The sequence below is a fragment of the Dicentrarchus labrax genome, unplaced genomic scaffold (assembly GCF_905237075.1).
Source record: "Dicentrarchus labrax unplaced genomic scaffold, dlabrax2021, whole genome shotgun sequence".
NCBI classification, from domain to species: domain Eukaryota; kingdom Metazoa; phylum Chordata; class Actinopteri; family Moronidae; genus Dicentrarchus; species Dicentrarchus labrax.
The window spans coordinates 13,978,398-14,521,859 of NW_026136707.1; the positions used below are offsets into that span (position 1 = coordinate 13,978,398).

Genomic DNA, 543,462 nt, shown 5'->3' on the forward strand with positions numbered 1-543,462 from the left:
CCTCTGTGCTGCTCTTAATTTCTCCCTGCAGCCAAAGTGGCTGCAGACAGACAAGTGGAGGATGGAGGATTGATTCTATGCATTGTATTGCACGGGGGAAATGAAGAACCAGTCTTCCTGTAGTTTCTCTTCATCTGCCCTCTCTTCCTCTCATTAGCACGCCACAGCAGCTAGCCAGTCATTTGGTGACAGGGAAATGATACAGTGCTGCTGGCAGTGTTTGGGAGGAAATGGCAGGGTACGGGGCCCGGCGCAGCAGGGGTCGTGCCACAGATAGTCATGTTAAAAGGCCAAGCAGGACACCTGGTTAAAGTCAGCAAGGGCATCTGGGTCACACCTCCGCCTTGCAGTACCCGAGAAAGACATTGTGTACTGATGGTTTTGTTATCCAAAAGAAATCCGACATTTTGAGCATTTAAGACCTAGACTAGTTGCCTGCAATGCTATAAATGAATGAATTATATTACCAAAATCAGTGTAAAATGTTATTACAATGTGTTCCTACATAAAACAGTTTTAGATTATAAGGGCCTGATTAACCCGCTAGTGGACCCCTCTGGGCAAACATGAGCTGTGGCTGTCTCCATTGATCAGCCATGCCATTTTTCCCACTCTCCATGCATTGTACTGTAATGTATGAGTACTTTGTGTGTGGTAACTTGATTAACTGCAGAATAATTTACTAAAATGTAAGCACATTAACACTCCAGCTGTGTATATAATATTAGGAAAATATTTATAATTAACTAAATAACTGCAAACTAATTACTATACATTGACCCGGAGCCTTGAGAGTCTGGGGGCCCAGTGCATTTGCCTACTTTGTCCAATTGGTAAGCCTTGTAGGTTATTCTGGTCATTTATGAAATGAAATACTGTATTTTTACATTTCTGCTAACATCTTTTTTAGGGACTAAACTGCAGTACCCTTTTGTAGCCACAGAGAGGCAGTGAAGCTTCACTGGAGGCCGATGTTGGGGAGCAGATGAACCCATTTACTGCTGATAGGTGATTTTAAATGTACTTTTTCACAAAGAGGATTGGAGTCAGTAAATTGAATATGCTTGGTGCCAATTTGAAACGCATCGCAGTGCAGACTACCCACCAGTCCGTGCCTTTATGCACATTTTGAACAAATTATTACGAAATTGCCTCACATTTCTGCATTCAACAGCTCCTCCTTTTTTGTATTATTGAATCACTGATGCTTGTTTTCCTAAAACATGTTTTATTATGACCTCACTGTTAAAACAACAACACGAGAAGCTAGTGACAATTCAGTACACTAACTCAAGTTCATGTGAAATTACAAAGTATAAAGTATGTGTGCTATAACCTAAATAATCTGAGATACTGACACATAGTACAATGGAACACTTTAGGTGTTTTTCATTGTACCACTTGACACTATTCTAAATGCATTAGTAACAGACAGGAGTCAGTAGTATCAGTCTCCTTTAGTCTGTACTGCTGTAACTTTTATCTTTGCTATAACCTGGATTACCCATCAGCATCGTTGCTGTAAGAGATAGAAAGTACCATTTGCCTGTTTGAATGTCGCCACCTTATACATGAGCATATCCTTCACAATAACCAGTCACGATGATGAAAAATATTTTATTTCATGCACAGTTGACACTGGTGGTCAGTCCATGGCTTGCCATATCATGCAGACCAGCCAAATCAGTGTGTACAAAAACAAACATGAAATCGAACTGAAGATCTATAGAACAAATAAATAATTCTGAAATAAATAAATATCTTATCCAGAATTTTAACATATATATATATATATATATACACACAGTATAAACAAAATCCACTATACATCGTTGATACAAATGAAATTTAAAATAAGATAAAGCATGTAATCTCCATGTTCTCTGTGGCCTTTAAAATCCAAAATATATAAATAAAATTTCAAGAATATAATGCAAAATTGTATCTACAACACTTCACAATGTCTACTTAAAATGACCTAACCTCCGGGTAAAGGTGAGAATTTTCAGTAGACCAATTTAGAGAATAAATATTCTATCTTCTATGACTTACACACTAAACAGTTGTATACAGTAGTGTTACTACACACTGTACATAAGCAAATGGCTTCTATTTTTCTTCCTCTTTGTCCAGAAGGTGCTGTAGTACTTGATTTTGCTATTGCTCTTTTCTTACAGGGACAGTTCAAAAACACGATATCTATCCATATGTTTACTAAGGATAAAGGAGATCAGTTGAAGTTCACTGTTGTGTTGTTGTGAGTCACCATGTAATTGTTTTTGAAATGCTCATTTTCTGGTACTCTGAGTACCATAAAGCTGAAGCCAATATGTCCAACCTTCATTAAATCAAAGCTAAACTATCTGGATGGCTGATCCTCCAGCACAAGGAATAACGCACTGTGTTGTGTTTCAACCTGAACTTTAAAGACCAATACAGAGATGTATCGGTATGAGTCTGATGCTTAATTTAACTGATTGTCCGCAGCTCATCTAGATAGAGATCTTTAGTCCAGTACTTTTAAAAAGAGATGAGCAATTAGCATTAGTTTCAGTGGGCAATGGTATTTGGCACTAACATACGTCATTATAACTCGCACACACCAAAGAAATACAGTATACTGTGAATCATTTTCTATTGCTCTGCTCTAATACCATCTGAAGTCTCATCTAATACACTGCACTTTATGGTGAAACAATAAAACGTTATGGTAGAGGAATCAGCAATGTTATATATTTAACAATCATTTTCACTATTTCTGTCATCTTGATTCAGTTTAGCAAGACATCAGCTTGTTGTGCATACACTGTACTGATTTATGAGTGACTGTATGTACTACATCTGGCAAAGAGAACATCTGGATCGTGGCGGACTCTGAGGAAACGGTTGTGTGCGCAGTATTGGACTGAAATACTCTTTGGTTAAATCTGATGGAAAAACCCCTCTGCTGCCAGAGCTATAAACACAGTGAAAATACAAAAAGATTACCATGAGTTAATCTGCGTTTCATGATCTCAATCACTTTATGTGACATGATTTATGTGGTTAAAAGCTCTGGAGAAGGCTAGTGGACCCTTTTATTGTCAAACACACTGTTCTCAAGGTTGAGAGTGAACTTCCATGTTAAACACTGCACACTTGTGTTCTGTAGTTTCTTCGATGGAAGGCGCTTCACCTGCAAACAAACTCATTCTGCTGATTCTCCACAGGGGGGAGCTGTTGGGCCACTATCAGAACAGCTCTACACCTGCCAAACTCTGCCATCTGTAGGGAAGTGAAGCAAGAGCAGCAGCAGCAGGTTTGGGCTCGCAGATCGAGTCATGCTGATCATCATCTTCAGCTCTAATCTGCTGCTAGTGTTTGTTTCTCTTGCCAACAGGCAGCACAAGTTGACTGCTGGCACTAGCTGTTGGAATATGTCGGCTGGCCCCGCTTTCAGGTGTTCTGCATCAGCGACGGTTGCGAATCTATGCAAATATTTATGCATTTAACCTAAGATGTGTCCTCTGCTGCTTATTCCTGTGTCTCGTGAGAGTTTTCCTGATTGAGTGGCTCCCTCCTGTGGTCGGCCAGGGTCATGCAGTGTTCCCCTGATTGCCAACTGAGTCCTGAGAGATAGATGAGTTCGGATATAGATTGTTCCTTGGCAATCCGACGGCCTGGCTGACACAGTGGGAAGTGCAGTAAGAGCCGTTCTCTAAGCACGGGGCTCCAGTCTGTGCGACAGATCAAACAGAGTCTGCTGATTGTCGATGATATGAAGGTAATCGATGTAGGCTCGCACATCCGAGCTGCTCTTCTGAGTGATGCCATTTCCTGGAGGGAAAGAAAATGTTTTACTTCCAAGCTGAGACAGCAGCATCCAGGACAACTCTTCTATCTATATTCATGCACAAAGGTACACACCAACATGTTAAAGGATATTTAACAGAAATATCCTTTAACATGGTGGAGTTATTTGTTGAAGAAAGCAGCCTTCTGAGTACCTTTCACATAGACATATTGCAAAAAAGTATACATTTGTGTACTACAATGAGGCATTTTTTTAGTAGTAGTATTAACCTGATTTACACTGATTCCACAGATTGGGATTATGTACCTTGCAATTACTCTAACTTTTGAAATGCTGTGACATCACTGTTTATAAGTAGGTCATAGAAATCCCAAATGTTGTTGATCTCGCATCCTTAAAATGAGCAGTGAGTGATCTGAATACTGACCCATGTGATCTTTCTGACACTGCCGGATGAGCCGCACTGTGTCTGCTATCATGTGCTGGAAATATAAAATGGACTTCATTAAACATGACATTTCATATTCAGCACCACTGTACGTTATCTGGAAAGGGTTCATGAACTCACCAGCTTTTCAAAATTGACCAGGTTGTCATGAAACGTCTTGTTGCCCTCATGAATGAACGTAATATCTAAAACAGATAAACATTTGAATAGTGTTCACCAACAACAGGTATTTGGTGTCTGTTTGTTTCTGCATAGGAAATCTGCTTGGAATATTTCACAGTGCTCTCCTCCCGGAGTTGGACTAGTTGTGTGGTACTGAAGTGACAGAATAATGAGAGCACCTTTCAGTAGCAGAGGAAGAAAGGGGATCTTTGGCGCCTTCATCTTCTTGAAGGAGTCCCTGTAGGCCTTGTGGTTCAGCGACGGATCCTGTGAAGACATTTTCAAAACGAATGAGTGTAATCCTCTGGGGAAGACTGTGTGTGCCTGTGCATGCATGCTTTGTTAGAGCTGAATTATGGCAGCATTAGAGACTAATGATCTAAAACACCTTATTTTTGTCGCCTGATGTTTGGAAATTAAAAACATCTGTTTGTTTCACCTCATTCACACACAGGGCTTTTTTTCCCTGTTAAAGTGAATTAATGTTGTTTCCATTTCAAAACAGATATACATATTCTATTACATACACTGAGGGACATGAATTATACTTACTGTAACTGTCTCCAGCTCTGAAAACAGCTTTTTGAATTTCCCAGGAATTTTCTGCAGAGATAATAAAAGGATTTATTTTATTCAGACACCATGTACTTCAGCTATAAAGGTAGCAAAGATGTCTGTAAGACAAAAAAAAGACATATTACCTCCCATGTTTGACTGAGGCGGCCAACGGCAGCAGTGTTCAGTCCCATTATAATTGCAAAGAAACAGTTGAGGTTCCTCTGAGCTTTACAGCTATAAAAGATCAATGCAGCACACAATTCAGTAACTTGCAGGGGCACAGCTCAACAGCACAAAAGTAGATGCAGTTTATTGATTTGCCACTGGAGGGGGCAGCATCCCCATGCAAATCTAAACACCTCACCCTAAAGAATTGGGGCTGAGATGCCGTAGCGTTGGCCAACAGTGTGTTTATGATCACAATCAATAAACTATGAGTGAGTGAAACTACTAACTGGGCAGCAATCTTGATGAACTTCTTGATGAGTTGGACCCTTTTGCAGAGCGTTGGGCACAGTAGGACTTCAGTCATCACCCACAGCTGGACTTCATTGCAGCGCTGCAGCAGCAGCTCTAACGCCACAGTGTGGCCACTGCTACTGTGGCGGCTGAAGGTGAAATAGACGAGCTCTTGCTGTAAAAAACAACAACATATACTCATAAGTTGAGCATCACCGGGCACATGATGTCAGATATCTTTTAAAACTGTTTAGACCCTTTTAGCCCCACACTGTAGAGACAACAAATGATGCGTAAGTATTCAAATTGTGGGACAAACCTCATGTATTGAGTCAAAGATGGTCCAGTCAAAGTTGGTGAGAGCAACAGCCACGTCCCATGTGTTCAAACTGAGCATGCGAGCCGTCCTCTGTTGCAGCTCAGAGTTGTCCGTGAATGGGTTCTGAAAAGGGAAAACAAACTTATTTCACAAAAACTACATGGTCCTGTGACCTGCCAGCATGTGACTGCTGTTGGCAGTGAGAGTTTTGCTTAAAAGTTGTCGTCATGTTAGCCGATTTTGATAAATTGTCAAAGCTTCCAACATGACCTCAGCTATGTTGATGTATAGATTGTCCTCTGCATTGCTTCTGGGCTGATAAGTGAATGTATATGTATGAACTACACTACTTGACACTACAGAATATGTGCAGTATGTTTATGCTCAAGTGACACATTGCAGTGCTATTCTTACCAGGACTCCACCCAGGTCCTTTCTGCAGACATGCAGCCTCCCCACTGGCCGTAAAGAATCGGAGAAGACTCTGTCCTGAGGCTGCAGGAGGTGCCTACCTGCAGGGTGAGAAAACATATCAGAAACAGCAGAATGCCATTAAAAATCTGTCAGGCAGCGTGTAAAGCAGCTATCAGCAGCAAGAGATAAGACTTGCTGTGCCAGGCTCCACTCTGAGGTAGCCAGTCACTTCAGTCACTGATAACATATACAGACTTAATATTACTGGACTATAAATGCTTCTCCCTTTTAACTGTTGTCACTGGGGAGATTTTTAGGTCACTTCTGTTGATCACAATCTCACACAGTCATATCTGAGCTTAATATACAACTCAATATAGGAAAGCAATAACTGAAGTAGTGGTTGATATGTACTGCGGATGGTTAGTTAGAACGGTATTTACCTCCAGGGTAAGTGACAGCCACTAGGACCAGTTCCCCCTGTGGGACGTCCATCCTTTCTGCTGCTGCCTGCAGCAGCTCCTGGGCCACTACCCCGGCATGGGCCCTCATACTTAGGTACGAGTCCATGGTAATATACACATGACACAGCACTGTGACAGAGAGAACATTTTGTTTCAGTAAGGTACAATATAGAATGCACATCGCTTATAGAGAGCTGGAGTAATATGGCATCAGGTTTTCTAAATAATAAAGCTCTTGAAACTAGATTACAACACAGGGCCACAAGACAAATTAATAATGTTGGGAACCACCATAGCTCCATCTTATTGGTGCAAATTTCAAATAATCAAATTGATAAAACTCCTTTGGGGATTTTGGGGCCCCTGGGAGTCTTTGTTACATGCTTGGCTGTGAGAGCTGGTATAACATGTTTTAGGCCGGTTATATTCTAGAGGAGGGTTAATCAGCCACTGTGTGCAATGGAGGGCAGAGTCGAAACAGGTTTTCTTTCCAGATAGACTACAGCAGGTTTTCAGACTATTTAGCACACGTTCAACCAGAAAGAAACCAGTTAATTGAGTCACCTGCTTCCGTCTCTTAAACAGCGGAAGGGAAAGAATACACGGCTGTCCCGCATTGATAAGGTGACCTTGAGCCAAGCAACTGACCCTCACCTGCTCCAGTGTAACAACTCAGTGATAAACTGTAGAGGACTGTGTAGTGTGGTATTACCGGGATAGACCAAGTATAATCAATAGATTTCTCCTGATGAAGGTATAGTGTCAGTGGGGACAATGTCGTTGATTGAAAGTAGTTCAAAAGAAAACTACTGTGGATTATCCAGAAGCAGAAACCTCTCAATAGAGATGTCATATGGCTAGACAGCATGAGGGGTAACCATGACCCTGACCTTTAAAAGAAGCCTAAACTGATCCCAATAAGACAAAAGAAAAAAGTCACAACTCAGGAATGTGCATTTCCAAACCTTCTCATTCAGTCCCTGGAAAGATTCCCATTGTTCCACTGTTCAGACTACATGTCTCCTTTCAACGAATGTGTGAAAATTGCCACGTTTTATGACTTACCTTCTTTGGTTTCCCTCTGTGTTCCTCTGGACTGGAGCCCGTTCTCTTTCAGGCTCAATTGGTGGAAAAGTGCTTTACTCTAGAAGGAGGGAAATGCGTGGATTTTGACACACATTCATATTGCCTGAGAACACTGGGCATATTGGTAGAACTACAGAACAATGTCTTTAGCAGGAAATGTGAGGACAATAGCTCCGACACCAAAACTAGTATGTTGACGTGAGCAGCTGGCACCGTTTAATAAAATTATTTCTGTCGTCATTTCAAAGTGCCGTAAAGAGAGCAAATACAAGATTATTTCACTAACCTTTCTTTGAGGGGAATAGTCGTCCACCGTACTGGAAAAGGAAGAAGAAATAAATAAGTAAAGTGTACCACCATGTGCCTACACATGCACAAAACCTGATCTAGTGATTTTCCTTAGGCTGCAACTATGTCAAGTACAAAAACGTCACCATCAGTCTATAATCAAGGTAGAGTGAATGTACATATATACTCCTCTGCTGCGTTTAGTCCATTCTTTAAGATCAGTGTCAAGGCAAGATTGGAGTGCTTTGTAGATTTTTTAGATCTTCCAATGTGATCCCTACGTTTAATCACCCTATTCTCATCAGTTAGGCCCACCTAACATGATGGATAGCCCCATGTCCATTATTATCCCTCAGCTTTTACTGGGCTCTGCATCACAATAGGCATGTTGGCACAAAGCCTGCCCTGAGGGATCTCCTCTCGCTGGCCAGCAGCAGGCCAGCACTAATGAAAAACCTGATTCCCACTGTCATGTCAAAACAGAGTTTGTGGTCTAATTCATTCTGTTACTCCTCAAAAAAACAGAGTTGCTGTGGATGTCAATGAGCTCAGTGAATTATAACGCCACACAATGAGAGAGTGCAAGAGAAGAAGTGGTGTTTGATTCCTAAGCTTTCAGAAACATATGGCTTGAGCTTTCTTTTGCACAAAGGCCAGATGGAAGTTGATGGGAGCAAAGGACTAAATGAGGCTTCTCTCTACAAAAAAATGACACCTTTTAGCTTTTCACTCTGTAGCAGATTGCCACAAAGCAGTCAACCTTGTCCTCCCCCGCTGGGGTGAGCCTGATTGTGAAAACCTCATAAATAGTAGAGTATGTTAGTTAGTAACACCCACACAAAGTCCACTGCTTTAAAGGAGTGGGTATTGTGGATCTCCCTCCCAGGATATAAACATGAATAAAGCAGGACCAGATAATAGCAGCAGAGTCAGGTTGAATTATCTGCACTGGTTTTCTAATGGGCGGCAGGTTGGAGCATCCCCAGGGAGAGTTTCTGATTGGAGGCTGTGGTTGAGGGAGGGGAAGGGGGACATGGGTGTGGCAATGTGTCTGGTGAGTCGGGGGTTGTTTACTCTGTAATGTCAAAGAGCAATGTGATGCTTATTCTTATTTAACCAATAAATTGTAGCTAAGCAACAGTTCCACTTCAACAACAACAACAACAACAACAACAAAACAAACCCAATATTCAAGATTCTGAATGTCAAATATTATTGATATGTTGAATGCAAATTAAGTCCATTGTGTGACATTTAGGAAGATCTACATAGGGAGCGTGTCCTCTTTATGGAGTCTGCCATGTTGAACTGCCATGTTCTTACAGTAGCCCAAAAAAGACAAACCAAACACTGGTTTAATTGGCAGCCATCGTAGTTTCTACATGTTTGGAAGGTGAGGGGTGTTCAGTTGACTGCAATCTTCAACTTAACGTTAAATGCCACTTACTTCTACACACTAGTCCTTTAATGTAAATAATATATATCTATATATATGTGAGTTGGCAGCTCATCATGACTGAATAAATGTAACTGTGGATGTTAACATTAATGTGGATTTCTTTTGTTATGACTGATCCACTTAAAAATGCATCCAGTGCTTTGGATCAGTGCATACTGTATATATTTTCTATTTCTATATGGACTAAATTCCATAAATATTTTATTACTCAAGTCAGAAGACCTAATAATTTGTATCACAGCATTTATATATGGATGTGTGATAATACTGTATCCAGTAAACGAGTGGTGGAGCATTCTTTCAAATAAAAGATTTCTGACAGCTTTTCATTAATTCTGAAAATTCCTGTATTTCCTCAATTTTGGAGATTCCAGATAAAGAGCTCCATGACCTTTATATTTCCGTGCATAACACCCCAGAACACTGCAATTACTCTTCAATATCTGAATGGATTCATTGACGAGAAGCAAGCAGAGAAGGGGCTCTTTCTTTGTACTCAGAGACCAGCTAGTGTGTCTGCTTCTTTTCAGATCTCCAACAGTTGTAGCCATAGTTGCTGTTGTAAACACCCAGACTTGAAATCAATAAATACACCAGTTTTTCCATTTAATCCATAATTTATGTATGTATCGAATGACCCTGTGTCTGAAAACATAAAATAGCAAAGTAAGTCATCATATGGTCACTCACTGTCTGCGATGCAGCTGGTACAGTTTCTGCAGTTCCCTCACATCCTTCTCCAGGGCTGGGTGCTCATAAAGATCATCCAACACGTAATGGTACAAAGTCTGAAAGGAAATGTCCATTTTCATTTCTCCTATATTAAGTTCAGCTCACGCCCCAGTTTCCACCCTTTTCACAGAACATTATATTTCCTACCTTCATGAACAGTTTGACATGCTCGTCTTCCCTCAGGAAATCTTTGCAGAGAGCCATCCACTGTGAGACCAGGTGCAGGACTTTTCGTTTCCTCTCCAGAGTCTCCTTCCTGTCCTCTTTCCCTTTGTATCTCTTGGTGCAATAGGTGGGATTTGGTTAAGGCTTCAGCACAGATGGAGAGCGAGCTCTATTTGCTGACATCAAATGCAGAGTAACATGAATCAAGCGAGTGTGTGTGTGATGTTGATTTAGGGATAGGCTGTGAGAGAGACGGATGTGGAGTAGCTTAGAGTCAATAAACCAGTAGTGTTTTTGTATGAGACAACTATGTCTGTCTGTAGCATTCATAAAGGAGGGTTATTATGTGTGAATCTTTGTAATAATATCCCAGTGAAAACCCTTGTGTTCAAGGATATTGTCCCAGCAGAGCTTGACATAAATCACTGGTGGACATAAACACTGGGTATGTCAGCAGAAAGTCATCCAGAAGTGTATCTGCAAAGAGAAAGAAATTATTGACATTTTCTAATAGTATAACTTTAAAACTAGTTTAACTGCTACTAGTTGCATGGATTTATAAATTATTCAAGATATATCACCGAAGACAGAAACGTAAAACAAGTTTAAATTCTGTGCAGACTATCATAAAAATCCTCATTAGGTTTATACTGTTACAGGATCCTGGATGGCAGGACTGTACCAACTGTATGATTAATGTTTGCTGAGCTGCACCTACTGTACAGCAGGCCTGTACTTTTATTTGAGATGGCAGCTCAGAGACTTGGCTTACCTATTCCATCTTAATAATACCAGATGGAGAGCTCATTGTCTTCTGTCAAACATCAATTAACAAGCACTAAGCAGAGACACTTCAGAAGCAGACCTAATGTGAGAGACATTTTAGTGGCACATTATTCTTCATGGTCACAGATAATCATTTGTGCTGAACCCACTGAGGATTCTCCAGCTGCATTTCGCTCCAACATGTTCAAACAAGCCTTTACTGGCTTTATCTTCAATCTCACACACTCACCACTGCAGGCTGTATCAGTAATGTTTAAAGTGTCAGTTGATTCTCTCTGACCTCTGATGAAGTCTGTGTTTTCATTGCGATTATCGTGCACGCAGAAAAGCAATCTGATACTGCTTAGCCATCATCCTAATGTGTTTACAGGCAGCATTTTCTGCCACCGTATCCATGTATGATTTCTTCCCAAGGTTACACATGGGTAAGTGTTTCTGTAAATGGATTAAATCAAAACCAATCAAATAGTAACATGAAATGCACCTACAGTCTACATCATCACAATTTTTTTACCACGATAAACAAAGACTAAGTGTGACTCCCTTTATTTTAAAAACCAAAATCTACATTCCTTTCCCTTCAGAATCTCTTTTTAAAATATGTCATAATTCGTAAGACATTGTAACAAGCTGTAAAAGTGCATTTTGTACAAATTGTCATTCTACAAATACCATTCTGAGGCATAAAAAGAAAGGGAAGGACAGTAACTCCCAGACATGATGCCCAGCCACAAGCGAAAACCTTTACAAATCCTATTAGGGCAAACCTCAACTCAACCCCTCTGTAAGTGTGCCTCACACCCAGAATTGTAAATTCTCCCCTTTAATTTTACACTGGCTTCCCAGGGTCTTTGTGTGCGTTCTGGTCCACAGGACTCCCTGACATCATTATGTTAATCCGTGCAGAGCAGCTGTGGATGCATCACTCACTGCTTATGAGAGGTTAAACACTCATACACATGTATTCGCCATAAAGGACACAGTAATGCACCTTAACACAAAGCCAGAAAACAACTAAAGATCACCTACCCACCCACATACTGTATTGTACCTCCTCTCCTCCCCACACACACACACACACACACACACACACACACACACACACACACATTGATCATGCACTGCTCGCTCACACTGCTGTGCATTTGTGTATTTTCTCCAAGCTATCTTAACTGAAAACACTTTCTCATGAAAAACAGCATACATACTACTCCCCAGGCTGTACACTCTGCAAGTTTTTGGAAGTTGGAAAACAGAATAAATATTTAATCTTACGACCTAAAGTCTTATTTTCTGGGTAACACAGCAAAAAAAAGAAGTAGAGAATGTCCTGCAGAGTAGATTTAATCCAAACAGTTTAGCTAGTTTTATTTCACTGACCCAGACATTTATGCATGAATTGTGCTGATAAAGTTTAACAGTCGACTGGGCTGATTTGTGACTCCTACACATCACATCATTTTAATTTAAGATTCTCAGTTATCATCATTAGTTGGCCTTGATCAGAGAAATGGATGTAGGATATAGAAACATTTATTCAACACTGCAGCTTAGTACACTATCAGGTACTCAAACCAAACCAAATTTAGGTTCCTTTCCAGAGGAAATGCAGAATGCAAATTAATTGATCTAGGTTGTCAATCTACTGTGAAATCAATCAACCTGTCAATCAACCTGCCAATAGCTTTTGCATTCCAATAAGTACTCGTAAAATTGATCAATTCAGCCTTTGAAATAAGGATGTTAATGTGTCACTTACTGGCTCAGTTACCACCAGAAGCCATCATATTGGTGTAAAAGCCCTAAATCATCCTAACAGGTTGTATTGACACATTTTTAATTTCTTATCCGCTCACTTAATGTGGTGTTTTTTTCATTACAAATAACCATCAACATCTCCCCACAACATAGTGCGTCAGTTAAAGAGCTGGAACATCCTCTCATTAAGAACGCAAATGTTCCATTACATGTTTTTCAGAGCTGGCAGTGTAAAGTGTGAATCTGTGTAGAGCTGGAATCAATAGCTCCACTCAGAGATTGGGCACAGGAAAGAAGGAAACATTGAACTATCGTGAATGCTACCCGCAATGCTAGCCCACAGACAGAAACGCTAGCATATCAGAGATCTACTGAGTACTACCGTGGTTCACATTTGCTTTTCCTCAAGCATGCCTGTGGTGCTTTCGGAAAAAGGGCCACCTCTTGCAGAAATCTGCTCTGCATTTTTACTTGTTGTGTACTTAGTATGTATAAAATCAAATGCTGCCACGGTGAGGTAAAATTGTCTTTCTAATGTACCGGACTGAATGTAAGTCATAAACCCAACATCAATAATCTGCAGCAATCATCAGTCATGTTGCTGCACAAGCTCTCTGAGCCATCCTTGAGAGAAAGACCAAACACGGCTCTCTGGTGGATGTTCAAATAAATCTCTTTTTGATGAAATCAAGGATCTCATGGTATCATGCTTCTGGTGAGCTGATCCTCGAAGGGCACATTTAGCAGTAGCACTAGAGCATAAAGAGCTTCAGTACTGACACAGAGAGAACCAAGGCCAGCAGGAGTCACACTATTATACATTGCTGAGTGCAGATCAATTGCTGTTCAGGACTCGGTTCATTCCTTCTCCTCCTCAGGTCTCCTCCTATGACCCTGGGATATCACTCAGCATCATGCTCTGGTCCACAGATCCCTAAGGAGGCTTAACTTCAATACAGCCATTGCAAGGTGAGCTAATGGTAGTGAATCATCAACAACACACTACTGAGCCCATAGGATATTACCTAAAAGGTTACTGAAGGAACAGAGGGATGTCTGCCACTTGCCTGCCTTCTTTACATTGTTACATTTCATTAATATTAAACCCTTAATTATAGCAATAAAATATGCAATTCAACATAAAACATCTCATGTACATGTAAAATGCACCATATTTCCAATGCAGGGACATCTCCTGAGGGGGCATTTAGATCAATTTCATTTACTTCCTCATCTGAATGAATAATGATCTCTGGTATGGGGTTATCCTGCCTCTATCCCAATGAGAGATCAGAAAAAAATCAGCATCTCCTTTTCATCCCCCTTTCTTTCCCCTTTTCTCCCCATGTACAGTGTCTCTCCTTTCTCTCTAGTATTCCTCCTCTGCTTTCCTAACTGTGCCACTGCTCTTAATCATCATCTCTCATCGAACCATCTCTCCAGCTCAATCAACAGAGTCTCCTCTGCCTTGGCAACAGTGTCACATTATCATGTACCTGCTGGGATGAGAGGAAATGGGTTGATTTGTCGTCGCTGTGAGGCTGGACTGCATGTCACGCAGTCCGTTACGGCACCGCTCAGAACATATGAGCAACGTTTATCTCTGTCAAAGGCTTTTAAATGAACACACTCAAACTCTGAGCCATTCTGGGAATGATAGCACATGATTAGCCCAGTAATAATGCCCAGAGGGGGCTGCTGTCCCAGCTTCACTGCAAGAGACAGGGTTGGTAAGGGGGGGGAGTAAAACGGAAAGTAAAGGGAGTTCTTTCTATCTTTCTATCTTTCGAAAACACGCAAAAATAACAGTGGACTTACATAAGCACACCACCATAACGGTGCTGAGATACGAAAGTTGTCTAGGTACCGTCCACCAACTAAATATTGTGCTATTTGTTAATTTTTGCTATCTAAAATACATAATACTTATATTCACACACTGACAAAGGAAGGAGGGATAAGCTCACCTGACTCTTTGACCTGTGTTGTCCCCTGGTCGTCGTCCAGAGCCAGGTCATTCAGCAAGTGCTCCAGGATCTTCTCCGGGGTTCCCGATACCACTGTGTACCTGTCAGACACAACAGAGTCAGTGGAAGAGTCCTCCTCGATAGAGGACAGAGAGCGGCTGCTGCTCCATTCCTCCTCTCCCTCTGTCCCCTCGTCATCTATGTAGCGAAAGTAGGGGACGTCAAAGGTGGGCACCGTCACCGGCTCTGCCCGGCCGGTGCTGTCACTGCTGCTCTCCTCGGAGCCCTCCTCGTCGTCCTCGTCCTCCTCCTGCTCCACCAAGGCAGCATGCAGCAGCCTGCCCTCTTCTTGCCGCAGGTTCGGCGGCTGTGGTCGAGATCCCATCCTCGCAGTGTCCCTGTGCCCTCACACCGGCAACGTTGCCGTGGTTACTGCTGCATGCCCCCTTTACCCGTCCATCCATCCACCTGCAGCTGCTACAACCCGGAGTCCACTGCTGTCCAACCCTCAAGTATGCTGAGGTATCCCGGTATGTTCTTGGCTGAAAAAGCTCCTGAAGGACTTGTAAGGGAAGGCAGCTGCAGAGCTCTGCCTCTCACAGTCCCATGCTGCTCACTTATATGTATTTAATGTAGTCATTTATGTGTAGGGAGTTGTGATGTAAGAATGCCTGAGTGAGTATGTGATCCGGAGAGACGGAGAGGGAGAATGATGAGAGGGAGAGTGCTGAGGGAGAGAAACAGATAGTGAAAGAGAGGGAGGGAGGGAATCTAGGAAGGAGGGGAGTGGAGAGGCTTACCTTCTGTTCCTTGCCTCCTCTCTCCCTCCTCCCCTCGCCGATGCAGAGGGGGCTGGCTGCTCTGACGACATTCTCTGGAGAACCAGCACATCGTGGCCCCTCTCCCTTAGACACACACGGACTGCCTCGTCACTCTGGGGCTGGAGAGAGAAAGAGGGAGGGAGAGAGAGGGAGGGAGGGAGGGAGGGAGGGAGGGAGTGTGTTATCACCAAGGAGATTCCCCTGAATTTTCTCCCACTCACACAAATCACCACTGATTTCCATCATAATACTCTGTCAAAGCCAGCTCTAGTCTGTAAATGAAAGAGAATTTCCATATATCATTATTCAGTCCTTATCGGTGGAGCCCATTCAGGGATTAACATAAAAGACTCACACAAATTTTAATTACTGATTCCTACGTAGAGGCTATTAAATTATGGGTGGTGTCTAGAGACAATCTATTTTCAAGCTGCTGGTTAAACTCTGCACACCAACAATGGTTTAGTGGTTGGGAGCTTAGTTTAGACTTCAACTCACATGGTCCGTCCTTGTCTTATGACCAGCATGAGGTGCTGTGAATGATAAATTCGTTCTCATGTTCCCTACTGTCTCCCACTCTCTCTGTTTCACTTTGCCTCTCTCTCGGTCACGCCGTCACACATTGCCACCATGTTATCAATCAAAGCCTCAGTGAAAGACTCAGTGAAAGTCCTCTAAACGACTCCTTAAACCTTCACCAGGCCAACAATTGCTCTAAACGCCTCCCTCTCTAGGTTTAGACTGTTAGAGCAGTCAGATAAAGGGCAGCAACTAACAATTAATCCCATTATATTTGAATCACTCGGTTCTTTTTCAATTGATCGATTGTTTAGTCTACAAAATGTCACAAAATAGCGAACAATGCCCCAGAGCCCAAGCTGACATCTACAAATTACTTTTTTTATCTGACCAACACTCAAAAATGCAAAGATACAAAATGAGGAGAAGCTGGAACCAGCAAATGTTTGTCAGTTTTCTTTGTGTAATTACTTACAAATCAAAATACATTTAATTATTTTTATTATTTTAAAAAGAGTCACTGACTATCAAAATTGTTGACAAATAATTTTTCAACTGATCTAGTAATCTAGTAGTCTCCATAATCCATGGAGATTATGTTTGGTTTTGTTTTGTTTGTTTCAGCATATTAGAAGACAGTATCAAGCAAATATAATCAACAATGAGAAGCACATAGATCAACTTTGACTGCCATGGGAAGCTGAAATTTAACTATAGTAAAGAGTATCTATATTCAGTTTTCTAGCTCAAAAGTTTGGTGGATATAATGCTGTACACCACTGGCTAAACCTGGATATTCAGTGATGTTTTTCAATAACAAGTATCTAAATTGAACTTTTTTAACCCCACATTTGAAACAAAATGGCTTGTTGCAGCATCTCTGCAGTATAAAGATGCCTGCTAGCTGCTTGACAATAGAGGGTCTGGATCAGAGATATTGGTCTTAATGAGGAGTTCACTGTATAGTGCACGCATCCTGCATCAGCTAACCCCCCCCGCCAACCCCCCTCCTCAGCCATCAGTCAATGCACCACAAGCTTCTGTGCATGCAATTAGCCAGACAGACTGGCTGGAAATGGTTGCAGTTTTCGGTCCTAATTGCCTTTTGCAGAGAAGCATCCAGAGCCCTTCAGTTAAGCATGACTTCCTGGCACATTAACACTTATCTGGGATCTGTCGACATACATACATAAACAGACAGACACACTGTACTGTAAATATACAACACATACACAGATGAATGCATTAATACAACATATAAAAACACACATATAACACCTAATACAACAAAGACACACAACTGTGTCCATCACTGGGTGGGCCACATATTCAACATTGACATTACACAGTGCGCCAGTCACATGTATAAACAGCAGCAATGTTTTCAGACACTCAGAAACGACCATTAATGGCAATGTTTCTCCAGTGCTCCTGACTGTAAGCAGTGTTTACATATCTGTTAAAGTTAAAACTTGTGAATCTATTCCTTCTTTACTGTAATACAAACACATACACATAAAATTTCATATACTTAAGGGTGCGTCCTGTGGTATAACAGACTCTATTATCCTGTCACAGGACGTACAGTTTGACGTAAGGTTAGGGTGTGGGATGAAAAGCAAAGAACCAGGAAATACCCAGAAAGGGAAGGTTGCACTGATTAGCATCCTGGTTCTTGGGAAAAAGACATTGGCGGTTCTATTTTCCTCAAGACATGACGTACACTGTGCACTTTTAGCTCCATGACAGTACGCTGTTTTTGTGTCAGTAAGCGTGACATCAAAGCAAGTTGAATTCTTAACTATAATTAACAGAGTGTCTCAGTGTACCGCTAACGGGTCAAACAGCAAACAAACCTTTCGTCACAATGAATTATTGATCCTGCCTCTGCTGCTGCAGGCCACTACATAGTGCGCACTGGGCTGTGTGGTCACCACTGTCCCAATACAAAAACACAATCAGCCCTCTAAGAGTGGAGGCTTGTAATGAGACAGAGTGCCGGGACCACACAGTTCCTACCCCAGCCTGGAGGTGACCTCGATGCACAGCTACCACTTAAGCTCCCAACATGGACGCCGTCAGCAGAAGGGTAAACAATACTTATCAGGCCTCTGCACAAAGTCATGTCCCGTTACTTAATTACCCGGGTCTACTGTCTCTTTCAGAGTTCCAGATGCATTTCGCTGGCTGGATGGATGCATTCTGTCTGCATGTCTCAAATACAGCAGGTCTGGCCCGCATGGTATGAAACACTTAAAGGGAGCTGGAAGGTGTCAGTCCTGACAGGGTGCAGATTTGCACTTAATTGCTGTCAAGGAATAGTGTGTATCATACAGAATGGGAAGAAGAGGAAGAATAGTCCAATGATTCATATATATTGCTTTCAAAGAATCCTTTGATGCTGATCTACAACAGCAATTAAATTAAAAGTCCTGTTTAATTCATTAAGCTCCTATGATATGCTGTAAACAAAAAATATGTATATGTTACATAATGTTTATTATGCTTCTTGTGGCAGAAAACAGCATCTATGTGTTCTAATCAGATGTACAGAGCAAACTCATTGGCTGATTGTGCACAACTCTGATAACTTCTGAATAACTGAAAACAGCAGCGAAGTAAAAGTACAAAAGAACAAGGGATTTCCAAGGTCAAAACAGAAATCTATTACATTTAAACCTGATGGGTTTTTAAAGCAAAATGAATTATGACAAAACTAAACTACCAAAGAAAAAGACATTCTTGGCTCAAAATTTAAGAATATTGCATAATTTTCATGATCCTGCGCCAAAATATCTTACACATTTTCACAGACATGAAGCCTACTGTATATTAAGCATGCCTGTTTCATCCAGCTGGGATGTAACAGATTTCTAAGCTCTTTGATGTCTGGGCTTAGATGTTTATATGACTCACATGTAATACAGGATGTGCATTGTAGCATTATTGGATTACTTTAAACCATTCTATAATCTAGAAACACTGCTGGATAATCCCACATAATATTAATATTTCTAGATAATGTCAAGTATTAAATACAAGGTCAGCATATCTGGCCATTACTGCTGGGATTACATAAGTGACACATACAAACGTGCCATTGGTATACTCGCATTATTTAGAATTCACAATATGAGAAACTTGGCACGTTGCATGTTAACAAAACAAAAAAGGTAAAATATTATTGTTGTATTATGCAGCACTAACATTTGTTCATAAGTGGCTTACTGCAGATGAAAGGTCATTATATTGAATAACAACACTGATAGGAGATCTAGCCTTGTATTTGCAGAAAAGGTCAGAAACCTGATGCACTGGAATCCACCCTAAAGCCATACAATGTCTTGGCATGGTGGTCTGGCCACTTGCGTCAACTTTTCCTGCCATTGTTTTTCAGTTCAGCACACAGATACAGCTGGCAGGAAGGGAGAAGCTGAGCCAAACATGAGGTCAGCCAATCAGACATCTTCTACGTAGCCAAGTGGCAGGTGATGTAATCATTTTAGTTGTGCGCAGGTTGAACTGAACGTACAGTACGTTAAGTTAAATTCCGTTCCCAATAATCAAAGCTGGCAGTGGTAGTGGTAAATGGTAGTGCTTTGACGTGAAAACCCTTCAGAAACCCGAGGATGCTGCCACACTTTTAGAGACTTACTATATTCTAAATGCATGTTAACTTTCTGTAATGACACTGCAACTGTATATACATCTAGCCAATTCTAAATGTAATAGATACAGTGCATTTATAACTGAAATAAATGAACTGTTTTAAAATATTCAATCTAATTCTTACATCTCTTTTGAAGCAGTCTAGAAACTATTTTCCTATATTTAACCGAAGAGAGCTTTTTGTAGTCTCGACAGAATCTAAATGACAACATTCATCTTCAGAGAAAGCAGAGATGTTATCGAATGTATAGAGGCCAGTAAAAACAGACAACAAATTAACATCAGTTTGATGGATGGAACACCGCAGGGAGTGCGAGAAACGATGCTTGGGCACAACGCTCACAAAACAGCAGCATAAAACACCACAGTATTGCCCAGAGTAAAATGTTCTATAGCTGAATATTCAAGAATAAAGCCTGCTAATTGTAGGGTTCATAATGACATAAAGAGGACTATCTGATAAGCAGCTTGACTGATGTTGTCACTGTGTCAAGGCCAAAGATAGCTGGGAAATGCACCAAAGAGTGCAGCATTTCACTGCAGTTCTATGTCCATTATTTTATGAATAGAGTTGTTAGAAAAAGTCTTGCTAATACTATATTATAAAAACGAATGTTTGGACAGCGGAGGCGTTATTGTTGTGTATCTCACCTCGCTTGTCCTCTCTGGGCCCTTGCTGTGGTTCTGCAGGAAGCGGCACCCATCCTTGGCCAGTTTCTGGACCATCTCCAGTCTGGACAGGTCCTCTTTGTCATGCAGGATGCACATGCTCCCCTGCTGCAGCCCAGGGGACACAGAGAACATGTACCTCAGGCCACAGTCCCACGACATCGCCGGCTCAGCAAACTACTGGCTGTCCACCAGGCAAAACAGCAGGACCCCTGTGTGTGAGCTTGCACTACTCTTTAAAAAGTGTTAAAAGAGGTGAGTAGCTCAAAAATCTGTGTAAATATTGTTTGTTTTTCTGTGTATGCCGTTAAGGTGAGTTAGAGTCTTCTGTCACTGCAGCCAAAGTAAATCCCAGTTGCCGTATGCCTTGGTCAGCTCTGTAGCGGAGAGGCACACGCAGAAAAAGACTTCATCAGTTAGACTCCAGGTATCTCTCTGTGCTTGGCTTTATTGAGAGTGAATGACAGATTCCCTCTCTCTGCCCTTCCCTTGCCTTTCACCACTGGGGAGGGGAGTGAGTTAGGAACACAGTGGGCTCAGGAAACATCTGGTGAACCAGAGAGTCCCAAAAAGGAAGTTTAAAATTCTCCCAAAACTAGGAGAGAGTCAGGACTGGGCAGGGCACATTACACTGGAAGGTCAAACACTTGATAGGGTGGGAACATATTATGTGTGTGTGGAGGTTTAAGGTCATTTTTTTTTCTTTCAGTCAGAGTGAATGCAATGCAGTAAATTAACGTCACCTACTAGCTAGCAAGAACAAAGGTGTAGAAATGTCGCATAACTGTTAGTAGTAAATTGTCCACATATTCATCAAACAATAATAATATAGAGAGATAGGAGGGGCCAGTTAATGCAGATGTAAAAGTGCCATGTGGAGCATTTTGTAAAGAGTATGTCTCCATTTGCCCAATACTTGGAGGAGCAAGTAGAACTGATAAGGGACTTTTAATAACAAGTAGTGTTGAGAGCTTTCTGACAATTTGGTAACCGATTACTAACATAAATTGAATATCTATGGCTTTTTGGACTGTTGGTCAGACAAAAGAATCCATCTGAAGAAATCAACTTATGCTGGGAAATTATGATGGGCATTTTTAAAAGCTTTTTCTGACATTTTAAAGACTGAACAATTTGTAGATTTAGAGCTTGGATTAATCTGTAATGAATTGAATGAATTCCTCAGTTTGATGAATCATTTAGGCTTCAAAATGACAGTTGCAGTTTCTCAAAGTGAAGAACATTTTTCACAACCAAGAGTACAAAAGATTTTATCACATAAGACAAAGAAAAGCACCAAAACTTCAAACTGGAAAAGCCAGAACCAAAGAATTGCTGTTGCTGATTTTTTTTTGGTTGATCAACAAACTAATGAAATGACAAATTGTTTCAGCTCTACATCAGTTAATTATATTAACTATATTATTATAATAACTATTAAAAATAATCTTAGTTGTATCCATAATACTAGCTTTGTTTTTTTTTACAAGCTACATTTTGTCGAGCTGTCTCCATACTGCTGTTTCTAAGTGTCTGCTTTTATAAAGATCCTTGACTTGTCAAACACTCGCTAATTAAATGAAGCTTGTCAGTTGCTTAACATAATTACAGAGGGACCAGTGTGATCCTACATGTATTGACCAAGGTAAACCAAGGACATTAATTCTTCGTATGAACACTTAATCTATTAGCGTTATATCTTTTTTCCCCCTCTGTCAGCACTGTGACGCTTGACTGGGTCCTTGTAAAGCCATTCAATTGTGCAGCTGTTTCAAACTGCTGATACAGCAAACGGTAGAATGAGAAAAGGTCCCCATCTCTAGGTGGTGTTTCTCTTTCATGTAAGGTTGAGACTGATCATTCCTCAAGGCTCTTTTGTTCTTTTCGAAGTAACTGATTGGGAAGATGGACATTGCCCTCATATACAGTATATGTCTTTAAAAGTAGATATTAACCTATTTCTGCATAACTTCAGTTAAATAATTGAATCCCCCCCAACTCTTTATTGGCAAGTTCATCATATTTGGGGTCTGTAAATTCAAAATGTGCTGATGGGCATTCCTTATCTTTAATAAAAAAAGGCAAGTATTCTCTTATCCTCATCTAAATGGTTAAAAAAATATATTTTAATCGATAGATAAGAGAAACTCATATACCACATCCTTGATTTTTTAATTTTTAGATAGTAAACCTAACCAGTGTACGTACTACTGTCTGTTATTCTATACCATTCCACTATAGGAAAGAAACTAAGGAAATTAATAGCCTTAAATATCTAAAAACAACCTTCCTGCCCGTCTTCCTTCCTGCACCTTAGTGACACAAAGCCAGGAGGACAACTCTAGCTTTAATGTGCTACCACTGACCCAGTTTCTCAAGTAAATGAATTGCAAAGTGAAAATGCCTAAAGTCAGACTTGTTAGTGAGCTCGCTCTAATAGTGCTGTCTTTAACCAGGGACTACCATGACAACCATGGGAGATACACTGTTACTGTTGGCCTGCAGCTGTGCGAAAAAGTGATGAAACTCTACTGAGCTTGTTACAGTACCCCCCTATTTCCAAAATAATAAGTACAAAAATTCAATAGCTGCGCAGTCTCATACAAATTAAAGAAGATACTAAACAACAGGAACAATGACATCACCACATGGTGTATGAATGATGAATGAAATCTATATTTTCTGAATTTATTCCTTGCTTTAGTTTCAAAATTACACATAAGAGAAATGTGATCGTGATAGCGGTCTTTCAGACATGGAAGCTAATTTGTAAGGACCATGGTGTGAGTTCAAGGGAACAACAAAGGACCACAGCAATAATGTCTCATAAACCAGTTGTTTCAAACCTGGGGTTGGGACCCCCACTAGGGGTCACCAATGCTTCATGGAGGGGTCGCAAGGCCTTCTTGATTTACAGGGCTGTAAGAAAATATATAAAATACACACAGCAGGCCTATATCTCAGCTTTTAATTCATGTCTGTGAAGAAATGTTAACACAGAATTTGTTAAAAAAAAAAAAAAAAGCCTATTAAGTCTGTATGATATAATGTATGCATGTAAAATGTATAAAAAATACATAATACTGACAGAGAATTGTATAAAAACAGGAAATAATCTGCTCAAAATGAATCCAAATCAATCATTTTACACAATCTTCTTGTAATTACTGAGTTCATTATTTGGGGTTATTGTACTGTTTTGAATATCATATGAACTATCTATAAAATATGTCACTTAGTCAGGGGTTGTTAATTTAATAAATAATAGAAAAGTCTGAGGATTAAGATATTGTGTAAAGATACTGTGGGTGTATTGTGTCTCATTTCTAAGGTAATAATGCACAAAGAGCAAAAGCTTTTCTACACTGGCATGTGGATAACCATTGAAAGTGACATTGACCTCTACTGGTCACAGAAGGCCAGTACATTTGCATATGGCTACTGTATGTTCCCCACTTATGATATGTTTGTCCTTAAGGAAAAAGAAGTAGAAAAAGTAGTTTTTGGTGTTATTTAATTAATAAGTTAATTTTAGGTTAATCTACCTAAATTGTGCCAGCCGTCAATAAAACCCAAAGAAGAAGAGTTGTCACTTCCGGCTAACATCGCTGTTTAACTAAACAAGACGTTTAATAACTTCTGTTAAAATAATGTCCAATCCATAGATTATTTCTTCCCCCAAAACGGATAGTATTTGAGGAACTGGCAATTTTTTTTTTTTGTTTAAAAGACTTTTGAGAATCAATATCTCTAACAGTCGTTGTTTACAAATATGCAAAACAGAAACTCCTTGACAGCTGACACTGAAATGAAAAACATACCAAGAACCATGTGGTAAAAATATTTAGTATGGTAACTAAATTAACTTACTTTTTTTCTTGCTTTTAGTCCTGCTTGAAGAAAGTGGCAGGTTGTCAAAAGAGCTAACGTTACAGTAGCTAGCTTGGGAAACAGTTGCTGTCACCACTTACTAACTAATGTTACACCTGGCTCGTCACCTGAGTTGGCACAGCTGGCACCTTGCCTCAGTGAAGTTAATGTGTTATGTGTGAATTTAGGGTTTTAGTGCCCTTGAGCAAACGTTTTTAATAGCAGCTTTATTTTCTGATGTATTTGTTGGATCAACACTGACCGTGACACCAGCGATGGTATAAGTGGCCCTTTTAGAATATCTACATTTATATGACCATATAAAGTGTGTATATATATATATATATAATATTAGTTTAGTTTCTTCCTGCAATGCCAGGTACATTTGTTCAGTGTAATTCGGTTCATTTTCACTTTGGCTTTGGTTAAAATTATTTTCGTGACCTCCATTATTCATAAACATAATCAAATTAATGTAAAATTTAGCATGCTTTTTATTTCTTTTCAGCTTAATGGAGGTTTTGTGAGCTGCACTACACAAAACCTAGACTGCTGTAAAGTAGCACAGGGCAAAAAAAAGAGTAGACTGTTAACCTGTACATATTCATTTTCAAGCTTGATATTTATCAGCTCTACAGTGGTACTGAATGTACTGCTTCCAGTAAAACAGCCTCCCACTCCCACAACAGCTCTTCCTGGCTTGTTGCCTTTACCATCCTTCTAATGGCTTCTGTTCATTACCAAGGTAACTGCACACTGCCAGTGATTGTGCTGGAAGCCTTACTTCGCTTTAACTTTAATTAAGTGTGTCAAGTTAGGGCTGCAATGGGGTGCCTGAATAGCTCACCTGGTGGAGCAGCCATCCCATGTATTGTACAGAGGCTGAGTCCTTGCTGCAGCGGCCATGGGTTTGAGTTCGACCTGTGGCCCTTTTCTACATGTCTTCCCCTCTCTCTCTCTACCCCCTTTCCTGTCTATCTTCAGCTGTCCTATCAAATAAAGGGAAAAAGCTCCCAAAAAATATATATTATAAAAAAAAAGTTAGGGCTGCAATAGGATAGGGATTTTGGCAGACAGGCGTTACGGTTGCAAAAACTTGTTAATTAAACGCTTATTCAACTATTAAATTGATCAGCAACTATTTTAACAATAGATAAATCATTTTGAGTAATTTTATAAGAAAAAAATGTCTTTCACCTTATATTTCACCTTCTCAAATGTGAACAATTCTTGGTTTCTTTAGTTCTCTATTAACATTAACATTTGAGGAAACAGTGATAATCTTTTACAATTTTTTCACAATTTATTGACCAAACTAATAAATTCATTGAGAAAATGGTCAACAGATTAAGCAATATTGAAAATAATCGTTAGTTGCAGCCCTAATCATTATCATGGATTTAAAACAACATAACAATATGAGGGGCTTCCAGTAGCCATACAAACTCAGCTGCTGATACTAATTCAGCTCTTGTGGTAGACTAGTATATTGGAACTCTATTTGACTTGTGTGGTGGCAGTGCTGCAGGTATCAATTACTCGGCTTCCTATGTTATTTATTGATATTCAATACTACAATTAAAATTAGCTTACACACGGTGATATGAGACATAGGAGATGGGAATATCTGGAGTGCAGATCTACGTCCTTTGATTCTGTATGTATTCCCTCTTGTATTTCCATTATTCTGTCCCCCTCATATGTCTCCCTCTTGATGATAGCCATCAGTATTATAATCACTCCTGGATGGTGCAGAAAATGTATATAAAGTCTGAGGATTAAGATATTGTGTAAAGATACTGTGGGTGTATTGTGTCTCATTTCTAAAGTAATAATGCACAAAGAGCAAAAGCTTTTCTACACTGGCATGTGGATAACCATTTAAAGTGACATTGACCTCTACTGGTCACAGAAGGCCAGTACATTTTCATATGGCTACTGTATGTTCCCCACTTATGATATGTTTGTCCTCAGTCTCCCCTTTATGCTTTCTGCCAACAACCACGGTGGCTTTGTAGGTGCTACAGCTTGATTCTGATGGATAATCAATTAACTCCACCAGTGGTACTATAACTCTCTAGTGGTTCGACTGCAAATTCAGGGGTTATTAAAAGAAGTTCAGCCAAATCTCTAATAACCCCATGGGAGTTAAGGATTAGGTGAATGTAGACGCACACTCCACAGGGGACAGACAATGTTAAACCATGTGGCTGTCTGTTTTATTGGAATTGTTCCAGTCCTCACATCAAACTGTGAAGGTTGAATTGGCAACTTTATTTAAGTGTCAGGCTGTGAATAGGGCCAAATGGATTTACAGTGTCGTGACTAAGATTTTGCAGTGTATTTAGATGACTTAGTAGAAACTAATCTAATGTCCCACGTGTAGCATTTTATTTTAGATTACACAATTTGAGGCCAACGATCATCTTCAGTCATCTTTATTACCATAATTATCAGTCTGAAAAATAAGGACAACATGCAATACAAAATTCACAGGAAAAGTACAATACAAATATATTGAGTGTTGCTGGTTGTATGACACAAGGTTTAACTTTGATGTTATTTCCATTGTACATGAATGAGATATGAAAACATACAGTAGCTGAGAGTAATTCCCAAGTCATATTCCCAACAGTGTTCTTGTTCTTAGATGAGGTAAGGTAATGTTTAGTTCATCAGAACTACAAAAGAATTTAGCAAAGTGTAATACAACACTGCCAGTAGCAGTGATCGACATTTGCTATCCACATATAGCTATCACTGATTTCAAACATGTCACAAAATATAGATTGCTTTCCTCTTGGATTTCTATAAAACTATTAATATCACTCTTTATATTGGAAGGAAAGAAAGTTCGGAAACTATTTGTATTTATCTAAGTACACAAGCAATTAGAATAAAATAGTTTACTAGAGTTTGACAAAAGTACATGGCGTAATGTGATGTGTGTGTTTTTGTTGTTGTAATCCATAAGCCAGGTTTACATGCATAAAAGAAAGGCTAATGTTTGCTTGATTCATCCACAGAGAAACAAACCAGGGGAAGGAAATACTTTATCCTTTCACTTCTGTCCATTAAAAGGGGGGGCTGCCTTCCTGATTTTCTTTATTTTTATCAAACAGTCTCACATCAAGTTCCCTTTATGTTCCTTTTTGGACATCCTGAAATATTTCCAAGTGGACGGATCAGTAACATCGATGCCACTTGTAGAAGTACTGTCTCGTCTTGTTTGTATTTTCATGTATCACTGTTAAGTTTTTCTCACAACACCAGTTCTTTACTGAGTGAAGGTTAGAAAAATCTCTCCATCCATCCACCCTCCCATCCAAAAAGCTATGTAAGTTAACAGGCTTGTTTGATGAAAGTCTTGCAGTAATCATACAGGGTTTGCAAAGGCATGTGCTGGTGCCTTAGCCGTTACCTTTGTGTCCTGTTGTTAGATTAGGACATTTCCCCTGGAGGTACCATTGCTGCATTTATTGTAGCCACCTCAACTTATGTACACGAAGGGAGAGCGTGTCTCCCACTCTATTTCACCTGAGTTCTTGTTTGCTGCTATGGCACACGGCCCTGCAGGAAGAAAGCAACCTAGGTGGGACAGGCACTTGCTGTGTTGTGCTGAAATGAATGGCTAAGTCGGGAGTGGAGTGTTGCAATAAGATTGCTGAAGGAACGGGAGGGAGACATTCATTTCACAGGTGCAGAGTGGACTCAGTGCTGGTAAGCATCTCATGCCTGGATGTGTGGGCCATGTCTGCTCCTTATGTGTCGAGGCGGCGTTTTCTCTTGGCTTTGTGTGCATACAGGAAGTACATAGTGTGCCCAGTGGTGATGAATAATACAGAAATGATAACTAGGATGCCAAAGTGCTGTGGCTGTGGAGCGGAGATCACCATGATGAAGTGAAGCAGATCCATCAGGTAATTCATAGAGCTCTGCACCCCGTTCACCACACCCCTCTCTGATTCACAGATGTTCTCCTGCAGGAGCTGGGTCACTGTCAGGTCGAAGGACCAGAGACCTAAAACACAGATGCCATTGAGGGTTTAAAAGTTGACCTGGCCATTAAATTAGCCAGGAGTCATAACAGCTTTTTGAGGCTGAAACCGACATTGGCATTTTTATAAGGACCCCTAATGTGTAATTATATAATACTGTAATTGTGGGGAACGTGTGAGGCAATTGTGATCCAGTGGTTATGGGGTATTCCATATATAGACATTGCAACTCTACTGTAGACTATCAATAAAAGGTTAAAATGCCAAAACTAAAATAGAGAAATACTGTAATTGTCACTACTGAGTGTGACATTTTACAGTTTTTTGACCGTGCTCTCTGGTGGATGAACTATGTAATGGCAACACTTTTTCTAAATTACAATAATCTTTGTACTGCAATTTGTTATTAGTCATTGCCCAACATTGTCTGTCTACTCACCAATGCGTGCTGTGATCACACCCAAGAACAGCAGGATGATGGAGATGTAAGATTCTGGCGCTGTGCCAGCAGGCACGTTGTCAAAAAGCACAGTGTTGTTGGTCCAATGAATGGAGGAGCGGTCGGGTAGCAGTGGCTGATTGCTGCCTCCCCTCAGAGGATAAGTGTGTTTTTGCCTTTGGTTTACCATCCCTCCAAGCTCAGTAGAGTTGGGGGTAATGTAAAGCATCAGCAAGCTAAGATCCATAGGGCTGCCAGGGGCAAACACAGAGCACACACACAGCAGCAAACAGCCCAAGTGAAGGCAGCTTGAGATGATGCCTGTGTTAATCAGGCCATAGGTCTTCCTGAGTCTGGTGAACATAACGGTGCCCATCAGCCCTGTGATGGCTGATACACCCATCAGCAGACTGAGGAGAGAGCCGCTTATGCCCTGAGTATAGGCATAGCCAGTGGTGATGCAGTCAAAGCCCAGGACTGTGGTGTAGAGAAAAGCCAGACCCATTCCTGCCAGGAAGACAGGCTGGCGATAGTAGGCCCTCCAGCCGTCCTTACAGGTGCTCACCAGCCAGCGAAACCTCCGGAAACACAGCGGCAGGTTGGTGATTTCTTTTAGGTGCAGGCTTGAGTTGCAGTTACCATCTGTCAGAGGCTGAGGTTGTGCAATATTACCTTCCTCTGATGAGAAAGAAGAATGTCATCCATCACTTCTGTTCGTCAGTTTTTAAGGCCAAATCCTCAGTTGGTGTTCTGCACTCTTTCTGCTCCATGTCAGTCCACATCATCTGTCAAATACAGACTATCTACACTATTTGTGGCAGACATCAGTTGCAGTGCTTTACACAAACTGAGGATTGTGTCTTCAAATAATGTATGCTTCAATGATCATTTTTAGTCTATGGTGCTTTTAGTCCTTTTTATGTGATTGTCTACTATTGTATAGTACAGAATTAATGAACTCATACCACGCATTAAGCCCACTGTAGAAGATGGCTCCAGGCTAATTACAGCCTTTGATACAACTGGAGCACTGTAATTTAAAAAAAAATGAATGTATACAAAATTTCCTGATGTCATCCGAAGTAATTAGTAAAGATATGAAGTAATGATTTTTTTTTTTTTCATTTCCTTAGGCCACATGAAAATCCTTTGGCACAAATCTCGCTACATCAGTACCCATAATGATGTCTACTACTCAAACCTGCTATCGAAGCACTGTTGTCAACATTTGAATTGAAATGAAATTAAATCAAAGTTCAAGTTTGAGTTGACTGAACTCTCTGGCTGACCTTTCAAGGTGGAGCCATTGTGATGTAACTGGTGATAGAGACTGAGGAGAAAATTATTTTAATGTATACTGTTACTAATGCCGATTCTGGCCAGCATTGTGTAATCACCTGCAGTTAATTATAGATGTTGCATGTAAATCTCAAAGCATTCTAATGTTAAAATCTCAAGGGGAAAAAAAGGTCAGTCCATACCTTGTGACCCTCTCCTCTCCATCCTCTGCAGACACACCTGATCCTCCTCCTCCACTGGTGGTTTGATTGAAAGAGCAGGGACAATGCGGTATACCCGTGACAAGAAGAAGAACTCCACAATGAGAGATACAAGGTTCCAGCCCAGGATGAAGCCACAGCCAACTACATTGGAGGCCAGGGTCATGACCTGTCCCACTGCTAGTGGGGCCAGGATGTTAGTCACCTGATCTATCCGCCTCATGGTTGCATTCATTCCTTTTGTTAGGATCAAAGACACAGAGGTTAATGCGCTTCCACAAGAGGACTTTTCAGCAGAGCAGAAACGTACCAATACTTGCAGTTCAAGTATTTATCATGCACCAGCAGTGATGCTAACCCATACCGTGACAAACATGGAATACAAGCCAACATGTGCCATAACAGATAATGAATCCCCTCACCAGCTAGGTGACCTCGGTTGTAGCCAGTGATAACCACAATCCAGTCCCTCTGAATGGCAATGGTCAGTGCTGTGCTTGCAAGGTTTGCCACATCTGCCAGGACGATCACCACCGTATAACAAACCACCTTGTGTGAGTTTTGCGATGCAACATGTTACTATGACAGTACAGAGTAGCCACAAGCTCAGAAGCAGAGACAACAGGGACACATGACAGAGGGAACAACGGCAGCAATAACTCCTCTGTGCCATAATCATGGTGAGTGTTCTGTTTGCAGATCAACATGGTGTCAAGTTTTGAAAATGAATTATTAGTTTAATATGTAGTGTCTACTTACAGTAAGCCATCCATCCCAGATCTGTTCAATCCTTTGCTTATATAAGAACACCAACATGAGCACAATGCTACATATTGTCACTGAGATGTTCTGAATGAAAAGAGATGCATGTGCAACTAAAAAGGGACAAAAAAAAGCAGTTTTAGACTCTCAGAACATAGATAATATATTCTGTAAAAACACTATGCTTGCCTTTGCAGATATGAGTCAGTAGCTGTGAACCTTGTGCTTTGAGTCCTGCTAGCTATCAAATTTAGGAGCCGATTTACACTTGAGACATCAGCGGAATGCAATTTACCACCTGGTGTGATGGGAAACCAGCAGATGTCTGGGCCCAAGATTGATATCCGCTGATCTATATCACTGTTCTATGATGGACTGCATGCTAAAATGTCAAATGGGTGTGAAATTGGTGTGCGTACCTTTATTCCTGGGATTGCGATCAACCCAGTCTCCAATCAAAGCCCCAAGTAGTAGCACTGACCCAGCCACTACCAATCCAAACACTGCAGTCAACAGCAGGTTACGGCCATACAGCTCAATCAGGAACACAGAGATTGCAAAGTGCCACATGCGGTCACCCTGTTTAACACAACACAAAAGGTCATCATCATGCGTTGTTTTGCAAGGTGCTGTCTATATTCTGTCACACAGTTTACAGTAAGTAGACTACCTTGCAGTTATTTTAGTTTCGATGTCTTATCTATTTCTCCAGGAATCTGTTTTTCTTCAGGAAATTATTCTTACCCACATTGACAATGCTCCACTGACATAGATGAGAAACTTGGGACCCTTGAGGTAGATAAGAGCTGAACCTTACGAGGAAATGCATGAAAATCGAATAAGCACACATTATATAGGCTACAAACACGTTGCACAAATTCTAGTTGGATTTAAAGTTGAGTTCACCTGGTATACTCCTAGCTTTTTTAGCTCTCGCATCCCTGATGTCGTCAGGCTCAAACTCGACCACAACCCCGCCACACTGGGAGGCATCTGCTCGCTGGGACATTGCCTAGTGTAGGATCGTAGGTCAAAAAAAGTGTTGAGCTTCACAGCATCACTTAGATGTTTCGAAGACAATAAGGTTACCTTGTTGACTGTAAGAATGTTAAACCGCTTATAAGATTACTAGTTATTTACATATTAACATACCAGTCAGTTATTCTATAGACAGCACCAACAATCAGCATGTAGCAATATTGTAGTAACTAATTTAAATGTATTTTTCCAAGCCAACAACTTCATGCAACAAATCTTGTAACACCATGTCCTTTTGAACCTGAACAAACCGCTGTAACCTCTTCAGTGTGTTTGGAACACTGTATTGTTATAGTACTCCACATCTAATTTCCTTCACATCAGACACATCAAATTTGTTTTTGTTGTTTTTTGTTTTTCAGAAATACAAGAGGCTTAAATAATGGCAGATTGCGAAGCATAAAAAAAGTCAAACAAGATTCAGTCAGGTATTTAGACATGACAATACTGAAAAAAGCATTAGCATAACACCTAGCATAGCTCTATAATTGCAGTCATAAAGCGACAGTAATTAAAGTGCTCATAAGTCAATGCAGGGTCAATCACCTTTGTTCTGATGTTGCACTCAATCCTTGCTGTTGTTCCTCGATGATGTATTTTATGCCATGTATCCTACATTGGGATGCTAGTCTTTCCTGAGAGCTGGAATTCAAGCTGTAGTAGTTTGAAAGGCTTAATAACATCACAGTGTTCAAGTGCACCATTGTATGAAAGTGCCAGAAAAGCAGAACAGGCAGAGGGGCAACAAAGGCAGCCAGCATATTCCAAAGCACGTGACACTGGGAGGACAATATCACTGTCCACCCACACCACAAAAAGGACAACAGTGTAACTCGTATGACTCAAAATACACACATGCGCATGGTCAGTGAGCACATGCATGCACACAAGCACAGTCCTACTGCTCGTTCACACCCACACGCACTGTTGACATGCTGAAAAGTTACATAAAGGACACATCATGCAAGACTACATCACTCTTCACACTTGCAGGTAACAGAGGGTGGAAAGCTGATAACAATATTGTATCACCTAACAAAACCTGTTCCCTAGGCAGACGGGAATGGGATTTACAAGATGATGCAAAATATTAAGAAGCGATGGCGAAGATGATGATGTTAACAGAACGTACAGACACAACATTGCAACAAACACAAATTTCAGCACATGTGCTTGTACACATTTATAATCACTGTGATATTTATTTTGAGAATTAATAATGTGCTTATCACAAACCATTCAGAAAAGTTATCCATCACTCTGTTTGCCCCTTTTCAGAACACCAACACAGGAAATTAACTGTTGTCTTCTTTTAATCAAATATTAACACAAACCTCATATTCAGTTCTAGCCTATTGTTAATATTTTTCTCAGGGAAATTGTCCTGCATTGATTTCATCTGTTTGCATTTCCTTCACTGATATAAATACACTTGTGTAAATTAAGACAAAATTAATGTTTTAGTTTAGCAAATGTACTGATATTACAGCTGCTACTGCCAATATGTTATACTAATGATAATGTCATATAAACTGTAATGTAATTAGGAGCTTGCAATACCATACCATACAAAAGATAGAAAACAATGTGAAAATAATCAGTAAAAATGGATATATACTATAAGAGGTTATTAAGTGACAAAATCCATCACATGTACCACTGGTAGTCCTGACCACCAATCATATAAAACTGCAACACATTTTCATTTACAGGTCATTTGCATATGGGTTTTGGCTGTGCCTGTTTTCGATGTACTTCTTCAGGAAGCCTGTGAATTTGTACATAGCCACAATAGGAATGGAGACAACAGGAAGGACAGATAAGAGCACACAGATAGCATAAACCCATTTTGGATATGGCTGAACATCAGCAAGGGGGAAGTCCACCTGTAGAGGTAATGGAGTGAAAAGTCAATGTTTTTTTTCATTGTGTGCCAGATTTAACAAATTCTAAAGCCGTGATGTTGTAGAGGAACTGTAAAATCTTTCTTACGTAATCTGGGTTCCAGGCGTTATATGTTGGTTGTTTTTCAGCCTCAACTACAACGTATGCAACAAAAACCACCAGAAGCATGAAAGGACTGATGAAGCGCCAAGTGGCCTGCCAGTAGAAGTTTGGTCTTCGACCTGACATCCATTCAATGTCGTCATTAAACCTGTGGGCAAATGGAAGCACTTCGTCAAATCATTCAAATATGTTGTGATATTCCAAGTATAATGATGATGATTACAATATCACCTGTTAATTCCATAGATGTATACCACACTGATGATCTCAAAGAATGCTATGATGAGCAGAGGCATGGATCCCACGTAGCTGTTGAAAATCTCCAGCCAGTAGTTTCCAGAGCCCAAAGTAAAGATGAGGGCTACAGTAAAGGAGCTGAGGCAAATTAGCCCTATGAGCAAAAAAGGAAAATAAAGGAAATTTCAACATAAAATATGATTTAAAAAAAAGCTACATTTACAGGTGTGCTTTTTATGTGTCATATTATGTATAGAAAGTAAGAGATATTGTGCACCTAACCTTGGCAGTTCTTTTGGAATATTCAGTCAGATCAATACAATACAAACTTTTGTTATCAGTGCCTCATATGTCATGATTGAAAACACTAAATTAAGTTATTCCATTTTTCAGTTTACCTGTGAAAATTTCCTTAGGCATCCAGGATGGAACCATGTGCAGGTCCAGCAGAGGAGTAAGGACCCCCTCTAGATTTCCAAACATGGAGGAGAGGCCCAAGCTGAAGAGCATGACAAAGAAGAGCACCGCCCACACCTGAGAGCCTGGCATATTTATCACTGCTTCAGTAAACACAATGAAGGCCAGTCCGGTTCCAGAGGCGCTCTATAGGTAGGATGTAATACATGATCTCATACACCACACAAAGCTGTTGTATTATGAACGGTTAGAATCAGAACTATTTTACATGTAATAGATTGTACTACCTGGTCGAGGAAAGTCTGTAGATCACAGGTCTTTAGATTGAGGTTGTCAACCTCCGAGGGATCCGTTGTATTGAGATAGTTTAACCAGTCACCGTAGTTTTCAAGAGTTATGTTTTCATCCGCAATGTTAAATGCATTTGTCAATCTGAGTATGTTCCTAAAATCATCAAGAAAGGAAATCAGGCAGTTGACACTACAAGCATCACTGCTAATAATGATAACTATGGCTGGAATTCTATGCATTAATTGAGAAAAGTTAAAACAGTTTTTTGTACTGATTAATTGATAAATCATTGGTTAACTGACAAATCATTTAAAGTAATTTAAGTAAAAACAGTGTTCTTATTGTATGATTAAGTGATGTATATATTATAGTCACAGCAGTCACATTGCTTTGAGTTCTGACAGCTTGTAAGTACATAACTGCCAATTGCATATCTAATAATAATACCACTAATTATCAAGCCAGATATACTGTACTATGGCAAACCATAATTACCTCCATTGTACCTACCAATTTCTGCAGGCATTGTAGTTTTCATTTGCTTTAAATCCAAGAATGGCAAAAATAGGAATGGATGCATATATTGACGTAAAACTGTTCACACAACCAACAATCAGGGCATCTCTCTCGCAATTATTCCTGCAAAGATTAAATGCTGTCTCAGTTTTATTTTTCAAATTTTGTACAAATGTATACTCTCTTTCATGAATGGAAATGTGTTCAAAATGTTCTTACTTCTGAGCATTATAACTGGAAAAAGCAATAAGTCCCCCAAAGGCCAAAGACAAAGAGAAAAAGATTTGAGTGGCAGCATCCAACCAGACCTCTGGATTTTTCAGGGTTTCCCACTGTGATGAACATATTAATTGTTAGTTAGTTAATTGTTAGTCATTAAATCCTGTCTTGAACATTATTTCAATTGGAAATAAATGACAAACTTACATTTGGCGTGAAGAGGTAAATTAAGCCATCGGTGGCCCCAGACAGAGTCAAGGCTCTGACCAAGAAGATGGTCAAAACAAGATACGGAAAGGTGGCTGTGATATAAATAGCCTGTTGAAAATGTTTGGATGTTAATGAAATATTTCATATTCACAAAAAAAAAAATTATTATAAATGTTTGTAACCCTTTGCATGCACTCATGAAACCGAATCCCTCGTTAGTGTGCAGGTCATTTTGGAAGCATATTGTTAAGAACCTTAATGTTAGAGAGGCTTTTTATGGCTCTAAACTCTTTAGTTTCTTGTTCGGGTAATAAACAACAATCTTTCATCCATCCCTTTTATTGCCTTTAATGCAACCTTTAGCAGGATGCAAAATACATGTGAAAAAACACATTGAATAACATTATTGGTAGGTCCTCTCTTTGTTGAACTTCAGTTTTGGCTAATTTTATACTGGGTTGCTCTCATCTCTTCCTGCCTTACATGACTAATGCTGATAAGGCAGCTGTAATTCTACTGAATCCATTTCATGTGTTTAATGTTAAAGAGTTCGGTCTAGACCTGCTCTATTTGAAAAGTGTCCTGAGATAACTTCTGTTATGAATTGGCGCTATACAAATAAAATTGAATTGAATTGAATTGAATTGTCTTTCAGCTACTTTAATGGTACCCACATTTTATGTTCTTTAACTGCTCGTATCTGGGCTAGAGATATAACAAATAGATATAACAATAAAATTATTTGTAGCATTACAGTACACCAAAAAAAGGTAAATTACCTTTCCAATAGTCTCAATTCCACGTATGAAGCAAATGTACACGAGGCACCAAGCAGTTGCAAGACACAGCACGAGCCACCACTGCAAGGACCCACTGGTCTCGATGTTTGGTGTTACGTTCAGTGTTTCACGATACCAAAAATAGTTCACTGCTGAGCTCTTTTCACATTCACTTACATAGCCTGCATCAAAGAGATTAATCATAGCTTGATTAATTAATGAGAAGTTTTTTAATTTATTATTCAGCATTCATTGTTGATTTATATTACTGTCATAAAATTACCAGTATGATTCAGGTTTAAAGGGCAGTCCCTCCAGGGAAGTGGACTTTGAAAGGAGTGGAAGAAGTACCAAAGGATCCAGGCCAAGATCATGTTGTAAAACAGACCAACTAGGAAGGATACTGCCATGGAAGCCACACCTGTGTGCACATTGACATTTTCCCCCAAGAAATGTATGTATGTTATGGATGGCAGTGACCTCACTTTTATGGGTGAATTCCAAAATTGATAATGTTCATTGGTACCAAACCTTCTCACCTAAACCTCCCATATATGGGGAGATGGAATTCCACACGCCAACACTTCCCATGCGGAGCCGTTGTCCGATGGCCAGTTCCATGTGCAGCAGAGGAAGTCCCTCAAACACCAAGGCAATTACATATGGAATCAGAAATGCCCCTTGAAAGCGAACACAGTAATCAGTACATGTTTTATAAGTAGAAATCTATTGTAATAGCTGACAATTACGATAAACATGAATTCTTCCCTTAAGCAATTGACTGCACCTTATCAAAAAACACTGGCCTTAATTGTTGAAGGTCATTCAGTTTTGATTACTAGACATTTTATTATCAGCAATCAGAGCTTTATCGCACTTAATCAAACCAAAAAATGTATTATAACACCAGACATAGTTTAACTATTTTCTTATTATTACTTATCTATATTTTGTATGGAGTAGTGAAAACATTTGTCCTGTTTTTTAATGGATTAATAAAGTAGTGTATTATAGTGAACTATTCAAGTAGGAATTGTCTTAAGTAGATCCATCACAGCTATGAACAAAATATAAGCAATGACATTTTACAAGAAACAAATGTACTGCAGTCACAAAATCACTAATGAAGTATTATCTGTTCATAAATTACTGCTGAGATTCAGGTTACATATTTTAATCTCTCTGGTCAGACATGTTTGTAGATTGACCTTCACTGGAAAAATAAACATGCGGACTGCACTTATTCAAGTCATTTTGTAGATCAAAAAGCATATAATAGAAAGAAAAAGGAGAATTCACTCATTAAGACATATTGACTGTCACATAAAACATATTTATTTAAACTATATGTAGAAGTGATGTTTAAATGTCAGTTTTTCCCCTTGATGGAATTAAAAGTGAGTTGCAGTTATAATTTATTTCCAAGTACTCACTGGGTCTAAGTATTAATCAAGATGATTAGCAAGTTTATCTTGAAAAGTTGTATAATCAAAGTCAGAAACATCAAGTAATGTCTGCAACATTTCTGCAACCATGTCTCAGTCGTGTCACACATGGTAATATGTGAGTGAGGTAATGATGGTTAAATAAAGGTTTAGAGAAAAATGAATGTAAAAAACAGGGTGTGACTACTTGGTTGTAGAGCGACATTGCAGTGAAACTAGTGTCTGGGAGTGTATGATTGTTGGCATTATGGGAACATTTATCCTGGAGAGGAAGGTTGTAATTTATACAAATTAATTATACAGATTTGGTATTTAATTTAATGATGGAATTACTTAAAAAGAAATAATTCTTTTTTTTTTTTAGATATCTTAACTTAAGAGCAGGTTTTATTCAGTTTCTGGTTTTGTAGAGAGAATCTTTGGATGATGTTTCTTGTCGTAACCAACCAACTTTTTGTGTTAACAATACAAAGCACACTGGAAATAAAATGCTCTTACCTCCACCATACACTTGACACAAATATGGAAATCTCCACACATTACCAAGTCCCACAGCAAAACCTATGCAGGTTAGCAAGTATTGAACTTTATTGTCCCATTTTGGTCTCTCTGTCATCTCTTGAAGTCCATGGACCTGCGTTTGCTCAGCACTTTCAGCTTCTCTGTCCATCACTTGTTTGTCCTTTGTCATTTTGGTATTTTTTATGAGGCAAGGACAAATCTTTTTTGTCTGACTTGTCTGCTACTTTGTCTGAAGAAAAAGGGAGGCCCTGGTGACTTGTTACCTGTTTGTATCAGGAGACGGAGGGGCGACGTTTGCTTTATCAGTCTCTGTTTTTCTTGTTGGCTCTTGAAGCTGTGGGAACAATGTGGTTTGTTTGTTTAATAAAAAGCCCTTGTGTAAAGCGACATGATGTGATGTTGATAACCGAGGTAATAACAGGATTATAATGCAGTGCAGCATAAATAGGGAACCCGGAGAGTAAAACTGTGATAGTACACATGCCTTTTTAATTTGTTACGTGATACAGTTTACATTACAGTACATTATTTCAGTCAGCAGTAATACCAAACACCACTTACACTGGAAAAAATATGTGTATGGAATCCCTTATCAGACTTAGTCACCAAAAACACTATTCAAAATTCCTTCCACTGAATTTCTATTCTATATCATATTCATACAGGTACTATCAGTCACGTCCATTATTCTTAAGTGGAAATTGGAAAACACAAAGTAAATCATTCATAAAGTACAATTTACTTGACATATTATAGGCAAATGATGAAACTAAGGGGTTAAAAATAACAATACATAGCTGGTTTAATCAATATTTCATTCAGTTCTCAAACACTCCACACTGTTAACACGTCACAATAGTGACCCCAGCTGGACAGATAGGTGTACCTTCATTACCTGGCTAAAAGTCAGCTTCCCTCTGCATCTTCTCCCACTCTCAAAATGTAATTGTTTAATTCACATGGAAGACTAGCTGCCAAATCACACCACTGAAGCATCAACCCACCACTGGGCCTTGGGACAGAAATCTTTTGTGGGCTCATACTAAGATCCACAAAATACAAATTTGTTTGGAATCTCTATGCAATGGAGCTCAAGAATAATGATGCAAACACACTGCAAGGGCCTCATCATAATAATTGGGATATTTTGCACTCAGTGGTGCATACCATGTTCCTAAAAGTAAAAAGGTGATAGACATAATATCATTCATATCACAATCACAATAAAATCCATAATAGTAATATTGTCTTTATGAAGATAATCATTGAAAAAATTCTTGGGAATGTCAAGAGATGTCATGAATATTGTTTGAGGCCATAATGTATGGTGTGTTTATCCATGCTAGCAGCATTCCTCTAGGTGTAGCAATCTCTTTATACGACAGATGCCCTGATGCCGTGCAGAAAGCCACATCACTACTCTATAAATTATAGCAGAGTAAGCCAATATGCTACTGTTGTGGAATAAATATTTTAATAAACAGGAAACAGAATGTCTTAAAAGTAAACACAAAGTCTTATGCTACTGTATAATTTTGCCACTTTTCATATTGTATTGTCACCTGATTCACTGCTAAGCAGTAAGAGCTTTACATGCTGTCGCAGATGGCTGCAGGAAAGGGGGAGTTCTGCCTCCTATTTTAAAATTGCGTTGATTAAACGATGATAAATAATTAAAATGTTACGGAAAAATAAACATTTGAATTTTACAAAAATATTAGGATGAAGCCTTTCTGGTTCCTTCGTCCAATTCGAGATGTGACTTATCCCTCTTTGTCTTAAAACATTTCCAGATGGCAACTGAAGGTATAGCAATACAGGGTATCCCTGCCAATATAAAGATGATCACATAGATCCAGGCTGGATATGACTTGTCCTCCAATGTTGGGAATTTCTCCTTTAAAGACAGAGATAAGATGTTATATTTTGTGTTTTTATGGTACATGACAATATGCTTATCCATAATTCTAGGAAGATCATGTCAAAATGAATTAATATTTACCGATTCAGGATCCCAGGCTTTGTAAAGGAGCTTTTCAGAAACTTTGGTGACGACGTAAAAGACCAAGATGACAAACATAATAAGTGGGCTGATTACTCTCCACGTTGCTTGCCAGAAGAAGTTGGGTTTGTGTCCAATCATGAATTTAATATCATCATTGAACCTGGAACGGACAGTGACAAAATATCACAACAGTAAACAAGCTTTCCTTAATGAAAGTAAATAAAGCAATAATTCTGTGCTTTACACTTTTGATACCCTGAATTAATTTTGTTTCTCTGATTAAATGGCAAAATCATTGTGTATGTCCAAGTGATTTTATGAAATCAGGTTTAGGATGGTAGAAAAAGTGCATTTGTTTATGGAGGAAGTATGTTCCTGGTATCTATTATAATTATCATGCTGTTAAACTACCACCAATATCTAAATCTAAAAATGTAAGCAACAGTACAGAAGTATCAAAACTATAATAATGTTCACATCCTGCATATGATAAATCATGTTTGTCTACACTAGTGGTTATTGTGTTATAGGTCACAATTTATTTGGTTAATTTATCAGGTTGCCCACAACATGCAATTCTGTCTTTGGTTTCACCACACAGCATAAAAAAACAATACCAGACATTGGAATTAAGAATTCAACAGACAAATATAACACTTAATCTGTATATCACCTGTCTATCCCATATATGTACACCACTGAGACCATCTCGCAGAATGCAACAACTAGTAGAGGGATGGATCCTCCATAGGTGTCAAAGAGTGAAAGCCAGTAGTTCCCAGAGCCTTGAAGAAATATCAGTCCCACCAGACAGCAGATAATGCATGTTATACCTGAAAAAGAGCAAAGAATTTATCAAATATACTAGAAATCCTAATTGTTATTATTAAAGTAAGATAAAAGATGTGCAAGTTACCAGTGATAGTTTCTTTTGGCCATGTCTTAGGAAAAACTTTGAGGTCTTGCAGTGGTACTACAACTCCCTCAATGTTACCAAACATGGAAGACAGGCCGAGACAGAAGAGCATTATGAAGAAAAGGACCGACCACACTGGTGAGACAGGCATCTTTGTGATAGCCTCAGTGAACACAATGAAGGCTAAACCAGTTCCTTCAACTCCCTAGGACCAAATACAGCACCGCATTATAGCAAAGCATGATGGGAATCATTTCAAAATATATATTTGTTATTTGTCTTACGTAGACCTGCTGAACTTTTACCTCACTGAGAAAAGTATTTAAGTTGCAGGTCTTTAGATCCAGATGTTGAATTACATCAGGGTGTGTTTCATTAAGATGCTGAAAAACCTGATCGTAGTTGCTGCCGGTGACGTTGCCCTCAGGAAGATCAAATGCATTTAGTAATGTTAAGATGTTTCTAAAACCCCAAAATAAAAAAAAATATTTTCAGAGTCACTGTATTGCTTAAGAAGAAAAACATATAAGCGTATAAAAAAAGTTTGTAATACTGAAATACTGTACCCAGAAAGACAGCTGTCAAATCTCTCTGTTGCTCTGAAGCCAATAATGGTGTAAATGACAGTTGCGGCATAGACGGAGGTGAAACCATTAATGCAAGAGATGATTACTGCATCCTGTTCACAGTTGTTACTAAAGGAAAAGAGCAATGAAACATTTATTTACAGTGCAGTGCAATTAACTGTAAATGACTCGGGTTAAAACAAAATAACCAAACTTACTGCACTGAGTTGTAACTGGAGAAGGAAATAAGACCACCAAAAGCCAGAGAGAAGGAATAGAAAACTTGAGCACCTGCATCAAGCCATGTCGATGGCTTTGCCAGCTCTGCTAACTGGAAGAATTAGTAAAGCAGACAATAATGGATCAACTGGGTATTGCCTTTCAAAATTGCTAAAATGAATTTAAAAAATGCAACTTACATCGGGTGTGAAGAGAAACTTTACTCCATCCAAAGAGCCCTTCAAGGTCAGTCCTCTGATCAGAAATATTGTCAGCACCACATAGGGAAGGGTTGAAGTCACATACACAGCCTTGGGAAAATAAAGTATTCATATTATTGTTTAGCTGAATACAGATCTTCTCTACTCTAGTAAGCAATGTTCTGTACCTTCCCAGTGGTCTCAATACCACGAATGATGCAGATGTAGAGCACAGACCACGCACAAATGTGACATAACACTATCCACCACTGCAGACCGCCATCATCTTCAATCCGTGGAGTTACGTTCAGGGTCTCCCTGTACCAGAAATAATCCACAGGGGAGCTCCTCTCACACTCTGAGACAAAGCCTGATAGAATTTAACAACAGTGTGTGTCACTAAGTCAAAATCAAGTTTCTAACTTAATTTTCCATTCTGCATTCACAAGTACAGTACCAGTTGTAGCTGTACGGTGGTGTTGTTGTACCTGTTAAGTTGGCATTCGTGGGACATTGACTCCAGGGCAGAGGGTTTTGAAATGAGTTGAAGAAGTACCACATAATCCAGGCGATGATGGTGTTGTAGTAGAGGCTGATCGTCAGAGATACACACATGGATGCAATACCTGCCAATGAATGTTTCAAAAGGGTTTCTTTTAAGACACTTTTACTATTTTTTTTAGCAAACATTATGCAAAATGTTTCTTACCGACGCCTGTCAAGTAAGGATGAATTGTAGCCCACACTCCTAAACTGCCTCTTCTTAAACGTTGACCAATAGCAAACTCAAGATGCAGAAGTGGTATTCCTTCAAGAACCAGCAGGATCAGAAATGGTATCATAAATGCACCTGCAGGAAGAACAAAGGAACTGTTAATGCAAATAAATCTGTAAATTCACTCTATCATTGAGCTGAGTACAGTTTTTAGTAGTACATATTAAGTATTTAGTGTGTATATATAAGTATATATTCAACAGAAAATCCAAATAAATTCTATCATCTAGATGTTAATCATTTATGATACACGTGAGCACAGAGAGACTCAGACGGTGAATGCAGTTAGGTTTATAATGCAATGTACAATGTATTCAAGCCTTGGCAGTTGTAAGCATTTTACAAGGGGTTCTTATCGGAGCATATAAAACTTCTTATCTGAACAAATATGTTACAAGGAACCCTTTTGAGTCCACATTAATTTGAACCGATCTCTTTAACAGGTTTCATCAGGGTACATTCATGTCCGAATGAGCAGTCTTGAGATACTGTTTGCTAACTACTTAACTTAGAGAAGGGTTATGAGTATCATATAGACTTCATCCTCATAGCCATTGATCCAGAACTGTAATACAGTTCAATTCAAAGTACATATTTAATTTGTCCCTCGGGGGAAATTGAGGCAAACTAGTTCAAACATAAAATCACAGGAAATAATTAATTACACACACAGTATGAAAATACAAAATATGATATAAATAAGTTAAAAAGAAGCACAGAAGAAAATCATGTCTGATCAACAGTAACATCGCTTTTACATTTTACAAACAGGCATTTTAACATGCATCTATAGAGTATCTGAACAGTTGAATTGCTGAATCTCAACTAATAAGCTGGTGAAATATCTTTAGGTGGACTATCCAAATAAAGTGGATCCACCATGAAAGCATCACTTGCCTCCTCCATGACTCTGACACAGATAGGGGAACCGCCAGACATTTCCAAGTCCTACACAAAACCCCACACAGGTCAGCATGTACTGGGCCTTGTTGTCCCATTTTGGTCTGTCTCCAGCCTCTTCCTCCTCCAGCTTGTCCAACTCCTTGTGGGATAGTATCCTGTCCTCCAGGCCTGGATTGGGGAGTGTTAACTTCATCTCTCCAGCACTGTGGTACTGTGGTATAGTAATTGTAGTATAGCTCGTTTACAATAGTGCACTGTACAGAGCTGGAATGTAAATGGTGGCTCACACTGTGAGAACCTACATTATGTACTGGACCTCTGTTATAGATTGACTAGGCTCTGGCATAAGGAAGCATCAGCTAGGGGTGTGCAGCGTTTAAGATAAGATGATAAGATGTTCCTTTATTAATCCCCTGTGGGAGAAATTTGACACAGCAGCAGCAGCATAGGGGGAAATGTAGTGCAAGAAGTACAGTGTAAAAATTCCAATAAAGAATACAAAGTAAAAATATTATAAAGAAATAACAGAAAATATAAAGACTATATTTCAAAATGTATAAACTATGTGCAGTGTGCAAATTAAAGAGACATGGAGTGCAAACTGTACATGTGCAAATTGTTACAAAAAGTTTGAGTTTGTGCTAGAGAGTTTGAAGCCTAAGCTGAGCAAGAACACACAATTTTAACTAGTGTCTTATCTGATGGGGAATGGCCAATGCACAGAAGTGCTTCTGAGGTTTATTGGAGAAAACAGCAGTTTTTATAGAATTTATGACACCTTACCTGAGTCAGTTCACCCAAATGACAAAAGCCTATGTTCTCACTTACAGGAAGTGTTACAGTATGTGGGTTAAGGCTAGTCAAATAGGTATAATTCAGGTATAATAGTAAAATAATATAGAAAAATGTAAAACAATACCATCCATTATGATAAATTGGTATTATTCGACAAGGCACTGGCACTTTTCCTAATTTCGTTTAATTCCTTCCAGATTTAAAAATTAAAACTTTATTAATGACCTTGTAAATAGTTTGACAAAAACTTTATATATATATATATATATATATACATAGCTCATCTTATCTCATGGCCTTCATCAGCAGGTGGAGTTTGCTAATATGTCATAGACAGTAAAATCTAATCTAGTCTAAAATTTATTTATGATTACTTACTTAACATTTAATATGCAAACTGTGTCATATTGTTAATCACTCATTAACTTTTACAACTACATCATGGTGTGATGCTAAAGTTCTGTCTGTCAATTCAATTCAAAGAGGCTTTATTGGCATGGGAAACAGATGTTTACATGTATGCGGGTTATTTAGAAGGAAAAAAAAATTAAAATAATGTAAAAAAAACCCCAAAAAACTGAATAGTAGGCTCATCTACTGTAATCGTCTGTGTTTGAGCTTAAAACAACATTGATTGCATCGCTCGTTGAACGGCTGACTCACTGCCAGCTTCGGTTTTAGTGTACTTCTCCTCCTCGCCACTGGAGGCCGCCTTTGCGCCTGTAACCCGAGCTGCGTCGGGCCGGCTGAGGTCTGGCTGCTGCCTGCGTCCCTTGGCAGAGTCTATGCTTGAGGAGGGGAGCCGCTTCCCATCGCTCTCACAGACCAGGCGCCAAGTGTAGCAGTCCCGTCCGCAGTCTGCCTCAGCAGCACCTCCAACGCCCGCAATGCCCTTGGATACCGCCGCCCCTCTCATTCCCACACCGTTCTGACTGACCGTATCTCTCAACGAGGTACCCTGGATCTTTACTTCTGGACTGTTGGGTACACTGTCCTGAGTCCTGTGCGCTGCTTGAAGCGAATGGAGACGGTCCAAGGATAACAGAGGGTGCAGGTTTTTGCTACTGCAGAAGACCTGCCGGTAGTTCGCTGCCCGGAGGGGGGGCTGCTGTCTGTCAGAGAGGCTGTGGTGTCGCATCCGCTATTTTCATTATCTAAAAAAAACAAATCACCCTGCATGGATGCATCATGGCTACGTTTATATGCAGGGTACAGTTCTTAGATGATACTGATCCATTTAACAGCACCAATTTCCCCGAGCCCACCAGACCACCTCTGTACACTTTCAGGGAAGATATTCCTCTGATAAATCAGATTGCTGGAGTCCACAGGCTGCTAAAAGCCCCACAGAAGGTATGCAGTATACTTTTCTTTATAAAATCTTTTAATTATTTTTCTTTCTGTGTTTCTTTAAATGAGCTTAGTGAAACATTAACACCCAGGCCTGCAAACTGCTAAATTAATAATTAGCCTGAACATGTTGATGGGGTTACTACCAAACAAACCTAATGGACCATTGATGGAGCCAGTGGCTTGGAGCAGTTTGCTGATCTGTGATGCTGATGGAGCATCAACATGTCTTCAAACAGTTCTTGCATGCACAGTGTCAGTAAGGATAGGCCTATAATAAGACATATTGGGATATTTTGTGGCTTCAGGTGACACTGGAGTGGAGTTGACACCGATTATTTGGGTGAGGGGAGGAAGGCATTTGTTAATGTTTACCTCAACCGCAACAGTAACCCCCCCTCAGTTTAACCTGATTTTCTTTCTGTTCATTATCTAGGCTGTCAGTTATTTTGTGTGAGAGAAAAGAAACAAACAAGTAAGGAAACAGACAACCCAAATGTGGTATACTCAATAAATTAATAATGATTGTTTGACTTTGCTTTACAATTTAACCTTCCCTCAACTTTCAGCTGGGTTCATCTTGTCTTAACTGTGAAGGAGCTGGGAAAAAAGCTAAAGTCTTTCATGGAAAAAGACTTTGCATTTGTGATATATGAATGTGCAAGTCCATGTAAGAAACCACTTCTGCTGTTGTCACTACACAGCTCCAATTAGAGTAGGTGGGGTCAAATGCCCAGTTGGTCAGTTGCTGAGGGATTGAAGAGGGTAATTCCCCACCCGGATTGTCCTAGATCTGGGGATTTAAATTTGCAGCCATCTGATCTCAACCCTACTTCTGAACCCATGAGTTTTTTTAAATAATTTAATTGGACATCTTACCTTTTTGGGGGAATATTCTGTTATTTCCTTTGTCAAAAGCAGAGTGCATTTTGCTGTACCTCTGCATTGTTGTGTTTGGTCAGCTGCATCAGGTCGGTCTTCATTTATTCCCGACCGTTTGAGGAGGTGAAACAGTACACATTGTTTTGGTTGCAAAAGTTGGCCATCCCGAAATCCACAACTGCACAGCCAGTTTTAAGCAGCTCAAAATAACTAAATGTTCCTCTTTGGTATGGTGTAATTGCCCTGTGTGAGTTTCCCAAAGAAAGCCAGTGACAAATAATGTAAACCTGAAGCCCATTTTCTAGTCTTTTCTTTCTGTAAGAGGCCTCTGAAGGCTATATCTCTTGGAAAAACGCCTGTGTCTGCCTTCTGATTAGACTATGTGCATCCAAACACATCTCCAAAAGACCTCATCTACTGACCTTTAAATTTAAACAAAACAGAGGGGCCATAGCATCTGAGGTCAAGTCTTTTATTGAGAATTCATCTCAGTCTGGTTGGGAAGTCGCGTAAATAGAAAGTTAATTAGGGTCTTTCTTCATTCTGTCAGATCAATGGTACTCCATCTTGTTTGAGTAGAGCTGGTAAGATAAGTCACGGAAGCCGCAGGATGCTGTGGATCACCACAAGCCTGGCTCTCATTCTGTAGCCCACTCAGTCTGACCAGCAGGATGGGATGGGAACACTTTCCACTGTTTGAGAGAGGAGAGGGAAGCGGGCAGAATTAAAAACACAAACAAAGAGCTGATGTACTTTGCACAGTCGACCGGTCTCAGTATAGTAGTAGTCCAGTTGGACCGCAAACTAGACAGAGAGGGTAGGCTCTGCAGCGCCTGGTTTGTGAGATTTGGTCACATTGGTGGTTAGCAGTAACTTGAAGGAGCAGCCCTTGTGCTTTTCATAAAAAAATAAATAAAATAAAAATAAAAGTCAGGTGGATGAAGAGACTGTGTCGCCACATTTGAGCGATGACTTCTCTGATTCACACCCTCAGATGTTTGAAGAAGTAACTTTGGAGTGACCTTGTTAATACCTTTGACAACAAACCTGTTGTCTTTGAGCTCTGTCTCTATGGTGCAGGTCACTGTGGTATTAATAGAACGCTGCTAACACATGGTGCCGAGGGAGTCAAAACAGCTAGCATATGCTGTCTCTGGGCTGTTCCTGTCAGTTTCAGCCCCGCAGTCTCAAGAGGGGAGAGCTGTACGTGTGTACGTGTTGTACGTGGGATGGCACCTTGGCTATGCTGCGTCAAAACTCAATTAGGGGTGTTGTGGGGGTTATACATCAAAAGCCATTATGATCAGGGTTTATATTTTATGGCAATAAGGATTCAAACCATAAAGGCTTGTTGTGTGGCAACAACCGCTTTGTCTGGACAGCAGACACACTTTGAAGGCAGTTTTTTTATTAGCCTTTCATAAAATGCCATGCCACCATGTATCGTATTGCAGTATATCAAGTATTGTGTTATTGCAGTAGCACTGAATATTCCTAAGGCAGAATACTTGTAATAGACCATTTGTGTTTGAGACACCAATATTAATCCTTGCCATGTATAGGTGTAACATATCATCTGTAAGCAAGGTTTTCTGTTGATACTGTGGATGGAAAGTATGACTAGTCATTACCTGACTCAGCCTTTTGATTTTCATGAATAAAGCATTGTCCTCGTCAGATGATGAAGTGTGCATTCTGTTCCAAATCTTCTGAAGTCATTCCAAATCTGCTGGTAATGTCAACACAAATCAATGGATCAATAGTCCTTCATATGCTTTCCTCTCTGTCAATGTTTTGTAGTTTGTGGCCTGGTGGCCTTGAGGCCTGGCATCAGATTGCAAAGCAGAATTCAAGGGAGGGAAAATGTGGCTAAGTCTTGGAGAATGGACTCTCACTTTACCAATTTCAATTTTTGGGCCGGTTGTTTTCCTGCAGTTTTTTTCCTAAGAAATTACAGAGTCCCATAATGAGAAGTTATGTTAAATGCTGTAAAATACAGGTTCCTTCTTCATGCCTGTCAAAGCTCCTTTGAATTCTTTTACACATTGTTATGCAGAGTTGAGGTTTTTGTCGGTCTCTGCGTTTTGGAGTGTTGTCTCAGCAGAGGGCTCCGTTCAGAAGAATGCAGCATCTGTGGACAGACTCATCCTCTGCATGCTTGACAGAAATTTGAGATTACTGTTGCGGTGTCTCTTTCATGCATCAAGTGTGTTTTAATGTGTTTTAAATCACTTGCCTTCAGAGAAAAACCACAAATACCATTCTCACCTTTATCAAACAAACTTTAAGCTTTAAAGTGGCTTACTGTAATTCCTCTTGTTTGATTTAGAGTAGGCTGGCTAACAAAAGGGTTAGCATTTGCACAAAACTATGTAAAAGGCATTGTTGTTGTTATTATTATGGCTATTGTGTTTCAAATGTGCACACAGTATATGCTATCTCATGCCAGATATCTTCCCCCTGTGGAATACAAAGAATTCTGGTGTGAGATAGCAGTTTTTAATTGGAAATTGCATGGTGTTTATTTTTAGTCCTTTCTGCCTTAACTGCCTCCATGGTCAGTGGACCACAGTATGGTGGTTGAAGGGAGAGGCCAGACCTCAGTGTGTGAGCAGAGCACTTGTGGTTACTTCTCTGGACTTGGCCATCACAGGGCCACCGTGGGTTCAAGTCCTGGGCGGGGGACAGCTAAGGAAGCCTCTGATACTGATAATCTGTTAGCACTGTTCCTGGATTAAGGGCCATTTGTGTGCATCAACCTGGCATGGCTATACATGGCAAGACCTGTAAACAGTAATCCTGTTTGATTATATAATGAGAGCCTAAAGTTAGAGGATGGATGGTGGGGATGCATGGATGAGTAGCTGGATGTACGGATGGGGACTGATCAATGGCAGACTTGCATAGTTCACTTTGACTTTTTTTTTGCTTTTTCACTTTGGTCTGCGAGTCAAAACTTTGTGTGGGGAAATGCATTTCTTGCTTCCACAGTTAGCTAATTACTGGTTACGGCTGCAAATTCAGCCCAATGTTTTGTCTATTTCAGGTTGTGATACAGAGCGTAAAGCTGAAAGAGAACAAGCATTTTTCCCCTTTCTCCAATCCACAAACTTCATCAGTACTTTAAAGAACTATACAATTATAGTTTAATTTAAAGAACTATACAATTTAAATAGATTAAAAAAAGATGTTAAAAAATAATGCACTGAACTACAACAATAAATCCAATTTTCGTTCATAAAGCATTTGTACCCAGTTCATGAAAGCTTTCTCTATAAGTGGTATATTTTCTGCTTGCAGAAGCAACAACAGTATTCTAATACTACATTGAGGAAAATGAGGATAACCACTATTGACTTAAAGGACCAGTGTGTAAAATTTAGTGGCATCTAGTGGTAAGGCGAAAACACAAACCCTATCTAGAGCCAGTGTTTGGTTTGTCCACTCGGGGCTACTGTAGATACTTGGCGATTCAACATGTCGGACTCCATGGAAGGAGACCCATGGTGTCTGTAGATATAGAAGGCTCATTCTGAGGCAACAAAAACCTTTCTCTCTCAGGTGATTATACACTAATGAAAACATACCTATGAATATGTTATTCTATTTCTGCCAATAGATCCTCCTATATGTTACACACTGGACCTTTAAAGTGACGGAGTGCATATTTTGTGATTTAGACATCAGGAAGAACAGACATTTATTCAAATAAAAGTTTTCCTTGATTGGGTTCAATATCTCACAGATTATGTAGGGCCCAGCCACTGGTCAGCATATATGATTTAGTGTGTCTTCTCCTTCATGCTACATTTCCTATTACTGTCACACCCATTATTTTTAAAGGCATGTCAGTCCAAAGGCATAAAAATAGCGGGCCTAACTTTGGCTCCGATTCCTGGATTTCCTGTCAGTCCAGAATCTGTCCTGTAATCTGGAGAAGCACTTGCTCCCCTCCTCTGCCTGTGTACAGTATAGCTTTGTTTCTTTGTCTTCTTCTCTGTCTCCCGTTCTCTCTATGTCTGTCCTGTTCTGTCTCTTCGTCTGCCTTACCGTAAGAACATCAACGGCAATCTAGTTTGAAGTTTTCAGTGTATGTTTGCTGCATCAGCCTAATGCCTCGCTTCAGTTGAGCAACATAATCCCTACAACTGTTACATTACCAATGTTCCTTTTGTTTATCACAAACAAGATGGCTCAGAATCAGAAAGAGAGTTGGAGAAAGAGTGAGAGTTATCCTAACCAACCACATGTTTTGTTTCAGTTCTCAAATATGACACAGTCCTTGAGTGCTGTATTGCAGTAATACAAACAGAATGGCCTTACAGATCAGAGCCATCAGACCCATAATGTCTTTCCCAGCCTTTTTCCTTCACGTTCAATTAAGTCACTGTCATATGTGGGGAGGAAAGTGAACTGCATCAGACCTGGCAATAACCGGTCTAATTTAAAAAACACATGGTTTTACATGTTACATTTATGTTTACATGCATTGCTCTTCTTTTAGGAAATTAAGATTATTTGGGATGTGTAAATGGGAGTTTATATATTTCCATCATAGCCTTACAAAGCCGTCAGTGTGGGCCGACAAGAGAATACAAATGTACCGACTGTACAGTACTTTGTTTTTTTAAGACACCCTGACTGTTAATGGAGCAGAGCATTGCAACTCTCTCCACTTAAGTTATATGTTTGCCCTCCTGTAACTCTATTTGTTTTCCTGTCGTCTGCTTCACCGTTGGAGCTGCTGTCCCGTGGCTCTAAATATAAATATGTTAATATCTCCAATTTGGAGGTCAACCAGACAAGTGAACTGACACTCTCATTCCTCATCTCCTCGACCACATGACCATTCAAGACCAGACAAATCATACCTCCTCTGCAATATCATCTGGTGTGATGATAGTTTATCAGACAGGGACAGCAGCGAGATAAGAGTCTCCAGACTGCCAAAAATCTACATGACTTCTCTCCAACTTTGCCCTGCTTGTCATTGTGGAGCGCTGACAGGAGCTGATAAAATAACTTTCTATGGTCCACTGCCGTCTAGATATAAGCCTCAAATACACCTTACGTTCACCCGTAAAAAGAAAGAAGTTGTTTTGTTTTGTATCTGACCGTAAATAAGAATAAAACTGTTTTCTCACACAACAAACAGGCAGTATTTTGGTTTCAACTGAAGTTGTAATTTAAAGAATAAAAGTTCTACCACATTGTGATTAATATGCATATGGTTATGAACTTATACTTTGCCTAAAATCCTAGATAGATGGTCTCTGGATTTACCTTATTCTAATATCATACATGGTCAGCAGGTATTTGGCTCCCAGCAGGACTGACCATAAAAATCCTACTTACTTAATATTTGGCATTTCTTACATGTGTAGAAATGCAAATGATCTTCAGAGGATTTGAGACAAATCAGTGTCTGACTGTGTCTTCTTCCCGTCTAGCCTGATGACTGTGCCCTTCAGCTGTCCCATAATGGAAGCTACCTGGACTTGGAGTCCACACTGGCGGAGCAGAGGGATGAACTGGAGGGATTTCAGGAAGAAGGAGGGTAAGATAACAATCATCACTGTCTCTCTCTTAGCTTTTGCAGCATTTGCACCAAACTTGAAAAGGGAACAATTGTACGTACACAACATGCTGAAATGAGAAACATTCTCTATTACTGCACTAAAAATGAAAAAAATTGAAATACGTTTATGTACTTCTATAAAACGTTGGTCATATATTCTTTGCACTTCAAAAGATGCAGCTGGGGCTTGTGCCAGAGCAGCTCACATTGAAAACACAAGAGGGACTGGCACTACCTAACAGGTTGATAATGTACATTGCTTTTCAGGCTTTGTTTGTCCAGGAATAGATTGTTCATGTTATTGTGATTTTTATTTCCGGTTATGAACAAAAAATAAAAATGTATTATTCAACTGAGCTTTTTGATTACAATAATACTGCTCTTAAAAACACACTTATATTTCTCTGCTTTAGCAGTCAGACGTAATCAGTACAATGTGATTATTGTTTTTTGAGAGAGAGAGAGAGAGAGAGAGAGAGAGAGAGAGAGAGGGAAAAGATACAGTACTTAAATCCTTGGCCATGGGGATACATATTAATATCCTGTCTGCTATATTCCTTTGCCTAATTTGATTCTATTATAGTGACTTGAATCATAATGATACCCATTTCGTTCCAGGATGAATTAGCAAAATAATCCCTTTTCCGGGCCGCAGCCGATTGAGCTCTCCTGCTCAAAAGCTGCTCTCAGGAGGTGGTTGGGTATGTCGAAGAGCTGAGGGGACAGGCTTTAGCCCACCTGAGGGACGCTCAGTTTCAGAAGTCTAGCACATTGAGATTCTAGAGGAAAAATAAGTTTACATTGAATATCAGTATTATTAGCTTCTCTAATTCATCTGTGAATCAGTCACTAAATATCTCAGCAATCTCATTTGCTCAGGATTTTGTTAGCTGATAAGTTTGTGGAACCTGTTTAGTATGAAAGCTACCCGATGATATATTTGATCAATTCTGCGATGGTATTAGTGCCCTTTTTTGTAACAGACTGTCTCAGAGTTTCCATGGCATTCATCCATTCATGTCCCTTAAAATACCTGGCCGAGTGGCGGCAGTGATGTCATCTAAACCACTTATGAGGTGTAGACACGTCTCATGAGTAATCGCCCTCATCTCTATTGAATGTTACCTCAGTGCTCTCATTAGAAGTGGCCAAACTACAATTGTACACCCACCACCATACGACTTGCAGCTTCTAATTTAGCTGTATTGTTTCCCTGTAATATATAGTTGTATGAGGCTTTGTCTTGACATAACTCCTAGACCTGGATGAAGAAGAGGTTTAAAATTGTGTTAGTTTAATTTCTGTTACACGTTCTTTGGCCAGTTACTTTATTGACTCCATATGTTTTTTCATGTACTGTGGAGTATGTTGATATATCATGCATATGCCGCCCACTTTAGATGATCACAAACCAAAGGTTGGCATGAGAGTTCCTGGTCGGCTGGACCACAAACATGTATGGATTTATTTGTCTAACTTGGAATTCATAAGCCGCTCTCTGGCTTGGTGTTTCTATTGGACGTTGAGAGTGCTATCCTTTCCCAGTTCCATCTGAAATTGTTAGGAGCTTATGGGAGGCTATTGAGAGCTGTGAGGTTAAAGTGCTCTACTTCTTCTCTCGTCGAAGACCGAGCCTGCCAGGGCCTGTGTGGTGTGCCAACTGGCACAGGCTGGTATGGATGTGTGTCATTAAACCCACACAGTGTTGTCTGAGGAGGCTGGGGGTGAAGGTGGTTAGCCAATTATTTTGTAAAAAATAGGGCAGTACTGCTCGCTGGCTTTTTATGGTGCTGATGTGCCCATGATTACATCCCCCACTGCTCGGTGTTGTTGATTTGATGATTATTGAGCCAGTAAAAGGTCTGATGAGGCATTTCACCTTTACTTGTTCCATTTTATTTTTGTTTTCACCCTCCTTTTACTGCACAAGATCTTTCATTATTTTTGCTTTAAGCTCAGCCACCTACCTTTGGAAAGAGAATGGTAATATAGTCATATACTGCCTAAGTTCCTGAACTCCCCTGATCATTGGCCATTGAATCCATCTGTAATTGATATTAATGACAGGTTACATTCCTGAGGCGCCTGTGTCATACCTAGTGTCTTTACAAACAGATTAAAGTATGATCCTCTGACAGAGCGCTGCAGAGCCAGGAGATATCCATGTCATGGGAGCTTAAGGGCCATAATCACTTCCACACCGTGTTTGAAGCTCAGTTATATAGGAGATTGTGACTCATAAATCCCTGCCCCATCTCTAATAGTCTCACTTCAAGTTATAAACCATATAGCCCAGACGTGTGCTGAGAAATATCTGCACATTCTAGGTAGTTAGTGTTTCATTTAGGCTTCTTCTCGTTAGATTGATTGACCCCATACGCATAATTTCCTGCATTTGTCGCCCTGATCCGAGATGTGCTTACAGACATTTATAGCCCTTTGAATATTTTTGGGGATTACATGGATTGAAGAGCGTGAGCCTGTTGTTTCAGGGGACCTTAGGTCTGGTGCTGTAGAAAAAAACGTTGTATTGAACTGTGGGGAGTTATATGTTGGGTTTGATGTTGTTTCTGCTCAAATATGTGACATTGATTGGCAGGTGATTAGTGAAGTTGTAAGTCTTCAAGGACATATTTTCTGGCTTGTCTTTAGAAGATAACATGAAGTGCTGTTATTGACTCCATAATTGATTCAGGATGTGAAATGTGTAGCTGAGATACAGCACAGAAGAAGACACTTTTTAGCATTTCACTGCACTGGTATATATAAAGAACATCTGAAAGCCAACAATTTTGCGCTGAATATGCCTTTCTTGGTTTTATTGAGTGTTCTTGATGTGTTCGACAACCAGTTAGAAGTCAGGCATTTTAAAATCCAACAATATCCAACTGTTCTTGCTCTGTAGGCCTCAACTATTCAGAGTTTCTCATCATATCCTTTCATCTCTCTTAGGACAGCTCCGCTTTCATTATTTTCATTTTTTTCTGACCCACTTGGACATTGTTTCGTCGCGGCTCACAGCACACAAGATTTTCATTTGAGGAGAAACGGCACATTTGAAAAGAACCAGAGGAATTGTCAAACACAGTACAGCTTCAACTTCAAGGAGGGAAATAAAACACCAGTTGTCCCTTCCGTGTTTGCCGAGCAGTTTATGGGTATTATTAACAGAATAGAACAGCTTGGTGATTGTTCAGTGTGTGTGTGTGTGTGTGTGTGTGTGTGTGTGTGTGTGTGTGGGGGGGGGGAATGAGCCCTATAGATAGTCTCTTTCCCTGATTCTTCAGCCTCCTTACCCCCGTGCCCTGCACCCCCCAGGCTCACTGCGAGTTCCTCTGTGGAGACTGATGCAGGAGTCTCTCAAGCAGGGGTGTCCACCAAGAAGTGCTGAGTCAGTAGACCTCTTTGGGGCCTGCTTGTCTGGCATTAATTGGTCTTTGAGGAGAAGCGCTGGCTTTACTGTATTCCAAGTATGTGTGTTCACTTTCTGTGGGTACACATTTTGTGTTGTTTTATAAACAGTGCCAGTAATGCTCCCGTAGATAAAGCCAGAGAGCACGGAGCTGGCAAGCATCCACCGGTCCAGTTGCTGCTCCTCTGGGTATTAGGATTAAGACCGAGCTTTATGAGTGTGCGCACAACACAGCAGTGATGGGAGAATGGAGAAGAATAGAGAAGACAATAATGTGGGGTATCTAATTGGCAGGTATAGTTACTACCTTCCCACAGCTGCATTCTTGTTGGCAGCATTTGACAGGAAAAGTGATGATGACGAATATCAGATTTATGCTATTAAATTAAAGATTTATAGTGCACTGCTTCTTTTCATGTACAGAATGAATAAAATGGCCATATGTTTTCATTTAGTCTTTAATAAAGCCATCTAATGTTGACCAATTGCCTTGTGTAATGGTCAGAAAGTCATAAAAAGGGAAGTAGGAGGTAATTGTTTTGGGTAATGGTCAAGTTTATTAATTCCATGAGATTATTAGAACTAGTCATGGTTATTTAAATGGTAGCTGCAAAGGTATTTCAGAAGCATGATGTTGCACATGATGAATCAGATTTAATAGGAGCTTGGCTTAAGTTGATTATACACTACCACCACTGGGAGAAACCAGAACATTCTGGCACAGAAGAACATGAAAGATTTCATTTGGAATTCATTTGGTATTATATTCCAACGTGTAGCCAATTTGTTATTTGGCTGACATTATTTATAGTTATGATTATTTCTATAACTTTGGGCTCCGCCCTTTACTGGCCCGGAGCACTGTCTGTGGGAGGGTCCAATTTTTATTTTTAATTGGTGATGGGGGGTCTGAAAACCTCACTTATATTCCATGCACGATTGTTTAATTTGATAATGAGCACGTTGGCCTGTGTAGCCTCAGGTCTTGGTTAAGCACAGGGATACTGTTGCAGACAAGCAGAGAGAAAGCAGACGTTCGTGACAAAATGGCTCTGGTTACTCGTTTGCCTCAACAGCATCACAGAGGATTAAGTTCCTGTTTGCCATCTCATTTCACCAGTTAAGGTCCATGTTGACAGATGTTACTCCTGTGTCGCCTCTGCTTGTTGCTGGATATTATATTTGATAAACAGTGAGCATATACAGACTTCCCCTGCCATGTAATCTGCTTGTGTGCATGTCAGTGCAGTATCCCACTGACTGGTCGGGGCAGGAGGAAAGATGTCAGTATGCCTGTCTGTCTGGATGTGTGGAGCAGTTATGCAGTAATGCTGCTCGTTGGCTGGATGGTGAGGCAGCAGTATGATCTGCCGTCAGTGCTGATAGACTTTTTCTCTCTCTGTCAGACCCACTGCTGCCTGATTGTCACTAACAGCAACAGTCTGTCGCTGGCGCTGTGCCAGTATGCACAATCACACAGCCTTTGTGCAGGCGACATAAAAGCCCATTTGTCAGAGAGTCGAATTAGGAGGAGTTGTGTTGGTGGGGGGGGGAGTTGTTGAGCAACTCTACCTGCTGTGCTCTTGTCTACAGTTGTCTACTGGGGTTGTGTGTATGCTTCTTTGGTTAGTTGGGATGTTAAAGGCATGATCTGTGATCCAAAAAGGGTGGCCCCTCGCCAGCAGAATTCAAAACGTGGGATTGTGATGTGCTTTATCTGTCAAATGAATTGAGACAATGCAACTACTAGATATCTGACTAATTATTGATGTTGTTACTATTATGTTATGTTGTTGTTTACATTTGGGATGCAAACACAAGCAGACATGTTTAATTATGACTGGCTTAAAAACACAAGGATAAAGCTGATAATATTCTATATTTTTTTATGGTCAACAATCACACCAGCAGGTCACACTGTTCAGCCTGATTTACTTTATTTCTGCCATAGATTGATTGACCATTATTGTCCAACAACTATGAAAATGAGCCACAGTGTCGCACTACTGTAGATTTGTTCCTTCATTACCATGAACATGAGCAATGTAGTTTATTTTGACTAAATCCTACTGTCCTACTGACATTAATACCCACTAACGCAGAAAGTATATTATAATCCACAGCTGAAAACAGTTCTCTAGAAATTCACTTAATCCTGTTAAGGTAACATTGGTTAAAATTACAGTGCCCAACTGTTTAAGGAAATTAGTAGCAATGATTGAGCTTGTGGCCGACTGCCACGGACAGGGTAGGGAAGGCGGAAAATATTGAGAGACGTACTAATGCATCACTGGTTTGGATCTTTTTGTGGGATTTGTTGAAACTAGAAGAAGAAAAACAGAATAGCGCCAGCGTTATCCTTTAAAAAGGCACATTTTACATCAAACTTCATATACAAATTAGAGGGTGGGCTATCCTTTGTATGACTTTGTATGCTCTCACATTCACTTTCATGACTGAATAGAATTGGGGTACATTGTTGTTGTCTTTGTTTTGGATTGTCATTCAGGCATTGTACGCAGTTGACAGGATGGTGATAGGGTCTCGGCATATCTCCATTAACACAGGGGGCTGAGTTGACCTCTGAGCTGCTCCCATCCTCTAATTTTACCTTCAGAGACCTTTCCCCTGTTCTGTTCTGCATCCTGTTCTCTTGTTGTGTTCAAACTGCAAATATTGAAGGTTTGGGGCAACACTAAACGGTACAATTTGTTGGAAAAGAATTTAGCTCGAAGATCAGTTTGCAGCTTTGCACGGTAGCTCTTTTTACTTTCTTGTCAGCACTTGCCTGCCTCTAGCATATTGATGGCTGCCTCAGATTCAGATTCAGACAGACATTCTGTTTCTCTATCTTGATACAGTTGTGTGTGTACCACCTGACACACACACACACACACACACACACACACACACAGGCAAAAGCACGCTCACACACACACACACAAACACACACACACACACACAAATTTAAATAATCATGCTTGTTAAATATCCAAGTAACATTTTTCTTTCTCCCCATTTGTCTTTTTCTCTTCACAGGAGAGGCAAGAAACACAGCATTATTCTTCGAACACAGCTATCCGTCAGAGTTCATGCCTGCATCGGTGGGTAATAAACTGCACTGTAATCTAAACTGTACATTTGTCACATCTCACTTCATGACGGTCAATTTATCTTTCTCATTCTATATCACCAATGAGGTATGAGCTTTAATTACCTCCATTACCAGTGGATTATTTTACTGAGGTCCTTGTTGAATTTACACAGTGGCAGTTTTGGGAAACAGCCTAGAATCTTAATTTGAGTGAGAATTAATGGCGTTTCAACAGCACTGTGAAAAACAGAGCACTGGCACAGAGCAGAGACTGAAAACATTTTATGTCTTTGGAGTTACTGTGTTCTGTCACTTTGTTTTATTGGGCCTCCTGGTGCCTTTGAGTAATGTGAAGGAACTAGCACAAGGAGTTGAGTGAAAACACATGCAAACATGGATGCACGTGGCATGCGTGCAAGCACACACACAATTAACTTATCAAAAGTTGTTTTTTTTATTAAGGATGTTAACTGCTTAAGCTTTTACTAACAATGTCGAGTTCCTGTTTTAGCCTTTACTTTTCCTGCATCTCTCTGGCAAGATGTAACTGATAAATAGGTGTTAATTGCTTTGCTACCTTGTTTAATCCATGTACAATGTAAGAAATACATGCATAAGCCCTTGTAAAGTAATTTGCCAGTGTCTTGTAGGGTTTGTTAGCAAAGAGCACTGTAGTTGTCTGTAGCAGAACATAGAGGAACTCACATTCTCACACAGACACACAGTGCCTCCTCGTCTTCAAGTGTAAAAATAACCCAATGCCTGGAAAAGCTATTAGGCAGTAAATTGTCAGAATTTGGTTGTTTCTCTCTAATGCAGTAGAAGTACACAAAAGGCCGAGACATTTTTCATTTGAATGAAGTCACTATGATAGTCGTCTTTGGTTATTTATTCTACCTGCTGATTCATGACGTGTAATACAAAAGTTTGGAAAGTCCAGTGGGTCTTTTACATGACAGCTCATTCAACCAGTGGTAAGACACAAGAGAAATGAGAAAGACAGCTTTTGCTTAATCTTGATGAGGTCTAGTTTGCACATGTTTACAAAGAGGATTTCTCTTTGATGCTTTTGACACTTTAATTATGTAACTGACACAGTAAACCTATCATGTATTATATTATCAGATTTTTCAAAGATTGCTAAATTCCTATTATATAACATTGTTGGGAGATGTTATAACACTGGATACCTAAAAGACATTTCCAGTCTTTGCCTGATGTGACTATTTGGCTGAACCTTGTCCACACACTACGCTGAACTGGCTTTACCTTATTCTCTCCTCCTGCTGGTGCTTGGCTTAGCTTAGTGGAGCCTGGGGAGTGGCAGACAGACTTGCCACTCTTCTCTAAGTGGATGATGACCCTCTTTTTCTCTAAGTTGACAGCCACCTGTTGCCCTTCTCTAGTCTTCCTCAGTGACGGCCCACGTGGCTAGCTGATTTATTTCCTCCAAGCAAGGTGGTCACTGTTACTGTAACTTGTCCAGACATTTGAGCCTAATTTTATCTGACTAGAGGGCTTACCTCGTAGCCCCATGAGTGCAGAATTACTGGGTTATTTTCCTGTTCCACACAAGAGATAATTCGTTAGTCTTCCAAAGACAAATGGCGTGGTATTCTTTAGGCTGCGCACTTGCACTGTATTAAGGGATTGAGCATTGCCCTGCTGTCAGTTCATAAAGACCAAAATGTCCCCAAAGTGGAGCCCACTTATTGTGAGTTTTTTTTTTTTCTTTTGTCTTTCTATAATGAGAGATGTTATGCAATGCAAAAAAGCTGCGCTCTGTTACAATGACTTGCGTTTGGAGAATAGCCAGCACAAAATGTGCAGAGGCATCAGGGTGACTTTAACACTGTGATTTTCAGAGTCTCTGGAAATCATTTGGAAATGCTCCTTTTGTTTGAGTTCACAAACAAGCTTGAACTAATAGCGCCACTCTTGTGTTAGCTTTAGGTCAAAGGATGCTTGTATTAAAGATTGCAAGCGCTGTTTGGATGTGATTCTTTTAATGTTAAATAAAATCTCACATTTCGAATGCGCCCCCACTTAAGATTGGGAGCTAAATGAGCACACCCACATAGTAAAGATATGTTGTTTAAATCCCAGAGACCTCCTCCATTAACATGACTGATGAGTTGGTTAAAATCATGTATGTAATCTGTGTCTTGTGGAAAACCCATTACATGTATTTTAAGTTTTAGTTAAGTAGTACATAACTTATGTTGTTTATGTTAACTGTTTTTTTTGGGATATACACATCACAGACCTAGGTTTCAGTGTGTGTGTGTGTGTGTGTGTGTGTGTGTGTGTGTGTGTGTGTGTGTGTGTGTGTGTGTGTGTGTGTGTGTGTATGTGTATGTCTGTGCGCCAGTGTGCTTGTGTCATGAACCACAGCAAGACTTAATCCAGGCTCCCCTAATCATAGTCATTAGCTCTCACATACACATATGGTTTTATATGGACCAGGCGGAAATCTGTGCATCCGAGTCAGCGGAGGAAGGAAAGTGCTCAACCCAAAGAGCTAATGGTTTATTAAACTGCTTTTTACCAATCAACCTCTTTCACAGTGATTTGTTGTAAACACAGTGAAGAAATCCAGGCTCTTTGTGTATTGTCTGCTGAGTATATAACCCTGTACTCCAAATGAAGCTCTGATTACTCACATTAACATTTAAGATGTTCAGGTGACACTTCTGTCCAGATTGGCCTCCAGTATGAGCCTTCCTGGAGTTCAAAGGCCAAAATCCATGCTCCCAGATCATACATATAGTGACTATAGCTGTAATAGTGGATATATGTTGGTATGCGTGTTACACTTGATGTGTGCATTGTCCTTTCATGGAGAAAAAGATTACTTTTGAATTTATTTGTTTTTGTCATTAGATATCCAGTAGTGGTGATGGTTTGATCTTTGTTTATATTTGTTTGACCAGCCTGGGATTTAGAAAATAAACTCAACTTGTCTCTCTCTGCGTGTTAGCATTGGCCACAGCCTGTTTAAATTGCCGGGCTGTTATTGTTGTCGGTGGACTAGATGTGGTAGCTAGGGCCTGATTAAAGCAGTCTTGTGCTTATTTTAGTGTTGTCTGCAAGTACAGCAGGTCCTTGTCTTATGTGTCATTTTGTTTCTGAGACAGCCCAAGTCGCTGTGATGTGACGGTATGGAGAATTCAAGACAGGGAGAGACTTTAGTGTGGGCCGCAGAACGTTTAAGTGCGGATACCAAGTTAAGAATTAACAAATGTCACATATGTTTTGTAATCATCAGCAGCTTTTGCAAAGTAGGGTCTCCAAACAAGCTTTTCTTGAGTTCATACAGATGTACAGTCAGAAGCTCTGCTCCTCTTGCAATTAATGACATTTATGCAATGCTGGGCTAACATTTGATGTGGTAAATCTATCAGCTGCAATCCAGAAAATTCTCCTTGATCCCCAGGAAATCATCTTGAACTCACATCCATACTCTTGCAAATCATTTTATACGGAGCCAGCTGTACACCAGTCACACATTAGATTAGTTGGTGGCACAAACGTTTTGTTATAGCAAGTACTTATTATTCACAACTGTAAAAAATCATACATTTGAAAGCGGAAATTTGTTGGTATTCCCCTTTAAGAGCAGGTTCATCTGTCAACACATTGATCCCAGCTGAGGAGTGACAGCCCTAATCAGAGGTGACACATTCTTAGTGGATTATCTGCCTTGTGTTTTACAACCTCTTATAATCCGGGCTCAGCACATGATTCATTGTGACCGCTGTTGACTTACATTTCTTTTTTACGCTATAATTTTGTCAAATTGGTAGTTTTGATCATCAGGTTGACAACTGAAAACTCTGTGGTTGTTAAGATGGAAGAGGATGAGCAGTAAATTCTCCACGATTATCCCTCGGCAAACCATGTTGGGAGATGAGTTCTTGGCAGCTAACAACATAGTTTCATAGAAAAATACACTGTTAAGTTTGGGCCTTTTCAGTGTTTGTTTATCCAATTAATGTATTATTGAGTGTATGTGTATGTGTGTGTGTGTCTACTGTGTGTGTGTGTGGGATGTCAGCACATTGACTTAAGACAATAAGATCACCTGCGGGTTATGGTGGTGCTCCCAACCACAGTGCCTGTCTTTTCCACACACTCTGCCAGATCTGCACTAAGCCATCTGCAGTTTTGTGAACACACATAAAAAATAATTCCAGAAGTTAACCTGCCTATTAAGAAGAAGATCCGCTTGTTGAAATGTCTGCTTTCATTTTGTAAATAGCCAAGAGAGTTAATTATGCCTGTGGTTATGGCAATCTGTATTATTGCTCTATCACAATTCACCTTTGAAATGGATCACATGCAGAGTCAGAGTAAAGCAATAAAACCAAATATCTAGTCATGCCAAATGAAGACTAATTAAAAACATGCATATCACATAGCGCCCATCAGAGACAGAGGAAGATCAAATGGCTTGGTCTCTCATCTCTTTGACTTCCTGCAAACAGACCCCAAAATGGGATCATGGACTTACAGCCACCCCAAAAGGCCAAGCAAAACAACACTATGCCAAAGAGGAGAAATCTGAGGCAGCAAAACATCTCAAGAAGAAAAAGCGAGTGGAGTGGAACTTGCTTTTCAAATCACAGCTGATAGCAAGACTAGATCAGTTTCGGTTTGATGGTATCACTCACCTCACACTTTCTCTCACTCCCTTTTTATATAGTCTCTGTTTAGCCTTGAGCCCAACAGCCCCACGCCGAGAGATAAAACCATAGCTTAGGTTAATGCTTCATTTATGGGCAACAGTACAGGACAAAGTTCCCCTCACTTTATACCTGTGCCCTCACAACTAAAACACAACATTTTCCATTTTCTGGGTAGGATTAGGGCAAATTGTTAGCTCTTTGCTTCACATACTGTACAAGGTTATAGATTACTATAACATTAATTCATATAAGCACACTCATATGCTCGCGTTCACATGCACGCACTCATGCAAAGGCATGCACATATTAAGAAGCCATCTGGTTCCAGTTGTAAAGCCCCTCAGTGCGGCTCCTCGCCGATCCAAAAGAGAGCTATCTACGTTTTCATCCAAGAGGGGAGTATTTTTTCCTTGCTGTGTTTACAGGATAGAGGGAGAGTTGTGAGCATGCAGCCTGACCAGGGGACAAAACTGTATTCCTGTGGATTGCTAGGAATCCTATAGCCTCATTATTGAGTTTCACTACAGTAAATTATGATATTCTGTCCCTTTTTATCCTTCTCCATTTTCTTCTGACAACCAGCCAAACTCCTGTCAGAAAATCAGATTCAGATTCAAAATTGGTATAACTTACATTTTACAGTCAGCTCAAAACAAAATACAGTTTGTCAAAGTGGCACATCACAACATATGAGTTGGACTGCTAAGGCTGGATGCCATGTGAACCCGACCACTCTGGGGTTTACCACTGCTGTGAGACTGGAGCAGTCCTTGTTGAAGTGGACAGGTGTGTAACCTCAGTAGCCACAGCCTTTAAACAGCTGACTTCTCGTAGGAAGGAAAATTTGGAAGGAATCTGAGTTGTTTTTCCTCAAACCAACATTTATTTGATGTCTGCAGAGAATTGTTTATTGTATATTTACACAGGGCCTATGATGGTTTAGAGCTGAGGTTTGAGGTGCCTCTGCACAGCCAGTGTTTGCCCTCTCTCTGTATCCTTAACGGAGGGAGGACGAGCACACTGAGAAAACACGCAGAAGTTGTAAATACCGTAATGGTTTATATATTTTTTGGTTGTTTTTTTTTTTTGATGGGGGCATTTCTTGCTTTTATTGATAGACAGCTCAAGATAGACCGGAAAGGGGGACAGAGAGAGGGGATGACATGCAGTCAAGGGCCGCAAGTCGGACTCAAACCCACAGCTGTTGCAGCAAGTACTCAGCCTTGGTACATGGAGCCACAGCTTTACCAGGTGCCTGTTTATGCATTGTATGCTCCACTAAATGTAACTCTATACAATATGTCTACATATGGCACCAGAAGAGCAAAGAATGGCACTGAAGGCTTGTCTCTTTGGAGACGGTGATTTTGCTCTGCTCCCAACTGGCTTCAGTAAAAGGTTTGACTGCGCTAGATGGTTTGTTGATCTGATTGGAAGTTTGCCTGTGAAAAACAGTGATAGACCGGTGGTTCATCCAATAACCTGCCAATTGCCTTACTTTTCCCAACAATTTCCAACATTACTTCTCAGATATTTCTGTTTAACAAACCATCTGGTGCTGTCAGGTTAGTGGTTATAGTATATGGGCATGAAGAATTTGAGCGCCAATATTGAGTAGAAAAAACCCTGACCTATAACTCAGTACCCTACTGGCCTTCAGCCAAATCCCAGTGTGCCATGGAATTCCATCTCACATCCTCTCTCACATGTCATGCTGGCTTCTTTTCTTTCCTTCTGCTTTGATGTCAATGTCTTTGTAAGGAAATGTCTCTTTCCCCCTCTGTATCTATCTGGAGAATATAAGAAATGCCTAAGAGAACCAAAACACTTCATATTTTCTCTGTTTGTCGGTACAGTAACTGTCACTCATCCAGCGTTCTATGAAACAGCGTTGTTATTTCTTCTCTCACCTTGGATCAAGTATTGTTGCCACAGCTGGCTAGCTTTGAATCGTTTACGATTGCCGTTTTACTTTGAAGGAGGATTTATTGGATTTTTGTCACATTCATGTGCAGAGATTGATTTGGTCTTTAAGCTGACATCAGCTGGAAAAATAAAGATTGACATGACTTGTTTAGGCCTGAGTTTAAAGGGACGTGACATTTCTGCAAAGCTCCATTTTTAAATGGTGTCCAAATTGGACACTGGAAAATATTTTTACATTTCTGCACAAGCCATCTGAATCACCGATCATCCACAATCAATGCATGCTCTGTCTCTTTCTTTATTTAGTAAATGAAAGACTTGGGGACAGTGGTGTTCCTATTTCTGCCTTTGCTTCTTCCTCTCTCTGACTTGGCAGCTTCTCATGTATTCGGCACATATGATGACTTAGGACTGAGGAACCTTGCAGATTTTATGTTTCTATTCTTTCAGGACAGCAACAGTAGCGGTGTCATTTCATGGTGTAAGACAGATTAACAATGTGCTGTTTTTATCTCTCCATGCCTCCACTCTGTGCTGTAGCACTGGAACACCTGTGGCTTCCCATGTTTCACATTGTATTGTGGTGACTGTTTTGGGGCCAACAGAAACTTCAGGGATGTTAATCATGAGCGATTTGGCAATGGTAGAAAATACGTGGCATTTTGTAGTGATCTGTTAATGATTTGAGAGCCGTCCACTCATGTTCTGGTTCACAACAATGTAACCACCCAGAGGGAAGGCATGATGCACAGCTGTGGAATGATTATGGATATTGCAGACCATATTGTGATCCATTGTAAATATTAGCTTGGCCATCTAGGGTATCTGTTTGTCTTTATCAGCTTCAAACATGTTCAAGGCCAAGAAACATAGTTGTTATTTTTAGAGCTGATGTAAGCTTAAGTCCAGGGCAGAAGTGGAATAAGCAATATTTAGATAATAGGGCCTTTAATGAAACATAATATCCTTTTTACTTTCAACCTCACAATAAGTCATTTTCTATCCACTATACTGAGGTGAGGGAGGCATTCAGGAGTGACAACGTCATTTTAAACTGAACAGGAGCAAGAAGTTAAGAAATACATATTTCACAGATATTAGACTTGTCTAAAGAATCACAAAGGATAATAAACAGCTTTTCATCAGAGCCAAAGTAAATTTTAAAGGAGCTGTATGTAAGTCTTTTTTGTTTAAAACATTCACAAATTAACTAAAATTATCAGACAGTGTTAATATGTTTGCTGAGTTGGCTGTTTATTGAAAGAAAGAAAGAAAGAAAGAAAGAAAGAAAGAAAGAAAGAAAGAAAGACCTATGGGAGGGACTGTGTATTTCCTTGTTTCTTATGATAGGGTTATGGTGATACCCTGAACCCAGTTTGTTTGGAGTATGAATTCGACAAGTGGCCAGTTGTTACATATAGCTTATTTTAAACAATCAAAAGTAACCGCGTTGTTCTCACTTGGCTTTTGATAAAGGCCGCAACTGAAGCTGAAATACTCAATTCTCTCACCTCCATTCCACACATTGTCAGGTGATTGGAGAGCCCAGTTGAAATAAAGAGCTCAAGCACCAGGAGAATCCCCTCTTGTAGCCCACCCATGGCTCTGAAGGGGACCACTCAGAGTGGCCTTAGCAGGAGAAAATTGGACAACCTTTTGTTGCGTCCTTCAAAGCAGTGGAAAGGAGCCATACAGTAGATGGAGAACACAACAGAAGAGGCCCCAATGCCTTGTGTGAATGTCGGCCAAGAGCCTACTTAATCGGTTCAGGCATGTTGGGCAGTTGGGATGTCTCTATCTGGTTACAAGAGGATTCACAGTGCCTGCCTGAAATGCATGTCGCACATGGTAGTGAAGTGTCTTACAAATGCAGAGCATGCAAATCATATTGGCATGTGAATCAAAGGAGCATTTATCACTAATAGACAGATGGAACTGAGGAAATTTACAAATGGAATATGCTCTTAAATTCAACAATAAATTGTCCAATGTTGTGGGCAAAAAAATAATAAATTCAGCACTAATTACATTTGAACAAACAGCTTACCCAATATTCCTCCGTGGTGAGAGTAAAAGAAACATTGTCTGCTTTTGCTTAGTCTGGGTTGTAAGGAGGAGTGAAAATCTCTATTGGTATAAACCATAAGTGATGTTTCCTGAAGTTGTGAGGAAAGCGAGCCATGTTTACATCATTGTTGTGGTTAAAGCTGTGTAAAGTTAAGTCTCATCTTTCAGTGAATATGTCAGACATTGTTGTGATCCATTCAGATCTATTCATATGTGTTGTATGGTGGTTTTCTCAGCGGTCACTTAAGGATCATTGAACATACAAAGTGCTAAAATGTTTTGCTTGGACCTCTTGTTTATAAGATAAAAGCCTGTATATAAGCCTTTAATCTCTGTGTTTAGAAATGTGAAAAATGTTTGAATCTCTCCCAGTGTCTGGACCTCAAAATTCAATGACATCAGTGGCTGTTCTGTCTGCTCGTTCTATGATGAATGCCTTTTGTATTAGCGAGGTTCAGCACAAAGCTAAGAGAGGGCGTGTAGGCTTTCATTCAGAATTTGCTGTTCACACACATAGATACTGGATACCGGGGGTGGACACAATATACAAACAACAGTTCAATAAAATGAATTGCAATTGTCTTTCATTTTTTGTTTTTATTTTCAATGGTTGGGGTCGGGGTGTCAATGGGACTACCTTGAAATATAATGCAACCCAACCTCAATCAACAGCTTTGTGACGCATCAACAAAAATTACACCAAATTTTTACAAAAAGAGCATCATGTTGTGTGGATGTTATTGGTGTCACTCCCTGTATTTGTATGAAAAACATGTATAAGACATTTTACGAAAACTTTACTATTTACTATGCAAATATGAAACTTCATGGGCAAGTCAAATTGAACATCAACTAGCAGTCTTTGTTCTTTAAAAGAGCTTTGACTCAGCACTTCAATTGTGAAGGTTATCAAAGGCTACAAGGGGCAAATAACTTTTTTCATTTAGGCCAAATGATCTGCCTCCAACTCAATGGCAATTTGCCAATAGAAACTGTAAAATAATTGAAATTGTCAAAAGGAACATTGTCATCCCTAGTAAAAAGGAACCATGATGACACATTGAAGCTCAGTGAAGATGATAGATGGGCAAGTAACAAGATAATAGACTGGTGCACAAAGCTGGGCTGATATAAAATGTAAAAACTGGGCCAGTGAAATAAAAAGGCACTTAGGTTGAGTGGTCCATCACCTGTATTCCTAAATCCAGTACGCAGTTTGATGACCTGATGACATGGCCTTGGCAGAAGTACAACCACAGCACTGCAGATAGTTTTCAGTCAATTAAAACACAATCAATACACTCAACTTATAAACAAAAAATACAATACATCCTCTCATACGAAGAGCTATTATAATCAAGACTTTAACACACTGTTGTCTGGAGAGGCAGGAAGTGCAGAATCCATTCAATGACTTAATGCTACAGACCACTGGTAACCTTACGTGGCGCAGATGGCGAGTAATTTTTTTGGTGCACTTCATGAATACAATCATTTTAATTTAGTTTGGCTGCTTCATGCAAAGAATACAATCTTATATGTCATCATGAACCGCATATTAGCCCCAGACTCCCTCCTAACTTTCCACTTCTGCAGCTGAAGAAAGCGTACCATAGCAGGCAACAGGAGCAGCTGTGTTGGAAGAGAGTCATGGAGGAAGAGGAGTATGGTTACTTTTATTTTCTGCTCTAGAAAGAGCAGACCGCTAGGTTCAGTGTTTACTTCAGAACAGAAGTCGGGATCATTAAGTCAGAGTAGATGATCAGTGTGAAGTGGAGTTGCAAGACATTGTTAGACAGTTAAACAGCTTTGGATTTACACATTTATGGCACTTGTTACCATGGCTACATGCAAAAGAATACCTACTCCTGGTTATTCATCTTCTCATTTATTATTAGTCACAACACATAGAAACTGATGGATCATTAGGGTGTGAGCTTATTAAAATGCCATTATCATTATTAGCTTACAGTGGGTGCTCTGTCTTGCCCAGAATTTATTAACACAAAGTTTCAAACATTGCCAAAAAGTCTACACATGCTGTGCACACACCTGCTTTCTGACAACCGCTGTCTGCTACGCTTTGTCCCTATGAGACTCTGTGACAGGAGAGAGGCCAGACTGCATACGCAAACACATTCATCAAATTTTGATCAGACCAGCTAGATTCCAGCCATACGAGTGACTAATGAAAATGTTTATGGTGCTTGGCAGATTTTTACTCCCAATCCCACAATTTCTCCAAACACCAAATTCTAGAGCCCTGACATTTAGAAAGGAAGAAAACATACTGGAACAGACCAACTTTCATACAGTGCACACTATATGCACAGACTAGATGTCCTGAGATAACTTCTGTTATGATTTGGTGCTATGCAAATAAAACATTTTTAATTGAATGTGTACACTAAACCTAAGTGCTCCACAAGTGAGCATACATGTTGTACTGTTACAAGTGATTCTGTGGAGTCCAACCAATATGGGATTTCTGAGACTGATACGGATTTTAGAGGGGAAAAAATGTGCAGCTTACTGATGACTGGTGGCTGATACAGTGAATTTTTGAGCTGGAATGAAAATAGATCTTTTCTATGTGGATTGTGCATCGATACGACTCTGCAAAGGTACTCCGAAGGCTGCTTTTTTTCAGTAAATAATTGTATCTAAGGTAAATATTCTTTAAAATGTTAAATGATCGAACATATACATTGTCATCCGATTCTAGTAGACACTGCTGAGAGCTGCTTCTTCTAGCTTACTCTTTGCTGCTTGCCACAGTATTGTATTTCGATACAATACTGATACGTCTGCAATAGGCCAATATTGACTGATAATATCGGCCATACATCAGTCTCTAGTTGCTAATACAAGCTGTTGTGCTTTGTGGTTGTATCTGTTGAGCTATTGTTTAGTTTTCCCAGGGAGGGAAAATAAAAAATATAGCAGTAAAAAAAGAGTTACAATACAGTAACTGTTTTTGCTCACAGCTGCAAGATGCTTTTTGTCAGTCTTTGTGCATAATTTCCTGTTTTAATCATCCTCCCTGGAACAAATGTAACCATTGAGACTTCATTCACATAACTCAATATCAAAACTTGTATTTATTCCTCACCTGGATGTATGAACACAACATAGTTTCAAGATATTTTTTTCCCCCACTTCATTCTGATCAGTAAAATTAGACTGTGACCTCGAACTCCCAGCAGTCAGCTGTTGCAGGCTACAGGAACTCCTAGACTACCTAATATGACACTAAAGGAGACCCCCACTCTGCAGTGTGCTGCCATCTGAGACCTTTGTGTCTCAGCATTTAGAGGAAGTGTTCAAGCTCAATCTGCCAACCAGCCATGTGCTTCTGCCGAGGCTTGTCCTGGGACAGACACTATCATTTCACTTTATTGGAACAAATGCAGCTGGTATTTTCTTCAAACTTGGCATACACTAATAAGAGATGAAAGGAATAAAAGTGTTTGGGTGTGACTACATATGTGTTGCCATTTTGGCATTTATTACTTAGACAATATGAATAAATGGTTGTAATTTAACCACAGTTTCAAGACAGAAGAGTATTTTTAATGCACAGATGTTCAATATGAATGTTTGTTAATGATACTAGTAAAGGTTCTGTTCCATTTAGTGTAGCAAATACTTTCCAGTGAGCTAACTTGCACAATAGCAGCATGCTGACTTTGTTTACAGAACCTAACATTAGTACCATTGGGAACACCTGTGTTTACCCTGCTATTGAATGTCAAAATCATCCCATTTCAGCTCTTTTCATGGACTGTCTTACACGAAGGACATGCCACATTGTTCTGCTTTCCTTGACAAGCTAAGGGTAGATCTCCTACCCCTGACAGCACAGAGCCAGGGTCAACTGGGGTTAACCCCGTCTAACCCTCTGGGCCACCTGGAGACCCCCACTACACAGCTCACAAGGATTATCCCACACCCTCCTACACATGAGTTGGACACATTAAGGGCCACAGAGGTCATTTCTGTCTCTCTCTCTCTCTCTCTCTCTCTCTCTCTCTCTCTCTCTCTCTCTCTCTCTCTCTCTCTCTCTCTCTCTCCCCTTCTCTCTCTCAGCCTTTGATGCTTCTGTTCTAGGATGCTGATCCTGTAAATGCTATAGGATGAAAGGGCTGGTTTGGCACAGGCCTGTGTGACCTGTATAGCTTCGGCTATGGGAGCCGGCTGCACTCCTTTTTGTTTGGGTCGACGCTTGAGGGAAGCTGTCGCCCCTGAGGTCAGCTGGTGGGGGCGGGTTGAGTGACTAGAGGGCCACCTCCTGTCACCATTAAATGATTTATGGAGAAGAGACACAATCCCAGCTCCTGTAAGCTACTTTGAATGCTGGAGCCATAACATCATTTTAGTCCTCTGTGTTCCTCTGTGGTGTTCAGAAGGGGCATAGCTGGAAATAAAATATTTTAAAGGGACTGTTTGGTATGAGTTGTGTTGACTTCCTTCCAAGACATTACCTTTTAGACATACTGTAGATACCTGCTCCCCTTAGAGAGACTTTGTTAGGTAATGGTAATGTTTGGCAATGGTAGAAGTTTCAACCATTTTTTCTTTTTCTTTTTTCATTGGCACAAAGAAGAAAGAGGTTAAGTGGAATTCAGTCTCATGTATTTCTTCCTGTGGAAAGTTCCTGAATTGGAGAAATGATATTTCATTCCTAGTCTGGGACATTTCACATATGTCAGGTTTTTTATGGCTTAATTTTGCATTAATCTGCTGCCCCGTATTTTTGCGCTAAACCACTTTTCGTGCCCCCCCCATTTCTAAATCGAGAAAGATGGTTTTAGTGGGAGAGAAAAAGACATGGAGGAATGTTCCCCTGCTAAGACGTCATGTGGTGTATGACTGTGCACACCGCCAGGCCGGGCTTTCCAGGCCCTCTCAGAGGGACAAGCCTTTCCTGGAAATCTCAATTTACCTCTGAATAATAGTAAAGGGACAATTTATCACACACATGTACTTCTACATGAAACAGAGTTATTAGGGAACAGGAGCTATTAGTGAAGAGTTATAGTAAGACGAGGAAATGCACTTATAAATGCACTTGATTTGTTTGGCTTTTTTCGTATTTGATGACATCCTTATTATTATTCACCTTTGGTGTCATGTTATCAACCCGGGCTGACTATGCTGTGTCTGGTTCTTTATCCTCTGAGGGCATTTCAAGAAAAACACTATTCTAACACATTTGGTCCCTGTTTCTCTCATCTGTAGTAACTAACTATAGACCTTGAAGGCATATCACATAGTACAGTGCTATGGATCTAAGTAGATGTCTTGAGCCAGCTCTTTTTCGTCTGTTCCCCATCAGGCAGGCTGCCTCAGCAGGGCCTCAGCCTGCCCGTGAGTGGAAATCTTTGGCCCGTGTTATCTTTGGAAAGTGTCGAGTCCACAGAAACCCAGGAGCATGGAGTCCAGTGTCAGCTAGACATCCCAGGCTCACTAATACTAAGGAAAGATGGAGACATTGTGCTGCACCCGAATGCAGATGTGTTGGAGAAAGCAGTAGAAAATAGCACAACAGTTGATAAATATCAAAGGACTATCTATACTGTTGTAGCAAAGAGGAAACACTTCCTGCCTTCCTGGTTATTTAACTGCGCCTGGGGAAAATGGTTCAGTGTTGCAGTTTATTGAGGTTTTTTTTTTTTGGAACAACACAAACAACAAAGCCATGTTTTAGATAAAGGGAAATGATGAGCACTCTCTGACACTGAGAGCTACTGTACATGGTCCAACGAGAGGCTCCAAGATCGGACGTTGCTTTCAGCTGACACAGTTAGAGCTTTTTTGTCATGAAAAAGTTCAGGGAATGTGGGACAAAGAGCTCCATATGTGTAGTAGGCCGTAGTGTAACCCAAGTCCTGTAGTGAGGAGGGCCTCATCCACTTAATGCAGGAATCCATCTCATTCTGCCTGTCTATATTGCTGTGATTTTTCCCTTCATAATGACCCCCAAAAGTCAGCAGGAGATTGGATGGCCTCCTATACATTGTGCATGTTGTGGCGGGGCATGACAAATTAGCACCCTGCAGAAATGTTGAATTTCTATGGATGTTTGTCTCATCAAAACAGCATGGCCATTTCCTGACTTGGCAAGCAGAAGGCTCTGGTATAATGGAACATTCATAAGGCTTTCAAGCAGGGACAGTTTCTCATCAGATCTACTGTTTTCTTTTGATGCAAGGGTTTATCTCATTATTATTATACAATTTCATACTTTTTGAGCTAAGCTGGCTGTGCATCCCATTTGGAACCACATGAAAGTACACTGTATAATTAAGTAAACCATAGTACACTGTGTAATACGCTGTATTCTATGTTTAACTCTCGAGTGTCTGGTATCGGTTTCTACCCAAGGGCACTAAATACCTGAATATTTTATTGTGGTCTCAACTTTATCGTATTAGTTAACGGTATTATAATATATTGCCTTACCATGAGTTTAAGATATTACATAACGTTTCATGTCACAGATCTGTATGGAGATCTTGCTTTCAAGTAATACATACTCAGACACAAAGTATATCCCTTCTGCTTTTCATTCACAAATAGAGATATAGAGATAGGAACAAATGTTTATGATTTATAATGTAATGTAGTCAATAAAAATTAGTTAGTGGGGCCCAATTACTCAATTTGAACAAAACCTCAAAAGTATTCAATTTAAGTCACCTTGGGCTTAGCTAACTTGTAATATTATATGTTTAATTTTAGTGATTAATATATATATATATATATATATATATATATATATATATATATATATATATAAATCTATTTGCAGCATTGCTGTTTAATGCAGCAAGGCTTCCTCTTTTCCTGGAGGAATTATTTGAAATTCTAGACTTGGGCAATTAAATGTGACTATTATTCTTATCATCACCAGACCAAGCACTCTGTGTCACTTGATCTGCTTGCGTGACTAAAATATCACATCAGCTGTGCTCATGATACAGTAGATATTCTCAGTTAGATAAAGAGTGGTAATGAAAGAGTGACCTGAATATTAACAGAGGGGCTTTGTCATTTGTTATTTGCCTTTTAGAGAAGTGCTGAGCATCAGCAGGGAAAATTGCTGTTCAGAGACGTCACCACATGCCATGTGCCACATGTGTCGAATGCAATATTTTTATCTCATGGTTTTGCATGTGCTTGTGTTTATATTTAGCATAACCCCACTCTGTTTTAAGTTCTCAGCTGATGACTCATTAAGAGTGTTTGCAACGGTGCTAATTTATTTTTTGATCTAACCCACATATATTCTGGGTGTGGACAGGTCTCACTTTCCACCCGCATACGTAGAGCATGCCCCAGCTGTAGCGGCTCTCTCCAACTGATTGGTTTAGTAGCATGCTCTATGTTTAGGGAGTAATTCAGCCAATAATAGGTCAGGGAGAGGTGTGCAAGAAGGTATTACATTTTCATACAAATGCTCCTAGTGTAAGACCTCGTATTACCGCTTAAAATAAAAAATCTCACCTTTCTGTAATTTTCGGTATTATGTAACAGAGCATCTGTCTCCACTCTTACATTTGCCAAGGTGTAGCACAAAGTTGCTTACACTGCCATTCATGCCTTGAGTGAGGTAGGATTTTTCTCAGCGCCTGGATGTGCTATGCTGCAGTATTCCACCACCCATTAAAATGTGACATGAGGGGAAATCAGGTTGATAACTTTACAGGATGTCCGAGGAATTTCGGTCATTCTCAGTAAAGCTCAGAAAAAGGGGAACACAGGGAAAGACCTGTCTTTAATTTTGCATAATGTTTACATGTGGCAGCTGTGTGTAGGTTATGGGTACGTCTTTGATTGCTTTAACACTTTCCAAAAAGTCTGTCCAGATGAGGTTTGTGTGCTATTCGGTAATAAAGTTGAGAAAAACATGTGTTTCTCTCAACACTGGCAAGTTGTGATTGTTTTCTCTGCATTGATACCAGAGAGAGAGAACAAAAACAACCCTACTAATATCAATTACCTAAGAAGGAGCCATTTTCAGCCTTTCTAACATCATCAATTCTCCAAGGATTGCTGTAATACAAGTACTGAGCCATGTGTATGAGGAGATTTGACCGTGAAGGTTTTGGAATTCTCCTCGGTGTTCATGAAACCACTCTTGAATTTGTTTAGCTATGTGTATGGGGGCTTTGCCATCTCTTAACATACTGAGGGGAACAATGCATCAAAAGGTGCACCTGGTCCTGTAAAAACGCTTCATATTTCTTGGCGGTTACACTACTATCCAGAGTTAACATCAGACCTAAAGCCTGGCGTTAGATGGCTACAGATCCTCTACATGTAGGTAAGGGGTGAAAACGACTTATCACACCATATTACTTTTTCCAGTTTTGTGGGGTGCCAGAGTATATGTCATTGCATGTTAACCTTGGATAGAGGCCCACAGTGAGTGAATTCCAAATGGCAGTACAGCTGTAAATATCATCTTTACAGTTAAATTTTTTGTTTGGAAACTGCAGATTTTAAGCCACACTTTTAAGCAACTATAATGTTCATTTTTCATCTTTACCTTTCTGACTGAGTCATGCGTTTGAAAACTCAACAAAGATTAAACCAACATATTAAAGTGGTGATTGTCAAACCTCTTGCTGACACACACTGGTAATTTGCATGCAACATGTGACTACCCTTTGTAGCTCCCTAAATAACTGTAATTTAGTTACTTCAAAGGTCTAACCCCATTATCAGGTCATCACCTTGGCTACAGCAAAAACACAAGGTAAAGGTGAACATGTTGTCAGGGATGATGCAGTCCACCTCTGGGCCAACAAATATGTTACCTTATTTTGACCTGTATTTAGCACTGTGGTGATGAGAAATTCCCCTTCAAAATCTTGTCAGTGGTGTCTGAGGTTTTGTATGTGATGGACAGATGTGGATATGAAAAAAATGAAAGAAATTCCCCCACCCCTGCATTTCACTTTAGGGACAAAACAATGCAACAACACAAAAAATATGGGTCAGCAGAATCAGATGATTGTGTCCCATGGCTCACAGTATTATAGGAGACCTTTATCTTGCTTTAGTCATATGAACTAGTACAGCTGTTTGGAAAAGTTAGCAGTGTCCAGAGGGGAGATGATGGGACACAAACTCCAACTCCACACCCAGCATTGCTACTTAAAATCACATTTCAAATATCTAACTCCTTAAACGCATAAAAAAACGCTTGAATTGGGACAATATAAGTGATTATCTGTTCTCAGATAACAATTTGAAAAGCAAACAAATAACTGCTAGCAACCAAATCTGAGTGGCAAACAAGTCTGCAGCTCTGTAGCAAAGAGCTGTGTGGTACAAAGGCCGGTTTTGGCAACCAGTACAGCTTCAACAATTGTATTCACACAAAGTGAATTCACATGTCTGTTTGCTTAGCTCCCTGGGACTTTATTGCTGTTGTTTGGGGTTTTGAACATGTCAGTAAGATGTAATGAATATGATGTTAGTATTTTTTAAACTCATTTTATTGTTTGTTTGTTATACTGTTGTGGCCTTAAATTGCTAGGGTGGACATATTTGGTATGTTTCCATGCATTGAAGAATACATGAAGCTGTCATTTTCTCTTGATCTCTGCTGGATATTTTTACGAACAGTATAATATTGTCAAACAAATATATAACTTTATTCTTTAATGATTATATTCTTATTTTCCCTGTCACTGTCTAATTTTATGGTGTTTTGCCATATACTGGGCATTCATGTCAGTGTGACAGGACAGACAAATTGACACGACTCTTTAAGTCTCTCCCATTTTAGTTCAGGTATTGGTGGCAGGATATCTTTCTATTTGTTGTTTTTGACTTTTTGTGGAGGGTGTTGAATGGTATGATTGAAAAGATGAACAAATATAAGTGTTCACCTAATCAAACAACCCAAGACGGTGCTTTCCATCCATGTTATGTACAGACAGACTGTTAAAGTATGTAGTAAGGGGAGTTGGTCACGTTTAGGTAAGAAATAATATGCATGCAGCGTTACATTCAGGTTTAGATCACTTAACAATGGACTTTGGCTGTTGTGAGCTAATATCAGTGTTTATATGCTTGTCAGACATTACTTTGTCCCAAATACAGTATCAGAGCTTTCAGGAGAACACAAAATACAAAACCACTTGGATGTTGACGTACAAAAAAAATGAGAACACGGTATCAGCACTGTTGACTTACAGCAAAAAACTTCCCAGGTTTTATCCCAGCCAAGTCTGATGGGCTGAAAGATCTAAACTACTCACAGGTATGAACGTGGGTGGGTATCTGTCTGTGTTAGTGATGGATAAGCCTACCTGTCTGGGGTGTTTTCACCGCTTCTCACCCAGAGCATCCTGACACAACAAGATAAGCGAGAACAAAAAGAAATGGACGTATAACAATTTTTTAAACACCTAATGCACTCTGATTTTAGATAAGCAGAATGTGTTAATGTTAAATATAATAAATCTACACTATACCTGTAGCAAAACAGCCACGACTATACATGCAATGAAAGGTTTGCAGATTTATCCCCCAGTATCAGTAAACAAAGGAGAAAGAAGCAGGCAAATGAAGAGTTTGAGGTCCACCTGTACCAGCTCTCTGCATGGCAGTTTGGATAAACAGTAGAGGACTTAGTCTGACCTCACTGTCAAACAGACTGGCATGGATCACCTCAAACTCCAGTGAGCACTTCTAGGCTACTCTCTCAGCCCCTCTTATGTTCTCATAGTTATGTCTTTTCTGTATATGTATGATCTTATAATTTTTACAACTAAATAATACTGTACAGGGCAGCCTGCACAACTGTCAAACACTACTTGCTGCATACCTTTGCATTCATATTTATGTTAGCTAAATACATAGACAAGGCAGAGGAGCAAACACAGAACAGTTCAAACTAAAATCTCACCATAGATCAACTAATTACAGTTCAGGGTTTGTTGGCTGGTGTGACAGAGTGGGCCACAGTGGCCCTGTGAACTGGGCCTGCAGCTGTCACACACATCACACACATGCAGACTTTTCTCCTCCTCGCTCCCCACTGATGTGGCTCAGTCAACCCAGAGACAAATGGGCCCAGACATGGAAGACATTAAGACTAGCTAAAAACAACATGCTAAGTACAGACTTGCTCTCCCGCAACGCAAACACAAAGTGTTCACTCTTTTGCAATTATACACATTTTGACATGGACAGCAGGGGAGACAGTTTTCTTTATATTTATGTAAACGCTTGTTTCAGGGAAAGTCTAAGATGTACAGATATTCTGTGGCTTCAAGTAGCTGTGTTAACATTAGGATGAAAGGGTAAAAAAACAAATTATCGAGGTCAAGGGTTAACCATTGAGATATGGTGAGGGTTTTAATGCACAGTATGTTAGAAATTTAGAAGGTTTAATACAGTTTATCGTCTACAGTTTTCCTGTTGGTTGCATTCAGACTACGTGGAAAGATGGGACACATGGCAAGACAGCCATCCAGAATGAGTCTCTTAAATTCAAACCCAGCAGCAGTCTGAGGAATGCTCCTGACCCCTCTCCAGTTTCAGATCAGATTTTAAGTCTGTGACCTTTGTAAATACGGCTATTCTTAACACCTGAATTGTTTTGAAATGAGAGGTCGCGCTTAGGTGGCTGCAGAACACGTCCTAGTATTAGATTAGATTATCTGGCAAAAAATAAACTGCAGAGCTACAGTCCTGACAGTCTCTGGATTAAACATTTGGTGAGATTTCTCCTGGAGAAAAGCCCTGGCTGTCTCAATCAAAGCTGTTTCAATCAGTCCTTTAAAGTGTTGAGAATAGGATGTGGGGGGCCAAGAGCTCGCTGACTTGATTGGTAACAAATGACTTTCTGTTGCAGGGGGCTAGAGGGTTGGGGGACTTCCCCCTGTGGATCCTCAAACATAGTGTATTTTCTTAAAGGAGACAATTAGCTCTTGATGAGGCAGGCCGGCTCTTGGAGCTGTTGATATCAGGGAGTCAAAGGTCACCTTTTGAAGCGGAAAAGCCAGTGGCACAGACCCGCTCCTCCAGTGGGAAAACATTACCAGCTTTTTTGTCTTATCTGTGTGCTGAGCTTATTTGAATCAGTACCAGATGCTGATAGGTTGTAATTGTTAATCTATTGGTGACACACTCAGTTTACAGTCCTTTATTCACAAATGGTTTTTCTTTTTCCCAAAGTATGAGTCATAATTCAAAGATGATGCCTAACTTTTATTACATTATACTGAATGTTGTAACATATTTAATATTCAAGTTTATCTGATTACAGTTCTGTAGTTAAGTAAGTGGTGATTTGTGGTTAAGAGTACAGACTTTCATGAAGGCTTGAGATGATGTTAATCAAAGGAATGTTTATTAATCATAGTTTATTCTGCCCTTCATCTCTTTCAGTCTGTAACATTTTAATGTACAAAATGTTAATTTTCTATCCATGCTAGTAGTGTGGCTTTAGGGATGGTGATAGACACTTTAGTCTTCATTTATTTTTTATATAGTGTCTACTCTGCCAGCAGCGAACACATCCAAACTGCCATGCAGTGAGCTGGTGAAAAAAACACTTACTAGCTAAAGTTAAATAAAGTGAAGAAAAAAACATAGATAGTTACAAACATAGGGCAGAGCAGAAGCTTGCTATGGAAATCAAAAACAAAGATGCTGCATGTCTGCATGGCTACACAGTTTGATTAGGAAATGATTTCTGGGTACAAATACCACAACGCTTTCATTTTAGAATTAGCTAGTCTACAAGTTCTGTAAACTGGTAGTAATGTGGTGTATTATGGTACAGTCATCAAACCATCTCTCCATCCTGAAAAATTTAGAAAAGCAATACAAAACAAAATCTAATTCTTCCTACCCCATGATCAAACATATCAACAAGAGTCCACTTGAAGGAGACCAAATGAAATAGCACAGCCATTACCCTGACACTGTAAACAAACATGTCTGTTTCCCCCTCTGGATGCCATTAGGAATGTTTCAATATTTGTTTTAGTCATTGAGCAGAATGTGTTCTTTCTTCCTTCCTCTTCATACTTCAATAGTATGCAAATCATAGCATTCATTTACAAGCCGCCATTGTTCTCAGTCCAAACGCAGCTTGTGTTTGTAAGTCTGTAATTGTGTGGTATATTCTGCTCTGCTTATCTAACCTCCTTTCTAATCATGTAATATTTAGAATATATGTTACGGTTACGTTGTCCGCAGGTTAAATCCCATGGCTTTTACAGAGAGTGCAAAGGCTGCTTTTAGGCCTTTATGGAATCCAGCTGGCTTGGTCCAGCATTTCCAAAGTTCCACATTTATCTGAACCAGATCAGAGCCAAGCATAGTCCAGTCAGACACCCACTGCAGCCTTTAGAACAGCAAAGGTTTGTAAAGAACATGTAGAGATTTGTGCAGATTAAATACTGAGATCATGAAGTGGTTTTCATTCCAGTATCTATTGTACCTGCTGATACTAGTCTTACATGGCAAGGGAGGTTCCTGGAATCTGCAATAAAACTAATTTGAAATCTTCTGAATGGTGAAAGTTGATCTAAATCAGTGAAACTACACCATCCATTAAGCCTTTGATATAGCAGCTGGCAAATGTGTAACTGTGACCCCAATGCTGCAATCCCATCCTGACTCCACCTATTGTAAAGTACTCAAACTCTCAAACACTTCACAGCAGGTGTGGCAAAATTGGCCTTTCTCTATAATGACCAACTCCTACTAATCATAGTCACAAAACACTACCCTTTGAATGTGGTTCAAACCTATTTCTAACAGGTCCTGTAAAATAAAAGACTAGATCTGCATTCCTAAAGTACATGACACTTTCTGACTTTCAGGCTCACTGAACTTTACTGCAGTTGTCTTTCATCCAACTGTACTACACATAAACATGCAAAGTAGCTGGATAAGACGTTAGATATTTAAAAAAAAACGGCATGCAATGTGAAGTGCATTCAATTACTCCACTCAGAAATACAGTATAAAGCATATATGTGTCAATGAGAGCACCTTTTTTTGTCAAGTTCTTCCTGTCTTCTGCAGCAGTGCTCAGAGGCTTTATGCTGTGATTGAGCCTAACCATAACCAGGTGCGCTTGAAAAGATTTTGGTGAAACTGGCACAGGGTCAAGACAGGGTGGAAGTAGGAGGGGTGTGAAAGAGGGGTGAGTACCAGAGGAATGGAGTTGCTTAATGCGAAAACATCATACGGCCTGAATCTGGTACCACAGTGTTAGGTTAAGGTGTCTGAACTTGTTACGGTGTGATCATGCAGGGCTGTTGCCTGTTGAAAACTTGTCTCACGCAGACCCAGAAAGCCCCCAACCCCCTCCAAACTCACCATTATTGGACTATTTCTTTGCTTTTTGTAAGAGGTAGAGGGTAGATGAACAGGCATATATGTGGGTCATGTGAAGTTGTTCAAAATGTGGCTCTTAAATCCAGCTGATTTTACTGTAGGCCATGGTCAATCAAGATGAAAGAGAAATGAGGCGAGTTTTAAGATTTACAATCCATCATGGTCTCTGTACAACAAGCCCAGTGGGGCAAAGAAAAAAGTCCTTTCTCTCAACTATGTAATCGTCTGTTTTGAAAGGCATCAGGGCTACACCCTGCAGTACACCCACAGCCTCATGCAAACCATACTGCAAAGGTATGTGTGGTCATGCACCATAGCAAACCAGGCAGATTTTGTTGGTTACTTGAGCCAAGTTATTTTTTTGTTAAACGATTGTTGTTCAGTGAATTTGTTCTGGGAATAATCACTATGAATACAACAATACAATGCGGCCAGTTTGGGGAAAAGGGACGGTTAAGAAGAATCTCAAAAAGTATATTAAACCTAATTGGCAGTGACAAATGATTGGAAATGACAGTAAATCAAAGCACATAGCATATTCTATTTAACTTTAACTTTTATTTAACTTAAGACAGGTTTAACTATCGCAACAGTAAGGGTCTATACTGCATTTATGTACTGCATTTGTATATTTGCCACCCTGTATATATGCAGATACTGATACACTGAATCTGTGATGAGACAATATTAGCGAGTCAATATTTTGGGCTCTACTTTTTTGGGGGGAAGGGGTTGAAATACCAACACCACAATGTCATCACATTGACCAAAGTTATGCAAGAGCTTTTGTTCACATTTCTGTGTCTATAGATGTAGATCCAGTCATGCGTAAATCTTACCCCCTGCTGTGCAGAGAGCAAGGTCCTTTTGTTTCTACGGCTTTATTACACCGGCCTCCCGTCTTGTTGGGATAGTTAAACCTGTTAACTGTAATTCTCATGCACACACAGTATAGCTTGGAATAAAATACCAGACAGAGACCTCTAGGGGTTCGGATAGTAAAGACATACACTTTACACAGATCTGTCATAAACCAGAACCAATGTATGACTAAGTTGCTGATACTAGATAAAATAAATGTCTTTTTCCTGTCAAGGCTTTATTTCTCTTTCATTATAATACATTTCTTACCTCTATCATCCTGGAATGGACAAATACAGTAATAAGATAATAAACAGTATGTCAGTAGTGTGTCAGTAGTGTGAGCAAAGCTGTTTTAGCCATTAGTGTTGAAATCTAATCTAATATATCATTAGTGGCCAAGCTAAACCACTCATTCTGTGTCTTGTCACATTTTACAATGTCAGATTCAGATTCATGCACTTAGTAGCAGATTACATTAATCTGGAATTAGTCTTTGAATAACTCCCCCACTCACTGGAGTTCTTTCTCTGACAAAATAATTGTTGTGGAGACTCTCTTATCCCATGGCATGTGGTTCCTCCCTAAATAATGTGTGTTGTGCTGGGCACACCTCTTGTCATCCTCATACCACAAATATCTTTTCATTACTTTAAGGTACATTTTGTTGACATGGTTTTTTTTATAGCTTTGTATCATAATCTTGGCTCTATCTCTCCCTTTTTTCCATTGCACGCTCTGTGATATGACGACTGGCTTTGGCTAAATAAGGTAAGAGAACACTTAACATTCTTTCTTGCCAAAAGACGGCTGATCCTCTGTAGTGCTGCGAGCCAAAACGCCCTTTTATCCTATCAGAAACTGAGGGTGTTGTATGTGTGCCAGCCAATCCCTCTCCACCTTGACACTGTCATGGTATAGGGATGCATGACTGGCTCCTAATGGTGGTTTTCAAAAATCTCTTAGTGTGATTCATATTGCTAGGGCATGTTTGCTGAAAGCCAGGTATGTCTCACTTAAAAGTGGGCAGCAGTTGCTGGTAAAGCAGAATTTCTCCCATCTCACTTTTCATTAAGGCAGTAAATTTCCCCTTTGTTTTCTGCTGAATATATAGGGCTTATTTCGTTTTCAAGCATGTATATTTAGGCATTCTGGGAAGACATCGGTCAGGTTGTCAAACTGAAACAGAAATAACGCACCAAAACTCTGTCTTTTGTTTTTAAATGTAGCTATGATCTGCAGTAGCAGATGGTTTTACTGTTCTTTTTCAGTTCAGGTTTTTCCTTTTTTTTTTTTTTAACCAAGAGAAATTAGGTTTGCTAGTTGTAGAAAATATTCTGTGACTCAAAGATAAGTTAATTTAAGAAACTTGTGCCTACTTGTGACATTTACTCTCAACAGTTTTTTGTCAACATAACTTAAAAACGAACCCAACAATGCAGGTCGTGATTAAATTAAGTCATTAAGGATTATGCATGGTAGAAAGGCCTTGATTTCCTCTACACATTTGCGCTGCACTTTCTGGAAAATGCAGTAGATTCCCTCTCATGTGACAGATGAATGATGAGGAAGAGGCCCAGCATATTGCTGAAAAATGTAGACAACGAGCCTACTTCAATATACTGGCCCATCTCTGGTTGATTTTCCCTGGGTAACATGAGATCACATAGGGCACTCATATCTATCAAAGCATTATTATTGAGTTTTATCTCATTTTTGTTGAGTTGCTCTGTATCTCCTTTCATCATGATATGGATTCATGTATACTGTGTGTGTGAGTGTGTCAGAGTTTGATGGATTTGAGCTGCAGTTACCTTTCCTCTCCTCTCAGAGACAGGCCCGGTGTGGTACAGCGATCCCAGCGTACTGTTGTACCGTATTTACTCAGACCAGTCCAAATATGTCAGGGGTGCATGAGGCCCAGTGACACTGGAGAAAAATGACAGTTGACCCTTCTCAACAAGGTGACAGGGAGGATTACATGCTTTAATATTTGAGATATCACTCAATTTTTCTTAGCACTGTATAATAAACAGAAACCAGCCTTGTTTTCTTTTTGATTTGGGCTAAAGGTTTAAAGTGCCCCACTGTGACCGCATTAGTGTGTCATATTGAGGTGCCAAAATGTAGCTCTAATCTGCTGTAGAGATCACTTTTTAAAGCCAGGAGTTTAAGTACATGTTGAGTGAAAGTGCTTGTCTAATATCCACCATCAGTTTGTACAAGTCAGTCAGCAAAAACATTTTTATTATGCCAATAGGAGGTTGCTGAGTGTATTTATTTGGCAAGCCAAGTAAATATTAAATCAGTATCAGCCAAGCGCTAACATGAGTGGGAGATTTCTGATATGATCCATGCAGGAATACAACAGCAAACACATCAGTCATTTGGCATTGTTAAGTAGGATTTGGAAGTGAAAGCAGTCGGTCATGTTGATTGTGAATTTGTTCCAGTTGGGCAAACAGGTTGGCCCCAGAGGACAAAACAGGTCTTTCAGTCGTTTGACTGTCTGAGCCAAACATGGATTATATTCATTTCATTGACACCTCAGAATAAAGTAGTATCTATCCAAACAAAACACGTCCTCGACAATTCGGTGCCCTCTGATCCATAGCAAGTTTTTGTGCATTTATTATACATTTTAAACAATTTGGATTGGACTGTAATGGGTGTTTAATATTTACAGATCCAAGGCTACCATAAGCACAAATATCATGCCTTTCTAATTACGTATGCTTTTCATCAAAGTCCATTTTATCTTGCCTCTTTGATTGTCAATAATAGTGCTGACTTGACCCTTCCCAGGGCTCTGCCACCTGTCAACAGTTAGATCACACTTCACACCCAGCTTAGCATAGCAAAGCCAGTGCCAAGCTGCAACAATCTGACATGACAGGGAACTCATGCAAAACCAGGCTAGCCATGCTAACAGATGCCTATGCTCACAGATCACTACAGAGAATAACTTGTGTCCCATATTATGTCCACCCATATCTTTTAAAGCTGGACAACATTTCGATAAAGCTCATTCATCCTTGTTTGTCCTCCATGGATTCATTAGAAATCATTTCAAGAACACTTTGAAGGCCAGACCCAAAAAGGGAAAGACTATAAAAACAAACTCATGCACTAGCTTGTTTGATGAACGTACTGTATCTATGCCAGTCTGATTGTGGATCTGGATCAAAGATCATGGCATAAACTTCACACACAGCCAAGAAATGAGTAGTGTTTGAAGATATGTATGTGAGAGAAAGAAAGCTTGGTCGTCATTACTCTGTGAGGATTGTCCATACTTGTACAATCCCCTGCTTCACTTACGCAGGTTTTTCTCATATAAACAAGAGTCCTGCTCTTGCAGGTTTTTAGTCCAAGCTTCATCTTATTCAGTAGAAAGTTAAGAAAGCTCACATGTGCTTTCAGTATGTAGTAAATAATGGGTCTAATGCCTAGTGCTTTGCATTTTGTCTCCTGTCATGTATTTATACATTGCTTTTTGTTGTTTTGTGAAAACCATGTATCTCCTAAAAGTCATTTTTTAATGGGCTAAGAAAGACAGCCCTGTTTTCAGATTTGTGACAATGTCCAGTGGGTTTTTAGATGGTGAAATGGGGGTAGGAAAAGTTTCTCAAGCTGTAAAGCAACTTAATCATTCAAATTATTTGGAAAGTTAAAAAGCTCCATGGTTTTCACTGGACAGTTACGCTTTGTATATTCTAAAGATCAGACTGTCTCTCTTCTCTGTCAAGAGTGTCCATCTGTCTGACTGGTGGAAGTAATTACCATGGGTCATTATGGGTTGTGAGCATGACACACACGACAGGGGGCTGCTCTTATTAGACTGGATGTCAGGTTAACTAGACTGTGTCTTTACCTAAGCCACTGACAGACAGGTGCCAAAGGTCCTCCTCTTCCTCATTGAGAAAACAGGAAGAAACACATTTTACCCTAGCAAAAAAAACAAAAAAGGAATTTGAGCGAGGCCACGGTGGGTCCCACTTATGCACAAACCAGGTGTTTTGACAGAAAGACTGTAGGAAGGGAGAGCTTTTTTCCATTTCTTTTCCATTAAGCACAGTCACAATGTGGCCGGTATGGAAATGAGATGGTGTACTGTCACAGATGTGTGTGCTTCCACATCGGTCAGCTTCCTATTCCTAGAGCAGAGTCTGAAATAGATGTGGTCTCAGCACAACTGTGTTTATTGGACAGAGTTTGCACTGGTGCTTTTCCCCACGTGTCAGGTTGTTAAGAATAAGAGGGAGCAGAGTAAGTCAGAGGCAGAGAGACAGCCAAGAGGGGTGAGGAAGGAAGAGGGGAATCAAGTAGGTTAGTGGAGAGTCACTGAGGTCATTGTTAAGCCTATTTTCCAACCTACTTTAAGAAGACAAAAAAAAAAAACATTTAAGATTTTCATTTAATTGCAAGTACATGAAATGAAACGTTTTTGATTTCAAGGATCATAAAGTCTAAATTGAGAAAAGCACTTGGCTTTGTGGACCTGTCTTTTATGAGTAAGAAGATAAAATTCCCCAAATAAAAAAAGGACTACAGCATGTGTGCACATGTGATAGTCGTAGAATATACTGTATGGACTGAGATTTTAAATCTTACTCTTTAAGCATCTGGTCCTGCATCTATATGCACATGGCTGTTTTTTACTGCAGTAAGAAAAGCTGTTTGGCTGAAGCAGCTGCCAAGCAACACATGGGGAAAGGCCTTGACCCAACCTCCTTCCAGCTTTATATACAGAGATTATTAAAGGAGCATTGACCAACAGAGTCACAGAAATAATACTAATGACCAGCTTCACCTCTGTCAGCAATTCCCATAACTGTACGGTGGCTTGCTTTAACTGTGGTACAGCTGTCCATGTCACCACCCCCAACCGGACCCACTTCAGTTGTGGATCCCCTAGTTTATATCTGTGTCAGGCTTTTGTCTGGTCTGCTGAATGAGTTCCATGCCTTTACTCTGCTCTCCGCTCTGCTACCTATCTGTGTCAGTGGTGGCAAATGTGGGGAAACCCTGCTGAGGAGGTGAAAGGGGGCAGTGGGCTGCAAAAAAAAAAAAAGCTGAGGGAAAGAAAAGAAAAGGGGTTATTTACTGGGAGGAGGTTGTAGTGAGGGTCACCCCACCTGGTAGCTAAGGAATGACTCATTAGACAGGCAGGTTCTAATGAAAGATTTGTCTGTCCTCACATTGGCCTTGCTGTCATGTCTTTCTCCTCATCTGGAATTCTGCAGATTCCACCCTCGCTTCCCTCTACTGTTTCTCTTTGACAACGTCAGATAGGATCTTGACGGCTGGTTAACGTACAGTTTATTGAAGAGACTTACCAGGAAATAATTAGCCTGCGATTCCCTTTAAGTGTTCTGCAGAACATGTTCAACCATCTCTCAAGACTAATGAAAAAATGTAAGAGGCCAAACAGTAGGATTTTGCTCCAAAGTTACTTAACTGCTCCAAGCTAAAAGACAAATGCCACTGCTGCCTTCCAGAAGAATTACTGTGACTGACAAAAACATAAACTTTCACTCAAAGTCTTATTTAAACACATCAATAAACACAACAATCCAATTTCCCCATTTCCATCGAGGGACAATAAGTGCCGTTGAGCTCTGTAGGCCGGGTTTTGTGTTTATTGGAACTAAGCTGTGGTATGCCTTGGTATCAAATGTATCCGCCGGGATAGAGTGTCGCAGCCTGGAAACCCGATCTCCTCACTGCTCCCGTGAGAATTTAGACACCGAGGTCTCCCGCACGTGCAGAGGAAGTCCAGGTACAACATCCGTGAGGGAAATCAAATGAAAAAGAATTAGCGTGGTTTATTTGCATGTCCCTGTCATTAACATAGTTGAAAGAACATGTGTCCAGACATATTTTATTGTGAGCCTTGCAAGATGATCTTACATAAAAGCTACTTATGTAGCAATTATCTATATTAATGATAGCAAAACACACACCAAGTCAGCACACATTTAGGTTTTTTTTTTACAGTCCTGCACTGTATGTTAACTCTTTTCTTGTCACTAGATTAACCCAAATTTATGAATTATTCTGATGATTTGGATCAACTTTAGCTGTGCATCTGCTAAGAGACTTTTTCGCCCCGTGGGTGCATCCAGGCCTCCCGGTGAGGCCTGTTCCCCAATGACAGAGGCTTCTTTAGTCTGTGTGGCCTGACTCGGTTTTCTTTCATCTAAATCATCATCTCCATATGTCTTCCATCACAACTTCCAAAGCATTTGAATAAACTCCAGGCAACAGGAACAAATTAATTAATGTCTTTATTCTTCTGTGCACTTTGTAAACTCCCTGTGTGACTGTACTGTGTTAAACATGTGGTGCATGTACACCCACACACCCCCCACACACACACACACACACACACACACACACACACACACACACACACACACACACACACACACACACACACACACACACTACCCATATAATTGTCTTGATCCCCTTTTCAGTTGCACTCAAAACCCAAACACGCTGAAAGTGATCTCATTCCTACCTGCATTCCCGCTTAATGATTTCCACCTGAGTGCTATAATCTGCTTTTATTGACCCATCATTCACCCTATGTTTTTGTTCAGTGAGAAAGGGATAAAAAAGAGCAGAAGAAACCCCAGTCCACAAAGTAGCATGTTACAAGCCGATACACATGTTGGGAGGTCTTCCACCTTAATTACTTGTGTTTTCTCTTCATAAATTTTGGACCAGGAGGTTTCCTTTACAGAGTGAGAAAGGAGAAAAGGAAAAAATGAGAAGGAAGCACTGTTGATATTGTTGTGCTGCTGTGACTCTTCGTGACTGCAGAGGGCCATTACACATACTGTAAACTCAAGGGTTTCTCATGAAAATACTAGGGGACAAAAATGAAAGATGGGTCCCTTTATCCTTACACATGGTAGGCAGTGATGTGGCGACGCTGGCTCACACAAGACTGTGGTCTCCCAGATGGCTACAGTTTGCCTGAGCTCAGTCTGACCGCCGTCACCTCTCACAGAGTCTGTGGCCTTTTACTGACCAGTGGAACGGGCTCCGGCCTCTCTGAGACGGGGCTAAATGCAGACATGGGCAGGGCACTGGCTTGGGACTGAAGTCCACTCTTAAAGTCCAGTTTTGAGCAGAACTTTGCAGCACAAACTGACCTTCATTCCAGTACATTTCCTGCCATTTGATTAATGCAAATTGTAGTTTATTTGTTCTTTGCCTTTACTGGGATTCTCCCATGTGAACTGATGCAATACAGTTCAGGCAAACAACTTGAGCTGCACTGCTACATTAACAAATTTTACTGCAGCCTGCATGTAATATACCCTTGGCTATAAGTCTATTTAAGCTGACAATTCTCTACTATTGTCTTCTCCCAATGCTTCTGCTGCTTGTAAACACCACTGCAACACCGCCACTACTCATTCAGGTTTTATAAGCCCTGCATCCAACCCAGAATCCACCTGTAGGCTATAAAGTTCTCTCCAGGGAGGGAAGTTAACTATGATCAATCCCCATTGTACTCTGTGCTGAGCTTTGACCATGCATGTGGGAGTGATGGGGTGAGAGAAAATGCGGTTTTTACTTATGCTAGCTTGCTAGTTACAGCAGTAGCAAACACAGGGTTGGTTAAGTGGGCGATGACATACTGGAAGTTGAATACGTAAATATTATTCAGCTTTTTTTGCTGAATCATTTTTTGATTTTTCCTCCTAGCCTGGTAGGAAATGTTCCCATACTGTATTCTTCTCTGCATCCCACATGAAAGCTGTTGATATGATTGAGCATTGTTGAGACAGTTTTATATACTATCATCAATGCGATGCAAGGGATCTTCCGCTTCAGCTTCTTGTCTGACAGCTCCACTCCTGAAGGCAAACACAGTTTAATTTACAGCGATGTGCGTAGGGTTGTTCTGCCCAGTGGGGTCTTTGTGGGTTTCCTGGCTGTGCTTTGGATGTGGTTTATGTGTTCCGCCTGCTGCGTGAAGCATGAGCCGTGGTAGTCATCCCTTTCATTTTATGGCACTTTCTGGAAAAACAGACATGTGAACAGATGAGTATGAGCATGTTAGACATTTTTTGCAGATGGAAAATGAGCAAGGTTAATGGCTTTATTGGCAAACAAATTTTGATAATTTGTTAGCTGTCCAGCAGTGAGTGCTGGGGACTGGTCCTGGGTTGAGATTGGCATGCAGAGATAAATAAAAAGTGACTCATGACTCACGCGAAACAGCATTACAGGAATGTGCTGGCACTGACAGAGAATCAGAAGGTGTCGAGAGCAGCTCAAGACAGATTTGCTTCTAAAAGTTGTCCCCTCAGCAGTAGCACAAGCATCCATAAAGTCCTGACCTGTCTGAATTCATCAGGCCCCACAGCAGGTTTTTCTTCACCCTCCTACTCCGGGTAGTTGGGCACATTCCAGATGATTATAGAAACTCTGCTACAACTTTTTATGATTGTTATAATTATGAGACCATTACATCCCTGTGGCCATTCCAGCTGTGAAAACGTGACTGTGTATTGCAGTTTAAGAGGAGAAAACATCTGCTCTGTTTCGTATCAATATGAGGCATCAAAAAACACTTTCACTCCGTTGAGTCATTCCACTGTCAGGTTCTTGTCAGTAAAAGCCTAAGGGGAAAGTAAAGATGGCAGTAAAAATGTGCTGCTTGTCCTCAGCTGCACCCCACCATTGTTTTAATTTTAAGGGTGTCTTGATTTGTGGTATGAAGAGTAATTTGCAACATGGGTACATGGCTCTTGAGTGCTAACTCCTATTGACATTAAATAAGTATGTCAAGCAACCAAGTTGCTCTCATGCTGGAGACTTGGTCTATCTATCTGTATTATGGCTTATCTCCAGTCAGAATTGAAAGATGCATCATCCAGAGCTCAGAATGTCTTGCAGTGCCCAATCTATGTGTTATCCATCATATATTCCTTTGTTCTTCTGGCCCTATGCTTGCCGAGGCTAAATATTAAATTCATGACAAATGTAGTGATCTATTTAGTTTAAAGTTTCAGATTGTTTCAGGTGAATGCTACTATGAGAGTTTTCTGTGTTTCCTTTGAATAAATGAGTGCCTAGGTTCTTTTCCTCAATAGGGAAATGCAGAAGGCCCATACTTTTGGGTGCATATCTGTGCCAAATGGTATGGAACTAATCTCCACTGAGCTATTTCTCATTAGAGATGGGCCTCTTGGAGGTTCATCGGTGTATGTGAACTGCGGACAGGGACAGGGAAGGAACTGTCTGTTCCTGCAGATGGGCTTCATTTAGTGTCGGAAAGGAATAACTTTCTGACAGTTTTATTGCGGTCCAAACTACAGTTCTAAGTAGAGGAGCACAAGCCTTTGTGCGAATGGCACTGGATCTCTGCGTGGAAGAATTTCTCTGCCATGCTTTCGCTGATGGACACATACACCGAAACATGCTCCTAGGATTTATTTGAACCCAGTGGCAGCCCAGGTGCTCATGCATCACTGTCATAGTGCTGTGATCAGGGCAGAATCATCATTGGTGTGTCAGCAGTGCTGGGTGTAATTTATCTGTTGACTCACTGATTAACATTCAATGTCTGTGAGGAAGTGCAATTAAGAATTTGAGAGGAAGAAGAGCACACTGATTCAAAAGTTGGGTTTTAAGTAGGACCACAAATCAGGTTTGCTTTGTAAGCTTAAGGTGTGATGAGTAACCCTCTGTCTCTCTGCTCTACTGATCAGAGAGCTTCTTTGTTTAGACATCACTAATCTAAATGAGTCATCTTCCTGAGGTACAGGGCAATGGATGTTCTCTTACCTTGACCTGCATGGGAGGGTGCAGTTGTTAAAAAGGTTTGGATCCTTTTTATGTGATGTGGAGTCAACCACAAACTTTAGCCCTTACTTTGTCCATGGGAGAATCATTATAATGGGCTTCAGTTAGTGCCAGCTGTATGAAGCTCAGACTAAATATATAAACTACAAGATGTGTCAGGTTTTGAGAGGAGATTTAAAAGATGATGGTGACTTGGCAACCCCTGAGGTGCTCAGGCTGGGAGTTCCGCAGCTGGGGGGCCGAAAAGGCCAGGTCACATTTCCTTCCTGTTATTTATAAAGACACAAATCACCAACATTGCACAACCACCCCTCTTAATACCTCTGGACCAGTAGAGATTTATTTCTTGTGGATGTTCAGTGACTGGCCAGGACTCTTCCGTAAAAGCCCAACACTCATCTACTCATCATGCATCTCAGCCATTTACGGCACTGAATGCGCAAAACATCTAAAGCCCTGCTCTACTCATACCAAATACCATTAGAATCCTAAATTAGAAACAAGACATCTTCTAAAGATAAGGAACTCTGCTGGAACTGAATTGTGACGTGTTGGATTTCAGTGGGCAACCTCATCAAATGGGAGCCTTTTAACCACATATGGCCCAGTCCTAGGCTGTCTGCATTACAGATGCATCTCCAGTGTCTTGTCTGTCTGCAGTAGAGTGGATTATACCAATAATATGAAGTGTGAGTTACACTGCTATGGACAACCTTACCCTGCAATGATATTTCCTGGAACATGGCAGCAAGTTCTAACCCAGAAATATGATACAGATACTTAAACCAAAGTTTGATTAAACTGTCATTTATTTACTTTTTTAATAACTGACGTGTTGACATGCCCTGTCCAGAAATTGTTTTGTCCTTTTCACAGAGGGGTTGGACTTTATGATTTTATTCTCAGTGGGCTTCTATATACTTACTGCCACTGCATGTGAAGTGTATGTTCTCTCTCTCTCTCTCTCTCTCTCTCTCTCTCTCTCTCTCTCTCTCTCTCTCTCTCTCTCTCTCTCTCTCCCTGTTTTCATGCCTACTTGTGTGCATGACAGTCTCCTGTCTGATCTTTACTGATTAGACATATCATCATGCCTTAAAAGCAAGAAAGGCAAAGACCGACAAAAGAGGCATTTTGCAACACAATAAAAAGCAATGGGTGAATAAAAAGACAATGTTGAGAGAAAAGCAGAAGCTGTACGGCACTGCACTGGACGGGACTGTGCTGTATGTTGCTGTATCTGCAGCATTAACAGGGAGGTTTTGCTGAGTCAGAGAGAGTTCACTCAGCAGTGATGAGTGAGCTGCAGGAATTGTGCTCAATGCTGCCACTCCCTGGCAGACTGCATGCAGGGTGAAGGATTGTCAGAGTAGTTGCAGGAAATGTTCGCCTCCATCACAAGCATTTGTCAGCCGTCAAATGTCTCCTTTATTACTTTTATTACTGTGGTGTTTCCATAACTGATTAATGGGTGTATTGTTTCTTTGCCATTGTGGTGGCTATTGGCTCAAGTTTCTGCCATGACTTTGTATTTTGGTAAGCTACAGATATGGCTTTGTCAGCAGGAAACATCCACTGTTCACTAACTCTCCACAGATGTGCTCTGAGTTGCTCCTACTGTTCCTTTGCTCTCACTATTGCTCTTGCAGGATATTTTTCACATTTAGCTACTTGGGATAATTGCTGCCAATGATATGTGCATGAAGTAGACACAAGGAAGTGATTTTGAAGGAGGCATTCGCAGTTCATCATTGACATGATACACTAAAACAATAGTAGATAAACACTTTGTTTTTTAAAAGCAATCACAATGATTCTGAATCATATGTCATTTTGTTTTATTCACTCATTTTATGACAGCGTCATAGAAAGATGCCACATGTGTGACTGTCAGCTGATTTTTCCACTCTCTCCTTTTCTGACTCCATACAGAAAAACTCTACAACTCAACTGGACGAGAGCTACGGAGAGCACTCTTTTCCCTCAAGCAGATTTTTCAGGTAATTATTTCTCTTTTTGCTTCTGCCAGAACCGTAAAAATATATCTTTTTTATACAACTCCACTGTATTTTGTGTGATGTTAGGAATTTTCCAAAAATGCAGCATTCGTCAGCATGTGAAGTATCTTCTGCTGTGCTCCGGGGCTTTAAATATTCCCGTGCATGTACACACATTAAAGTGCAAGAACTATAGAGTGCACCCATGCATCAGTGCCCACATGCACACTCACACTTGGACACAGCATTGTTTTCTTGAGGCGGAGTTGTGCTGCTGAGAGTCTGCCTTCGTGGCAGCTGTGGAGTGTTCAGGTCTGGTCATACTTCACACACTGGGCTGGGCTGGGCTGGCCTGGTGGGCAGTCGGCCATAGAGGGGGAGGGTTAACCGACAGTTAGATGGAAAAGAGAGCAACAGACCCAGATGCAGGCCCAGAATAGATTAGAATAGCTCACTTTTTACTCTATGAGTGGCTGTGCATGGTTTCAGTTGTAAAGAATGTTTATGATTCTTGTTGTCTAGTAGCGTGTCCACTTGGCCTGATGTCAGTATTAGTTTTCTACATTGCAGTAGTGTAGTGTGCATGTAGAGTCATCGACAGGTGTGAGAGATTCAGGTGGTTTTGTCATCAAAGGACAAAATGTGGGATACCAAATCAACATGAATCCTTCTGAATGCAAGCAGATTGCATTACTCATTGCACTTGCAGTAGCTCAATCTGAATAAAAATAAATAAATAATAAAACAATATAGTCCCTGGCTCTGTCTGTGATGGCTCTTGAATATTTTCCTCTTTCTCCTTGACCTCTTTCCAGGATGATAAGGACCTGGTGCACGAGTTTGTGGTGGCAGAAGGACTCACGTGTTTGATAAAAGTCGGAGCCGAAGCTGACCAGAACTACCAGAATTACATCCTCAGGGGTACGTCCACTGCAGAACAGCGCAGCTTTTCATCAAACAAACTCACAGCACACTTTCCTTCGTCTCTACTTTCTCACACCTCAATTTACAACGCGGGCTAATCGAGGATGTTATTAATCAATCCTGTAACACGTTTCTTTCCATAAACCTATCCAGAACCACATGTGTTTACATACGCCATGTAAATTGATGATTCTGCTTGATGACCTTCTCACACTCACACACTTAAGGCATATAAACAAACTAAAAATGTGTGCCACAGATAATGTTGAAGTTTGGCCAAGTGGAGCAGCTGGGTGATTTATCTTTCCCGTGTCGGTAAGGTGAAAGATCATATGTGTTCAGGTCGAGGGAGGGGCAGGGGCAGCATGTTTTGGGGATACTAGAGGACCGAGGGGTTCATAACACTCGCTGCAAGGTCACTACCATTTAACAGCTTGCTGTGAGGGGGCAGGTCACACATGCTTAAGTGGCCAATAAAAGTTCTGGCAGGATATTGCAGATCATAAAACTAATTTCCCCTCCTCTGTTTTTTTTTTCTTCTCTCATGTTCATTTTTCCTGGTGGGTTCTCTCATTTTTTCATGAACATTGGTTGCACTTCTGTTAATTGACCCGAGCCAGTACGTCAGGGCTTTATTAGTTAATAATCGTTTTATGTACTGTAAACACAAACCCATAAGCTTGGATCCAGCTTTTGTGATAAAAAAAAGTTTAATTTAAGACTGCGGTTGCATAGTCCAGACACCCCTTTTGTTATTTCTTCATTAAGCCTCGCTAAAAAGAGTCACAGTGTTCTTGACCTTCATAATTTGAGTGCACATTTCAGTCAGATGTCACCTCCCCCTTCATGTTTATTCAGTTAGATCCTGCATGTTCCTAAATGCTTGCTCTCTAATTTTCCAACCTACTCATTGTTGACCTTTTCTGTTATTGAAAAAAATCAAAGAGCAAAAGGGCGGATGTCTGTGACAAAGTACCGATGTTGCCCCCCCCTTGGCAAGTTATAAACATGAACACGACCCCTGCCTGGACTACTCCGAACTTGAATGTTTAATTCTTCATCTGAACTTGGCCTGGTCTCTGACTCAGGCAGATAAATCACACAGGGTAAATGGCCAAAACAAGGCAGAGGATGAGAACGACAGGCTTTTGGAAACTGCAGAGTTGACCACATGTAAGAGTTGTTACTGTCATTGCGCTGTGAATGATGGGACCACTTCTCATATCTTTTCACTCCTCCATATTGTGCTGTCCTTTTTTTTTTTTTTTTCCTTCTTTAACCTCCCAGAGAATTCTGACAAAACATCTGTGTCAGTGCGTTTCTTTGGAACTCTCTTTATTCTTTCATGTGCTTATTTATCGCTTCGTCTCTGCAGATACAATTTCCCCTCGTGTATCCCTACAACACCATGAGAAACTAAACCAAACTACCACTCTCCCAAAAGCCCCTTTAACCTGTTTCAACTCCTGACCTAATTTCTCCTGACCAGCTGAGGAAATGTGGCTTGTAGCGGATCACCCTCCCTCCTGAGCCATGTGTTGGGAGAACACAAGTCGAGCATGTGCTGGTACGCAGATGCACAGGTCAGAAATGTATACAGATCTGGCTGCTTTACTGTTGATGACTTCCAAGAGGAGCCGTGTCATAAGGATTCCCAGGAGAGGAGTAAATTAGATGCCTGAAATTTTCACACGTGCAGATAGAGGGAGAGAAACAGAGAGAGAACCAACAACCGTAATTGCTTTGGTATCAGACATTGATCACTTCTAATGTGGGTTTTTTTTTTGCTGCAATGTCTTTCAAGTTGAGGCCAGTACAAGAAAAAAAAAGAAATAGGAATGCAGCCTTGAACCCATCCGTCTGGTGTGCATTAAAAATCTCCCGACAAAACAATCTCTCTCTTTCAAGAATAAAAATCAATCTTATGGGTCTTTTTGTAGATGAAAAAGGCACACGTGCACACCAGTCTGCAAGCATTTTACAGGAACAGGTTCCCAGCCTTAGCTCTCTGGAACATTGCCGTCATTGTAAATGGTAGTTCATGCAGCTCTCCCAGCAATCTACACCATCTCACTTTTTTCTTTTTCCTCACTTTTTCATTCCGCCTTCTCAAAGCCCTGGAGGTGTCTGTGGCCAGTTAGTGCTCCCTCAGTGATGTGGGGATTTTCTGGGTCTGCCTGGCTGGGGTCAGGCCCCTCTCTGGGCCCCTCACACCTGGCTCGGAGGGCTTCCAGACCTGGACTCAGTTCCTTGGAGGCTTGCGTTTTTGGCCCAGGGGAGAGCTTGTATGCCTTTATCACCCTATCAGTGGGAAAGGGTGTGAGGTCACTTTTTCAGAGGTGCCTGTGCCATCTGGTACTCCTGTAAGCCTTATATACTCGGCCCTGGTGAAATGCTACAAACACACAGGAGCCAAAAAGGTAATGAAGGGCTCATTAGTGATATTCATTCTTCATTTTGAGACAACCATTTGCATGTTGTTTGTCTCAGAAAATTGAATGAACACAGACGTTATGTTTAATTTAACACAGAACATCTGTGTCATTTATAATCTTTCTAAAATAGTTCTTTGAAATCATAACTCTTTGGTTGATGACGTGAAAAGCTGAGCTGAGGTCTCATACTGTATGTTTTTGTAGTTAAGAATGTTTTTTCACAAACTGCAGAGGTCTGATGGGGGTTTGAAAATGTTATTTCTCTTTCAAAATGTATTTATTACCATTTATACATGTATATATTCAAGATACTTTCAAAGTGTGGAAAATGGATGAAATCTTTTTTCCGAGTCAAAATAATGAATCACCAATTAAGAAAACTGCCATCCAGCAGGGGCACACATTTGTGGTCCAGAGTTAAATCGAACTACTACTGGAGGTGCTACAGATATTCAAGTTCCCTTGAGGATAAATTGTAATGACTTTGGTGATCCACTGACTTTTCCTCTAATAATCAATTATTTTAACTGAGTCATGAAACCCACATTAGAACATTTACAGTACAGAGGTCCAAAGATAGACAGAAAATAGAACTACTGATGACTGACTATTTCTGCTTATTTTATTTATTTTGTCCACCCCTTGTTTATGCTTTTATTCCATGCGGTATTACAAAACTTTCTATTACGTTGTTTAAAGCATAAAAAAATAACCGAATTCATTGGTTGTCACAGTAACACATCGCTGTTGACAGCACAGTAAGTGCTTCAGCAGCCCTAAAAAGCAAGCAGCCTGTGCAAAAGGTCAAAGAAGTTCCTGCACGAAGCTCCAACTTTTTTCACTGTGGTAAGAAAAAGATCCCTGTGGTACTTATTATCATGAGCAAAACTGGGAGAGTAGGTGGAAGAACAAATAACAAGGTTTTTACTGGATCATCGTTCCACTTGTAGTATTTACAGAAAGAGCACTAACAAAAGTAACAACTGTGTTTAATTGGTAACTGTAAAATGTGAGCGGCGGAGAGAGGGCAGATTAAAGACAAACCAATTACAGTCGACTTGAAGCAATTATTCCCTGCTTTGAAATGTTCACTGTTGACATTCCTCACCATAAGCTATGTTTTTAGCAACACTTTCTCTGTTTGCACTTGTTAAAGGCCATGACATTTCTGTCTGCACACTGTTGTTTACTAAACACTTGCCATCTCTAAGTCTCGGCAGAATCAAATTAGAAGTGAAGCTTTTTGATCTATTGAAATTTAGGGAAAACAGCCTTTTTTAAACCTCTCAAAGTAGTGTTGGATACAATTTTTGAAAAACACATTCCTAAACATTACATAAATACCCTTCATACCCAGAAGGTCATATCTCATTGCATGCCGTATTATATTGTATATACATAAGCTTACATGCTATAACTTATATTTGTGAATTTATAGCCACCACAGAAATGGGAGTTGTGCTGTGAACAGTCCAAAAGTATAACTGTGTTAAATAAATCATGCCCATATTTCATTTTGTGCTTTTATCTCAACCTTTCTTCCTTTCTCTTCCTGTCTGTGTACCCCTCCCTCCCTGCTGCTACCATTTTTGAGAGCTCCTGTTTTTAATGACACAGCAGTTATAATGCCATAAGTTAAAGCACCTTGACTTCCTGGTTTCCAGTGGGGAGCTGTGCAAAGGGCCCTCCATGAGAAAGGGAGATGTTCTAGACAAGTGTTTTCATTGCCTCTTAAACTGTCTGGGACCTGGAACACAGCTCCCAATACAGCGCTCAGTTCAATCCTTAGTGTCACACGCAGCAGTAACTTTAGTGGGCAGCAGTCTTTTTCACAAGGCTACAAGTGCACCTGAAACACAAGACCCCTTTTGTTTAAATTGTTGTTGGTCTCTGTAGTGTTTCTCGGTGTAGTGGCGTTACATTTTATGCGTGACAGATCAGCAAAGCAGAATGTCAAGTGATACGTCCGTGCAGCAGTTTGTGTGCCAAGAAACAAACACAGTAGCTGCTGATTTCACTCATTCACTCTCACATTCACCTTGTGACATAGCCAACACTGTAGGGATAGTTCACATTTAAATCCTTTATAAAATATACAGCCATGTAAGCATTGCTTTATAATAATCAACAGATATCCTGTCACATATGATGGATGGACTGACCTCATAATGTCACTAGTATTTCCAGTATACCATGACATAGTGATATTTTATTTCTCTTAATTTAGAATCAGGATAATTGTTTTGTGTAATACTCTGACCCAAGTTCATTAACTATTTAACGGAGCGTAACTGCATTCTCCTCTTGCTGGTTTGACCATTTTGCTGAGCGTTAAGTGAAAACCCAGGCACTGCACAGTTGTCTTAACAGTGGTGTTGGAAGCTGTCATTGGAAACAGTGTGTATTGTGTTGTCTGGCTGTGTTATAGGTCCTCTGTTCTAGAGGGGGGGAGACCTTTACTGTGGCCCATCGTCTGGATAAACATTTCCATTCTGTCTGGGCTGACTTAAGAGGATTTTTTCTGCAAATGTATCGATGTATATACCGTTTATTATAGGTGCATTAACTTCCTTGTTTGTGTGATCATGCAAGAATGATGCATAGGAGAAGTTGAGCAAATGCCCTGTTAAATCCTCTAGGATGAGGGATATTTGAGAGGGAAAACACAGGAACTGCTGACACACATATGTGGACGAGTGTTGTGTTTGCAGCGAGAAGGAGATCTCCAGGAATGCCCTTGTCGTACCAATAGAAACTTGAACTCCTGGTTTGTAATGAGATCCCATGGGAACACGTGCATGTTTTCCACCCGATCTCCTGCAACTCTAAGAACCAGACACCGCTCCTGCTGCCCCTTTGTGCAAAGCTTTTCAATCCGAAAAACATTCTCTCACACGTGCACGATACCACTCTTGTACTTTGAAAGGTTAATTCATTCACACTTCCTTTTCAATGTGTAGGTTATGTTATGATCCAAAGGTCACTCGCCAGGTTGCTTCATTGTAAAAGTATCCCAAAAATGATTTTCATTGCTTACAAAGTTTTGTCCCTTTGAGAAATTTCGCCTTCACCTGTCTGAGACAGAAATTACTTCCTTTGGTTGGAGGAAATTTAGGAAATGAGGGCCACACATGGTTTCAGCCTACAACCTCTCAACTGTCTTTGCTCCACTGGCAACATTCAGTCTCAGCCTCCAGCATGGCCTCTCTCTATTAAATTAAATCGCCAGCTTTCAAATGGACTGACATACTCAGTGCTGCACTAAAACATACACTACTGTATACTCCAAAGACTGTTTTTATACTGTCTTAACACCCTTTACCTACATGTTAACAATTAAAAGTTGCGAGTTGAGTTTAAAATGTTCAAACAGCTTCTAACAGAATAGAAAAACATCACCCGTTGTCATGTTTTTAGTTAAGCTTAGAGCCTTGTTCCTAACCGGATATGTCCCACCCTGTCCTCCCCCTGTGTCAGACCCCGCAGACCCCGCAGACCCCCACAGACCCCGTCAGATCCCCCTCACATGAGCAGACCGCTTGCATCTGAACCCAATTCAACCCCACCTGCCTGACCTATATTCTGCCTCCCCTTTTTTCTTCTCCCTTCATCTGTAGATGTTTTCAGGCTTAGCAAACCCACTAGCAGTGGAATTACAACCCCGTGCTGCAGTTTTACTGTAACAGAATTCATTGTAAAAGCCAATTATATTATAAGAATGTTTGATTTGGTTCATTTCTCTAGCTCTTATTTTATCATCTCTGACCTTGCTGTCTGAGATACATAAACTATAATTTGGAAAAAAAATAAATCTTTCGCAGTAATGTAGCACGCAGGCAGATTGAGTGAAATCCTCAGTGTTCGAGTGGGTTTTTACGGCTGATTCCTGCAAGCTGACTAGTTTTTGGGACTGAATTCAGCATATGGCTGGCCAGAACCAGAGCGAATCACACCCCTACTCTCTTAAGAGCAGTAAGAATTTACCGCAGCTCATCTTTCAGTTCAATTTACAAGTGGGTGGATGTCATGTAGTAGCTTTCCTCCAAAGTCTTCCCCACTTGGATGGGATGGGAAAAGCTCATCTGTTGGCCATTTCCTAGTTGTTCACTATCCTTAAATGATTTTCTCAGTACAGACCTCTAATCCATCAGCTTTACACTATTTTAAATACGGAAGAAGTATAAAATATAGTACATGGTTTAGCCTTTTTATTTTCCTTGCAGTGTTGTAGTCGTCTCAACTCACTGTGCTCTGCTCAGCACTGCAGTAGTTCATCAGGTCCGCAGTGCCTGTAGAGCTTGCTCAGCCAAATACTGGAGAGGCTCCCCTGCCTTACTTCATGCTATTGTTCCATTAGGTTTGTTTGTTTGTCTTTAGGGAATGTGTTTGGGCTTAGGCCCACAGTAAATTGTGTCAAATACTGGCAGACATGTATTCAGGACTGAAAATGGAAGCATCCCCCTATTGTTTTACTGTATGGGGCTCAATGTAGGTCTGGCAGTCAGCTCGGTGACTGGAATTGGTCTGGCAGAGGCAGTTTGTCTGGCTCTAATGGTCTGGGTGATTAGCTGAATAACAAATAGAATGTAAACCATGAACATGTCTTATCCAGTTTATATAGAGTAAGAGCTGTTTAATTGACCTGAGTAATAAACTTTTTATGGCAGGCAGACTCTGAATGACAGGCAGGGATGTAGTAATGTCAGTACCGCAAGGAAATCAGTCAGCTTTTAATTTTCCACTGTTTACTTTGAATGAACTTTCTGAATTTGGCTGAAAAGTATCAGAAAGGACAGTTCTTTATAATGCTCCACTAATCAGTATTTTTAAATTAACAATTAGTTAATTAACATGTGTATTGTTAACGCTCTTCATGGTAAATCTGCCCCCATCTCTGCAGTCCCCTCGTCTCTGCAGTGCTTCATATAGTCTTTCAGCACATTGTTTTGGTTTTACAGCCTGTAACTTTACAGGTTTGCTTCACTCTCACAGCTCCTATCAACCTTGTTTCCAACTACAGTAGACAACTGTTTGCAGCAAAAGGTTTTAGAGGAGAGACTAAAGAGTGAAAAGGAGACTGAATGTTGGACTTAAATTTGTCTAATGGCCAGAAACAAGACTCAAAATTAATGCTAATGTTTCTCCGGATCTGCTGGATGCGTAAATAGGCATTTAATATAACATGTTTACCATTAACTACTCAATATTCCAATGCTGTGTTTAGCTGAACTGCCCCCAAGTGGCCAAAAAAATCAATTTCTACTTAAATGTTTACTTCAGTAAGTGGCATAATGAGGTCTGAACCTATATTAAACATTACATTAAAAATGTATGTCTCAGGCTGGTCCAAATAGTTTCTGTTTGACGAAATTATTCCTTCATTTATGTGATGACTCACTGTCAATAATGACCAAACTGTGAATTCACAGGTCAGTGTTGAGTCCTGTCTGTGTGTCTGCCCATATGCTCCCAGAATCCAGTGCGGACAGTGTTGGAAATTCAAATCATTTACTATAAATAAAGTGACATACATGAACAAGAATCTACATGATAAAAGTATTTTCCGGACTTTGCAGTAAAGCACGTCCAGCTCACGTGGGCACAGGGAGGCACATTTCAGACCTGAGTGCTGTTCCCAGCTAAAGCAGAGCATAACAAGATAACAGGCTCTAAGTTGCACTGTATAGGATGGAGATTTGGCCCCTATCCCGAAGTCCTGGTAAAATAAATGTTGCACACTGACAGACAGTTTGGCTGACCCAGTTTTAATGAATTCCAAATTGTAAATGAAACCAAAGGGGGCAGAGTGGCGAGTGCAAGGGGTGTGAACAGTTTTGTAGAAGGGAAGCTGATGAGTTGATTTCATGGATTTTCATAGATAAGGGGGGGGTTCATGTCTAAGTAAGAGTCAGTTGGCTTGTGTTGGTGCTGGCACCCAGACCTCAGAGTGCTTCTCACCTCGGCAGTGGTCAGGGAGCAGCCCTTCCTGCACATTCCTGGGGCTGTGGAAGATAATTGCTGTGGTTTATGTGAGGGAGAGGCCCCCGAAGAAACACTTCCAGCAGACCTCAGAGTTGCTTAAGTTTTTACTTCTCTCAGAGTCCTGGTTCAGACACAGGAACGGGGTCTGTGTCCTCCACACAGTGGGTCTGTGGTTCCCTTCTGCAGCTTGATACCATTCAAATGTTCTGCTTACTTATAAGGCAAGCGTATGTTAAGTATTGAATAAATGGGAGTGTGGGAGTGCTGCGAAGACGCCAGGCTGCTTATTGAACACTTCCAAGTTTCTTTTTTAGCTAAATCTTTCCTCCTCGGCTATTCTTTCTCATAATGGCTTACATTTATATTCTAATCACTGCGCTTTGAAGGAAGCTCATTGTCTGCCAGCTTCTCATTACGTGACATACATGCAAAGAGACTTAGCGATGTTATTGCTGTACTTTGTGTGAGGTATTGTAGAGCTGCTCATGATTACTCGAATGGAGGCGCACATTTTTGGCCCCGGATCAGTGTTTGAAGTGGAGGGTGTCCTGTACAGACTCAGCACTCACATGTTCTTTTTATTAACCCTCTTCCAAAGTTATCGATGACTGTGTGTTGTAGAGTTTAAAAACAAAACCCAGGTTCTGGACTCACGGTCTCAGCTGCCCACAAAGGTAGAAGACTGGAAAAAGTATGCCATAGTATAATGATTTGATCACACTTTTAAAGACACTTTTCCGGAGCAGTTTCATGACTAATTTCATCACAAGTGTGTGGAAATCAGTTCCGTTTTTTCACAAAGGTGATTGCTTTGAGATTAATTAGATGTTTCCTTAAAACTGTTTCTGACCAGACTCTGAAGGTTGCAGTTTCCCATAATGAAAGGTCATTTTATGTTTTTTAAAACAGTTACAGTATCGTTTTACCTAACTGTTCACAGGGTAACTGTAGTCCATGTGGTTTCTGGTACTCAAAGTTGAATTGTACATAAATGGCAGTTGGCATTGAATAATTCCATGAAGCAGCAGTTTTAATGAATCTGAGAGAAAAGATAATGATTGTGTGGTTTCTGGCGTAGTTCGTAAGTGTTTGAATATCATATCATTTCTGTATCTTAACTGCTCACTAAATTAAATTCACATACGATATTAGACATTCGTTCAGATTTTATTTTACTTGGCCACATGCTAAAGTTAAAAAAGCCACCCGTAACCTACCGATGATATCTTTAATAATGTCTTATGATAACATGTCAGAATGATCTAAAAGTCATTTCATTTTGTGGTTGACTTTTGGGAACAATCAGTAACGTCTCATCTGTCAGCAGCTGAACATTCAAGTTGTGTAATGACACTTTTAAAAGCCTCATTAAGGCCACCTATCTTTTCTCACCCCTGTTTTCAATGGACATTCCTCAAAAACTCACCAGATACTGTACACAGGTGCACACAAGAGATAAAAGTCTGCGCAGCGATGATACTGCGGGTCAGACATCGGCTACCGATTTGAAAAGAAGTGTGCAGCTCATTGCTCATCCAGCAAAAGTCACAGCTGTTTGTGTCTGTGTATAAAGAATTGCTGTGAAAAGTTGTTTTAGCCACTTTTTACATGCTAGTTTAGATCTTTTTTTTGTAAACAGTATACCGTAGGAATCCATTCTGGACTCAGTAGACCAGCTGTACATCATGTCATTACCGCTGTCACTCATCTGTCAGCAGTGGTCTCCCGTACAAAGTGGCGTAGTACCCAGAGAGGGTGACACTCTGGCCCGTGCTGACTGAGGGGGTTAATCATGTTTTCATAAACACACTCTGATGTGGTCTGCTTTGATTCGCCATATTGTCCGCACGGCTGACTGCTGTGACACACAGCTCTGAGCTCGCAGCAGGAGAGGACTGTTAGGAATGCTGTGGCCTGACATGTTGTGAGTAATTAACCCTGATTGATAAAAGATGAACTGCCGCTGCTTGCTGCAGCAGTGGGCCCGTCAGCACACACACACACACACACACACAGACACTCACATGCACTCATGCACTCATGCGTCCACCCACACACTCTCACGCACCATGCACACACAGCAGCTGCACCTGGGAATTTTGGCTTATCTACAACATATTCACAATTTTCATGCCCCTCTAGAGAAGAGGGGAGGGAAAATATATGACAGAAGCTGCAGCCTCTCATCATAACATGTCAAAAGAAACTGTTTTCAACACAGCATGAGGAGATGAGAAGGTACTCTTTTAAGTAGTTCTCAATAAGTCTGTTTAAGAATTGTGTTGGTCAAAGATTGAACAAAGATTTGCCAGTTTTTTTTGCAATTTCTTCTTAGATTTTGTCAGCTTTGCAGCCCACAGAGAATTCTCCAGCTACTCGTACATCTCTGAACTTGATTAGTAAAAGCCTCACTTTTGTCATGTTTGAAAAAGACAGGAATTCCATGACTTTCTCTCATAGGTATTACCCCCCAAAACCACAGATTTGCCAAGAAATAGTCAAACAGGCCTTGCAAAAAGTGTTGCACTTTCAATGTGTTCACATGTTCATGCTTCAGCTTCTCTCCTTGTGTCAGTTAATGTATCACCTCAAGTTGCAGACAGAGGGTTCAAGCTGAGCTCATCCTGTTTCTGCACTCTTCTGTGTGAATGCATTAACTCCCTGTGTGTGGATGACTACTGAGATGCTTTTAAAAAAAAAAAAGAAAGTCTACATATTTAAAGGGAGCTTTTGTCTGTCCAGTGGCATTTGTCTCCCTTCCCCCATCTCCGTCTTTAACAGAAGCCTTACACTTTTGCTGCCCCCCATTGAGATCCCTTGGCTCTTATTATGTTCTTATTTATGTATCCTGTTAGAGATGGAAGTCATGTCAGCATCCACTGAGGCACTCTACTCAAATATTTTCCCTTCAGTTGCGTCCACTGACTCGAGGGATGAGTGGATGAGTGCTGTTTTTCTTTTTAGGCCTTCATCTAATTGATTTTTAAGAAGTTTACAATTCGTGTGTATCTTTATGAATGTATATGTAATTTCCACAGGAGAAAATGATTTGAAAAGAATTACGTTTTTAATCGTATACATATGACAAGGTCCTGTTAACAGACATATAGAGTGGGCTGACGTCAGTATGCCAGGGTGCACTGGGAGTTTTACTTAATGGCCCTCCTAATGTTATTTTTTTGTTATTTTTAAATTTTCTGTTCGAGATAAAGGGGAATTTTTAGGACTCTAAAGCCAACCAGGTAACATTTTGTAGGTAAAGTTTTACCTGCTTTGCATAGTTAGTTGCATGGTGCTCCAGTGAGATTCATGATCAGTGTTCAGACACCAAACATTTAGAGAGAGCATTTACTGCTGATCTAGCTCTTTTGAATGCTGAGCAGGACAAATGTGACGGTCAGTTTTTAGTCAAAAGAAGAAAAACAATGAAAAGGCAGATGATTAACCAACCCCAATCTCTTTCTTTCCAGCTCTCGGTCAGATAATGCTGTACGTGGATGGGATGAATGGCCTCATATCTCACAATGAAACGGTCCAGTGGCTTTACACCCTGGTTGGATCCAAGGTAAAGAATATGGACATTAATTTTCACAAGACCTCTGCCCACAGCCCACATAGTGGATAAACTGTAAAATCAACTCAGTAACCCCATCTGTGCTCTGACAAAGAATTGAAATAATCACACATGCTCTGAAACTCCTCTGTCAACAAGGAAGCAGAGCTGTCACTGTGGCCCCCTCGGCCCTCTAGTGGCCAGATCTCGACATGTGCTGCGTATTTACAGCAGATGAGGCAACTGCATTGACTCTCCTCTCTTTCCCCACTGTTTTCTGGTCTTACTAATTACTTTTCTGCTTTCCTGTGTAAATATTGAAATATTTGGCATCCAGCTTGCTTTCTTTAATCAAAACCCTGTCTTCCCAATCATTTAATCTGGCACATTTCCATTGTCAATAGTCATTTTGACTATGATTATTGGGGTGTTGCTTGTCCAGTCGTAGTGCTGATGTGGAAGCTGTTCAGAAGTGTTAAATTAAATCTGACTGTTTTGACACCACTTACATGATGTTGATTTTCACTCTCAAGCAAATTAACATTGACTGTTTTGCTGTGTATCAGGCCTATCAATTCCATCTCTTATATTTTTTCTCTCCTTTTCGCATTTTTGGAGTGTCATTTTTGGCTGTTAGTAGGGCTGCTGGTTTGTTATAACCCAGATTTTATTTTATTCCGTTTGCAGTCACTTTTACCTTTGTGCTTCTTTCAAACTATTTGTGTACAGAACAGTGTGTTCCCACAAGCTCTTAAATTTCTATTTAATATTGCCTCAGTGTCACACAAGGTTCTTATCTAACTTCTCAAGACAGCTCAGACAGGAAAAGCTGTTAGAAGACAATATGATGCCATTTCTTTGTTGGAAGTTCAAGGGCTGGCACACAGCGCTCTGTGTGAAACAAACAAAAATAAAAATGTTTGCAGTTGAAATTAAACAGATTGTGTGTTATGTGCTGGGATTTAGGAGCTGGTGCCACATTGGGATTTCTTTGTTAACTGTATTTTTCTTATTTTGTAGTTCCGTCTGGTGGTGAAGACAGCCCTAAAACTGCTGCTGGTGTTTGTGGAGTACACAGAGTCTAACGCCGCCCTGCTCATAAAAGCTGTGAATGTGGTTGATGCCAAAAGAGGTAAGAGCCCAGACTAACCAGCCAGCAGTGAACAAACTGACTGATTGGCTGTCAGTTTTTCACCTCAAAGTGACTCATATCAAACATGTAGATAGGGAATTTAAGGCAAAACTACAGATGCACATATTCAATCCACTCTTTAACAGAAAAAAAGTGTATGCGGTGCTATTACAGTGATTTTGGGATATTAAAGTTAATATCAAAACTGCTCCTCAGCTGACTGCAGATCATTGTCTCCTGTTACACAGTAGTCAGATCAGTTTTCCTGAGCAGCTTCCTCGCCACACATAGAGTGAAGTTTACTGAGAGAGACTTCAACTCGTGTCTGCAGAGGGGTTCAGTTACCTGCCACTCTAAATGGCCCCACATTGTACTGCGGCATACAACGGGGGGTTGAGTGTCAGTGTGCAGGGGTTGGGTATCCCTCTGTCTCAGCTCCTTCTTATCCCGTAACTTCTGCTGTTGCGTAAGAAGCCTAAACCTGATCCCCAGTCTCCTGATGAGAAGGAGATGGACTTGACCCTTTCCGGCTGAGACACAGGTCTGCTTTTCACTGGAGATCAGGTCGCCCCTGCTCTGTCTTTCCACTGCCACTTTTCTAGAAGAAGACTGCTATCGTTGTATTTATCCTACTGGAGCCATGAGATGATAAAACAACTGTGTTCACTCCTGCACCCTGTTGGAACTGCAAGTTTTTTATGCCTTAAGATGAACAGATGGATTAGTTATCAGGTATGCATGTAATTGTCTTGTGACATACATTGTTTTGCATGCCCTTCGCTCCTGCAGGCACAAAACTGTGGTCAAACGTCATGGAGATCCTGGATGAGAAGGATGGAGTGGATACAGAGCTGCTGGTGTATGCGATGACACTCATCAATAAGGTCAGGGATTGAAATTTTCTTCTTTTTGGGTCTCTATCTTTCAAACCCCTTTTACAGATTGTGTTAAAATGTAATCCGAATCTGGGTTTCTTATCTGGGTAAGGAGAAAAGTCTGTCAGTGTGTAAATGCTCAAAGCGCAACAGCATTGTTTCCAAAAGAACAGAAAATGTGATCAGATCTGCAAAGCCACTTCGTTCAGCTTGATTAAATCAGGTGCAAATTCAATCTGTATGTTGGGATTGCATTTGTGACCCAGATGAAAACATAAAGGCTGTCAAGCTTTCCGAAAAACAGTAAAATCTGATCCATTATCACTCCTTTTGCTCCCCCTTATTAGGTGAAGGATTCACTGTAGTAGTTTAGAACAGCAGCAATAGCAGAGTCCTAAAAAATTACCTTAATTAAAAATAAGTATTAATTGTACACAATCATGTGCTGTATATAATGAACCTGCCCTGTTTTTCATAGTGCACAAGGAAAATTTGATCCAATTACAATGGAGTCAAAATACGGACAATATAAGCGGATTAAACACTACAGATTGATTTATTTATATACCATATCTAGTTACATTTCAATACAAGGTTTAAACAAAACAGAAGTAATTTTACTCCCTTTCTCTCTCTCTTTATTGTACCAATTATTTTTTTTCTCTCACAGTTGATCTAAATTGCAGAGACAAGGTTAGAACTCTTATTGTGTGTTTTATTGGATGTATTTGTGTTTCAGACTCTGGCAGGCCTCCCAGACCAGGACTCATACTACGACATGGTGGACTGTCTGGAGGAGCAGGGCATCGAAACCATGGCGCAGAGACACCTGAGCAGGAAAGGCACTGACCTCGACCTTGTAGAACAGTTCAACATCTATGAGGTCAGGAAGCCTACACGGCCCACATTATCACATAACAACTAGCCTTGATGTCATGTTAATAGACATGTGTGTCTCATAATAGGTCGTAGGTCACTTCACTTCTCACATATATACATGAAGTGTGTACCAAGGTACAAACATGCAGTTTATTTACTCAGTTTCTCCGTGATGCCTTTGATCTAGATGACTCTCCGCCACGAGGACGGAGACGATGAGACCCAGTTGCCTCCCAGCGCCCGCAAGGACCGCCGACGGGCCAGTGTCGGCGGCACCAACGAGAGGCGTGGCCTCGAGAGAAGACGCAGCCGGAGACATTCGCTCCAGAATAGCAGAGGCCACGCTTCTGCACCAGCATCCCCAAGCAGCTCTCACACTCATGCAAGCAGCTTCCTGCCCTTCGGTGGCCAACGCGTTGAAGACATCAGTGAAAGGTGAGGCGGGGGGGAAGGAGGACGGAGAGAAATGGAAAAGTGGAAAATATTCAAGAGAAGAAAATAAACTTTATCCTTGCTTCCCTTTTAGCTTGAACTCAGTCTGATCCTGGTTTTAAAAGGTTCAGCCAGGAGGGGGTTGTTTTGATCTTGTATATTTAAAGCCCTGCGAGATAGCTGCAACTAAAAAGGAATCACAAATGAATCTTGGGTCCATGAAGTATTACTCTCTTTCACAGGAAACAGCCTGACTGCAAGTGTTGTATTATATTTCAGTCTTGGAGAGATGCGTTGATTCTGTCCCGACCCAAAGCAGAGAATTTAATTATATAGTAATTTAAAGAACGGCAAAGAGGAGACTGTTGCTGGAAAGTGACATTTAAATTAATTTTCCCACTGTCAAAGACATTCTTCTGCCACTGATGGAAATAGGAAGCTTCTGTAAACACATGATAGGAACTATCTGCTCTCTGTCTCATGCTTCCTTCAGTGAGAGTGCATTAAACCTCACAGTGCCATCTGTTTTATATACGACAAACCTTTGTGACTACACAAACTCGCAGAAACCACAACTGGTGATTCAGGCAAGAAGTAAATTGCATTCTTGATTAATTGTACAGTAGCTTGGACTGTTCCCTATAAAAGCACCAGGAAAACTTGGACAGTTCCTTTGTATGGAAATTTACTTAACCTTTTATCCTACTTTTTATTATAGGTCATGTGTCAGAAGACGCTCATTCTTTTAAATCACCAATGATTACTGATCTTTCCTGGTTCCTCATAATTCAGTCCCCTAACATTAATAACAAGCGTTTTTAAGAACCATATGCGCCGATGTTCCTGGTAGCACTCAGGTCTTAAGGTGTACTTAAACTCAGTCCAGTAGGTCATATGATACCAGACTAGCTTCTTCCAGTTTACCACAGGAAATTCAAGCCGCCTTTGAAGATCACCGTTTTCCATATTGTTAATGAAATCCAGACAACCAAGAGGGATCCAGATAGCCAACTGGCCTCAGCCTCCTGTATGACAGTGTATTCCAGACTATCAGTTCAAACACACAAGCTGTCTCCTAACAGTTTTAAAACCTTTTATTGAGTGTAATCTTTTTCTCCTCAATTCAAATCACTGGGAGATGTTTTATATTTGTTGTATATTGTTGTATTAATGCTGCCATAGAATCTTGAATGTAGTTGTAATATGCCTGGGAATATCCATTGCTAATATTTTGAGACTTTGTCATGAAAGACTGCTGTCAAAGCCTACTTGTATTCTTTATTATTATAAAAAATATTATTGTCCATCTTTTAGTGGTTGTCTCCGCTCTGCACTAACACTTCCTCTTAATGCTTTTTCAACAAGCCTGTTTTTAGTGTTTGTCATTTCTGTGTGTTGTCTCTTCTGCTTCCTCTGCTCTGTGTTTTCATATTGTCTCTGTCCAATTTCTCTTCCCTCCCGCCTGCCTACATCCTCCCTTTCCTCCTTTCAACCCTCAAACACCTCCTCTCACCACAGAGAAGAGGAAGAGGCAGAAGAGGAGGAAGAGGAGGAGGAGGAGGAAGGAGAGGAGGAGGAAGGAGAGGAGGAGGAGGAGGATGAGGAGGAGGACGAGGCAGATGATGAAAGTCATCCAGTCACTGAGTCCTCTAGACAGGGTGCTCACAGGTATTTTTTAGCCAACTGTAGTTTCCCCAAGCGTGATACAGTTTCCCCATTTTCCTCATGCAGTATCTCCCTAGTTTTTCTTCCATTTGAAAGTATGATTATTTACTTCTTTCCTTTTGGACTCTCTTGTATTTTGTCATCCTAGTGTGGCTGCAGCTGTAACAGGCACTCCTAGCATGTGTCTGAACTTAAACTGTATGGCCAACATCCTCCCTAAAGCCAGTGACCCTGAAGGGCAGAGAAAATATCTCAGCGCCAAGACCAGGACGTCTTCTCCTGTGTCCGTCGCACCTAGAAAGAGGACCCTTAGTCCTTGGTGTGTTCCTCCCCAGTCACCTGACTGTGTCTTCCCCACTGCTCTGAATAGAGTGCCAAGCTCTGCACGCCCATCAGTGTCATTCTACCCCAACCTCACCCCCTTCCCTTTCCCTCCGTCCCCTGATTTCAACTAGAGCCAGGTGTCTGTTGTGGCCCGAGGAGAGTGAGAAGGGAACTACAGGTAGAGGGGGCAGGCGCTACAGTTCATCTACATGTCTTACGTCCAGACCATTACGCCTCACCATGTGGAAACACACTGTCTTCCCCATCACCGGTGTCTGTCTCTTTGTAGCTCACTGTGCAGTCAGCTAAGACACCTGCAAGCATTACAAGAGTACAAGCTGATATAGTCATTATAAAGTTTAAAATATTTCTTGAAAAATTGCATCAAGTGAGTTTATTTGTGTTGGACATACTGTAGCTTAGTTCCTCTCTACATCCTTCATCCTTAAAAAAATGTTTTCTTGATCCTAGCGGCCAGAAACGCCTTTATTTCCCATCAGATGCGATTTATGTTGCATCTATCATCTCCAAAGACATTCTGTACCAGAACAAGGAAAAGTCATAATTACTTGCTTTTCTCAGTTGCTGGAAAGCATTATTTTGTAAAACTGCTCATCTGTCTTTCATTGTGGCTCTGCACCACAGTTAATCCAGGACAAGTCAATAAATTAATTCAAAGCATTAAGGAATTCAGAATATTTGCATGAGCCACAGCCACTGTCTCGTAGTTGTCGATGTTTCTGCAGCAATATAAAAAGGATAGGCAACCCAATCTGAACAGGCACAGCATTTCCTCAACATATAGTTTCCCTAATGCCATCTAAGCATAAATAATTCCCTGTTCTCAATGCAGTAGACACTAAAAAAAAAGAAAGCCTCTAAATCTGCTTTATTTATTGGGATTTACAGTAGTTTTATAGTTGTCTGAATAACACATTGAATCTGTAAGACAGATGGAGATATTGTCTTGCCCCTGTCTGCTCTCTGTGGTCTTGCAGCCCTCCTACCTTCAACTGCTGTCTCACTATCTTGTTTGTGTGACTAACACTTAATTATTTAATCTTCGGGGTGCCTGATCTGACTGTTATTCTCTTTTTTTCTCACTTCCATCTTCAGTCTGACAGATATAAACAACTCTCCTACATCTTACACAGCTAGAAAGCCCTGCTGGGCTGAAAGGTAAGACCAGGATTTAACAGGTCAAGTGTAACAGGGACAGCAGCTGTATGATGGCCTCTGAGGATTTGTGATTTTCATTTAATAGTTTCAGAGAAAGTTTTGTGTTACACACTAACAATAATAGTTGAACACTCATGTTTCCAGTGATTGATTCATACATCTTTGTTAAAGATCGACTCCAGACATATATTATGGCAAACAGTCTCTTTGGAACAATAATGTGTGTCTAATGTGTTTTTTTCTGCAAATAAAATAAATAATTCCCACATTAATATCTTTAAAAATAGATGTATTTCTTCTGCCTCATTAAAAGTTCCAGAATCTTTTTCCTTGCTGGACACAAGATGTCGCCTACTTCACAAGTCCATCCTCAGTGTATGCACACTGATGGCTTCAAGTTTCTCCATCACAATTGTATAAGTTGCGCACTGGACCAGGATTGACTTCAAAACTATTTGTGATGTCATAAATCATTCTTGTAGGCCTTGCTCCTTAAACTCTGATTTCCGATGAGCACAGAGAAACTTTCCACTTTCAGCAGATGAATATGAAAACATCCTTCTACTGTCAAACTCTGCTCGTACATCAACATCTGCACAGTGAAGCTCAAATATCCAACTGTAGGAGCAAGAAGAAAAACATTACTTTGAGTTTTTATTTACACATGAGGTGTTGCGCAACTGTTGAAGGTCAAAATGTGCACGATTTACCAATTACAAGGCCTATAAGAAAAGAGTAGGTCTGGTGGAAAGGTCAGTTAATGAAAGGTTGCCCCCATGTACAAACACAGATGACCAATGCACCTGTAGGTACCCTTCAGAGCTTGATGGCATTGCGTGCCTTACAGGAAAGCTGTTCAGATGCCTAGGGAGAAGTTATAGATCATTACTCAGTGTAAAATGTCAGTATGACATTGGAATTCCCTTTGCATTATGTCACAGATTCTTTGAAGTGATATTCAGCCTTTTTCTGTCTTTCAGTGAAAAAATGTCTTAGGGGATAACAATTTATTGTATTTATTTCCCCTTTCTTTTAACAGAATCAGTGCCAATGGCACTCCATACCCTGGCAGGCACCAGGCTCCTACATCACCCATCCATCGCTTCACTAGTTCAGCAACCTCCACACCAGACTCCAAACCAGTTGACAGGTTGGCATCTCAACCTTTTCCACAGCTAATGCAGAACATTTTGTGGATACGGTTGATTAAATGTTAACTCAACCCATCTGTAAAACTCCTGTTTGAACAAATGTGCAAATAAAAACACAGATCACTCAATTTTAATAACTTCATCACATTTGTTGTTTCTCTTATGCGTGTAGACCTGCATTAGGGGGCTTGCTGTCTTCATCGTACAGGCAGCATCAGGAGTCTCTGGCTGCAGAGAGAGAGAGGAGGCGCTTGGAAAGAGAAGAGCGTCTGCAGAGAATCGAAAGAGAAGAGAGGAACCGCTTCAGGTTAGTCTCTCACCTTTGAATCAGACAAAACATCACATGTCAGAGAGAATATATTTCATTACTTTGTACTGTAGACAGCTGTACAGCCAAGACATGTTGGCATGTGTCATTTTATAGAAACGAGTGGCTCCAGTTTTGACTCAAGAGAGATATTCACAAATCTCCTGTGAGTCTGATGAAAGCTGGGCTGTCTTTCTTAATGAGGATCATTAGATATAACTGAATCATGGCAGGAGGAGTCTGCAAAACCATATGTTCTGCTCAGTTGTCCTGTCTTTTTTGTTTGCTTTCTTTGTACTTACACTTATACATAATATGAATACAGGTCTTAAATTGCCTCTTCTTTACCTCTCTTTTCTCTCTGTTTCTGTCTTTCTGTCTCAGTCGAGATTATGTAGACAAGAGGGAAGAAGCACGACAGGCCAGGGAGGAAAGGTGAGTGTGCTTTATTTCATGGGTTCACATGGATCCACAATAATGCTGCCGTTGTGAAGCTAGATCAAACAGCTAAGGAGGCTTGTGAATGCTTTGAGATCCTGTTTTAAAATTGATGGCAGATGGAAAATCAGTTGCACTCAGCCTAAGGCTGAATTATAGGTGTCAGAGCCCCTTAGGGCTGCTCAACATTAAGACATCCCAAAGTTAACAGGACAAGTGTGTAATTTTGTTTCGGCATGGATGTGGTCCGCTTATCTCCCTCTGACTATGGCTATGTGTCTGTGTGTCTGTGTGCAGTATAATTTATAGCTCAGTCTTATGCCCTCGCCGTTTTTACCCCTGTGAACTGTAACATGCATCTAATTGAATTTTAAAGAATTTAAGAAAGTGTAAACACAAAAATGTTAAGCTGTACTTTGGCAACTTTAACAAGAGCAGGACGTCATTTGTCATCATTCAGTCCCTGCGTACAGCTCATTTTTTCCTTAGTTACCCTTTAATAACAAACATGTCATATTTGTTCACAGCATAAATATTGACCTCATGGCTTTATTCACTAAAACCTGACTAAATCTTTCATCACTGTTGGAGGAAGCCCTAATGTGTTTTTAGAATGTGATTTTTTCAGGAGCTTGCATTTTTGAATTGCTTTGAAGGCTTGTTATAGAAAGAAGATGGTTTAAACCTCTCTAATTTTGAGTAACATTTTCACAACTGTCACTGAGTCATTCACTTTGAGAAAATAAATCTAAACAATACCAGTTTGCATTCCTTTGCATGTGTGTTTCTATCTGTTTATATCACAACTGTCAAATGGCTGATACTTGAACAACTATTGACATTTAGTTCAGATCAGCACGTATTGACACCACACTGTGCAGACATCTTCAAGCTCCATTTTGTTATTGCAGGTACAAAGCTGTAGAGAGGCTAGCTGCTGAGGAGTTTGAGCGAGAGCGCCCCAGAGCGCCAACAAGAGGACGGACAGAAATCACTTTGTGTTTGAGTCCCAATCCTGCCAGCCGCTCAGTGTCCCGCTGTACCACACCTTCATCCATTATCTCACAGGAGGACACCATCACCGCTGCACACCAGACGTCAGGTAAATGGCAATCACCAACCATTTATTCATCATTAGTGCTTGAGTGATATGCACATGAAAGGACTGCAGTGTTGGCTTGCAGAGCTGGCAGAGACCATACTGGCTGTTAGAGCACCTGCCACACACACTGGGCTTTGCATTAAACACTTTGTTGAACAACAATTAGATTTAGCTGCACTTCTGGTTATTGAGAATAACTCTAGAAATGCATATTAAGTGAAACTGATATTTTGAGTGCGTCTAAAGAGGGTGAGAAGGAGGTGGAGGTGCGTTTAAACAAATATCTAATTTTCTTACTTTTGAAATGGCTTTATAGACGTTCTGATTAAACATCATCAGAAGGTAATTTGTCGTAGCTGCAATCTAAAAGGCTTTTTTCTTTTATAATATTACACTTTATTTTTCTAAAATATACTTTCGATTCGAATTGGACTTTCAGCCACTCACGTTTAATTTTACAATGATTTTCTATGGTCATGAGCCATGGTAACATGCTTTGTTAATTACTGCTACAGTCTGATAATGTATGTTGGGTTTAGACAATCTCTCAGTTTAATTAAGGATATGTCGGGAAGCAATTTAAAGCTGTTTTAATTATAAACAAAGAATGTTTCTGAAGACTATCAGATAATATAAAGGCACATAACCAGAGTACTTAAAGTAACATTTTCTTGCACGATGTTTTCATTTCTCTTCCAGGAACAGAACAAATCTCAGAGCCAAACCTTGACCCACAGACCAGGACCAAAAGTCCAGCGCCAGAGTTAACAGTATCAGAACCTTCCCCCACTCCTCCCCCAGAGCCAGACGAGCAGCAGACTGAGACAGAGTCGCCTGCAGAGACTGAGGACGTTTCTGAGAGTCAGTCTGACCAGAATGTGTTGGCAGAGCCGGCATCCGATGAACAATCCGGCATGGAGAGCAAAGAGAGGCAAGAGGAGGAGAAGCCTGAGGAACAGAAACAGTGCGTGGAGGAAGTAGTGATAGAAGAGCAGGTAGAAGAAGTGGAGGTAGCAGATGTAGCAGGTGTGGGAGAGCCAGATGTCGAGGCGGAGGCGGAGGTGGAGGCGAATGTCGAGTTTGAGTTCGAGAAGGAGCAGACGACGGAAAGGGATGTAGAAGATACTGTACTGCTGAGCGAGAAGGAGAGACAGAACGAGGAAGTGAATGAAAAGGACAACTGCTCTGCATCCAGCATCTCCTCTACCAGTAGCACTCTGGAGAGGGAGGAGCGGGAGGAGAAACTCACCAATGACATTGAAGCAGGTATGATTGATGCTAATTTTACTCTCATACTTTGATAATCAACTATATATATTTTCTCTCACTGTCTAAACTGTTTGTGCATCAACAGGCCAGTGGACACAGTGCATTAAAGACGCAGATGTGAATGACCAGTGCAACAAAATACTCAACAGCAAGCGCTTCATGCTGGACATGCTCTATGCTCAAAAGACAACTAGCAGCGATGAAGGGAATGTAGCAGAAACGGAGAAAGAAACATGTAAATGTGAGAAGGAGACGGAGGTCAGTGACTCCTCTGTGGCTAGCTTGGCCAGCAGGATCTCCACACTGGAGGCTCACAGACAGGCCAGAGAAGAAAATGTGAAAAAAATGGAGGTGGGACATCTGGACAACCAGGGCAGTGTCCGAGCAGTGGCGGAGAAGTTTGGAGATTTGGTCAAAGGTCTGACATCTCCTCCTGAGGTGGAGGCCTCAAAAGAACAGCAGCAGACTGACAAAGCATCACCAGCTGCCTCACCGACCTTACCTCCTAAGAAAGAGTCGGACTACATCTGGGACCAGCTGATGGCCACACCCAGGGAGCTGCGGATCAAGGAAATGGACTTCACAGACCTGAAGGATGAAGATGACGTGGACATTTTAGATATGGACAGTGTGATGGGGTCAGGGGACCTGATACCACCACCTCCCCCTCCGCCATGCAGTGCTACTCTGCCACCACCTCCACCCCTGTTTGGCTGCCCCCCTCCTCCTCCCATGCTTGGTAAAATGATGCCCCCACCCCCGCCATTCATGGCCCCTATCCCTCCGCCCTCCCCTCAGCTGTGTCGAGGGGAGATGCCTCTCTTCCAAAAGAAGAAGAAGACCATCCGCCTCTTCTGGAACGAGGTGCGTCCCATGGACTGGCAGTGTAAGAATCATAAATTCTGTAAGGAGTCCCTCTGGTCCAAACTGGAGCCAATTAAACTGGACACATCCAAGATGGAGCAGCTGTTTGAGTCCAAATCCAAGGAGCTGCCTGTCACAAAGGTAACTTGTGTTGCAGTATTACTGTATACTTTTGGAATTAATTTTGCAGTCCTGATTTGTCTCAGTCTTCAGCTGTTTTCCGGCACCATATCAGAAAGGATCATGTTGTGAGTTTGTAGTAATAAATTAACCATTTGAAATGGGTGAAACCCTTTTCAATAGTAGTGAGAGGGAAGAAACCACACATTACACATTAAGGCCCTCCTTAAGAGAAAGTGTCATTCACAAAATAGGACTGAAAAGTATAAAAAATACTAAACTCTTCACTAGTATCTCTGTACATTGATTAACTTGTAGTTTCATGCTCCCAAGAGGATACAGTTTTATTTTAATGACCCCACTGCACCCTTAAGTGTCCCATGAGTGTCTTACTGTAACAGCCTTTCTGCAGGCAACACCCTCAGGCCAGACATTAAGTGTTTCATGCTCACCAGTAAATGAAAACCTTTAAGTGACAACCCTGCTTGTACCACCCTTTATACCTTTTGCCCTACTTCAAATCGGAATCAAGGAAACTGACTCATCATTCATCCATCCAAGAAAAAAAATCTTACATTATGAGTAATATGATGAAAACTCTCTGTCACATCTGCATTTGTAATAAAGGCTGATAGGTCAGGTTTTTTGACTCATATGTTTAAAAAATTAAGAACGGCTTCCACTACTTGAGATACATGATCGAATATGCAATGCTCAAGCTTTGATTTCTCGATATCTCTCATAGAAAGCAGCTGTTGATGGCAAACGACAAGAAATCATAGTCCTGGATTCAAAACGCAGCAACGCTATAAACATCGGCTTGACTGTCTTACCTCCTCCACGCACCATCAAGACCGCTATCCTCAACTTCGATGAGTACGCACTGAACAAGGAAGGCATTGAGGTAAGCACTTTAAGGAGATTCTGTCTTAAAACACATTCTGTATCAAAAATGGTTCCGCATATTATAAGTACTGTCTCGTCCATCAAATAAAACCCATTCAAGCTCCCTGGGTCCAAAATAAACATGGTTTTCTTGAATGGTATTTACTCAGCAAACCAAAATACGCTGATGGATTTCCCCAAACAAGAGAAATTTAACTCGCATAGATGGGATGGCCCACAATGTTGACATATCATGTGATTTTCTGGCTGCGTGGCTGGCTTTTTGGCTGTTTCCATGTAATTAATCACAGCAATGATTAAAGGTTAGCTCCGCATGCATATTTTCAGCTCGTTTTTAAACCATACCATAGACGTTTGAAGGACTTCACATCAGCAGACAATGATAAATGTTGCGTCCCTTTGGTATTATATAACCTGTCGTTTTCAGAGCTTCTCCTTGAGTTAATTCTCAGCAGAGAGCAGTATTACTCTCCACCTTTTGTCTCTGGAGATATTTTCAGCCAGACAACACAAGCGAGGTTGAAAGTTCAGATGTCACACAAGTTTGTGGGAAAAAATTGGAAACATCTCAGATAAACAGAGATAGAATTGTCAGAATCAGTGTGTTTCCTCTCCCTGTCTTTGATTTACTCCCTGACATATTATGTAAAAAAATGTTACTCTTGAAAAAGTTTTGACATGTTGACTTGATGTATGCTCCAATAAGCCTTTTCCTTTCCCTTCCTCCCTCTCCTAGAAAATCCTGACCATGATCCCCACGGAGGAGGAGAAGCAGAGGATCCAGGAGGCTCAGCTGGTCAACCCCGATATTCCCTTGGGCAGTGCTGAACAATTCCTTCTCACCCTCTCCTCCATCACAGAGCTGTCTGCTCGCCTGCAGCTGTGGGCATTCAAGATGGACTATGAGCTTATTGAGAAGGTCAGACACATTTCCTGTTCACTTTAATCACATGCAAAATAAATCCCAGATTGGAAACTTGGAGAAGTAAAACAATCCAAAACTTTTTTTACTTTACAATACACAGGCTTTTGTGAATTAGAGGAATAGTTGGACATTTCAGAAAATACACTTATACGCTTTGTTGCCAAGAGTTAGATAAGGAGATACCGCTATCGTGCCTGTATGGTGAATAGCTTCCTAGCTTGGCTTAGTATAAAGACTGGAAACAGATGGAAAACAGCTGGAAAACAGTTAGCCTGGTAACAACAAGTGAACAAAATCTGCTTACCAACACCACTAAATTTCACAGAAGTGTTTTTTGTTTCATTGTTATTGGCCAGCCATGGTGACTGTGACTGAGCTGTCTCCCCCTGTTTCCAGTCTTTATACTATGCTGAGCTAATCGAATGCTGGCTATAGCTTCATATTTCCTGTACAAACATGAGAATGGTATTGATCTCCTTATCTTACTCTTGGCAACAGAGTGAGTGGGTGAACTGTTTCAAAGAGCCTAAAAGAGTAGGCCTAGTCTATCGTCTTTTTCATTCCTCTCATGCTTCTTAATTATCAAAACCTGGTGCCTACATCACCTACAATGCAACTTCAGCACCGACAGTGCTTTGAGAGATTTGTGTGTGTTATGCCAGTATAGCATCTGATCTAGCCTAAAGGCTAGGAGCAGCTAACGAAGCTGCTAGCCTCAAGCAGACATGAGGGCCGAGGCTACAGAGATCTGGTAACCGCACTTCTTTCTAATTCCACAACCCCAGATTTTTTTCATTTTCAAACCTGGTAGTCTTCAGACTCAACCAACCCCGACTCGAGTGACATCACTTGAGGTAGTTTATCAGACTTCACGCAGCTCCCCCTGCAGCCACAAATAGTAAATATTATTACTGTAATATCATCACTAGTAATGCCTTACTGCCCAACATGGTTCTTGACTGTATTTCCATGCTCTGTTAGGAAGTGGCAGAGCCTCTACAGGACCTGAAGGAGGGGATGGACCAGTTAGAGAAAAACAAGACTCTCCGCTACATCCTGACCACGTTGCTAGCCATAGGCAACTTCCTCAACAGCACTAATGTGAGTAACCCTCAAAGACATATATGGCCTAGAGGTTCCTCTTTTTTCACTTTCTCTCCCTCTGTGTCTTTTACTCACTACCTCCATTTCCTCCCACGCTCCTCCTCCTCCTCCTCCTCCTCCTCCTCCCCCCAACTCACCCGCCAACATATTTATTTGGCAAGGATAACAGTGGACTCTCTATGTGTTGAAGAATGTGCTGCCTGACTGTCTGCATCAGGCACTGTCCTTCTACAGTAAAAAGTTGTCAAGGCCTCTGCTGAACCTGGGTCTGTCTGTCTGAGAGGAAAAAGGGAGGTTGTGTGTTTTCTAACAGTTTGTGTTTGTCTGGCTGCTTGTGTGTGAACTTGCATCAGTGTCTCTGACTGTTTTGTTTTTCTACGGTCTCACTTTGTGACTTTTTGTGGCCTTGCGTGTGCCTTTGTGAGCATGCATCTGTGTGTATGTCTATGTATAAGTGAACCTCTGGGATATGAGAGCCAGAAATGCAAACGGGAAACATAAGTCATCGACATCAAAACAAGTAGTTCCCGTAAATAATGGCTGCATTTATATTTTGCAGTAAGCCATTTAAAACTGGCAGAAGAACAAGGGAGATCCTGTTGGGATTATGTCTTTCATGATATGTTCTGGCTTTTTTTAGCTTCACTGTGGTGAGCAGAACAATCGGTCGGGTCTGAAGTAGATTGTGGTTTCTGATAATCACCAGCCTAATGAATCTACATATCTACTCGGCGCACTCCATTGAGCCCCTTTTTCCGACTGTGCCAAAAAGGAAATTTACTGCAATTTGCTCCTCGAGTAGGGGCTTTTGATTTTTAATTTCAGACAGTTGTTTCCGTCCCACGTTCTGACTGTGTTGCTGTGCATGCATGCATCTCTAGGCTAAAGGCTTTGAGCTGAGTTACTTGGAGAAAGTCCCAGAGGTAAAGGACACAGTTCACAAGCAGTCCCTACTGCACCACGCCTGCTCCATCGTGGTCGAGAAGTTTCCAGACAGCACTGACCTCTACTCTGAGATAGGAGCTATCACCCGCCTGACCAAGGTTAGCCTTGTGTACTTTTTAAAAACTCATTAAACAATTATAGTTGGTTATTAGTAGCAGCAAGTACAAATGCCATATCCATTAAAGAGAGTTCTGTCTGTGGTGTTGTTGTCAGGTGGACTTTGATCAGCTTCAAGACAATCTGGCCCAGATGGAGCGAAGGTGCAAAGCATCATGGGATCACCTCAAGGTCATTGCAAAACATGAGATGAAGCCAGCATTGAAACAGAAAATGTCAGACTTCCTCAAGGACTGTGCAGAGAGAATCATCATTTTGAAGATCGTACATCGAAGAATAATCAATAGGTACGTTCAGATGCAGATCAAATGAGTCCATGCTGGATATTGTCACTACTATTGGTCACAAGTAATTCAGTGGTATTTACAACCATTTGTAGCATTTACGGTGACTTTGTTTCTGCTGAAGGATCTCTGTACAGTGATGTGATGTTTCTCTACGTGTCTGCAGGTTTCACGCCTTTTTACTGTTCCTGGGCCATCCGATATATGCAGTCCGTGAGGTCAGCATTCATCGCTTTAGCAAGATCCTGAGTGAATTTGCCCTGGAGTATCGCACAACAAGAGAGCGCGTGCTACAGCAGAAACAGAAGAGGGCTAACCACCGAGAGAGGAACAAGACCAGGGGAAAAATGATAACAGATGTAAGTGTTCTTCACCACGAGCAACAAGTCACACGTACACTTTCTCCATTTCCTGATCCTCGTCTTTGTTTGGTTTGTACTTTTTCAATTCTGTGAAACAATATGAGCAATCCCTAGACACTGGTTATATCTTTAATCTGGTTAAAGTGCCAAACGTGGCCATTTCTGACAGACACAGCATACATTTGTAATGACATCAGCATAGTTCCCCGGTATTCACATGTATAGGTTACTGTAACAACAATCAGTGAGTTGTTTTTAGTGTATCTCATTCTGTAGCAGGCTAAGAAAGGCCAGAGCAAACACCTCCCTGCATGATTAAAATCCCTTAAACCCTATGGAGTCTGCTGGTCAGAGCGGACTCCACAGCGAGCCTTGGAAGGGGCCCCTCTCTCTTCAAAGGGACCCTAATTCAATCACTGTGTGAAAATTCAAACCTTTGGATGTCCCTGAAGGAGAAATAACAAGGCCCACACCTTAACCACACTCAAAGATGTTCAGTCAAATATGCTTTTCTTTTCCATAGCATGTACATATCTGCAGTGTTTTTATGGGGCGTAAAAATACAAATTGTTGGGGTTTTTTTTATACGGATCAAAAAATGTGTTAATTAGTGAGCTTTAGAGGTGGCAAAAGGAAATTATTTGGACAGAGCCAGGCTGGTTGTTTCCCCATGTTCCCAGTTTTCATGCTAAGCTGCTGCTGGCTCCAGATTTATATTTACTGTACAGACACGAGAGCGTAAAAGCAAATAAGCATGTTTTCCCAAAATGCTGAGCTATTCCTTTAATGGTTAAAATGCAAATCAAGCATTATATGCTTTTTTTATGATGAAAATCAATCTGTAAAATGAGATAACTCTGTTAAAGATAAAGCCTAAAGACTGTTTTCTGAAACATTGTCTCTTTGTAGGTGAAAGGTTTTCACTTGATACCAGCAGTGTAATATATTTACAGCACGCCTTTTGGCATTTTCTCCTTCTATTTCTTTTATCTCCGTAGAGTGAGGACGATGATAGTGAGGTAACTGTGTGCAAATAAGTGCATGTGAATTTCCCGTTGTGACTAACATTCAACCAGACTGTGTTGTAATATCTTTGAACAATAACCGGTGTGTATACGGAGATTAACAAAGATCGTGCCCTCAGTAAGACTGACAGTGTGTGACCTTAAATGAATGAGGAAGCTTGAAGGTGATGACAAGGCGAGAGAAAAAGGTGTTTGCATGAGGTCGGCTGGAGCGTTGAGTGAATCTTACCAGGGGGAGCACCTACTTCCTGGTAGAAATAAATGGACCTCAGCTGAACTGCTGAACCTGGCATGTCTGCACTGTTGCAAGAACCAGTTATGAAGAAAAAGGGGAATTCCTTTTTTTTTGTCCTTGTCACAGAACAAACAGCACTTAAGATGTGTATCAATGACTAATTGTTCTTACTTTAGGCTGGAAAGTGTTGTGTCACTAGTAGAGATTAACCTTTATGACAAGTTTGATACTCAAAGCTTTTCTTTATTGTTCTTCCATAATCCTAAAAGTGTCAGAGCATGGAGTTTCAATACTAATAAAATGTCAGATATTGTAATCATGTGTGCTCTCCCTCCTCTAGAGTGGTAAATTTGGCGGTGCCCCGTCAGAAGCACAGGAGAGCCAGCCTCAGGGTATCCAGTATGCTGAAGATGTGGCTGAACATGAGAACATGAAGGCCGTATTAAAGAGTAGCCTGCAGGGTGGAGAGAGTGGGACGTCCACAGTGCCCGGCCTCCGTACACGCACCAGAGCCAGCAGCACCAGAGGTCAATCTCATAAACATGTTATACTGTTGCAACCCCCACATAGTATATAACATATTTATATTAATATCATCCATCCAGTACACATTTGTAAAAGAATTTGTAGTGACATTCATGGCCAGATGATGAATCCTATCGATGTTGATGATCTCCTGGCTTTTCCTCTAGTGACACGAGGTTCACATTTGTGGTTTTGCGTGCAATGTCTTGACAATCATTGGATGGATTGTACAATATATATATATATATATATATATATATATATATATATATGTATGTATGTACTCCGCTGATTTTTTTATGACTAAATTCATCAGCTGTACTTTTTAGTGCTAGTTAGCAATTGTTAGCATGTTAACTGCTAAACCACAATGATGAACTTTACATTATACCTGCTTAACATCAGCATGTCAGCCCCGTCAGTGTAAGTATGATAGCATGCTAAAGGTGTGTCTAAGTACACTCAGTCTTGATTTGTTAAACCTGCCCTACTATACAATATGCCTTGTTGTTTTCTTATCCATTCTGATCTTGTTGTTTTAGGGCGTGTTCCCCCATGGTGCTCTGCCAATGATGACCCAGTGAACTGCACAGATGACACAGCTGATGAGATCATGGAGAGGATTGTTAGGTCAGCCACTCAGGGGCCCAGCCAGCGGACGCAACCTCGGGAGAGGAGACGGTCCCGAGCCAACCGAAAATCATGTGAGTCACGTCAACTATTGGACAAGTGGCCTGATTTATTACCATGCACAGAGAAATGTTATCAGCTGCATGCACCAACACACTGGTCCAAAGCTGTTACTTATCAGTTTGTCATTCTCTCTCCACGTCCCCTTTTATTTCTCCTCCTGTCCTGCCTGCACAGTGAGGAGGACACTGAAGAACGGTTTGACGACAGAGGAGGCAAACGCTCTTGGCTTGTCCAGTGGTTCAGAGATGCAGGTGTGAGCTGGACATAAAGACGTCTGGAAGCCCTTTCACTGCCCCTCCAACGCCCACACCCAGCCGGGCAACCCACTCCACCCTGGCTTGGCACTAAAATCCCCCTCCCCCCAGCTTCGATGAGTTGACCTCATCTTTCTGCGTTTCTGTTTACATCGGCTTGACACGAGTGCTTCCTGACGAGAGTGGATAAAAAGCGGAACAAGATTTTTATTCACGAACTGACGGCCGGAGAGCGCAGACATGGAGTGCTGTAATCAAACCAGTTTTGCTGTTGCTGGATAAACGTAGATGAGCTGCACTCACAAGGCTTAATCACAATCATCCTTTGAACGTGACACTGCATACAAACACCCGCGCAAAAATTAGTTGTTTTTTTTAGGCCGAGGGTATGGAAAGAGTTGGCAGTGTGTATGCTTCAGCCTACGTGGCCTTGACTGAATCCAAAGGGCTAGAAGTGTGGTACAGACACTAAACTCTCCACTGGTTTAGTGTCAGCCCCGAAGCTTTAGTGACAAATTAAATTGAAAGAAATCTCATCTATTGAATAGATGGCTTTGTGCAGAAGGTTATTCTGTTATATACTACTGTGGTAGTTTTGTGTTTCTTTTCATTTTGCTCAAGAAGGTGCTCAAATAAGGAACAATTGCACTGGATGTAAAAGTTGGGTATCAATGGAATGTGAAATCCTTGACACTGATGAACCACTCTGACATCTAAATCTGAAAATGTACTCAACAGTTTAACCAGCAAATCAAAAGTAGCACACTTTTTATGTCTAATCAAAGTGGACAGATTCAAAGCAGATGTGCATCTAAAGCTTTGTCAAAGGTCTGTTAGTTGACTGGATAGGAAGGAATTAATGCGAGAAACGTTTTTGTAAAGTTCACAGTCAACAGTTCAGTTACTGTTACTAGTTTTAGACTAATGCTGATCATGCAAACATTTTTAGCTTCAATAAATGTAGACAAGTTGAATTATGTGACCTATTCTCAGTCGGAAACAGCTTGAGGAAGGCAGACAGTGTTACAGGTGAGCAACCTTCATAGAGTTAATGTAGTTTTATTTTCTAGAAACTATGAGCTGCACATTTCAGAGTGCCTTTCAGAGACAGTTATTTATTAAGACGTTTTCAGGGACATATAATCAAGAAAATGTTACAACAGATGTGCAGTCTGTGAGGGGGGGGATAATATTGCAATGTACATCATTCACGAGCTGTGATTTATTTTTAACCAGTGTTTTCAAACTTGTCCTGGCAAAATGTCTGCTTTTTTGCCACGTTATACGTCTTGGATCAAATAGTTTGTTAGGGAGATAGCTTTAAAGTATTTATGACAACTTAGGGATTGGTTATGCACATTAGCTGTATCTTGTTGCCTTACTGTAGAATATGAACATGCATCGTTCCTCTCAAGTCATGATCTAGGTAAAATGTAAGAGCTGAAATTCATGTGTAGCTCAGCTGGCATCATTGGAGATCTCGGTTTGTAATTCACAGGACATATAAAGTATTCCTTCACTCTCTTAACTATGAATGTGAACATCAGGGGTTACATGATAATTAGTAATATGGACGCACATAGAATCTCCATTATTTATCTATTGTAAATCTGTATTGAAGTGGATAAGGAGCCCACAGTTAAACTTTGATTATATAGGTCTGTTTTTGAACTATTGGTGAACTAATGTTGCTATTAATTATTTTGGAATGGCCTTCGCTAAATGTATAACATGCATAACTTCAGTTTGTATCACGGAAAGGTAAATCTATCCACTAGCAAATTCTCACTGTGATGGAACATAGCCATTGAAAGAAAACAAGAAATCTAGCGCAACATGATCATGATAAAGCTACATAAAACCACACCAGCAGTACCATTTTTTTTTTTTTTTGTTACGTTTAGAATTTACTGAAACCAATTCAGCACCTTAGACTCAATGTGTAGCATGCAACTTAGTAGTTATGGGGGGAAGCGCATTGTGTTTCCCAGATTGTACTGATTTTTGTCAAAACCAAGAAAGAACAGATGTGTAAAGTAATATGGGGGGGGATGCTGTAAAATGATGTAAATGTCATGACAATGTCCGTTTGTTCTTTGTTTCTGTTTTTTGCTCCACGTGTAGAATAGTGTATTATAGACTAAAAGCAGTATTATTCTAAATATAATTTAAGCAAACCAAGCCATGCATGGTTTAAAAAGGTGTCACTTCTGCTTGATACAAAGGGAGGTTCACTTTAGTTCTCAGAGCTGTAGGGTTTGTGTGCGTGTTATTAAACCTTTTTACTTCACAGACTGTAAAGTGAACAAATGTGGTGAAACACGCAGTGATGAAATTCACCAGCTAATCCTGTGGAATCCCCTTAGAAGCCTTTGATTTCATTGCACTCAACGTTTTCTTCTTTTAATTTAACATTAGCCCACGACACACATTGCTGCCTGTGCCATAACATCACTGTGGAACAAGGCTTCTATTGCGTCTATGCCCACAGCAAAAACTATGTAACAACTACAATAAAAAGGCTCATTAAAACAACGTTTGACATTTTTTTATTTTTAATCATCTTTCAATTGTGTTGTTTTGCCTCTGAGTTTCCTCCAGGGAAAAATATTTGTCAAGTCTAACACTTTTTGGAAAGAAAAAGCAAACGAAAAAAACTTAAGCCTCTTTATTTTCAGTCCACACAACCCATGCTTCAAGTCACTTTATGTTCAAGAGCACATAGAGGTCGATGCCAAGCTTGCCAATACAGCTCATCTGGTGTTTACACATGGCAATCATACAGACCTCATTTGGTCTTGCTTAAAATTCCTATATGTCCACAGGTGTTATGGATCTAAATGTGATTATGGTTTGCTTTTAATAAATTGCAGAGACATTACGATGAACAAGACATCTACCTAAAAAAGGGGGGAGGGGAAGGTAGGAAAATACAACTGAGCATCAAAAAAAAAAAAAAAAAAAAAAAGCACAAAAAATAATAATTAGCTGAAACAGTCTCAGCAAATCCAGTGCAACCCAAGACATGTTCTGCTTTACACTAGCGGAAAACTAAAAACAAGGGCACATGTTAAGAATTATATAATTTGTATCTCCTGATCATAATTCAAATTTATCAATGTACATTTTCCCTGAACAATTACTTTTGCACAGTACCTCAAAATTGTATAGATAAATTACAAAATGGAGTATTCCCTTTCCACCAGACATGATTTACTTTGTAAAACCCCTGAATGACTGACAGGCAGAAAGCTCTTATGCAGTTTATATTTTATATTGCTACATTTTTAACAAAGATTAACAAAGGGATTTTCAGTTTTGCATATTTTCTTAGGTTTGTGGTTTGGTGTGCGTCTGCACCAATAATGTCAAATTATCTCTGAAATAGCACCAAAAGACAAACGCCTGACTATTTACAGGCCAGGCGTTTATTGAAAGTATGTTTTAGAAATAGTACATAGCAAGTGTGCAGTGCAGTTTAATCGTTAACCACAAAGTGATTCAATTTATAAAATGGCAAAGAAGTAAACAACACTAACTGTATATTACCACACACATAAAGCTGATCCTCAATCAACACAGACAAGTCAGACCTGACAGTTTCAGCTGCTGACTTGTCTTCTATCTCAGGGTCACGGTTAAGATTTAATCTTCTGCAATGGATACAAGTAAACTCAGAGCTGTTGTTGGACACAGTTCCCGGTGACTGTTTGGTACAATAATGTACTTTTAGATCTGGCTTGAATTAGAAATTATAAAAAGAAGACTCCGTCCTTAATTCATATTCATGATACAGGTTGCCTTCCTTTTAAAAAACAGGTTTTAGGGATAAGTTCAGTTGGAGAAACAACTGAAGCGTAATGTTTGAGGTGTCTAAAAAGCTTATATAAAAATGTATACCCAAATTATAGCTCCTGTGAGGGAAATATGTAAATGTTTACATTTTTAAAAATACCTTCTTTTTTTTTTAACCAGTTACTCATGAAGTTATTTGAACATATAGCACCAGCTTGTAGATCATGCCAAGCCTTGGGTTTGGTCTAAAGAGCAAATCTGTGCTGCACTAAAATAGTGTAACCCAGACAGCAGTGAGACAAATTGACAAATCTTCAAAGAACTTAAAGTGCCACTCCAGTCCCACTCCAGCTTCCCAGACTTCAGCTATCTAAACCTAACCACAGTACGCGTTTCCTATCTAAGACAACTGATGGGGAGCTTCAAGCATTTCCATTAGGAAAGTGTCAATAGGTGTGTCACCGATCAGCTTGAAGAAGAAGAGATGCTCCAAGCACTTCAAGCCGATGGATCGCAGTGCTGGCAGTCGAAGAAGGAGCTTCGCAAACCTGCATGGAGCAGAGAGGATGGCATTTGGTTTGACAAGATGAAGGATCCACCAATGAAATTGTGAAATCAATGCAGCGGAGTAAAAAACAAGACTATGCTAAGCTCATCGTAGCTGTGGACCTTCCTACCTTCCCTGCTGCTCTGGGTATCTCTGTTTGCAGTAGGCTTCCAATGATGCATAGACCTTTTCTCTAAGGAGCTCCACCTCACTGGTGTTGGAGAGCCCTTTAGCATCTGCAGGAAAATATCTTTTCATTAGGGTCAGGACACCTAAAGACGCATCCTACTTTATGAATAAAATGTTAAATCTTTCTTATTTAGATATATTAGCATTGCACAGGCACCTGGGTTGAAGAGGACGATGGCTCGGAGGCAGCCCAGCTCTGTTTTGTCCATTTGCATATCTCTCATTTTATTGACAAGCTCGGTAAGGACCCTAAATAATGACACAGTTTCAGTGTAACATACAATACATGATGAGAAACTTACACTAATTGTACTGACTTCAAGACATACTCATTAATATTATAAAAGTGTAAAATTACCTGTCAAATATGGCGCCGACCTCCGCACTCTGCACACTCTCCCTGTGTTAAATAAAACCACTTATTAGGCTGACACTAGACATATGTAAAACGATAGACAAGCAGTGTATTTGAGTATGCTGTCAATTTTCTTTTCCTGTAGATGTACCTGTCAAAAATGGCTCCTACTCCTGCGCTGTGTGCACTGTCACGCTGCAGCTCGGAGGCCAGGAGAACTCCATCCTTCAAAGCAATGGAGCGATGGGAGAACGAGGCAATGAGGAGCTCATTCCACCCTGACAAATGAAAAACAATTGAACACTGGTAAGTAATGACATCCATGAAAAGCAGTCAGTCAGTAGTATGGTAGGTGAAATTACACCCACAATGGATAGTGGTTTTAAAGAGGAACATCTGTCTGACTTTTACTTTCTATCCTTAATTTGAAATAACTGGCAGCAAAAGGTAAACTCAGGGTTTTGTTGGCTCTGCTATAAGATCTGTTTTAACTAGGATATGAACATTTCCTGGTGTTTTGACACTGTTAGATAGCAGTGTCATTGTATAAGACAGCTTTACACTTATAACGTGAAAACAGAGCGTTTATGGCCTTGTTACTCTTTCAAAAGTGTACTTGCTATATTCATAACCTGCCTCTGATACACTTGCAAGGACATAAAGTGGACCTGAACTCCGTGTTGATTTTGAAAGGTGCTTGATCATACCTGCACGGAGAAGGATGACCTGGTCATCAAGGGGCAGTTCAGAGAAATGAGGAATTCTCTTTGCCCACTCAACCAAGGCAAACAGCTGTTTGTCTGCAGTCTGACAGATGTTGGTAACTGCATCATGGGGCTGAAACCAAACAACAGTTTACAACAATGTTTACTTAGTTGTACATCCAAAACAAATTCTTCCAGCAATAACAGTAAGCCTGTACTTTTTTTAGGTTTTTAAGTTTAACTTTTTTTAAATCCTCAATGGGGACATTCTTTTTTCACTGAGCATTTACACACATGGACCCAAAATACAATCATGAACACACAGGGCTTATAGACTTGCTAATGTGGATAAGAGAGTGGAACTGGCACCTCTCCAGCTACCAGTCCACAAGTCCCTACAGACTGAGCTACTGCCTTATTCTAAAAACATGAGGCCCAAACCCATTATGCTACAAAGTTATTGATTCTCATATCTATTGGTATGGTGCAACCACTCACGGAATTGCCTGCAGAACCACCATCAGAGTGAAGCTCAGTCTTGTGCTCCACAGCAGTCTCTGCCTCTAAAATCTTCTCCACGGGCATCTCCTCGTTCACTCCGACACTGAACTCCAGCTCTCCTTCGCGTTCTCGGTTCCTCTGGCGCTCCTCCTGGACCGCTGCATCAAACAAAACACAAGGAGACAGTGGGGGAGGGGAGAGAAAGGAAATGAGATGATGGTAAATATTGAAGAATGAAAAGATTCTGGGGAAAAGAAATGTGCAAACTGATGAATTTATGGGTTAAAGAGTGATATTGTGCAAAATGCTGTCTCTTGTAGGATTTATGTTTTATTGAGAAAGACCTTTTCAAATTCTATACTGCCTTGAGAAAAAGGTATTCATGTTAGTAACAGCAGAAATGCATTTCAAAAGCATTGCATTCAGTGGATTGCTGTCAATTACAACATAAAAGTATGGCTAGTAATCTCTACAGCACATCACTCAAGATTTTAGATTGTTGATTATGTCTCTCAGCGCACCTTTCTACATAGTGATTTTACACTTTTCAAAATAGCTTAACAATATCAAAAGTCAGATGAATTTACTTCAACATTATCAACAGAAGTTTAGTAACTGACAGGTTGAAGTTACATGCATGAGCTTGTTATCAGCATGCCCTTGAGTTAGCTTACATGCATTAGTTTAATGTTTCACAATCAAATACTAAATGGTTAAAGACAGAATCACAATGCATCTAAAAATCTATGGCTTTCCCACCCAGACTTAAATGGCGGCCTGACTCCAGAGTGGTGCTGTCCTAACCAGCACAAAGCACCATAAGGACAACTGAGGAGCCTAGAGACTAACGTGAAGTTTGTTAAAACTTGACAATAAATATTTAAATACAGCAACACAAAGGGAGACCTCAGTGATCTCAGTGAGGTGAAAGTACAGCATCTGTTATCTAATCCAAAAAAATATCACCACATATTCTGAATTCTCTTGATCGAATCGGGGGAGAAAACCCAACAGAGCTGTCTAAATCGCTTTGAAAATACTGACACTATAACATGTAATCTACCCATCTCACTGGAAGATCAGACACTAGTAAAGAGGCAACACCTCCCATAATACATTTACTGTATACTATATGCATTTAAGATACATAAACTGACCTTGTGGCCTATGAAGGACCCTAACTAGAATGAGATCCATTATATTCTTTGCTGCTCCAACACCAATCCACTCTATCAGATTTTATAATAGTTACACACATTCAACAAACAACGTATAACTGCCTAACTGCTTATTTTATAAAGCACTAGAACATCACAAGGCAATATACAGCGAACCACACTCTCCATCATTTCTGGGTACATTTTCGCAAATAAATCCTCCAGTCAACAATTTTGCAGGTCTAACACAACAGGCTAGTTCTATAAGTAACATCAAAATACAGTATCTTTAAGATTTCAATGTCATACTCATCCATCCCTCATCTTTTCCATCTTCTTTTATCCACTTTACATGTTTGATCACTATTGAAAGATGGAGAAAGGGCAGAATAGGAGAAAATGAAGAGAAGAGATGGAGAGGGGTTAGTTATATAAACCAGCCCCAATACACCTGTCTCTACCCTTTAGATTATCTAATCTAGCATCCGCCCTCACCTACGCCAGGAAAACGGTGCTAATCCAATATTTCTTAATCAATTCAATTGGGCTTTCTTTGGCATAATGACTTATTTTAAGCAATCTAACTGACTGCCAATGTTTGAATCATTCTAAAAATACACATTTAACACAAACTCCAAAGTATAAGACAACTCGCAACAAAACGTGTTCCTAAACCTTCATTAGCCAAACAGGCTCTCAAAATGAACTTGAACCTCTATAACAACCCTGTTCCTTGCATACCTTCCCTCTTCATGCCCATGGCCAGGCACTTCTGGTAGCGGCAGTACTGGCAGCGATTGCGCTGGCGTTTGTCGACCAGGCACTCTTTGTTATCCCTGCAGGTATAGCTCAGGTCTTTGCGCACAGTTCGTTTGAAGAAACCTTTGCAACCCTCACAGCTGTACACGCCATAATGCTTGCCTGTAAAATTAAACAAGTTAAAATAGTAAGGTTAGAGGCTGATGGGAAGCTCAAACACAATATCAAAGTGGTAAAACAGTCTGACATACATTTTATATTTCCATTAGCAGTCGTGACTGAGATCCATTTGTTTAAATCTGACAGTATCTGACAGGGATTATCCACACTTTTTAAAAAAAGTCTGTAGCTGATGTTTCACTTGTCCTAATCCTGCTCCGAGTGCATTCACTCACCAGAAGAGCGATCTCCACAGATGACACACAAGCGTTTCTGAGACAACATTAGTCCAGGGCTGTGAGCTGGCATGGGCCTCAGGCCAAACGGAGGCTTGATATCTTCTGAGCTGCTGATTGAGTGCATCCCTGATATGGGTGCTGAAGAAGAGATCTGGATACACAGTGCAAGCAAAAAAAGAACAATTAAAACATTGTCTATGTGTAATATTAAATGACAACCCTGCTTTTTGTTTCCTTGACTATGTGGTCGTCTTATTCAATACCCTGATAACACTGATTGAGCATCAGTGTGCACACAAAAACTTCCTGCAACTAACATTATGCAAAGGTGCTTCCTCCTCTTTTAACCATTCACTGAATTATACACATAATATGTATAAACTTTTAATACAGTGTACCCAAATCTAACACTTAGCCCTTTGCCCCAGGTAAACAAACACCGGTACCCTACAATTGAGGCAAACATTTAATTCAGTCATTTCAATAACGACTGTCACTTACCTGACTGTTGCTGATGGGGCCAAATCCCAGAGAGGGCGAGACCACTGGGGAGTTAAGTGACGGACTGATAACTGAGAAAGGAGAACCCAAGATGTTGGTGGGGCTGTTGGAGGCTGAACTGTTGGGCTGCTGTGAGGACATGACTAGTAAACTACCCAGTGGAGAGGAAGATGTCCCGTCTGAAGGATATCAATCTGAGGGTGACACAAACAGGAAATCATTAGCATTAGTTTTTTTGATTGAACTTGCTTGATTCAGGCATTTGTCTTTGCAGTAAACGGTTGTGATTGCAAGTATAACTGAAAACAATTACCAGGCGATCAATACTGGTAAAAAGAAGACATTTTAAGCTTTTGGATTTGTGGTGAGAAATTGTGATGGGAGTCCTTTTTTGCAGGACACACTTACGTTGCCTATTTTACCCACAGTACATGAAACTTAACCAGTAAAATAAACCTGACACAAATGTCAAACGAAAGAAGTGCTTTGATGGACGAGATGTGATTTTGAACCACGTCGATTATTAGTTAGCTGAACCTCATAATTGTTTTACATGAGCCGCCCTAATCAAAGTGGTCAAATTAAAAGGGAAATCACATTGAGACCAAAGCAGCCTTTTTCCGTTTGGTCATCTGTATTCAGACTAAACAAAACCACAAAATAGTTACACTAACATTTGCTTACATTAGACAGTATTTGTTAACGTTGGCTGGTCGCTGTTGGCATCGCAATAACGTTACACGTTTGCTAAATGTTGCTAATGTTACGCCGTAACGTTGACATTAACAAGGAAAACAGCATTAAGTAAAGGTACAAAAAACCGCAAACACCCGTACCAGTGTCCATTAGTGTTTTCACGAATAAATGCTAACGTTAGTACAATGTATTACTGGTCGTAACATATAAATACCCCCATACGTTTTGCTTTTACCGTTAGCTAGTTAGCTAGCTGCAAATCCATAACCGCTCGAAAGACCCTGGCTACAGCTAACATTAGCTTCGGTTGCCATAAGTTACGTCTGACTAATCTTTCACCCTACTACGTTTCATAAAACTACGATATGAACATACCCCGGTATTCATCAAGAAAACTTGCAGCTCATTAACGCGACGGTCATCGAACCACTCCAATAAATCTGCACAACCAGCGCAGTGTTTTCTAGCTAGCTAAGATTAGCCTCTTAGCTTCAATTACGGCTAACTTGGCTAATATGGTTAGCATTAGCCTTTTGCACGGGTTCGGGGTGGTAGTCTGAAGAAGCAGTTGTTGACAAAATCGCTCATGGTCGTTTGAAGGTTGGGATTACTTACCAGACACACCTTCGACGCATTGTTGGAAACCACTTTGCTATACTTGTAATCGGACAAGCGCCAGACAACAAGCCGACGCTCAGATCCAGTTTACTTCAACTTGACGCTGTTGTTGTTTACAGGCCATGATGGCTCAGTGCCAGTATCCCTTGAGCCAAAATGTCTCATGGGACCACCCATAACAGTACTGTCATATGACACTCCTGCAGTGTATCTTCAGCATGATATATAATTTAATCAGGCTGATTGTGTTTCATTGTTTCACGATTCTGCGCAAGATTTGAACGCATGCATGAAAATAATAATTATAATAAATTACACTTAATGGTTTGTTACAACCTCTATATATATACTGCTCTAAAATCGTGTAAACGACCTTCCAAATAAAGTCGACTCGTACACATAAACGCACCATCTGTTCAGTGCACAAAACGTTGTTATAAAAGGCACATATCCACATCTATGAATATCACTATGTAATTTTAACATGAGGTATTGGTAAACTAAAACTCATGAGATGGTAATTTGTATTAAATTCAAACACAAATGCAGTGTGTGTTTTTTGGGTGGTTTAAGTATGGCACAAGAGATAAGCTGCAGCCCCACTGTGTGGTCCACACCTACAACAAGTGCTGGAATGCTTTTCTCTCTGGGAGGAGGGGTATATAGGCTACAGTATTGCACAATGTGTTTAAGCTCCAGTGACGTTGTATGGTATCATTTTTCACTAATCATTTGAAATATTTAACACAGGGTTTGGTTTTTGTAATCCTTTGACCTCATCTTCTAACTCCTATCTACTCTATGGTGAAGAATGACTTGCACTTTAAAAAGAGTTGTTAATTAATATGTGTTTAACCCTTTGGATCCAGAAGTGTGCTACAATTTCTATTTAGCAGCATTTACTTTTTCTTTTCACATGGTTAAATTGTTTAAAATATTCATTTTGTCACTTATAATAAAAGCAGTTTCTAAGAAAAACTCCTATGGCCTATGGAAACCCCAGTTGATTTTTTTTTATTACAATACTGTTTCTCAATACTTCATTGGATTAATTTAACATTTTAATGAATAATGTTTTATAACTGAGTAATTCCCATTTTCTCACACACATCAGTGACTGGGTGGGGGTCTACTGAAATATTTTAAATGATAAGATGTGATAGGTTTACGCTAATCCCTTGTCAGCTTTTGGTTTCAGTATCGGACAGGAGAAGGGAGATGTGGGAAAGGGGTTTACATTTTTCACAGTTTGCAAACAAAAAGCTTACCTTCATTCTTTACTTTATCTATCTCAGGGAGGTGGGGCGATCTTAATGTTGCCTGCTCTGATCAGGGATTTTAATTAAATAATAATAATTTAATAAACACTGCTAAATAATGACAGGATCATAGACCATTCATATGTAAGCAGATTCACAAAGTTGTCCACTGTTGGTCATTGTATTTCATGGCAGGGTTTGCTGTTTTCATCTCCACAAACCATAAAGTCACGTACAGTATGTGCAAGAGAGAACGAAACCTGAAATACTGCTTTGTCAGTAACCGCTCTAGAAGACCTGTCTCTTAACAAGCCAAGTGGCATTCTTACTGCAAACACTGTGCTCCTGACAGTTACTATTACCTTATGTTAGAACCAGAAACTGGTCATAACAGGACATAATATTGATTTATTTACATTTTATTTTTTATTTTTTTTTGCTTTTTGTTAAGATGATCATGACTGAAAACAGATTCATCGTGATGCTTTTGATCTCAGGTTTGAACCTTACATGCTTTTTTTTAAATAGCTGTTGATTGTGTTATATGATATTTTTCAAATGTATAATATAAATGCATGAATATAGTTGGCTGCTCGTGAAGACACTGAACATTTTAATTGTGAAGAAAGAACTCTTTTTGAAATGAAAAAATACAAATACAAGAATGTTGTTATTATTGTTGGTACTCAAACTGCTGTAATATACTACCTGTAATTTCACAGGATTTTGCTCCTTCACACTGGGATCTTCAGATTTTCACCTTATTAACATTTCAAAGACCTACGAAGAAGCAAAGACCTATTGCAGAGAGATGTACACTGATTTAGCTACAGTTCATAACTCAACAGATATGAATAGATTGGTCACATTCATTTCGGATGCCGTTGCCAGAGCTTGGATAGGACTGGAGACTGGAGATGTGTGGATGTGGCACTGGTCGTGGCCTGATCAAAAACTGGATTTTTTTAACTGGAAGGCAGGAGAACCTCAAAATAAGAATCAAGATGCGTGTGCAGCAATGGATCAACACGGCAAGTGGTTTGAAAGTGACTGTGGAACTAGTAGAAGTTTTGTTTGTCATGGTAAGTGAAATGGCAATATTGCAGTCAGTTATTTCAGACTGCACATTTACATTTAAATGCAGAACATTACTATGTTCTTTATGTCTTAAATATGAAATCTGTGGACTTGCAGGCAACAGTGATACCAGTGGTCACATTTTTGTTGCTGAGACCAAATCATGGAGGGACGCTCAGAATCATTGCAGGGGCTTATCGTCTGATCTGGTCAGCATACACTTGGCAAAAGAGAATGAGGCTGTACAAAATGTGTCAGCGTCACAAAATGTGTGGATTGGCCTCTTCAAAGATCCCTGGAAGTGGTCTGATGGGAGCAACTCATCATTCCGTGACTGGAAACCCTTCCAGCCTAACTACCTTGAAGGTCAGAATTGTGTTGCTGCTGTATTCAAGGGTCAAGGGAAGTGGAATGACCTAAAATGCAGTGGCAAACGCCGTTTTGTTTGTCGTGGGGGTAAGTTGCTGTATTACATTCTCTGTAAGCAAAGTGATCTAGTAGAATTTCGTATATTAATGTTTTTTAACCTTACACAAACCACTCAGTGTCTATTAATTTATCACTTACTCTTACAGCAAATAAATCCATTCCAACCACCGACCAAGTAAATATGACAACTCTTCCAAACACATCTCAAGAGGTCATAATAACATATCACTTTACTGTGGTTTCTACCAATCATTCAAACACTATAAATGTTACCACCACTGAAGCAACAACTGCCAATGAAGTGACAACACCAAATACCACAGATATTGTGTTAAGTACCTCAAGCACTGAGCTCAACAATGCAACTGCAGAACTATCAACTGTGACAACAACGCAGATAACTTCCACAACTACTGTACACACAACAACAGATGGCGCCTCTGCATTAACAACACTGAATGAGACTCTAAAGCCCACTGAAATGGCTCTAGGTAAGTTTAAACTTATCAAGTGCCTTTGTCTTCATTTTGCTTAAATTTGTATTAGGAAATTAAGTACAGTGTCTCTGTTTTTCCTTCCTGTTGTCTTCCTAAAGGAAATCTGATACTAATCCAGGAAAACATGACATGGATTGAAGCTATGAGTTACTGCAGGGAGCACCATATTGACCTTGTCCACATTACCACCAAAGACATTCAGGAGAAGGTGGCTGTAAAGGCAAAGAACGCTACCTCTCCCCACGTCTGGCTAGGTCTACGCTACACTTGTAATTTTAACTTTTGGTTCTGGACCAGTTCAACTACTGCCTGTTACCTGAACTGGGCACCGGGACAAGGATCAGAGGGGAAATATGACTGTGGTGTTACAGGTGCCATTGAGGCCACTGGGAGGCAGCAGTGGGTAGGCTTGCCTGAGACAGAAAAACTGAACTTCATCTGCTCTGCATGTGCTGGATGAGTGCAGACGGCCGGTGACACTTAAGAGAAGGAATAATTTTTATATGTGTGCTAGTTATACAAGCTTTGCTGTTTCACAATGATATGTTTGCAACTGCTAATTTAATGTTTTTGACATAAATTGTAACATAAAGCTGATGGACTTCAGCAGAAATATGGGTATTTCAACGCTCCCTTATGACGTCATACTTCTACCTTTGTTGAAATACAGCTGCCTTCTCTATTGTTCAGATTGAATTTCATTAAATATGAAAACCTCATGTGGTGTGTAGGCGTGCACATTCACAGTCATGGGCAGCAAGAGTAATGTGAGAACATTGATCTGCTCTATGCTTTTCACTCAGGGGTTACTATTTGCATGTTGACCCCCTGGGTTGGGCCCCCAAGACTGTCTTTTTCAGACCACCAGAGTATGGCCCCAATCCAGACTGCCTGCTGCCCTCACTGACCTGACCTTCACTAGCGGCAGCATGGAAGACAGAGCTCACAGACGCTCACCTTCCTGTCTGCACCCTTGAGGTGCATGGAGCATCTATAACCATGGGAACTGGAAATGATACAACATATTCATTGATCAAAAACAAACTGTATTTCATCGATCTCAAACTGTATGACATAAATGCAACAGTGAATCGACTGTTTTAACTGTTATCAGACAGCTTGTTCCATAGAACCAGTCTTTGGATGAAAATCATATGTTGCTTGTGTATTTTTTTTTTTTTTTTTTACTTTTCACAACACAGTAAAATCCTGCTTTCTTTTTGAAATTAATATCTCCTGATAAATGTTCGAATGGGCTTTAATTGTCAGTTGGTACATTTTAAAGTCCAAGATCTCTATGAGTTGAAAAAAGAAACTGTGTTAAGAATGGAGGAAATATATTGTGTTTAATACTGTAAGTAATTATAACTGTCAGTTAAAACTATTGGAAAACAAATGGTGATACTGGATGCATACTGAAGTGAGTCCTTAAATCACAAAATGAATAAAATTATACGTAACTACATCCCAGTACATTCCTACATGCCTGTTTTTGGGAAGAAGTGACCTTAATATTTTTCAATACTTTAAATATGATCCAGTTTTAAGGACAGTACAGCATTATATGAGTATGTTGGCAATGTTTAGTTAAATAACCCCATATAACCACTGAATACCAGTACATATAGCTTGTAATCCACCACTGAATTCTGATAACTGCTTTTGCATCCACAATGAGGGTCTTGTCACTTGTCAATTACCACGGACCATTACACATGAGTGTGTCTTAGCTTAGTTTTTCTCTGAATAGGCATTGGTCAGTGCGCCTCCCATCAGTTCAATGTTAATGTCCCATTGGGTCCAGTCAGTCAGTCTCTGGACTACCCCCTCACCTCTTTTTCTCACCCTCATCTTCTCTTGTGTGCTGTCCAGCTGGCTCTGACCTCTGACCCTTTCACCCTCACTCCTGACCCCTGAGGACATTCCCACGCCACACCCTTTTGTGTACATCTCTCCATGGAAACCCAGTGGTCACTCCCTCTGCATTTTTAGAGATTATGGTGATAGACATAATTCACTTTCACCGGGATCAGTGTAATGCAACCTAATTTGGCCTAATCCCAATTCAAGTATGAGGTGCAACAAAACTGTGCTACAAAAGTGTATATTTATTAAGAGTGTGTGTAAACCTTCCCAATATAGGACATAAAATACCATCATTACTTTACATGTCAGTTTATCATATGAATGATTAGCCTTACAAAATATAATACAGAATATATTTACCAAATCAAAAAGTTAAATACAATGACAAAATACTGCTGTGTGAGGGTCCGAACATTAAACAAAAAAGTTCTATGAATGTGGTCACTTTTATGGGTACTTATTCAGAAATTTCTGAAGTTGAAACTTTAAAAATTAGTGCAAATATTGTTTTTTAACTTTACGTCTCTCTACCTGCCATGCGCACTTGTGTCCCTCTCTGTCTTCTTTTCTTCTCTGAGTCTACACCCCTCCGTAGATCCCTCCCTTCTTTTCCTTCTGTCACTTTCACAGTTAATTGTAGAAAAAGAGATTTTCTCCATTGAGGCCGTGTCTCTTAGGTAACCCCACTCCAGCATGAAATGAGATGGATAGAGGGGAAGAGACAGAGAGGGGGACATGGACAGGCAAACTGAACAAGCAGCGGTTGAAGACGGATGCAGAGGAGAGTTAACTTAACAATATTTGAAATCATTTAGAAAGAAAAAGTTTAATATTTCATATGCATAGGGACAAATGAATCATATCTGCTTCTCTGGGACTATTATCAGTGTATTATTGATGGTGCATGATGTAAGTATTAAAATAGTTTACTTTTTTACTACTTTCGCTTCTTAGTACAAGTGAATTCTTTAATATTGACGTTTATAGATAAGAAATAAAGGAAATTGTTAAATTAAAATGTGTAAATTTTTAAACAAGCATTTACTGGTAGTAAACTTGGATTACATAATTTTTAAGAAACTGATACTCTTGGATTACATTTTTGAGTGTTTAGTGCGCTTTCTCTTGACATTTCATTAATTATTTAGTCTCCCAACAAACAGTAACTGCTTGAACAAATACTTAAAAAAAGAAAACAACATTATATTTTATACTTTTATATTAGATTTTAGGATTCTGCACTTGTTTCAATTTATCTCCTATGATATTTTATTAATTCATCCCTTCACTGCAGGATTAACTCCCAGGGTTGTACATCCCAAGTTTTGACAGGGAGTCTGGTGTTGATTGTCCAAACGCAATTCTTGTGTTACTTCTCCATATCCAGGAGTTGTGGATGGACATCATGCACCCGACTCTCATTTACTCCCTTGTACTTCTTACTGTGGCAACAGAGATCAACATGGGACCTAATCAAGTGTCATGTAGCTCCTATAATGAGAAGGGACTGCATTTTAATAGTAGTAAAAAAGTTTGATTCTGCAGGGCCCATACTGGATTTTAAACAGTTTGTTGAAGTTGATCATGTTAAGCTTCCAGACACTGGACGTTGACTTTTCAACTCCCTGAATTCTCTCTTGCAGCCTATCTAGACAGAATCGACCTTCTCTAAGCTACAGCAGTGGAGTTACATTTTTACATTTTCTCCCTAGTTCCGAAGAGCTGAAATTGTTTGAATTTGTTTTAGGTGTGTGGATATCATATTATCTTGGAGAAACAAGTAACCTGAACACATTAGTACAATTGGTATCTCTCGCTATGTAAGGACAATCAGATTATTAATGGGTGAGGAGATGATATACCACAAGGCCACATGGCTTGTGGTTGAAATGAAATGGAGTCTGACAGAGATGTTTCTTCCATGAGCCAAATGTGTCTTTGGATTATACAAGGCCATGACAAACTGTATGTATATGTGTATAATTTATATGTATTCGTTAGCTTGATTTTAATTGTACAGGAGCCAATATTTTTCAGTTCTTTAAAACTAGCTTAATCTTAATGTTACAGCTATGTATTATTTAATCTGAAACTTTGATGTATGTTAAAAATACATTTCAAAACTTTTTTAAGGAATACTCTGAAATAAATTGATAAAGATAATTAGATTTATATATATTTATTATTATAAATAGTTAGAATAGAAACACCAATTGAATCTCCTTATACAAACATAATGGATCTACTATTATAGAAGGTCCCTGCAAGGTGGATTTCAGAGGGATCAGTGCCTCAATCTGAGCTCTTGGCTTGAATAACCATTTTAGTGCATACATTCTTCTAAAACCTTTGATATGGATGTTTATGGGTGTTTACATTTACACAAGAGTTATGAGTATAAAGTAAAACATCAATAAAGATGTCAACATTGATGCATTCACTTTTTTTTATTATGTATATATAAAAAAGTGAATTATCTGTCCAGTCAGTGTGTTTAATGTTGAATTGCATATTGTATCCTGCTACAATTGAATGGAAGATTTGTTTTTTGTAACTCTGTTTATTTCATCTTACACCAAGCAGCTCATGTAGAAAGAAATAAAGTTTCTGGCCTTGTCCCTGTTTATCTTTGTTATTTGCTTACTTGTTCTGTGTCGTTGTCATAAATCCCAAGTGCAGCTGTAATGCACTTTGCTATAATTGATAGAGGGTTTAGTTATTTTGTTTTTGTACCATTTTGCCAGATTAGAATTGCCTAACATCAGAATTGTCAACTCGGTGGAGTAGGCGGATTCAAAGGTCTCGACCCAGGCAAAGATCAGAAGACAGTTTGGCAGCTTTTTAAATTCCATTCAGCATATGTTGAGTTCACTAATGAATACGCAAATGATTGGGGATTGTATAGTTGCAAGAAACCTGCATAGTATGCTTTACTATTGATAAGATATATATACAAAATTTGATTAATCAAACTGAAGAAAGTGTTATAAGTCGGGAGTTTACAGATATATTTGAGCTCTACTTTAGCAAATCATTACTGAATTAGAGTCAACAGCAGGCACTCCATCCCAAACAGAATACACTTGATTTCTTGTAAATCACATGATCTGGCTGACTTGCAGTGGCCAATGAGGGAATGGTTACACATTGTGCAATAGAAACAAACACTTTCCATGCTGCAAGCCAGGCAGTAATATAAAATCAAACATGTTATAGTCTGAAATGGATCAGTCCACTATAATCTGATCTGCACTGTTAGCCTCATTATTATTTATTAATTTTATTATTAGATTTCATACTTTCATCTGTGTATAAATTTACACACTACTGAACCACGAAGCCTGTCACACTTATGTACACATCAGCATGCATGTCATATTTTACCATTTTCTCTGTTTATGTCTGAATCACTATGAGGAATGATTTTGAATTTAGTGTTTAAGTTAACTTTGAAGAAAAAAATAGAGGGAGGGCACTGAGAGATCCAACGATTGAGAAATACAGGGGTGGATGAATAACAAAACCTCCGTTAATCAGAAGTCTGCGTCAGTGCAGGCAAAGAAATAGGAGCTACACAATGAAGTGCCACATCTTTTTTCTACTGCTCCTGATCTTGACTAAAGAATCAGAGTGTTCACCGGACAACGGGTAAATGTAGAAATACCTGCATGAACCTACATTATGTAATAATGCAATGTAATGCCAATCATTTCTGTGAGGGTTAAATTATGCTCTCTAACTTTTAAACGTTGATATAATTACACAGTAATTAATTTACAAAAGTTTTCAGCATATTATTAGATTGTTATTATGTTATTTTGTCATAATATAAAAGATAAGACAAAATATGTGGCATTATTTTTCACTTTTGTGTGCAGATTCTTCATTTCAGCCCCTGGAGTGTTTCATGTGGGTGTAAATGAGAAAGTGTTTGTCCAGATGGGAAAATCTCATCTTAATAAGACTGTTTCTCTTCACCTGGAGCATAAAACTGATATTGTGTCTGCGAAGAAAACTGTTGTGTGTGCTACGGAAGGGGAGATCAAAACAGTGGAGCTCATGGTATGAGAAACTCTTGTAGCTCTTCTACAAATTTTAGACAGGACTGGGATGTTATTAACCAAAACCTCTAATTTGCATCTTTATAGATAGACATGGAACTTATGTCAAGTTTTTCTCAACATCGAGACCTTATGTACCTTATACTGGTGGCAGAGAGCCCCTCCTTCCCTCGCAGGAAGCAAACCAGGGTCCTGGTATCAAAACACAGGGGCAATATCTTTATTCAGACTGATCAGCCAATCTACAACCCAGCACAGACAGGTAAAAGGAAAGTCAATAAATGTAAAAAAAAAGAAAAAAAAGAAAGTGAAACAATGTGAAATAATTCTCCACAAAAATGAACAGTGATTGATGTTGATTATCTCTTCTAGTGAACTACAGGATATTCACTCTTGACCACACATTCAGGCCTCATGAGGGAGTGTTCCACATATCAATTTATGTGAGTAGAAACATTTTCTTTGAGAATAAAGGGGACTTTGAAAGATGAGCACAATTATTTTCATGGTTTAATTTCATGATTTATGCATTTTATGATAGAATGCTGGTGGAAAAAGAGTATTCAAGTCCCTTAAGATTGCAAAGGGAGGAATATTCAAAGACATATTTCCCATACCTGATGTCTCCAAGTATGTTAAAACACATTTCTTATAAACTGGGTCTAACATAACAGCACAAGCAACTTAAGAAATAATAATAATAAATAACATGTATGCTTTGTTTGCAAAGAATGGGCACATGGAAGATTACAGCACACTATGAAGATGATGAAGCCAATGCTGCCTCCCGGGAGTTTAAAGTCCAAAAATTTGGTAAACTAATTTGATTTAAGTACAACTTCTTTCTTTAAAATGACCAGATAATATTTCTTACCCGTAAAAAACGTTTTTATCCTTATTATCCTTATCCACACCCTAGTTTTACCCAGTTTTGAGGTGAACATTGCAATGATGCAGAGGTATATTCTGTTAAATGCTGAACAGTTTGACTTCACCATCTCAGCCAAGTAAGTGTTGACTAAATTCTCATTAACGTTTATGTACTGCCAAGTTTCCTGTTAAAGCTGCATTATATATTATTAGTTGCTAACATTGCAATTGCGTGTCATTAAGTGACCCCTTTCATATCCCTATTAATTTGATTCAATATTAATGTAAAAAAGATGTTGATGAATGCAGTTTTGAAATGAAGAAAAGCTTCCTAGTCCACATATTTTACAACATGGGCTATTATGATATTTGATATTTGATTGATATTTGATATATGATCTTTAGGCTTGCCTAAATTTTCAGACTCTCTTTTTGTCTTGACTTCTATAGTACCAATTGTACAATCATTTTCTCTAGGTATTCACATGGTGAGAACGTTAAAGGGGCTTACCACTGCCAATTTGGAGTGGTAGAAAAAGGCCGTGGTAAAACAACGAAGCCTGTCTTTATCCCGGGAGTGGCGTTGACTGATTCGGTGAGGAAACGGATATTTGAAGCTTATTTCAAGATCTGAGATCAGATAATCTGCCTACCTATTGCATCTCTTAAGGGTTACAGTAGTTAAAAGTCAAGTATTTCTTGCAGGTCGAGAATGGAACTGCAGCAGCTTCTCTCCGGATAGCAGACTTAAATATGCACCTCCAAAAAAAGAACAACGAAACCCTCTCTGACTTACAGGAAAGGGGATCACAAATCTACTTGGGAGTATTTGTCACCAACATACAAAGTAAAAGACACTCTTCCACGCTATATACCAATGTTTACATCAGCAACTTCCCAATTAATCTCCAAATTAAAAACTGTTGTGTGTAATGGTGTAAACTGAGAAAATATTTTATGTGCAAAAGATTTTATGTTTTGTATATAGCAGCATGTGTTGTACACAAAGTATGTTTAGTCATGTTTTGTGATAAATTGCAACAATTCTGCTACTATTACTGCAGCTATAATCATAATACTAACAATAATAATTGTTCTAAAAATTTAAAGATAAACCCCTTGAGCTAAGCCATTACATATTTTAGAGGGTAGTAGAAATAGAATAGGAATATAACAATATTGGGAACATTATTGTGATTTTTCATTGATATCTGATTCTTTTTGGTCCAGGTGGTGAAATACAAGAGGCAGAAGTTTACCTTCCTGTCATCTCCCACAAATACACCATAGATCTCTCTCGAACCCGCTCGCATTTCCTTCCTGAATATCCACTAGATGTGGTGGTACGCATGTAAATAACAAATGGGTACACAGCTATGAACATGAGTGTGATGATGCTGTATGTAAAATATTTTGTTTGTTGTTATTATAGGTGGTTGTGCGTCTCCCAGATGGCTCCCGAGCAGCTGGTGTGCCAGTAAAGATTGATGTACCAGTATCTTCAGAAGTGTCTTGGCAAGGCACCACTGACCAGGAGGGGGCAGTCTTTACTGTATTTAATATTGGAACTACAGCTCAGATCACTGTTGAAGTCAGTATCCCTAAGATCTAACATTGTTGATTAATTGAGAAACTACTGGACATTTAGTTCAGTTTGACTGGTTACACTCTGCCTTCATTAGGTGTCTGCAGACGGCCTTCAGCAAAGGAAAGTCATTCAACGTGCTTCATCTCCGAGTAACAGCTACCTTTACCTGAGCATTACCAACAAGATGTACTCTGTGGGCGACTCTCTAACTGTAGTTTACAACACCAAAGGCCAGAAAAATGGGTTTATATACTACATGGTGAGGCATATCTGAGTAAATGCTACATGGTTTGTTTTGACAAAGAGAAGCAACAGTTTTGTTTTTTATCTAACACGTTATAACTGACTGTGTTGTAGGTCTTAAGCCGTGGGATCCTAATAAAAAAGGGTTCTCTCGGAATGCATACTACAGTTACAGACAACCTGCAGATAACGCCTGATATGGTGCCATGCTTCCGTCTGATTGGCTACTACTATGACCAAAATGGCAACATCATTGCTGACTCGGTGTGGGTAGATGTCAGGGATGAATGTGAGATAAACGTCAAGGTGAGTAAACCAATCAGATAAGAGGGCAACCTGAGCAGAGGGAGACAGTAAACCGATGGAACTTCATCTTTGTTGACTGTGTTTGACACTTGCATTATTTTGCATTTCCACCAAAACCACAAAACTAGATCCAAATCACAGGCCAGCTACACAAATGACTTGTTTCTCTCTTTAATACTGCAAGATGTAAGTCAATTGCAATGCAGGCAAATGTAATGGTTGCATATTTACATTAATTGGCCTTGGCCCAGGTCTGCGCTCTCCGGGTGTCCTTCTAGTTATGAATGGGGTTGGGAGGGTAGACAGGGAGGTAACGGTATTCTGTTTAGGTTAGTTTCAACTAGTGAACACAGCCCATGTGTTTGTATATATATTTAGATGTTTTGTTGTAATGTATTGATTGCATTAACCTTGGCATTTAAAAATCCCCAACATTTTAACTTTAATTTAGGTGGAACAAAAGGCAGCATTTGTACCAGGAAAACACGCGGAACTACGATTTGATTTACATGGTCAGAATGCCAGAGTGGCTTTGCTAGCTGTGGATAAAGCCATCTATGCTCTAAAAGCCGATAATAAACTCACAGCCAAACAGGTAACTTTCACACATTCCCTCACATGTATTTTCTCTTAAATTATTTTTTAATTCAACCCATTTTTATAATACATTGAATCAAAGCTCCTGTTCCTACTTTTCAGGTGTTTTCCTCTATGGAGTCAAATGACCTTGGTTGCTCATATAGTGGAGGATCTGACCCTGCGTCTGTACTAACAGAAGCTGGCCTGTCTTTTGTAACTCAGTCTCAATCTAAGTGGAAAAGGAGTATGACAAAAACACAGTTTTTTTTCATTTAATTCATCCAGTTTAGATTGTGTTTTACAGTATTTTTATCTGTCTAGATTTTAATGCTGTTATACTACTTTCTAGATCTTGGCTGTTATTCACAATCTGCACGACAGAGACGTTCTGTAGACCTTCAACAGGAAATAATTAACTTGCGTAAGTCAACTTTCTACGGAGCCCCTAAAGGGACATGGGGGAAAAAAAAAAAAAAGAAACGTTTCTAGTGCGCACTAAATCCCTATCTAGTGCGCACTAGATACTATCTTGTGTGCACTAGATAGTGAGCACTAGATACTATCTAGTGAGCACTAGATACGATCAGTGTTGTGGCGAATCAACACATGGCTAATTTTAATATTCAAATGAGTATTAAACTAATTTGTCTGTAACTAAAAAATAAATGTAAATTAATCTGTAACCTCTTTTGTTACAGTCCGCATTTAAATGCCCTGTCCTGCAGCCGGACACTCATTTGTCCTCCTTTTGAGAAAATAACAAAAACAGTCCGCCTTTTGACACATTACCTTGTTAGTTTAATACTTATTGGCTTAAAATGTGTGTCAAATAAGTAATTTCATTGGTTACATTTTCGTGTTGTGACCTATCAACACATGGCTAATTTTAATATTCAAATGAGCCATGTGTTGATTCGCCACAACACTCCATCCATATCTAGTGCACAAGACAGTATCTAGTGGCACTAGAAACGGATCTAGTGCGCACCAGATAGTATCTGGTGAGCACTAGATACTATCTAGTGCGCACTAGAAGCGTTTCATTTTTTTTTTTTTTTCCATGTCCCTTTAGGGGCTCCGTAACTTTCTGACATTACTACAAAATAATGTAAGATACGTCTGGTACGAATATGCTATAAAATGTGTCTTTTTTTCTTTTTAATGTCACTTTCAGAATCCAACTTTACTAATGAAAGGTTGAAAGAATGTTGTGTTCACGGGTTTTCTCTCATCCCTATGAGACGGACATGTCAGGAAAGAGCGCAGAGAATCGCTCTTGTGGAAGCAAATCCTTCTTGTGCAGATGCCTTTTTAAAATGCTGCTTTGAAGGAGAACGTCTGAGACAACAAAAGATACAAGAGGATGCCCAGAAAGGACTTGGCCGGAGTGAGATGAAATTTTCATGTGGACATTGAATACTTTACACATTTACTTAGATATCATTAAATGACTGTGGCATGACTATCACAGTTTAGTTACAAAGTTTAAATTTTCTCATTTTTAGCTGCAAGCACAGCTATCATTGAACAGTTCTTCTTGGACACGGCTGCTCAGTACATCCGACGATATTTCCCCACAAGCTTTGCTTTCACAGAATTTGATGTAAATGGGAAAGGAAGGTAAGATATGGGCAATTAATGTATAATTAACTTTAAAGCAGATTTTATCATATATTTTCTTTTCCAGTGAAATACAGTGGCTAGTTATAGACTTAATAACCATTGCTATCCTATGGCTTTGTTTATATCCTTTGCATTGTTTGTTGCTTCTAATATTGTCAGTGTGAGACTTTCCACCATTCAGTGTAAGTGAATCTGTTAAATCCAATCTTAAAGCTAGGATGGGCAGTTATTATTAGTTTTTGTTTCATTCAAATCCTGCAACTTGTGATACATTTCCAATACAACCTTTTTCAGCAGCATATAGTACAAAGCACATGTGTGAACAAGTTCCGGCTGCACACAGAGCTTCAGGCTCATTATGTTTGATGCCACGGCACTTGTATCAACAAGTGGCAAAAAGGCATGACATACAGTGGGGAATAACTTTTGAGGCGTGACAGTGGGGTGTGTGTGGTGTACTAGCCGCACAGCAGAAAGTTGTTATTAGAAGTCGGTTTAGCAGTCCCATAATACAGTGCTCCCCTCCCAGAGAAATCAGGTCCTCCTCTGTTTCTTGCCCCCAATCGCTGAAATGGGAGGGGCTTAGCCAAGTTATATGAGCCAGCAGAGAGAGAGGAGGAAAGTTTTTTCACAGTGTATGTTAAAAATGCCTACTGCAGCTTTAAGTCTACAATATACACAAAGCATTTGTCAGATGCATTTTAATTAATTGAAAACTCTTAGGCACTCTTTTGCTCTACCTGATTCCATCACTACGTGGGAGATTCAAGTTGTCACTTTATCTGCTGCCACTGGTAATAACAGCTTCCCACTTCACAAATGCATCTTAGATATTAGACTGAAGAGCTTCTCATTAATAATTGCACTGTCACTTCCTCTATGATTCATTCAGGTTTCTGTGTAGTTAAGCCGTCTGAGTTCAGATCATTTAAGAAGGTGTTTGTGTCTCTGAGACTGCCTTACTCAGTGAAGAAATATGAGCAACTATCCATTTCGCCTGTTATCTACAACTATGACTCCAACAGACTACAGGTAGATATAACCTAATGTGGCAATTGGCACCAACTACTGTGCAATTTAATTCTTAATGTTTTTTTTCTTTGTGGACATTTCTATAGGTGGCAGTTCATATGGAACAAACTGAGGGACTTTGCTCCCCTGCTTCAGCCTCCACTACAAGTTTCGTTAACATTACTGTGGAGCCACAATCTTCCCAGTTTGTCTCATTCTCTACTGTCCCCATGGTAACCGGCTCAATACCCATCAAAATACGTCTCTATGATATGGATAACGACAGGGGAATAGATGCAATTGAGAAGACTTTGAATGTGTTGGTGAGTGACATTATGTCTGCAAAACAAATATTATAAAAAACAAAATAAATATGCCGACATGACGTAATGGAAGTCATATTAAATCTCAGTGACATAAGTATTTTCTGTTTCTTGTGCAGTCAGTTGAAACGAGCATCCAGTACAAATAATGTACTGCATACTTTTAAGTGTCATCAAAATGTGTCAATCAGTTTTCTAAAATAAATATAAAAACTGTTATAATAACAAATAGTTCTCTTACTCTTGTGATCAAAACATTGCTCTGAAGCTCAATTCTGAGACTGCTCTGTAAATAGTTCTCTGATAAATATGGCAAATTTGGATCAACCAATTATATCAATTTCAGGCTTAAATTAACAACTTCCAGTTAGTCCCACCCATGTCTAGTTTAAGCCCCGCCCATTCCGAGTACATATACGGATACAGATAACTTATTTGGTTGAACAGATACAGACAGTGGGGTACCCACACAAATTATATTTAATTTAATTTCAAATAATTATTATTTTTTATTTATTGTTATAACTAGTGCTGTCCTCTAATAGTCAACTTAATCGTTCATTTTCATTAGTCGGATAGTCACAGAAAAACGAAAACAATGTTAAACATTGTTGCAACACAGGGAGTCACTCCCTGGTGCACTATTGCATATGCTAACTGTACTAGCTGCAGCCCTTAGCCAGTGGTCCTACTGTCTGTACCTGGACTGGGGTAGGAACGGGGGACCCATCAGCTGATTTACAGCAACCACGACTAGGACTATTCTGGGGATGAAGACATGGTGGGTTCAGGTAGGGACAGGAGAGCTATGAAACTGAGGAAGAGGAGTGAGTTTATAGTGAGTTCATTTGTAAGTAACTGACACATTATATGTCATCCATCGTATTTTTAAGTCCACCAGTATTTGTTTTTGTGAAGTTGAAAGTTAGTTATTCCAATAACGAGACTGTATGATGTTACCCTGTGTAGAAATAAATTAACTAAATGTTCAGTCTCCTTTCAGAATCATTACTGTTCCTATTTAACAGGCGGCTGTTAAAATATATATTAAATAATGAAATTAATATCATAAACGTGTAACAACTAGTCGACTAAGAAAATCTTCAGTTGGGGACAGTCCTAATTATAACTAATGAGCACATTTGTGTACTACTGTTTACTTAAATCAACACACTTCTTCTATTTGCATATTTCTCTATTTTCTCATGTTGCAGACAGAAGGACTACAAAAGAGAGAGGAAGAAACCCTGGTGTTTAATTTAGATGGTGAGTTGTTGCAGTATTTATACTTGCATGACAGTTATTATTTTTATCCTTCAATATATATTGCCTTTACTTTTGCTTTAATCAATTTACCTCTCTCCATTTTGATAGGGACAAGCACTAAGAATTTCACTCTTGACGGATCTTTACCAAATGACACAGTCCCCGACTCCATCTCCAATATTTATATTTCAGTGGAAGGTATGCACTTTTAGACACAGACATAAAATTGGTACCTTGGTAAATAACAGTATCTCACCCTTTCAGTCTCCTCATTTGACAGGGGATGGATTTGGCAGTTCACATGCAAGGAACCTTCTTTCCTTTGAGAAGGTTGCTGGCTTGATCGTACTGCCTACAGGATGTTTAGAACAGACAATGGTACGACTAGCCCCTACAGTTTCAGCTCTCCGCTACCTTGACCTGAGTTACCAATGGTTGGACCTGCCTGCTGGTACCAGAGATGATGCTCTTAAAATAATCGAGAAAGGTAGGAACATATCAAGCAATAACCTGCACAATGTCGTTATCATTTATGAATTAAATTCAAATTTTCTATGACTAAGCACACAGATATAATATAATATACAATATTTAAGAAAAAAGTTTCAGCCAAACTTAAATTCTGATATGTGTTTTGATTTCTGCTGCTCGTGCCTGTTACAAGAACCAAAAGAGCCTGTCTGTCTTTCTGTCACACTTTGGTCCACAATAAGGTGTCTCACTGAATTGAATTTTAATCTGTTCAGTGACCCCTGTACCTTTCCATTAGCGCCACCATCAGGACAACATTTTCTTCTTTCATTTTTTTTTACTTTCAGGGTAAAACTTGCTCTCTAGAATTATGTTCCATGGATGCAAATGCGTGGACATACATAGACTTAGTACAGTAATTGGTTGGATCATAGGGCACTGAACTGAGGAAGCTGTATATCGAACCAATGGTCCTGTCCAGGTTCAGGACAAATACACGTACCCCTAGATCAGATGGCGGGGAAGAGAGCTGGATAGACCTGGTAAAATGTGTTGTAAAGGTGAACTGGGACTATCTGGCTGAGGCACCTGTCCACTAGGTCTTCAGCTCCCACCTCCCAGACATTTCTCATGTACTCCTGGGGGAGGTTAGCAACATGGAAGCTGAGGGGCCATGTTCCTAGTCTCCATTGTTGAAGCAGTAGGAGCTAGGAATTGTGGTCAGAATATTGACTGTGCCTGTTTTGGCAGTAACCACCAGTAGTGAAGGACAACGTTAAATGACTCTAGAGGGGAAAGCAGGGCTTGGCCAGGTTGTGTGCAGGGCACGAGAACTCCTGATCTGGACTGGGAATATTGTCCAGCAGTCAAAAGAAGCCTTTGAGGGTGCCCAGTTAGCTCACCTGGTAGAGCTGGAGACCATGTACTGAGTCCTTGCTGCAGCAGCCCAGGGTTTGAATCTGACCTGCAGCCCTTTGCTGTGTGTCTTCCCCTCTCTCTCTACCCCCATTTTCTGTCTATCTTCAGCTGTCTATCTTCCTATTTGATCAGCACTGCTTAGTTTGACAGTTTGATCTCATTTTCGTGTGCTACGCTGGACAGGCTCACTGAGAGTGACTCAAGCACAAGGTAGCCACGCCCAAAAGCATACTTTGGCTTTATTGTCTATTTTACTTTAAATTTGACCAATATTTACTAAATGAACATCATGCTGTATGGAGAAAGACTTAAGACCATAAACTCATTAGGAAACGGTTTACTGAGCTAGTAATTTAAGTGAGCAGTCGGGTAATTTCTCCATTAAATTGCATGGTATTGTTTTTTTTATTCCGGTTGCAGGTCACTAACAAAGCTATAGACATTTTTTTTAACAATGTAAACACTTTCTTTGTCAGGTTGTATGAGGATTTTCACATTCAAGAAACGCAGTGGATCTTATGGAGCATGGGGTTCAGTGCCATCTAGTACCTGGTGAGTATGTGTTTTTAGCTGCCTTATTGATTTGTGATGGAAGGTAGTTACTTCCAATATCTCACATAGTAAATCAACTGTCCTTGCTTCCAAATTCTCAAAGTCAACTTTTTTTCAGTTATTATTCTTCCTCTTGTCCTCAGGGTGACAGCCCTTGTAGTGAAAGTGCTATCGTTGGTGGCAGAGCGTCAAACTGTGGATTTTGGACAGCAGGGCAAGATGGCTAAGGTTGTAACAGAAGAAGATATCAGTCACCCAGTCAGGCACTTGCTGACAGTGCAGAAGACTGATGGGTCATTCAGTGACCCACAACAAGTGCTGCACAGAGGAGTTCTGGTAAGCTGTGCGTACTGTGTGACATGTTAAAACATGCATATATGTATATTAGAACAGTACTGAATACATTCAACCGCAGTGATTTGAATGCTACATTGTTTCTGTGTGTTTAATGTAGAAAGGCATAGATCAAGAAGCATTCATGACAGCTTTCATAACTCTTGCTCTGCAACGGTCCCTTCAATTCCTGGAGACTAAAATGAGAAATTATGCGGTAACTTACTTTTGTCTAAGTTTATATGTATTTTAATACACTGTAGTCAATGCATCATTTGCAAAGAAGATTAGGTCCAAACAATTAATTGACTACTCCTACTTTTTGGCAGGAAAAAACAATTTCAAAATCAACAACATACCTTCTGTCACACTTTGAGGAGCTTCAGCATCCCTATGCTGTTGCCATTACAGCCTACTGTCTCTCAGTTTGCCTACCAGAGGGAATGGGTCTTTCATCTGTCTGGTCAAAACTTGAAGCACTGGCTACTGAAGGCATGTCCAATCAAAGCGAATAGGTCTGGGTGATATGGATAAAATATGTAATTTCATATTGTGTTGTCCAAATATATACTGAAAGAGCCAGTATAGTCAGTTAAGTATGATCAATTGAGAAACTGATATTGGATAAAATAAACTGACAGAAATATCTGTCTTTAGCAAACCCAGTGAATTACATGGATGAAAAAATCATATAAAAGTCCAATTTAACCAGAAATCAGTTCTTGTAAATGATTTACAGCATTGCCTAATGCACCCAGGGATATTAAAGTTATATTGTGAAAAGTGGCAGAACATTTGTTGACCAGTTTATATTATCTCATATATTTACATATCGCCCAACCCTAAGAGCAACCACATTTGTTTTGGTCAATATGTTAATTGTTTGTTGTTTTTTTTTTGGTTTTTTTACTGATTGCCCATTTCTTCAATTCATCAGGAAAGAATGGTTGTTATCTGTGGACAACTAATGACAGCCCAGAGAATCAGAAGTTTGCAGATGTCATTACAGTAGAGACGACAGCCTATGCACTCCTAACTGCACTGGAAATTGGGCATATCACGTGGGCAGACAAAACTGCCTGCTGGTTAACCACCCAAGAAAACTATTTTGGAGGCTTCAAATCATCCCAGGTGATTGGGACACTGAGAAATGTTTGAACCCAAAGGTTCCCTGTATTTGGACATGACCCCTATATAATTTGCTTAGTCTATCATCATAGAGTATAATCCAGATTAACTGTCAGACTAGAAATGTTAAACATGTTATCAATGTTTTATTACCACGTGCAGGATACCATCATGGCACTGGAAGCCCTCGCAGAGTATGAGCTAAAGAGGTCCGTCAGTCCAGAAGCAAATGTAATAGCAGAGTTCTCAGCCCCAGGAAGGAGTGACATTGTAAAGCTTGAACTGGAGAAACAACGTCACAAAGTGGAAACAGACCTTAAGGTATCATAGAGCATTGTCAGCAGCAAGTATTGTAACTAAAGTTAGAATAGAAAGGTTGTGGGTCAACAAACTGTTGCTACAGTTGTGTCTGTGAAGCTAACATGCAGAGAGAACAAGATGGTTTCACTGCTTCTATTACTTACATTATATGAAGAGCATGTCTTGCAAAACTAGAAAGTAAGCTTGATGATCATCTAATAAGTAAGTAATTTAACATTACCTGACACACAAATCATGGCTGCTGGCTCGTTTTGATCCACTTTGTTTGTTTCCTATTTACAGAGCCTGGGCTGTATTGTTGTTAATGGGCTGTGAAGAGATATAATAAGTGTTTTGGATTATAAGAATCTAGAATTTCATACCTCACCTTTAAATATTCACATAAATATTTAACGTCATTCTTAGATTGCTTGTTTTTTCTTGTGTCTTTTGTCTCAGAAACTTGTAGGAAACAACATTGTTGTGCAATTGACAGGAAAAGGCCATTTCAAGCTAAAAGTAAGTCTGATTAATGTCTGTATATGTGATCAAAGAGATCATTTACAATAAATCCCCAATCTGTTTGGCAGGTTTTAAAGGCTTACCATCTATTGGAACCCAAGAATGATTGTAACCAAGTGTCTATCAGCGTCACAGTGGAGGGGAAAGTGAAGTACACTGGTGAGCTTTTCTCACTGATAACAGATCACAGACACATACTGCTGGTAAAAGCAACACAGTTACATTAACTTCTGTCTCCTTAGCTAAAGTCATAGAAAATTATGAATACTATGATGACTATGATATTAACGAGGACGTGAAGGCACGAGTACCACGATCAGAAATTGAGTGGTTTGACGCCCGCACCCGAAGCAGAAGAGATCTTGATAACGACTTAAATTCAGACGAGACTGTCACCTACAGAATCTGTGTCAGGTTAGTTAATGAGATTCAAATCACATTTCTCAGTATTCATGAGACAATGAGCTTTGTCTATATTTACTTCTGCCAAGGAGGTTATGTTTTCAGGTCCGATTGTTTGTCTGCCAGCAGGATTTTGGAAGAACTACTGGTCTGATTTTCATGAAATTTGATAGAAGGATGTGGCATGGGCCGAGGAAGAACTCACTTTTATTTTATATTTTTATATTTTTAAGGGGATCTGAATAACTGGGCAGATGCACTATTGTTTTTTTCACTTTCGTTAACATTGCAAAGTTAATAGCTTGTCACATTACTGTCTACAGCAAAATTAACAGAATTTTTCACAAACGCATGAACCCATTGTAAATTACACTGAGTGAAAACTCAACAGCCGCCTCAAACATCCCTGTAGTAACAAAACGCCTTGGCAGAGGTCTGTGCTCTCCGAGTGCCTCTCTAGATTTAATTGTTTTCCTGTGTGTAGTCATAGCCAGAACAGAACGCTCACAGGAATGGCCATTGCTGACATCACACTTCTGAGTGGATTTGAGGCTTTAACTACGGACCTGGACATGGTTAGTAGCTCTCTCTGCTTCTTCTTCATCATTGACTTTCTCAGCGCAAATTAAGGGAACTATTTCAAGCAGCTCACGTTGTCATGCCCCATTACTTCTTCCAATAGACAAGCTGAGGTGATTAAGAGTTGGAGCTTGGATGAACGGACATGAAACTCTGTGTCAGAAAATATCTGGTTCTTCAAAAGAAAGTCACAAAAAAAGCCTTTAAGTTAGCTATGACAATCAGCAGACTCCAGGAAGTTACTGCTCCTGCCAAAGAAATAGTCATAACCCCTTGTGAAATGGCAATCTGTAGTTTCTGTTAAGATTAAACATACCATATACATGTTAATTAGTAAAGATAACTTTGGTCAGAGCCAGGCTAGCTGTTTCCCCCATGTCGAGTGTTTATTCTTAGCTAAGTTAGGCGTCATATTAAGCCTACAGACAGACGGTTTGAATTCTGGATTAAATGTATTTTTTAATGAAAGAATTATGTTTTGTGACGCAACGATGAAGCGGTTTGAATTCACGACTGTTTCTGATTTGCGCCTGGCTTGTTCTCCATGGCAACGGTGGCAGAAGCTCCTGGGTACCATCAGAAGAATTTGAAATGAAAATACAGATGGGACAAAAACATATCTAGAACAAGCAGTCCTCCCAATTTGCAACCATATACCATTTTACCAAAACTCTGTTGTAAAAGAAAGAACTGTCTTTTCTTCTGCTATATTAAATTTAAGTGCTTGTCTCCTCATAGCTAAAACTGCCACCTGAACGATACATTTCCCATTATGAGGTCACCTACGGAAGAGTGCTGATCTACTTCAATGAGGTACGGCTGAATCTATTTACATAGACAAACATTTAATATGTCCAATACTAAAATATTTCCTCTCTCACTCTAGCTCTTTGAAAGAGAGGAATGCATTAGTTTTAATGCTATACAGACAGTACCAATTGGCCTTCTCCAGCCTGCTCCAGCTGTGTTCTATGATTATTATGAACCAAGTAAGCTTTTATTTGATATTTTCTGCATTTTCTGTCAGGACAGCGGGGACATGTCTTTCAATTTATCAGGAATTTATTAACTATTTGTTCTTTCATTGCAGACATAAAGTGCACTGTGTTCTACTCCGCCCCCCAAAGAAGCAAGATGGTCTCCAAACTGTGTTCAGAGGATGTGTGCCAATGTGCAGAAAGTAGGCCATTACTCTTAAGACCTATACTGCCAAACACCTGAGAATAAATATAGCTTTGCCATTCAGATTTGTGTAAACCACTAAAATTGCATTTTGTTTCTTTTTTCTTTAGGACCCTGTCATAAAATACAAAATACATTCCAAACACAAAATCCCAAAATCACAAAGAGTTTCCGTTTACAACATGCTTGCTTCTTCCCTACAGTAGATTACGGTCAGTACTGCACACAAGGCATTATAGTGTAAAGTATCTAATAATAACTTGACTATAAAGAATCCATTCTTTTATATTGTGATAGTATACTACAGTGATGCAATATAAAGGTTCAGACTAATGGTTGTTGATAAATGTTTTTGTTTTATTTCAGCATACATTGTTGAAGTTGTCAGTGTTTCTATGAAGAGTAACTTTGAGCTGTACAAAATGAATGTAAAGGACGTACTCAGATCATGTAAGTAAATTTTAACCACAAGACTTAGCAGGTGCTGTAACACTGACCTTAAAATAGTTTCATGCCATTACATGCAGAAGCTGAGAACCGCTTGCAATTATTTTTTTAATGGTTTTATTTATATTTATATTTCATGTATTCATTTTTTTTGTTGTTTCGAGAAAACAAGCTGTGAGATGAAAAGCAGAAAAGAGCAGAAAATAAAGCCCTTGATGATGTTTAGGCCTATCAAGCTTTACCCATAAGTGATCAATGCATCAGACAGATCAGTACCTCCGTCAAGGTCTAACACAGGCAGAAATTGCATTGTCTTTCTGTTAGAGATAATATTCAGAGCAATCCTCATTATTTAAGAAGACTAGCCACGCTGCAACTTCACAGTCAGTGAGTCTGCTGAGATTGATAACGTCATTAATATAAATATCTTGTTATCTCAGGTAATCTGTGTTTTTGTTTTCTTGAGGTAATGAGATAAATCAACCTGTTATCACAAGAAATCCAACTTGTTATCTTGAGACAACTCAATATTTAACTCATCATCTTGAGATAGCAGCATTAAAAACATAATTTCAAGCATGGCCTTTCTCGGCTTCTTTATTTATGCTTGTAAATCTATAATAAATGTAATGACAATCATCTGTCAGATGGAGATGTCCTTGTGGGTGAGGATTCTGTTCGAGTGTTTGCTAAGAGACGTCAGTGTAAAGGACTGCTGGACTTGGGAAAACAGTATCTCATCATGGGCAAAGACGGATCCACAACGGACTCAAATGGAACGTAAGTATAGTCAATAAAAGAAGTATATTTTTACTCTAATTTATTCTCATTGTGTTCACTCTCTCCCTCTTTTTGTAGGATGCAGTATCTGTTGGAATCAGACTCCTGGGTTGAAAGAAAGCCTTCAGAAGAAGAATGTAAAAAAACTTCACATAAAACTGCCTGCCAAGGGTTTACTGCATTTACAAACGAGTACAAGAATGATGGCTGCAGACAGTGAGAAAGATTTTTCATTTAAAGGTCCAGCATGTAACATTTAGGAGGATCTAGGCAGAAAGGGAATATAATATTGTAGTGTGTTTTCATCTGAGTATATATATCACCTGAATATAGGAATCGTGTTTTTGTTACCATAAAATTAGTGATTTTTATCTTCAGATGCCGCAGGTTGCCTTCTGTGGAGTCTGCCAGGTTGAACTGGCAGTCTGCAACTTCACTACTAGATGCCACTAAATCCTATACATTGGTCATTTAACTTTTCATTCTTTCAATTTTTTTTAAGCATAGCTCATTTATTGAAGTCCCCCATGTGATGCGTGTCATGTTGTTGAGCTTGCCATACAGGGTTGAATGACTCCACCACACTATCATTTGAATTTTTACTACTTACAATGTGACTATTAGTCATTTCTTTATGTCCAATACAGCTACCAGTGTTTAAATAAAATAAAAAACACTTCACATTGTTGTCTGATAAATGCCTTTTGCACCGTCATGCAGTATCTTGCTGCCTCCAGCAATTTCAGTGAGAGGAAGGCAGAACTTGCAATAAATGGAACAAAAGGATGACGAAATAACTACATATATGGAATCGGGTATCAAGTAACCAAATTCTCATTGGTCAGACAATCGCTGGTGTTATTTTCATAAGGAGAAAAGCACTTCTTAATCCATTATCGGGGCAGGAGGAACATATGCAGACCTGATGTTTTTAAATTTTGATTCATAGGCTATATTGTTAGAAAGAACGTTGAGCAAAGGGCCACAGGTTGGTTTCAAACCCATAGGCCACTGCACCAAGGAGCTATCTGGCACTCCTTTTAAAAAGATATAATGTTAATGAATAATGTAATGGTATGAGGTCGCGGCCTCCGTCAAACAGACCAGCTATGTGCTCTACACTTCTGGTAGAATTTAGCCCCCTGACCCAAAACCTGCCTAGTTGCCCATGCAGGAGTCTGTGTCACATATCTTTCACCCCCTGACATTTTTCATTAATTGTTTCCAGAGTGTAATGTGAAAAACTACATAGTCTAAAATGATATGAAAATGCATAGTTTTTAGTCAAATAACTCATAAGTAGTAAGTAGTAGTCATAAGTCAGTCAGGTATCGATACCAGCATTGAACATTCTTGAATGATATCCAGCCCTAATTAGTGTACAAGTTCTTGAGGTATGGCCAGAAATGTGTTTTGTGAGGGTACAGTGATGTGGCTGCATCCCACTGTGTTGTAGTTTAAGTATAGTGTGCTAAATGTTGAACTGCATATTGTGTTGCTACACTTGAAAGATTGAGACACTGAGCTGTTTATGTAGAAAAAAATAAAGTTTCTGGCTTTATTATTTTCTTACTCGATCTGTGTCTTTATCATAAATCTTACAGCTGTTCCACTTCAGATCTGAACACAGTTTGGCAGCTTTTTAAATTCCATTCAGCTTATGATCAGTTCACTGATGAATACACAAATGATTGGGACTGTAAAGTCACAAGGACATTTATTATGTGTTAAATAAGAAGCTGTACTATTCAAAGGATATTATTGTAAAAATCTGACTCGCTAAACTGAAGAAATGAGTTCAAAGATACACTTGAGCTCTGTTTAGCAAATCATTCATGAACCAGAGTCAACAGCAGGGACTCCATCTCAAACAGCATGAACAGGATTTCTTGTAAATCACATGATCTGGGGGAAATCAGGCTGACTTGGAGTGACCAATAAGGGAATGGTTACACATTGTGAAATAGAAACAAACACTTTCCATGCTGCAAGCCAGGCAGTGGTACAAAATGGACTTGAATAAAAAATCAAACATGTTATGAAATGCATCTGTCAGTCCACAATGATGTGCATTGTTAACCTTGTGTTTTAGATATATCTGTTCAGATCTCATACTTGCATCTATGTAGAAATGAACACACTGCTGAAACAAAAACCATGTCATGAGCAAAGTATCAGTTCTCCTGTTCTGGTGGCATAACTAATTAAGCTGGAGGCAATCAGCCATATTTTCTCTCTCCTTTAGCTTCCACCCTGTTTTGGTTTGTTGCATTTAGTTTGTCTTTAGCTTCATTTCTCTTTTGGTTATGTAAAATAAACTTAATACATTTTTAATTACAAGTCATGTGTGCTTTCCCCTTTTTTGCCCAGCCTTGAGCCAGGTTGGGACAACCTCTGAGGAATGATACTCCTTTGAAGAAAAAAAAATAGAGGGAGGGCACTGAGAGATTCCAACGATTGAGAAATACAGGGGTGGATGAATAACAAAACCTCAGCTAATCTGAAGTCTGTGTCAGTGCAGGCAAAGAAATAGGAGCTGCACAATGAAGTACCACATCTTTTTTATATTGCTCCTGATCTTGACTAAGGAATCAGAGTGTTCACCGCGGGACAACAGGTAAATGTAGAAATAGCTCCATGAACCTACATTATGTGATAATGCAATGTAATGCCAACCTTTTTGTGTGAGGGTTAAATTATGCTCTCTGACTTCTGAACTTTCATATATTACACAGTAAATAACTTGCGAATGTTTACAGTATATGTTAGATTATTAATTTTGTCATATTATAAAAGATAAGACAAAATATGTGGCATTACAGATGTTTATCTGTAGTAATTTAATTGATTTAAGTGCTACTTTTCACTTTTGTGTGCAGATTCTTCATCTCAGCCCCTGGAGTGTTTCATGTGGGTGTAAATGAGAAAGTGTTTGTCCAGATGGGAAAATCTCATCTTAATGAGATTATTTCTCTCTACCTGGAGACTGAGGTTGGCAATATAATTGTGTCTGAGAGGAAAACTGTTCGGTGTGATACGGAAGATCAGATCAAAACAGTGGAGCTCATGGTATAAGAAACTTCTGCACTTATACAAAAAACAAACAATTTAGACAGGACTGAGATGTTATTAACCCAAACTGTTAATTTGCATCTTTCTAGGTAAATAGGGGATTTATGTCAGAACTTCCTCAACGTCCAGAACGTTCGTACCTTATGCTGGTGGCACAGAGCCCCACCTTCCCAGGAGGGAGGAAGAAAACCAGGGTCCTGGTGTCAAAACATTGGGGCCATATCTTTATTCAGACTGATCAGCCAATCTACAACCCAGCACAGGCAGGTAAAAGGAAAGTCAATAAAAAATTAAAAAATTAAAAAAGCATGGTGAAGTAATTGTCCACAAAAAAGATTGATGTTGATTATCTCTTCTAGTGAACTACAGGATATTCACTCTTGACCACACATTCAGGCCTCATGAGGGAGTGTTCCACATATCAATTTATGTGAGTAGACACATTAAACTTTGAAAAATGTACACAGTGATTTTAATGGTTTAATTTGATGATTTATGCATTTTATGATAGAATGCTGCTGGAAACCGGATAATGAAGTCCTTGAAGACTGCAAAGGGAGGAATATTCGGAGGCAGATTTCCCATACCTGATGTCTCCAAGTATGTTAAAACACATTTACAAAAAACTGTGTCTAACATAACAGTACAGGCAACTTTGAAATAATAACACATGTATGTTTTGTTCACAAAGAATGGGCACATGGAAGATTACAGCACACTATGAAGATGATGAAGCCAATGCTGCCTCCCGAGAGTTTAAAGTCCAACAATTTGGTAAGCTAATTTGATAAGATAGACTTTATTGATGCCACACTGTAAAAATTCACAAGAAAATCTCACACATAATTTAAGTATGGCTTCTTTTTATAAATGAACAGATAATATTTCTAACCTGTAAAAAACATTTTATCCTTACACACACTAGTTTTACCCAGTTTTGAGGTGAACATCGCAATGACGCAGAGGTATATTCTGTTGAATGCTGAACAGTTTGACTTCACCATCTCAGCCAAGTAAGTGTTGACTAAATTCTGATTAAAGTTAATGTACTGCCAAGTTTGCTGTTAAAGCGGTATGAACCCTCCAAGTGGTTTGCAACTGACACATCCAAATTTCTTTGCCCATCTGTGTAATTTCCTGCAGTGATGTTAGACTAGTGCAACTCAGCATGCTCACTCTTAAGCACCAGGGTTTTATTTTGGGACCATCAGAAAGTTACTGAAGAAATCTGCTTTTCAATTTGTTTTCATTAGCTTCCATGTCATGCAACTCCAAATCCATGCCAAATTATATTACGACACTCCACAACAAGGACACACCTCTTTTAATCAATTATGGATGTAGTGGGAAGTATACACAAGTTAACTCAGTTATATATTTCATAACCCTATATTTACTGAATTTTATAGCCCTACATTTATAACCTATATTAACTTTAAATTACACTGTTGTATATATCATTTTTGCAGATTCCTGTACACATTCAGAAATCTACAAATTATTTTACACACAGATTGAGATACAGTTACACAACTCTGTACTCACATGTGGCAAATGGTGCAATGTAAATTAAGCACCAAACAAATATACGGAAGAAGAAAAAGAAAATGGTGTATGGGGAATATTAATAATATAATATTAATAATAAGTGTGCTAATGTGCATTGCGCATTCAGGCACACTGAAATAGAAGAACTATTAAAAATTGATCAAAAGAGGTATGTCCTGGTTGAACTAGCTTCCCTCTGCCAACTCTTGGTGAAACTGTTTTCTTGTCAACAACTGGCTGGTTATAAATCCCAAAAATAAGCTAAAAATGGCACACACAAAAAAAAAACTCTATAACACAGCAGATGTAGGTAATTGTGTGTTATTAAGCAACCACTTTCAAATAATCAAAGGAATTTGTTTCAGTGTTGATTTATGCAGTTTTGATGAGAAGTAAAACTTGCTTGTCCATATATTTTTTACAATATTACATAGTACATTTTCAGACTGTTGTTAGCTCAAACAGTAACAATTCTACAATGAATTTCTCTAGGTATTCACATGGTGAAAAAGTTAAAGGGGCTTACCACTGCCAGTTTGGAGTGGTAGAAAAAGGTACGGTCCTTGGTGAAAAAATGAAGCCTATCTTTATCAAGGGGGTCGAGTTGACTGGTTCGGTGAGGAAACAAATATTTATCCAATATTTATAATGCAGCACATTTCGAGATCTGAGATCAGATTATCTGGCAATATATTGCCTCTCTCAGCAGTACTTGAAAATCAACATGTTTTGCTATTTCTTGCAGGTGGATGAAACGGCAGAAGCTTATTTCCAGATAGCAAACTTCAATAAGCACCTCCAAAGCCAGACGAACAAAACCCTCTCCGAATTACAGCAACAGGGATCACAAATCTACTTGGGAGTATTTGTCACCAACGTACAAAGTAAAGAACACTCTCCTACATTATATACCAAAGTCAGCAACCTCCCAACAGAGCTAAAAATGGTGTAAAGCAAGAATATATTTTATTCTTAAAAGATTAGGTGTTTTGTGCACAGTGGCACGTTTACTCATGTTTTATTAATTATATTGTGAAAATTACAATAACAACAATTATGTTACTGCTATTACTACTATAATCATTAGAGTAATAATATGACAATATTGGGAAAACTAATGTGATTTTTTTATTGATATCTGATTCTTTTTGGTCCAGGTGGTGAAATACAAGAGGCAGAAGTTTACCTTCCTGTCATCTCCCACAAATACACCATAGATCTCTCTCGAACCCGCTCGTATTTCCTTCCTGGATATCCACTAGATGTGGTGGTACGCATGCAAATAACAAATGGGTACACAGCTATGTACATGAGTGTGATGATGCTGTATGTAAAATATTATTGTGTTTGTTGTTATTATAGGTGGTTGTGCGCCTCCCAGATGGCTCCCCAGCAGCTGGTGTGCCAGTAAAGATTGATGTACCAGTATCTTCAGAGGTGTCTTGGCAAGGCACCACTGACCAGGAGGGGGCAGTCTTTACTGTATTTAATATTGGAACTACAGCTCAGATCACTGTTGAAGTCAGTATCCCTAAGATCTAACATTGTTGATTAATTGAGAAACTACTGGACATTTAGTTCAGTTTGACTGGTTACACTCTGCCTTCATTAGGTGTCTGCAGACGGCCTTCAGCAAAGGAAAGTCATTCAACGTGCTTCATCTCCGAGTAACAGCTATCTTTACCTGAGCATTACCAACAAGATGTACTCTGTGGGCGAATTACTAACTGTAGTTTACAACACCAAAGGCCAGAAAAATGGGTTTATATACTACATGGTGAGGCATATCTGAGTGAATGCTACATGGTTTGTTTTGACAAAGAGAAGCAACAGTTTTGTTTTTTATTTAACACGTTATAACTGACTGTGTTGTAGGTCTTAAGCCGTGGGATCCTAATAAAAAAGGGTTCTCTCGGAATGCATACTACAGTTACAGACAACCTGCAGATAACGCCTGATATGGTGCCATCCTTCCGTCTGATTGGCTACTACTATGACCAGAATGGCAACATCATTGCTGACTCGGTGTGGGTAGATGTCAGGGATGAATGTGAGATAAACGTCAAGGTGAGTAAACAGATCAGATAACAGTAGAGGGAGACAGTAAATGGAACTTTATCTTCGTTTGTTAATTCTGTAGAGGTAGGACACTTGTATTGTTTTGCATTTGTTATGAATGGGGTTGGGAGGGTAGACTGGGAGGAGTTATGTTTAGTTAGTTCCATCTACTGTGTTTAATACGTTAATGTATGGATTGACTATGGTATTTAATCTCTAATAATATTTTAACTGTAATTTAGGTGGAACAAAAGGCAGCATTTGTACCAGGAAAATCCGCTGAACTACGATTTGATTTACATGGTCAGAATGCCAGAGTGGCTTTGCTAGCTGTGGATAAAGCCATCTACGCTCTAAAAGCCGATAATAAACTCACAGCCAAACAGGTAACTTTCACACATTCTCTCATATGTATTTTCTCTTAAATGATTATTTAATTCAACCCATATATTATAATACAGTGAATCAAAGCTCCTGTTCCTACTTTTCAGGTGTTTTCCTCTATGGAGTCAAATGACCTTGGTTGCTCATACACTGGAGGATCTGACCCTGCGTCTGTACTAATAGAAGCTGGCCTGTCTTTTGTAACTCAGTCTCAATCAAACTGGAAAAGGAGTATGACAAAAACACAGTTTTTCTTTATTTAAATTCTTTAAAATGTTAAATAGGACAAATAGATTATTTATCCAGTCTAGATTGTATTATACAATATTTTTATCTGTCTAGATGTAATAAAGATGGATGAATGAAGTGGAGAGTAGATTCAGTTGGAAGACAATGCTGATATTGGTCAAGACTAAAGGAGTAATCATCCAAACTCAAGCAGCTGTCTACAGACTTATCCCATGTTGGCCTTTAATGCTGTTATACTACTTTCTAGATCTTGGCTGTGATTCACAGGCTTCACGACAGAAACGTTCTGTAGACCTTCAACAGGAAATAAATAACTTACGTAAGTCAACTTTCTGACATTACTACAAAATAATGTAAGATATGTCTGGTACAAATATGCTGTAAAATGTGTTTTTTTTTTTCTTTTTAATGTCACTTTCAGAATCCAACTTTACTGGTGAAAAGTTGAAAGAATGTTGTGTTCACGGGTTTTCTCTCATCCCTATGAGACGGACATGTCAGGAAAGAGCGCAGAGAGTCTCTCTGGTGGAAGCAAATCCTTCTTGCGCGGATGCCTTTTTAAAATGCTGCCTTGAAGGAGAACGTCTGAGACAAAAAAAGATACAAGAGGATGCCCAGAAAGAGCTTGGCCGGAGTGAGATGAAATTTTCATGTGGACATTGAATACTTTACACATTTACTTAGATATCATTAAATAACTGTGGCATGATTATCATAGTTTAATTAGAAATCTTTAATTTGATTATTTTTAGCTGCAAGCACAGCTGACATTGAAGAGTTCTTCTTGGACACGGCTGCTCAGTACATTCGACGATATTTCCCCCCAAGCTTTGCTTTCAAAGAGTTTGATATAAATGGAAAAGGAAGGTAAGAGGTGGACAATTAATGTGTAATTAACTTTAAAGCAGATTTTATCTAATATTTTATTTAACAGGGAAATACAGTGGCTAGTTATAGAATTTAAAACCTTTGCTACCACATAGTTGTGTTCAAGTTTGAGGCTTCTAATATTGTCAGTGTGAGAAGTTTTCCACCATTTATTGTGTACGTACATATGGTTTAATGCAGTACCTTAAAACTACATTATAAACTCTAAGTAGACAAAGCATTCTTCAAATGCATTTTACAGCAAATTAATTCCTTTAATTTTAATTAAAAATTCTTAGGCACTCTTTAGTTCTACCTGATTCCATCACCACGTGGGAGATTCAAGTTGTCACTTTATCTGCTGCCACTGGTAATAACAGCTTCCCACTTCACAAATGCATCTTGAATATTAGACTGAAGAGCTTCTCATTAATAATTGTCACTTCCTCTATGATTCATTCAGGTTTCTGTGTAGTTAAGCCGTCTGAGTTCAGAGCATTTAAGGATGTGTTTGTATCTCTGAGACTGCCTTACTCAGTGAGGAAATATGAGCAACTATCCATTGCGCCTGTTATCTACAACTATGGCTCCAGCGAACTACAGGTAGATACTATAATTGTATGTTTACATGAATTAGTGCTTAGTGTTTAACCACCTTACACCACTGTACAAATTCAAATTCAACTCTTAATGTTATTTTTCTCTGTTGACTCCTGTGTTCCAATAGGTGGCAGTTCATATGGAACAAACTGAGGGACTTTGCTCCCCTGGTTCAGCCTCCACTACAAGTTTCGTTAACATTACTGTGGCACCAGAATCTTCCCAGTTTGTCTCCTTCTCTGCTGTCCCCATGGTAACCGGCTCAATACCTATCAAAATACGTCTCTACGATATGGAGAACGACTGGGGAATAGATGCAGTTGAGAAGACTTTGAATGTGTTGGTGAGTGACAAAGTCACAATCTCAATTTCATAACAGGCCTACCTGACAAATCAAATATGGCAATATTTATGAAGTATTGGAAGTCATATTGGACCTCTGTAAAGAAAAACACTTGCCTTTTTTTTTATTTCTCGTTACACGTTATACACATTTTAATCACACTGATAGCATTGTCCACAGTTTTCTTTTTTATCCAGTACCTGGTGATAGCTATTTATGTGTGTTGTGTGTTAAGATTGTATGCCCTAATTGTGCCCTAATTGATTAAACTTCCACTGGCATATTTCCATGTGTAAGGGAAGGGACAAACAGTCATTTGTGTATCTATTTCCTCATGTTTCAGACAGAAGGATTACAAAAGAGAATAGAAGAAACCCAGGTATTTAAATTAGATGGTGAGTTGTTTCAGTATTTCTTAATGATACTTGGTTGACAGTTATTATTTTTTATTATTCTGTATATTTTACATTGACATTTTCATTTCACTTATCTCAATCTTGACAGTGCGAACCACAAAGAATTTCACTATTGATGGCTCTTTACCAGATAACACAGTCCCCGACACCAAGTCCAATATTTTCATTTCAGCAGAAGGTATGTACTTTCATACACAGACATAAAATTCACAGACCTTTGTAAATAACAGTAACCTACCCTTTCAGTCTCCTCATTTGACAGGGGATGGATTTGGCAGTTCACATGCAAGGAACCTTCTTTCCTTTGAGAAGGTTGCTGGCTTGATCGTACTACCAACAGGATGTTTAGAACAGACAATGGTACGACTAGCCCCTACAGTTTCAGCTCTCCGCTACCTTGACCTGAGTGACCAATGGTTTGACCTGCCTGCTGGTACCAGAGATGATGCTCTTGATAAAATTGAGAAAGGTAGGAACATATCAAGCAGTTAATTACATAATGCCTATCATTATCATTTATGAACCCCCTTTTCTGTAACTAAGACTGAGGAATAAAAACATTTGAGACCAGCATAACTTATGACATAATTATCATTTACAAGTGAAGCGAGCTAAACAAATTTCCAAGAAATGTGGAAGACAGTAGATTGCCTTTGAAGTTTTTACTGGAAGCAATTGTAAAACTGAAAATCATAAGCAATAGTTACCCAGATGTATAGGTGTGTTAACATTAGTTAATGCAGTAACAAGGAAATTGGAGTCCACAAGAGTAAAAGTATTAAGTGTGTAAAATGCCCAGCAGTTATCCCCACAATAATTAAACAGTTAAACAGTGTTGCATTATCAACACAGTAGCTCCAGACTAGCTAATTGATCAGCAGTAAGCTAATCATAAAAAAGTTAATTCTGCTAAGTCAACACAGATAATGCTTCATTGAGGAGTAGACATTGTTGTGTAAACATTTAATATGTTGTAAATGGGGAAAGTTCAACTGGGAATCAAAAGTGACCCCCTAGGCTACTACTTCATGCTGATGTTATCAATGTTGCACCGCAACTGCTACATGTCACTAAAAAGGCTAGACATTTTTTTTTAACAATGTAAACACTTTCTTTGTCAGGTTATATGAGGATTTTAACATACAAGAAACCCGATGGATCTTATGGAGCATGGGGTTCAGTGCCATCTAGTAACTGGTGAGTTAATGTTTTATGCTCTCTATTGATCTTTTATGTAAGGTGCTTCCCATAATTCTAATAGTAAATCAGCTTTACTCAGCTTTTCCATTCACCTTTCTGCTTGTCCTCAGGGTGACAGCCCTTGTAGTGAAAGTGCTGTCATTGGTGGCAGAGCGTCAGATAGTGGCTTTTGGACAGCAGGGCAGGAGGGCCCAGTTTGTACCCGAAGAAGAGATCAGACGACCAGTCAGTTACTTGCTCTCAGTACAGAAGGGTGATGGGTCATTCACTGACCCACAACCAGTGCTACACAGAGGAATACTGGTAACCTCTACTGCTTACATGTTAGAACATGTGTATACATATTACAAAAGTATTAGATGTGGCAGCAAACTCAGTAGCAGTGATTTGAATGCAATATTGTCTCTATGTGTTTAATGTAGAAAGGAATAGACGAAGGAGCATCTATGACGGCATTCATAACTCTTGCTCTGAAACGGTCCCTTCAATTCCTGGAAGTCAGAAATAATGCGGTGAGATTATATAAGACTTTCTATCCTGGGTGACAGTTTTTAGCCATGTTAACAATGTTGTTTTTGGGTGGCAGTGTTGGCACACCACTTTTTCCATCCATCTTGATGCTTGGTGACATCATCCGCCAATATAATGGTTTCACTGTTACTGTTATGCTGATGACACACAGCTCTATATTCCAAGCAGACCAGGTGACATAGAAACCCTCCACAACTGAAATTAAATACTAGTAGTTGTTAGTCAGAAATATTGCAGCTTGGCTTTTAACTCAGTCCAGAAAAAGTGACCATATAAGCCCATTTTAGCATCTTCACATTGGCTGTCTGTTCATCTTATGAATGATTAAAATCTTTTATTAAAAATTACTTTTAAGGCTAGGCATTGGGCCATTGGCACAGTCTGCCAGAGATCAGGCTTGCAGAGTCAGTTCCCTGTTTTAACTCACTTCTTAACACACATTTATGTATATGCATATATATATAGTTTTATTGTGTTATGTCTGTTTTACTTTTGTCTTATTTAGTTTTGCTTGTGTTTTATATAGACTGTTGTAAAGCCCACACTACTTTAGTTTATGACCAAATTCCTGCAAAACTAATGACATTCTCATCAGCCTCAGCTGTACTTTGTGTTTTGAGCTAGTTAGAAAATGTTAGCATGCTAAGAAGCTAAGATAAGATGGTTACAATGGTAAACACTACATATGCTGAAAATCAACATTGTGAGAATGTAAGCATGCTGACATGAACCTTTAGCTAAAGGTGCTTGTGCCTATTGTTTATTGTTTAATTTTAACATGTTTTAATGCACTGTAGTCAATGCGTAATTTGCAAAGATTAAGTGCAACATTAAATGACTGTCTTCATATTACTTTCTACCAGGAAGCAAGCATTTCAAGATCAACAACATACCTCCTGTCACACTTTGAGGAGCTTCAGCATCCCTATGCTGTTGCCATTACAGCCTACTGTCTCTCAGTTTGCCTACCAGAGGGAACAGATCTTTCATCTGTCTGGTCAAAACTTCAAGCACTGGCCACTGAAGGCATGTCCAACCAAAGCGAATAGGTGTGGGCGATATGGATAATATATGATATTTCATATTGGGTTATCCATGTACATCAAAAAAATAGTCAATATAGTCAGTTGAGTATAATCAATAGAGAAACTGATAATGGATTAAATAATTTAACATAAATTTCACCAATTACCAATTGATATCATCTCATATATTTACATATCGCCCAATCCTGAGAGCAAGCATATTTGTTTTGGTCAATATGTTAACTTCAACAATGCTATTATTTTAAATTGTTTTCATTTTTAATGATTGTCTATATACTAATTATCAGCTGAGAATGGCTGTTATCTGTGGACAACTAATGCCAGCCCACAGAATCAGAAGACGGCAGATGGCATTACAGTAGAGACCACAGCCTATGCCCTCCTAAATGCAGTGGAACTTGGGCATACCATGTGGGCAGACAAAACAGCCTGCTGGTTAACCACCCAAGAAAACTATTTTAGAGGCTTCATATCATCCCAGGTGATTGAGACACTAGATCGAGAATTGTTTGAACCCAAAACAAAGCACCTGTATCCCTTGTTGGTCCCACATCATACAGTATAATCCAGATTAACTGTCAGAGTGGAAATGTTAAACATGTTATCCATATTTTATTACCATGTGCAGGATACCATCATGGCACTGGAAGCCCTCGCAGAGTATGAGCTAAAGAGGTCCGTCAGTCCAGAAGCGAATGTGATAGCAGAGTTATCAGTCCCAGGAAAGAGTGACATTGTAAAGCTTGAACTGGAGAAAAAGAAGGACAGGGTGGAAACAGATCTTCAGGTATCACAGACCATTGTGTGCATTACACTTCAGTACACACATAGATATTTACCGTCATTCTGAGATTGCTTTTATTTTTCTTGTCTCTTTTTTTCCAGAAACTTACAGGAAACAACATTATTGTGCAATTGACAGGAAAAGGCGATGTCAAGATAAAAGTAAGTCTGATCAATGTCTGTATATGTGATCAAAGAGAGCCATCATTTACAATAAATCCCCAATCTGTTTGGCAGGTTTTAAAGGCTTACCATCTATTGGAACCCAAAGATGATTGCAACCAAGTGTCTATCAGCGTCACAGTGGAGGGGAAAGTGAAGTACACTGGTGAGCTTTTCTCACTGATAACAGATCATAGACACATGTACTGCGGATAAAAGCAACACAGTTACATTAACCTCTGTCTCCTTAGCTAAGGTCATAGAAAATTATGAATACTATGATGACTATGCCAACAATGAGGACATGGAGACACGAGTGCCACGATCAGCGATTGAGTGGTTTGACGCCCGCACCCGTAACAGAAGAGATGATGATAACAACTCAAATTCAGACAAGACTGTCACCTACAGAATCTGTGTCAGGTTAGTTAATACGACTCAAAATCATTTGCTTTTTAAAAGAGAAGAGCTAATTTGCAAAAACAGATAACATAAGGGATGCCTCGATCACAAAACCAGAGTTTTTAAACATGTCTGATATGGACAGTCTTCTGTTCTCTACTACATGTTAAAGGGCAGCTTCAAACATTGTCTGAACCTGACTCTCTGGACGTTGTCTGGAGTTCATATGTGAAAATGGCTCAGGTCAGCTGAAAATAGGCCAAATTTTTTGTGTCATCAAACTTTTTTTGCGATCTGTGACTAGAAAGCATTAATCCTGATCTCCCAGTTGAATATTTTTTTACTGAATATTGGCCTATAATGATTAGGAGCTGATCTGGGCATCCCTAGATAAAAGCCATTCTTAGAATGAGTAAACCAACAACTGATTGATATCCCCTTGACTGCACACAAAAAAAAAATGATTAAGAAAAATAAATCAGAGATATCTGTTTTTGCAAATGAACCCTTCAAGTATTCACTGAGACAGTTACAAATCATGATCTCCTTTCCAGCCTATATTTTTCATTGATTTTCCGTTTGCAGTCATAGCCAGAACCGAAAGCTCACAGGAATGGCCATTGCTGACATCACACTTCTGAGTGGATTTGAGGCTTTAACTACAGACCTGGACAAGGTTAGTTGCTCTCTCTGCCTCTTCTTTATCATTTTCATGTTCATGGCAAAGTTTGAGGAGCTAATTCGTAAGTTGGTCCCGATCATTTTCTCAGTTGACAGAATTGCGTTATTGACAGTTGGAGCTTAGATGGACATGGATCTCTCTCAGTTGAATCAGTGCAAAAGATTAAAGTATTTTTATTTTAACAAACACTAAGGAAATCAAAAAGAAAAATTTGAACTGGAAATACAGATTGGAAAAAAAAAATTCCAGAATCAGCAGCCCAATTTGCAACTGTATTCCATTATACCACAATGTTGTTGAAAAAGCAATAAATTAGAGGAAGGGTCTTAAGAACTGTCTTTTCTTCTGCTATATTATCAAAAAGTTCAATGTTTGTCTCCTCGTAGCTAAAACGTCCACCTGAACAATACATTGCCCATTATGAAGTCTCCTATGGAAGAGTGCTGCTCTACTTTAATGAGGTAGGACTGAAATCTATTCACTTTTACAAAAAAATAATAATTTACAGTAGTAAAAATACTAAAATATTTCCTCTCTCACTCTAGCTCTTTGAAAGAGAGGAATGTGTTAAATTTGATGCTATACAGACAGTACCAATTGGCCTTCTCCAGCCTGCTCCAGCTGTGTTCTATGATTATTATGAACCAAGTAAGCTTTTATTTGATATTTTCTGCATTTTTTTGTCAGGACAGAGGGGACATGTTTTTCTATTTATCAGGAATTTATGAACTATTTGTTCTTTCATTGCAGACATAAAGTGCACTGTGTTCTACTCCGCCCCCCAAAGAAGCAAGATGGTCTCCAAACTGTGTTCAGAGGATGTGTGCCAATGTGCAGAAAGTAGGCCATTACTCTTAAGACCCACACTGCCAAACACCTGAGAATAAATGTAGCTTTGCCATTCAGATTTGTGTAAACCACTAAAATTGCATTTTGTTTCTCTTTTCTTTAGGACCCTGTCATAAAATACAAAAAACATTCCAAACACAACCTCAAAGAATCACAAAGAGTGTCCGTTTACAACATGCTTGCTTCTTCCCTACAGTAGATTACGGTCAGTACTGCACACAAGACATTATAGTGTAAAGTATCTAATAATAACTTGACTATAAAGAATCCATTCTTTTATATTGTGATAGTATACTACAGTGATGTAATATAAAGGTTCAGGCTAATGGTTGTTGATAAATGTTTTTGTTTTATTTCAGCATACATTGTTGAAGTTGTCAGTGTTTCTATGAAGAGTAACTTTGAGCTGTACAAAATGAATGTAAAGGATGTACTCAGATCAAGTAAGTAAACTTTAACCACAAGCGTTAGCAGGCGCTGTAACGCTGACCTTAAAATAGTTTAGACTTAAAAAATGATAATTACGATCATCTGTCAGATGGGGATTTCCTTGTGGGTGAGGATTCTGTTCGAGTGTTTGCTAAGAGACGTCAGTGTAAAGGACTGCTGGACTTGGGAAAACAGTATCTCATCATGGGCAAAGACGGATCCACAACGGACTCACATGGAATGTAAGTATAGTCAATAAAAGAAGTATAATTTTACTCTGATTTATTCTCATCGTGTTCACTCTGTCCCTCTTTTTATAGGATGCAGTATTTGTTGGAATCAAACACCTGGGTTGAAAGAAATCCTTCGGAAAAAGAATGTAAAAGAACTTCACACAAACAAGCTTGTAACGGGTTTCTTTCATTTACAGATGAGTACAAGATTGATGGCTGCAGACAGTGAAACAGGAAGCTGTTTCATTTAACTTTAATTGTCAGTTTAGTGTAGCTCAGTTATTGTAGTTTCCAATGAGTTGCACAGTCATCATCTCACAGTGTTGAAAGCTCTCTTATTTTTTACTGTTTTGTCATGACAGCATAGAGCATATAAAAGTCATTTGAAATTTTACTCCTTGCAATGTAACCATTTACCAGTGTATAAATAAAAAAACACCTTATAATGTTGTCTGGCAAATGTCTTTGTATGTATATAACTGGTTGGAGCACTGATACATACATTTTGAGATAATTATTTGAAATCAAACTCAACATAGCAACAGAGAAAACAAAGAGTGCATCCACAATCAAACATTGGCTCTTTCATGTATTTCCAAATAGTGTGATTCAGTGTAATGGTTTGATTTAGCTTTCCTGCTGAATATATTTATTCTTGTGCGTTTTTTTTTTTTTTTTTTTACTGGCAGTAAAGGATCTGAGAGGGGGGCTCTGTACTCAACACCACCCCCCTCAACGTTATCCCCCTCCTTACTTAACATCTGCAAGGTGAGGAAGAGGGGAGAGGGGGAGTGATTTGGGGTTAGCACAGTGCATACACATAAAATGGCATAACAGTCTGCACGATAGACAGTGGAGGTACACAGTGACAGGATTTGGATCTGTCATCACCTCATAAGGATAGTAGCTCCTTATTAGTTTTAGAGAGGTAATAGTCCTCTTCTCAAATGTGCTCCACCTAGAAACATGCTGAAGATGATTCTCAGTGCAATTATATTTCAAAAAAACGTGTTGAGTTGTAGGTGATGCAGAGAGAGGTACTGGGAGAAAATGAGGGGCAGTGGGACAAGCAGTGCAGCAGGAGTAGGAGTGGGGGGGCATGGGTTGAGAGGCGAGGAACAAGCAAGGGCTTATGCGCTTATATTATTCTAATCTCTGAGGCCAGGTCCAATGTAAGCAACATGGGAGTACTGACCATCACTTCAATCACAGCCAGATAAATGCCTGCACTGTTTCAGCCTGTGCCATTAGACATTTCATTAAATTTGAATCAATAAAGGGTAAATAAATACGCAGACTTCAGCATCACACATTTTCATCTTGGGATTACTTTAGTGCAGCGTCAGTAGCCAACAGCAACAGAACAGTTGAAAAAGTCTTCATTTTACTGTAGCCTTCTCAAGGTAATCAATGGCTTGTCATGACCAAGCAGTGTAGACTTGTGCTTTTGAGTCAGTCACAAGTAGTCACAGTAGTGGTACTAGTAGTAGTAGATTAGTTGCTGCTCAGGCTGGGCAACACAATAAAACACAAATATTCTCTCAAAAAAGATAGATTGATGGTGATGAGTGGATGATGATTTATATTTTGTCAGATCTGTGGATTTCCACAAGAGATTTTTTATCATAAAACACATATATTCCATGAGTACATGCTCACCTCCTCCCATGCACAAAATATACTTTAGCATCAACTGTGAGCTCTGGCAGGGGAATTGTGAAATGTGCTTGTAACACCAGGTGTATTTTGTTAGGTGTGCAGTAACTTCAGTTGCTGAAGGTGTGTCTCTAGCCAATTTTTCCAAAGGCCAACACAGGGTCAGCGGTTTGAGGGTGGTCTATGGTGTAGAAAGGAGAAAAGTGAAGGCGGAGCTGCTCCTGGAGGCTGCCAGCAGATGGAGGTACTGATGGAGAGGGACCACCCACTCAGGAATCCACACTACACTGACAATTCCTCTTTGTTTTCGGTATCAAGGTGACTTGGTCTGTTATTATTTTCACAGAAGATATTTTGACATGTCACAGTAGGAAAAGCACAGGTGTAAATAATCCAATTAATGATGGCTGAATTCCATCTAGTTGCTTCAGTTTCAGGGTCCTATTATTGTGCACGTTATCAAAGTTATGAACAGACGCAGTGCATGTCATGAAAAAGGAATCAGTGTGTGTGCATGTAAGGTTACGCATCTTATAAAGAGGTGTACCATGCATGCAAAACAGTTAGTACAAATTGTAATATGTGGTTTAGCTTGTATTTTTGTATGCATGTGTGTGCCTGGACTGTATATCAAAGTGTGTTGGAGAATTTTTATTAACATTTTGATCATGTCTGATTTACATTTTTGGGGTCTGCAAATGTGATAACTTTGTTTTTAATTTTGTTGAATTATTGGCTGCCCTTTACCTTCAGTAGTTTTCTTGGTATGGCCAGATGTGCATCATTTTATTTATATCCTCTAATTACATTGAGAAGGGGATTAATCCACCAAAGGCCCAGCTTTGATATAAATCAAGGTGTATCAGAAGTTATTTGAGTGAGAATATTCATACACAACTCCCCTGCATTAACATCTACATCTACTGTTCAGTCTGACTGGCTCACTTTGCAGCATCAGCTGTTCATCTACCATTTCCACAGACCTGGAATAACAATAATAACTACATTATTTCCCAATTTATTCAGTATTACCTTGTAACACTGCATGTACGGTAGGTTGGTTGTCTTTCAGTATCAGAACATGCTGTACTTGCCAAGAAAAACATGTTAGCTAAAAGCATTTGCAACTAAAATATCTGCCGGTAAATATATGTTTTTACTGCGTGGGTTCTTACATACACACCAACATATATAGAGTGAGTAACAATAATAGAATATGAGAGAGCTGTTTCTTCAGCCTTGACCACAGTTTCACAGCTGTTGTGCCAAAATATTTTTGCATGCGCAATGTCTTAGTAACTAAATAATATGATGGCAAAAATTTATTTTTTATCATGTATAGATTCAACAACACAGTTTAAAAAATGGAGCTAAAGTACTACACATTAGACACATGAGGTGAGTGAAGCCACATGTGACCTATAACTGTTTTTGTCTGTAACCAGAGGATCTTTTTAAACAGCTCTGGAGGATGTATTATGAATGATATGAATTTAAAATAAAAATAAATGAAGATTAACCATGGCTTGCAATCTGTTGTAGTATGACTTTACAGGAACAACAAAAAGAATAAAATAATGAATCGATGTCAGTGTGTCTTACATAATCTGTATATTAAGGTACACTGATAAAGACTTTTGTTTTTGCTCTCCTGTAAAATTAGGAAAATGTCACTTATACGCCCTGTTTGCTCTAGACCTTTGATATACTTGTCTTCATGTGGTTTACAAAAGGTGGGATGGTGGGTGGCCATTTGGTCAGAGATTCAGAGCCTTCACAGAGCATTGCTTAAATCTGGTGGATATTTGGTCACTTACATAACTCCCACGTAGTTACATCTCATTACTTCCAACAAACAGCCAATTCATATAGCGAGAGGTTCCTGTCCCCCAGAGTCAGCACTGAATACCTGCAGTGTTATGCTATGTATTCCAGCTGAATCATGATTCTCAGGCCGGGGCTTTATTCAATCGAGGCTGTGTCTAGGTGTTAGCAAAGTCTGGTATAAGTCAAGGTACATACAGCAGACACTGGGATAACTGTCATCAGCCATGCAAAGCTGACATGCAGGTTATTTTTGTGTTACAGTAAGAACATGAAAAATGTCCCAGCATGTACTGCATACAGTCTCAGAGCACACGTGCAGTTTCAATATGTTCAATAAAAGTTTGATCGCATTTGATATTAGATTACACACAAAAGGTTTATGCATTTAAGCATTTATGGCAAATTATGAAGATTAAAAAACATTACAGAAAAATAAAAGAACAGAAAAAACTGAATACAAGAGAGTAGTTGATCACATTTGATATGCAAATCTGTATACAAATTTAAAAACTTTTTTTGTCCAATACAAATATTTTCCATGGTGGTTGAGAGAGTGGGACCACTAGGCGTGGAGAAAGGAGGAGGGGGGTCCTTAAGTAGCAGCGGACTTTATCACTCTCCTCCTTTCTAGTGGTGGTCCTTTCTCTCACCTCTTTCCTTCCAGATCATATCCAGCAAGTCTACGAGAGCTTTTCAGATGGAGGGAGCAACACAAAGAAAGAGATAAAAAGAATCATTATTCTAGTAAGTTTGTTTTTTCCTATGTAACTATGATCAGTCATTTGCATGAATATTGTTGTTGGTGTCTGTTGATATTCCTTCACATCATAATGCATTTATAGTGCATAGCTGCACATATTATTTGATAGATAAGGTCATGTTGTTGTATGATATGATATGTGTTTTAGCTGCTAAATGGACTATAACAGTTAAACTGTACTAGCTGCAGTGAGTGGTGAACAAGATATGTCATTTTTAGTGTGCATACATAATGTAGCATAGCCTGACCTACTATAATTTACCTTAATTTGTCTTAAAATGTATTTACTATTTTTTCATTTTATAAAAAAATGGGTTGTATGATATATGATATATATGTAAAATATACATATTTTAAAAGTAAAGATGGGCTAATTCAGTTAATACTGCAGCCAATTAGTCAATTACTTCATGCACCCAGATGTAACAAAATCAGCTTGCTGTGTCGCAAAGTAATGTGTTTACACGCTGCATGATTTATTGGATTTTCTACAGATTTAAAGCCATGGCCTGACATATTTCTTTTAGTGGTTTTATGAGTTGTGGGTGCAGCGGAGTATGTAACCTTCTGTATAGTGAAAGACGTACAGTGTCCCACAGTTCTATACAGTAACGCTCTGTTACCTCTCTGCATGGTCTCTCCAGCAGAGACTTCCCACTCAAGTCACCTTCTTCCTTCCTGTTCAAAATCAGCCAATTTAGACTTGACTTGGTTTGGCAAGCCATTGAATTAACCATTATGGATGATTGGAACACTGCTGCAATTCTTCAATTTGTGTTTTTCTTTACTTTTAAAAGTTTACCAGTATGTACAGTCTAAAAAGAGGTTAATAATATCCTTTTTCATTAAGATGTCTTGCACAAGTACCTCAGAAATGTTTTGATATGCTCTTATAGCTTCCATCTCCTGTGACTGATTTTGCTCAGTTAATCTTTGTAAATGTCAGATCACAGTATAGAACTTTTAGAGAACTTGTGCTATGAATCAGCTAAATTAAAGGAAAAAAGTAAGTACTGCAGTCCCTTTCTTTAGCCATTGCTGTCAGGTCACTTTTGAGCAAGTGATGAAACCTGAAATTGCTCTAAATGAAGCTTCTTAATAGCCAGTAGAAGGTTTTAGGGGTGCATCAAAGTGTGAATGGGAACTCTGTGAATGTGAAGCTGGCCGAAAAAGAGCAGGTTTGCCCAGCAAAGCTCTTAAAAAAAAGTTCTAAAATGATTTGCCATCAAATTTCATGCATTAAACTCAGTCATAACTCAGCTCTTTCATTTTCTTCATTTCCAGGAGAGACCTGGCATAATCCCGTTTACAAGTGGTCACAGAAATATAGAGGAAGGAGTTCATAATTTTACAGTAACATACATACAGATACACCAAAGGCAATACCATCTCTGGCTACCGCTCCTGGCTCAAAATGCTGTTTACTCTAGGACTTCTCCTCCTTCTCACCCCATTTCCCTCCTTTCAATCCACGACCAATGAGAGGAGAAACTCGACAGGAAGTGACGTGACCAAACCCAATGCCGCTTTCACCCTGTCAAAACCAAAAACCACTGCTGCTCTCGCCAAACAAACCGTTCGCCCAACCCTAAAGCCAAACACAGTCAATCAGACAGCTTTACCCACTCCAGCAACCACCAAAAGCAAGCCCGGCCCAGCAGTAATTCAAACCACTCCGTCAGCAGCAGTAAAGACTACTACAGTCACTGGCACCATCCCCAACAAAGACAAGCACACAGTCTCAGTCAATCAAACTGTTTTAGCTAAATCCCCTTCAGCTAGTGAAGCGAAGTCTACCAAAGACAAGCCTGCCCCCACTGGAGCTCCAAATGTTCAGTCAGCCTCCACAAAGTCTGCTTCAGCTAAAGCCACCAAAGACAAACTCCAACCTGCGATCAATCAGACTATTTCAATGAAATCTCCTTCAACCAGTGATGGGAAGACTGCCAAAGACAAGCCTGCCCCCACTGTAGGTCAAAATGTTCAGTCAATATCTCCAAAGTCTGCTCCTGCCAGTGGCGCTAAGACCACCAAAAACAAGCCCACAGCTTCCGTCAATCAGACTGTTGTAGCAAAATCTACCTCCACCAGTGATGTAAAGAACTCCAAAGACAAGGCAGCCCCCACAGTAGTTCAAACTGCTCTGTCAACACCAGCAAAGGCCACTACAGATGGTGGTCCTGCAGCTGATAAAGAGAGGGTCACACCCTCTACCAATCAGACCACTGTAATCAAAGCTCCCAAAGAAAAGCCTGCCCCAACACAGCCAATCAAGGTGGTCATCAGTGATGGCTGTGACTCAAGCAGCACCAAGGAGCAGGAGCTGAAGCTGAAGCCTGGAGCTCCTCTTGTGATGACTCATAAGATCAGCTTGTTGCCCGGCAGCTGCACTGGGGGATGTGAGTCTGAGATGGCTACACTGAAAGGACGTGTGGCTCGACTGGAAAGAGAGATGTCCTCCCTAAAAGAGAAATGTATGATTCTCTCATATTCACCAGATTATTATATTTGACACAGTTCATTAGAGATGTGGACTTTATAATTTAGATTTATTTTTTTTGCTGCCCAGGTCCATGTTCTGCAAATTGTCCAAATGACTGTAGTGGCAATGGGGAATGTCAGAAGGGGAAATGTATCTGCCAAGAGGGATTCACGGGTCCAGACTGCAGTAAGTGTGCACAAGGAGCTGAGTGTAATAAAAGTAAGTGAGAGTCTGCACTGTTATTTGCATCTGGTAATATAAGAGACACATATTTTCAAGTGAGAGAAAGATATTTTTTACTTCGACTTTGACTAATATCTCATTCACACTTTGATTACCCCTACTTTGCAATTTCAGAAGCTGCCAAGGGAAAGGTCAAGGTAACAGTGGAAACAGTGACCCTGCAAGTGAATAAAGACAAGGAAAATGTGCAGGGGAAAACCGCCAAAGTAGAGCAAACACTCTTCCAGAAAAAGGAGCAGAAGAAGGGGTCTGAAGCCAAAGACACTGACGCTAAACCCAAAGTGGCTACTAATGCTAAAGCAGGTCTTGTTAAAACAGAATCAAAACAAGAAGCTTCTGTTAAGAAAATAACTGTTAAAGACTCTTCAAGCGCCAAAAAGATCAGTCGTCCAACTGTTGCTCAAGTTCTGTTGAAACATGAGGGAAGAAAGCAAGAAGAGGCCCGGAAAGGCAAAACAACAGTCATGACCTCTAAAAAGGTCCTCCAAAAAAATGATGTCAAACTTGTTAAGGAAACAATTACCAGTAAAACATATCCCAAATCTGACCAACTAAAAGATGAACCTCAAACCAATGTGACCCAAAGTAACGTGAAGAAATCTAATGGCACAGCTAAAATTGTGACAGTTCTGTCAAAGGTCATGGGAACAAACAAAACCAGAGCAGGAAAGACCATTGAGCAGTCCACACTGGCTGAGAAGAACGTCACTCAGTCATCTGGACAGAAACAAATCAAGAAGGTCAAAGTAGACAATACAAATGTGCAATCTGTTGACAGCAGAAACACTGAAGCTGGAAAGACTGGAAAAGAGAAACAGAGGAGTCAGTATTTAGTGAATGCAACCATTGCAGCAACGTCAGGCGAGGCTCGAGTTCTGCAGAACAAAACAACTATCCATGGCTCTGGGAGTGCAAAGAGGATGGGAGGGTCTGGATTAGGTTCTGTAAAAGTTGTAAACATCTCTTCCTACAGCTTCACTGTCACATGGTCAGCTCCACAAGGGATGTTCAAGAACTTCACTGTGATCAGAAGAGAACCACGGACAGGGGATGACGAAGACGACCACGAGGAGTTCGAAGAGGAAGCTCTTGAAGGGGACAAGACCTCCACAGCTAAGAACACAACTGTGGTCCAGGTACAGAGCGAGAGCACCAACACAACTGTCACCTCTGGTAAAGCTGTAGCATCTAGAGGCAAAGCTGAAACCAAGAGGATCTCCATGGTAGTCCCTGGCAGCGTACGCTCTGTGGAGTTCAGTAACCTTCGGGCAAACACAGGCTATGTCCTGCACATTTATGGTGCTGCAGCTGAGAGAAGATCAAAGATTCACAGAGTAACTGCAATTACAGGTAATTAAAGTTGCACCACATTTGTTATTTATGCTAAATCCTTGCTGGGAGTAATGAATACAGTATGGATGTGTGTTGATGATTCAAAAGGATTTTAAAAATGTCTTCTGTCACCAGGTCCTGAGCCAGCCACAGAGATGGTTTTCAGCAATGTAACAGAGTCTTCTTTCACTGTTTCCTGGTCCAAACCAAAGACCCCATTCACAGGCTTCAGGGTCACATATACCAACATTATCACAGGTCTGTCAAAGGCTTTGCATAATGCATCTCAGGTCAAAATCCTCTTGTTTAATATCAGTCAGTGTAATATTTGTGATGTGTCATCCTGCTAGGGGAGAACCGCTTTGTGACTGTGGACTCTCAGCAATCTTACGTGGTTCTGTCCAAGTTGTCAGCTGGATCCTCCTACATTGTCACTGTAACTGCTAAACAAGGCAGAGCCCAGAGTGATGCCCTCACATCCATTATCACCACGGGTACAAAGTCAGATAAGCTTAATGTTATATTTTTATCTTAGAATGTGAAAACAGCAATAAACACAATATGGATTGTGTGTTGCCTGCAGTGCCTGCCCCTCCAACACATCTGCAAGTTGTCAATGTGACAGATACCAGAGCTGTGCTGCAATGGACACCCAGTCTGGGAAAAGTAGACCGCTTCATCATTAGCTATGAGTCCTCCAAGAGTGAGTGTGGCCAACATCGACCTAATGACTAATGACAAGGCGCTAATGACTAAGCTAAGTATTATTAATTTTCCTTCTTTCTACAGCTCCTAATGTGACAGTGACAGTGATGCTGTCTGGAAACTCAGTGGAACACCAGCTGAGGGGCCTGCAGAGAGGCACCTTGTACACAGTCAAAGTCCTGAGCCAGAAGGACAGTCTCCAGAGTATGGCCATCTCAACTACATTCACTACTGCTAATGGTGAGTAGAGACCGAAATAAAAAAAAAAAAAAATCAGGCTTTTTTTACTTGCTGACGTCTACAGAGTTTGTGTGGTGTGAAATAAATGCTTGTGCATTTTTGCATCTTTCAGTGGTTAAAGCCAGTGAGGTGGGGGCTCGATCTGCAGTGATAGCATGGAAAACTTCCACTGTTGTTTATCACAGCTACAGACTGATCTACCAGGTGGCAGGAGAGGAGGCAAAGGTGACTGATATTTGCTTGTCATTTGCACATACAATACAAAGACAGCCCCTGCATTTGCAGAATTGCCAAAGACATTAACTTTGGGTGCTTTTCTGTGTATACATTAGGAGGTAATCCTGGATTCGTCAGTCACAGAGTATAAACTGACAGGACTGTTGTCAATGTCACGCTATATTGTGTTGGTACAAGGAGAGAGAGATGGACACTACACATCTCTTGTTACCACAGAATTCATCACAGGTATCGTAATCTATGGAATGCAGTTCCTGCTAATTTATCTCTGCTATCAATACTTTATCATAATATTTTTCATGTCATTTCATCCCTCAGGCAAACTGCGCTTCCCTTTCCCTACTGAGTGCTCTCAGGAGCTGCTGAACGGAGCTCTGCAGTCAGGAGAGGTGGATATCTTCCCGCAAGGTAAAGAGGGACAGGCGGTCAGAGTCTACTGTGACATGGAGACTGATGGAGGTGGCTGGACGGTGAGACAAACTGCCCTTATCTGAACCAAACTTTGCACTGAAGAAGACGCTGAATGGATTTAGAAAATTACATCAATCTGATGTGTGTTTTTAGGTGTTCCAGAGGAGGATGAATGGCAAGACGGATTTCTACAGAACCTGGAGTGAATACAGCGCTGGTTTTGGAAACCTCAGCGAAGAGTTCTGGCTCGGTACAGTTGAACAAAGTTGTTATGGTCACATTTGCATCAGAATATATATTTTTTAAAATTGCTCACTCTTCATTTCTGCCACTATTAGGAAATGAGCTTCTTCACAACCTGACCAGTGTCGGCCCCGTGAGTTTGAGAGTGGATATGAGATCTGGAAATGAAACCGCTTACGCCCACTACGCCAACTTCTCCATTGATTCAGTAGAGAGGAAGTATGCTCTTACAGTGTCTGGCTACACTGGAACTGCAGGTGAAAACTGAATAAAAGTAGGATTTTCTTGGACAGGTGCAGCACACACTATATTATACAATTTATACCTCAATGTCCCTGGATTTATCTTTTAGGTGATTCTATGAGGTATCATAATGGGCGCCCATTCTCAACCCGAGACAAAGACACTGATCCTCTGGGGATCCACTGTGCAAGGGCCTACATGGGAGGATGGTGGTACAAGAACTGCTACAAGACCAACCTCAATGGTCTTTTTGGCATCAACAGTAATAATCAGGTACAGGTCACCTCTCTACCTGGATCGATTAACTTTTTTAATATTCTATGATAGCACACTAACAAAATGTGTTTCTTCTTTTCCATGTCTGTTGTGATACAGGGAATAGTCTGGATAGACTGGAAAGGTAAAGACGCCTCCATTCCCTTCACTGAGATGAAGTTCAGACCATCCAGGTTCTCTCCTGCCACTCATGGCTAAATCAGTCTTCATGGGTTCTCTAACCTAAAAACCTTACATCTGACACAGAATTACATTACGGCTCCACAAATCCAGAAGACAGTGGATCTCACAGTTGCTGCATGTCACTTTGCAACTGAAATTACATGTACAGTGGTTTTGATAGCTATAATGACAGCTATCAGTGCATTTGATTCAATGTGCAAGAATTTTTTTCTGATCTGTTTTTCTGGAAATATACCAAAAGAGTGGAGAAATGTTTTATTTCAACTTTTTGTATACTGTTGTACTGTTCTACCTGACCCTTCCATTTCAACAGTTTTGTTTTAACTCTAGTACCTTCTTGTGCACCACCACGGTATGCCACCCCACTACTACTGTAATTAAATATGCACTGTCTCACTCCATTGGAATAAATGTGGCTAATGTGGGTCTGAAGTGTTGTTGTTTTCTTTGTAAATTAAAACACCCAAGTCCTCTGACGGAAAGCAGTTTTTTCATTCCTACACTCACAAGATAAAGAAAAAGTGTTATCATGCCCTTCAGCAAGTCCCGGGCCACGTTTATCAAGCTGTCTCTTGTTACATGTGTTGCATTCATCTTACTATCAGATATGTTGACCTAAATAGATATTTAGACGCCCTTGATTTTAGGGAAAACACAAACAAACACAAACTGACTGACGTGCTTAGAGACTAATGAGGAGACTATAAATGTGGCAAGCAGTGTGCTGACCAGCTCTCTTAAGTGGGACACCAGCAAGAAGACATGGCAATAGAAATATCAGTGATCAGTGTGGGAGCTGTGTTCTTAGTTGTGCTGCTATTAATGTTACTGATTTGCACTTCTGGTCAGAGAGACAAATGTGTACAGGAAGACCACAATGGGAGTAAGCCTACAGGTATGTCTTTGTCTTTCTATTTATATTTAACCATGCTGGTTGTACAATCAAGTATTGTAATTTTATGAAAATAAAAATGATTAATGAATTGGAAATTTTTTAAACACATGGCCAACTAGTACACAACTTAACTTGATTACTTCTAATGGATTTTGATGACTGTTATCTCTGTTTTACCTTTGTCTTTCTTAACCTCCTCCATCCAGTAGCTGAATCTAGACTACTGCAGTATTTCTATCAGTTCCTTCCCTGCTCCTCGTCTCCTTCCCTCCCAGGTCCTCCCAGCCTCTTCCTCATTGGTAATATGATGGAGCTGACACACGATCATCTGCCAATTCACCTCACCAATCTGGCACAGCGGTATGGAAACATCTACCGCCTTAAATGCGGAAACACAAGTAATCATACACAACTTTATTATATCACATGCTTACATAAAAACAAGCAAATCAACTTTTTTAATGATTCTTTTGTAAATAGTAAGGTTCACCACACCAACAACCCTGTTGTGTTTTTTCAGCAATGGTGGTACTAAATAGTAGTGACATCATAAGAGAAGCACTTGTGAAAAAATGGTCAGACTTTGCTGGTAGACCACTTTCATACACAGGTAAATAACTCAAACATCTTTTGTAATGATTGTATACATAAGTATTGTATTATTGTATGTCCTCATGACCTCTCCTGACTGATATCAGGTGATATTGTGTCTGGAGGAGGGCGCACCATCTCTCTGGGGGACTATAATGAGGAATGGAGGGCACATCGTCGTCTTGTTCACAGTGCTTTGCAGCGTTGCTGCCAGCAGTCATTGCATGACGTGATTGAGGGACAAGCACTGCATCTGAGAAAGGTGCGGAAAACACAAGAGGAAAAAAAAACTGCACACCAGAGGACAATATAATGCCGTATCTAAGCAACATAATAGCCTGTAATGTGATAGCAGAGATCCAGACAGCAAACCAAATGTTGGGGTATTTCCAAAGTGGTCACATAAGCATTGTTTGTTCGCCATTTAGGTGTTGATGGACTATCAAGGCAGTGCTGTAGATCTCTCAGAGGATTTCACTGTGGCAGCCAGTAATGTCATCACCACTTTGGCTTTTGGAAAGGAAGTGAGTATTCCCCCCCCCCACTGCACAGTTTGTACCTCTGAGTATTAGCGATGGAGTTGTGGTTGTGGCAGACCAATGCTTGGTTGCCTGGTTGCCCTTTTTAGAAATTCATAATGCGATTTTCTGTTGCAGGAGAGTGTATTTCAGGGCTAGAATGTATTAAGAAACTGATCTCTGTTTTCTAGTATGATAAGAGGTCTTTGGAGCTGCAGCAGCTGCACAGCTGTCTCAATGAGATTGTTGCTCTGTGGGGCTCCTCTTGGATTTCTGTTCTGGACTCCTTTCCACTGCTCAGAGTGAGTAAATATTCACTATCTGGAGTGCAGGTCACAGGAAAGCATCATCTGAATGGGATTTCACAAATTATGTAATTTGTTTTCTCAAAGAAATTACCCAATCCTGTGTTTTCTCGTCTCCTGAAAGAGGTGGCCAGGAGAGATGAAATTATAAGTAAACATCTTAAAAATTACAAGGTTAGTAAAAAAAAATTAATGCAAAAGAATTCCAATTTTGTGTCAAATGTGTCACTGGTCTAATTATGCTAAATTGTTCAGATTATAAGTTAAAATAATTATAGGCTTCATGATTAGATAACATTTGTGTGAGATAAATTCAGTTAAATCAAGCAGCTACTAAGATAAAATGAGACATGACATCTACTAAAGCCTGTGTTAACTTTAATCAGCTGTTGCTTTGTTATCTGTGCAGTCACAAGACAAAAAAAATGAGGACGCTATCACAGGATCCCTCCTCCAGGGCCTTGACAAACATCGCAACACAGAAGATGGAGTGGTAAGTACATAGAACAGTGAATACAGAGGTGGAGGATTAGTTTGAATTGTAGGTGTTTTTATATTACCACCTCTTTATTTTAACAGCATGTTTTTTCTTTAAGGAATGGATGAATAAACTCCTTAAAATTTGTATAATGAAATTGATAGATCTAATTTCATTTAAGACTAGAGCTGGAATTGGAAATCACATGTCTTAATGTCTCCAGCTCCTGACAGATATTCATGTTCACATGGCCACTGTGGACCTTCTCATCGGGGGGACAGAGACTACTGCAGCCTGGCTGAACTGGACTGTGGCCTTCCTATTGCATAGACCAGAGGCAGGGCACACCATTTTCCATAACACACAGTATTTACACACCCTGAAGTCTATCTCAATGTCTCTCTCCTCTCTCATGTTAATCTTCAGGTGCAGACCAAGGTGTATGAGGAGTTGTGCACAGTGCTCGAGGGACGGTACCCCAAGTACAGTGACAGACACAGACTTCCTGTCCTGTGCTCTTTGATCCACGAGGTACTCAGACTCAGGCCAGTTGCCCCGCTGGCGGTGCCACACAGGGCCATCAGAGACAGCAGGTCAGCTGATTGACAATATGCGATGATAATGAAAGAAAGTGAACAAGAAGATTAGCGATTACTTGTCACTGAGATCATTTGTCTATAAGATCAGACATTATTAAGCAGGCACAGGTACAGGTTGGTACTCTAGAATATTTCAGTCAGTGATAATGTTTAGTCCTTGGTCCAGTACCAAGCCTGGAAGCATGATGGGTTGTGAAATATTAGACATTTGGCAACTCCAATATGGCTATAAGGCAAGGATTGCTTGAAAGAAATCGAATTGCTTTGAAAAACAAAAATAATAATTTATGTGAAAGGCATTTATGCCAAGACTGGAAGAGAAAACAAAGTAAACAGCTAGCATGGGACCCAGGTTGAACGGTTGCTCCTCATAAAGAGCCTGTGCATAGAAAATACTTGATTCCTGCAAACCAACAAGTTAAGAAATTAATACATAAACTAGACAGCACTACATTTGTTGATTTTTTTAAACTTTTATTAGCATTTAGGTCCAGACCAGTAAGAAAACACTATATATGGTTATATGTATAAAGTATAAAAAAAGCTATATTGATATACTTCCTGCTGGGATCAAGTTTGTCAGCGAGCAGGTTTTCACAAAGTCCAATTGCATTGGTGCATTGGTGTTTTTTCACAACATATTACCTGCTAACACTCGTTTTACTTTGCATCATGGCAAATGTTTAGTATTGCAGGTCACTTCATCCCTAAGAACACAGTCATCATTCCTAATCTGTTTGGAGCTCACCATGATCCAGCAGTTTGGACTGACCCATACAGCTTCAAACCAGGTACTACTCTCTGACTGTGAGGTGTGTGAGTGCATTCCTTTCACTTGGCTCAGATCTAAAATAAAAGCTGTTTTTCTCTCTCCTTCAGAGCGCTTTCTGGAAGGAGGAGGAGGCTCCACCCGTGCCCTCATCCCTTTCGGAGGGGGAGCCCGGCTCTGCCTGGGGGAGTCTGTTGCCAAAATGGAGCTCTTTCTGTTCACTGCCTACTTGTTGAGAGATTTCCAGTTCATCCCTCCTGAGAGCGAGGCCTCTCTGCCCGACCTGAGAGGAGTTGCTAGTGTTGTGCTCAAGGTCAAGTCCTACACAGTTATAGCAAGTCCAAGAGCTGTGAATAATTCCTGAACTACAGAGGGTGTACTGCTAACTTTGTGTGCAAATAAAAAATGTTTTTAACTTTACATGTAAAAATACAGAACCCTTGTGTGTATGTTTCTTGTCAGTTTTATTGGATATCCTGATTAAATCCTACTGTTAATGAATTTATTTCAATTATTTATTTGATAATTACTAAAACATGTATAACACCCAGGCTTATCTTCGCCATGATTTGTTTAATCTCTTGTATAAAGTCAAAGTAAACTGCATTGTTAGACCTTTTGTGAATGTTAAAGCTATATCACAATAATGAGCTTCATTGGTCCAGTGGGCCAGGGGAAATTACAGGAATGGTCAAGCGGGTAATCAAATTTCTCCTCAATGGAAACAGAAACTGAGTCATATAGAAAGCTTGAACAGATGAACACTGTTCAGGCAGAGCTGCATAAAAACCAAAACCTGAACCTGAATTAGAACCTGGGGGTTGTACAGCTTACGGTAAATGAAACTGGCCAGTCATTTTATAAGAATATCTGTCATAGCGTCTAGAGTCTAGCAGCACCACCTAGTGGACAAAAACACTGAACAAACACTGAACATGTAGTAAAGTGTAATTTAATGAAAAAAGACATGTATTTGGAAAACAATCTGAAGATTTGTGAACAATTTATTGATTTCTAATGCCACCTTTAGATCGTTCTATCCAATGCTTCACTAATGTGCCACAACAATGTAATGTTTTTTAGTTAAAAGCTTTTCTGAGCAAATGTGATTGTTTGTGTAATATTTCAGTGGCAATGTAAGAAGATGATCATGGGATCACCTCATGGGCTGGTCTTAAACTAAAAATGAGTTTCCTGAATTTCATTTCCTGAAAATGTGACTTGCAAATTATTTAGCAATAAGCAAGTATTCTTCTGTCAGAAGACATCTTCTGAGAGAAGAATGGCTTTCTTTTCATTGTTAAGACTCTGCCTTCTTTCTCTGACACACGCAGCAGCTGGACTTCAGTCATCTGGTAATTATGAAAAAATAGAAAATATTATTTTGTTAATATGTTGTACATTTATATATATATATATGGGATAGGGCTTAATAATTCCAATGCTCTCTCTCTCTCTTTCATATTGAGGTGTTACATGAAAAAGATGACATTTTCTACCATTAAAATTAATTAAACTTCCAATACCTTTAGTTTTCATTACTATTAATAAACATCGCTCTGGTGTAGGTAATAATTAGATTTTTGACAGAATTGGGAAATGTTTCTTTGTCATCTCCAACAGATCATTTGATGATGTTTGCCTTACCAGGAGATAGTATTTTTTTACCATGTGACATACCCTCTATTGAATCCTGCTCCTCTATTAACTGGAACATGGCTGGAGAGTTTGGAACACTTATTGAGGTGGTGAAAGCTGGAAGTGTGACGGCTCCAAACATCCTCAGGGTCAACCTGCAGTGGGACTGCTCTCTGAAGATTAATCACCTGGTACTCAACGATGCACGACTATACTCTTGTAACAATGGAGCACTCAATTCAAATGTTTCGCTACGGATTCTTGAACGTGAGTGAGTTGTCCTTTTGTACCTCAAACCATTTCTTGAATAAGCTGATGACAGTATCATGGTAGTTACATTTTTTTGTTTTCATTCCCCAGTTATTGAGAACTTGCATCGTGCACATACAGACACAATAGAGCTTCACTGTTTCCTCAACACATATACAGGATATAAGCCTTGCAACAACAGGGGGATGCATATCAAGTGGAGTACTGAAGATAACACACCATTAAAAGGAACTAGATTTGGCTTTGAAAACCAATCTGAATGCTTTTCTAAACTGTTCATCAAGAAGAAACTGACAGACCATCACAGGAAATGGAAATGCCAGCTATTTCAGAATAACACAATTAAAGCCGCCATCAGTTACACAACAACAGTAAAAGGTACTAAACACCACTTTAGTGTACTCAAATTGAAAGATGTGGTTTAAGATGTATAAAGTTTAACCAGTGCTCCCTTTCCCCCAGATGGTATAGAGGAAGTATTTGCTGCAGTGGGTGACTCAGTGTCACTCTTCTGTGGCAACACTTCCTCTCTTGCGGGTGGAACCGTGGAGTGGGCTGTGGGTGAAAGAACACTAACAGATGATGTCTCACTTCATGAAGGCCAAACAGTTCATGTCAATAAAGACTTGACACTGGTCATTAGCAGTGTGAGTGCATTGCATGCTGGGGACTACCAGTGTTCAGAGTCCACTGATCAGCAAAAAGTGTTTAACAAAGTCAGGCTGCATACCCTCGATGGTAAGTGTCAAAACAGAGCATGAATAGTGCATGAACATTTACCTTTTGAGTCACTGCTATTGAAACATTCCCTCTCATGTTTGTCTTTATAGTTACTTTGGAGTACAAGCCAGGGGGAGATAATGCCACCTTGACTTGTGTGCTCAACTGCTCTAAAGAATGTGAAGAAGACTTCAGTTTAACTTGGTCTGGAAGAAGCCAAAACAGCTGGGAGAGTGATTTAATGAGTGACAGTAACAGTCTCATTAACAGGCTGTTTCTCCCAGATTTGTCAGCAACATCGGATGAGTTAGCCTGCCTGGTGCTTAGAGAGGGTGATGTGATGGCATCAAAGAAGTGGCGCACTGCTGACCGTAAGTATGCATCATGCTATTTTTGCTTTTTCTCTTCCATAAAATCCAGCCATAAGACAAAATGCTCCCTTGTTTCTGAGTAAAAATTGGGATAATAATGTCTACAGCTCTGCGAACACCTGCGTGGTTAGCCCTTCCTCTGGGCCTCCTGATATGTGTAGCTGCTGGAGGACTCTATATATACATGAAGAGAAAGCACATCAATAATGCAGGTAAGGAACCACACAGTAAAACTACTATACAGGAGCCTTGATGAAAGTGAAATAATACCTGACTACTTTTCTGTTTGCAGGAAATGACCAGACAAGCATTGTAATGGTAAGAGGAAACATTTACAAGACAAAAAATAATTGTGCTAAAATATCGAGGTATTATTGAGGTTTGAGGTTTTTGTCAGTCTTATACCTGCTAATGTAATAACTCTACCACTCCTCTTTACAGACTCATGTTTATGAGGTCATTCTGGATGCAGCTAATGAGGAACCGCACCAGCAGAGACAAACCAAACGAGAAGCTACCACTACCACCACCACTGACAGTTTCTATGATTTATTACAGGCTGTTAACTAGAACTAAATAAAAGTGTTTTTTCCCTCTCAAGATTATAATCTTTCTAAGTAATTTCAACCATCTATACACTAAAATATGTTTTCCCAAACTTTTTAAAAGGGAATATTTTGCAAGAGAAAAGTAGATCAGTGTTTATGACTTTGTCATGAACATTCATCATCCTACAGATATATATTCAAATTTAATCAAATATTTTATTGTAAGATTACATTTTAAACATCATTTAAGATTACAGATGATTAGATACAGCAACATAAAAGAGTCTTTTCAACATTCTAAGAAAAAACAGTGGGTAGCATTTTCCATGCTGCTCAGTATAAGGGGCTCTTCCTTGCAAGACAAGGAACAGACACTTCACAGTTTAGTAGATGTTACATGTTTTTACATAATGCATAAATGTAAGCACGCAATCTAGATTAGATAGTAAGGGAAAGCCTCTTCTTTTTCTTGAGCAGACTCAATTTTCCTAAAACTGGACTGCAATGAAGGAGAGAAAATTGTTATTTGGCTATTTTAATATGATGAGAATTAAAGTGTGATAGTAGTACAACTTACAAGTACACAAGCTTTCATCCTGGAATTGTTGGTACAGACTGTTGACTCGTTGGTTTGCATTAGCTGTGATAAAAAAGTTTAAAGGTTTTCAGGGAGAGTCATAAACAAAGCAGAAGAGGTTACAGTGGCTCGACTAAAGAAGGTAGTGAGAGAAAAACACGATACTCACCCTCTGACGTTGTAAGATTCACAACTTCATAACCATCGAAAGACTCTATACGAGTACCTGATTAACAACAAGAGAACATGAAACTGTGAGAACACATCACTGTACTGCATTTGTGTCATTATTAAAAAATATTGTCTGGACAGATCAAACCTGCTGGCTGCCTCTGGATTTGCAGTGTATTTCTCTGGGTGTTACGTCTGTAGTAAATGAGCAGTCCTATCGGCGCAGCAATTATGGCAATCGCAATGATGACTGAAACCACCACTAGAATTAATGCTACACTGCTCTCCTTCTCCGTGGTTGTCGAAAGAATCTCAATGGTTGTCAGTGCTGATGGGGACAGAAAGCAAATCCAAGCAATTACAACACCAAATTTAACAGGAAATTACTGATTGCAATTGAATCAAGATGTAAAATACTAAAAAATACATACCTGGAATTGACATACCTGGAACTGACATATCTGGAACAGTTGTGGCCACAACAGCATTTTCTTCTTCATAAAGGAAATAGAAAAGGCAAACAGGAGTTATTTATATTGTCATTTGTTGTCAATTATAATATCAAATAATTTAAAATCTTACCTTGGACCAGTACATTAATGTCAAAGCAACGCTGACTTTTTTCAAGCATGTATTTACATCTGTACCAACCACCGTCCCCGTAATTCACAGACTGGATAGTTAATGATGTCCCATTCATTTTAACCCTTTTAGAGTTAACAGATACAGGGCTGCCTCCTTTCAGCATTACCCAGGAGATATTTTGGGGTTTTATGTCCACTGGGCAAGTCAAGTTAATGGGTGTGCTGGGCGCCGCCTTCACTGCTTGAAGGACTTTGCATTCTGAAAGAGAGGATATTTGTGCGATACATTATTCATTTGTAAAACAGTGAGAATAAAGAGAATAAAATGTTTGATCTTACCTTTTACTTTCAAAGATATGTTTTTGAAATGAATACAGTCCCAGCCTTGCCAGATTTCACAGCTGTACTGTCCCTCATCAGATTTTTGTAGTTTTGTCAGAAAAAGGGATATTTGTCCTTTTTCATCACGTTGCCATTTTACATGTTCAGCATCTGGAAACTTGGCTGTTTGAGGCCTGGCAAGGATAACCTTCACTTGACTGGAATCTGTGGCAAACTTTATCAATTTCACTCTGTTGCAGCTCTCTGGCTTCATCACGCTAGAATTAAAACAAGGGAGGGCTACATCTTCTTCTTGAGGAGCAGACACAGACTCAATCACTGGTGAACTGTCTTTATAAGGATAAATTAATAATGAAATAAGGATTAGAATCAGTTGAAGAAAAAGACCTAGAGTACATATTGCATATAAGGTTTGTAGCGTAAAGCACTGTCTGAGCTGTAAGACAGATAATTCAAGATTTCACAAAGGTGTTCAAAAATATTATTAAATAGGTTGGGTACATATGACACCTTTTAAGTTTACTACTACTACTACTCTACTCTATAAAAAAGAAAATGCATTTATAATATTCATTGGTTGAATGTGGTGAAGAAGTTATTCCGTGACCTACTCACCTCTGCACTCTGATATGACCATGAACAGAACTAACAAAAAGCAACCCAGCAGATAAAAATTTGCCATTTTCTTTGTGATGTAGCCGAGTGGACGGACAAAAGATTATTGACTTCAAGACCTGTTTATTGTCTCTTCCTAGTCTCAGTTCTGTAAGTTGCACACAAGTCTCAATATGAAACTGTAACAGGTTTCTTTCTGTTTCTCTGATTGTGGGGCCAATAGAGCCACCGTGTGGCAAAAACAAAACACTGCACTGTAATGAATGCACAAAAATATGATACTGTCAAAGGGTGAAATATGTTTGTGTTTGTCAGAGATAAAGACAGTGTGCAGAAGATTACAGACTGGATCTTTTAATTTGTTTTCTATATGATATGATATGAAGATCTGGATAGATGTATACCATTGTATCTTTTTGGAAAGAGGTACTTTCGTCCACTGTTACATCAAAATGACAAATAGCCATAAGGGCAGACATTTAAATGTGAGAAGGGAAAGTGAAAAAGTAATTGCGTGAGGTTGGAGTTTTCCCAAAAAAGAGAACCTCACTCAGTAAAAGTTTCCTGAATAATAAGTTTAACATAAGCAGATTATTTTTGCTAAGTAATATGTACTTCCAAAGACACAGTTCTCCCTGCTGCATCACTCTTCCTTCCTTAAATAAAATGTAATTTTATTTTTGAAACCAGTGGTGATGCATCATGTTTCAGAGTCCATCCTGGCCATTACGCAGTTGCGATCCTGTATACAAACTTCTATCATTTAGCAATACAACAGTTTCTTCCCCGCTACGTCTGGTGAAATTCAACCTGTGTGTGAATGATTTGCACCCCCCAGCTGACCTCTCTTTGCTGCTGCCTTAAATATGACAGGGGAACTTCACTAATGCTAACTGAAACTTTGTCACTTCAACTTCCTCATGTGGCTTGATTTACAGATACAACAACACCATAGCTTTTCACACTCAGGGTTGGTTTCACAGGCTCTCAACGTTGTGCTAAGAAATGGACAGAGCTCAAGGTTAGTTTGCCTTTGTTCTACTATATCGATAAAATAGTGCATTTTGTATTTATTTAACGAATGATTTGTAAGACTCCTGCTTGTTGTTTGTTTGTTTCTCACAGGAGGTAAAGCATATGGTCTTCTCAAGTCTCAACAGGAGGAAAAACTCAACTCTATCAATGAGGTGAGTTGATGTCTTTAGAAAAAGTTGATTACAATAGAGAGAAATGGCTTTTGGAATATTTTTTTCTACACACAGGGGCTAGACACACAATGTGATATCAATAATAATGTTTTGATCTATTGGTATCATTTAACTATCACTCCCCCAGGCTTTTCTCGAGGATCCCCAGTATGCAGAAGAGGAAGACCTTAGCTCAAAGCTTGAACTGTTTAAAAGTGAGTAGTTGTTTTGTTATATGAATTGTTATCATTCAGTGCATGGTCATACATGGGAATGAGATTATATTTGCTTGTATTACAGAGAAATACATGGAGTTTGACCTTAACGACAAAGGAGATATAGGTAAAATTGCACCCATCTGAAAAAGCCTCAAAGTATTTATAGCTACAGTTGTCATCTGTTGCTTTCCGTTGTGACTCACAACACAGCTATATTTACAGACCATATATCTATATATATATATATATATATATATATATATATATAGTATATAAGCACTTACTTATTTTATTTCTTTGGACTATCAATGTTATAGATATAATGGGGTTAAAACGAATGCTGGAAAAACTCGGAATGGCCAAGACTCACTTAGAGCTGAAAAAGATGATGCAAGAGGTGGTTGGAGGGACATCGAAAGACACCATCAGCTACCACGACTTCCTGAAAATGATGCTGGGCAAGAAAAATGCAATTTTAAAACTGTGAGTAAATATCAGTGAATTCAGAGAATGGGTGGAGAGTTTGGTCACAGGAAGAGAAGGGCTAAGGGAAGATTAAGTGCCCAAATTATTAAAGAATAAATAGATGCTGGACTTTGTACAAAAATACAAGTGATGTTGATGGCCTTAAGCTTAAATCTAGCTGATCAGACTACTAGTTTGGTATCAAAAATACATTTGTCTTGATAACAATCTATAAATGCCTAAGATGTCTGGTGGTTATTTTTTATGTTTCATATAACAGCTGACAAGTAATTTTCTTCATTTAAGGATCTTGATGTTTGAAGGCATGGGAAAGGAGCAGGAACCCCAAGATGTGGAACCCCCCCGTCGCAAAACCTTTTCAGACCTGCCCTGAAGGAGCTCTCCATCCCATCAGGGAATGGCTGCTATTAGGCTTATTCCTTTTTTACAGATTGAAACATCACCTAAATTCTTCAAAGTTCATGACAATGGGAAAACATATTGTAAAAAGTGCATTTTTTATAGTTATATTAATGTTTGTGCATTCTGATTTATGTGATTATGACCACAGTACTGATCTCCCACATTATAGGCAACTAACTACTTTGTAAATGAGTCTCCTTAAAACCCAGGTGTAGGCTGTTGCTTTAGCTGCATAGTTAAATAAAAAATCTAATTATGTACACAATGTACATGGGAGTGGTCGTTGCCTTATTGCTATACAAATACAGGAATATCACAATGTTTTAAGTAAGGTGTGTTTGAACATATTTAAAACCCACAGTAATGTATTCTTTCTTAGTTTTGTTGGAAATTCATTAAAAGGTGAATGAAACATTTTTTTGTTCCTATCCTTTTGGTTTTGGTTTACATCAAACAGATGTTATACTTCTTTCACTGCCTATGCGTCATGAGGAACTTTATTTTGAAAACTGTCGTTGACCGGAAGCGGTAGTTGTCAACTAGAGACGAGAGCGAGGATAAACTAGCTAAGCTTGCAAGTTGATGTGTTAACAAACAGAGAAAAGGGTGAGTAAACGTGACTTTCTGTAAACAGTTATGTGCATATGGGAAACAGTTCCCCCATATACATATTGCAATTACAATAATTAATTTCCACTCAATCTCTAGTGTAACGTTACGTGTTAATGCTAATACACGCTAACTGTTAGCAAGCTAGCGTGTGATCAGGAGCTAACATAGGTTAGCAGGGTTAGAGACGCAAACCAAAGGTAACGTAAATTAAAGATTATGTACAATATAATCACATTTTTGTCCAAAGTTCCTGATAAAACAACTTTGTTGAATTTATGTTAGAATCAAATATTGTGAAGTTTGCATCCCCAGAATTTTAAGTGCCGGTTTTTAGCTGTGTGTTTTTAGCTAGCCAACTAGTGAGGATGTGAAATGAATCCTGGTCCACCGCAACTTTGTTTGGGTTTGACAGGAGGATGAGCAGCTCAGAGGAGGTGTCCTGGATATCTTGGTTTTGTGGACTGAGAGGGAATGAGTTCTTCTGTGAGGTTTGTACCCCGGATTATTGTTGAATTGGGATTTTAGCTTGGATCAACGATTTAAAATGTCCCACTAATTTACTTCTTCTGGCAGGACAGACTGATCCAAAAGAGTCTTAACATCCTCAATATATTCCTGCATACTGTTGGACTGTCAGTGGTTTTATCTTTGTGTTACGCCTTTGTTCAGCAGAAGCAATGTTTTATTTCATCTGTATTTTTTATGGTTGAAATGAAATGTAAATGTACTGATATCTCGCATTTGTCTTGCCCTGAACACATAGATAGAGATGGCCACACAAGCTAGTTAATAACAACGTGTGCCATTTGGTGGTCTCACATTTAAGACCTGTAGTTAAGAGCTGCCTGTTGTAGCCACTTCCCTTTGCTGTTTGGTACTAATATCTTCCACTTGAAGCACATGAGGCTTTCTCACTCAAAAAGCACTTTAGGGAGACATGTGAGAGGAAAAACACTTCAAATAAAAAAATACTTGGCAAATGTAGGCATTAGAGTGGAACACGCTGTTTGTCTGATAGATTAGCCCTGACACAATCCAATTCTAATTTTAACTCCTTGCTTTCTTCATTGGCAGCGTCTTAGTAATCCTGTTAAGCTCTTATGTAATGCTTCCACATCAGTGTGCTGTAACCTTAATGAACGCCATCGGTAGCTATTCAACCTCTTCAATTGTGTGTCACAGGTCGATGAAGACTACATACAGGACAAGTTTAACCTGACGGGTTTGAATGAGCAGGTGCCTCACTATCGCCAAGCTTTGGACATGATTCTTGACCTGGAGCCAGGTGAGAATATCAAGGAAGTAGCAGTGCCTGTGTGAAATGAAATTAAGAAGAGTCAACGCTTTAACTGTCTAAATCACTTTCATTTGACAGATGAGGAACTTGAAGATAACCCCAATCAGAGTGACTTAATAGAACAGGCAGCAGAGATGCTCTACGGGCTTATACATGCACGTTACATCCTCACAAACAGAGGCATTGCACAGATGGTAAGGTTTTTAATTAATAAGTTCAAATTCTTACATGCTATGTGACAATAATTAACACTGGTTTCTAAATTTGTTGTTCTCCGTAGTTGGAAAAGTATCAACAAGGGGATTTTGGCTATTGCCCCAGAGTCTATTGTGAGAATCAGCCAATGCTTCCTATTGGTAAGTCTGACTTAACCTCACATCAAACACATTCTGCCCTTGCTGCACCTTTTGACCTTTTGTCTGTGGCTATGAAGACACACTCAACTGTCCCTTATTTCTCGTCTAACGTAGGTTTGTCAGACATACCTGGAGAAGCAATGGTGAAGCTTTATTGCCCAAAGTGCATGGATGTTTACACCCCCAAATCCTCCAGACACCACCACACAGATGGAGCCTATTTTGGGACAGGGTTCCCCCACATGCTGTTCATGGTGCACCCAGAGTATCGTCCAAAGCGACCAGCCAACCAGTTTGTGCCAAGGTGGGTTTGATCTGATCCAGGTATTATTTGTTGCTAGCGTTAACTTTAACTAGCCAAAACATGCCTTTATTGGTATGTTTTTAGTGACAAGTCACCAAAAGACTAATTAGCTTTAGACCTCATTGGATGTCTGAGCCTGAGTATCATGTTGCCACTAGTATCAGCTAATATAACACTAATAACACTCCTAACACCTTGACTTTGAGGATTAGAAAGAGAATTATTTCTGTCCAAGAAATGATTGTATTTTTTTTCCTTTTCTTTTCAGGCTGTATGGTTTCAAAATTCACCCAATGGCTTATCAACTTCAACTTCAGGCTGCATCAAGTTTCAAGAGCCCGGTCAAGACAATTCGCTAGAATGCCACTTTGACAAACACAGTGGACTCAAAGACTGTGCTGTTTACTACTTGTTTGAAGCAAAGGATTATATAATCGCAGTGAATGCCTGTACAGTTCCCCAAACTCACCTCTGTGTTGATACAGTCTCTCATTTAGTGACACACTTACAGTTGAGCAGGATAGTTTTCTTTATCAAACATGTAATTATTCCCCAAATCGAAAATCTCCTGATACAATGTTTAACTTAAATTGATGTCATTGCATCTTTTCACATTTTTTACCAAACAGAAAAGTGGCTTTAACTTTAATGAAAGCTACAGTGTACTTTGTGGCTCAATTGCAGGTGAATGAATGTAACAGGAAATGTTGCCACCAGCCCCTGACAAGTTTGCCTTATCCATGATAAAGTCAGTCAATACTTTAAGGTTAACATTAAATTGCATCAGATCATATTAACTTGTGCTGCATTTTGGAACGTGCATACGGTTTTATTCTGTAAAGAGTAAGGATTTTATTTTGAAACAGCAATATTTGTAAGTGTGGTAAGGTGCTATTTTCAAGAAACCATGAATACCAAATTAGAGGTAAAGAACGTGTTAAAAATGGACCTATGCTTGATTTAAATTTTATTACTATGTTCATTTGCCTTGAAATTCAGTATGTATGTACTTTGATTGTTTAGGCAACTGTAACAACATGTTCCTGATAATCCTGTAGTTTCATCATGTTTATGTTACGGTATTACAATCTAGACAGATGTGACATTCTCAAGCGTTTGGTGTTGATTGAACATGCAGCTGCAACATCTACTGTGGAACAAGTGAGTGGCATTAAATATTTATTTCTTACCCAGATATCATATGCTTCACACACAGACAGCCCAACAAAATGCAAAATAATGCAGGTTTTATTTTTTCATAAAAAGACAGGGATAAGTCACAAAGCAACAATATTTTCCATTGTCTAAAAACTAATTTCTTCATGTGAAATTCTACGTTTTCTTCCAGGAGAGGTTTCTGTTGTTTTCCATGTAGCTACAATACCAATGGCTTCTTTTTGGGTTAAAAAAAGCTTGCTAACAAACATGCTATCTAAAAGGGTTTTGTATATTTTCAAGCAATTTCTCTTCTATGGAAAATTACAGAGCAATCTATGTAGACTATGTGGTAAAAAGGCTTTACAAACTTGGTTGATAACGAATGCAATATTTAACATTGTGACATCTCTAGTGGAAGCCTGGAAACCAGCTTGTGTTGAAACATCACAGTACATCAAATCACACGAGACGGTTCCTACTTTACAAATAAATTACTGTATAGTAGAACATGTAAAAAAAGACAACTTGTGCTCCTATGAGAGAAAAGCCACATACACTGGGACAGCTGCCTTCACCTCTTAAAATGTGTGGTTACTGTGACAGACAAACTTTGTATTTATTGACCTCACTTGGCTGAACATAAATGTACATTTAAAGTAAGTCTTCTTAAAGTAGGGATGGATATACATATATGGACATTACTCATACAATCATATGGAGGTCTGTAGTCTTACAAAGAATATCAAAACCTGAGATAAACAGACCAAAGCTTGTAAAACTTCTCTTATCAACCAAATATATTCAAAGCAATTATAACTTCTATGCTACTGAACAAAAACATAGGGCTGAGGGAAGCACTCCATTCTCATATGTAAGTTGTGAAAGGTTTGATAAACTTGGTGGACTACAAGAGGAAACGAATAAGAATGATTCAGGGTGTCAGGCAAGACAGGTAAGCGGGTCTTAAATAGAGACCTCATAACTCCGTAAACAGCACAATGGCAACCTACAATTTAATGAGCAGATGGATATGAATAACTTAAAAACCCCAAATTTGTACAAATACTATAAAAGCAATTCTATAAAATAGAGAAATATTTAAAAATAGATCAATTTTTAATTCAAACTTTACAATAATATGTAGGCTACTGGTTCTTAGCTGGTTAGGGAAGAAAACATTTGATTTTTTTTAATGTTTTTGTACCTGAGCAGTGAACAAAACCACACAACTGTCCAAATTTGAGCACGTAATATCACATATCTATGCGAGGTATGTCATTTCATGTAATTTTATAAAATAAAGTTGCTCCTGAATTAAATAGACAAGTAAACAACAACAAAAACAGTTCCCTTGAATGTAGTCTTAACGTTCCCCTAGCAGCACCAAAGGAATAAATGCTGATAATGGTGTCTAAACTAGGATGGAAACAGTGCATTTGTAGAAAATCAACAATGTAAAAACCACTAGGGAGAAAAAAAAGCATTTAAAAGCAAACATAACTGAGATCACACGACTGAAACTGCTGTTTTTTTAAACCAATAAAATTGTATTCACTAAGTTTTTTTTAAACACCTGGGTTGAGATACTGTAAGCATTTGTTCAAACATGAGCACTGTGCAGCCCTCCTCTACCTACAATGAACAGCTCAACTGAAAAAAAATTAAATAAGAAAGGAAAGACAAAACAAAGAGGATCTACTAAGATTCATCTAACTGAGTTATCCATAATTTTAGGTGCAGATTTATGAGATATTTCTTTCTGGATATGTGTGCGCAGATAGAGCTGTTCACCGAGTTCTGCACTCTGATGAAGGGATGAAAGCTGGAGAGTCAAAGGAATAAATGCAGGTGGTGATTCAGTTACAATGCTGATGCTCCGCCATCTTTCCCCTGCAAGGCAGACATTATTTGCACTCGTATTAGTTTTTATGTAAATGAATGAAAGTCAGAATTCTCTTATTCCTTCCTTAAAGGAATAGTTTGATGTTCTGGGAAATTCGTTTATTTGCTTTCTTGCTGAGAGTTAGATGAGAAGATTGATGTTTCTCTCATGCCTATGAAGCCTTCAACTATAAAATATTATTAGCAGTCTGGCACAAAACCTCCCATCTTGTTTGCCAGAAGCTGTCATAAACTGACTTTTTATCTAGTTTTAGGACACATGTTTATGATTTTACTTTTTGGATCTTGCTCGTTAACTATATATTTTAACTGGATGAAGGATTTTGGTCATCGGATGTCTGGATCTTAAGCTATCAAAGAAACAAGCCGAGCTAACGTCGGCTGGCAGGCCCTCCAGGACATGCTTTGTCAGTTGAAAAGCATAGAAGAAACACTGTGAAACTGCGTTATTCAGCGTTTGTTTTAATCACAGGGTGAGGAGAGGAGGAGCCTCTTAACTGAGGAGGAGCCTCTTAACTGCTATCAATATTCAACTCTCAGTAAGAAAGAAAACTAGGTTAATTCCCAAAATGTCAAACTATTCCTGTAATATTCTGTCTATGACTGCTTTGTGTCATATGCAGAGGGGTGTGTACCTTATCTTGGTCAATGTCAGAATCTGCAGTTATGACGATTCTCTTCTCCACACGAGTCTCTGTAGATCCACTTTTCACTACCTGGTAGATAGAGAAAAAGATTTAATTGCGAGGCAAATAAAATATAATGCAATAAACAAAGAGCAAGACTGTGCTGCTGACCTTTGAGATGTGAGTGGTAGTGACTGTGGTGCCACTGGTGATCTCCGAGGTAACGGTTTTGGAGCTGGACACGGTTGTGCTATCTTTGCTCTCTGTCCCATCGTCTGTCTCCTGAGGAATAAAAAAAAAAGACCAAAAATAGGTAGGAGTGAGTAATATTTTAAATAATGTGACTTTGAGCTCCAGCCAGGGAAGGGGCAGTGCTGCCTTATGCTCATGATGGAGCCCCTGGCCTGATCCACCCAGACCTGCTTGTTTTAAGGTGCTGATGATATCTCCCCCTCCATGCAAACCATTGCCTGTACCTGAGACAGATCTGGGCTGAGCAGGTGCAGGAGCCCCTACCTTTGAAGACTCATAGATGAAGGTCTTGGTCGGGACGACGGGGACCTCTGTGGTGGAGATGCCACTGGGTAGGGAGTTGGAAGAAGCTGTGATGGTGACTGTCTGGGTCTGCACCAGAGGGGGCTGTGGATGGGAGCATAGCCCCATCAGTGGCTGTTTAACCAGACACTTTCACCTCACAGCAACCAATTTGTTTCACACCATGCACCCTTCAAAGCCATTTTCTGTGTGGATGTGATTTTTCACCACAACAGCCCCTTCTCACCAACTTCATTTCAATTATGATTTTTGGAAACAACAGAGTCACTTTGTTACTTCCCTTCCCCTCCCACCACCAACTTCTTCCACAAAAGAAAAGAGAAACTGAAATATCAAGCCATGAGTAGGTTGGAAAGATCATGAAAGTAATGTCAATATGTAAAACACTGTTTTGTGGCAGAGAAGAATGTGCTAATGTTACAGCGACCCATCACCATAGCTGAGAATGTAGCACATCACTGTGCAACACCTCTGCAGCAACCACATGTAAGTATGAGCATAATTCACAACTCATATTGCATATTGCAGATTTACAAGGTTTTGGTTAGCAATGGTGCTGCAAAGGAGTGAGCAAGTGTGGCAGCCTTGAAATCATAAAGAGGCCAAGCAGAGACAGAATCAGCATCACCCTGAAAGAGGGTGGGGGGGGTCAGGAGGCTACCTGGAAGCAGCGTATGACCTGTGGACCATCGCTCCTGAAATAAGAAGCTGTGGAAGATCCAACTATCCTCTCAGAGCACTCCGACATCGACATGTTGGGATACGATCCTTCTTCCTCCAGGCTCTCAGCTATAGCTCTACAGCAGGGGTCGAGGGAGGGAGGCAGCTGCACCATGTCCACCTCTACGATGGGCACCAAGGAGGTGTCAAAAACTACAACCTCATCCTGATCACATGACGCTTCCTCAACTGGAGCATCGTGGGCTTCGATACTACCAGGCTCACTCTTGTGGCTCACAGTAGGACTTGGAATGACTGAAAGGCCCAAATTGCTGCCGGTTTCCACGTGGGCAGACTTTGTCTCTGAACCATTGCAAAGGGGACTAATGCACAGACTCTAAAAAAGACACAACATAGTCACTACATGATCATGGGTAGGTGTAGTATTTCCTACTGACATAGGATGTATAGTAAGTCATAGTTATATAGATTATAATGCATGCATGTTACAACATATAGTACAGTATCCATTTTATGAGGTACTACAGCTCAGTTGGATGATTTTTTGGGGCTTATATTACACTTTATAGGAAAACTCAGCTTAACAAAACATTATTGCAGAACATGTATATCCCTTCATGGCCACAATTTACCCTTTTCCTAACTGATTTCCATGTGGCACATGCTACAGGAGGTTACCAAATAAGATGGATACTGAATACAAGTATCGCTCCATATTGCTTATTTCATCCATGAATAGAATTCAGTATGCGTCAGAATGAAATGGATTGTCTTTCTATAAGAAAGTGATATGCCACTCACACTACTTTTGATTGACAAGTCATCAACTAAAAAAAAAAAAAAAAAAAAAAGGAATAAATGAAACTTAAACAATAACATCCAGGGTCCTTGAAGAGAACAAACAAATTGTATGAACTGTATATGGAATGCCTTTTATTCTTTGGTCAAAACTGATTGTCAAAAAGTCATGCAACAAGGAATTTCTTGCAGTTGCTACATACTGCCTCATCAAAGACTGGTGAAGGACAAAAAAGATAATTAGAATTACATTTAAGCTGCCTCAGGGTCTCCCATCACAGGAAATACTACATTGTGACAAAGTATATTGATAGATTTCACAAGACCGCCGTTTTCTAGTGCTTACTTCGAGTGAGTTCAGGAAGAAAGTTTATATATCCAAAAATCACATCACAGTGATCAGCTTATCTGAAGTCAAGATCCTTTGACAACTGACAATATAAATGTACCTCAAAATGTGTATAAAAGCAGGCTCAAAGTGAGATAAAAGTCAGTTGTTTTGATAATACTGGTTGATTGGTTGATTTAAAGTCCAAAAGATGTCACAGAAAATGCGAAAGAGTAGTGGGTTGATTGTCATCTCCAGTCCTAAATCAGTATTTAGAGAACAGGTCTGTTTCTGGCTGGAGAAACCAGGTCAACTGTGCTGCAGTGGGAAACAGAAGGAACCAAAGTCTTGCTCCACAGAGGCCAAAAACAAAAAGGGGGGCAGCTTCTCAAGTGGAGCAGAGGATGAGAGATGAAGAATGCTACAGTGATGCTAAAGAGGAGGCGAAGGAAGGACAGGAGGAGAAGAGAAAGCTAGAAGGTTGATGGGTACAGTAGATGGACTAGGTGCGGTCTCCACGGGTCACACTCACACCTGTGTGGGATTTTCCGCAGGGTCGAGACGGCCCCTCAGCTGCGTTTGGAGTAGAAGTCTAGCAGGGGGCCGCGTGGGAGGCGGATGACAAACTGAGGGGGGGAGGAAGGAGGAGGAGGGGAAGAGAGATGAGAGGGAGGAATTTTGAAATGTTTGCAATGACCGAAAACTTTTAAAAGCCAGAGCTGCGCAATAACAGATGACTGAAAATATAAAATGCAGATGTAATAGCACGGCAAATGCCTACATTGGACAGAAATGTGATTTTGTTGTCAAGAGCATGGAAATGTTACTGGCACATGCATTTTAACATGCATTTTTCCATCCATTCCATGTGCAACAATTCCATTTTTTTATTTATTTTTTGGGAAAAGACAGAAAATCATCCACACTTGTAGTGTCTCATTTTAAAGAGATGAATTCTATAAATTTTTAGGATGGAGCTATCTCAGTAAGATAAGATCAGCTGAGTCAGTACAGCCAATATGATCTAGGGCCTTCAGCTTGAGGATGTTAAACTGGTGCAGATGCCCCACTAATTACCCAGTGGTGGCTGGGCAGCAACCAAACTTCGAACTAATCTGAAGTAACATTAAGCTGTAGTCGCGGTTCATAATATCAGTAGCTTAGAGCCTATAGCTGGCATCTGGACAACCAACAACATCTTATTTTTAATGAGCACTAGGAGGGCCAATTCTGCTGCTTCATGTCAAACTTGCTGTACTCTATACTTTCTCACAGCTGAGGCCTTATTCGTTTATCAATACACAACTGAGGGTTAAGTAGAATGACAAACTGCCTTGTAAAATTGAGCATAAATAGTGTGTGTCCACTCCACTAGGCAGACAACATTTGACCAGTCATACTGTTGACTGCTTACATCAAACATTTTGTACATTTGCTCTTCTTCATCTCCTCACTCCAGACTGTGAGCTGTCAGTTTAGCTTTGCTCTGGTTTCACTGCAACGCTAATGCATCCTGACACTATGATGTAGTTGGAGGCATTTATCTTCAAGTGTAAAAATGCTTTGTGTCTAAACCGTTATACTGCAGCCAGATGAGTTAATGACTCACCAGAAGGCATGCAAAATGACCCTCAGTAGATTACACTTGTTTATTCACGTAACAGCTCAACTAGACTGGGGTTGTGTTCGTCCACAGAATAGCTTTCAGTCATCTTTTTAACAGCAACTGGTAATTAATAGCAGTAATGACACACATATATTAGTTTTAAACTGGAATCCTGTGCTAGTTACATTATAATTTCCTACAAGGAGAGTGGGGCTGCTGATACAACTGGGAATGAGGCCTTGTCTCTTCATGGATAAACAACCAAGGTTTGGAAAAGGTAAAAACAATGTGAAAAGAAAGTGTGCAAAGAAAAAAGTATTAAAAGCAGAAAGAAAGCTCTTTAATGAAGGAGGGACAGAGGAGATGGGGAAAAGGGTAAATTCATGAAAGGGTCATCTCTGAGTCATGCAGTAAACTTTGAACGTCAAGTCTGTCAGTCATGCAATACAAACATGTCAGGGTTCAGAACAACCAATGCAGATAAGATGAACCAAAGTGAGTTCTCAGAGAGTGGACAACCTGTCCCAAAGATGCGTCGCCCACATCGGTCTTTCAAGAGAAAGAACATAAAAGTACAGACCTTATTCAACAAGTCCGACTGCATTCTTCATACACATGCATGTGTTGCATAGCACATGCCACTGCCTTGAATAGGTCTGTACATGCACACACAATCCATTAAACCATAAGAGAGCCAGGAATGATGACTGGAAGAGCCTGATCCCCTCTTTTATCAATTTCTTTCATTTGAATATATTCATCATGAAAAAAAACGGAATCTGATCGAATGCAGCAAATGTTCAAAATGACACAAACATTAAAAAAATCAAGTCAAAGACAAGAATTTCAGGTTCTTCTGTTCCATCACAAACTCATGCACACTACTCACACCAGTGCAGTGAAGTTTTTTCAATCAAGTACAATAATCTCTGAAAATGCAGAGCCATGGAAGACAATTGTGATGACGTACCGTAACGTAAAAAATACAACTTTAACCAAGTCAATTCAGGAATTGTTCATTCAATTTGAATTCTTTTTTTTTTCTCCAATTCCTGAACTGACAGTATGTTAAAACAGTGGATTTGGCGGCGAGTGGTTTCTGTGGGAGACTTACCCCATCTGCACTGGGCAGAGGCTGACCATTGATACCCAGGGTGCGGAACGGAGAGTGCGTGGACAGACGCTTATCCCATTCACTGGGCTTCTGCTCCGGGACGGATTCCATGAAGTTCCTCTTCAGCTCACTGATGCTGGCATGATGCTTGAGCAGGTCCTCCTGAGGCTTATCGAACTCCTATACGGAGCAAAGTCGGAGGGGAAAAGACAGTGTGGAGGGGGGAAGGGGAGGAAGGCGCCAGGACATTTGATAGAGGCAAGTGGATCAAAGAAACAATGAGGGGAGGAAGTGAAGATGTGGAGGGGAAGGGAAGATGAAGGATATGTTCGTAGTTGGGAGAGATAAACAAACAGGAAAGAATAGTTAAAGAATGTTTCTTTTTGCTGTTTTTCTGTCCAGTTTGTGTTGATTTATTGCAGATTAAACAAGCAGAAGCAGGGTTAATTGGTGATTCTATAGGAACATAAATTAGAGGGGGCCATTAATCTAGATGATCATGTTGATTCTTCTTAAGATTATCAGCGACTCCTTTTCAAAATGAAAAGCGGATTCATGAGACCAGACTTTGGTTCATCAAGGAAAGATTCAGAGGAGTCGGTGCCATGATTCATCAAGTTAATTACTATTTGACCTTTGGATGGGTAAGAGCTATAAACTATACATGATAGCATTAGGGGTCTGTTTCATAGCATTAGGCTTGCAATGACACACGCCGTGGCTGCACATCAGAGAGCAGGAAAGGTGATGACAGCAGACATGGTAACAAGTTGTCAAAGATGAAGCCTCAGTAACAAATGGAAACCTGTTCATTTAACACAAATGAACAAAAGCAACAGTAGCGGCACTGATTTGGCAACATTTAGCACCAAGTTGATCTTTATTGAGAACTATTGACACCAATTTTACCAAAATAACAATGACCTAGTCAATGAACAGAAATCGTTGAGTCTTAATCGTGACTTATTGAGGTGCTAAAGAGCAACTTAATGATAAGTGTTTCTCCAAACATCATTCCTTTCATGTACAAAAGCAAAGATGTATAATTATTATGGTCAAAAGAGTTCATTTGCATAACTGCTGAGAAAGTGCAGTGCATTATTGGCAAGTTAGAAAATGAGATGGAGGTAGAAAGAGCAGAAGCAGGAACAGGAGAATACTGATGATCTGGAAAAAAAAATATATATCATAAAAATGGAGCTGCTTGTGAATCCTAGCTTCAAGAATGTCTAGAAAAGATGATTAGCTTAAATGTTAGCTCATCAGCCACATCACAGGGCTGATCATTAGGAACGGTTTAAGTATCCATAAAAGTTTGTGCAAATCAATGCAAGTGTAAGAATCCTGACCATACTTATGTGTTGTAAATTCAACAGCACTCTCCTGAAACAACCGGATTAGAGTTACATTGCCACACACACACACACACACACAAACTTATCATATAATCTACAGCCAATCATTTGTGCTGATGCAAAAAGTGCGAATCATGCCACATGCAAGCGTGATATTAAACGGCGGCCGCTGTGCCAAAGAGCAAGAAAATACAGATAGAGACCGACATCTCCAGAAGGGATACAAACCTCCAACATTAAAAGGCTATGTCTGATATAAATTGAGTCACCCTCAATTTTCTTAGCTCTTTTCTGTGAAAAATGAAGAGAACAAAAAAAAGAGTGTGGGTTTGTTTCAGTTTCCCTGGGTGCTGACATTAAAAGTGCCACACCTTGGACATGCATACTATGAAATTCACTACAGTGTTAATACAACAGACAGAGAGAGTTGGGAGGAGTCTGCATGCAAAGTAGTTCGGGGCCATAGGGGCCAAACTGCAATGTACCAACAAAGCAAAGAACTTAAGGCTCTAGAGGACTGACTTAAGATTTCTATTTTTATAATGAGAAAAAATATAAAGAACGATGGAGTGACAGAAATGTGATACAACACCAGTTATCATGCCACTTTTTTAGTAATGTGCATTAATCTATAATCATGCATGTGTGCATTCCAGGGTTTACAACAACAGCAAGCAATGAGAAGAAATGAATGCCTTGTAAACTTTTAAATGTAAAAACATATATTTTTCGAAGCAAGCATACTCTCTTCAGAAGTAATATTATTCTATAAACTGTTTTAACATATTCCATCTATTCTTACATTTGTCTACGCCTTAAAAATATGCTGTATGTGCATCGAACCTGATGTGGATTTCATTTAAGACCTAGCCGTATGGAAGCACAACATGAGAAGAGGGTGAGATTAGCCTTTTGGATGAGAAAGCTCAATATAAATCAGAATGGAGGTGGAGAAATGGCTACACAAACGTACACGAGGCTAAGAATCTGACCTTTCGCATTCGCACCACCTCCGTGCTCATCGCCTCAGACTCGTGCTAACCCAGGGAGGAGAGAGGGACACATGTTAGCATCCTCTGCTTGTTGGCTTCAACACTCACATCTCAGCCATAGTGGAAACAAGTCTTCTGAGGGGCGACGTGGAAATGAGAGGCCAGTGTCTGACACTAACCTGAATGTCCCCATTGATGGTGGATATCAGTGAAGAGTGTACTTCTCTCTGGTCCCTCCACACTGCTGGCTACAGCAGCAAGAGAGACACAGTTCACACTCAGACAGAGAACAATCTCTGCTCACTACTTGTAGCATTGTTTATTATTAATGAATATGAAGCAATTACATTGAAGAGTTCATTATATTTTATAGTTACCATTATCTACAATCAAAACACCCAGGCAATCATTATGTTATAACGTTATAAATAATTCATTTTTCCACTGGCACCAGCTATCCTGGAAGGCATATATGGTTTACATACATATATGATGCTACAGTTTTTCAGCACATAAACCTTTAGACTTTTACTGAGATCAATTACATAAAACAGTAAATAGAGAAATTGATTACCTTGACCTCAGCCACAGCTTCGATTTTTGAGGGCTCCACAGTTTCTACTGTGACCTGCAGCCTTCTTTCCTCCTTGCGGCCAGTCTTGATTGGAGTGGAGGTCTGGGGCTGATCGAAAGGTGCCATTGGGATCCCTGCCTCTGCCAGAGCAGCCTGGGAGAAGACCGGAGCACTGACAGGCCGGGTGCCCCTCTGTGTGCTCACCACTACACAAAATACAGACAAAATGGAAGCGTGAATAAAGGCAAATATTTTTAGGACGATGTGTTATGGAGGGATAAGGTCGTATGCACATTGAATAAGATAGCAACATATAAACACACAATAGTACACAATACAGCACCTATGCAAACGGCCACATCGTACTTACAGTCTCGAACCACAGGCCTTGATGGGATCAGATAAGCGCACACTCTGCAGGGGTATACTGTACCTTATATGCTTTCGTTCAGTCTCGATTAAAAGAACAAGAAGCAAAGGTGGACCAGAAGCGAATATCCACAAAGTGGAATGAGAGCAAAAGCATGGATTAGTTCTTGTCATGATCCGATGACAGATGCAAAGGCAGATGACGCTGCAAGGAGGTATAAAGCTCAATGTGTTGAACTGGTGAAATGCTGAGATTAAGAAAGCGTTATCTCTTCAATATGCGAAACGTAGCGCGTTCAGAGGTCCTTGAATAATGCTGGATGTGCATTGCCATATGGACACTTTCTCTCGTGAAGATGGTGCATCCTGTAAACAGGCTGGAAGTGTTAATAAGCGTTTCATGGCGCGAAGAAAGCGTGACCACGTGTGAGCTGTTCATCTGCAAAACAAACCCCAAACAGGTTTTAAAAAATTAAAAATACCTGACTCTTTGAGGCCAACATCTAGTAGAACAAACCAATCATCATTGACATGCGTATGTGCGAGCGGATGTCTTTCCTCCAGGATCCGTTTCCCAAACTGCGGTCTTGTCTCGGAAATGGAAATCCTTGTTTTGGCCACTGCAGATGGCCCTCTCACCACTGCAGGTGGCCCTCTCACCACTGCAGATGGCCCTCTCACCACTGCAGGTGGCCCTCTCACTACTGCTGGGAACTGGATGCGCTCTGGGACTGCGACTAATACAAATACACAACCAGGTATAATTGGAGAAGTAAAGCATTTGCATTTACAGTGATACAGCACAGTAAGTAGGTGCACTTATAGAAATGTCTGTATAACTGGACAAAATCATTTTGATTATACCTGATTTCTTAGAGGCCACATCCAGGAGAATAAACCAATCATCCTCCACCTCTCTCACTGCTGGACGTGTTTTCTGCTGTACCACCTTCTCCTGCTGCCACGTCTCCTTCACTATAGTGATTCTCTGCTGTTCTCTCTGTTCTATGGCTGCAAACTTTTCAGCTGGTCTGACTTCAGGACGCATGCGGATAGGTTCGTCCACAGCCACTAATGCAGGATACAAGCAAAGCCTTCACAGTCGGAACACAATTCCACCGACAAATATACTGAACAAGGTGAAATATATAACCAGCACGATGTTATTATGTCTGACTACATCTCGCTGTATCAGCCACACATGAAACAGCAGAATACCTGGTGCTTTTGCTGCAACATCCAACAGCACAAACCAGTCATCATCCACCTGTCTCGGCTGTGGTGGTTTAATCTCCACCAACTTCACAGGTGGCCTCACATCTTCCATGATGAATTTTGGTTTTGGTTCGGTGGCTGCCACCACATGCACAGTACGCTCAGCCACAGCAACTAACAGAAAAATTAGGGTAAGTAAATTTGATGAAAATAAAGGCTTATTAGCCACCGCTTAACTGATCTTTTTTCAGCACAGTGTATGCAGACCATTTGGCAATGAAAGGTACCTGGTGGCATGACAACAGGCTTTTTACGGATGACGTCCAACAGGATGAACCAATCATCTCCTCCTTCCCTTTCTGATGGTGGGGCGATATCGCTAGGTCTAATTTCAGGCAGACGTGTCTCATCTTGCCTGCTGTCCACACCAATTATCGTCTGCTTCCATGTTGTAATCACTGTGGTTTTCACCTCAGCCTCAAATGACTTCCTCATATCCGAAATAATCTTAACAGGAGTAACTGGCAAAACAGACAAAGAGGCTGAGTGACACAGTATATCCACTAAACAAATGTCTGACGCTAAAAGCAAGTTACAAGCTGCCCAAATGTAACAAATGGCAAATAAAGTAAGCAATGATATGCGTTTCAAAGTGAAATCTGACGGGGTGCAAACATATTATATTACATATACCTGATGGTGGTATGACTGCCTCTTCACGAATAGCATCAAACAGTACAAACCAGTCATCTTCTCTCTCTGGCAGTGGCTGGGAAGGCTGCAGTCTAATCTGGTCAAGATCAGCCTGCTGCAGCTTCCGCTCTATGCTTATTACTTCAATTTGCGGTTGAACACTTTCATAGATTTGTCTCGGTAACGGCAGAGAAACTGAAAACAAACAGAATTTATACTCAAGCTTCAGCAAAAAGAAGGATAATATGAGTTTAAATCTTAAATAGTTAAATGGTTAGTATGCTTGACACCAAGTCTTCTATGGTATGATAATAGGTGTAAAAATAAAATAAAGACATTTGAAAGCTGTTGGTACCTGGACCCACTGCAGTTCCGTCCACAGAGGCAAAACTTTCTGTATCCATCTGGTCTCTTCCCTTCAATGTCACTGAGATGATCAAGTTATGAGAGAGTATTTTAACACAAGTAGTAGTCATGCACACTTGCTATACATAGCAAGCAAGCACAAAATAAAACATGAGCGAGCCGAAGTTGTATTGAAAAGCAGTACATGGGATTTTAACAGTACCTGGAGGCACATAAGGTGTTTCTCTGGGAATAACATCCAGCAGCACAAACCAGTCGTCGTCTCTTGCTCTGACTGGCTGGGATATTTTCTGCTCTGGAATTATTTGCTTGGGAAGCTTCTTGTCCTCTTTCTGCACCACAATCTCTTCAACTACAACCTCCCTCTTGGACTCTACTGTTATCATTTCAGGCACAGTAGAAAAGCGTTCCTCAGGATAAACCTGAACGTACTCAGCCATAGTAACTAATGACAAACAAAATGAACAAGTATTGTAAAAAACTTAAACCAAAAGAGACAAAATATGCTTGTATGGACTTAGGACTTAAAAATACCTGGTGGCACAAATGATGGTTCTCTAACGGGAATATCCAGCAGCACAAACCAGTCATCTTCTATCTCTCTCACAGCCTTCACAGCCTGTGGCAGTGCTACTACCTGCTTTTCACTCTGCACTGTCTTCATTTCTGTGTCTTCTACCACAACCTCCACTCTTTTTTCTCTCCGCTCAACTGTTGTTATTTCAACCACAGAGGCACGTTCTTTTGGAGACACTTCAACACGCTGTGCAACAGCAACTAAGACAAAAGAGATTAAAAAATGCTCAGACCCTATGGACAGTACAGGGGATTTAAGGATAAGAGCATATGCAAAGCTCAGGATAATTGTTTCTTTGATAAAGCTGTGAAGCAGTGCAGAGGATTTTAGCAATACCTGGTGGTACATATGATGTTTCTCTGGGAACAACATCCAGCAACACAAACCAGTCATCATCTCTGTCTGTCTGCAGCTGCTGTGGGATTTCTTGTGGGATTTCTTGTGGGATTTCTTGTGGGATTTCTTGTGGGATTTCTTGTGGACGTCTCGGAGCCTCTTCAATTATCTTTCTCTCTTCAGCTACTACTTCTCTAATCTCCTCACCGACTGCAGTTCCGTCCACAGAGACAAAACTTTCTGCATCCATCGGGTCTCTTCCCTTCAACGTCACTGAGATGAGTAAAGTTATGAGAGAGTATTTTAACACAAGCAGCAGTCATGCACACTTGCTATACATAGCAAGCAAGCACAAAATAAAGCACAAGAGAGCCAAAGTGGTATTGAAAAGCAGCACAGGGGATTTTAACAGTACCTGGTGGCACATAAGGTGTTTCTCTGGGAATAACATCCAGCAGCACAAACCAGTCACCATCTCTTTCTGTGATGGTCTGTGGTGGTGGGATCTCTGGTATATGCCAAACTTCCTCTTCTCTTGTTTGTCTCTCTTCTACTATAATCTCTGTTTTCTCCTCAACTGTTGTAATCTCAGTCATTGAGCTGAAATACTCGCCTTCATCCACCTGAGCGCGTTCCACAGTGGTAACTAATGATGACAGTAAAGACACAATCTTTGAACCTGGGTGATTTCCAAAATATAGATATTACTAAGACTGCAAATCCACAGTCAAACACCTCATTGTCGCAGCTGATAAGTACAATTTCAAGAGGAAAAAAAACAAAAACTAGTTGGTCAATATTTTAAGCTGATGAAACTCTATGGATGATACTTGTATATATGATTATTAATTCCCAGACTGATGGCTGAAGGGAAACGCTTTAAATGCTCCAGTTTTCCCGGATTCACCAGTCTGTGATATCCATATTTTTACACTTTTTGCACCATTAGGACATCTACATCAACATCCGATCTATACCCAGCACAGATAGCCCTTTCACAAATGTCAAATTACATTTATAAAAGAAAGGGGAGAGCAATAAATATCTAGGAACCAGCCAGTTAACTTTTCCATTAACTTCACTTTCTGTTGAATCTAAAGGGGGTCTTGTGGCCAATTGACTGTTCAATTGTTAATGTAAACAGTGCACAAAAAGTATTAGAGAAAGAAATTGTAGCGATATTACAATATTTTAGGTATTAGAAGAGGTCTAATATATAGTTATGTTATGTTTGCACAATGACATACTGTACCTGGTGGTTTGAAAATAGCTTTGTATGGAGGGCGGTCGAAAAGTATGAACCAGATGTCCTGATCTGCCACCTGAGATGGATCCTCAGGCTGAAGCCTCTCTCTGTCTTTTCTCTCAGTTATCTCCTCCACTATTTCTGTTTTACGCCATGTCTCCTCTTTTTCTAGCCTCTCCTCTGACATGACACCAGCCTGTCCTTCTTCCATTTCTTCCTGCCACTGCCCTCTGTCTTCTACAATAGTCACTCTCTTCTTAGTCCTACGCTCCACCTTCCGGTATGCTACTATAGACGTGGTACCGGTGACATCTGAAGAGCCAGATGTATCCTTCACTTCGTCTTGCTGTTCCTTTTCTATCTGGCGTACATTCCCTATGAAGCTATCATATGACAGACTCTCGTCTGTCGCCTCCTTCTCACTCTCCTGCTTCACCTCTGCCTCTTCTTCCTCAGGCAACAAGCCTTTTAAAAACACCCGCTTTATCTGCTCCTCCAGTTCATCCACTTCATCCTCATTTGTCTCTATTCTCCTCACTGATTTCCTCACCACTGTTTCTGTTATAGTTTTAGCTTGTATTCGTTCTTTCTGCTCCAAATCTCTCTCTTCCTCTCTTAACTTATCTATCTCTTCCTTACCCAATTCATCTTCTATTACTTCCTGAAGTCTCTCTGCCATCTCATCCACTTCTTGGAGCCTTTCCTCTAAATCCCTCACTTCCCTCAGCCTCTTTTCCAAAACATCCACCTCTCTCAGTTTATCTACCAAAGTCACAGTTTGCTGTAGCCTCTCAATGACCTCCTCATTGGTCAGTTCCTGCTCTGCCATATGCATGCCCTGCTCATCTTCCTCCTGGAGCTGGTACTTAGCTACAGGAGAGACTGGGAGGGGAAAGTAAAACAAAATCAACCATGAAGAGAACTAAAATGTGATTCACATTTCAGGCTTAAATCCTTTTTTGTACTGACAGTATTCAAATTGTAGCTCATATTTCCACACAAAGAAACTCACATGGTTTGTCAACAAGCTCAAGCGAGGAAAGGCTGAAGATTCGGTCAAAGTAAAGGTACCAATCATCTTCCTGTGTCAGTGCTGGTTGCAATAGCCTGTCCATAGAGCTAATATTCGCCAAGCTGAGCTTAGCTGACAACATCAGAGAAACAATGAACAATTTTATAACAGATGAGTAGACAACAGTAACACACAAAAAGTGAAAATACTTGAAAACAAGGGGCAGAAAAGCACCACATGCTGGATAATGCGGTGTACATGTAGTGGTATCATTTTACAAAGTTCATCCTGGCCGGAATAAATACAAATTAGATGCAGGTTCTTTAAAATCCAAGCCAAAGTGAAAGATTAAGAGATTCTGGGTTCACATTTCCTTATGGCAAACTGCAACAAAAACCACTGGCAGGCATGAAAAGTGCAAATACCTGGCTGTTTCACAAAATCAAACGGTGGGACAAATGGAAAGGGGGGATAGCGTTGGAGCAGGGCAGACCACTCGTCATCCTTTCTCCTCTGCTGTTGCTCATCAGATGCCAGCTCCTGCCACGGCTGACTGGCTGTCTGGTTGATAGTTTGAGAGCCAGTCTGCCCAGTCTCAGTGTCCTGCCAGGTTACTGTGACTGTGTGAACAGACTGCCCCTCCTCCAAGGACTGAACGAAAGTCTGCTCGGACTCCCCTCTGGCTGTGAAGAGATGACGAGGTGATGGCAGTTATGTAATGGCTCTACTGAAGTGATGACGGCCAACTGCGAATGCTTCACAGTGCTTCAAGCATGTTTCTGAACAAAGCCAGATGCCAAGCATTTGTACCAGACTATTTTGGGTCCAGTAAGCTGAGGTTAGTAGGAAGCTGAATGAAAGTTGCCTCTCATCCATCATAACAAGAACAGATGGTGATTACTTTTTGAATGGTTAAAGTTCCAGCTTTATCCTGTTGTTAATGGCAGCCATTGGAGAAGTGCTGAGTGAGTCAGTCTGTTAAGATGTTGAACATAAAAAGTACAAGCAAATGAAAGCCATTGTGCAACACACATGAAGCAGCAACTTCTCAAAATGCCAAAAAGTGAGGAACAGCAGCCTCAAGACTGGAAACGCCTGTGCATAATTGTGTGAGGAAACTCCTTACTTACTTCAGAGTTTACAGTGACCCAAGATACCCTGGGATCATGCCAGGGAAAGTACAAGGTGGGTGACATTACCCACATGTCACAGTAGGTCAGCATTCTGACAAGAGCTGTGCTGCAGCTGACAATCTCTTCAGAAGTTTAACGGGCATGAAAGCAAATGAGCCACAACGGATGAGCATGTTAAATGGCGTGATGAGGCTGTTTGCGAGCGAGAATAAAATAAATACTGCAAATATTGCCAGAAAAAGCGCTGGTGCAGCTCCACACAGTTCCTGGTACCTGGGAATATAGGAGAAGGCTGTGGTTTTTCAGATGCCAGCAACAGTGACCAATCATCAACCTCAGACCTGGTTGATGCCGATAGTTGTCGCAGGAACTGGAGAGTTTCATCTCCAGCTAGAAGAGCCAAACAAGTCACAATGTAGCTTACTGAGATTTGCGCGTGGCTCAAAGATTCCACTACGGATTCTCTCTCACACACACACACACACACACACACACACACACATACCTCCATCTAGGTTACGGGAAAGCCTCTTGCTCGCAGAGCGTGTGAAGCGAGGGGCTGGGCGGTCAATCATGGAGCTGGCCTGGCGGGTCTGAGCCTGAGTGCGCCCGCTGTACCGGAACTTAGAGCCCAAGGCGAGGAAGCGACGTGTTGACGGGGGCTCTACTGTTGGAACTCTGAGGGACAAAAATACTTGTTAATTATCATCCACCCACCATTTAATTAATTTGATTATTCCATCAGAGTGACAGATCCACATACCAGGAATTCAAACACAAACTATAATAAAGCAAAGGATTGCATTCCCTAAAAATTGTCACTGTTATGCAACCAGGCTAGCAACAACTTTGACCTTCACCTCATTAAGTAGACGAAACCTTTGAGGTTTAATTCTAAGTCCAGGACCACGGGCAGGTAGCTTTTCTTCTGTGGTTAAACTGACAGAGAGCTAATATAGTGCTTAAGCTGCATAGACCAGTTAGCCAATTATCTAGGGGATAGGCAGAACCTGAGAATGGCCTCTGTTGCCAGGGAGGAAAGTGTCGTTCACAATAAGGTAAGGTCTTACCTGAAGAAGGTATGGTGTTCAACGCAAACTTTCCACAGCTTCTTCGAGGCTTTGTAGTTGGGCAGTTTAAAGCCAATCGTGCTTTCATACTGCTCTTGCTGGAGGTGAGGAAAAGAAATAAAAAGAAAATGAATATAATGACCTTATGTCAATGACATTATTCTGTCACGCAGCATGAAACATGAAAGGTTTACCCCAGATCTGGGTTGAATTAAACTTTTTGTAAAAAACAATTGTCAATTCTAAAATTTCTTAAATTGAAAAACATTACTGCTGAAATATTTTTAAATGCTACTTATCAAGTAAACAGAACTGTCAACAATGCGATTATAATCCCACAATTATGTGTGTAATACATATTATACTGTAATATTACTGTGATAAATTCAATTTAGGAACATAAAAATAAGTCTAAGTAATGGACCACAGTTAATCTGTAGGTATTTATAGAAGTCAGTTTTTGACACAATTCCAAGACCAAGGCAACAGATAGGAGAGAGAAAATGTTTGTGGATGGGCATTAGGGTTGCGATGAGTTAGAAAGATAAGAAATGTAAATGTATAATGTAAAAATTAAAAAATGTAAATTCAGATTTACCTCTGATGCCCTGATTTTGATAAAGAAGCTACTACGTTTGTAAGAGATCTTGAGCACTTTGGGCCAGGGGAAACGGTTGATCCTCAGCTTGTCCTTGTAAACCATCAGGCCACTAGAGCAAACCCCCAGCGTAATGTCGACACCATCAAGATCCTGCACGCACAAAAACAGGACGATGAACTTGTTGTTATGATACTATAGCAGTGCACACATCACCCTAACCCTGCACTTACAATGAACAGTCACTGGGAGGCAGACTTTCCCACACTATGAGGACATGGATTTTGAGGTCATAGAGTTTGAAATGTTATTAATCTCTCCCTTTTTTTTGGAAAGGGGGGCTGACATCAATTTTGTAATTAAATTCTGGATGCTACTGATGTAATACAAGAATGCTGTTGCAAAACAATGACACACATTTTAAAAACGAAAGGAAGTCAGTACATACTTGAATTATGAACTTAAGCATTTAATAAATCAATTAACCCGCACAACACTAAATCATTTAAACCAAACCCTACCTTGGCATGGTGCAGGTCAACTCCATACATGGCAAGTTTCTTGGCATTTTCCAGAAACAACATGTCTGCTTGGGCTGGACTCATTGACCTGGTAAAACACAGACAAGAAGGGTCTTCACAAAGATACATTTTATTGTCTGGACTATTTAAAAAGTCAAATCATCTAAACAATTATATAAAAATCCTTCACAGCTTGTTGAATTATGTGTTAATTAAAGATTGCCATCACTATGTTGCTTCAATCAATGCCCATCCCCTTTGATTACCTGTATGTGCGGTGCAGCTCCATCACCTTTTCCTCCAGCTCTTTGCTCTGTCCGGGGGCCAGGCTCAGATCATGAACGTAGTCAGTTCCGTGGAGCTCTGGGTCATACTCTCCGAGCTCTGACTGGGCTGCGTAGGAGCCCAGCAGGGACAGTGTGACAAAGGAACAGGGAAGAACACCACGCATAATGTCCTTCCTCAGCTGGAGGCACAGAAAGTACCTGAAGAAGACGTGAAAGGAAAAAATAAGCTCATTTACAAAGACATAAAAACGTAATTCTGGTTTTTCATGCTTTCTTGAGAGTTAGATGAGACGGTCGAGACCACGTAGCTTAGCTTAGCTTAGCATAAAGACTGGAAGCAGGGGGGAACTGTTAGCCTTGCTATGACCAAAGTTTAAGAATAAAGCTCATTAAATAACGTTATATATCTGTGAATTAGTCGATTTCAAGCAAACTATCCCTTTAACCCTTGAGACATTCACCTGGTCAGGTCTTCAGTAAGCTGTGCTGGATCGGGAGGGTAGAATTTCACGTTGAATGTAAACTCATACACAGCACCCGAAACCTGTTTCCGGATCTCTTTGGTGGCTTCCAACCATGTCTGTGGAAAATGAGGGGGAAAAAAAAATAAATCAAAAAAATCACCCACTTCTCACAACCAAATTTCTCGTCAGTGTTGTGTTAAATATCTGGTTATGCTGTTGCAGCCTACCTTGTTAGTCGGTGTTTCCCAGTTCGCGAGGCCAAAGTAATCTCTCTCCAGCAGGTTGACATGGTCACACACCTTAGTTAAAAGTTCTTGGCCTTTAGCATGTTTCTACACGAGAAAGACAGACACACAGACAGAGGGAAAGGGATATTCATCAGTCTTCATAACCATATTCATCTTTAACAAGGATGATAGCCATTTGGGAGGTCTCTTACATCAAGCTCACACTCAAACTGAGTGTCGTCCAGTAAGATGACTTTGCACTGCATGGTTTTCTGACGTTTGGAGCCTTTAGCTTCTTCTGCCTTCTTCTCTGTCTTCTTTTCTTTTACAGGTTTCTCCTTCTTCGCCTCCTCCTTCGCCTTTTCCTCTCCTTTGGCTTCTTTCTCCTGTTTCGCTGGTTCTTCCTCTTTTTTCTCTGTGTCCGCCTCCTTCACTTCCACGGCTTCAGGCTCCTTCTTTATCACAGCTTCCTCCTTGTGTTCCTCTGGAGGCGGCTGGTAGAGGCAAAAACAAGACATTTGCAAAAGTGTGTCAAATACAAATGAAAAGCATGTTTTTGTTAATGATTATGAACTACATATCTCGGTAAATGTACTGCTGTTCAGGCCAGCATGGATATTTTTTGTTTCTGACTAAGCTTTTAGCTCAAACCAGCAATAGTTACTTTCGCTGAGCAAGCACATCATAAAAAATTCATTAGAAAGAAAAAAAAAAACATGTGTTCCCCTACTACAGTCAAATCTGCAGCATGGATTTATATACAGGAGAGCTCTCTTTCTGACCTTCATCTGCAATGCTGTTTGAGATTGAAGACTTATAATTAAAAGAAAGGCTTGACCTTTTGGGATTTCTCATATCTGTCCATTAAATATGAAGCTACAGGCCGGTTAGCTTAGCTTAGCATTAAAATAGAAAGCAGATACAAATGTCTAGCCTGGCTCTGTCAAAAAGATAAGACAATTTACACTTGCACACACTGCAGGCTGTAGCTTCCTATTTAAACAGATAAGAGAGTGGTATCAATCTTCTCACCCAACTCTCTGCAAATAAGCAGATTTCCCAAAATGCAATACTAGAGATAATCTAGGTGTAATATCCGTCAGTGCCACACTCACCTGCGTCTCTGTGCTGCTCACTGAGTGCTGATCCGGAGCCTGCTCAGCGTCCGGCTCGGTTTTAAGCTCAGGCTCCGGAGCAGCAATAGGGGCTTTCACCTGCTCCTCACTCGGCCCTTTCCCCTCCTTCTTCCCTTTGTTCTTCCCCTTCTCTTTTTTCTTCCCTTTTTCCTCTTCCTTATTTTGCTTTTCTTCTGCCTTTTCCTCCTCCTTTCCCTCTTCTTTCTTTTTTGACTCCTCTTTCAGTTTCTCCTCTTCTTTCTTTTTTGACTCCTCTTTCGGTTTCTCCTCTTTCTTTTTTGTCTTCTCCTCTTTTGATTTCTCCTCCTCCTTCTTTTTGACCTTTTCCTCTTCTTTCTTCTTTGTTTTTTCGGCCTCTCTTGCCTTTTCTTCCTCTTTCTTCTTCAATTTCTCTTCTTCTCTCTTCTTCGCCCTTTCTTCTTCCTCTGCTTTCCTCTTTGCTTTTTCCTCTTCCTTCTTCTTTACCTTTTCCTCCTTTTCTTTTTTCTTTGCAACTCTCTTGTCAACGTTTTCCTCTTCTTTAGTCTCTTTCTTTCCAGCGTCTGCCCCCTTGTCTTTAACTTCGGCAGTCTCCTTCTTTTCTTCTTCTTTTGCCTCCAATTTTTCCTCCGCCTTTTCTACAGCCGGCTGTGCTTTCTCTTCCTCCTTTTGCTCCTCTTTCTTTTTCAAGTTTTCCTCTTCCTTTTTCTCCTCCTCCTGCTTCACCTTCTCCTCATCCTTTTTCTCTTCTTTCTTCTTCGCTTCTTTCTTTTTCTTTTTACTGCCTTTCTTCTCAACTTTTTCTTCCTCTTTCTTTTTCTCCTCTTTTTCTTCTACTTTTTCTTCCTTCTTTTTCACTTCTTTTACTTCAGGTGTTTCCTCCACTACTACTTTAGCCTCCTTGGTTTCACTTTTCACTTCTTCCTTCTTTTCCTTCTTCTCCTCTTCTGCCTTGTCAGCTTTTTCCTCTTTGTCTGCTTTTTCCTCCCTGGCTTTCTCTGCTTCAAACCCCTCTCCCTCAGAACACTGCGAGCGGCGTTTGAGGAAAGAGGAGAAAAGGCGAGACAGGCCTTTGCCAGCGGAGGTCCGGGTGCGCGGCTTCAGCTGCTCCTCCTCAGGGGAGGTGGCTACGTCAGCAGGCCCAGGCTCAGAGGCCTGCTCCTGGGCTTTCTTGCCCGACGGCTCCCCCTCCGACTGGGACGCGGGTGCCTCCGGTTTCGGCTTGTTCGCTGGTTCGGTTTCGGGCTCAGCGCCACTGGCCTTCTGCTTGCCCCCAGTGTCCGCCTCACTCACTGCACTTGCCTCTGTTGTCATGGTAGCCACTGGGAAGGAGAACAGAGGGGAGTCAGAGATGGAGAAAGGTCACAGTGCTGTACAGAGTGTAACAGTGCACAGCACGGCTATACTTGGAACACAACAAACAAGATTAGGAGCAATGGACTATTAGCCTGTGTGTAGGAAACAATGGTAAGCAAATGTAATACATGGATTGTTGGATACTGATACAATAAGTAATGTGTACTGATGATCATGTTCAAGGATTATGATAAACAACTTATTTTGAAGCAAACATTTGCTGATTCTAGATTACACATACAGAAACACAGATACAGTTACTTTTTGTTTTTTCTGTTTTATATCTTTGTGTCAGGGAATGTCTTTTAGTTTTTGACTGTAGCGAAAACGAGGAATTGTTGTGATGGCCAATTTTATTTTACTATTTTGTGAGATTCTACAAGTTAAAAAAATGATAGCTTCATCATCAAAATAAGTGGCAGATTCATCAATATTGAAAATATATTAGCTGTAGCTTTACAAACAACAAAAAAAAGTTTTGGAATAAAAAAATGACATGAACAGGACAAGCCAAAATGTTTTTTGCTCATTCTTCTCAATACAGAATGATCTAATGTTATCTTTTATCATGCAAATAGGGTCATCTGTATGCGTGCTTCATTATTCTCACTTATCCAAATTTTATTTATTTATACAATACTGTCTCATTTAAGATGAGGATCTAATCAAGAGCAATTTACCATATTATTATATGTCATTTACATTGCTGCTTTAAGTTTTCATTAGTTGCCTACTCTGAGTGGCATGAGACTTATTCCATAAAACATGAAGCCAACTGCCACCCACAGATTATATTCTGACTCAAAACACACATACTTGCACACACATACACAAACATCACTGCATCACACAATAGCCTTCCTTGTTGAAGATTGTGTCTGTGTCTACATGGAGTTCTGAGGGCAAGCTCACAACATGGCCTATCACAGACTCATTAAATCTCACTGACACAAAGGAGGCATTCTGCTCCAGAGCTGCATATTAGCACCGCCTGGATCATCCTCGCCAAACATGCCTGGCTCTTCATCTCACACAGGCCCATCCTGCACAGGTCATCTGAGGCAGCAGGACTAGGCGATATGATGGTATATACCATGAGATGATATAGTACAGTCAATCAATTGTTAATATTTTTGGTGAATTAGGCTGCTTTGGGCAGTGCTACAAACCAATGAGCAAGACTGCTTTAGAGCAACATTTTTCGATGATTAAGAATGTTAACTTTTCATCTATTTAAATTTGCCAAAAACAGACATTTCTATCTGTTTATTTGATGCATTAACTGTCTCTAAATTGATTTTCATATTTAAAATTTAAAACATCTAAAATTACATATTAGAGCATGGACAGTTAATTCGATTTAGCATCAGCTGACATTAGCTTAACGTAGATAGATAGAAGAAATGTTGCTTTTTATTTCCATGTTGATCACACTGATTTAACAAATTTAAGGGATTCTAATTGAAAAATCCATATCAGCAAATATACTGTAAATGTATTTTTTAAACTTTCACATTACAATATTAGTATCTGCCTCAAAGCCTCCAGTAACTATATTACTTATACTCTGATCAGATTGTATCCATATGCTCTACTTCTACACAGAACATTTACTGTGCGTAGCAGTAAATATGGTACCTGTCCTTTTCAACTAGACTGTACAGTAGTTATAGAACATACCACAGTCACAGTACAAGGGTCTCAGAGTTTAATGCACACGAGTCTGATTCCCTGGTGTGGCAGCGAGAGGACAGATCTGGTATATTTAGAAACTTCTAACCAGCTGATTGAATCACACAACTGAACTGAAATACACAGCAGGTATTATGCAATCCCGCAACACCTCTCCTAGGTGAGATTCATCAGTTACAGGGGTTCGCGTCACAATAACTTTTTGTATTCCATGAGACTGATTTGCATCCTGTCTGGAGTAGGCCCTGTCTAATTGGTGACTAATGTGGCTGTGTTTGTCTCTTCCATATGTAGTTCAAGTCCCACCCTGCCTTGTATGGAGTGGGGGGAGGGGGAATGCTAGACAGGCAGACAGGCGGGCTGGCCAATCTTCCAGATGTACAGGGCCGCCCCAAAGGGTGCAGCCTGGCCCTCTATACCATACACTTCCTACTGGCACTACAGGACAGCAGGAGAGGAGGAGGGGGTACACACACAGAGAGACCAAATCCTCTTTAGCCCTCCCATTGTTTGTGTCCAGTGACCAATAACTGTGCTGCAAATTATAACTAATCCTACCTACCCTTCCCCCCACAGGACCCCCCATAGGCGTATTCCCTAGGTCACCACACACACACACACACACACACACACACACTGGTATGCATCAGTGCTCACGGGCTCCTTTGGGTCTTTTAATGCTCCGTCATCTCAATTGTGATTGTCAGGAAACAGGCATGCTCTTAATGGACCAGCTGAGCTTGTGTCTGCTGCCTCCTCCATTTTGTGTTGCCTATCTAACATCTCTGCTATCAGCCAGCTGAGCAGGGCAAACCTGCATCATGACTGATTGAGATAGCAGCAGCCACACCACAGATGTCTCAATACGGCATCAATCTCTGATAATATGAGGCATATTTCTTTTTTTTGGTGTGGAAGTAATTGGATGAAATATTGCTGTGCTGTTAAAAAAAACCTGCCCTCAATCCTACATAATTAGTGTCTCTAATGAGCTAAATTATAGATGAAGTAGGCTACCCTCTAGCAAGACTGAGCTCGCAAAGAGCTGCTGGATCAGGTGCAAATGCCAGGGCTGGGGTTGAATCAGGATTTTGATTTAGAGTTTCTGTTCCGTTACTTTTAATTGAATCTAATGTTCCCACAGGAAGATAATTGGAAATTTGATTTGACCCAGTGGATTTTACTTAAAGGCAATGTCACATTTTACTTCAAATGATTTGCATTTTATAGAAATTGGCATTATTTTACAGGCTTAAATCGAAGTAACACTAACAGATCATGACTAATTGAGCTCCAAATCATTAATTGTTCTCATCAAAGTTTAAATTGATGCTAACCCCATGACTTCCCCATTAATCCAAGACTCCAGTTTAAAAAAAGATAGATTTTCAGGAATTTATCTAGATACCAAAGCCTTTATATTATCTGCCAGTGATGCTGCAGTGATGCTGCTGTGCGTGTGGTAGTGTGCATATATATGTGTGATGAAATGAGACAAGAGAGCAGAATGGGGCAGAGCTTGCAGAGGAGGAGGATGAGGTATAGTATATAAATAGCTACATGTGCTCAGGATGCAGGGACTCATTAGTTAGCCTTTACAGACAAGCTCATATCTATTTCGGTCCACGGCGTGCTGCACACAACACGCATACGCACATGTGCATACATGTGTGCACGGCCACAAATGCAGACGCTACTACGTATAGCATCATTTTTAAGACAGCAGAGAGATTGCATTAGTTTTGAGTGACTTCCCTGCCCTTTCCTTTCTAACAATGGTCACTGACTGACAAGTAACATGAGTTCCACCATAATGTTACCACGTAGGAATACTAGGACAAAAAGAAAGCATGTTTCCTGGGTACTGAGAGTAGGCTTAAGGAATTAGAAGGAGTTTAGAGTTAATCAGCCCCCAAGTGACCAAGCGAGATTATCTCTATCTACCTGCCTACAGTATCTATCTCACTGTCTCCCTCCACTCTGATTCTCTCTCTCTCATTCTGCCTCTCTGGGTGAGTGTGGGCATCTGTGTGTGTCTTTGTGTGTGTGTGGTGGAGAGAGAAAAGCTGCCAGAAGCACAGTTGCGATCAGCTGTGCTGATTCATGGCTTTATGCAGAGCCCCGCCTACCTGGCTGAAAATCAACAGAAATTAACTGAAAGCCAAGATATCAGTCCTCAGACCACATGGTGGCTCCTATTAACCTCTCTTAAGTAAACACAGACACACATGCCAACATACACGCTAACATGTGCCCGGCTAAACTGTTAGTATGTTCAGTTAAAAACACACAAGCATGCCCAGCAACATCATGAATACACATAATATGGGTGGGGGGCTAAATATCTTATGATATGTGTGAATGTCTACTACTTCTTAAATAATCCTATGGTGTAAAATAACACTGCATGCTTTCAAGATTATGGCGCGACATGTAGAGCAATTCTTGCAACAAATGTTAATTGTGATCAAACTTTAAATGAAGCACTGGAATCGTGGATTATGTGTGTACTGGGTGATACTAATTGGGCAACAAAGGGTTATTTTAGTCTAGTCCTCTGTGTAACCCTATCCTGAACCCAGTTCTAAACTGATCAATACACACAGATGGTCAGTGCGCCTGATGCTGTAACATGAACCGACATGGGAAAAGAATGAAGTAGCTGGATTGATTTACTGTGGTTGCCCTGAAAGCAATTCTGAATCCATTTTCCAACATCACCTCAGCCAAAATCCCACTGGCAGAGTAGTATATCTGGACATTAGTGCACATTATGAAAGAAGGGTTCTTTTTTTTTATGTTGGGCACAAAATCCAATACTTCGTTAAATGATTTAAAAAGGAGAACCTGTGAATTAAATTTACTATATTTAAATAAAAATAATTTTTGTTTTGTGATTACTTGTGTGACGATTAAGTAAAGATTGATTGTTTTACATAGTTTTCTACGCTCATCCAACCCTGGTTCCCTCATTCATGACGAAAAGCGCAAATGACGCTGTACAGTATGCAGAGTCTGTTCTCTATTTAGTAATGCTCAGACAACAGAGTAGTAGTCTAACTGCACGAATGCATCATAACTCCCAAAAGAGGATTAACACCAGCAAGCTCTTCTGGGACCTCGGTGACCTCACTCTCACACAGCAGAGCCAAAAACATCCTTCAGCCATCACTTCAGCAGCTCTGTGTTTTACAACGCCGCTGATTCAGCAGTACAGGAGACCCCGAGCACCCGGGTCTTATCTCGTGTCATTTTTTAACCTCTGTGTTTACTTCTGTTGCAGTCCTACTGCATTAATGCTGCCTCTGTCTTTCCCCTCGTCCTCCCCACGTCATATCTGCAGTGCTTCATAAAAGATTATCTCACTATATATATCCAGTGGTATCATCAATGGAGATGAGGCTTATTGGATGAGTTTCTCTTTAAGTGCACACACAGGGACAGACACACATTCACATATGCCGCCCCCTCCAGCGGGGATGGATATTTTTAACCTATAGCCTACACTCCTACTGGGGGTAAAAGCAAGTCATCTCAAGCAGAAAATGAAAACCAAAAGCGATGCCATCTCTCTGAAAACAGCATGAAAAACCAACATCTGCACATCAGAGCGGACACATTTTAGGATACACACCTCAAAGAGAAGCATTCGAGAGTAAGAACATCCCGACACGGAGAGACAAAAGTGCATCACCCGGAACAATAACTACTTAACATATGAATGATTTAGGGGGACAAAACATGACAATCACATCACCTTCAGTTCATCATGTTAATGTCTCTTATACATCACACTGAATGTGATCAGACCTCTCTATACTGTACTCTTATGTGAAGATGAGCCATTAGTAGAATAAAATAAGGTTTAATATAAAATATACTCAGTTTTTTCTTCCATTGATCATCATTTACCTAATTTTATTAACCTTCACATTACCTCATAGTACAGCCGAATGCGTGGTTTTAATACAGAAACAAACAGAAATTGTAGTAGTAGTAGAAATAGAGTAAGTTTCTTAAAATCTTACACTCTTAAAGCAGAGTGATCACTTGCATGCCCATTCATTTTTACAAAAACAACTCAACACATGTAGAAAACGCATCGCTGCCTCCGCCGATACGGAGCGCTTTTCATGTATGGGGCTCTTCTAAGACTGCAAGAGGGCTGTTTTAATTGGGCAACATATAGCCTATATGACTTTAATTTGCCTGAAATCGTCGTTGCAATGTGGCATGGTAACAAAGCCTCAAACGACTCAAATTTCCAACTTTTCCCCCCCTCAATCAAACCGCAGAAACAGTTAAGAGGCAGCATCGGGCCAGCGTGCCAGGGTATTTAAACAAATCTGTGTATGAAAATGGCGCCGAATGTACAACAAAACAAATAAACACCAACTCATCCCCACCGCCCGAGGAACACACATCTAAAATTTGGCTTACCTACTCTAGGATTAGCATCAATCGGAAAGCAAAGAGCAACAAAATCCGACAAAAATCCTATATTCCGCACGTTCAGAGGAGAAACAATGTTGCGGAGCGACACATGCTTTGTTGTGCTGAAGGTGTCCGATGCTCGTAAAGGGGTGGAGTCTCACACTGAGGCTTGGACTTGAGTTGGCCAACTGAGCAGCGATCAGCACGCCTCACAACCGCATGCAAGGTGGAGGAGATGGACACAGTTTTCATATAATGCTGATTAGAGCTGCTCCATGCCACTAAATGAAAGGTTATGTTAAGATATCGGAATAGAAATATAAAACAATTCTGGAGCAATCTAACTCTAAAAACCACTGATCCAGTGTCTAACAGCAATCCATAAGTGTTCAAATCTGATGAGGAACCTCAGATTTCTACTAGTGTCAGTCTCATGCTTATGAAAGAGGACATTCACATTGTCAAGTTTTAATTCACAACTCATCACTATGTTGGTGCGATACATTAAGCCTCCTTACAACAATCCCCAACAGACGTGGAGTAAGGCGGACTAAAGAGTGCAATCATTAACACAGTACAATGTCCAGAAACAGGAGGGAGGCACAGAGGCACACAGCAATACTCCTCAGAGTCTTCACCAGTCTTTTCAGGCACCAACGTGGTGCTTTCATCTGCATAGTGTGAGGGACCACAACCTTGATCCAAGTGGTGAGATTTAAAAGTGGCACAGTTTCAGATTCATTAAAAAAAAATCAAACCGGAGAACGTAACTAACACCAGACCCGCCCTCAAACACCTTATCTAAAAAAATTCAAAAACAAACCAGCACACACATGTGCGTCCGATCAAGCTGTCTTAATGGACCCCGGCATGGTCCCCACCCATCTGCCTGACCCCATTAGGGCCATACGGCTCATAGGCAGAAGAAGGGGGTGGGTATAGGGGTTCATTATTCTCACAGCCACATCGGGGAATAGGAACCATCACTTTTGTCTCAAAGAGGCAAGTTCATGTGGCATGCACAGCAGCGCCACATGTCATTTCTGGGCAATTAATTTGCTATGCACTGAAGAAAAATGTCTTACCAGTACAAAGAAAGGTGAGTCCGTGAATGTTATCATAAAGTCCAAAAGGAGGAATCAAGAAGCAACACCAAATAAGAGAAACATAAAATGTCTCTCTAACGCAGTAACAGTCGATAATCGTGTTTTCTTCTTTAGACTTTGATCACTGAGCACAAGCACACAAAGTAGTGGTGTTAAACATTTACTGTGACCTAATGCGTTAACAGGAAGACTCTGGTGCATTCCAACCGAGTACAAACAGATATCTCGATATAGTTAATTTGCTTCCTCTGCTTCAGTTTGGGATGGAATGAACAAGTCAGGGAGATAATAAGAGGAAGAGCGAGGGAGAGACACAAAGACTACCGAACTACTCGCGTTGCCTTCAGTTGCTTAGGAACCCCTGCCCTGCCCTGTGCCTACTGCAAGGAGCAGGTGTTGAGCTGGACCCAGGAGAGGGAGGAGAGACAGAGCAGAGAAGGGAGGAGAAAAGGAGCAGCACTCACAGACCCACAGTCCCTTGAGACCATGACAGACTGGAACCACAGACTCTGAGATGAGCACAGTAGACACACCCAAAACACTGACGTACACTCCCCCCCCAGTCACTCTTCCTCATTTGCTCAAAAGCACGGGCAAACACGCACATACGATGGCGCAGTGCATTACTCCGACTGAGTGCGTGGGGGTTATGTTTGTTTGGAACATCTTTATCCCTCTCTGGCTCCATCACCCAGTGGTTACATAATGTCCCATACCACTTCCACCCAATTCATCTCTCTTTGACTTTCAATACCGCATCTGGGTACACATCACACACCGTGCCGCCTTCCCTCCTGGATCTTATGTAAAACAACTTTGAAAATGCCTTAAATGTGAATTTTGAGTGCATGTGATGGGGGCATGGTTTGCAGGGGTTTTATTTGTGCTCAGGAGCCGAGCTCTCAAGAGCACTAACGGGATAGATGGTAACAGCGCATCAATATTCATAGCACACCATTAAGTTATGAAGAATTTATGAACCAGGAGTGTTCTGTGTTTCTGCCCCTTTCTTCCAGCAGACATGTTGTCCATCCTTCTTGTTTTGGGGCAAGTTTAAAATTCTCACCTTCATACACTACTTAGAGAATTCAGATTAAAGACAAGAAGAAATGAGTCAGGGTGTATATTGAGTGCATCCTGTGCTGTAACCTAATACAGAGAATAGGATGGGGCAACTTTACAAAAAGAACTGTCATGGATTTTTGCAGCTAGTAAAACTCCCATTAATATTTTGCATCAAGAGACAATATGCAAAGCGATGAGCCAGATTGGAAATGAAACGCTCACATTAATATGCATGCACTTGGATGTCATCTGAGATCTCTTAAAAGACATTGTACCAAGCCCTGGAGCTCACACTACTCTGAACAGATTGTGGAGGACATTCTACCCCCCCCTAAGTACATGCCACATTGTGTTTGATTATCTGATGCTACTGTAAGTGGCTGTGTTTTCTTAGTTTACACTGCCACCTGGTGGAGAGATAGTGAATGAATCAAATTTTCACATGCACTATGCTGATATGTAACAGTGAGTGTGAGAAGTATGCAAACAAACATAATTTCCCTAAACTTCTCTACACATATTAAACCTCGCACTGTAATTTCAATTCTTCCATTTCCTTATGTTGACATTTCCCCAATACACAGTGCAAGCTGGATCTAAATATGTGCACACATATGAGAGTCTTATAACAAACACAATCCATGGTAAAAGATCAAATCACTAGTTTAACATGAATTATTTGTTAGAGAGAGGGAATCCCCACCAACACTAATCTACTTTAACATAGAGCTTTAGGCATGCTGGGAGCATGTGTTCATGAGAGATAAAGATGTGTTTGCGTCCAGATGCCTCAGGGTGACACCCCTCCCAAAACTAGCATGATGTGGACACCAGCAGGTCAACATAAAGCCATAATTTCATCTACAAAGGCTCTCATTGGGATTCTATCACAATGCTGTTTTTTGTTTTTTTAAATCTGATCAAAAGGATGTCACATAATTTTTTTTGTTACTCACTCTTAAAATAACCTAATCATAAACTACAACAACCTTTTTCTCCTGGTATATGTAGAAATACTCAAGGTTGAGAAATCGCAGTCACTTTGTCACACCAATAAAGAAACAATCATGGTAGAAAAGCATTCAAACCAGACACAATCAAAAGATACAGAAGGAGTCTACAAAGTCTTCCCTCAAATCCCAGTGTGGATGGCAAAGTCAAATAGAAGTAATGAAGAATTAATATTTAATAGTCTCTATAAAGACTGATGAGCTATTACTTAAAAGAACCATTGCATAAATATCATAAACAAATAAAGGAAATGCTTCACTGCAGCGGAGAGTAGGGTTTGTTTTATTATAATTAAACTCTACATTACCTTTAAATCATATTGTGGTATATTAAGGGGACATTTATCTACTTCATAAGGTCAATTCATTGTCATTATGTATGCAAAACAGCAGCACAATACCCCCCAAATCAGCCTTACATCCAGTGGTTCAATCCGATCGTTACTACAACAATGCCTTAGTTATTCATATTGTTCATACAACTTAAACAATATTGATACTCACATTAAATCCATGTAGAAGGTCATTGTAGATGACATGGGCAATCCCAGACAGTGTGGCCAGGTCAGAGAGACAGAGAGAGGGAAAACAGTGTGTCAGGTCAGTAAAATACATATTTTATCTATGTGACAGGACACATGACAGAGAGTTTACATAATTAAAGGTGATGGCACACAAAGTCAAGCAGATGTACAGTACTCAGGTGAAGGCATTTTGCATAATACATCACTTAAAGAGGTAGCCTGAGCACATAAGCTACTAATTCATCACATAAACTATGAGCCTGAATCAGGACATAGCACATAACATACAGTGCTAGTATCCTTGGAGAACAGAAAAACATGCTTATAAATAAGTGAAATTTACAGGTTTTCCTCTAGATTTCTCCTTGTTATCAGCACAAAAACAGACCTACATCATTTACATAACTCCTACAGGATTAGCTTTGACCTTGTTCTCTTCTTTCTGATAATGAAATCAGCTGTTTGCTTTCCAAAGCATGAGTCTGTAAGTTGGTGACAGCAACCTCAGAACAAACCCTTCACAGACATTTCTTATCATTTTTTATAGCGTAGCTACTCGAAGCACTACACTAAACTGTGAGCACTGTTTTTTTTATTATTTCCTATGCAGCCTAACAGCACAAACATCAGTGAGCTCGTCGCATTTGACATAATCCCTCTAAATACGGCGCGCTGAACTCTGAGCGAACCGCCGCCGCCAGCACACGGGGAAATGAACAACCTCGCCGGGGAAGGTGTGCGATATAAACAACAACAACAACAACAACAATAATAGCCTCATACCTGAGCAGACGGATGAATCCTCCGCGCGTTTTCCTCCACCTTTATTTTGGTGTCATAATTCCGGCGTTTCCCTCCAGAGCAAGTTGGGAGACTATCGATCAGGGTTTCCACTGAGAGGCGGCGTCGCAGCAATGACGAAGCACTAAGTAGTGATGGGTGGAGATGCGAGGTGGGAGCGTGGAAGGGGAAAAAAACCCTGATGAGTCGTTACGTGTTGTTACTAAAGGTAATGACATGCTGGGAGGCTCTGAGGGATACAGCGTTACATGTCCTTACTTAAAATGTCCAGGCAGTTCTGTTTGCAGGTGAGTCAGGTGCAGTGTAGTTCCTGACTGCGGGTGAAGTAATGCAAACTGCCTACAAGACACACACACACACACACACACACACACAGAGAGAGAGAGAGAGAGAGAGAGAGATGGGGGAAGCACTTAAGGAGGCGTCAAGGAAATAGTGTTCGTGTTGGCACCAAGGATTCTTAAATCAAAATGACAGCTAAGCGCAAAAGCAGGTGCAGCTCTCCTGCTGTGTGGTGGTGTGTTTACTTCAGTAGTTTCGGTATGAGGGCCCAGATATCAGAGAGGAATGTGTGGTCAAAGATTAAGCCTTTTGTTCAGCTACTGCCAACTTTTGTGCCAGTTGTACAGAGACTGGTCTCATATCAGCAAAGTCACAACCACCATACCTCTGTATGTGGAGCCATTTCTGCATGCAGACTTTACTGGTGGCTCCACACAGGGGCGCTGTTATGTGTGTGTGTGTGTGTGTGTGTGTGTGTGAGAGAGAGAGAGAGAGAGAGAGAGAGAGAAGGTAGGAAACACTTAACAACAAAGTACACGTTACAGACACCAAGAAAACAAAACTTGGGCTTATTAGTAATGATAGTGCCTGTAACAAGTCGTTCCTAAATAAATATGAAGCATGGATTTTAATAGATGTATAAGTGTTTAATATCTGTCCCCCTCAGATAAAGTGGTGCATCCTTAAAGTCTTCCTCCCCTCTCCAAATTGTGTTTTAGCTTTTTGTTAGTTGAATGTTTGGTCTTCATTTGCAGGATTTTCACATTGATCTGTTGGAGGGAGAAGTTTCTCTGTGCTCACATTAAACTTCAGTTTAAGACGTGCACATACAAGCATGGTTTTGTGTCACAACTAGTATGCAAGACAATCATGGTCCAATATTCAACTCCCACACGCCTCATGTAAAAACTGGAAGCCTCTGAGCATATACAGAGAACTGTTTTTTTTTTTTGTTTTTTTTTTCATTGTAGGAGACAGAGGAAATTAGAAGAGTAACTTAAATAATTGTGTAGAGGTGTTATTATAAATTATTATATATATTATATTATATTATATTATTATTATTTGGTTGCTATCATGTGTACAAGACTGACACACAAATCTGGCTCCATTTAATGACCTTGTATGTCTCCTTAAATAGCAGCGCGAATCCCCATAAGGTACAGTACAGTCTAGCAGCTGCTACAGATGGAACATCTGCCTCAGTATTACCTAAAACCCAGCGGCCAGTGTTGGCTCAGTCCCAGTTGGTTAGTCAAATATATCTGGCCTTAAAGGTGTACTCTTCCATAAAGCTGAGACGGACAAAAAACCCCACAAAAAATAGACAGATTTAAAAAAAAAGAGGATGGTCAAACTTAAAGCAGCAGAAGTTGTTGAAGCTCCAAAAAACAATATATCGCACTGTTCATGCCTATAAACTGGACATCATGGGTAAAATTAGTGTGGAGTGTCCCTTTACCCCACAGTGCTTATTTATTTTTTATTTTTTCAGTTCTCATTGACAAAAAAAGAAACTTAAATATACTTCCATTCAACTTTCACATGCAGTATATTCTCACACGGAGGACAACACCTCTCATCCATTATCATGCGGAGCAGCCAGGGTCCACCCAGTGTGATTAACTTGACACACTGACGCTACAGCCTTCTGGATGGTCGTACATGAAGATAAGCGCAACCGCCACCACCAACACGCACCAGTTCAAACACATGCTTCATGATTCTTCACAAAAAGTGTGAAACCCTGTTCAGCCTACTGAGGGCATGTTGCCCCCTGTTGAACGTTTCCACAACTGCTTCATGCAGGTATTCAGATAGATAGATAGATAGATAGATAGATAGACAGATAGACAGATAGATAGATAGATAGATAGATAGATAGATAGATAGATAGATAGATAGATTGATTGATTGATTGATAGATACCATATATGCATGAAAAAAAATTGGAATCCATATAAGCTATTTTTATAGTTTTGTGAAACTGGGGCTTGTTTGTACTTTTCCACTGGTTATTGTGAACAGGATAATAACAATAATAATAATAATAGGGTCATTTCAATGTATGGTTAAAAATAAGTTTTTCAGCTTCTGACGGAAAAAGATAACAAAAAAAAAAAAGAAAAAAAAAAAACCCTGAACAATGCAGCTGAGTTTGAATCAATCAACACCCAGTGTAATACAACACAGTGACCAGGAAGACAGCAGAGCGGCTGGGGATGACGACAGACAGCCCTTTGTAGGGAATAAGATCTTACTCGGTGCCGAAAGAGTAGAAGTTATGACTTTAATATGGCTGATGATAAGGGCCCGTTTCTAACATCATGTATTATTTTCTACCTGTCGATCGGGGCCGCGATATTCCAGATCCTGGAAGAGCCAAACTGGAAATCAGCCAGAGACAAATATAAGCTACAGAAGGAGAACATTGTGAAGAATTATCCCTGTTTGACTAAAGAAGGTCTGGATGAGATTTTGGAGGTATGAATCCATTTGTTTTTAAATGTGTGGCAGGAAACCTGTGGCTGGTGAGTGATAGGTTGTCCATGTATCTCTTACTGCTGCCTGTTGTTACTGTAACTTTGCGGAGATTGACGGCTGATATGCTGCCCGTCAATCCTCATAAAGCTTTTATATCAAAATGAATGAAAGCTGTATTAGACAGTATTTCTCTAACCACAGTGGATTCGAGCTTATCTAACAAACACTGGAAGAGTAAAAGAGAAGTTCGTTACATTTATATGTGGCGACTCAGAACCCGTTTTTCCTGCTTTTACGAACAGACAACAAACACCAACCTGAAGTGGATTATGTCAATAAAAATACTTTTCTTTTTTTAAAGTTATTCTTTGGTTAAATAACGATGTTCACAGTGTCTTAATGAGACCAAAAAAGGTTCCAGTACCCTAGTTCAGCACAACCCTAACCCTAAACACACCGAAAACCGAACGCTAATTGGTTTTGCCGTTTCTTATCCTTTTTAACGAACAAAGGACATATTCAGTGCTGTTGTTTTAGTGTTAATCTATCTGTGTTTACACACTTACTATGGCGTTAGGACCTCCCCAGCATTGTTGTAGGCAGAAATACCGAGGTCCAAAAACTGAACTTGCATTAAAGCATCAAAGTAGTTATGTTTAGGCCGTTATTTCTTCACCACTTCTCTCGTTTAAACCTCGGGAAAAAAATACTAAACTCCACTCCTCAGTGGTGGTAGCTATATGCACAACAGAGGTGGCGGTACTCAGTAATAATAATAAGTAAGTGTACTTGTGGACAAAAATCAGAAGTAGCACTGGCCCATTTCATTCACTGGTTCACAGTCTTATTTATTACAGCACATGAAAGCTGTACGCATTCACGATCCAAACAACGTGTGCTGAGCGTGAAGGTGCATGTCTGCTGAAGCCGCAACTATTTGAATGTTTGCCCAAGGTGTGTCTGCTGCTGTAATGGCTGCCTCCGTTGTGACTTTGATATACATTTCAAGTCGTGATACGCAGTTTAAATGCTGTTTGCTGTCGGTGTCATTAAGGGGAAGCAGTAGCTAGAAGTTACAGCAGTGTGTGAATGGGTTGTGTTGAGATTTATTTACTGTTTTTCACCCAGATAGTGTCAGAGGCCGCGGGCCAAGGTGTGTCCATCACCGGAGAGATTCATCGCAACACGTGGGACTGGACCAACTCTGTCATCTTTGCTTCCACCATTGTCACCACTATAGGTTTGTATTAGATCTACAGTATCAGGCACCTATAATCCTCCATAATGATATTATTCTGTCTGGTCCACTTCTTTGAGGAAGAGCTCTGGCTTCAGAAATGTTGTACTGCTGCTGGTTATGAGTTTATTGACCATTTTGATTCATTCTGGAGAGAGCATTACTTAGGATGGCATTCACCTAAACAGACATGGGATGAAGCAGTTTGTGTCCAGTGTGAGGAAATCTCCGCCTATTTTATCTGACTTTTTCTGCAGGCCCCTATACCAGTCAGTCCCTCAGCTGTTCATATGCTCATCAACAACCAATCCAGACTGTCCAGGGCTAAGTTATATTACATTACACGTTACATTTTAGGAATAAAATTCAATTAAATCTCAATTGTAACCTATTTCAATTCAGTGTAAACTCATACTGGATGCTGTTCAACCCTATCTAAGTTTGTTCTTCTTAAAGGACCAGTGTGTAGGATTTAGTAGCATCTAGTGAAGAAGTTTCAGATTGCAATTTACTGAACACCGCTGTTCAGTTTTACAAATTCGTCTGTATTTGTCAGAATGAGGACAGGCTGTGATGTGTGTTGGAGAAACTACGGCGGCCGCAGAACTTGTGAAAAATGCTTAAGCTTCAGCCAGAAACATGGCGGCACCCGCAGAAGGCAACCCGCACCGACAAATAATTTTTATGTAGCCTGCCGATTTTATTGTCGGGAATGATCTTGAGTTTTTTTTTTCCTGATCACCAAACCCTGGCTGACCCAGGATAATATATTTCCCCTAGTTGAATAAGCCCAAATGAACTGTCTTTTTCTGTATCTATAGCCCTCTATTTTATTATCTCAGGCGACCCACAGACCTTCTGCATTCTGATTTACAGACAAGCCAAATCCACAACTGGTTTCATCACAGAATTCTCAAAACTCAAATAAATTTGACCATATTCTGGTTCTGGCAGATTTTTCAATTTACAAGAATCTGAAAATTGTCATTCATGCATTTATTACATCCCATTTAAACTACTCTAATTCACTCTACTTGTGCTGAAGCAAACACAACCTCTCCAGATTTCAGTTAATTCATAATGCAGCTGCTAGACTCCTCACCATTTCTAACAAAACTTTAACTTCATTACACTGGCTGGCCTGTGCTTTTTAGAATCAATTTTATGATTTTAATTATCACTTTTTAAGGTCTGGATGGGACTGGCCACTGATTATATCAATGCCTGTCTAATTCCATATGAGTGTAAGTGTAGCCTGAGATCCTCCAATGGCTCCTTTTAGAGATTCCTAGATTGAAAAGCACGGGCGACTGGGCTTTTGCTATCAGTTCTCTAAAGCACATCTAAAAACATGCCTTTTCAAATGTGTGTTTACTTAATTCCTTGATGTGTTTGTCTAATAATCTATTCTACTGTTTTATCTTAAATCTCATCTTGTGATTTTTACCTTTGTTATTTTAATGCTGTTGTTTTAATGTCATTGAATTTAATTTTGCTGTTGTAAAGCTCTTTGTTACTGAAATGTGCTATACAGATAAAATGTGTTGTTATTATTATTATTATTATTAGTAGTAGTAGTAGTAGTAGTATTGGTAGTAGTAGTAGTACTTTGTGATAAGAAAAATAATTTATTAATACATTGCATTAGTCATTAAGAACAAAAAAAAACCTCAAACCTGATTAATGAATAACTTAGTGCACATTTGATGGCCTTCAATAATAAAAGATAATAAATAATAATCTTAAAAAGACAAAGCACGTAATAGAGGAAGTTACACTGTAACCAACTGTTTCCCAAGTTTTATTCTTACTGCTTAATGATTCATACATGACTTATTAACCAATGATTAGCCAATATTTACAGTGTATTAACCTTTATAAAACATTCCTTATATCTCTCAGTGTTGTGCAATAATATTTCTTCTTTTTTTTTAACTACAGGTTTTGGTAATGTCGCTCCCAAGACTAAAGGTGGTCGTGTGTTCTGCATCCTGTACGGTCTGTGTGGGATCCCCCTATGTCTGGTGTGGCTAAGTGAGCTGGGTTCATTCTTTGGAGACCGGGCCAAACGTCTGTCCCAGGTTCTGATCCGTAAAGGCATATCAGTGGTAAGATGGTCTGATTGGAAGCAGGTGTTAGTGTGAATAATGTAATAAAAGGCAATTCCATCAAGTTATTGTAATATAATATGATTCTTTGCTGCCTTCTGTCAGAAAAAGGTCCAGTTGACCTGTACAGCCATATTCCTGTTATGGGGGCTGTTGGTGCATCTGGTGATCCCTCCAGTTGTTTTCATGTCTGTGGAAGGATGGACCTACCTGGAAGGCCTCTATTACTCTTTCATCACACTCACAACGGTTGGTTTTGGAGATTATGTGGCAGGTAGGTTTGATTTTTAGCATAATGTCACTCATTTTATCTAAGGTTAATGTGTCCATGAAGTCATTTGTGGGTCTGAACTTTTCCTTTTTTTAAGTCCTGTGATATAAAACTCATACCGGTTAATTGACTCTCATTTCAGGTGTAAATCCAAACATTGAATACCCCAGACTGTACAGAGTGTTTGCAGAGATATGGATCTACATGGGCCTGGCCTGGCTGTCTCTGTTCTTCAGCTGGAACGTCCACATGGTGGTGGAAGCTCACAAGGTGCTAAAGAAAAGAAGACACAGGCACAGACGCTTCTATGATGAAGAACCCCAGCCTGTAGAGGACAGCCCAGATGTAAAGCCGACCGTTATTGACATTTTCGACTTCCCGAAGGACGAAGACTACAGCACTGTCATCAAGATGATTGGAGCCACAGTCAACCTAAAAAAGCCTTCAGACAACATAAATCGCTCAAAAAGCTGCAGCGACATCTTGGCCACCAACATCCAGACCCTGGAACACTCGCCCCGGCACAGACGCATGATCAGTATCAGTGACGTGTTCATGAATGCAAAGGCCGTCGCGGACAAAGATGAACAAAAAGGAGAGTGTTCTCTAATACAAGAAAGCAACCGAAGCTCTGAACCTGCAGAATTTGTGAGGACTGATAATGAGGACAAGGACAGTTGTGCATTTGATTCAGAAACTAACGGTATTGTCTTCACTGTGCCTACCAAAGAGGCTGCAGAAGAGGAAAGTGTACAGCACCCGGATGGTGGAGGGACAAGGTTTACAATTTCCAAGGTAGTAGATGAAGAAGATTTGGATAAAGATGAAAAAGGGTAAAGATCGTTTCTAAAACTACCTTTACCTTTGCCAAAAATTATGGAATCAGTCAGGCTCTGTTGTGGGTAGGAGTTTTAAGTAATGTAAATACTGTATGTATCAAGAATTCATTTTGTGAAAATGATACTAAATAAATCGATACAAACTTAAGCTGCCCTGTTAGACGGTTTCTTACTTTACAGTGCCATTATTTGAATCAACTATTCAATTATTAACCATGCACAATGAGCCAGTGTATGTGTCAGGTATCTAGCAAGATTTAATTTTTTTCATCCCATAGTCATCCAAATCTTTTTTTACAAAATTTTCTGTTACACAGTTTTCTTACACAGTAGTGATCAAAGACACAGAATACACAGATTATTTCAAATCACAGTACAGGGCTTTGTGGAAAACGGTGCCAATGAGCAACTTTCCCTCATAGGGAGCTGCTACAGTGGAGCCCATGATCACACGGCCATTATCAACATACTCCTGGGTCACCAAAGGCTGCTCTGAGTGAATGTTCTTGATCTTGATGATCTGGAAGAAACATAAATAAATGTATCAGGCAAATTCAAATAACTGTGTTGATATATTATTTCATTATAAACACTAACCTCAGAGCCAGGTGGATCTTCAGGGTCATACTGTGACAACTTGATGCCATTTGGGTGACAACCCAGCCAAACGTCACCGGTCTTGTGGTCCACGTCAACGTTATCACAGAGTGACCCAACAGCTACAGACTGGTTGGAAACATTACATATAGTGAGTAGAGATTAAAACATGTATAAATGTTGTTTTTTGGCTTAAGTTGCAAAAGATCACAGCAATAGTGATGTTTAAAAAAATTGTTCATTACAGGAAATTAGATTATTTGCCTTCTTGCCAGAGAGAAACAGCTAGCTTGGCTCTGTCCAAATGTAACAGAATCCACCTACCAACACCTCTAAAGGTCAGTAATTATAGGACCAGTGTGTAGGATTTAGTGGCATCTAGCGCTGAGATTGCAGAATGCAGCCTACTGAAAACCCCTCAACTCAACGTAGCACGAAGTAGCAAAAGGCCCTATCTACAGCCAGCGTTTGGTTTGTCCATGGCGGACTCAATAGAAGAGGACCCGCTCCCTCTGTAGATATGATTCTACATTTCAGGCAATTGTACACTAATGAAACATAGCTTTGAATATATTCAAAGGTATGTTTGGCTATATTTCATTTCTGCTATAGATCCTCCTAAATGTTACACACTGGACCTTCAACACATAATATCTTGTTTGTTTAAACAGTACAAAAACTTAATATGCTTTAATAAGCAAATAATAAGCTTTATATATATAATATTTCACAAAATGTCAAACTAGTCCTTCTATATTTTTTTTTGCTGAAGGTAGAAAGAAGACAACAATGCATTACCTTAAGATACACTAATTGTTCCCCTTCTTGTCTTTCAAAAACGTCTACCTCGTGGTCGATGATATCTGAGACATAGATATACCTGTAAAAAAAGACTATTCCTGAGTTATTATTTTAGCATTACAAATGAAATATCCATTTGGAAAATAAATAAAAAAACATGCACATGCAGCAAAATTAATTTGGAATAACCGTTTGCAAGGCGATATGTTGATTCCATTTGCAGACATGATGCTATCAGCTGCCACCCGCACTTCCTTTGGACTGTAGTATACCACGTCACACCGCGGGAGACCCAACAAAACAGTCAGTAAGTGAAGTGCATCAATGGAGGAGGAGCGATAATTTGTGGCGTAGAAGTTTTCTTCTCCGACTGCAACAATGTCATTTACACTGAAAGACATGAGGAATAAGATTAAAGGCATACAGAGATGGTCAAATGTGTGATAGTGTGTATGGTTTATTATACAGTATGTACCTGTGGAGTAGGGGGTGGGTGATAGTTTTTAGGTGCACAAGTGTGTTCTCCTGAACAAAATGAAAGATCTCTACTTGGCTTTTATCCTCAGGGTGATTGACAACAAACAGGTACACAGAGTCCTCTGCAAACAAATAGCAGTGTGTGGTCATTATTCTCCTCTTTTCTTTATAATATACACATTTTCTGACAGAGTTTGACCTGTGCTCTGGTATTACTGTCACACCATGGCAATTTTATGTTTTACTGAGAGTTGTAATCCTTAAAATTTCAGTCATGGCGGATTGGGCAACACTCATGGTTACTGCGGTTACCACTACAGGTCCCATAAAATGGGATTTTAATGTGACGCAACAGCAGTAGGAAATGCTGAGTTAGCTTTAATAGGAAATTAAGACAGCTCTGATACGGCTGTAGGAGAGTGAACAGTAAACAGTGGGTCTGATATCAATGACACCAAACAGTAACACTGGATTACATACTGCATACCTTTGAATCCCTTGTTGTACTTGTGAAGAATTTTAACCCCTTGTGGGATTGTGCCAGTACCAATACAAACTACTAAATGGCTGAATGTAAATACATATGAAAAAATGCAGACCATAAATAATACAAAAATCTGGTTTGATTTAACTGTGAAGGATTCTAACTTTAAAATATTTCTCTCTTATTTTTATTGTTAAAATAAATAAATCAAGAAGAGCTAATCCACCATGAATAAAATAGTTTTTCCAGTGATCCACTCCCTGAAAATAACATCTCTGGGGCAGCAGATAAACATCCATTCAAAACCACTTTACGTTTTGTCTTGGCAAAATAAAATTGCTATCTGAAAATATATAAATATAAATTTAAGGGTCCTCCAAAGTCTGGTAAGTAATAGAAATAAAACCCAAATTCTTGCTTGCATATACCGATGATTACAGGTCTCCTCTTTATATTAATTTTTTCTATTTAATGAAACTATGTTGGCTTGCTCATCACCAAGAATTTAGACATGAGTCAAAACAATTTTTTGCCAGGTGCTTTCAAGGAAAGTCATGTCTTTTCTTCAGCAGAACACAACACGAAATTGGAACTTAATTCATTTTTTGTACTTTTTTGCCATTTTGCCTTTTTTCAAGACTTTGCAGTATTAAAGTATATTATTTAATGTCTCTATATTGATTAATTTAAAGTAATATCCACAGTTCTTACTTTGGCCTTTAAGAATTAATGTTTGTGAACATGTAGGCTATTAAAATGTAGTTTAAACATGGCTGCCTCTCACAATCTGATTTCGTAATTAAGTTGTTTAAATGTTACTGGTTAAAAAAATGTTGATGGCCAACAACAGCAGTTAATCTATCATTTAAAAAATATCCTTTGGGATTTAGACCAGTATAATATATATTTTAGTTTCAGACTCTTCATACAACATCTTGCTTGTCACATGACTTGCGTAAAAGCTGAATTAAAAAACAAAATATTTTAATGAATTTGCATTTTGTGTAAGGCTTTTGACTTTTTTTCATAATGTAGTTGTTGCAATACAAGGCAATATCCTCTTGATTCAAGATTTCTACAATATCAGATTCCTCTTCATTTAACAAATTATGCGTGATGCACAGACTTTCATATCTTTGTTCTATAGTTGTGATGTTGCACCTGACTTGTACTTCACCTGCTTCATCAATGTATACACTAATGCCATGAGGGTTGAAAGAGCTGAGGTCCAGGTCTCCTTTGATTTGTAGCTCTACTGGAGTTGGCTTTGGGTGCAGCAGATCCAAAATGTACATTTTCCCTGGTTCATCTGAGAATGAAGGCAGTCCAGGAAACTTCAAGCCCTGAGTGGAAAACACTAAGATGTTCTGTGATTTTACTTGAGCAGGGACAATGCACTTCTTCCTGAAGTTATGTCAACTAACTATGACAAAAATGTTGATCCATAATTTAGCATAATGTAGAGGAATATTTGATGAACATTCATGCAACTATGCAAAGATTTTAATAACATACTGTGCTCAGAAAGGCCAGTCCATCTTTAAGTATTGTGATGTCCTCTGCCCCATATTCTGTACAAAACAAAATCAACACTTAAGTTCTTTAAGTGCACCACCCATTGACCCCAGCATTACCACATTCCACACCCTTGACCTATACTGCCAGTAAACTGGACTTTAGACCCTTGGTGCATGATCACATTTTACATATAGATTGTCCAGAAACATGTTTAGATTACAGAACATTGGTGACAATGTAAATCCCAAAGTTAAGACACTGACATTAACATAAAGCCAAGAATGCCTACCAATATTGTTTAAATAGTGACAGTTGAGGTGTTTCACTGTCACTTCTCTGGTAGAAAGGCTGATTTCCCTGCAGAGAAAATCAAATATGACAAAGCATTTCATAGGGAACAAAACAAAACTGGAACCTGCAAGTCTACTGTGTCATATTTTATAATTGTGTCATTAGCAGGGCTTGGATAATAATAAACTTGTGAACTGTTCCCTTCTTCCTGCATACTCATACTTGATCTTTTACTTACTGTAATAAGCTGTCAACTAAACCTCTACTACACCAAACCTCTACTATAAAAGAATAGAAATAGAAATACTTACTTTAGTTGAAGAAATCTGTATCCAATTAAAGCTGCAAAGGCAGCAACAACAGCAGCAGCAACAAGGACTTTATTCGTGGCTGCCATGTTTTTAGGTCTAAGGTTACACAGGAACACATTCAGAGAGAATTTACATAGCTGCACCAGAGATGGCACTAAAGTGTCTTTGTGTGGAAGAAGCATGACTTTTTCCAATGAAATAATTGTCATCCACATATGGACCATCTTCCTTTTTCTTTTTTTAGATTTAACAAGTAAAGTTAGTATTTATTTAATGATCTTAATCACACTCAATGTGTGTTAGCACACCTTAAAATAAGATATTCAGGCCTAAAGAAGAAAGAACAAAACAAACAAAACATAACAAGCAACACATACAGATATAAAACTAGAATTACTGCCTCACTTTCTATTTTTACCTAGAAGTACAGAGGAACGATAGATTCATGACACAGTGCAACAACAATCAGCAGAAGCTCAATAACAGCACAACCAATGAGCTTGTGGTGAACTAGAATGCCTCAAATATGGATGTTAACTAATTCTGTTAACTTATAAAACGTGGAGGCTTCACACACATCTTCAGCCGGGGCCAGCATAGAAGATCTATCCAATCACTAGTTTCAAGGTCAAACTAAATTCTTCATCTAGAAAACATGTTATATATTTATACAAATATATTCTAAACCAAACAAACGGACTGTGTTATAAATTTAAATGACTGCAAATGAAAGTTACATTATTTTGTGTGCGTTCATCTGTCCGCAGACATGCCACTTTTTTGTGCATATTTGTTGAACCACTAGACAAAGTTGAAACATGACTCTTTATTATTTTATTTACATTCAAAAACATGAAACAAATGTGATTAACAATAGCAATTACCACATGTAAAAACATCAATTCACACACATTGCATATGCATAGATTTAGCATTTTTGGGGACCAGTCAAAATATATTCTTTTCACGATACACAGCAAAGCAATTATATGAACTGTTCACATTTGATTGAAAATACTGTTTTACAACTACTTCAGTCGTTTCTGTGTCGGACACCATTTTGAAATACGCTGTTGGCTCATTGCTACAAAATCAGGTGAACGTCATCCACCGATCTTTCTCCAGCTCCTCCTGGGAGACCTTCAGGCACTTTTACACCAGCTGAGAGGTTTTTCTTGGTCTGTTACCAGATCCTCCCTAGTACAACAGGTTAAAATATCACTTTACCTCTTTGCAAGGCTCTCAATCAGACAGCGATCGGATTGAGAGCCTTGCAAAGAGGTCAATTTCCTTTACTTTAACTGAAATTTTGATTCTTTTCGTTTAAACTCTTCTACTTAAATGTCATGTCTCCTTCGTTTTGTAGCTCTACTGGAGTTGGCGTCGGGTGCAGCAGTCCAAGACTCATTGCCTACTTCAAATCACAGCACACGGCTTTATGGAACACAGTACCAATGAGCAACTTCCCCCCATAGGTAGCCGCTACCGAGGAGCCCATGATCACATCGCCGTTGTCAGCGTACACCTGAGTCACCACTGGCTGATCAGAGTGAATGTTCTGGATGTGGATGACCTGAAGAAAACATAAATCATGAAAAGGAAGAAATTATAAGGATATAAATAAAAGTATAAGTTTTCAGATCAGCTGTTTAGATAAGCAGAACATAGCAGATACAGCAACATATATAGTTATATATTTAGTCTGTTGTAATGTTGTCAGGTCTCTCACAATTTACTATCTGGTTAAAAGTGAATAGACAAACCTCCGATCCAGGTGGGTCCTTGAGGTCAAACATGAACAATTTCCAGCCATTAGGGTGACAGCCTAGCCACAGGTCACCGGTTTCAGGCTCAACTTCGACGTTGTCACAGAGTGAACCCACAGCCACAGACTGGTGAGGTGTCATACACAAGGTTAAACTCATACATTCATCATGGCGTCTTTATTATCTTAAAAGGACAATTCTAGTGTCATCTGATTTTGTACTGGTTTCCACTTAATGTTTAGCATAAGCGTACATTGGTTTTGTAGCGCTTTAAATCACATTACATGAAAATGATTTGCTATTTGCAGCTACTCTTATCTAAATCCATGTAACTCAACTTTAAGTTACTTCCAGCAAATGAGTAACTGTGGTTTACAGCAATAGCCTGTAACAACTGCATTTGACTTAATGTCCTGCATCAAACTGTGACAATTAACATTACGTTTCCTTCAAAGGACACTTTTTGTATTCAAATTCTGCATTTATTCTGAAATCAATGTCAACCAGAACTAGGTAGTAATTCCGCATTAGTATTTGTTGACTTTTAGGGGAATTATACAAAGATGATATGATCATATTGAGTTATTGTTTAACAAATATTTAATATTTATTATTTACCTTCACAGAGACTAATGTATTGTCTTCTTTCCGCTCCAGCACATGCACGTTGTGATCAAACAAATCTACCACATATATATGCCTACAAATGAGAAAGAATATCAAAATGATGAAACTCAGACATTTGAAGCATGGATGACCATATACATAGCCCTGCACATCATTCTTACCTTTTGTCTGGTGAGATGTTGATGCCATTTGCAGAGTAATATCCCTCAGAGACCACTTTGACTTCCTCAGGACTGTAGTAAACAACATTAGTCCAAGGCTGAGCCAGCAGAGCTTCCACAAACCATTTAAGGATTTCATGAGTGAAGTAGTGATCGTTGGTTGCATAGAAGCTTTCAACTCCCACTGCAACAATATCATTCACACTGGAAAATAGATCAGAATTGAAAAAAATGTTTGCAGGTTGACTACATCTCCCTACTCAGTAAATCTCAAGCGCAGTTCATTGAAGGTACAGTTTAAATGGATCACCACACTGTACCTGTGGAGAAGTTCATGTTTGATGGTTTTCAGATACGCCAGGGAGAGGTTGTCCTCGTCAAATTTAAACAGCTCTACTTGGCTTTTTTGGTCAGGATGATTGACAACAAACAGGTATATTGTGTCATCTGAGAAGAAACAAGGTAAGCATTGTAAAATGAATACTGACAACCAAGCTGAAAGTGTGTGTGTGTGTGTGTGTGTGTGTGTGTGTGTGTGTGTGTGTGTGTGTGTGTGTGTGTGTATGTATGTGTGAAGGCATGAATGACTACATATGTAAAAAAGAGAATTATCAAAGCTAAAATGAGAATTTACAGCTCGGTACTTGTGCTACTGAGCTGCTACATTCTGCAGTAGTTACACACATTTAAGATTGTTACCCTGAACTGGTTAAGGATGCATCAGAATCTGTTGTTGATGATTTCCCTCAAAAAACCCAAATAACTTACTGTTTTTAGCACGGACATAATAAAAAAGGAAAGGCACTGGCTGCAGACATTATTTGATCTACACTGTGTTCAAATATACTAACACACCTCCCATTGCTCCCAAAGGGTACCCACTGTGATTATCACAACAGGTTTGTCCACATACTCTACGTGCACACACAGGCATAGTCTTCAGTGGTGACAGTCAGGTGAGCTGAAAATAAATGTATTTTAAGTTTTCTAACGCTAAATGTATTTAAATATGTGCTATTAATGTATATCTGTAAATATAAATGTTGTTAAATGTGGATTAAACTGAAAAAAATAAACAGTAGAAAGGGTTTTTGCCTTTCAAGTGATCTCTTGTAGAGACCTGTGTGCAACCACAGGTAGGTGATAAGTGCTTTTACCACTTGGATCGGTGTATACACTGATGCCATGAGGGTTGAATGATTCCAGATCAAAGTTTCTTGGCATTCGAAGCTCCACTGGTTTCATCCGAGGATTTTGCATATCGAGGGTGAAGATCTTTGCAGCCACATCTGAGACAGGCATTCCAGGATACTTCAGACCCTTGACATATTAAACATATATTAAATTATACAGACTATAAAACACAATGCCCAACCAATTATGACACCATACTCTAATTTTTATTTTTTTAAAACAACCTTTGATCAGGGGCGGTGGATAGGAAAAGAACAGGCATCAGCCCATATTTAGTGGCAGGAGTTATAAGAGTTGTTTGTGCAGTTGAAGAGATGCTGGCCAAATACATGTGATCTGTAAAGTGGGATCAGGAAGGATTTTTGATCTTTGGAGATCCTCAGTGGGGTTAAACAAACATTAATTTGAGGCTATGTTGAGCACATCAACGATAGTGTTGCAATGATTAATTGACTGACAGAAAAAAAAAAACTATTTTGACAATGAATTGATTGGTCCAATGTGTAACATTTAGTAAGATCTATTGGCAGAAATAAAATTTCCATTTCCACCGTAGTTCCTCCTTTGTGCTTGGAAGGGGAGGCTAAAGCGAGGGAAGTTGTGATCTGCAATTACAATGCTAGGTACCACTAAATCCTACACACTGGACCAATAAGTGATTGTAAATTGAATATGGTTTCTTTTTGTACAGTTGGCCAGTCAAAACAGGACTATTTAAGATGTGATCTCTGACTTTTTGTATTTAAAAAATAAAATAACTTGCAGTTTATGCACACTTGATGGCAAGGTCTAGTGAGCAAAGATGGACAACCAATTGTAATTGACATCTTGTTTACAGGACAAAAACACAAAAGGATCTTTTTATTTTTTTAGTTAAGTGAACAAAAAACTTCAACCATACTGTGGCTTTCATAGAACATAAAGCCCATCAAAAGTGTTGCATTAGAATTAAAAATAAATTATTATTAATTAATCTGAAAAATATATATTTCCCATTATCAGCTCATAATTTATCTGTCCCGATAATTATCATGCATTCCTATCTGGAAGTGATATTATTCATCATCTTTTTTTTCCCCTTCTTCTTCTTCTTCTTCTTCATTTACATTTTATAGTCTAAATGATTAATCATTTTTTTAAAAACTATGAAAATAATCATTTGGTGCAGCCACAATTGACGTTTTCCCCTTTTACTTCTACAATGTCACACAGATTAACGGTCCTGACTGAAATATTGAAATTTACAAGTTAGAAGAGTGTGTGGGTGTGAACACTTGCCTTTATGAGTTGTTTTCTAGTATAAGTTTATTGAACTTTGGCAGCTTTTGGCTGTTCTTCAACACAAATACTTACAGTGCTGATAAAGGCGAGCCCGTTTCGAAGAATCGTTATATCCTCTGAGCCATAATCTGAAAGTACGACAACAGTTAGTTTTAATGTTCGTGTTTTCTGCTGCACTGTTTTACGGTGTTTACGTTACTTACCCAAATTTTTGAGTGCGACACAGTTGGGGAGGTGATTCTGGACCAGCTCATTCGAAGCGAGGGTCCTTTTCCTGCAATGTTTGGACAGATTTTATATTATCGCAGGTGGTCACAACACAACTTTTTTTCCCCTTTCTCCTGCAGAAAAACTACAAACACCGAAATACCCCTTTCCTTTCAACATGAACAGAGTTGCTTTGTGACTTACCTGAAGTTGACGACCCTCTCTCCGAGCAGCGCAGATAAGGCAGCCACTATAATCGAAATAAACACCACCTTTCCCATTTCGGAATCACGATAAGCAAAAAAAAAGTTACAAACAGCTTTAAAGTGCTCGAGCACTGCAGCCGAGGCGTGCCACAGCAGGCGCGACTAATGCTGCGTTCAAAGCTATCGGAAATATGTAAACAAATCCGTACCTAAGAATTCATTTTTGATCTTGCAGCTGGCGGTGTAGCCCCGCATAGGCATGTCTTGATTCGTGAGATAAAATGCAGAACATTTGTGCCATTGTTGCCATTAATCAGAGGCAATTGAACACGAGACGTTGGTGATTTCCCACATATGAGAAGCACGTGAATGCTGCATGATTCCGAATGGTTGGAGCTAAATTGTGTCTAAAAACAGCTCCTATGCTACAGTTTTAATTCTCTGCATGAAGGTTGTGGATTCAGTCTGCTCTGGACAGTGAGATGAAAGTGTTAGATCAGTTTTTTTTTTTTTTTTTTGATGATATGCTGTGTTCAGTCCTTGTGGGATAGTAGCAGCACCATGAGTACTGTGGAATGAATGAGGCCCGTTTGCATATGTAACGGAAGGAGTCATCTATGTGTGTCTTTGTTAAACCTCCCTGAGCAGCCAGTTTAGTTATACCTGGTTTGTAGCAGCCGTTTTTGTTTAGCAACAGAGAACATGCATATGAGTCCTGTGGAGTGCAACTTCATCTGATATGGTCTGGGGGTGTACATTTAGTCCACCCCTCCCTCCCTGCCTCCCCATTTTGGCCAGCACTGACAGGTGAGATCTGAGTGTGATTCACTGCTCTTATTCACACATTGAGCTTTTATCATGTCCAGGCTCTTTATAAATTACACACATGCACATTTGATACCTACATAACTCAGAAGACTTAAGACTCTATATAGAGTTATTAAGGATGTATGTGTTGCACTCACTTTGTTCAAGCTAACTAAAATAAATACATGTGAAAGTATAAACAGATGAAAAAAAAAAGCTGGGGAATGCACCGTTACAAAAATAATTCGGTGCCAAAATTAATTCAAAATCATGGGAATATTGACTACACTGCTGCGCTTTAAGTCACTCATATATTGCCAAAGCAACCAGTCAACAGACGGTATACTCAATAACATGTAGCGCCTGCAAAACCCTGTTTAAATTGTTTATTTTTGAAGTTGTTTTTGTAGGTGATGACTCCTCCCAACATAAAACAAAAAGTTACAAAATTGTCTATGTAATCAAAATCATGTGTAAGAGACTTCATAAAAAACAAACATGAACACATACATACACATATAGAAGTGAAAAGTAACATAAGATTGGCAAACTATTGACCCTGTGATACTCAGCATTGGGTGCATGCAACCTGACAGTAACTGTAGAATATCTACAAAAGTCCAATTAAAGAATTATAGCATCTAACAACTTCAAAACACCAACAACTCCTGCACATTACATATCGTGTGCAACCAGCGAGCACTGTTAGGTGGGGCACACCAGATTCCTGACTCTGTTTTGTGACGTTGTGTAAAGGTTCACAGTGTAATACAGCAGGATCCCCATCAAACAGTTTCAAGCAAGACTGTATATTTGGAACATACAAAATAAATTTTATTATCCATTCTCTTCATGTCTACATCTTATTAGAATTTCTAGACAATGGCATTGTCAAATAACACACCCAAATTAATTCTAATAATCCTGACAGGTGCAACAATACATTTCTGTCAAGTCCAGGTGTCAAAATATAACTGAATGTGAAAAGCAATTTTAAATCTTCTTCTTTGTTATTTTCAACATAAAAAGGGGAGCCATGGCCCTGGGCCGCAGTGAGAGCTAGGCAGGACATGGCCATGAGCACACATAAACACAGGTGAGGAAGTGGCTTCAGGGTTGAGCCCCAGTGGCTGCAGGGACTTGTGTGGCCAGAGTGTTGGGAGCAGAGATGACGGGTGATCCAGCAATGTTAGCCAGTGGCTGCGAGGAGGACATTGAGGTGATGCCTAGGAGAGACAGGGGGGCTCATTAATCATATTTACACGTCATCACAATCTCAAAATAGAGTTATAACCTTGATTCCGGCCAAAGAAAAGCTTGTGATATAACTTTTTTTTGCTATCTGACCATTTGTTTGGCTGCAAATAAAGTGTAATCTTGAATTTGAACCTCACCCCCCCCCCAAAAAAAAATAGTCACACTATCGATATAACTTTCTAAGCAGCCTTTCACAATCTGATTTTCGTTTTAGCTTCAAATTAAAGATTAACTTTCTTAATTAGTCAGATTATGAGGGAAACATTTAAAACCGCAGATTATTTTTGAGGCTGGATTACTTACCGGCCATCATACTTGAGGAGCTGACTGGTGTGGAGCTGGCAGCCATCCCTCCAGGAGTGGCCCCCCTTCCCTGATCTTTAACGATGGGATCTGAAAACAAAAGTGCATATGAGCGCCTCATAAACCTAACACTTGTGTTGACACAATCAAGCCACTTCAAACAGTGTGCTCAAATTCTGCTTTGAGACTGTTGACTCAAGGAATAAGTAAGAGACGCAGACAGGCTAGTAAACTATAACAGACTCACAGAAGTAGGGATGATCCATGGCCTCTCTGGCCGTGAGGCGGGCTTGATGGTCATAGCGCAGCAGTTTGTCCAGGAAGTCTAGAGCCTCTGTGCTGACCAGGTGCTGGTTCTCACTGTGCACAAACCTCTCCCACCTTTTGCGGGAGTGTCTAGAGAACAAACCAGGGAACAAGTGTTACTGTGAGGTTTTCGTTATCCAACAATCTCGGTCGTAATATTCAAACGGCTACAATGTTTTACCTTCCGAGAATGTCATTGAATCGGGGATCCAATTCAATGTTGTACTTGTCAATGTAGTCGTACAGGTCCTCGGTGCCGAGTACTTTTGCGATTCGCACAAGCTGCAAGGTACAAGAAACATAATTCAGTAATTAAACGAGTTCAGGTAGAGAGTTTATACATCACATGTATTGAGGGCAATACATTCCATTGCAGTTTACAGTGTTATAGTCAATTAGGTATAGGATACACGGAGTGTATTAATTACGTCAATTAAGAGGTAATTGTGGTATCTAGGTAAAAACATCTTAACAATGAGCATGTCCCATTAAATATACGTACAATTTGAGAAAATTTTTTAATATTATCAAACCTAACTGAGCCAGTGGACATCCCCTCGGTAACGGGTAGGTTTCATTCTTTACACTCGTCTGCAACATTCTCATTATTAAACAAAAACATTTAAACGCTGTTTGCCTGATTACTTGAGAAATAATTAGAGTTCAATCTCTGAGCAGATTAACTGTACGAGATGGTTACTTAAATAAAAATGTTAATCAACACTTGCTATTGTCTGCCAATAGAACTGAAGGACCATTTCAACCGTAGTGTCAACTAGGCTCAAAGAAACACAAGCCCAAATGAGTCATAGAATAAACTGGAAATGCTGTGTTCAGTGTTACAGTGTAGGCAGGCAAAGCACACAACACAGATGACGCCATCCATAGGGGTAAAATGTGTTTTGAGCCACGTCCACTGGTACAGTCCTAAATTTGTCTCCCACCCCCTTTGTTTGCAATCAGTACACCAAATGTTAAAAAGTTAATAATAAATGTCCACCCCTGCTTAATACCTGCTGAGATAACTCTGAAAAAGACAAAGAAAAATCCCAGGTGCTCCAGCAGAGCTGCAATGTGGCCAACTATTCAGTGTAAGAAGAATGAGGGTTGACTGTAAAACTAACAATGCTATGCATTATGCAATGTTGGGCAAAAACGCAACCCCAGACACTGCTCTATTTAGGCCACCGGTTTGTGAACACATACACAGAAGACTTTATTAAGATGAAGTTAAAAAGACTTGATTCTTCATACCTGATCATAGTTGTCATGACCGTGAAAGAAAGGTTCCTTTCTGAAGATCATGCTGGCGAGCATGCAACCCAAACTCCACATGTCCAAGCTGTAGTCATACATCTACAAAAGGATATAGAGACATGAAAAAGGCTCAGATTGGCTTCAATTTTAAACAACAAAAATCAGTCCTCTCTTCTTTAATAATATGAATCGTAAGTGCCATTTTTGACCAACTTGTGTAAAACTGGTATGAGTAGAAATAAGGAAGAGTATAGGGCCCCTACCTGGTAGTCTACCAGCAGTTCAGGTCCTTTGAAGTACCTGGATGCCACTCTCACGTTGTATTCCTGGTTGGGGTGGTAGAATTCTGCCAAACCCCAATCGATTAGGCGTAGCTGGAAATGTAACAAATTTAGTTGAATGGCTTTTTAAAAAATGTGATTAGCTGCTGTCACAGCGGAGAAGACAAGAAATCAGGAAAATTATCAGCATGTGAAAAAATACCTTTCTGTGTTCATGATCAATCATTACGTTGTGTGGCTTGACATCTCTGTGCATAATCCCCATACTGTGGCAATAATCCAGAGCCTAACCGGTAAAAAAGGAAACAAAAAAAAATGTTGATGTTAAGAATAGGTATAGAGCTTGTTACGTTTCTGGCAAATAATAAACAACCAACGCAGACCATAAAGTAGAGTGTAACAAATCGAGTGCACCAAAAGCAGGTTCTTACCTTTAAGATTTCGTACATGTAGAACCGTATGTCAAAGTCAGATAGGGTTTGATACAATTGCTGTAAAAATATAAAAATGTATGAGCCAAAAATGACTTAGTATGAACGTATTTCCACATTACAAGTCAAAAAAGCACCAATCTTTACCTTGAAGTCTGTGTTGTTCACATGTTCAAAGACAAGAGCAGGGGTTCGGGACTAAAAAGAAAAGGAGAAAAGAATGTACATGTGTGTTTAAGAATGAAAACTTGTACATACATTTATTCCTAATTTGTAAAAAAGAAAAAGGGAATCAAAATTACCACAGGATCCTTGACGATATCTAACAGTGAGATGATATTTGGGCCACCCCTCAGATTTTCCAGGATCTTTATTTCCCTCTTGATTTTCTTTTTCTTGACCGGCTGTGAACAGAGAGAGTCTTGTGAAGTAAATGAAATTTCAACCGGAAGAGACAAAATCACAACCATGTTTTACTGGGAAAAAACATTTTCAAAATGTATCAAACGTCAGGATATTCAATAGATTATCTCCATACCTTCAGTATTTTGACGACCACTTTTTCATTGTTTGTGATGTTTATGGCTTCAAACACTTCACTATATTTGCCTCTCCCTAGTTTTCTGACTAGCTGATAGTCATCTTGGTTCCTATAAAACAAAACAAAAAGCCACAGTGAACAATGCTGAAACTGCTTACCCAACAAAGCTGAAGAAGACAAGCACATCGAATGCACCAACTTACCCCCATTCAACAACATGGGACTCATAGTCCCAATATTCCCGAGGTCTCTGTGTGTTTACATCAGGGTAAACTCGAGAACGGCTTGGAACAGGGCCAGACATATTCTACACAGGATCTTCTCTAAATCTCCTAAAATAAAACAAACAACGTAAATTTAAGAAAAAGTCTTTTAACTCACAGCATTTTTTTGTCAACTCAAAAACATTTTGTGTACTAATGTACAATAGTGTGCGTTTGAGGATATCATAAAACAAAAAATAGGAGATATTAGGGACATTTCTTGTATAAGATAACATAATACCTGGGAGGTTCCCTCCAGGATGATGGTGATTGATGAATCGGAACAGGAGCAGTTGAGTTGCCTTTATGGTAAGAAAGCTACACGGGCATACAGATATTAAACAGTCAGCATACTCCGATCCAATCGTTCAAAACCATATGTAGAACTGAGAAATGTTAATTAAAGATTACAAAACATTTAAATTTGAAATGTTTTGCACCACACTGTTTCATAGGATGTTGATCTGAATAAAACAATTTCATATGAAAATACAGATGCTCCTAACGTGCTACAGGAAGGCAGCAAAAATAGTAACTCACAAACTAAAATAGCAGCATGTGTTTCTTATAATACAGACTAAAAAAAACAAAAATCAACAAACTAAATTATTGTTGTCTAGTGTGTCTAAATATGGTGGCATGTGAAATATAGAGACCTGAATGTTAAATGGGGGCATCCAACCAGTCTAATCAGGAGGTACAGGGTTCAATACAGTCATCACTGGGGGCTACACCAAGGCAGTATCTCCTGTTGGAAAAAAAAAAAGGCAGAAAGTAGGTTGATTAAAATCAATGCTGTCAATTAAGCAAACATGAACAAACTATGTGAGCTAACGCATTCAGCTACATGGCTGCATTAAATAAATGGGCTTATGAGACGCATCCAACCGACGAATGGTCTCTCTGGGGAAAACCTCCCCTTCAGTTATCGCTAGTTTGCCCGCTTAGTACTTTAATAAAAAGGTGAGTGTACGCACAAACCCTCTGTGGCCCAAGGCCTGCACAAGTGCAGTGGTGCTAACAGCTAGCGTTAGCTATCAGGCAAAACCGGGCAGCTGGCTGGGCTGCTAGCTAGTTAGCATTAGCTCGTCAACAGCAGAGGGAAATGCCGGTTGGAAAGTCACAACTAGCTCTCGGCCACATTATGCTACTGTAACGGGAGGAAACAAACAGTCCGCGTGTAAATAGCCAAAAACAATTCTAGTGGTTATTATTAAGGTATAGCTGAATAACAAGCTTCGAAAAAGATATTTCCTAAAGCTAGAAAGTGCTAGGCTAGCAGGCTAAGGGAGTGAATAGCCTGCTGGCTGGCGAGGCAACTGACTGACAACGCCTTGAAAAAACCTCCTACAAACACTGTGATAGAGCAGTAGGATGGCACCGCGGTTGTGTTACTTGTTCCCAGCTCTTCCCCACATATAAAACACTCAGCGGTAGTTCCAAACCTACGACGATTTGTGGTTAAATAACACGATTACCTCTCAGCGTTGTTGGGACGTCAATATGGCGATGCTTGGGATCAAGAGCTTAGTGCGAATAGCCTTTCCTGCAGAGGGCGCTCTCCTTTTTCTTTTTCATGGGGGAGATTGTAACTCCCTCTGCCACCAACAGGTCTGAAACTTTTGTCTGCCTGAGTCTGTATGTGTTTTCAGTCACAACTGGCCTGTTTCGTTAGTTATTTAACTTCTTTTCCACAAGCAACATGCACGTTTTACCACCACATGTCTTCAGCTCGTTGAGGGCAGATGTTGGCCAACATCATTTCACATTTTATATAACAGGAGGAGTACAGCAGGCACACATGTGAGTTTGCAATTCAAATACTCACCTGGTTACTACACATACGTCCATTCAGGATATTTCTACCGAGAGACATTTCTATACACTAATGTTCACTATGGCCTGGTTTTAAAAAGGTCTTTGTTAGGGCAAAATATAGGGCTCACCGGTACAATGGACAATGGGTGAAATAGTGACAGAAAACAATACATGTTCTGTGGCATCATTTAAAAGGATAGAAAAAAGCCTGGGGCATTTTCCTGAAGTAACCAACCACCTGTTATCAATACCTAATAGAGAGAAAGACTGATCCTTTATCTGCGTTTGGATGTTGAGAACATCTGCTTTCATCTTGAATTGATATAATGAATAGGCCCTTGTAAACCTATCCTGTAGCTCCATTGTTGCTCCTCTGCCTGCACAGTGTATTAAACACAGAGAAATAGTCTTTGACTGCAACTCAATCTGGTCAAAATCTGTAATTAAGTTGGGCAAGAGCTATTTAAGGTGGAACAATCAGGATAAAGCAGCAGTACATAAACTGCATACTAGCTGCACTCTTGCTGACAAACAGTGGAGACAGCCGGGGACCAAACTCAACAATGAAGCTGTAAGTTTTTTACATTTTGTCTAATAGATATTTGTCTTTTCAAACATCTGTCCTTGAAACGTATTTTATTTGCCAGCTGCAAATGACCATGGCATAAAATTCAAAACAGTTGTGCATTTCAACCTTTTTTTTTAACCATTTCTAATTTTAGTTTTATTTGTTTTAGCTTCACATGTTGTCTACTTCTTCCATTTGCTGTGGTGGTAACGGCCCCAATCAGAGGTAAACCAATCTGAAGGGAGAAAAAATAAACTAATGTTGTTTGGATTGTACTTAAACACTTTAGATTAATTATATAGGATAGTAAAATGCTTTCTTTCTTTTCTAGCTCAAAGAGAAAACCTCCTCCTAAATGGTGAGATTATTTGTGTATTTTTTTAAAAAGCAAAACAGTCCTACTACTGTTTTCTGAAATCAAATGAATAACTGTTGCGATAACCTCTTAATTTCTGTTGTTATAGATGCACTTGGCACAACTACTGAAAAGACCATACCTGCAACTACAATAGGTCTGTGATTCAAATTGTAGCTATTAGAAATTCTATTTTTAAACGGGAAGGTCAAATATTGACAGCTCATCTCATCAGATCCTCAAAGTACTTTTTGTTCCCCAAGATCATAGATAGAAGTGAGATTCAAAGACCCGGTCACAACAGGGACATTAAAAAAAAGAGTCTTTTATGGAATTTGGGTAACGTCAGCGTGTACCGTAGCAGGCACTTTTGACATTATCTGATCGTTAGGGTAAACCAGTGATCATCATATTTTCTCATATCTGCAGCATATAGAAAATCTGTCAAAGATTACCATTGAAAGAAACTGGTACTCACTATAGCTTCACTGTGATTACAAATTGTCTTATGATTTTGTATTACAAATAATACCACACATTCAAATACAAAGCAGCTGTGGATTTATGGTTCTTGTCATCAGCAGGCTTTTAATTTTAAATAGCAGCAAACTCACTCACAGATATTTCAGAGGCTAACTCTACAGATAGTTTTGGCACCGATGGATTTACGTGTATGAGGGCTTTATTTGTAGATATTTTTTTTTTGCAGCACCTTGAATTCAATTTAATCTGTAATTGTCAATGTTGGGCAGTAACTCATTACTAGTAATGTACTGTAGTTATATTACTTTACCCAGTAAAGTTGTGTAATTCATTATTAATACATTTCAGAAATTTTTTCTAATTGTGGATTAAACTTCTTTAAAGATGGAAACAGTTATATTCAGCAGTTGGAAATATTCCCATTACTTTTATTTTAACAAACATAAAAACAAGTCTGAATTTTGGTTGGGAGGGACACAATTACCAATTTTGTAGGGAGTAGCAGAAAAGTAATATAACTAGTTGTGTAACTAATTACTGTTGACATGGAGTAATTATTATTAAGTGAGTTAAGTGAAAATGTTTTAAAAAAGAGTACTGAGTAATATATTTTTTAGGATATTTTTTGAGTAACTAGCCCAACACTGGTTATAGTGCAGAGAAAATATTGTTGCAGATGTTGAAGCAATAACTTTTATTCTATCCAGATGCATTCAAAGACCCTGACAGCCAAGATATCATGATTACTAAAGTTGTGGAGAAAGATCAGGCACCATCAAGGAGGAAAACAGGAGTAGAGAAAGTCAACATGGGTCTGATGGATGTGAGCAGCAGGCTGGTTCGGGACCAGGGGAGCAGAAAGCTTCTAAACGGTACGGAAGGGATGACGGCAGATTCTCAGGTGGCTGAAAATCTGTCAGGAAAACAAGTTATCGGTTTAAACGGCGACCACGTTTCTGACAGCGGCAGTCTAGGCACCAATCTCCAAAGAAGGGCAACACCGGGAAGAGTTAATGGTATGCCGGCCCCTGGTCCGAGCAGAAAACAGCTGGATTGGGATAGTTTGGAGGAAAACAATGGCAACCCTGCTCCAGTGGGCAACAGAGGATATACAGACCATGATGGTAAGACTCTACATAAAATAAAATTGTTCCAAAAAGTTTGCTCTGAGCAATCAAAGGCTGAATAATTGATTTTAATATTCCCACAGAAACCAGAGAATTTATAAGTGCTGAAATGTATCCAACAGGTAAGGACTCTTTTTTTTCTTCTACTAACAAAGATTGTAACAATTTGTTGATGACCAACGCAAACAGTGACTGCTTTCCTGAAAGAGTTTCTTGTAATCCTCTTTTTTTATAGGTGCTGTTGCACCTCCAGAGCACATGCCCAGTAGCTTGTCTGTTCCAGCCAAGAGCCGAGCCGCCTGATGATCATACAGAGGTCCGTTACTTCTACATTTGAATCAGACAAAAGTTTTTGGTTATATCTCAACAACATTTACCACATAATGTACATTTAAATTAGTTACATTCCATCCTCGTCTAATTAGAGGATGAAACAGTTTTCCTAGATCTTGCTTTGTTACTCATCCAGTATGACTGTAACGTTGAATAACAATTGTTTTTCCTCTCTTTTTTTCAGATTCTATTCCTTCCTCATAATGATTCAGGGGCCGCCATCTGTTGAGTCATGTGAGGCAGGCAGGCTGCTTCCAAATACAGTTGCTTCAGGGACTTTTTCATCCAAATTTAGATTCTTACATGTATTTTTTTGTTATGTGATCATGTGAACAACTTTGAGAAATAAAGAGGTTTTGACAACTTTGTGTTAGGCCTATTTGTGGAAACTGCGTATACACAGTAGGCTACAGTGTTATATTTGGTATGAATGTAAAGAATGCATCCTTTTCATTTCTTTGGCTTTAAAATGTAGTTTAATTTATAACTAGTTAAATATAAACAGTATATAAGACAGCTTAAGATTTGCAAAAATAACAAGAAAAAACTGCACAAAACAGTACTTACTTAATAGAAGATAATCATTTTCATGCAAATACATATACATATATATCTATAGCATAATTGTGAAGACAAAATGTGAAGTGTGTGTAGTACTACAGTTATAGCTTGAGAAAATATTTACAGACATTGTTGACATTTTCTTGTTACATTGTTTCATTTCCTAAAGTGCCGAAGCTCACTGTACACATCCGACTGGACACCATGTAACTCCTACAGAAAAAGCAAAGCAATTAGTTGCAGACTAAATATAACCTGAAACAACTTTCATATTTATTGTCTTTGAGGCTTGATATAATGCTTTACCTGGTAGGGAGATTCTGTGACCTCTGTTGCCATTTTCTTTGATATTGATGGTTGCACATTTCTTTTACCTGTTAAAAAAATTGAAAGTGTCAATGCCCACCTGCCATATTACCACCCAGCATACTCACACATTAGCCACAATGCACATACAGTTAGTGCTCACCATCATGAGAGCCCCAGTCCCTCCGTCTCTTGTGGTAAGTTGCAAAGCAGAACACAGAAATAGTGATGAGGATGGTCAAGATAATGTCAGAGGCAATAATGCCTATTACAGATCCCATATTTATTACGTAACAGGAACCACATTCTGTGAAAGATAGAAGAAGTTATAACACAAAACCAAAACAGGCAACATCATATTCTAGCAAAGCACAGTAGCAAAAGGTTAGATACCTTGCTGTCCTTCTGCTGAGCCTGAAAGGCAAAGAGTTCATAAAACCTCATAAGAAAACAGTCACTGTATCATTGCTATAATTATTCACTGTCAAAACACATATAGCACACCACTCACCAAACAACGAACCCACAATACAAAGCGCGTCAGACATCTTCTTAAGGGTTGGTTTCTGGTAGAGGAGGAACAGAGGAGAGGTTGAGGGCCACCGGTCCTTCTGATCTCTTTGAAATGGCCGTGCTGTTGCACCCATAAACAAGATGCTGGATGCCAGACGTGGGAGGGTTCAGCAAAATAGAAGCGTTCGCAGGCAATAGTGGTAGTGACACTACTACCAGGGCAGTGAGAGGGTTGTCAGCATGTGACTGTGTTAGGAGGAAGAGGAGGGAGTCCACTGAGAAACGAGGAAGCTGGTGTGTTTGTGTCCTCTCTGTAATGTCATGATTGTTGGTCTCATATAAACAATTTTTTTTGTCACGTTTGATCATTGAGATTCAGCCCAGACCATTTTTTGTTTTACATAATGTTTATTCTTCAAATTAACTTGACCAAGTGATGCCAAGATAAGGAACTGTATAAGGTCAGTTTCATTACACCTGCAGTTTCTGCTGAAATGAAATACATGCGATCGTATCTTCAAATAGAGCACTTCCTCATGACCTGTGGTTTAGTGCAGGCGGTTGGTCCCTGCTACCTATAGTCAGTGAGCCATTGTTAAACCACAGGTTTATCTTAAAAAATTGCTGTACTGTCAGCGAAATGAAAGCACGCCTTCATTGTTTTAGTCAAGGAGACCTTTCATGTTTCACAATGTAATACATTATAAAATACAAATGACTGAAAAAAATATTTCAAATTATCAATATGTAAAATACAGCATACATGTGTACAGTATGTGCACTGAACATATCCATACACAGACACAACAACAACTACAACAATGGTGATAAAAATTTTTTAAAACTAATCAGACAGAAAACACAAAAGAAGAGTGCACTAATTAAACAGCACCATTAAAAGTTCCATAAAATTTAGATATTTGGCAATTATTATTTAACAAGCATGAGTTTCTCAAAGTTGCTCCAGAAAATACAAAAGCATCATCCACTATAGTTATAAAACTCTTCAGGAACAGCCAGAAGAGCCTTGAAGTCTTTGGTTTACCAGGTTGTGGAAAAGCATTTAGTTGGCATTTATTTTGTTCTAGCAGGGCGCTTTTTAGTTTGTAAGTTCATCTGAAATTTTTGGTTAATAGGTTGTTTGACCTCTGACTTTGTGGAAAAAAGGCTGTAGAGCAGCTGGATGAAAATCCATTTATTAATACAAACATTTTTATTTAAAAACATGATGGATTGTTGTTAAAACTTTATTAATGAATTACTTAATTATTAGGTGATCTTTAAAAAAAAAGTCATTTTGTAATTGAGAATGAGCCGGACTTGAACCTGGGACTTTGCAACATAGACAGAGTCTTAAGTTGTTTTTAATATCAAGAAGTATAGAAAACCAAACGGGTAACGTGCAATTGCTGGATTTGACAGTGAGAACAACTGTAGGTGTAAGTGTCATCCACAAAACGCTATAAGAAGGTGATAAACAATAAAAGCGTGATTGGTCCCAGAATTGAACCTTGAGACACTCCACAGATTATAGGCTGATGATGGGAGAAAAAAATAGTTTTTTTTTTCAAATAGGAATTTAAGCTGTATCAACCAACTGGGAAATTAATCATACATAACTTCCCTGCAACACATATTGCGAAAGTAAGAAGAGATGAGAAGAGTTTAGCTATAAACTTCAAATTCCATCTCTTGGTTGGCCTCTCGAAAAACAATCACTCTGGGTTATCTATTCAAGAATGTTTCCACTGCACTGCACAGACTGCCTTTTGTTAACAATACAGCACCTACAGAGGAGGTAGAGCAGACTGATGTTGCAGAGATATTAAATTGGCTTGTTCCACATGTTCTGTGTGTTTGATTGAAATGACAGAAGTTTAACCACAGTATCACCTCAACACACAGCAGGACTTCAAATCAACTGCCTTGAATCTAATCAGGTCTCCTGTTAGTCACATTTCTCAAAAGTCACAATAGTACAGCATGATAACATAGATAAGAATAGGTATTTATGAAAAACCCAGAATACGTAAACTTTTGAAGCTAAGAAACATATAGAAAATTAAGAAAATAAGCATTTGAAACAACCACACACAAAATTATATTTATAAAATTATACCTTTGTAAATAGATATTAAAGTCCATTCAACATACATCTTGCCAGACATGGATGTTTTTTATAGGCCTGTTGCTTCTTTTTTTGTTTTTGTTTTTACTTATTAAAACTTATCTTTTCTGTTCTTAGTTTGTCAGACACACACTGTAAAACATAAAATCACTGGATCTGTCTTTTATTTTGTGACAAAAATATTTACATAAAATCTCCAGGGCTTGTTACAATACAGTGTTTTGATATGTTACTACCAAAACTCAACAGCAGAGGATGCTATATGGTGTAGTTACAGTGAAATTGATGAATTTGATGTACATGTTTATTTCGAAAATGCTCTTCATAAAGTGTTCTAAAGCTTTACAGGACACTAAAACAGTTGTGAATTCAATGCATTGCATACAATAGTGAAAGTGAAGTGAAAGTCAAAATACTTTGTCATACGAATTAAGAGTTATGACTGTGTTTATTATATGTCATGAACAGAACAGAAATGGTATGTGCAAGATACTCCACATTTGAGTTACTCATTTATAACATTTTGTACCATATATATATATATATAAAGATGATCTAAAAAATTATAATAGTTTCATGTTGTACCACATCCTCTTTAGACTAGCTCTTGAGGTTGGCCCGGACATTCATATACACTTTGTCAGCTGTGAAGAGATGAGAAGAGAGACACAAAGAGAGAGAATTTATTATTTGACAGATTATTATTTGATAATATAAAGTTACCAAATGCACAAAGAAAATCAAGTCAGTGAGGATACAGTCATATTATAGATCACATGGACCCTTGGCAGGGATACATTTAAATAAATAAATAAATGTAAAAATTAAAAGAGGCCAAAAACTTTTAAGAATGTAAAGAGAAAAATGTTTGTATGATAATAGAATAGGAGTATGAAAAGGCATAAGAAGTTCTAAGAAGCCTTTATAAACATTCTTGTCTACAACACTTTTACTGTAACACACAACACTAATGTATGTATACAAACACTATGAAAATGATTCATTTCAACCCCATTTCCTCACCATTGTCTATCTTCTGACGCCGAAAGCTGGCACATCGGTAGGTGACAATGACAATGATAAGAGTCAGCAACACATCTGCACAGATGATGCCTGCTATTGTCCCCGGCTCAATCCTGTAGCAAGACACTGTGTTGTCTAGCAAACCGCAGGCAGACAGTGAATGAGCACACAGACAGAAAAGAAGAGTGGGATGCAGGATGTGAGCTAAGACTGACTGGAAAAAATGAGTCTCTTTATTTGTGCTGCTTATTTTTCTAAACGATAAAATTCATAAAAATTCCATTTCAGAGTGGTGTATGTCCTCTTTTTGTTGCACATACCTGTGTGTGCCACAGCCAGGTCTTAGAGAAAGAAAGGAAACAAACATGAAAACATCAGATCTTTTGCTGCAGCATGCAGCAACACATTTGGCAGTTAAGTTTCCGCCGTGCAACATGTTTGTGGTTTCATTTTCCTGTGTAAGACCACCTTACCTTTGTGCGTAAGCGAGGAGAAGAAGAAAAAAAACATACTTACTGGAAAGAAGAAATAGGGCAACGATAAAACATTTGTTGTAAGCCATCGCCAAGTTTGTCAACTCGATTATGTGCTTTCTGAAAGACAATCAGAGACAAAACTTGTTCCATGCTTCAAAAATGTAAAAGTGCATTCAGTAAACACTCATATTGTCTTATAATTTCATCTCCTTCAAATTTCAGTAGTCACCCAAAAATCACCCAAACCGTTTAAAACAGCCGGTTTGGTCTTTTTTGTACATATATTTGGCAAAACAGTAGAATAAGATCAAGCTCTGTTAACTGCATTTGATTTGTCAAATTCTGTATTCACAGTTGTATAAAACAAACTTTTCCCAAGATGTCTAAAACTACACACAAAATCATTTTGAAAATGGTTAAAAAGTTGGATTAAGGAAGAGAAAGTCAGTGTGAGTGAAGATCCTCAAACCTGCTGTCCCTGCTGTCGTCTGGAATCCAAAAGAAGATGTGACTCTGTAGTTTCCCATTAGTTTTCACTTTTGATTGGTGACGTCAAATTTTCTTCCTTCCTCTGCTGGGCGGAAACTTTGTTTTTGTGTAACCCCAATGCAGGTTGGCAATTTTGTAACTGCAGATTTGATCTGTCTTGTTACTGATATTTTATATCAGGTAACTTTATATCTTCTGCCAGAGTATGTAAGCTGGAACTCACAGTGGACAACAGGAGCTGGACCATCTTTGGGGCCTGTTTACTAAAACACTGCTCATAGAAAATCTGGTGAGACGTTATCTCAACAGAAAGGTGTGAAAGTGTATGGGTTGTTTAAATGCCACCACTGTGTTCATTTAGCTCTTCACTCTTCTTTACTCAATGCACGGATACATTCACACACATTCAGGCACCCATGGTTTTATAAAACACATTTTGGCTCAATTCCTTCACCTGGCCTGTCAGCCTGTTAACTTGTCAGCTTGGCAATTGACTTTATCTGCACCTTTAGCCATAAGTTTGATTTTAGGTCAGCAGTGCCTTGCCTTTGAATTAGATCGATTCAAACTCTCAAACTGTAACAGCAGATGGAGCTGTGAGGCTTCTGTTGACAGCCTCACTACAGATGAAACTGAAATTATTGTGTAGAAGTTTCACATATACCTGTTTTTTCAACTTCTTTATTAATAGAGACACAAAGATCCACAGTACAGACTGTACATAGAGTTCAGAGGTAGATCGGGTCATCCACTAATCAGAAGGTTGTTGGTTCGATCCCCTGCTGCATGTCAAAGTATCCTGCATTATCGGTGAATGTGGATCAAAGGGCGAATGTGGCATGTAGTGTAAAAGCGATTTGAGTGGTCGGAAGTCTAGAAAGGCGCCATACAAATACAGGTCCATTTACCATAAATAAATAAATGTGTGATATTGTGTTAAAAAGTTACAAGATATAGTGAAACTTTAACAGCATGTAACCTTCAATTATTTGGGCCTTGATAAATAGACACATGTAACTTATGGTACAGCAATTTTGTCCTGTAGGGCACACATGTATACCCTGATTACTATACTGTATCACATAGCCAGTAAACATACCAACATGAATCCTGCTTCAGCTGAATGATTGAAGCTAAGCAGGCGTGGGCTTAGCTGGTACTGTGGGCTGGGAGTCCTCATGGGAAGATGCTGCTGAAAGTGTTGTTGGTGGGCCAGTAGGGGGCAGACTTCTCTCTGGTCCTAATACAGTCCCAGTACCCCAGTAAAGTGATGGGGAGCGGCCCCTGTGCTGTAGGAGATGCCATCTTTCAGATGATGTGTTAAACCAAAGTCCTGACTCAGTGTGGTCTTTAAAGATCCCATGGGACTCATCACAAAGAGTAGGGGGTTTCCCGGTGTCCTGGTAAAGTTCTCGACCGGGCTTTGTCAATTTGGCCATCTAATCATCCCTAGTGTAACCGGCTCTATGTTTCCCCCTCCCTCTCCACCTCAAGTTGATGTGTGATGAGTGTTCTGGCGTGAAATGGCTGCCACACATAGCCCAGGTGGATGCTACACGTTGGTGGTGATTGAGGGGGGGTTTTCCCCTTTTTGTTTCTTTGTTATTTCATGTTTTTTTTACCTCTCTACTTAAATATATAGCCTATACATTTATAAGAAATAGAGGACCAGAAAGTAGAGGTATGATTTTAAGATTTTGTTATTGATTTAGAAGTCACAAACCTAACCTATGAATATATGTCAGACATGCTTTTAACTCATGTTTCCATTAGATCCCTGTGGTCATCTGGCCATTTGTCCATTCTTTGGGACAGCAAAGAAGCTTTAAGTGCCTGTGTTTTCACCTTTGAAACAAACTAAGAACCTGAGGCTGTCAGAAACAGATTTTAATTTTAAAAAAGAAAGAAAAAACTTGGAACACATCAACTTTCACATAGTATTTTATCCAGTTCTTGATTTGGTTATCCAAATTTCTCCCATATACCCTTATAATTCATTAGTCTTGCTGTTTCACTCATTTTATGTGATTATATTTCTTCACATTTTACTTCTTACTTTCAGTTCTCTGTTCTGTTATTTAGTTTGGTTTATGGAGAAAGTACACTAAAATGTTCAGTCATTTGGTAAAAGAGATTAATCACTTTGTTCCAATATCTTGATGTTGGTGTTTTTAGGTGACACAGAGGTTCCTTTAAGGTTTGTCTGGACAGGGTAACCAAAAATACATTTTTAAGCCAAATAAGAGCCAAATAAACAAAACAGTTAGCCCAACCATTAAAATTCCAAACACAGGAGTTGAACCTGTTGTCAATCTAATAATGATTGACATTGTACTTTATATAACATAAAAAGTTATGTAGACTATGATTTCTAAAGTTGAAAACAAATGAGTTTAATTATGTGAACAAATGTGTTATAGACTAAACTATACTTTCGCTGATGATTTGTTAATAACCATAAAAAGAGTTATTTTACTGTTTTATTATCCTGTTTTATTATATCGTGTTAGTCCTGCCTCGTTTATTGAGATACAGTATTACAACCTTGCACTAAAGGCAGAACATTTTTGATTGATTAGTTGATTTACGGATTTACTGCTGTGATGGCTGCACTAGCATCCACACACTGAACAGGAGCACATGGTGGTAACTCTTTCTCATCTGTTTAATTATGTTTAGGTGTTAGCACATAATTCAAAATGCACAAATCCATAACTGGACACAGTTTTATCAGCCTTTTTCGACAGATAGTTATCTATTTGGGTGCACAAATTTAGTTCACTTTCTTTGTCAATTTTGGTAAAATTCGGTTATTAATTTAGGCTATAAAGGGATTTATTTATAATTGGACAGCACCATGTTCTCCTGCATCATGGGGAGGGGCAGTGTTTTCTAGTTTAGTTTGTAGGTATTTCTTTGACAATAATGTGCTGGATATTAGTGTTTCAGTGTTTTTCCTTAGTTAATATTATGCAGCGTTATGTGTAACATGTGTGTGGTTACTGTAGTTTGTTTAAATGTTGTTTGTCAGGATGGCCTGATCTGCCACTGTATAAGATTCCCCAATGTCTCAGTTTGTAAGGTCGGTTTAGTCTGTTCAGTTCATGTTAAGTTAGCGTAGCCTGTAGTTCTGTATAGTTGACCTCTTTTAGGGGCCCCAGAACTTTATTGAAGATTTTGTAAATTGGTTGTTTCATTTTGTTTAGTATATAAAAACTTGCTTTTTTTTGGGAAACTTATCTCATGGAAACTCCTCATACCTGCCAGCTTGGTCCCTCACACTGACTGACTGAAATTAATTTAGTATGCCTGAATGTGAAATACATATTCGAGAGATGACTTCTGTTAACGATTCGCCAAACTGTTTACGCAAAAATCACAAAAAACTGTGACATCTTTGTTTGAGTGTAGAGAAGCTCTAAAATTTAAGGCTAAAACTTCTCTCTAACTTGCTCTCATTCCCACAAATTTCCCCCTTCAGGTATAAGTTTTGTTCCTCTGCTCTGATTGGTGATGGTGAGCTAATTTGAGCTGAGACCAGCTGGTTGCTGGGCAGAAACGAACACAGCTGACTGTGATTGGCACAATTCAAATCTGTCTAATATTGATGGCTGGTTACTATAATTGATCCACTTTTAATGTCAGCCATTTTGTCTTTCTTCTATCGCTTATGCACACACAAACACAAAAACACACAGGAAGCTCTTGGTTTTCAAAATAAAGCCCCCAATGGCTTGGATGCAGGGATGCACCTATTTCTTTCGAAATAAAACCCCCAGAAAGTAAATGTATCTTAACTGGAAACTGAGAATGAGGCTGTTCTTTCAAAATAAAAACCCCATATCTTAACCATCTTAACAGGAAACTACGGATATACTTAGTTTTTCAAAATAAATTTGCAAACTATATGTTCTCTCTCTTGGGATATACACCAAGTATTTAGGCACACTCAACATTTCTTGAGAAATGGTCTAGTTTATTCATGTACTGTACATTTTGAGGTTTATTCATTACTTCTATTATGCTGCTTGTCATTAGATCTCAGAGACAAATAGTTAACTTATTTGACAGTTGTTTTTTTATTGTTGTTTTTTTTTTTTTACAGATTATTAGTCAAAACATGAAATCAGCCCATAAAATATGACACATTACTGTAGACTAAACTACCAAACAATTTATTCTTTAAAAATAATCAATAATGATTCCACCTGGACCAGCAACAACATTAAAATGTAAATATTATATTAATAATCAGTGGTAGAATAATTACTGAGATCTTTTACCTAAATGAAAGTAACAATACCACAGGGGAAACTACTATATTTTACTAACTATACTCAGATATAAGTGAAAGGTTTTGTTTTTAGGCATTTGAAATACTTGAGTAAAAGTATTACAAGCAAAATGTACTTAAAGTATCAAAAGTAAAAGTAGTCACTACAAAATGGCAACTTTCATAGTATAAACTTATGGTGCCTTCAAGGTCCTGAAAGATGACATATTTTTATTATGTTTTACACACAAGATAATCATTTGTACACACAGGTAATTATCTTGTGCAACAAGATAAAACACATTTTCTCTTTTGTTAGCTTTGCTTCACTTCAATTTACAACTTTATCCTAAGCACATGACAAATATACTACAGTACTTGAGAAAACGTGTTTAGTTACTTTCCATAACTGGCAATAATGATAGAAGCCATTTTGTAAAATAAGTACTTTTACATCGAATACATGACTACATTTTGCTGATAACACTTCTGTGCTTTCACTTCTTCTGCTCTCACAAATGCGTTTTCACATTACGGTGTGGCTACTTTTGATTAAATGGTATACATAATGTACCTTTGCGTTTATAAGTACTTGTAACGGAGGTTGTTTCTGCTGATGTTTTTCACACTTTCTCACGTTCTATTTAACTTTATTGATCTAATCCGTGGTTCCCCTCTTAGAGGGAGGGCGTGGAGCACAGCTGGGGGCGGTGATGAGGAACAACGTGGTTTGTGTATACAAGCAGAGGAGACAACAATCAGAAAGACTATCAGGCAGAACAACACAGATCCCTCCGGCTCTGTAAATTGACTTTATCACGTTTAGAACAAAGTGGTGACCAAGAGGACGACCTGTTGAAGATTTCAAAGCAAAACCGTTTCTGACATGCACTTTGATAAATGTGAGTATGTGTGCTTTTATCTTTGTTTGATATGACAGAATACAAGTGTTATTGCTGTTATATTTTCACTAATGTTGAGCGGTTTGACAGTAATGATGATAACTTGAACTATTAGTTTTTACATTAGTAAAACCTAACTGCATTTTTGTGACAATATACAGTGCTGTAGGCTACTTGTTTTCTAGATACATTCATGACTTACTCTGTTAGTTACTATGATGATAAACTCATTAACATTTTTATTTTCCTTATAAGCCTACAACATAATACAACTATCCCTCCATGTTCTACACATTTGTTAGATTTTGTTTTGACTTTATTTGGGACTTTTGATCCTAAATCTGACTTAAATGATCCTCTGTAAACTCCCAGTGTGTATTTAAAGTTATTTCTAGCCATTAGGGCAATGGGTATTTTAGATTAAACACCTCTCTACTTACAGTTTAATGATAACTTCATAGCCTTTTTCTCAGTTTTCGGTGAATAAGAGCATAATTCGGGTGAATCCAACAGGACATTTGGGGAAACCCTGATGCACCTCCACCCCTATTCACTTGTTTTCATTTCCCCTTTCGCTTAATGCCAGACAAGCAAACTGTGTGACGTGACAGCTTAACTTTCTTTGTTCATGCCTTGTTTGACACAGGCCTGGATGATTTCATATTTTGTCGTGTCGTGTTGTTCAACCACAAAATGAGGAAATTGGGTTAGCAATGCTTCTTTCTTTCTGTACGGAGGGGGCCAAAAGAGAAAGGTCGTCGGAATCCCCAACCTCCCACGCACATGACTCAATGTCCAGGGGTTTCCACAACTTCTATTTGAATGTAGCACAGAGTATCCCAAAACTGTGTGGGGGCGGTTAGTGTAAACCCCAAACATATATGTGTGTGCTGTGCCAAGATGTCCTCTCACTCTTGGCTATTAAATGTTCCTCCCTTCTAGTTACTCACAGCTGATTGTTGAGCTACTGTTTAATATAGACTGTGTAGTTACATGTTGCTGCATTACATCATCTCTTTAAAAAGCCAAAGGCGGCATTTTGTTGTAAAGATCAAATGAGTCAGAATTGAGTAACCTATAGTAACACTCTGAAATGAAACTTGTGTCGCTGGTGTCAGTGAATGATGTCATTTGTTCTAAAAAAGTGACCTTTATTATGTGATAGGGACACAGCAGCACTTATAACACACAGCAGCATTTATACGGGCTTATTGTTTCAGACAGGTTTTCAGCTGGAAGTGAGATTTTAAGAGAAAGAAGGCACTACTAACTGACAGAAGTATAAACTCGCAAACACTTCTCTCTCACAGGCCGAATTTGCATATATTTTTCAGGAAGTACACCCTCTTTGTAGTTACTCTGGTGAATAGAGATGTCTCGTCCCTGTGTGGCTCACCACAGTAGTCAACATTTACAGGCTTAAAAGTAAAAGAAAAATTACAAAAAGAACATGTTCTTGACAGACATATTGGTGCAATAGAAAGCACAAGGCAGCTACACGTGTTGATGTGACATGACTGTGTCACACCAAAGGCAGGAAGATGTGGTTTGCGTTAGCGTAATGGAGCCAGACAGGAAGATGTCATAGAAAATGAGCAGTGGCAATCCCATCTAAGATTTTCTGTTGAATCTGTTTGGTTTTGTATGGCCACACGATCTGTGTTCCTAATGGAGGAGGTTTCTCAGAGCTTTATCTTTGTACTCCGGTTCCACAGACAGGGTGGAAATATTACTTTATCTCTCTCATGCGGGGTGAAGTTTTTGAGGAAACAACCTGTGTGGTCACATCATTTCAGCTGGAAACATCAGAATTCTGTTTTGTAATATTTTTTCCTATTTTTCTCATTGCCTTTACCTGTTTAGTGGAAATGATACTTTTGTATCTGCAGGGGGAAAACACACTCATAGTATAATGGATCTGATATTGATGTCTAAAGGTGAGCAGAAAATTGTCACCATGGAGAAACTGAGCAGGCAATATCATCTGAGTAATAACATTTTAATATTATCTCACTCTAAGGATTTATTCAGACCTGAATTACTTAAAACCAATAATCTAAACTTCTATGGTCTCCCACTTGTCAGCCTACATTTGTAGTATTAGGTTTAATGAGAATGTACTGCTTTAATAAAGCCAAGTTTAAAGATACAGTAAAACTATAGATATACTAACAAGTACAAAAAGAGAGAGCTCACTTGATAAAGCTTAAAGTCTGTCTATATATACTTAAAACCAAAATTGTGAGGATTTGCTGCTTTATTGCTCTACTTTTTTTTTTACTTTTGGTCATACAAAACAAGACATTTTAAGACATCACTTTGGTCTCTGAGAAACTGAATCAATAATAACCAGCAGAGAAGTGGATAATAAACAGTTTCATATCCAAACTTTATTGATCTCCAATACCCGTCACATGTGAACAAAATATATGACCATGTAGTCATTCCTTTTGGCAATTCTTTTTCCTTTCCAGCACCAAAAGAGAAGCCGTGTTGCACTCTGCCCACAGTGAAGAAACTCTTAGAGCAGAAGAGAAGGCGTGAGTCGTCCTCTGTGCCACCTGTCTGCTCTACGGCCAGCACCAGTCCTGTTCCTCCAACTTCTGTTACAGTAAGGCAGCACACACAGGGGTTCAGCATCTCACTTAATATTATATCATAAAGATGTGATTGTTTATGATTGCTCTTTTTTTCTTTCTCCCAGCAGTTGTCAGCATCCGAAGCATTTTCCTGTACAGGTAAGAATAGGATAAGTCTGGTGATATTCTATATTTTACTTATGTTAAACAAATCACACGAAAAGACTAAAAGTAACATTAAATTAATGCTAATGAGTGTTATGTGAAAGAGAGAGAGAGAGAGAGAGAGAGAGAGAGAGAGAGAGAGAGAGAGAGCTGTCCAAAAATAAATTAATGATTCAGACTTGCTGAAGTTGCTATTTTTTCACGCCCTGCTCAATGGTGGAAAGTAACTAAGTACACTAATTATTTCCATTTTGTCTTACTTTACACCTTTTGTTTTTGAGAGGCAAATACTATAGTTTGAACTCTACTACATTTTTTGATAACTTAAATGACAAGTTATTGTTATATTATAAGTTAAGAATCTAATAATAATTCCACTTTCACCAGCTGCAACATTAATACGATGTATCAACAATTAATCATCCAATAATATAACATATCACCAGCCCTTTTCGTCTAATCATGTGACCTTGAAAGTGATGTATAAATATAACTCACTGAGTCATCAGTGATGAGTAACAGTCCACCATCTCCATTCTAGGTGCATCAGGCAGCTACTCAGACATGGCAGTGAGCTTTGAGCAGTGGCCTCCAGCGCCAGAGTCTACACTCAATTATTACCCCAGCCATTCAGGATCAAGCTATGGTTCAACCTACAGCATCCCATTGGCATCTGAATACAGCACACAGCAGCAGCAGCAGGTGCCGGGATTTGGAGATACAATGTCTCAGCCATATGTAAGTGAAATCCCTTGTATTTGTCTGTAAGTGCATAATCACACTTTAATGTTGCTGAATTCATTTTAAAGGATATCCTGTGTTCATTTGAGCAGGAATGCCCGATGACAGTTGCGGATCACAATATGGCTCCGTCTTGGCCACTTCTGGGTCCCAGTCAGACCACACAGCTGAGTTTTGGTTCATCTATGGACGCCACCAAGCTGGAAGAGGCCAGGATGCTGCTGAATGGGATGGACTACAGCAGAGCCACCAGGCAGGATGAAGATGGAGACACGTGAGTGCTTATGAGCGAATGCGTGTGTGGTTTATATAAGTAAACGTGTAACTGCAGAATATGGAACCTCTTATTTTTCTTTCATATATTAAGATGTCATAGAAGTTCACACTGATACACACACAGAGTAGTACACACAGAGTGGTACACAAAAAATACCCTGAACTGTTATTCAACATATTGTCTGAGGGAAGATTCATAACAATACACGTTTTCAGACTCGCTTAAACCCTCACTGTATGAGAGTGCACAATATATTTACTTCCAGAGGAGTTTCGTTTTCAGTTGCAAGCTAAAAGCGAGGGCCACATGTGCAGTTCTGTATTCCTTGAAAGATGAAGAAAACAAAAAAATGTCAATGAGTCAGCCACTCATGCTCGGTGATTAGAAAGTCAGATAAAATGGAGTGACAAATTTGACTCTGAAAGGGAATGGCATGAAATTGGTTGCGGGGATTACCAAGATTTTCCATGCAGTCTCGTTTGCACATGATAAAATTAATTTATCATGTGTTCTTGTTCTGTTAGCATCCTGCACATCTACACTGCCAAGGGGCTCAGGGAGTGTGCCTTTGCTGCTGCAGAGAGGCTGAGGGATGTAGGCAGGCTCGACGCCAAAGAACACAAGGGAAAGGTATGGACAAAAAGTTTTCCAAATGTCTTAAAAGTGTGCAAGTTACTCTTCTTGAGTATTTTTGTTTATCTCCAAGTATTATAATTAGTCAAAATGAAGTTGTATGAAAAATGTGTGCTTGTGCAGACTGCTTTACTGGTGGCGGTGACGGCAAACCAGCCAGAGATCGTGCAAGATCTGCTGTCATTAGGAACGGATATCAACGCCTGTGATGTTAAAGGACAAACTGCCCTTCACCTGGCTGCCCACTATGGCTTACCTGGGGTTCTGCAGGTAAAGCACCAGTAGCACTGAATTTCTTTAGCAATGTCACAGCAGCTCAGAGCAGACCTTAACAGTGATTATTTTCTTTCAGGCAATTCTGTCTAGCAGGCTGACTGTCAACCTGGAGGCCCGCAATTTTGAAGGTGATTTCATGTTTTACCAGTTATTATTACTGAATGATTAAACAACTGTCCAAAAACATTGACATCATTAGAACTTTGATTCAAATGATATGTGTCTCCTTTTTTACCTCAGGTATGACTCCTCTGCACTGTGCAGCCATTTCTCACAGTGTCACCTTGAAGGCTTTGTCCAGCAGTGGGCTGGTAGATGTTAGTTTTCAGAACAAGGCTGCGGAGAAGCTCTCCTGTGTGCAGATGCTTCTCAATGCTGGGGCGTCGCTGCTCAGTCAGGTAGAGCATAGCTTTCTCTCCTTTTCTGAATGTGATGTAAGCTGCTTTGATGAGACATAGGCCTATTATAGACAGAACACTAACAAATGAATGATTAATGACCAGTGGCTCAGCAATCAGGTAGACACATCAAAGTCAAACATGCTAAACTCTGACCTTTCAGTCAAATTTACAGTTCATAGGGGAAGTGCCCAGGTTTTATCTAAGCATGATGATGTCATAGTACAAGTTACCCCCACCCTTCTCTTTCTTGTTTGACACTTGTCTCAGTCTGACTTGTGGTTTCATTATGTTTTTTCCATCACTTCCAATTCTCCAATTCCAGGAAATCAAAAGTAACAAGACTGTTCTGCACTTGGCTGTAAAGGAGGGGAACATTGATCTGGTGCGTTATCTGCTCAGGATTCCCCTGCCAAACATGAAAGACTTTGTCAACTTGAAAGTGAGTCCCACACTGACACGACACTCAAAACAGCATTTTTAAATATGCATGTGTTTGTGGGTTTATGTATATGTGCAAATACTGTACACACACCTGACTGTAAACAGCCTGAGTTATGCTGCATTTTCCCTTTTTGGAATAGGCTCATGGTCACACAGCTTTACACATGGCAGCTGGTCTCCATGGTAACCCCCACCAGGAGGAAATCCTGCGGCTGCTGCTGAGCAGGGGAGCTGATCCCAGTATCCGCAACCTGGAGAACGACCAGCCAGCTCACCTGCTGCAGAGCGGTATCCAGGGAGAGCAGGTGAGCTGCCCCATCATTTTAACAGCCAGCCAGATCCATACTGTTTAGTCATGCTGCGGCTTTAGTTTGTATCAAGAGTAATTCATTGTCATCCTTAATTTATCTTTTCACTTCTAGCTCAAGCTCATGCTGAAGAAACGAAGTGCTTCTTCTCGTCGACGTATCGTGTCCTTGCAGGACCAGGAATGATTTGAATCACTTGTAATCCCCATTTGGAGGAAAATAAGCCTTTAACATGTTTCCTCTGTTAAGAAGGGGATTTATTACTACGTGGTTTTGGGAGTCTCTGGCCTATATGTTGTTTGGCATTTTAATCTGTAGAATAATTCACATTGGATTAGACAAATAATGCTTTAATGCATAAAGCTTAAATTACCTGTGATTTAGTGTCTGTAAACAGATAGTACTTTATTTATTTTTCCAGGCATAGGGTGAAGTGAAGCATTTCATTCCAAAATGTGATATAATCCATCAAGCCTTTTTCACAAAATGCTCCTGCTGCTGCACAAATTGGCATGTTTGTAAAATCCTGACAATTATAGACAATTTAATTTATATATTTATTTTTTGTCAAAATGGATACTTAACACTTTTAAATGAAAGCGTTTAAATGAACCGCATTATCTTCAAAGAGTAGAAGGTATAGAACGTGCTGTGGAAGGTGAAGTAATGTTCATTTTCCTAACAGGCTACACTCCCAGTTTAATGTTGATTTCTATGAAATCGTTTCTATGACCTCCAGGACAGTGTCCCTGAAACCCCACTGACTCTGTTGTCAAAAAGCCCCCATTATATCATGTTATCATATTGATACACTGAGTGATGGTTTAGATTTCAGTCATTATGTGTGTTAAGAATGCATGTGTTCACAATGAAACAAATCTATCATATAATTTAACTTTCTTTCTGTATACATCATGTTATACTGAGGTGTATGACATCTGGTACTTCCTTTGTGGAAAAGAAACTTTACTGTGTAAAACTATTGTTTTATGTATTAGAAACTGATTACGACAAAGAATGTTCTTATCACAAAGACATTACATGAGTAAGTGCAGTGACAAATTGTCTGACTAACTGTACATTTTACTCATGAGTCATGAATAAAAGTACAATAACACTGTATTTAAAAGGTTCCATCTAAGTCTTTCGATGTTCAGGCCACCCTTTGAAGATCCCCACTTACATTTGGCTACAGAAATGAGCAGGATGGAAAATACAACATCCCACTAGAAAGCTCTGTCACACTCAAGGAGTATTTATGTTTCACTCCCAGTTTACACCGACATTTACTGCCGTGACAGTGACCCTTAGTCACAGTTGAAACAAGGTCTGGTGTTCACTGTAATCTGAGTGATAAAGAAGCTTTGAGCTGTCTCTCACCTTTGTGTCATCTCTGTTATTAGACATAGTAAATTCCTGTAAAGCAAAAAAGAAAGATCAATGCCCTATGTAAATAACATGATGATAATATTTTAATTTTTACTTCATACTGGATCATTTCATCAAGATAATTCTTAATTCAGATTATTAGATTATTAAAGACACTGATAAAATCATGTTGAGTTGACAGGATCTTTATTTGAAACAGTGGTCTCATTGTTTAGGCTTTTACAGATAATAATTTCATTTTTAATACATTTGCCCTTTTAAATTAAAACAGAAATCGTAAACCCCAAATCAACATATTACTACACATTTCATCCATTCTTGTATTTTTTAAAAGCATTTTCAAAATAAAATACATTACTGAATGTTGTCTTTACATTTTTTCATTAAGATATTGTGCTAGCTATTTAATTTTTAGGTTATATTTGGTCTATTCTATTAATAAGTTACCATTTTTCTAAGGAGCATAAAAGTAGATATCAACAGAAATAAAGAAAAAATAAGGCAAAAGACAGTTGTTACAATGTTATCAATGCATGCACTTCTTTGTTTCGACCTGGAGATTGTGCTAGTCTTTAAATATTTAATCATGCTTTTAATTCAATTGTTTCACAGAAGTGAAATTTAAGCAAGAGGGACAGCAATAATTGTTTCATTTGTTCGATTAAAAGTACCTCATCAAGTCTTGGAATTTTTTTTTTTATTATTTCTTCTTCTTTTTTTTTGGTCTAAAACAAGCTTTTAGTCCCAACACTCACAGAATACTGAGCAATCTATAGATAGATATTTTCTCACTTAAGATTTTTTACAGAATTCCGTGGGAAACCTAGTGAAACCATGTTGGAAAACCCTGTTTCTTGATCATCCAGCTGGCAGAGGTATATTGGCCATAAGAGGAATGGCCATGGTGTATATTCGCTGGCGTGGCTCCTGTGCCGACCTCTCTTTTAAGTATATACAATATTTTCTATACAGTTTGAGGAGGTACTGAAAAAGAAAAGGAAATAAGGGATTTTAGAGAGAAAACAAACATGAAAGCATTTAAGGACATAAACAGTTTCCTCCAGTAAAGTAAACGTACCCTCTGTCTTTGGAATCTGGGTACCAGATGAGCTGGAACTGCAAACAGACATAAGGGAGGAAATAAGTAAATATTAGTATTTATTTTTAATTCATCACAATCCGTGATTAGGAAATATAGTTTGAAAACTGTGGCCACAACTTCAACTTGGAGTTGAATTTGATTCTATCCATTATCTGGGTTACAGGATCTGCAAACAGTTGAAGCCACAGGGTTCGGAGGTAATTGAGGTTTATTCCAAAATGCAGCTTTTTTGTCCTTTTCAAACAGCAGCTCTCCTGTTGCTTCTTCTCTTGCCATACAAGCGGCATGCGATCAACTGACCATATACACTGCCCACTCACTACCAACACATGAGGAGTGTGACACATACATTTAAAAATCAAGAGCAAGCACTAAGATAAGGAGAACATGAAAGCACTGCCCACACGTGATTTGTCACACAAGGTTTGGTGTAACCTCTTTAATGTGTTGGAAGTGCGTTTTAGGTTGTGTATGCATAACAGGGAGGGGGTATTTAGAGAAAATGCATCCAGGGCAGGGGTAGGAAAAAGCTGTGGGAAACTCAGTTTTAGTCAAAGAACAATACTGGAAAGGATAGGGGTTTTTTCCACACTGGTTGGGTATCCCCTTCAAGTCAAATCATACAGCATGCACAGGCGGATCATCCATTAAGCCTTGCACAAATCTTACTTGGATGAGGATTTTACACATTTTGTGAATTTTTTACCTGTTTGAGGAATGATAGATTAGTTAAAAAAGGGTAAAGGTGCTTATGTAAATGTGATAAAGCTGCAGTATCTTAAGTGATGTGGAACAGAAAGTCTAAACTTACTCAGGGCTATTAAAATGCCAGAGACAAACATAATAACAGCAAGGATAACCCCTGTGGTCCGCAGAGTCTCATAATCTACAAAGGACAAAACCGTACGGGACTTAACCAAACAAACCAACTGGGGTTTAAGATGAACTTAAAACATACTGCAGTGAAAAGTACAGTATTTGATGTTAAACACTGTGCTTTAAAAAAAAATGATGGCGTAAATCTTACCATAATCAAAGTCACTTCGGTCTGGAAACATTGTTTCTGCAAAGAAAGAGTCTGGTTAGTTATAAAAACCTAAGAAATATCTGTGTTATATTGAATGCAGCACCAAGGACAGCAAAAGCTTTAAGGGTGTGTGTTAAATCCAGCACCATGGACAGCAGGGTTTGCAGATCTGCAGGCTTGGCTCCACAACTCCTCAGGAGTATTTTTTTTTTCACTGAGAGGAGCTCAATGCAGCATCTTTGCTCAGCAGAAAAAGATGCACCATGAAAAAGTGGGTTACAAGCCAGCAGTAGGATAGAGGGGTATCACAGCAGCAAAGAACAGAGCTTGAATAATAAAGTGTTTGAAAGGTGATTTGGAGTTTAAGGGGCCACTTGAAATGGCAGCTGTGGCTTTAACCATTTTTTAATGAAAGACTGTTAATAAAGATTCCTACTTTCAACCTTTTATTTTGCAAATATAAGTGTTTCAGGGCTACAGCCTGTGCCAGATTGTTAGGATAGCTGGACGTCAATAATGCGGCTTGCATGTTACTGAACCTTCACTCCCAAGTGGCTGAGCTGGCAGTTTGTATTTCTTACCACCATTTTCTCTGTGCCATTAAGTCTGATCGGTTTAAGAGAAACAAGTGCTAAACATCTTTAGTATTGTTTATTTGTTCATGCCAGTGGGGAGTCTGCTAAAGAATACCGATCCATGCATCAGCAGTAGCAACAATGCAGCAGGCTAATTAACTACATAAGATAGGTATGCACATAAAACAATTCATTTTATTTGTACAAATTAAATATCACAAAATGATCACACATATAATAAAACAAACAAGTATTATTTTTCTCAACTTACAACTGTTTATTGTATGTTACACCCTGAATACTCCTATAAAAGAAGAAAAAAACCAACCTGTGGTGGACATGGCTGCACTTAGAGATGTAGAAGAGCTCCGTCTCCCAGATATTTAGCAGGTTGCTGCAGTTTAAGGTTGGGTATAGCTGGACAGAATAGGTGGCAGAACTGCTTCACAAGATTCACTGTAAACTCAGCAAGAACCCCTCTGGTGGCCACTGCAAAACACTGCAATCACAATGGTGGGGTACTCCCCACAGGGGGACAGATCTGCTAGGATGTGGACTACAGGGGGTAGGATAAATAGCTAGTGCAATATTACTGCAAAGTAGACAAGACAATTAAACTATATTCCAAAATCTACTGAGTACTACACAGTCTTGTGTGGTGTGTGTGGTGAGGGAGAGATGTTTTTTTTTACTGTGAAAAAAGAAGATATTTAGTATATTTAAGGATTGTGGGTATTGCTCAAATATTTCTTAGTTTCTTACTTATAACGCTGAACATTTATTATTTTATTACAACAGAAGCATGAGCTTGTATGCTGAAAATGCACCAGTTTTGTCTCGTGTGTTGTCTTTTGTGCAGTGCAGTCAACCTGCTCCTGCGACTCCAGGGAGAAAATATAGCCTACTTATGCAGCTTTTACATTCGCAGACTCACCACAGTGGAAAATCTGCCAAAGAACAGCACTGAAACACAGAGATAGGTAAAAATTAAGTGGATTTCTTTAAAGACAGCCTTCTCCAAGAGCTGCACAATGCAGCACATAAATCATTCACACTGCTGGTTACTACTGCATGTGTAACTGAACTGACTGCAGTGTCAGCAGAAACAGAAGTGCAACATAACAGAGGGCTGTTCCCTGGTCTACTTCTAATGGCAGAGAAAGCCAAATAATGACACACAAAACAAAAGGGATAAACCTTTTATAACATTTGTTTTATTATTTTGCATTCATTTTTATCAATCTGAAAGTCACAAAAATACAAATGACAATAACACTATTGCCACCATATACAGTTGGCACATTATCGAGTAACAGTTACTGATGATAAAAACATTAAAAAAGAAAAAAAAAGGAGCACAGTAACATTATGAAATTGAAGGAAGATTCATGTGTTCATGGAAAGATTGTCGTCAGCTGTGATCAAAGTATTTGCTGCCACCTAATGGCGACAGTCAGTAACACTGTGCAAAGAAAAAGAGGAGGAAGATGAGTTTGATGTGCTCTGAAACAACCTCTTCCAGCTTCCTTTAGCAGAAAATAAATGTTTGTAAGACACTTACCAGATCTCCAATGCTCTTTTCCTCTGTGTCTACTAAGCTGTAGAAAGAGTTTCAGGTTACTGTTTTGTTTAAAAATAAAAAGGCAATGCATCTACTTGATAGATATTTAGCATTCCTAGTTATTATTATAGAAGGAAGAAAAGTATTTACCCTTTGGAACACCTGATTCCACATCTGGACCTCTGGACCTGAGGGAAAGTAACAGTTAGATAATGAAACACAGCAATTTTACAACTAAATGTCAAATAAAAGGGCTTGTGAATCAAACCATTTTTAAAGGTGGGGGGTATGGTTGTTTGTTTTACACATAACACAATTCTTTACAATCTTTTTTGGTTTAATTTGACTTTGACTTACCTTGGCTTGTCACTCGAACAGGTACATTTTCTGGCTGGGAAACACAAGAAAAAGGATGTTATGTGTTTAAAACTATGACTTTTTTGTGTTGAAAAAGAACATAGGGAATAATATAAAGAATGTATGTACCTTCACCACCACCTTTAAGTATAAAAAGAGGAAGAGGCTGTTCCAGGCCTTGACATGTACATGAATACACTCTCCAGCTTGTGCCAATAAGCCCATCTTGGGAGGCCGTATAAGATTGTAGCTCCTTGGCCCAAGCTCAAGTCTATATTCGTGTATCTAAATCACTGCAGCATTCACTTGTTTAACTTTTCCCCAAAAACTTCCAGCTAGTAGCACCCATATTATGGGGACGTCCAAGTTTGAACATTTAACCTTTGTTCTTATCATTTAAACCCACTTTGGTTTGCTTAAAAACATAATAGAGAGATAATATAACACAACATAATTAACGCACAGGCTCTTTACAACACATAGAGTCTGAGCAGTGTCATACAGATTAATATTATAATATACTTGCTAGGTGCTCCAGGAAAAATTACTGGGAAATCCCAGTCACTATGACCTACATACTCTCAGGACTAAGAATAAAGCTGTAAACGTCCTGAAAGAGAATCCTCATCCTATTCAGTCCCACTGACACTAGGAGGCACCAATGGGTGCCTATTGTCATCTATCATGTTGTTTTTTTATTTCAAATGCAATATTTTAAATGTCAACCCATAAACATTCAGGATATGCGCTCTTTAATTTGTTCTGTTTTATGCTCTGCTTGTAAGGCTTCCCTCTGCCCCTGGTGGCTTCTCACGTCACTCTTGCACATATGCTTATCAATCAAACAGATATTATACTTTCATCAATTCAAAAGTTGCTGTTGTCAAAAGCTTAAAGGGCCAAACAGCAACTTTTAAAGCCATATCAAGTTTAAGTATATTCACAGGTGTAAAAATAGAGTTAAAAATATAAAATATGTATTTTCAATGCTTTTGAAACATTAATAACTTTGATTTAACTGTGAAATGTGTGCATTTAATGACCTTCATTTAGTGGTGATAGCAGGCTCTACTCTTTTCAGCCCTGGCAGTCAAAGCCAATTCATAAATTCAAATACAAATTCAATAGCTGCATTTATTTTGTTGGTTATTGTGACCACTCATATAACCTGTTTCTTCTAAAACGAAGCCCTACACATATTTCTTCCTAGAATGCAGTTAGGAATCCACACTGGTCTTGACTAACAGAAGCAGAGAGAAAGTGTGGCAGAGTGTGTGGGTTCCCATGAATTATTTATTGGTTGGTTTTGGTTTCAGGGCTACCACTGGCAATAACAGCATGTGCTGGCAGGTAGGAGGAGGAACCTTGGAAGGACACTGTGAGTGAGGAGAGGGATAAGGTATAAAGGGCAAATTGCCATGATACATGGATCATGAGAGTGTTGAGATTGCGTAAGAAGCTTAAGGCTGCCTCCCTTCCAGACGTCTGAGAGAGACAGAAGCCTGCTTGTTTTGCAGCATTGCAGCAGCGTATGAATTTGGGAGACTGTGAGGTCAACTCACACATACAGGGATCACGGTGTGGTGACACTGACACTCAACATTACACATCTGCTGAGTATTTAAGGTGGTCAAACACTTACTGACAATTAGGGCAATACCCATGAGGAACAGAACCACTGCAAAAACCAGGCCACCGATTCTCAGAGATTCATAATCTGAAAGGAAAAAACATACTTTATAGTGCTTGCAGAAGTGAATGGTAACATATGGAAGTTTTGTCATAGAAAACATCATAAAATCAAAAGCCTTTTGTGGCCTTTAGTTCATTGCAGAAATATTCTGCAGCCCCCTAATGGTCACGTTGGGACACCACAAATTCCTGTGAGCTGCAGTCACCAAAAGTGTAAACACTACGGTCCACTTTAACTCTGTAGTTGTCTGTCCCGATAAGACTGGATGAAACTGTGCAGAAGAAATCTAGCTTGTAAAATTATTGCAAAGAAAATGTTTCTATTCCCATCAATTCCCAAAAAAATCAGGCAGCAGTAAGTGTGGGGACAGGGTCTGCTTGTTTTATATCTGGTGAGTTATTATGATTAAGTTACCCTATAGCTGTCCAACGACAAATAACATTTGTTATTTCAACAATTCTTTAATTCAGTGGTTCTCAACCTTTTGGGTTTGTGACCCCTCAAGATGAAGTATTTGCAAACATTTTGACTAAAGAGTCATTTTTCTGTCTCAGGTTGTTTAATTAAAGATTTTTAGAGGCCTGAGGAGCTGAAAGTATCCAGGACTGGGTTGCACCATCCATGTGGAAGTTCTCTCCTAAGTTAGTTAGGGTGTAAAGTCAACACTAGAGGCTTAGTAACTACAAGTTAGTTTGTAACTAAATCAGCTAGTAAAATTGGTTACACCACAGTCACTTAGGGCATAACTTAACTAGTTTGGACATAAGTCATAACTTGTAGCACATCGTAGTAAGCTAGATCGATATTGAAGTCTCTCCTTGAGTAATGGGTCACAAAATGGCTGCAATTAATGAAAAAAAGGATGTAGAAGAACTGCTCTTTTATCGTCAGTGAATATAACTCTGTGACATTTCATTATTTACACCACCTAAGGGGCATGTGTAACTATTTAGTTGTTACTTAGAGTTAAGTTGTAATTTATCTCCGTGGAGCAACCGTTTTTTTTTTAAAGTAATGTATAAATCACAATTTAGTAATAATTTACGTAAGTTTGAACTAGCACACAGCTGGTGTGCCGCAGAACTCCACAAGAAAAAAGACAGATAAATAAATAAAAGTCAGAGGAAAATATACAGAATTTTGTGTAACAGAAATATTTTTTTTCTTTTTTATCCCTGTTAATATCTTGTGACCCCTCATATTTATCTTAGGATCCCTCCCCCCAGGTTGAGAACCACTGCTCTAGTGGTCTTCCAAAAGGGCATAAACAGTAGTTAGAATGGTACGATAAAGGGTATGGAGAACACTACAAAAACTTGCCTATTGCCCAAATAAAGTAAAAGATAACAAGTACAGAACTGATGGAAGGCATTCAAAAAATATCAATGCAGATTTTGAGTCACTTGGATGGACTGAAAATCCAGCCTACAACAGAGTGGACAGGATTAGAAGTATTTGCAGTGGGATTGCTCCAGAAGCTTGGCCTTGGGGGTGAAAGTTTTCCATCACTTCTGGAAAAACAGGAGGAAAATGCCAACTAGTCTCAACCTCCCAGATGTTTCCTGTGTAGCGGGTCGGCCTTTAAAAGACTGCGTTCATCTGCTCAACACTCACCGTAATGAAAAGCACTGTCATAGTCTGGTAGGAGAGAACAGAGAGAGGAAACAAATGAGAAGCAGATTTACCCACTGACACGCTTCAGAGAGTACTCATGATGTGACAGCTATTCAGCAGTTTTAGGGCTTCAGTCATTCATCTAGTCATTAGCCAGTTCAGTGCCAGTACCAATTTATATGCCGGCTAAGACGAGTATGCAGCTTATCTTAATTTGACTTTTCTAAGCTTCTGTTCAAAGAATACCCACCTTTGTCCTTATCTGCGACTGCCGCTGAAGCTGTGAAAAAATAAGCAAAATCATTAGTCTTTATAAGACATTCACATGGTGGTGTAAGTGCATGGCAGCCAAATGCCAAAATAGATGGTAGTCTGGATATATGTAAAAGCGTTATAATCTTGTAAGAATGAATAACTTGTGAATAGTGAATTCTGCAGAAAAAAGCCTCAAAAGAATCTTAGGATCAAAAGTCCCAACATCTCTTACAGTGTGTCTGCCACATACACTAACTCATGTGATAAGGGTTACTTTGAATGTGTCACTTGCTTTTAATTAGCTGAATTTCCAGAAGAGCCACATTCTCCACCAACATGGAGTGCAACAGAGTTCAAAATGACAATGACATTTCTGATTCTGTTCGCCATAACTTTGTTTACTGTGTAATTCTTTTATCGTTCTAATCTGTGTAATTGTGTCTTTGCTGTTGCGGATGTGGGAAAGGTCAGACCCCTCTGCTCTATCACGTCTCTTCTCCCATGTGGAAAAACATGTTGGCTGTGTTCACATGACGCTACAACCTTTTTTACGTCTTGCAAGAAAGCATACTGTACTCGGCAACAAGCTTTATCACAATCTCTGCCTTATGTTCAGTGACAAACAACCAGAATAATTAAAAGAGACAACTTCACTTGCTAGAATAATAAAGACACAAAGCAGACATTGTTTACATGAGCATCACTGTTAGGAGTGAGAACAATGTAACCTTGAAGTAGCACGTTGGAGGTTACATAAATACGTGTGCTAGGCAACAATTTCCCATCATTAATGTGTTATTTCATACAGCACTCATTAAAATATTTTTCGTGAACAGCTTTTTAAATGTCAGACAGACCTAGTAGTTGTGCTTCTGTATTAAACTTTGACACTTGATGTTGAATACAGTTAAATAATTATCTGTTAATGGTGTAAAAAGTAATGTGTGAGTTTGCCTATTCCAACTTATTCCAACAGCTCATCAACATGAGTTCAGATGCTTTAGTGACACCCAGAAGAAGGGCTGTGTCCTTGATGTATGGGATTCAATAAAGTCTGACAAGAACTGTTACAAATGAGTGTGACACTGATGAAACCCTGGCCTGAATCATATTTTAAACACTCCACAGCCCATTGCTGCAGAGTATGAGTTAACTTTGACATCATTATTGGGTAGTAAATACTAATATTAGTATCTTCCTCTAGGAAGAAAAAGCATATTTTACCATATTGGTGCTGACAGGTCTTTGAAAATAAGGTCAGAATCTAACAGAACTAAGTGTCAGAGAAGATAACAAAACCTTTAGTGCAGGCAATCCTGCTTAACATCAAGCTCAGCTGATGGCATGCAGAGCACACAGAGAAATGAACTAAAGCCCAGGACCTGCATTAACAATGGAAAACTTGGCAGCAGTCTGAATAAACTATTATTCACACTGCAGTATAAGGAAACATTTACAATATTCTGACATGGCCTTCCTCACAGCAAAACACTGGCTTGAAATGATTTAAAATGGAAAATATTAAATGTAAATTCTACCCAAAAGAGTAGGACGAGGCATTTTACACACATTTGAACCCATGGCAAGTGGCCATACCAAATAAGTGAGCAGCGGAAACGCAACAAAATTAGAAATCAAATGTCCATGCATTGCGGGTGACCACTCTAATGCAGGAAACTTACCCAACACTTCCCTGCCAAACGCTGATCCTATTATACAGACACATCAGCTGATTTAGCATGAAGGAACTTAAACAAAACCAAAGCTACAGAAAAGGAGAACCAACTGAACACTTACAGCAGTCAAGCTTCAGAGAGAGAACAACATAAAGCCAGCGAATGTTTAATGAAAAGGATGCTCACCGAGTGCAGGAGCCAGCCAGGAGCTGAAAGCCACCAACGTCATAAGATCCATTGTACCTGTACGAAACATGAACCTTATTGAAAAGTACATAACAGTAAAGGAGAATCTGATCACGTAGAGGCTATGTGCTCACATTGTGGAGTCATTGTTGCTTTAAGAGGGTAATGTGCTGAGCTGACAGGAAGTTGAGGCTTTTTTTAATGTGATTTACAGATAAACTTTGTAACTCGTTACAGACTAAAATAACTGTACTAAAATAACAAATGAAACTGGCTTGCTAACAGAGAGAAGTCTGTTTTCAGGATCTTCAGCAATTCACCTCTAATACCTCTCAGAAACTACCAAACAGCTAGTTATGGTTAGTTAGGGCTAGTTGTGGTTTCCCAGAACAGTAAGGGGTCAGAAACGAGAGAAAATGCTTTATTTATATATTTGTTTCTATGTTTTCAACTGCAGTTTAACATTACACTGTTAAATGGGCACTTCAGCTCAAAGAATAGCCGAAACCAAAGCAGCAGAGGATGAGATATCTTGACTTTTAGTCTCTTGTACAGGTCAAGCTCAGTTTACAAAATTAGCACCACCCACCAGTCAAATGCTGGTAAAATATGCAAGTGGCTGGTAGATTTTCTTCACTCAACAGCCAAAGAAAAAACAATGGTACTCTACTGAGTGCCTGGTAAAATTTGAACAGTCATTAGCCATTTGGCTGGGAGGAAAAACAAAGGTCATCTTCTAAATATTGGAGCCAAAGAGGATTATATACTGTTTTCACAGGATTCTCCTCATGATGAGTACGCTGAATTTAAAGTTTAAAACTGGTGGAGTGCCCCTTTAATGTGTCACTGCCTGGTAGGGAAGCCCCACCTCGGCTAGACACTACATAACAGGATCAGTTATCTTATCAGGACATGTGTCTTAATGATATGACTCTGGGTAAGAGAAGAGGGTCTATTTCAGGCTCAGCACATGGGGCTTGGCAGTGGAGGGATGCAAGGCTGGTGTTGAGTTGCATGTGATATTTGGTCAGTGGGTTTGGATTGGTTTTGCTGGGTCATCTAGTTTGGAGCACCAACGCCCCGGGGGGTGTTTTTTGTGTCTATATATTATCTAGAACATACTTTGATATTCTCTTACACACGTATGTTTACAGGCTACGGTGCCACAACCAGACTGTCACTCATGATTGGACTCAAGAGTTGCAGAAGGTCCACAATTAAAAAGGGCACTGCATGACCAAAGAGCACAGTGGTCACAGTGTTGTTAGCTTCCCAGCCACATTATACCAATAAGATCCCAAGAAAACGACAACAGAAATGTAATGGAGTTACACATGGCTCTACACTGAAAATCTAAGGCATGGAATACATTTTTGTGCATTGCAAAGATCAAAGCTTATGTTAGCAGAGCCATGGTTCCACTCCCTGGCCCAGATCACTGCTGGAGACTCATGCATGACTAAAGTGGGGGTGTGAACATGGAGCTGGAGTGGAGAGAAATGAACACTTCAACCCTGGGAGCAGGATTAACAACAAAGGGCTGCCAATCAGGTTTAATCAAACAAATACAGGGTGAATTATTCTAACAAGAACCAATCCAATAATCTTGTTTGTTAGTTTTATGAATAGTGTAGAGGAATATAATGGGGAGACAGGAGAGAAAAAATAATTACCATGGATTGTAATAAAGTGGGAGTAACATGGACAGTTTGTATTGTGGGGGTTGCTTACATTAACCCTTACACGTGAGGCCATATGGGAACGCAATCATACAAATCAGCAAGTCAGTGCGAGTGGCTTTCTTCTTCCGATTGGTGCTCCCAGAACACATTTGACCAGGTTAAGTAATTCTGAATAGTCATCCTGAGTTCTCTCCAATAATCTGGCACCTCTGTCAGTGTTAAAACTGTATCCATAAACTCCCATTTAACTTCTCAGACAGCTCTCCAGCCAGGACTAACTCAATGGGAATGTAAAACCGGTTCCCTTTAAATCAACACAAGATAAATGAACAAAAACAAACAAACAAAAACATGTTTGGCTTGTGTGTTGGAGTCTGTGAGAGCGATATAAGCAGGCAGTGGCTTTATGTAATTGTGGTCGCATGTTCTCTGGCGCAGGGATTTAGTTGGAAAGTTTGTGGGGGCGGGGGATTGGAGGTTGGGACCCCTGACTGATCAACAAGGGGGGGAAAAAACAAAAAACATGTATTTCCAGGGGGGGTCTTAACCTCCATGTGTTAGTTTGTTTCTGCTCACATTTCCATGCGCAAAGATATGGCAAATCACATTTAAGGAAGTTAATAATTTAATAAATCAAATCTTGATATTTAAATGAACTTACCGTGTCAGCCTTTTTATAGACTCTAATGTGAGTGACTTTCTCTCCGCCCAGTGAGCCGAACTTTGCTGAAAAGTTTCTCTCACTTGTTGCTCCAGCCGGGAGAGAGAGAGAGAGAGAGAGAGATAATATATTAAATGCCAAACTTTCCCTTTTTATGTCCAAAGAGAGAATTAAAACGCGTTTATTTAGTGTTGCATTCTGTGGAGGTTCTTCTGGTGGTACTCGGCTGTAAAGGTCTGCTCCTTCTTGGTCTAGGCTCTGGAATGAGGGAGAGAGAGAGAGAGAGAGAGAGAGAGAGAGAGAGAGAGAGAGAGAGAGGGAGGGGGGAGCTGGTGTGGGAGCCCAACCACTGAAGTTACTCCCCAAAATCGTGTTTGGTGCCAGGACTGATCATAAAACATGCTTTTTATAATGACCTGTAAATCATGCTCATTTCCCCTCCCACATCCAGCTCTAAGAGACACACAGAACTGGGAGATTGTGGTGTAATTTACAGTGCTTTGGAGAGAGAGTGGCTCAGTGCATTGGGGGGGGGAGCTTAAACACTAGTGTGCTTTCATGGGCAGTGCAGTAGGTCAGTGAGATTTAGTTTTCTCTCAGCTATTTAAAAACTGTCCTCCCAAAGTCTCTCCCACACACCAAGTTTTGGCCCCTCTACTAGCAAATACAGAGCTGGGTGGACTGATATGTCAATATGTTTGAGTCAGACTATGATATCCAGGGTGTTATCTACCCTGTCTATCTTCTGTTGTGGTTGGTAAGCTGTAGATATTTGTGGAATTTTGTTATTGTGGCAACTACTTTATTTTTCCCTCCCACACTGAGGACCTTTAGCGCAGATAGTTTTCTTGATAAAACAAGAAGTGTACACTGGATTCCTTCTGTCGCCAGCTGTGCAAGATTCAGGACATTTAAGAGTCATTTGTTTTTATTTGTTTTTACTAAAAGTGCTCTACAAGTACAAATAACTATCACACAGTTTAATTAAAATGTATTTATTGCTCAGAACAGTAAGGGGAACACATTTTGTAGAACATATTTTTTTAAAACTAAGCAAGTATAATAAGGCAGGTACAGGGTAAGAGAAGACTAGAGGTGCTGTAATTCCTTCCTCCACTAGATGGAGGTGTTGGTCAAGAGTGAGCGAGGTTTTTCTATCGCTCCAAGATTAACAATAGAGGACCAGACCACCAGTAAACAACCAAAACCATTTCATGAATCAAGAGGAAGTACTGAAGTGTGATGAGTGAAACTGGCTGTAAATAAGCAACTGTAGCTGAACGACTTCACATTGTTCTTCATCCTGTTTAATGGGGGTAAAAAAGCAGGGATGTTAGCCACATTGTACAGCAGCTTCATTCACGAGGAAATGTCAGTTCATAGTTTTAAGAGGAAACAACTTAATTTTTAATTTTTTTTTTTTTACCTGAAGACCAGATGCTTTCTATCGCAGCAGAGCCAACATCTCTACAGGCCGCTGAAATTAAAAAGAAAAAAAAATTGCAGTCAAAGGGCACTGGAGCAAAGTAAAGTCATGTTCGCTCAGGCACAACAGAGATTACAAGCAACACCTTTGAAAATTGTATTTTGTATTTTGAAGGCATATGCAAACACTCAAGAACAGCACTGATTCTTAGGGGCATTTTCTTGTGTTTTTCAGGGTCTGGTGATGAGAAAATGCCTGTAAAAAGACAATTACTTTGAATGAAGATAGGAAGGGGGATACACAAAACTCTATTCTCCAAGGGATGGACTTAAGGCTAGAACACAGAACTAAAGATGAGGGCTCAAATTAATATTGCACCCAGATGAGTCTTAAGTGTCCTTGGATGACAAGCAGTGATTGGATTGCAAGCTTGGTAGCTTTTGATGGCCATGCCTGTCAGCCTCACCTGCTTTTTAATCAGTAATTACCATAGGGGATTCTCTGGCATTTCTTAATTAAATTGGACCAAATGCAATTAAAAACCACACTCTCATTCCTTTAAAAGGGCTCTGTGGAGTCCTTGTTTAGTTCTTGCTGTTAAGAGAATAAGCGGTTGAATGGTCATAACACTGTCCCATCTCTCGCTGATCTGTGCTCGATTATTTCAGTGGTCAAATTAAGTTTGCAGTTTGCATAATAAAGGGCAAGATGGAGTTCAAGATTAAAACTTCCACGCTAACTGGAATTGAAGGTTAAAAGCGTAGACGAAGAGGCATAGTCGTTATGTTATTAAAACAATTAAAGTTAACATCGGGGGTTCGGGAACAATGTGATGAGAGAGTGTGTGGCGAAGAAGAGGACTATCATTATCATAACACTAAATGTAGCAATGTATCATTGCCCATTACATTCATACAGAGGAAATGTTGCAGTATACCTTTCAAATACTCACCATCTAGAAAAATCCCCAGCGCTCCAGGAGCCGACAATCACAGACACATCAGTGGTGATTTTTCCATCTGCTGTCTTCATATCATCTTTGGAGTTGTTATTGTAGTTGCCACAGGCACCACACACTTTACCGGACAGGCTACTGTCAATAATGACGGTGACCTCCTGTGAAATTGAGTAGGTGACCCGCACAGCAGATGCCCTCTCAATGATCACAGTCCTTTCTGAGATTTGGACGGATACATCACTCGTCACTTTGCTGGGAAGAGACACTTTCCTGCCATTTACCTGAAGAAGATGAAAAACAAAATCAATTGAGATAAAAAATATTTCTACATCAAAATGATTACTTTCATGATTAAACACTGAACTATTCTATATCCCTCCCAGCTCTTCTCACCCAGGTCACGTGTTGGCTGTTCACTGCGACGGTGGTTTCCTTGAAGAACACATACACGGTGGCTACAGTGGGAGACGCACCTCTACTGCAGACCCTAACGTCCACAACTACACGGAACCACAGCTTAGCAGTCTCGTCACACAGAGACGCCACTTCAAATGCCCCTTTAGCGCCTATAGCTCCAGACATGCCGTCAAAGGATGTGAGGTGGCCGACTTGGCTGACACTGCAGTGGCCCCTTTTGATGTGGCAACCCCTGACCCCCTCTCTTACACCACAAACTTCTCCACTGGCACAGGACAGCTTTTCACACTTCACCAGCCCAGAGGCCTGACACACACACTTGGAGTTACAATCTTTGTCCACAACTGTTTGGTCCACCTGTAAACATAGATTATGCATAACATTAAAATAATTTTTACTTCTTTTACATCTCAATTTATTTAAAAGCCATGACAGGAATAGAAAGTATTAGTCATTTTTCTATGATAACTATTTTGTCATTTCATTTGTAGCACAGTTACTATGTATGACAACAAAGTAGAATCTCTGTTTTACCGTCAGATATCTGCCATTGTGCACACACCCACAGTTGTCCAAAGGAACACACTGGATGCCATCAAAAACAAAGCCGGCATCACATTGGCATCCTTCAAAACAGCTTTCAGAACAAGTAAATGGGAAAATAAAACTGGCACAGGTCCCGCTACAGGTGTCGGCACACATCTCATAGTGACTGTGTGGAGGGCAGGAAGCAGCTACAAGAGAATAAGACATTTGTAAGACTTTGTATGTGTACGTGAAATATAAAATATAAAAAACATGGACATTTATTCAGTTAAAGTACTGTTGTGCATAACTCACGGCAGAAAGAGGCGCTCCGCCATGGCTGTAGTTTCACTCCTGCGCTCTGGCAGGCCAAAGCATAGGCCTGCACACTGTTACAAAGGGTGTCTTTGTCGCCACCCAAAGCACAAACATCAAACACACAATTAGACACATATGCTGCTGGGTCAATTTTACTGTGGCAGGCTTTGAAAGGCCCATTAGGTGCACTCATGATGCCACAAGAGTCCGGTTTTCCATACATGGTGGCCTTGGCCTGCTCACATACTGGACACTGGCCTCCACAGCCCCCACACACATGCCCAGGCAGGTCCACCACCCACGCCTTCCCAAAGTCATCGACGTTCTTTGTCTGTCTGCCACCAGGAAGTATGAAGTCGTCGCCACCCTTCTTGTTGTAGTTGCCGCAAAGACCACACATCTTACCCTGGTATGTAGAAGGTACGATCACCTCAACATAATAGACTGTGTCATACAGAACTATCAGTCCAAAGTCTGTCCGGACAATTATGTTGCGACCTTCCTGGGTGACTCTCAGACGTCCATTGTCCAGTGAGAGAGGAAGGTTCAGGAGTTCATCATCCACCTGGACAGAGGAGGAAGGAGAACAGAGTCATTGTGAGGAAAAATGTAAACACGGACAAATAGAGCCACACAAGTGTTTTGGATGAAGTTGTTGAACTCACAATGACTTTCCATGGCATTCCCTGCTGGATGTGAATGACAAAACCATAGACCGCCACAGCAACCGACTTGGTGACAGCCACTTTTCCATTTCCATACTTCTCATTCCCCTGAGTTACAGTGAATGGCGTCAGATAGCCCTTGTCATCATCACAAACCTTGGCCAATACATAGACACAGGTACCCTGGAAATCAAACCTCCGGCCATCAAAGGAAATGTAATGAGGGTCACCGGAAGCCACACACTTGCCTTGCCCCTCAGGATGGCAGCTTTTCATTCCATTTACAAGCTTACAGGTCTCCCCTGGCCGGCACTTGGCCTTTTGGCAAGACACTGCGCCATTCTCTCCACAGACGCATTGCTCAACACACTGGGTTTCAGGGTAGAAGACGTCGCCTTTCTTGTAGTATTGACCATCATAGGAGCAGCCACAGTCTCTCACAGGCACGCAGGTATCCCCACTCAGCAAGAAGCCCTCGTCACACTCACAGCCTTCTGTACAGGGCCTGCGGCACGTGGTAAGGGAGATTAAACTGGCACAGGTGGCTGGGCAACCCGTAGCACATAGAGTATAGTGGCTATTAGCTGGACACACCATTGCTGTTGGATAGGATGAGAACAGAGAGAGAGGAACAAGGTAAATTACATTGTGAAATAAGAGATTTTAAGCATCAAAAATGAATTTTAAAAAATGAAAACACAATCTCAAACTCACAACAGAAATTATCTCTTCTCCAGGAGTGGATGGTGATTCCTAGGCTCTGACAGGCAGAGACATAGACTCCCACGGCATCACAGACTGATTCATGATGGCCATGATAGTGACAGGCATCATACACACAGTCCTCCAGGTAAGGAGCAGGGTCCACACGCATGTGACAATCTCTGAAAGGCCCTGCCTTGTCAGCGATAATACCACAGTATTTCTGGGCTTGGTACTCTTTCCTCTGGGATTCTGAACAGGCCTGGCACCATGCCCCTTGGCAGACTGATGAACAGCCTGGTACGAGGGCCACCTGCCAGCTCTCCCCCAGCTTGGCTCCATTATTGGCAGTCTGGCCGTTCGGCATGGTCAGGTCATCCTGAGCTTTACCATTGTAGTTGCCACACAGTCCGCAGACTGCGCCCTGATAGTTGCTGGGCAGAGTAACGCTCACTGTGCTCCGCCAGTCAAAGGTCACGGTGATACCAGCAACTGTCTCCACTACAGCTGTCCAGCCGCTGAGAAACACGAGCAGCTCATTATTGTAAACCAGTGGTAACGAAGCAAGCTGCCCATTGAGCTGAAGAGCAGAAAATGAGGGAGGGAGGAATATTTTTAGGAGATTATAGATTTAATAATTCTGCCGTCCTTGCTAATCCATTCTAATGTGCAGTTAAATCTTAGTTTAATTAAGTCTGCCTGGATCAAAATTTTAATATGCAATTAAATATATATGCAGAAGAGCATGAGGGTTGTCAGAAATAGCACAATGACAGAAGGCATTATCATCCACTCATTTGAATGAGGGGTATCTTCTTTTTATTTTTAATACTGTAACTAGATGCTGTGTCCCATTTCTTTTCTCGCCAAAAATCCACATGGCAGTAAGTGTTTCTTTTATCAAATCACCCATATGCTGCCTTTATCCATACCTCCACACCCATACTTACCAGGACCCTGTAGGGGTATTCTCTGCTGATGGTAAGGGTGATGCCATATATGGTAAGCGTGACAGTCCTTGTGTAGGACACAGCCTTGCTTCCTCGGTGGTCGTTCTGCACAGTCACCTTGAAAGGCACAAGCCCAGTCTTCTGAGAGCACAGTCCCACCAGCTGATATACACATGTGCCCTGGAAGTCATACCTGCGGCCATCAAAAGTCCGGTAGTGTGGGTCACCTGAGGCCGAGCAAGTGGCGTGACTGATGGGTCGGCAGGCACGCTCCCCGTCCACTATGGTGCACCTCTCGTTGGCAGAGCAGGAAGCCTCGCGGCATGTCACCATGCCCAGCGTCGCATCACACTCGCATAGGCGGCCGCAAGTCTCATCATCCCAAAAGTGTTGACCTGGCTTGTAGTAGCGGCCCTGATAGGAGCAACCGCATGTTTTAGCAGGCACACAGACACCAGCGCTGAGGACGTAGCCCTTATCACACACACAGCTCTCCACACAGACACCATTGCAGGTTTGCTTTTGCTCAGGGAATGGGCAGGATGGCTGGCATGGGCTGGCACAGTCTTCATAGTGGCTGTGACGCTGACAGTTCATCGCTGGATAGAAATTACATTTAAAAAGGCATTAAACAAAAACATAAATGTTTATTTGATATCTTTGATTAAAATGAGCTTCTTGTAAATACTCACGGCAGCCAAACATTTTCCTCCACCCCTTGATTATTATTCCTTCCTCACGACATTGCTTACTGTAGGAGGCCAATGCCTGGCACAGCATCTTTTTGTCTCCCTTATTCAAACACATATCATACACACAGCTGTTCATGAAGGCCTGGGGGTCCAATTTTCCATGACATTTCTGGAACACACCATGGGTCTTGGCTGCAAGGGCCCCACAGGAAGCCTCAGTCTCATAGAGCTTAACCTGGCTACCGTCACAGGTAGGACAGTTTTTCACACATGTGTCCCAGCAAGGATGGTCTTTGTCCTGGTCAGGCGTTTGCCAGCTCTTGCCCCACTCTATCACTGAGGAGACAGCTTTGCCAGCTGGATTCTGCAGCTCATCGCGGCTGTTGCCGTTGAAGTTGCCACATAGACCACAGACACTGCCGTAGTAGCTGCTGGGCAGCCTGATGATAAACTCCCAGTTCCAATCGTAGGAGACAACCAGGCCAAAGTTTGTCTCTACCACTGCAGTGTGACCACGCTGAAGCACTGACACCTCACCCTCACCCAGTTGCACAGGTAGATTCAACAGCTCACCATCCACCTGAACAGATCAGAATGATTTATGTTATATACACACTCAAATACTACAGGTCAGCCAGATCAGAAAAAATAAAATAAAATCTTTACCGTGACTCGACCAACTTGGTTCTTGCGGATGGTGATGGTGTACCCGTACACAGACACATCTACCTCCCTGACGTAAGAAACTGCTGTGTTTCCACGGTTATCATTCCTCTCAGTGATTAAGAACGGCACTAGACCATCCAGACTCCCGCATGTCTTGGAGATGACGTATTTGCACGTGCCCTGGAAGTCATAGTTGTAACCGTCAAAAGTGTGATAGTGGGGGTCACCCCAGGCCCAGCAGACGCCTGTGTACTCAGGGACGCACACAGCTTCTCCTTTCTCAACACGGCACTTCTCTTTGACCCGACACTTGGCATCTTTGCAGGGATCTACTCAAGACAAACAAAGGTGGGAAATAAAAAAGATAAGCGGAGTTTATTAAAACAAATTTAAAATTGGCTGTTCATTTATTTGAAAGACTATTTACTCAGTTAATAAATTAAAAATTGTTAAAACTGGTTGATACAAATATACAGAATCCGTGTCTTGCCTGTGTTGTAGCATGCCCTGATTCCTTTCTTGACCATGCATTTGGTGCTTTGAGGGCATGAATGCTTTTCACAGACAAGGCCTGTCGCTGGATTACAGGTGCACTTTGTGTCACAGTCTTTCTCATACACCACTTCACCAGGCTGGGGACACAGAGCAGGTTCATTATGCAGGGGGATATTTTACACAGTGGACATGACAGGTTAAACAGGAGTCCACATCATCTCATTCTTATTCCATCTCATCCAAAAAAAAAACCCACAGATTTTAGACAATCTGCTAATTAAGTCTCAGGAGAAATCCTCAGTGCACACATCTAACATCAGACTGGTCCACAACTTTGAAAAACTTTACTGCCATGTCAGCATGAATGTTGTTATAGGTATTTGCTCAAGACACTAACAAGCTATCATTTGTACATTACTGTGCATGGAAAGGCTTTTGTGTATAGACAAAGGTATTGAATTGTACCTTGTAAGTTTTTCCATTCTCATAGCAGCCACACTGAGACTCTTGAACACACATTTGTCCATTGAATAAGAAGCCATCGTCACATTCACAGCCTTCTATACAGCTGCTGGAGCACTGGACAATCTCTGTGAGGCCCTGGCAGGATGCAGAGCAGGGGTCTGCACACACCTCATAGTGACTGTTGGCTGGGCATTTCATGGCTGAAATAAATGATCAGACAGGGGAAAGGTATTAGAGCACGCTCTTATATTTAATAAAAACAATATTATTACAGTATGGATAAGAGGTGGATTTGAAGGAAAAACAAAAAAGTTAATTTCTCTTCATTACTCACGACAGAATGAAGCCGTCCTCCAGTTTTTGACATCCACTCCTGCCATGTGACAGTTGAAGGCATATGCTGCTACGCTGTTACACAGCACCTTTCCATCACCGTTGGAGGCACACAGATCAAACACACAGTCATCAAAGTATGGCTGTGGGTTCAATTTACTATGGCAGTCTGCAAAAGGACCTTTGGGTGCTGTAACAATACCACAGTAAGTGGTCTTTGAAAACACAGCCTTGCGAGCCGGTTCACAGTCAGGACAGTTATTCCCTTCACAGCCATTTCCACACACCACATTAGGGATGGTGACCTTCCATGATTTTCCAAACGCATTCACGTTGTTGGTGAGCTTACGGTTGGGCATTTGGAAGTCGTCTTTTTGATCGCCGTTGTAGTTGCCACACAGGCCACAGACCTTACCGCGGTAATTACCAGGTACTGTGACTGTCACATGATAGACCAGGTCATAAGTGACAAGCAGTCCAAAATTTGTTGCAATAACATAATGTATGCCTTCTTGATAGATTTGCACTGCTCCATCATTAAGATTCAGAGGAAGGTAGTTAAACACTCCATTTACCTAAAAGACAGGCACAAGTGTTATTTAAATAAAAGAAAGAATGTTATATGAAAAAATTAATATATATGTCAAGTTAATTTTACATCTCTCAGCCATTTCTCACATCTGCCACCACCTAACACATGCAACAGATTTTATTGTATTCCAAATATGGAGCTTGGGTCAAATGAAGACCAAGTGTTGTCACTCACCAGGACCCCAAACATGTTGTTCCTCATGATGATTGTGAAGCCGTAGACTTCCACAGCAACCAGTTTAGTGACGGACACCACTTTGTTCCTTATCTGGTTCCACTGCACGTTCTCCACCTGAACAGAAAAGGCTACCAGGTTGGTGCCTTCCAGCCCACAGCTCTCAGAGAGTGTGTAGGTGCAGGTGCCCTGGAAATCAAATTTTCGCCCATCATAAGAGCTGTAATGGGGGTCACCAGAGGCATGGCACACACCCTTACCAACAGGGTGACATTTTTGGACGCCATTCTCTATTTTACACTTCTCATTTGGGCCACATGCAAACTTCTTGCACTCAACCTGAGAAAGACAGTTAAGAAACAAGAGAAGTGTTATAAAATCCCCAAATATTATTTCTATATTGCACACTGATCAGTAAAATGTCTACTTATAGTATTTATTACCTCTCCATCTTGTGTGCACTTGCATTCCTCCTGACACTGTCCATTAGGATAAAACACTTGGCCGATGCGGTAGTAGCGACCTTCGTGGAGGCAGCCGCACTCTGAGAAGGGAACACAGAGATCTCCACTGAGGATGTACCCTTCATCACAGGAACATCCCTCCTCACACTGAGCCTGGCATCCTTGAGGAGGGATCAAGCTCTTGCATGAGGCAGGACAGGCCATTGCACAGACTTCATAGTGGCTATGGACTGGACATTTCACCGCTGTGGACAAGGGACATAAAAGACAATGTGAATGTTTTTTTCACCCACTGGACACATTTTAATTCAGAGTGCAGTGATTACAAAGCCACATAAAATCCCAGGAAGGGAAGAAACACACATTGAAGTATACATTAAAAAAGAAAATGAAATGCTCACTTTGCCTTTTATGTAAAGGATTTTATTTATTTTTTGTTAAATGAATGCATTTCTCACCACAGAACTGACTGGTTCTCCAGCTGTACACTTTGGCTCCCGCAGCCTGGCAGGCAGAGGTGTACGATGTAATAGCCTGACAGAGCACATCCTTTCTGCCCTTATACAGGCACACATCATAAACACAATCTTCAAAGTAGCCAGCTGGGTCCACCTTGGCATGGCAATCACGGAACGGACCTTTGGGGTCTGTCAAAATACCACAGAAATCTCCTTTTTCGTACTGAACCTTCTGGGTAATGTCACAATCAGGACACACCCCTTTACAGCCTTCAACACAGCCTGGGATCTCTGCCACTCGCCAGCTGGTACCAAAATCTTTTGGTGAGACAGGTTTGCCACCATTCTTTGGAATCAGGTCATCTTGAGGTTTGCCGTTATAGTTGCCACAGAGGCCACAAACGGCTCCCATGTAGTTGCTTGGCAGTGTTACAAAAACTGCACTTTCCCAGTTGAAGGACACTTTGAGGCCAAAGTTAGTGGTAACTACAGCGTACCAGCCGCTCTTATACACAGATATCTGCCCTCCATCCAGGGTTACAGGCAGGTTGACCAGCTCATTATTCACCTTGAGAAGAACACACAATTGTATTTATATAAACTGAATATTAAAGTGACTCACAGGAAAGATAACTGTTGATATAAACATATATTCTTACCATAATCATGCCCTTGTAGGTCTTTGAAATGACAATGCTGAGGGAGGACACCTTGATCTCCACTAATTTGGTGTAGGAAACCACCTTGCTGCCCCGGTGATCATTCTGCACCAACACTTCAAAGGGCACCAAATCTGGGTTCTTGGAGCAAAGTGCAACCAGTTGGTACACACATGTGCCCTGGAAGTTAAACTTCCTCTTGTCAAAGGTCACGTAATGGGGGTCACCGGTGGCCTGGCAAGTGCTGTGGGAGATTGCTTGGCACTTCCTTATGCCCTCAACCACTTGGCACTGCTGCCCTGCCCCACAGCCTTTATCCTGGCACTCCACCCGTCTGCTTCCAGCTACGCATTTACACAGTCGCCGGCAGCCCTGGTCAGCCCAGAATGACTCCCCAGCAGGGATGTATCGACCCTCGTACGTACATCCACACTGGGCAGCGGGCACACACTGGCTTCCGCTCAGAACAAAGCCTGCGTTACAGGTGCAGGTCTCCACACAGCGGCGTTTGCATTTGGAAGGAGCATTAGGGTCAAAACAAGTGGCAGGACAGGCATTGCCACAAAGCTCATAGTGGCTGTTGGCTGGACAGTCAGTAGCTTTAGGGATAAGAAATACAATACAGTGTTATACTGTAAATATGAGGAACAACAAACAAAAAAACAACAAAAAAGTATGTTAAATTGACAATTCATTTTGGTTTAATTATAAATTATATGTTTATAGATTCATATACACACTATTCTTTAACATTTATGTATCATACATCTATAAATATTGTATACTGTACATAACCACCCACTTCATGTATACAGGGTAATCTAGTATTTTACCCATTCCATATTTATTCCTATTTGTATTTGTTTACAATCTACATCTCTATTTTTATATGTATTCATATATATACACATTAATTTGTTTTGTTTTATAATAGTACTGTTTATTTTTTTCTACCTATATTTGTTCAGCTTTGCTGTCCTTGTTTTTAGCTGTAGCTGTCTATTTCTATCTTCCAGTAAATTGTTCTTGTGTAAGTACATTGAGGATAATGAAAAAACCTTAGTCAAATTCCTTGTATTTGTTCACATACTTGGCAAATAAAGCTGATTCTGATTTAGTTAATGTTACTTACGGCATCGTGCAATCCTCCTCCAGTCTTGGACCTGGATCCCAGCAAGCTGGCAGGCTTCAGTGTAAGCCTCCAGAGCCCTGCAGAGGAAATGTCGAAGGCCGCCTCCCATGCATACATCATATTTACAGTTCTCCAGGTATGCTTGTGGGTCAATGACGGCATGACATTTGCTGAATGGGCCATTTATTATAAGTGTGATGAGCCCACAAAACAAGTTACCCTCCCACATCTTCATCAGGCTGTGTTCGCAGCGCTCACAGCCACCCACACAGTCATCTCTGCACAGAGCATCTTTCACCAGCCCTGGCACCTTCCAGCTGCTTCCAAAGGCCACAGCCCCACCTGCCTGGGTGCCGGAGGGTGTGGTGAAATCATCTCTGGGGTTGCCATTGAAGTTGCCACAGAGACCACAAGTCTTACCCGCGTAACTGCCAGACAGATTGATCACAAGATAGTGTTCCCAGTCATAACGGACAGTCAGACCAAAATCAGTCTCAATGACGACAGAGCGGCCGCTCTGAAACATAACTAGTTTGTTGTTGTTCAAGAATACTGGCAAACCCCACAGACTATTGTCAATCTGTATTGCAAAATTAAAACAGAAAATATGTTTAGAAGATATTACAGTAATAGTCACAAGAAGAAATAATTAAAACTAACATTCATGATAAATTGAAGTCAGGATAATATTTAAAACATGGACATTTGAAGATGCAGCAATTGCTTACTAACAGAAATAGGAATCCTTACCCTTACACGACCTGTCTCAGACCGAGCTATTGTGATGGTGACGCCATACACCTTCACTGTGACCAGGGCGACATATGAAACCCTGAGATTTCCTCTGTTCTCATTCTGGGCGACGACCTCAAAGGCTGGGAGATCATCCTTTCCACAGTTTTTAGCAATAACATATGTGCAGGTACCCATGAAGTTATAATGTCGCCCGTCAAAGGTACGGTAATGAGGATCTCCCATGGCTGTGCAGGTACCAGGTTTGCGCTCCCCTGGCTTGGGGACACATGAGGGATACCCACCCCTCATTTCACACACCTCACTGGCACTGCAGGTGATAGTGCTGCAGGACAAAGATCCACTTCCTGGAAAACCATATAGAATATACAATTAATGACCACATCATTACAGTTGAGTTATGTGTAATGTATAATATCTCTCTAGAAAATATGCTGTCCATCACAATTCTTTAAGAGCTATCTGTGCACCTTACCTGGCTGGATACATTGTCCTGGGGAACCATAACCATTCATCTGGCTGACTCCCAAACTGTAGAGACCAAAGCGGGAACCAGAGCTGGACAGTGTGTGTCGATTGTTGCCAGGTGTTTGTTTGTAGGGCATATGCGCCCAGGAGAAATCTGTCCCTGGAACCTTTTTCCACTGGACACCACGGGGCAAGTTCGTACCATCAATACGCAACTCTGCCATTGCACTGGTCTGTGCCACAATCAGGGCTTGGTTTTCAAAGCCCTTCAGAGCCTCTAGAGAGTAAGAGGAGCAGAAACGGTCTGTGGGCAGGATGGTCATCAAGAAAGGGTCATAGAATTTGAGCCAGCTCCGTGCGACACCGTTGAAAAGCAAGAGGACCTGGATGCCATGATCAGCCTGAATGGACAGTGTTTCAGGATCATGGTAGCGGAGCTCTATTACTTGCCCCCTGGTCAGACTCAGGACATTTTTGCGGTTGCTGTATTGGACAGTGACTCGGGTGGGCTGGGAGGCCTGGATGTAGACACTGTCATATCTCTTCTGGAAGCTCAGGGGAGGCACAACGAAGCTGGATCCCCATCTGCTTACTGGCAGTAGCTGCTCATAAACGTGATTACATTTCGAGAAGCGCCAGGTGCACGTGTGACCCGAGACTACAGCAACAGGGCGCTGAGAGGCGACTCTGGTGCCAGAAAGTTCATACACGCTCTGGAGCTGGACACTTTCATACGGTTGGAGATCTAGTACCATTCGGTTGCCTTGCCTATAGACACGACCCTGGAACTTGATTGGGCCTTGAGGGAAAATCTCCACTTCGTTGCTCTCTTTCCCATTTGTCACAGAGAACTCTTTATAGGAGCCATAAGGGGTTCCAGCAGGTGTAAAGATGAAATATTCTGTGCCCCATTCAGTGGTGGGATACACCACAGAGGTGTCTGCTGTGTACAGCTTGTAGTTGAAGGAAGTTACGGTCACATCAGCCGAGGCTTCAATGCGCACTGTGTTGGGAGATTTCTTGCTGCCGTACATCTCAATACTAGTGGGGAGACTGATGGTGACTGTCTCTCCAGCATTTAGAGTTTTCTCTTGCTTGAAGTTTATAGGAGGAACTTGCACTGTCACTTTAGCATTGGCCTGAACAGCTGTGATGTAGAGCTGAAAGCGAGGACTGTCGTAGTTAGGAGCATAATTCTGCATGAATGACAAGACAAACTCCCTCCCTGCCCATCCAGCGCTAGATGGACCTGACAGATGGAGGAAAAGAGCAAGCAAACAGACAGAAAAACACATGTCAAAAGAAGACATCTTTTCAAGTTACCTAAAATGAAATAGTCAGGTACAAAACTGTGCTTCACAAATTTCGTGTATGAAGAAAACATGTCAAAAAGGCATTGGGTAATAAATTAGACTATTTGTGCCAAGGCAATCAAAGGATTCACAGAATGCAGAACTATGCTTGAGACTTCTTGGATCACATGCACAGTACAAAGAAACAATATGACAAAGAAAGTGACTGAAAAATACCTTCATTTTAAAGTTAAAAAGCAGGGATGAATGCTAGTCTATAATGGATGGATTGCTTTTTTTCCTTGATAACCATTGTGAGAGATTTAGACTGAGGAATAGTCACTTGACTGCTTCTCAGCAGCACTCAATAAGTCACTTGCGCAGACAATATAATTGCATAATGAAAATATTATCAATATCTGTGCCTTTGCTGTGAAAAGAACATTTTCTGGGCTCAGTCAGGGCCTGGGGGATTTAGATTACACTCCTGTTTCACCCATTCAGTATAATAGTTCCAACTCAATGGCAGCAGAAGGTAAATGCTATTCTCAACAAAAGCAAATTTCAATTTAGATGGCTATCCTTTATGTGCTACACTCTCAAATTCTTCACCTGTTTAACATTCTGCTTCATTCTCACAAACACCTGTACGGCCACACAACAATTCTCTCAACTGATGGGGTTGGCAACCTGGATAAATTGTTTCAAATTAGCCGATCACTTGTCCTGCTGGGGAATTCTGAGCCAAGCTGCTGTGATTAATTCATCGAGCTAAGTTTAGTCAGATTTAATAGTTGTTAATGGTTGGCAGGATTTTTTATTTTATTCCTTAATTTTTTAATTTTCGTTGCTGTGTTTTTTTTTCAGTTCAAGCTTAAAATCGTGACAAATTGACAAGCGCAGATATATCACATTGAAATGAAAATGAGTAACATTCTGCCAAATAAAATAAAAAAAGAAATTAGAGTATGACAAAATATACTTACAGCTGAATAAAGCCCCCAAAGCACAAAGCAGCAACAGGGTCCCCATGGCTGAAAGACAGAAATCTTTGTTTCAGTAACAGAAACACTTTAAATGTACATTATCTGAATAACATAAATGCATTATTGCTAACATACATAATCCCAGAATGGATAGTTCTTACCTGCTAAGAGGCATATGTATGATGATTTTTTTTTTTTTTTACAGTTGCATCCTTTTATATAGTCTGATGGACAAAAACACAACCAATCAAAAATCTTCAAGCCCAACAGGTACAACTTTGAAAAAACAATACCCTACCTCTAAAACAAATTAAGGCAGAACTTGGCAATGACTTGTAGGTCCTGCTGTATGTTGACATAGGTGGGAGGTCCAACACAAACTACATATTTGATTAATCATTCATCTTTTTCCTCAGAAACACCACACCCAGTGACATCTGTGTCCCAGAAACTGATGAGAATCCCCACATGAACTTCTGAAAGACTTGCAGTGGTGTAGAAGTCAAATTTAAGTAAAAATAATTCTCAACCCAGAGAACTTTCTTAGAAAATCTCTAATTTCCGCTTTAGTGGAAAATGTACAAAATTGGGATAATATATCCCTAATACATGAATCATACTATTAAAGTTTTTAGACATGTTTATTACACACTTTTTTTGGTGACTTTTTAAAAAAAAAAAAAAAAAAAGAAAAGAAATTCAAATGCTACTGGATGTGTAAAACAGGAAGCTATAGGTCAATTTAATTATTTGCCCACAGCAGTATGTATATTCTGGTGTAACCAAATAGTACTATCCATTTTAGACAGGGCAAGGCAAGCATGTGATAAGACCAAAGTCACAACTTATCTTTAAAGTTACCCAAGCGGACAGTCTAGTCTGATAATGAGGCAGTGTTTTGAGGAATAGTGAATTTTTGTATTACATTGATATCTCACGACACAGACTGTGTGTGATTCCAAATGCTGGTTTCTTCCATTAAGACCAAACATTTTCTTAGATGTCCACTGTAGAAATAACTCAGCTGTGATGCAATTACATTTTAGCAGGCGCTCAACATGCAGGATGACAAACCGCTCCTCGGCCAAATCTTTGATAGATTTCTAAACACCTAGATCACTTTAAAGTGATATATTACTTGGATCCAAGTGTGCACAAAACTTCACTTTTAACAGATACTAAATAAAAACGTTACATACTGACATTGTGATACAATTTTATCTACACTTATTCTCTATAGCTTATTTTTCTTAACTGCTCTTCTGCCTCTTAGATTTATGGAATTTGTTTTATCAGTTTAAAAAAAATAACTATTTTCCACCTGCACGTTGCATATTAGCTCTAGTCAGTGCATAAATCATAATGTCTGTGAATGTTTATATTGTGTCCTTTAAGCCAGTTCATTCTTGTAAATAAATATGTCAAAGATGTGCAACCTTGTAAAACTTGCAAAATGGGTGGATAATCTATTGGACCTGATTGATCAATTCTTAAACTAACATTTCTGTAGTTGTTTGGCTAAACGGGTGGTTTCTGTTGGTTTTGGGTGTCACCCAGAAATAACAGTATGTAGTGGAGGGAGGAACAATAATTTGTAATAGAGGGAAAGTAAATATAACTTGGGAAAATAATGATACAACCGCAAATATTTAAGTGTTCATTTGGTCAGTAGCCCTTGGGCAGGGAAACAGAGCATGGGTACTGTACACACTTTGAGGATTTAGATAAAAAGGTGTGCCCTCATTACTTTTTTTCTTGTTGGAACCAAGTCAACATTGGCCAGAGATGACCTTATTCAAAAAAGGTGTGTGGGTCTAACTGATAAGAGTACAGCCAGCATTATGTGAAATGTATGAGAAGGGCATGCCATCCATCAGAGTTTAAATCACAGACTATACACAAAGTTTTTTTAATATTTTATTTTTAAAACGTTCAACAGTACACAATACTCAGGACATTACAACAGGCGGTTATCCAGTGAAGCCACTGTGGAAAAAGAAAAGATACATTTTTGAATTCATTTTTAAACATAAACACAAGTTTTTCAATGCACAGACAGTACTACTGTTGTAGAGAACATCACTTACCAGCCAGGAAAGTCCGGGAGAACCCATGACCTGACTGAATTGTTAGAGTGGAGGTCATTACGGTTTCCACAGAGACCACACAATTTCCCAGAGTACCAGAGAGGGATCCTGACTGTCACCATGGTAACACCAATCTCCATCTTCAGCTCAGACTCCATCCCAGCATCTTTCCTCAGGATCACTATGACCTCTGACTTGTCCTGGTTCACACCAGATGTCAGGGACACACCTGATGGCAAAATGTGAGGGAGGGACACAATATGTCCATTTACCTGCAGGGTGAAAAAGTGAGTCAGGAAAACCATTGGAAAATTCCAATACATGTTTCAGTTTGTCACCATCAAAGTCCTTAGTTGAGTTATACCTTCACTATGCCACCCTGTATGGCAAATAATGATCCATGCAGCAGGATTTGAAACTCAGTGACAAGCCTGGAAGAGTTGCCATCACAAGGTCCATGGTAAGAGATCACGCTGAACCACTGCACACTGGCCTCATCACAGAGGGACATCAAGCTATAAAATAACCGAGGTTTCAAGTCCAGCTGCTGCCCACTTAATGTGGAGACATGGAGGCTGTCCCTGAGCTCACAAGCTTCAGGTCTGTCATGACAGCCCCAGAAACCGTTCCTCAGAGCACACTGCTGCCCTCGACTGCAGCCTGTCTCCTCACATATCACCCCGCTCAAAGGGTGGCACCAGCATCTCCGGGTGCAGTCGTCAGAGTACAGTTGCTCATCTTTCTAAGAAGTGGAAAAGACAGAAACCAAATCATTTAATTGGTGGTGGTATGTAACTAAGTGAATTTACTCTGTACTGTACTCAAGTACCTCAAGTCTTTTTTCCCCCACTTTCTACTTCTCCATTATGTTTCAGTGGGAAATATTGTACTTTGTACTTCACTACAATTATTTGACAGCTTTAGTTACTTACAAAGTTAAGATTTTTGCACACAAGACTAGAAAATTAGATGTGATGCTTTGTTCTAAATTAATCTACCAAACAATTCAAGTAAAGCTGAAACAAATAGTTAGCTTTTCCTCAATTTTTTTTTTTGTCAATTTCTAATCATTGAGGCTTGGACTATTGGCTGGACAAAACATTTTTTAAAAGCAGGACTTTTAAACAGTGTGACACTAGTACTTTTACTGAAGTAGGATCCAATACTTCCTTCACTACTGCTAAAAACCTTTCGTGTACATAGCATTTAGTGTACGTATTAATCTTGTATTTACCTTAATATATTTATCATGAAGAACACACCCACATTGACTGTAAGGTACACACTCGCCCCCATCAAACACATTCCCATGGTGGCACTGGCAGCCTTCTGAACAGCCAGTTGCTGAACCAGGCTGGAGCAGAGCAGGGCACGAGTTTGAGCTAGAGTCAACACACTCCCCCGGGCTGCTCCGGTCATGACACTGCAAAGCTGGGTGTAGTAAATACAAAATAATTTAGCGCAACTCACACACTCTTAATTTAAACAGTGAACAAAATGATTCACTTACCGCAATAAGTGTTCTCTCTCCACGGCCCTACTGGTATTCCTTTGGCCTGGCAGGCTGCAGAATATGCTTCCAGTGCTAGACATGCAGCCATGTGCCCTGCCCCAGTACAAAGCGCCCGGATGCACATACTTACGTAAATATCGCGCTCCACACCACTGTTCCAACAATGGTTGAATTCAATACTATTCATCAACAGGACATCACAGACCATGCGGTCATGTGTGGACAGGGTGCAGTCATCACACTCTTTCCCACAAGTGTCAGTGCAATGCTGTCCAGGAGCTACTTCTGCCCAGCTGTGCAGGACATTTGCAAACTCTTTGGCAAGATTACCATTTCTCAGTTCCAAGTCATCATACCTGTCCCCATTGAAGTTCCCACAGAGGCCCGAAGCTGTGCCGTCATGTATCTGTGGTACAGTTAACCTGAGGTACTGGGTAGAGGACAAGTCAATTCCCACCCCAGATAGTGTGATGATAATCAGCCTGTTGCCAACTTGGTATGCTTTAAGTTCTCCATTGTCAAAAGGAACTCTGCGTTCTTCTCCGTTTACCTGAAAGGACAGAGACAAGTTAAGGCTGCAAAGATTTAACACACATAGCTAGAAATTGCAGTACTTACTTGGATTTTCCATAGAGTTTCAAGGTCAATGGACACTTCCAGTGAAAGCACACGAAATACCAGTCTGCTTATTGAGAAAATGCCATTACTTTCCTTTTTAAAGCTAAGTAGCAGAGTATAGTCATGCATGTCTTTAGAGGAGAGGGCTGACATCACATAGGTACAAGCTCCGTGGTGAGGCAAAATAACGCCATCAAAAGTGATGTAGCCAAAGCCAGCAAATACTTGGCACACTCCATACTGCAGGGAAAGGCCTTCTTTTACTGAACAGCTTTCTATGGGGATGCAGGTCACTTGTCCTCTTTCACAGTTACACTTTTGGCAGCTTTTCTCAGAAGTAAAGTGGCCAGCGGGGTGATACTGTCCCGCATGCATGCAGCCACAGTCAGAAACCAGCACACACTGGCCATCACTCAGGACGTAGCCAGGGTCACACTGGCAGCCCTCCTCACAACCTCCACTACAGTTTGCTGGAGAGGACAGTCCAGGGCACACAACAGGACATCGAGGGCCACACAGCTCATAGTGGCTATTCTTGGGGCACAACATATCTAAGGGGGGAGAGAGGCTAAATAAATCAACTTTACAGAAGAAGCATTTAACATATGATTTACACAATGAATATACTTTTATCCTACAGAATTTTTCATACATTTAGGAGGATGCTCTGGCCATTTAAAAGGCAAAGTAGTATTGCTGCCCAGCATATGTAATTGACACATGAAAAGGTATCAAATAAATCAAACAGCTGCACAGCACTTGTAAATGAGCTGTACATGTAAACTTGTCCTTTATGTGTAACTGTTGCAGGCTTCCTTCTGTCATTCCTATTTTTATTGGTAGTGTTAATGAATTAATGGCAAAACACAAAGTTTGCATGATTGCTGCCTTGTATGACATGTACATGAAGTCAAAGTCAAGTGAGCCCTCAAGTACTTGGCTATTTCACAGTGCAACAGCCCTGAACACAGACAGACATCACACATTCAATGTCTTAAGATTAAACTTAAGTAAAATAAAACAGATTTAACCATGTACTCACCACAGAAAGTGTCAGTCCTCCACTGCCGGACTGGCAGCTGGACTGCTTGGCAGGCTGTTACATAAGTTGAAATGGAATTGCAGAGTGCTGAGTAGTGACCGCCATAGGAGCAGGAATCTGCTACACAGCTGTGAAAGTAATGCTTGGGACTTAACACTGAGGCACACTCTGCAAGTGGCCCTAGTTCATTCAACAACACCCCACAAAAATCGCTGCCTTCAAAAAGCTTCTGTGTCTCAACAGGACAATGCTTCAGTGTGAAGGAACACTTGGGCCTACAGGCCTCTGCTCCCAGAGACCTCCAGCTGTGGGAAAACTCCAGTTTGTTTTGGGCCAGGTCTCCATCCGGCATCATTTGGTCATCATCAGGGTCAGAGTTGGCATTCCCACAAAGACCTGAGACAGAAGAGCTGTAACTGCTGGGGAGGATAACCATTATAGTGCCAGTGTTGTAGACGATCAGCTGTAATCCCACATCAGTGTGAATGACGAGAGATGAAGGTGTTCGGTAGGACTTTACATGGCCTGTCTGGTAAGAGTATGGCAAGGTCTTATTCAGCTCATTAAACTGAGAATAAAAAGAAACATCACATTAAAAATACATAGTGGTTCATTTTGGAGGCTGTTGATAAGACCTTCCAAAGTACTCACCAAAACCTTTCCTGGTTCATCTTTTCTCACCACCACCTCCAAATCATAGATTTTGAGTGTTAAGTTAAGGCTGTGAAAAAGCCTTTTGTGACAGCTTGCATCAGAGATAGTGACACTGAATGGTGTTAGTCCAGTTAAGTTGGAGTTGGTTTGAACCAATGAATAGGAACAACTGTCTCTTAAGTCAAAATGATATCCATCAAAGGTCATAAAATGTAGCCCAGTAACAATGGTACAGTTCCGAGGTTTTTCAGGTTGACACACCCTCTTGTGATATAGCTGCATGCAGACCATTCCTCTGGGACATTGGGCGGGCCGGCAGTGGACCTCTCCAGGAGCCGGCCCACAGATACAGAGCTGCCCACAGTTGTCTGGTGCCCAGAAAGTGGAATTCAGGCTGTAGTATTTGCTTCTGGAGTCTGTGCAGCCACACTGATTTAGACGCACACATCCAGTTGGACTCCTAAAGAACCCAGGGTTACAGAAACAGCCCTGAACACAGGCCTTATTACAGATGGTGGCATTAGATTCACAGGATGGAGGACAGGCTGAGCCACATGTCTTGAAGTGGCTGTTTGGTGGACAGTGCACATCTGAAATGATTAATTTGTTTGTAATTTAAAGAGTCTATCACAGTAGTCAAGAAAATGTAAAATTGCATTATATTGCATTCATCAACAGAACTACTTACCAACTGTCACTTCACTGTGGTAGCTATCAGATTCTTCACAAACTATGGAATATGAATGTATGGCTTGGTGAAGAGCAACTTTTGACTCTTTTGACCCATTATGCATGTGGTCAACTACACAACGTTCATAAAAGGAATCTGGATTGACTCGACTGTGACAGTGGGTGAATGGACCGTTCTGATCACTGAGCACTGCACAATGTCTCTTGTAACTAGAAATAATGCCAGAATCGGGATCTAAGGGCAAGGTTGGATCATGCAATTTCCGTTCACAGCCAGTACAACAGTTATGGTCCCCATCAAAAAGCCGGTAAGTCTGAGCAAACTCCACACTTGCCTTAATGGGAGGAGAACCAGGCGTAGTTACAGGATACTCATCTAGTGGATTTCCGTTGAAATTGCCACACAGCCCATAGACTTTGTCCTTGTAGCGTGGGTCCAGTGTAACAACAACAGAGGAGTTGCATTCAAAGACTACACGCATACCAAAGTCAGTTTTCAGTAGAGATTTGCCTTCCTTGTAAGAGACCTGAATCTTACCCCGCAACAGATTAAAAGGAATATAAGTCACTTGACCATTAACCTAAAAAAAAAACACACACACACACACACACACACACACACACACACACACACACACACACACACGAAGAGGACTCATTAGTGATCAAAGTAAAAATTGAGCATCTTTGTCATTCAGAAATTGACATTTACTTACATGTATGCTGCCATTTTCACTGAGCTTGATCATGAACCCATAAGCTTGTAAAGTCAACGACTGCATTGGAAGCAGATTGGCTGCATCCTCTATACAGTCATTCTTTGTTGACAGACTAAAGGGTGTCAGACCACATGCGGACCCTTTGCTTGCAGCGAGCAGATAGGTACAGGTACCATTAAAGTCATAGTCGTGCCCATCGAAGGTGTGGTAGTGCTGGCCTCCCCAAGCCCAACACAAACCCTGACTGCTTTCACAGACTGGCTCACCATTGCTCAGGTAGCATTTTTCTGTTTTGTCACAGTTTCCCTCACATGGATCTGAGTTTTGCTGTGCTTGAAAGGAAAACAGACATTTTAGTTTTAACAACATGAAATGTAATAAATGCACTAAACAAATCAGTATCTAAAAATGTTTTCTATTGTAATGCTCACCATCCTTGTGGCAACCCACAATTCCATCAGAAACCATACAACTGTGCAGTGGAGGACATGAGTATTGCTCACAGACAAGAGGAGGCCCACAGGTGCAGTTAATAGTACAGTTCTGAAGCAGTTTGCTCTCAGAGGCCTGAAAATACAAACATGAAAGAAGCAAAAGAATATTGGACTGCATTTACTGAAGAGGCAAATTATTAATTTGAATAAAATTCTTAATTGCAAACATAAATGGTATAATTCAAGTTAAAGTTTAGGACTAGCTAAATGAACACTTTTCTAATTAGACTGGACACAGAACTGTTTAATTCTGACCTTAAACCTCCTCCCGCCCTGTATGCAACCACACTGCTCTGCTGGTACACAGGCATTGCCATCATAAAGGTGTCCAGTATTACACTGGCAACCTTCCTCACAGTCCCTGGGGCACTGCACTGCCTGGATTATCTCAGGACACAGTGAGGAGCAAGCATTAGCACACTGGCTATAGTGGCTGAATTTAGGACATTGATGAGCTGTAAAATAAAAACCACACAGCTCTTAAATTATAAAATGCAGTTAATTATACTGTTGCTGGAATGTTACTGATGCCATTTAAACAATGTACCAAGCTGTTAAGACTTACCACAACCTGTAGTGTTCGTCCAGAGGTCAACCACCCCTCCTGCCTCCTTACATGCTGCTTCATAGGCCCACAGCGCGTCACACAGGGCCCAGAGTTGTCCCTCTGCAACACAAAGGTTTTTCATGCAGCGTGAGTAATATTTCTGTGGGCACACTAAATGCTGACAAGAGGAGAAGGGTCCGTTGGGATGGGTGATAAGCCCACAGTACAGGTCAGAGGTGTACTCTGGCACAGGGGACTGGCAGAGTTGACAGGTACTGTCACTTGTATCGTTGCAGGATGATTCAATATCAGACAACTTCCATGACGGCCCAAAGCTGTCAGGATCAGAGATCAAAGTGCCATTGGGTAGCTGCAGGTCATCTGAGGGATCATCATTGTAGTTCCCACACAGGCCGCAGGTTGTCTGGTGATAAATGTCAGGTATCTTGACCAGAATGTGGTTTTGTAGGTCAGATACAAGCTCAACTGACTGTGGGGTCTTGATGGTTATCCATCCATTATTCTGATGCACAGTGACGTTGCTCTGTGAGAACGGCAGGTTCTCATACACTCCATTTACCTGGGTGAAATAATTCACTTTTAAAAACATAATATATAATAGTTAGTGTATGCTGTGAAAAATTACTTTACAGTGCATTCCAAGAAATGAACTATAAATCATGTTGAAGGTTGTGAAATCATTACATGAATTACCTGAATTTTTCCAGGCAAAGCTGCTGATGTCTTAAAATACATTTTATTGACTTGCAGGTAGATTTCACTGCCCTGACCATGGTTCCCCTGTGCAGCTATCAAAACAGGCTCCACATTCAGTTTCTTGAGAGAGCATGTCTGCACCAAGGTGTAGTTACATGAACCATGAAATTCAAATGCCTGTCCATCAAATGTGGTATATTGGGATCCATCAACAGAGCAGTGTGCCACTTTGGGTTTGGGGTGGCAGCCTTGAACACCCCTAATAAGCTTACATTCCTCATCCTCGCCACAGGAGACATTACGACAAGTCATGTGTCCCCCAGCATGGCATAAACAGCTTTGTTCGCATGTTGACACCTCCTGTCCTGCCCTGAGGTATTCTCCATGGTGAAAGCAGCCACAGTTTTCTGGAGAGACACAGAGGTTGCCACTGTGGACTAAACCTCCTTTGCAGAGGCAGCTCTCCCCAGTGTTTAGGGGCATCTCTACTGTGTTATTCTGCCAGCTGAGGCAGAGGTGAACAGAAGCAGAACTCACATTGTAACTGGTACTGGAGGGACATGACAGGTCTGTAGAGATACAGAGAGACATCAGTCACATAGGGCAGCAAGACAGGAAAACATTGTAAAGGTTAGGGTTGACCAGTGATGCATTAGTACCATCTAGTGGTCCAATAGCACCTGGAAGGTTGTGGCCTCAATACCAATATGAGTCATAGCACAAATATTTTTTTAAAACTTGAAATAAACACAATGCAATAATTCTTTACGTACCTACAGGCATATATCTGATTTGTATGCAAATAATCTCCATTCCCTTTTCCTCATGTTACCCCAATCAATATCAAACAATCTAAACATGATGAAATGGCATCTGCAAACTCTCCATATTTAATTTGGTGTGCAATGATGCTGAACTCCAAACAGCACAGTTACAATTGTAGAAGATATTAATTTAATTCACTTGCACAACAGAGCTAGAGCACACTAAAACACTCACAGCAGAGTCCAGGACTCCTCCAGGCATAAACCGTAGCCTCGTGGGAAAGGCAGACAGCAGTATACTCTGCTAGCGAGTGACACAGTGCAGGCTGGAGACCTCCATGAAGACACAGGTCACTGATGCAGCGCTTGTAAAAGCTGGAGGGGTCCACTTTGCCATGACAGTGTCTGAATGGTCCATTAACTTCGAGAATCTTCCCGCAAGCCTCTGGGTCAGAGAGGCGGGACAGACGCTCAGATGAACATTTTGGACAACTTCCTCCTAGACAGCCCTCCACACACCAAAGATTCCGCCCACTTCTCCAAGCTTTTCCAAAATGCTCAGGACTGAGATGCTCTTGTGTGCCATTTGCTGTGAGGTCATCAGCAGGATCAGAGTTGAAGTTACCACAGAGGCCACAAGTAGCATTAGCATATTTAGTGGAGAGACTAATGCCCACTATGCCCTCCACACTGAGACTAAATTCAAAGCCCATGTCTGTGTAGATGTAAGTGTGCAGCCCCAAAGAGAAAGCCAATGCAGCAAGGCTGAAGTGATAGGGCATGCTCCTCTTGACACCATCAACCTGTAGGGGGTGGCAAAATTGCATTTCAAAGTCAGCACAGGGTAGCACATTTTTAAAAGTAATCTCTGTAAAAGTCTGGTCTAATTATTAGATTATTTATGACCCATTATAGTGTCAATGTTTCGGTCTGTGACATGACAAAAAACAACTAAAAGATATACACAGCAACAACGTGACACTGGCACTCACCTCTATATTCTCAGTGTTTTTGCTGTTTAACTTCACAAGCACGCCACTCACATTGACCAGGACATGAAGTGCTGACTCGAGGTGTCCATCTGTCTGTACATAAACCTGAATGGCATCAAGGCCTTGCTTTTGACCACACAGGCCCACTAACTGGTACCGACAGGTGCCATGGAAATCATAGTCATGCTGGTCAAAGGTGACTATGTGATGACCAGTGTACATGCATGTCTGATGGGGGTACGACACACAACCTCTGACTCCATCTTGAAGGTCGCAGTATTCATCTGGGCCGCAAGAAACCGAATGGCATAGCGTCTGGTGGGTGTGAGGGTCACAAACACACTGTTCAGTGCATCCCTCATCAGCCCAGAAGGTCTGGTTGCTGTGATAACTGAAACCATTGTGAGAGCAGCCACACTGGGACAAGGGGATGCAAGTGTCACCTTCCAGGACGAACCCTGGGTCACACTGGCAGGTCTCCACACAAAGCAGGATGCAGGGTCTTGAACTGAATGGGTCTTCACAGGTGGCAGGGCAGGCTGTGCCACAGGACTTATAATGGCTATTCTGTGGGCATGACATGGCTGATTGGAGAGAAAGAATGATCAGCAATATGGAGGGGAAAAAAAAAAAACTACACACTCCTGACATGCTGTGTGTGTGCGCACATACACAGTATAATTTACCAGAAGCAGCTGTTGGGCTAAGTGAAAATTCTGCTTATTAAGAAGGTATATTTAGGATCTTTTAATGAAGGCTTCAGTGTAGTCATGTGTAAAATAGAAATAACAAAGTATCTGTGTTGATTTGTAAGACATTGGAAATACCAATTAAGCAATTGCAACAAATTACTTACGGCAGGAGGTGTGATTCCTCCACTCTCCCACCTGGATCCCAGCATTTTGGCAGGCGGCAGCATAGGCCTCCAAGATCAGGCAGAGGGCCTTCTGAGCGTCATCACTAGAGCACAGATCAAATATGCTCACTGCTGTGGAGATTTTAGTGTAGTCAACAGCTTCCCGGCACAGGTAGAATGGATTTGGTGTTGACCAAATGTACTCATGCAGGTAGATCCACTGACTGGCTACATTCTGTATCTGTTCAGCAGAACAGCGTGGGCATGCATCGCCACAATCTGCTGTACACTGAGCTTCCTGATCAGGAACTCTCCAGCTCCAGCCAAAGGTGGTAGCATCAACAGCCTCACCCTGTGGGGTCTTGAGGTCATCTTCTTCGATGCCATTATTATTCCCACACATACCACAGACTTCTATTGTATTAAAGAGGAGGATAGCGACAATATGAGAGCAGTCATACTTAATTTGGAGGCCCAGACTAATATCCATAACAACAAAAATGCCACTTTGATAAATTTTAATGAGTCCAAACTGTAGAGTCACAGGCAGTAGCCTTTTCTCGCCATTTACCTGTTGAGAGCACAAAACACATTTGTATATATATTTAACAATGTATTATCATGCCATTTTAACTGTTGTAGTTTCAGTGTATCTATGCTGTGAAAAAACGGACTGTATATCTAAAAGTAATCTTGAAGAAATCTTCATTATACGATAAGATGTCAGTCAACGATAATTTATAAAGTTTATTAAAAAAAAAAAAAAAAAAAAAAAGGCAAGGATGGTAATGTGACTGTCTCCAAATTCAAACTTACCCAAGCAGAGCCCTTTTCACCTCTGTAGATCGTAATATTGTCTTTAGCCACTTTGACATGAATAGCTTTGAGAAAGGAAGCCTTGTTGGGGGTCCTGTCTTTCTGTACACCGACCCATAATGTATTATTGTCAATCATATGGATCAGAGTGTAGGTACAGTTTCCTTGGAATTCAAACACTTTTCCATCAAAAGTGTAGAAGTGGGCACCCCCAAGGACCCAACACTGGGTTTGCTGAGGTTGGGCACCACAGGTTTCTCCATTCTCACAGGTTTTAGAATTATCAGCTGAAAAAATAAGGGGGAAAGTATCACATAATTGCTGTTTAGGTATAGCTACCTGCAGACAGTCAGCCCTTTAAAAATATTAACTAAATGTACACATGACGAAATTAGCCACCCTATGAAATTTTTTTTTAAAGTATTTACCAACTGCTATTAAAACAGAGCAAAGAATTTTTAACAGCTTTTTCAAACATCATGGTTTTATTTTGGATGCTTACATTATTATTGAATAGTCAATTGGGTAACCTTTTTGCTGGATAACAGCCTGCAGTCGTTTCTTGTAGTTTAATAAGTCTGACATGTCCTGAGGAATCCCAGCCCATTCTTTTTTGGCATCTCTCTCAAGCTCCTCCAGATTTGATGGCCTTTTGGCATGGACCTTGGTCTTCAGTTCACCCCACAGATTTTCAATTGGGTTCAAGTCAGGGCTTTGTGCAGGCCAGTCAATAATTTTCACTTTGGTCTTCTGGAGGTAGTTCTTCACCAGGAGCGTTGTATGTTTTGGGTCGTTATCGTGTTGGAAGACAAAGCGATGACTCAGACCCAGTTTTGCTGCTGACTGCTCGAGGTTCTCTTTCAAAATCTTCACATATCCTTTCTTCATGATTCCTTCCACCTTGACGAGATTCCCAGTTCCAGATGCACTGAAGCATCCCCACAGCATAATACTCCCACCACCATGTTTCACTGTGGGGACGGTGTTCTTTGGGTTATACGTCTCTCCCTTCTTTCTCCAAACATAAGCAATGTCTCTATGGCCAAAGAGCTCTATTTTCATCTCATCTGACCAAAGGACACGCTTCCAGTATGCATAATCTTTCTCCAGGTTGTCTTTAGCATACTTCAGTCTGGCTTGAAGGTGTCTCTTCTGCAGAAGTGGAGTTTTTCTTGGTCTGCAACCTTGCAGTCCATTCCTGTGCAGAGCTCTACAATTCCCGACTTGGCTAAGTCATTCACTAGTGTCTTGGCAGTTGTTCTGGGGTCTTTAGACACATCTCTCACTAGTTTTCTTTCCAGAGTTTTTGAAATCTTTCGCTTCCTACCTCTGCCCAGCTTGTTCTGTACTGTGTGGCTCTCTTTGAATTTTTTGATGATACTTCTCACTCCAGTTCTTGACACTTGGAAACGCTGTGATAACTTTGTATATCCTTCTCCTGCTTTGTGAGCACTAACATTTCTTTTTCTCAAGTCTAAACTGATTTCTGTTTTTGCATGACGCTTTCTCAAGCGACAGCTCAAACCCTTACTGAAGTTTTTATACTGTGTGTAAATTGGGAGATAACCCTCAGTTTTGAATGGATATTACAAGCTTTGAGCATTACAAAGTTAAAGCACAGCATTGCACAACAGTGGTTTGTGCTATGGCTCAATAAAAAGGTCAGTTCTTAAGGGGGCTAATAATTTTGACCCTGGTAGTTTTTGGTTTTTGTGAAACAATTGTGTTTGCAAAGTAAAATAATGTAAGCATCCAAAATAAAACTAGGATGTTTGAAAAAGCTATGTTAAAAATTCTTTGCTCTGTTTAATAGCACTTGGGAAATACTTAAAAAATGAAATTTTCATATGGGGGCTAATAATTTCGTCCTTATGTGTAACTATATTAAATTATGCATTATGAGGAAAGGTAGAATTATAAAGTGCATTATTACTTATGATTGACAAGCAGTGCAATCATGCTCAACCTCAGGGCAGACAGGAAATTTCCAAGTACATAATGGACTATTCAAAGTGGCAAAGGTTTAATCTAATTTTAAGCAAATGACAAGACACAGACAAAAAAAAACCTAGTTTTTCTGTCACGTAGGTTTTGCAAACTCATACATGCCACAAAGTGAAATAAAAATGTGACTGTACAAGACCCATGAGTAACACTTAGTGTGGAAATGTCACCCAACCCAGCAGAACCAGCTGGGCCTACCTCTCCTTGCACAGCCCCACGTATCGTTAAGGGTGCAGCTCTCTCCCTCAGGGCAAGAGGCTGGTTCACAGCACATGGTGGCAGTGGCAGAGCAGTTACACCGCTCAGAGCATCCCTCAGCCCAAGATACCTCACCAATCTACAGAGAATAGTGAATCACTGTTGGTGTGCGTTACTCAACACCAAACAAACAAATAGGAAAACCCAAAGGCCCGGGATTTTGGGATTAGTCATGCCACACGTACAGGTGAGGCATATGTACGTTTGGCCTTAATGAGTCACGTAATTAACAGTGCATGGAATAACAAGGGCATGTCACTTGTTAAGGTGGACTGTGTCAACATGTTTATAACTGAACCAGCAGTGGGGTCACATGTAAATTTGTAATAACAGTACACACCCTCAGTGAACCAATAGGTTAATCAGAAGTCAAACGAAGCTGACATTTTCAGGTCAGATCACATGATAAATAACAAACAGGTTTACTGGATTAAGAGACATCACTGATTACAATCATTAGGGGAAATGTTTACGCTAAATAATGTGTAGTTACTCACCTCATAGTAGTGCCCATGGTAGAAGCAACCACATTTCTCAGCTTTGGTGCAGCCATTTCCACTCTGCATGTATCCAGAGTCACATTGACATCCCTCATAACAGCCCCACGGGCAGGGGATATCAGATAGAGTACCACAGGACTCCGGGCATGCACTGACGCATATATTGTAGTGAGAGTTTTCAGGGCATGAAAGCGCTGTGGGAGGGCGACAAAATGGTTCATATACTGTACAGAGTCCAACTACCTGCCTTGTATAAATCTGGCAACTTCACTGTATTGGGCTTGCCAGAGTTCTACGAATGCAACAGAAGCAGAACATAAGACTATGAAACATTTGTATAGGTAGATCAAGATTAATAATACTCACAGCACTTCTCACCCCTCCATGGTTTGACCTTAGCTCCTGCCTCCTGGCATGCAAAAGTGTATGCCCTCAAACTACTGCAAAACAAGTCATGATTCCCATTAGACATACACAAATCATTCACACAGTTCTGAAAGAAAGGCTGTGGGTCCACAGCGGTGAGGCATCCACTAAATGCTTTTGCAGGAGCAAGCAGTATGCCACAGAGGTTATCAGATGCTAATTCTGCTGCCATGGTAGAGTTGCATGCTGAGCAGAGATCACATTCTTCTGAGCAGTTTCTTCCCGGTTGCGAAAGTGACCAGGAAGATGCAAAGATGGAAACATCACTTGCAATGCTGCCATTTGGGTGGTGTTTGTCATCTGTATTAACAGCACTCATGATTCCACACAAGCCACACATTTTTCTATGGGAGGCAGGCATCACTATTTGTATCAGGTTAGGCCCTCCATAAGTGACAACAACTCCAGTGGCTAAAACAACTCGAGTCAGCGAGCCCAAATACAGTATTGCCATGTGATCCAGCTGGATGGGAAGACCCCACAAAACACCATCAATCTGGAAAATGAAAAAGTTACAATCAGGGCACACTAAACAGATGTTTGTAAATGTGCAACTCCTTACCTTTACTTTTCCCAAATGCTCCATCTCTAATGACATGTTCACTCCATGGACCCTGAGGTACACCTGTCCTCGCTGAATAATAACAGTTGGGTCAGACTCTTCCTCCTCACAAACCTGGGAAAGAACATAACGGCAGCTTCCCATATTAAAGTCAAAGCTATGTCCATCATACCTCCTGAAGTGTGTGCCACCCATGACTGCACATTTAACAGGCTCTGATGCATGACATGCCTTGTGGCCATCTTGGATGGCACATTTTGTTCCATTTGGACATGTGTGGTTTTTACATTGCACTTTGTTGTGGCTCACACAGACACAGTGCAGCTGACAGAGCTCATCGGGGTAGAAGTGCTCATGGATTTCATGGTAAACATCACTGTAAATGCAGCCACACTCAGGGTTTGGTACACATTCCCCACCACTGTGGAAAAAACCAGGGTTGCAGTCACAGCCCTCTTTGCATTTCATTGCTTGAGGACTTGGGTTTTCTACACAGTCAGATGTGTGACTGGAGCATAGGTGGTATTTACTATTAGGTGGGCAGGAGATATCTAAGGAGGAGAGGAAAAAAACCTATTCAATTCAAAATGTTCCTCTTATGTACATATTAAACATAAAAATGAGATTTCACTATGGTTACTCACCACAAAAGTTGGAAGCCCTCCATTCATCCACTATAGCTCCCATTTCTTGACATACAGACACATAGCTGGACAGAATCAGACACAGGGTAGTCTGGTTATTGTAACAGAGGTCATGAACACAGTTATCGTAGAAATCTTGTGGATCAACTGTTTTGTGGCAGCTCTGGAATGCTCCTTCTGTATCCAGTAGCCGTCCACAGTTATCTTTTCCCTGATAAAGAACCATATCTTGCGAACTGCAACCCGAGGTGTTCGTAGGCGAATCCAAACATTCATGTTCACTGCTGATTTGCCAGTATCTAATGGCCTGAGATATATCAGATTTGTCGTCCGTCATCAAATCATCTTCTGGATTAGCATTAAAGTTCCCACACAAGCCACATAGATTACCAGAGAAAATCCTTGGCATTCGAACGGTCAGGACATCAGGGCGGTGCGTCACAATGACGCCAAAGTCAGTCTCTATACACTTTGAGAGACCAGTCATGTAGAGCTTTACTTTGCCTTGGTTCAACACAGATGGAAGACGCAGTAGCAGACCATTTACCTGAAACAAGTAAAGTGAACACTGGAAGCTGGAAAAGAAAAAGCTTACATTTGTCCAGATTTACTGTGGCAAATAAATGGACCTACCTTAACTCTGTTAGTCCAATCATGCGACATCTCAATGGAATAACCAGAAACTGCCATTTTAACACGCCGAAAGGAAACATTTGTAGCATCCCTTATCTGGTTCTGGACCTCCACGCTAAAGTCATCTAGGTCGCCCCAGGTGGGACAGTGAGAAGTGAGTAGGTAAGTACAGTTGCCGTAGACATCAAAGTTACGCCCATCAAAGGTAGTATAATGAGGATCTCCTTTGGCTATGCACAACCCAGTATCACCCATGTGACAACCCAGGACTCCATTCAGAACCTTGCACAATTTACCATCCTGGCAATGAGACGGAGCACACATAACCATCTTGGAGTTAGGCTGGCAGACACACTTCTCCTGGCACTGTTCATCAATCCAGAAGTTCTCCATGGGGAGATAGTAGGAACCTTGATGATAACAACCACACTTGCTATGTGGTACACAATTCCCACCACTCAGCAGATAGCCCCTGTTGCATTGGCACAACTCAACACAGGGCAGGGTGCAATAACGATGGGCCTCTGGGTTACCGCAGGTAGCAGGGCAGGCAGAACCACAGATCTCATAGTGGCTGTTCATAGGACATGCCACAGCTATGAAAAGGAACAATATACTCATTAGCATTTTTTCAGCAAACCATATTGTTATCACTTAAAAAAAACAAAACATTTAATACTCACAGCACTTTGCTATGGTTCTCCAGTTTTGCACTCTGGCCCCAAGCCTCTGGCAGATGTTGGCATAGGCAGTCAAGACATTGCACACAGAAGAGGCAGTTTCTGTAACGCACAAGTTGTTAACACAGCTACGAAAATAAGGCTCAGGGTCAATATATGCGTGACAATCTGCAAAAGGTCCAACGCTCCTCTGCAGAAGAGTGCACCCAATCATGCGGGAGCTGCTTTTGATGCCAGGAAAAGATTTGGTTTGGCTTTGAGTGCACACTGGACATGAGACACCACCACTGCAATCCTCAATACAGGAGCCAGAATCACTGTTCACCACCCATGGGAGAGTAAAATCCACAGTTTGAGTCTTGTCAGTGTCTTTTGAGGCAATTACACCATCCAAAGAGCTGTGATTAGCCTTTCCACACAAACCGCACAGGACTCCATACAGCTCCGGGGCAGCTTCAACCTGGAGATGGTGTTTCCAGTCATACTGGAGAGCCAGGCCAAAGGTAGTTTCTAAGACGACGTTGAAGCCACTTGGATAAAACTTCAGGGACCCATTCCCCAGGGTGAGGGGCAGGTTTCTCTTCAGTCCGTTAATCTATGGATTAAAAGCAAGAATACAATGTACATGAATGCTTAACCGCGACAAAAAGTGTATGTTTAATAAAATAAGTTCAGTACACTCACCCTAACATGATTTTTGTCTCCTTTAACTATGGAGATATTAAAGCCCTGGATGGTTATCTGCACCATGTGGATGGTGGAGACACTGTTCAAATATGCTCTGGCTATATTAACCTGTAGTGGAACAGAAGCATTTAAGCCTGGACAGGCAGTTTGAACTAAAGTGTAGTTACAGTTTCCCTGTAAGACAAAATCTCTTCCACCAAAGGTGCGGTAATAAGAGTCACCCCATGCAGAGCATATTTTAGTTTTCAAAGAACAGAGTGGTTTTCCATCTTTGATAAGGCACTTCCGTTTGTGACGACAGTGCCAATCTTCACAAGAATCAGTCGCTGAAACAAAAAAAAAAAAAAGTCAAGTATTTACTATATGCAACTGTCCCACAGATTCACAAAAAGGGTACACATGTAATTTAAAGTCATTCTAAATACATACTTATCTCACATACTGCTGGATATAGTTGTCTGTTCATGGTACTCAAAAGGTGTCCCACACCTGTGTCTGTGTGAGGAGAACTGGGCTCTGCATTATCAGGCAGCTGAGCATCCTCGGGCTTCTGGGAGATTTCAATACCAAACTCGTAATTCCCTGTGTGAGTACTGTTATCTTGATGCTCACTCATATCACCTGAATCAAACATAGGTACAGCCTGACAGATATCATCAACAGATGGCAGAACTGTTAGAGTTGAAGGACACTGTGCATTATCAAGTCTGAAGTAAACAAGTTGAAGAGGACTGTCACTAGTAATGTAGATTTTATCTGAGGTCGAAACTGGAATGACTTTCATTTCACCACCAACAAGAGACACGCTCTTTCGCCCGGTGCTGGTGGTGACATCCATGTCAGAGCTGATAGCAGCCATTGCCAACAGGAAACTGGAACTCATTCTTGTGTTTACCAAGGGAGGGATAACATAATCAAAACTCCAGTGAGAGACTGGTTTCAATTCAGCAAATCCATACAAGCAATCCCCAGGTGTGGGTTTGGAGCAGGTAAAACTGACCACAACACCTACAGCTTTTTGGGAGTTTAACTCTGAGCCAGAGAGGCTGGAGTTGCTCTGGAGGTAAACACTCTGCAGCACCCCTATATGCAACTTGAGGACACTATCCCTGGGGTACACATTGCCTTTAAAGAGCACTTCCCCTGAGAGGAAGATATCCACCGATGTCTTGTGGTCTGAGCTTGTGATCACCATCTGGCTGACAGCCGTCTGGTTAGGGAAGTGAGGAGTAATGGGGTAGTAGGTTGTCCCCCAGGAGGACACATCATGGAGGAGGCTGTGGTCACAACCTATACGGGTACAGAATGAGGCAAGAACCGTAACAGGCCTTATAGACGTCACACTGAGGAGGTAGGAGGAGTGATCACTTGTCAGTCCCACAGACAATGGCAGGTGAATTGTCTTTGACTTGCTAGCAGCGAGGACGATGTGTTGCATGAAGTTGCTTTCCAGAACCTCCACAGTGACTGAGGTCCATTGAACACCAGTGGCTGTGATGGTTACTTGATGGCTAATGTTTGCTGTTGGGTCATTATGAGGGGGAAACATCATGAGAAACTTCCTACCAGGCCTGCCCCCCGACAGACCTGCAGAGGAGAATATAAAATTGAGTTACACTTATTATTCAGTATGAAACACTTCAATATGCTCCCACATCACAACTGCAGGATGCTCATCCAGCGTAAACAACATTTACAAACAAAGATGGACTACTGCAGTTGATTTTATGACAGCAAACAACACACTTGCACTGAAGTGATTACATCTATTCACTGAGAGCAGGGAGAAAGTTTCCCAGTGTGCACAGCAAGTCTTCTTGTGTAACAGAGATATGACTGGTGGTGTCAGATTTCAACAAGCGCAGCAGCCAATGAAGAACATAGTTTCTAGTTCCTGACTGAGTACACCTGTGTTACCTTGCACCCTCACTCTAGCAGTTTCCATGATAACAAGGATCTTGACGTGGGAGCAACAACATACCAGCAGTATAGAGATAACTCTGAACAACAGCTCATTTAAATGTAAGTTCAATTTTCAGCCAATATTCTAAATGATTCATGTTAGTTGCATAAAACTACTGTATTATTTCCTACATGCTGATTGACTTTTTTTAGTACATGCTTATGTTGTATGGATTGCCACTGCAAACTGTAGCAATATGGTTCATATGGAACAAAACCATAGGGGTAATATTTTTTAACTCATATGAAAAGCATTGCTACAAAAAAGGCAAACGTTTGTTGGTGTGTGATTTTATTTATTTATTTTAACACAATGATGCCTTCTAACATCCCATTTCTCAAAGCAATTACTGGATAATTCCCTTCAACAGTTAACAGATTAGTATCTTTTGTTGTTCCAGGGGCTGGGACATAACCACACCCCATGCATCACTCAAAACTAGACAAATAGAACTTCTCAGCTACACAGAAGAAGTGTTGAGACTTAAGTGTTGCAGGTGAAAGAGGAAAAACCTAACGCTAACGCATGTGTGCTGCAAATATTGGAGGGGTGGGGGAAGTTAAAAATGGAGATAGCAGAGTGAAGAAAGGACTAGCTGAAAATAAAATATTCAGATCACACTGTGATGTTTGTGCACATGGCCTTTTAAATATATAGTACACCTACAAACAAACAACAAACATGCCACTTACCAAGTCCCAAAAGGCACAACTGGAGCAGCAGCACACACTGCATTTCTGCACCGACACAGCAAACTTACATGAATGGGACAGCTGTATTTTGTTTCCCCTGATGGATTTTAGACTATCTGCATGCCTATAGGGGAAAAAAACGAAGAAACGTACTGATAAGCCGGCAGCACCAGCCGGAGAGGAGGGAAAAGTAGAAAGATGGCGTATTAGCACACCTGTGCTTGATAAGGCACGAGCCTGTCAATCAGTGCGCGTGGACGTCATAATTTGCCGGGTAATTAGGATGCAACTGCCAGGTGTTTGACATTAGCATTATCAGCGGTGTAGACGTATTATTGAAATTGTCGTGTTTATGCAACTTCTAGTCCATTTCAAATAAAAAAAATATCAGAAATCATGACTCAACTTTACCGAAAAACGCGGAAGGCTACCTTATTTTACATATCACCGCTTTCCGTAAGTGTAATTCATGTCCTAACTCTCAGTACATTAACCTCACAGTTTTTCAGGAAACTGTTGTCACTGCAAATTCTGAAGAGACACACGAGGGTATTTTCCGAAGTACTCGACTGAGTGGCAAAGAGCGTTTCAGAGCAAAATGAGGTGGCTGTGAATCCCCTTGTACGTTAGGTTAGAATAAAGTTGCCCTGCGATATTGGCCCACACAGTAGACAGCTTTTCCTGTTCACACGTCGGCTCGGCTGTGGCTCATCGACCGGCGTAGAGAGTGCGTCAAGTTTCAGGAAAAGACATGAAGAGACACTCAATGATGTGATTTTAAAGCCTTCATTCCTACACACGGAGAACACATTTTGCAATAGAGCCGTCTTTCTCCTGTATTGGTAGGTTCCTTGTTATTTTAAGTGTTGTCAGTGCGTGGCTGTAATGTAAAAATAACCCATTAGCATACAATTAATAGTCGGGGTTTTTTTTAAGTGTAAGTTTTTTTCTAAGTCTCAACGAGTATCAGCATGTAGCCTGTAGGGCAACTGTTCCATACTTTTTTCCTCTATATTTTATTTTCTCAGCTTTTGTGACTTTCTTACCAAAGTTCACCCAAGTTCATGTGAGTTGTTTATTACCTTTATCGTTCTGAGGGTGTAACTCATAAAGAGATAATTCAACTCCAAACAACAGCAGTTCTGTTCTCTATACAGTGAGTCAATGTGACAGTACTTTGATTACATCCATTCAAACGTGCAGACAGGTTACCCAAGATGAGGGTGTTATTTGAAAAAAGACCTGACTTGTGATGCATAACCCCTTATCTCACTTCCTGTGCGTGAGTTGAGGTTGTCATTCACAGTCAGTACCTTAATGCCGTTTTTGAGCTAAATATTAGCCTGACAACAAATAACGTGTTTTTGTCTGCTGTTGTTAATCACACTGCTTGTGAAGTGAAGCAGGGGCACCAAATCTTTGTTGAACCCTTTCACAGCTTGTCTGCAGAGTTGTTTTTTCTAAAAAAAAAAACATATTGTGTTGCTTGTTTCTTGGAGGAGTGATGAGGCTGCATTTCAGACTGATTGGACTATGAAAACCCTCAATGTGACTGGGACAGGTCTTGTGATAGTGTTGTTAACAAAACAAAGAACTACAGCTTTGTCTCCATCTGATAAAAAAAGTAAAATCTGAGGTGTACGTGCTCAGAGTCTTGAATGTCCTGAATCCGTTTGTTGCTGTTTCGGCCACAGCAGAGGCTGAGAATGCCTTTTGGTGCAACCATAGAATCATATCTGGTTGTTTATTCACTCTACAGGTAGGTATAGTTTCTTATGCAGAGAAGGAGAGAGAGAGAGAGAGAGAGAGAGAGAGAGAGAGAGAGAGAGAGGGGAGTGGGAGAGGGGCAGGCTAATACAGGATGTGTCTTTAAGACGCTGTCATATACAGACATACTCTCATATCCTTTTTTGTTGTTTTACTGTGGGCCTTATTGGCCTGATGCTCAACAAGTCATCCAGAAACCACTTGTGTTGGAAATAACCGCTTGGTTTTAGTTTCTCAGCAGACTCATTCTGTGTTGAGGGAAGTTCGCTCTCCGGTTTACATGGTAACAACTGAGGTATTGTGAGTTTTGCTTTTATTTTATTTTAATTTTATCATTAGTTTCCTTGTTACTTTGTTTGTGGTCCAGTGGAATAGCAGAGTATGTTATGTTAAAGGGAGAAAAAAAATGAATTTGCATTAACCTCACTTAGATAAACAGCTCCTGTAGAGATGGCAGAGTTGAGTAAACATTTCAATAAGAATATTTTCTCTCTTCACTGAACCAGAGTAAGCTACCATTCTCATAAAATTGAATGGCAATGAATAACAAATTATCTAGGGGCTTTTTTTCCCATCCTTTCGTCCTCACTATTTTGCCTTGTTGTTGAGCAAGTCTGTTTTAGCTTTGAAACATATTCACAATAATTGTGACGTTTTCTTTGCTGTCTTCTTTTACTCTCTATGTTCTTGTTTCCTCTCTAGGCCACAATAACTCTTATATCTGTCCACATTAGAGATTATCATCGGCAGTGTCAGAGTCATGTGTGACAGTGGTTGAGGTCTGTTATCAGTGCAGTCAGATAAGAAAGAGAGAGGGTGAGACTCTGCAAGTAGTCCTGTCTATGTACATGTAGTAAACCTCTGTTTGCTTGTGTGTTTTGTTGATATAGATTGTACTGGGTGGGCTGGAAGGGGTGGAAAGTGTTCATCATTCAAAATTAAACCTGGTAAACAAGATTTAGGTGTACTGTGGGCTGGCCTGGTCAGACAGGTATGTGATTCAGGGCTAATCCTGTCAGTGAAAAATTGCATTGGAGAAATTGGAAGAAAAACAAGACACATTTACCTTCCAGCAACAGCACAATATATGCCTTTCTTGCTGCGCTGCACTCCAGTTTTATGATTTGTAGATTTCTACATTTACCTTCTATGATCTTTGCATATCTAGCCAGAAGGCAGCTAGCATGTCTACTTTATAAGCAAGCCACTGGTTATTATATGTTGCAAATTGGGTCTGGTATTAAACAGCAAATTCAATCGGCATTCAAATGTACAAGAATATATTACCCAATTTGAAAAATAATACAGGCGTCAGGAGCCATTTTGATACAGAGGCAGTGGACTGGGTTGATAAATATTTCCAAATTGGATCAGCTTATTATTTCACCCAAAGCGACTCTGAAAAGCAAATTGGATACAGAAGGGGATTTTATTTGCAGCTTCTTAGGTTGTTTGCATTTGGAGATTTACTGCAGCTATTCAAGAGGCCAGAACAGCCCACACTACACTCTGTCTCCAATCAGCCTCAGTTGTGTGATTAACATCTTTTTTCCAATAAAGTCAACCAAAATAGTTCTTAATGCTGTTCTGCTAATTTTGCATGAAGATAATCTGGTTGACTGGCCTATACTCATTCCTGTGTGGCCCTACAGGGTGGACATTTGTCTCACATGAAAGTTTTAAGACATCAACCACCATGGCAGCATTTATAGATTTATAGATAATGAGATTACAGTTTTTGCCCATATTTCTGATGCCTAGGTCTTTCATAAACCTGTAAAACATTATGAAGAAAAATGAACTGATGTTGACTAGTCTCCATTCTCAATTCTTAATGCCCATGCCTTCTTTCTTTTTTTACAGCCATACACCAAATATGGTAATTTGAGTCTACTTGCCATATGGTGAGCATAGTCCACATAGTTAAATTGTAGTAATGTGTAGGAGACAGTTTATTGCCGTCAGAGCCCTTTTGGATAATCCGCACCTTAACAATGCAGGTCATCTCAGTTCTTTCCACATAACTATGGAGTCATTAACTATGGAGGAAACAAGGACACAATGGGCAAGGCTAACAATGAAGAGGTGCCTATAACATTTAGCACAAAGGTCAGTGGGAAAGATCCTTCTGTTCATAGTATCAAACATTGCATGACTGACTACTGGTTCCTGATCCCAAGCCAATCGCGATGGCTAAATCTGACCAATGAGGCTTTTCCGGGACCCCGAACGGAAAAAGCCGACATTCCCATGTTTCCCCATTCAAAAATATCACCATTCATATTGTGTTGGATACAGCTGGGGCTTTGTGTGGCAGGGCTAAGAACATCTGTGTTTCACATCTATGTGGTGGTGATGGGGAACGGAGGTAGGGTTTGTTTTGGGCCCTGTGCCATGAGGAAGTTGTAAGATTTCTCCTTAAGAACAACAACAACTACACACACACAAAAAGAAGTCACAGCCAGTGTAAGTGTATCACTTGGTCTCTGTGATAGGATAAAGTTGACGGATAAGTATATGTTCAAGTGAAATCGAGCTCATACTTTTTTTTAGCGTGACAAGAATATTACTTTGCAGGATATATGAACAAAAATAATTATTTATGTGATTCCTTTTTGTTTTGTCAGTGGAAGACATGGGGCTCTTGCATAGGGAAGGGAAAATGTTGAATAGACACTTGTTGCCAGCTGACTGTGACAGAATTCTAAGAGCTTTTTTTTTTTTTTTTTTTTTTTTTTTTTTTGCTGAGCACTATGGGAAATAAGGTTGTCGTTCATTTTCACCACCACCCACCTCAGATTACAATCTCGATTTGCATGCATACTTTTAACCAGGTAAAACAGTACAAGGACTTGTAGGCTTGGAGTTTGGAGTTTTCCACTGACTATCAGTATGTGATCCTGAAACTCAAAGTGGCAGGCAAGCCTCAATAATGCTGCTTTCCATCACACCCTTGCTCTAAACCAAAACACCAAGATTTCACACACATCAATGACTGAATATTAATAGCAGATATTTTTAACTTTTCTTTTCCCCCCGCAGCATTTGAAGATGATGCGATTGCTGTTCCTGTGTCTGCTGCTGCTGCTGCCAGCTGCTACTGGTATGTTCTCATCTCTGTGACGCTTTCAGGTGATAAACATCTAATCAGGGTCTATGCATCCCACCGTCGGCATGTTTTCCTCACCTACCTACATAAGCGCACTGTCTGTAAGGATTAATGCACTAACTTTTGAATTATACAACCACCTAAAAGAGAAGGTGCTCCAGTGAAACAAAGTGTTCGCACATAGAAGAATAACATTAAAGGAAAACAACGCAGAAATTAGCACCAATACTCCCAATGCTACACTTTCTTGGTAGATGAGATGCCAGAAAGGAACAGCAGATAGACGATCGATGTACATAATCATTTTTGTGATATACAGTCCATGTAAGCGTCCTCTGAAACCTTAAAAACTGTACTGTGAATGTATTCTAACTGTATCTGTATCTTTGCAGCTGTTTCAGAAGAGGATGAAGGATCAGCTGATGGAGGTATGTAATACATCTTTATCTGTGAAAGAAAAAAAGGAGGAATTTATGAAGCTTTTCAATCAGCTGGGCACAGTTGTCATGGTGCTCTCCGTGTTATCAACAATTTTACTGTAAGTGGTTTTTGCTTGAAGTCAGTTTAGGGACGCAAATAAACACATTTTGTTTAAATATCAACAGAGATCATAACCAGTAGCAACACCAAAAATATTTTTTGTTCATTTGTTTTGAAAAGAATAATCACACTGTTATTCCTTTCTCGTGGGATTTGCTTGTTCCTACATGTTTCTGGTACTGTTATCAGTTCCAATATTTCGTCCTTGTTTTGTCTTCAGGTAAGCTTAGTGGGTCCTTTAGGCCATGTATGTAGTAATTAACATGTCAAGGACACGGTCAAGGATCATACCAGACATGTTTGTTGACATGAACAAGTGAATTTCATGTCAAATAGAATAACTTAAAATCATGGTGTGGGTTCATAATGCAGCCTACTGGACAAGGAGAAATCTACCTTTCTAATGTGTTTGATTCTCAACCGTCTCCACATTTCTACTCACTTTACACACTAACACAAATGCTTTTGTGTAATCACTCTCGCTAGAAACGCTTCCATTTCTTTCTTAATGGTTTTCGTTCCTGATTTAGACTTTTGTTATCTACTCACAGTTTTGGTCACATGTTATGGCTGAGGTTTCTTGTTTGCAGTTTTGTTATTGCCTATAATTATAGATTGGTTTGCTTTTCTGTACAATATTGATTCTTGTGTATAGTTTTCATTTTGTTTGCTCTCAGACTTTTGCAACCCTAAACTGACTTCATAAAACCTTCAATCAATAGTGTTGCTAAAAGATTAAATGTGTTGTCTATATCCTGACTAATGTACCGTAGAAGAACTCTTACACTGTTAATATTTGAAAGTGCACGCACTGAGAAACACTGTCTTTCTCCTTTATTTCACAGGTCTGGAAAATGACGATGAGGACTTATACAGACTTTCAAAACGTGAGTTAGTTACCAGATTTTCTAGTTTCTTCTGTTTCACACCTACAAACACTGTTATGGCCTCTTTCCAGAGGAAAGTATGTGAAGGTTAAGGCCAGTGTAATTGTTGTCAGTAAGTCAGCATTATGTGTAGGGTGCTCTAGGCCAGTGAGATGTGTGAAGGGCAGTGGCTCCGGTTGGCTTTCCCTCCTCCTAACCATTAAGCCCTGAATGGAATCAATTAGTTCCCTGGAGGGGCCCTGTAGATCCTGCCGAAAGGCCAATGAACAAGTTGACATCACCGCCATCCTGCTGGTCAGCTAATCAACATTGACATTCTCACTCTCTCTCTACGCCTCCTTCTGTCACTCCTCATCTTCGCTTTGATGGACATTTGATAGAATTACAGATCTGTTTAGAACAAGGCCGCGGCCAGTCGACTCTTGACAAAGCAGCCTTTCTGCAAAGAGCTACAGTTCCTCTGAAGCCTCAACCCTCACCCTCTCTGTAGACACAAGTTTATACATACACATATACTTTTTCCCCTTTAGTACATTTTATTTAACTCAAACTCAAAACAGTTACCTGGTTATCTAGTTTATCATTTTGTTTGTGTAATGCATACAAAAAAACAAAGCGTATAAAATGCAAGTTGTGCTTTTGCAGGGGTTTTTGTGCTGGGCTGTTCTTGGCCAGGCACGATTGGTTTATGCACAGATTAAACAAACTTGTGTTTTAATGAGCTGAGATGTTGGTTAGTGGCTTTTGTTACCTTTGGGCAAAGCCAGGTTAGCTGTCATCTTCTGTTTCCAGTCTTTATGCTAAGCTAATCTAGGCTGCTGGCTATAATTTCACATTTACCATACAGACAAGAGAGTGGTATCAATCTTCTTATCTCACTCTTGGCAAGAAAGCAGATAATCACATTTCCCAAGTTGCAGAACTATTCCTTCAATCCTCTATTGAAAGCCTCAAACTTTCGGTTAGGCATGAATAGCATTGACCATTCAAAAACTTTGATTAGACTCTTGGTGGTGTTGTTGTTCTCTGTATACAGTAGACGTGTTATGTGGTGGGTTCAAATATACTGTACAGTGCATCTGAAACATGTGTTTACTTGTTAACTGTTCTCTTTGCCATATAGGGATTCCAGATGTTTCCACTACAGATTATCCTGGCTCACTCTCAGATAAAGCTACAGGTGAAGAAGGGTCAGGTGAGATTGAAATTTCCATTGATTTGTGATATACAGTGAATTTCTTAAAATGTTAGAATACATATGAATAAGTAGCAATGATTCATAACGTCATACATTGATATCAACCTGCAGCTGATAGTTTTCTTATGTTTTTCCTTTTAGATCAGTTGACCATGATTATCATCATTGTAGCTGTGACTGCATTGACTCTCTCAGTTGCAGTGATAGTCGGTAAGTATTCTGTGTTTTATAGAGACATAATGTAGTGAAATGTGAAATGGTGCCTGTTTCATTCCCACAGTTGACAAATTCCCTGCTGTAAAGCGTAGTCCCTGTGGGCCTTGTAAAGCTGTTAATACCTTAAGCAAATATGAACTTTCTCTTGTGTAGCCATGACCTTTTTCCTTTTTTTTTTTCTTGCAGTCATAATGTTGGTAAGACGCCACATGCACAAAAGGCAACAAGGGTAAGGTCAAATGTATTATATATTTGCTATTTGATTTGATATACAAATTATTTTTATATGTTATAAAATTAATTAACTTTCACTTGGATTTAAAGTGTACTATCTCATTTTCTATGAACCTCACTTTAATTTTTAGGCTCATCACATTTATTTTCTTCCTACGGCCTCTGTACATACTGTATTAGTGGTTTACTGAGTTCCACTGCACGTTCCACTTTACGCTAAGTCAGCCTGCAGGTGACAGAACCAGTCTGGTGGGTAACAGCCTTTCTGCTGCCTTGCCAATTTCCCCTACTTCATCCAGCTCGTCAGCATCTAAACCAGAGAAAAACACTCAGGTGGCATAACGCAACCAGCATCCACCCATCTGAGCCCGTCTGGACTTGCACAGCAATTAGTATCGCAGCCTGAGGCTCTGCACTGCCACTACTGAACACTCCCCAAATCCGAACCTTTCCATCTTAGCCATCAAACAATAGCCTTAAGACAGTGCCACTGGCTGTATGGGACAGGACCTAACCTGTTCCAAAGATTACCTCATAAACTGAGGTCTGAGCAGACTACTCAAAAATAAAACAATCCTGTAAACATGATCTTGGCATCCTGACAACAATCTGCCAACAGCAATCAGACAGCAGAACAGCCTAAACCAGTTATACAGAGAGACACGCTCTTCACTTTTTGCCTCCCTTCCACACTTTTCGTGTTTAACCGCAGTTAGCTCTAGGGAACCTTTCTGCAGAGTAAGCAGATTTCTTTTGTTCTGGGGTGCAGTAAAACATGAACAGCAGGTTGGGTCAGACGGGTTACGGAGTTCAAATTTGTCTCCAGAGATCTCCAAGCAGCAGGGGAACTGCCATTGTGGAGCAGACACCCAAGACTATCTGCAAGGGTTAAATTCCTCCGCAGGATTACTGGCTGCCTCCTGGGGCTGCAGTCAGCTCTGGCAGTGTTTGGTGCTGACTGATCGCTCTACTGAAAAGAGGCTTAATCACACAGCAACCTCTGGCTTGTTGGATCAACAGTGCCTTGCCAGGTTTATAAGTCCCACCTGGGGATGAGCTGTGTTTTGAGGTGATGCAGTCACCGTGCACCTGTCAGAGCCCTGCAGCATGAGGCAGACATGCCGTTTCCTGAATTCCGACACACAGGGATGTTTCTTCTGTCTTTCTGTTAACAAACTGAGAAGGAACCTAAAAATATCATAAAGATGACACACTTTTGCTTTTGCCCTGTCTCACCCCCCCTCCTCCTCTTGTATTCCCTTCCTGTGTCCTGTCCTCCCTCTCTCTTCAGGGTCTACTCCGTGCCTACAGAGCAGGACCAGAAAGGGGCCGTTTAGTTCCTGGTGGAGTAGCAGTCCTATAACACACAGACAAGACATGAGCAATGCACCGGGATATGTCATCTCCTACTCTTTGACTCAGGACAGTTACACTTCTTTGCACAATAGCCTGCTTCGTATCATTCAGTAAATTGCTCCTGCACAATATCTTATCAATACATATGCAATATGTGTTTTTTTTTTTAACTGTTTTTTACTTTTGTCTTTATCTCAGCTGTTTCTATTCCACATACACACAATTTAGCCTGGGACACTTGGAACACATTCAAACCTTCTAATTGGATTCTATTTGAGGAATCCAAATCAAAGCCGGAGAATATGGCTTAAAGCTTCTTTTGTTAAAAGGGATAATTTAGCACAGCCAGAGCTCCCCCTTTTTTTACTACCTGAAACAAGAAATTATTCCCACCAGCTATGCACTGAAACTGTATTTGCGTTTGATTTGGTGCATGTGGAACAGACCTATCTGTGTGAAATGGTTGACGAGTGAGACAAACCATGCTTATCCACACTAAGCCAGCCCAGTGCTCACTTCATTCTCCTGTTCACTTGTCTGACATCTTCTGTTCCTGCCCCATTAGGAGTGACAAGAGGCAGTGCAATAGGAAGATAAAAATCTGTTCCCCCTTGTCTCAACCTCGGAAAAAAAGAAATAAGTGGAAATAGCCAATGTGAACATCTTCTTGCAAGGCAGCAAATTAATCGACCGCCATGAATGATGATGTTTTCTTTTCCCCCTCTCTTTTTCGTTTTGAAAGGCTTTCACTTTAGTCTTGCAGATTGTAAATAGCTCTCTGAATGCTGTAGAGCGTTAGATTAATGCCTCATACACTGGCAGTGAGACGCTGGGTGTGAGGGAGGGATAAAATCTCCCGAATCAAATAAAGTGTTGGGTATGATTGGGAAAATACCAATAATGCCTCTGTTTCATTCATACGGCGCATGATGGCTTCTCTGTTTTCATTTAAATGGAAATCAATCATGCCCTGTGAAAGAAAGCTTTCTATCAAAGAACCCAAGGCACTAGTTCCCTTATTTGTTCTAATACAGAGAAGGGAACTTTCTGTGGCAAAGGTTAAAGGGGAAGGGGACATGCTCCTGTTCGACATGAGCATTTCATTTGTAGCTTCATGAGGCGCATATATGTCAGCGACACTAGGAGAGGCTACATGGGGTTAAACACTGGATTTTTCAAAGCAGGATCTCACTTTGCTCTTCCACTAAATCTTGCAGCTAATCTCGCCACTGGGGGCAGGGCTTGGCTCAAATCCAACCAGGGAGCAAAAACAGTTGTGCAGTCATGTCTTCATCAGGGCGTATAGTGGCTATAGGTCTGTGCTGAAGGATCGTCTTAAAAATTATGCATCCCAGGATCCCAGTTTATTGAACACAAACAAATTGGCAGATAAGATTATTGTTTGTGCCTTTGTTTTACTGTTTGTATTTGAACACTGTATATACAGTTTGTGTTACTTCTCAAAAAAAGTGTAGCATTGTCCAATAAACCTTCAAAATGTGTTAGCATTTCAAAGGGAGGACAATTGGACCAAAATTGCAGTTCAAAACATTTCAGTTTTTAATGTCTCTGTAGTCTACGTATTCATATTTACTCATATTCATTATTTCTGCTGGACAAATAAACCACAATGCAATAACATCAGCTGCAGAGTATTCTCTTTGAATGCTTTTTCCAAAATGTAGAAAGAAAAACAGACTCAGTATTTGGTCCAGCCAAACTCTTCTCTATTATTCCCTCCTGTAAAGCGTCTCTGCTGTGACACTACTTATGTAAATGTACCAAAATGTAGCCGTTTCTTCCTCAACGACATATATATGTGAAAAGGCTTTTTTTTTTTTCTTTTATCAACTGGCTGATTCTATATATGTCCAGATAAAGTATGGTGGCCCTGAAAGCTCAACGCACTGCAACCTGAGAAATTCATGCAAAGAAACAAAACACAATCAAATAAAGAAAGTATGTTTGACAACAAATGCGCAGCATTTAAAAAAAAAAGGGGGAAAAAAAGTGAGAAAACGCAACAAAATTCCTCTCATGGGCACCATACTATAGGCATTGTCAGACTCTATGCATTTTTTAAAATATATAATATATTGTATGTATTTACTGAGCTATGCATTTGCATTGTGGACTCAATGAAAAATATTGTATTTGGCTAAATGGTCTTTTTTATATATATATATACTTGTTGAATTTAAGGGGTGATGTCTTCTCTCCACTGTTCATTCATAAATAGCGTGCAAAACAAAGTTGCGGTGGTGGGAGTCAGTTATTTGCCAAAAAATCTTTAAATATTTGTATTTTAGTGTCATATTTCAACAAAAACGTTTAAATTTGGACTTAAGGTTCAAGTGTGTAAAATTTAGGAGGATCTGTTGCCAGAAATGGGATACAATATGCATAAGTATGTTTTCATTAGTGTACAATCACCTGGCTCTAGATAGGGCCCTTTTTTGTTTTTGTGCATTTCACGGCCGCTGTAGTTTCTCCTTTGCATTTAGAAGGGGAGGGTGAAGCAAATGAGTTGCACTATGTAACTATATGCTAGATGCCACTAAATCCTACACACTGGTCCTGTAATGGTAAATGCATATGTTCATACGCACCTGTGTATCCAGATGAACACATTCTGTATGTATTATTTGTGCCAAGGACATTCACAGTTCATATTATTAAGTATGTAATACATTATCTCATATCTCTCTGTATAAACATTTGCAGTAGGTGATTGTATATCATGAATTAATTCAATCTGCACAGCTGCTGTCACTTTTATTTTGTTCTGATAGCAATTAGAACAGTGAGTTCTACTGTATATAATGTAGGTATGCTCTGGATTGTGTTGATTTTAACAGCTGTTATAAAATGTGCTTGGTTTCACCAGTTTGTTGTCTGTATCATTTTGATGCCACATGGATGCAAAGATAATGTGCCAGTGGATCTTTTTTAATCTAGGGCTTTACTCATTTATAAGCATAGAGGCACTGAGAGGCTTAGACATCCCTTACTAAACATTGCGCTGTTGTTGAGACTGAAAGAGTAAAGAGCGTACAATATCTATCAGAAAGAGGAAGTGACCCAGCTTAATTTTAGATGTTGAACACAAGAGATGAGGTTGACAAATATGAGATGTTATGGGGTTATTCTTCAGAACCTTTAATAATAATCCTGGTGTTTTCAGTCATAAGATACAGAGGTCATTAGAAACAAGCCTGCTTCATGGCTGAAGTTATGATTAAAATATGAATCATCTCATCATTATTTGCCAAGATAAATAATCACTTTACTTTTTTAGTGCCGTTTTGCCATGTATAGAAATAACATTTGACATAGATTAAGCAGGTGATCGTTCCACTTTTTTCACTTGATTCAAGTTTTGGACACTGTTACTAAGCAGCATATAGTCTGTCAGTCCAAATGCACACACACACACGCAGGTAGGTGTTGGTTGAGTGTTTTCCTCTTGATTGACTCCTGGTTGGTTTCTTGCAGCTCTGCGCTTTTATCAGTATACACATGCTCTCTCTCCTTATCCCTGGACCACTCGATACGTCCTGGAAAATAAACACAGAAAATTTAAAGTGTCAAACACTTTTTAGGAAGTCAGTTATATTTACCAAACAGAAATATATCACATAAGGAAAATTTTAAAAAATGTGGTTTGCAGTTGGTCTGTTATGGTTTTTCCCAACAAATAGCTTAATCATAATCTTTTTGATCTATTAGTCATCACAGAGGTTTTAGTCAGCATTCTGTTGAGCTATTATGTCTGAAGTGACTGATTGTTTGCCATATATCATCCAGTAGCCTGTGACATAAATTATTTATCTCATTCAACTACAGTTTGTTAACAGCATGATGTAAGCACGGCTACCCGTGCTCATGGACTGTAATTTAGTCAAACATCACTTTTTATCAGCTTTCATTGTCTTAAATTAATCAGCATTTGTGCTAATCATGCACTTCTCAAACACTGCACAAATACAAAATATGAGCATTCACTAGATTTAATGAAATAAAAGGCTGTAAATACTTACTTAGATGACCTCTTGTGACACTTTGGCAGCCGACAGACCCTGCCACCTACAAGAGATAAGCAAAAGAGCACATAGAGATAAGCAAAAGAGGGAGGAGGAGTGGGGTTGTGTAATTACGGTTTATAAGAGATTACACAAGACAAAAATGGCTTTCAGAGTCATACTTACAGCTAATGACCATGATTCCCACGATGAAAAGTAATGCTGCAATGGACAGACCAGCATGGCGCAGGGACTCATAATCTGGACATATAAAACACAAATCAAAAGCTCAAACATAGATACAACAGGTAATAACAGAAAAGAAACACTGTCAAATGTAGATTTTTACCGTAGGTGAAATTGTTGTCCAACTCTATACGAAGAAAAAGTAGAAAGAAAAGTATTGAATTAAGTTTGACTGTTGAACACAGGAAGCGTCTAAAGGAAGAAAAAATCTAGAAGATCACTGGGGAACAACAGTCAAAGCTGGCATGACAGATCTACTGGCCCCGCTGACATGCTGTTGATGGTGTATCAAAACCCTATCTATGGCAAGCCAGCACAGCATGAGGACACATAATATCTTATCTCTTCTTGCATAAGGTACAATCAAGCATTAATCTGTTGTCAAGAGAGGAAGTGAGGTGCTCTATTCTACCTCTCCGCTATGGGTTTTGTTTGGAAGCCGGGGGAATTCTGATACTGTCAGTCTGCCATGAGATAACAATAAAACAGCTATGCCTGTGGCATTTAAGGTAACTATGGAGAAGTAAAATTTTTTGTTACCCGGGGCAACAGCTTCACAGCTCGCGTTTTTGCTGGATGTCTTTGGTATGGATGTGGAGGACGTCACTTTGGATGCTTGAAAAATGGATAGTAAAAACATTAGTTTACATGATTTGTTTTGTTTTCTGGATCCCTGTGTATTTCAGATCTATAAAGTCTAATATGTATAAGACAAAGGTGTATAATGTAAAAGCATAATTTCATATATTGGACATATTGACTCCTTATCTTTACCAGTCCATACAGAATTACTTCTCATAAAATCCCAGGTGCATTCCTATGTTGAACTCATTTTTAATTAAATTCCTGAATATTTCAGCGGAATGACTCTCAGAGGAAATTTGGGCCGACACTTTTTAAAGCTCTCTCTATCGCTCTCACTCTATTTCTCTCTCTTTCCCCCGGTGCTGTAAAATGCAGTAGAAATACTTCTCTGTATATCTCAACAAGGACAGGGAGTTTAACATTTTCTAATTACCTCATAATTAGTTTAAAAGCCTCTTGCATTCTTGATGAGAACATCTACTGTACAGCAAGCCTTTGCTAAATGTGAAGGGATGTTATAGCCTATAGTGGAGTGTTCATGGTTTATATACTATGTAAACTCAATGGCTCCACCAACTGGGTGTTCAAATACATGAGGGAGAGGGTGAGGATTGTTACCTGAAGTGGATGTGAGAATTGTTTGTGGTTTTGTTGTTTCCTCATTGATAGCTACAGGGACAGAAACACCCGAATTACAACAGGTTAAAGTGATAAATTATGGGTGTTACTTACAGCACAAATGCAACACTACCTGTTGTCTTAATTTCTGATGTGGTGTTGTTGACAGTGAGTGACTTCACGGTGTTAATGTGCTTGCTTGTGGTTTCAGCGGTGGACGTTTCCGGGGAGGAGTCAGCATCTCTGGTGACTCTGCCTCCCACTCTTCTTCCTGTAACACCAAGAAAGTGAACTGAATTAGATAGATAGATAGATAGATAGATAGATAGATAGATAGATAGATAGATAGATAGATAGATAGATAGATAGATAGATAGATAGATAGATAGATAGATAGATAGATAGATAGATAGATAGATAGGCTTCTTATTTATGATCATGCATAGTCACTGTGAAAACTTAAATAGCCTGCTGACTAAAAAAGCTGCAAAGTAGTACCATACCAGTGGGAGTCGGAGCAGTGGGCATTGAGTTTGCCGTATTGCTGCTCACAGACTCCATTTGATCTGCGGGTGTGGGAGTCTCAGCCCTTGACACTGCGGGGGGGAAAGACACACTTTAATCACCAAAAACACAAGTCAGACGAAGCCTCATGGCGGGGCCTCAATACAGTTTACAGGAAGAACAAAGAACAGTGTTGTTGTATCACAGTGACTCTCTCAAACAATGCTGTGATGTATTCCTGGCAGAGGCCGTACTTTGAGAATGCGTCTGGCCATGCAGGGGAGAGAGGCCTGCATTTGCATTGAGAGTATGTCACAGTAGCAGTGCTGTGAGTAGGGCAGCGCGGCACAGTTACAAAGAAGTAGCTCTTAGAAAACCTCTGGCTACAACAGAGCTGGATTGTTGTGTGTGACTGCAGGACAGTGAAGCCGTTGTCTGTTTACTCACTCAGCACCTTCCAATTAGTGCTGAAGCTCTACAAAACCGCCACTTTCTTGGGCTAATGCTGTGATTCCCACTACTTTAATGAACCCGTATGAGGGGAGGGAAGTTTTGATGTGTTAGATATTGTGTTTGGGAAAAAAAACCCTTGATTTTGTTTGTAATAAACCATTTGTATTGTGTTAATAGCTGCAGTTCAGTGTGAGCTTATCCCTTATGGACTAAGATAAAGTTGTACCTTCAGTCTGAAATATGTGTCTTCTAAATGAGTGGTGTTGACTAAAGGACCCACATCATTATTAGAACTTATTACATTATTGTTTTTATGAACATTAAATACTATTATATATATTTGTGATCTGCCTTTATGTAAATTTCCAGGCATTTAAAGGGGAACTCCACCTCTTAACCACAGTAGGATGTTTACTCATAACGAGGCGTACTAGTCATCATCAGCCTGAGAAAACACTGTTATAATGTTTTCTGTGGCTCTGTAGGAGGTTCATCAGTTTTAACCCTGATGATGTAATGAATTTGAGCATTTAGCCAGCTAATTTCTAAGCTGCAGCCTAAAGCGACACACAATACTTTTGAAAGAAGAAATATCACATTCTGCCTCTTACAAATGATATGTTGAACTCATAAGCAGTAAAATATTAATCAGTTCAATACGCTTAAGGGTTTTTCTGCCAGTCTTGCTTGGCGTGGTAGGACCAGTAGCTTATGGTGGCTAATGTTAGCAAACTATTGCTAGATACTGTTGTGTAACTGACATTAGCGAGTCAGTTTGCTGACTTTATGACTCGTCGCTGCCTGTACTATTATAAAGCTACATTACTGCATTTACATTTCGGCATACGACTATCCTGAAATTGTGATTTGGGACCAAAGTGGCTGCTGTTCAGTATAGACTCGGTTTAAACTCAGTTTAAATGTGAGTTTGTTTGCACTCACCTTTTAACATGACGAAGAGGAAAAAGGTCAAGGAAAAAAAATAAGTCTGAAAGAAAGAAACAGATGAGAGGAGGTAAAACAATGATGCAGAAAGTGTAAACAAGGTTGATATTGGAGTTCAGTGGCTGATTACAGAACCCCAGTATTCATTCACTGTACTAACCTGTGGTTATGCAAACCAAAAATAAAGGCACTGATTTCAGATTAAAATTATTCATAGTCATAGCTAAACAATTAACTAAATTACTACATTTAACTTAATATCAAAAAATCCTTTACAGAGGCTGCCATCATCAAACACCAATACAATAGGGTATATCTCAACAAGAGACTGTAATTAACAAATTACATTTCAGTTTGTGCAATTTTAGCACAACTTCTGGTTTTAAGATTGAAATGACCTCAACCACTGTATTTAAGATCTGGAAAGTAATCCAGAGCCGCTCAGATATCACAGGTGACTCTATACACGAAGACAGCTCATAATAACGCAGACACTGTGATGCATCTGTTGCAGAGGACTGGGGCAGATACACAACATCCAAACAAAATGTCTGCTCATTAGCACACAGAGAAATCGCTGTTAATTTATACAGTGTCTGATCATGGTTTTGTTGTTTAACCAGGGCAGAGTACAAGGTGAACAACATACACTGAATGGCAAGTCAAAGCTTAGGCTCTGCTTAGACTATTGAAGAAAGAGAGCATTTGTTCTGGAACATTTTGTACAGTGCAAACAGACAGGAAGTAGACACACTTATGTTTTGCACCACATGTTCATTTCTCCTTCCTGCTAAAGCACACGCATTTATCATGCAGCATGACAGAAAACAGATCCTTACTTTGAATGTCAAACTTTGTAAGGCACGCACATCATAACCACAATTCTTTTTTTACATTTGTCAACAATGAGTGATCGAGGCCGCGCATTGTATATGCAAACCTCCCACACGTGTCTGTGTTCAACTTTATGGCACTATTGATCAAACTTTCCCATATTTGCACACAGTTTGCTGCTGTCACCAATTAAAAAAAATGTGTCAAAACAACTCTTTTTTAACATAATGGAAATCCTGTGGTGGTGAGCAACATTTTCTGAATCAGTGGGGAAAAAAACGGCTCTTTCCTCCCCCTCACAACAGCTTGCCCCTAGCTTGAAACAAAACACTATAGAAAAACAAAAGTACGCAAAAACATGCCCATTATTGTATGATTGCATAGCAATACAAAGAACAACAGCTGCCAAGCAGGTACAGCAGAGGTGGGTAGAGTAACAAATGGAAGTCTAGGCCAGTGGCTTGGTTCAAATGCACCCCCAGCAGAAAATTAATCTCGATCTTTGACCTATCCTGGTGGCAGCTCGTCCTCCAGGCTTGGAACAGTGTGACAGGTGAGCGTCCGTGGCCGTCATGAGCTGTGACAGCTCAGATTAGCAGGTCATGCCAATCTTCATTTCTCTCCAGAGCATATGTCAAGATGAGGCCTGTTTCCCTTGGGCTGTACAGGCGTCTTTCCCTTCCCCTAGTCTGACCTGCCTGCCCGTTTGTCACATCTAGCACTCTCACTCACTCTCCCGTCTGTCTGTTCATCCGTTTGTCTGTCATCCTCCATCAATCTCCCTTCAGTTCGCTTTCACCAAAACAGCCCTCTGATATTTAGTCATCCATCCAGGCTATTATGCTTACCTTAGTATTCATCCTGCGAGGTGCCCGAGTCCACAGATTTAGCCACAGCCTCGTCATCGAAGATGCTTCCCCTGTATGTCACTTCTGATGATGGGGTAACTGGTAACGGCCAACCACACCCATGTGCTCACCCATCACTACTTCCTCATCCAATTGTCTGAACTCTGTTTCAGTCTCTCGCTCACCCACGCTTTCTCCTGACATGGCCTCCTCCTTCTTGTTCTTTGGGTTTTTTCACTCTCACTCACTCCGGTATGATCTCTGTCTGCAGTTCAACCGACTCTCAGCATGGTGGCTTGACTTCCTACTTTATTTCTCTATTCCCTACTGTATGCTGTCTTTTATTGTGTTTGCCTGTCTGTCATCCTTTCTTTCTCCATGTTTATACAATATTTTCTGTCCACATGTCCATCTATCATCTGTGTCCATGTAGCTGCCTCACAGACAAGAAATGAATGGCTCTGTTGTAATGAGAAATTGTTGATATATCTGCAGTCACTCAAAAATGCAGTACATATAGGAGGAAATTGTGAGTGTTTTATTAAATATCCTCTTTAACTCTCTGAAATGTGTGGCTGTAAAGAAATATTTGCCTTTGGATACCAACCTTTTAAACAAGCATTGAAGAAGCAGTTCTGTTTCTTGAATACATTTTAAAATGTTTCTGTTTTGCTACCAAGCAAACACACATCAACTGCATGACATATGACCACAGAAGATCATCTGCTCCATGTTTATCACACTGAAATCCAGTTAAGCAGTGACAAACCCAACCTGTTAAATCCTCAGGTTTTTTTTCCAGATATTTCAACTATTGCTTCAAGGCTACAGGACTGGTGTGTTATTGCGACCCAACAGCATTACCCAACTGATGAGCACAAACCTAGACTGTTACCACAGACAAAGCCTGCAATTCATACACAGAGCAGAGGACGGTCTTTGTCCAGAGTGCTTTTGCATCAGCTTGCCCTTTGTCACGTTTTTATGGTTTCTCTACAGACATTCTTGCACTTTTTAATAAGCATTTAAACACAGTTTGTATCATGACCTTCCTTAGCAAAATGTTACATTTTTCTCAGGTTCAGACACAGAATATTAAAAAAAAATTCAGTCGAAAATGTTATTCCTCCAGCCAATCATATTATGAGATGTACCCTGACAAGTTATAAGAGACCAATTACAGTCATCTACACATCACTGTGTTATAATACAACGCAATACAACATTTACTTCCGTAATACTTGTTGGGCAATATTTATTTTGTGTAAGGCTGTGGTTTTACAGACATGTGTTGATAATACATTTCAGACATAGGTACATACAGTATAATGAGGTCTTTCAAAAGCAGTGACCTGTATACTTCAATAGCAAAAACAGTACATGAAGTGATTTTTTTTTTATTTGTCACATGTATTTGTACAGTATGTCATGAGACTCTGAGTTAATAATAACCACTTGTTATGTTCTTTTTTCTCTCTTTTGTCCCTTTGCTCGTTTTTTTATCCTAGTGTGTGAGTGGGAGTAGGTATGCATTTAAATGAGTGAGATGCAGAGAGAGAGAGATGTGTGTATTCAAATGTGCTTACGTATGAAAAACAAAAAATATACTCAGGTTTAAATGAGACTTGAAAAAACAAATTCTTTTGTTAAGCTTTGGGTAAATGCTTGCTTAATGCTTGCCTGGATTTTTTATTTTGTTTAATAAAGCCTACACTACCTTAAATAGAGACAAATGTGGACTGTTGTGTGAAGCGACTTTCTTAGTTCCCTCTCTGCAACACTGTATAAGCAATTTGTGGTATAGTTTTATGACTCGTGCCTTTCCATGTGGTCTGGTACAATACATACACTATGGCCTGACATCAAATTCATCTATAATTAAAAAGGATCACATGCTCTGTTAGCTTTCAATATGCTTTCAGATCTGCCCTCATCAAAATTAAAAATTAATTGTGTTTTTACTTCCGAGTTATCTTTCATGGACTGCTGTTGTATTTATTAAGATGTATTCGTTCATCCACATTGGAGGGCAAATTACATCCTCATTACTGACAACAGGAGTCACAAAGTGAGTCATAATAACTGCCAGTAAAATCATGTTCTAATTTGTAAAACCTGTGGTTGCTTTTGATTTGATTTCTATTTAGTTCAAATTGAAAAATCTGAATAATGAGAGCAATGACATGGTTTGCAGAAATTTGAGTTAAATTTGAGTTAGCTCCCCACTGGTAGCACAACCTGTTAAAGTGATAAAAAAGCATTATTCAATCTCATATTTGTTTTGTTAAAAAGAAAATCAGGAGAGGGGTAACAAAGGATGTGAAAGCACTCTCCAGGAGCTGAGGTAATTAAAGTCTCTTATTTGTTTCTCTTTTGACTTAATTGTGCACTCATGCAGCCTGTATGTTCGAGCTCCCTTGAGATTCTTCTGAACAAAACATATCAAAATGTTCACGAGGCAAGTGAGGAAAAATAGAAGTTGACATACAGCATTGAGCTGTCAAGGCTTCAGTTTAGCAGATTATCGTTCCTGCCTGAGCCGAAATGATGCATCATGAAGAGGCTTTGGTATGAACACAGCAGTCAGCTTGACAGGAACTTAAACAATTGTTCAGTAATGAGACAAACATACCTTGACAGCTCATGATGGAGAATAGCGAGCCTAATTGAGGTAACGCAGCTCTGTGAAACATTGAGATTTATTTCCAGGCAGTCAGGCCCTCATTGAAGAAACAGCATTTTTGTGGCTTGGACGAATGTGTGGACTATAACATCCTCACCAGGGTTTAAATATCACCTCTCACATACTGTTAATAAATATTTCCAGGGCAAATAATGCTCTGAAAATAAACTCATGAAGCAAACCATCAAAGTAGAAAAAGTGGGGTTTTCTATTGAGGAAAAGTAAATAAAGATTATACGCTTTATTCTTTGTACGTGTGTCTCATTGGACTATATGTGTTGTCTGTGCTGAGTTATCTGTGTTACGTGTGTACTCATGAGACTGATGTGACAAATCGTGCTTGGGGGGAAAAGCAGAAACTGGAAGCAGGAACAGGGTGCGTGCATAACGGCTCTGTGTGCAGATATAATAAAAGCCCAGTCACTATTTGTGCATACTACAAGGCAGCAGGAATAAAAAGGAGCCGTGGAAACTTTGAGGAAGTGTCTGATCTCTGCACAATATATTAAAGAGGAAGTTACACAAATACAAAGAGCACACAAACCCATAGTATAATACAGGGAGACAGCACCTATTTTTGCAGGTGTTCTGCATTTTCTCAGCAGGCTGGCAGGTCAATGACAGCATCAGTCTGCAGCTTGAAATGTACATCATCAACAGATATTGGTCAGATAGTGAAGGCCTTGGCTCTTGAATGTCCTGCCTGAAGAAAGTAGGATGGCTGAGTCAGTGACATCTTATTAAATCTCTTCTTAAAATACACTTTTAACAACTGACTTTATTTGTTTTTTAGCCATGGTAGCAGCATGGCTCTATGGATTGCAATTGCACCACTTGGATCCAGACTGAAATATCTCTGCTACTGTTGGATGGATTGCTATGAAATGTAAACATTCATGTCCCCCTTAGGATGAATCCTAAACTGACCTTGGTGTATCAAAGATGCACTTTGATGCTAATTTGCTAATCTTGGCTTCCTAACGCGCTAAACTAAGAAGGCTAACCGGATAAACATTGTACCTGCTAAACAACAGCATGTTAGCGTTGTCATTGTGAGCATGTTAGCACGATAATGTTCAGCGTTAAGCTCAAAACACTGCTCCGTCTATGTACAGCTTCACAGAGCTAGCATGGCTGTAGATGTTCACACTTAGCGCTCAATTCTGATATTGTTCAGATCTGATTTTTTTGTTTGGCTGTTCACATTCTTTTTTCAGATTCCAGTGTGAACAGGTAACAGGCCGCATGCAGGAAAGAACAATAACATGTCATAAGTACAATCCTAAGTGAACACTGATGTGTAGTGGAAGCCAGAAAATTACGAGGCCGAGGATAAGGAGAAAGAAAATCACGTTTTTAATTTTTGTGGAGCAATTGTTGCTACTTCTGTAAAGAGGGTGTGTGTGTGTGTGTGTGTGTGTTAATGCGGAATCAGAGGAAACACACGGTTACACACGGTTATAAGTAAATGCCCCATGGGGATTATTAAAGTATTTCTGATTCTGACAATTTGAAACCTCAAGTTTTGCTTACAGAAGTGTCATACTTATGAGGTCTAACACCTCACTGTCCCTCCACTGACTACCTCCATTGTTTGTGATTCCCATCAGTGCAGAATTGTGATGAATGTCAATCCAGAGTGAGAGTAAGAGTGTGATTTTAATCACATATGAAAGTGAAAAACAGATCTGAGTCACATATGAGCAAAAAAACAATTTACCCACGATGGCCTACAGTGTGAACGTAGCCTTAGTCTTGCTTTATTTTACTTAAAAATGTCTTTTTATTTATTTCATCCTATATTGCTAGAATTGGTTGTATCTGATCTTGTATAAAATCTAATCCATTAGGATCCTGTTAGAATTTATAATTTGTATAATTTTAATTTGCTGTATTGTGTAAAGAAGCTTTGGTTTTTCAAAGTGTTTTCAAAGTGCTCTATAAATAAAGACTGTAATTATTGTATAGGCTATGGATTAAAGCTATACAGCGAACTGCTTTTCCTTGAACTACAGTTTGTACTGAAAACCAAAGGAAGAGGAGAGTTTTTTGTAGCAGTAGCCACAGTAGCAGCTTAGCCTAACCCTCTCTTCCTGTCCCTATCTCTTCAACTGTCCACCCTCAGTGAGACAAATTCCCTGCATGGGTTTTCTCTCTCCCTGATGCTGTGAGCTGAACTCCAATCCGAGAGAAAACAGGATTAGAGTCTGGCCCTAGATATGGCTTTACCTCCCGAAGACATAACCGTGCAAAATACCACTCAGTACTATCCCATTGTACGGATTCCCACGGTCTAACTGTGAGGTCTTGAGCTCTTTGTATGAGACAGGAGAGGGACAGGCGACTGCTGTCAGGTTCTCATGTGGATACATGTTAGAATTTGTTGACGTTGGATGGATCAAAAAGGATGTTGTCTGCTTGGATGGTACCATGAGTCTGTAGTGCTTCTGCCCTAGTGCCAACCACAGCGTTGTCAGTCCATTTTTGTGTCTAAGTGACTGATTCATGTGTACCTGCAGGCCAAATCAAGGGGGGGGGGGTTGTTGGTGGTGTGTGGGTAGTGACCGTGACTTGGCCCCAAGAAAGAAAGAGGGTAAAGGTGAAAGAACAGTGAGGTCAAGGGAGGAGGGAGAAGAAAATAAACTTGTGCTATTATACAACAGAACATTTTTTTCTTTCTTGATTACATGAGGTTACAGAGGCGTTCCGCCATTCTGCCTTGCTTCTGTTTAGCTTCCTTAGTTGCCATACAGTACCTTACTGTAAGTCAACCCAGTCCTTTGAGCAAATCATTCAATTTTAACAATATATACACTAAGATTCCCTAACACTTGACAGTGAAATACTGTATTCACTGACATTTACAAGTATTCTTCCTTCTCTTGTGATAGGTTGATTCAAGGTGATTTGTGACATACTATACTATCATACATATTCAAAGGGAATAAAATACCACAGTATTCAGTGACTTCTGTTGAGTCACAAGCCCTGTCAGCGTATTTGTTTGCGCTGACCTTCTCATTCTAGACTAATTCACCTTGTAGTTCAAAGGGAAGATCAGAATCTCTCTGCGGTTGTCGAACACCCATGAACTGCCTCATTTTCTCCGTACCCTGCTGAGAGACAGATTGAATATCGGTTTCAGTTAAATACACAACAAAGCCACAGACTATCATCTACCTTTTATAAACAATTTATTTTGCAACTGAACTGTGATATTAATTAATGTGAATAATGCATCAACTAGGAGCTCTCATCATAGGTTGGGCTTTGTTTACAGACCTGAGGGTGGGTTGGTGATCTCCACTCAGTCCTTTGATGAGGCAATCTGTGGTCAGGCAAGGGCAGAGGAGACGGAAGAGAGGAAGCCAGGATGTCCTGGTACAGACCCCTGTCTCTTACATCTTCATACAGATGGCTGTGAGAGTCCACGGGGAGGTGGGTGACATCTCGAAGCGCACATGGAAACACATATACAAAACATAAATATGGACAAATATATTTACAATCCTTCACACTTGAATAATTGCTAATGGTGAGCATAAAGATAAATCAGAAAACACTCCAGCTGTGCCAAGTTTTAAGCTTAAGGCTTAAGTTCAAACAAGGTCAGCTCCTGGCTGGCTCAGACTATATCATATTTTGGACTTGTTATGTGTTTACAGTCCCTTTGTTTACTGTAGTATATTTGTGTCTCACCAAGTCTACGCATTTCCTCAGGGTGTGGACTGAGAGGCGGCATGTAGTCACCGGTGGGGTAATAATAATGGGAACTTTCCTGGAATAAATTAAACAGGAGAGAGAGAACATCAGTTTGATCTTAAGTAACATCAAGTAAATAACAATTCCACATGTGTGGGGGGAGGGGGTGGTTCACTCAAATTATAGTAGTATAGTATATAGAATAATAGCCTGTAGAAGAATTCAACCATGCAGATAGGTTTGGGTTTATTTTCTTGCTTAATGTATCCATCTCCAGGATCTCTGGGTTGGATTTCTACAACATGGGTGAACAGATTTAATTAGAACAACCAAAGAGAGACAGAAGATATAGTCCCTGCAACAATGGTTGACAATAAAATCTGTGGAATATCCAAAGTAATGGGGATATTGTTTATAGTATGAAATGTTGTTGTTTTCAATACTGTGAGGACCACCTCCACTGAACTGGGATGTAGGCAGATATCTCAGGCACAGAAGACCTTGGTAAAAAAAAACAATCTGCACTCAGGGCTAGATAGCACTACAAGTAAGTGAGAAAATAGATTTTTTTTTTTTTCGTAATTTGGCTGAACCAACCCTTACAGGTATGTACTGTTTTAAATTAGGGGATAGATAAAGCCTGGCTCTGTGGGGATTTGAAGTTTCATTATACCCCATCCTGACAGCACACTGCTATCTGTTTTCTTCTACCTCACTCAACAGTTTTCGTCAAGGTTCAAATCCTTGTTGGCCCCTTTAAAGTACAAAATGATAATTTCTCCGAGATCGATGTGTATTTTGAATGCTAATTGTGAGGTATTGATCTATGTTCCATCTCTATGCACAGCTAAAGGTTTCATTAGTTTATCTATCCATTTTCCTTGTTATGGCTGAATTCTCCACTTCCTCTCCTTCACCCCCTGCCTAACCTCTTCCTCCCCTCATCTGTTTACTCAGCCTTCTCTGTGTCTCTGCATATTTTCTCAATTGCCCTTCTCTCTCTCTCTCTCTCTCTCTCTCTCTCTCTCTCTCTCTCTCTCTCTCTCTCTCTCCAATCCCGCTCTTCCCTTTCTTCCTCCTCCTCTACCGTTCTTACCGCCGCATAGCTCTCATAGACATTGCTGTCTGTTTCGGATCCAGAGTCGATGAGGAGGGTGCGCTGGGCTGCGACGTTGATCTTTTCTCTGCTTTCGTACTTATTGGAGTTGCTTACAGTTGACTGACTGGACCTACAAGGAGAAATCAGATTCTGTCATCTACTTGCACTTATTGATTTATTTCCCAGCAACTCTTAATCTCCAATATGAACTACAAGAGATGCAAAAAACTCAGCACACATAGGAACTTTTTTTCATGCATTCATTAAGTTCTTAATAAGAAAGTATCATGTGGTACCCGTTTATTGCAGGATTGTGGTGTAAGTTTGATGACACCAATATAAATGGATATTGACAGAGACTTTTTTTTGCCCGCCTGGCTGTTTTAGTGGCTGGGTCAGCCAATGGATCAGGTCTCAGTCTTCTTAGAGTGGATTGGATGTGTGTCTCTTTATTACTTCTACTGCAGGGCCTTTACTTACCCCTCCTCTTCGTTCTTCTTTCCGTCCAACACACTGCCCCCTCTACCCCCTGCAGGGGGAACAGGAACAAGAGGAAAGCAGCTTAGTGTTAGGAAATTAGAACTTGAAGAGAGGAGCATCATCTCATAAGAACTGAAATTGATCAGAGCAGTAAAAGGGCTAGAGACAGTGAGAGTGAACGAAAAGCAAGCAAACTGTGAAAATCTATGTGAAAACCAGAGGGCAGAGGAAGGTGAGGAATAAAAAATAAAAGATACAGAAGGGAGAACCTGACAGTTAGACTGGAGAACAAATAGAAAGAAACAGAAGGAGAGAAAGAAGGACATAAAGAGAGCAAATGAGATAAAAGAAATGGATGCAACAGAGAAGTGACAGTTTTGAAGGATGAATGTGGCAGGAGGTAGTGGCTAAGAGAATGAGCAGAAGAAGAAGAGACAGGATAGATGGAAAGAAAGAGGGGACATGGAAAGATGAGAAGAGAGTGAGAGGCTGAGCTGACAATTGCGTCATGGTTTAGAGTTATCTCCTTAGAGTTATGTTGAGGAATCAGGACATTGTAATGACAGGAATGGGGAAAACACCTTCACATCCAAGGATTGAAAAGGTTGTTATGGTTACCTGTCTGACCTCGCCTCTTTTTCCACTTCAATCCAAAGAAGCAGCCCAGCGAATTCAATACCAGCACAACTCCGAGCACCACTGTGAACACTACTGTGAAATAGGCTGGCAGTCCACTTGCACCTAGTTCACAAAACATTAAAAACATTAGCTCAATGCATAACAATGAAAGTTAAAGAGGAAGTAATATGGAAATTCGGGAAGATAAAAACTGACTGAGACCGACCCAACCACTCTCTCAATTGTCTTTATTGATTAAAGACTAGCAGAGGGGAAAAAGTATGGGTGGGTGCCATGACAACCGCTACTCTCGTAGAGCAAACATTAACAGCCTTGGAGGTGCATACATTAACATGATTTAGCCAAAATGAAGCTAGCTGCTGTGCAAACAGCAATTTCCAACTGCCCTTAAGAGCTTTTTCAGGGAGCTGTGATAAAAGACTTACTCTGTGAGACTGAGTCATCATCTGCTGGGACTTCTTCTAGTTCTGGCCTCTCTGTAGAGAAAGACACTTGTAATCATTATGTTAAAGGTACCATAGTTCATTGTACAGTAGAGTCCTTTCAGTGTCAAGCTGGGGTTACTCCAAACTGACCCTTGGTGGTTATGGTCAGTACTGCATTGTTGTCAGCATAGCCACTCTCTCCCATCGCATTCAGGGCATTAACAGAGAAGTTGTAGGTGGTGACAGGCTGCAGGCCAGTGACACTGAAGGTTGCTGCGCCAGGAGGAAATACGTCCATGTACAGGAAACTGGCTACCTGATCCCAAAGGTATCTGACATCCAAAAGTCACTGTCAAATACAACTCATTGATTAGGGGTGTCATTCATAAACCAACATCCTTTATTGACATCTCACCTTATACGAAATCTTTGCTGCAAACCACCATTGAAGCCAGGGATCCACTCCAGAGTGACTGAGTCGTGGGTGGCATCGACTTGGCGAAACGATGAAGGAGGATCTGGGCTGTCTGAGGACGAAAGAAAAGAGAAGAAGAAATGTGTAAAAATCAAATGTGCTCTCAATTTTGCAAGAATACTGACAAGGAGCAGAACATCTTCATTCGATAGGTGGCTGTTTGAAAAGGCTTTAGGTGGTAAGAAATCGAGTGATTATATCTACAGAAATAACACATGAGGCCCTGCTGGCCTATAGTATCGTGCATCGCCTCTGGCCTCTGCTTTGGAGTGGTTATAAATAGACAAAATGATATTGCTAGAAGTGAGAGCAGAGCTGGCATTTTATTTCATAGAAACAGAAGAAAAGAATTAATTGAGATATTCTCACTTTTTCTATTGGTCATGCAATTGTGTTTGAAAATGTAATTATTCTCATTAGATATGTGTGCCAGAATGACTAGTAATAGCTGTTTAGAGCAAAATGCTTGATAATTTCTGGATGAAATTGTTATATGATTTCAGGCTGTGACATGTGACTCTCGCAGATTTTTACATACTACAGCATTTTAAATGTGGCAGATTTAAAAATATGTGAAAAAGAAAACTGATTATAACAGCTGATGATAAATAATGAATAAGAGTGAATCAAATTAAATCACGGAGGAGAAATGATGACCGTGGTCAAAACTTGTCAGTGAGCCTCCGAAGCCTCTTTTTTTTTTTTTTATCTCTTCCTAATCACAGTTTATTCCACTGGCTCCAAAGAACATCTTTTTGACAGCAGCAGCTTTGCATTTTTTAACAGTGCATCACTCCTTATCTGCTTTTTCTTAAGGTTGTGCTTTGTTGTATGAATGCTCAGGAAAACATGGGTAGAGCTATAGCTGATCCCTCTCAGAACCAACTGAATGATTTGTCCAATTTAAGTCATGCAATGAAGGATGAAACCTCTTGATTATTATCAATATTGTGGACAGAGATCAAAGGAGGCTAACCAGGCCTACAGTCTGACATGAGGCACCACTTCAGTCAGGGTAGTGAAGGGAAAGTGGATTATTTTGCATTTGGAGCATGGAAAAAAGAAGGGTGGTTATGGGGGCAGAGGGAGAGATAGGCAAGGAGAGAAGGAAGAGAGATAGTTGAGCAGCAACATAAGAAGGGGATGCTCCACTCGTCTCTAGCTCCAGGCTGCAGCCCAGTTTGCAGAGTAAATAATTCCCACTATCAGCTCCACTCATAAGATTCCAGGGCAAAGAGGTCAGTCTTATTTGGATCTCGTCTCCTTCAAATCCAAAAAGCACCATGCTAAGGAAAAAAAAAACTCTCATCCTCTTGGGCTCTAAAATGATAAGGAAGCATATAAAATGTATTATCACTGTGTCAGATTAATTATGAATATTCACAGCACTAAAAACACGACTAGGGAAAAACAGGGCCGATATTGGATTGTATTTTATGGTTTTTATAGTAAACATTAAATGTGTCCAATGATGGCTGTGGGCCTTTGCTGAGAGCAAGGCTGTGTTGATAATGGCGGTGGTGCAAGGATACAGTGGTAGCTTGAAGGCAGAAAAGTCTAAGCACGCCAGGAGAGCAAAGCATATCATTGCAGCATTATCTGAGGGAGAAGTGGAGTAGTGCTATGGGCTAAATGATAAGGTAGAGATAGAGCACTGGAATAAGTTCCTTAAAGGGCTGACACTCAGGAGCAACAACTCTCTTCAGTTTACAGAATTCTGCATGTTCAATGGCACTCCCACACTATTGTAATGTTGCTGGAAAAGGCTGATAAACCTTGGACAAAGCAGCACAGACACAATTATTTTGAGATGCTGCCAAATTAGAACCAAAGGAAAAATGTATGCCCCACTGCCAAGTACGTGATATGCATAATCCTTACATGTTGTGTGCCCTAACTACTGACTTTGATCATTTGCCATTCATTTAAAGCTGCATTAGGAGTTTTTTGTACCACTAGGGGGCATTGATGAGAAAGGTAAGACTATAACCATAAAGTCTACGTTGAGGCCAGATAACTAAAACCATGAGAAATAAACGTCTAAGCTTTGTGAAGCTGCAGAATTAGATTTTATTCTCAATGGCTTGGTATTACTAGTGACCCTTCCACACAACAGAGTAATTTGATTCAATTTGAAAAAAAAAAAAATGTTTGCACATTGTTGCTGCCCAAGGAAAAACTATCTAGAAAGTTTGGTGATTTTGAAAAACTAAACTGAAGGATCAAGTATTGCTTTTTTTTCGAAATGAGAAAATTCTCCTACATCTGAAGCCAACCTTTGAAAGACCCATTGGAGGATCTGAAAAATGCATTGCTACATTGCTGAGACAAGGTTGTCTTAGTTCATGAAAAGTTGACGTTTTGGAGATACACGGTTTTCGCATAGACAATTGATGATATGGAGAACTCATCCACCCAGAGACCGGTACACACAGGAAACACAAATGTACTTGTGCTGACGAGCTGGATGTCTAGGTTGTCTTCCCCAAGTGAGTTGCGAGCAGTGCAGCTGAAGACAGCATAGTCCAGAACTGCGCTCACATTTACTACTCGAACTGTGCTGGTGTGGTAGGAGCCTTCCCGCACGGTCCGTTCCTCATACCTGCAGCATGCACGTACGCGCGCGCCACACACACACACACACACACACACACACACACACACACACACACAGACAAAAAACACAGAGAAAGAGAGATAAATCCTGAACAGGCAGACAGCAGGGATTGTGATGTCCTGCAGATTGCACTAAGTCACCCAATTTCACACATCAAAGAAACCTTAAACAGGTATTTGCATAGTGAGAAGCAAAGTATAAAACGCACTAAATCTGGATTTAGTGGTGAAATAGAAAGAAATCGCAAAAGAATACATTATACTAGGGTAAAACCTAATATAATTGTGAGGATTCATCAATATGTAACAAAATGCTGACAGTAGCACAAGTTAATAGTAAAGAGGCTGGCAAGAACAGCATTTGAAATACAATAAAGTGTACTCTCTGACCTGGGGTTTGCAAAGTCCATGCGTACACCATTTTTTTCCCAAGAGAAGTCGACACGGGGAATACCCTCTGCCTGACACACTACCTCTGCTGTAGAAGTGCCATCCCCTCTACTTGCCACCTTCCTCCACTGGGCTCCTTTCTGAAGCTCTGGTTTGACTACATGAGACAAGATGAGCATGAAGGTTATTCATGCAGAAACCAAACACAATAAAGAGGTAAATGTACACATGTATTTAGTGACAAACAAAGATGTGAACGTTCCCACAAGTCTCCATGTATGTTTTGTTCCTCTCTGACACTGACAATAAATATTACAAACTTACATTGCACTACTAGCCGCACGTCTACAGTGGCAAGGGGTGCTATGCCATTATTGGCTGTGCACTGGTAAAGACCAGCATGAGCCCGAGTCACATCATAGATGGTCAGAAGGCCAGATTCGTCTTCCTGAGTCTCCTCTCCCAACTCCACCTCCCCTTCTCCCTGTGCAAGACAGAGTGAGAGGGAATAACTGGCAGACAGCAGCTATCCCTCAATACACACTCCCCTCCTCCTGGGTGAGGGCTGGAGTTGTGCGAGAGCAAGACAGGAATACAGTGAGGGAGAGTTGAGCAGGAAACCATCAGAGCTTGAGGTGGGGATGGGAAGGGCGTCGGGGGAACGAGCTCGGAGGACAGAGAAGGATAATGCCAAGGGTTGGAGAGCCATGGGGAAAGAGAAAATGAGGGTCTGTGCAGGTTGAAAGCGGGACACACAGTACAGCCAGGGGGTGGGTTAGACTGGAGAAGGCATCAGTGGATACAGAGACCACGCCACATTGACGAATGTGCCCTTTAGTCACGCAGCAGTAATGAAAGCTATTTTTCTGAATTTGGGCTGAGTGTGGAGCAGGAAGAGGTGGGGTGGAAGGATAGTTAGAGCCAGTGAAATATGGTGCATCCGCGCATTTAGAAAGGCCAGTGATAAACGGTAAGAACGGATAAAATAATAGAAAGCCAGATAAGGGAAATATAATCCAGGGTATGGCTGTGTTTCTGTGTATGCATGTGTGTGTGTACCTGAGCACTCACCAGAAATTTCCAAGAGAACATGTCAGGTATAATGGGGTTGGCATCTGCCACACATATCAGGTCTGCTGTTTCCCCAAGGTTCACAAACACAGGGTCCTTCTCTGCCTTGACACTGGGAGCATCTGAGAGGAAGAAAACGGGACAAGGCTGAGGCAGGACCAAAGGTTAACAGGCCAACCTGGGACAAATCATTTGCCAACCCATTTAACAGACATGCTGCATTTCTATAATTACTCTTACACTCGTTTGCCTTTGAACGTGTTCATAACCCTGTCTTAATTGGCCTCTGAGTTTCAAATACAATGCCATTAACCTCTCTATATGTTGGAGGACTACAAATGCTTCTGCGATCAAACTCAGAATTGCACGTGACCCACAAGGCCCTCCGCTGACGGCACATCACAATATGGACTATGACAGACTGACCAATTCCCCCTCCCCTGATTCCTCTCTTCATCAAATCTTCTCTCCTTCCTCACTGCAGAGCTCCTCTTCTTATCTTTATTCTCTACCTCACAAGCTTTTTATTCTTCCCATGAGTGCCATGTTCTCGCAAAAATAAGGCCATTAGTGCCTACTTGTCTAAACCTATGTTCACACTTGAAGAACAGTGGTGGGAAACACTAGAGAGACACAGACCTCTGGGTTGGTGGGATCTACCCATGTTGGCCTGCTAACCAAGACCGACATTGTTAAGTGGACTACACCGCCACCCATAAAAGCTACTACAATCCTCCATACATAATGAATATCTACAACTGTCAAGCCCAGTCAGATCAGGACGGCAGAATCCATTAGGCGTCTACCATGGGCTTTGGTGAAACAGGCAGACCTACATTTTCAGCACTTCCATTATTAAATCATCAGTATCGGGGCAGAGGGCCTGGAGCTCGAGGCTGGGCCTGGGGCAGCAGTGGAGTGGACGGCCTTGCATGGAGGCCTAATTAATGAGGCATGTTTGCCGGACAGGAGCTGAAAGTCAATGTTGTTATCTGGGTGTGTCAGCAAGTGTGATGCACTGATGGTTCTGATACTTAGTAGCTTTGGGCAAGTTCAAAAACATACTGTTAGCATCCAACTGATTCAAATCCAATGAGCAATATGGACAATTTGCAATATTAATAAGAATGTTTCTGCTCATTCTCTGTATTTAAAGGAAAAAGGTAAATGATGTGGTTGACCCACAGGGCCCAGAGGTATACCTGCAGAGATGGCACCTTAGAAACAGAAAAAAATGATTGATCAATTATGAATGGATTGCAGGAGGGTAAAAAAAAAAAAAGATTATAAGTATAATTTCCAGTATTGTCTCTCCCATCCTTTGCTCTTATTTTCAGATTCTGAAGTGAGGCTTGCAGAATCAGGGGCATCTTTTTAATCACTTCTCAAAATATTTATTTTTAAAAAAGCTTTTCATTAATGCTAACACACTATTTTATTACCATTTTCAAATTTGATTTGCCTGATTGCAGTCCTGAAATGTTTTAATTTGGTTCAACCATGTAAAGCACTTTGTAACTTTGTTTTGAAAAGTGCTGAATAAATTAAGTTTATTGTCATTAATGTTATTATTATTATCTTCCTCTGTTTTGCTGTTTTGTCTATTTTTTCTCAAGCAGGTGCTCTGGGGTAAGTTTAATTAATTCATAGAAACTATTGTAAATAATCAAACTTACTTTCTAAGTTAACTGAACTCTAAAGGTTACTCTAAAATTATCAAAACACATGGGAAAAGAATTATAGTTGCACATTACAGTACAGCTGCCACGTATGTCATCTTTAATATGTGCAGGGTAATCTATGGGTATTTCAATTTTTACTGGTAAACGATTCACGGAACACTGTCTTTATCATTAAACACAAAACCCCCTGAATAGAGTTCACTGGCAACCTGACAAAATCTGAACAGGTGTGTAGGCGCATGCCTCTGCTCATCTGTTCTCTGCGTCCAGGTTCTTACATTGAACGTCCAGCATGATGGAGGTTTGGTCAAAACCCTCGTCATTTGTGCACTGGACTGTGTAAAGTCCGGCATCTTTCCTCGTCACATTCTTGATCTCCAGTGAGTTGTCGTCCAGCCAGTGGTAGCGCAGATCCCCCTCTTTACAAAACATGGAAACACACACGCACAGACACACATGCACACATGCAAACCAATTGTAAATTAAGTATTCATTACACGCTCATCAACCGCATGTCCTCTGGCCACCGGTCTCTAAGTGACATCTAATCCTGCATTATTGATTGGCCTGGCTGGATTCCCACATCAAGCCAACAATAGGCTGCGTGAGAGACACCTTCTGTACCACAGCACTCAAAATGTAGTAATAGGTGGGTTTCCGCATTCAGGATACAGTCATTTTATGGTGGGGGCTGCATATGATGGAGCTAACAGAGTTAACAAAGAAAGTGAGTGGGTGCAGCAGGGCCCTGATGACACTGGCCTGGAGGAGAAGCCAGGTTTAGAACCGTTGTGTTGTATTCAGTGAGACAGCAATCCTCATTTAGACTGCATACATTAGAGCCATAATGAGAATCACATTTGGCAGGGTCCCATGCTGGCTAACCTGCCATGTTTTATTCAGGCCCTGAATGGCAGAGCTGAGTGCTTACTTGCTGGCTCAGCTCAACTAGGACCTGGTTTATAGAGCCATCACACAGCCCTGGATCACCTTTGACCAGCTTCTCCCTGCGGTGCAGCCAAATGCAGGAGACCTCCTCTGGGTTAGCTGAGACCAGCAGTGGGATGGTTGCCATGTCATCCTCCACCACCTGGACTTGAGTTGGCTGCTGTGTGCTGAACTCTGGTGGGTCTGACACACAAACGGAACACAAATGCAGCTACAGTAAGTTGGATTTACACCAAAAATACATGAGCAGAGGAACAAATACAAACTCTGCCCCACAGAATGAACAGAACCGGCTAGAGAGAACACAAAGACACAAAACATGTTGAGCATGAAAGCAGTAAGAGACACTAATGAGAGTCAAACCAGTAGAAAGTCGACATCCCACCAGTAATTCCAGATCTAACCAACTTCACATACTTAGACGACGGGGGAGTAAGGCAACGCGGGAGGGAGAGGGACAGGCATGAAAACGACGAGTGACAGTACTGTTGTCCAACTGCAGCTCTGCACAAACACACAGTGACATTCCTTCATGCTCATACACAGTACCAAGCTTTGAAGCAGTGGCTGGCTGCTGCCTGTGAAATGGCATCAAAGACAAACATGGCCACGCAGCAAAGCAAATGCGCAATTAGGACACACTGCTGCAGAGCTCACCAGACCCACAAATCACAACAAAGGTTTCCAGTAAAAAAAAAAAAAAAAAACGCACACATACACATACTATATGCTGACATTTCTGTGCAAAAGTATCTGCACCACCATAGATCATCATTATGCATCGTTTAAGGTTTATGCAAACCACGTCTCTTGGTCAGTCGCCAAGAAGAAGAAATAAAGAAACAATCTAACAATTAACCCTCTACTTACAAAGCACATTGAGTTTGAAGAATGTGTTGGCCCCCTCCTCTAGTGCAGGGCTTTTGGCCTGGCAAGTGACCCTCTGGTTGTGATGTTGTGAAGTCAGATTCAGGGATAGAAAACTGTTCACTGACACACCACTAAATTGAGCCTTCCTGGGTGGTTGCTCCACTCCCTGGAACCTAGGACACAAATAACATCCAGCAAATCCAATCACCAGGGGAGTTCAAGTTCACCAGGCAATCATGACCATTGCTACATTTAACAGGATAAACATCAGTCATTCAGACTCATTCTGACGCTGAATTAGCCAAATCATTTTTTTGAAACATGCGTCATTGTCTGCTATGAGCCTTTCCACCTGCTGCCTTGCCAAACCTGAGTGAGCCCAAGCTCCAGGAGATGTTGGCCTTGGGGTTGCTGCTTCCAGACTGGCACTCCAGAGTTAGCATCTGGCCGCGACGTAGCTCCTCCTGTTTGGTTGTGATCTTCATACTGACTGCTGTAACTGGAGCACCATGACGTAAACAAGGAAACACAATCTTAATATCAAGATGAAGATCAAGAGTATAAAATGACACAGCTGATATTGTGCTTTTCTCTCAGCTGAGTTAGACTGGAGTAAAGTTTATCGATTAAAACTAACTCACAGTGAACTATGAGCTTAGCGTGGGCAGAGATGGTCTTCTTTGCCTCATTTCTGGCATCGCAGCGGTAGGTAGCCATGTTGTCACTTGCCGTCAGAACCAGGACCAGTTCTCGAGCCACACCCAGATCAAAGGACGTCTGCTTCAGTGCACTTGTCACAACCCTTCCATTCTAAAACAGGAAAGAAAGATATTGTACAGAGAAGTGTACGTATTCTGAACATACAGTACAACACACACATCCATGTACAATACCCACTAACCTTGAACCAGGTCAGAGTCCCATGGGGGTTCCCTCCAGTGGAGAAGCAGATGAGACGGACCGTGGTCCCTGAACGAAGGGGGACATCTTGAGGAGGAGTATCGAGCCATACTTTTTGAGGAGGGTCTGTTGTAAGAGGATTTTTTTCACAGTTTTACTACATTTTTAGCAGACCAGTTTTGTATTTAGAGAGCTTCACTTACCACTGAAAAGTCAGAGATTAAGTATATTTTCAATGTGAAAATCTTCCTTAAGCACAAATAAGACAGGCCTGGAAAATAGTTGCTTATTCTGTGTCAATGATTATACTTGTCAAGAGCTATGTTTGCCTTTTTGTGTTTATTGGCATTCAGAGTTCTAATTACTGTTGACCCCTCCTGAACCCAGATGGAATGCGTTTTTGATAAAGTTTAATAATTAGTACCAGATCAAAATTTAATTCCCCTTTTAATGCAGGTTATGTGTACTAAAAACACAAAAGCTCTTAGAAACTAAACTTAAGCTCACTCACAATAGACATTGAGTTCGGTGATTTGGGTCTTGGAGAAATGTGTGCCCTTATTGAAAGCCTCACAGGTGAGCTTCAGCCCGTTCTCATCCCGGGAGACCCTGTGGGTCATGTTGGACATGGTTGTCATCCCACCATTGTCTCCCTACAGACAGAAGGCACACATGACAGTTCAGTCGGGGGACAGATAGCCTTGGTCTCTGCCATTCTCAGTCTTAGGAAAGAGAGAAAAAAAATCAGAGAGAAAAACAACCCACAATGGTTTGTCTTGGCGAATACAGATGGCAAATTAGCTGCTGTAATAAGTGATGTTGTGCATGGTCTGTGATAAATAAGCATATTCATCCGACTCTCCTGCTTTGCACACTGTTATAAATTGACCAAAGCGTCATTTTGCACCTGCCTGATAGCGGCCATGCCTATGCAGCACATCTGGTTATTAAAGCTATTATTGTGGTGATTACTGTAAAAGCCACAGTCAGAAAGACTAACAAAGGCCCTGGACAGGAGCGTCAGTCTTCATTAACCTCACACTGTTTCAGATGCATTAAAGCTCACACACAGCACACTGAGTGCCTTGTGTAAGATCAAATGAAAATGCTGCTGCCAGATGAATAAAGAGCTTGTTTAATAATGCTCATCTTCTGTGTCAGCTTTTATTCACTTTGATCTTATTAACATACACAAAAGAGGAGAAGAGCTGCAGAATACTCCTTTTGGAATCGGCTGCTGATTCATTTGCAAAGCTGCAGCAGGCCTATTGAGAGACTGCTCATGGTCATACCACTTTCTTTCATCTGTGAAGGTTTGCATGAGGTCAAATTTCATATTAAGGATTCTTTTAATTCATTGGGAAACATTTTAGAAGTTTTTTGATGGTACCATTAAGACAAGCTTGACTGAAGGTCAAAGCATTTGCACTTTATTGCACTTTATGTGATCTTTTTTTTTTTTATGTTTTTTGCCTTGTGTTCACAGAAAAGAAACAAATCCTACCCTTTTTCAGTATTATAAATTTACCAGGATGACTAGCAACTCATTTCGCCCGCTGTCTCTTGCTTGTCTACCTGCTTAGATGTGTAATCTCACCTCCTCCATAGTGACAACAGAGGCGTTGAGCTCCTTGTAGCCCAGCCACCAGCGAATCTGGACAGGGGGATTACTGGAGGTGGCATAGCAGCTCAGATTCAACTCCTGACCCTCAATGGCTGTGAGCGAACCCAACAGCATCACTTCTGCAGGCTCAACTGATGTACACACACACACACAAACAGAGACAAGTCAGTGAAAATATCGTCCCATGAATAGTTCATTCAGCAGCTAGCTATTCTGATCACAGTGGCAGCACAACTATTTTTGGATGTGAAACATAGAGCTGTTTCAAGGGTGAGAAGGAAAATCACTTTGAGTGGCAACTTGTTTTCTCAGGAGGCTTTCAATGTGGTTTCTAAAGTGTGCTTCGTTTTAACCACAGGGGGAGACTGGGTACAATAGCTGCAGGCAAAGTGATGCAGCTGCATAAAAGCTTCGGGGGAATACAAAAGCTGGGGACTGAGCTGGCAAACATGAGGAAGGAGGGGTCATGTATGTAAATCTCATACCTATTTGTGTTTGTCCCACATGAGACACAGATTGGGGTGCATTTGAGCATGCCACACACAAAGACTGTTGACTGAAATCACGCAGGTGCCGTGAGGTAAAAGAGGCATATTCATATTACACTGGTGAGACATATTCTGTGCCCTCCAGCCTCTGCCAGTGCCTAGAGCGCATTCAGGCAGTCAGCCGCTCATTTTCAACATCCCTGAATGGATGACTGGGAGGCATGGCACCGGGGCCTGTTGGGGGCTGTGTGGAGAAAGGAGGGGCCCTAGAATATCTTCAGCCACCTTTACATAGCATGAGCAAGAGATTTCTGCAATGACTGATCCTAATTCAAAGCATATTTACATAAAATAGGTGCATCAATCATGCAGCATTTAAAGCTCTGACTTACATTGTCTGGCTCTGTAGTGGAAATCAGGCTATTGTTAGGCTCAATGCACCAAGGCTGCTGAATATTAATTCTGTGTTTGTTTTATTGTTGCTGAAACAAACATTTTATATTCAGATGAGAGAAAAGTATAATCTATTAACCATGGGCGTTACTGTCGCACAAAATGTAGGCTTTACTGCCTCAGGATTGTGCATTGAAGCAATTCAGCTGAATTAGTGTATCAGCTATGAAAGAGCATGCAGTGATACTAATCTGGAGGCAGTCAGAAATATGGGCTGCAGCCATAATAACCATTAGTTTCATTAATGATATTAGCATTAGAATTTATGCTGGGACAGCAAAAGAATTGGTTTTGGAGGTAAGACTTATTATATTCCACTGCCTCATGTCCATATCCTTAATAATCCATTGCTGCAAGTCCTGCCAGGGCTTTGTGTGTGTAAGTGGGTGGGTGTATGTGTGTTTTCCAGCATTGTGCACTATATTAAGCATTATTTTCACTCACAGAGCACAGTAATTTTGCGGCTGACAGACAGAGGTGATGGTGAGACTAGATTGACGCTTTCACAGCACAGCACTGCCTGGTTGTCCGCAGGGGTGATCTTCAGGTTGAGGATACTTCTGGTCGTCTGTACCACAACATTCTCCTCCCAAACTGTGGACAGAACTTCTCCATCCTGACAAACACAAGAAAGTTAAAAAAAAGGCAAAATCAAGGATATGTTTGAGTAGTTTCACGGTCCCATATGGTGCACTCAGTGAAGTACAGGAGCTACTAACAACGAGATACTTACACTTCAAATTCTTAAACCTAAATAGTTCATTTTGTCAGTGTGACAGCGTGTTACAAAGCCTTCTTAACAGATGGTGCAGAAGATTTACCTTGGTCCATTGGAGACTGGCTAGGGGGTTTCCACCATGAGACACACACTCCAACACGAGCATTTTCCCCGCTTTGACTTCCTCTCTCTCCAGACCCACAATAACTGGAGGCTGAGGTGGGACTGCCAGGAAACGAGAGACAAAAATAAAAATGGACTTGACAAAGGGGAATGGCATAGAGGGCAATAGAAAACTGAAGAGGAAAAAGTGAGGGAGGAGAGGGGATGTAGTAACTCAGGGAAACAGCGGGATGGAGTGACCATCAATAGGATAACATAAAAAAGAAACTGCACTGCGATGAGAACACTCGTGGCAATTGAGTAGGGAGCATCCCTATTTGTTGAGACAGGGCCAATAAATTGGGAACATTCAACATGAATAGGAAAGGATAAGAGGTCCAGATCTGATGAAAGCATTAAGTATTAAGGGAGCAGTGAGCTGGATACAGTCCATAAAGCAAAATAACAGATGTTCAAACAGTAATAAGGCAACATGAAATATGAATAAATTACAGCCTCCTTGAATAAAATATACGCAATAAATAGAGGAGGACGGGCCTTTGTTATTGCTGCAATCAGTTTCAGAGAGCAGGCTGCAGACCCTGGCCAGTGTGACAAATTGCCACCTTGCTAACAATCTGGCTGACTAAAAATGGCCACCGCGCTGGCTTTGATGGGCTGGCATGCTGAGTAAGACTGCAGCGGTGGTCCCAAGTTCTGCAACATTAGCACTTAGCACAGAGCCCATGTTGTTTAATACGGAGCAGAGAGAGGAAGGGAGGAGTAGCGGTTATTGGTGATTGTTAAAACAGCAGCTGCGGCTTCTAATGTGGAGGAGTATAGATAGGGACAACATTAAGGTGTCTAGTCAGCCTGTGGATAATACGGCAGCCGAGCTGGAGCGGAGCGCTTGCTGCTGAAGGTGTCAGCAGCCCTTCTCCACTTTAATCAACAACATGATTTAGGCCTGGGAGAAGGAGGTGGGTAGACTCTTAGGCCTAAACAATCAATTACTTCAACTGATCAACAGAGTAGAAAATACTAAACCTACTGTAGTAAACAGTAGCTGCGGTGCCACACTGTTTGTGCATTCACCAACAGTGACTTTCATTGTTGCCTTGCCAAATAAGAGGAAAAAAGAAACAAAGAGACAGAGACAGCAAGTGTGTCAACTCACCTTTGTGTGCTGCAGTAGCAATTTTATTATATAATGCCACGCCGTTTGTGATAATAACATGAAAGAAAAAGCAACAGAAACTGCCTCCCCTCCTGCCTCAGTGGATTCTAAATTTAATTTGAGCTGATGAGCACAAAAGTTGCTGGGTTAGTTTTGTAGGATTCATCATTATTAACTGTGGTGGCCGTAGCTTCCCATATTAGTTATTATAATACTGTTAAAAAATTCAGTACTTGAAGCCTCGCTGATATAATCCATCTTAGTGGGTCAAATAATTGGGTTATGTGTTTGGTTAATATTGAGGAAATAAGACCGAGGGTGTAAATAATTTTAGGAATACTGAATAAAATGGTAAAAATAAAAACTAAACTAATTGAAATTTATATGCAGGGTTATCTGTGGACACTGTTACATGGTTTTACAGTAAGAAGACAGCCTGGACCTCCTGCTTTGGTCATATCAATCTCGACCCACCAGGGGCAAGCTTCAAGAACGGGACGCAGTCACACTCTTGTTGTCTTGAAGTAGGTGTGAGTTTGCCTTCAGGTTGAATGTTTCTCCTCGGAGCGCTAACACAGACTGAGTGCACAAGGCCGGATACCCCTGGGCCTCCCCGAGGTTGGGTTCCTGTGCGGTTGAGCTTGTTTGTACGCAAGTGTGTTTTTTTGTTAAACAGAGGGGGTGTTGACTGTCAGTTTACAGACAGGTTGAGACACTCACAGTACACGCTCATGGTCATTGTGGTCTCCACAGGCCGGAAAAGGGCGTGGTTGTTGGCATGACATGCCAGCTGCCTCCCGTTGTCAGAGCTCACAGCGGTGACCCTTTGAGAGGTAACACAAAAATAGAAGAAATGAGAAGGATAACAGACAGCTTTTACAGAGCCATACAAAGTGTTAAAGCTTCAAACATTACATCATGGTGATGTCTGGCCAGTGGTGGAAGAAGTATTCAGATCCTTTACATACAGTCAGGAAACATACATCATTACAAGGAGAAGTCCTGCAGTCAAAATACTACTAAAGTAGAAGTACAGAAGTGGTCGGTAAAATGTACTATCGAAGTATAAGTACTTATTCTGTGGTAAAATGCCCCTTGTGACTGATATATTACTAAATAATGCCTTCATTATATTGTTAATACTGATGCATCCATCTGTTAGCAGCATTTTACTGGTTAGGTGGTCATGGTGGAGCTTTGTGGTATAGTGTAGTCCAGTGGTTCCCATCTTTGGGTTGGGCCTCCCAAAGGGTCAAAAATAAATCTGAGGGGTCGTGAGTAAAATTAAACCATCTGAGGAAAGTCTCAACCAAAATTTTACAAAACATTTTACACACATTAAAAGTACAATATTGTAGTGGAGTAGAAGCATTGAGTAGCATAACATGGAAAGTACCTTAAATTTGTACTAAGGAACAACACTTGAGTAAATGTACTCAGTTACTTTCCACCACTGGCTCTTGCCTCTTGCGAGAGCCATGTAACAGTAAATTCAAAAATGCACTGTGTGATGTACAATCATCCACTAGCACCTGCAATGCAATGGATTTATTCTGAGCTGAGTTTACTCTTTCAGTTTATGTCTTCTGTATCAAATTACAGTACAATGTCAACCGTAACAATCACACATGGCCCACTGCTGTGTAGGCTCAGTGTGAATATGAGGAAGAAGCATCAATATTGCTTAAGACCTTGGCTGTTCTGCAATAGAGCTGAACAACGTTGCAGCTCCTCAGTACCAATGTTATCTCAGGATATGACAAGAGGTTATTATCTTTGACACAGTGGAGACAAGCAGGATTAAAGCAATCTATGGCCCTGTTTAATGTATAGGCACCTGGCGAACCGGTGAGGATCGGATCTGTCTCGCTGCTGGAATGTAATTTTGTGCATTTGACAGAAGCTAATTCAATCGCACAGTGCCAAGTAACAGTTCGCTGTGTGCAGAAATTCATTGTACTCACTAAGACAGAAGGAGAAAATAAGAGCGGGGTGAAAACAAGGGAAACAAGAAACAAAGACAGACTGGGAGAGATTGAGCAGATCGGTGAGGAGAATGAGTCTGGCAGGCAGGCGAACACATACGTTACTTCAGCATGCGTGTTCAGGAGCTTATCCTTTGAGCCAGACATGGTGAAAGACTCTGCACCTGTCAGCTTGACTCCATCTAAAAGACACAATGGGGGGAAGAAGGCACAGAAAAAGGGAGAATACTGCGTGTAAACTTGTTCATGTGAGGCTGAAACATCAGTGTTATTCTCGTGTGGAATGGCACATACAGGAATATGATAAATATGTGTGTGTGGCGCAGTCACAGTTTAAAATCTCAACCTGTCTTCAAAATGAACTCAAATCAGTGCTGAGATTACAATATTACCAAATCAAAATTACATTTTGATTGAACACAATAAAAAAAAAAGAGAGAAAATATATATCTTAGACCTACAGCATAACCCTTTAGACAAATTCACACCAAGATAAAAAAAAAAATCATCTCTCCCTCTCTGGCTCAGAAATATACAGTATAATAGGTGTGACGAGGGAGCAAAAGGTAAAAACTGAAAATGAGAAAATTCCAGTTGTTTTTCTAAACTTGTGATACACTCACTATACATGTAATCGTAGAGATGGTTGAAATTGGAATTTCAAATGTTTAGGCTATTTCCTCCCACACAGTCTGCTCCTTTCAACTCTGCTATTCAAAGACTGTGAAATAAGAAATCTTTACTGAATGTTTTTTTTTGTTTATACATTCAGGTTGCGACCTGCAGAGATCCCAGAATGTAGAATACCAGAAAGGCTGTTGCCCTTTGTTCTAACCTGTCAAGCTGACCATGTCTGTCACATTCAGTGCAGTTGAAAGGGTGACTCACCTTTATAAAGTGTGATTAAAGCCACAGGCTTCGCGTCAGGGACAATACAGGTGATGGTGTACTCCTTCCCTGCCACCCAAGGTGTTGCCATGTCCACTTCAAAGTATGGCTTGGAAGGAGGAACTGAAGGAGAGTACAAGTTTTATATGTATTACGTCTAATATTCATCACACTAATTTTGGGTTAGTGGAAGCAGGCGCTGTCACAGATGGATATAAGCTTATGCAATGATGTGATAATAAGCACTCGTAACATTTGGGAGTGACTGGAATGTCACGCTGTCAGCTTTTGAGTGATTTACTACAGCGAGGTTTCATGTTCTGTTGAGTTAGAATACAAATTGTGGACAAGAAGAGAATACAAAGATGAAATAGTGATGAAACCGATCCAGTGCTAATCTATCATAGCAAACACCAAACACTTCTCTTCTCAGATCACCCCCAAGCTAAATATGTGCTTTCTGGATTGATCAAAGCAGTCTTCACTTCTCCACTGTTCTACTTCACAATCCTTTTATCTGACCATAAATAGGAATTCCAGAAAAAAAAAAAAAAATAGCTTTTAACACAAGGGACCAAAAATGTTTGGCAGTAAATTGAGAACTCTGTCACCAACTAATCATCAAAGAGATTTCTGCAGATCTTTGAGACACTTTTTACCAAGACAACCATCAGTGCAATCATGCAGACACTACAGAAACGTGATCATTTACTGTGCCAGCTTTTAGAGAGTGTGTGAGTCCATAGAATTAGAAATTATGGTTACTGTTAAGGTTGTTTTTCTTTCATCAAAGATCAAGTGCAAAGACTGCCCGAGTTCGGAGACAGAACGAGGAGTTAGAAAGTGCAGGATGGATACGTGTGAGAGAGGCATGAAAGACTGGCAGACACGTATGGAGACACAGCAAGAAAAGTGAGTGGAAGGTAGGCTTCAGGGCCAGGGAGATAGCTGTTTCTGAGCTGAATTCTGAGATAAATCCACTGCTAATGTGTGGCTAAACAACTGGACCACAAGCAACCAAACCAGCCAGCCATTCAGCTCCTCTCCCTCTCATTGGCACATTACAATCGATCCCTGGCCACTAGGAGGAGCTGTTGCTGTGTGCAGAGTCACCCATTGGCTCCAGTCTACTATTGAGACAGATGAGATGTGGCTGCAGCTTCAAACTGATTTAAAAGAAGCAATTGAATCTGTGTGGACTGTGATGGGTTACCCAGAGCACTGCAGAGGCGCGCGCTGCAATAATGAGATGCATTTGTTTGTTTTTCCCCCCTCTTCCCTGAGAAGATGACTGGGCCATGCATCTATTGACAGCCCCTGCACTCTCAATCTACTCAGGCCCGCACGACTCACATAGGCGCACCACTTGTTGTGCTCGAGGAGTGTCTGGCAGCCTAACAAATCCTAAAATAAGAATAATGATATGTTCGCAAATGAGGCAGGCAGGTATCTAATTTTTTTCCTCGCTCACTCATGCTGGGTCATTCCTCTTATCTCTCATTCACTCCATCATCCCTCTCCAGCAGCCCGAGCCCACCCTCTCCCCACGCTATCCTTCTTGACCACTGCAGTTAAACTGCAGAAGTGTGGGGGAAGGTGTGTTCCAGCTTCGACTGGGAATTACGGCCTGCCATCCATCACATCTGCAAACCACGTGACCCAATCAGTCCGGTCAGAATGAACTTACACGCACACACACATATGAGGTACAAATGTGATAGCACATGTGGACAACAACAAAACACACATTCTATTCAATTTACTAGACATGCACTCAGAGCAAAGACAGCAAACAAGCTGTTCTCTTAATTAACTCTTTGTGCCCCTTCTTTGTCTACTTGCCTGTTGGCTTTTTTATTTTTGTCTCCCTATCGCTCTCTCGTTCTCTCTGCTTTCCAGCCCTATCTCTCTTATTAAGGTACATATATGAAGACAAAAATTGATAGGCATGCAAAGACTCCCGCCGTTCATACGAGAAACAGTGAGCCGCTAAATTCGATTCATTAGACAAATACAGACGGTTTGGATGGATAAGGAAGATAAGAAGCAGATTAGCAGACACACATCAATATGCATAAGCAGCTCCTTCCACCTATCTTTCTCTTTCATTCACATACAGATGCACACACACTCTCTCCTGTCCTTTGCACACAAACAGCCAAAGATAAAGTCTACAGTGCATGCACTTTGCACGCACAAACACACTGACACAGGCGAGTGAATGTGCAGACGAGCTACATTCATCTCACTTCACTCTAAAAACAGGCGCTAGTGTGTGCACATGTCCAACATGTGATACTGAGCTGATTCTCTGGAAAATATTGGAGACGGCCCAGAGGATAAAACAGTCTCTAAAACGCTTATTATGCTGATTTAAGAAAATAATGGCGAGCAGAAGATCAGACTTCTCAACACCAGACAGACACAACTCATCGGTTTTATCTCTGGAAATCAAAGATTGGCTAAAACCACACATCCACACACGTGTACATGCGCAAGGATGTATTTTTATACTCATATGTGCATAAAAACATACACAGTCACTCAATCACACACACACACACACACACACACACACACACACACACACACACACACACACACACACACACACACACACACATATTGTAGGTCTCAGGTGTGTGATCTCTGGCAATGAAAGCCTCTGAAACAGTGCTCTTTTTTCAGCTTCCCCCCCCAACTCACTCCTTCCTGACCCACTACTACTGTCTCTATTCCCTTCTGTTTTGGGTCAATTACATAACAGGTAAATTCCTATTTGTCCGCATCCATAACCAAGATAGTATTTCACACACATGCAAGGTCTCAACAGACTCATTGATGAATCTATTTCATTGATAGCTTCAAAAAAGAGTTAAAAGCAAAGCAGAGAAGCAGAACATTTCCGTCACTTAAGTGTCTCTTATTATTTAGCAGCCAATTGGAAAGACCCTGACACTGTAACATGAGTCTGGCACTGTGATATGCACACCGTCCAACACCAGTGTATAACACACTGTCCTCTGATGGGGTTATATCTTGGGCAACTGTCAGAACTTTTCGTGAACGAAGATGAATAAAGTCACCATGTTCTACGTTGCTTGTGCCCCCATTTATAAGTTGTTCCATTATTCATAACAGGGAATCAGAAAATGAAGGCTCATTATATACTCTTCAAGTGCTAAACTCATTAGCTACCGCAAAAACCTCACCATAGCCCTGGTTCCTAAAATGTCCTCTAACCTCCAACCAACACTGATAATAAGCTTACACACATGGGCACACTCACTCACACATACACACACACACACACACACACACACACACACACACACACACACATATCTCTGTAAGACCCAACTATGGCAACTGAATGAGTAACACAGTCTAAAACCAGAACACATCAAATAACTGTTTTGAACATTTGCAGGAGGCATCTGTACAGCCATGCAACGGGGTGAGGGAGAGAGTTGTTCATTAATAGGATTAAATGCTAAGGCTAATGGTATAAACCGAGACACAGGATGTGTCAGGTATGTGACGGGCACAGTACGGGGTAAGTTTTAGTAGAGGAGGGGGTTTCCGTGAAGGGGGTAGAGGTTGTTATTGTCATGGATTACTCACTGCCACTTGATCTGCCTATTGCAGTAATCCCCTATCTAAGCTCCGCAGGAAGGCAAAAACACACAGGAGTTATGTTGCACCAATGGAAATGTCTTGAAAACATCTCTTTGTAAGCCCATGGATGGGGCTTATTGACATTTTTGCCTCCATCCCCGCTATTCACTGCCTGTGGTGATCCATCTTGAATTAGCCAGTCATGATAGCACTCCCTCTGACCCAAGAATCCAATTATTTGACCAGCAATCTCTGTTTTGTTTTCACATTCCTCCCCTCTCCCCCACTGTATCTCCTCATAAAGAGTTTATAGTGTTTTGATTTGATGCAGGGCTTGATGGGATATGGCCATGGTTGGCTGGCCAGGGGTGTGGGGCCTTGGGAGCTGTAGTTCAGTGATGGAGAAGTCTGTGGGGAACTCATCAGAGACAGTGCTCTTCAAGAGGATGCACAGTTTCCAGTCCCAGTTCGGCACTAACAGGAGATTGAATTCATCAGCTCATTATAAAGCCCCAGATTAGTCACGTATTTTGAATCAGCTGAGTTGGTGGGGTGGAACAAATGACCCTTTAGGACCAAGGCTGCAGAGTGCTTTTTAAGTCAGTTGCTTCACTCTTTGCCCTTTGCAACAGTACAGCTGCAAATGTCCATCTCAAACAGTCAACAGCTGGAGAGTGTTCCCAAGACACAGAACAAAAACACCAGCTGAGATGTGTGAAAAGGATTCAGATCTGCTGATGTCTGAGGAACACAGGGCAGCAGTAGGTTTCAGTCATGGTAAATACAACTACCAGCAATCCCTGATGCAACACAAACACAACACGAATTCCCACACAATTTGACCTTTTCGACAAAGCCAAAAGCAATTGTGTTGACTTTGTGCATGTGGGCGCACATGCAATAGCCTTCTCGGAGGTAATAAATGTGGGAGTCAAGCCTGCTGCGGCTGCAGGTGTAGGCCTGCTGTAGGACATGGGACTGCTGCAGTGTAGAATAGAACGTAGCCATTCAAAGGAGACGTCTGCCTCTTCCTATCCCACACCACCCGCCATCCCTCCCACCGACCCATTGATGTCAGAAAAACCTGCTTTCTTCCCAGAGAGGAGAGTGAGGCCGCTAGAATCGCCCCGGCAACCCACCCCCCACCCCTCTCCATGGTCACCAAAGAGAAAGCCTGAAAGCGAGGGAGAGAGGGAGAAATTGTGCAACGGAGAGAATGGGGAGGGGGGTGTAAGTAAATGAACTGCGCCCGGAGAAGAAAGGTTCTTTTAGAGTCCTTTCCTTGCCACATATGGGCTTGCTCCCACAAGCAAGAGGGAAAGGGAGAGAGAGATACCGGTTGTTATAGAGTGACAACAGGTGGTCTAATGTAATCGCATAATTACATCTATTCGGGCCTATGTCTGTGTAGGAACTTTTCAGTCACTTCTGTTATAATTTATTCCTGTGCAAGGGAGAGACATGGATCACCCTGAGGCTGCCAGGGAATCCAGGCTCTACTGATACTTTATATTGTGCAGCTGCTGGTTAAAGTCATAGACCTACCGGAACATGCAAGGATGACATAGTGCTTGTTAAAGGAATAAATACTGTCCGAAAAGTTTGAGCTATTTTGAATTTCTTCATAGTTCATACATGTTTGAAATATGATTTGCGCTTGACGGAGACTGCTGAGTTCTACTGTAGGACACTTTAAATTTAGTCCCTAAATTCAAGTGTGCACTGCTTAACGCAACTGTCTTATGTTAAGCAAATTAAAGCTCTTTATCAATAGAAATGAATATTTAACAGCTCTTTATATGCTGATTACTGGTCAAGAGGTTGCGTATGTTACCGGAGTACTGAGGATGTTCACTGTGTCTCATTACATCGTTTTGTTACAAAAAAAAAAACAGTCTCCAACATTTGCTCTGTTCACAGACTACATGGTTCTACTCACTTAGCACATTGACCCAGGCTGTACTGGAAATGATTGCTTGACTGCTCTCAGACTGGCCCGCTTGACATTCATAGGGGGCATCATCCTCCAGTTGGGCCTTTTGAATCTGAAGATGATACTGCCCTGGAATATAGAGGGAGAGATTAATTATTTTTGTGACACATTATGTTGTGATAAGGATGTGCTCACTAAATACATGTAAATAATTACAAAGAGGAGGTTTCATTTAGTTTTCTTGTTCACACCCCGCTGAATATAACCCTCGCTGTTTAGAATTCTGGCATGTATATTGATAAGTACCTCCTGCAGGCCCTATTTCTTCTGTGTTGATTTCAGAGTGTCTGAATTATAGGCAATTTTCAACTTGGGAAATGGGAAAATTAACAATAAAAGCAATTTGTACAATGACAGTCTGGCATTTCAATTCAATACGGTAATATACTCTACTACTGACGTTTGGGGATTTGATTTGATCATAAATAGACTATTTTCGTATTTCTGTAAAATGGAAACATCTCACTTGCTGAGAACCTCCTGCTGCAGGCACTTCCATTGACATGCAAGTGGTTGTCTATCCTCATAGCAGAGGCATTTTGTTTCAGAATGAATTTCCAGTATGGTAAATGAAATCCAATGCCAGAATCTCAACGCCGACTGAATAAACTGTCTATTAATTGATGCCAGACAGAGTCCTTCTCTCTGTGTCTCTCTTCTGATAGTCTGGCATGCCAACAGGGCTTGATTTGTTTGATGCATTGCCATAACCTGTGGGGATTAGATGATGCTCAGTGTTAGTTTTTCCAGCTCCTGATTCTCTGGCTCACAGCCTACTAACATGTGGAAAATAGTATCTTGGTCTGACAACCACCCAGGCCTAAAAATGCATGTGTCAAGTAAGCTGGCAAGATAATTAACACCAACCAGAAGCAATTTTCACATCTAAGTTATCATTGAGTGCAGAGAGAGAGAGACATTAAAGTTATTAATCATATTCCTGTTTCCTGAAATTACTCAAATATAGAGCAATGAAGTTGCAGAGAGTGTGTATTTATGGCTGGGGATATGGTGGATGGTTGCAACACTATTTGCTTATTTGCCCATTACTCTGTATTTATTTCAGCAAGGGCCTTCACAATTTTAGGATACAGTATATATCTATATAGTCATTATGCTTGCAGAGCATATTATAGTATATTCTCCCCTCTGCAAATCTGCATTTGTGTATTGGTCCTAAAGCTGGAAACACAAATTGTTACACATTTGAGAAACGTCAGTCCCAATGCAAAGGGAAAGGGAAGGAGAAAACTAACTAGTGTCAATTGTTGATCTTGACTCAGACAATCTTTTTGGATTATTCAGTCAGCCGAGTATAAGCAACATAGTTACTCGAATAGGCAGCATGTTTCCGAAACTATTCCACAATTTGAAACAGTTTACAGGACCATTCACCCTTTCACAAAGTCTTTATATAGTTGTGTGTTTGTGTGTGTGTGTGGTTTTCTAATATACAGGGTACAAACTGATTCAATATAAAGAATGTACTACAAAGGCGTCATTATTTCTAAAACAAGAGTAAAAGCATTCACACGTTGTGACAGATGTGAATAAGCTGAAAGGTCTTTATCATTTCTTTTTCTGGCTCAGTTCAGTACTTAAGGGTAAATAATACTTGTGCAATTTTCCAAGGCCTACAAGATTCATTAAACCTGACAACAACTTCATTTGCAAAGAAATTCCAGAGTCGCTGACATGCCATAAACAGCAAATTAATATTCATGTGTGACTATGGTATACAAATTTATAAATGTTTGATATAAGAATAAGAATATGATAAGAATAATATATGAAAATAATTCATAATTAAATTTAGCCTTATTGACTGGCTACATGTCATGTAAGACAATTAAATCACACCTTGTGGACCAATGATTGACAATAAATTCTCACTGAATGCTTTGGTGCTTTTGAACAAGCTGTTTTATCTGATCTTCTGTGTGTTTGTCTTTACAATACACTTTGTTACACACAAATGCATGTAATCCTAGATCTAGGCTCATGCCCTTACACATTCACATTATTGCTTCAGCTTGTGGAAACCAAGGGTGCTACATCTACTGTAAGTACATGTTGAAATCAACTCTGGCCTCTTTGGTGAGGGGAAATGTGTGATTTCAGGCTTTTTTAAGCGTCAATAAACATCACTGATGAGAACAATCAGTGAAAACTGGTGGAGTATCAAGTGCAGTCAAGTGTCATCTTAAATGCTTTTGCTCTTTCTGTGCAGTGTAAAGTGATTGCATACATCAGCCTGCAGTCTGCAGTTTCTTTTCCTGGTAAAGTGTACCTGCGCTGATGGGTATTTTATTCATGAGTGTATGTTTGAGTGTTTGACAGCTTGTGTGTGTGTTTTCCTTATGTTCATGTGTATATATTCTTATTTAGTTGATGTTGATGTACCTGCTGCAATGCTTACTGTAATTTACTCAACTAATCAGCTGACAAACAATATTTCAGTGTTTTATACACTTGTTTTCATGTACACTCTGGGCGTTAATAAGCATGGACAATGGTAGCATGGGCATCTATGCTTCTCTCAGTGTTTTTGTGTCGCTGCCGGTCTCCCACATTGTGCAACAGTGAAGTGCGGCTTGTCTAGTTGCGGGCTGATCAGGAACAGATGCTCTTCTCTTACTAGGGATTGCCTTCTAATTGGCTATTACTTTTTATAGACTGTGGTGCAGATTCTGCAACACACTTTATTCCCTGCCACATTTCACTGATTTGCTGACACTGTTGCTTTAATTTCTTTTTTTTTTCTTTACATGTGAGTGACAGTGAGAGGGGGATGTGTGAGAGGCTGTTGACAATCACATCACCTCCTCAGTCCCAGATGCTCACTGTATGGAGAGCTAGTGTGCCATAAGGTTCCCGTAATGTCTGTGTTGCTTTATTACAGCACTTTGAAGCCATAGCAACAACATCATCTCATTTACTTTTAGACTAGCCAACATCAAGCTGTACTGATGGATGCTTCCTGAGCTGACAACATCACTCCATAATTAAAATCATATGTCACAAAAAAATAAAGGAATATACAGGATAAATATAATACCAACAGCATATTATTGTTCCAGGTACATCATAGTTTAATTTAACCTTTCCGCATTTGACATCATGTTCAAGCCTACACAGTGGCTTATCTGTAATATGGCCAGTGTTATTTTATCTTATTCCACTCAACTAGATATTATGAGTTCATCATTTCGCTGAGATTTTTTATTCTTTGTCAAACCCATAAACTGCAAGCCACATCCAACCATACAGTGGGCAATTTATGACAATGACAATCTGGTGTCATTTTAGTGATTCTTGTATCAAACAAGTTCATTTATTTAGCTCGGATAGGTCCAGCAAAGCCAAATAGGCCATAAACCTTATACCGTGAGTATCCCTGTCTACCTCTCTTGGGGTTTCCAATCATGCTGTAGCGTGGAAAGCCTGGCAGGCTTCTCTGAAGTCCCAGGAGGAGGCCGTCTTTCACCCACTGCACAGTCCCTGAGGCCCGCAGCACCTCACACCTCAACACAGCTGTGGCTCCCATCCGCACAGTGAGATTCCTGGGCTCAGACCTGAAGGCCTGCTGGGCCTGCATGCCTAGAGACATAAAATGGGAAGGAAGAAAGGTAATGTGGAAAGGAGTTTGGAGTGGAATTGTGGAGCAGGGAATAGATGGGGTGGCATTTAATGTAAAGAGGTGGAGAAGAACAAGGGCTAAGTATGTCTGAGGAGTGTTATGGAGGAAATAAAAGGAATAGAGGGAGCATGACATAAACATACACCACAGGGATGCAGTCTTGTGGTCTTTTGTCTGAGAAGGCACCCCATTGTGTCTGGCCACATTATTCATCCTGGCATATGTTTTATTGATGGGAAACTGCACTGATACGGCCCTGAAAATGAGTCAATAAAGTAATTACTGCGAATTAAATCCCCCCCTGGTCATGCAGATAGGGTATTGGGAGGAAGAAAAAAGCATGGGGTATCAGAGACCTCGTTCACCTGCGGTTTTTCTTCAATGTCGATGTCCCACCAGCTAATTCCTCCTGGGAAGAGTAATGATTATCACTTTAATCCCCCTTGTTTGTCATAGGTGGGGTTGGCCATCCTTCAACCAGGCTCTTAGGTGACATTCTGTGGTGCAGTGCACTTGAGTTAGGAAGGTAACCTTAACACAGACCACCCATGAGCCTCTAACACTGGGGCTACAATTATATTATTTTTATACATAGAGGTTTATGAATAAATTCAGTTCAAGTTCAAACGCAACTGCATACTCCAATTAATGCCTAATATCTAAGCATGAATCTCGTTTAAACAATGCCCCACAGAGAAGCCAGCCTGATTCTGCTAGGCTGTTTGAATCTTGACCTTCATTGAAGCAATGACCAAGTTGTTTGTGAAGTGCATGCTCTGTTGCGTCTGACAACATGAGTGAGAGGCAGAGCTCTCAGATCAAGGCTGAACCAGTCACCTCACGTCAAATATGAAGGGCAAGATTGGCCATTACAGAGGATGCATACAAACAACCAAACACAGTAGCACATTTGCATACGGTTAACATAAATGAATACTCAACAGTGATCTACTGTGGCTGTGGAAATAGTTATGCCGTATGATAGAAATACTAAATACAATATCAAAATGTAGTGATAAGACTCAGTTTTTATGTCCTGAGGTGAGTGTATGTAACTTTTGGGCAGTGGTGACCTAAAGGTTAGAGAAGCGAGCTTGTGACCGGAAGGTTCAATCCCCGGGACTGACAGGCTAAATCTGGGTGGCGAAAGAGAAAAAGCATTACCACCACTGAGGTGCCCTTGAGCGGGGGCCCTAAACCCCAGCTGCTCCAGTGGAGCTGCTCAGTGGCCAGTAGATCAGACTGTGGTTGTACTGGACAGCTTCCAGGTGTGAATGTGTGTAACTGTGCGAATGTGATCAGGGCATTCCTGCAAAAGAGAGGCCTTCTCTTGGTGAAACTTAAATGAAGGTGAAAAAAAAGGCAAAACATTCTTTTTTTTAATGAAGAAACAACACAATCTTCCTCTTTAATGATAAACTTATAGGCAATAACTTGAGCTCTTACTGGATTTTGCCTCACTTAGGTAGTAGCATAATGCTAATTATAACAGGCTTTCGATATTGCTGTATAACTAGTATTACTGAGTCTGTTAATTGACTTAAAGACTGTTTGTGCTACTGTTACTCTACAATGTAATGGTTTTTAAGGTAATACCTCACCAAAAAAAGTGTTTATTGTGTCCTTCTTTTGGTCCCATTCCACCACTCTCTTCTCTCTTCGACCCATTGTTGATATAACAATATTAAATTAGTACAGCTTTAAGAGGAAGGGGGAAGCCTATTTTAATGATACACATGTTGACTTGTCATCACACAGTTGTAATAATAAGTAATAATATTAATGACTGCTCAATTCCATTTCAGTGCCACAGTAAGCCATACCAGTAAGCAAGCATGCACATTGGGTGTGCTGGAATTGCAACACATAAATAAAATGCAGCCGTCATTAATTCAAGTTATTAATTACACCTGTACTTTCCTGCTATAAGCTGTCAAAAATTTCTGCTGTAAAATATTGATTTCCATTTCTTATTCAAGAGTGGATGTATCCAGTTATATAAGTATGCTTCTCAAACCTTGTTTCTACATTCCCTTTTAACTTTTCTAGGTACAGCATGCACCTCATATACCAGTATTTTCTAAAGGTTTTGATTTGTCTGTAAAGCTAAATTCTTTTGCTGTCATAGCATTATACATGATTAATGTCATGTTGTCCACTACATTGTCAAATTACTTTTACTTACTTACTTTACAAGGGTTATGTTTAGTAAGCACCATGAACTAAAAGTCATTGTAATAATCACCATGGAAACTAGTGAGGAAATACTGTGCACATATTACCCAGTAGCAGAAGTGAAATTATGTTGGCGCTATTTATTTTCAATATAGACAACTCAATGCCATAGGTGAAAATAGGAGGGACATACAAAGTGTATAGAACTGTCAAGGATAACATGCATAGCACCATGCCACTCACACTGGAGAGTTTTACCTTGAGCTAAATAACAACCCTGGTAGAAAAGTCGATATGATCACATCTGCCTTTCTACAGGTTGGGCAACATTAGGATTAAGCTATCTGCATAAAACACTAATACCCTTTGACTGAGTTCCCCTGTTACCATGAATAAATTGGTTAAAAAATTTGTCCTTTCCATCTGAGGACTTGTTCATAGGGAAGATGGTCCCCCAGCACAAAGAGAGGGAAAATATGCAGCTGCAGGTTTCCTATTTGACTAAGAAATAACAAAAGGTTACTATAATATTAATGGACCTGTTCGCCACCTTGATTTGCTAGCTGATTTGTGATTTGCTCCGATGCAACAAAAAAAACAAAAAAAGGGAAAGGAGAAACATAGACAAATGCCAGAGTAGGGCCAGTGAACCTGGTACAGTATATTAAACAAGATCTTCATTAACATCGAGAGATAAGTATGAGATTATGGTTAGTTAAACTGTTTTATATTTACAGTGAATTGTCATCACTGTAAAGCTGTGTGGCTTCATTTAATTAAGGATTCAATAAAGTCAGTGTTCCCACTGCTCAACTGAATGGTCTGAACATGAATGGGACTTGAAAAGGCCACAGTTACTGTAATGATAGCTGCATGGTGACATTTGATTCTCTTACCCCAGATGAGACAGAGAAAGGGTAGAGCTGAAGGAGACACAATCCATGCTGACAAGAAGTCCATTTCACCACTGACACCTGACCTTCGACAATCCTGGAACAGCCATGAAAAGAAAAGAAAAAACCTTCATGAAATAGACAAAAACATAAACTCCCCCACAGTGTGAATATACTGTAGTAGGCGTATGATTTGAGAGCCATTTGTATTTGCCCAGCACTGTAGGAGCCTTTAAGAAGCTATCGAATTAAATGGTTTTTTTTTCATGTTTAAGTTTCTCGTTTATTTTCAAGGTTTGGCTTTCTTAACCTGTGTTTTCAATACTATTTACTAGTCACCAGAACAAGACCTGTTGTGTGGGTGGATGGATGGCAAACACAGGACTTTCACTCAAGATTCACGTGAAACCTATAGTCAAGGTAGATTGTTTTAAAACGCGATTTTTTTTCCTAAAGTAGTTTCAGTACCTATACCTCACCAAACTGTGACTGTCACCTAAAAATACATCTCAGTAATCACTATTTTGAAAGTCTAACTGGATGTTGCATAGCCTATTTATTACCGTGTCAGCATCGCATTGGACCGGCTGTGTATTGTACGGGTTGGTGTGATAGATTCATATGGTTACAGACTGTAATGTTAAGGTACCATTTGCCAACCCAGAAAAATGCTCATATTTTTGTTGTTTATAGGCAGGATGACTTGTTCAGTAAATAAGTTAAAACATTCAATCAATACTGGCATGGCCCTTTCAAGAAATTCATGTCAAATTTTCTGTCAACTGTGTATTTGTATTTTGCAGGTAATTTCCCATGGGCACAGTATAAAAGCGGTATTCACTGTCAGGATCATGACATGCTCTTGTTGTGAATGGATCCCAGACACAGTTTTGAATTAAATTTGCAGGCCGTGCAATGGGCCTGTGCCCGTTGCATCCAATACTCTCCCTTATTTGACCTGTAAGAGCCCTCTGTGGATTTTAAGTCAGTTTGTAATCACTTCAATTTATCTGCTGCAGGAGTGGAACAAATAATAGTGATTTACTTAATTGAAAACTAAATATTTTCTCATCTGAATAGACAAAATGAATTGAAGGCAACAGCTCTTTGACGCATCTCCCCTCAGTCGATTAGTTGCACTCCAACAGGCTTTGATAAGAATTAACTCACACTCAATTATTTTTTTTTCGCTCTCAAAACATTTGTGTATTTCAGAGCCCCCAGTATACTCTTTGAACACACAAGGGCAATTACTTCCTTCTTCAATGAACAGAAATTATTTTCTGAGGTTAAAAGTGCCCATCTTCTCTTTATCTCTCTCTCTATTAATAACTCATGTAGGTAAACACAAACACAGTCATTATTTCCTGCCTAATGTTGGCATTTTTTCTCATGTGGTTTCGAATTTATTATCCATCTCCAAGTAAGAAGTACTGGGTTTCTTTCATTTGTCTACACTACAATGAAAAAAAGCCAGAATTGAATCCTTACCTTTGCGATTTAGAGCACAAACAGAAGGTATTCCCTGAGAGGAAGAGGTTTGGCCAGCATAGAAAAGGTTGTTGCTCGCCTCATAAGTCTCCATTTTCACTGGGAAAACAGCCTGCCTGACCTCCCCACATTCCCATTACCTAGCCAAACAACCGCCTTATTTGTGTTACAAATACAGCCAGTCCCAAGAATGTTGATTTGCTGATACATGTTTATTTTGTTTGTATGAGATATGACGCTTGGGGAATAACTGTGATCTGTCATTCAACAGTTGCTTAAAATATAACAAATTATACTGATGGCAATTTAATTTGTCTTCAAATACAGAAAAGACCCATATTTTACTACAGCAGCACGTATTGCCACAGGTTTTTCTGACCTTGTTCTTCACCAGCTTCTTACAAATGCAAATTAGAAAGTTTGATTTGAAATTTGATTCGCTCTCAGAGACAAGGCTGCCACTCTCCCTGCAAGGGCATTAGAGGCAGCTGAACCATTCAGCGTGACCCCTACAGGTAGATTTTTAATGGCGTCTTTCATAACATCATCAAACGACTCAATACACTCAATCCTAGACCAATTTAACGTGAAACCCCATGAAATCAGTCAATGTGCAGAAAATGAAGTTTCAACCTCCGTGCAGCCAACCAATTCAGATGTGGTCCTACATCTTAATACTAGCCTAACTTCTTACCAATCTCACCAGTTGCCTGTGGGGTCCAATTACTGTAGCTTATAGAAGCTCCATTGTGAGCCATTTAACACTGAACTGCTGATAGAGAAGGTTTCTAAAAAGATGCAGATTAGATTATCAACTAAATCTTATCGCATCTGTATCACTGATTGTGAATTAAAACATGATTAAGATCCGGCTGGATGCGCAAAACACTGACAGAACAGACGTTAAGAGGCTTAATCATACAGTAACAGTTTGGTCCAGCAGTTCATCAGCTTGACAACGTACATGTCCAGCACAAAATACAAGGCACTCAAAGCAACCTAAGTTCAGTGTTTGTGCACTTCGATTCTGCTCCCTTGAGCTCAAAGTGTTCAAGTTTATTGGATTACTCCGATTTTGCTACACACATTGACACACCTGCTCTCCTCAGGAAAAAGTTGAGAGACAGAGATGCAAAACCTGCTTTCAACCTCCACCAACTCAAGCACATCTGCCTGCCTAGGGTGCACAAAGAGAAAGAGTGTGAGGCAGGCAGACAGACACACAGAGAGGGGGGTACCTCCTTCTTAAAAAAAAAAAAAAAAAAAAAAAGCCTGGAATCTTTGAATAGGTGTGTGGATTTGCATGAGAGAAAGAGAGCTGTGCTTACCTGTTGAGTGACGCCAAGGCTCAGGAGCGTCTTTTTGTCTTCCTGATCTACAGATGGCTCTCTGAACACCAGTGAGCAACGGAGATGTTAAAGAATGCCAATGGGACTCCCCCTTCTCTCACTCCTTAGTCTAAGACAGAAGCAAACAGATAAAGAGAGGGGGAGAGGCAGCAGTGAAGACTTAAGAATGAAGGAAGGTGTGTATATAAAAAGTGTTGGTGGCTATGGTTACAAGGGGTCACCTGCACAGGAAAATAAATGTCAAAAACACAATAATTATGTCATGGCTGCCCCAATGATTCAGTGAATACTTTTATACTCTTAAGGCTAGACAGTAACAAAATGCCAATTTAAAATGTTCTTGGACCTCTTGTTTCAGCAGGACTGAATTAATAAACAATAAAAGCTTAATAAAGTTGCAGTGAGTCAGTAATAAGAGCAGAGGAACATGCATGCAGCTTCTTTCTATACTGCCTTTCTGGTATTCAGTATTCATTGATCCCATTATTTAGAGTTTCATTGTGCTGGGATGGAAGGAGCAGCGCAGCCCTCGAAGATACAGATGCAACATGGACGTCTTCACAGCTGCTAGTTTGTAACATTTACGCTCATACATAATGAATGGAATAGAGAGCATCCACATAACTGTATTTCCTATACTGAATACTCCTGGGGTGATCTGCTCCGCTGCTGAGATGGAGACAGAGACAGGCCAAAGAATTCACTTTCAACAGTGGAATGTTTGATTTATTTTTTTCCCTGAATATTAACCCCCCCTCCTTTTTGTCAATTATATACTTCCAACTGAATGGTGGCTGGAGAATACCACCCTTTGCTCAGTGGAACATACTGAAAGCTCTTCTAGCAAGACAACTTAAAGGTCATGTTTATTTTCCATGTGCATGTATTTTTCATTTGATCTGCTGATAGTCCACACTTGTGCTGTGGCTCTGTGTTGACTATATGTACAAGCTATTTGCTCAGTATAAACACAAAAGCTGCTATTGTGCTGCATCTGTTGTTCCATGGGTCAGCCATGCAGCAATGATAGATTGACAACTGTCTTTGAGAATAGTGCAAAGAAACTCCCACATTGTGCAGCAGGCAATAAAGAAAGAATGATAATGACGCAAGCCCGTGGCACAAATTCAAGGACTGTAACCCAATGATGTGCCAGTGTCCGGTATAGTTGTGTGTGTTGTGTGCGTATGTCTTTGTGTATGTGTTTAGGTGGTGTGAGTGGGTGTGTGTGGCCCAGATGTTAGCATCTGGGTTGTGTGGTCGGCCCCACAGACAGTCATTAAGCCCAGCAGCCCAGGGCTGGAAGGTTAATTCCCCCGCCTGGAGGGGTATGTAGGTGGTAGGCAGAAGGAAAGGAAGGAGGGAGGGAGGGTGGAGGATAAGGAGGAGAGGCAGCGGTGGGGGGGGGGGGCAATGGGAGGCGAGGGGGCTGTGAAGCTCAGCACTCAGTTCATACAAACAGCACTGTCAGCAAGAGTGGAGCCGCTCCACTGCCAGACGAAGGAAGAGGAGGGAGAGAGAGCTGGGGCCTGACAGAGGGGTAGTGAGGGAGGGAGGGAGATGGACAGAGGACCTGAAGATGAATGGCGAGGGGAGAAATGCAGGGAAGAGGAGGGAAATACAGTAAGAGGGTAAAAAGAATTCATGTCAGGAGGTTGGACAGGCAGAGGGTGAGATGAAGGGGACACGAACGGGTAAGGTAATGGAGCGAGAGAAACGGATGGAGGAAGGAGACAGAAAGATACTGTAAAATGGGCTGTGGAGTGATGAATAGAAGACGAGGGAGGATCAGGGGAAGGGGGGAGATGGGAGGAAGGAAGGCTGACATGAAGAGTTGTTTTGAAAACCAACAGGAAGTCTACTGACTCAGACCAGTGCAGCAGGGAAAGCAAAGAGGAAGATTAATCAGAGAAAGCAATAAGCACAACGGTGGAAAGCAACACAATATGTGGAAGATAGGGTCATGTCCAGGAGATTGATTCAGAAAAGTGGTGTAGGCATGAGAGTGCATGGGATATTTTTGTGTGTGTTTGAGTTGCTGTGCATGTCTGTGGGTGTATTTGTACAGTATTTGTGTGGAAGGTGCGTAGGGTAGGGGGCGTGCTCGAATCATTTGGATCGCCATTAGCAATGCGGCAGCTCAGATTCTGTCACATGTCAAAATAAAGGAGAAAAAAAGCTTAATTACAGAATGAATATGACAGCTTGGAGTCAGCAGCAAGCGGTTTAGACAGGCAGAGATCTTCAACACCCAATGTGCAATCCTCACCAAGAGGAGGATTTAACTAGTTCAGTACCCACAGCTCTTAGGAGGTGGTTAATTTAATGAAAAGGAGCCTTAGCAACCTTTCAAGACTTCTGAGGGCTCTGACAAAGGCCTGCAAAATTGTCTTTGCGCATTGAGCTGGAGCGTATTACATCCACACTATGAGCCTCGGCATTAACTACAGCCATCTGACCTGATGATCTGATTGGAGCCCTGGCTTCTGTTGCCTGCCACAGTACAGCTGCCATATCAGTGATGCTTCTGTGTTCTAAATCTGTAGACAAGGTCAACATGTTTTTTTTTTTTTTTCCTGGCCAATCTGGCGCCCAGTTGACCACAGGAGAAGGCGATTTAACAGGCAGCTGCAGACTGGGAGTATGCATCACCAGAAACCAGAAATGACAATTACAGGCATCACTAAAATAACAGTAGCAAACAGAGATAAGAGGACCTTCACAAGTCTGACAGCATAGATAGCTGCTTAATCCCCTTCAGCGGCACTTTCTTCAAAAGTCTGTTATTGTGATGAAGTGTGAATAGGGACGTGAACCTTGTCCCACTTGCTGGCAATTTTGCAAGAAGGGATTCTCAAGTTGCTGTGCTTTGGGTGACCTGTAGACCAAGTGACGCCGGAGCATGTGGAAGGACATATATCAGGGTTAAGACGGATTTGGAAAAACCCAATTAAACACACCGACACACTCTTTGCCGTTCCCCCTCAATCCCCATCCCTGTGTCCCTGTGCATTTTGGCAGCAACATGGAGTTCGGAGCTGGGCGTGTGTGTGCAAATGTGAGTGTGTGTATGTATGTATGTGTCACGATGGATGGAGAGGCTTGAGACAACCAGCTGTGGTGTCCAGATTGGGGAAGGATTATTTCCCAAATCTCCCCCATTTACCTCAGCTGCCTAACAAGCTCCTACATAACCATGTTAATTCACTGATATTGCGACTTTGATTCATTCCGCTATTAATAACAAACAAACACTGCCGACCAATCAAATGAGATTCTGTTGATTAGGTTTTATACAGATCTTTGTTTAGGTAAAGTACAACATGAGGAGGCTTATTGAGCGTGTGTGAGATGGTCTGTATTAGATAAACTCTCCATCAGAGTAATAAACAGCATTAGATACAGGGATATAACTGATGGCTGTATGATGCTAATTGAATTGCAGTAACATAAAGATAAACAGTAGAAATGAACATCACTAAGCTGCTGCTAGTGCACATGAACACACTATGGACAAGAAAGAGGCAAAAGCTAAAACAGAACCAGGCCTCTTTGGGAAAGTGGAACCCTTCATCTAGCGGATTCCTGTGTGAAGTCATGGGGTCAGACGGTGGACAGGATCGCTGAAACAATATTATTAGGTCACCGAGGGAAGAGGAGCAGGGTCAGATAATAAGACTCAATCCGGCTGAGTGAAAATGCATGGGAGGGAAAGTGCTGACACCTCCCTCGCTCCCGCTCATCCAATTCCCAGCGCTTACTCTGTGCCACTGATATTCATGCCGAGCTGTCCGTCCACGGCCCACAAACTTTAACGTTCGCCGTCTCCACTGCCCCATCTATCACCCCACTGTGGTGATGGACGAATGGAGAGCAGAGCGGAGAACATGGCAGCGGGTTGGAAGGGAAGGAGGAGACATGAGGGGACAATATTGAGATTTGAGGTCAGAAAAGACAATTGTTGTAGCCACTCTTGTGTGTCCCATTCACTTATTCAGAGCCACCTCATCCATGTACAATAAATATAGGCACAAACATATGGAGGGACGCACAGATAAACACACACACACACACACACACACACACACACACACACACACACACACACACACACACACACACACACACACACACACACACACAGAGACACACACACACACACACACACACACACCAGAGCCTCCTATCACAAGCAATTCAATATAAAGATACACAGAGCTCAGGCAATAACCTGATCCTGGCGAGAGATGGTATAGGCTTTGACAGGCGGGCTGAGCCACACAGCCCAGGCTGTTCTCCCAGTGTCACTAACAAAACAGAAGGATTAGAGGATGAAACTGAGCTAAATCTGGGCGAGCTAAAAATGAGGGCAAAAACAAGGCATGGAAAGAAACAATATTGAATGGATCCAAAGCAAGCCTTTAACAAAAGCTATTAAGCAATAAAAGGCCACTTTGATAACCAAACCCTTGTGTTCTATTATTTATGTTCTGCTGTCCACAAATACACCCAAATACACGGCACACACACACACACACACACACACACACACACACACACACACACACACACACACACACACACACACTTGTACTTCTATATCTTCTATGAAAGAACCTCCATTGACTGAATTCATTTTTCTGCCAACCATTAACCATAGCTCTCCCCACTATAGCTTTAACTACAGGTCGGCAGTAATGTTCCTCCTCACCTCTCCCTCACAGTATTAGTTGCACCAGAAAGGTGAGGATTTAGCAATTTTTACCTCAGGAGAATGGGATTTCTTTTTTTTATTATTAGGCTACTGAAGGTCAGGTAATGCGGTTTTCAAAGGAGCGATTCAATGATTCAAATTTACATTATTTGTGATTACCAAGTGATGCCAGATGCCTGCAGGAGGAGTTTTGTCACCTCAACCTGACACCCAAGGCAAAGCTTCTGTTAAGACGGGTTCTAAGTTCAGCACACATTATGTATTGAACAGACAATATATTTTAAAATGGGAGACACAATTCAGCATTGTCGCTTTTCTTCAAAATGCAGTGTTGTGGTTGGTGAGGTTATTACAGTGTGTCTTTGTTTCTTATTGTAATGTAATGCTTCTGCTTTGTGTAATATATGGATTGGGCAGTCGGCTGCAGCAAAAAGCAAGAATTTAAAAACATAAATTACACTTTCTTGTTATATTCATCGCCAAATTTATCAAAAGACACTAAGTAAGAAGTGAGCCCCAGCACTGTCTCTGGCAGAGTTGATATATTTTACACAGTTAGCCTCCTAGTACATGGTATATTCTAGCTATATTCTGACTCTTTACAAGGAGTTGTTTACTTTGAATTCACATCAGTAAGATTTAATACAGCCTTTGAAAAACTCAGTAAACCATTTACTGCAAAATATTTAAGAAATGGTCTGTCTATATCCCTGTAGCTGCAAGAGGAAATGGCTGGCCACCTGCTAGTGCGCCTTATATTTTATCGACTTTAACTGTCACAGAAAACTGAACAACTTTTATTTTAGGTGTGCTGACTGAAGCTACAAGGCAAAAAACGTCAATAGGCCACTGCAGATTGACCTATACACATTACTTGCTGCAGACCAAGCCATTTCATAACCTACGATGACCAAAAGCACAGTGCAGTGCAGATAACAAATTGTGGCAACAAAAGAATTATGGTGGTGTGACGTGACTAACCACATTAAATGTCTTAAATCTTATACTTTTTATGAAACACATTTGTTTCTGTCCTTATGGTTGTTGTACAGCAAATGTCTTAAATCATGACGTTATCACACCATTTTGAACGGAGCAAGGGGTTTTATAGATCCTTATACCTTTTTAATCTCGCCTCTTGCAAAACTGATCACAGGCCAAAATGACCTCACTTCACAAATATGTCCTCATTCTGGAGGCTCAAACTGGTTCTCACAGGGATAGAAGTACAAGAGCACACAGACATTAAAAACACACACAATCAGGCCCAAATACACCTCTGCCAACAGATGGGCTTATGGCTTTGTTGAGGTGGAGTTTGCCATCCTGCCCGTCCCATTTTCAGAAAATCCACTTTAATTAACATATCAGAGCTCCAAACGAGGCTAAACCTCTTCTCTGCAAACTGTAATCTGCCCAGTTTGAACTGACCAACCATAGAGCCTACATGATAAGGCTTGCCAACTGAAACACAAGGATAATCCAGTTATACCTGCTTATACAGCGGACAGCAAAAAGCACTGATCTGACGGGGGCCGCTCTCTCTGAAGTGCCATAGCTTGCATTTTGATCTAACCGAAGTGTTTTGATTTACTTATATCGTGGGGCTCAATCTGATAGGATTTATAAGTCATTTTGGCTGCATTATCTGGCATGTGCTCCACTTGCACAATAAGAATAAATATATGGACTGCTACTGGGTTACAGAGCCTATGCCTTTTTTTATTCTTCCCCTGTGCCTTCTATCACTTTATTCCAACCCACACAACTTCCCCCCACCCTGTCTGTCTCTCCTAATCATCTAACCCTTAACCAACGCTGTACTTCTGACAGTTCATCCCTCATAAAACGCATTTATTTTCCTTCTTTCAAGTTTACTCCCCCAAACTCACCCATTACTCCTTACTACTCCCCTCTTCTGCCCTCCTTCTGAGTATCTATTTTGATCTGAAGGTGTCACAGGAGAAATGGCAGGGTGACTGTGGTTCCCCTCCACCTGCAGATTCACAACCCCCAGAGGACCGCCAGGGAAAGTTGCACGGGCCAACAGATGGAGGCTATTGTGTGAGGGAGGGTGCGGGGTAGAGTGTGGCAGCAGTGCCGCAGAAGACGTAGGGAGTCGTGAGAGCGCGTGTGTGTGATTCTCAGTGTGTATGTGCACGTGTATGTGAAGTCTACACTTGTTTTTGTGCGGGTGCAAGTATGTTTTGTATATGTGTGTATTTGTGCCTTTGTGGGTGTGTGCGGGGGATGAGGGTCATGGCGGTTTAACACAAGATGTTTGAAATCTGTTGGCCTGACAGCGTGTCACAAGACTGCTTGGTTAATAGAGTCTCCTGGAATGTCCTCTCCTGCAGTTTTAATGAACCCCAAGCCAAAAGGCCTAATGAAGCGTGCTCCGTTTGCCAAAACAGTCCCTCGGCTTGACCTCCCCTGACCCTCACCACTCCCACGCCACTTGAGGTTTGGTCTCCATGGTGACCGGCCTAAAGAGTCTACAGGGCCAAAGTTGTCAAAAGGGACAAAGGAGGGAGCTAAGTTAGAGAAAGGCAAGCAGTTAAGACAAAAGAAGTCTGCACATGTGCTTGCATATGTTTAAAGATGGAGGTGGTTTCACCAGTTTAAGATTTTAAATGTTGCATATTTCCACTTCTCTTTGTTATCCTGACAAAAAAAAAGGCCAGCAAGCAAAAAGCTGCTGTTTTCTGGCCAACAAAACATTTTTCTTAACAAGCTCTTCCCCCTTGTCAGCATCCAAAAAGACACACAAATACACACAAACAGTAGCACATGCACACGTTGGTCCTCATTGCAGTTTAACTATTCTTTGTTCGAGCAAAGCAAGAGCCTCATTATTCAATAAGTTAAGGCTATAACACAGGCAGTGTTGTGTGTATGTGAGAGGGGTGTTGGTGTGTGTGTGTGGATGTGTGTATGCATGTGTGTTAACTATGAGTTAAGGACTAATAAAGTGCAAGGCACCTAATTAAACAGTCTTTGTTTATGCTCTATAGCAGTGGTATAAACTCAGCAGGCACAATACAGGGTGGTATGCCAGGTCGCTATGCTCTCATTTGAATAACTACAGACAAAAGCAATGAGAGAGAAGGGGGCAATCAACTTCAAAAGAAATTCTTGCTTAATTGCAAAAGTGTGAGAAAACTAGCAAAGACAAAGGAGAATGAGCTGATTAAAGTTGCATTGAACAGTGTTTGCAATCCTAAACAACATTTGAGTCTGATCTTATTTTAAAGGTACACTGAATATCCTCAGGGGATGAAGTGTGATTGATAACATATACACTGATTAAAAAGTCTTTATTTCCTATTTCTGATTGCATCTAGACAGGTCCGAAACAGTGTGAATTCTGTGGAAGCTGAAAATGGAGCAAAGATAAACAGTTTCCAGACTGTATAACTTTTGATTAATGTTTTTGTTGCTCTGTTTTTTGCTTCGCTGCTGTGAACTGTTGAAGCACACCACTATGAAGTTAGAATAACAAGCACGGACATGCAATGGTCCCTTCCAGCGCCAAACAGATAAAGAAACAAACTGCACATGGATGGTTGGACTTTTTTAATTATAATGTGAATCAGTCCTGAGACCCGTCCACCACTGCAAACCCCCCTCCCCCCCTTTAAGAAAACAGAGTAGAAAACCTGAATGGGCAATCAGTGCTGTTCCGCCTGTGCACATTCCGGAATTCAGCACTCTAATAGTGCCATTCATTATAAGCCTTATTAAAATAAACAGACTTTATGATATAATAACAAATAAGCAAGGCCGCACATGCTGTCATAATCGACAGAAATTAAAAGTGCCATGGAACACTATATTACCACTGTAACCTGTCTCTTTCTCTCATTCACACACATGCGCCCACCTACACACACCCACACACACACACACACACACACACACACACACACACACACACACACACACACACTAAAATAAAGTAATCAAGGTTATTTAAATGAGTGTGCAGGCTGCATAAACAGTGCAAACGGTAAAGAACATTACGGGCTATGCATTCCTGATCTCCCAAAGTGGTGAGAAGGGGTGTGCTGGGTGGGTGGTTAGGGTCAATTTACAGACAGTTGTAACCTCAAGTGGTCTTTGTCTTAAACTCCTTGGTCTATGCAATATTCTCATTATATTTTATTTTTTTGATTTGGAACTAGCGTAAAACTTGCTCATAGACAGTATCCAGAAGACAGGGTGTCAGAGGATGTTGGGGGCACGACTGGAGATTTAGTGTGATCTATTTGTGTGTGTGTGTGTGTGTGTGTGTGTGTGTGTAAGGGAAGGGGTTCCTGAGTGCTACCAGCTGACATTCCCATGCAATCCAAAGACTAATTGATTAAAGGGTTATGAACATGTGTGTATAGAGATGCTATTAAGTGTGCATGTCTGCATGGCAAATATATGCCATATGGAGGGGGAATTGCACCTCAATTACTGTGAATGGGGTAAGTGTGCTATGTATCAGCGCTGCCTCTTTTGCTCCCATATGCTTATATCTTTACAGTCAGGCTTAGGGTATTGTAGACTCCGAAACAGACATGCCAGATATGTCAACATACATAATAATAGAGGCCATTGAGTCTTGATGGGAAAAATGTGGGATATGTGGGGTTCTTATTTACCTACTGCAACAAAATTATTCCAAACCCATTGCTACAAAGTATATTACCACCCAGAATATAAAAACATTTTTAAATTTTTTTCTGTGTCTATTAGCAAGCCAGGCATAAAGTCCACTCTTTGTTCTTAGAAGTGTGGGTATGTTGTTAATAACAGGTAAGTAGGTCTAAAGCTCACAAAATAACATGTTATATCTGTTTTATGTGCCAAAAAAACAAACTGTAAAAAAAAAAAAAAGTTGTGCTGTCAGCGTGAGGTTGAAAGGCAACCAGCGGATTCCTGGAGGTCATGGGAAGCCACAAACTGTGGTTCATATTTTACAGAAAACATGAGAGTGGTAAGGATCTTCTCATCTAAGTGTCTAAATTAAGAAATTTCCCAAGATATAAAACCGTTCCTTTAAATGCATATTTCTGACTAACCAAAAAAACAGTTGTCTGCAATGTGCTGAATTGTCTGACTGAAAGTTTGACTATTAAAACAACTAGTCGATTAATTTATTTGGTAATAGAAAAATTTCATTTTGGCAATCGATAACTTGGAATAATTACATCAGTTCATTATTTTTGCGCTCTACAGGTGAAATGTATCAGAGAAATCTATTTTTAATTGAAGCAAATACAAATGTTCTGAAACCAAAATTTCTGTGCTGCGTTCTGAGTATCTGTGTATTTTAGGTTGACACTGTGGATTCATTCAATGCTACGCAGAACTTCTGTGCCAAAGTGAGGATTAGGCCTATTTCATAGGGCTGGGTTTTATTGTAGTGCGAACGTGCATTGGGGGCTGCTGCTGGATGAATCGACGCAACCAAATTGAACTAATTGCACTGTTGCTTGCCCAATGGACCCCGTCTGGGACTCAGGAGAGTAAAGAGCTGAGAGCAGGCGAGTACATTACTGAATCCGACTAATTGCTCACACCTGTGCCTGCCCAGTTGACTCTGCTGAGAATTCTAGGGATCGATAAAGAGCAGAGCATATGGGTGTTATTTATGAATCTATGTGTCTATCCATCTATATATATCTATCTACAGTGTCTATGTTAGGGCTCTCCCCTGATAGTCGAGTAAACTGTTAGTCGACGAGAAGAGTCTTAACCAGTGCACTTTTCATTAGTCAGACTCACATCAGAGCACTAGACACACGATGCATTCAGGTTAATGTTATATATCATCGTATCAATAAGTCCATGAGTATTTGTTTTAGTGAATTTGGTTATTAGTTATTTATTCTGTGTTTTGAACAATGAGACTTCTGTGATGTTGTAAAATGTACTAAATGTTCAGGCTACTTGCTGGTTGTTCTGACATATTCAGGTTCATTACCGCTGTTTCCATTATCATTTAACAGGCAACTGTTAATATGTATGTATAAATATAATACACTTAAATAATTAAGTTAATATAATAAATGTTCAACGATCAGTCACACATTGGCTTTAACTAATAGTCTACTACTAGTCGACTAGGAAAATCTATCTATCTATCCATCCATCCATCCATCCATCCATCCATCCATCCATCCATATTAATGGTCCAGGTTTGTTGGCCCTTGCCTGGGGTGTTTTTAGTCAATCTTGTATAGTGTTGTACTGTCGATACAGTGTGGGGTTCCACTCAGTAACAGAAGGTGCCTTCAGAAGAGTAGGTATTGCTCACTTTGGTTCTGAAAGCTGGCAAATGCAAGTGGCCTGTTTTTTCACCAGCTGAAACACCCAACCCCAACCACCTCTCTCGTCACAAAAAAAAAAAAAAACTCTAAAAGACACGTTGTGACTGCCTAGGTACAGCCAGAAAGAAAGCAGTGACTTTAGACAGCTAGGTTATGAATCAGACTGTTTCCAATTTCAGGACAATTTGCTTTTTGTTACCTGCAGAGCAGAGTACCACATGAAGGACAATATATAAAGGTTACAGTACATAAAAAAAAAAAAAAAATCACAGTGGAGTTGGAGTTTTCCACAACACTTCTTCTAATTTCTGTTATCATTTTGGTATATTGTGCATTATAGTCATTAAATAATTAGGATTAATTAAATGTTTTCACATGTTGAATGTTCTCTTTGCAATTTAAGTGAAGACAATGGAGAGGAGGTGAGGAAAGAAAGGATAGGAGGGAGGGAGGGAGTGTGCTGAGATAGTTGTCTGACCAGAGGCTTCCTGGGCAGAGCAGAGATCATCTCTGAGTCTCACAGCGTGAATTCCACACACTCTTCACCACACAAACAGCATGAATCCTGTGCACGGCATGCATGCACCTTGAGGAACCCACACACCGTGCCTTGGAGAGACACACACACACGCTCACATAGCGTAAGGCATGAACAAAGAATCACACTCCTAGCAAGACCTCAAAGTCTGACCGATGTGGTATCCACAGTGTTCTCATTATAGTCACCAAAGAATTCGTCTTAATCCGGAGGCAAAACAAACAATGCACAAAAATCCTTTTTATCTTTACAACTTTTTCAATTCGGACCAGTAATTTTGAGGATGATGCAGTCCCTTACGGTAACATCAAGTCAGAAAAAACATAAAGCAGCACTCAAAACAAAACTCGACTGTAACCTAAAGATATATAGAAATAATATTCACCTCTACCATGTATTCATCAGAGTGACTGCGACTTTTACTGGGCCGGACACGACGGTTATTGCATTCTGCTTCACTTACTCTGGCTATAATACAAAGAAATGTGCGTACATTTGTACTTACATAACTTTCACTGCATTTACTGTGGGAACTAACATTTTTTCCTCAGCTCAGAATTTATACATCTGCAGGCACAACACATATCCACTCTGTCTGGCCATGTTTTCTTTTGTATAACCGTGTAATTGTGGGCCTTGTCTATAGTTGTTTGTGACCCCACCTTCATTGTTGTTACACCTTCTGCTTGTACCTTGGTAAGGTTAACCCATCTCTCAAGGGGTATGATGTACTGTACCTTATGTGCAAGATATAACAAAGAGAACACCATCTGTATTGGTTTGTAAGGAAGGGAGGTGTGTGTGTGTGTGTGTGTATGTGCACATATATCTGAGCATGAGGGCACAAAGCCATCCCCTTATGGCCCATTGTTTTGGAAGGGTATGACTCTTGCACCCCTCCCATGGATGTTGGGGGAATAGAGCACAGTCTGGCTAATATTTAACTAATGACTGTGCCTTCCAGACTCGACCGCCCTCCTCTCACCAACTGCCAGACCTGAGCCATCTCTGCAGTGAACGTCACTGAAGTGTGGCTGTGTGAAATAGAATGTGGAGGGATGGGGCTCTGCACAGTATCAGGGGAGAGGGGTACGGGAGAAAATAACTGTTGGAGAGCCCATAAAGGAGCTGTGAGTGAGGGAGAGATGGATTCACAGTGTTGTGTGGGAGGCCAACAAGTCCAGCAGTCTGAGAGAATGCCATATGCTACCTTGAGGCAGGCAAAGTCTAGCAAAAGGCGAAGGAGAAGCGGAGTTAGACAAGAGTGGCTGGTTTCCATCAGTACTGATATTATAGGAGTCTGGCCTTCACATTTCTCATCAAGGAGCACACTTATAGATAGAGGCTATGCTACTGACGGAGGGGGAAACGAGAGAAGGGGCTTTGGAAGGCAGAGGAAGGGAGGGATTGGGAGATTGGAAGAAAGAGTAAAAAGGCATAATTAGATGAGGTCTGTGTTCGTCAAGTGGGAGAAAAACAGAAATCTGTAAGGGCAAAATAACAAAAAGGAAATTAAGGGGAAGTCGGGGAGAAAGGGACAAGTGAAGAGGGGTAGATTGCAATAAAAGATGCAGCAGGGCTGATTATTGTTATGGTGCCACCAATGTGGACTGAAGCCTCTCGTGCTGCCAGGCAAATGTAGTATTAGTCACTTCAATAATTAATCACCCTGGGAGCATGTCGTTGCAGTCATGCACTGACCCATTTCTCTAACATTTTTCTCAACAGTAACATGCCCACAGAGCCCCTCTTCTTACATACCTTTATTGAGTGAGGTGGGGGTGCAGGCCCAAATCCTCTGGGTCAAGCCTGGTCATTTATTAGCCACATTTCTCAGGAGAAATAAAAGTAATCTCGCTGCTCTTCTCAAAGGCTGGAAACCATGCAGGGAGACAGAATAGCGGCCTCGGCTGTGGCCCAATGGGCCTTGCGGACTGTCTGTCCTGGTGAAATATGAAGCCCATATGTAGGACAGCCATCTGAAAGAGGGACCCAACAGGGCTCCTTCAGGCTTTGATGCTCATCACCACAAAAGCAGATGGCTGTGGCCTGGTCTTAAAACTTTTTTGCTACAGCCCCCCCCCCAATTTCTTTTATCCAATCCTATCCGGCCTATTAGCCCCCTGCCTGTCATGGTCTAGTAGCCTATGCTTAGCCCCCAGGGGGCTTCCAGGGCTATGGAATGAAGTCAAGCTTCCCCATTGACACAGGTCTCACTGGATAGCTTTGAATAGAAGTCAACCGAGTGAAAAGGCATGTTTTAGAGGACAAAATGGAATAAGGTGTGGGGTGGATCAATACTGCAGGATTGTTTGGACTTGAAATGCTTTGCTCTCTGTGTGCTCAGACAAAGCAGTGCTGACTGCAGGTGGCAAAGAATTTTTCCGGACATTGGGTAAAAAGTAACAAAGGGTGTTTAATGGAAGAGAAACCTGCATGCATCTGTCTGAAAGATTGTGATCAAAGCAGAGAGATAACCCGCTGTGTGCGCTCTATATGTATTCCTGCCCTCTTCACTAAAACAGGCAGTATTTGTCACCAAGGTCCAATGCCAACCTGTGTGCTGCTTGCACCCAAGCAATTTCTGAACCAGAAAGGCAATCAAGGACCGAAAGTCAGACACAATGCAAATAGGTCTGAGAGCCCATCTGTAGTAATCCAACAGTCCCTCCTGCACCAGTCTGCTCTCCGTCTCAGCCTCTCTGTGGCACAAGCCAATTAACTGCGTGATTCGGAGCCGGGGATGAACACCCTAATTGATTACATGGCGATAGTCAATTCAATTATCAATTAAGGCACAAAAAGCAGAGACGCAAAGCCCGGAAGTTTGCAGAATGAGTTCTTCGGTAACTTGGCAGCACAATCGCTGGGTATGTTTGTTTAAGCGCAGGAATGAAAAGTAAAGGAGGAAGGCACAGAAGCAGTGGAAGAGAGCTAGGAAGACTGACACTTGCTGTAGCTACTGCAGGTTGTTTACTTGCAGTCTCTGACTTACACCTCTCCTCTGCTTCTTCTTTCTCCTCAACACAGACATTCTCTGCTGCCTGAAGCACACAAAGAAACACACACAGACAGAGAGACAGAAGGGCACACACACACACACACACACACACACACACACACACACGCACACAAACACAAGTATTTGCATTATTACAAACACAGAAATATATTATATGGTATTGCTATGGATACTTTGCATATAGGTACATTATATACATACAGTCACATACATACAGTATTAACATACATAACATAATTTAAAAAAAGAGAGAAACACACTTAGAAATTTCCACTTGCACACACTCATAGGTGCACATGTTCAGACAAAACCACATGGGAACTCAGGGATTTACAGCAATTGAATCACATGAAAAAAACCCTTCTTTCCCTCATCATGCCTGTGATTCTGCTTTGTTTACTCTGTCATGGAGAGTTGCTCTGTTCGATCAGGCTGGAGAGGCACTAGGTTGGATGGTTGTGCTAACGAAGTCTCAATGTGCCGTCTGTCGACAGGGTAATTTCCCAGGATAGCTCTGTGTTCTCACTTCTCAGGGATCTGCTGGTAAAGATAGAAGGAGATCAGCACCTGAGTCACTGGGGAGGAGAAACCAAATGGGTGTAGATTTTTACCTCTATCCACTGTTCTCCTTCAAGGTCTCAGCATTCACTAGCCTGTACACCTTTTTTTTTTTGTGGACCTGTGCCCACTGTTCAGACATTAATGTGGACATCCTGGCGTGCTCTTGCCATTATGGGAGCTGCCGTTTCATTCCGACACTGTAGCTGGTGCTGTAGACAAATATACAACAAGCATATCAGAAAACCACACTGTAAGTATGACCTAAACAGGTAGACCCATGCATTTCTTTTTGTTTACATGGTCAACAATGACAAAAAACTAAACTTAACTAAAGATATGGGATTATTCCAGATTAGACAGAGTTTATCAATGCCAAGTCTCTTATGCAGCTGGTTGATATTTGAAAAATGTGAATTTAATAATTATATTCTATAACTAACGTGGGTGGTTTTGGGCAATACAATGAGATGCAAGAGATACGTTGCTATTGAAAGTGGGAAGGGTCTCTTTAGGATTGTGTAGAGACAATTAAATTAAATAATCAAGCTTGAGTGCCCTTTAGAGAGTCCTCATAACAAAAAGAAAAGCATGTGGTGGTGCATGAGGAAGAACAAAAACACCGTATTTCCATAGAGGACTGCAAGCCAAGGAGCTGCAAACAGCTAGCTAGAACAACTGCAGACCATGATGTTTATGATTTTGAGAGGCACGCACAGGCTACAATGATGTCATTTGGATGCTCACACTGATGTGCACTCGGACATCAACCACTACATGAGGCATACAGTGGCCCTCACTTCCCTCTGCCCACTGTATTGTGCTGGCTGAGAAAAAACATCTTTCTGTCATTATAGACCCCTGTCAGGCACTGATGACTGTTCACACAATGACAAATAAGTTACACTCTTTTTCCATTAACAGGGTCCAGGAACAATGTGCTGCTCTAGCTGTGCAGGATGGAGACAAGGAGGTGGTAGAGAAAGAATGCACAGACTGTCGGGTAGTGATGGGGAAGGTCTGTGTTGAACAATTATTTTAAAAGTTGTTGGAGACAAAAAGTGTGCCATGGGGGCCTCTCCATCAATCTGTCAGGGTCCTCCCTTGCCCAGCATGCACTTCTAAGGATGCTGCGTATCTCTGAATATGAGGTTGCGCAGCAGGGGGTTGCACGGATATAAGGCACTGCAAGTGGTCCTCCCAGATGGTTGTGTCCCACTGCTGGTAGGAGGTCTGCAGCCTTTATCTATGACAGGCAGTAGGTCTTAACATCCTCCACACACACTGCCCTGCTCCAAGCCTGCGGCCCACAGGGCTGGAGTTATGAGAGAGACAGGGTGTCCCAGCGCAGGAACAATTCCCTGCTTCCCCTTGGTCTTTTTTTTACTAGAGAAAGAAAAGACCTCAATGACAGCCACTGCTCAGAAACGCAGGGGACTGAGGATACTCACTCTGTTCTTTGGCAAGGACTATGTTGCCTAACTGCCACACACACACACACACACACACACACACACACACACACACAAATGCCTGAACCCACTTTGACACGCACAAATGCCCCAGCATGGCTTCTTCCTCCTCTGAGGGTTGACGCTGGTCCAGAGCATCAGCATTGTTGGAGAGGCTTAGTGAGGGAGAGAAGGAAAGTCTACAAGAGGAAGAGCAAGGAAAGCTGTATAGGAGAAATGGTGAGACAGACACAGAGAAGCCAGGAGATACTGGGCCACAATGCTTTCCTAATCGACATGCTGCCAACTTGCAAATCCAGCATTCTCATCTGGTCTACGCAAGGTCAACTGTGAGATGTACTGAAACAAAGCGAGATAGACAGAGGAAGGGAAATGGGGAAGGACTGGGTGGGTAAATGGTGCAGTGAGTAACTGTTGTTAATAGAGAGAGGTGACAGAATCTAGATTTAGGACAGCATGTCTGCTACTACATAAGGTGAATTTTAAGAGTTGTCCGCTTCAGTGTCCTCCACAGTGCCACCTTGTTACCGCTCAAATCTCCAGGAAGTCATTTTTCAGAGAGACCAGTGTGTGTGTGTGTGTGTGTGTGTGTGTGTGTGTGTGTGTGTGTGTGTGTGTGTGTCATAGCGGAAAGGGGTTATTCTTTTATCCTTTGACCCAGATTTGAGGGAGGACTGAACAAGGGACATGAAAGACACGGACCTCCCAGCAGAGCCAGGGTCACGTGCAAACCTGAACACAGGCACACACCGGCACAGCCAGCCGAGCAGAAAACACTATTATGCATACACAGTCCATGCAGACACATGCTCACAAAAATGCATGTATGCACACTCACCTTCAAAAACATTCATATGATCAAGATCCCACAGAACAGGGCATCTTGCATGAAAATTCTGTCAAACACACCTGCCACAGCTCCCCCGACAAGCCTTTTCCTCCCCCCCTCTCTATGCACATGCACACAGCATATTAGTTCTAATGAGGGAACATGCAATCACAATGTGTAATCACTGATTATTACTGGCAAAGCAACTCCTCTCTAACACATGAATATTCACATTTCCATGGAACTACTGGATTTATCTACGCCTGTGCATTACTGTGTACATACTGACGGTTGTAGCTCTGCATCCATGACATGTTTGTAAGAACACACCGACAACTGTGAATGAGTTTAGCTGTAAACATGGAAAAAGGTGAAGGAGAGTGATTCGTCATACAGCCTGCAACAGCCTGCAATTAAGTTGGCGTGGGTGATATGAAATGGGTCACACAATAGGACAGAGGTGAGTATGTCTAAGGCAGTCTTTCCTGTGGCTTTTCAACGCAAGAATAGAAGAGAGAGAGGAACTGATGCAACAGTGACACAAAAAGACGTAAATCTACATTATTAGATAGATAGATAGATAGATAGATAGATAGATAGATAGATAGATAGACAGACAGACAGACAGACAGACAGACAGACAGACAGACAGACAGATAGATAGATAGATAGATAGATAGATAGATAGATATACTTTATTGATCCCAAGCTTAGAGCGGACAAGATGTGTGTGACTATGTATGTTTGCTTGTTGATACCCCAAGGAATGAAAAAATAGTGAATACTGTGTGCAAACAGATTTAGTGCAGGAGCAAAATGGACATACTTACAGTGGGGAAATGGGCAAATTTACAGGCAGAAACCTGGATGCACCAGAGCCACAATATTGGGCTTCCGCCAGTGTTAAATATGGTTCCTCACCTACAACCAGATGGTTCCTCACTTCTGACTGCCACACTTCTATCCCTCTTCCTCTCTCAATTTCTGTCTGTCCAACAGTCTCCCACCTCTCCCCCAGGGAGGGTAATAGCTAAATGCTGTCATTTCAGCAACTCAACTTAGTGCCACAAACCGATTGTGCTGTCACAAAAAAATAGCCTTTACTCTGGATTTGAGTGACAGTCTTTGGCCAGGCTCCTACGACTACTCCTTATGACCACTGAAATCCCTTAAGGTGCACTTCTTGTTAGAGGTGACAAGTCAGCTTGGAGAAGAAAGCCATTACCAGAGAAGAAAGGTATCAGGCAGCCTCCTGCTGGTATAAATTGAAACCAAATACAATGGCTCAGAGCCAAGGAAGTATTCTGGGAAGTCTAATATTGCCGTTTCCTTGCCGGTAATTCTAGTGAAGTTTTCTTTACCTCTTGTGAGAAATGTCTTTGGGGGGATTTTTTCTTTCAGAGTTAAAGAGCATTTTTTTCCTCTTCTTTTTATTCAATTAATTTGTGAAGTATCTATCAAAGAGCAATGTCCCATAGAGTTCCTGCTTATCTGTCTTATTTCTGTTTTCCAGCTGACTTTTAGAAATCTCTCGTCACCTACTTAGTAATTGCAGTCCTCCTCTCTGGTCACAGTAGCCTGGGAGCTTGGCCACATGGTTCAGGGCTGGGCTACAATGCACAAGGACGAGGGGGGATGAGGAAACTAGTGGGGGTTCAGAGGCATAAAAGTTCCTTTCTTTTCCGCCCTTGCCTCTTTCTTTGAGCCAGAACAGAGGGTTGCCACAGCGATGAGGTTGGTCTGTCTCCCACGGCGTGGTCTGGGAAGAGCAGCAGCTTGCTCTGACATTTACTCAGGCTGGAGGAAACAGAGATGATAGAGGAGAGAAACACAGACACACAGACACACACACACAGAGCGAGAAGAGAGAGGGGGACGCGTTAGCAACTGGCGGCTGCAGAAAGTGTATGGATTAAACGATAACACCTGTAACATCAGAGGGTTGACACACACATGGAGAACTGGCTGTTTCTGCCTTTATGTAAACATTTCTATCTTTTTCTCTGTGTCTATTCATCCCAAACTTTAATTCCTGGCCTCCCCTTTTCGTTTGCTCTTATTTAGATCTTGCTAGCATGTCAGCCAAAAAAGTGTTGGCTTACCCTCATTTATTTCCATCCTAATCATATTCACTGCCAAACACAACCACAACAGCATGCACACAACCAATGCACAGACATGAGCACAAGCAAACAGACAGTAAGACACACAAAACACACATACAAAACTATGGCCATCCTACTGAGAGGCCAACTACTAGAAATGCCAACAAGTTCTGCAGTCAAAACTGATAAATTGGCCAGAGATTGAACAGAGCTCAACAGCTTTTGTTTCACATTTCAGAACTCAGGAAAATAGCTCTTGAGCAGATTCCTTTATATCGCTTATCTTTTGCTGTGTGTGTGTGTGTGTGTGTGTGTGTGTGTGCATGATTGAGCGCTTGTACAGCCATGTCATTGTGTGCATGTATGGCTACCCGAGGCGTGTAAGCAGGTTTTTGATCTTGGATCCATCGACAGATCAACAGGGAAGATCTCCATGCTGAAAAAGCCTGTGACGCTTGAAAACCAACAGCAAGTCAAAAACACTTTTTTTGTTTTATCAAAAGCTGTTCAAACACTGTCTGTTTCTGATTTAAGGAGACAGCAGGCAGCAAATACAGGCAAGAAAATAGAGGTAAGAAGGAAATGACGTGATGTGGGTATAAAAGATAAGCTTGAGTACAACATACTGCCACATTTACAGTAAACATGTAGTGGTTTTTTTTTTCTCCTAATGGATCAGTTTCTATACGAACCTCAAAAGGTAGAGAAAGGCACACAATGCATGTCATGAAACATTTACCACACTGCTGATGTAAGTGGCAGCATTTTTAAATCCATATGTGTGACTTTAGGGAACTTCAGCAAGAATGTGCTAATGCACACTTTTCTCTCTGAAACACTGTAATACACAAGGCCCTCTGTTAGTTGTGAATGAGCTTTGTATTCCCTAAGACTAGAGCTCCAGTGGAACTGTTCACTTTTAGCCTCCTTCTGATTCTTCTGAATCTAAATAAAGGCAACTTCAATGGGGATAGTCTTTGTTACCATTACCCACATGAACACAGAGGCATAGAGACACAGTCCCAACATGACAACAAAACTTTTCCTCTTCTCGGAGTACTATTCACCCGCATTTCCTGTAGATCACCCCAGTACAGTGCACTCAGTGGCATTTGGTCTGTGGCGCTCAAAGCATGAAGGAAAGTTGAAAAGCTCAACAGCAACATTTCTTAAAAATAAAAAGGCCACAGCTTTGCTGATGCACGGATCTCATTGTGAACAGTTTGAGAACTACTTTCTACCAGCTGTTCATCTCCATGCACTGGAACAAAACTGTCAATAAGAAGGTCTGTGGGTTATCATGTGCAACTGTGTCACTGTATTCACAAAGACACTTTGGCTTGTTGCAAAGTGCAACATTTAAACATAATGCAAAAAATGCCAGACATGCTTGTTTGATGATTGAAATCCCCTTTGTGTATCTTTTGGTATTCAAACCAGCTTTTAGTGATTTTTTGACCCTAAGAAAAATGAAAGAAAAACTGAAAAACACACTCGACCATGATCGTTGATATGCTATATCAAGGCCTCCTTTAACCGCTGAATGCACTACATGAATGAATATTTGTCTCGCATTCTGCTCTGGTTTAGTCTACCAGCTTGTGAGAAAGATATATTGGCAGTTAGCCTCCCATCTGCCTGAGTGAACTTTGTTTTGGATTTGGCAGTCAGTGACCAGAAAACTAAAACACTCAGATGAAAGTGGTTGAAACTGTTCAGAGCTATTGATTGGATGTTGATTTGGTAGTACTGGCAACATTGTGTAATTTATATCAACGGCAATATAAAAAATAATGAGTAATGTAGCTAAAATCTCTAATTTGTCACCCTCTCTAGCAGCAAGAGTTAAAACTGTGCTCTAACTGCATTAAAAATGGCATCAAAGCATCAAATGTTTGTCTTGTTCACCACAATTTAACTTACATGAATAACTAGCCATATTGCAAGTGCAATTTACTTTATCCTTTCACACATAATAAAATACACTCACATATAAAAGGACTATATGTAGACTAGAACTTGTGTGATTTTCCTTGAGGTTACTTATTGATGGATGTTGGTTCAGTAAGTAAACTATTATTAATATAATTAATACATTACCTTTCCAAAATTAGCAGCATCATCTTTGCTTCCTTGTAGCTAATGTTATTTAGCTAGTTGCTGCCACCATATGCTTCTGAACCAAAGAGAAAATGCAGTTATCTCTCATGAAGGCAAACCAGTCTCACTAACCAAAATAGCTTTCATTGAACATTTCAGTAGAAAGATTTCATATATCCTTCCACCTAACTAACAGAAACGGCTTCCTCAACCGAGTGAAACAGCGCCTCTCCTCCGTGTCAGCCAGTATATGTGGTCAAAGCCGGTACTGCACCATTACTGAAGTTAGCCTGAAATTCACTCCATACTCTAGCATCCATACTCCAGCATCACGACAGTCGCTATTTAAACGGAACAACTATTACAATCGTAATTTAAACGGAACAGTTATCTTGTTTTCAGGTGCTGCCAATGATAGCAGTGACTATGTATTTGTAAGTTACTTATAGCGAACAGATGAGAAAATAAGGTGTAGTCCCCAGCAACCCAAACGAAAATGACCGCCCTAGCAACAAGGGCAGTGGACAGACATGGATACTCCATCCCCATGAAAGAAAGGCTAATGGATTACCAGATGTTAAATAACGTGAGTCATTTGACTCTCCGCCTATGTCTTTGCTTGCTGTTAAATGTGTCTACATTATTGTCTGTCTGTATTTAACTCCTTGCTGTCCTGTTGAAGGTTGTGCAGGTTACATGTTGTGCCTGGACTCCATCCACACAGGAACCTGCAGTGCTGAATAATTTGGATTTTCCTCAACGTTGCATTTATTGGTCGTTAAGTCACCTGTTGACTGTCTGTGGTTTGTGAATGAGCCAGTGCAGAAGGTCTGCTAGTTGCTCTTTGGAATTCATTCTTGTTTGGCTTTTTAAGCTTAATACTGTCAGGCCCTGCAGGCTTTTGTTTGCCAAGCATGTATTTGATACATGCATTGTTTCTCTTGGTTGTGAACATGTGTCATTCAAACATTGTTGGTAAAAATACACATCTTCCTACTTTACAATTTATTGTTTCTTAGATGGACCATGGAAATCAGTGCTTATTTCAGAGTAATCTTTAATGGCACAGTCCAGCCTCTGTGGTTTAATTGGGTAAGAGCTACCCCTAAAAACAGTTTTTAGTGGTTTTGAAGGTATGTTAAACAATAGGCATAGCCAAGTTTAGCTCAAATCATATGTGCAAATGGGATAATGAATGCTGCTCCACCCAAAAGCAAGAAATACTCTCTTTTTAGTCTTTATTTCTTTGTAATTGTTTTCATTAGTATAAATATAAAAGCTGTGAGCTGCATGCAATCGTGGATATACAATCGCAATCATTATTTCTGTTTATAGATGTTAAAAATACACCCAATATTGGTTTTTAAAATAAGATGTTTGTCTTTTTGCTGTCGAATTTCACTTGGTGTTCAATTGCTAATATGAGAAATTATTTATTGAGCGTGCTATATTCTGATCCCCATGCAGTGTCATTAGATAGTCAATCACATTTGTTTTAAAAATATACAAACACAACATTGTATTACCATTGCAATTTTACATTTGGGTTACAGGGCAGGGGTGTTATTTTTCATTGTGCCTCTCCATTTTATTACATATGGAAAACTAAACTTTTCCTGTCTTCATATTAAATCCAGTTTAAGCAACACAAGTAGTATCTGTCAAAAATAGAATAAATCATAAGTTGAGCTATGCCTTTAATTTAGATGTAAATTATTTCTTTCACTTGTCTTGCTTCTCTCTTAAACTGTAGACTTCCTACGATGAACACATGCTGATTTGGTCATAGCTTCATTTGTGCGCGCTCTGTCTTTTCAGCACACATGGTCACTCCCACAGTGATATGGGGATAAAGACAGACCAAACGATGTTTGTAGCAGATCTCTTCTTCTTTGTGTATGATCTTATCACTTGCCGAAGGCACTTTGCTGCAAACCAATGGGGGTCTCGAACTTGTTCCTCTCTGCCACGTGTCCTATCTACCCCTCAGTCTCAGGGGGTCAGTCATTCTGCCGAGGCTGAACTCTGGGATGGAAGCAGCAGGAGTGAGATGAGCCTGGAGGGGATCTTCTCACCCTGAGACGAGTGATTACTTCGCTGGGACTAAGTTATGCTAATGCATTCATCTCCAAAAGCACCGTGATTATTTAGAGTTCCTCACCAACTGTTTTAGATTTTGCTCGCTTGCTATTTTATGCAAAGATGCTTCTTTTTTTTTTACCCAGCACTCCGTTGGCACAGCGCTTGCCGAGCTGAGGGAGATAAGAGGGGAGAAAATTCTGAAGATTGTTGAATTCTTTGCCCTTATTTTAATGTGCCCTTGATGTGCGAACGAATGCAAATCAAAATATGTCTACTTTTTTTCTTCTCCTGAAAGTAATCGCATGTTGCAATTTTACAAAATGACAGTGGAGTGGAATAGAGCAGATGATATTGCATACAGTATATCATTTCCATTATTTCTCTGGCCCTCTAAATTGCCCTATGTTTTATTTAAAAGGTTCCAACTCTTTCACTTTAATCCATACAAACTTGGTCTATTTCCTTCCTTTCTCTGCCTCAGAACTGAACCCCCTGTTGTCCCATTTGGCCAGTTTTGATTCCACCTGGTGCTCTGCATGTCGTTTGCGTTAAGGCAGCGTCCTGGCCTGGCTGTGGTGTTCCTGTGAAGCAGCGTCGGGGGATATCAGCATAATACCAGACTGAATATGTTAGAGCATATTCCCTCTAATCCTGAGCACACGGTAATCAGAGAAGACTGGGCTTCCTACCACTGTGACCGCAAAAACACATGCCATTGGTCTGCTGAACTATGCAAAGGTGTGTGGGTGAGGGAGGGGTGAGGAGTCGGGAGGGAGAGGAAGTAGAGGTTACAGGGGCCTGAAGAATCAAAGGACTTTTTTTAAATTAAAGCAAGTGAGAGGAGAGAAGGGGAGGAAATAATGCAATATCAGATGCAGCAGAAATCTTTTTTCTGGAGTGAGGAGGAGGTGATGGTCAAGAAACCAGGGGAAATGGAAGAAGAAGTTGGAGAGAGATTTAAAAGGATTCAGGCCTGCAGGGATTTGCAGAGAATTTGGAGGAGATTTCTGGAAATGAGAGCACTGCCCAGATGCGCTGCAGAAAGAAGCATCTGCAGCATTAATTACAATAGCCCCCCCTCCCTCACCCCCGCCGTACTCCGCCACCTGTTTCCTTTCAATGGCCCCACTATACGTGAGTGAAATCCAGGAATCCACATTCAACACTATGGCTGATGCAATCGCATACAACCTGCAATCCCCCCCATCCCACCCCTCTAAATCTCCACACATTCACCCCCACACACACACACACACACACACACACACACATGCACAGATACACACCACCACAAACAATTCCCTGCAGGTATCTTGATGTCTTATCTATTAGGAAGTGAAAGTGAGAAAGAGAGCAAATAAAGGCTCTCTGTCACCTAAGATGTCTTGTCCATGCGGTTCGTTTCTTCCTCGCTGCTGAATTGATTTGGTGAGTCGACCGCTTCACTGATGGAGAGATTGTCGGCCCCAAGAGGACAGAAGCGCACTCAGTTTGCGGCGTGACGTGCACATTGCCATGTCAGGGCTGTGTCGTGCCAGTGTTGTGGTCGCTACATATTGCTGCTATCTGAATCCTAAGATTACATCTGCTCAGCTGGGATTGTTTTCATGCAGCTCTCAGGGAAGGATGGCGAAATTGTATCACAGATTAAGCTCAACCTATTTCACGAAATTCGGGTCAGCGATGAGCTAAGATGTGGTTTCGATCTTTACCTTCTGAGGTCGCGAGGTGAGAGCAGGACAGTGTCCATAAAGTAACACAGATTGTAATGCAGTATGTCAAATGTCTCTAAAAGAAAGATCTGCAAAGAGGATTTGTGGTTAAAAAAAAAAAAAGCATGAGATCAGCTCTCAGTGTCTGCAGATTTCCCTCATAAGACCAAGTGGTAAAGGCCTGGGCTTATCTGAATAGAGGTGAAGGATTGATGGGGGGATGCAAAAGCAGTACAAGCCTCTTATAATTGAAGATCTTATGCAGAGAGAGAGCATGCTCATATGACAGACCACACCCCCACTGCTTAACCTACAGGCTGCCAGCTCCGTTACCCCTTCTGGCCCAAATACTGCTGGGCATTTCCAACTGATCAATTAAATATTTTAGTGGCAATTTAGAAATTTGCTGGTTAGATGTTGGATCAATGGTATGGATTCCAGAAGTCAGAGTTGCATCTGAAACATAGCTGTCAAACCAGCGCTGTTTAGAAACAGCAGCAACATCCAGTATACAGTACTCCTTCTCTCTGTCTCTCTTGTACTCACTCACACACACACACACACACACGTACATATTCACACACGCAGGGGGAAGAGCTTAAGCAAGAGGAAGATATATAGAGTGAGATCAACAACAGAGGAGGGAATATAAGCGTAAGCTGCAGTGAAAATAATATCAGCTGTTACAGCACTAATGAACACTAACACGGAGGCAGAATAGAGATAGAAAACTACATTTCCTTTTTTTCCCGCTTGACCTCCTGCTGTGATTCAGAGGCTTTAATTCTCCTGGTGATGTTGGGATCCAAACAGCTACAGTGAATAAACAAGATTACCCATTTGGACATGCCAGTAAATCTTATCATATTGGAGCAGGGAGAAGGGCTGGGAAACAGGACCAAAGCAATAAGGTTGACAGAGGCCAAGACACAGGCGGCCATGGTTGCTGAACACAATTCCTTTCTCAAACGAATCTTCCTATTCCCCTTTTGTGACTTACTGTAGATTTTGTTTTTTGGCTATAGGGAGACAGTGATGTTTTATATGTTGTGGCAGCAAAAATTATCCCTCTTCTTATGCATGCAACATGTACTACTGTATCAAATATTATTCTCTGTCAGATATTAATCACCACTGGATTTGCAGGAAGGCTTCGTTACACAACCAGTTGTTTTTCTTTCCTTCCCACTCTGATTTAATTTCAGACTCAAAACATAAAATCTTTGCAAAATGTTGCTCTCTGCTAGGAAAAATGTCTTTTTAGAAAGCCGCACAATCATTGAACATGAGGATGCTCTCATCAGTTTGAATTGGGTTCGGTGAAGATAAAAAGGGGGAAAGTCTTACTGGGTTTACCCAAATTGTCTTGCTCAACGTAAAGCAATACAGCACTGAAGCCTCTTGTTGTTTAGAGGCCTTGTGCCAGATTTGGCTCTTAGCATGAGGCAAACAGAAGCTGTGCTGTAGGGCTGGGCGCGATGAAGGTCGGGGGAAGTCAGAGACGGCACAATGCTCCCGGCTCCACCAGACATGGAGGCAGCTGATGGAGCTGCGCCACAGACCGGTTAGTCAGGGAGTGATTCTTGATTTCAACATGAACGTCATGCCTCATCATGATGAATTCTCGTGACTGAGATCATCAGAGGCAGTTTTATGGGACCATAACCTGCAAATAAGATGATTACAACAGCAAACATAATGTGGGCTTGGGGGAGGGCAAGAAACATCACTGTGCTAAGCATACATGACAACAACAGTGATAAAGGATTTGGGGCTTATGAGAGCAGAAAGATGTGGGACTTGTTACTACAATGTATTTCACATGAACATGCAAAAAACAGATTATGAGAAAGAAAAAAATACAGCACCCCTCCACATACCCAACCCCACTTGATATAGGGATGACAAAAAGAGGGGGAAAAGAGATTTTTTTTTCTTTCTGTCACTGAGTATACGCTGATCTTCTCAAATCCCTGTGTATCTCATGTTAAATCCGTGTAATGTGGATTAAGACCTGTTGAAGCATATATATATAGTTATATCACAGGAACAGATTGGGGACTTCTTTGCCAAATCTTCTTTGCCCTGGAAAAAATGACATTACTGATACAGATGGAGGTTGGGCAATATGATAATATATAGTACTAGCAGATGATATCAGTTTGTCATACTGTGAACATGCCTTGGGAACTATCCCTTTAACATCTGTGGGTGTTTAGGCTACTTCGGGCAATGATCAGGATTGTTTTTTGTTAATATTGGATTTTTAAATGATTATTTTTTCATTAATGTGATATGGTAGTTTGATTTTCCTATGACTTGGCTCTGGATTAGCCAAAATGGACATTCCTGTTTGGTTATTTGTATCCACTCGCTATTTCTCCATTGTTTTTCCACAAATTATATTATTATTTTTATTATTATTATTTTTAATTTTAATTAATTTTTTAAATATATATTATATGCTAATAACATGTTCCATGACAATTCATCCATACATTCATAATTTGTTGCAGTTAATGGTAAGGAAACAGCGTAACATTGACTCAGAAAAACATATTCACAAGCAGATATGCAAGATGTGTCCACACACACGCACACACACACAAACACAAACACACATCTCCAATTCCACCTAATCCCTGTTGTGTGCAGCCTGCGCCTCACCCACTGTCCATTAGAGCAGGCTTTTTTCCCCACATGCCATCAAATCCTCTTCTTTCAACACTAAAAAAGATGCAGCTACTCTATGATTCCCTACTGAGTCTCATTGTCAAAGGGCCATTTCTTCTCTCTCATTCATTCACTCACTCACTCTCCTAAGTCATTCATTCTCAAAGATATTTTTAAATTGCTGAATTTAAAGTTTCGGGGTACTATTTGCTTTACAAAAACAAAAAAACAACTTCCGTATAATGCATAATTTCTGAAACTTGTGTTTCTGCTGCTATTATATTAACCCCCATTTATGTAATGGCCTCCTGCCATGAAAATAGTAATAAAAAACCCACACTGAATGATGACTGGAGAGACATAAACAACAACATACTCATGCAGCAAAGACATGTAAATGTTTTCCTAGCAGAGATTTTAATAAATAACCAGCTAGCCCTTCCTTACCACGTGTGTTGAACTCCTGCTAGATGCTGTGATGTTTTCATCCCACAGATAAATAGCAGCCAGGTGAAAATGGTGTTTTCTCCTGACTCCGCCAGGAGACCAGGCTCAACCCACCAAAAGAGCTAGCAGCTGTCGGCTGCAGGTGAGCATAAGGCTGTAAAGCCGGTGAAGTAATGAATGCACCAGGTCTGAGTGACTTTCTAAGACCTGCTTGGAATATTTGTATAGAAATCTCAATTGTGCTGGTAATTCTAAGTCAGTCCCCCGCCTCACCCACCTCGCTCCGTGTCTGATACCTTTTAATCCCAGTAGGAGTATAAAGATGAGTGAAAGAGACACGGTGAGACAGAGAAGAAGATGATAGATGGAAAGAGTGTGTGTGAGAAAGAAAGATAGGGTGTTTTGTGTGGGCATTATGCATTCATGTTACATATTTGATTGTGCATGAGAAAAAGTACTGTGTACCCAGTATGTTCTCAGTGACTGTCTCGTCCATGTCCAACTCCAGTGTCACACATGACCCTCATTATGTGCCTGCGCATGCAGCGAGATACTGTGTGTGTGTGTATAGATAATTGTGTGTGCGGGGGGGGGATTGAACGAATTGAGCTGTTTTGATACAACCAGTGATCCTGTCTTGGCAGGGAGAATGACCACGCTTATTGAATGGCTGCCTGAGTACTCTAATGAGGTAATATTACTACACCAAATGATGAAAAATTCATGTTACAAGTTGGTGTTGGTGCAGACGGCTCTCAGGAATTTCATTTGCTGTTTGATATTCTTACTTGCCAGCTCAGCAGGCACTATTGTATGATTGGAACCGAAAAAAAACACACTTAGGGCTGAAAGCCCAAGCTATTACCGTGAATAGCCTGTAGACACAGCAACACAAGTGGAAAAGTGTGTTTGTGTGTGCGCCTCTGTGCTTTGTGCATGTACTGTAGGTGTACGTGTATTTGTTTGTGTATCTGTGGGCAGCACAGGTGAAGGCATGCATACTGAATGCTAGGTGATCATCCTGCCCATCTCATTGGCATTGGAGAGCTTGTACAGCTCCGATAAGTGCATTTATGGAAAAGTCAGCACAGCTTTATCTCGTCATTGCAGGTTAGATCACAGATAAAAGGATTGGACTCCAAAAAGTAAATAAAAAAAATCAGACCTGAGATAAGACACCAGCTTCTAAGCTATACCAGCTTGCCTCAGACTCACACTGCATCATGACTGCTCATCAGTATGGCCCCTATCACCTAACCCAGGACTCTGTATGGGGCCTCACTAAGACCGCCAAGGACGGTTCAGATAACATTTTCCTCGAGAACCTATTGATGTTAGAATGTGTTTCTTATAGTTGTCTTGGGTTGATTTGTGAAGTTTCATGCAAAAGACTTTTCCCCCTAAGGCTACAGTGGAGCCAACATTTTGCTGGTATGTAAATTAAGACCGCTATACCTTCAAAGCATTTAATCCAACCTTTTTTTTTTAATTCTTAATGTTTCCATATACTCAAGTCTCCATTTCCCTGCCTCACCGTTCTCTACATCTGTTCTCTTCTCTATCTCTTGACACATTCCTTCCTCTCATCTACCTCAACACATTCTTCTGAAAGCCTTCTTTCTCCCTTTCTAATACCCCCATCCATTTCTATGCCCCCAAACCTCTATACCCTGCTTTCCTCTATGTGTCGAAATAAGGCTCCAGCAGTGGACCCTTAGGGTGATGGTGATGGAATGCATTTGGGGGGCCAGCAGCTTTCTCTCTCCAACCTGCATGCAAAATCATCCCAATGGGGAATCACTGGCTCCTGTTTACAACACCGAAAGGGGTGCAAGCACCATGGTAACACCATTGCTCTCCCTAAAACCCTTGGCAGATAGGTCTGCACAATCACCCCCAGTTAAAACGTTTTACTGTTGGATAAAGAAAAAAGCTGAGGAGGAAAAGAAAATTGGCTGAAAGTATGCTGGCACACATCCAGCCACAGTGGAAGTCTGTTTTTTAATTCCTGTTTCATGTTTCTTGACTTAGAAATTAAATTTATGAGCATGACAGAATGAAAGATGCCTTTTATAGTAGCAGAAACACATACTGTACACATAAATCCTACCGGAATCAAGTCACCCAAAAAGTACAGTCAACAGTGCAAAAGGCACAACAAAGGGCTCATAACAGAAAATCAAAAATGCACAAATGCAGCCATGCACACATGCATAAAAACTCTCTCACACACACTCAATGCTGTCAGGAATTGCAGCATTTTCTCCCTGGCAGAGTGCTCAAGAGATTAAGCTCAGGGTAATTCATAGTATTTTTGGTGAGACTAAATGCTTTGCCCAGGTTTCCATTTAAAAAACCAATTTATTGATTTCCACTGTGGAATTTTTTTTGCAGAGTGACCCTGGCAGTTAAATATTCATAAGCCATTAAAAATAAAAGATGCACATTTTGTACGTTTGACCCGTTGTTATGTACAGCACAGTCTATAATCTGTTCAATCCGGTATACTGTCCCACTCAGAGGTGAAGCGAGCGCTGTTTTGCTAACAGAAAAACACCATTAGTTTCCCACATGTTCAGCGTTGATTAGAACTGGATGAAAGAGACTGAAATCTCCTCATTTGGCAGATAGAGAGGGCCACAAATATCTTCATAACATTATGCTGTTGCTGTTGTTGTTCCAAAAATGCAGTTTTTCTCTTCCGATTTAGAAAATTGCCTTCCATTATAGCATTTAGATAAGATAACTGAAGAGGAATACAAAATGAAACTTAGGAAAGCCATAAAACCTTTAATTAAGATGTGGATAAGTTTGAGAAGAGAGAATTGCAGAGCATATTCTTGAGCATCCCTTTATGGAGAATGAGGGATATGAAGGAGAAGACAGTAGGATGTAGAGAGCAGGTGAAACAGAAGAGTGAAGTAGAAAGGTGAGCTTTATTCCCTTGGAAAATAAGGAAATACCCAGCTCTTTATCCAATAATAAGCATTAACTTTTACTAAACTGGCCACTCCATCTGACGGTGTCAAAGAAAAGGTCCAATCTTGGTTTTTTTTCTCATGTGCTCAATACTGTCTTATTTAGTTCCTCACATATCTGTCGTTGCAGGATTGGGACTCACTGGCTCAGTGTGAGTCCCCCCATCTTGAGAAATTATGCATTGGCTGCGATGCTCCCTGCTGAATCCCTGCTGGGGCTGAGCGGTGTTCTGGGATGCAACCCAAGTCTAATCATCCGATACAAGTTTAAAAGTAGCCATGGGTAGTTTTTCAGTGGTGGGGAGGGACCACCATGAGGGGGCCCTGCAGAGGAAGTATGCAGCTCTATCCAACTGCCCTCGCAGTGAAGCAGGGCAGGTAATGAAAGGCAGGAACACAGATGAGCGATCGGCCTGCCGGACTCACTGGTCCTGATTAGTGCTTGTGTGCACTGCTGTGTGTTCTGACTGCAAGTGTGCGATTTGTTTCTGCTGTCATTAAATCACTCACTCCACATTACATTTGTAGCATTTGCTCAAAACATTCTATTTGGTCCATTTGGTTTGTGAACATTTTGCCCATCTGGAGTGTCACACATGATATGGCCATTTATGCATCCTGTGCTACCATGCAAATGTGTGCATAATAAGGAAACTGTGTCTTTGAATTTAACATCACACTACCATTGACATATCGGTAGAAGTAGGGTTCATTTGTTTATTCCTGGGACACACTGCCTACCTCTACCTGTGCGGGACAGCTACCTCACTGAACTGCTGTAACTCGCATGCTTTGATGAATACAATACATACAATAAAATAAAAGCCTTGTTAACAAGTGAAAGGATTCTGTGCACAGAAACGTTAGAGGGCTTTTAATTTGAAATGGGTACAGGAGGTGTTGGGTTGAAAAAAAAGTCTGTGACATTCTACAGATATAGATATTGAAACTGTTGTGAAACGTGTAAAGTTGCTGGTATGACGTCAATATGACTATCAACAAATCATTTTCACTGTCTTTTTTAACCGTGCACTCGGAGAAAAAAAACCTAAATTATGCAGAGCTGCAGCCACACGTGAGCCGTGCCGTTCACGCGGGCTATGTAGCTGCTCTAACCTGTTAACAAGGGTACAGAAAAAAGCAAGAGGTTCTGTGACGCACACGCGCTGCTTATGCAGGCTGTGTGACCTGGGCATTAGACATCTAATGGAATTATTTTATTATTCTGCCTCTGGTTGTATAGCTGTGGCACAAGCATGAGGATAATAGCATGAGAATGAGTCCATGTTGTGTATACCATATTGTTGTTCTAATACTGCTTTGATACCGGATTAGTGGCCTTGACAATGCATTGGTAAACTGTGTGAAAGGGTTAACACCAGGGTCTAGCTTTGGTTAGTGTATAGATGTTTACTTCTGTAACTGTCACACTTCCTTTCAGCTGGTTTTGGTCTGCCCCTGGGTTAAGCGTGTATGCCAAGAGATTTGCCTCTTCTTTGGGATGAGCCCCGATCAAGATGCTACAGTATTACTGGTAATGAGTTTAAGCATGTGATACAATAAGTGAGAGGCTGCATTTATGGACATATAGAAAGCACACAGCAATCAAAGAAAGAAAGAATTCAAATCACCCTCAAGATCTTTCATAGCCCGTTGCCGTCTAAATAATCACCAGCCACCGCCCTCTGACTGCAGTAGAGCAAGACAAGATGCAGAACGCCCTTCCCCAGTGCTCTCCTATCTCCTATCCCTTTATCCTCTTGTCATTTACTCCTGATCCCTGATTTCTTTTGTAAGCCGACTGCAGTTTGATAACCCTGTAAATGCTCTGAGATTCAATGAGGTTATCACTCCTGAATACGCTTAATTACAAGCGAGGATGTGGATTGGTGTGTTTACACTAAATTGTGTAAAAACACAAGGACAGATAAACAGTGAAGATATAGGGCGGATGACAGACAACTCAAGATGGGCTTAATATGTTTTCAGCCCATCACTCAAAAACAGTAAAGAGCTACAAACCACTAACGCATAGTATTCCACCCAATGCTGAATTAATAAACCACATGTCTTTCACTTGTGATGTTGTTTGTGGGCAAACACAGTTTGTGTTTGATAGTTACTATGATTGGAAACTGCAGATTACTGCTGACTCCTGGAAGGCTTCCAGATGGAAATACAATTTTAATAAAGCAATAGAACCCATTTCCGTTTCCTTCAGCTAGCTAACTTCTAAACTAAACAGCACAACACAAACTCTTATGGCTGAGTGATGTTTCAGCTTCGAGGTGTTGGGGTACCTACAGTACATGATGTGGTGTGCACCTCCTCAGAAATGCAATTACTGTACATATCAGAGCTACAGGGATGTGTGGAGACCGAGAGAATTGTGATTGACCCTCACAAGGTGGTGCTTTGTGTTTTCTCCTGTACGTTTCCAGTGCTAGTAGTGGAGACAACGTGCAGCAAACCAAAAAATGGTTACATATTTTTTTTCTTTTGCAGCAATGCTAGACAAATTCCTATTTTGTTATCTAGCATAGCCATTTCCAGCTCAGACATTCTCCTTGACTGCATGTGTCAGTGATTGAGTGAGAAACTGTAAACATGGTTACTTAAGGTGTATAAAGATGCACATCACTGGCTGATAATGCACTACACATCATCTTGTGTTGTGGCACAGTGAAGAGTTAGAATGATACGCAGAACTCTAAATGGATCTGTATAGCTACTCCTGTAACTACACTGTCACTACTGCAACGCCATTGCAGAGAACCATAACTCAGACTTGAATTTGTTCATGCTAGGGATGCAGCTGCTGAAGTTGAAGTAGGCATTTCACCCCTACGAGTTATTTTACTCTTATAGAGACTTCCGATTTTTTTTTTTTAATAGCAGTGGCTGACATATGGAGCTGTGCTAGGGAGAACTAACAGAAAGTTAATCTGCCCCTGATTCCCATGGCTTGGCCATACTCCCCCCTTTTAATAAACTAGGTCACAACTAAGCAGAGCCAATCTAGGAGAAGAAAACCCGACTAAAAATAAAAAGTGTGGTACAAAAAGGAAAGAAAACAAAAACAACATTAAGGAATCAAAATTGGATCTCTTTGTTCTGAATTTGGATCATTCACAATGTAATTCTTGCACTGTGGTGCGAAGGGGTGGAAATTGCTTGCAGGCCAAGAACAACATTGTCTTTGGACTAGACAATAAAAGAAGAAAGCCCTGTATAGCCTACAAACCCGCAAGCCTTACGCATGAACACCAAGCTGGTATAATCAACTATAGACATAAGCTGCAGGATGTAATTGAAACAGTGCTGACAGCAGTGCAAAAGACGAAACAGACTCAATTGAAGGAGGGTGAAAGTGGCAGCAGATGGTACTTTTCTTGTGGTCTGTGATGCAGTGAGAAGCTTGTGTTAAGTTTTCCTGGGTCATCTGTTCTCTTGAAAATATGGTGGACACATTTCCGCTGTCATCTCTGATAACACAATAGTTAGGCTTAGGCTTGTGTCTTTCAGACTGCTGGCCACCTCCACTTCCATCCTTTCCTCTCCTCTCCCGGGTCTTTCCTGCACTCTTTCGTGGCAACCCTGCAGGCATGCTGTCTCTCCTCCTGAGCTCAAAGATTCTGCAGCACCTTGGATGTGCCTCTCGTGGGAAGAAGACGAAAAGAGAGCCTAAGAGCAAGAGAAAAAAGTAGTGTAGGAGAGGCGAAAGATGGGATAGATGGGGGGGAAAAATGAGTTGTGTTTTCATGTTCACAGCCTGTCCTTTTGATGTACACACCAAAACAACCTGAGGCCCACAGCAGCCAATCCCAGTGGCTAACATGACAGTCGGCTTGGCAGCCACTCTACGCACTTGGGACACCACTCCGCCTCCATTCCCGCCCTGTCCTGCCGTGCTCACTGCCATCCCCTCCCTATCCTCTACCTTCATGGCGTCCCCCACTTCCCGCTACCCAACCCTCCATCTCACATGCCAAAGCACATTTGGCACCCCAGGACCAAGCCTTCCATTTCTGCCAACCAGTCTCACTATGATGCCAATGGTTTTGGAAGCAGCTCCGCACCATGAAACTGGCACACCGTACGCAACAGAAAATACTGCCCACTTACACTCAACTTTCTAAATAAAAACGATAGGCGGGGAGAATCCTCTTTGTGTGAGAGATCTCAATTGGACTGATCCAAAAATAAGAAATGAGAGAAGGAGGGCCTGTGTACTGTTGGGGTGCAGATCCACATTCAGCAGTATTGTATTAGCACAGCTGCACACACATATGAACACACCAAACATTATTCAATTTCATTACAGAATTCATATCAATGATAAGGCCAGTGCCAAATAAAAAATAATTACAACAAAGGAAGGAATACTAATTAAGATATGGATAATCATTATATGCATACATGGGCAGCAGTGTTGTGATCATCACTGTTATTGTTTTTTATTGTCTTTCATCTCTGTTAAGAGGCCATGAAAATCAATGGCAGGCTCTCCCTGCGGCTTGGCAGCCAACTGCAAACCCGCTGAAGAGGATGGAGAAGGCTCTCTGTTATAGCTCTCTCCTTCAGCACACACACACACACACAGTCACGCAGGCTCATCCACATGTGTACTCACATACTGTACACACACACACACACACACACACACACACACACAGACACACAAACTTCTTTCACCATTGGTTGCTGCGGAGGGAGATTGCTATCGGGGTGAGGCAGGGTTTTAATTGATCTTGGTCACAGTTTAATGTGAGGCAAGGATTAGCTGTTATCGTTGGAAGGGAAGAGGGAGAGGGAAGGGTTTGGGGAGGAGATATCACAGTCCCTGACGTTAAAACCCGCCGCCCTTGATGACAGGAATTCTGTGATGTGACCCACAAAGATGTGAGAGTGCTGCTGGGAAAGTGCAAGTGGAAATCTGGGCAGTGGAGAGACGGACGACATGAAGCTGAACTTAATCCCAATTTCCCTGTGACGTTTTGGGCCAGATCTTGGCTATTTCTAGCCCTATGTAGAGCGAGGGGTAGAGCTGGTACCAGGGTTTGGCCTGTGCTATTTATTTATATCCACAACTTGTTATTAAGCTTTATTGGAGCATACAAGACATGAAAGTGAGGCTTGTTTGATTATTGGCAGGTGAATCATCAGAGAGCGAAAGGGCATAAAAGAACGGCCTGGGAAGAGGTGTGGGACTCCCTTTGCATCATACTCATGCACTACTGGCATCTAGAGTCTGAGTTTCTGCAGTCTTTGCAATTCCCTATGGTTCAATAAAACTGGAGATAAATAAGGTATGGGGCAGACAGGGTCAACATTAATCACCAAATTACACAGGCTCAAAACATAGTGGTGTGTCCTGTGGCCACCACACATCATTGGGGACGGATATAACTTTTTTTTCTTTTTTTGGGCCACAGATTTCAAAGAATGCTTTCGCTGTAGCTTAAATGCCAGGGCAACATGAAAAAAACAGTAGAGTGTGCCAGTTGGTGAAGCTTCAAACTGAATGAGGGAGAAAAACATCACAGCTGAATAGGGATGGCTGCTTCGTTGTTTCTCTGTTCACAGAGTGTTTCACCAAAGAGAACATTGTGAAATTCCTAATCAGACAAAAAGGAACAGGGAACTTGGAAACAGAGACTGTAAACAACACAGAGAGCAGAAAAGCTACATGACTAGTGGTAAAGCAGCTTTAACTTTCCCATCCCATGACTTTGTACATGGCATGGAGCTACGCTGGGGTTTGCTCAAGTGTATTTCATTGATAGTGGAGGCTGGCAGCTTGAGGGGGTGTAGACAAGCAAAACAAATCATCCTAGCCATGAATCTGTTGCTTCTTCTGCTTCTCTTTTCTCCTCTTGGACAGTTTTCTCATTCAGCACTCTCCACTGACAGTAGACTATAGTTCAAGAGCCTCTTAACAGTCTCCCTCACCCCACTCCACCCCCAGCTGCCTGCTTTTCTCTGAGTTCCCAAGACAACGCTTAACCCAAAGGATGGATGAAAAATCAGAGGCAGCAGAATGTTCAATTTCTCCACAGAGGATCCAGTAAACGAGACGGCATTTGATTGGCGAGCGTTGTGTTGCATTAGATGCATTTATAACTTTGTTGTGCAAATGGTCAATACAGTATGTAGTAACAGCATCGTTTGCAAGAGAGACTAAGAAACAGTCCTTTTCTTACACTGAACTCCTGATTTGTGATGTATAACATGCTAAACAGAGATTGACATGCTATTGATTTTTATATTGTATAAGCTAATTAAATTACAATGTTTTATAACCTCCGGTATGAAGCATCATACTGTACAGTCTAACACACCCACACACACACACACACTCACACACACCTTTATGAGCACCAAACATCTCTGCGCCCCAACTCATTCAGGGCCATAAAAACATATTTATGAGAGCATCAGGCCATTGAGCCACAGCAATGTTTGCCATTTTCTCTGCGCTCTATGATTTCATCCAAGCGTCAAGATTGATTCTGAGAGCTCCTACTGTGTCACCCTCCATAAGGAATATGTATAATTCAACAGCCTTTTTTTTTTTTTTCCTTTTTTTTTTTTTTTTATAAACATACACTCATACTATTACCAGCCCTCAGCGACGAAGCCATCCAAGGAAAAAAGAGGATTGTCTGCTTGGGGAACAGAGCATAGGGATGGTGGGGGAGTTGGTGGTGGATTGGTGCAGCTTTTTATTCCCCTCGATGCCCAGAATGCTGCAAACACAACTCCCATGTTGATCTTCATGCAGAGACTCTAACAGACTGTCACATGGTAGGACACTGCCAGCTGAACAATCACCAATACCAATCCTGCCTGGCAATTGTCAACCTGTCATTTCTAATGGCCACGGTGAGCCAGATGCTCATAGAATAGGCAGGGCAGTTGAACACACGCAGCAGCCCAGGCTTTGTACCTGAGTTGTGTAGGAAAGCCACTGCTGTGCTGTTGTGTGTATGTGTCTGTGTGTAGGCACTGGTGTGTACTGTACCCTTTAGGGGGGGAACAGCTAACTGTGTACAGTATAAGTGGTGTTTCTTTGTGCAGTTGTGTGTGTGTGCATGCATGAATGAATGTGTACATGTACATGCGTGGTGTGTGTGTGTGTGTGTGTGTTTGTGGGCCCAGAGAGTGTGCGTTTCTGTCAAACGCCTTCCCGGCAACGGAGGGCTCACTGGGCTAGGCAGGACTACAGTCATTACATCCACGCTCTCGCACAAGCAGATGGCAAAACAGATGATCCTCGCTCATCTCACTCATGACCATCCATATTTATTTCATGGTTGCTGGCCCACAGACTCCCCATGCCTATCACTTCTCCATGAGTGCCTTGGCAGGGAGAGGGCTGCCGACGCACACAAGTGTTTGGAAAACAAAATAGGCATGAAAAAGGAAGCAAGTGAGAAAGAAAACAAGTGAGAGCGAGCACGAGAAAAAGCTGTGAAAACCGAAAAGGAAAACAATAGTACGCGCCGATGGTTGCCCATCAAAGCTGTTAAATAACTTCACATTTATCAAAGACAGCAGCAAATCCATGTGTTGTTGTGAGCTACTGTTCATGACTAAGGCTCTGGTCGATGCTGGTTGACGTGATTTATCCCGCTTCTTAGAGTGCCAATAAATGAGAGGTCTGATTGGCCCAGTGTAGAACTGGGCAGAATGGCTCTTCACTCACTGCCTTTGATCTCCTGCTACTTACTGGGGAAATGAGCAACCTAGCCTAAGACAAACTCACAGGAAGCCCCATACATTACCATCCTATCCCCTGGAGCTAGGCCAGAGCTAAAAAGCCCAAATTGGTCCGCACCAATGCTGTTTAATGGAACTCAGTATGACAAGAGGCCATTTTTAAATCCACTTGACCAGCTCAATGCAGACTGTGCAACATCAATGCAATATAGCTTTTGCTGAGGCAGGAAAGTTGGACCTTTTTACCAGGTATCCTAATTATCTTCATCCTCACTTCTCTGTTTTATGTATAGATGGGTGCATTAATGGGTGGATTTATTCTGCCACCGTCATCAAATCTTACCTTGGCCGTCTGCTCACCCTTTCCTTTTCCTCTACTTGCTCTTTTATTGTGGATGTCTCAACACATACTGCTTGGCCTCACCAGGTCTGGCAGCAGTCACGGACGATGGATGAAATTTAGGTTAATCATAAGAAGTGACACAGAGGTGTCCCCCAGGGCCAGTGACTGAGTGAGCAACTCAATTAAGAGCAAACAGTCTCAGACAGGGCTACCCATGCAGGCTTGATCTCTGCAAGCTTCAGGGGGAGGGTGGGGGAAATCTCAGCAAAGTCTTGCCTGCTCTCTCTTTACTCTTCCCAGGCAGGCGATGGATTCAGCACTGGCACTGGCAAGGCAGAGCCAGGGGGCAGAGTGACCGTGTGCTCCAGTTACTCTGTCTCAGATGATTCACCATAACTGGGGGGTGCTTCGAGCAGGACATGTGACACACACACACAGATGAGTGGACAGCAGCTTTGTTCCATTATCAGTCAGCCATGGGATTCAGGCAACGAGAGGGTGGGGAGCAGGAAAGGGCAGCAAGAGCGGGAATCACAAATATGATCCAAACCACCATTTCCCTTGAGCCAGATTCAGAGAGGGGACCAGTTTGGGGTTAGTGATAAGGGTAGATTGTGGCCATACTGTTATAGGGGTATAGAAAGAGCCAAGAGGCGCAGAATAGATAGCTAGCTCTATCAAGGGTAAGAAAGGGCCCTTGACTCTTAAGTGCCATCATTTCCAATAGCAACAAGCAGATAAAAACAGCTGGTGCCCGTGGCAGAACTCTGCTACTGATTTGTTTAACCCAAGGACAGAAGACAGGTGAAATACAAAAAAGCTGTGTTGCCAGAGTAACAGAAAAATATGGTGCTCATTTTTCAACACTAAAAAAAATTTGTCTTTTTTTCTATTTTATTAAAGATTGTGGTTAGATTTGTGGATGAGTAACTCCGGCAAATTAAGCTGTTCGAGCCTATAACATGCAGCAGCAGTGTTTATTGTCTATTGGTGTTTGTAAGAAACTGTGTATTAGCATAGAAAGTAGAGGACTAAAAGCCGTTCAAGAGCTTTGTGCTCCTGGGCGGACGGAACATGACAAACGGGCAAAGTTGGCAACAGTCAGCTGTCAGTTTACTAAGGAGATGGTGGACATGAGAGGAACACGCAAGCTTGGCTGCTTCCTCATTATGACACATGGCATGTCTTGACGTTCACATGGAGTGGAGGAGCAGGATGATTCTGAAGGATAGACTCAGACTCTATGCTTTAGCAGGTAGATTATAAAGACCTTGCAGCCTGTCCATTACATTCTTTCTTTCCATCATCTGTCTGGCCATAATATGAAGTTCTTCAGTGTGTGGGTGAGGCTCTCGGGAGCATTATCAGACCTCTCACACTCATTACAGTCATAAACATGCTCACAAAGTAGAGCTCCAAAGAGGCACGAACCCTGAAGCAGGCCGGACTCTGGGTTTGGGCCCTTCATGTGCCTCTTGTAAGTTACTCTGCTTGGGCTCTTTGATTCATACATAGTGCATAGGCTGTCTGACTATAAGGATCATGTAAATAAGGAGAATTTCCAACACTACTTCTAGTAGCGTGTCAAGAAATCTCTGTATTGGCATTCCAGCTAACGTATGAGTACCAAAGAGCTATTCTGGCTTACATTTTCTTTCACATCGATTTGACTTTCATTTTGTTGTTATTCAATAGGATTATATAATATAGCATTCAGGGTACAAGCAACAGGGGAAAAATGTCTTCTATCAACCAAACAAACAATGATAGGTGGTTCCTCTGCATGCTCCTTCGGATAAAATGAAATATGGCCTGAACCAGGTCAGGTGTGCTTGTGTCAGATTGAGGCCCACCCACTCACTTGTGACTTAGGCACAGGGAAGAAGTATATATAGTACAGTTGATTACATGGTAAAAGTAGAATATATTGTCATTTATCATTCAAAATTTTTCCTTCTGAGCCAAAGATGTCTTACCCTATTCCATGTAGCTGTAGGACATTGCACCAAGCCAGGACCTGTAAGGACATGACTTTAAAAACAACAAAACTAGTGATGCAGATGTCCCCAAACAGACTACATTACCACCATCAATCACCCAAGTTCATAGTGACTGGCGGCTGTCGCCTCTTCTCATCTCACGCTTCTCATCTTTTCTTGGCTCGTTGGCTGACTTGCAAATAAGATTAACAGCAAAAGAACGTAATGTGCTGTCTAGCGTCACCTCTGAGTTCTGCGGGTCTTGTTGCTGTGGCAATAGCAGAGGGCAGGTTGTGGTGCCCTGACCTGTAGTCTCTCCAAAAGGATAATGAGCCTCATGGCTCCCCAAATGAATGGCGTGGGCGGCCAAGGTTCAGTCTGTTTCCCCATAATGAGGTTCCATCCTTTCAACAAAAAGCCACAAGGTTTTTTTAGCCTTTTTAATTTCTTCCCAATCCCAACTAATTCTGTACGAAATAATAACTATGGACAAGGAAGCAGAGTTCAGATATGCAAAGAGCCTTAAGCATGACCATGCACACCAGTGCGTGGAATAGTGAGAGTAAACAATAAGAAATGCAACACCAGCTGACATTTTGAGGTCAGCGTCATTCTGCTCTTCATCTCTGGCTCCTCAGCATTCCTGATTAGCTGTAGTGGCTTTGAGGGGGCACATTCTAACTGTTTGTCCACGGAGCTAATTAAGACCGACATATAAAGCAACAAACAAAACAACAACATATCAGCTACATTAAATCTCTTCTGAAGGCGCTGAGCAGTACAAACATGCCACTCATTCAGTGCACCCCCCACCCCTAGGCCGTGGTATGCCTGCTGCTGAGGAGACAGAGAAGGTAGACAGTGCAGTGATTTTGGCCATCAAACACATGTCATCCTCCCTGAGTGGGCAGGGAACAGAGGTGGCCGAGGGAGACAGTTGTTGCAGTACACTATTGTGTGATGGGTGAAGAAATGCAGCGTGTTTGTGTGTGTGTGTGTGTGTGTGTGTGTGTGCGTGCGTGCGTGCGTGCGTGCGTGTGTGGCAGGGGCTGAGGGGAGCAGATAAGGGGTAGACAGGAGAGAGAGGACAGTCGCTCACAGCACAGGGACTTTTCAAGTGCGAGCCTGTCAAGCATAGACTCCTGTGACAGCCACACTGAACTCCTGGTGAGCTACTATTTCCCCTACTATGGTCAAGATTACAATGATTGTCCTCACTGCACAGGCCACCCATAAAGTCACAGTCACAGATGTTCAGAAAGACAGGCCGGGTATGGCTGAAATTCCTGTCTGTGGCTGTATAATGTGGACAGGAACTCTCTGAAATCAGCATGTGAAGCTGTGTGACACCTGACTCTCCTGTGGTGAATTATGCAAGCATGTATTTAGAAATTAACATTTCAAGCCCTTTCGACCGTGCTCAAGGTTTTGGGACTGAGAATACCGGTAGTTCACCTGAAATCATCCACTTTAGTATAAAGACCGAAGTTTAACTAGCACCTTTATGGGAAAGATATATTTCACTCGTCATTTTGTGTGAGGAATCACCGGAGTGTCCTGCTGAGGAGAGGAATGTGCTAATGCCAGTTTCATTACAGAGATAAAGACACCTGTGGAGCTGTAATTTAAATAACCTCTTTGATACCATTGTGAATTCAAAATGCCTCCCTTCCTCACCTTATTGGCCACTAATTAGTGGTAGAAAGCGATGTGAACTTGGCCCAGTTGAATGAATACTGAGTGGCGGTTGCTGCTGCAGAGGCACTGGTCCCCATAGAGCACCGTAGGATCGAGGGAGATCTAGAACCTGGCCCCACAGACAGCCCTATAATGACAGCTCTCAGCAAGACTCTGATTTCATTGAGGCTTTGATGTGACCGCTAATGGCTGCTGACAGATAGGCTCACACCCCGCTCATCACACTGCTTCTTATTGTATTTTCCCAGCCTCGCTAGGACCAAGCTCTGGCTTTACCAAGAATTGATTTAATCTGACCTTTGCTGGAGTTGTGTTAAATCCACATTAACCCGTCCAGGATTAATGAAGAGAGTAGAAAAGAACCTATTTGTTATAGTGATCCAACAAAGATGACTCAAGCTGGTGACATTAACTCTGAATGTGATATCCCATGTACTATGACATTCCCCTGGTCTGCTTCCTTCAGTAATCCACAGGATGTAGATGTGTCTGTCTCTGGTCAGACTTTCACAATGCCATGTTTGTTTAAAACATGCAAACAGATGTTAAGGAACACTCAGCTTCTGTCATGTTGTATTATGTTTCATGTCAGCCAAGGAAAATTGCAGCCCATCATTTCACGCATGCATCCCCACGAATACAAACACGCACACGCATGCATACTTTGCCAAACATGGACATGCGGTGTCACTAACACCCTGAATCACATAGTACACTGTTTGTTTATACCCTCCTACTCTACTTGAGCTGTGGCCTGGCCAGCCAACCATAATATTTGCCATGTGGCAGTCGAAAAAAGGTTTGACTCTTCATTCGGCCCGGCCCTCGCACATTGAGTTAACAGATTTCAGCTGCAGTGAGGGCATGTCAACCTAAGAATGCGCTAATCAATCATATTTCACTTCAAGCACGCTCCAGATAAACCACAACCTACCATCATCCTCCCTCTCTCCCTCCCTCCCTCCTACAGTTCCTTCTTTCTTTGCTTTCTCTGTCTCTTGAGCACATTGTGCGGGAAACACTTAATGAATCAGACAAGCTGTTCACATGGACAATAATGAGCAGGTTTTGGTTGAGGGGAACCACAATTTCTAGTTTCCACTAAGGTACTTGAGCTAGTGTTACAACAATAATGAATAGTACCACAGGGATCTTTGTTAACTATACTCTTATTAAAAGGTCAGCGCTGCACCAGACTTGCACGAGGAGAAGTACATACAACATTTTCATGTCACTTACTTGACTAACTTGATGTTAATGGTCTAAAGAACGTAAAGCTGCACCTCTGTTTCGGAATTCCTCTCAGAAAACTAAATTAGGTTATTCAATGTAAACAATGAAAAAGCATATCTGTAGCAATAAACCACTTTAGAAGGCTTTGATGTATTTGTGGATAAATTGCCATATCCCCCACCCCCCTGCATTGGCCCTTAGGACAACATCTTAACTGATATAAATCAGCTTTACTGCAACTGGTCAAAATTTACTTATTCACATCACAGAGCTTTCAAGTGATCATCTATCAGCAAAACTAATCTATTTTCCTCTCAAAAGGGGCCCTTTTTCATTGCAATTCATGGGTCCACTTAATTTGCGCACAACCTGTTTTCATACAACACGTATTATGTGGAACGGTTGTACCCTTGAGCAATGTACTTTACCTGCATTTCTCTGGTGCAAAGCTCGGTTTTGCAAATGGGCTCCAGAATTTGTGAGTCACTTGGGATGAAAGCCTGTGCCAAGCCATGAAATAATAACACTAATATTTACATAAGGTCTCAATTCCTACTACCTCTTTCATTCTCTAACAGATATAATGGTTTGGGAACGCTGATCTACAATTCATGTAATCCATATGTTGTTGGCTGTGCTTTTGACAGACACCGGCGCACAGCCTTGGCTCACAACCTCCAGTGTAAAATATAATTAAGTCACAGGGGTAATTGAGGTGTGTCTTGACGGAGGTCAGGAGCATGTTGCTTTGGTGTGGCAAGGACATGATGAACTTCCTCTCAGATCCTGTTTTCTAAAAACAGTTCTAATCATGGTGAGGACGTGGCCTTTTGCAGGAACTGCCAGGGAAAGTACACAGCACACAAGAACTGGGGACACAGTTGAGACATGGATAAAAAATGCAATCAGGAAATACTGGAAGGAAGGCAACTGCAGAGAGTGAGTGGCCAGCTAATAATAGAGCTGATAGGAGAGCAGTGTAACCCAAACAATACGCAGACTAACTGCTTTAAATCTGGTCTCGAAGGAAAATGAGTTCATCATTTGCACGACTCTAGCAGTCCCCATGAGCTGCATGTGCAGATGCAGATGAAATATTACCAAGATTATTAGATTTTGTAGATTTTTTCCCCCCCAAATTGAAATAGCCTAACAAGATTTGAAGATGCACATAACAACTAATTCAGTTTTACATCACAGAAATGATCAGAGACACATTAAATGCCAAAAACAAATTGGTGTTTTACAGTTTACCAATCTTAACTACAATCCTCCAACGCAATCTTCTCTAAAATCACGGTTTGTTATCTCCTCCACTAGGCGAGGTCAGGAGACTTACAGGAAGCCTGTGTGGGAAATCACACCTCCTTTTTGAATCAAAACAACCTTTTCCTCATCCTCAAACACAATCTGTTAGGCCACCCTATCTTCCAAGATGTCCCCAGTAACAGATGCTTATCCTGAGCCTATCGAGATGAGATGAAGGAATGTGGCGAAAGGAACCAGTTCTGCAGATGTGTAAAAACAAAACAAAGGCCAATGTTTTCAATGGCGGGGTTTTCTCCTCACTCAGCCTTTTTTTTTTTATCTATTCAAAAAGGAAACAATCTGAGCTGGTATCTGTTGCCAAATAGTTGAAGTAAAGATTATTTAACATGTTCAAAGAGATGAAACTGGAATCCATTTTTTTGACATGGTGTTGTCTTTCATAACATTGATTTACCAATGCTTACCTGCCTATGGCATAAAAGTGGGGGCTGTAGGCTCATTTGGTGGGATGGAAAGGATCTATTGACCCTTAAGACAGCTGAGGTACACTAGTAGATCTTTAGCTCCCTTTCTTGGCCAGTCTTTAGCCCTGAACACAAGGGACCTTTGTGTCTCTCTCTCCTTTGGCTGGCAGCTGTGGGCTAAGCACTCATCCATAGATCTACACATTTGCAATTTTGAAGAGGTAGGAGCAACACCAGTCTATCATTTTTTTCTCCTTCTCCTTCTTTCTAATCTTGGAAATCTTGGAAATGAGGCACACTAAGCATCGCCAGGGGAGGTTGATTATTCTAGCTGTGTATTTGCATGGTTTTTCCTTCAGACATGCTGCTTTTCCTTTCCAAAGAGCACCAAAATAACAAGAAGGCAAAAAGTCGAGGTAATGATGGACAGTAACATTCAGTCGAATAATCTGCAGAAGTCTAATGGATTCATTTTACATTACAGTATGTCTAAATATTCATGCATATGGAGAAGCACCATGAGATGATTACTGCAAATGTGAGTGGTTATGATAATCACAGGAAAAGTAAGATACATACAGTATTTATGCTTATACTGAAAGGAATGTGGTATTGATTTAGAGCATATGGGTATTAACTTACAGGCTTTTTAGACTTAAGTGCGGGATATAAGTATGCTGTGGTATATTTTGTTTATATATTTGCTATATTCATATAGGACCGTGAAGGTATGTTAAATAAGTATGCCAAAGCCATTCCAGATGTTACATTTGAAATCATGTCATCTCCACTTAGTGTAACAGTCTAAGAACTCCATTTGGAGTAAATGCCTCTTAAACAAGGTAGTTTTGCAGGGCATTTGGTGGGATCAGCAGTCTTTGATCCACTCTCTTCCTCCCCGCCGGTTGGCTCTCCTGACCTTTTGCAAACCCAATGTGACATCCACCTTTTGAGCTAAGACAGTTTGACAAATAAGTGATGACCGCTCACATTTTTAATTTAAGAGTATGATGAAAAATTAACCGTGGGCAACTCAGGACCTTGATTTTTAAACAAGTCTGCGGCAGCCAACCTATCTTACCCTGCTGTTCCTCTCTATACCATCTATCTCGTTTGCTTGCTGTCAGTCCCTCCTCTGCACCCCACCTTTGCTGATCTTTTCCTCCATTCCCCTCCATTCCCCCTCTCTTCCCTCTCCCCTTTCCTGCCCCATAACTAATCCTTATTATGCCTCTCACATAAACTGTGGGTCTGGCACCAGACTGCCCAGCCACCCAGGCTAACAGGAGCATGGTGAGAGAGGAGATAGGAGGAGGAGGATTCTTAAGTTGTAATGGGCCAAGTGGCACAAAAGATGCTCCACAGACCCTGTTTCCCTTCTTCATTTGGGACTTCATCCATTATATTCCTCTGTCATCCCCTACTCAGCATAATAACTCCTGAAAGGTAGATAACTATTAATAGAGTTCGCACAGCACTGCAGTCATATGGATTGCCCCGCAGCGCTGTGACTAAGTAGAACTGATGTCTCCTGTGACAAGCGCTCGTGTTGCTGTCATCCAGGACGTGCAGACACTCTGCATACATTACTGACTGCTGGCTTCCCCCTCTCCGTCCCCCCTTTTGGATGGCACCACAGCTGTCCCAAAGTGAATCCCAAATGAGAGTATCTGTCAGGGTTTGTTTGCTGCAGGCCTTGATTTGATGCTATTACTCTGCAGATGGAGAGACTCGCTCAGTCTGCGGGAGCCGAGAGCTGCTGGTGGACAACACTTGCCTCAGGCCTGGCCTGGTGGCACCGAAGCACATTTTGAACAAACAGAGAGCTGAAACCGATAAGGGCTGAAAACAGTTTTTACTTTCTTAGTGTCTCCCCCTGAAACAACATCCTCCTCTGATTTCTTCAACACACCCTTATGTTTGTGTTACAGAGGCCAGTTATATTTTTCTCTCATATACCCCCCTTCAGCCAGATGTTCCTCATTCATTTTTCTTAGACACAGCTGCATATGTAAATAATCTATGATTTCTGCTGGATGGGTGGAAAGGGGCATATTGTGTGTCTGTTTAAGTAAGCGGTCTCTTCTTTTGCGCCAGGGGTGTAGACCTGTTTTCGACTTTAAAGCAACGCTGTTAGTTTTTCATTGGGTCCGAGGGCGACAGAAAGTCTGTCTCTAGATGATGAGGTCAATCCCTAACCACAGCCCTGGCAGCACTTTAGCACAGGTTATCTAACGCAAGCAGACGGATGACATCTTAGCTGAAAGTGCTTACCTACCTGTTCCAGGTCAAAGCAGATTTCCTGCTGTTGCTATTCTAGCAGAGACTTGCAGTAGGCTATCACCCATCTTGTTTCAGGCCCCCAAAGCATCCCTTTCTTCTCTGTGGCAACCATCAACTGCACTAACCCAGAGAAAGACTGACAGCAGACCCACTGAAGAGGTGTGCAGGCAAGTCGACCAGAACAATAACAAAACTGGAGTCAGAGGCAGAAAGGGGAAGAGGACAGACCCTAATAATGGCCAGGCCATGGCTTGACATACTATGAAAAGTGACAGTGGACGAGTCATCCATTATTTATAGCAGTGCAAAGCTGGATTATTTATTTTTTTCAGCAGCATGAGCAGCAAGGGATCATGGCACAAAACAAGCAGCCAGTCGTGGCCTATTCATGTGATTGTCAGCAGACAGTGAGGCAAGCCCAGTGGTGAAGGAAACTGTGACTGTAATTGTGGCCTAGTATGGACACTGCATCCAGGACAGGATTCACCTTGACTATTGCTGACTCTGTTTCTGTCCCTCTCATCGTCTCTCTTTTATGTCATAGACATGAGAGACTATTGTCAAGTATGCATGTAACTTTATGTGTATTTGTCCCGAACTGTTCAGTACAGGATGTAGCGTTGGGCAAAATGTTAATGTTAATTTTCCCACTGAAAAATACAATATTACGCCTTCTCAATTCTCTCTTTCACTGAACTAAAAATGTAGGTCTTAATACTTCATCTTTAAACACTTGACAGAAACAAAATAAAACTAACCAACATTTTCTTGGTTAGTCTTTCCACTGTTCCAACAATCATCAGCTCTGGTGTCTAACTGAGATAGATGTGAAAATAATCTGGCTCCCCACTGCCTCTCTGATGTCCAACTTCCCTCTGCTCCTCTCCCGCTTGATGCCTCTCCTGTACCGGCCCATCCACGACATGTCTTTGTCGTCACTGGACGTGTAAAACACCCCGGCCCTGTATTCCCTGTCATCAAACTGGTCAAAATAAACAATTCATCGAGTTAGATGTGAAAATATTCTGGCTCCACAGGTGTTTGTCCTCTCTTCAGCTCCGTGTACTGTGCCACTGAATGAGAGTTTATCCCTGAGCAACAGTAAAACTAGTCAAATAAAATGACAAAAATCGCCCAAAAAAAAGAACCGGCGATGGACCCAGTAGCCATTATATTCGTCCAGTCGCACAACCCTAACAGGACATCCGGTTCGGTTCGCAACTGCCTGAATTTGTTATGTCCTGTGACCCAAAGAATTACAGCCACAATAGCCTATTTGTGTAAGCATGGAACAAAAATTGGAGCTTGAATTTTATCTGGGAGGTTTCGACAGTGCACCAGTTGTTGTCTATCAGCTGTAGCATGCTCCGTCAAGTTAGTCGAGCTCAATGGCCTTAGATTACTGTCAAACCGTATGCTAACATTGTTCAAATGAAGTCGGGTGTCTGTCGCGTACACTTCAAACATGTCACTGATGATGGCTTCACCCAACCGTGACGATTAGCGGGATTAGACAAAAACAGACTGACAGCCTCTCGATGCAGATGCGGACTGTGTCAAAGGTCTGTTCAGTATTCATCACTGGGGATATGTAACCATACTCCATTGAAGAAAATACCGAATTTAAGCATTTGGTGATTGAGCCCCAAATACAATGTGCCTTTGCAAAATGTTATCTACATTTAATTTGGTTTTCCCCACTGTACTGAACCGTGACCCCACAAACTGAGGTACATACCGAACCATGACTTTAGCGTACCATTACACCCCTAGTGTCAACTGTGGATGGGTCAAAACAATGTGGCTACTTACCTCTTTAATTTATTTTTTAATGGTATGATGAGGCTCCGACTGCTGCATTGTCCAGTGTTGTAATACATTTAATTTCACCACATTATTGACCCAACTGCATTAATGTATTGGCAGTTTCATGTGTTCGCAGTTTACTAAGTATATTGTATCATAACACAAAAGAGTGTGCTGCACTATGTAAGGAGTTATTTGCTGTAATGTTCACCAAATAATCATGAACTGTTGATAGAGGCAACAATCAACTGACACATTCATCAATGAGTGGCAGAATTGCTGATCTCAGTGTGAGACTGCAGTGGCTAATCTATGTGTATGGATTAGTAGAAGTGTTCAATAGTTCTGTCCAGGCGACTGGATCACTATCGTTGTCTCAGATATTTATCGTAGCTGAGCAGAGCAGTGTGTGTCTGGACATGGCTTAGTATAGCAGAGATGCCACGAACGCCATCAGGGCATTTCTGGCACACAGGAACGAGCATGACATCAGGAACAGATGTTGCACATGGTGAGGCCCATCAAGGGACAACAACTCTGCATCAGTGCATGAATATTTTAGACAGCTTACTGCTGTACTTATCAAGGAAGACATGGCTTGGCTGGCCAAGGACCCAGTCAATCTGATCTTAAATTTTAGGATGTTGTAATCACTTTATTGAAGAAATGGGAGAAAATGCACACCGGATTGATGAAGTGCTGGCTTGCAAAAACGAGGGGAAGTTGCTTTTTTAGCTTTCATTAGATGATGACAAAACTATCTTCATTGGGGCTCAAACCCTGACAGTTCTGTTAAAACTTTCTGGTCTTTATCCTAATAAATATGCATCGGAGTATCACCTCCTTTTTGTCATGATTACTTTATCACCATGTGAGCCCAGTGGTGTAGTGGTGCCTGGAGAAATGGGCATACTCTTAATGTATGCCCCATTTTTTTCCCAAAGCTTTCTGTCCAGTAAAGGATAAATGTCCTGTAATGTAAATGGTTACATGTAAGACTACTCTTCCATATTTAATTCACCCAGAAATGGGCCAGTAGTATTTGCACTTAACTTAACATCTGCTCCTTGACTTCCGGGACTAGGGATCATTATGAACTTGACATTAGACACAGAAGAGGTGCATTTTTTGCATCAATACTGACCTACAGACAGGTGAGACAACTACATAATTATGCATTTTGACAGGAGTAATCCTTATTCATTACTCCATCCACTTTTGAAAATTAAACTAAACTATGTCGCCATCCTAGGAAAACTACTGATGCACATCAGAGGGGATTTAGAAGTCGGTATACCATACCTTACAAGTCGGTCAGCCTATATCTTAGAGTTACCATAGTCTTTACAATTGTAATGTCATACTGCAGATCTTTTCTGTAGAAACTGAGTTCATCACCAACATTCCTGTAATCCACACCCTTTTCTAAGCGTAGCTTGAACCAGAAGCCTCAACCTCTCCTTGACCCCTAAGGAAAAGAATCCCTCAACCAGATCCCCAGAGAGACTTTCATTACAGACAAAAACAAAATCCATGGGTGGCCAGAGTCATGTTCTGATATTAGGGCAGAGGACATGGATTTGATATGAGGCTGGAAATAGTCCTATAGACTGCAGAGTGAGCCCCAGGTCCATGTTGAGCTTTAATGGCCCTCCTCCTGCTCGTCAATCACACATAAAGAAAGTGCTTAATTGCAAATTTCAAACCAGTGCAGTACACTGACGTCATATTATTGGAATGAGAGAGAGGAGGCAGGTTTTGAATTGCTCGTGAGCTGGGCAGATGGATACCACTGCCTAGCAAAGGTATATGTCCTTATGAGTTATGAGCTTGTAGCGGCATTTAGAGTTATGGTTGACACAGATCAGCTCAACATTCAATATCACAATTACAGTAAAAGCTGGTGTAATGTTTCTCATATGGATAGCAGCATAAACCTTAGACCCCTAGAGGAACCCAAACACTGCAACATGGACATACACTACAGTATATAGAGTAGTAGTAGTAGTTAATATTCATCAATCTAGAAAGCTATATTTCAAATCCCAAGACTAAGCTTATTAATTATGATAAATTGGGGGGAAAAGATTAGTGTGTGTTGTTACAATAGAACATGGTTGTTTCATATCTTATATAAAGTGTTTTATAATTTATGTACAATATGTGTTTTCATTGAAAACTATGTGGAGTTTTCCCATAACATGAGAGGGTTTTGAAACTAAACAAAAGTCACATTCCACAACTTCTAGCTCATGTTTTACCGAGTTTACTTTTGAGAGAGAAATGTCTTCTTTCCCCATGGTAGATAATGAGGTTGATTTTATTCAGTTTAATATTCATTCAAACTAAACACATGGTCTGTGTCAGTATGAATACATTTTCCTCCACTTGAACGTTAGATCTGCTTTCCAGCCAGACAAAAGAGAAAGCAAGCGATTGTAATTTTAAGGCCCAGCATGCCGTTCACCACGACTGACATCTCTTTTTTAATTGACCCCGGGTCAAATAGGGACTGGGATAATATTTTGTTAAATTATTCTCATTTCCCTGTGAATCACATTTCCATATATCTCCACTTCATGCCTTATTTATTACCTCCTTACAATTACCATGCAAACGACGTCTTAACTGTCACCCCTTTCTCCCTCTGAACAGTTTAGTAAATATCAAACCATATTTATTATTAATAAACCCACAGCTGAAAACCCCCTTTTTATTTATAAATTATTCACACACTCAAAAGCTTGGGGAGTATGGGCGCCCTCCATTTGATGCCACGGAGGCCAGCATAATTAAGACTATTGGCTCAAACTGATGCTAGTGCATGTATCATCTGTTTTGCCCTCATCTATCTGTCCATCTGTGTGAGCCATAGGAGATCATACATTTCAATCGCAGCATCATGCCCAGTGACAGCCTTTGCACAATGGATGTTGATTTTATTATCACAGCACAACTGGTGGAGGCACCCCGCTGTTTTACTGCTCACCCAAGCCCCCCACCTTCAGTCACTCATTGATGGCTTCACACGTGCACACTATGGCCTTCAAACACACACACATGCACACACACACACTCAAACCAAAAGCACAATTTCTCTTTTCTCTTCTTTTTTTCTTTATTCTGTATGTTTCGCATTCAAGGACCTGCACACAACCTAAATCGCACTATGACATATGTAGAAACAACAAACGAGTATCTATTCCTGCACACATGCACACAGACACACACACATTCAGACACGCTCATTTACCCATGTGCTCACTCACACTAACCTAGGTTGGCTTCCCAGCTGTGCAAGCTGTTTCTTCCATCAACATGTGTTTACTGGCAGGGGACCCTTATGTTTGCATTACAGGGAGGCAATAAACAGGAAGGCCAGCCCCGGGGTTTGAAAACTACTGTTTGGGGGGAACCCTCATGAGGAGTGAGCCCTAATCATTGTGTGGTTCAACCTTTAATTAAATGCAGTGCGAAATGTCAAAAAGAAAGATTCTTATTTTTTGTGGATGGATGTTTTTCTGGAATCCACACATGCTGAAGTCCTCAGTGTCCAGATTTACACACTTTGATGAATTTTTCACAGTCTTATGGAGCACTAACCACCTGGTTGAGTTAACAGGGCGTGTGTGTGTGTGTGTGTGTCTTTGCCTGTGTGTGTGTGTGTGTGTGTGTAAAGGGGGGATGTGTTAACATTAAATTAAATCGTTGCTTGGTACAATACACATACAAGTGAAAGACTGATTAACCAGATGACTGCGAGGCCTATTATTTTGGTTAATCAATAGATCCTTGAATAACTAATGAACAACATCAAAGAGTAAGCCTATAAACAGCCACAGGCAAGTGATAGACTGCACTGTTTTCATCTCTTTATAAAAGCCTTAGCTTTTGTTGAAATATGATAATGATTCTGTTCATTTTAGCACCCACTGTATGACAATGAACAATGGGCTCATTTTAGATCAAACTGCACCTGATAAAAGTATGTTTTGAGTCAACTTCAAAGAAAATAATTAGAAAAAAAATATTCAAAATGAACTTACTCTGCATAGTACTGCAAAACTCCCATTTGTGAATTAATTTAAATAGCAGTACATATTTAGGTTGAACAACATTAGTTGTTCGGGTAAAGCTGAACAACCAAAAGACAACAAGTTGTAATGATTTATTCTTTCACAAGTGTTGATTTAGAGCCAATCCTTTCACCGTTTGGCAAAACATCTACAGCTGATTCTGCTCTAATGCAACTACTTACACATAATTCACCTTAATTCATTTCCAAATCTGTTGGGTAATGGAGGAAAGGGATTGAACTGGATACCAATTTTCAATAGTTAAATTATCCTTTAATCAGAAATTGACCCATGACTAACAAAAGCGAAGGGTTTGTTCGCTAGTTTCATTCAGAAGAACTGAAGAATGTATTTACGATGTGCATTAGAGTGACTGATGTGTAAGACATCAACTGTTAAGTCACAGAAGCCGCAGGTACAAATCGAAATAAAAATGCTTGGGTTAACGTTATGAAAATGAATGTTTATATTGTTCTAAATACTATAAATGATATCACACTATAATATTCCTATATGATATAATAGTTGATTTGAAGTGTCATTTTTACTAACTCTCTAGAATACAGCTAATGAACAGACATGGCATGAATGGATAGAAATCCAGTCTCCATGTAAAATACTCCACCCTAAAATGTCAGGGCAGTCATTTAACTTGAAATAAATGTTTTAAATACCCTCCCGGTGACGCCCGCTCAGCCAATAGGGGGGCCCCTGGGGGGGGGGGGGACCGCTGGCCCCCCCGCTGGCAAGCATCTGAGGCAGAGGGGCTCCTCCGACTCAGCCCCTGCCAGATTTGGTGTACCCCCTCCTACCACCACCACCAGATGACTGTCAGTGCGCATTTCCTATTGGCAAGAGGGAGTGAGAAGTAAACAGAGGAGACCGACGGGGAAAGAGAGAGTGCATGTGTGAGAGAGAGAAGGAGTGAGTGTGTTACAGTGAGAACAGACTGAGAGACTCCAGCGGAGGGGGGCGAGAGGCAACTTCACCGGGGTTTATCACTGCGCACTGCCGAGGAGGAGAGATCGCCTTCGAGCGCAGCATGCTCAAGCGGGCTAGAAAAGTGGACCGTGGACGAAGCTACTGATTGAAACGGCCGATTCTAATGGACTGTTAGAGAGCGCAGTGAGAGGTGAAAGCCGTGCCAGCGTGACAGGGAGCGGACACTGGAAAAGAAGCTGACGCACTGGGCGAAAGTTACCAACTATGGAGACGCATTGTTAACTGAGAGTTTACAAACTGTTTGGACCATTCAGAGTCATTTCTTTCAACTGGATGCTTTGATAGACGAATCCCAGTGCGCTTGTCCGTCCGGTGATATCCCGGCGCCGCGGTGGACCATAACCAGCTCAGTCGCATTACAGACGGAGCGAGTGAATCCTTCCACGCAACACAATCAGCGGCCAGAACAACTAAAATGACGCCGTTATACCTCCTCTTTTGCCTTATGGTCACAGGTAAGACATGCTTTTGTATTGTTATCACCTAGCACGCAAGGTCTGTATTGATGGAGAGGATGGACCGCGCTCCGTAGCAGGCGCGCTGCGTCAAGCGATCCGGTGCGCCGTTACAGAGGGGCAACTGATGTGCTGCAGTGCTACAGCTCCCCGCTGTTAATTGCCAGTAAATGTTGTTGAATTAGTTTCGGAAGAGTGATTACATCAGCAGGTTTCACTGTCTACAAAGAAGACCCGGAGCACCGGTGAACGGTGCCACTGCGTAATCCTGGGTGGCTGCGATTGTTTCTGTTCTGCCTCAGATTTCGGATGTCTGAGAGAGGCTGTGTTTTAGGGGATAGGCATGAGCTTACCGATGCAGGGCGCACGAAAGTTTTACTTAGCATGTTCTTATTTTTTTCACCCGGGGGGTTCGTTGCTCCGGACGTGTGTGCACGCGTGTATGCGTATACCCCGTGTGTCCATTCACAGCAAATTCTCTTTTTAAATGAGGGTGAAATGCTCGGGTGTTTAAGCAGGTGAGGGTAATGCAACTAAAGAGCGCTGAAAAATGAGACAGAGCCACGCAGAGCTCTGCATCCCTTTCACCCCCCCGAAGTTAGTCAGCGGTCCCCCAGATTGATTCCCTTAAATAAATTTAAAACAAAATAAAATAACGCCAGAGGTTTATCTCCATGAAACGGTGGGGGGAATTATGTGTTCTACTGGGCTGTTATGGTTGGGTCTGAAGTTTTTCTCTTGAGCCGCAATGCAACCCGGTCGTGGTCCCTAATGAACGGTGCGTAAACGTATAAGAGGGTGCACGGTCTTATCATAGGAGACGGTGGGGCGGCGGTGGCGGTGGGGGGGGGGGGGGGTTCTCGCGGTTATATGCGTTTGTGATAGAGCAAGGCAGATAGAGAGAGGGGGGGAGAGGGGGAGAGATAGAGAGAGTGGTTAAGATATAGAGAGTGAGTGCGAGAAAGAGACAGGGAAGGGGGAGCATTTGTTTTTTTGGAGACAGGCAGACATAACGCACCTGTCTGCCCCCCCCCCCTGCTGCTTTTTGTTTGCAGTATTGAGTTGACTACAGTATGTCGTTTATGAAACCATATGACTTAAAGATCATACTTTAATGCTTATACCCAAACTGCCTTGTATCGATGTAAATCCGATTGCGCGTGTGTTTTATGGAGGAATTACACAAATTAATTGCTTTTTTTTAAAAAAGAATTCATGTCTGACTCATAAAGGAAGTTTTTTCTGAGCTTTATTCATCACCTGGTATATCTTATTATTAAATTCGTGCTGTAATATAACTAGCATAAGAGACAGAGAACAAAACATCTATGTTTTTTCAGTATAAATATAATCATTAAGAACAAGCAGGCTATCTGAGCAGCTGGCAAAATGTACTTTATTAATTTAGTGCTTTAAATGTCTGCAAAAAAAAAAAGCTTTCAGCAATTAACACCAAGCAACTGTTGACTTATCAGTATTTTTCAGAGTTGATAAACTATTGCGTGGTATTAACAATTTTGGGAGAAAATAATTACATTTGCATGTAAAAGAATACACAACAGTATCACACTGACACAGATCTTCTCTGGGAGGGACAAAAGATGGAATAATGAAATCAAAATCCTTTTAGGCTTTTGTTAAATTATTTCTATGCCTCTACCAGAAGCAGTCTTTGTAGCTTCCAGAATGAATCACATGCAGTTTCACCAGCTTTTAAGATCACAAATGGCAAAGCACGCTTAGTAGCCATTTGTTGTGAGCACATCTTTACCTTCAGCCCCAGTTCCGCATGGTTTTGTCATTATTCAAGCTCGGGGGAGGGATATGACACCAGTAGACCTCTGCTCCCTGACGGACTAGCAACAGCTGGATGAGAAGGGGCGGTAGCCAGACAGTGGCGATATTTCCTCTGTCCCGAACCCCAACACACACATCTCTCTCGCTCTCTACCACATAGGCACACACAAATAATGAAAATGGTAACAGCTGCCCTAATTAGAACCTAAGAGACCCTAGACCTCATTTATTGTGCCAGTCTTACACAGAATAAAAATTTGGCCACACCACATGGCATCACTTTGAAATCTGTGTACGGCATATAGCATACATAGCATATGATAATTTACTTTCTCGGAAAGTCCCCTGGGCTCCCGGAGGAATTGGATTCCACACTGCATCAGTATTCTGAGTAATCTTCAGTGAGCTCTTCTTTGGAACCTTTTGCTTTGGGTCGCTTGCGTCTCATCGGGCCAAGTTCAAAGGCTGTGAGCTGAGATTACAAGTTTCTCTCCCTTCCTCTTAAGTCGTGTTGCCTGTCATGTCTCACTATAGTGTAACGCCGTGGAAATTTTCCACCTTACTTCTTCTCACAACTCCTTTGCCTGGTTGCAGAATGTGTGACTATGGGACACGAGGACATGAGAGCTGCTTAATGGGCCAGAGGCGGCTGGCAGGCTTTCACCAAAGGTTGAAAGCCCATATACACACCCACGTACTTCATGCAAACGCATCCAGAGACAAACAGAGAAGTGATATTAAGCTGAGAAAGTGATATGCCCTGACCCACCCAATCATCATTCCCATTCCCATTACCAGATATTTGTCTTTTCCTCATGCAGTGCAGATATGTTTGTGGCAGCATGGCCCTAGAGGTTGGTTTTGGGGAACTGTGCATATTTTATGAACTGCCGTTCTGCTGCTCTTTGAATTCTTGTGGAGGGAGTCCGGACAGGCAGGGGGAAAGAGGGAGTTAAAGATGAGGAGGAGGGGGGAGGATGAGGGAGGGGAGTTGCAGGGATAGGGCTCAGATATGTCACCAGTGTCTTGATGATTAAGCTGACAAGCATCGGGGAAACACTGAGGAAGACCGCTGAGCATCGTTAACCTTTTCTCCATCTTGTTACTCTTGTCTCGCTCTCTGTCACACAAGCGCGCACACACACTCACACAAACACATACTCATGCTTTCAAATCTCTCCCTTCAGTTTTCCATTCCTCTCCCTCTATCAAGTTCATTCCTTGTATGTCTCTGTGATGCAAAGAGATTGAGGATAAAGTAGGTAAGTGGGAGAAAGTTTGACGGCAAGAACCCCAGCCAGCAGATGAGTGTTAGATACGAGGTGCCCAATAGTGCAGACGCAGCAGAATCCAAACACAGCTGAGTCTTGAACAGAAGTGTCTTGCATTATTTAGGAGACATAGTCATGGCAAAGATATAGATGAATTTTGGCCTTCTTTGATTTCCTGCGTATGTGAGCTCTGTGTAATGGTTTTGCTGCTTGGATTTTATATTGAACATTGTATCTGAATTTTCTAGTTGTGGCCAGATATATGTATTTTTTTTTTCTTTTAAGCATTTTAACCAAACATCCAGAAAGTTAATGTTTGAATGTTGTGGAATATTTCTTGTAGAAAAACCTTCCACACATCAATTGATCATGCATACACAAACAGGCACACGCAAACAGACAGTAATGAATGATCAAGATCCTAAACTATGGCCTGCTGTTTTTCTCATCCTGAAGACGTGCCATGCACACATGCCTTTGTCTTTCTGCCCTTCTTCATAAACAGATATCCTCCCATTCCTCCTTCCTGTCCATGCGCTTGCTACGTGTACGGAAGGAGAAACTGGAAGGAGAAAGGAAACAATGGGGCTTCATAATGTTGCCTGTCTCTAATCAGCTTTGCCATGCGGGTAAACAGAGATAAAGAACTTGGCAGTGTGTCCTGAGGCTTTGTTATCAGCTGTTAGCAACTTAACTGGATGTGTACGCTGGTATGGCTCAACACAGGAAGCCGAACGGGCCAGGTAGCAAACTGTGGATGGCACTTGGCCTCTTCAAGTATTATTTTTACCATCTCCCCGCCCATCCTCTTTTTGTCTTCGCTTTCTCCTTGTGTCTGTCTCTGTATAACCTCACCTTTTCTTCCTCTGGGGCAGTCGGAAGATCTGGGGAGGAAATGACAGGGAATAGGACAATGGAGGGGCAGTGTCAGCTTCCTGCCATTGCCTGGAGTCTTCTTCCCCAGTTACAGCACTTCAGGCTGTATCATCAGCATATAGACTGGTGGGGACAGCACAAATTTGTTTACTCTTTTTCTTCCTCTATACAAACACGGTAATGGAAAGAATAGAGAAAAGGAGAAACTGTGATTCTTTGCATGTCATTAAAACAGCGCCCCAAGGGAAACAGTCACGTTTATACAGTAACAGCTATTTTAAGAAAGACTTGGATTGCATTTATCTCCCCCTAAAAAAAGTGTCACTTCCTACTAGAGAGATGTATCAACATTTCAAAAGATCTTAAACCCAGAAACCAACATACAACAGAAAAATCGCAGACATACTAGACCACACATTCATTTTTATTTTCCAATCAATTCCTGCCCTGCAAGACAAGAATTTCATATCTCCTGCTGAGACACAGAAACCAATAGCAAATTGAAATTTATCTTCTGCGTTGCAGCAATATCTGTTCCTGTGTTATCTTCACCAGCCGTGTTCCTTAACCTTATATTAAAGATAGCTCTGTTGGAAACGGATCCTGGCAGCTGAGAAGGGGCTATGGAAAAAGAAAAGTTCAGTTAGGAATACCATCACACAACATTTATTTAACACTAGATGCTGATTTATTTAACTCCTCTTTTCACTCTCCTTATAAAGAATGTAATTGTTAGTGGCATTTACTTTATTTTGAATGAAATTTTGCACTTGGTGTACCAGGGCTTATGTCATGTACACATCATCCAGAAATGACTCACTCCTAACACACACACACACACACACACACACACACACACAAACACACACACACACACACAGAGGTCAAGGGCACACACTGGGGAAGAGGATGATAAGCTGAGATGAGTGTTTGGCATCTTCAGGGCTGTGTGCCCTTTCTGGAGCGATTAGTCAAAGTCCAACTGTCTAATTAATGATGCTCCAGCTCTCAGGACATGTCTTCTCCTTAACCAGTTAGGGTTAAAAACACATTCTAGGAAACAAAAGATTGACTGCCTGCTGCTCACTTTAGTAGTGATGGAAACTGTGCATACCCTTGTGGGACTAAGTGCTCCAACTACTCGTTCCTTGAAGTCCAGTCCCCCTTCTATATTGTTCTTTTCATCTCTTCTTCCTGTCGGTTCAAACTGCCTGGAACGCCAGGGCTAATATTGTGTTAGTGACTCAACCATTAACCAAAATAGTGGGTTGGCTGTGGCTCAGTCTCTTCTTCCTCTGCACAATAGAGGATCACTCAGTGTTGTTGTTGTAGGAGGCTGGGTGAAGGGTTGGAGAAAGTGTAGCGATGTCTTTTATTTCCATTTTTTCCATTTTGGACAGGGCTGAGAAACTCGCCCTGGGAGGTCTGTGAGAGAAGGCAGCCAATTTGCTATCAACTGAGGGGTGTCAGTCAAAGCTGATCGATTGGGCTTTTAACTGAGGCTACCTCAATGGCAAAACATGTTAATGATATTGAGCTGTGTGGAGATGTGAGGAACAATGTGGTGTGTGGGTGGTTGAGGTGGGTGGCGGTTGAACCAGTAGGAGGGTAAGGTGTGTCTCTCTCCTGCTGTCTGTTTGGCCAAAGAAAGCTGATGCAGAAACGGCAATGGGCGCAGCATGAGAATAGGGGGAGGGAGAGAGAGAAAGAGAAAGAAAAGGAAGGCAGAGGGGTCAAAGGGATTTACTGCCAGGAGCCTAGCATTTCAGGTAATGGATATGCTTGTATTGGTGAAAACCAAACCTGCTGTTTTTCTTGCAGCATGGCAGAGGTGAAAAAACAACAAAAGTGTAACTGACTGCAAGTCTGAGGGGGATTAATAGAAAGTTGATATTTCAACACCTCAGGCTAAACATTAGATCTCAGGTGTACACTTGGACACGCAGAAAGTGGGTGTGTGCGTGCATGTGCGTATGTGTCGGTGTGTGAGCATATAGAGCTGTGGATAGGGGGTGTATGAGGTTGAGGTAAGGAAGAGGTGTATAGTGGGAGGATTTTCTGCTTCTGCCACATTCCTGTGAAGCTGCAGCAAGGAGGGCAGGAACACATGGCTAAGTGCTTCCCAAGCTGGCTGAGGTGAACCTAACACCCCTCCTGGAGGAAGCAGCCCAACCATTGTTCCAGCACATTGCACCCGTCTGACTGAGGCATCCTAGCGCTGTGCAGATCCCAGGGGGCTGGAAAGAGAACGAAGCAGAGGAGGAGAGGGACTGATTGTTCCCTGCTCAGACTATCCACAGATGGGGCTACAGCACAGGATGCTGGCTGTTTGCTTTAGAAAGTCCCAGGCGTTTGCTTTGCAGTCGTAGTGTATAGAATGCTCTGGGGGATAGAGGAGGAAGAGAGTGCCAGTAGAGACAACAGCAGGAGAAGGGAAAGAGAGAGTAGAGCAGAGAGAAAGAGAAAGAAAGGGATAGAAAAAAGGACCTTGCCTAATATGATGTCAGTGTGAATATAGTGTCAGTGCCAAGAAGGGAAGACAGATGATACAGCCATACAATGATAGGGTAGTTGGGCGAGAGAGTGCTCAAGTCCTCCCCTGTTTCCAAACAGAGACATATAGAGCTGGAGATAATGGAGAAGGGAGGGAGAGTAAAGAGAGTAAGCGAGGAAGGGAAAAAGGAAGGGATGAGATGCAGGGAACCCAGGCTGCATCCATCATGTGGTTTGGTGCAGAAGCCATTTGTACCTATTGTTCTCCATAATTTGTTTTCTCGGAGCCTGCAACGGGAGGGGTGAAGGGGAGAGACAAAGCTACGGCAGCCATTTATTTTTGCGCTAATTACATAAGTGAGACAGCATAATTAGACGTATAGCTAAATAGACAATAGGCTGAGCAAGAGATGCACAGAGGGAGATAGACAGGGAGGTGTAGATGAATTCAAATAGATGAGAGGCATGGCCCTCTCTATTTCACATTCAGGAGTGTGCGGGAACATGTTAAAAGAAGTAAAGGGGATGGAGAGGGATAAAGGGAAAGGAAAAGGGAGAGTAAAGGAGATGGGGCGATGGAAGGGATAAAAGATAAGAGGGAAGGAGAGAAAAGCCCTCTTCACAGACTGCACTTTGAGGTGCAGCCCAATGCTGCTGGAACAGTCACCTCATTTAATACACCTGCTCAGCGGGAGGGGAAAGAGAGATATAGGGAGAAGTCGTAAAGAAAAAGAGAAAAGGGCAAAAGAGAAGAGAGGAAAGAGGAGACAGATCTCATCTCTGCTTCTTCAGATCAAAGGCAGACAGTGGCTACAGAAAGCTGTTTGTTGTGGCTTGTTTGGTGGGGGTCCCTGTCTGTGTGAGGTCAAGGTTTGACCCAGCCTGCTATTATGTTCAGGCGATATTACACTTCAACACTGCCACATACCAAACCCTCAAAGGTATCACAGCCTACAGGGTCCGGGACAGTTTCCTAGAGAGAACCGGTAACGTTCTGAAGCAGTGAAGCTGCTGGAAAACTGACGAGGAGATGTGGGTAAAAGAGAAAAAGAAGTTGAAAGTTGTTGTTTTTTTAAAGAGAGAGATTTAATTTTTTTTTTTCAACTAACTGAAAAGGAACATGTTCATACCTAGTGGATGTTGTGTTGCTGAGTGTTCTGCATGTGCTAATGGAGTTGTGCATCTGCTCAGGTTCATGTGTAGGCGGTGTGTGGGTGTGTTGAGCATGTCACCAGTCTTTCAGGACTGTGATACAGGGGAAGATAAATAGGCCCTTAATGAAGCCACTCAATCACAAGCCAGTTAAAACAGCTGACCAAAGATTGAGGGGCAGTCAGGCCTGATTGGAGGCCTATTGAAGCCGGTCGAGGGAAGCTCTTGAGCCGTCACACTTTAGATTAGCCATTCACTGCACTATAGACCTCGGCCTAACTACCCTTCTTTCTGCAAACAATCCTCTGACACACTATAGTAGCTCAAGTCAACTCCCTGATTGTGCTGGGGAGTTCTTTAAAAGCCAATTTAAACTCAGTCCTTTGTTTAACTCCCCAGGAACTCAAGCTGGGACATATTGTATTGGTTGTGTGTGATTGTGTGTGCTCTTTCATTGGGCTGAGGTTTAAGTTTTGTGTGAGCTGTCTTTGAGCATGTGATTTTTTTGTTAAAAAAGAACTGGGTGTATCTCAGGACTGGCGCTGACTAGTTTTTTGGGTGAAAGAGAGGGTGCATGAGAGAAATCAATGGCCCAATTCAACCTATTACAGCCATGACTGTTGCTGTAATGGTGTGGAAATGGGCAGTGGTCATGTGGATCTCTTCTGTACCTCCGGGCTTGGATCACAACTGAAGCTCCGATTCATTTCCTCCCAGCTTTGATTAAAAAAAAAGTACTCTGAGGATTTCAAAGACTCTCACATGATGGTGACGAGGGGAGAGATCCTTCCGTTTTGTGAAACGGATGAGACCTCTATTCTGCCAGGTTTGCCGAAGGACAAACATAACACTGGGCTGCAATTTTCCTCGACAAATAATGACTCCTCTAGTCCTGTCTCCTTCCAGCCTTTGCCTCTTTGATCCCAGGTAATGTGTTAACAAGCAACGGGTTCATGGAATACCCATAGCATTACTATGTGTATTGGCGCTGAGGTGTGAGAGTGTGTGTGTGTGTGTTTGCTCATGTGTGCCTGTTTTCACACCAATTAATGAATTGCTTTATATGCCTGCTGAGGTGACGATGGCCTGTTTCTAGCAGGACATTGCCTTTTTACTCTTCTGTGTCAACCCTAGCCCATGATGGTCAGGACCCTCTCTCACACTAACACATTAATGAGACCAGTCTAATTAGTGGTTGTGGTACCATACAGAGGACCCCGGAAACCGCAGCACCATTGTGACTTGAACTAATCAGGGGACCACTCAAAGACTGAACCCACTGCATCAGTGAGAAAGTTCACACATATAGGGAGACCTGCTTGGATTCACACTCAAATTAGCGTCCTGGTTAATTGGGATAGGGCTACAAAAAAAAAAAAAAAGAGAAGAATTGGTTGTATTTTCAGATGTGTGACCACTGAAGTTTTGCTCTTCACTCCCTCCCGTTTAGCTCCCTCACTCCCTCCGGTAGTATTCCTCCTGAGGGCGATGCAGAAAAATGATTTTGCTCTCCTTCATCTCTCTACCTCACTCCGGATAATTCAATCTGTTCAATATCAAATAATCTCTCCCAATTTTTCAGCCTATTTTAACCTTATCGCTCAAACAGCTACCTCTGGGGGGATGAGCCCTGTTCCACCTTGTTAAAAAAGAGGGGGAGAAAGAAAGGGAGAGGTGGCCCAAGAAAGAGGGATGTCAAATAGCTCTCTGAGGAGTGCTTTAAAAGCCTCTGCTTGCCATCCTCATGGGCCATATGTGAAACAGTGGGCAAATAGATTGAAAGAGAGAAGAATAGCCGGGGATAGAGAAAACAGAGGAAGATAAAGGAAGACAGGGACAATCTACAAGAAAGGAAGGGAGTGTAGGTGATGTGAGGTGTGGCGCTTAAGGTCTGGGGCTCTAACTTGTGTCCCATAGCACTTAACATGCCCCTAGCCATCTCTCCTGGCAGTTAATTAGAATCCAATAAGGTTGCCGCCTGTTGGTCATTGTTCCTCCAGTGTGTTTACCCTTTCCAGAGGCTCCATTCGCTGCTTAATCTGCCGAGAAGCTGAATGTCAATAGGTCAGGCCAAGACTCCAGAGCCCTGAGAGAGAGGGAGAGACAGAGCGAAGGGGGGAAGAAGAGAGGATCAGGGGGATGAACGAAAGGGGTCATTTCTCTCTCTTCTCAATATTTTTCTCTGCCGTTCCATTCTCGTTGTTGTTTTTTTCCCCCCTCCCTCCCTCTCACGTCTCCTCTTCTCTTCTTTTCTTCTCACTTCTAATCCGTCCTCTTGATTGTTCTAAGCTGCTTTCAGCCAGCCCCTGGGAGGGTGGGGGGTTTTGGAGTCTGTTTTAATTAAGATTTAAAAGACGACTCCCTCAAGAAGGGAGATTTAAGAACAGGATGGACTGAGCAAAGTAAACGAATGAAGGTAGGACAGATTGTAGAAAGGGCTCAACAAATATCAGAAATCGGTAAAAGGAGACAGTTAAAAAGATATTATTTCACACACGTAGATGCCCACGTCACACACCCACACATTCACACAAACACAGCCAGACTCTGAGGCATTCGAGTGGCTAAGCCAAATGGGATTTTTTTTTTCATTTGTAATCAAGCGGCACAATCTATATAGATCGATCTCCACTTCCTGTGATTCATAACATATCCTGCGAGGGTGATATGGGATCAGTGGTAGCCAGCAGGCAAGCTGAGGGAGTTATCTCCACTCTCTGTCTAATGATCGATCATCTCACCAGATGGGCTTAAGAGCATGTAACGCTCCACTTGTTTATCAGAGCCCCAAACCTGAGGCTTCTCAGTAGATGTGACCTGCAAAGTAACAGATAGAAATGTATTAAAGAGACAAAAGAGCTCAAGAGACACAATTTAAAAGTTTAAAGTTTGCTTTTAGTATCTTTGAAGCTGAGTTCATGTCCCTGTGTAATGTGGTTCTATTTGGGTGGCAGTGTCACCATAGTGGAAGCTCTAGACATTCCTGTTAAACACTTAATTAACAGTCTTATCACACCAGGACAAAAAAAAAAGATTTCTCTGTAGAAGGCTGGCCATCAAAGATACAAGCGCTGTTACCGTCCGGCATTGCTTTACTTCAACCATGTAAACATTGTGTTACAGATAAAGTGTGTGTCCATCTGTGTGTGTCACTGCAGCCTGAGAAAAGGCGCGTGCTAAGTGTTTGGTAAAACAGTCACATAGCACACATCTGCGAACCGTACATTCTTCATCCAGAGTAAAACGCCAAAGAAAACACACCCCAGAACAGACCGCACAATGAAGTGTTTAAGTTCATCAAGCCACAGACTTTGGTGCAGCCGGTAAGGTGTTAAAGGCCAGGCAGGGGTCAAGAGCCCAACCCACGGTATTCTCTGCCATGATACATCCCAACACACAGCCACCATATGTCCACAGTTTCACAGTCAATGAGGCTACCCACCCAGCATGACAAAGACCTATTCACACCCAGTTGACTCTGAGGAAATCTGCAATGCCATGGTATGATTAGGATAGAATGCAGCACTAGTCCAACCAGTGGCTGTTAGAAAAAAACAATAGCCTAAAAGATATGGAGAAGTAAAAGGGAGTGTGAGGGAAAAGGGTGCGTAGACAAAGAACTTTACAAAGCACTTTGAGCGGATAAATGTAAGCATGATCTTGCCCTCAGCTTGCTGCGGCTCCATCGCTTGCCTCCATCAAAGCCCCTTGAGATTCTCCCAGCACACCCTGCCTCTGTCACTCACAACTCTGTTAATAAGGCCAGCAGTAAACGCCAGGAAAGATATGCAGGGATGAAAGATCCTTCTCTCATGTTCCTCGCTTTGAGGATGTGTTTCCGGGTGTCGAGGGGAGGTGGGGAAAATGCAGCTTTATAGAGTAAGGCTGCATTTTAATAGAAACAATAAACCCACCCGCTTATAAAATAATATTTTGTGTCCCATATCCTGTTGTGTAGCAGCTCTTGGGACTTTTGGCATACTTGAAAAAGCCCCCACCACCACTAAACTAAAGGTATAGAAGAAGCCCATGCCAAAGAATAAAGTGTGCTGAGCTCCTGGGGGAGGGATATATCACACATATATTCTTTCTCTGCAGCGATTAATATCTGGGAAAAAAAGGTCAAACTTGACTTGAAACGGTCCAGTATATCACAGTTACATTCGGAGGCTGCATTTCATACATCAATCCCTGCTGTGATGTCTCATCAGCCTGGTCACACAGGAGAGACCCCCACTGCACATTATCAAAGATTGATGGGGTGTCCTAGTTAAAGACAGGGGGAGGAGAGACGACCAGTTTGAGAAGAGAACTTTACAACACTCTCTCTCTGCCTTCTCAGAGGTGTTGACTGTGGGTCGCGTGGCCTTTTATAGCCCAATGCAAACACCATCACTGTTGCCGGCAAATGTTATATGCCAGGATTTCACTGCTGCATAACCTAAAGACCTGACCCCGAGACGTACAGGGGGAAACTTGCAAATGCAGCATTTTGGGGTCAACTCCCTCACACAAGACTCAGGAAGCGCAAGACGGGGCTGAGTCTTCAACATCCTCCCGTCCGCCCTCTTCCTCATCCTCCCCTGTAACGGAAGACAAAACAAACTGACAGAACAAACAGGCAGATTATCCTAAATCCTTTATTCTCTAGCACACAACCTAACCATCTCTTATATCCACTGTTCACCGTCATCCTACCCGTTTCTTGTTCAGAGTGCTTGCTTAATAATTAATTGATTAATTAGTTCGCTCATTAATCATTTATTCATTAATCATGGCCTGATTTTTCTGGAGGAAGCGGCGCAATCTGAAAAAACCCTGACTTCACATTTCACTCTAATTATGCTCCTTTACTAATCAACGCTTAAGAAATGGAGTTTCAGGAAATTAGTTTCCCCCTTCCCTTCTTTTTCTCAACACAAAGCAGGATGTATTGAGGTCGGCAGGTAACATTTTTTCCCTCCCTTTCTTGTGTTCTGGAAACTCTTAGTCATCAGTAATTTTAAAGGAATGATTCAAGTTACAGGCAATCTGATGAACAGAATAAAAATTTTATGTTAAATTAAAACTCGCCTCTTCTCCACCTCCAGATGAAAAGCGAACAGGAATTCTGGTCACAGACTAACCGCAGACATTGATTAATAAATGGCAATTTGAAGGCGGTTTGTAAGAACCGAGAGGCGGCAGCATGGTGAATCACACACTTATTGTTTCCACTGGATCCATGGCTCTCCTGGGAGTGGAGGTAATTTGTTTAATCGCCAGGAGTTATGTTCTCTGGACAGAGAGATGGGAAGATAGTTCTTGAAATATCTTCTGTAATGTGGAGTGAGCATGAGAAGAAGTGGAAGAAAAACATTTTAAACAGGTTTAATTAGTGTTTTTGTGCCTTTGTGTTCCTGTTGGATTCAGAGTTCGAAACACAGCTCAGCTGCTTTCTCTGAAGGGGCTCTTGTCAGCTGCTGACAAAAAAGAATTATGCATCAAATTAAAGAGAGCTCCAGTGAAATGGAGGCAAGTCGGGCATTAACCTCTAAGCTTTAAAAAGCACACATATTAAGCAACACTAATGAGACTCTCATTGAGCTAGCTCTGTTTTATATTCAAACACACACAAAAGCACAGCTTTGACTTCAATGTGCCATCGCTGCTTCTCAATGAGGTTGTCTCTCTTATTCATCTCACCAGCAGCAAACACTGCAGAAGTGAACAATAGTGTAGATGGCCCTTTTACTCTAATGAGATGCATACATTTACAACATTACCACCCTCATTAAAAAATAATAATAATAAAGGGGGAAAAAAAGTATTAATTATGAAACGCACTACTTCCTATCGTGAAGAGCCAAGGGGTTCTCCACTGGGCTCAATTAGGAAGAGTAGGCCGCAAATCCCTAGACTAAATTAATTGACACCCCAGGGCATTAGGCTCAGAGTCCCAGTACAAAATCTATGTAGAGAATTCCTTTGTTTTCATTTCCACCGCTTTTTAGAAAAAGCAAGAGATGGAGGCATTTTTAACATGATCTCTTCATTGTTTTATGGATTTTTGATCTATTATTTATTTATATATTTATTTTTTTCCCCATTTACTTGTCACGTCTGCGGCAGGGAATGGAAACATTTTAATTTTTTCTCCCTGTCCCGTCTTTGCGTACTGCATGTTGCATACCGTTGCTGTTTTATCCACCATGTCAGCTGTTATGCACACACTAAACTGGAGCTTTTGCAAACAGCACAATAAGTTAATGATTTAAAAGCACAGTAAATTATACTGAAAGGCCTTCCATCCAAATGCTGGTGAAAAGAGGGGGAGGGAGCCAGAGAGGAAAATTGGGATACAGAGACAGAAAAGCAAGAGGGAGAGAGAAGCAAGGGGGACAGAAAAGGGCTGGAACTGTGACACAGATCCAGTCAGCAGCTGTCTTGCAGTGAAAACACCAGGGGGTAAGCAGGAATGACACGAAATGACAAGACTAGCTCAATCAACATCTTGTCAACACTGCTGGCTGATGTGTACAGACAATTTCATACCGGCACCACTGACTCCCTCCCCTTTTCTCTCTTTTTTTATATGGCTTTTTTATTTCCTGTCCTCCTGCCAGCCAGCCAGTCACTTGCTATCTGTCTACATGGAGTCAGCTCTCAGCTCTTTGGCTCTTGGCTTCAGAGTGGGGGAGCTGTTTAAAAGCTGTGCTAGAATTATACTCTGAGAGATGCTTCTGCCCACTAGAAACCCTAAAGATATGGGACTATGACAGTGAATGTGCATCTATGCGTGTGTGTGTGCGGCAAGTGTGAGAAGACAGTATAAGAATGAGTATATTTATGGCACATTGTACGGGCACTGCAGCACAGTGACTGTGCGAACCATTCACATACACTCATACACTGACTATGTCACATCAGCACTCTTGGTCTCCCCCCACCTCCAGCCTCCTCCTTTTTTCCCTCCCTTCTTCCCCTCCTTGTATGCATACCACTCTATTACTCTATCCACTGCATCTGCTGTAGCAGGTACCCAGGGAGAAACTCTGCCACTGCTCTCCCATGCGATCAGCCTCACTGCTGCCCTGATGTGTGCAGTGCCCTATTCCAGCAGAGAAAAACCTCATGGTGACAGCCTTGGAGACAGACTGATTACAGCGTTCCATCAATCCCCTCTCAGGCCCGCTCCTTTGCAATTGGAAGCTGACAGGAGCCCACTTTTTCCATTTTTGCCTTTCCTCAGTTTTTCCGGTCTTTCTAACATGTAGTGGCTCTTTTTTTTCTGTTGTTCCCTCAACCCTGCTTTCTTGAGTGTTGTGTTGACAAGCTGACACAAACCCCTGTGATTTTCACACCGGGGATGCAGAGAGCGAGAGAAAGGGACAGGGGATGCAGGATAGAGGAGAGGAAGAGATGGGGAGAGAAAGTGCAAGGGAAAGGCTGGCAAGAGATGACAGCTGACACGGAGTCTGGAAAAGCAGAGTGGTGGCAGAAAGAGCCATGGAGAAAGCAAATCAACAATTAGTAACACCTTATATAACTCTCAGAGGGGGCCTGCTAGGCATTGGTTTCAGGGATCATGGCTCACCGACTGTAGACGAATGAGCGATAAACAGAGGAATGAGAGGATGGAGTTGGATTGTAGAGGGATGCAGGAATGGAAGAGAATGCCCTGGCTGGGGGTATCAACAGAGCTGCAGGGGGAGGGCTGGGTGGATCAGTGGGTCCACTCTCTAAAAAGGGTCTAGGTCTGAGCCAAGATTTCCACAATGGAATAAAGGCTGAAAGGGAAGGCTAGGAGGATTAAACTCCAGCAAAACAGCTCTTAAAAAGCTGTTAGACTGCAATTTGGGCACAAAAACGCAGAATGGGAGAAAGAAGATAGTGAGAGTGGGTGGGTGGGAGTGCAGCTGGAATGCAACGTGGGAGAGAAGGGATTGAAGAGAGGCCGAGACGCATTAAGGTGTGAGAGAGGAGGCCATCTGCAGAGGCAGAAGTTGAAGCTGTCCGAGTCAAAGCAAAAACACAGAGGTGCTCACACATGTAGAGCATGTGTTGGGTGCCATGCTGCCACGAGTTGGTGGGTGGTATCTGTTGTTAGCCCCCTTCAAGCCCTTAGAAGTTCTGTAGGAGTCATGGTAATGGGCTTAGCTGCCAGATCAAACATGAGATGGGTGCAGGGTCCCCTTTGGGACATACTCTTTGGTTCAGCTACCTCAGCACTACTTTGTATACACACACACACACACACACACACACACACACACACAAGCACACACACACAGGAAGGGGAAGACAAAAGAGCCTGACTCAAAACAAAGGGATAATAATTCCATACAGAGAGAAATGGAGCTTGCATTTTCCAGCCCGATTTAGAAGCCTTATCTAGACAAGGCACAATGGATGGCATTTGGGGGAAGGGGTTGTTTATTCCAAGCTTGACACTTTTTTGCCAATTGCCTTGTTTTGTGCTATGAGTTTTTTTTTTTTTTGTCTGTTTTTCCTCCTCATTTTCTCCTTTCTGGCTCTTTTTATGTGGAAAACTCACACCAGCTGGGTGCAGGATTCTGCATCCACCACTGGGGCAAAAAAGCAAGTAGATATTTGGCTGTATTTTTTTTAACATTTTGAATTATTACTGCACACACCAAATTGTCCAGTCAAGTTGAGAGCACTTATATTTATAGACCCCACAGGACTGGATGTTGCACTCTTTGCACTGGATGGGAATGAGGACATGGAATAAAATCAGGACTAAAATAGGGACTCTTTGCGAAACGCAGCTCGGAGCCTCTTAGAGTGAATGAACATATGCAGTTGAGTGTCATTGTAAAACACGGGGAAATGGACAGAGTGCATCGCATGAGCTGTTACAAACAAGAGAGTCTGACGTTTATGTTTTATTTGAAGGATCTGACTTTTTGGATGCTGGGTTAAATTGGTTTATGGCCTGGAATGCTGTTTATTTTTATTTTTTGTCAGATTACCAATATGGCGTAACAGATTATGACTGTGGTAACTTGGTAGTAAATGCATTGTACTGTGTGTGTTAGATCCACATTTTATCTAAAGGTCATCTACAGTGCCATTATCTTTCTCAGTCTGTAGCATCATGGTCGGCACTTACACATTCAGATTTTCAGTACACACACACACACACACACACACACACACACACACACACATGCACACACATAGTCACTGGTTCTAATTCTATCAAGGCAGATGTCCAGTGGTGGACGGATCATTGCTGACATCTGTCCATCTCTTCCTGATCCTTCCTGATGTGAGTGTATCCCTATCAGTTCAGATGAAGGAGAAAGAGTGCAGGCAGTGCCAGGGTCGACGCAAAGCTCTTTAATAGGTTGTGTCCAAGTCGGAGAGGCTGCTTTGCACTTAACTCCGACCATGTGACAGAAACAGCAAAGTCACTGTGTCAAAGTAACTGCTAAATGTGCCCTCCGGTGCCTGACAAGTTGCTTTCCCTATTAACACTGCCCCACCCTCCACATTCATTCACACGTTTAGAAGCACACACACACACACACACACACACACACACACACACACACACACACACACACACACACACAGAGACAGACATAAACATATATGGCACATTTTTAGACAAACACACACTGAGCTCGCACAAATGCACACACACACATAAACTTAGCCCCATGTGCATCCAGTGGCGTGAAATGATATTCCATTTTGAGAAATCCGGATTAAAATGTATCAGGCCAAATGTGTTTTGACCTTGTTACTGGGGGATGGAAAAGCACACGCGCACACACACGCACACACACACACACACACACACACACACATATAGGAAAGGTAAGGAACTGAGTATAGGTTGCATTTTTTTGTGATGAGGACTTGTATATCTAAAATTTAACTGCCTTTAAAGTAACATTAAGCACACCACATGTGGTACAACTAATCTTCACTGTACATATTTACCTGCGTAACATTCAAGGCGACATGGTAAATAAACCTACATCTACTGCAGAAATGTCGGGTTTTCAAGGGGATTCATATCTTTCTTTTCCAATGTGATTCAGTTGCCAAAAGACAAGCTCCTCATTTTGAGTCTGGTGAAAACACTGAAAGCTATGGTGTTGTGTGGTGTTTGTGTACATGCATGTGTGTGCGTGACGCTGCAGCACACCAAGAACAAGCCTCTTCACACCCACAGCTCCCTACTTCTTCTGACTGCCTCTGCTCCACCGTTTCTTTGTCTGGTTCTGTTCCTCCCTCTCTCCCCGTCAGAAATGTATTCATGTAATTAAGCTGCTAATACACCGTCAAAGAATTGTCTAATTCAGCAAGGAGGAATTAAAGGAATCTGGCATGAGTCATTAGCCAGTCGAGATGTTCTGTTGAGCATTTTCAATAAGGGATCTGGAGAGCAATGAATCACTCATATGGTGTGAAGACATTCGCTACAGCACATACTCTGTAGTCTATATTTATATGCCCGCATTTGAATGTGTGAGTGCACATGGCGTTAATTGCCATATGTGAGCATGAGAAATTGTATGTGGGTGAGGTAAAGAGAAACAATTCAATGCATGTAATCCATCTGAACAATCAACCAATGCAGTGAATTATTACCCATTGTAAACATTTAGATACTCTGGGCAAGATACTTAATTGCAATCAATGTTTGTACTGTTGCAAGTACAAAGAGGAAAATCCCCAAATCGCTCTGCACGGGGAGGCATATGAAAACGCTCAATAGCTCATAAAGGCAGAATGTTAGGGACAGGCAGACAGACTGTAAAAACAGCATTTCTGACGGTATGATGGGAAAATGCCAGCCTTCGCTAAATGCCTAATAGCCTGAGCTAGAAGACGTTTCACTTCTCATTGACGCTCTTAAATTGGCCTCTTTTGATCTACAGTGCGTGACACACATACAGCCTACCTGTTTGCATCCACAGCTCGATAGGCTTTTCAAACACTTGAAAAATTATGTAGAAGGAGACATTATTGGGGAGCTAACATGCATTGTTCTCTGATCTTTTTTTTTCTGTTCAACTATCTATTAGCATCTTTTTTGCCCTAGATGGAGAGTAAGAGAGAATGGGCGCATGGTGAAAATGAGTTTTGAGGCAGTTATTCAGAAGCACAACAGTCTGAGCCATGGAGAACTCACGTTCCTGATGAACTCACTGTTTGGCGGCTTTAATTGTGCTGTTGGGAGACAGAGGCAGGGTGGTGCAAAGGGAGAGGGGAGGCAAGGGGCAGGGTTCAGTCCATGGTGCACCCAGAGATGAAGTGGATAATTGAGTGTGGAATAAACACTGCCAACAACCTCGGAAGCCCCCCGTTCAAAAAGAAAGAAAAACTAGAGAGAACGGAGTGAGAAAGAGGGGGGAAGAGACGTGCAAAGAGAAAAGGGGTGAGAGAAAGAGAGAGAGAAAATCCCAGCTACCCTCTGGGGGGAAAAGCTGCTATTGAAAAGCTATTAAACTTGCATTTAGCAGGATTGATTGGAAATGAAGAGGCCTATTAAAAGAGAGGGACAAGGGGACAATAGCGCGTCTCTGGCCGCCGTATGTTGCCCTCCTTTCAGCAGCTTTCTTTGCTGGGAGGGGGGGCAACCCTGTCTGTTTAAGCGCTCCCACCAAGAGAAGCAGTTCAGGGGGGGCTTAGCACTGCCTGAATAGAACCCTCTTTATCTTCCTCTGTCCCCCTTCCCTTCCATTCTCCACTGAGCAACAAAGAGAGAGAGAAGGAGAATGAGGGAAGGTTTTTTTTAAGTCCTCTTCCCGACTCACATAGACACCCCACTTAGATAACCAACCAACTGTCTTTCTCCCTCTCCTCCTACCTTCCCCTACGGATTAGTTACCTCTGGAGTGTTGCCATCTTCCCCTGCCAGTAGGGTTTGTAATACTCAATCTTTAGCATAGTGGCACAAACAGTTGGAACCATGGATCCATATTCACGCTGTGTTTCTGTATGCGTGTGAAGGCAGGCCAGCCAATCCTGTGAGACTGTGTGCCGTACTTAAACACAGCAGCGGAACGGCGGCAGGTGTCTCCTGTGACTTTCAGCAGGCTCAAACGGATGAGTCCCCTGGGAACTTTAATGGAGTTTTGATTGTTTAACATCCATTTTTACAAAAAGCACACTGAAAGAGTGGCAGATTTTTCTCCCCAGAAGTGTGTTTGCTTCATGTCAGCGAGCTTATAACCATATGGTCTTGGGAAAGAGTTAAATAAGTTATGAGGCGCAGCTGACTCTTCCTCTTAGAAGCCACATTTATAGGGGGGAAAAAATAATATTTTCACACATTGCAGCCTTGTCCATGCTCTCAGCAAGTGCCACAAGAGTGCAGACCAGTTCATGGGAGTCTGCTCTCTTACATACTTTTTTATACCCCTTACAGTACAAGTTTTACTTTTCTACACGTCTGCTGGCACTGCAGAAATGTACTGCCAAGGCATTCCCTGAAATGTCATTTGCAGTATTTTACGTACATTTTATAGCTATTTTGTGAATTTCAGTATGAATTGTCCATCTACCATGATGGAAATGTGAATTCTAAGAGATGTTGTATTCACATCATGCTTTCTCTCTTTTCTCCCAGCAGCCACCCAAGCAGCTTACTTCTCCCAGCAGCCCCAGGACCAGGTGGTCGTATCTGGCCAGTCAGTGACTCTACCCTGTGTCATTGTGGGTTATCGGGGAATGGTACAGTGGACCAAAGATGGCCTGGCACTTGGTGGAGAGAGAGACTTACCAGGTATTATCACTGACCTCTTATATCTGTCTGTCTGTTTCCCTCCTACTTTTCCTTGCTGCTTTCTCTGTGTTTATTGCTCTCTCTGTCTCTGTCTGTCTTGCTGTGATCAATGCCAAGTCTCATTAGAAACCAAGTCTCTCTCTGTCAAACGTTGGAGTTTTACGCAAATTAATGTTTAGAGAACAATGTACCGCAGACAGGTCGGCTACTGCTGCACACAGCAAACTTTAATTTGTTGCTTAGCATTTTAAGGGTCTTGTAGGACGGTAGATAATCAATTGGCTTTTGTCACGCACTGACATTTAAATGTGTGGCAGACTAGAGAGAAGGTGGAGAGGCTTCCTCTTGACCTTAGCCACCCCATCTTTATTGTGTCTGTGTTTAAAGGACAGGCTCCTCATGCAGCAGCTTTCTCACGTGTTGCATTTCCAGCCTCACGCTGCTGTGCTAACACAACAGCTCAATTCCTAGCCCAGTGAGGTGCTGCTTTCTTTCATTTGCGTCTTACAGAGCCTTGCCACGTTTCTCTCGCCTTTGTTCAAGGAACAAGTCTGTTCATTTTATAGTCCTTTCATTATGTTTTTTTGCTGGCTGGTTTGTTTGTCTCTGACTCTATTCTCTCTGCTGGCTTCACGCAGGCTGGACGCGCTATTCTTTAATGGGCGACCCGCTATCAGGCGAGCACAGCTTGCTGATCGATTCGGCAGAGTTGGCGGATGATGCGGTGTATGAGTGTCAGGCTACACAGGCGGCACTGCGCTCCCACCGTGCCAAGCTCACTGTACTAGGTAAGATACACAGCTCATGCATGATCCTCACAGCCAGCCCTCGTGCCAAGGCCTGCAGGCTGGCAGCGTTTGGGAACAATCAGGGGAGTGTCTTCATCACAAAACATAGAAGCATGTGGACAAGTATAGAGATAACACATGTACAATACACAAAAGATAATCACATTCAAAACCCAACTTATCATAGACAAATAAAAAATACATCAACACTCCACAAGTGATTTGCAATTCATAAAACAGTCTCTCACTCAAAGTTAACCCCATTGTGAATCTACTTTCCTGGTAGAAATCATGTCCAGAAAGTATAATTCAACCAAAGCAAGGCTCAGCCAAGAGATTCAGCTAGAAAAAAAAAGGAAACCGCTCTGCTCTCAGTAGCAGTAATCAAGACTGTGGACGTCTAGGATAATGTGATTGCTGCAGTCACAAATGACTTGCGTAGTTGCTTGAAAGTCAGGGTCTGCACAGTTAGCACATTTTACAGTGAGCCACAACATTTGTCAACCGCAAGTCGGTTTTTACATTAACATGATGTGAGTGATCTACTTCTTCACACAGACGTTCAGAGGTGGAGGGGGAGCAGGGCCAGGTCTTGTGGGAATTGAAATCGGCAAAGCACTGCTGGCATCTGGTGGAATGCAAAGGAATATCACTCATTAATTAATTCTGTCAATTGTCCATACATTCACTTACAAGCAAGAACTACAACACAATGTAAAGCTTACACCACAGAGCCTGTCGTCCTCAAATCTATGTGTTGCCATTAAGGTGTGTTGTTCATTGAGGTAGGGTGGTGAACTGCACATATAGGGTTGCCATGGAAAGGCAAGCAGACTGAGATCACAAGTGGTATGTAGGAACATTTCAACTAAATGAATAGATTCAGAGAGCTCACCTGTGTTCATCGGCCCACCTTCTGTGTGTCACTGTCAAAGTTGCACAGAGCAGCACAAAGGAGTGCGGTCATCACATGCCCACACACAGCCATAAAATTGCCCACGTGGAGGCAGCAAAGAAAGTTGATAGAACTGCTATTCTACATTAAATGCGCTCTAAAAGACCAAGGCATGTGGTTCATGAACAGTATATGCCTTCCATAAACATATACATGAAATCAGCTGCATCGCTCAGGAACCGAAGTTTATGTGTGGACATAAGGAGTCTAAAAGAGAGATGGGGGCTTTTTCTGCGTATGTGTGTTTGTGTGTGTGTGTGTGTAAATCAGTGTGGCCAGATGAGACCAAAGCAATCCTGCACAGTCAAAGGAGTCAACGGCGGGAGTGCAGTCAGGGGAATCGGCATGGAAATTAAAATCACCTAGCACTCGGATTCCATTAGTGTCCGTGCCGCGGCAGCGGAAGGACCTCTGACAATTCAGATACACACAGTGAAATTGGTTCGGTGGAGGGAGCGAGAAAGGCCAGCACAAACCCCATGTTTACGCCTTCTCTTATTGGTTGGGGAGATAGACGCCTTCATCAGGGGTGGCACGCTTGGCTTGCCAGTGGTGCGTGCGAAACCATGCAAATAAATGAACAAATAAGCAATTCAGTTGAAACATCACTCTGCAACAGTAAGAGCAAATAGAGTAATAATGCTAGTCCCAAGAAAGGAAATAAATAAGGTTGAGTCTGTTTTTTTTCCAAATGACAACTGTTCTTGGTCTTTTCTCCTGTCTGAAACTACACCTTGTTAAACAGACACATGGCCATAAGGAGATATTGTTTGCTTCGTTTTCTGTTGCGATATATTGATGCTGAGCTAAGAGCAACAGCAAGCTCAATATCAGTATTACCTCTTTGTGGCTCTGTGCTAGCCTGGAGCTGTAATGAGTTTTTTTGTTTTGAGTGGTATGTTTGTTCTGCTTTACAGTTCCTCCTTCAGACCCTGTGGTGGAAGGCGGCCCTGTTGTACGTCTTAAGGCCCACACACCACACAACCTCACCTGCAAAGCCTCGGGAGCCAAACCTGCTGCTGAGATCACGTGGTATAGAGATGGAGAGGTCATGGAGTCTGCAATTTATTCCAAGGTACAGTAAAAACAGATCTATACCCAATCACTAACACAATATTGCAAAATGTAAGAGCGGGCAGAAATAATGCAAAGCTATTCAAAACAGAAATATTTTCTCTTAGGGTATAATACTCCTCTTTTTCTTCCATATCTCTTTTATTTTTCTCTTGTTTTGTCCATGGTCTCAGTTTTTTTTTCTATCGCCACCCTTCTCTTGCAAGATTTGTTCACTCACTCTCTGCAGTCCCCCTCCCATTTTCACTCCAGCCTGACCCCCCCACCCCCCACCCACCCCACCTCCTCCTCTGCCTCCCGCTCTGCCTCCCCCCTCACTCGCTTACCCCCTCCACCCCCCTTTGCTCGCTAATGCAGCGACACTACAGCATAACTGGAGCATGCCAAAGCTCAGACAGGCATGAGTGTTTCATACAGTAGAGTTTCTGCAGAGAAGAAATCACCCACAACAATGCAGAAACACAATGGAGATGCGCCGGAGCGTAAGCCAGCCACGGCTGGGAAAGTGTCACATTTTTCATGCTCTCTGACCACGCTAAACGACGCTAAACGCCACATTTAAGGAGGCGAGAGCCTGCAGTGAGAGGGGAGGGAAGAGGATTGGAGGAGGGAGGGGGGAGTGGAGATGAGAGGAGAGGAGAGGAAAAGAGGAATACAGGGAAAAAAGAATATAGAGTTATCTAGAGAGATAGCTGTGTGAAAAACAGAGAGAATCCCAACATTAAGAAGCGAGACTGGGCAAAGAGAAAGCTTTGTCCGAGTAAGGGGTGGTGACAGGGAGTGAAGTGATTTGATCTAGCATAAAAACGCTTTTTGTGTGTCTGGCTGAGGAAGTGAAAGCCTGCGTCCATTGATTTGGCTGTCCAGGGAAAAGGCTCATCTTGCCCTTGCTCTTTCCCAAAGATGTGTGACACTTCTTCCTCACTGTCACCACCCAAAAAAAACAGATACACAGGCACCTTGGCCATCACAGTTTTTTTCTTCCTTGTGTGTGTTTGTGTGTTTGTTTGTGTGTGTGTGTGTGTGTGTGTGTGTGTGTGTGTGTGTGTGTGTGTGTGTGTGCTAGGAAGAGAGGGAGAAAGTGAGAGAGCAGTGAGCCATATCCTCAGAATCTACACCTTTCCTCACTTAGGCGTATTGATTTCTGTGAGCAGTAAATAGATTTAAAAGATGATGACAAACAAGGAGCGCTGACGGGGAACACTCTCAGAAATGTGGGAACAGCACAATATCCCCTGCTGCATCATAAAATATATGATTTAACTGCCATGCCAAAGAACAGGATGGCAATTTTAATGCCTCACACATGAAGAAATAAGACCTGCAGTGTCATAGAGATATTCCTAAGTGGTGCGATCACAAATGGCAAGTGACTTGCTTGTGCAACACTGAGCTGATGTTCAGTTTTACTCGAATGTAATGTAGTCCCTCTTTAAAAGTACAGTTTGTAAACTGTTGCTCGGAACCCCAGAAGCATCTAACAGTTACCCTGTTTTGTTGTGCAACTCTACAGACACCAATGGAGGATGGAAAGAGGGAGGCGGCTGTGAGTATGCTTCCAATCATCCCTGAGGATAGCGACTCTGGACGCACCTACACCTGCAGGGTTCTTAACCCAGCCGCCCCTGCTGGACGACAGACATCGGTCACTATAAATGTCCAACGTGAGTGTCCCAGCATCAGCTTTCCTATGAAGACCAAATAGACGACCAAAATATCACATTACTGTTGCAGAGTACATGCTACATACAGTGACCTGTAAAGCACATTTACTTCTGTTGCACTGTTAAAAGGTGCATGGTACCAATAAGATTACAAAATCCAATGAAGTCCTTCGTCATACATTGGTCAGTAACATAAAGGTTTTCTTCCTCACAGACCCTCCTTCAGTGACCCTATCAGTCCAGCCTCAGACTGTGACTGAGGGAGCCAAGGTTCTCTTCATCTGCTCTGCCTCGGCCAATCCGGAAATCACTGGATACAGGTACCCATCCATAATATAATTTTAATCTCAATTTTTTCAATCTGATCCTGCAACCATGCCAAGGTGGTGATGCACTACAATCATATCAGATATTATATGTTACAGACATGCCAACCAGTGTAAAGATGTCAAGAAAGCAGTATAAGCATGCAAGTGTTCAGTAGGTTCACTGGGGTAAATGGACTGCTTGATTGGCAGCATTTGATTGTGATTGGCAGAAGCCATGAATCAGCTAATAGCCACTTTGTTACGCATGGCTAAGTACCTTCCCTGAACTAATGCAACTGTATAATGTGATTATTCATCTGTCCCAGGTGGTCAAAAGGAGGAGTTCCCATCTCTGAAGCAAACGGGGACAGCCTTGAGGTGACAGTGGACTACTCTTACTTCACAGACCCCGTCTCCTGTGAGGTGTCAAACTCTGTGGGCAGCACCAATGTCAGCACCCTGGTAGATGTCCAATGTGAGTTTAACTGTAGGCACACACTCCATACAGTGTGGCTATAAGCTGTGTATTTTTGGATTTTCTCGTGGTGTATGTTATTTTAAAAGCAGTCTCTTATTGATTGTAACTGGCTGTCTGTGTTGCTTCACCCTAGTTGGCCCTAGACTGCTGTCGGAGCCCAAGCCAATGACGGTGGATATAGGGATGGACGCAGCCTTTACTTGTGCATGGACTGGAAACCCTCCTCTGACCCTGGCGTGGACCAAGCAGGGCTCCAGCGTGGTAAGGCAACAAACACTAGTCACCACTTTATCTTGGTGGAGCCTCAATTCTATCCCTCAACACCATCCCTCCAGAGAGAAATGTTCACACATGGCCTTGAGGCATGATTCCCTCACACTTTCCCCCCACACATTTTTTTTCAGGCTGAATCTTCAACACCTCCTCTCTTCATGCTCCCTGAGGGCTAAAGCCTCTGGCAGAAAACTGTCTGTCCACTGATTCATACAGCATCATCATGGCACATGCCATGCAGTCATAACTCTAACTGAATCAATCGATCAATCAGTCAATCAGTAAGCCAAGGTGTGGTTGAAACTAACAGAATTACAACATGTGCTGCAACTTTTAGAGCAGCATCTCTGCCTCTTAGACATTAAAAAGGCCCGACTGCACTTGAGTATCCATTTCCTCAAAGTCAATTTCATAGGTGGAACAAATGGGACATTTCCACCTTCACTTTACATCATCCTGGTAAAAGTCTTTCAGCGCACACACCATCAGTGGGGACATCCCATAGGAGCTTCTCTCCTGGCAATTAATGTAATTTCTGAGGCGATGCTGGAGAAAACACCCCCAGTAAAGAATGCTGCGGGATGGCGTTAGCAATGCTGTCATCTCAAAGAGTGAACGCTTTCAGTCCCTCTGAGGAAAACATGCTGGCATTTTTCTAATCCACCCGCTGCCACTGTCCCTCACACAGCCACGAGTAATGGATTAATTGGGTTACTCTGTAAGTGTGTTGAAATAAAAAAAAAAATGGAGAGAGTAGGAGGGGTGGGTGGTGGTAGAGGAGGACGGAGCGGGGGTAAATGGATTAATCACAGCTTGATGGAATGACAGGATCAATGAGCTAAGGAGTGAGTGAGTGTAGCAGCTCCAAAGGCTAGGGCCCACTCACACCATAGTATGCTCTGTTCTGTCCCCACTGTTTAATTACAACAATCTCCCCAGCAGCACGGTCACTCAGCGGTGGCTGGAGTGCTTAATGCTGTGATTAAAGCTCTTCACAATGAAATTAAACTCAAACCACCAGCATTTGTTACAATGGTCAGCCCACCTCTGTGCTGCCTCCCCAATGAGTGGGCCACTGATAAAGGTCCCAGTCTCCTTTTGTCTGCCTTTTTCTCCCCGCTCTTTCTTGCTCGCTCTGTCTCCAACACACTTCTGACTTGTCTCTCTGGATTTCTCACTAGGTACTCAGTAATGGCAACACCTTGCAGCTGAAGGCTGTTAACCAGGAAGATGCTGGAACATACACCTGCAAGGCCATCGTACCCCGGATTGGAGTTGCAGAAAGAGATGTCACTCTGACTGTAAATGGTGAGTGTCTTCTAGTCAGAGTATGCAGGGTTGCTTGTACTGTTTAGATATTTAGATTTTTGAAAAGTAACATCAGAATTGATTTCTGACAATTTGGTGTTGGTCTGTATTTCAAAATACCTTTTTTTTCTTTTTCCATTTCTCTGCTCTCTCTGTCTTTCTTTCTTCACACCAGGACCTCCTATCATCACAGCGGAGGCCACGCAGCATGCTGTCAAGCACTCTAAGGGCAAGCTGGAGTGTCGGGTGGGAAGCAGCCCCCCGCCTGATAAGATTGTAAGTGAGCCTCTTATTTGTATTGTGCGTCATTCGCTTGTGTTTTGGGAGCTTATACTCCACGTTCCTCCTAGCCACACCCATATGAGATGGTTCACTCAGTGTAGCTTTACCCCTGACCTCACCTTCACACCTTTGCACCCCCGCATCTCCTCTTCACACGCTAACAAACACACACACACACACACACACACACACACACACACACACACACACACACACACACACACACACACACACACATATTCACTGCTCTAATTGCACACACGTTGACTGGAGAGACAGTCGAGTTGGGGGAAGCTGTGGGAGACTGCCTTGCTGCAGGTTTCAGCCAAACCACATTCAATTAGTGGCCCAAGAGGCATCACTCAGCTGACCCTGTTGAACTGCTGAACGTACGCTGGACTGAGAGAGGATAATTAGGGTGTGAGGAGGAGTGAGAGACAGGTGCCCTGCTGGCCTTGCGCTAGAGACAGCAGAGAGGAGCCTTATTTCATAGTGCAGCTACCTAACCCTCCTTAGGCCTCACCTGCAGGGCAGACGTGGGAGGCAGCTTAAACATGAGCCTGTGAGCTGTGTCAGCTACGGAGCACCTTAGAGGTCGGCAGAGAGAAAGCAGAACAGAGAGAGAAACTGGTGTTCAGTCAGCGGTAGGCAGGGATCTAAGGATATATAGCCGTGCAGGCCTCTGCTTTGCTCACCGGTGAGGAATCCTTCATAGAAAGGTTTCTTACTCCCCGTTGTCTTTTCTCTTGCTCCTCTCAACAGGTGTGGACCTTTGGAGACATGAGCCTGTCCTCCGGTTCCTCCGGTCGTTACTCTGTGCAGACGGTAACCAGCGACCATGGGGTCCTGTCTTCTCTGGTGCTGTCCGAGACGCTGGCACAGGATTTCCAGCTGCGCTACAACTGCACTGCTTGGAACCGCTTCGGCACTGGCACCGCCCTGGTCATGCTGAAGGAGCAAGGTACACACTGACAAGAGTTATAATCCCCACCAGAGCCCTCTACAGAAGTTATAGTGATACTCTCAATCCTTGCTGTGAAAGGGGGCCAGAATAGGTGGAAGCAGTGCTCTTGTCTTGTGCTTATCTTAATTATACTCCTCTAATCAATATGATTTAATCAGCAGATGGTTCCTTTAATGAATATGTTTGCCCCATAACATAGATATTGATTGGGGACAAAAAGTCAATTAGAGGAAGCCACATGTGTTTGCTGTTGGTATCATATTCTCTATCACTGCCTCAGAGCCAAGTTCAACATCTCAAGCTGCAGACCCTTTAAGTGATCTTAAAATTAGGCAGTCGTACTACTACACTGATGCTAGTGGAAGCCCTTTGTTGCAGCAGACACCAAAAATAAGGTCCTCGGCAGTAATTTACATCAACGTAGCAGAGTGGGGTCTCCAGAGAAATGGGCAGCGGTATCTCCTGGAATCTCTAATTAGATTACTGTCTGTTGCTTCATTGCATGTCAGGCCTTGTTACCCTTCTTTCAGAGAGATTAGAGACAATAGCCAGGCTGCGGGTTGCTGGATTGCCCGAATGAGCATACGCTAGCTGTGAGCAGGGCAGGGCTTACTGCAGATGAATTTATATAGGCGCTGACGTTTCTGGGATTAGCAAGATAAATGAATGGATCTCTTTCTTTCTGTTGCTCTGATCTGCATGTTCTTGACACTGACGCTTATGCTCTACAATCTCTCTTTTCATCCTTTCCTGTCTCTTGACAACCATCTTCCCCCACCCCTTATGGCACACTTTTCTTCTCTTACTGTTCTTGTTACAGAAGCCCTGCCTATGTTGATAATTGTTGGCGGAGCAGTAGGTGGAGGCTGTGTCCTGCTCATCTGTGTTATCACTCTAGTCTCCCTCTGCTGCAGGCACACAGGCAAAGGTGAGCTCAATGGTTAGTATGGGCAAAAGGGTCAACAGCCAATTCTTCAGATCAAAAATTATTTTAAAATTTAAGTTTTTTTTCATTCATGAGCTGAAAATTGAACAGTTTTTGTTCAATTTTTGTGCAGTTTCACACTTTTAACAGAATGTTTGATATACATTTTTTATGTAAAAGTAAAGCCCTTCTTTTTTTCAATCCCAATAGGTAAAAGGTGCACTCGTCTTTCCAAGAGTGACATCAGAGTTCAGATTGTTCACAGTGATCACAATGCTACACGAGGCAATGATGATGAGGAAGATGTCAAAGAGCCCATGGTAAATTCCTTTGTTCACTGTCTCTGTATGCCAGATATGTCTATGGGGGGTTAGGGAAAATTCACATTAACACTGTAATGAAATACTCGGGTTTGTTTTGTTCTTATTCAAAAACCTAATAATTCTTCAAAAATGCTTGGTCTTTCCTCAGGCTCCAAACAGCAGTGAGTCTCCTGGGACGTCACGCACAGAACACAGTGACCTCCTAGAAGAGGAGGAGGATGAGAGATCGGACATCAAGGTAAAACTGAAAATACTTTCTTGAACAACCAAAACAGCAAGAATGCATTATTTTCATCTATTATACATAATACTGAACTATGCAAAGTTCATGATTTAATTTTCTCTCTCCTTCTCATAGGACCCCACCAATGGGTACTACAATGTCCGTGGCCATGAAGAACGCCACATCCGCAGCAGTGGATTCTCTGAATATGTGCCCAACTCTCGACCGGTCTACACTCCATCGCAGCTGCCCTCTCCCAGCCCCATGTACGGTCAGCATGGCACCCAGCCTCGTATCTATGACTTCTCCCAACGATACGCAACCACCACAGCGGGCAGAACCGCATACGAACAGCAGCAAGCTGCACAACAGCAGCCGGCCCAACCAGCCAGCATTTATCCCACTGATCCTGTCTACAGTGGCTCTGCTTATCTACCTGCTACCTATGGTCGCGCCTTCACCAGCTATGTTAAGCCTGCTTCCTATGAGAAGGTGGATGCGTATGACCAATCAGATCAGGCCAGCAAGGTGTCCAGCTCGTCTCGCTTCTCTTATGCCTCCTCACAAGTGTCCTCCCAGCAGTCTGACTATGGCCGGCCCTCACAACGTATGCAGACGCATGTTTGATTGGACAAAGAAATTGGGAAAAAAAGGAAGAGTACAGGAGCAGTGAATAGATAACCATTGTCACCTCCACATACATGTGTGGTTGGACTAACATGAACAGAGACTTTCTTTACTTGGACGGTCCTTCAAGGATGTGTTTGGACAGTATTTGGAGGGAGTGATGTGATTTAGGTTATGGGATAACCAATCTTTGTTGTGATGGTTTGAGGGATCTACAACAGTGCTAACTGTGGAGCTCCTGGGCTGGATAATTCAGCAGATTGTGATGTTCAAGTCAAACTTATGATTACAGTGTGATACCTCACCAGGTTATCTCTACATGATGACCACCCAAAACTATGGAGATATTGTGTCAGTGCAAGGGCCAACTAGAAAATAAATCAATTTCATCTCCTGAATTTGGGTGGCCAAAATGACTGGGGTAGCTGTTTACCTGCCTTCCAGAGTTTACTTTGTGTCAACACTAAATGTCAAACATGACCTCTAAAATCCTTTGAAAGAAGATGTGACAAGCTAAGACATATTTGAGGAAAAAAACAGATATGAGCAACCTATTGTTGTCTGTCATTTGGTGTTTTGTTGGCATGCGAAAGGAATTCTAAGCACATTTGTGTCTCTATCATCAACAAAAGACTGAGCTATCCACAGAGACAGACATAAACTATATTCTGCACAACAGGCTAGCTCTACTGACCGACAAGTGCTACAGGCACTGTACTGTATGAAGAGTCTAATCAGCGGTGGAATACTTCTGGCCTGAGCTGTATTCCTGGAGCTTCTTCTGATAACAACTCTAACATGTTGGACTTAGTAGTGTTGCGTACTGGTAAATAAAAGAACGAGATATGAAGAGAATGTGTATTTTAGCCTCCATTGTAATGGGGGACTAAATGTTATCTGTGTGTTGTACCAAGATGGACAAGGTAAGGCCATGAAAACCCAAAGATGGTGATAATTTTATAGGGGGAAAACAGGGGCTGAGGCTGAATTCTAATGTCTTACCCCTGGTACTGTTTTCTGATTGTAATGAGGAGTAGGCTATTACCAGAACAATCAAAAGTGGTGGTTTGGAATGGTGGCAATCTTGAACTTGAAATAAACTTGAATGCAGCGTCAACTTCAGCAGGCTCAGGTGGGGAAAGACGTGTAAGGCAGTCCTAATGTGGACCATACACTCAAGTTTTACAACTCAATCAAATTGTCTCAATATGTTTACAAGAAACAGTACTACCCTGAAACACTAAGTATCTGTACAATGGCTGAGCCCATACTTTCTCTCTGTTGCATGCAAATGATGTGTCTAGTGAAAATCTTCAGCGTTTATATTCATGTCCATTTCATGTTTGAGACATTCTTCACCTGGCCCGGTTGCATTCCAATTCCTGGATGTTTCAGTATGGACACCTGTACTGCCATTTGTCTAAAAAGCTGTTACCAGGCAGCCTGATGAGAGAACAGACATCACTTAAAGTGAGGAGGCAAACATCATCGCTTGTCTTTATTTTTATATTTTATATAAGCCTTAATGTACAGCGTGTAAGCTGCTCAATTGTAAAGTATCTTTATATACATATGTATCTATCTTGGTTCATTTATTTGGGTCCACAGATTTTCTTGTCTAAGTTGTTGATCAATCATTGAATGCAGTTACTATGCTGTTTTGGAACACAACTAATTGCCATTTGTTTGTTCATTCTTTTAATAATGTATTAAGAATTTTATTTGCTAAAAATTAGCTGTTGTTGCTTGTACCTTTGTACACATATTTATATTTAAATAAAACCATTTCCGATAAAGAACTGGCTGGTGTGAATCCTGAGAGTTAATCAGTCTGGTGAGCAGCTTCATTGGGCATGGGGAACAGTGACAAACAAAGCTTTCCATGTTGCAACAATGATGAATACATAAATTAGCAGCACTGTCTATGTTGATTTTCCTATTCCCCCAGTGGTACGCGGCTTTTAATGAAGACAGATGAGATAGTAGAACCCCCACTGTATGTGTATCCACCTCCTGAAGTCGACATGCCCATCTCATAGGGTAATAGAATAGAGCTGTGACAAAGGTAGGTATTATTTGACAATATGAGTTCATCTTGTCACCTCTGTTCCCCAGGTAGGCATGCTGCTCACGGCGGGGAGGAGAAGTACATGCTCATTACAATTCTACTGTGAGAAGGGACAAGGTCTCACAAGACTCGCATTTATTATGCACGACATAATACAAAACGACACCTCATCAAAGACAAATAATACAGGTAATGCAATTAGGTACTGAGGAATCAGATAAAAGATGTTTATTATCATGACTCATATAAAAACATATACAAACACACACAAAAAAAGAAAGGTTATAAAGTATGTCCATAATCCAAATCAGTCAGTCAGTCCAAATCAGAGTACAATAAAGATAACGTCTATCTAAAACTTGTTGCTTCTCCCTACTGTCTGAGAAATACACATTTATACTTGCATAGTTTAACTGTAAACCTCTATAAAATTAATAAAAAATGTCCTCTGAACAATATCCTGAACAAATTATTCTTCTTAAAATTTCCCCCCTTCAATAAATAATACTTATGCAAATCTTTGGTGTGCTTATTCAGGATACAATATTTCAAAACTCAGAGATACAAGGGAAATAGAGTAAAATAGAGTAAAAGAAACCATTTGGTTAAATCTTAAGATTGAAGTTGATTGAGTTGGTTGTGACCAAATAGAAAGAAAAGTCTCATAGGGATTAGAACTCATTGCATTGCTCTGGCAACTAGTGAAAACCCCAGTGGTTTGCTTTGACTCTAAGGTGTGTGTGACTGAAGACCCCAATCACCCTGAGCTTAACTGGAGACCTGTGCAAAAGCCAACTGGATCTAATCCTCATCCTCTGCTCATAATATCACAGTTTGGCATATCATTCTCAGGCCAGGCAAGGCCAGTAAGCATCTGTAAATATGGAATAAAAATACTTATGTAGGACCCCCCGCCAGATCAAAAACAAATCATAACAACTTCACTCCAGTTTCACATCAACATTCTTCAGGGACCATGATAGTCTTTTTGCCTGTTTTAGCCCACTGACTACAAATCTGGTATACTTAACATTTCTGCTGGCCATTTTCCAAAGCAAACCATGGGCTTTTAGATTGATTAATGCATTTTCTACCTTCCAGGCAGCTTCTGGTTTTCATTCATTTTAATATGATATGAAAATGCCCCTGCATAGATTTGGGCAGTCTTTTTTTCTAATCACTCTCTTGTTTTTGTTCTTTTGTCTTCCGTTACCGTCAGATTGTAATGCAAATGTCTCTACAGGTTTATGTTTACACTTTACTGATAAAAACTGAGGCTAATTGCTGCAGATAGGTAGATAAAAATGCTTTAATCAATTGAAATTGCTCTGGAAAATCATCTGCAGTAATGTATGGGTGTTTTGTAGCAAATATGCAAAAAATATTGTTATGGTCTTTTAAGATATTTGATAAATATAACCCCAGATTTATAGTTAGCTACAGCGTGAGCCCACTGGCAAAGCGCAATATTCAATGCAGCCCAAGTGGATGAAGACATCTCCCCTGTTAGGAAATAGACAATACTAAGGCTTAAAAACACAATTACTTTTTGGAGAGGCATATTTTGTTTAGAAACACTTGGACAACTGTCTAAAATGTTCATATTGTGCCTCAATCTTAAAAAGTTGCATTGGTGAGATATTGGGAAAATAATCACCATAATATCCATATTTCATTATTTGTACTCAGGGTATATTCACCAGTGAAACGTGACAATATTGATGGAAGTAAAGACACTGTGCTGATTTACGCCTTTAAAAACTATTCAAAATAAGACTTGGTGTGGTTTGGGTATCAGTGTGTGTGTGTGTGTGTGTGTGTGTGTGTGTGTGTGTGTGTGTGTGTGTGTGTGTGTGTGTGTGTGTGAGAAGAGTGGGGGAAAAGGGGGTTGTCAGCCAAATAAAGTGCTTTAAGTCATTCATGTGAGTAGCTAGGTCCATGCAACAGTATCCTCAGTCTGCTGCTAAATGAATAAATCCTGAAGAGACTTGTCCTGATTTGGACTCAAATGTTCCATCTCCATTATTTTTAGCACGTTGACGTTGTTCCCCGCTCTGTATCCCTCCCTGTTCCTCACAACCTCATCAAATCCCTGTCTCATCCTTGATCCAGTCTCTTAGCTTGGTGACGCGTGTGTAGACACCGGGCTTGTTCCGACGAGCACAGCCCTCACCCCAGCTCACAATGCCGGCCTGGAACCACTTCCCACTTTCCTCGAAACACACCAGGGGGCCTCCGGAGTCTCCCTGGTGAGGATGGTCAAGTGGAGAACGGTTATTAGATTGGGTTTGAATGTGAGATACATGATAATTATATGGATGTGAGAACCTATATATAACAGCCCTTTGGCTGGGGAACATGTTACATGGTCTCACCTGGCATGCGTCAATTCCTCCAGCCAAGAATCCACTGCAGAGCATCCTGGAGGTGAGTTGGCCTTCTGTGACCATGTTACACACAGAGTCATTGATGATTTTCACCGATGCCTTCTGCAATATTTGTGATTTTTGACCTGCAAGAGCAGGACAAAGGGGTCAGTGCCGCCATGTGACCTCTTTGTTCGTCACTAACATCAAAGGTGTTAATGGGCTGGATTAGTGTTAGCTAATGAAGGTTTAAGAGGCTTCCCAGGAGAGCCGACGTCTGCCTTGATATATGGATATGGAAGAAGGCTTAATGGAATAGAGCAGATTAGAAAAAGATGAGAGAAAAGGGAGGGAGGGTTGAGCGGAAGAGAAGTATGTCATGATGGGAGAGATAAAGAAATGGGAGGGACATTAAAGGAAAAGAAGAAGACCAGATGAAATGAGAGAGATGAAGAAGAAGTAGGCAGGCACGGAAAGAAGATGAAGGACAGAGATGAATAGCTAATTGTGAGAAGGTTGGGGGAGGAGTGGGCTGTCTTAATTTTGATGTGAGTTGGATTTGCAAAAAGGAAAACACAATTGTAGAGTGGGTCACCCATAATTGAGGAATAACAGCATAAATATTCAAAATTAGTATAATAATCAGTTACAATGCAAAAGAAAAAATGACTACAGTTCTACACAGAATCACCAATTTCTGCATAATACCTCCTTCTCGGAGCGCGCCCCAGCCTGTGACCCAGCAGGACATGCCTGCAGGGAAGACGTGGGAGGAAGAGGGTAGGCAGATGGGTTGGATGGTGTTGGTGAACTCCAGCGGCTCACTGAGCTCCAGCAGCGCAATGTCATAGTCAAAGGTCATCTGGTTGTAATCCGGGTGGGAGATGATCCTCTTCACTGGGCGGCGCACGTTATCCTGCTTGTACTGGTCCTGCATGCCACTGTAGGTTTGCCAGTTGGATGCGATATAATTCCTGTGGTAGTGTGTATAGCATCATGGGGCAAAGGTTATGTTTCTGTACATGCGTGACCCAGGATGGGGGGGATGCAATATCAGGAACATGTGTGCAGGCTAATACAATCCAACACAAGCCCTGCAACTTATACTACTGTAGGGTTACACTTTCTGTTGACACAGTGTCAGTTCAACAAAATTACAAGAGCAGCTTTCAACATAAAGCAAATCAGTATAATATCACCACAAATGACATCCTCTCTAACAGTCTCAAAAACTGAACATTTTAAGTTACAAAGGTAGTACTTGCCACAGCATTATTGTATTGGATTGCATTACATTTTCATGATACAGTTGCCACCCCTATACAAACAAGAAAAATTACATACTACTTATGGTGATATATGGCTGTAAAGAAAGCCTTTACAGTGGCTTGAATAAGTAATCTGGAAAATGCTTACAAATTAAATAACAGCATTGTGTATAGCAAATATCACCAACTGTGAATCTGTGAAAAAAAAACACATTCCCTGCTCAATAACAATGGAGGCGGCTTGGGTCTAACAGCATGGTTAGTGCTCCACCTACAGGGCACTCCGACAAATACAGCTCCATGCTTTCATGGATGAGATGTAAATTTAGCCCCCCCAAGGTTTTTCTGAATTAACTGCATCATCAGGGGCTAATTTTCAGACTTTGCAATTTGTATATAAATGGCCCTCTGTTGTGCACAGTTCTACTTTTTTTCCTGCAGAATGTGTATGAGAATATTGCATAATGAGATCTAATAAAATTTTAAATAATGTGATGAATAATAAAATATGAAGGGAAACAATAACTGTTTATGCACCAAAATATATTAGAGGGAATGTGTTACATGTGATACACAGTATAGTCCTGCTCTGTACATGTGTATGTGTCCATGTATGCTATGGATGTTTGAACTATGACTTACTGTGGGCTGCTGGTGACAAAACAGTGGGAGGCCGAAAGGAGCCACCTCTCAGATATGATTGAGGCGCCGCAAACGTGTCCATAGGTCAGAAAGTGAAGGCTGACCTGCCAGGGCCACTCCCCCAGCTCAGCGTTCTGCCCTCCTACGATGCGGTTCAGCTTATAGGGCCTGGTGCCACAATCTGACATTTTACAGAGAATATAATGAGAGAGGAGGGACGTTGGCTGGGTTGAGTGCAGAATACAAGGTGAGACTGGCATGAATGATCAGAGGGAAAAATCTCCTAAAGTTGACTTGAAGCCATCATGATGCCAGCCTTGGCTGTGAATGCTATTATGACTCTCTAGAATCCTAATAAGGCACAGTGGCATATTAGCAGATCAAACAAAAAAAAAGGGGAGAAAAAAAAACACAGACACACCCTGAGGCTTAAATAGAGGAAAAAACAAAAACTTCAGAGATGACAAGAGCTGCTTTCAAAGAAGAATGAAATAAATAAAGCAGTCAAAGCCTGGGGGTCTTTTATAACAGACAGCCCAACGCACAGCTCAACCAGCTCTTCTATAATCTATTTGAATGACACTGAAGAGATTATATCCACTGTTCACATGTTTTAAAACATTTAAAAAGCTGAATTTTGTAAGAGGAAAGAAAACATTTCTTACCACAGATGGCCTCGTCTGAGTTATCGGAGCAGTCGTTGACGCGGTCACATTCGGCATTCACCTTGTTGATACATTCTTTGTTATTACACTTGAAGCTGAAGTCGGAACAGATACCCAGAGCTACAGCGGGGCGGAGACAGGTCCCAAAATCAAAACACATAGCATATTTCAATCAAAGCGTTACAGCAGTAAAATACCACGAAAATACTAGACCAGTAAAATACTCTGCAATCAGTGAGGCTTCAAAGTGAGACTTGAATGCACAATGCATAGTGATTGAGGAGCAGACTGCATTGATTGGGGGTATTGATTGGGGTTGAGGTCTAATATCCCTCTTTATTCACAGAAGTGAAAATCAAAGGAAATGCAAGAGTCCCCTATGTGTATGTGTGTGACCGAGTGAGTGAGTGAAAGGGAAATTGAGTAAGAGTGAAGAAGGGAATAGGAGGAAATGAGAGAAAGAGCTAAAGTCATGTGGACAGTGAATAATACTTTGAATTAAGAATGAAGCATCTTTGTGCAAACTAAAACATTACTGAGCTGTGAATGAAGGTTAATTACTTAATGGTTTGTGTAACATGCTTATAAATCACTGTGGTGAGGACCTTTTCCAAATGCTGGGAAGAGAATAAGTGCTGCTACTTACAGGTTTTACAAGAGGCCTCGTCGCTTCCATCTTCACAGTCCTTCTTGTTGTCACACACGACATCCTGAGGCAGACAAACCCCGTTACCGCAGCGCCACTCATTCTGCTCACAACCTGGAGGCAATGAAACATAGTGATGAGAAATTTACAGTATAATAGAATAAAGATGAAAACTTGAATAAGGAGCAGACAAGCCAATAAGTTTCAAAAGGACATTAGCGGTGCAGCCACGGTGGACATTAGCATCTGTCTTCATTCTTCTTGCGTGTATTACACATGATTAAGCGTCTGCGGAGCAAATTGGGGCTAGGCTTCAAACAAACTCCATTACTGATAAAATAATGACTGCACACAGCCCAGGAGTCAGTGACCAAAGCATTAGCAGTGATGCACCTTTAATGTTAGCACAATTAGCATAGCATTAGATAGGGTTTGTGTTCCCTAAAGAGCGCTTTAAGATGGGAATACTTACTGCATTGTTTCTCGTCGCTCCCGTCTCCGCAGTCATTGACGCGATCACACACCCAAAGTCTCGGTTTGCACAAGCCGTTCCCACAAGCAAACTGATCCTTCTCACAGTCTGAGGTAATGGAAACACCATGTATTAAACAATGTCACTGAGGAAGATGTACTGATTTGAAGAGGGGATGTTTACAAACACAAATCCTTGCATGTAAATCAGATAATTAGGATAAATATGAAGCTACAGCCAACAGCCAGTTAGCCCAGCTTAGCACAAAGACTGGAAACAGTTAGCCTGGCTCTGTTTGAAGGGAACAAAATCAGCTCTAAAAACTACAAGTCTGACAACCATACAATAAAGATAAAAACTCCAGAATATCACTGCTACCAGCCAGGAAATAGTTATTGTACATCATCCGCCAAAAAACCCCAAACGCTTTGTTTTTACTCTTCAGATTTTGCCTTCGGACAGAGCCAGGCTAGCCATTTACCCCTGTTTCAAGTCTTAATGCTATGCTGGCCAACTGGCTGCTGGCTGTAGCTTTATGTTTCACGGGCCAGTTATGAGAGTGGTATCGATCTTCACCACCAACTCCTGGCAAGAAGGGAAGTAAAACCATTTGCCAAAATATCAAACTAATCCTTTCAAAACGGAGCAAAGAGGAGGATATACGAAAAAGGATAAATGAAGAGGAGAGAAAAGACAGAAGAGTGCAGCTGGGTCAACGGGGGAAACTTACGGCACTGCCTCTCGTCGCTCATATCACCACAGTCGTTCCAGCCATCGCACTGCAGTTCTTTCGCGATGCAGATGCCAGAGGCACAAGGGAACTCGTTGGGGCAAGCTGCATGCAAACCAGAGAAAAGACAAGGGAGCAGAGAAAAAAGGATGATGACAATTTGAGCGAGAGGGAGTGACAGTGTATGTTCGCAACATCCATCATGTTGCCAATGCTTGTCCCTGTTGATCAGAGCAATTATAAATCCATTTCGTTCAAACTGGGAGACAACATAAAGAGCAGAGAGTATTGAAAGTGGAGTGCTCCTGACTGACAGTGGCAAATAAAATGGACCCAATAAACAAGCTCTCTGGTGATTAGTCTAGCTCTTGAGTTTCACTGCTGCAGTTTCTAAGCCTCTATCACTAAACAGCTCTATTTGACTGTCATTCAGCTACCGTCTCGTTGCCTCTCAGACTCCACAGTTACTCCCAGCGTCTTGTTCTATATTGGCAGGCGATGAGTGTCACTGTCAAGTCGCAACATTTCACCCATCTCATCAAATGTTGTGTATATGTGGGTGTGAAACAAGACTTAACTCACGGTCTTTAGGATCATAGGCAATGTACTCGGCACTGAAGCCTTTATCGGTGTAGGACTCATCAGAGTGGAAGTTCACGTTTAGGACGTTGGTGTCACTGGTCAGAGCCAAAGAAGACAGTTCTCCACAATACCTATGACACAAGACCAATGTTTATTTTGCTTTTCTTTTTCAATATGCTGACTAAGTTGCTGATATTAGAGAAAAGGGCAACATTGCTACAAAAATGTTCAACGGGAGAAGAAAGAGTCGTCAGACAAATTGTAAACAACTGTAAACTGTTTAGATTGTCCAACAGATTTTATTTGGAGGTAAAACTGAAAGTGAGAGAACCTTAAAAAGGTCCAGTGTGTAACATTTAGGAGGATCTATTGGCACAAATGGAATACAATATTCATAGGTTTTCAATAGTGTGAAAATAACCCTTCAGTGGAAGCCACAATTTTAAACCGCCATGTTTCTACAGTAGCCCAGAAGGGCCAAACCAAAAACTGGTTCAAGGTACTGGCTGGCTGGTGTTTTTTGCACTGGATGGCTGCATAGTTTCTCCCTTGTACTCCCTTGAAAGGGAGGTTGAAGCGAGTGAGTTGCAATCTGCAACTACGCCGCTAGATGCCACTAAATCCTACACACGGGATCTTTAAATGTAAGTAACTGCACAGCAAAACTGTCTGCACAAAAACTGTACACAACACAGTGGGTCAAAGTTTAACCAAGAAGTCGGTCTGTAAACTGTGATGGTTGTTTATGACCGACAGTTTAGGCTGTCATTTGAATGAATTAAATGAATGAATTATGTCTTACTTGGTGTCCATAACCTCCACATAGTCTTTGTGACACACGCGGATGTCCACCATGGGCTCTTTCATGCGGAACATGGTGAACTTCACCCGCACCTTCTGTCCTTTAGGGACCTACAGAACAGAGGAAGAGGCGATTGGGTCATAACAACCCTATTTACCATGCATGTCACTTCTCCACATACACACAAAGGCATGCATCTGTATCTTATGTACAGTAAACGCAAGCAGACAAGCTGCAACACACCCGCATGTGCGCACACGCACACACTACATACACACCAGCAAACAAAACCAACACACAAAAAACTGCAGCCCAGCTAGGGCTGCAGCAGCAACAGCGGTCTGACAGATGAAGATAGAAGAGGTACTGAACAGCTTGGCTTCTATAATGCTGCCTCAGCATTCCTCTCATGGCAAGCCGAGGATGGAGGAGGAGGAGGAGGAGGAGGAGGAGGAGGAGGAGGTGGGTAGAGGGGTTTCAGGTAGAGGAGGGGACCAGGGAGAGGAGTAGTGTTGCAAACCTTGATGGTCCACTCGCAGTCCACGGCAGGGGGATAGAAGCTGGGGTGAAGTGGGGAGGTGAAGACTCCTGCGCTTTCAGAGAGGACGCCGCCACACTTTTTAGCTGAAAAAAACAAACAAAAGAAAACGTAATATTTTCACATTTGTGCGTCACACATTATCATTACGTTTAAGTACAAACAGCAGTTAACAAATCTAGGTGAACCGCTCTAGATTTACTTCAGAATGCAGCTGGAATACTGATGATGCTTATGTGTATCTTATGTGTATGTCTTAATTACCTTCAGAGTTGGGGATGGCCTTATACACGGCTGCAAAGCCAGGCTTCTGGGTGTCACTGTCAGTAATCAAGTTAATCAGCATGATGTTGCCAGATGACACAACCTGCAGAGGGTTCGAGGGGGGCCTCTGACCACATTTGCTGCAAGAGAAGGATGGGCACATAAATCAGGTTCGATTACAGAATCAGAAAAAGGTGTTGGCAACAAAATGTAGTAAACACAACTATGATACAAAAGATGAATGTCTGATGCATTTACTGAATGGAGTTTTGCTTATCCTTAGGATGTGCAACACTTAGGGAACTCAAATAAAGCTGTAATTCTTTTTAGTCAGAAGCACTAAAATGTCAATTCAGCAAACAAGTTTAAAATGCTTCGAGAAAAAAATTATTTGAAAAGAAATCAATAGATAAGCAGAGAGAGGTAGAGAAAGAGATAAATAAGGAGAGATGTGCCAGCACTAGATAGAAATGGCTTAGGCAGAGTTTCAAAGTCAAACATTAGGTACATTAGCAAAAAGTTTCAGCACTGCTGGCGGCAGAGCAATGGAGGTGTGAATGACGCTGCAAGAGCAGCAATACATCTACCTCCAGTAGAATAATGTCATTATAGAGTATTATATTATGGCTCTCATAAACCCCATGTCACCTTGGATAAAGCTGATCGCTCAATAGCTTTATAAAAATTTTATGCATCGCTTGGTAACGCATATTTGTTTGGCAATGGTTTCTGAGTTTGAAATTGCCTGTAGCTACAACTGATGTTGCATTCAGGAGCTGGTAGTTTTAGAATCATAGCCCTCCCCCATAGACAAAGTGCAATTACACACAGTGGTGTAGCAGGATTCAGGTTGGCACCCATCACAGATTTGAAAGGAGAGGTCTTTTTGAGCCAACTCAATCTCACTGAGGTCTCAAAAGTTAACAATAAAATGGGACATGCAGCGCTAAAGGCTTCAGGGCCAAAAAAAAAGTTGTAATCACAAATCCAGTGAAAGGAATGAAGTGGAACATGTTTTCCACCCACATCAAAACAGCTTTTACTCCCAAATCCCTCTGCAACATTTCACTCAAATACAAAGTGATTCCTAGTGGTGTCCTCTGGGAATCATGTAGAACTATATTTCCCCTCTCTCTGATCTTCGAGGCTAAATAAATGAGACAAATGTTGATTGAGCCCAATCAAACAAACCCTGCCATGAAGGTTTAAGGCAAAAAGAGAATGTGATTTGTGTCACAATTTGATGTACTGTGGAAGCAAAAATGAGTCAATTTACTGGATTTATTTTAAATAAAATTCCTCTCTGGAGGAGACATCAGTAAAGGGAATACTGCACAGCATGCTGCAACGAAATAGTATGATAGTAAGCCCTGATCCATCCGTAGAGATTTAACTTTTGAAGAGCATCAGTATGACCTTGTACCATCGCAAACATGTTTCCAAAACCCTCTGGACATTCAGCCCTATAACTTACTTTGTGATGGCTTGAGAATCATCTGCACTCAAAGAGTCATAGATGAAGACAAAGTCATCCGAGCAGTCATCCTCGATTTGGAAAAAGGGGAAAGCGACAGATATGACATTTTCCACTGAAGCTCTAATTTGCCACTGACACCGAGACCTGGGGGGGTAGGCTGTGGGGTATCCTGGTGACTCAAATTTTTGCTCCTTTTCGTCAGCCTCCAGACGGAAGAAACATTCATCTATGAAAAACAGCACTTGTTGTATCATACAGTGACCATGCACATGTGTGATTTGGCAACAGTTAATTTATTGGTTGTAAATAAGAATCTAATCTTCATTTGAAAAACTGAGACCATTTTCTTTAAAAAAAAATTAAGAAATCAGTAAAGATCTTATCTGATTTTCCTTGGAATCAGTTCTTAATGATGCAAAGTAATGACATGCATTACGAATTACACATTTGAACACTATGTAATCACAAGTTCCTTTATAGAAAAGACAGATTAATGTAAGGATAGTACAGCTACTATGGTAATGTAATGTAATGCAGTCTAATCATCCCAAGGTTATAAATCACCAGACAGTGTCAAAGAAAAGTGTCGGGCATAGAGACTGACTCGCTCTGGTCTGATACAGGGTTCTCAATCTCTGACTAGAGCAGCACATGTACAGTACAGGCCAGGCCAGTCATTCGTTACAGACTGGCAGGAGGGTGAGCATCTAGCCAGCTGGAAAATTACAACTGCGAGTGATTGAAATGGGACACGCTGTACTCACTGGATTTGGGGTTCCTGGCCATGCGAGGATCTGTGACTGGAGACAGAGAGGGAGGGGGGGGGGGGGAAGAGAGAGTGTCAGAGAAACAGGAGGAAAGGTAAGAATGGGTCACTAACATTGGGATGCTGATAGAATTTGATGCATGAGCCTAAAATATTTGGGTTGCACATTTTCTGTTCCATTTCCCTGCGGTTAAGGAAACTGGTGATGGTGTGTAGCTCTTTCGGCTCCATCTCACCTTGCCCTACAGCAGCAACCCATACATCTCTGTCTAACTATCTGGGACAGCAACATCAAATCATACCCACAGAAATCATTTTAAAGAGGACCAAAACCACTGAGTCACAGGGCCAGCGCTTGGCTGGTGTCCAGGATGTGGACAAATGCAATGTGAATGCTGAGAAGACAGAAGGAAGAAAAATGGCTGTCTCAAGCCAGGCCAGGGCTCAGCTAATATCATTAGAGGATCCAAACAGCATAAAATGTGCAATCTCAGATGCAGCACAAGCAGAGAGGTCTGGCTTATCTGTTATCATCTTATCAGCACAACTCAGAGCGAGCTCCTATAATACAAATAGAAAGCATACAGAATACCAATGCTGATAGGACATGACAATGACCATATTCAGATCTGTAGTCACAGTGCTTTATTTTTATCTGATACTGTTAAATGTCATAATCTGGACAGAGCTGTAGAAAACACCCAGTTGTCCCTATATTTCTTCCCCCACGGTGAGACCCCTCTCCGCCCCACCTGGCCCCTGGTGGTACCTACATGAGGAAGTGATTTCCCTGATCTTGATATTTGTCTTAATGATGCGCTGCTGCTTAATGCCATTCTCCAGTGTCTCCAGCACCCGCTCCTCTGAGAACTCCGGCTCAATCTCCAGGTCTTCGACTGGAATATCAAACTGGGACCAGTAGTAGGCTATCACACCCTCACTGGTGCAAACAGAAATCAAAAAGAAAGAAACGGATGGAAGGAAGAGCATAAAGAGACCATTCAGTAAAAAGCATTAACATTCAAGAAGAAGAAAAGATGAGTGGAACGTGGGTGATTTTGATGACCGTAAATAACAAAAGCTAAATCTAGCAGTAGCTGCATCCTCTGTCCAAGTCTGCCAAAAGGCTGTGAACCGTTGTGATTTACTGCTACTGTTAGTACAGAACTTCACAATCTACTACAGTGCAAAGCACACAACTACACATAACTGGGAGTGGACACAACTCAAAAGACCACATCTAACCTTTTGGTTGTTAGAAATTTTACAGACCTGAGCCCACAGAGGTCAATACAACAAAACCTTTTATTCATACAAGATTTAGTTTGAAGTTTCTTTTTTTTACATTAAATTTTCACAATCTGTTCAGCAGCATAAAAAAATAAGAGGAGCTCAATACCTGAATGCAGTGACCACAGAAGTAGTGTAGTATTTTGCAAGGAATGGATCTTTCTTGTAGCTTTCCGCAAGCTGTGTAGAGAAGATGTTTTTTTTTTTAACAAAAAAGAACATGAAAAAGATTTCCGCTTGTCTGCCTGAAGACAAAGTACAAATTAGCATGTTAACATAAAAATGACTTTCCTTGAAAAGCACAGAACAATGGGATTGTCAATAATAGGTCTTGCCTTCAGTGAGCTGCAAACTGTACCAGACAGAGATGCAGTCATACGCTGTGGTCTTAAAATGCAGGTCACCACCATATTTTATGCATGTACGGTTATCTAACTTTAGAGAAAGTGCTTGATGTGAAAAAGTAACAACAAAATGGGAAAAGAACCAGCTGCAAAGGATGTATGGTTAGAGATAAAGGAGGAAGAGGAAAGATTTTTCACAGAACAAAGTGGTCCATTTTCATTAAATAAAATATAAGAAGCAGTTACCAAATGACCATTTCAGCAACATTAAATATGAACCAACTTTCATTTTACTAAACCAGTGGTTCTCAAACTGTGGGGTGGGCCCCACTGGTGGGGCAAAGATTCACTGCAGGTGTGACATGGCTGGCCAGAGGAAAAATATAGGTTAAATGAATATGATTTATGCAGGGGAAATTGTTATTGTGCTACCTATATTTCATTTCAATCCAACTTGTAACCTTTTTTATTAGCTGCAATGTTAATGTTTGAATGTTTTACAAAAATTAGGGGTTGGTGTGGGGTGTGAACTTGTCCATCTGAAGGAGGGCACGAGAACCACCACTGTACTAAACCCATCTAGGAGACATGGCGGACATAAAATATTTTGTTTTATCTGGCGTGTAAACGGGAACCTAGATCTTTTCCTCAAAAGCAGTCTTTTTTGTTGTATGCAACTGCAAACCTAGTACATTTAAAAAGCCCCCCAAAAAAAAAAAAATCAGCCAGTCATCTTATATTCCAGTCCACCACTTCCACTGTAATCCTTGCCTAACACCCTCTCTTCTGTAGCTTTTCATGAGAAAGTGTCTGCTTGATGGGGTTTGAGCGAGGTTTTTTTTGCTATCAACACACTGCTAAGTGGTACTACAAACATCTCCACTGACTCCAATAATAGGAGATGCTGTTGAGGGAATTACTAAGGGAATGTACAGCCTTTTATTCCGCCCCCGCAAATGTGCCTTCAGCAGTTACTGTGTATTGGGAGGGGCATTTAAAAAAAGAAAAAAGCATTTCCACGATGCAAAACAACATCCACAACTAATCCTCAGTGAGAGGAGGGAACTGAACATAATACTCTACTCAAAATAGTTCACAATAATGATAGAAAAAGAGATCATAGAAAGAGAACAAAACTAGAAAAATCATTTCATTTTCTTAGGGTGTGAAACTCACAATTGCCTCCAGGTTGTCTGACAAAACCTTAAATTCATTGCTTGTGGTATCCTCCAGCTCCTGGTTATAAGATGCATCAGCCAACTTCATATGCCCGCTGAAGACCTGTGTTGATGGCTTGAGCTGCTTACTAAGTGTGGCTCCTGAATCAGCATCTTTAACTTGAAGGAGAAAGGCAGATGAGAGTGTTTGATCAACAAAATGCTATAAGATAGGCTGCCTTTGATGAAAGAGGAGGCTTGGGTTTTAAACAGGCCTTGAAGCACTATTTTAAAGTTGTACAGTGTGATCTAATCCAGAGAAGACAGTTTTCCTCTCAGAGCAATTAAAACAGCCAGTTGAATCAAGAGGCTGTTTATCAAGACTTCAGAGGCCTTTTTATCAGATGTATGTGTAAATGACAAGGAAGCTGTGCCATGGGCTCCGTGACATTTTTCTCCTTTGCATTATTAAAAGGAATGGAAGGAAAAGTTGGAGCTGTCAAATAGGCTAACACTAATGGGAAATTACAAAGTCCAAACAAGCCAATCTTACACTCTTATATCAAAGAGTTGTGCCTTAACATCAAGTGGAAATGATCCACTTTCTGATGTTATGCCCGTTGTGGCTGTAACTGATGTTTAGAATGTAAATCCACTTTCTCATTAAATCTTATCAAGAGCAACTTTGATTTATGTACAAAAATGTCCAGAGAATGTCCAACATCTTAGCATCTACTTTCTTTAGCTTTAAATAACCCAAACGTATAAAACCATAGTACCCCACTTCAAGCCTCTACCATGGATGATATAGTAGAGGAAAGCTTTCAACTATACTCACAGACAAACAGCCAAATGAGGAACGCTGCAACAGCAGCAACGATGAGAAACGCCACAAGAGCCCCTATCACGATGCCCATCTTCCGCTTTGATGGTGCCTTCTCTTTGCTGCTGAGGAAGTCGATCCGCTCATGACGGCCATTATGGCCCTGATGCAGAAAAGGCAAAACATAGTCATCAAACATACAGCAAGTATACCATGTTCTTGATAAGATAACATTCACTTTAATTACACTGAACAATGGCAGATGTGCAAACACCTTAAAATACAATACCCAAATTATCCCACAAGGACTGGGTTGTTAAAATTTTTTTACTGAATGAAACACATTTTCTCCTCAGTCCACGTAGAATAAGGAGAATAATACAGGGTAGTTAGTTGGAAATCTTGTTTGGTTATATGCAAACGTAAAAGAGATTTGTTTAATTGATTGCTAAATTATAGGATAATAATGCCACATGCCGTTGTCTTCTTTATAACCAGATGAGGTCCCCACTGAATATATAAATAGAACTTTGGAATGCGACAGAGATGAGATTATCTATCACTGGAATTAGAGAAACAACAACTTAAACACACAACTCCCATTAAAGATATGATAAATGCATCACTGTCCATCATACTGAGAATTTGATCAACGTCTACATAACATTTTTAGTAGGGAAATATCTTTGACCTGTTGCTATTAACAGGCTCAGTGTAATCGAGGAAGACAGACTGTGGAAGTCTGTACTCGAGGAACAGATTATTTGCAAGAGAGCATAAAACAAACAAGAAAATGTTTGCTTCTGAATATCTGTGACACAATATTGAAAAGAAAATGCGATGTGCAGTGCCTTGAACTACTCTCCAAGACTGACACGTTCAAACAGGCAGAATGCATACTGTACATTTGCAAAACTGGCAAAACCTGTTAAAGTAAATGTGACAGAGCTCCCACACTAATACCTTCATGTACACACACATGCACTCAGAGATTGCATAATAACTGAGGGATACCTTGTAGAGATTATGGGCACGATGCTTTAGGCTGTGCGTGTCTGTTGATACTGTATGTGTGTCTGTTTTTCAGCTCAAGTGGGCGGACTGAAAGAAAGGTTTCAGGTCGGTTAGTAATCAACACACAATGAATTCAGTGCCTGTAGCCCATGAGTGAAGAAGCCCGAGTGCCATTAGGGATGGAGAATCACTTTGGTATTAAATCAATTTGTCAGATGTGCTGCCCCTTAAGATGGGGGCTCAATTACATGAGTCTAGATGATAACTCACAGCAATTAACGCCTATTCTTACCCGGCTCTGGCTTCCACACATGCTTTCTAATTGGAATCTCTAACAGCAATCTTGGGCCAGAATGAGGGGAATCATTAGAGATGGGGTCAGCAAGTGCTACAGGGTCTCAGTCACCCTGATCACAGCCTAATAAAACCATTACATGCTCTTCATCATATCCCATTCTTCACTCCTAGAAAGAAATACTATACCCTTTTTGAACCATGTGTAGTGTTTTTTTTAAATACCAGCTCAGCGTGCTATGTCATTATTAAACGGGAAGTAGAGCGGCCTGTCTTTCAGCCCTGAAAAAAACATGCAAACGGGTTGATGTTTGACAAGACAGTCTCTCCAAATCAGGCTGCAGGTTTGGTCCCCTCAAGATTGCTGATAAAAATACAGAGAGAGGGATGATTCTGCGGTTGGTTGCTACAGAGTATTTCTACAGAAGTGGTCTAACTAGTTTGACAAGTAGGAAACAAGTTAAAACTGCTACGAGGTGTGGTTTAAGAAAAAAATAGCAGGTCACCTTCAAGCAGATCTGCTACTGAATTTAAATACTGGCCCTTTTTAACAACAAGTCAGTCAGGTCCTGCCCTCCCTGAAGGCAGAAGCAACAGCACCATTAATTCAGTAACCCCGAATGTTCTTTCTAGTTGACTATATCTATTTTGTATCAGTTTAAAAAATATGGATGCACGTACAGTAACAACTGCAGCCCAAACATTTATATATGTACATGGAGACCAGCTTCTGTGCTATCTTGTCTTCTATTGAACTTAGTTCCACAATGTGTTTGTGGTTCCACAGTGAATAGAGCTGTACCTGCTGCAGTGTTAGAGTTTCACAGTGGCACACAGCACAACCTATCAGTGGCCAAACAGTCAGCTCTGGGGTAGAACTTTAAAGAATACTCCACCCACTTAGCATTGCACCCCCATAACGGCATCAAACTTGTGATGGACAGTTAAAAAAAACTGATTGATTTACCAGAACCAGATAAATCATTTAGTTTATTCCATGCATTCTTCTTCCTTGTCAAGGCCTGGTGCCTACATTACCCACAATGCAACGCTGTCACTAACAGATTTGGGTGTGTTATGCTTGTAGTGGCTAATGTAGTCTCAAGTTACTGGCCTCAAGCAGAGATGATAAGCAGGCTGCAGAGGCCTGGTAAACTCACTTCTTGCTAACTCCACACCCCCAGATTTTTGTCATTTCAAAACTTGTAGCCCCAACTGACGTTGCCTCAAGCAACATCACTTTAGGCAATAGATCAGATTTCACTCAGCTCCCTCTGGAGCCACAAAAAAGCTTTATACATCTTTTTCACATATGCAGAAAAACTCCCCAAGACCTGTAAACAGACTCTGATGTGTAAAATCTGTGAAGTTCCCATTTAGAAAACGCTCTCATGTGCCTTCTCCACACACACACACCCACTGATCTGTCTAATCCAAACAAACCAGCCCAGAGCCTGCAACCAAAAAAGGACCAATCAAATACGACAGACAATCAATGCAATTTAGGCTTCAGTGGCCTCATATTTACTTTCAGTGAACAAACACCTACACACATCTCCTACCTGACAGTAGCCCTAAGCAGACATTTAGCAGTTTCTCATACTGCAGCATCAGCCAAGTGGCTGTGTGTGTGAAGGAGTGGTGCTACCAGCCTCCTGGCATACTACCACCTCACTGGAAAGCCCGGATAAAAGGGCGAACAAAGGCTGGGTGAAACTGAATATAACTGAACAAAGTTATTAAAGATTGAACTTGTCCTCCGTTTTGTCAGCTGTTCAGTTGAATGTATCATTCAGTGGAGTCAATAATAAAATACTTGACATTAACACAACATTCACTTCACTTCTATTGCTCAGTCTCAACATGGCTGCCCTTGAAATTGGGCCTGAAATGCAATACAAAAGCAGTATGGCCTTGCCTGAAGAATTATTTACTTGTGCCACTGAGTCACCACATAAGCAGAGGACAAGCTAGCTACATTAATCATAGTATTCCCATTTGATCCAGTTTCAGTGACTGACCTCATTGTCTGTGAGTGATCAAATATTAACAAAGGAAGAAATGTTCATTTACTAACAGTTTCACTCATGCCGCTTATGCCATCTCTATCATGTTTCAGAATCAAAAAGGCAGAGCTGTGCCATGACAACTTTGGTAAGTGGTCTAGTTTAGTTACGTTTTTTTTCCAGTGTAAATCAAAAAATATTTATAAGATACCCATGCTTATCCTGTTCTGCCCTAGTGTATGTACAGTACATCTGTGATTGAGGTTTTGGGTTAGTTAGGTCAGGTACTTTATCACAGCATACCACAGAAAAAAATGCAAAAGCAATTCAACTAAGTTCAAGCATACTGTGACGCTGCAAATTAATTTGAAACCTCTCAAAAGAGACATACAAATCCAGATTACATACTTTCACCTCTCGACTTAACTTACAGATATGATATGTATGTGTGTGTGTGTGTCATCTCTGAGCTGGAACATGGATACTTTGATAACAAGCTGCTGTTTTTAAGTCCTTGTTAATGTCACACTATATTTAGAAAGAAAGTGTTTATTTTGCCAGAATCCTGTTGCTGTTTGCTCACATTCTTACTAGCAGAACACACTCTGGTACACTACAGAGTGTATTTCCCCAGGGGTTAGGACCGTTTTCATGAAGCTGTCAAATAAAGGTGCTAGAGAGCTGGTGAATTTCAGCAGCACTGACCAAAGTCTTGTAACCATTAATGAGTCCCTTTGCTGAGTGAAGTTCACCTTTGGCCACCTGACACTATTTTCTGCCCACATCCTCTACTGGCATTTCATTCATCTCAAACAAGACTGCATTATGTAGTAACAAGAACTGTATGATAGATATTTACATAATGTATTCATGCTCCAGGAGAATTTGACCTATAGGTTAGGCTAAATAAGCTTTCGGCAGTTTTTGCATCCTATTATCATTTAAAACAAAAGCCTTAAATATTAAACAGCAATGGTTTATTGTGATTTTAAAACAGGCTGTCTGATCTAAAATCACCGTGGGAACTTGTTTATGGCCTTTATTGCCTAAAAACAATTATATACCATTACATTCCTGACATTTGCTATTCAATCAGTGTTTCGCACAGAAATATACTGTAGTTATTGTTGATGTATTCAACAACTACAGCCAGTGGGAATTAGGGTGTTAAAGATGTGAATGTGACTGCTGGCAGCTGTGCTACTGATAACCACACCACACCTTTGTGTTAGAATACAATGAAATGAGGGCCCATGCGGATTCTTAGAAACACACCGATTGGCTCTAAGAAAACTGTCTGACTAAAACTACCTCAGTTTGAGGAACTTTACAGTTAATATAGGTAAGTAAATGTAGGTGAAGCACATTCAACCCAATTTAAAAAGGAAACACATCTAACAAAAAAAGAAAAACCATAAACAAAACAAGTAATGTAAAATAGCAACTATTAGGACTGAATGTACAACAGCAGCATGTCTGACTCACAGGTCTGACTGAGCTTTAGGCATCTATCCCACTTTCTGCATGGGGGAACCGATATCAGCCCAACAGCTCCGAGATGAATGGTCATTACAAAAACAATTCACAAAACTTGCAGAATCTTTTCTCTATAAAGGAACCCCAACTGAAAATGAACAATTATCTTTTAAAAAGGTAAACATCAATGTGCAATCAGCAAATAGCATCAAAGTCTGATGACCCCATTTTTCCTTATTTCATCTGACTTCACATAACCTTTGTGACTGAAAGAAATAACTTTGTTTTGTAAGGAATTGAACATGTAAAAGAGATGAAGCATAACTTGGAAATGGAGAGTGGGGGAAAAAAGGGATTCTGCAGCATGGATGACTTAATTCCCAAATTTCCAACCATTATTTCATATTCAATTTAGAGTATGATATTATTTATTGAATGGCCTATTTATTTTCTGCTATGTGTAAATAAACACTGCCAACAAACACCACGGAGGACATTTTGATCGCTACTCAAGTAGTTTAATCTTTTATTTAAACATCAATAATAGAGGGAAAACTCCATTGTTGTGTCAGTGTTGATAGGAGATGACAGGCCCAGAAACACTTCGATGAACATATACAGAAACCCTGTCAAAAGCCAAAGGTGCAAGGGTTTAAAATGTCTGTTACCATAATTAGCCCAAAATGTATAAACATACACATAACTCCTAAAGACAACAGACTGGCAGGCATCTAGGCCCCAAGCAAACAAACTTTGGGTGTGTGGTTAAAACTGTATGTGTGTTCGTGACGAAAAGTTGACCCAAACTTACGTCGTATTCATATCTGGCGGAATACATCCTCCAAAAAAAAAAGATCCAACACAACTCCCCGTTTGTGCTTCGATAAGTTGGTCCTTTTCCCAAGTGTTGCAAAGTTAGGAATCCGTAAATTAGTAAATGTTAAAAAAAGACTATATTTACGGTCGTTAAACGTCAGTGGCTCTTCCTGTGTCGTCGCGAGCACAGAGAATGCTGACACACCTGAGACAACCTCTCTTCCTCACACACCTGTGGCAGAGACCACGCCCCAAATACCAGCGGCTGCATTTAACCCATAAGAACCCATGGTGACACGTGTGTCACAAACACTTTCAATGTTCTTGAATCTTCCATATACAGCTTTATGCTTGACCCTAACTCATTAAGTCCCTAAGTGATATCTACAAAACATCCTGGTGTGGTGGTCATATTACAATCATGTGACTGTGACAGCAAAGTGTCCCCTCCAAAATGTGGGTGTGACTGAAATGACAGAAATGACAGAAATGAAGGAAATGAAGGAAATGGCTAAATTAAAAAAAGCTTGTTTTTGTTACTAACGTAAGTTTCAACCCATTTAACAGTTCTAATGCTTTAATAGTATGTCCTGTATTGCATTTAATCTGTTCTGACCATATTTCCTGCACAAAATAATATAAAACAAGTTACGAAAATGTTGCTGTGACGTCGCATCGGGCTTTTAACCGTAAAGTTGTCATGGAAAATCTGATGTGACGTCTGTGTCATAATAACAAAGAAGGTAATAAGCCCCTCAATTAATTTCACTGTTTCAACTATTTAGAATTAACATATGCCCTGTTGTTCAATTTAAAGTATATTTGAAGAAATATAAACAAAAAATAATGTCAAATTATTAAGGTATTAATAGAGTATTTATTTACCAAAAACGCCCATTGTGACTTATATGTCACAAAACAAATATTTGACATTTAAAAAGAAAAAACATCAGAAATGTATTCTATGAGTTCCACTTGGTCTGTGGTATATCCCCCATAATTTTCCTTCAAGGGGTGTACAAATAACATGCTATATCCTTATATATATTTACGGATGCATGTATATATAAATAGAGACCGTAGGCGTGAAGTCTCTAGTCTGTAGGTTTAATATTGGGGTTAAAGATCACTTTTGACGAGTTTTTACTAACTAGGTTTTACCAGTGCTGCAGCCATTTTCTATGTTTCAACTCTAGATGGCGCTGTGGGTGGCCCCAGCTCTATTAAAGGTGCAGACTAATTGGTACAGGTGTGGCGCAGAGCGAGGTATAAGGTGTGCCCAGGTCGGCGGTTGTTTTGTTTGTTGTAATTTAAGAGATAATTGAACTGGTAGGCTATATCCAACTTTAAGTTTAGACTTTGGAGAGGTTTTTTTTTTTTTTTTACACACAAGGACCATAAGCAGGCAATCAAGCCAGCAACGAACTCGAGTACTCAACGTACCAAACGGTGCGTCAACAACTAGCTCATCCAAAGTGCGCGCAGCACACTGTGACGCATGACGTTAACTGCCCACGGGTGAAATACCGTTTTTAGAGAGTCTCGGGTATAATCATGCTTCTCATCACACTATCCTTACATAAATAGTAAGCCGCAACACAACAAACAGGCTACCAGCTGACATGGAAAGGATAAACGTTTTATTCAGCCACCTGCTGCTCCTCCGTTTGGGTGACTTGCAGGCGAGTGGAAGTTGTTTTTTTCATTTTCATACCGTGTGTTCCCCCTGGTGACCATTTGTGGATGTTGCTGCCAAGATGAATCATAAAAAAAAAAAAAGAAAAAACAAGTAGAGCATTTAGGCACGGTAAATGGGGAAAACATGCGTCACAAATTCAAACATGTTGCCTGTATTTGTGTGAAGTGTTTACTGTATTAGTTCATAGATACATTATAATCAACATAAGGATTGCACAAAACAAAATAATGAAGTAAATGCCCTGATGCTTTACATTTACAGGGGTGCTTTACAGTATTTAGCTATTTCACATTTCTATTCATTTACTGATTGAGTTGTTCCTCAGTGCTCTAATAATGAGAGTAGGGTACAGTTCTGTAGGCTATTCGTTTTGTTGTTTATAGATTGTCCACTCTGCTAAATGGAAAAATATATTATGAACACCATTTAATGTAATGCGGCATCAGCACCATAAAATACAGTCCCAGAAATGAGAGTGAAGTCAACACCTCTCTATTCATATTTCAGAAAGACTGTATTTAATGAATGGCTGCTTCATCGGATTGCAGAAGAAGAGTTACTATTCTTCACTCAGTGTGTGTGTGTGTGTGTGTGTGTGTGTGTGTGTGTTCTTTTGCTAACAGTGCTGTTCAACCTTTTTGGCTTGTGAACTCCTCATCCCAGATTTGGCGTGGACACAAGTTGTGCGCAGCCCAACTAAAAACAGATTTCTACTTCTCAGATTGTTTAATTTTAAGTATTTTGAGAGGTTTCAGGTATCCAGCATGTCACAAGAAAATGACAAAAAATATAAATGAATATACACTAATATCTAAAACTCTCTAATATCTCTAATATCTGCACTCTACAGCCCTGCCATAAGTTCTGAGTTTAACTTGAGTTGCCTACCTATGAGTCTGATCAGTTGTTTTTTTTAATTGTTCTTAATGTAGGCCACTTACACAGAATCAGACACAATTGGTTTTATAACATCTAGTTGCTAATCGTGGTCAGATAGTGTGATGTGAAGGAGTATGTGTAGTTTTAAGAATTTAAACCCTTAAAGTTGTGTGGGAAAGACCTTACAGTTTCATTCTGGCACAGCTCCAGGATTTGTTCTCTTTGATTACATCACCATACAGTCAGTGTGTGTGCTGCTGAGCTTAAGGACACACCTATTTAAAATAAAACAGCTTAATAATGAGAACTATATATTTTCGGGTGGATTCCCCCTTTTAACTGACGCGGAAAAATCAGCAGGCGAGCCTGCATGCTCAGCCCCTCACCACCAGATGTCTCTGTTCACTAAGCCACAGCGAGGTCGCCATGAGTAAAGTCAGTGATAAATACCCGCAGAAACAGGGCTTGGTTCTGTCAGACTTCATCCACAGAAAATCCCAGGCTGCCATTGGAGAGCCCGTCGGCAGGACGCAGACGCAGGAGATATCGCAGGAGGGCTCCGACGAACGCGCAGTGCCCATCACTTCAGCTGATGTAACCAGACAGCTTATGTTGGAGTCAGTTTATTTTACAATAGCAACTTTGTCATAAAAAGAGGAAAGAAGGCTAAAAAAAGAAAAGAAAATGGGACATACCGCAATACCTATATTGATGGCTGTATTGTCCTGCTGCGTGTGGGAAAACGTCGAGGTAAGAGCAACACAATCTTGATCATTCCTAACGATGGCGCATTGCAATTGTACTGTCTTTCAGGCTGAGTGTCGAGGTTGATTCTTGGACAAAAGGCTGTATTTTACTTCATGTCGACGTTACACATGCCACGCATACAGTTGCCTCTATCTCCATATTGCTGACACGCACCCTTATCTGGGGCAGGTTTTAATTTGTAAATGCATCCTCGAGCACCGTCCTATGTCAACAAGAGTAATGACACACAGCGTCCACAAAAAAAGAAAAAATCTCCGTGATGGGGAAAAAGGATTTGCGATGCAAATGCTGTGATGAGATACGAATGGAAGCTCACACTCGCAGTGCATACATATAAGAGGCTTCATAAAGATGTGCTTTTACAGTATATTAGGCTCGCTGCGTCAAGTCTGGGCCTGTATGAAAAATGTTCCATAGGCCTTTGTTTTTTGTTTTTTTTAATCTGTTGAAGGATGGACATCAGATCCCATCTCGTTGCATCCCATCTGGCCTTGTCAGAGAAAGAAATCAGCTTGCATCCGTCCTTTTTTAGAGGAGTGGTGCAGCTCTTGAGCAGGATGGAGTCATGCATATTCAATTGCTGCTCTGTTGTACATTTGGTCTTCGTGAAAGAACAGTGAATAGATTAGAAAACTCCCAGTTTCTCACAGGGTAGAGTCATTTCCCACTATTATTAAATAGTCTTCTTCCCTATACCTGTTTTTAAATGTGTGGCCTTGAAAATGCATGTGTGAATAAACTGTTCATCCAAGAGGGCATGACTTTGATAAATCATTGGACATGCAGTGCGTGAGTGTGATACAGAGTGTACAGATGAGAGATACGGGGTCACCCTATTGGCATCTGTCTCTATCAATAGGTAGAGAGGAGATGGTGAAAGTCTGTTGTACAGAGCGGCAGATCAATGGGCCACCAGCTGCTCCCACCTTCCCTCCTCTCTCATCACGACTTCCAGCAGACATACAGTTTGATGGACTCAACCTTTATTTCTCAATAACTTTTCAGTCATCCATCATCTTCCTCCCCCCTGTTATAGAACTCAGGCATGAATTCTGGTTGGAGCGTGGGGCGTTTTGTGGTGTAGCAGCAGGGGTGGTGTTGGAGGTGCATGTGGAGGGGGGAGGAAGGGGGAGGAGGGAGGATGAGTCATGATGTCCCAGCTGGAGCTGTGGCTCAGGTCAAACGTACTTTTCCACCTGGAAATGAACGAATGAACCTGCTCCGGATGTACTATCTCAGCTAAAATATATCACTCTGTGTGTTGGTTGAGTCTCCCCAGTAAGAGGATTTGTGAGATGTTTATTTATTAGCCATCTTCCACTGTGAGTCTGTAACAGTCATAAAGCCTCTCCTTTCATTCTGAAATAATTTCACTTCTCTAAGAGCCTTAGTGGGATTACTGCTATACTGAGGAACAGGCTTTAGCTTCATACAAGGAGACCTGCCCATGAAGGTTTATGCTGAAGATTACGCTGTGAGAGGGTTGGCTGGCTGGATTACACTGTGGTATTAGTCCTAATAAAACTGTCAGCTTCCCTTAATTTACTCAACATTCATTCAGCTGAAATCAGTGAATTGGAGAAATTTGTTTTGATCTCTCTTTCATAGTGTAATATTTAAATTTGTTAGTGCATTGGGATAACGTCTGATCAGAATATAATCACACTTGTAAATTTAATTTCCAGACAGTGTTCCGGATTAGTAAAGCCTCAGTAATTTTTCAACTGAAATACAAATTCAGCATCATCCTGTGTTGTGATTTGACACATTGATGCCAGGTTGTCACATATGTCAAGTTGAGTAATGGCTTCCCAGGTATCTGAGCTGCAATAGCACTTACCTGTTACAGCACCAAAGCATTTAGCTAATGACACATTGAACAAAAGGTCATGCATGAACAGATGATAAAAACCACCACCTTCACGGACGGATTGTAAACTTGTATCATGTAGTCTGACATTCATGGATGAGAAGAAGTTGATTTCAATTTGTTGGGTTTTGCGTGTCAGTAGCCTTCATGTGGGTTATATGTGCACTTTCATCTTTGATACATACTGTATCATAATACTGTGAGATGATATAAATCTGTCAGCTGTCAGAGAGTTTGCCATGCCCTTTATACCACATTAGCTATCCCTTGAACACCTTTGAGCCGTGTAGGTCATTGTTGCAAATCAATGAGCAGGACTGCTTTATGGCAGTATAAGAGTCTTGCATGAAAGTGATGAAGCACTTTGATTTGTCAGGTATTTAATTTGATGGGTTTGTAAAAGAAAAAGGAAATCGTTATTTTATCCATGGACAATTTCTCAGCTGAATCACAATACAGTAGTAGTTATTTTTACTTTTACTTTTACCAGTCAACCTTTGGAGGTTTTGCCTTAAAAAGGTTATTTAAATGACTATTTCATTATAAAAATCGCTGCCAATTATTTCTCTGTTGATTGACTAATTGCTTAATCAACTAATCTTTTCATTTCTTATTATGATGTGAACTTATATATACCACTCAAGAGGGTTTTATCCCTATCGTGATGTAGTTAATCATTCTCATTCAAATGTATTGTCTTGGTTAAGACAGGGAATTCTAAATCTAGCAAATCCAAATACATTGTCACATAGACACAACATTTATTTAAAAGAACATCTAACATTGTCATTTAACATTCATGATCATTTATTTGCATCATTGTCTGCAATGGTCTTTTACAATCAGAGATATTAAAGAAACAGCAACTACTACTGTTCAACAAAATATCTAACAATTGACAAATTGATTTAATCCTGTGGTATATATCGTCATACCAGCCAGGCCTGCTCTGTAAGATCACACTGATACTGTGAATACTCATTTATCAACGGAACATAAAGGCAGACTGCAGCTCTTTTTTTTTCTGTAACAAACCCCCCACACAAGAAAATCTGATTTAAAGAAAGCAATCTTACAATGATTGTGCCTGTGTGTCGCCATATTTGATAAAAGGGGGGCTAGGGACTACAGGTATGCTCAGCTTAAGTCAACCAGTCCTGTATTTATCAAGATAAATGACTGCAGTGTGAACCTGAGCCTGAGCTCTATAGTCCAGAGAGGCTGCAGAAGAACAGTAATGGCAAACTCAGAAACAAACCTAGTGTATCTACAGGTTTCAGGAAATACAGGATGTCTGGGAAAGGAAGGAATGGGAGGGAGAGAATAGGGAAGGAAAGAGTAGAAGTACAGAAAGCACATTTTAGTTTGGCTGAAGATTAAATGAAAATGGTGAGTCACAAACAAAGTCCCCCCCCTACCACCACCACCACCACATCCCCACCAATAGCAATTTCAGGCCTTGTGCTGGAATACAGCCATACAGATTCATACACCTCCCACCCCCATCTGCCTTTCAATGCAGTAACACAAGAGGATTTGTTTAAAAAAAACAAGAAAAAAAGATAAGGACAACCAGATCTCTCTCTCTCTTTCTCCCCTCTCACACACACACACACACACACACACACACATGCAAACACACACGTACACACACTGTGCCCTACACTCACTTAATTAATTTTAGAGGCAAGAGATAATCGGGTTCCACTAATGGATTCCCGTGTGCTTGCTATTCTCTACTATATCCGTGTGCCAGTGGGCATAAAACGTACCGTTTTATTGTATCACATGTTTTTCCCCCTGTTCTCCCTATCTGGCTTCCTTTCCAGGGTTTTCAAGTGCAGCACACACACAGGACCTGGATTAAATCCTGCAGAGTCATTGTGAAATGAGAGCTACACTGTACTGGAGGAAAGGAGTGCTGTAAATGTGCCTTAGCAATTGAGCTGTTAGAGGTGACAAACTAATGAATGATAAAACAGTTCCTCGTGTTGTGCGGTTCAGATGGTTATTCGGCGTTGGGGATTCATTTTCTGTTACGCTGCTAGTTGTTTATAGTGTCTGGGATGGAAATGAAGAAAGTATACGTTTGTGTTTTTGTCTCCAGGCGTGGAGTTCATCCTCTGCTGAAAATAAATTGACATTAATTGCATATTTGCATGGCATCCTCCCGATAGGTTCAGGGAAGCTCTGCCAAAATCCAGATGATTCAATCTTGTCTTCTGGCCTTTCTGAAATCTTTCAAATTAATCATCTCAGTTGGAAAGGGGAGTAATTCCCAATTTGGAGTTTAATAATGTTTGCTTGCAGGGCTCATCACTTTAAGTCATCTCTATAGCCTGTCGTGTGTATCCTGATGCACTGCATTTGATGAGTTAATTTCTCTGGCTTCCAAGACTTTCTAGGTTACACATAATCAAGGGATAACAGAAGAAAAGCAGTTAGATTAAAGCTGCTTTAAGGGAAGATTACTTTACCTTTCATCATTTGCTTACTGAATGTTAGATAAAACATAGATGTGGATTCATGGGGCAGTTTGCCTTGAGTACTTTTGGGTCAAATATGGCCGCTTCCACCTGTGTCTGTAAAAGCTGAATCCTGGACGGGACTGTGTGGTTCAGATGTGTGCAAGTGTCCTCTGTGTGTGTTTGCACGTGTCATAAGTTTGTATGGTGTCACCTAGAGGGTTTGAGATACTAGCATAGCCATCCCGATCACATCCAGCCGTGGCTCCTCTCCAGAGTCTTGCAGGGCCGAGATATCAGTAAGCCTAATGGGTTGGATTTCTGCGGAAAAAGTTTGAATGCCAGGGCAAAGCGTGATGTTTCTTCCTGCCGCAGCCAGTGGGAGGTTTCAGAGGAGCCCCCCTTCGAAAAAACATCTGCAGTGTGGTGATAACACTTGTCCTCCATGTTCAGGAGGAAAAAGGGAGAGTGCAGTGAAAGAGATTGCTGGTGGAGAGAGAAGAGAGAGAGAGAGAGAGAGAGAGAGGGGATTGCCTTGGCACGGCGGATGATTTGAGAAACGGAGAGCGCGAGGGTGAAGGAGGAGAGAGAGTTTAAGTGATGTAGAGCATGTAGGATGTTATGTGGGTTGCAGGGTGGAGTGCATGCTAATGGAGGAACCCAGCCCTATTGCTACTCGAGCAGCTGGGATCCATATCTGTCATGTACATGTATTCACAGGTGGCCTTGAAACGAGACGAGGGGGCTTTTGGGGGGAGGGGGCAAAACCCTGTGGCCAGAGTGGAGCAGTGGGTTGTATGAAAGCAGGACTGCAAAATCAAATTTTCTTTAACGGCCTTGGCTGCAGGGTTTGAGAGAGTGTGGGGTTGTTGTGTCCACTGAGACTGATCAGGCCGGTATTAACATTCTACAGAAGAACACTGAAAGCTGTTGCAGAGAGAAACGGATGTAGTTTTTTGGCTGGTTGTTTCCGCTCTGCCATCATTTGCACAGCGTTGGCTACAAAACACAAAGCTCCATCAGAAGGACTTAAAGCTCATTTCTGTGACAAAGGTACAGTGGAATTGGTGGAAATCACTCACATACACACAATTAGGTCACACACTTACACTCACAGATAGCTCAGAAGTGCACACACACAGACGCACACATTCACCACACACTTGCTGCTTTATAAAGATGGCACGATGCAGAAGCTGCATCAATTATTGAAGGCTGTGGAAAGGTCTGGGCTCTCGCTTGTCGACGAGGCTTTGGCACTTGTCACGCATCCTCTCAACGCTCCGACGCCAGTCCTCTCTCTTCATGCTACCTGGTTTTTATGTACACCCCCCCCCTTTCCCCACCCTCCAGGTCTACTCCCCAGCCTCACTCTAAAGAAAACAAAAGAAAATCCCCACGCCTGTCTCCTCCTTGCTTTGGCCCCCCTCATCCCTCCTCTCTCTGTCTGCCCCAGCCTCCTCCGTTCTCCCCTGCCACATCCCAAAGGCACTCGTTACCCCTCCCCTACCCACTCTCCCAGACACTGCTCCTCCATCTGCCTCAGCAGCTTCCAGTGGCCAGTGACATCTTTTCACTTTCTTTTGATTGTTCTTGAATAATTCATGCTCCAAACTCACCCTTCATTTTTTTTTTTTTTATGCACGCGTTTATTCTTCATTCTTGATATTTTCAGACATCTGACTCTGCCTGTCTTTATTTGCATCTGCTCGTTCTCCATTCTCACTACAGCTCGCTAATGCACTTAAACAAATCATGTTACCATTATTTACTTGCAGTATGAACCAATCAGTTTTGTTTTCATTTGGCACATTTATTTTGTGAGGTTTATGTTTTAATTTGCCTGTTAGTTGCAGCCATTGTCACTTAATATATATACCATCAAACTATCTTTTAGCAATTTCCTACATCTCCCAGAATGCTTTTTGACAATCCTCCAAAGATAGCTTTGTGAACATGTTGCATTCAGTTTAAGTCCCCCTCCACTTAAAAATATGTGTTTCCTCTTTTCCTACAGTTGGATGTTTGAGCTTCACTGTGCAGGATGATGACAGTTGTATGTTCCCAATCTAGAAGGTTGTTTTCACATTCATCTGCTGAAAGTGGAAAGTTGACCTCAGATTTTAAGGGGTCGGCCTTCAAGCATGATTTGTCAATCTTGAATGTAAGTGTAATCTAGAAACTTGAAGCCACCAGTACACACATAGTGAGAATGGACATTTTTTGTCATGCAGGAAAATTTGCATATATTCTGGAATTTTTATTGAGGTGGAAGAAGTAGATGCCTTTTTAAGGATGTGTGACATATCTGAAACACATTATTTTTCCAAGCAAACTTTTACTAAGTTGAAAGATCATCAATGAATGCATTAATTACTAGTTTTTTGTTTAATATTTGATAGCGAAATTCAATATTTTTCCAAATATGGCAACCAAAATCACTGCTAGCAAGTGTTTTAATTTACCAGTGTTATTGATTTTGAAATAATTTGAAATAAATTATAAGCGTCTCTTTGTACAGATTGTCCATGTTTTCTCCTTGTGTGAGGGAGCTACGTAACATCCGGTATTAAATACGGTCGCAGAGAGCGGCAAAAAGTTAAAATATTTTTACTTTGAACGGCAATGCTGTCTACCTTTACTGTTGCCGGTATTCTCTGCAGGCCTCACCTAAGTTTACCATCCTGCTGTCATCCACTAACATGACATCCGGTTTGCCATCTACTGTTTGCCTGCTTCCATGTGAATGCAGCACATGTATTTCAAGATGGAATTTTTTGTAGGGGAGTGTGCATTTCCAGCAAAGGAGTCTCCCTTCCCCTGCGACAAAATGTTCCCACAGCATTTGACTTGATGCTCAGTATTTGGTAACCCCCAGCATAAAAACTTCCTGTATTTTATCTAGAATACACAGATGGTGTGCGCCTACTATAAACACCAAGGCTGGTGGTACAAACAGCTATAGATAACTAGTACATTCAGGTGCTGTTATGGCTGCTGTTAATCATAAGATTCAGCCAGTGATGGGGGGGCATCACATAGTATTTCATTGTTTTCTCATCTAAGGATCATTTTGCTTGCCAAGGCCAAGCTGTGCCAGTTAACAGCCAGTACTCTCCCCAGTTCAGCTGACAAATTGGATACTTCGCACAAGTCTAGTAGTGGCTTGGAAAAAGAATGTAATAAAAGGACAAAGCACAAATGGAGGTCCCAGGCCCCCGGTGAGGGGTCTTTTGTACAGATCGTCTCAATGATTAAACCATTTTCCCTTCAGTTGGACAGTCTGCGGAGACTTTATGGCCTGAGGAAATGAGATAACGCTAATATTTAATCTACTGAGTGATTCTGCAGCACAGACTGGCAGACTGCACAGCCAGCACACATTATCTCACTAGAGTGGCCCGGTCTAAAATAACACTGAGACAGCTAAAGCAAGACAGGACATGTCAGTCTGACATGATCTCAGTTATCATTATTATTTCTTGTCAGTGGATTTGTCGAAGCTTTCTACCACTACTGGAAATAGTAAGTGCTTGTGTTGAATATGATGCACACAGACACTTTAGATACACATAACTTCATATTGTTAAACAGAAGTATCGCAGTGCCTTCAAGCTTAATATTTGTTAAAAGCACTGGCTGGAACAGAAGTTGCACTTCCTTGCTGCTTAAGTTAACTTTAGGAGAAGTGATTTATCACTAACGTCTTGATTGACTCATTCTATGATAATCAGATGATCCAAATTTGTTCATGTCCCGTCTTTTGTAATAGTGGGTGTGAGTGTACGAGAAGGAAGTCTTGGAGGGAGAGACAGTTGAAGATGATTTAGAGCAAAATGGAAAGATAATCAGTTGTGTTGTAACATGCAGGCTGTTTGGCCCTGAAGCAGAGAAATCAGAGGGACATGTGCTGATCAAGTCAGCTACTGATTCACCACAGATTTACCAAGGCCAACTAGTGAGCAAGAGTGGGATCATCAGAAAGAATACAGTATAATGCTGTCACTGTTAATGGCCTAATAGTAATCAATACTATATTTTTTAACATTGTATATTGTATTAACTGTATATCTATATATATATATATATAGTTAATACCTTTGATGTATTACATTATATTACTGCTGCTGCCACTAACAGTCATTGTCTTCATTTATTTGCAATTCATTATTTAATCTAAAAGACAATAATGCCCTTTCACATTTTCCTAGAAATCAAACGTATTGATTTGAAAAACTTTGATTTGACCAACCAACAGTCCAAACCAAAGATACTAATTTACAGTTATATGAAACATAGAAAAAGTAGCAAATCTTTAACTTTTAAAAGCTAAAACCACAACATGATTATCACAAAAGTTGACATTAAATAAGTCATATTTAATTTTTGGATTTTAATAATGGTTATCAATTATATCATATGTGTACCCCTGCTGGCTGAAAGTCAGATGCAACCAGGACATTGTTGTTTGCCATAAATCAGATGAAAGTAATATTAATTCAATTAATTGTCATTATTGGTATAGTAGAAACATTTCTACAGTATTATAGGGGACACATTCAAGTTTTCGTCCAACTTAACAGGGCCCAGTATTGCATAAGTGGTTTAAGAGGCGTGTAAATACCCAACAGCCAGTGATAAGGAAAGCTAACTAACCATTAAGCTGACCATCAGCGACTTGCCGAGGATCAAAAGTCGAACCAAACATATGCAGACTCTTTCATGTGAAAAAGAAAGAGAGAGAAAGGCAGACTCATAACGAGCGAGATAGAGAGAGAGACTGAGTGACATGCTTGAAATTCTGTAGGGAACCAGTTGCTACGGTAACAGGGAAGGTAGCCGGCTCCTGTGGGTGGTGTTACCATGACAACCACCCTCAGTGGCTGAGTGATGCTGAGAGGGAGAACGTAGAGGAGAGGGCTTTAAAAAAAAAAAAAAAAAAGTGTGTTTACGGCTTCGATGGGAACGAGTGAGACAGATGAAGAGGACAGCAAGTGAGTGGACACACATGTTAAATGTGGGCGACACCCGCCGTGCCGCGTACTGTTTCATCAAGTTTGTCTGTAGCAGAACCTTGTTTTTTTTGGGGGTTTTTTCTTCGTACGAGTGGCAAGCCATTCCCTGCGGACCCGGCATTAGCTGTTCATCCTGCTGTTCATTAACAGAGCACCTCATTACCATGAGCAGTAGGCCAAAGATGCTGTGCAGGGCACTCTTAGAAACCTGGGAGGAGGTCATCCCCTCAATATGTCTTAGCAGCTTGTTGGGCTAAAACTGCCCATGCTGGGCTCTTTTATCAGTGGTGGTGTACATTCTGACCTCTCACTGGGAGTTAAAGACCAGTTTGTTCCCACTGTGGTGATACCACATGGCTCGGAGTTAAAGCAATGAACCAACATGTTGTGAAGTTGGGTTAAATGTAATATACATACCATTATAGTTAATGTGGTGTATAATGTGTTGTATGTGGTATGGATCTGGGGTCTCTGTCTCTAATAAATAACTAAATTATTGCGATTAGCTTTCTGGTCACACCCCCACCTCAACAAATATAGAATTATATTAATAAATACCACACACCACTCTGCCTCTACCCCCATTCTCTTTGTGAGGCTCACACAACATATATATATATATATAACCTCAAAGCCTCATTTCCATAAGATGCATCTGCTAGACAGGCTCCCAGGAGAGCTGGCATGATGTGATCAGAATTGTATATGTGCATAAATAAGAGACAGAAGGAAAGAGATATATGAATCTTTTAACCCCTATTCCCTCTCCATTCTCTTCCTCCTCTATCATCCCCTCTCTCCAAGATGTTGCTCCATCTTCTGCTGAAAGTCTCTACTTGATTTATTGTTCTGCCACTATACATGTGTTCAGTTCAGCACAGTTTTATTCATTTGACATGCTTCAATTTGAAAGAGAAAAAAAAGCAAGATATAGAATACAGCAGAAAGACAAGACAGAGGAGATCAGATTAACAGTTTCACATTTACATATCCAGCTATTAAAATGTAGACCATCAAATACTTGTAATTTCCTAAAAAGAATATGAGATAAACACATAATTTAAAATTAAACTTATAGGTTTCAGCTCTAAAGCAACGTAATGTGTTTCAAGGGATTTGCTTTACTTCAGGATCCTATTAAGTTTAAAGAACGCACTTAGCACAAGATGTTTATCTGTAGAGGATACTCAAAAAGTACATGAAGTGACAGGAAAGTAAAAGTAGAACTCAGTGGGGAGATGACATGTGGATCCAAAGGAGAATAACCAGGAAGAAAGACTTCAGTACAGATCGGCTGCAAAGACAACAGAGTCAAAGGCAGAGTGAGGAGCTTGAGAGGCAGCAAAGGCCGAGAGTGTGAGATAAGAAGGAAGCAGGAAGAAACGTCAGATCTTATTGATGCTGGTTGCCTGCTGTTTGAAAGGGAGACCGTAGAAATACAGTCTGTCCTCAAGTTGATCAATTATTACAGTCTTTTAACAAAAACATGCCCTCATTTAGGTTTTGAGATTGCCTAAAGCTACTTAAAACATGTTCAATGACATTATGTTGTTGCTTTAAGACCTCCTGTTTCGTCTTCCCCCTAAACAAAATACACACTTGTACAATACCTCACTCAACTGTAAAATAAAGTTGTAGTGTTTACGTCCTTCATCAACCTCACCCAACACACATGAACATGGAATGCCTGAGAGGAGCACAGCGTATCGTTGTTATTGCTAACTGTATTCAACTACCTCATGTCTCACTCATACATAGGTCTCCATACTAGATATATATATATATATATATATATATATATATATATATATATATATAACTAATCAACAAAGTAGGCTTTTGTGTCCTGCAGTGCTTGTTGCTTCAGTGCAGCCCTGGCCAACCTGACTTACCTGAATAAACTTTATACTGCTGGAAGTTTATTTTCCTTGTCTGTACATCCTTTGCACGGATTACCTTGATAAATCACTGTTATTTGCTTTTTGTTTGCGGGGCTTTCTTTTGCACTTGCAGTTAGTGTGCGGCTCTCCACCGCCTTGTCTTGCTTCCGACCAGGAGCTCAGCCCTGCCCGCAGTGAAACGTTGTTCCTGCACACAGCACAGTGACAGAGACACATACAAAGGAGAGAGTTGATGTCGAAGCACTGTGCACGAAGGTTTCACAAGTAAATACAATAGCAGGATCAGTATGAACTTTTTTGTTTGTAGCCTTTTCGACTTCTGTGTTTCTTTTCTTGCTTTGTTTAGCAGTGGAAACTGTTGTAGGTACAAGTGAAACTATACATTATTAGCTATATCTGCCTGGCTGGCAGGTAGATAGGTAGACAGGCAGGTCGGCCAGCCAATCATTTCAATCAGTCCAATTGATTTGTTTATGCATTTTAAAGGTTTTTAATGACGCACAAGAAAAGGCAACAATATTGTATAGAAATGAATCGTCATAGTGTTTAATACATTTCCGCTGTGACAATGTACGACATGCTCTTGCTAATAGAAATTTAAACCTTTGAATACTGAGGTATGACTAAAGCATTTTGAATGTATTTACCATATAAATACAGATTTGCAGAGCTTGTTTGCATTGTGTCAGTCTCAATCTGCCTGTAGAAAATCCCTGATTCAGTGGCAATTGTGTTGACATTAGGATGTTTCAGATGGACCTGCATTGCTCAAATCTCTGTTAAGCCTTTGATTCCTTCAATCCCCTGAGGTAGCATTTCAGCTTGAAATCATATCTGCAGACACACAGTGTTTGGCATTAACTTTTTGGCATTCCCATGTTGTGTTGCTTAACTGTGAAGGAGGTTCAGCAGTGTTATGTAACAGGAGAACTTCATTAACAATACCAGAAGATTAAATCATTTCAGTTTGGCTACGTGGAAGAAGTTGAATCTCACAGGCATTTAATGTTTTCAGACTCTCTGTTTTTCTGGCTGGATTTATGAAACATTATTACGCAGTTGTTTGTCTCCCACATATCTGCAGGAGGCGGTGGCATATAGAGGATGGTGAAAATGACCAACGATGCTTTGTGTTTTTTGTGTTTTCTGGAGAAAACATGCACAGTGTGGCGTCATTATGGTGTGTGACTCAGAAGAAGCATTTGTTGAAATGTGGGTGGAACAGAGAGGCGACATTCTGCCAACTCCATGCAACACAAGTATCACAATCACTTGCCTCATTTTGAATATTGCTTAATACAGCCTTTCCATGGAACTGGGAACACTACGCACAAAATCAGTTTTATGTCTGTGGGAGTTTCCTGTTTTGTTCATCTGATTGCATTGGACATTTCTGGCAAGCTTTATCACAGATTCTGCTGAAAGGCAGGATGTTTAAAAAAAAAAAAGCTGACGGGAAACATAGCTGTAATAATATTACTTGCACAATGGAAGTACAATTTAGGTGTGTGTGTATTATAGAGAGAAAGAGAATGAGAGAAGCAGGATGTGTGTGAATGTTGTGAACATGATATTTATCATCAGTCATGTGAGTCCCAGCTGGGAAAGGTGAAGTCTTGTCCTGTTGGTGTGGGGCTTCTGTTGAGTCCCATGGTGCTGTCGTACACCAGGGAAACCTGTATCCAGCTAAGGTTATGTTATTCCAAGAGGACTTAGCAACCTTTACATAAGAGAGAAATCTATCTCTTTCCTATTCCCCAGCTGCAACAGCATGTAGAGTGCTAGTTAAGATATAGGCTGAGACCTTGAGAAAGGACATGCCACTCTTACCTTTTATATACACAGACTCCAGTGGGCCCAGCACTGGGTAAATATACTCCTAAATAACCACAATCATGAAATGGTTGGCACAGCCAGCCTCCAGATCTATGGAGCCTCTTGCAGTGATGCCATCTGACGTGTTCTGTATTTTAGGCTATACTTGAAATTAAATCAGATATTTGGGAGCTGGTTTTGGCTGCTGTTTCCGACCTAGATGAACCCTGGTGATTATGGGGCCATCTGCTCCCAGTGTGCCCAGCTGGAGGCTGGGCCGCTGTAATCTGGACTGATGAAGCCTGACTTAGAGAAGGTTTTGATGTTTGCACATACACAACCAAAATCCTCTGTCATAATAGCTGTCAATCAAGTATTGAAATGAGGCATTCAGTTTAGTGTTCAATCAGTAACTTTACAGCTTTAATGTAGTTTACAGTAGGAAGCTATAGAACACGACATAAAACAATGCAATATTTTCCACTCTGCCCATCAGTCTCTTTTGAATAGAAAATTAATGGCTTCAATTAGCCATTAGTCAGAGATGTATAATGAGTGTCAATGTGCAGAGCTAACCTGCTGTATCCTCCTTTGTCCCCTCTGCACCATGAGAGCCTAGCAGACTAATGTTGCTAGTCTCTAATAAGTACATGCCACACCAGGAAGAGGCCTGATGGAGCCTATGAATAATTAATCAACATGATTACAATGATGAATGCTCCCAAATCTATCCGGCCATTTAGCACTGGCCTAGGGAGGGAGGCCAAACAGCAGAGTGTCAGGCATTGTGTGAAAGCTGTTAGGGAGGGAGAGGGAAACAAGAGGGATATCAAGGATAGGGTGGCTGGGGTGGATCGAGCTCAGCCTTGAGAGGAGGCGGAGGGATGGGCCCCCGAGAGCAGGAAGACACCCACTATTAGGCCATCTGTGCTGCAGAGAAACTCAAAGACATGCTCAGGAACGCCTGTTTGTGTGTATGTGTGTGTTTCATATGTGCATGGGTTATGCATCGATGAGGCCTATTTGTTTGTGGGCGTGTTCTCTACACGAGTGGTGGAAATTTGCCAGTCCACAGTGTTATACTAATCAGGAGCAATCCTGGCTAACCAGGCTTTTCACACCAGAAATGACAAAGCTTGTACTTTTCACAGCATAACTGCAGATAGCTTAATTGCATGTATCACCAACATAGCCTAATGGGATTTCTATGGAAATTGGAAAAAAGTGTGTAAACTCTAACAGCACAATTATTCAGAAGAAATGTGTAACTTACTTCTCCATGCATCTCTCAAGTACGTGAAGGTATGCGAGAATCCCTGCTGTAATTTCATAACTCCTATTCTATGGCATATGCTTAATGCAGTTATATTTCTGTCATGTTAATTTACAATATAATGTTGTCAAAGCAGTTGTTTTGTCGTATTGATGTTTGGTTGTTTGATTACTTTGTCACTACATGGTGTATTTTGGTAAGATGGGATATCCTAGATCCCTGTTGCTAAGTAGGGATTAGCTCCTCAGGGGTCTGATGTCTCTAGTTAATTATCAGATGTCAAGTAAGCTGCCTACAATATATCTCTGACCAAGGAGTCTGTGTTCATGTAGTAGTTAGTGTATTTTCAAGTTTACATTGATTTATAGAATACCTTAAAAACAAAATGAATATGTACCAGAGTGCTTCAAATAATATATGCACAGATATACACATGTACCTTGTTTTTACAAAAATACATGCACACAGGGAATTCACATCACATTGTTTAGAGCAGGTAAGGCAGAGGCCTGGGGCCATTTCCAGCCCTCCACCCCCATCCCTTCAGTCCTCGACATGATGTCAAAAATATATTATTGTAAAAAAAAATTCTAGTCGTTTCATATCAATTTAAACTAAAATAGCTCTTCATTTGTTGTTTGGCTGCGAACAACAAAGAAATAAGATTGCATGTATTTGTTGCGTATGGTGTGGGCCTCCTATACCAGCAGTGGCCCCAAACCAATTTGAGTTTGAGAGCCCTGATGTAAGCTGACAAAGGAAGTACTGAACAAGTAAATTATAGATAAATTAAACTCAGAGAAACATAAAAGGATTAAAGCATAATGAATCGCAATTGTACATCAAAGTGATATCAAAGGCCACTATGTGACTGTGCTTATACACATAACATGATATGTTGCTCTCTGCACTAATAGACTCTGCATCCACTTGAAGCCTCTGATGAATTTATGGCATGGTTCTCCAATGTACAGTCTTGGCAGCGACTTGTAAAAGGTGACAAATGATGGGTGGGCTCATCCTCTCTGCCTCTACTGCTCTGGCTTGCCTGCCAGGGCCAGGAGATTGCATCAGTACAGAGGATGAAGTCATCCTGCAACATAAGGGCGGAACAGGTGCTAAAAATTTAATTAGAACAGGGAGGAAGACGCTGAAGGAACATGTAAATGTACTGCCCTGGCCCAAACTCAGCCATGACTGACAGAAGTATTTATGCTGCAAGATCATATCTGTTGCAGGCTCTTATTCTGAGTGCTCCACACTGCAGCATAATTTCCTCTACTGGAGAGATATCTGTGAAAATATAATTAACCATTATTATATCTGCATCAACTGTTCCACAACTTCTGGTCCAGTGCACAATGTGCACTTGCCTCTGTGGGATCACTTAATTTCCTTGTGATGCTTTCTGTAATGGTGAGGTGCACATGTGATAACACAGTGAAGCAGCAGTCAGTAAGCAGCAGATATGGAAAACCCAAGCAGAGAAAAATAGAATATCAAGGGAGCCAGTGAAAAGGCAGAAAGCCAATCGATGCTTAATATCACCAGGTCGTTATTAATGATGCAGCACGCTCTGCAGTGGGGAGCTGTCAGGCTTCTGGGCTGTTTGCCTGTTCAGCCTCATCAGCACTATGACATGATATGTGGGACTCGGGATGGTTGAACAGCACTTCCTTACCAACCTCTGAAACCCCCTGCCCCCTCTACGCTTGCAGAATGTACTGTACAGAGATGCTTTAGTACACAACAGTATTTTCTCACTTAGACATGGAGAGGCTCTGCAGCCTGTCCTTTACTGGAGAAGAAACATAATTGTTGACAGATTGTGAAGCATTATTGTGAAGCCAACTGGATCAGTGTGCCTCAGCTCCTGATGGAGACTGAGAATGTTCAGAGATTTACACTTTCATGCTCACACCGCAAGAGTTTTAACACTCTAAAGTCCAACTGGCAGCAAAAAAGGAAAATTACGTGCCATCGAGACACTGAAAATCTTTGACCGCATGTTTGTCAGTCCAAAAGGAATTACAGCTATAAACTGTAAGTATAAAATATGGACAAAACAGCTTAATCAAGGCACAAGAATGTGATTCATTCACTGTAGCAAAAGCTATTTTTAGCTGTGAGTGAAAGCCTAATCCTTCACAACAGAGGACTATGTCTGTGTCTGTTTAATCTGTATTTAGTGAATACAGCAGTGTGTCTACTGAAGACCTCAAAGCTTTGAGAGAAGAGCACGTTTTCTTCTTTCAATTTTTATAACCATTACCTAAATGTTTTGTCAAAGTTTTGGTTAAATTAAGAAAAATAATTTAAAAAAAAAGTTAAAGCACATATTCAAATAATGTTCAGTAACATTGAATACATGAATCATCTACACTTCCGCACATTAGTTTAGCATGTTAGCATGCTAACATTTTACTAATTAGCACTTAACACAAAGTGTAGCTGAAGCTAATGAGAATGTCATTAGTTTTGCAGATATTTTGTAATAAACCAAAGTATGGGATAAATTAAATTTTTGACCTGACTTTGGCACTAGAAGAAAAGTCAGGGTTTCACCAAAGTCATTACAATATACCGTCTGGGAACCATGTACGTCTGTACCAAATTTCAAAAACAGGAAGATTCAGGGGATCACAAAGTCAGTAGGCTCATCCTCTGGGGCCATGAATGTCAGTACAAATATTTAATGGCAATCCATTCAATATTGGTTTGGATATTTCAAGCCGGTTCAAAATGGTGGAATGACTGGCAGATAGGCCGACACTGCCATCTGAGTCATGCTGATTGCATGGCATAATGCATTATTTATTGTGTTACCTATTCACCTTCGGTGCACTAATAGGTGATATGGGAGACAATTTGTTGTGTATGGTCTGTATGACCCAAAGCTTAGAAACTAAAGTAGGCCTATGCAACAGAAAGAAGTGTGCAGACAGTTTGATTTGTTTTTATTGTAAAAGACACTTTACATAGTTGCACATTAACTTCCCAGCTCTGTTTTTGTCTCCTATCCACAACCTCTCCAGACATTATTTTTCAATTGACTGTTGTTATCAGGTATACTCTGCTCTTGGTTGCCATTTAAACAAGATTAGCAACTTGGCAGATCCTCTCCACTGTCCCAGCACATGGCACATACATATTTGTGCAGTTATGTCCTGGCTGAGCTTCAGATTGGATATTGGAGTTGATTTGACAGAAATACTAAGGATATGTGATCTAGGGCTTAAGAAGGATAGACCCAATGCAATAAATTAGTGTAATACAGTCATTAAGGTCCCATTTGAATAAATCTGATCAAATAAAGAAAGCAAATGAAAACAGTACGTTCTTGAAACAAGTACAGTTAACAACAACATTCACTGGAATGAAATCAAGCTTTTCTCGTCATGCCTGGGTTCAAGCACAGTCTTGCCAGATGTTTCCCAGACTTCTTAGTATTGTTTTTTTAACTGATTTCACAAGTCAGTGTATTTTCTTATGAAAAAGAGGCCCACAGTCTGACCAATCTTCATTATGCACAATTTCTATCTGGCAACTGATGGATCTTAAAATTATTCTCACCATTTTGGGGTAAGGATAAAAAGAACTGATGGATACTGACAACAGTTTTTGTTATTTCTGTGAAAATACAATGCCACAGTACAATGAAACACCTACAGAGGCACTGTGTGGTATTCATGTGACGTCAGCCACTGAGTGATGTTTGTGTGATGCTCTCGCTTTCTGTAGCGGCGACCAGCATATGGAGAATCATACTCCAAACTGGGTCAAAAACAAGCAGGTGTCCTGCTACCATGGAGGAACAAACCCACAGAAGTGTACATCTTAAAACAGTGTTTTTTTTTATTGGGGGTCATCATGAGAAGGAGATCTAATCTGGTCGCAGATCAGGCTGGAGATTAGATGTGCAGCCTTGCCGTGCTGGAGGTCAGGGCCTCAGGCTCCTGATGGACTACTATTGATTGGGGGGAACGTGGCGATACAGTTGCAGTCGCTCAGCATTGATTTTCTGCAAGTGCAGTAGTGGAGAGCAGGCAGAATAAGAGAGCTAGACCAGGGGGAGCTGCCAGGTTATCTTCTCAAATATCCGGAAGTTGTTTTTTTTCTTTTTTTTTTTTTTTTTTTGTGGCACTGACCTTCCCTGAGTCAAAGAGATATATCTGTTTAGACATTAGCTCAGCAGCTACGCTAGATAGACTGTTTAAGCAGCTTCAGCAGTGTTTGCCTGTGCTTTTTCAACAATACACTTAACCAGTAAAAAGCTCCAATTCAGCACATTCAATAATTAACACAGTCATTCCATTCCAGAGAATATAACATGTGTGTGTGTGTGTGTGTGTTGTGTGAGAGAGAGAGAGAGAGAGAGAGAGAGAGAGAGAGAGAGAGAGAGAGAGAGAGAGAGAGAGAGAAACTAAAATTCAAAGGGTCTAAATTAAGATGTTGTTTGTATACTTATTACTAATCATAAATCAACAGTTTTCAAATACTAAGATTTTTGAGTACAATTTCCATACCTTCTAAGCAGCCATTGTTTCCATTCATTTATCTGTGGGGTGATCATTAACTTGCAGGGACTTGAAACTTGCTTAAGATGACTAATCCATCACAGCGGGGATGTCAGGAAGTGCTGACAGCCAAAAACAGTGTTGCAATTTTATTGAAAACCCAGAAGGGGGGGGGGTATTATGTCCTAAGCAGATACACATTTTTTTAATCTAAGCATGTGATTTTCAGCCACACATAGCACATGTTGATAATTTAAGAAACATTATGTTAACAACCCATGACCCTGAAAGTGGTTTAGAAAAGAATGAAAGAAAGATTCATTGTGATGATCACCTGTCTCAAGCAACTTTGTATGCCTCTATTAATTGATTTTCAAACAATATTGAAATTAACTGAATAAGCAGTGGCTATACGGTAGGAAAATCATTCATGAATCTAAAAAAACTCTGCTTTGGGAAATGGTCAGCAATAATGAAAAGTAGATCCGCAATTTGTAAGAAATCTGCTAGGACACGCAGAAACACAAACTCCTCTTAGCGTAATTATAATGCACAGACTGCTCAGGGCTTATTATATTTATTGTACATTTACTCAAAGGGTTTTATATATTTATTTTATTCCGTATGAATTTTAATTAAGACTTCAAACACTTGAGCTCCGGTCAGCCAACGCAGGGCTTTCCTTTGATCAGGCATCACTCTCCCAGATTTTTTCTCCTCCATTTCTTTCCTTTGGGCAACTTCCTTCTAATTGGCTCAGCATCGCTCGTCTTGTCTGTCGTCAGTAGGTCTAACTCTCTGTCTGTCAGCGCAGATGAAAGGATATGAGCTATACATAGGTAGCTCCGGGGTGCGGGATGCCTTTTTGATGAGTTTTAGGGTTGGATGGTAAACATTATTGCATGTTCTCTACCATGAATGTTACTGTCAAACCCACACCCACATCTTTTATTTGAGCTAAGTGAGCCTGAAGGAGACTGTGTGTGCACGTCTTCGGTAAACAACTCATCCAGACATGACTCAGTTATTCAGGGGAACATGATATACTTGTACATCCCATGGTTCTTGAGGCCTCACTGTTGTTTTGTTTTTCCGAAAAATCTGTTTTGTCTGTTAAAGTAGATGATGTCCTTCCCTGTGCTGTTTATAGAGCTTTTTCCTCCCTACCTAACCCCTCCCCTCCTTTATTCCTCCCTGGGCTCTCTCTGTCTCTGTGCTGTGTGTTAATGTAGTGAAGTGGCCCATCGGTCAATGAGCTTGTATTAACACCTGACTCCCAGCCCTAGCTGCTGTTTGTTCCTCTATGTGGGGTCCCCTGGGCCCTCCCCCAGGCAGAGGCAACATATCCCGTGATCAATAACAACATCCTAGAAGGCTGGAGGGGAGGGTGGAGACAATCTTTTACATACTCTTGTATATCTTGCTATAAACCTTCCTCTTCATCCACCATCCTTTCATTCTTTTGTCAGCGGTCAATGCTGTCAGCAAACAGGGAGCGTAGGCCACCAGTCGACAAGTCAGACTTTTTATTGGCTCTTCTTGTCAATCACTCCAGGGTTATTTCAACAGCCTTGTATGGATCTGTTCTGAATTTTAGGTTTGCCAATATTCTCTTGAAGCTTGCAGTGTGCACTCAGTTCTCCTGTGAATTAGCTTCCTCTTCCTTCCTCTACATTCTCACTTCTCTGTTTCGATCTTTCTCCCACTCGCAATCTTGCACCCTGGCTTACACTCTGGGTCTAATGTTGGATAGTGCTGGAGTGCATTTAGGAATGATCTGTGGTCTACCCACCCTGGATTAGCTTCAAACACAATATTATGTGCCACTGCGTTCGTATCGACTCCTCCTCACCTCTCATATGTCCCCCCTCTCCCCCCCTTGTGCTCTCTAGGCTCTGGCCATGACTGAGGTGAACGGTCCAGGCCCCCAGGTGGCGGAGCCGCAGATTGCCATGTTCTGCGGCCGTCAGCTCCTGCGCATGAACACACAGACTGGCCAGTGGGAGCCGGATCCTCAGGGCCGCCAGGGCTGCTTCAAAGAGCCAAGTGAAATCCTGTCCTACTGTCAGGAGGTAGGGACCCGAAGCTTGACGTGAACATGAACTATTGAACACCATTCTGGATCTCTATTTCTAACAGTAACATTATCAAAATCTGAATCACCCTTAATGGCAAAGTAATCCAGAACCTGTTTTGAAAGAATGTAGCATGCAACAGGACACTGCAAAAGATTTAGGAAAATCAAGTTAAACTTCATATTCTTTTTCTCTAATTTGGTTTGTCCAATACCTGTCATATAAATCTATATATTTAACCATATATAGTGAAGTGATGGTGGCCTGTTGGAATATTTCAATATTTCATTTATCCCACCATCCACTTTTCCTCCTCTTGTTACCTGATATGTGTACTCATTAACATTTACTGTAACCAATGGTACACATACTCTCCAAACACTCCTCCTTCAGAAATATATATTTGAAATAAAGACAGCCAAGCGCCATCTGGAGGTCACAGTAGACATTGCTGCAGAGAGCAGCAGCCATGAGCCTGAACTGACTGTAATGCGATTAGCTGACAGTAGTGTATCTGTGATGGGTTTTACACAAAAGCCTCCCTTTTTTCCTTGACATTTATGAAGAAAGCTTTTTAATGTGCATTCAGACTGTGGGACAGTGACATTTCTCTCACTATTAAACCTCATTATGCATTTGTGCTTCAAATTATTGGCCTAGATTTTAAATGAAAGTGAAATTGGAAATATTAAGAGACAAGAATGCTCTTTGATATGAATGAATGAACTTCAGTATGCCATGTCTAACGTGGCTTAAGACAAAGGCCTTACACAGCTTTGTGTAAGTAGTTAGAGAATATGTTGCATGACTCTTTCCCTTGTTAGTCTTCTCCCCACTGACTGTGCTCTCCCCCCTCTTCTTCCCTGATCTGATTATTCGACCCCTCCCAACCATTCCCCAAATATCTTCCCTAACCAACCGTTCCCTGTCCACTGCTCCTCTTGTCTTCAATCCCCTCTGTTCTGCCCATCCATCTATTTGTCTCTGTGTCTCTGTTGTCTCTGCATGTACCTGTATGTCCAGATGTACCCAGCACTTCCGATCTCTCATATAGAGGAGTCAAAAAGACCTGTCACCATCCCCAACTGGTGTAAGAAAGGCTGGGGCCGCTGCCAGACACACCCTTTCATAGTCCTGCCCTACCGCTGTCTAGGTAAGAACATTACACCTCACTGCCATTAAGAAATGACACTACTAAGAATACATATGTTTACATTTTCTGTGTGTCCTTGTAGAAAAAAAAACCTCCTCGAGTTGTGAATGAGGAATAAAGAAGCATCTTTTTATATCTATAGACTGACTGCGTCCTTAAGGTCATGCCATCTGTTTCATAAAATACGATTATTTTAAGCATTTGGGCTTTCTTATTAGTGAAAGTTGAAACATAAGAGAGTGGGGGGGGAGACAGGGGATGACATGCAACAAATATTATTTGCTTTATTTCAAAGAGTTGAAAAGATATGAAGATATTGATATCATTTTCGTGTCTGTCCATTTAAAAATGAAACTACAACCAGCAATTGGTTAGCTTAACTTAGCACTAAGACTGAAAATGTGAGAAACTGCTAGTCTGGCTCTTGTGTTTCAAACATGAAAAGCACAATTTTTGTGCCACATATGACTTTCCATTGATTTAATATCTGGCATTCTAGTACTACCATTACCTTTGCATGTGTCCCAGTGCCACAGCTGTGTGCTTATGTTAGTATTAAAACTGTAGATAAGTAGTGATACAAAGCAGGATGTTCAGTTTAACAGAATTGGCCATGCCTGCTATGAGCCACCAGAGGGACAGATAGACTAATAATGGATGATTGAATGATTGAGTGAGTAATGAACAGTGAGTCACCCTGGATTCATGTTGCATTTTGGTTTGTATGCACAGCGCCGTAGAACTGGCTTGTTGATTTCTACTGTACTGCCTGTTGTGTGGGTGAACACTTTCCTTTATGCATGAGCCCTGAAGAACAGCGTGCAGTAGTAGTACTGTATAAAGAAAGCGGTTTGAAATGAATATAAAATATAAACTAGAAGACCTCTTCTTCATTTCTGTATGCTTTGTTGTATAAAACAAAGCAGTCATCTGCATTTATGATCTTTGTAATAAATGTTTTATCTTCATTTTAAGCAAAGAACACTTTTACTTTATGTCATTAACTTACTACTGTAGCTGCAGTTTGTCTGTTCAATGTGCTTTTGCACATTATACATTCATTCTTTCTGTCAGTTCACATCAGTATCACATAGCTCATAGTTCAGAAATGGAAATGGAATATAAAATTCATAGATATGTTTTCATTAGTGTATGATCACATGAAAATAACAATCATGTTTTCGTTACCTTAGAATGAGCCATTTCTGTCTACAAATGCCGTGGGTCGGCTTCTGTGGAGGCCACCATGTTGAACCGCGATGCTCAGAACAGACAAACCGAACACTGGCTCTAGATAGGGTCGTTCGCGTTTTTTGTGCATTTTGCAACCACAGTAGTTCCTTCCCTCCTGGTGTGAAAGGGAGGGTGAAACAAGTGAGCTCCAATCTGCAACTACACCGTTAGATGCCACTTAACCCTACACACTGAACCTGTAAAATAATCGTACTGCTGGAAGTTAAACTGACCTCCGCTTTTCTTCAATCCTGCTGCAGAGGGTGAGTATGTGAGCGAGGCCCTGCTGGTGCCCGACCGATGCCGCTTCCTCCACCAGGAGCAGATGGATGCTTGTGAGAGTTACGTGTACTGGCACAACATCGCTAAGGAGGTGAGAAGGGCAGGGAAAATAGCGTTTGAACAATTTTTAGATGCTTAAAATTGTACGATGGAGGCCTGTGAATAAGGAAGAGAAACGTTTACAGCTACGTTAAAGCAGACGGTTGATTTTTATGAGACTTTCGACTGGTGTATTTTTTAAATGAATGAACAATAAACTTTCCAGAGCACATTTAAAACCTCTTGGTTTGCCAGCCCTAACAGCAATAGCAGGCTAGACCAGACAAGTCTGCACAGTGGTGGTGCATCACATCATGCTTCATCAGTACGCCTACCTAAGGTGTTTGTTACAAAGCAGGAAGGTGGCAGAGTTCAAGCTTTAACACTTCCTTCATATCACCATCAACTTTTTCTATTCAGAGAGAAGAAACTCAAAATTATCTCTTGTTGCATTTAGAATTTACAGTATTTTATGCACCTTTTCTCTTAGGAATGCACTGAAGACAATCTGGAGCTCCACAGCTACGGGATGCTGTTGCCATGTGGAGACAATTTCCGGGGGGTCGAGTACGTGTGCTGCCCAGGCCGAGGGAGCTCCAGTGGTAAAGGAGAGACGGAGGAAAGAGACGTCCCTGCTGGTCACACACTCACACCGCAGACCAGTGGAAAACTAAATTCTGTGTAAGATGATTCAGCTCGACCTCATACAGATTTTTAAAGATAAGAGATTGGGTGTTAGTCATTTGAGTAATGACTGTTTCCACCTCTCCACAGCACCAAAGTGACAGCCCCGACCCCAAGCCCCTCTCCTGACACGGATGTGGACGAGGCCGATATGGAAGAGGAGGATGATGAGGTAGTGGAGGAAGAAGAGGAGGAAGAGGAGGAGGAGGAAGTTGATGAGGAGGAGGCGGAAGAAGAGGAGGAAGAGGAGGCAATAGCTGTAAAAGATCCAGAGGAGTATGAATACCCCATCGACTCAGGTCCCTACCAGACATCAGACTATCTGGACTCCTACTACTATGAGAAAAGCCACAAACCTACCACCTCTGCACCTCTGATGAAGAGAGACAGCTGTGAGTGTCCCTGGTTTTAAAAAAAGTCTGATTGTTTATTTGCTGTGGTTAACAACTCAAGACTAAAAAGCTGCTGATAGCGTCACTCCTTCTTTCTCGGTCTACTCTAGTTTCCAGTGCACTTCTCCTGCCTTTAATCAGCCTGTAATGGAAGGATAGCTCTGTTTTTTCCCAACACTACGTCCATACTCATGCACCTCATGCGTGTATGTGGTATATGCATGCAGCAGGCGTGCACACAGTTCAGGATGGGAAACCGTGATAGTGCTCACTGTCTGAGATTAAAGGAATGAAATTAAATTGAAAGAAAAAATGCAGTGTGTTGTTACTTTTTCAGTCAGTTTCAATCCAACAGTACAAACCCTTGTGCTACTTTCTGTTTTGTTTTTTTATAGATTTTCTTTTGTATTTGGAGAATCATTACATGTATACATACAGTACAAACGTTAAGTGTATTTTAGAAAAGATCCCATGTTTGTTATCACCATATAACCTTTAAAAGAAATAACGAAACATTGTAACAGGTTTAACAGATAAACTAATGCACTTACTTAATTACTTACTTACCCCCATTGTGTCACTCACATCAGACCTCCCATCAACTTTCAAATTTGGCCTGAGCAAGCAAATGTCAGTTTCCTCATCACAAAAATATGTTGAATATGATTTTAACTAATATTCTACCATATGAGTGTCTGATCTGTTTCCTAGTAAGAGCTGTTGTACATTTAAAATAATATGGGTTTATTTTAAAAACAGTGAAGAGTATTTTGTCTCTTACCCAGATCTCAAAGCAGAATGGGGTCAGTAATTTAAGCAATATTTTGAATCAAAGAATATCTGAGATTTGTGGAAAGCCGTGAGAGCTTATAGTAATGATTCATCGTTTTGTATTTTGTGTATTTCCTGTTACTATGCTGGGGTTAGAGAGAATTATTATCATCTTCTACCCAGGACATTCTCTCCAGGACAAAGCTGATTTCTTTAGTTGCTCATTTAATGTTTCCCATTCCTCCAATTGTAGTGTAAAATTGCCTTCCCTCTGTCTTGCTATTCTCTCAGTGCACACCCCAAGACACATTTTGACTAGGGCTGTTCTTTTAATTAAAGGATAATTGCTCTCTGCTTTCTTGCAGTCTGCATGACAGTAATAATGTCTGTTTTCTGTCTTTTCCATCTAGTGACAACACCTCGGCCCACAGATGGCGTTGATGTTTATTTTGAGAAGCCAGTAGATGACACTGAGCATGCCAACTTCCTGCGAGCCAAAACCGACCTGGAGGAGCGCAGAATGAAGCGCATCAATGAGGTGACTTTCACAGGGCTACGAACAGGCTAATAGTTTGTTGGCTGGCAGGTTGGACAGTTGATTTCATTAATCTGGAGTTAGACTGCCTAATCTAATTCTCTCACGACAGGGGCACTGCAATGTTTTACCTGCATTTAGGGAAGCAGATAAAGAAGAACATAATAGAAATATCACATATGCCCAAGAAAAGTGAGCAAAGCAGCGGGATTTTATATCATGGATAGTTGATGGTATATTTTCCTATGTGTAATTCATCCTCCTTTACTATATTATTTCAACAGAATAAGATATCAGAATATGATATCCATGAGTTAAACGTATTATCTAAAACTATTAGTATGCTTTGCAGTGGTTGTGGAGGCAGAGTTTGATACATAATGGAAGTCAAGAGTTTAACACACTTAACATCTGACCATGTTTGCAAGTGTATATTTTTGCTCACAGCTTCTGTACGACTTCAAGATTGTCTGTTTGCTTTGAGGTTTGGCTGTGGTATCACACACCACAGATATGGTGTTTTCATCATTGCTATCAGGACTTCTTGCTCAACAGTTTCGATGGGCACCGCGTCTTAAAGCACAGTTATGCTGTGCTTATTACTGGCCCTTTGAATAAAAAGGACAACTCAGTCATGTTCATGTTTTTTTCTTTTTCTACCAAACATTCCCCGTAACCGAGGTAATACAAGATGGAGATTTATGACTATTATCCCACTTTCTTAAAGCAATTGTTAAACATATTGGGAAATACTCTTTGTTGCAGATTTTGTTATCTTGTCTGGTCGTCATGGCGAGGTTGCCTTTCAACCAGCAGAGACTCCAGGAAGTCATTCTCAACATGCAATCCTCATTTTTACGTTTTGCATGTCAACATACAAGATATAACAGGTTAATTAGTGAGTTGTAGAGGTGCTGGTAGGTATTTTCCTACCTTTGGACAGAGCCAGGCTAGTGTCAAAATGAGCTATGTGAGACAGAGTGGTATATATCTTCTCATCTAACTCCCAGCAAGACAGGAAATAAGTGTATTTCCCAAAGTGATCAAACTATTCTTTTAAATCAAATATCCAAGTTTTAAAACACCAAACCATGTCGAAACTTTGATCCATAATCATGTGACATGTCTTTATCAGTGTGATGTTAAAACAGATAATACTTTTATAAAACTAAACTGCTATTATGTTCCTTTAATTCCTTAGATCATGAAGGAATGGGCAGAGGCAGACAACCAGTCAAAGAACCTGCCAAAGTCAGAGCGACAGGCCCTGAATGAGGTAAGCAGACGATTTTTAACCTGCTTTTCAGTAGTTTAAATTATCCTGTGGTACATGTAGCATTGGCTTTACCTATCTTTGTATCTACTCCCTTACCTTTCCTACACCAGCACTTTCAGTCTGTGCTGCAAACACTGGAGGAACAGGTCGCTGGAGAAAGGCAGAGGCTGGTGGAGACTCATCTTGCCAGAGTGGAGGCCATACTGAACAACAACCGACGCCTGGCCCTGGAGAACTACCTGACTGCAGTACAGTCTGACCCCCCTCAGGTAAGTCCATCATGGAGTACATAGGAGGGGGGTAAAAAAAAAAAGACATAAATGAAAAGTTAAACCGGGCAACAAACACTGATCTGCTTTCACTGTGGTTGGCAGTGTGTGGGTTGAGACTTTATCTCACTGACTCTGTCCTCTCTTTAACTTTGTCCTCTAGCCAGAGCGTGTGCTGCAGGCTCTGAAGCGATACATGGCCGCAGAACAAAAGGACCGCAGACACACACTCAGACATTACCAGCATATTGTTGCTGTCGATCCCCAGAAGGCCGAGCAGATGAAATTCCAGGTATGTGTGTCTCCGAGAGAGAGCCTCTGAAATGCTTTTTTGCACTTGCGCTTTTGAGATGCAAGACTCCTTTTTTGCTGACCATGAAACATACAGAACATTGTGGGCTGAAGAGTTAGTACGTGCCACAGATGAGTTAATTAATACTGAACTCACAAAGGTGAACCACCTACCAATCTTCTTTTCATCAAACGTAGGTCAAAGCCAGGCTTTGCTGACTTCAAAAGCAGCTTTAGACACACAAATAAAAAAAACTCTATCTGGACTTTCAGTTTTCACTCGTTTATGGAACCAGTTCTTTTTCACAGCTAAGACCAGTTTGACACATGGTTTGAGCTCTGTTGGCCTACTCTTGGTAAAAAGCCTGAGCAGATTTTTATATTTTGCAGGTGTACACACATCTCCATGTTATTGAGGAGAGGATGAACCAGAGTCTTGCACTGCTGTACAAGGATCCCTCCTTGGCTGAGGAGCTGCACAATGATATCCGTAAGATAAACTACTGTTACCCATCATTTCATCAGTTTTCAAATCTGCAGACCCTTGTGTGTGAACTAGTATTTTTTATAGTAATTAATTACATCAGATAACCGTCCTGATTATTTTTTTTTCATGTATCACCTGTAGAGGAGCTGGTCAAGGCAGAAAGAGGAGACATCAGTGAGCTCATGACCACCTCCTTCTCTGAGACCCGCACTACTGAGGAGCTTCTGCCAGCGGAGAGCGAGGAGGAAAAGGATGATGAAGAGGAAGAGGAGAGAGCATTCCAGAACAGGCCTTATCCTATCCGCATTGGTATGTATCCACATATTACTCATACACACACCCATAAATTCAGCGTCCTTCGCTCTGCCCTCATTGTTCAAGTGGCATGTAAGAAGATAAACTACTTCTCACAGTTAATGTCTCCCCCGCCTTTTTTTCCCTAAAGAACTGCAGTCTAATAAGAAAGGTGAGCTGGTGTTTTGCGGTTTATAATGATTGCCATGATTTGTATTTCTCAGTTTGGCTCACAACTAAATGTTTTATTCCATTTTTTGGCTCCATCCTTAGTGTCTGCAGTCGAAGAATATGATTATACCACATCTGAGAGAGGCCCTACTTATGAATATGAGGAAAAGGTAAGATTATGATCAGTTGTATCTAAAAAGCTGGTGATATTTCAAATAGATTCTATCCCAGTTAAATAGGCAGTGTGCTTAGACACAGAAGTATATCCTTTTCAACGTCTCTGTGTCCGAATATTTTCCTCTTATGTCTCCTCTTAGATCAACACCTCTGTGGAGCTCAAGCAGGTAGTCAACAAGCCTTCTGAGATTGAGAGAGATGAACTGGTAAGGAATGATCATGAATTAAATTAAAATGACACAATTCATTTTGTCCTTTGTTCAATGTCTCACTGCACATCTTTCTCTCCATAGCAACCGGATGCCTTGGAGACATTTAATCGTGGCGCCATGGTGGGATTGCTGGTGGTGGCCGTGGCAATTGCCATGGTGATGGTAATCAGCCTGCTGCTGGTGCGCAGGAAGCCATACGGCACTATCAGTCATGGCATTGTAGAGGTACGACCCCAGAAAGGCCCTAAGTTTCTTTACAAGTAAAGGACCACAAAACTATGTATGTGTCACATCATTGCCTACAGTCACACTGTGATTAATTTCCTACTTTCAAAGTATTTGTTTCCATTTATTTCTTACGATATGCTTTATTGTCGGCCAAAATATAAAGTATATTAATTTTTTATGTGTTAAAACATGTAACAACAACTGGTATGATCCTTTAGGGTAAATTCATAGTTTGACATTTTGGGAAATATGCTTATTTGAAATATATTAAATGAGAGGATTTATATCACCCTCACATCTGCAAGGTAAATAGGAAGGTACAGCCAGAAGCTGGTTAGCATACAGTGGTTTATAAACTACTGTATGAATAAAGACTGGAAGTAGCTAGTCTGGCTCTGTCCAAAGGTAAAAATGTCTGCATCCAGCAGAGACTTTGTAGGTGCTGGTATAAGAAGTAATTCAGCTCATAAAACCCCTGCTAACGTCTTGTTTATACTCTTAAATGTTTCTATAAATTAAACAAACAAGATATTAGACTAGTAACTAGTGAGCTTTAGAGGTGCTGGTAGGCAGATTTTATTTTTGTTATCTTTTGAAAAAGCCTTGCTTGCTGTTTACCCATAATTTCAGTCTTTATGCTAAGATAAGATAACTGACATACATACTTAGTTCCCATATTTTTAAACAGTTCCTTTAAGAGGCCATTAATGGTTAACTACTGTATAAGATGGGGGTTAGACATGTTTCTTTGAGATAATTTTAGCTGAAGTTCAGCAGCTGGACCACAACTCAAAACACTCCTTCCTGTCATACGTCTATGAACGCCTTCCTGCCCTGCATGTCTGTTTGTTCTTGTTTTCCGTGCATGCAACCTCAGAACATCCAATTAGCTTGCAGACTTTAACTCCCCTCCATTCACCAACTGGACCTGCTTAGGAGACTCAGCTCACTTAATCATGGTCTTCCAACCATCCCAAGCCGACCCATGGTACATCTGACATTCCAGACCTGTGCAATGGTCAGGTCTCTCTGTATTATCAAGAGGCTTTTTGGGGTCTCTGGAGACTGGAAGCCATGGTAGATCCTTCCCGAAGCTTTCTCACATTGCAGCTGTCATCTTGCTTCATCATTCCCATCTGACAGTCAATACATCATACGATAATATCTATCATATGATAAATCTGTGTGACACTATCATATCTGTGTTGTTCTTGCTCATAAATATGTCTTTAGTGTGTAATAATTGGAGCTTTTGTGTGTCTCGCAGCAGGTCGACCCCATGCTGACACCAGAAGAACGACAGCTCAACAAAATGCAAAACCATGGCTATGAAAACCCGACCTACAAATTCTTTGAACAGATGAACTGAGGTACTAGGGCTGTCAGCAAGTCATGCCTGACTATTTGTTTTGTCCCCCAACCCCCCACTCTTCCTTACAGTGGTCTCCCAGCTACACTCCCTTTGACGGATTTATAATGTGTTGCAAACATAAAGTAACTGCATAAGTACAGGGTACGTCCCAAACCCATTGTAAATTACCAACAACAACCTATCATCATTACCAGAATGTGAATAATGAGATATGATATGATCACTTATTGTAATCTAATACTCCTCTGGGTTAGAGTCTGAGAATTGCTCTTTCCATTAGCAGTGCCACAGCTTTTCATAATCCTGAAAACATTCACCTCATAGACAGGAAAACCATCCCAGTGGCATGACTTGACCTATTGCCCCTCACTAGAAACTGAAGTTGAACGGTGCATAATGGTTTATAGTATTTATTTTTCAGTAGTAGTTTCTTTATTGAAATTGTACCACAGTTAGATATAATGTATCTGTGTAGATGAGTGTGAGTGTGAGCCTAGTTAAATTATGGTATCATTCTCAATTTAAAACCCACTCAGTGATAAAAGAGCAATTACCAAGCTAATTGTCAAAGTCACCTTACCTCCTTTAGCTACTGTAACATTGGACAATACCTCTAATATTAAGACATGAACATTATTCAGTGAGGATGTGGAGGAGTTTACTTTGAATGTGTGAGACCTTTTAAGCTTTAATTTAAAACATAGAAGGCCAAAAAGACCACACTAGTCGATACAGAACTACTGTATGTGCTGGTGGTACAAAAAAACATCACGTTTTTTACTTTTGAGGATAAATTATTTGGCAAAATAAACCAAATATTGCATTTAGCTAATTTAGTCAATGAATGAGTTTATTTTATTTGTACTGCTACCTAAAGAACTGTAAAACAGAATAATCAGAAAGCCGTTATTTTAAAGGAAGCATGACAACTTGCTGTATGATGCAACTGAATTTATTTGTGTTGTTCTTGTCATTGCTTTTGAAAAGTCGGAAATGTCACCGTTCAAAATGGACACTGTAAATAACGTAAGAAATACATACTACTAGATGTAGACATTTCTATGATTAATTTGCATTGATGTAATGGAATAAAACATAAAAATAGTACATTGTGCTGTTACGAGAGGGAGAAACATTTTCCTAACATGGCTGATTGAAAACGGACTGTTGTAAAAACCAGCACAAGACAACGACACAGTAACTTTTTTCTGAATGTATTTAAGGTAGACGTTGAGATTCCATGTTCTTTTCAGTAACGCATCATTCCCCTAGTAGACTGAGTAGTGCAGCTCAACACATCCGACAGACAGACTACATGCCTGATGCCCCTATCATCACTTCCTGTAGCAGCCTGTTCATTTTCACATTTGGCAGGTTTCTATCAGATCAGAGGAACTTAAAGCTTAGGCGCATTTTACTGTACAGAGGTATGCACAGAGGCCACAGCTATAGTAATGTGAAGTATCAGTGTGTGTAGTAAGTCCTAAAAACAGTCCACACTCGGGCATGATAGTAGTAAAACATGCTGTACGTCTTTAAATCTGCCAGTTTGACAAATTTGGACTCAACATTGAATGTTAGTACTCTATAGATGCTGATATTTAGGTTACTCATAAATAGCTTTTCACTGAATGACTCATTGTAGTTTGTCATATTTATGATCAACATAGTACCCTGTATAGGTTAAGGGAAAAAGGGATAGCCCCCTTTTTTCTGGCTGATTGTTAACTGCTTAGTGTGTCAGATTGATTTCCATTAGCCACTTAATTCTATCAGACCGTCTTGGTTAAGGGGGGTCACATTGTGGGGTGTTGTTTTTTTTTCCATCAGTCTTTACCTATATGCTAAAGTATAGATAATCCATACCAAAATGAGTTCATATCTTATTTATTTCTTACTGGTGGAAGTTTTCTTTAAACACCTGCATTTGTCCATTCAGAGGAGAAGTTGGTTACCTTCATCTTTTTTGTTTTGATTTGTTTTCTGTAAAGTTTGCTTTGAAATAAGCAAAAGAGTTTGATTATTGGAGTTACGGTTTAGCATTAATCTTAAGTTTTTTCTCTCGTTAGGCAGGTTAATTGCAGGTTGTGGTTGTGTTATGACAGGCGAAGAGAAGTCATAGCCCTTGTATAATTTGTACAGCTATGTTAGTGAATGAAAATGTTGTATGTTCACAGTTTAAGTCAGTTGATCTTGTAATGATACTACTGAAACCATAGATGAGAATAAGCTTGCCTGTGTTTCCCAAACCACTGAAGGTTTCCTACCAGCATTTAGCAGACTTAGAATGGTGTATACTGTAGTTACTCAAATCACATTTGTACGTACGTCCTCTGTCAAATTCTAGACTTCTTTGTTGGTCTGTCCCCTTACTTCCCAACAAAATATAAACAATGTTATTGAGATTTTAATTGCTGCATTATTGCCTTTTACAATGCTGTGTTTTGGATGTAATTATTCTGTATTTTTTATTTATATGTAATAATCAGTTGGATCAAGGGTCATGCTTTTCACCTGTAATGTAATTTAAGAGGCTTGTATGAGAAAACACTGACAAGTTTGTAATGTTCAGAAATGTGAAATAGAGACCTGGCCTCTGCCTAATTGACAAGGAGGGCCACTAAGCACAAGTAGAACCAAATAACTCAATTTGTGTACAGGTTGCTAAATGTTAGACATTTATTCTGTCTGATTTCAATTAAACTGCATTGATTCTAGGGATGTTGATAGCATCGTCGAGAGCTGTTCTTCATTTTCATTCAGACCTTTAACCAAAGACATGCTCCACAAATAAGCAGGCAGATATTCCAATTTGGCAAAGTGTTCTCTGTTGTGTAACTGTATTTGCAAGCAATCTGAGAAATTAAAACTGGTCAAGCTAAATAATAGTGTAATAAAAATGAATGACCCATAAAGAACAGTGTCTGTGCTTATTCAATCACTTGTGCGTTAAAATGCATGTTTTCTCTCTCTGAAAAAGACCGACACCATGTTCACATCATTAGGAAACTTGATGCAGTCATCTATCATGACACAACATCCATGAGATTGAAAACTGACCATGATTTAACCTGTGTAATGAAGCCTATGATGTAAAAGCCACAGTAAAGAGGGGAAAACCATCTACTTACTCACTGGAAAATGAGTTTTTTTCTTCACCTGCATCTCCTCAGTTGAATTTCTCTGAAAAAAGAAACCTAAAGTATACTTAGAAGACATTGGTTTTTCCTGTGTTACAACATAAAACTGCAATTGGTTTCCTCATTGAATGAACAAATACGTTTACCTCAGTGCTCAAGCTGTGATTTGACAGCAATAATGATGTTACAGTCTGAAAGTCCTAAAAAAAAATCATAATCATAAAAGTTCTTGCTCATCTGTGTCAAACACTGACGTAATACATTTGATAGTAAAACTTTCTACAAGATAAAAATCTTACCAACATTACGGCGTATGATAAGGTTTTCTCTCAGTTCTCAGTATGGAGTTTCAGTAACTCCTTAAGCCACAGTGTCATTTCTGTTGGGCCAAAATTGCATTTTAGTTCCTACGAAAGGTAAACAACACACAATGCTTATCACCTCATTAACCTCAAAGAAACTGGAGAAACAAAACTTATGTTTCACTGTATTCAGTTTAATTCGGTTTTAATTAAGTTGTGTGTATTAGGTACCAGTGCTAAAACATTTCATTTACATTAGAATTCTAAAAACAGTGAAAACCAACCAACAGAGACAGTACAGTACTTTTAATTACCCATGATAATCTCCAAGTCATTGAACAATGTTGAGAATTTTCCTTTGAACTTAATGTAGGGCTATGACTAATTTGTTGTAGTGTGTGTGTGTGTGTGTGTGTGTGTGTGTGTGTGTGTGTGTGTGTGTGTGTGCGAGAATTTACTTTTGTCTCATAAGTAAATGACTGTATTCATCAGCTCATAGTTTGTGCTTTATGTTGTGATAAGCTTTAGTAAACATGGGATAAAATCAACGAGTAATCTGCCTTGACACAGTTCCCAAGCAGTAGTTCACCTGACACACACTCTAGCGTGGGTAGGCCTCACACTTCCTTCACCCACAAATTACAAAGAACTGTCAAGCCCAAGCCCCTAGCCTTGCACAGGTTCACTTCTTCCAAACCACAACACTGACGGGTAGTCCTCCTTACCCAGATTACTGTGAAAAGGTTCTGTGGCTGTACAGTGACAGTTTGTCATTGATGCCTCCAGCGCACATCAGTCATCTTGTTAGTGGTTCCTCTGAAGTCGACTGCTCACATACCGCCACTGTGGTAATGTAAGACGACTCATATTAACCCAGACTTTTATCACGTTGCATTTTGAGTGTGCGTTTTGTTTAGTTCAGTAACACTTTGATTCATTCAACAAAACAACAATATGAAACCCCTTAGTATGCAGAGATTAAAAACCTTGGTAGGTAGATCAAAGGTGTTATAACAGGAGTTGTGTGCTTGATAAAATTAAAAGATCATCATTTACATCATATGAAATGTGTGGGTGCATAAGGTCACAATAATGCTGCATATGCATTAACTTCACATACCGTACACGGTTAGACACCTCAGTGAGTCAGCAATGATGCTGGGTAGGGTGTCAGATGGTGATTGTTAAACTGACGGGGAGGGGATAGCAGGTGCTGAGGAATGTGGTGTAGGGGGCTGACAGTCTTGAAATTACTGGTAGGTGAAGCCCTGTGCATCACTTCTGGCTGTCTCCTTCCCATATAGCGCAAGATGACATTTAAGTGTTGGTATAATGCTAATTTCTCAGAGAGGAATAGATGAGATCAGACTGTCCAGTGGTTTGAGCAACACTTGACGATAACTGTAAGCACAGCCAAAGGTATTAACAGTAGCCCCAAATGTCAGCATATGTACATACAGCCCCCCACGCGCGCACACACACACACACACACACACACACACACACACACACACACACTTATGTTATCATGAATGGTCAGCTATATATAACAAGAAGAAGGTCTGTGTATAACTGGTGGAAAAAAGTGCACCAGCTGAAAATGCTTCATATGAACAAAAACTTTGTATGAACAAAAACTTACAAGAAATGTCACTGTTGCTCCTCTGCTAATGCATCACCTGGCAAACCTGTGATCACAGCAATTAAAAGGAAACCACAATGAGTTTAACACTATATTCATGTCCATATAGGTGACAAGCAGTGGTAGAAAAACTAAAATTCAAAATCTTACTCAAGTAATAGAACAAAAGTTTACACATCAAAATATATTAAGTACCAAAAGTAAAAGTAGTTATTATGCAGGATGGTCCATTTCAGAATCATATAGTTGCATTGTTACATTGTTTATGATGAGCAGTTGGTACCTTGCATGGCAGCCTCTGCCGTCAGTGTATGAATGCACTGACATAAAGTGTGTGCGTGTAAAGTGTTTTGAATGGTCGAAAGAGAAGGCTCTATATAATATATTTACCATATATTATATTACTGGGTTGTAATTGATTGATGCTTTTATGTTTTTATCTCTCTAATGTTGCAACTGCCGAGTAGCTTAACCTATAATGATATATCATAATTTATTAGCTGATTTATATTTTGCATTAATAATCTAAATCTGCAAATAAATGCAGTGTAATATTTCCTCTGAAATGCAGTGGAGTAGAAGTAGGTATAAAGTAGCATACAATTAAAATACTCAAGCAAAGTGCAGGTATATCCAAATTGTACTAGAGGAAAGTACTTGAGTAAATGTACTCAGTTACATTCTAGTATCGGTGACAAATGTAAAGGACACTGTGTTTAAATGCTACAGAATTTAGTTCGGAGGAGGATAAAGCTGCATTTCACAGTTGTGTACATCAAATTATATCTTCAACCACAGCTCAGAGTGCCGGATATTTTATCTGTATATTTTAACTTAGAAATGTAAAAACTAGTCAGCATCTTTGCTCATGATACTCATGGCACAGAAACATCACTGCAGGAAAATGGAGGGCAGCAATAAATGGCAAATGCATTGTTTACTTGTTGGGTCAAATGTATGCCAAAGGTGCCATTATGTGTGGATGGATTAATGTAACTGCCCCTCTAGTATATCCTCCTTCTCAATAATGGTCAAATAAAACCTGAACATAACATACACCGATCAGCCATAACATTACAACCATCTGGGCAAACCTGGTAGTTGTAATGTTAGTACTGTGATGCACTGTCTGTTCTGACACCTTTCTATCAGAACCAGCATTAACTTTTTCAGCAGTTTGAGCTACAGTAGCTCGTCTGTTGGATCGGACAACACGGTCCAGCCTTCACTCCCACGTGCATCAGTGAGCCTTGGTCACCCATGACCCTGTCACCCCACAAGAGCTGCAGTTTTGGAGATGCTCTGACCCAGTCATCTAGCCATCAGAATTTGACCCTTGTCAAAGTCACTCAAGTCCTCACACTGCCCATTTTTCCTGCTTCTAACACATGAGCCTTGAGGACAAAATGTTCACTTGCTGCCTGATATATCCCACCAACTTACAGGTGCCATGATATCTAGATAATCAGTGTTATCCACTTCACCTGTCAGTGCTCATAATGTTATGGCTGATCGGTGTATAGAATATATTGTAGTTACATAAGATCAGAGCTTGGTAAATAAACCTTTGAGAGTAGAGAGTATATGGGGTTAGTAAAATTCAAGGCCATCTCTTCCCTTGAACACTCACATATCACTGACAAAAACTGCTCATATAAACCAACAGCAATGTAACGAGAGTTTCTACAGTAGCCAAGAATGGACAAACCAAACACTGGCTTGAGATAGGCCACTGTAGTTTCTCCATTGGCGAGGAAGAGGAGTGATATTCATTATGGTTGCAATCTGCAAGTTTACCACTAGATAATCCTACACACTGCTCTGTTTTAGATGTTTTCGTTTCCCATTTAAGCTACACTTAACTGACCAATGTCTTCCTTCACACTAATAAGTCTGACCCCACAGCTTTTGTTCTGGTCAACCTTAGCCTGCATGAGATCAACCCTAATAACCTCTTGTCTTTTTAGCCATACTGCATTGTATTCTCCAGTCATTTTCTCAACTATGCTGATGACACTCTATATATATTATGTTAAAATGAAACAGCAGACATAAAATGTCTTGTTCCTGAATCAAAACACAGAGATATTGATACTTTTATGATACATTTTCAACAACAAACACAGATACTTACGGTAACATTAAAAATCATACAAAAAAGCTGCTTTTCAGAACCTTGAACAATGGACAATGACATTTTATCACATAACACCATTCTATCATCTGCTGCTGTTCAATTCATACCAGATGTTACTTCAAAAGGCTTTTGCCATGTGATACAAGAGCTTACACTCTCTCCTATTAATCAGATTTCATTGCATCAGAAATTCCGCCATCTGCTCTCCAATTGCAATTTACTGGCAACAGTCTGTCCCAGCTGTTGAAAGGAAAGTGCAGAAAGCAGTTTTTAATTTAGTTTTTGTTTCAGTTTGTAATCTACATCCCACACCAACAGCATGTCTGATTGTGCCAAATGCATTTTCTTTTTATGAGGTCTTCTAATGTTTTTTTTTTTTTTTTGCCTATTGGGGTTTTCTTTGGAGTTTTACATTTTCTTGTTTTCTTAAAAGTTCCATTATTGTAGTTCCATAGTGGGTCCACGTTTTGGCCACTTGGGTCAGAAGCACTTTACTTTAACCTGCATGACAGTGATTCTAGGCAACACTTGCTAATCCAGCAGGCACAAAGCAACATTAAGATTCAATAGGAGTTGTGTTTCTGGCGACATGATGAATGCAAGTCCAACATTTACTCTCCTTTTAGCTCTGTTTTGGTCTCCACCAACTCCTTAGGAAAATATCTGGCTCTTTAGCTGCTAAATGTTAGATATTTGCAACCTAATTGCTAACTTTGTCTGGATTGTACAAATAGTGCAATACTAAGTAAGATACAGATAGTAAGTTTGCACATTTTCAAAATGATTGTATAAATACCCACATATTGTAATGAAATTATATTATATTAATGATGTTTTTGAGATTGAATTCCATACTTGGAACAACTCACAATATATTTTTTATTTAAAGATTTTCTGGGTGCAACAACTGTCCACTGCCTCAGAGACAGACACATTTCCTGTTGGTAGTGCTTCAAACTTGATTTTAACAGCATTGAACACCAGCCAAGCCTGCCTCTCGTCCTGTCAACTGATGAATTCATGTGACCCTGATGTAGTACAT

The 543,462-nt window shown here is 40.7% G+C and overlaps 32 protein-coding genes across 75 annotated transcripts; 14 read left to right on the plus strand and 18 right to left on the minus strand.

The window, feature by feature from the left end:
• Positions 1–1,603: 1,603 nt before the first annotated feature.
• On the minus strand, positions 1,604–21,031 carry LOC127367727 (rap guanine nucleotide exchange factor 5-like). 2 transcript variants are annotated; one of them, XM_051407812.1, is made up of 18 exons: positions 20,519–21,031; positions 15,673–15,798; positions 14,859–14,991; positions 10,746–10,824; positions 10,330–10,474; positions 10,141–10,238; positions 7,990–8,020; positions 7,683–7,761; positions 6,597–6,746; positions 6,154–6,251; positions 5,740–5,862; positions 5,417–5,595; positions 5,105–5,195; positions 4,956–5,006; positions 4,583–4,670; positions 4,362–4,426; positions 4,221–4,275; positions 1,604–3,816 (listed from the first exon to the last, which is right to left on the minus strand). In XM_051407812.1, the coding sequence occupies exons 1-18, from the start codon at positions 20,696–20,698 to the stop codon at positions 3,698–3,700; spliced, it is 1,890 nt and encodes a 629-aa protein (XP_051263772.1). In that variant the 5' UTR covers positions 20,699–21,031; the 3' UTR covers positions 1,604–3,697. The 2 variants fall into 2 exon arrangements, with proteins under 2 accessions (XP_051263772.1, XP_051263771.1); XM_051407811.1 differs by having other exon boundaries at positions 14,859–14,959; positions 15,659–15,798; positions 20,519–21,028.
• Positions 21,032–26,828: 5,797 nt separating this feature from the next.
• On the minus strand, positions 26,829–32,833 carry si:ch211-254p10.2 (solute carrier family 40 member 1). Its single transcript, XM_051407813.1, has 9 exons — positions 32,689–32,833; positions 32,011–32,116; positions 31,849–31,916; positions 31,524–31,683; positions 31,102–31,217; positions 30,765–30,891; positions 30,325–30,579; positions 28,844–29,521; positions 26,829–28,427 (listed from the first exon to the last, which is right to left on the minus strand). The coding sequence occupies exons 2-9, from the start codon at positions 32,111–32,113 to the stop codon at positions 28,168–28,170; spliced, it is 1,767 nt and encodes a 588-aa protein (XP_051263773.1). The 5' UTR covers positions 32,114–32,116; positions 32,689–32,833; the 3' UTR covers positions 26,829–28,167.
• A 1,015-nt stretch (positions 32,834–33,848) lies between these two features.
• On the minus strand, positions 33,849–38,954 carry LOC127367346 (sodium-dependent neutral amino acid transporter B(0)AT3-like). The gene is made up of 12 exons (XM_051407107.1): positions 38,762–38,954; positions 37,358–37,498; positions 37,102–37,239; positions 36,819–37,000; positions 36,037–36,147; positions 35,830–35,942; positions 35,605–35,733; positions 35,091–35,247; positions 34,785–34,989; positions 34,381–34,540; positions 34,135–34,297; positions 33,849–34,028 (listed from the first exon to the last, which is right to left on the minus strand). Exons 1-12 carry the CDS (start codon positions 38,952–38,954, stop codon positions 33,849–33,851), a joined length of 1,872 nt encoding a protein of 623 aa, XP_051263067.1.
• A 298-nt stretch (positions 38,955–39,252) lies between these two features.
• On the minus strand, positions 39,253–44,713 carry slc6a19b (solute carrier family 6 member 19b). Its single transcript, XM_051407810.1, has 12 exons — positions 44,364–44,713; positions 43,401–43,541; positions 43,180–43,317; positions 42,880–43,061; positions 42,692–42,802; positions 42,491–42,603; positions 42,273–42,401; positions 42,012–42,168; positions 41,707–41,911; positions 41,464–41,623; positions 40,788–40,950; positions 39,253–40,682 (listed from the first exon to the last, which is right to left on the minus strand). Exons 1-12 carry the CDS (start codon positions 44,560–44,562, stop codon positions 40,503–40,505), a joined length of 1,878 nt encoding a protein of 625 aa, XP_051263770.1. The 5' UTR covers positions 44,563–44,713; the 3' UTR covers positions 39,253–40,502.
• A 1,137-nt stretch (positions 44,714–45,850) lies between these two features.
• Positions 45,851–129,767, plus strand: fhod3b (formin homology 2 domain containing 3b). 6 transcript variants are annotated; one of them, XM_051407803.1, is made up of 29 exons: positions 45,851–46,517; positions 52,847–52,953; positions 59,426–59,490; positions 95,162–95,229; positions 96,042–96,147; positions 108,038–108,132; positions 109,141–109,252; positions 110,042–110,136; positions 110,867–111,010; positions 111,194–111,441; positions 112,957–113,106; positions 113,252–113,422; positions 114,544–114,606; positions 115,646–115,756; positions 115,930–116,064; positions 116,449–116,499; positions 117,414–117,604; positions 118,304–118,870; positions 118,959–119,878; positions 120,603–120,761; positions 121,500–121,682; positions 122,670–122,789; positions 123,674–123,835; positions 123,951–124,141; positions 124,305–124,497; positions 125,499–125,519; positions 126,101–126,287; positions 126,828–126,989; positions 127,153–129,767. In XM_051407803.1, exons 1-29 carry the CDS (start codon positions 46,353–46,355, stop codon positions 127,233–127,235), a joined length of 5,025 nt encoding a protein of 1,674 aa, XP_051263763.1. In that variant the 5' UTR covers positions 45,851–46,352; the 3' UTR covers positions 127,236–129,767. The 6 variants fall into 6 exon arrangements, with proteins under 6 accessions (XP_051263763.1, XP_051263764.1, XP_051263766.1 ...); XM_051407804.1 differs by lacking the exon at positions 125,499–125,519 and having other exon boundaries at positions 45,878–46,517; XM_051407806.1 differs by lacking the exon at positions 113,252–113,422 and having other exon boundaries at positions 45,878–46,517.
• Positions 129,768–129,885: 118 nt separating this feature from the next.
• rxrbb (retinoid x receptor, beta b) lies at positions 129,886–137,618 on the minus strand. Of its 3 annotated transcripts, none has more exons than XM_051407814.1 (12): positions 137,450–137,618; positions 136,139–136,332; positions 135,635–135,788; positions 135,222–135,401; positions 134,790–134,843; positions 133,321–133,481; positions 132,826–132,955; positions 132,270–132,396; positions 132,122–132,163; positions 131,921–132,012; positions 131,705–131,810; positions 129,886–131,575 (listed from the first exon to the last, which is right to left on the minus strand). In XM_051407814.1, the coding sequence occupies exons 2-12, from the start codon at positions 136,277–136,279 to the stop codon at positions 131,428–131,430; spliced, it is 1,335 nt and encodes a 444-aa protein (XP_051263774.1). In that variant the 5' UTR covers positions 136,280–136,332; positions 137,450–137,618; the 3' UTR covers positions 129,886–131,427. The 3 variants fall into 3 exon arrangements, with proteins under 3 accessions (XP_051263774.1, XP_051263775.1, XP_051263776.1); XM_051407815.1 differs by lacking the exon at positions 137,450–137,618 and adding an exon at positions 137,210–137,378; XM_051407816.1 differs by lacking the exon at positions 134,790–134,843.
• A 1,422-nt stretch (positions 137,619–139,040) lies between these two features.
• On the plus strand, positions 139,041–142,179 carry LOC127367533 (macrophage mannose receptor 1). Its single transcript, XM_051407441.1, has 5 exons — positions 139,041–139,208; positions 139,434–139,793; positions 139,906–140,244; positions 140,364–140,708; positions 140,813–142,179. The coding sequence occupies exons 1-5, from the start codon at positions 139,163–139,165 to the stop codon at positions 141,172–141,174; spliced, it is 1,452 nt and encodes a 483-aa protein (XP_051263401.1). The 5' UTR covers positions 139,041–139,162; the 3' UTR covers positions 141,175–142,179.
• Positions 142,180–146,114: 3,935 nt separating this feature from the next.
• On the plus strand, positions 146,115–162,745 carry LOC127366978 (complement C4-like). The gene is made up of 41 exons (XM_051406461.1): positions 146,115–146,228; positions 146,459–146,642; positions 146,729–146,903; positions 147,014–147,084; positions 147,183–147,271; positions 147,372–147,454; positions 147,561–147,648; positions 147,989–148,106; positions 148,217–148,358; positions 148,742–148,854; positions 148,944–149,102; positions 149,194–149,358; positions 149,457–149,648; positions 150,100–150,243; positions 150,348–150,471; positions 150,577–150,648; positions 151,402–151,614; positions 151,733–151,847; positions 152,574–152,644; positions 152,743–152,882; positions 152,969–153,184; positions 154,399–154,450; positions 154,559–154,648; positions 154,731–154,937; positions 156,316–156,391; positions 156,535–156,727; positions 156,846–156,941; positions 157,054–157,216; positions 157,662–157,855; positions 158,015–158,173; positions 158,612–158,671; positions 158,743–158,833; positions 158,917–159,088; positions 159,561–159,651; positions 160,394–160,468; positions 160,542–160,644; positions 160,746–160,835; positions 160,948–161,049; positions 161,204–161,287; positions 161,932–162,064; positions 162,143–162,745. Exons 1-41 carry the CDS (start codon positions 146,158–146,160, stop codon positions 162,282–162,284), a joined length of 5,118 nt encoding a protein of 1,705 aa, XP_051262421.1. The 5' UTR covers positions 146,115–146,157; the 3' UTR covers positions 162,285–162,745.
• Positions 162,746–164,515: 1,770 nt separating this feature from the next.
• Positions 164,516–178,364, plus strand: LOC127366977 (complement C4). The gene is made up of 41 exons (XM_051406460.1): positions 164,516–164,681; positions 164,944–165,133; positions 165,226–165,403; positions 165,496–165,566; positions 165,648–165,736; positions 165,828–165,910; positions 166,062–166,149; positions 167,177–167,300; positions 167,430–167,568; positions 167,842–167,954; positions 168,047–168,205; positions 168,297–168,461; positions 168,560–168,751; positions 168,985–169,128; positions 169,234–169,357; positions 169,623–169,694; positions 169,797–170,009; positions 170,128–170,242; positions 170,542–170,612; positions 170,706–170,845; positions 170,970–171,185; positions 171,529–171,580; positions 171,690–171,779; positions 171,864–172,070; positions 172,723–172,798; positions 172,912–173,104; positions 173,224–173,313; positions 174,196–174,358; positions 174,666–174,859; positions 175,007–175,165; positions 175,264–175,323; positions 175,399–175,489; positions 175,575–175,746; positions 176,311–176,401; positions 176,794–176,868; positions 176,953–177,055; positions 177,158–177,247; positions 177,360–177,461; positions 177,616–177,699; positions 177,795–177,927; positions 178,006–178,364. The coding sequence occupies exons 1-41, from the start codon at positions 164,608–164,610 to the stop codon at positions 178,145–178,147; spliced, it is 5,127 nt and encodes a 1,708-aa protein (XP_051262420.1). The 5' UTR covers positions 164,516–164,607; the 3' UTR covers positions 178,148–178,364.
• A 3,675-nt stretch (positions 178,365–182,039) lies between these two features.
• tnxba (tenascin XBa) lies at positions 182,040–189,188 on the plus strand. 2 transcript variants are annotated; one of them, XM_051405519.1, is made up of 15 exons: positions 182,040–182,145; positions 183,446–184,635; positions 184,731–184,862; positions 185,001–186,236; positions 186,354–186,476; positions 186,569–186,712; positions 186,802–186,921; positions 187,008–187,163; positions 187,276–187,388; positions 187,496–187,628; positions 187,719–187,870; positions 187,965–188,061; positions 188,150–188,311; positions 188,407–188,570; positions 188,673–189,188. In XM_051405519.1, exons 2-15 carry the CDS (start codon positions 183,576–183,578, stop codon positions 188,769–188,771), a joined length of 3,891 nt encoding a protein of 1,296 aa, XP_051261479.1. In that variant the 5' UTR covers positions 182,040–182,145; positions 183,446–183,575; the 3' UTR covers positions 188,772–189,188. The 2 variants fall into 2 exon arrangements, with proteins under 2 accessions (XP_051261479.1, XP_051261480.1); XM_051405520.1 differs by having other exon boundaries at positions 184,731–184,829.
• A 293-nt stretch (positions 189,189–189,481) lies between these two features.
• On the plus strand, positions 189,482–196,510 carry LOC127366543 (steroid 21-hydroxylase). Of its 4 annotated transcripts, none has more exons than XM_051405579.1 (19): positions 189,482–189,651; positions 189,858–190,049; positions 190,172–190,261; positions 190,350–190,504; positions 190,671–190,766; positions 190,952–191,062; positions 191,153–191,239; positions 191,475–191,558; positions 191,767–191,880; positions 191,970–192,136; positions 192,830–192,933; positions 193,022–194,266; positions 194,535–194,820; positions 194,910–195,197; positions 195,282–195,557; positions 195,650–195,910; positions 196,018–196,122; positions 196,203–196,228; positions 196,352–196,510. In XM_051405579.1, exons 1-12 carry the CDS (start codon positions 189,519–189,521, stop codon positions 193,273–193,275), a joined length of 1,587 nt encoding a protein of 528 aa, XP_051261539.1. In that variant the 5' UTR covers positions 189,482–189,518; the 3' UTR covers positions 193,276–194,266; positions 194,535–194,820; positions 194,910–195,197; positions 195,282–195,557; positions 195,650–195,910; positions 196,018–196,122; positions 196,203–196,228; positions 196,352–196,510. The 4 variants fall into 4 exon arrangements, with proteins under 4 accessions (XP_051261539.1, XP_051261538.1, XP_051261540.1 ...); XM_051405578.1 differs by having other exon boundaries at positions 194,535–194,816; XM_051405580.1 differs by having other exon boundaries at positions 189,861–190,049; positions 194,535–194,816.
• A 144-nt stretch (positions 196,511–196,654) lies between these two features.
• Positions 196,655–199,141, minus strand: LOC127366560 (uncharacterized). 4 transcript variants are annotated; one of them, XM_051405616.1, is made up of 8 exons: positions 198,748–199,123; positions 198,130–198,462; positions 197,789–198,049; positions 197,638–197,700; positions 197,355–197,534; positions 197,205–197,261; positions 197,036–197,098; positions 196,655–196,957 (listed from the first exon to the last, which is right to left on the minus strand). In XM_051405616.1, exons 1-8 carry the CDS (start codon positions 198,812–198,814, stop codon positions 196,947–196,949), a joined length of 1,035 nt encoding a protein of 344 aa, XP_051261576.1. In that variant the 5' UTR covers positions 198,815–199,123; the 3' UTR covers positions 196,655–196,946. The 4 variants fall into 4 exon arrangements, with proteins under 4 accessions (XP_051261576.1, XP_051261574.1, XP_051261577.1 ...); XM_051405614.1 differs by having other exon boundaries at positions 196,655–197,098; positions 197,653–197,700; positions 198,748–199,141; XM_051405617.1 differs by having other exon boundaries at positions 196,655–197,098; positions 198,130–198,389; positions 198,748–199,135.
• Positions 199,142–199,609: 468 nt separating this feature from the next.
• LOC127366583 (allograft inflammatory factor 1-like) lies at positions 199,610–201,452 on the plus strand. Its single transcript, XM_051405652.1, has 6 exons — positions 199,610–199,768; positions 199,873–199,934; positions 200,083–200,149; positions 200,235–200,276; positions 200,470–200,635; positions 200,924–201,452. Exons 1-6 carry the CDS (start codon positions 199,753–199,755, stop codon positions 201,009–201,011), a joined length of 441 nt encoding a protein of 146 aa, XP_051261612.1. The 5' UTR covers positions 199,610–199,752; the 3' UTR covers positions 201,012–201,452.
• An 85-nt stretch (positions 201,453–201,537) lies between these two features.
• LOC127366578 (casein kinase II subunit beta) lies at positions 201,538–204,721 on the plus strand. Its single transcript, XM_051405645.1, has 7 exons — positions 201,538–201,646; positions 202,065–202,140; positions 202,835–202,937; positions 203,028–203,143; positions 203,230–203,305; positions 203,420–203,609; positions 203,878–204,721. Exons 2-7 carry the CDS (start codon positions 202,069–202,071, stop codon positions 203,966–203,968), a joined length of 648 nt encoding a protein of 215 aa, XP_051261605.1. The 5' UTR covers positions 201,538–201,646; positions 202,065–202,068; the 3' UTR covers positions 203,969–204,721.
• Positions 204,722–204,839: 118 nt separating this feature from the next.
• Positions 204,840–238,438, minus strand: LOC127366519 (uncharacterized). Of its 15 annotated transcripts, none has more exons than XM_051405495.1 (34): positions 237,695–238,438; positions 226,528–227,849; positions 225,625–225,906; positions 225,413–225,517; positions 225,183–225,301; positions 224,701–224,919; positions 224,435–224,522; positions 223,914–224,066; positions 223,316–223,413; positions 222,751–222,923; positions 222,519–222,635; positions 221,538–221,795; positions 221,113–221,244; positions 220,107–220,982; positions 219,270–219,500; positions 218,855–219,127; positions 218,476–218,718; positions 218,144–218,386; positions 217,931–218,002; positions 217,576–217,770; positions 217,170–217,403; positions 216,886–217,056; positions 216,532–216,738; positions 216,150–216,404; positions 215,299–215,504; positions 214,904–214,972; positions 214,725–214,769; positions 213,961–214,023; positions 212,378–212,557; positions 208,512–208,907; positions 207,812–207,934; positions 207,467–207,577; positions 207,305–207,385; positions 204,840–206,657 (listed from the first exon to the last, which is right to left on the minus strand). In XM_051405495.1, the coding sequence occupies exons 2-34, from the start codon at positions 227,839–227,841 to the stop codon at positions 206,628–206,630; spliced, it is 7,362 nt and encodes a 2,453-aa protein (XP_051261455.1). In that variant the 5' UTR covers positions 227,842–227,849; positions 237,695–238,438; the 3' UTR covers positions 204,840–206,627. The 15 variants fall into 15 exon arrangements, with proteins under 15 accessions (XP_051261455.1, XP_051261456.1, XP_051261453.1 ...); XM_051405496.1 differs by lacking the exon at positions 237,695–238,438 and adding an exon at positions 235,095–235,344; XM_051405493.1 differs by lacking the exon at positions 237,695–238,438 and adding an exon at positions 234,020–234,165.
• A 2,522-nt stretch (positions 238,439–240,960) lies between these two features.
• Positions 240,961–245,884, plus strand: LOC127366550 (potassium channel subfamily K member 5). The gene is made up of 5 exons (XM_051405591.1): positions 240,961–241,281; positions 242,410–242,521; positions 244,460–244,626; positions 244,732–244,900; positions 245,040–245,884. Exons 1-5 carry the CDS (start codon positions 241,093–241,095, stop codon positions 245,732–245,734), a joined length of 1,332 nt encoding a protein of 443 aa, XP_051261551.1. The 5' UTR covers positions 240,961–241,092; the 3' UTR covers positions 245,735–245,884.
• An 85-nt stretch (positions 245,885–245,969) lies between these two features.
• Positions 245,970–250,348, minus strand: LOC127366555 (serum paraoxonase/arylesterase 2). Its single transcript, XM_051405609.1, has 9 exons — positions 250,216–250,348; positions 249,903–249,970; positions 249,611–249,666; positions 249,273–249,438; positions 247,610–247,733; positions 247,324–247,524; positions 247,132–247,213; positions 246,334–246,462; positions 245,970–246,256 (listed from the first exon to the last, which is right to left on the minus strand). Exons 1-9 carry the CDS (start codon positions 250,299–250,301, stop codon positions 246,095–246,097), a joined length of 1,074 nt encoding a protein of 357 aa, XP_051261569.1. The 5' UTR covers positions 250,302–250,348; the 3' UTR covers positions 245,970–246,094.
• Positions 250,349–251,026: 678 nt separating this feature from the next.
• On the minus strand, positions 251,027–255,799 carry LOC127366559 (serum paraoxonase/arylesterase 2). Its single transcript, XM_051405612.1, has 9 exons — positions 255,656–255,799; positions 255,448–255,518; positions 255,317–255,372; positions 253,927–254,089; positions 253,090–253,216; positions 252,770–252,973; positions 252,600–252,681; positions 251,979–252,107; positions 251,027–251,788 (listed from the first exon to the last, which is right to left on the minus strand). Exons 1-9 carry the CDS (start codon positions 255,730–255,732, stop codon positions 251,627–251,629), a joined length of 1,071 nt encoding a protein of 356 aa, XP_051261572.1. The 5' UTR covers positions 255,733–255,799; the 3' UTR covers positions 251,027–251,626.
• A 1,036-nt stretch (positions 255,800–256,835) lies between these two features.
• LOC127366556 (casein kinase II subunit alpha) lies at positions 256,836–261,857 on the minus strand. Its single transcript, XM_051405610.1, has 14 exons — positions 261,760–261,857; positions 261,345–261,421; positions 261,044–261,172; positions 260,838–260,949; positions 260,602–260,703; positions 260,447–260,497; positions 260,300–260,359; positions 260,071–260,154; positions 259,851–259,961; positions 259,585–259,686; positions 258,512–258,612; positions 258,272–258,420; positions 258,025–258,114; positions 256,836–257,690 (listed from the first exon to the last, which is right to left on the minus strand). Exons 3-14 carry the CDS (start codon positions 261,142–261,144, stop codon positions 257,575–257,577), a joined length of 1,179 nt encoding a protein of 392 aa, XP_051261570.1. The 5' UTR covers positions 261,145–261,172; positions 261,345–261,421; positions 261,760–261,857; the 3' UTR covers positions 256,836–257,574.
• Positions 261,849–266,150, plus strand: LOC127366571 (uncharacterized). Of its 2 annotated transcripts, none has more exons than XM_051405634.1 (8): positions 261,849–262,066; positions 263,659–263,714; positions 263,821–263,847; positions 263,954–264,001; positions 265,035–265,451; positions 265,538–265,576; positions 265,690–265,770; positions 265,972–266,150. In XM_051405634.1, the coding sequence occupies exons 1-7, from the start codon at positions 261,951–261,953 to the stop codon at positions 265,755–265,757; spliced, it is 771 nt and encodes a 256-aa protein (XP_051261594.1). In that variant the 5' UTR covers positions 261,849–261,950; the 3' UTR covers positions 265,758–265,770; positions 265,972–266,150. The 2 variants fall into 2 exon arrangements, with proteins under 2 accessions (XP_051261594.1, XP_051261595.1); XM_051405635.1 differs by lacking the exon at positions 261,849–262,066 and adding an exon at positions 262,077–263,492.
• Positions 265,712–267,455, minus strand: tyrobp (transmembrane immune signaling adaptor TYROBP). 2 transcript variants are annotated; one of them, XM_051405660.1, is made up of 6 exons: positions 267,166–267,455; positions 267,048–267,068; positions 266,818–266,961; positions 266,655–266,722; positions 266,477–266,561; positions 265,712–265,781 (listed from the first exon to the last, which is right to left on the minus strand). In XM_051405660.1, exons 1-5 carry the CDS (start codon positions 267,299–267,301, stop codon positions 266,505–266,507), a joined length of 426 nt encoding a protein of 141 aa, XP_051261620.1. In that variant the 5' UTR covers positions 267,302–267,455; the 3' UTR covers positions 265,712–265,781; positions 266,477–266,504. The 2 variants fall into 2 exon arrangements, with proteins under 2 accessions (XP_051261620.1, XP_051261619.1); XM_051405659.1 differs by lacking the exon at positions 265,712–265,781 and having other exon boundaries at positions 266,351–266,561; positions 267,166–267,443.
• A 1,987-nt stretch (positions 267,456–269,442) lies between these two features.
• hcst (hematopoietic cell signal transducer) lies at positions 269,443–271,409 on the minus strand. The gene is made up of 5 exons (XM_051405663.1): positions 271,264–271,409; positions 270,835–270,911; positions 270,639–270,659; positions 270,319–270,453; positions 269,443–269,939 (listed from the first exon to the last, which is right to left on the minus strand). The coding sequence occupies exons 2-5, from the start codon at positions 270,878–270,880 to the stop codon at positions 269,896–269,898; spliced, it is 246 nt and encodes an 81-aa protein (XP_051261623.1). The 5' UTR covers positions 270,881–270,911; positions 271,264–271,409; the 3' UTR covers positions 269,443–269,895.
• A 4,900-nt stretch (positions 271,410–276,309) lies between these two features.
• Positions 276,310–284,030, plus strand: LOC127366549 (NF-kappa-B inhibitor delta). 2 transcript variants are annotated; one of them, XM_051405587.1, is made up of 12 exons: positions 276,310–276,458; positions 278,933–279,069; positions 279,163–279,196; positions 279,744–279,940; positions 280,036–280,217; positions 280,745–280,850; positions 280,977–281,123; positions 281,206–281,257; positions 281,370–281,527; positions 281,853–281,969; positions 282,112–282,276; positions 282,394–284,030. In XM_051405587.1, exons 1-12 carry the CDS (start codon positions 276,443–276,445, stop codon positions 282,463–282,465), a joined length of 1,383 nt encoding a protein of 460 aa, XP_051261547.1. In that variant the 5' UTR covers positions 276,310–276,442; the 3' UTR covers positions 282,466–284,030. The 2 variants fall into 2 exon arrangements, with proteins under 2 accessions (XP_051261547.1, XP_051261548.1); XM_051405588.1 differs by having other exon boundaries at positions 279,166–279,196.
• LOC127367347 (FXYD domain-containing ion transport regulator 6) lies at positions 283,838–296,333 on the minus strand. Its single transcript, XM_051407109.1, has 14 exons — positions 296,058–296,333; positions 293,715–293,771; positions 293,535–293,561; positions 291,848–291,877; positions 291,598–291,621; positions 289,933–290,007; positions 288,291–288,324; positions 288,084–288,121; positions 286,701–286,715; positions 285,798–285,833; positions 285,582–285,656; positions 285,440–285,476; positions 284,747–284,784; positions 283,838–284,652 (listed from the first exon to the last, which is right to left on the minus strand). Exons 2-14 carry the CDS (start codon positions 293,764–293,766, stop codon positions 284,633–284,635), a joined length of 501 nt encoding a protein of 166 aa, XP_051263069.1. The 5' UTR covers positions 293,767–293,771; positions 296,058–296,333; the 3' UTR covers positions 283,838–284,632.
• A 703-nt stretch (positions 296,334–297,036) lies between these two features.
• Positions 297,037–311,837, minus strand: LOC127366517 (IgGFc-binding protein). The gene is made up of 23 exons (XM_051405488.1): positions 311,809–311,837; positions 311,648–311,695; positions 309,377–310,618; positions 308,899–309,248; positions 308,149–308,728; positions 307,017–307,615; positions 306,358–306,925; positions 305,879–306,144; positions 305,436–305,774; positions 304,671–305,244; positions 304,337–304,536; positions 303,867–304,008; positions 303,377–303,705; positions 302,711–303,290; positions 302,019–302,617; positions 301,081–301,648; positions 300,367–300,965; positions 299,699–300,266; positions 299,393–299,592; positions 298,835–299,215; positions 298,436–298,722; positions 297,484–297,534; positions 297,037–297,360 (listed from the first exon to the last, which is right to left on the minus strand). The coding sequence occupies exons 2-22, from the start codon at positions 311,691–311,693 to the stop codon at positions 297,525–297,527; spliced, it is 9,027 nt and encodes a 3,008-aa protein (XP_051261448.1). The 5' UTR covers positions 311,694–311,695; positions 311,809–311,837; the 3' UTR covers positions 297,037–297,360; positions 297,484–297,524.
• A 1,714-nt stretch (positions 311,838–313,551) lies between these two features.
• On the minus strand, positions 313,552–333,794 carry LOC127366514 (IgGFc-binding protein-like). 2 transcript variants are annotated; one of them, XM_051405485.1, is made up of 28 exons: positions 333,206–333,794; positions 330,980–332,137; positions 330,548–330,876; positions 329,867–330,458; positions 329,184–329,779; positions 328,551–329,097; positions 327,907–328,457; positions 327,285–327,840; positions 326,916–327,112; positions 326,359–326,497; positions 324,157–324,443; positions 323,341–323,911; positions 322,485–323,068; positions 321,728–322,295; positions 320,726–321,297; positions 320,030–320,591; positions 319,720–319,919; positions 319,402–319,537; positions 318,968–319,302; positions 318,250–318,832; positions 317,559–318,151; positions 316,908–317,475; positions 315,866–316,416; positions 315,245–315,797; positions 314,969–315,165; positions 314,099–314,476; positions 313,735–314,006; positions 313,552–313,633 (listed from the first exon to the last, which is right to left on the minus strand). In XM_051405485.1, exons 1-28 carry the CDS (start codon positions 333,246–333,248, stop codon positions 313,618–313,620), a joined length of 12,234 nt encoding a protein of 4,077 aa, XP_051261445.1. In that variant the 5' UTR covers positions 333,249–333,794; the 3' UTR covers positions 313,552–313,617. The 2 variants fall into 2 exon arrangements, with proteins under 2 accessions (XP_051261445.1, XP_051261444.1); XM_051405484.1 differs by having other exon boundaries at positions 327,285–328,457.
• On the plus strand, positions 332,457–345,398 carry si:dkey-262k9.2 (uncharacterized). 5 transcript variants are annotated; one of them, XM_051405656.1, is made up of 8 exons: positions 332,457–332,572; positions 338,015–338,075; positions 338,474–338,509; positions 339,467–339,508; positions 340,632–340,703; positions 340,848–340,916; positions 341,109–341,151; positions 342,448–345,398. In XM_051405656.1, exons 2-8 carry the CDS (start codon positions 338,024–338,026, stop codon positions 342,491–342,493), a joined length of 360 nt encoding a protein of 119 aa, XP_051261616.1. In that variant the 5' UTR covers positions 332,457–332,572; positions 338,015–338,023; the 3' UTR covers positions 342,494–345,398. The 5 variants fall into 5 exon arrangements, with proteins under 5 accessions (XP_051261616.1, XP_051261614.1, XP_051261617.1 ...); XM_051405654.1 differs by lacking the exon at positions 332,457–332,572 and adding an exon at positions 333,587–333,661; XM_051405657.1 differs by lacking the exon at positions 332,457–332,572 and adding an exon at positions 333,901–334,047.
• A 249-nt stretch (positions 345,399–345,647) lies between these two features.
• Positions 345,648–351,788, minus strand: fxyd5 (FXYD domain containing ion transport regulator 5). Of its 2 annotated transcripts, none has more exons than XM_051405646.1 (10): positions 351,568–351,788; positions 349,883–349,928; positions 348,487–348,579; positions 348,117–348,254; positions 347,984–348,034; positions 347,321–347,395; positions 346,884–346,907; positions 346,721–346,795; positions 346,553–346,598; positions 345,648–346,069 (listed from the first exon to the last, which is right to left on the minus strand). In XM_051405646.1, the coding sequence occupies exons 1-10, from the start codon at positions 351,622–351,624 to the stop codon at positions 346,045–346,047; spliced, it is 630 nt and encodes a 209-aa protein (XP_051261606.1). In that variant the 5' UTR covers positions 351,625–351,788; the 3' UTR covers positions 345,648–346,044. The 2 variants fall into 2 exon arrangements, with proteins under 2 accessions (XP_051261606.1, XP_051261607.1); XM_051405647.1 differs by lacking the exon at positions 351,568–351,788 and adding an exon at positions 351,452–351,508.
• A 1,004-nt stretch (positions 351,789–352,792) lies between these two features.
• nphs1 (NPHS1 adhesion molecule, nephrin) lies at positions 352,793–405,541 on the minus strand. 2 transcript variants are annotated; one of them, XM_051405522.1, is made up of 32 exons: positions 405,475–405,541; positions 392,121–392,250; positions 389,305–389,398; positions 385,999–386,193; positions 382,540–382,662; positions 376,983–377,105; positions 376,195–376,276; positions 374,830–374,933; positions 372,934–373,055; positions 372,557–372,728; positions 371,145–371,302; positions 370,059–370,200; positions 369,549–369,673; positions 369,289–369,457; positions 369,017–369,146; positions 368,648–368,820; positions 367,820–367,960; positions 367,108–367,248; positions 365,148–365,269; positions 364,401–364,560; positions 364,077–364,233; positions 363,521–363,672; positions 361,011–361,122; positions 360,746–360,927; positions 360,596–360,646; positions 360,150–360,272; positions 359,532–359,580; positions 359,049–359,181; positions 357,950–358,028; positions 357,533–357,699; positions 357,288–357,363; positions 352,793–354,953 (listed from the first exon to the last, which is right to left on the minus strand). In XM_051405522.1, the coding sequence occupies exons 3-32, from the start codon at positions 389,366–389,368 to the stop codon at positions 354,904–354,906; spliced, it is 3,777 nt and encodes a 1,258-aa protein (XP_051261482.1). In that variant the 5' UTR covers positions 389,369–389,398; positions 392,121–392,250; positions 405,475–405,541; the 3' UTR covers positions 352,793–354,903. The 2 variants fall into 2 exon arrangements, with proteins under 2 accessions (XP_051261482.1, XP_051261481.1); XM_051405521.1 differs by having other exon boundaries at positions 357,288–357,366.
• A 41,798-nt stretch (positions 405,542–447,339) lies between these two features.
• On the plus strand, positions 447,340–480,349 carry kirrel3l (kirre like nephrin family adhesion molecule 3, like). Of its 3 annotated transcripts, none has more exons than XM_051405560.1 (15): positions 447,340–448,021; positions 468,206–468,358; positions 468,997–469,146; positions 471,019–471,176; positions 472,689–472,839; positions 473,054–473,159; positions 473,474–473,622; positions 473,759–473,886; positions 475,080–475,206; positions 475,382–475,482; positions 476,251–476,449; positions 477,273–477,392; positions 477,588–477,697; positions 477,849–477,938; positions 478,059–480,349. In XM_051405560.1, the coding sequence occupies exons 1-15, from the start codon at positions 447,982–447,984 to the stop codon at positions 478,548–478,550; spliced, it is 2,274 nt and encodes a 757-aa protein (XP_051261520.1). In that variant the 5' UTR covers positions 447,340–447,981; the 3' UTR covers positions 478,551–480,349. The 3 variants fall into 3 exon arrangements, with proteins under 3 accessions (XP_051261520.1, XP_051261519.1, XP_051261521.1); XM_051405559.1 differs by having other exon boundaries at positions 447,342–448,021; positions 468,203–468,358; XM_051405561.1 differs by having other exon boundaries at positions 447,342–448,021; positions 468,203–468,358; positions 477,273–477,380.
• Positions 480,350–480,821: 472 nt separating this feature from the next.
• st14 (ST14 transmembrane serine protease matriptase) lies at positions 480,822–501,270 on the minus strand. The gene is made up of 19 exons (XM_051405558.1): positions 501,052–501,270; positions 495,466–495,613; positions 494,647–494,807; positions 493,236–493,306; positions 492,610–492,776; positions 491,835–491,870; positions 491,068–491,296; positions 489,594–489,733; positions 489,312–489,415; positions 488,792–488,901; positions 487,990–488,120; positions 487,408–487,512; positions 486,678–486,785; positions 486,206–486,319; positions 485,560–485,679; positions 484,895–485,075; positions 483,693–483,958; positions 482,994–483,130; positions 480,822–482,864 (listed from the first exon to the last, which is right to left on the minus strand). The coding sequence occupies exons 1-19, from the start codon at positions 501,076–501,078 to the stop codon at positions 482,703–482,705; spliced, it is 2,517 nt and encodes an 838-aa protein (XP_051261518.1). The 5' UTR covers positions 501,079–501,270; the 3' UTR covers positions 480,822–482,702.
• A 2,853-nt stretch (positions 501,271–504,123) lies between these two features.
• On the plus strand, positions 504,124–538,117 carry aplp1 (amyloid beta (A4) precursor-like protein 1). Of its 3 annotated transcripts, none has more exons than XM_051405562.1 (17): positions 504,124–504,384; positions 525,151–525,330; positions 526,357–526,486; positions 527,980–528,092; positions 528,531–528,721; positions 528,815–529,116; positions 530,298–530,425; positions 531,624–531,698; positions 531,809–531,967; positions 532,131–532,259; positions 532,649–532,748; positions 532,887–533,054; positions 533,191–533,211; positions 533,313–533,380; positions 533,528–533,593; positions 533,681–533,824; positions 535,095–538,117. In XM_051405562.1, the coding sequence occupies exons 1-17, from the start codon at positions 504,319–504,321 to the stop codon at positions 535,194–535,196; spliced, it is 2,142 nt and encodes a 713-aa protein (XP_051261522.1). In that variant the 5' UTR covers positions 504,124–504,318; the 3' UTR covers positions 535,197–538,117. The 3 variants fall into 3 exon arrangements, with proteins under 3 accessions (XP_051261522.1, XP_051261523.1, XP_051261524.1); XM_051405563.1 differs by having other exon boundaries at positions 535,098–538,117; XM_051405564.1 differs by lacking the exon at positions 533,191–533,211.
• Positions 538,118–543,462: the final 5,345 nt, after the last annotated feature.

Coding starts and splice junctions, on each gene's coding strand:
- LOC127367727 (XM_051407812.1), bottom strand. CDS start 20,698: ATGTCGTGGGACTGTGGCCTGAGGTACATGTTCTCTGTGTCCCCTGGG. Junction 10,825..14,858: donor AACACAGGTCAAAGAGTCAG/GTGAGCTTATCC, acceptor TTCTCTTTGCAG/ATACACTTCTGGATGACTTT. Junction 5,007..5,104: donor GCCTCAGTCAAACATGGGAG/GTAATATGTCTT, acceptor TTATCTCTGCAG/AAAATTCCTGGGAAATTCAA.
- si:ch211-254p10.2 (XM_051407813.1), bottom strand. CDS start 32,113: ATGTCCCAGCGAGCAGATGCCTCCCAGTGTGGCGGGGTTGTGGTCGAG. Junction 31,917..32,010: donor AAAAGCTAGGAGTATACCAG/GTGAACTCAACT, acceptor TTTCCTCGTAAG/GTTCAGCTCTTATCTACCTC. Junction 30,580..30,764: donor CAACCGAGGTCACCTAGCTG/GTGAGGGGATTC, acceptor TCCTAACAAAAG/GAATGAATGCAACCATGAGG.
- LOC127367346 (XM_051407107.1), bottom strand. CDS start 38,954: ATGACAAAGGACAAACAAGTGATGGACAGAGAAGCTGAAAGTGCTGAG. Junction 34,541..34,784: donor GCCTAAGGAAATTTTCACAG/GTAAACTGAAAA, acceptor TTTTGCTCATAG/GGCTAATTTGCCTCAGCTCC. Junction 34,298..34,380: donor TACATCTATGGAATTAACAG/GTGATATTGTAA, acceptor ATTTGCCCACAG/GTTTAATGACGACATTGAAT.
- slc6a19b (XM_051407810.1), bottom strand. CDS start 44,562: ATGAAGTTAACACTCCCCAATCCAGGCCTGGAGGACAGGATACTATCC. Junction 42,803..42,879: donor GTATTGAGACCACTGGGAAG/GTACAGAACATT, acceptor TATTTTCCCAAG/GCTGTGTATGTGACTTCAAC. Junction 40,683..40,787: donor AAGCCTGGGATCCTGAATCG/GTAAATATTAAT, acceptor CTGTCTTTAAAG/GAGAAATTCCCAACATTGGA.
- fhod3b (XM_051407803.1), top strand. CDS start 46,353: ATGGCTACGTTTATATGCAGGGTACAGTTCTTAGATGATACTGATCCA. Junction 116,500..117,413: donor CGACAGGCCAGGGAGGAAAG/GTGAGTGTGCTT, acceptor TTGTTATTGCAG/GTACAAAGCTGTAGAGAGGC. Junction 123,836..123,950: donor CTATCACCCGCCTGACCAAG/GTTAGCCTTGTG, acceptor TGTTGTTGTCAG/GTGGACTTTGATCAGCTTCA.
- rxrbb (XM_051407814.1), bottom strand. CDS start 136,279: ATGTCCTCACAGCAGCCCAACAGTTCAGCCTCCAACAGCCCCACCAAC. Junction 135,789..136,138: donor GCCCCATCAGCAACAGTCAG/GTAAGTGACAGT, acceptor CTGTGTATCCAG/ATCTCTTCTTCAGCACCCAT. Junction 131,576..131,704: donor TACCCAGAGCAGCAGGGAAG/GTAGGAAGGTCC, acceptor TGCTCCATGCAG/GTTTGCGAAGCTCCTTCTTC.
- LOC127367533 (XM_051407441.1), top strand. CDS start 139,163: ATGATCATGACTGAAAACAGATTCATCGTGATGCTTTTGATCTCAG. Junction 139,794..139,905: donor TAGAAGTTTTGTTTGTCATG/GTAAGTGAAATG, acceptor GTGGACTTGCAG/GCAACAGTGATACCAGTGGT. Junction 140,245..140,363: donor CCGTTTTGTTTGTCGTGGGG/GTAAGTTGCTGT, acceptor TTACTCTTACAG/CAAATAAATCCATTCCAACC.
- LOC127366978 (XM_051406461.1), top strand. CDS start 146,158: ATGAAGTGCCACATCTTTTTTCTACTGCTCCTGATCTTGACTAAAGAA. Junction 158,672..158,742: donor AAGGCCATTTCAAGCTAAAA/GTAAGTCTGATT, acceptor TCTGTTTGGCAG/GTTTTAAAGGCTTACCATCT. Junction 162,065..162,142: donor ACAACGGACTCAAATGGAAC/GTAAGTATAGTC, acceptor CTCTTTTTGTAG/GATGCAGTATCTGTTGGAAT.
- LOC127366977 (XM_051406460.1), top strand. CDS start 164,608: ATGAAGTACCACATCTTTTTTATATTGCTCCTGATCTTGACTAAGGAA. Junction 169,129..169,233: donor ATAAACTCACAGCCAAACAG/GTAACTTTCACA, acceptor CCTACTTTTCAG/GTGTTTTCCTCTATGGAGTC. Junction 176,402..176,793: donor TAACTACAGACCTGGACAAG/GTTAGTTGCTCT, acceptor GTCTCCTCGTAG/CTAAAACGTCCACCTGAACA.
- tnxba (XM_051405519.1), top strand. CDS start 183,576: ATGCTGTTTACTCTAGGACTTCTCCTCCTTCTCACCCCATTTCCCTCC. Junction 184,863..185,000: donor AGGAGCTGAGTGTAATAAAA/GTAAGTGAGAGT, acceptor TTGCAATTTCAG/AAGCTGCCAAGGGAAAGGTC. Junction 188,571..188,672: donor GCATCAACAGTAATAATCAG/GTACAGGTCACC, acceptor GTTGTGATACAG/GGAATAGTCTGGATAGACTG.
- LOC127366543 (XM_051405579.1), top strand. CDS start 189,519: ATGGCAATAGAAATATCAGTGATCAGTGTGGGAGCTGTGTTCTTAGTT. Junction 190,262..190,349: donor TAGACCACTTTCATACACAG/GTAAATAACTCA, acceptor GACTGATATCAG/GTGATATTGTGTCTGGAGGA. Junction 192,137..192,829: donor AGGGCCATCAGAGACAGCAG/GTCAGCTGATTG, acceptor GCAAATGTTTAG/TATTGCAGGTCACTTCATCC.
- LOC127366560 (XM_051405613.1), bottom strand. CDS start 198,814: ATGGCAAATTTTTATCTGCTGGGTTGCTTTTTGTTAGTTCTGTTCATG. Junction 197,535..197,637: donor TCCAGGTATGTCAATTCCAG/GTATGTATTTTT, acceptor TGTCCCCATCAG/CACTGACAACCATTGAGATT. Junction 197,262..197,354: donor AATCCAGAGGCAGCCAGCAG/GTTTGATCTGTC, acceptor GTTGTTAATCAG/GTACTCGTATAGAGTCTTTC.
- LOC127366583 (XM_051405652.1), top strand. Junction 199,935..200,082: donor AACTCAACTCTATCAATGAG/GTGAGTTGATGT, acceptor TCACTCCCCCAG/GCTTTTCTCGAGGATCCCCA. Junction 200,636..200,923: donor AAAAATGCAATTTTAAAACT/GTGAGTAAATAT, acceptor TCTTCATTTAAG/GATCTTGATGTTTGAAGGCA.
- LOC127366578 (XM_051405645.1), top strand. CDS start 202,069: ATGAGCAGCTCAGAGGAGGTGTCCTGGATATCTTGGTTTTGTGGACTG. Junction 203,144..203,229: donor ACAGAGGCATTGCACAGATG/GTAAGGTTTTTA, acceptor TGTTCTCCGTAG/TTGGAAAAGTATCAACAAGG. Junction 203,306..203,419: donor TCAGCCAATGCTTCCTATTG/GTAAGTCTGACT, acceptor CGTCTAACGTAG/GTTTGTCAGACATACCTGGA.
- LOC127366519 (XM_051405493.1), bottom strand. Junction 216,739..216,885: donor TGTTGCAGCAAAAGCACCAG/GTATTCTGCTGT, acceptor ATCCTGCATTAG/TGGCTGTGGACGAACCTATC. Junction 214,973..215,298: donor AAGCTGTGGCTGAGGTCAAG/GTAATCAATTTC, acceptor TTGCTGCTGTAG/CCAGCAGTGTGGAGGGACCA.
- LOC127366550 (XM_051405591.1), top strand. CDS start 241,093: ATGGCTGATGATAAGGGCCCGTTTCTAACATCATGTATTATTTTCTAC. Junction 241,282..242,409: donor GTCTGGATGAGATTTTGGAG/GTATGAATCCAT, acceptor TTTTTCACCCAG/ATAGTGTCAGAGGCCGCGGG. Junction 242,522..244,459: donor CACCATTGTCACCACTATAG/GTTTGTATTAGA, acceptor TTTTAACTACAG/GTTTTGGTAATGTCGCTCCC.
- LOC127366555 (XM_051405609.1), bottom strand. CDS start 250,301: ATGGCAGCCACGAATAAAGTCCTTGTTGCTGCTGCTGTTGTTGCTGCC. Junction 249,667..249,902: donor TCACTATTTAAACAATATTG/GTAGGCATTCTT, acceptor TGTTTTGTACAG/AATATGGGGCAGAGGACATC. Junction 249,439..249,610: donor GACTGGCCTTTCTGAGCACA/GTATGTTATTAA, acceptor TTTTCCACTCAG/GGCTTGAAGTTTCCTGGACT.
- LOC127366559 (XM_051405612.1), bottom strand. CDS start 255,732: ATGGGAAAGGTGGTGTTTATTTCGATTATAGTGGCTGCCTTATCTGCG. Junction 254,090..255,316: donor GGCTCGCCTTTATCAGCACT/GTAAGTATTTGT, acceptor TAATATGTCAAG/GGTCTGAAGTATCCTGGAAT. Junction 252,108..252,599: donor ATACATTAGTCTCTGTGAAG/GTAAATAATAAA, acceptor ACACCTCACCAG/TCTGTGGCTGTGGGTTCACT.
- LOC127366556 (XM_051405610.1), bottom strand. CDS start 261,144: ATGTCTGGCCCTGTTCCAAGCCGTTCTCGAGTTTACCCTGATGTAAAC. Junction 260,704..260,837: donor TGGTCGTCAAAATACTGAAG/GTATGGAGATAA, acceptor CTCTGTTCACAG/CCGGTCAAGAAAAAGAAAAT. Junction 260,498..260,601: donor ATATCGTCAAGGATCCTGTG/GTAATTTTGATT, acceptor TTTTCTTTTTAG/TCCCGAACCCCTGCTCTTGT.
- LOC127366571 (XM_051405634.1), top strand. CDS start 261,951: ATGGCTGCATTAAATAAATGGGCTTATGAGACGCATCCAACCGACGAA. Junction 263,715..263,820: donor GGTAACGGCCCCAATCAGAG/GTAAACCAATCT, acceptor TTTCTTTTCTAG/CTCAAAGAGAAAACCTCCTC. Junction 265,452..265,537: donor AGGATATACAGACCATGATG/GTAAGACTCTAC, acceptor ATATTCCCACAG/AAACCAGAGAATTTATAAGT.
- tyrobp (XM_051405660.1), bottom strand. CDS start 267,301: ATGGGTGCAACAGCACGGCCATTTCAAAGAGATCAGAAGGACCGGTGG. Junction 266,962..267,047: donor CTCAGCAGAAGGACAGCAAG/GTATCTAACCTT, acceptor TATCTTTCACAG/AATGTGGTTCCTGTTACGTA. Junction 266,562..266,654: donor TCACAGAATCTCCCTACCAG/GTAAAGCATTAT, acceptor CTTTTTCTGTAG/GAGTTACATGGTGTCCAGTC.
- hcst (XM_051405663.1), bottom strand. CDS start 270,880: ATGGCTTACAACAAATGTTTTATCGTTGCCCTATTTCTTCTTTCCA. Junction 270,660..270,834: donor TGCCCTATTTCTTCTTTCCA/GTAAGTATGTTT, acceptor TCTTTCTCTAAG/ACCTGGCTGTGGCACACACA. Junction 270,454..270,638: donor CCTGGCTGTGGCACACACAG/GTATGTGCAACA, acceptor GCGGTTTGCTAG/ACAACACAGTGTCTTGCTAC.
- LOC127366549 (XM_051405587.1), top strand. Junction 279,070..279,162: donor TTCCTCCAACTTCTGTTACA/GTAAGGCAGCAC, acceptor TCTTTCTCCCAG/CAGTTGTCAGCATCCGAAGC. Junction 281,970..282,111: donor AAGACTTTGTCAACTTGAAA/GTGAGTCCCACA, acceptor TTTTTGGAATAG/GCTCATGGTCACACAGCTTT.
- LOC127367347 (XM_051407109.1), bottom strand. CDS start 293,766: ATGGATCTTATGACGTTGGTGGCTTTCAGCTCCTGGCTGGCTCCTGCA. Junction 288,325..289,932: donor GGGTATTGCCCTAATTGTCA/GTAAGTGTTTGA, acceptor TGTGTTTCCCAG/CCAGAAAATGTACCTGTTCG. Junction 288,122..288,290: donor TGTTCGAGTGACAAGCCAAG/GTAAGTCAAAGT, acceptor ACTTTCCCTCAG/GTCCAGAGGTCCAGATGTGG.
- LOC127366517 (XM_051405488.1), bottom strand. CDS start 311,693: ATGGGGACCCTGTTGCTGCTTTGTGCTTTGGGGGCTTTATTCAGCT. Junction 308,729..308,898: donor CTGAGACAGGTCGTGTAAGG/GTAAGGATTCCT, acceptor TTTGCAATACAG/ATTGACAATAGTCTGTGGGG. Junction 305,245..305,435: donor ACAACATGTTTGGGGTCCTG/GTGAGTGACAAC, acceptor CCTGTCTTTTAG/GTAAATGGAGTGTTTAACTA.
- LOC127366514 (XM_051405484.1), bottom strand. CDS start 333,248: ATGCAGTGTGTGCTGCTGCTCCAGTTGTGCCTTTTGGGACTTG. Junction 319,538..319,719: donor AGGGCGGGAGGAGGTTTAAG/GTCAGAATTAAA, acceptor TTGTATTTTCAG/GCCTCTGAGAGCAAACTGCT. Junction 314,007..314,098: donor TACAGGGTGGCATAGTGAAG/GTATAACTCAAC, acceptor TTCACCCTGCAG/GTAAATGGACATATTGTGTC.
- si:dkey-262k9.2 (XM_051405654.1), top strand. CDS start 333,602: ATGACTCAACTTTACCGAAAAACGCGGAAGGCTACCTTATTTTACATA. Junction 339,509..340,631: donor CTTATACAGACTTTCAAAAC/GTGAGTTAGTTA, acceptor TTTGCCATATAG/GGATTCCAGATGTTTCCACT. Junction 340,917..341,108: donor CTCAGTTGCAGTGATAGTCG/GTAAGTATTCTG, acceptor TTTTTCTTGCAG/TCATAATGTTGGTAAGACGC.
- fxyd5 (XM_051405646.1), bottom strand. CDS start 351,624: ATGACGAGGCTGTGGCTAAATCTGTGGACTCGGGCACCTCGCAGGATG. Junction 346,796..346,883: donor GGACAACAATTTCACCTACG/GTAAAAATCTAC, acceptor TTATATGTCCAG/ATTATGAGTCCCTGCGCCAT. Junction 346,599..346,720: donor GGGAATCATGGTCATTAGCT/GTAAGTATGACT, acceptor TATCTCTTGTAG/GTGGCAGGGTCTGTCGGCTG.
- nphs1 (XM_051405521.1), bottom strand. CDS start 389,368: ATGGACTTCTTGTCAGCATGGATTGTGTCTCCTTCAGCTCTACCCTTT. Junction 370,201..371,144: donor CTGTTGTCACTATGGAGGAG/GTGAGATTACAC, acceptor TTCTGTCTGTAG/GGAGACAATGGTGGGATGAC. Junction 360,647..360,745: donor ACTGACCATAACCACCAAGG/GTCAGTTTGGAG, acceptor CTTTCTCTACAG/AGAGGCCAGAACTAGAAGAA.
- kirrel3l (XM_051405559.1), top strand. CDS start 447,982: ATGACGCCGTTATACCTCCTCTTTTGCCTTATGGTCACAG. Junction 472,840..473,053: donor GGTCACTATAAATGTCCAAC/GTGAGTGTCCCA, acceptor TCTTCCTCACAG/ACCCTCCTTCAGTGACCCTA. Junction 477,393..477,587: donor AGGCAAAGGTGAGCTCAATG/GTTAGTATGGGC, acceptor CAATCCCAATAG/GTAAAAGGTGCACTCGTCTT.
- st14 (XM_051405558.1), bottom strand. CDS start 501,078: ATGTATTCCGCCAGATATGAATACGAC. Junction 485,076..485,559: donor CTCAGACGAGGCCATCTGTG/GTAAGAAATGTT, acceptor GTAAAATGTCAG/ATTGTGGCACCAGGCCCTAT. Junction 482,865..482,993: donor GAGGAATTGACGCATGCCAG/GTGAGACCATGT, acceptor CATCCTCACCAG/GGAGACTCCGGAGGCCCCCT.
- aplp1 (XM_051405562.1), top strand. CDS start 504,319: ATGGGACATACCGCAATACCTATATTGATGGCTGTATTGTCCTGCTGC. Junction 504,385..525,150: donor GCGTGTGGGAAAACGTCGAG/GTAAGAGCAACA, acceptor TGTGCTCTCTAG/GCTCTGGCCATGACTGAGGT. Junction 533,381..533,527: donor CTTATGAATATGAGGAAAAG/GTAAGATTATGA, acceptor GTCTCCTCTTAG/ATCAACACCTCTGTGGAGCT.